Genomic DNA, 576,716 nt, shown 5'->3' on the forward strand with positions numbered 1-576,716 from the left:
GGGAGGAGGAGGAGCTGCAGCTGGACGGTGGCAGCTGGAGGAGGAGCCGCGCGGCGGTCCGGGTGCCGGGGAGGGGACCGCGCTGTCCAGGCTGAGCCGAGCTGGGATGACCCGCTGACCGCGGCCATGGAGCCTTGACGGGGCGCTCCGGCGCGCGGGGACCAGCCGCGGGGCGCGCCCTCCCGGGAAGGGGCAGCCGGCCCTGGTAGCCAGACTTTAACCGCCGACTCTAGCCCAGCTGGGAGCAGAGCCCTTTACCATGGAACCCGTGACCAAGTGGAGCCCCAAACAAGTGGTGGACTGGACTAGAGGTGAGCGGGTCCGGGGGGGAGCGCGTCTCCGGCCCAGTGATGGGGTGGGCGGGGAGCCGGGGTCTGGGGGTGCTCAGCCGCTCCAGCGGGCGAGACGCGTGCAGAGCGCAGTGCGGTGGCAATGCAAACTTCTTCGGAGTGGCCTGTGCACCCCTAGCTCTTGTGCCTGCCTTTGGGGTGCGAGCTGTAGCAAGCCGAGGGGAGCCCCGTCATTAAGCCGGGGAGTGGAGATGGCCTTTCTACGGAGCGGGGGGGGGGGGGGTGCGTATCTCGGGACTTGCCGGGCTGGGGGCGCCTTCCCTGCCGGGGTGCGGTGCCCCGCTCCCAGGCTGCCCGTCCTGGAGAGGAGAGGCACAAGGCGCCTTTGTGTGGGTGACTCCCCTCGGACCTCGTAAATGCCGCCTGCCCGCTCGGAGTAGTTCGCAGGCGTGACGGGGCGGTTGGACAGGTAAAGGGAGACGAGGGCGGCTCGCCGAGCCTCTCTGTTTTTGTTGGAGAAGGCGACAGGGCAGCACCGGAGCCAACGCGGAGGCGTTCCCGCCGGCGAGAAGCCTTGAGCCAGACTCCCCAGGACTCGGTGACTTTTGCTCCAAGGTGCCAGGACCCCCTGTGGCGCTGCATTTCTAGGCCACATTTACACCCTGGGAAGAGGCGATCTGTTCAGAATCACTGTCCTGAGCTGTACGGTATTTGGGACGAGGAAAAGCAGTGGGGTGGGGCGGTCATAGGTGACTGAGCGGGGGTAGAAGCTCTTACCCAGCGGTCTGGCTTACTTTTTAGTGCCTCCCAAGATTGCCAGGGAAGAGTGATCGAGGTTTCTCAAGCCTCTTCTACTCTTCCAAAGAAACAAAGCCCGCAAGAACAACCACTGTGTTTATGGGTTCCTCACCCCCCCCACCCCCACCCCTGGCTTAACATCTCTTTGTTTCAAGTTACTGTTTCTTTTTTCTTTCTTCTATCTGCTCTTCCAGGTGAGGAATGGTGCCCTTTCTCAATAATACTAACTAGAATTGTATAGCGCTTTACAGTTTGCTAAGAACTCTCTCTCTGTTATTGCCTTTGGTGATCACAGTAAGCCTGTGAGGTAGGTAATACTGGTAAGATCAGGTCGCCTTTCAGACCGTCTCATGGCTGGGGCATGAAGGAAACTGGTCATCTCTTACATCTCATTTCCCATGCCTGCCAAGTACACACAGACCACGTGGGAATGGGTGTCCCTCCGTGTATGGGACACATGGCGTGCATCAGTGGGGTATCCTGATCCCAGAGGAGCAGGAGAGGGATACAGTGTCTCCAGAGAAGAGGTTTGTCCAGGGACCAGAATTTCCAGGGCTCTCATTTAAAACGAGGATGCAAACAACACATACTTGTGCATTGGTGACTGGCTTTGCCTGGGGGAGGAGTAAAGAGCATTGCCAGGGCTTGGCACAAAATGCAACTTCAAAGCTGTAAATTCCCAGACCCTGTTTTGAAGTAGGGCGTGTTTCCCTGTTCCAGGACACCACCAGATTCCCCACCTGGTGACCTGCCAGGATGCAGTTGGTTGGTCTCTTTTCCCTTGGTGTCCCTTACAGAAGCAGCATAAGAAAAGGATGATTTCAGCGGCTTCTGACCTCCAGAGCCGTTCTGTCCTGTAGGGTCATATGTGGCTCTTAAGCCCTTAAAGTGGGCTGGTCAGAATCGCAATGTGTCGTAAGTGTAAAATTACATGCGTGTGAAGCCGAGGTGTAAAAAAATAATTTAAATTATCTCAGTTTTTTATACTTACCACATGCCGAAGTGAGTATTTTGGATACGTTGCATTAAATGTATGATTAACATTAACTTCACCCGTTTATTTTTATCTTCTTAATTGTGGCTCCTAAAAAATGGAAAATTACCCCTGTGACTCACATTTGTGACCTGCAGTATACTTCTGTTGGACAGTACTGCTCATGGGCTACAGAAAGGGTTCCAGTTTATCGCTCTTTGGCTTTCTTCAGCGTCTGCCAGTGTACTTGATAATGTACAACTAGAAAGATGGTAACAGGCACACAGGAAGATTATGGAGTGAGATCTTCACACCCTCAAGATTGGTGTCTTTTTTTTGGGGGGGGGCCTCTTGGGATTGGGAGAAGTGTAAATTCACATCCCGTTATGTTTGTTTAGCATCTAAAAAGGAAGAGCAGATTAAAAGGTTTTTGGTCTCCAGTTGCCTTGACGTTATGACTTGAGATTGCTTTCATCTAGAGAAAGTTTCCTACTGACCTGAAAGGGCAATTATCAGCAGTTCAATACCTTGGTATCAGGAGCTCTGGCTACTGATTAAGTTACATACCTGTGGTTAGCACATGGCAACTTTATACAGAATGCTTGTGCCCTTTTGGACACTGAAGTACAGCCTCATAGAATGACCTGGGTACTTTCCGTGTTAGAATCTAGGAAAGATAAAAAGTGCAAGTGTGGCTTACGCTTACACAAGAGGCTACATTCTCCCAAATTGCGTGATGCATTACTTGAATATTTCTCATAGTAATGTTGTCAAAGTATTGACTTTTCAATCAACTGTTGGCTTCTGCAGACTTGTTTGCTTATGCGTCTATTTTTAGCTGTCTTTGCTAACATCTCTACCCAGCCCCCACCCCCCACTTTATAAATACATCCTACTTACTGATAAGCAGTTCTTCATGTAGACTTTGCCACTCTTGGTATTGCATGAGTATGGTATGGTGGTTGTGAGCCCTGGAGAAAACCTTGGATTTAACCCTGTCTAAACCCGACCACAGTTGACAGCTTGATTTCATGTTGACACTATTCAGGAGGTGCATGCATTAGAAGAAAGGTTTATGCGTATAGAATGTATTAATTCATTTGGCTTTTATTATTATAATTTTTATTTGTATTAGTCTTTAGCTATATTGTCACCAATTTTATCATGATATTAGTAGATCCTCAGTAAATCCCAGCGGTAGGTCAGGCTCCGGTCTCCACATTGTTTGAGTATTAACTCATTGAATATTGCATAACCACCCCTTGAGGTAGGAACTGTTATTTCCATTTTGTAGTTGAGGAAACCGAGGCACAGAAAGGTTAGGTACCTGAGGAAGTGACAGCAGCATTCGACTCCTGGTGCTTTGGCTTTACTTCATCTTCTCAGGGAGTTCTTCCCAGGGTCACTCCCAGAGGACTTTCAGAGTCTTCACATTGATGACCAGACCTCCAGGATTCTCACCGTGTGAGTTCTTAAAATCATGTTAACGGAGGAGAGTTGTCTGGAATATGTGTGTCTTATCCTACCCATTTGGTGTATGTCAGGAGGGTCATTTGTAAATCAAATTAATTCTCAATTCATGGCACCTCGTCTTTCAAATAATTCAGTCAAGCCTTTTGCAAAGCAAATGATCTTTTACAACGTGTATCAGGTGAGAGTAGGGTCAGGTGTGCACCACTGAAAACCCAACTTACAGGGGTCTAACCAAATGGGAGCGTTGATTTTCTGGTGCAAATGAAGTCTGGAGACGGAGAATTCAGGAGCGCGCGGGGGCTCTGCCGTGCGGTCAGAGGCCCGGGCTCCTGCCGTCCTGTTCAGCCGTTCTTAGCATGTGGCGCCACAAGTGGAGTTCATCCTCATGCATAATGCCTTAGTGTGAGGTGGCGAGGTGGCTGTTCCACCTCCAGGACCATGCCCCCTTTGTTCCAGGCAGGAGAAAGGAGACCCAGAGGAGGCAAAAGGCCTCTAGGAGCCAGGTCTCCTGGCTTACGTCTCACCTGCCAGAACTATCATGCAGCCCCCCTCGTGCTGCAAGGGAGGCCAGTCACTGTAGTTCTTTTCGGTTGGGTACATTGTGGCCCTGAAAAAAATTGGAGTTTGTTCAATAAGGAAGGAGGGGAGAATAGATGCAGGTGAACTTAAGCCAGTGGTGTCTAACACACAGTGATTTATATGTACCGATCTTTATAGATTAGTTCTCAAAGGAGGATACATGTCATAATTTCCTACTTCTGTCAAGCTCGTGGGTCAGTCCTGTTTTAGAAATAGTGTTCTATTTTCATTCCTGATAAACTTTCTCTGGTCATAACTATAAGTTATATGAAGTCTTTTGTCTCTAAGCTTGATTTAAATGTTAGGAGTTGCATGGTGAAATGCAGCTACCCAAGCGGTGTTTCTGTTTTCAGGCCATTGGGGAATGTCTTTAACAAGGAGGAAGGACCACTGGTTTCTCCCGTAAGTGCCATTGGTCATGGCTTGGCATGGAATGGGCAGGTTCTCAATAAGTGTGTTGAGGGAGCACGACCCAGCTTTAGTTGCAGAGCAGAAGTCTCTTTGGCCAGCTTCTGGCTCTGCATGGGCACCGTTTCCCCATCACCAGCCAAGAGTAAAGGGGTTTCTTGCTTAAGGTCTGAGCCTGTGGGATTCAGGACATTTGCTCATTCTCTGTAATCTGGCCACGTACACTGTTCTTCCCTGTGGTGTCCGTCCGTGTTTGGTCCTGGAGGGGCTAGAATTTCAGCGTTATCTGTAGAGATCGGGTACATTGTAGGTCAACTCCAGTGTTAGGCCGTTAGGCCCCTGCTGCTGCCGTCATACTAGAGGTCAGTTCCTCCCATAACCCTGATTTCAATTAGGTTATGCTTTTCCCTTTCGCCTCTGTGGTCATTGAAAAAGGGAGGTCCTTTCGAGAGCTGTATGTCTCCCTCAGAGGTCAGAAACCCTTCACTTTATTGCGTACACTTCCTGGTTCTGGTCTATTTCCTGGGCTCCAGCCATAGAGTTATCTTACTCATAATAATAGAAAAACACTTCTTGAAGCACTTACTATGTGTCAGACGCTATGCTAAGTGCTTTGTTTGGACTCATAATTCTCAGGAAACCCAATGAAGTATACAAACCATTATTAACCCAGGGTAAAGACGAAGAAACTAAAGCAGAGAGAGGGAGACAGAGAACTTGCTCAAGGTCCCCTATTTATAAGTGACGGGGCTCAACAGCCCTCTTGTTTCCTCCACGACTTCATCGTGTCCATGGCCTGCACCAGGGCAGTGGAGTTCAGTGGTGAGTATGGGCTCTGGAATCAAACTTGGGGGCTGTGTCCCAGTCCTACCCCTGATTGTATGGTCTTACGTAAGCTCTCTGTAAATTACCACTCTTTTTTATTGCTTCCTCTCTGTTATTCTATAGCTGCAGGTCATAAATTATTCTCTCTGAGCGGTCAGGTCTGTCAGAGGGTTGACTCCTACCATTCAGGGGCACCAGTCAGTACTGAAGAGATTTCCCTGCCATTCGTCGACCGCTCCGAGGAACCAGGGCAGGACTTGCCAGCAGATCGGGAAGATTCTCGGTTGGCCGAGCGATAGATGTCTCTTGCCAGTATCTTGAGCCTTCTCTGGGTAAAGAAATCCAAACTGTTTTCTCAACTTTGTAAAAACAGTAGCTGGACTTCCAGCGAGCACGGCGTTAGGGCTCGCGTGCTGTCGGGTGTTGACTGCTGTCTGGCACCCGGTCCATGACCAGCAGGCCACCGCGCCCGGGAGCTTGTTAGAGATGCAGAAGCTCAGGCCTGCTGAATCGGAATCTGCATTTTAACAGGATCTCCTGGTGACTCGCGTGCTCATTACGGTTCAAGGAGCACTGCTCGGGCACGTGGCCGCGAGCACATTTTTATACTCTGTTGCTGGGTTCTGCTCTCCGACCCGACAAGGGCTCCGTGGGTTTTAAGTCCTTGAAGGACGGTGCTTCGTTTGAGGATGCTTCACTTGGCCACTTACTGAAAGCAAAAAGGTGACGTCAGGGGTGTGCTTCTGTTCATAAGCACCACCTGGCAACAGCATCGGGTCCTTGTCTGCAAACTAAGTGAGACACTTCCCCTGGGATTTCTTACCTACCTTTTTGGCCTCGAAGGGTCCTCGTAACAACATTTTTTTGTTTTTGTTTTTGTCTTTTTCAAAAGAAGGGCGTTGTGAGGTGGTCGGTGGGCGCTGTGGCTCAAGTTTGTCAGTATCGCCAGGGGGACATTGGAAGATGGGTGGCCTTGTGGCCGGTCCTATAGTCTCTGACCACACAGGGGTTTGTCAGGATTAGCAGATCCCAGGGCAGATTGCATAATTGGTAGAAAATGACACAGAATGCTATTTCGGGAATAAGCAGAGCAGTTTTCATAATTTAAAAGTGTGTCTTGTGCCAAGGCCAGGTGTCTCCGTCTGTCTCCATTGGGATTGGGAGTGACCTCTTCGTGCTCGAGGCTCACAGGTGAGCCTTTCTGCGTCCACATCATCGCAGAGAGCTGTGGGGGCCTGTCTTCTCTGCCTCACACTTCTGTGTCGCTGCCTCCAGTGTTGACTGCCCATTCCTAGCCTCTTGGGTTCCGGCTCTGGGACATTCGTGTTCTCACCTTGATTTCCCTCTCTACTCTCATTTCGCGATATTTCTAGAGTTTTCACCCCAGGCTTAGCCATCATTTTGGCCTTTAATAGATAAGGCAAGTTTTGTTTATGTAAGCTCTGCACAGCTCTTCCACGTTTGTTCTTTTTTGCGTCTTTTCACAAGCCCGAGAGATGTTCAGTGAAGGCATATCTCTGTAGCAGATGAGGACATCTTGGCTTTTAGATGTTAAATCACTTGTCCAAGGTCAAAGGCCAGGAATTGGGACCAGACGCCACAGGCTTCTATTCTGTTGTTCCCTCTATACCTGTCTTCTCCTCTGGCCAAGGTGGGTACTGTTTTCTCCTCGACAAGTGTGGGAAGGGGCAGCTCCAGAGAGCCTCTAACTTTTGTGTTTCCTGATTCTCCCCTTAGGATTTATACTCCTAGGACACAGGCCTTTTCTTTCTTTTTGAAATTACACAGCTTAAGCAGGACACTGCATATTTTGAACCTAACCTTTTAGTATTTGAGACACTTACGGCTATTTATTTATTTTATTGTAGTTTGTTGATTGTGTTGTATTGTTTCAGAATGCAACTCAGTAATAGAATACATCATTTCTTCTTTTGACACTTCTAATCTAATTTTTATTTTGAGTGTCCTATTGCATTTTTTTGTCTATGTGGTATAATTAACATTTCTATTTGGTAGAATCATACACAGGGACATACACACACACACACACGCACACATTTCCTGCTGCCTTTGATTATTCATAGTGTCTTCCTTTTAACTGCTTTGAGAGAGAAGCAGCTATGGTGAATAATATATAGGCTTTGGAGTAAAATAAAACTGGATTCATGTTCTGTGTTTAACACTAACTGGTTTGAAAGCTTGGGTAAGTAACTTTTCTTCTTCAAGGCTGCCTTAGTTTTCTCATCTGCAAAATGGGACTGATAATAACCAACACATAGGATTTTAGTTATAAATAAATGGGACTGATAATAACCAACACATAGGATTTTAGTTGTAAATAAAAGAGGCAGTATAGCGAATGCACAGCATATATATGTTCATATGCTTATTATTAATGATTAATCCATAATAACTCCAAGCTAATATATAGTATAATTGGATTATTTTCGTTTGAATATATAACACTATTGTGGCTGATAGTCACTTTTCACATGCTTACTAATAACTCACAACAATTCCATAGTACATAGGTGGTCCCTTTTGTTGGTACACAGGTGGTCTGTTAAATTAACTACATTTTCTGTCTTCTCCTCATGTTTCCTTGGACAATCTCCTTCACCTCTTTTGAGGACCTTGTAGGTCTTAGAGAGTATCATAGAATGGTTTTGTAGTCACTTTCTTGGGAAGAGCTTAGGAGCAACAGTGCAGAAGGAATACTTATTTTGATGACAGTTCCATGCTGTTGTAAAAAGTATTTCTTCATTCATTCAACAAATAATTACTTAGGACCTACCAAGTTCCACATATTCTAGGTGCTGGAAATCCAGCTGTGTTCCAGGTGCAGGGATGAGTTAGACCCCTGCTTTAACTATGGGGCTGACAGTGACCACCACAACAAAATAGACGAACGAGAAAATACTACTGATAAGTGCAAAGAAAAAAGTAAAGCTATGAAGGGAAGTGATTGGGTGGGGGACTTCTTTCGATGGTGTCATCAGGGAAGCCTGTCTGAGAAGATGACGTTTAGGCATGAATGATGAGACGGAACCAACAATTGGAAAATTAGAGGGGGGAGAGAGAACAGCTGTTGCAGAGGCCCCGAGGTGCAAATGAATTTGGAGTGTTTGAGGAAAGGAAGTGTGGTGGCCTCATGAAGAACAAAGATGGTGGGGTGGTGGGCAGAGAGGGGGTAAGAGATAACACAGAGGCCAGATCATGGAGGGGCTCCTCAATCTTGGTCAGCTGTTTGCAGTTTTTCCTAGTTGTTGTGGAAAGCAGGAGAGTAACAAATCTGATTTGGATTTGCGGCAGAAGTAAATTTAGGGAGGCCAGCAGGAAGGCATTCTAGAGATGATGGTATTTTGGACTAAGGCTTTGGTGGCTCCAGCATTGGAGAGGGCAAGTTCTAGATGGAGTTCACTGATAGATCATTTTGAAATTATATTTGAAATCGTGAGGTATATTAGTGGGGTTTTTTTTTTTTTCATTTTTTTCCTCCTGGGGTTAGGAGAGCTCCTACTCTCCCCTCATCCTGATTACTCTCTTGTCATTTAAATAGAGGAGGAAATCTGTCTTTTTGCGTTCACGTGCTTTGTTCCCGGTATTGTTCTTTCCTGGCACATTTTGCTGGGAGCTACAGTTTCTGAAGCTGTTTATTCATCTATGAATAGAGGTTTTGTGAAAGTGGACTTAGCCTAGTTTGTTTTCTTTGACATCAAATGGCTGATTGAACAGTTTTTAACCTGGGATCAGAAGGGCAAATGCAGTTGTGTTTATTAGAGCAAAACAGTTCCTTAGAATGCAGATCAGTAGGTTGTAAAAACTAGAAAGCTCTCTGTAGGAAAACTTAAAAAATGTTTGAGTCAAAGGAACTTGTAGATAGATCTGATTTAAAGTATTTTTGCTCCATAGAAAGACTGTCCTAATTTTCTTTAGAAAAGAAAGCCATCATATTTTTGGTAGAATAGATGGTGTATTGAGTGATTTTCAACAGGTAAGAATTGAATTCATTTTTAAACATTTAATGCATTACTTATCAGTAGGGTAGAGTGTCAGAGAAATGAGGGTAGGTAGGCTTATATGAGAATAGCCTGGAAGGTTGCGACACATACCTATGCTCCTTTCCCTCCCCTTTTCCCCCAAGAAGAAAATCTGTCAGCCCTTTTAGAGGAGAACCCCTACGTGTTATCTATCAGAAAAGGCGGTGATTATGATAATCTGAATCATGCTTTCCTGAGGAAAACCTTTTAGTGAAAGGAAACATTCTATTTCCTATTTTCAGAGATTTGCAGCAGAGGGGAAATTTCAGTGCTTTTGGATTTAGCAGTGTGTGTGTGTGTGTGTGTGTGTGTGTGTGTGTGTGTGTGTGCGCGCGCGCGCGCGCGCGTTTCCCACTTTAACCTGTGTTAATTGAATAGCCTTTTATGTTCCCAGAGTAATTTTACATTACGGTGTTTTTTTAAAAGTATTTTTAATGTCTTTATTTATTTTTGAGAGACAGAGTAAGCACGGAAGGGGCAGAGAGAGACAGAGGGAGACACAGAAATCCGAAGCAGGCTCCAGGCTCTGAGCTGTCAGCACAGTGCCCGACGTGGGGCTTGAACTCACAAGCCGTGAGGTCATGACCTGAGCTGAAGTCAGATGCTTAACCAACTGAGCCACCCAGGCGCCCCTACATCACAGTGTTATAAAGAGAGTCAAGTCACACTGCCTTGAATGTGATCTTTCAGACAAGAAAACTAGCTTCCCACATAGAGTGGACCAGCCTGCATGTAATAGCTGTTGATGTTGTGAGCACCTATTTAACAAGGATTCCAGCTGGAGCCCCACACTGTGCACGGATGAGGTGGTTGTGAGTAGCGTCTGTGGAAACAACAGTCATCCTCCTTGTGAGGAAGATGTCTAGAGACCTATATTATGAAGCGCTTTGGTTATGAGTACCCCTGGGCCAGGTTGGAGAACTTCTATAATGCTGATGTGTGAAGACCACCTCCGTTTTGGAATTCTCCATTCTTGTCGGGTACCGTCTAATCAGCACACATGATGAGCACCTATAAATATAGGAATACTGGACCTGACACCCGACATTTCTAAGCTGAGATTTTTCACGAGACCCTTTCCCAGCCCCATACGCATGGGTCCCCCAGCATCGCATCATCACTGTTTTTGAACTTACGTTTTCAGCATCTGCATCACCTGGGAACTCACACATGTAAATTCTCGGGCCCCATCCCAGACGCACAGAATCAGACACCCTGGGGGTGGGACCCGGGAAGCTGCATGGTAACAGGTCCCTCAGGAGATTCTGGTACCGGCTAAAATTTGAGGACCGTTGGTCTATACCACTCATGCAGCGCATACAAAAACGAAAACAAAGAAAACAGACTGTCCCCCATAATTCCTGTCTACAGTTGGTTTTTGACTCGTACAGAGTGATGAGTAAGGAAGGAGAGCTTTTCCAGTAGGGACGGCTGTTGCGTATTTCAGTGCATGAGTTACGGTACCTCCGTCTGTGAGTGTCCTTTCCAGAGTGGGCGGGGGAGAGTCGAAGCTGCTATCCCTGCAGGCTCCTAGCCAGCTGCTCCACCCCAGGCCCCGGGAGCCTTTTGTTGTGGACCTCTTTGCGTGCTCAGCCTTAGGAAAACACGGGAGAGGAATGTTTCGGGGTCTGAAGGGACCTGTTTAGGTTTTGTGTGGAATTTCCAGACCTTGCTCTAATAGAGGCACAGAATGTAACCCCTTCCCCCATTCCATCTTAAGAGAGAGGCTGCATAGTTGTTCTCTCTCACTTAGCACTCCAGTTTTGGCTTTGAACAGCGCAGGCAGATGCAAAGAGAAGTGAGGGAAGGAAAGCAGACGAGAGAAATACTCAGAGCAGCAAATAAATTGAAGATCAAGGTGAAGAGCTCTTTCATTTAGTACGTGGACACTGAACCCGTGCAGGTGGGGTTCGGGAGCCCCTGCGGTTGTGGAAGGCCAAGAGAGTCCAAACTAGAAGAGACACTACAGAAATGAACACTCAAGACCACGGTGGGCACTGGGACTTGGAACAAGAGTTACAGACTACAGCTGACGGCAGGGGGCAGGCAGGCAGTGTCGGGAATGGAAATGGAGGAGTACATGTGAGAAGAGGGCAGAAAGTTGTAGAGACTGCCTCCCGCCCAAAGACAAGCCGGTTGCCCAGTTTTGGCTGACCAGACCTACGGTTTCCAGATCTTCTGATTTTCGTTGCTTTTTCTTGTTGTTTCACAATGAAGCTGGAGATCTGGCTCTGTATGTGACATTGCCCAGGTTTTAGAAAACCGCTCACAGGCTTTTTTTGGCACAGGACAAACAAAATATATCTGTGGGTCAGTTTGTCATTCCCTCTGTGGACCACTCCGGTCAGGTGTTAGTTGCCCAGGTGAGAAACATATCTATAAGATGTGAATACGGTTAGCTCCACAGTAATTCTTCAGCTGTTTAGTAAATCTGTTGGTTACCCGTAATTTCATTTTGCCATTTAAGTAGTTCCGTTATTCCCAACATTGCAACGTGTGATTCCATTGAGGTATTGTTAGGTCAAAAATACCAATGCCTTATTGGGCGTAGCAGACCATTAGGTAGTTCCTCTTCAGTGTGAAAAAGGAATGTGGCTTCTCTTGATTGAGTTTATTTTGCCGTTGGCTGTGCGGTATTGGCTCCTGACAGGAACTGTTTCTGTTTGTGCAGAAAGAGTTCATTCATACATAAATTCATTCCTTTGTACAGAAGGATTTTAAAGTAGGGTGTATGTTCCAAATTTTTGTGCTAGTTTGTGGGATCCTGTTTGATTTAGTAAGTTGTCAGTTGACTTAAGGTCTTTCTATTTCGTGGTGCTCCGAATTGGGAAACAAAAGAAAACAAAAAAACCAAGAAAAACACTAGTGTTAGTACTTACACCGGGGTAGAACTCACTCCAAAATGCAATCTACAAATTTTTCGGGGATAATTATGGAATATTTGAATCTTTTGGTTTGCTTTGTAAGTAAATAGTCCATATATGTGTGTATTAACACATAAGTATACAGACTATACACATGTGTATACAGACACATAATATATTCGTTATAACCTTATGTTAAATGTTCATAAAGTTTTTATTTCAACCCTTAATTTCCTCTTAACAGATTAAAAAATCTGTCCCTATCTATCTATCTATCTATCTATCTATTTCCTTTTTCGTACCAGTTACTCTGCCTTATGCTGGGGACAAAAAGATGAGCTAGATATAAATGAAGCCTGTCGTCAAGAAGGTCATGGTTTGGTAAGGAGGCGGCCGTTACCAGGTGGTGTTTATTGAGATTTCTACGTGCTAGGTCTTTGCTGGGGAGTTTTTGTGGATTATCTCGTTTAGTCCTCAGAATGCTTATTTCACAGGGGCACTTTTATGGTCTTCATTTTGGAGTTAAGAACACCAGGCCCTGACCTCTCTGAGGTTGTGTAATGAGTAAATGGGGATTGAATCAAGACATATTTGACTTCCAGAACCTGACCTCTCAACCTAGCTGCTCTTTGGTGGATACCAACGTAAGTTGGCTGGTAATAAGTCACGAGGGCAAGGGGAAAACATTTATGTTATGAACAGTAAGATTTGAATTGACCTCCTTAAATTTAACCTATAATTTTATCAACCAATAAAAAAAAATTCTGGAGAATATCCTATTTCTTTTCTTTTTAAACATACGTGATTGGGCTGTTGTAAATGGGGAAAGATAGTTTTCAAGTATATTTAATAGGGATGATGTAGCCTTTGGATAATCACTTCACGATTTTAGGTTCTAGTTTTCTCATAAGTTAAAATTCTGAGATCATGAGAATATACATTAAAAGAAGAGACCGGAAGGAAATACATTTACAATGCTAGCATTGGTTGTCTCAGGATGATAGAATTAGAGGTGGCTTTTATTCTCTTGTTGGTACATTCAAAGATAATCAAATGCTTTTTCTCTCGTATTCTAAGCCACGGCTACTTTCTGCGTGGCCTCTTGTCTTCAGGATGCTTGGGAATCAGAAAAGCCGCAAAGAGCAACGTGGGAGAGAATGTTGGACTCATTTTCCTGTCTTTCCGGGATCTTGACCTCTCAAGTCCTGGCTGCCGTGGCAGCTCCCTGTTGCCTTCAAATAGCTAGCCTGTGTTTTTTTAGTTTTTGTTTTTCAGTCTTGTGTGGGCTGGTTTGTCTGGCACAGCCAGGTGTGTCCAGCCGTGTTGTATGACTGCAAGACTCAAGAGCACTCAGATTTTAGTGGGCATAAGAGCCTTGGTAAGGACCAGATGGTTCGTGGCCCTAATTGCCAGAGAGTTTGCTAATGTTGTAGGTTCATGGTGGGGGCCGAGAGTCCCATTTGTAGTGGGCAGCCCCCGGTGTCTTTTGCAGGTGGTTTGTGAACCACGGTTTGAGAGCCACTGACGTTTAGGAACTTTGTTCTTCATTCACTGGGGAAATTACAGAAGGGTTTGAATGGAGGTGTGTTGCTGCTAGAACTGTAGGAAGTAGGGAAGGCTCCAAGGAGGAGGAGGAGTGATTAGGGGTTAAGAGACCTGCTCTACGGGGCATTTGGGGTCCTGGGTGGAGTGCTGGGGAGGCCTGAGCTAGAACGGAGGGCTTGGGAACAAAAGGAGGGAAAAGAATGGTGAGAGAGGCACCGCCCAAGAGTGATCTGGAAGCCCCAGGAGGGTCTGATGTGTGAGTGGTAGAAGGGACTTCAATGTCCAGGTTTTGTGACTCAGTGACTCCACAGGGAAGCACCAGTAAAATGTGTTGAATTCTGGGAGGAGCTGTTTTGCAGGTTCAAGGGTGAGCACACCTTGTAGATACCAGCTTCAAAAACTCATCCAGTTTGTAGAAGATGCATCTTGCATGATGTACCAACGTCTTGCATGATTCAAACCCTAAGAAAACACAGTGCCCTCTCTTATTACAGCACTCTGATTGTCTCATGTTTTAATGAGGTGTAAATATCATGCAGCTTGGCACATGAAACGTGTTAAAATTGGATAGTGTTAGCTGAAATTTAGGTTCTCATACTTGAGTGTGAAATGATGCAATATACATGAATATGACACCCAGAATTATTTCTGTACCACTCATTAGAAGGTATGGAATGCAAAATAAAAGAGAAGATTAGAGTCCTACAAGGATAGCATGTAAATGGAGATACAAAATCAGTGCTGATAAATGCAAAATTCATCTTGGAGTAGTTCCTCAAGTTTCGTCCAATGCTTAGCGAGTATCAGCAGTCCTGGCTGACATGCTTGGTTGCAATTGCTGTGTGGGTGCGTGAGCTCGATTCCGTGAGATCAGTGCTACCTTTGCGTTGCCAAAGCAAGTGGGTCATTCGAAAGACCAACCTGGAGAGAGCCAAGGGTGTGTAGGGCTCTTAAGGGCCCGGCACTAAAGGGAAGGTGGGGGCAGATATGATATGGCCCATTTTCTCATTCATCTCGTTGACCCAACCAACTTTAAGAAGTAGGTGTGATTTTTTTCTGCGATTTCCCTCAGGTAAAGTTAATAAGTTCTTTGGGTAATAGGGCCAGCTATAAAATGGTAGTTGTTTTTTTTTTTTTTTTTTTTAATACCATCTATCCCAGTGTTCTATGTGGCTGATATTTCTATTAAAACTTGCTAATTTCCCATCTATGACTTTTATATTAGTACTAACTCCATTTACCTGGTATTCGGAAATGAAGTCACTTGTATTTCACATTATTTAGTTCTAGAAATGAGGTTTTTGATGAAGTACTGTATTCCTAGGCCACATGAGGAGAAATAGAACTCTCTTTGCGTTAACTAACTCTTAGTCTGTTCACTAGAGTGTCCCGTTAACGGATACTCCCACCAAGTGTAGCGAGGGTTTCATAGTCACCATGCATTCATTCAACAAATATTTATTGAATGCCTGCATTGTGCCAGGCACTGTTCTAAGAACTGCGGATACAACCGTGAGCAAAGTAGACAGTCGTTCCTATATTCCTGGAGCTGCTCTGCTAGTGGGGGTAGACAGGATGTAAGTAAAATTTGTAGCACCTAGACGTGGAGGGGCGACGGGCTGCATCGGTGGATGCAGGAAGGGAATGGGGATGCAGTGTTCACTCTGGTGACCAGGGAAGGATTTCAGTGAGCAGTGGAGGAATGTTTGGGCAGACGGAACAGCAAGTGCGAATGCCCCGAGGCAGGAGAGTGCTTGCCGTGTTGGTGAGGCAAGGTGGCTAGAGTGAGCCACTGGAGCAGAGTGAGCAAAGGGAAGAGCTGCAGGAGGTGAGATCAGAGATCAGACACCAGCTGGTGCAAAGCCTTAGAGATCACTATATATATTGTACGTTTGGCTTTAATTTGGTGTTTGGTGAGCCAGTAGATTTTGAGCCAAGGAGTGCTATCAGATTTACATTTTAAAGTTACAGCGGCTGCTGTGTTGAGAAGACTGAAGTGAACATGGGTAGAATCAGGAACAGGATGCTATGACACCAATCATGTGAAAGATGACACTGGCACCCCATGGTGGCTGTGGCCACCGTGAGAGGTGGCCATGTTCCAGGTGTTCTGAAAGGCCAATTGGGAGATTGGATATTGGTGTAAGAAGATATTCATCGAGTACTTGGCCTGGGGAGTTGGAAGGAGGAGATGGTTAAGGGAATACTCCGATTTGAAATTTGCAGTGTGTGTTCGTGAAGTGAAGTAGGCAGTTGGATATATGTGTTTGGATTAATGGGGTGGTGGGGACTGGTTCAAGACCAGATGGGTCACCAAATGAATGAGCAAAAGAAGACAAATGAAGAGAAATGAAAACCTGGGGTATTTCAACCTTTGAAAGTCTGGAAGATGAGCGACCAGGACCAGGAAGATTGCTGTGAAGTTGCTGCCAGTAAGTAGAAGGAAAGCAAGGAGAGGGTGGCCCTGGTGGCCAGTGCAGAAAGTATTCCCAGAAGGAAGGAGTATAGTCAGCTGGGCCAGGCTGGTGAGGGGAGCACAGAGAACTGACCAGCATTTTGAGTGAGCCACGTAGGGGACATGGGTGGACCGGACAGGTTAGTTTCAGTGCGTTGATGGCAGCAGAAGTCTGAGTATATCCAAGAACAAATGGAAAAGAGGAATTGATGTCTGAGAGACCATCCGCTTCCTGAAAGAACACAGCTCTGGTTTGTTCTCAGTATGACTGAGGTACTGAATGCATTTTAATTTAATTCTTTAAAATCGATACCCAAATTTTGAAATAGTTAACTGTTTGGTGACTAGCTATTTGATCTATTGGGACGTGTTATGCCAACTGGATAACAGTACAGTGTAGATGATGCAATCTCTTATTTTAATACTAACAAAGCCATTCACTTAGTGAATGACTGTGTACTGTGGCTTCCATAGAGAAGAGTTATTCAGCAGAAATTCTCCCTTCCCCATTTTTTCCCCACATTTTTTGGAAATGAAAATTTGGAAATGAGAGTAAATAGCTACCTGAGTTCTGTGATATTCCCTAGTTAACCCATTTAGGTAGGAAAGATTTGTTATGGATGGATCCTAAACCTTGGGAGAATTCCCTGTTACTGATCATTTACCTTCATATATCGTAAGATTTGTCTGAAATACTCAGAATGCCATAAAATAATATATAAAAAATGTCTGTTACAGCCCATAGGTGGAAGCCATTTGTTAGCAGGAAAACTGGTGCCAATAGATAAACCAAATAACTTTACATATAGGTCAGCAAATATTTATTGAAAACCTGTCATTTATAATATCTCTTATAGGTGTAGTGAACAAGAAAGGATCCCTGGTGTCTTTGACATTTTCTGTCAAGGGGAACACAGAGACCAGTCCATCGGCATTTAAGCTACAGGGTGTCCTAGGCATGCAGAGGAGGAGTATTTAACTCGGGTTTGAATGGGTGATGCGTGAATGGTTTCTTGGAGAAAGCCACTTTCAAATCAAGACCTGTAGTATGGGCAAGAGGTAACCTGGCCTGGATTAGGGAAAGAAAATATTTGGCAGAAAACTGAAAGGCAAGAGAGAGAGCCAGGCATTTAAGTACTGGCTACTGAAAGAACTTGATTGTGCTGTACCTATCAGGAGGTTGAGTGGAAGGAGATGAGGTTGGAGAGGTTTGTATTTGGGGAGAGGAATAGATCACCGGGGCCCTGTTTATGCCTCCGAGCAGGTGGAAACAAATGAAGAAATTATGATCTTTGAGTAGCCTTCTATTCTGGAGGAAGTCCATGTGCCTGTATATGCATACATAATATCTCTGTGTGTGTGTGTATGCATATATGTGCGTACATACATATATATATCTACTCACACATATACGTGTAACTATCCATATATGTGTTTATATTTTTTAAGGATCCTATATGTTATTTGATTCAGGATCCTGTCGCAAAGGCACTTACTTGACTCTTCTGGAACAGAGCATGATACTGGGTTTATGACCCACAGTGAACTTGTCCCTCCACTGTAGGGGAGTCCCTGAATTTCAAGAAGTCTCAGTTTAAATGCTCTGTGTGAAAATTTTCTTGACTTCCTGGGTATTTATTTTCCTTGATCTGTGAATTGTGAAACCGGTCAGATTTTTAGCACAAGGAAACATGGAAACTCTTCGTTAACACACAGAGGCACTGCTGAAACACGGACTTGATGAAACAAAGTCTGGTGGTGGTGGGAGAGAAAAGGGAAGGCTGTGAGGAATGGAGAGGAACAGAGCCTGGGAGTTGGGTGGGGCAGGCTGAGCTCAGAGGAAGTAAGTGCTTTGGGGGGGAGTGCGGTGTGGAGTTACACCTTGAGCTGTGGGTGTTCTGTGTGTTATCACTTCCAGTCTGCTGCCCATGGCTGATTAATGATTGATGATTGTTTCTAGCTCAGCCTATAATGTAGTCTTTATATATTCAGTCTGCACTCCGGTGGGGTGAGCCAAAAAGCATAGCTTAGCATTTGTAGGAATTTATTATCCAGAAGTGGTCAGAAATCTCACTCAAAGGTTAGGAAATCACTTCCTTCCCAACCCCAGAAGGATGTTCCACCTTTAAGATATACTGTTCTCTTCCTCCCTTTCTGACTTTTAGCATGATGCAATTTATACCTACATCTTGAAAATACAGACTCAGAACATTTCAGACCCAGGCCCAGATGAATCACACTTGCTGTCCCAGATCCAGGCGCCGCCACCTGGGCGTTCATCTCCGAGGTCCTGAACTCTGGAAGGACATTGAGATTATACTTAAAACTAATAGGGCTTGATTATGGTTGGATGAGAAAGCAAAGTAAGAACCCACCTCTGAAGGGTGTGGCTGCCCCTTCTCTTGCTTCGCATTGTTTCCCAGATTGTTGTGGGTGGTTGACATTGCCACATCGTCTCAGGGTTAAACATATACTCAGTTCTGGGAAAGCTTCTATCCTTAGCAGTCCACAATTCTAATTCAGTGGAACGTGGTTTAAAAATAATTTGACAAGGTAAAATTTTAGTGTTTTAATAGTTACCATTTAAAAAACCAGTTGTTTTTTTTTTTGCTTCTATTCCCACCCCCACCCCCTACCTCCCCCGCAATAATTTCTGAGTATGTGATGGTTTGTAGCACATCTATTATCTATTACTTTGACCAATTTAACATCCTTCTCTTGTGTGCGTTAGCAACCTGGAATTCTGTTTTATAACTTCTTTTTGCATCAGTGGCTGTGTCTCATATCCCAAGGCGTGTTTTGGGTTTCTCCTTCATTTTTTTTTTTTTAAGCCCTAGAATGGATATTGGAAAAATATTTAATTAAGGTAACATGGTTGTTGGTCCCTTTATCGTATTTCCAGTTTAAAAATTAACTTTAACTTGAGATAATGTAATGTTCCAGCTCTGCCATAGAAATTCCGTCTCCTAAAATCATGTTTTAATCAAGGAGAAAAGGAGCATTTCCTAAGACTGACTATTAACAAAAGAAAAAGTATAAATGCTTATAAGCAACCTTAGGAATTCAGGGTGAAATCTAAGGAACTAAGATAATCTATTTTATTAAATGCACTTGTGGGAGATTTCCTGGAAGTGATCAGTGAGGTGAAATCTGTCTTTTATAATGACTTAATTGTCATCAGAAGATCTGAAAACAATTTTGTGCAGTAAGGCAGATAATTATCATCTTGGTAATAACTGTATATTATTATAAAGACATTATAAGACTATCCTATCTTATAAAAGCAGCCTGTGTACTATAGACCTTATTATTGTAATTGTTGGTTTGTTTGCTTTTTACAGATCCAAAATTATAATGAACGTGACATATTGTTGCTGTGAGATGTTAGGAATAGAGTTGCTTTGGTTGGTTTGCTTTGGTTTGATGCATGCAGTTAACATTCTTTTTCTCTTTTAAGAAGATCATTTTTTGGGGCGCCTGGGTGGCGCAGTCGGTTGAGCGTCCGACTTCAGCCAGGTCACGATCTCGCGGTCTGTGAGTTCGAGCCCCGCGTCGGGCTCTGGGCTGATGGCTCGGAGCCTGGGGCCTGTTTCCGATTCTGTGTCTCCCTCTCTCTCTGCCCCTCCCCCGTTCATGCTCGGTCTCTCTCTGTCCCAAAAATAAATAAAAACGTTGAAAAAAAAATTAAAAAAAAAAAAAAAGAAGATCATTTTCATCTTAAAGCTAAATGATGGGATTAACATTTGCACTTGAGATGGTTTGAGACGGTGTCTGTTTTATCTTCTCAAATTGGGGCCAGACAATAAAGGTCTTTGGTAAATACTTGATAGGGAGGAAGGTAAAACCCTCAAGTCTCTCTAACAAAGTTGGAATTGACTTTGAAAAATTCTGGCACTCAATGGAATCTGTCTGCTTTGAGTGAAGGTTGGAGCACATGCCTGAAGTTAATTGCCCTGCGATAGAGGAACAATTGTTTAACTCTTCAAGATTCTGCCTGAAGGGAAAATGTATTCATGCATTCATTCATAGTTCTCTTCCTTTCTCCAACAACCCCCCCCCCATGGTTGTGTACATTTGTGTGTTTGTGTGTGGTTCATTCCTCATTCAGAAACATTTGTGGCTGCTATAATGCATAGCGGTTAAGACCAGGGCTGACTGCTGACGTCTGGACCCATTACCGCTAGATGTGTGACGTAGGCTAAGTCATATACATTGTTGTAGTCAACTAGCTTATTTTTAAATGTGGGTCATGCTGTTACTAAATTTTCAGGGTTTATATTGAGGGGTAAGTGAGATAATGCAGGTGAGACAGGTACCACAGTACAGCACTATATGGCACATAGCAAGTGCTTGATAAAACTCTAGCCGTTGTTTGGCTGGATAGACTACAGGGATATCCTGGGTAAAAATTCACATTTCCAACAGAATTGTTTCGAATTAAACACAGACACCCTGCCTTTTACAAATGGTAAGTTACAGCTCAATGTGAGGAAGGGCAAAAAGAAGATTGGATCGCATATTCTTTGGGGATGTATTGATATAAAATGGCATAGAATAGAGGGGATGCTGGTTCCACCTCCTAAACTTTAAGATGTGGATGGTTTCTTTCCTCCTTTCTCTCTTTCTTTCTTTCTTTTTTTTCTTTTTTCTTTTTTATTCCTTCCATCCTTCCTTCCTTTTTCTCTTTCTTTCTTTCTTTCTTTCTTTTCCTTCCTTTCTCTTTCTTTCTTTCTTTCTTTCTTTCCTTCCTTCCTTCCTTCCTTTCTTCCTTTCTTTCTTTTTTTTTCTTTTTTCTTTTTTATTCCTTCCATCCTTCCTTCCTCTTTCTTTCTTTCTTTCTTTCTTCCTTTCTTTTCCTTCCTTTCTTTCTCCTTCCTTCCTTCCTTCCTTCCTTCCTTCCTTCCTTCCTTCCTTCCTTCCTTCCTTCCTTCCTTCCTTCCTTCCTTCCTTCCTTCCTTTCTTCCTTCTTCTAATTTAGAGCACATGAGTGGGGGAGAGGGGCAGAGGGGTAGAGAGAGAGAATCCCAAGCAGGCTCTAAGCTCAGCACAGAGCCCACTGAAGGGCTCCATCCCACAACCTTGGGATCATGACCCCAAGCTGAAATCAAGAGTCAGACACTCGGGGTGCATGGATGGTTCAGTCGGTTAAGCATCTGACTTTGGCTCGGGTCATGATCTCATGGTTCATGAGTTCGAGCCACATGTCAGGCTCTGTGCTGACAGCTCAGAGTCTGGAGCCTGCTTCAGATTCTGTGTCTCCCTTCCTCTCTGCCCTTCCCCTGCCCATGCTCTGTCTCTCTCAAAAATAAATAAACATAAAAAAAAAAATTAAAGAGAGGCTCAACCAAGCCACCCAGGCATCCCAGGTGTGGATGATTTCTTAAATCTCTCCCCCTGGTTATTCCCCTAACTGATTGTTCTGAGAGCTGACAGCTGCTAACAGTGATCTGTAGAGTACAAGCAGTAAAAGTCAGAGGGCAGGCTGTTGCCAAAGGCTGGCCTCTTAAGCCGGTGTGGTGTCGCAATTAATGTCCTCGACTTACTACATTGCCTGCTTTAGTGGGGCTTTTGATAACCGGTGGGGTGACAGCAACCCTTGGGTGTGTCCTCCTCGGTGTAGTATGTATTCCACTGAGTAATAGTCCTCTGTCATCATCTGTCTCAACAGCCCCAGTGGAAGGCGCTCCGTCTCACCAAGCCCAGTTAAGAAAACCAGCCCGGTTTCTTCTTAGGAGCCAAGAAGTTATTTCGTAAGATGTGCTCCTGTAAGCACTGTGGGAATAGCTATCAGGATGGTGATTTGCTTCTGTTCTTTAGTAACCAGAGTTGCTTCCCTCAACTTCAGAATCCTAGAAAGTCACAAACTTCTCAAAGGACTTTTAGGTTCCCTGTGCAAGGGGAGAGGATGGTCCCCACAGGTCGCAGAGAGGGTCCTGGAGTGACATGAAACACTGTGTCATTGGGTTTATGAGCAAGACTCGTACCTGGTGTCACTTTTGGGAGACATGGGGTGTGAAATAAAAAGCGGAAGGGTTTGCCTGATTTGCTTGTTTACAGAGCAAGTAGACTTTGGTAAGGCGTTTGTGAGGAGGCAAGGGAAGAGGTGTGTTTGTAGTTTCATCCATGTGTACCTGCTCTGGCACAGGATTTCAGCAGTGACAAATGTAGAAGAGTTGTCTTAAAACTGAATAAATCTGTATTAGCCAAAGACGTCCCTTTCTCTTTTGAGAAACTGGCACATAATTTCATCTAGGTCAGTTTTCAACTTCTTGCATTTGTTTAATTATTTTACGTTTATGTATTACTTCAAAAAATATATTTGTGACCTATCTATCCATACCACTCCCCACCCTCTCATTACAGCTTATTTTTTTTTTTAACGTTGATATTTTTGAGAGAGAGAGAGAGAGAGAGATACAGAGTGTGAGCAGGGGAGGGGCTGAGAGAGAGGGAGACACAGAATCCGAGGCAGGCTCCAGGCTCTGAGCTGTCAGCACAGAGCCCGACGTGGGGCTTGAACCCACAAACTATGAGATCGTGACCTGAGCTGAAGTCAGACGCTTATCCGACTGAGCCACCCAGGCGCCCCCCTTCCCCATTACAGCTTTAGAATTCTGTGTAGGGAGATGCAAGCTGCTACTCATGCTTTAATGCACGGTGTATTTTAGATGCTGTCAATTTTCAAACTTGTACACCGAATTTAAAAGATTTAAAAAATCCATTGAAGATCCGATAAAAAGAGAGGTAACATCCATGCTGATTGGTAGCACTGTCACTGGTGGAACTGGCAATTTTGCTAAGAAAGCAGGGGTGGTGAGCCAAGCTAAAAATCCCCTCCAAAGGCCTGAAGCAATCCGGCCAGGCGAGCCAGCAGGCCTGTGTGGCTAATTGACTGTCTGTTTACAAGCCTTAAAGACCCAGGATTGCTGTCAGTATTCCTTTGCTGCTTAAATTGGCAACAGATGTCTTTGCCTCAAAATCATAGCACTTTATTTTTATTTTGAAATTTTTATTCATTTTATTTGGGAGAAGGGATGGGGGCAGATCCTGACAGGTTTGAGATCAGGGAGACCAGAAGGATTCCTTGGAGTGAAGAAGAGGGAGGTGTTGAGCGGTGCTGAGCTCTAATCCTGTTTAGGTTTGTGAACTGGAAGATGGCCTCTTTATTAGGAAAACTGGGCTATTTTTTGACTTCTGGGAATATAACAAAGGAGGGCCTTTTTCTTCAGTCTGTGGCTCTGGCATTCTGATTTCCACGTGTTTCTCCATCACCAGCTGTAATTTTGAGCGACGGTGATAACCTTAGATTATGCAGTCCACATACAGGTTCATTTGAGCCAATAAACGGTTTCATTTCACAGCTAAAGCAATGGTGGCCCAGAGAATTAACACAGCCAAGCTGCAGTGGCAGGACCTAGATCAGAACCGAATTCTCCATCCTCCCAGCCCAGAACGTTTGTGATCATACTCTTCTCCCAAAGTCACCCTATTCACATCCCGGCTCCCAGTCCTGTTCATTTATAGCCTTGTAGCCCCACCCCCCCTGCAGTGTGGGGGGTGCAGTGTGGGGCTTCATAGTCCTTGTCCTGTCTACACTGAAGTCCAGATCAGTAAGCCCGTATTCATCACCTGTGATGTGCTAGACTCAGGGTCAGCTGTGGAGATCCAGTGCCCAGGAGCGTCCAGTCCAGCAGGAGAGATGTCAGCACTAATGACTACACAATATGGTCTGGGACATTCAGTAATGAATATGGGGACAGGTCTAGGAGCACAGAATGCAGTGTGTATGTGTGGGGGGGGTGGGTGTGCGCGCACACACGCACACAGCTTAAGGGACAGTTGCTTGAGGATGGTTTTATGGGATAAAGGGGAGTTTTCCAGCCTGTTGGGGAGGGGGGTGGGACCTTCTAGGTGAAGAGATTTAGGAAACTAAAAACTGTCCGTCGGCAGTGCTGGAGGCTGAAGTTGGCAGTGGGGTCATGGCCAGTTGTGGAAATCTATAAGTTGTACTCACATTGTCTCTTTTTCCAGCCTGTTTCAGAAGTGCTTGAAGGTTTATCAGTAACCCTCTGTTTTCTTTTAGGCCAAGGAACATTAAATGTCTTTGAGTATGATGGCTGTCGTGACTAGGTAGAGGCCGAGACTAGTGTGGACTGTCAGGTGCCTAGAGGCTCCTCGACAATGGCTTAGGTGTATCAGGGAAGAAGGTTCGGGAATAATACTCTGCCTTAGACCCAGAAATATAAAGGCAGCAAGTTGCTATCTGGAGCCTTCCTGCCCTTCCTCCCAAGACGCCATTGGGGTGAAGGTGTGGACGCGGTTTTATAAGTTCAGCTTCTGGAACCAGACAGAGCTGCCTTGCAGTTTTCACGGCCTTGGAGGAAGCAGATAAGGAGTGATAGGAAACAGCTGCTGCTCACGACGCAGGCCGAGATGCAGCCTTGTGGAGCAGCTTGGTAAGCACGAGAATATTAATGCAGAGTCCTTTCCGATAAGATGTTTGGGAGCCAAGGAATGTGATTTGTTTTCATACATTTCCCCCGCCCCCCATTGTCCTTCTGTTGCCTACAGATTTGATTTTTGTTTGTCCAGTAATACTACAGAAATACTTTCTTGTAAGAAAAATGTAAACAATGTAACCCTAGGTAATTAGAAAAGACCGTCGCTCTCTCTACCAAACCCTCTCCTTTTCCAGAGTTGAGTGTGAGCACCTCCAGAGCCCTTCCTAGATATTTGCATAAATTTTTATATGTAGTCATAGGTAATTTATTTTCTTTTATATAAATGGATTCATGCGTAGTTTGAATCTGATTCCTATCTTTGCTTTTACATTTAATACTCTTTTACAGATCTTTCCACATCATTTTATTTAAATGAACCTCAAACATTTTAGAAGTGATTTTTATACAGTTAAACTTAATTCAAATCATCAGTCATTTAGGAATGGCTCTATGAAAATCTGGGTACCTCTTAGGAACAGGAGGGTATCAGGCCCACCCAGGCTGGTGCTGAAGAGCAGATTCGGGATGTTTTATGGCAGGCTGGCCAGCACCTGGCAAAATATCTTGGGTCAGCCTGATGAGAGAGAATTGGTCTCTCACTATGAGACTTTATTACCGTGTCACCTGTTCTGCTTCAAACATTTGGTCATTTTTTTTTTTTTTTAATGTCAAGATCGTATTAGAGTGGAAGATGGCCTGATATACAGTCTTTGAGATCTCCAAGGCACAGGGAGAATGTGGAACTTGTACCTTCCTCCACAGCTTGCTTCGTAATTTGGCAAAGCCTGATTAAGAGGGATTGGTTGATTTTTGACCCAAAGGGCAAGGTCACTTCTTTGAATTTCAATGCTGAGAAGTAGGACTCAGAATTGATGAAGGGAACCCTTTGGAAGGGAGATAGAGGTAGGTCATTGTTTTCATGCTTTCATGAGTTGCTGACACCATGGGAAGCAATTGATGATAAACTCACTAAAATTGTGTTGTACATTTGAGCTTGCTGAACCCCAACAGACCATGGGCCTTTGTGGCCACTCCCCGAAGTGCAGTAGCAACTGTCCCGGGAGCAGCAGTCGCTGCTGGAATGCTGTCTTTATGACCTCAGTACATGTTGTTTAGACAAAGGCGGAAGATGCCTTATTGGCTTGACAATTTGTCAGCCACCTGCTGTCATTCTTTTTCTTTAGTGCTCTGAAAATGACCAGAACCTGGTAGTCCGGTCTCTTAAAAAAAACAAAAAACAAAAAAAACCCCCAAAACGTACGCATGCATAAATTCATAAACTCTAAAAAGATGATGCAATCATAAAGGGCACATGGCAATATGTGCCTATTTTCCTAGTCTTCTCTGTTCTTGAAGGCACCAGGTCTTGTATATTTTACTGTCGTTTGCTGACTTAAAGAGGGAAATTCTTTTTTTTTTTTAATTTTTTTTTTTCAACGTTTATTTATTTTTGGGACAGAGAGAGACAGAGCATGAACGGGGGAGGGGCAGAGAGAGAGGGAGACACAGAATCGGAAACAGGCTCCAGGCTCTGAGCCATCAGCCCAGAGCCTGACGCGGGGCTCGAACTCACAGACCGCGAGATCGTGACCTGGCTGAAGTCGGACGCTTAACCGACTGCGCCACCCAGGCGCCCCTAAAGAGGGAAATTCTTAAGGAGAGATGGACTTTCTTTGTCACTTGGATCTTTTATAGGAACCGTTATCAAATAAGCAGTAGAAGGAAGAGGTGAGGCCATGTCATGGCTTTATAAAGAGATCATAATCTCTAGACACGATGGCACATACCCAGTTGACTATTTTATTCTGGCTTTCCAGGAAACTGGGGTTTTGTGGGATATAATGAGGTTATGAACATGATTTATCTTCTGTTGGATATGGAATTGCTAGTTACAGCTCAGTAGTGTCACTTCTTTGACAGTGGACAACAGGGACATGCTCACATGACAGTTACTGTGGGTTCCTCAAACACTAGATTTTACATTCTGCATTCATTCATTTATTAAGCGTCAGCCAGTTTGATCGTGTAGAGGACAATCAGGGAAAAAGCTCGGTTTCCCTACCTCCATCCTGTTCATGAGACTTGTCTGGGGAGGTCACTGTAGGATGGGAGCTTCACCTGCTGTCATCTGCCAATGGGGGGGGGAGGGGAGGGGCTGAGCCAACCTGGGGCAGAGCAAAAGCCCTACCTGGAATTCTCAGTCCAGTGCTTATAGGCAGTATAACCTTGAGCACTTAGCCATTTAGATCTTGCTTCCCCATCTGCAAATGGGGCCGCTAATACATCTTAGGGTTCTTATGAGGATTAACGAGACACTAGGAGTGGAATGCCCAACTCGTGTTACGGAATACGGAAGGGCTCAGGAAATGGTACTTGTGGTCTATTTATTTTCCTTCTGTGTTCTTTTATCATGAAATGAGATGGCCCCAGCACCAGATATTCTGGTTCTTGGTTCTCAACGCAGAGAAAGTTTACTGCTCCCAAAATTACCCTTCTGGAGTTGCAGCCGTTCTGTGATTTATTTGCTTCTATTCCTCCCCCACCGTGACCACTGCTAGTGCCATAAACCAAAGATCGTTCAAGGGCACAGCTAATCTCAACCACCGTGTGAAGGAGTCTGGGGGCTGGGGGAACAATATACAGTTACAGTTAAGTTGTAAGTACAGAATCTCAAATTACTTTGGCACAAGTTTTCCATTTGGAAGTCTCTTCCAGGTGCTTCCTCTTGAACAACAAAAAAGTTAGGATCCCATGGAAAAGGACAGTTCGTTTTTTAAAAAGCCGTTTTGAAACATAAACACCAGCATTTCACAGTAGGGGCGTCTGTTGTTGTAGTTCTTTGCTGCACATTCTTGTATGAATTTTTAGCAGGGGCTCCATTTGTGCGCTAATCACTGTCAGCCCTTGTTTGACTCACACATTCCTCGCTGCCGCAGTAAGATCTGTGTTTATGTGAAATATGGAAACGATTTTTCCCCCTTTTTTCCTTTGGTGCTTGAATTGGGGGTGGAGCAGCTGAGGTTTTCTTTGGCTGTATTTAAAGGGTCTTCAGTTCTGGGACTGTAGTTTGGGCTTGAGGGGGGACAGCCGGCTGCGTACTCCAGGCCGGTCCTCGTGGGATCTGGCTAACGTTTGTGCCTCGAAAACCCGACTCTGAATCCAGCATCCTCACACTGAAACGGGAGGCTCTCCCTTCTAAAACTTTGATTTGCCCAACATTGAAAACGAAATGGGAACCATAAAATAATGGCAGAGGGGTCTGCCCTGATGGCGGAATTTCTTACCCTGAATCCATCCCCTTTAGCAAGAGCCATATGTTTGGGCACTGCGAGGGTGTCGGCGGGTAGGCTGAGTGTTAAAGGTCCCGAGTGTAGCTGTAGAAAAAGAGCCAAAAGGGGGTATGCATTCCTCCCCGCCTTTAAACAGTTTATCCTCTAAGAAAGAAAGTTTCATGAAAATCATCCCAGGCTACAGAAGAGTATAGGCTGCTTTCATTGCGTCCGTTACATTTTCATTGTATCTTCAACAATGTTTCGGTGTCCTGGCAGATCGGGTTTCTTCTTTCCAGCATAATGTTTTTCTAACTGTAGAGTCATTGCTGCTTCCTGTACCACGGCACATGGCTAGGCGTCCAGATAATTTTATAGGGGGAAAAACCCAAAAAGACTTTCAAGCCTTGCAGCTTTCAGGAACAAAAAAAAGTCAGTTTCACAAAAAGAGATTTTTAAAAAAGGGCATCCATGGGTTTACGCTTTCTTCATGGGCAGATCTTTTCAAAGATGGCATTATAAAAAGAAGGGCACGCATTTCATTCGTGAGCTGAGTTTCTAAAGGTACAGCTGTCTTGAAGGACGAGGTGCTGGGGTGAGTCTCATACTCGGGACTTTAAGGATCTAGCTCCGTTTTACTGAGAAATCAGAGACAGGAATAAAAAGGCCTGGGCCAGGTGGCAGAAGGGAGGGGCCCTGACCTTGCTGGGCTGGGGGGTTGGTGTGGGGCTGGTGTGCAGGGAAGGCCTCATCAAAGAGTAGAAGCTTCAGTTGAACCCTGGAGGGTCAGGAGGAGTTTGCGACATCGGAGAAGAGTGTGGAAGCATTGCAGGCAGAGGCGCAAACGCAAAGGCAGGAAAATGTGAGGCAGTAAGTGTGTTCGGAGAAGGAATCCTAACTCAGAGGCTGGAGTTGCCTCCCGAATGTAGGGGAGGAGCTTGTCCAGGAAGCCAGGGGCCAACTGGGGGAGGCCTTTGCATGCGTTCAGGACTTTTCTCATTCCCTTCTTTGACTGCTGTCATTCTTTATTTCCTTTCCCTACACTTAGCCTGCTTCCTGGCACTGACCGCCCGACCTGTTCCAGGCCAGGGTGTTTGTTGCCTGGGTCCTATTAGGATGAAAGCCCATGAGAGCAGGGACTGTCTTCCAGGTATGGCTGTCTTGCCAGTGCCTCGGGACAGTGTCTGGTGTGAGTGATGTTAGGGAGTTGGGTTTCATCCTGTGAGTGTTGGGGAACCACTGAAGGGGCTAAACGAGGGGGTGGGGTTCACGTGAGTATATTTGGGTGTTAGGAGGAGCAGTGTGAATGACACATAGGGCTGATGGCAGGTGTTTAGGAAGGGAGCTCGCTGGAAGGCAAGGGAATGAGCGTGTGAGGTGACCCTGCCCCTCAGGCTACCTTGGATGCGCCCAAGCTTTGCTGACCTGGTTAATTATCAATAGCTAGTATCCATCTCATTCTATTAGAGATATTTTGAAACTGTACTAAAAATTACAGAGAAGCTCCAAGAACTTTCCCCCCTACTCTACAAAGCCAATACCTGCCCAGGGACTCCAATAAAGGTCACGATGTCATAATATTATAATCATTTTCTTCATTCACTGGCAATTCAGTGATAGATTCAAGAAATCTTAATGAATTATCTTTGAAATGCACTGAACGCTTTGACATAAATGGATTCTTTATGTAAAAACAGGTTTTACTGGGTGCCAAACAGCTGACCTCATCAGCCATTTGTGTCTTACAGTTAGATTGTTTGTGGAATTAGAAAAGAAAGTGGACATTCTGTAATTCTTTGGAGAGAATTGATACAATATTTTGTGTTTACCGGGCTTGATGAGGGAATGAGCTGTTCCACATATGTAAATTTTCCTGATAACTGAACCTCCTCATTTTAACACCTGGATATTTATTATTTTTCCCTTTGATTTTGGATGGAAATCTTTCTAAAACAAATTATTTACTTTCTGCTGATAAACCAGAGTGCATTCAATATTCCTTCCTTATGAAGGAACGAATTTTGCATAATTATTGAAGCGAGTGATTACCGTAATGATAATGTTTTGACACTGTGACTGTCTTACCAAATGGCCCCTGGAATGCCATGTTTTCAAAGTTACTGCCCTGGGATGGTTCTAGCCTCATACCCATTTCCATAGCACCTTTCTTAAATGTACTCAGCTTATGTGTTTGGAGGCTGGGAAACAAAATAACTTACTTGCTCCTGAAATGAGAATAGGTAGGCTTTGGGTTGGCAGAAGTATATTCAGTGAGTCAACTGAATGTACTTTATTGAAGAGGCTTTATCTTATCTTTAACTTTTCAGAGAAAGGACTCACATTATGTTTTCCAGGCCTTCCTAACATGAAACCATTCATATATGAAAAAAAAAATTATAATATCATTGCTTCTACTGGCAACGCTGCTGGTTTTGCAGAGTAAAAGAAAGTAATCCCCAGGCCTCATATACTGTTTGTCTAGAAGCCTCTGGACTTACCTTTGGGCTCTGAAGTGTGGGGTGAGGTTGCTGGAGGTTACTGTAGAAAGGTTGTTTTTTCATGATCTTTGACAATGACTGTTTATTGGATATCTACCATATGTAAGATATTGTGAACAACACTGGAATGACTTCTTCAGAGGAACTTAAATTCAGTCGTTGGGGCGTCTGGGTGGCTCAGTCGGTTGAGCGGCTGACTTCGGCTCAGGTCATGATCTCACCGTTCGTGAGTTTGAGCCTCGCGTCGGTCTCTGTGCTGACAGCTCAGAGCCTGGAGCCTGCTTCACGTTCTGTGTCTCCCTTTCTCTCTGCCCCTTCCCCACTCACGCTGTCTCTCTCTCAAAAATAAACAGTAAAAAAAAAAAAAAAAAAATCATAAATTCACAGTTGGAAGAGGAAGTAGTGGAGGAGAAAACTGTAGTGCTTCGAATTTGTCAAAAGGTACAGCAGGGTGCCTTTGGCCCATGGCCAAACAGGAGTCCTCCTCTCTCCAGAAAGTTAACCTTTGACCGAGGTGGCAGCTTCCAAGATAAGTCCAGTGGAACCGAGGGGAAGGAAGAGGCCCCGGGGAAGACACAGTCGTGGCATCAGCTTTGATCATCAGTGGGGGTGGGGGGGCAGGCATATGGCGGCTAAATCTGCGTACCTAAGTTGAAGCTTGTCTGTACATGCTTTGGGGGGAGTTTGGGGGAGGTGATCACTTCCACTTGGGGAGGAGGGTGGCTTATGACTACTGGGAGCTGAGAGGATTACTGTTGGCTCTTGACTAATGAGCACAACTGCTGATTCAGAGAAGGCAAGGGAGGGCTGGCCCAATGCAGAATGATGCCCAGGCTTCAGGGCAGGAAGGGCCAAGTGTGTGTCGTAAGTCTGATCTTCTCTTTGGAGAGCTGGCTCATCCTCCAAGCCTCACTGTCTGAGCCTCTCACTGGAGAGACGGTAGCTTGTGGAGTTGGATGAACTTGAGTCTCAAGGCTAGTTCTGCCACTTTCTAGTTGTGTTGTCTTCAATTTTTCTTAGCTCCTTTAACATGAACTTCTTCATAAAAGGGAAGGAGGTGATAAGATTGATCTTGTGGATTCTTCAGAATAATTATGACTCCATTGGGCCACGCATTATGTAAACCTGTTGGGCCAGACATTCTGCAGGGCCTGGTCTGGAGCCTCGCGGTGCCCACAGGCTGTGCCCACTGACTGACTCACTTATGGGGACAGTCAACTCAGCAGGTGCAGGAGGAAATGCATTACCTCATCTTCTTCCTATACGTCTCCTCTCTCTTTTCATATGTTTGCCCTTTCATGTTGTTCGCTGGGTAGAGTTCAAATTCTTTTTTTTTTTTTTTTATGTTTACTTATTTATTTTTGAGAGACAGAGAGAGAGAAAGAGTTCATGAGTAGGAGAGGGCCAGAGAGAGAGAGGGAAGGAGAGAATTGTAAGCAGGCTTCGTGCTGTCCGTGCAGAGCTCGATGTGGGACTCGAACTCACGAACCATGAGATTGTGACCTGAGCCAAAACCAAGAGTTGGATGCCTAACCAGCTGAGCCACCCAGGCACCCTAGAGTTTGAATCGTTACAGTTAGCCTAATTCACTCCTTGGTGTTGTCTTTAAATAATTCTTGTTTTTCATGTGACATTTCTGGCCCATCATCTGATCCTGTCCATTTTCCTTCTCTTGTGATGCCACAGTCCCCATCTTTGCTGTGCCTACATCACTGCATGAATAAATTGCTCAAAGTTTTCTTTTGAGGGATTCTCTGACTTTATTTAGCTCCCGTCCACCTTGCACGTTCTTCAGATACTATCGAACTCCTCTCTTTCCATAGTTCTTTCATTTGGTCGTACATTTCCCACCTAATCTTGATTTTCATTTGTTCCAAACATAGTAATAGCTAATATTTATTCGTGCTTATTTTGTCCCAGTGACTTTATTTATATTAGCCCATTTAAAAAAATAATAGCACCATGAAGTAGCACCATTTTGTAGTGGACTAAGCTGAGACACAGGGAAATTAAGTTATTGCCCAAAACTGCACGGCTAATCAGCGTTTGAAATTAGGCAGCATGGCTCCAGACCCTACATCCTTAAGACCAGCTCTGTCTTCCTTGGCTTCCATCGATACATAAGCTTCTAGAGAGCTGGGGCTATGTCATTTCATCTCAACCCATCACCCTGTGTGCCTTGTCTTGACATACGGTGGACACTTCCGAAATGCACGGACTGCTAACTTCCTTATTTCTCTTAAGAGCCCTAGATCATGGCAGGAGGCAGAAGAGGTGCTTTACCTATAAGTACTCTGATAGGTGCTCAGAGAGCTTGGGGTTCAGATCACAGACGCCTACCAGCTGCCTCACCTTGGTTGAGTTGGTTCTCTCAAGCCACAGTTTTACTCTACCAAATGGGGACAGTAATCATGTTCACCTCATAGAGTTTACCTTAAGAATAAATGAAATAATGTTAGATGCTTTAGTCCTGTGTGTAGCACGTGGAGAGCAGTCAATACACATTAGCTCTTGTAAGTCGTGTTACGATGCCTTCCCCTTTCACCTGACTTTTGTCTGTTTCTTTTAGGCCTATTTCACCTGGTGTATTCTCTGTAACATTTGTGTGACATCTCACAAAGAGCCGGATAGTTATTCCTGTTTGGCCGTTTGTTAGCTGTGTGACTTTCAGCAAGTTACGAATAGCTACAAGTCTCAGTTGTGTGATGGTGACAACAAAGGATTGTTTTTGTTTGTTTGGTTGGTTGGTTGGTTTTGTAGGTTAAATTAGGAATACGCTACACATTGTAACCACTCAGTAAACTTTAGTTTTCTTGCTTTTTTCCCTCCCCTGTCACCAACCCTCTTCCACTAAGCAGGCCTTTCCATAAAGGCTCATTGATAAACTCAAGTACCTGACTAAGTTGTTTGGAAGTTACATGGAGGAAAAAGAGAGGCTTCTGTTGTAGGGGATGGACTGGATTGAGATCACTAGCAGGAAGCTGTAGGCAGTTGAAGATCCCTGCCTTGTGTCCTTTCGCCTTTTTGAAAGGTACTCTTAGTGGTCATTCTAAACACGGCCAAGGCTTATAAATGTGTAATAAAATTTTGACGTCCTTTGAACTCATTCATTCCACAAATAATTCTGGATTGCCAAGGACTGTCTTAGCTGTTGGGGGTATGATGAAGGACAAAAGCAACCTGTTCCTTGTCTTCATGGAGCTTGTGTTTGGGAGACAGACACCAATTATTCAGATATTAAATTGTAAAGAAAGGTGCCATGAGATACATAATTGGGGTTTTGTGTTGAGAGGAAGGGAAATATTCCCATTGGAATGAACGTTTGAGCTGAGATCTGAGGGCTGAGTAGGGGTGCCCGAGTAAAGAGGCAATGGTATACCTTCAAATTTCATACTCACTGTTTTTCTGTTAACGTAATGTGCTATTTAGTGTTTTATGAAGCTTGGATGATGACAGATGATAATTAGTCTTCAAATCTGGAGGTGCCCAAATATGCTGTCACTGACTGTTTTTTATCTAACTTGTGTATAAATAGTACGTGTGTCAGGCTGGGTGAGGAAGGCTGAATGTATTTGAGCACAAACAGTCATTGTGTTTTTTATTACACTCGGGGCCAGTGCTGTCAGTCAGGTCCATCAGGCACTTTGTCACAGTTACGGGTCGCGTTGTCTGGGCTTGCCTACCCAAAGGCAGGTGCTCTGAATTTTAATTTGTATTACCTATATTTGCTCTGAAAGCTGTTTTTGTTGAAACTTGAAGAGCCAGATGCTTGCAGCTAGAGTATGGACCAACTTATTGGAAATTTGCTGAACAAAGGTTGTTAACGTGAAGAAGAGACACCCTTCAGCCAAGTGTAACCGGCTACCAAAATGTGACTCTGTTTAGGGCACTCTTTTTTTTAACTCCCCGCCCCAGGATAATCATCACAATGGAACTCCTTTTCTGACCACTTCTTTCGGGAAAGGTATTTCATGAAATGTTACAGCAGAGTGTAACTTTGGAAGCAAAGTGCAAAGTCCCTGATAATAGTGGAGATGACTGTCTGTCTAAGGTCAAGAGAAGACTGTGTTTGTAGACAGCATGTCTTCCGACACCCGTCACACTCGCATTTTCCATCTTTCCATGAACAAACAGGCCCTGGGAGACAGTTATACCCAGCTAACTTTGTTTTCATTACATTTATGTTTCTGATACTTTCTATTTATGGCAAGTGGTACTGATTTATAAATAACAGGGATTTAAAGGCTCTTTTAAAAATGAATTCGTTTTGATTTTGTCTTCTAAAGTGTATTTAGAGAGAGAGGAAAAAAATGTGCGTGTGTACGGGGGACAGGCAGAGAGAGAGAATCCTAACATAGACTGACGTGGGGCAACTGTAACTTGTGCAAAGCATGACGTTGCATTTTTATATTAACAATAGTGCTCTGAGATCTGGGGGTTGTTCACTTATATTTTTTATATATAAAGGGTGGGATGGGACTTGAGGAAGTTGAATGGTAGGCTAGGGACTGGAACCCAGGTCTCCACACTGTGCTTTCTACTACATGTGTAAACAAGTTGTCATGCACTTGAGAGAGAGCTGGCCAAAGGCCAGAGCTGCCAAATGGGCTTGAGGATGAGAAAGTTCACTCGTGCCAGATTAGCACTCCTGTTCTAGAATTTATTCCAATGAACCTTTCCATTGATGCCACTGTAAATACCGGCTCAAAATGTCTTTAAGGATAATAATAAGGCACTTTATCATTGACAAAGTACTTGCAAACAGTACTTGATGATATTTTATTTTATTTTATTTTATTTTTTTTCAACGTTTTTTATTTATTTTTGGGACAGAGAGAGACAGAGCATGAACGGGGGAGGGGCAGAGAGAGAGGGAGACACAGAATCGGAAACAGGCTCCAGGCTCCGAGCCATCAGCCCAGAGCCCGACGCGGGGCTCGAACTCACGGACCGCGAGATCGTGACCTGGCTGATGTCGGACGCTTAACCGACTGCGCCACCCAGGCGCCCCAATGATATTTTAGATCACAGCTAAGAGAACAGAGTTCTGAAGGTTACATAACTGTCCCGGGACCCATAGGAAGTTAAAAAGTCAAGCTGTGTCTTAAGCCCAGGTTGCCTGACCTCGTGACCACTGTATTTTCATGCTTTCAGCATGCTGTCCTGTCGCTTTGGAGTGTGTGGGTCCATTCATTCTCTGTTCAGTCAACAGTTACTTACTGTTGCAAGACCATAGGTCATGGTTTTACTATCCAAAAACCATTGGTCGTGTTCTTAAGAGGTAACCTCTTTAAGTGGTTTTGCATGAGGCTTATGCCTCCCAGGAAAATCACATGTTGAAAATGGTATTTGTCTTTTTTTACAAACATTTTTAAAATGTTTATTTATTTTTGAGAGAGAGAGAGAGAAAAACAGAGCGTGAGCAGGGGAGGGGCAGAGCGGGAGGGAGACACAGGATCTGAAGCAGGCTCCAGGCTCTGTGCTGTCAGCACAGAGCCTGACGCGGGGCTCGAACTCGCAAACCACAAGGTCATGACCTGAGCCGAAGTCAGACGCTTACACAACGGAGTCACCACGCGCCCCTTCCTGAAAAGTCTTCGACCAGACCTTTGCTGGCTGCCTTTCTCAGGTCCTCCGTTCTCAACTCAAATGTCACCTCTCAGTGACACTTCAGACACACTCCCTGACCATCCAATCTGCAAAGTCCATCTGTGTGTCACTGTTGTGTCTGTCATGCTGCTTTATTTTTTTCTTCAGACATCGCCATTTAAAATCACCCTGTTTAGGCTTCCTGTCTGTCTTCTCCCTGTAAACTGTCTGCACCGCAGAGTTGGAGTTCTCATTTTTCTTATTACCTGCTTTCTCTCCAGCTCGGAGGACAGGTTCTTGCTCAGAGGAGGCTGTCCTATCTATGAGCTTCCGAACTCCTGAACCTCCCCCGCCCCCCCAGGACTGCTGTCAAGCAGCTCCTAGGTGATGTGATGCTAAATAAATCTATCTAAATTGGCTCCGATGGAATGGACTCTTTATTCTGGGGCAAATGTCATTCTTTGAGAACTCTGAAACAGAAGACTTCTGTTGATAGTGCCCCGTCTCTCCCAAACTCGAAACAGGCAGGTAGCTGTGAGTTTTGGGGCAGGGTGGGGGTGTTTCGGGAGGGTGGGATAGGAGGTTCCTTGGAAGATGCTTCAGTAGCTGATGTTTCCCTTGAGGACGCGGCTTGCTAACGACGGTCAAGGTTCACGTGGCTCTCAGTGGAAGCAGAGTAGCCGGCCAATCTGTGTTTCCTCTTCGGCAGCACTTCGCCTCCCTCCTCGTTTCCATGCTGCCTCCCGTGTTCCTGTCCCGCTGGCTCTCCCTGGTTGACTCTTCGTCATAGAACAGCACCCCCCACGTTTTCTTCCCCACTGGGAAAAAATAACAAGTAGGGGAGAACAGCTTCCCCCTTTTTCCTTGCTCCCCCCACCCCCACCCCCCAGAAGTTCTCGGATCTTTCCCTGAGGGCCAAGCCTGGGCCCCAGACCGCCAGGCCGTGAAGCCTCCGGTTTCGTGGTGTTTCCCAGTTTTCGCAGCATGGCCACTCTCGTGTGTGCTTCTGTAGGGCAGGTGCTGCTGTTTTCGTTTGTGTGTTGAGACGCCAGTCAGTGCACGAGCCCAGTAACCGGCCTGTTCTCCACGCCAGCGAGCACACCGCAGACAGTTGTTTTTCTCTTTTTTCTTTGTTGTTCTGTAGCCTTCAGGATATACGGGGTAGACGTTGACCTGTGCCGACAGCGACATTTTCTCTTCTTTGTAGTGTGGTCTCTCTCTGCCTTTGGTTTTTCTGGGATGCTGATGGCATACGGAAGACTCGAAGCGCACTGCCTAATGTTGTGTGTTTTTGTCTGGTCCCAGAAAGAGAAAGCTTGCCTCTTTCCTGTTAAAGTTTTTTGAAAAGTAACTTTGAGAAACATAGGGAGAGAGTCCCGTGACCTCCGCAGATATTTAATCCTTTAAAGGTGGTCAGATTTCTGGTGCATCACTACCCTCTTATGGTCATAACTGGCCTAAAGGGCCCGTTTCTAGAGCTCCATTCGAAATTGAAAGAGCTACAAAAGAATTCTATCTCGATTTCTTAGGAGAAAAGGTGGAGTCCATCTCACCGTGTTTTAGTGTTGTTACGGGAAACATGGGACACGAGTTGATAATGTCAGGGTATTAGCAATGACCAGTCTGCAGGAGCTCTTAGTTTTCTCATCTGACCTATCCAGGCGGGAGGTCATTTGTCCCTACATTGCCATCACAATTTGCAAAGGTGATTGTAGACAGTAGAGTAAGTCAGCTGAAATGACTCGTGTTCTTTCCTGTTATACAAAAGTGTATTTTCCTTAGATCAGTTACAGCACCAGTTACATTACAGCATCAGTTACAACGTGGGTGAACGTTCTGCAATGGAGCACGGAGAGGCAGGATATGGGCATGAAGAGTGCAAACCCTGGTGCCAGCCCCCGGGCTCTGGCTCTGTGTGGCCATGGTGAGGTCACTCGCCCTCACTACCCACCCTCCACGCCGCCCCCCCACTCCGCCCGCTCTTCATCTTCGAAGTGGGAGGTTAGAGTACACACTCCTAGAGATAGGAGGAGGATTAAAGGTTTTAGGGTTTTTTTGAAGTTTATTTATTTACTTTGAGAGAAAAAGAGAGCACTCACAAGCAGGGGAAGGGCAGAGAGAGAGAGAGGAAGAGAGAGAATCCCAAACAGGCTCCACACTGTCAGCACAGAGCCTGACACAGGGCTCGAACCCACGAACTGTGAGATCATGACCTGAGTCAAAACCGGGAGTTGCATGCTCACCTGACTGAGCCTCCCGGGTGCCCCTAAAGGTTTTATGTATATGTCTTGAAAAGGGAACGTCCATGTAATAAGTGACATTTAACTGTTTGCCATTTTCATATGTGTAATTGTGTATCTTTATTCTTCCCAGTTCTAAGTTTATTTTTCATAAGTTTGTATCACAGAAAACTTGATTTCTTCTCATCGATAGTATTTGGCAAGACATGGGTCGTGTTGTAATTCACACTAAAGCCTTGAGAATTCGAAGCCATCAGGTTTGCAGGTCTTAAGAGCAAACACAGACGTCTCCGAGGTTTTACCTGCATTTGCTCCCAGACCAGGACGTTTCTCATGTAGCACAGGCTTCGTGGCTCATCCAGGGCTTTGACTTTCCTTGGCAGGCTTTTAAAATCTACGCTTGGTACTGTATGTGCACATGAACGTTTCCTCGTGGAAAATTTTCTTTTCTTTGGAAAAGCTCAGACTGCTCCTCAGGTCAGCTCTCTCGCCTTCCCGGGGAGGGAGGGGGAAGAGTGGAGCGGGCAGTGCCCGCTTCATGATGGGGAAGGGCTCCGGGGAGGCCCAGGGCGCCACATCTGCAGTCAGTCCTAGAGGAGCCAACACAGGACCTGGTTTTTTTTTTTTTTTTTTGTTAAGCGTAATATATCTTTAAAATTCTGCCATAATTCTGGGCTTATACGAACTTATAATATAGTATCTTCAAAAGTACTGCTTTTTCATGTCCGTTACTATATACAAATGGTGCCAATTACATGCCCTCTTGACAGGGAGCTGGCTTTGATATCTGAGCCCTTGACTTTTCTGTCAGCAGGGGGTTGGATGATGCGGGTGTCTTACTGATTTTGAAGATGGGAAGAAGGACGTAGTGTCCTGAGATCACAGAATCGTAGAAATACAGTGCTGGTGGGACCACAGAGTCAACCTGTCTGCCCTTGCCTGTCCACATTGGTGAACGGGTGTGAAGTGATCTGCACGAGGTCACATAGCTGGCGAGAATAGAGCCCAGGCCTACGTATCTTCCCAGCCCCTGCACAAGACCAAGACGACTTTATAAGACAAGAGAGCCTGCGATATGAACATCACTCAAGTAACATACGACGTGTAGGCCTCTAGAGTGTAGTAAAAACTGGGTTTTCTGGAGAATGAGGAGAAAGCTTTAATCGCTCCGGGAACTAGAGCTGACATTCTGTCAAGCCGTAAGTATGGCACAGTTTTGGAAATTTTTGTGTGGAAGAACCTAGAAGATTCTTCCCTTACCACACTGTAAGCTGCAAGGGCCGGGACCTTCTGGTTCTGTTTTCCAGTGGGGAATTTCCGTAGCTCTTGTCACAGGGGGTTAAGGAAAAAATGGGAGCGGGGGGATTCGACAGGTTCGCTAAGAAGAGTGTGGCAGGTTGGGGGGATTGTGCAGCCTCATCGGTTTACACTGCTAAACTCTGGTCTTCGTCCTCAACCAGAATTTTCCTCATTTTGTCTCTTCATCTAGCCACTATTTGAGTGCCTGTTTGGGCCAGGCAGTGGCCCTGGGCCCTGGCCCCTGCACGCTGCAATGGGGAATCATTCAGACAGGCGTGGTCCCAGCTCTGTGTTGTAGAGAGGGACAGAGGCAAATGAGGACTAATGAACAAGTAAAAACTCAGAAATTTGCTGAGTCTTATGAAGGAAGCCACCAGGATCCACAGGGAAGAACAGGGGTCATTGGGCTACTTTAGGTCCGGGATCAGCTGGGGCCTCCCTGCGAAGAAGATCATTCTAGGGCGGAGGAACAGCATTCAGGCATGCCCAGGAGTAGAAAGAAGCTTGAGGGCTGCAGGAAGTAAATAAAACTGGTGTCCAGCATGTAGTTGGCGGAGAATTTGGCCAGATGAAGCTGGAGAGGCAGGTAGGAGGCCAACAGACCAGACTGGACTTTGCTGGCTTGGGTTTTTCCTTAGGGCAGTGGGAAGCCAGTAGGGCTTGGAGCAAGGGAATGGCATTTAACTGTGTTGAGAAGGTTTACTGAACCTTGAAAATCTACTACATGAAAGAGGCCAGTCACCAAAAACCATATATTGTATGATTCTATTTATGGGAAATGTCTAGAATCTATTATGTGAAATAGCCAGGCAAATCCATAGACTTAGAGAACAGATTAGTGGGTGACCAGTGGTCAGGGCGGGGGTGGGTGAAACGGAGTGAGTGCTAACGGGTATGGGTTTTTGTTGCAGGGTGGGTTGAAAAGGTACTAAGATTGGTTATGGTTACGGTTGCATGACTCTGAATCTACCCAAACTCAATGAATTGTGTGAATTCATTGGGTGAATTGTGTGGTCTGAGCATTGTATCTCAATAAAGCTGTCATTTCAAAAATCAGAAAAGACTGACGGTGCCTCACAACCGGCTCCATTGCCCTAGGCAGCTGTCCCCAGTTCAACGGCTGCTTTTGGCTTTTCTCCACCCTCCTTGAATAGAGCATCCCCTTGGCCCCCGTGTCCTGCTACTGTACAAAAAAGCCATCAGCTGCTGATGATGTCAGCTTCTTGCCGTCAGACCTCCAGTTCCATCCATCCCGGACGGGCTTCTGTGTTCCCCTTAACAGTGCTAGACAGGCAATGGTTTAAATCCCCAACACTGCCTCTTACTGGCTGTGTGACTTTAGGGCAGTTATTTAAAAGCTCCCTGAGCCTCAGTTTCTTGTCTTTTTTTTTTTTTTTTTTTTAAAGAGCTTAAAATTTTTTTTCACAAACACTTAAACGGCACTTACTGTGTGCCTGTCATTATGTTGTAAGTGCTTTAAGAATATTTAACATGTTTAATCATCCAGATAACCAGGTGACCCCCCTTGAGGGTAGGTACTGTCATCCTCTCCGTTTTGTAGGTTAAAAAAACCTGAAGCACAGAGAGTTTAAGTAACTTCCCCAAGGTCACACAGCTGGGGAGTAGCAGAACTGAATCCAGGCAGTTTGGCCTCAGAGGCTCTATTCCTTAATTACTCTGCCATGCTGCTGATCCTGGCCTGTAAAATAAGCTTAAGAATAGCCCTTTCCTTGCTTTGTTTACAATTTTTTAGTCTTCAATTACTTGAACATCACTTGTATCTTAGAGCATTTCTGCAGTGCACAGCATGGTACCTGAAACATAGTCTGTGAATTAATGTACCTAATTAAGTCACTTTTCCATTCTTCCATTTCTTCATCAACTACCTTAGACCCCACGAGGATTTGGGTGCCCAGTTGAGGTCTGGGTTCTGCCTTAGCCCTGCCCGTTTTGTGTTTTGTTTTGTTTTGTTTTGTTTTGTTTCTTTTTTACTGGAACAATGTCCTAGGGAGCCCACTCTTTCATTTTGGGTTCCTCATCAATGGAGTGGCGATAATTATAACCTGGCCAGCATCCTCCCTAGGGTCATTGCAAGGATCAGTGAAGTGTTTTGTACATGCAGGTGCTCTGTAAAACGCACAGCCTCCTGTTAACCCGGGGGCTTAATTTAACACGCTGCCCAGCTGTTTGGACTGTGCACTTTTGAAGTGCTGATGGCTGTGTTAGTAGATGGTTAGACAAATGGCAGTTTTTCCCTGGAAATCCTGATGGCCCAGGTGAAAAGGAAGTGGCGAATGTATTGTGTGTTCACCTCTGCATGGGGGAGCTTTTCCCCTGGGCAGTATTGACACTCAAGCAATGGGCAGAGCTGAAGCCCAGCTTCTGGGCCACCACCTGGTCCCTGTGCTAAATTGATTCCCCCCAGAGCTGTCAACTTAAACTTGCTGTGTGTGGTGTGCGGGGAACAACTCAGTTCTTCCTTCCATTCGGCGTAAGCACGCCAGTCACAATAGTTGTAGCCAATGTTTGGTTTTAGAGTAAATCTGATGTATAGTATTGGCAAAATAAGTTGTGTTGGAGGAGGGGAAGAATTACAACTTATATTGAGAAAAGTACATTGTTTTCTCCTCTTAACACATGTTACTCCTCCCCCCTTTCCGCACCCCCCAAGCATTCCAGAATTAGATACAACTGTTTGGTTACTGAATTACACCAACCAACCTTGGAAAGTACATTCCCCTCCCCTCCCCCCCCAGAGCGTTGTGGAATCCTCTGCGTTCATCTCTACAGCTTGGTTTTGTTTTTAGAATCTGAAAACTTACTTTGCATTTTTTTGCTGAACATCTACTATGATGTATTTGTATACATATGTGTACGCACAGACATATGTCGACATCCCCAGACATGTAAGGCAGTGTCAGATTTCTTCCCTGCCCTCAGTGTTACCTTTCATGTTCATGATACTTTCTTGAGGGGGACAGGCAAGGGAGGAGGACTCAAAGCTGATCATCTCTTTAGACCATCTAGACCATCGGTTCTTTGGTTGATTCTGATTTGCATCAGAATTTGCATTTTGTCAGTTCAGTGATTTAGGTCAGCATAAGTATTTCCTGAAAAAGATGATTTCAGACAATGCTAACTTATTTCATTTCCCCTGTCCCCACTCTGGGTACCTACCTTTGCGCCTGGGCCCAGGATGCTGAAGGGATGGCAGGATGGGTCCTTTTCACAGTGTTAAGGTTGTGCTGGAGCTGTGGGGGGGGGGGCGGGGGTGTGGGGGAAGGGGGGGTTGCGGTGAGACAGGGTCAGGTTGCAGGGCCTACAACTTTGACGCAGAGTTTCTTGGTGCAAATTGCCAGCTGGAAGGCATTACTTACCAGTGCAGAAACCTCAAATGAGGGCAGGCCGTTTACTTGACTGTTTTCTGGGTAACTTGAATCCTTGAACTAAGGTAGTCTTTCTATTTTTACTTCCTTAAATTATCCTGGCATGGATATATTTGCTATTTCCAAGTTCTTTTTCGGTAACGGATTGTCTGCGTATGTAGTGAAACCCGAAGAGTGGTTGTTTCTTGGTTCCATTTTCTGATGTCTTTGGGGTGACATAAGTCCTAGAAGGCATTAGTTCCCGGCAAGAAAGCTGGGTTTGCTTTAGAAACAAAATACTGACTGCCCTCTGCTCTCTGTGTTGTTGCTTCTTGTAAGAAATTGAGGCTTGGGTTTGTTGCTATGTATTTGGTGCCTCTTTAGTGATGTGTGGACCAGCTTTTCAAAACCACGTGATTAAGAGCACAAATTTTTATTTTGTCTTCAGCATTATTGTGCTTTAAGCTTGCTACTCTAAAAAATGCCCAGGAGCGTATCCCTCCCCCTCAAGATCACTTGCTCCATTCCATAAATACAGTGGAAGAACTTGGTTGGTTCTTAACTGGCCTTCCAGGGCTCTCATTGCTGGCTCTTTCCATGTGTTTGGATTTCCTGCAGCTTCTGCTTTGAAGGCAGTAGAGGCCTCAGCAATGGCTTCATAGGCTCAGACTCTAATCAGGGCAGAAAACCTCACAGCATCTTTCCCCAAGACCAAGTTCATTCACTTGGTAATTATTTTAGCTCTGAGGATGTTTGAGATTGAAGTTTCTGGGCAGTTTATTTCCTTCTTCATACTCTGCTATGGTAAATGAAGGTAACTCACACTAGTTCAGATACTTGTAGGCCTGGAAGGAACTGAGAGATCTTCTGATCCAGTTCTCAGACGTTGTGTTGTGGTACCCTTTCTTCACATTGCATTGAACCAGAAACCTGGCAAGATGACTGAGAAAATCAGAGCTGTGAGTGGTAGGGTGGGTGTCAGTTCTTTCTTTCTTTCTTTCTTTCTTTCTTTCTTTCTTTCTTTCTTTCTTTCAGAAGTGTTATTTATTTACTTAGTGCGTGAGAGCGAGTATGAGTGGGGGAGGGATAGAGAGGGAGACAGAGAATCCCAGGCGGGCTCCACGCTGTCAGCACAGAGCTAGAAGCAGGGCTCAAACTCACAAACTGTGAGATCTTGACCTGAGCTGAGATCAAGAGTGGGACACTTGAGTAACTGAGCCCCCCCAGGCACCCCTGGGTGTCTGTTCTGATCAAAGCCAGCTCATCCATGTGTGAGGAGCCCAAGCACTGGGAGTAAGTGGTTTCTAGCCAGTATAACGCAGTAAGGCCAAGGAGTAAAGCCAGAATAAGCCCTTGGCTGTCAGAGGCAGTGGGGAGGGAACTGACCAGCAAAGGGAACTTTTTGGGGGTGATAGAAATGTTTATATCATGGCTGTGATATGGTTACAAGACTCTCTGTATCTGCTGAAACTCACCAGGTTGTACCCTAAAAATTGGTGAATTTTAGTAAGTGGTCTCCCAAAGCATGTTTAGGATTTTTTATAGGGGAGGGGAGGTGATACCTTCTCTGTTGTTAATTCAGTGTAATTCTATAAAATGACTCTTTGAAAAATATAAAAAGAAAAGAAACAACCAGATTCACTTAAATCCTGGTCGAGTCTATTTCTCCACTTGGCAGATTTATCATCACTTTGTACTCGTCACTGCTGTTAGTTATACCAAGGGTTGGTAGAGGTCCAGGTAGTAAATATTTTAGGCCTTGTGGGCCGTTCGGTCTCAGTCACACCACTTAGTTCTGTCACTGTAGCGTGAAAGCAGCCGGAGGCAGCATGTAAGTGAAAGACTGGCTGTGTTCCTATAAAACTTGACTTACAAAACCCGGCAGTGGGCTGAATCTGGCCCGTGAGCTGTGTTGGCTAACCTGTGAGTTGACGCTTTTGTTCCTTTTGGAGAAACTCCACAAAAGGGGCATTTTTCTACATTCTCACCAGAAAGACAAATGTCCTAGGAAAGTGGGAGTCTAGGGAAGTTTGGAAGAGGACAGACCCTCCAGGGCTTAGCCATGAGACGCTCCCGGACTTGGATCTGTGAAGGGTAGGGTGGTTTTGCTTACACGGAATTTTGGAGGGTGAATTAGGAGGAAGAATTGTGGAGCAAGAGAGGACTGAGCGTGGCAGCCCGTTTCTAGATTACCGTAGAAACCTAGGCGGGAGAGTTTAGCTGCGACAGTGACATGGGATGGAGGGGACCTTTTGAAGGGATATTATAAAACTTAACATAAGAAATAGACATTTCCAAAGGAAAAGCTAAAGATTAAAACATTGAAAAAAAAATCGGAAGGCAAATTGTGATTCTTTGTTAACAGGGAATGTGATACCATTTCAAGTGATTCTCATTAGATCTGATCATCATTGCTTAGCGACGTCAAGTCTACCGTTTTTTTATTTAATTAATCAATTATTTTCATGTAAAAAAAATTTTCAGTTTACTTATTTTTGAGACAGAGAGAGAGAGACGGGTGTGGGGAGGAAATAAGCAGGGGAGGGGCAGAGCAAGAGGGAGACACAGAAGCAGGCTCCAGGCTCTGAGCAGTCAGCACAGAGCCCGATGCGGGGCTCGAATCCATGAACCACGAGAACATGACCTGACCCAAAGTTGGACACTCAACTGACTGAGTCACCCAGGCACCCCTACTTATTTATTTTTTAATGTTTGTTTATTTTTGAGAGAGAGAGACAGAGTGCGATCAGGAGAGGGGCAGAGAGAGAGGGAGACGCAGAATCTGAAGCAGGTTCCAGGCTCTGAGCTGTCAGCGCAGAGCCTGATGCAGGGCTTGAACCCACGGACCACGAGATCACGACCTGAGTGGAAGGATGCTTAACCATCTGAGCCACGCAGGTGCCCCAACACTGGCTGTAGTTTTGATTCTCTAGGGAAGCCCAGTCAGTCAAGGGCCTGTCCAACCAGGCAAAAAGAATTCCTCAATCCTTTAAAATTATAGAGCTGAAAGTCAGCACACCCCTGTGTTTCAAACGTGGTGTTACTGTCTAAACTCAGATTGCTATATTTAAACCAGTTTTATCAGCTACTTTTAAAATTAAGGCCTGCAGACTTCAACAAAACAAGGGTGACAAAAGAAAGTCATTCCAAAGGGATATAGTTGGATGGCTCACTTCCTAAAAGGGCACTTGGAAGTCCCACCAGTACATCATGCTTCTGAATTTTGGCATGCTCTGATTAGTTTTGCTTCATTAATTGTATTATGCCCATCGAGAAGCCAACCATATTGAGTTTTTTAAAATCCTTAGCAAAGGGCCACGTTTGGGAGACATTATGACATATTGGATCAGGAGGGTCAGCAAGTTGGGAAGGCAGAGGAGCTTTGATGTCAGGTCTTTACTGTTTAATGTTTTTAAAAGTGTTGAGAATTCTAAGAATGTTTTAATTAGGTATAAACGTATCACCCAAGTCTGGTTTCCTTTCCTCTGGTTCAGATCGTGGAGAACTGACCTCTTCCTAAGCCCTCATCTCCTTCATAGTGGAAGGCCTTGCATGTTAATTCAATGAATGAAATTGAATTTGTGTGATCTGTAATTGATTCTCCTGGTTGAGGAACCTAGTGTACCCGATTCTGTTTGAATCATCTGTCACTTGTGGCCCTTAAAAGTCCTGACTGAGACACGAGCTTATAACTTTAGTTGAACCAATTTCTGAATCAAACAAAACAAAACCCTCTGGCTAAAACATGCTTCAGTGATCAAAAGTACTGTATGTAAAATGCTGTAAGACCACTCTGTATTTGTGGAATTACAGTTTTTGCTGACTTGAGCATAGGCCAGAAGCATAGCCACTGAACAGTCCTTCCAGTGGGCCGCGTGTACAGAAAGAGGGTGATGTAGCCCATGATCTGATTTTAGTCTCCTACAGAAAATAGGAAGAGAATAGCTCTACATTTTTTGTGATGGAGCATTTCCTCTAACTTCTTAATCTTCCTATACACAGGCCTTGCCACCTTTTAGAGAGCTTAATTAAGAAAAAATAATTCTTAGTATGGGACAATGATTCTTTATCCTTAAGGTAGAAATGACCTTCTTTAATCCTGAAACATTGAGACTTGAAGCAAATACCTGTAGATACCATAGTCCGTAGTTTCCTTATCTTTAGTTACTCACCTCCACGGGAAAATAAAATCAGGCGGCTTGTACTTGGTGTGACATTAATATTTTTGTGAGGTTCTTTGTCTTTCTTCAGGCATTCACTTACTTATTTCACAAATATTGTCAAGTGCCAGCAATGTTCTAGATGCTGGGGGCCAAACAATGAACAAAAGGAAACCTCTGCTTTCATGGGGCTTATGTTCTGATGTCCATCAGAAAACACTTTTAGGTGGAATCGATGATTATGGCAGGCTCCCGTCTTTGGGAATACCTTCCAGGGGAGGTGATAATGTGGGCTGTTGAGATCCCATCTCCAATTTACAGTGTTCCCGAGGGGGTGCTACCTACGCCTTTGGGGTTTCTCTGTCTCTCTGGCAACTTTTATTCTGAACACTTAGGAAAGTGAGGACCTGAATAAATCACATCTTTGTATTTAACAATATTTATAGAGTATTTATTGTGTGCTTCATGGTGTTCTAAGCCCATTTATAAATATTAACATTTCATTTTCATTGCAGATCCGTGCAGTAGGCAGTGCTTTCTTTTATCCCTGTTTTACAGGGGACTGGGTAACTTGCTCCTGTGGCAAGAAGTGGGACTCGTATTGGTGCTCAGGCTCTTAACCATGGCCCCGTCTCGGTCTACATCTAGGGCGAGAGGTTTCTTTTTTTCCTTTTCACGTGTGGGATTTCTTTGAACGTTTGAGTGTTTACTGCCAGACCTGGTGACAGCAGAGGGATGCTGGGCCTCTCCTTCCTTCTCCTTCTTGGTTCTTCCACATCGAGTTATGTGCTTAATTTGTGTAACTGGAATGTGTTTGATCTGATTTTATTTAATTACGTGTTTGTTTCGGTGCTGCTAGACATTCTGTAAGTTCCTCGAAGCAAGGAACTGGCAAACAGGTACGTGCGACAAATAGATTAAAGTGGATCTTGCAAATTGTAAAACGATTAGACCAGTTTACTTGAGTTGGGGATTTTCCCCTCCTCTGTGGGGCTGTGTCGTATTTCATTTAGCTGTTTGCGAATGTTTGTATTCTGATCAGTGGGATAACTGAAGAATAGGCCATAACATGTTGGAATAATAAAGCCGGGGGCAACATTATTTAAAATCTAGCATATTCAGGGGCACCTGGGTGGCTCAGTCGGTTAAGTGTCCAGCTTTGTCTCAGGTCATGATCTTGTGGTTTGTGAAGTCGAGCCCCGCGTCGGGCTCTGTGCTGACAGCTGGGAGCCTGGATCCTGTTTCGGATTCTGTGTCTCCTTCTCTCTCTGCTCCTCCCCTGCTCATACTCTGTCTCTCTCTCAAAAATAAATTAACATTAATTTTTTTTTTTAACCTAGCCTATTCAACATATGTGTTCCTTGAAAAGAAGTCTTTATGCCACTATAGAAACTGTTTTTAGGTAGGTGGCAACATGCTATTCCTTCTTGATAATTCTTCTACATGTCGGGGATCTTTGGATTATTTGAGGTCAGGTCCCGTATATTCCCTCAGAATCCTCAAGGACACTCTGGCTCCCTTTTCAGGGAAATGTTCTGTATTCTGCATCCTTCAAGTTCTGTCTCTGATCATACACGCAGCGTTTGTCCTACCAGGACCCCACATGGGCCCTTCCATCTCCGCTTTCTCTGTGTCCAAAATATTTCCTCAGGCTCTAAAGCTACTTCTGAAATCCTGTTTCTCCAGTGAAACTTTCCAGTTAATTAAAAGAGAAATCTGGCCTCAGCTTTATATCAACTTATTATTCAGGGATAAAGTTTAACCAGCATCTATGATGCATGGCTTCTTCACTTTAATTTTAATGGACACATTTATTCTGTGCATGGAAACTGACACGAGTCTCTGTTTTATGCTTATATTTTAAGCAGTGGACTTGCTTGGCACAGTAAACATGAATTTCAGTTCTGCTGGTCCTTGGTCGTTTGTTTTGCTTAAGAAAGAGTTTATGATCGCTTCTCGGCCTTTTGGCTAAGATTAAGTGAAGAAAGAGTTTATGACCTGTGGATGAATATGAAATAAAACGCTGTTACATTTGTGTGGGTTTTGTTGGGGCTGCCGTAGAAAAGTACCAGAGACCGGGTCATGAAACGACAGAAATGTATTCACTCGCAGCTCTAGAGCCTGAAGTCTGAGATAACGGCGTTGGCAGGGTTGACTTCTTTTGCAGCCGTGCTCCTTGACTTTCTTCCCCCTGTGTCTTCACTAGGCCTTCCCTCCATGTGTGTCTTCTCTATAAGGACACCAGTCATACTGGATAAAGGCCCATCCTGATGATCTCATTTTGACATAATCACATCTTTAAAGATTTATCTCCAAATACACTCACTTTCTGAGCACTCAGGGTTAGGACCTCAACGTATAATTTTGGTGCAACACAGTTCAGCCATAACGAAGTTTAAATGTATAACATAGTTGTCCTAAACTTTGATGATCATTAAAACAAAAATTGTCTTTACATTTTAAAAATAGGCAAAGGGAGAGGACATCCTGAAGGACAGGAGATTGTAGGATGTTGGTTGTGATCTGGCTTAGAACTGGCTAAGTGATTTAGGGTGAAATTCATAGTAGTTAAGACTTTTGTTCGTACTTTGCAACTGTTTGGATTCAATGACAGTACCTTCTAAGTACCTCTAAGATGTTGTGATTCTCTCTTAATAACTGTTTGCAATTACAGTAAAACTTTGGTTGACGAGCATAATTTGTTCCACAAACATGATTGTAATCCAAAACACTTGTATATCAAAGCGAATTTCAAGAACCATTGGTTCAGTTGTGATCATGTGATGTTTGGAATCACGTACGACTTGTATTGCAAGACATTGCTGGCTTTTCAAATGAAAATTTTTTAGAAATGTTTGCTCATTGGGGCGCTGGGGTGGCTCAGTTGGTTAAGCGTCTGACTTCGGCTCAGGTCACGATCTCATGGTTTGTGAGTTCGAGCCCCGCATCGGGCTCTGTGCTGACAGCTCAGAGCCTGGAGCCTACTTTGGATTCTGTCTCCTTCTCTCTCTGCCCCTCCCCACATGTGCTCTGTTTCTCTGTCTCTCAAAAATAAATAAATGTAAAAAAATTTTTAAAAAAAATGTTTGCTCATCTTGCGGAACACTTGCAAAACAAGTTACTCGCAATCCAGCGTGTTACTGTAGACCCTACTGCTTATTTAGGAAGATGCTTGGAGAGGAATTTTTATAACTCCGTGTTTCCTGGGGGGAATGTTGAAGAGCAGAGCTTGTGTCAAATGGGCCTTGATTTGAATTCCAGGCCTTTCCTTCTATAGCAAAGCTGAAGAAAATGACTACAGAAATCCTTCTCTTGGCATCTTACCAGCCGTGTGGCTGTGGACGGGTTTTGTGGCTCCCTTGTGCCCTAAAGTTAGTCATCTATAAATTGGGAGTAGAGGTGTTAGGAGGCTCTCCTTAGGTCTTGGCGCTGTTGTTCGCTGCAGATAGATACTGCCCATCTGCAGGTGGCCCTGGGTGGCAGGGTGCTGGGATGCAGCCCAGGGGCAGGGGGGCACATCGGTCTCCATACCTGCTGACTTGCGTGGCCTCCACTGCCTGTCTGACTCACGTGCCACAATGGCCACTTGTGGCTCAAGGCTGTCAAAGTGGAGCTGGGTTTGTTTATGTCACTGTCCCTAACCTCGCTTGCTGTGTGATGGAGCCCCTTGGCTAGATAGGTGTCACTTGAGGGAAGACGGGTGGGTTCCAGCTGGTTACCAGAAAATAATTTTTTCTTACCTCCTCTTCCTGTATTTGATAGTCCCAAATGGTTCTAAGGACATTGGTCTTCTTTTCATGTCTTACCAGGAGGCAAATGGTGAAAGTTTACGGGGCAGAGGTATCATTTAGCCTAGCACATCAGCTTTTAAGATCCATAGATGACGTTAGTGTTGCCAAAAGCAAGTGCTGCGCCTTGTGTCTACTTTTCCTAGTCCAGAGTACCCACGTGGCAGAACTTTGGTGAGGGGTCAATGAAATAAGTGTGTGTGTGCGCGCACGTGTGTGTGTGTGTGTGTGTATTTGAGGGTGACCGAGCACAGCAGTGTGCTTTCCACATATTTTATTCTAGTTAAATTGAATTTTCACCCTTTGTGTTGGGATTGATTTATATAAGCCTCATTGTTGGAAACACTAAGGGTGGCTTTTATTATTAGGCTTGAATAGACCAATTGATTCAGTATAAAATTTTATTCCAGTAAAACCACTGAAACAAGTTGACCAGAAAGTTCTCTATACAAGAATAAAGAAACCCAAGTTTTGTGAGGCTTACCTATTTTAGTCATTATGTAAGAACTTTGGGGCGCCTGGGTGGCTCAGTCATTTGAGCATTCGGTTTCTTGATTTCAGCTCAGGTGTTTATCCCACACTTGTGAGATCGAGTTGAGCTCTGTGCTCGGCATGGAGCCTGCTTGGGATTCTCTCTCCCCATCCCAAGCATACACCCTATCTGTCTCTATCTCTCTCTCAAAAAACAAAACAAAATAAAACAAACAAACAAAAAAAACCGTTAAAATACAACTCTGTTGACAGTACTATTTGACCTGGAAAAATTCCCGTAAGCTACCCCTTTTAATTAGCGTTGCCTTTCTCTGGTGCCACTGCTGGTATTTTCTCCTTTGGATTCTGTATTCATGAGAACTTTTTCAGTCGCAAGGCGCAGAAACCCAACACAAACAAGCTTAAGCTAGAAAGGGGATTTAGTTCAGTTTAAGTGAAAAATTGTAGGGGTAGAATTACCTTTAAGCAGGGTTACATCCAGGGGCATATAGCATATTATTGGAGCATTTTCTTCTTCTCAATGGATGTATTTTCAGGAAACTGATCAGAAAAAAGCCAGCATCCCCAAAGTTATATCCTTATGACTTCCAGCTGGAAAGGAAGAACTTCTCTCTTCCTGTGTCCACATATCAAGTATCAAGGAAGATTTTGATTGGTTTTGCTTGGTCATCCTTGAACCTGTAACTGGCTGGTGGGTAGAATGTTGTGGCCAACCGCTGTGGCAAAGCATCTTGATTGGCAAGTCCATGGGATCACGTGGGCTGGCAGACAGATGGACAGTCTCCAAAGGAAGACTGCTTAACAAATATCTAGTCCACATAACTCGCATTTCCAAGTCAGCAAGGGTTTAGTGTTTATTCTTTTAGTTGAGAGGGAATGGGAAGGTAACCGTCGTAAAATTGTGCCGAATCCATTTGAAAATTTAAGCTGCACGTTGCAAATCTGTTTGAGATGAGAAGATGAGGACACACCTGAAAAGTGTCCCTCGGGTGGGGTATACATTGTGTAGACAGCCAAATAGTTGGGGCATAACTGGCGATTCCTGAAGTTCATTTAAACGCGGGCAGTTTTTTGAGTGAAGGAAACAAAATGGCAATAATGGACTTCTGCCTTCTTTTGGTAGGGCTAGATGATTGCCTGCAGCAGTATGTTCACAAGTTCGAACGGGAGAAGATAAACGGAGAGCAGCTGCTGCAGATTTCCCATCAGGATCTTGAAGAGCTGGGGGTCACGCGAATTGGACACCAGGAACTCGTGCTGGAGGCTGTCGACCTTCTCTGTGCACTGGTTGGTTCAAGAGATCTGTGCCATGATGATGTTCTTTAGAACCTTATTGTCTTAAATCTTCAATGTTTGTGATTTCGAATCATTTTCTTATTTATTTGTTTAGACAGTGAGAGAGAGCAGGAGTGCACTCGAGAGGGGGAGGGGCAGAAAGAAGGAGTGGGGGAGAGAGAGAGAGAATCCTGAGCAGGCTTTGCACTTCGAGCACAGATCCTGATGCTGGGCTCAAACGCACAAACCATGAGACTGTGCCCTGAGCCGGAACCAAGAGTCAGATGCTTAACCTCCTGAGCCACCCAGGCGCCTCCATTTTCTTAATGATCCATTGAAATGAAACGTGAGCTGAAGATAACCTAAAAAGGAAGAAAAGAAATCATTTTCTAGATAAAGAGGTGGCCAACTGTGGCCTACACGTTAAATCTAGCCCACCATGTTTGTAAATAAAGTTTTATTGGCACACAGCCATGACCGTTCGTTTATTTGTGGTCTGTGGCTGCTTTCATGCTTTCAGGGGACCGTGTGGCCCCCGCAAGTCCAATATATTTATTGTCTTGCCCTTTAAGAAGAAATCTGCCTGTCACAGAAACTGAGTTTGCCTTTTACAGAAAAAAATCTGTTAGTTTTCTTATCTTCTGTGGAGAATAAAACACTGGAGATAATCCTGAATGAAAATGTCATATTCTAAGCTGAAGTGAGATACAGGTTCTGATTTCATGTGTGTTTTTGGTACTATCAACAGCTTTTTTATGTTTCACAGGTATTTGTGATCTTTAAATAACTGATGTGTTTGTTCGTAGTAGTCAGCCTGCGGAGTGGTAACTAGAAGGGAAAACATGTGAACTTTGGTACCCTTTGCAGATGATTGAGCTTTGACTTGAACGTTGAGTTAAATCCTGCCAGGTTCTGACTCTTGCACTACACCCGTGGCCGCCCGAGCAGCTGTTTTAGGTGTGGGATGACAACACCTGTGAGGACATTGTGTTTCCACACTGGTTGCCACTCGGTGGGGATCCACGTGTGTCCGTTAGGATGCCGTGTGAAGGATGCAGCGCCCCGAGCTGTCAGGATTTGGACCCAGGCCGCAGCATTCAGTCTGGGTTAAGTAATGCTGTGAACCTGAGCCAGGGGTATATACAATGACATCACTGAGAACGGTGGGGAAGAATGTTCCCGATGATTCTGCCATTGCTGGTCTGCGTTCGGTTGATTATGTAACTCTTACTGCACTGTGCATGTTCTTCTTCTTAAAATGGACAGAGCTTTGTCTCCTGCTCTGAGATGCGCTGCTCTTGTTTATGAAACTAACGGGGAAATTATTTGTGGTTGATAAATGAGCTGCCACCGGGGAGACGCTGTGGCCAAGTGGTGTGAGTTTTGGCCTGGAAGGCAGGCGTTTTGCATTCTTATCCTGCCTCTGCGACACGCTCCTCGCTCTGCGACCTCCAGGGAAACGGTGGTGTCTGTTTTCCCCATCTGTACAGTAACACTCCCTAGATGCGGCTGCACACTAACGTGTGTTTTGCACGGCCCAGAAGATGTCTTAGAGTCTTGTTTGTTCTTAAAGCTGCATTTTTTTTTTTTTTTTTTTTTTTTTAATACAGGGCAGCTTGTTTGAGTTTACTTTTGTTACGCTTTCTGGGAAGATCACTTTTCCATCTTTTCTGCTAAATGGATTTGTCTCTTTCAACTTGAAGGAAGGGGTTTGAGGACAGGCAAATTACTTTGCAGTCCACAATAGGAGAGGTAAGGAGGAAGGGTCTGTTAGAGGCACACAGTGCACAGCAAGCCAGATAATAAACCTAACAGCTGCCTCTCTTTGCTTTTGCCCCTTCCCTACCTCTTAAAGTATTGGATAAAATGAACAAAGCTGGACAAATGCCAGAACCTAAAGCTGCATTTTATCTCCTACAATTTCCTTCTAATTTCCTTTGTAGACAAAGTTTGACCTCAGACTCATTCTGGACATGCCTTCTGCAGTAGAGTGCTGGTGAATGCATTTGACAGGAGGGTGATAGGAGAGTTCTCAAATGAGGGTGGCTTTTCCTGTTTGGGGAGGGTTTTAGAGAGCTTTATTAAAATAGCTTTTCATCTTGCTGTAATTTCCCCTTTAAATGTTCTTATTGTAATGCATATATTAATTATACTATCTATTTAATCCATTTATACTGTATAGATCTTTGTATATATAAATTGGTCATAATTTTTTGCCTTGAACAACTCCTCCCTTGGGCAGTTAATGTATATTTGCAGTTGGCCCTGAGGTTGTATAAAAGAGGTTGTCATGTAAACTGAGTTTAGTGGATGTTGGTTTTGTGATAGACAGGAAATGAATAGAATTTAGAAGAAAGGGGGAGGAAAAAACAAAACCACTGGAAAATTCTGGAAGGAACAGGGCAGATAGAATGGATAAAAACCTAAAACTGGTGAACAGCTGTTGGTAAAGATTCCAGAACTGGTGAGCAGATGGCCCACAGATAGGTGGTCATGGATAGAGAGCAAGGGAGGGAACGCCACTGTCTTTTACAAGTGACTGGTATCGTGAGGTAGAACCAAGATCACTCTCGGGATTGAATTCAGAGTCTGAGCCCAATTTTTCTCTACCTGTCAGGGGCAGACTCTAGAGCTGCTCTTTCTAGTAGGATAGCTATTGGCTACATGCAACTATTTACATGAAAATAAATTAAAATGAAAAAAAAAAATTACCTCCTCGGTCGCCCTAAGCTACATTTCAAGAGCTCATAGCTAGTGGTGGCTAGCGGCTGCCATATTTAGACAGTGCAGATGGAGAACATTTTCATCACTACAGCAAGTTCTGTTTGACTAGCACTGGTCCGGAGGGTGTGACTGAGAGTAATAAACTATAAACTATAATTGTAACCTATTTTCTTTGGCAAATCAACCTGTCAAGACCAAGGCAGGCGCAGATAGATTTTTAAGGTTGGTGTAGGTTAAGAAAGTGAACAAAGTTGGGATCAGCACACACGTTAACTGATGCCACCCAAGTGTGTGATTAAATGAAATACTTGTAATGTGTTTACTTGTCCAGGGTGCTTCTGCGCACTTGTATACCTCTGAGATTATTCATTGTCCATAATTTACCCATCTATGGCAAGTCATTAAAAAATGTTATCCTTCTTTTTGGGGAGAAATCATGCAGGAAGAGTGATCTTTGCTGTCAGTTTGTATTTAACTTGATCCTGCTCATGAGGTTATATTAAAATGCCTTTAGGGAAACTGCGGCATATATGTCTTAAGTTGTGACCTAATAATTGACCCAAGTCAGTGAGATGGTTTAGACTGTGTTCTCTGGCCCTCCTTAAGCACATATGTTAGATCATGAACAGGGTCAGGAGGAATGGGAAAAGGAGGTAGAAGAGAAATAGAAGATTCATCTTTAGCTAGAGTGTGTATAATTCAGGCACCAGAAGAGTAAGAATCTGCCTGTTTCCTCTTCTCCTGTCTGCTGTGTGATTTCTCCAACCAGGCCAGGAAGTAATCCCTGATGGCTAACCTCTAATGAAGTGAGATCTCAGTGGAAGGGTTTCTGTAGGTATATAGAATTTCAGAGACTCCTTTCATTTCTTACTCGGTGTGTGTCTTGTTGATACTTTTAATGCAGTTTCTGAAGGAGATAAGTTTTAGGGAAAAGATTAGTGGAGATAATCAAATCTGGGCTGAGAAATTATTCATTTTCTGTCTTTTGTTGTGGGTCACTTAAGTCAATAATACTTCCTGATTATTTTTCTACATTACAGGCTCTCTTGAGTTAATGTAATCAGTTTCTTGTTCTCTTCTTATTGTGGAATGGAGTGGAAAGGGAAGGTATTTTCCTTCCTTCTTTGCTTCTTCCCTCTATCTTGTTAAAATTGTACTCCATTATAGCTGCACCTATCTATCTATCCTTCTAGTCCTAGGATTTGTTTTGGGTGGGAAAACAGAATCAGAGCACCTTGAGTGGAAATGAAAAGAACCAGTTAACAAGAAGTGACACTTCCCCTTTGTTTTAATATTAAAAGGGGTAGGTTTGTAGGAGATTGAGGTTTAAAACTTCTTGCAACACTAAAATGCGTTTAGTCCGCTTTGAATTCAAGAAGTAAATGTTGTGTACGGTCATAAGAGTTCCACTCATTTTTGGTGATGTCGATTATAGAAAGCTGACTCTCTTGCTTTAGTTCAGAACTCTTGATAGAAGTTGGCAGGCTGAGTAATTGACTGAATGAGGGGACAGTTCCTTTAATCAGTCACAAGTGCTTCAAAACAAGCTTGTCATGTGGCTCTTTATCCATTCACTTGTGAGTCTTTGATTCTCTGAATTGAAAAGCATGATGAAAATACGTCTTTGTAGTTTTGTCTTCTGTGTTGAAGGATAATGTCATATTTTAGCCTGTAGAAAATGACAGAAAAAAATGAAGACTGTAAGAGTTAAATAGAACATTGCCGTTTAATACAAAACACTTTTATTTTGAAATTTTATTTCATAAAATTATGAATTTATGAATTTATTATGAAAATTTTAAGGTTTACAAAAGACAGCTTCCAGTTCGTGGATCTGGGAAGGATTTTTATTTTCTTAGCCTACTTTTTTGTTGTATTCCACTCGTTTCAAAATTCCTATCTAAATTTTTTTAAAAAGCACTTTTTATTGTACTAGAGGAAGCAACATAAATTTAAGCTTCATGAACAATTAACTGCAGTGAAAACCCCACTACGGTGTCTTAGAGTCATTGTCACCAGAAATTACTTGGGACTTTTATTACCATGCAAACATTTCTTTGAACATCAGGGGTGGAGCAGGTCAGGATAGAATTTGGGGGGAGGTAAGCATCTTGTTAGTTTGTGTAGAATCCAGGGCCGCTGGCTGCTTTTCTTTTGCTCGTCTTTACCCGGCCTATTTTCTGTCTTCTCCTTCTGCCCTGCCTTGGGCAGGGAGGGTGAAATGGAAACATGCCCCATGGTGATCCAAACCTTGTGCCCTCGCTGCTGACTACTTTGATTGGAATCCCACCTCTCCACAGATTAGTAAATTCGATGACTCTGTGCTTCTATTCCCTCACCTGTAAAATAGAGATACGATCATTTCCACCTTCACGTGTTATTTACCGGAGATAATACTTGTTGAGCCCTTAGTTCAATCCCTGGTGTAGAGTAAGTGTTCAATAACGTTGGTCATATCATTCCCGGCTTTTAAATGGTACCACGGTCTTGTTTTGGGATGCTATTGAAACTGTGTAGTATGCCCCAGAAATATCTTTATTTTTCTGTGAAAATAATGAAACACCAACTTGGGACATGGACATGCAGTTCAATACAGAAGTTCATCCGTCCCCTCCCCAGAGTCATCTCAGATTTATGTGTCATCCTCTGGGATTTGTTCTTCACCTGTCACGTGAAATTCATTTTTTTCAAAGCACCTGAGTAAGATGAACGTCGTCCAGAAAGAACACAGGTTAGGAACTCAAGGGACAGAAATTACATTTCTGGTGAACTGACATTTAGTCAGCGCTGCTCTGTTTCTGGGCAAGTGCATCTCACCTGATGGAAATTGTCTTCTGTGCTGCAGATACAGGTGAACCATACATAGAACTCGCCCTGTCTCACAGTTTGTGCCCCATGGAGGAAGATGGTGCCTGCCAACCATGGTGGTTCCGGGAGGTGGCAGATAGGTGATGTGCTAGAGAGTGACCTGAGGGGGCGTTTGGCAATGTCTGGAGACGTGTTCGGTCGTCACAGCCAGGGAGAGTGTGCTACTGACGGCTAATGAGTCGAGAGAGGCCAGCGGTGCCGCCGAGCCTCTTGCCATGTACCAGAATCCTCCCTCGCCCTCTCACCCCAACCAGAACAGAGACTACTGGGCTTTAAATGTCAGTAGGGCTCAGGCTGAGAAACTGCTCTACGTGGTCAAGGAAGCCTCCAAGAGGAGGGAACATTTGGGCTAGGATGTAAATATAAGAAAGAGCTATTCTTGCAAAGATTTGTGGGAGGAGCATTTTGACAAGGGAAGCTGGTGAGAGTCAAGTCCCTGAGGTGGGAGGAAGCTGAAGGAGGAACAGAGAGGAGGCCGGTGTGACTGCGAGTGGGTGAGGTCCGCACTGTGGGTAAATAAGGAGGATTTTGTGGCTATTGTAGGAGTTATTCAAGTTGCTCGCTGGGCTTTTGAGTTACTAATAGAGATTGGACATTGCTGATTGTTTTGAATTCTTCCCTTTGATTTTATTTTCCACAGAATTACGGCCTTGAAACCGATAATATGAAGAACTTGGTTCTGAAACTGCGAGCATCTTCTCACAACTTACAGAATTACATAAGTAGCCGGCGGAAAAGTCCGGCTTACGATGGGGACACTTCCCACAAGCCCCCCAACGAACTCCTGACCTCTGTGGTGGAGCTAATCGGTGCTGCTAAGGCCTTGTTAGCTTGGCTGGACCGGTAGGTTACGCGTGTGCTCCACTGTCCCATCAGAGGAGGGCCCAAGGTGCACACACACCTGTCTTAGGAAAATGAGCCTCTTCATGTCCCTTCCACTGGGCCTCTCCAGGACTTCTGGATCAGTGGTGGGATTTTAGGGTCCCTTAGGAAGCTACTGAACAGACGAGTGGCAGGATCAAATTAAGGTCCACTTGGGGAAGAGTGGAACCCCCGTGCCAAAGGTGTTTTCGCTGCTGTTAAACGCTCATGATTATTTCGTTGGTCTGAAGGCCGTTAGTTGACTTCTGAAGGGACGTGAATTCTCTTGGCTCATTTTCTAATGTGTTTTTATCTAGCACTCCTGCGGCTCTTCTGTTCAGATTCCTGTTTTGTGTGTTAACGGGAGAGGAAACCATTGCATAACGAGTCCTTTAAACCAGCTCTGCTTGTCAGCCTGCAACGTGGGATCCCAGTGTCCCCACCCCCCTTTTTAAAAGAATGCTTGTTGCTTTCCAGGGCTCCATTTACAGGGATCACCGATTTCTCAGTAACGAAGAACAAGATCATTCAGCTCTGCCTAGACCTGACCACTACAGTCCAGAAGGTCAGTATGTCGTTGCTTTTTTAACGTTGTTTCCTCCCTTTACCCTTGTCCTCTTCTTCAGAGGGCTCACATGCAGGCATGAAGTGCCTTTTTCGCTCTTTCTGTTTCTTGCAATTTTTTTCCCATCCGATCTGGGGAGAGATGAAGGGCTTTCCATTAGATGCATTGTTGCCGATGGTTTCTGAACAATGAGCAGTGGTTTTTACATCAAAGATTACCTTTTTTTGTTTTAAAATAGTTGAGCTAATAGGCCCGTACTTTCTCTAAACTGTTAGAGCACTTAATTTTTTTCATAGAAACTCCAGAGCAACTAAGTCACGTGAAGTTAAGAAATGCTGAGGGAAGGGCCCCGGAAGGATGAGGTGGATACAGTTATGGATATGTGGCTGGAGGGACCCCCCGTTGCAACGGTGACATTTGAGGAATCTGACCAGCATGACTCTGTGCTTGTCCTGATGGAATGGGCCTGTTATGTCATCTTGGGGTGTTTTCCTGGTAGTCACTTTTTTTTTAAGTTTACTTATTTATTTTGAGAGAGAGAGAGAGAAAGAGAATGAGCAGGGGAGGCATAGAGAGAGAGGGAGAGAGAGAATCCCATGCAGGCTCCACACTGTCAGCACAGAGCCCTGCATCGAGCTTGAACTCATGAACCCTGAGATCATGACCTGAGCCGAAACTAAGTGTCAGACACTTAACTGGCTGAGCCACCCCAGCCCCTTGGTAGTCATTGTTGACTGTTGGGAACTGATGATAGAAAAAACATCTCTTGGTGGGAGTTACAGATCCTGATCTGTTCACGTCAGGAGCAGGGTGTCCTGTCCACCGAGCAGTCTCACCACACTTGCCCCTGCTTCTGTGGGCCCCAGCTCACCTGGCACATGATAAGTGGTTTTTAAAATTTTTTTTAAATGCGTTTTTAAACAAATGAGATAATGCTTTTGACAAAGAAGCCGATGCAAATCTTTCATATATCAGGAGAAATTTAACCCAAACTTAAGGGACACGTGAGGTATTGTTTTTGTTTTCCCTTTGGTGCTCATTGAGTATATGCTTCAGAGACAGACCACCACAGGTTCAAATCCTGCCTCTACCACTGCTTAGCCCTGGGACCTCAGACAAGTCGCTTAAAACTTAAGAGCCTCATTTTTTTTTTTTTTTGTCTGTAAAATGGGAATACTAATATTTACTTCACCAGATGATTTGGTAAGATTTCTACAAGTTATTGTTGAACGAGCAAAGAAGGAAAAAAAGTGGAATATAAAGACAAATGGTGACCCCCCCGCCAAAATATGAAAACGTAGGAAGACACGTGTTCGTAACACACACGCTATCCAAGAACCTGTGTACAAGGGAGTAAGTTCAGTAGGCAGTCCGGAGGAAAAGTCGTGTTACTTTAGCAGGGAGAGAAGTGGGGACAGAGCCTAGGAGCCAGCCCCCCCCTGCCCCCAACCCCAAGGACGAAAAGAAACACTTTTTAAAAAATTTACAAAGACCATTATGTGACCACATTTATGTATTTGTGTAAAATTAAATACAAATAATGTGAAATATTTTATCTAAAAATAACCACACCTACCTCGAAAGTTTGCTATGAAGACTAAATGCAAAGTGCAGTGCCCACAAGAAGTGACAGCATATAGTAGGAAATCTAAAAATGATGCCTTGTACTGGTTTTCTGGACACCGACTTGATGGTTCCAGGAAAGGGAGTTCACAATATGCTGCTCCTTTTTGGTTTGTTTGTTCTGTGGCTTATTTAAATTTGAACAGTTCTTAAGGGTGAAGACTGGCAAGGCGTCACTATACATGGAATATCGTTTTAGGAACGTGGGTTGAAAAAGATGGCTAGCTCCTTGAACATATGTTTTCTCTAGCGTTTGGAGAACACAGGTGCTTTGGCACGGCGTGTATTTGTGTGCACACAAATGAGAAGCAATGCACTTGATGAGCGAGCCCCGTGCCTTTTGCAGGGTGCCGCCTGCATCCTGAAGGGGGGAGCCCTCACACTCCCTCCCAGCCGGGGGTGGGGGGTGGGGAGGAGTTGGGGAAGAGTGCCGTCTTCAGAACTTCTCGGCAGGAGGTCTGTTGACCTTTCCGGAAGCAACCTGTCTTTTCCGTGTATTCCTTTTATCTGGGAAGTTTCAGGAATGAAAGTTGTGTCCTTCCTTCTTCCGGTGACAAGGAACGTGTTCTCCTTGGGTCTTTATTCCTTTCGTCTCTGTCTGCAAGGAGAGACCTTTGGGTGTCCTTTCGCTCCTTTCTCTCCTCCACGGGTTGCCATCTCCCCTCCTGTTTCTTGTCACTTGGTCTGCATCCTTCCCTTGAAGGATAACGTGTCGGTCTCCTGAGTTGAGGCGTAAATCGTTGCTGCCTTTTCCCCTGCAAGGAGACTGCACCCTTCTCGTGAGCACGCCTCGTGCCGTCCAAGTCCACGGGTGGATCTTCCGTCAGTTTCCAGTTTCTGGGCTGTGATGTCAGACCGAGGAGACTCCGGGGGAGGGGTGGGGATCTGCATCTTCAGTCTGTCCTCTGCGCTGCGAGGCCATGAAAACCGCAGCGGTGGCCATGAGAGATGGGATGACGGTGGCAGGTGCCGAGTCCCGCTGGGGGAAAACTTCGGGGGGAAGGGAGCAGTACACTAGAAAGCCCAGGAGGACTGGACAGAAAGCTGGGTGGCCACAGAAGCAGAGGAGGAAAAAGCCACGAGAGCATTTGCGGAGCGCTGGTTGTGTCTCACGTGTGTGCCGCGTGCTCGACGTGTGTTGTCGCGTTTGCTTCTCCGCTGAGTGAGGGTGCATCGTGCCCGCCTCGCAGAGACAGGAGTGCAGGCAGGGAGCAGCTGGGCAGGTTGCGTCCCTGCCAGGTAGGCTGGTCTGAGGCTGCGAGCCAGGTGACCGAGGAACATGACGGAGCTCAGCCCCGCCGTCTGGCTCCAGAGGGTTGATTTGGTTTCAGGATGCCTTTTTTCCATTCCATTGCCTTTGTGCCAAAAAGCATGAAATCATGCCTGCGGCTGCTTCCTCCCAGTAGAAACGGCTGTGGGAACCCGTGTTCACGGTTGCAGAAGGTAAAAAGTGAGCCCTTTCACACGTTGGCTTGAACAGTTTTGGGGAGGCAGGAGAGCACCTCTCACCCGTTGGTTCCAATGCCACAGGGAGCCCATTTTCTAGGTGGCTTCTTGGACCTGTCAAGGAATCAAGTGTCAGGAACCACGAGGTCACACATCCACCTTGAATCGTGGACTGTGGAATACCGAGAGGAGCTCTCTGCCAGTGGGTGATTATCATTTTGGGATCTGTAATGAAAAACCATAGATACACATTATTACTTTTATTCCTAGCACAAGACTGCGTAAGTGTTCTGTTCGCTAAAAATTGATACTTAGTAAATTCTGTGTTTCCGATGCTGTTAACAGAGGATGAGCCATCCACATCCCATCCATGGTACTTGGTGGTTTAGCTCTGTGCACAAGATGGAAGATGCAAGGCACATGTTCGAGCTGGAATGATTCTGTTTTACAGAAGTTGTTGCACCTGTAGTGTTTGAGTTCATATCAGCTTCATTCATGTAAAAATGTATCTCTAAGTTTCTTTCTTAAAGTGTTTTCTTACTTGGATGCTCTTTTCCTGAGGATAAGTGTAAACTTTGGGAGCAGTAGAGTCACTATTAATGTTTAACACATTTTTAATTTAAGAAGATACCAAAAATCTGATTACAAAATCATAGGGTAGAGTATCATACATTTCTAACTCCCGCCCCCCGCCCACTCCTCAGTGGTAGCAGAAAAGTGACCTTAAGTGACTTTTGATTGAAGTGAAAATCTTTTACAATTCCAACAGAGTTGATTAATATCTTTCGTGTACATGAAATAATTAGGATGTTCCAGTTTGGGATTATATACTTAAAGGTGCAAAATAAACTCTGAAGAATCTAGTTGGTCCCCTTTTTTTCTTTTTTCTTTTTTTTTTTCTTTTTTGTTTTTAATGTTCATTTATTTTTGAGACAAAGAGAGTGTGAGTGGGGGAGGGGTAGAGAGAGAGGGAGACACAGAATCTGAAGCAGGCTCTAGGCTCTGAGCTGTCAGCACAGAGCCCGATGCCGGGCTCGAACCCACGGGCTGCAAGATCACGACCTGAGCTAAAGTCAGACGCTTAACTGACTGAGTCACCCAGGCTCCCCAGTCCCCCTTTTTCTCTGCATGTCCTCTGCCTTGTAGAGGGAAACCGTTGCTGTAGGCCAGTTAACTGTGGAGGTTAACAGTGAGAGTTTCACATTGGTGGTTTCACTGTGACCACTTTTAGACAGGACAATGGTGACTCCTATAATCAGCCAGCTGGGTTCATACAGTTCCGAGTCTTTTGTTCTTACGCTGAATAAATAATGCTTTGCACTCCAGCCCTTTATTTAACATCATCAATAGCATACCTCAAGACCACTTTTTTGGCAGTGTGTTAATGAATGTTTTGTTGAAGCTTTTTCATTTATTAAGGACTAAAATATCTGATTTAATCTCAGTGTTGCTTAAAATAAACTTATGTGGCTACATTTACTCAAGCCTTTATTTGAAAGCTATTCTTATAGAAGCAGGCCCAGAGCTAAAAGATTCCTGACTTGTTGGCCAAGTGCGGGCTGAGCACGGGGTCACATTTGGGAGCCATTGTCAGGTTTCCTTCTTGGACTCGACTTCTGGTTTCTTGCTCTCTGCACGGTATAGATGGTGGGTGGATTTCAGTTCAATGATTTCCATAGGTTTTCTGATGAAATAATTGGTCAAATGGGTTCCTTGGATGATAAGCTTCTTTGGTCAGGAGAGAGCAGAGCCTGAGAAGGTGTTGGGTGCCTGCTCTGTGCCCTCCGCATCCCATACAGGGCTGTTTGGGCTGCAGGGGGAGGGGCATGCCAAGTTTCTAGCTCTCTTACAATTTTCTTTTTTCTTCTTTCCTTCTTTAGGATTGCCTTGTAGCAGAAATGGAGGATAAAGTTTTAGCCGTAGTAAGTATACCTTTTAGAAGTGACTGTAAAATTCCTTTTCCCAAACGAATGGGACTCACATGAATTCAAGTAAATATTCTGTGGCTAATGACTTTAGGATATACTTTGAAATATTGGCTCTTTGGGATTTGAGTCTATTAATTTAGGTAGAAAGAGAAGAGTAAAAGTAATCTAGCAACAAGAAAATTACTACTATGAAAATTCCTGTGCTTGGGTATATGGGGGTCTCTGTTTCCTCCGAACATTTCATTAGGTACAATTATACTTAAATTACTAGCCAGCCTGTTAATCAGGGTTACCCTGATCTGTAAATTTCACTTTAGGAACATTATGATTAAAAAAAAAAAAAAAAATCCTTGGCAAAACCCTTCTGATGGCAGGGGGATGTGCCGTGATTGTTTAAAGAGCATTTTGTAACCATTCATCATCACTTCCTCCCTTTGACATAAGCCAGCCTGGGCCCTTTTGATAAGGCCTTCCTCCTACTGATGTTGAGGAATTTAGCAGTGAAACTGCTATAAATATATTTTCCATAAATAGGAGGCTAAACAAATTGAGGGAAGGTAAGAAGTGTCACTTCTTGGATTCTCCCCCTTGGGGGAAAAAAAATCACTCTTTGGAATTTCCTGATTTCCTTGGTGGTTTGATTTTGAAAGGTTAGATGAATCTGGGGGAAACAACAACACGTAACCACCACTTCGTGGGGATCTTCATGTCTCAAAAAGTTTACGTTGTCAGTGTTTGGGGTCAGAGAATTGGAACCATCACTAAAAAGATGGTTACCCCTAAATGTAAAATACAAATCTATGCATCTCCTGGATGATAACAGGAGAAAAATCTAGGTTGACCTTGTGTTTGCTGGTGAGTTTTTAGATCCAATACCAAAGGCACAATCCGTGAAAGAAAAACCGATAGGACAGATCTCACTGAAATGGAAAACTCTGCTCCATGAAATGCAGTGCTAAGAGAATGGAAAGACAAGCCACAGACTGGGAGCAAGTAGTTTTAAAAGGATAAAGGATTTGTATCCAAAATATACAAAGAACTGTTAAACTCAACAGCGAGGAAACAACCCAGTTAAAAAGTGGGCAAAAGATGTGAACAGACATCTCACCAAAAAGGTACGCAGCTGACAAATCAGTATAGGAAAGATGTTCAACATCGTGTTTCATTAGGGGAATTGCCAATTAAAACACCAGTGAGATACTATACACACCTGTTCGAATAACTGAAATCCAAAACATGACAACACCAAATGCTGGCAAGGATGTGGAGCAGTTGGCACTCTTGGTCATTGCTGGTGGGAACACAACGTGGTACGGTCACCGTGGAAGGCACTGTGGCCATTTCTTACAAAACCAAGCAGACGCTCACCCTACGATCTAGCAGTTGTACCCAATGAATTAAAAACTTACATCCGCAAAAACCTGTACAGAATGTTACAACAGCTTCATTCCTTAAGGCTGCAACTTGGAAGCAGTCAAGATGTCCTCCAGTGAGTGACCAGATACACATCCAGACAATAGACTGTTACTGAGCAATAAAAAGAAATGATCGAAAAGCCATGAAAAGATATGGAAGAACCTTAAATTCATATCACCAAGTGAAAGAAGCCCGTCTGAAAAGGCTACATATTGTATGATTCTAATTATTTGGCATTCTGGAAGAGGCAAAAACCACAAAGTCCGTAAAAAGACCAGTGATTGCCAAGGGTTCATAGTGGGGGAGGGCGGGAGAGATGAATAGACAGAACGGGGGTTTCAGGTAGTGAAAGTGTTCTGTGTGATACCGTAGAGGTGGATACATGACGGTGTGCATTTGTTGAAACCCACAGAACTATATACCGCAAAGAATGAACCCTAATGTCAACTACGGACTTTTGTTAATAATAAGGTACCAATTTTGGTTCATCAGTTGTAACAAATGTACCACACTAAGGCCAATGTTTTTATATCTTTTTTTTTTTAATTTTTTTTTTTCCAACGTTTATTTATTTTTAAGACAGAGAGAGACAGAGCATGAACGGGGGAGGGGCAGAGAGAGAGGGAGACACAGAATCGGAAACAGGCTCCAGGCTCTGAGCCATCAGCCCAGAGCCTGACGCGGGGCTCGAACCCACGGAGTGCGAGATCGTGACCTGGCTGAAGTCGGACGCTTAACCGACTGCACCACCCAGGCGCCCCCTATGTTTTTATATCTTATTATTAACCCTGTTATAACTGTATTGGAAATTGTGTTGGGGTGGGAAGGAAGCACATAGAAACTCTGCACTTTATGCTCAGTTTTTCTGGAAACCTAAAACTGCTTTTAAAATAAAACGTACTAAAAAAAAAGCAGGTACAGGCCAAAAAAAAAAAAAAATTAACCTTGTGAATATTTGATATGTATAGAATGTGAGCGATCAGGAAAAAACCGTGCAGAGGCTAGGAATAGATGATTGTCCTTAACTGCCAAACGGGGGTTTCTGTACAGTCTGTGCTCCTAATTCATATAAGAGCTGCACTCTTTAAACAAAGCTGAAGTGGCACCGTTGCCACGGATCGCAGATACGAAGTCCCAATGCCATGCCTTCGTCAAGTAACATTATTAAAATGATCACCGACCAGAGCTGAAGATTGTAGGTGAAGTGCATTTCTTTAAACTGCACCTGAGATAAACTTGGTTAATGATTGAACCTTTCCTGTGTGCCTCTCCAACTCTAGGTCAAGGTTTTAAATGGCATCTGTGACAAAACAATACGATCTGCTACAGATCCTGTTATGAGCCAGTGTGCGTGTCTGGAGGAAGTTCACCTGCCAAACGTTAAGCCTGGGGAAGGCCTGGTGAGATTCTAGAAACACTTGTTTTCTTCCCAAATAAGAACACATCGTCATTTATTAAAGTTTGGGTTTTTTTTTTTAATGATTCGCTCTCACTGTAATTCTGAATAGAATTCAACTAGATTGTCTTCCACTATGTAGTTAGGAATTTGCCATCTCGAACTGTCGATAGGTTTTATGTCTTCAAAGTATACAAATAAATACAGTTTTTAAACTGTATTCTCGTATCTTGAAGGGATTGTTTTAACAGTTTTATTTTTAGGACTTAGTGCGAGGAGGTATAAAACATTTACACAAAGGAAAGATGGTCTCGGGGTACAAAACAACATCTGCTCTGAAAGTGTCTATTAGCACTTAGATGAACGTGAGAAGAGGTGGTTGAAAGAAATGATTTCTTAAAAAAAGTTCAGAACTGTTTCATAAATGATGTATGAGCCCTATTATAATAACAGGCCCCCAGCATACAAACAGGTAGAAACCTGGCTTCCTAGATCACAGATCTTGCAGTGCCTAGCATGCATCTGGTGTGATGAATTGCCCGAAAAATTTATTTTTATTTATTTTTTAATGTTTGTGTATTTTTTTTAATTTTTTTTTAACGTTTTTATTTATTTTTGAGACAGAGACAGAGCATGAATGGGGGAGGGGCAGAGAGAGAGGGAGACACAGAATCGGAAACAGGCTCCAGGCTCTGAGCCATCAGCCCAGAGCCTGACGCGGGGCTCGAACTCACGGACCGTGAGATCGTGACCTGAGCCGAAGTCGGACGCTTAACCGACTGAGCCACCCAGGCGCCCCAATGTTTGTGTATTTTTGAGAGAGAGAGAGTGCTCACGTGAGCGTGAGCCGGGGAGGAGTTGGGGGGAGGACTGGGGATCCGAAGCTGATTCTGTGCTGACAGCGGAGAGCCCGATGTGGGGCTCAAACTCAAAAACCGCGAGATCATGACCTGAGGTGAGGTCGGATGGCCAGCCAACTGAGCCACCCAGGTGCCCCAGTTTGCTGAAATTTAAGTGGAAAAACCATGAGCCTCCTTGATGAGCTTGTAGAGGCTTTGAGTCTGAGAGAGCTGGGTTTAAATCCAAGTCCTCAAGTGTCCTAACCGCTTTTCAGGTCAGTTTCCTCATCTGTCATAAGTGAATAGTAATAATTACTGCCTCACAGAGTTGTGGACGGTGTTCAATGAGATGATGGGTGTCAGGTGCCAGCTGCTGGGGCACAGTTCCTGTCAGTAGTTGGTGGCTGTGCAGGTACTGATGAGGATGAGGAGGAGGAGGAGGAGGAAGCATGAAGTAGTCTGTAGGTAGCTGTGGGGAGATACCAAGGCAGTCTCTCTCCTCAGGAAAACAACAATCAACCAGATATCGACAAGCTCACTTTCTTAGCAAGTAGAAATATGCATGTTGAGTGTCATCATTTGACGAGAGTCCCATTATAGTGTGGTGTAGTTGCTGAGCCGGGCAAGTCCAGGGTTAAGATGATTTCTGAGGAAGATCTACATTATTGCAAATCTGATACCAGGGTGAGCAACTACTCTTGGCCCAGTCTGCGAGATTTTGCTCTTTCCCCTCATCTTATAAAAGTTCCCAAAAAATGTTTTGTACGTGATCTATCCAATGGCGGAAATCTTTCCTCCATGATATGGCATTCACCCCTGAGTTTGCCTGTCAGGCCTGTCAGGAGGAGTGTATCTGTCTTTATGCTTCCCTTAAAATGGAGGCGTGCCTGTTTCTGGTTTACTCCCTAAGTGGTGTTTCTTAATAGTCTTTGTTCATATATCCTGGTCTGGGTTGTTGGTGGCTTCAGTGAGTCACCCCACAATGAGTGCCGATAGCAAATTTATCCGAATACATTGTGTCACCAGACAAAGAAGTGGTCAGGAGAGAACAGTCCCTGTTTGAAATGCCTCATTCATCCTGCACGTCTGAGAAGATGCCTTCTGAGTCCCCAGAGTTACGGCAAAATTCTGTGGGCCCAGTACACAAGTTCTCATACCAAAGAGATCTGGCTTCTGATTTCTTCCACTAGTGTTTCCATTTGTTAGCTCCCCTTCACTGCTTGTGGATCTTGTTTCACAATGTTTCAGAGTCTTAAAAATGAGTGTTGTTCTGAAGGGATTGCCTTTAATGTTTTATAAGATGAAGTCTCCCTGGCGGCCATGTTTCTAAATGTTGGAGTAATGAGTGAATATATTTGCGACTCCCTCTAGGGCATGTACATCAAATCAACCTATGATGGATTGCACGTGATTACTGGAACCACCGAGAATGTAAGTGCATAGCCGTTAAATGTAAAAGCCATTGTGTGTTTAAACAAATTTGACACATAGTCCCTATACTTTTCATTTCAACGTGTGCCTCCTGTTTTATTATCTATAGTGAGAGTGTGGGTGCTGTTTCGTTTATTTCTGTTGCTAAGCACACTGCTTATCACCAGCTGTTGCAAATTTATTATTTAAATTGTCTTTTATTGCTGTTGTTCACATACCTTGCCCGGTTTTTGCCCCCCAACCTTGTTAATTATTCCTGTTGCACCCTGGAAATGTTAACCCATAAATATAAAAACAGTGATATCTTTGTTGTTGAAAATCACTCTTACAGGAACTGGAATTGGTAGCTATATGTGTAAAATACAGTTTTTTGTTGTTGCTTAATGGAATTTATGTGCGTCACCAAAGCAACTATTTCGAGACTGTTTGCACAATGTAGATTCTTTTTATAGAGTTGTGTTTTGTAGTATTTGATATGATATTGAAATTCAGTTCCCCTGCCCCGCACCCTAATCTTTTGAATAGAAAATGCAGGACTGTTTCTACTGTGAGAGTCTTTGTACACTGTTAACTTCCTTTTGGAAATGCTACTACATGAAAGGTTTTTCTTGAGCCCCTCAAACATTTTGAATTTGTAAAAAGTAGAGCTAATTGAATGCTTTCTTTTTTGCAACTTACAATATGGCTAGTTTTTGGTGACGTTGACATGAAGCTAAAAATGTTTGAATAGCTTCCTGGATCTGTATGAAAGAAGTATGTGTCTGTGAAATTAATCTGCTATTTAATCAACTAAGACAAGAGGAAATAATTCCTAAAAATAGAAGAAATTTGGTAACTGCTTTTCTAATCCGGTGCAAATACATGTTGCATTTTGAACTTCAGCTGCTAGATCTTTCGATAAAATGAAATGGCATGGTCTTTGATGAGGGTTTCTGATGCAAGCTTGATTTTTGTAGCAGGAAAGAAATGGCATTGCTTAAGGCAGCCAGTGAAATTGAAATAAGTTGTGTGGTTCTGGCAGACGGTGAGTGAGAAGACGGTAGTATCTTGAAGCATTCTCTGTTGAGCGGCGGTGAAAACGCACTGACAAGCAGTAGGAATTTTTATAGCACATCACCCGATCGGCAGTAACAGCACAGGAAACTCTGGTTTTAGGTCAGGGACGGTGCAAAGGAGAAAACACATCACTCGTGACGCAGTTCATCCCTCATCCTTGTCAGAGACTTAGCGAATTTCAGCTGAACCATAAACAAGAACATACTCATGGACCATTCATTTCATTGTTTAGGAGCTGAGTGGATTCAGAGGGATGGTGACGGTCATGTGAGTTTTTAAAGAGTTGAAGTTTTGCATCTATCACTTGATAGTGACTGCATTATTTAACAGCCAGACCCTTGTGGTTCCAGACTTTACCGGTCTTCTTAAAGCAGTTTTCATCTTGGATCAGCGTATAGCTCGCTATCATATTACTACCAGAAGGCACACATTTCTCCTCTTCAAACCACCCCCCTTCCTTTGGTTTTAAGGATGAGAGTTGAATGACAGACTGTCAACTTAACAAGCTGCTTTTGAATGACGTGAAAGGTCAAATGTAAGGATCCATTTCCTAGAATTCCTACCAGCCTCATAAGACTGGGTGAGAGATTCAGGGTTGACCTGGATATAGTCGATCCCATACAAGATCAAACAGAAGTCATCCTGGAGACAGGTGGTTTCCATCTTGTTAAAGATGAAAAAAAGGAAAACTTGACGTATCCCATCTGGCAGTCCATTCGAAAATGTCACTCATTGTTTTCAGTCACTCAGCTTGTGTTCACAGAGTACCTGGAATGTGCTAAATCTTGCAGATGAGGGTGGGAAGTTAGGTAAGAGCCCACTTCTCCAGGGCTTCTGAGTATCTCACCCTAAATGCTGGATATTTTACACATAAATGGCAGTAGAAAGTGAGAGCTCCCGGATGGCTTTCCAGCTAGCACTTAAGGTTGTTGTGACTTCAGAATCAGAATGTTTTAGTGGAAGCCTAGTATGGTGGGTGGTAGTGGACAGAAATCACCCACTGCATTCCTGTATTTCTCCATCTTGGACTCCAGGCTGCAGCAATGACAGCAGACCATCTTAGGCCTACGGTGCATTTTGGGGTGGGGGGGGGGACGTTACCTGAGAAGTCAGGATCATTCCAAGGTCAGCCTAACAGTATCTAGTGATTCTCTTTGACTTCTTTTTTGATATTGTTCAACACCTTGAGAGGAGTCTTAACAGGATCCCATCCATACTTCTATTCCCCACCTCTGAGATGAGGTGGGAATTAGATTAGCCTCTGAAGAATGGATGCATTCTTCTCCGGGTCATCACCCTTCTGCAGAAAACCAGCACAAGCATCATTTTTCAGTAGTCTGGCTCGTGGTAAAGATAGGCAAGAGCCACTGCCCCAGGAAGAATTTTGGTATCAAGCTCTCTCTTTACCAGTGTTCTGCCAAACACATCTCTTAGTCACCTGGTAAGACATTTGAGAAATGAATGCATGAGGATCCCGAGGAAGGAAAGTCACTTCAGGTCATTTAGGCTTGTTTTTTAAGATTGCATATCTATAAACAGGAACTTCCTGACCTCTGGGTCATCTTTTATAAAGTGAAGATTACCTTAAATGAATCCCTGGCCAGGAAGATTATCTGGGCTGGACTGATTCTTTTTTTTTTTTTTTTTTTAAATATTTATTTATTTATTTTGAAAGAGAGCGCAAGCAGGGGAGGGGCAGGGAGAGAGAGGGAGAAGAGTCCCAAGTAGGCTCCACTCTGCCAGCACAGAGTCCGATGTGGGCTCGCTCCCATGAACCAGGAGATCATGACCTGAGCCGAAATCAAGAGTTGGATGCCTAACCAACTCAGCCACCTAGGTGCCCCATGGCTAGACTGATTCTGATCAGACTTAGCAAAGTTGGTCTGTAACTGAGGGTTAAGCATCTGACACGCAGGAGCAAAAAGGAGCCTATACTCACTCACTTTTTTCTTTAAGTGTCTCAAGAGAAAGAGACTTGAAATAGACCATCTCCCAGAGGTACCCCCTGTGCTGGTCTCTCAGGTGAGGCACTGCTGGTTGTTATGGTCGCAGGTTAAATGTTTTGAAAAATAACTGTCACAGTTACACGTTGGATCTAGATAAATCAAAGAGATTGTTTCTATAGTTTAATGCTGCTTGCTCATTTCTTGCTGAGCCCGTCAGAACAGTTGAGTGAGAAGATCCAGCAAGGATGTCTTGGGTTTAGTTGCTGCCCTCCTGACTTCATTCAAAAGTGCTATCTATCTATCTATCTATATAATTTTTTTAATGTTTATTTATTTTTGACAGAGAGAGAGAGAGAGACAGAGCGTGAGCAGGGGAGGGGCAGTGAGAGGGAGACGCAGAATCCAAAGCAGGCTCCAGGCTCTGAGCTGTCCGCCCAGAGCCTGATGTGGGGCTCGAACTCACAAACTGTGAGATCATGACCTGAGCTAAAGTCGGACACTTAACTGACTGAGCCACCCAGGCGCCCCAAAAGTGCTATTTTTAAAAAAATAATTATAAATGTGTTTGAAGATTCAATCAGTTACATAAGTTACCAAATAAAATACTCTGGCCTAGATAAGGTATGACTATAATTTGAAATGAAGGGTTTATCCTTTGCTTTTGCTCACAGGAGTTAATCTTAAACATGAAGAGTGCTAGTTTCATTGATTGAACAAGAATATTATGAGCAAAATATTTGACAAATAAATTACATCTAGGTATTTATATACACACATATTATTTGGGGGAATAAAAATCTGGACTTCTAATACTGAAAACACACTCATTTAGAAATCAACATGAGGGGCGCCTGGGTGGCTCAGTCGGTTAAGCGGCTGACTTCGGCTCAGGTCATGATCTGGTGGTCCATGAGTTCGAGCCCCGCGTCAGGCTCTGTGCTGAGAGCTCAGAGCCTGGAGCCTGTTTCAGATTCTGTGTCTCCCTCTCTCTGACCCTCCCCCGTTCATGCTCTGTCTCTCTCTGTCTCAAAAATAAATAAACATTAAAAAAAAAAAAGAAATCAACGTGAAAATGAAAAAAAATTTAAAGTCATTTTCTCTGAAGAAATACATTTTCTATTGTCATCATCTTTCTATTTTAATAGCATTGTGATAATGTGTAAAATAAGGTTGAGTAAACAAGGTTTAATTTTAATAATTGCTTAAAAGGAGATGGGATAACAGAGTTACAGTGATGATCTTTACGTGGTAAGCAGTTGGTCAGCTTTTGTAAAATTAATTTTGATAGGGATATATGTAAGATATTTTTTAAAGTTTATTTATTTATTTTGAGAGAGAGAGAAAGAGGCAGAGTGAGAGGGAGAGAGAGAAGCCCAAGCAGGCTCCATGCTGTCAGCACAGAGTCCTATGCGGGGCTCGATTTCGCGAACTGTGAGATCAGGACCTGAGCTGAAATCAAGAGTCAGACGCTTAACCGACTGAGCCACCCAGGCGCCCCTGTACGATATTTTTTAGGTGAACCAGCAGCTCTTATCAGTTTGTTGTGTCGACAGTGTGTCCCGCTCTTCCTGAGGGGCTAGATGAACCCAGCCGTTGCAGTTGACGGGTGATCTGTACCAGCTGCCCATGCATCAAGTAGGGAAGTCAGGTGTCCGCCTGTGGGCCAGACTCTACAGACCGTGTAGTTTCAGGGTCATCTCGTAAGCGCGCCGTGTGATAGTTCTTGAGAAAATCGTGTTCCCGTTGCTCTTTGTCTGCAGAAGAAAGAAGGAAGAAGAAATAGAAGCAGAAAGAAATAGAGGGTTGAAAAACTAAGACAGGTCTCTGTGTTTGTTCTTAATAGTCTCCTGCAGACAGATCTCAGAAGATTCATGCTGGTGATGAAGTCATTCAGGTTAATCAGCAAACTGTGGTGAGTTTGTTCATCGAGACGAAGACTTTTAATATTCCCCTCTAGAACTTTCAACTAAATCCAAAGCCATTTTGCTTGAATTTTTTTTAATTTGCAATTTATATCCAATTTTCCGTAATTTTAAGTAGTGCTAAGATGAACATCTTGGTGTCTATTTGCTCGCTCCTGATTTCCTTGAAATAAATTCATAGCTCTGATTTTTCATTATTCCTGAGTGAGTCCCTTTTCCTCATTTTCCTTCTTTGAAGGTGGGATGGCAGCTGAAAAATCTGGTGAGGAAGTTGAGGGAGAATCCTACTGGCGTCGTATTACTGCTTAAGAAGCGTCCCACGGGCTCTTTCAACTTTACCCCTGCCCCCCTGAAAAACCTACGGTGGAAACCACCGCTGGTGCAGGTATCCGTTACTGGTTGTGAACTTCACCTGGTGTCAGCACGTGAACAGCGTCATCGTTGTTGGCCTACAGAAGTGACAAAATTGAAGGTCTCACCCAAGATTTTAAAAAATGGGTCCTTCGAGACCAATAACATGATTAAAATTAAGCTGCCAGGATTTAAAGTTTTTAAAATTAACTTATATGTATGTGTATATGTATATATAATACTAAATAGCATAGAGTTGTGTACTTCCTGTGTGGCAAGCAGTGAGCTAAGCCTGTTATGTGTATTGTGTCACTTAAGTCACCCAATGTTGGCACTATTCTTGTCCCCATTGATTCCCATCTTTATAGATGAGGCACAGAGAAGTTGAGTGGTTTGCCCAGAGATACACAGCTAATAAGAGCCATAGCCAGAATAGTACCCAGACCGAGTCCCAAGCCCATGCTCCTAGTCAGTGATAGCATCGTTAGCGGTTTGTATGAACTAACACATTTAATCTGCGCGGCAGCCCTGTGCAGGACCTCCTGCCAGCATGGCTGGTTGTTGAGGAGGAAACTGAGGCATGGTATTTAAGTGATTTGCTCAGAGCTAGAATTCTGACCTGGCTCCCAAGCCTCTACTCTTTACTGTGCTTCCAGTCTTTCAAAACTCCCAGTTAATTCTGACTGTCTCAGAGAATACAAATGGAGTGTCGCTAATGGCTGTGAACACACGAATGACCTCAGTCCCCGGTGTTGCTTTTGGGGAAGGAGAGTTAACCAAGAATAATCTCTTAAGTTCACTTCCACCCTTTGCACTGGCTTCCATTTCAGACCTCACCTCCACCCACGACAACCCAGTCCCCTGAAAGCACAATGGATACCTCGCTGAAGAAGGAGAAGCCCGCCATCTTGGATCTTTATATTCCTCCTCCACCAGCCGTTCCCTACTCGCCCCGGTAGGTCACTGTTCCTGTTGGCGGTGTGCGCGTCTCCTGTGCCTGGAGATTCTCAGTGGTGGTGTGCAGGCTGTGAGGGTCTCGAGGGGAGAAGTTGCTGAACTCCCGTGTGACAGCAGGGAGTCTTGAGATTGCAGTTTTCACAAGTGTGATCCTTGGTGTGGGCGTGGGAGGGCTGAGTGAAGGGGGTCAAAAGGTCCCAACTTCTAGTTATAAGATAAATAAGCTGTGGGATGTAATGTACAGCATGGTGACTGTAGTTAACAGTATTCTATTTTGTATTTGAAAGTTGCTGAGAGAGGACATTTGTAAAGTTCTCATAGCAAGAAAAAAAGAATTTGTAACTATGTGAGGTGATGGATGTTAGTGGAACTATTTATGGTGATCATTTCGCACTATGTATGCATATCAAGTCCTTATGTTGTACACCTACAACTAATACAGTGTTACATGTCAACTATATCTTAATAAAACTGGGGGACATGTGTGATCCTTTAGGTGGAAGTGTAGGCACGGATCCAGGGTTCCTGGGTCTTGACTCTGTGCGGTTATGTGGGAGCGGGCTCTTTGTGAAAGCGTGTGCTCCGGGAATACGTTGTTTTGGCTCCTCCTGGGATATGAGAAGGGGCTGTTTGGGGATCCCTGAAGCTGAAGTTTCACTAGGTATTAGGTAAATCATCTCTGGGGGGGAAGATAATAAATATTTTTGGGACATGAATTACGGTTACAGCTTTGTTTTGCTGAGAGAGAGGTGTTCTTCATGGGACTTAAAAAATGTGAATGTAGGTATGATGCTCTGTATTTGTGCATGCATGTGTACTTGTGTGTGCCTATTATAAATTCTAAAAGTCGGTGCCCTCTTAATTGTTACATGGTCAAATTAGCTGCTATATAGAGGATCATTTAGGTGTGAAATATAAGTTTATTTATATCAGTTGACGTATTTACAGAGATTTTGGCTCATTTATTCAACGTATATTTACTGAGTATAGGGCCAGAATCACCAACTTACACAAAACAGATGTGGTTCTTGCCCACAGAGAACTGCCAATGTCTTAGTCAACTGTTCAAGAGTAAATTGAGAACTATATAATTATGCTATAATATTTCAGAAGACAAACTTCAGGCTGAACTTAACAGTGATATATTACTTTATATTGGAGCTTTTTGTTGGTTTGTTTTTGTTTTAAGCTAGTATTTGATTCTATTGTGTCTCTCCCGTGGGCGCAAAGAAGAATTAACATCATTTTCCTCTCCCTGGTTTTGGGTTGCCCGGAACTTAGTACAGCATACAGGACTTCTCTTAGGCGATCAGAGGCATTCTGGTTAGTAGACGGAACTCTTCCCTGCATTCACAGACCAGAGCCATGTGGTCGCAGGATGTTAAGTGTATTTAAAGTGACAAGTACTTGCCTTTGCACACGGAGAACACAGCTTCACTCATGGCCAGGGCATAGGTTGTTTCAGCAGAAACTGGGAGGTCCCCCCCAAACCCCCAACTCTGAATGTTCCCATCTGGGTCTCAGCAAAGGGTCACAGAAGCAGTGGTAGGAAAAAGGTCACGTACATAGTAAAGGGGAAAGGGAAGTGGAGCTTTTTATCTGCTTGGGGGGACACACACGCACACTCACATGAGCGCACATGTACACACACACACGTACACACCATCAATGAAGGAGACTTTCTGAGGAATGAACCCTGCAAATGGTTATGGAGAGTGAGTGGCTGAGTCTTGAAAGCTTTGTGGATGGGGAAGTTAGATTCCAGGTTTGAAAGTATAGAAGGAGATGGGCTCATAGGAGGGAAAGGGGTACACACAGGTGGGAGGTTCATTGGAAATAGCAAGCAGGCAAAGCTGATCTTGAGATCGGTTTTGGACTCAGTTGCTGTTGTATTTTGTCTAGTAGTTTTTTCAAGATCACCTAATAGAATTTTCTAAATGCAAAAAATTTAACTAGTAACTTGGATTCAACTAAAATTAATTTCAAGTTTTATAAAAGCTGATATTTAAAAAGAATTAAGTTGGAATGGTTAATCCAACACTTGCTAGTTTCTGTGCTGAGTTCAGAAAATAGACACCCTCCATTGGGAATTATAAAGGCGCCTTTGTGTTTTTTGACATAATTTTCAAATCTAACAATTCCATTACATATCAAGTGTCTTCTTTGCTGGATCTTGGCAAAGATACTACTTTAGGCATCAGAAAAATGGCTCTATATACCCTAACTAGTGATTTCTGTAAGAAATAGGAGATTTTAGTTATAGGATAGAAGTACAGGGAAACCAGAGCTGTCTTTTCAAAGGTGTATTTCTGCTGCTTAAACATCTATGAAAAAAAATGTCATTTTCCTTTATTTAGTAGGATCATGCTATTTACTCTTATTTAATAGGATATCTGTTAAGGGGGTGTTTACTGAGGGGGTTACTGAGATTGAAAAAGGAATTTTTTTTTTTTCTTCGTGGAAAGGAAGATTTAAATTCTTATGTATATGTACTGGAGGAAGTATCTCCTGTAATTCATCTGTATGAGAGGATCTTTGTAAGCAACTTAATTATTGCCCACTGTCTTCCAGGGATGAGAACGGGAGTTTTCTTTATGGAGGATTCAGTAAGTGTAAACAGCCCTTGCCTGGACCTAAGGGCTCAGAGTCCCCAAATTCCTTCTTGGACCAGGAGAGCCGAAGACGGAGATTTACCATCGCTGATTCTGATCAGTTGCCCGGGTATTCGGTGGAAACCAATATTCTGCCCACAAAAATGAGAGAGAAAACACCGTCTCATGGTACATTTCTGGGTGTTTGTTTTGTTCTGCCATTTGTTTTCACTTCCCTCCCCGCCCCCTTCCTTATTTGGAACTGTTGGATGAATTTGGCAGACTTGAAGGGTAATCTGAGGAAAACATAAACCTCAATGAAATTCTAAGTATGAGACCTTTATTCATCTCTCTCAAGTGAAGCCTTGTTGAATCATTACTCTCTGCCTGGCATCAAAGCCCAACGGAGTGAGATCATGTTACTGTTTTAACTTTCAGTGCCTGCGTTTTAACTTGGAGCTGCTTTGCTCTGTAGACACACAACACTTAAGTGCAGCCCGCCTCTGTCCTAATCGCTTGCTGTGGAAATATGATGCTTTAAAATACTTTACTTATTTTAAAATAATGTTCTTGCTTATGGGTACGTGAGTGTGATATGGGGGAGTCTTAAGTTATAAATAAAAGGAAGGATTCTCTGAAGTCCCCCAAAGTGTGACAACTTATCACGTTCCTTCCCCTTCCTCCAAAGGCAAGCCCCGGCCTTTGTCCATGCCTGCAGACGGGAGCTGGATGGGGATCGTGGACCCTTTTGCCAGACCTCGAGGTCATGGGAGGAAGGGTAAGTTTAAGCAAACCAAAAAACACCAAACAGGAGTCAAAAGAGCCAGGGCCTTTGTTGCAACCCTCTTCCTCGCTGTCCTGTAATAACCGCGTAGAGGACCTGGCCTGAGTCCCGTCTTCTCATCTCTGAAGTCGGGGTGCTGAATCTCTAAGGCCCTGCCTGTTTCTGGAATGGCAGAATTATATACTCCTAGTTAGTGCCTATGAATCTCCTAATTAGCATTGTGTGCTTTAAAAGGCTGTGGAGGGGCGCCTGGATGGCTCAGTCGGTTAAGCGTCTGACTTGGGCTCAGGTCATGAGCTCACACTTCGTGAATTTGAGCTCCGCATCGGGCTCTGTGCCGGCAGCTCAGAGCCTGGAGCCTGTTTTGGATTCTGTGTCTCCCTCTCTCTCTGCCCCTCCCCGACTCATGCTCTATTTCTCTCTCTCTCAAAAATAAATAAAACATTTTAAAAAGTTGTTTTAATGGGCTGTGGACATTGATGGTCTGTAAGTTTCTAAATAAGTAGAAATCTACATTATTCACTAAGCAATCTCATTCTGAATTTTATGACTATTATTTTTGGAATCTCTTTGATTTTTAGTGAATAGACATGGATTTTTTTTTTCCCTCCCTAAATCCTTCTTGTGTTAAAGAGTAATTACCATTGGAAAATAAATTGTGTGAATTCCTCTTGTAATCAAAGTTACTGGTTATTACACTAGTCTTGAGGGAAACGTTTTTAAATAAATTCTTATTTTTTTTGCCAAATGATTTGATTATCAGCACTGGCAAGACATTCTAGCATTGTTCGTGTGTTGCTGAAACAAAGAATAGGTGACAAGTTCAAGTGGAGTAGACCTTAGATAGTCAAAGGAAGAAGAAAAAAGTTCTGGAGGCTCAACTTCCCAAGTGGTCAACCCCTCACTGGGGTTGGAGGGGGAGGGAGGGTCAGCCCCTCCCTGAGACCTGGTAGAGTTTGTCACTTAGGTGTCTGAATCAGTTGGAAAAGGGAGATGTCTGTGTCAGGTCCTAGATACCCTTAATTGGCATGTGAAAATCTGTGGAGCAGTCAGCAGGTGGCAGGCCTGTCCTTTGTTTAGATTTAGAAACTTCAACATATTCGTTGCCGTTCTCTTAGGTTTTTAATCCCCAGTTTAGCCCTTTATTTCCTGTTAGTATTGAGAGATAGAGGTGATGGGAGAGTTAAGCCCGGAAATGGAGACGCACTTGACCTCCTATCTCACCTTCTGTATTTTTGTTGTATGATCATTTTAGAATGAAAAGGTGTCTATCTGCACAAGGGGCACTTAAAAGAAAAAGCCACTTTATTGAGAGAGAAGTCGCATACCATACATCTGCTCGCTCTGTTGAGTGTACAATTCAGAGGTTTTTCATTCATTCACAGAGCTGTGTGTCCATCAGCACTAATTCCAGAATATTTTATCACCTGCAAGCTCTCGTTCCCCATTCCCTCCTTCCTTAGCTCCTGGCAGCTGCTAATCTACTTTCTGTCTCTACGGATCTTCCTACTCTCAACATTTCAGATAAATAGACTCCTATGATACATGGTTCTTTGAATATGGGCACTTTTTTTTTTTTTCAAGTTCATTTATTTTGAGAGAGAGAAAAAGCACGAGTCAGGGAAGGGCGGAGAGAAGGGGAGAGAGAGAGTCCCAAGCAGGCCGAGCACTGTCAGCACAGAGCCCAGTGCGGGGCTTGAACCCACAAATTGCAAGATCATGACTTGAGCCAGAGGCTCAGAGCCACCCAGGCTCCCCGACAACAGGCACTTCCTGAAAGTAACTTCCGCTTCAAATACAAAAGCAAAACAAGTACATTGAAAAACATCTAGAAGGTACGAGAACATAAAACTCAACTGTAATCTGCTTCCCCAACCTAGAAATAATCACTCCGTTTTCTAATGTTACACACTTAGAAAAAAGGTGCGAAGTGGAAGAAACAGGTGTTTGACAATACTGTGAAAGGTGACTGTTATTTAAAACATGGGTATTTTCTATAATGCCTGCATTTGGCAGTCCATCTTGTGGCCGTAGCACATATTTATTCGGTCTGCTGTTGTTGGACATGTAGCTTATTTTTGTGCCCCCCCGCCCCATCCCACAATTATGAATGATACTTCAATAAGCATCTTGTACACAGATCTTTGTACATTTTTAGGAGCAGAATTTCGGGGTCAAAAGAATGCTACATGTTGCCAAGGTGCCCTGCATTTTAGGTGTCTATTCAGTTTCTTAAGTACCCCCTACCCCCATCCCAGGAGCTGCCTGTGGGCATTTAGGCCGGGACCATTCTTCCTGGTTCGGAAATGTCTTAAGGATTGCAGAGCGTGAGAATCTTTGAATGCTATCTACTAAAGGTGAAGGGTGCTGGCCTCTTCCTGGAGGGTGACAGTGAAAGGCACCCCTACCTTTCTAAGTTCTCTACGCTTCAGAGTAAGAACCACCGTTCTGGACGTGCTGCAGGCCTTGAACAAGGACAGATGGAGAAGGGGTGATAGAGTGATACAGCCCTTTCACTCTGGTTATGAAAGTTCTTAACACTGGTTAAGGAAGTGAGGGCCCTCTGCTCTGCCTTTGTGTTGCCTCTCAGGAGTGAAAGCAGCCTATGATGGACTTCTTCCCTTTCTGCTCTCTGAGCATCCATTGGGGGTGGGCCTGGCTGTCTGTGAGGCGCCATAGCCCATCCCTGGGAGGAGGGCATCAGAGGTCTGAGCAGGCCACACAGTGGATGGTTATTTTAATGGCCTTGTGGGCCTTGTCTGAAAACAGGTGAGGACGCCCTCTGCCGGTATTTCAGCAATGAGCGGATCCCTCCCATCGTCGAAGAAAGCTCCTCGCCCACATACCGTTTCTCAAGGCCCACAGCGGAGAGGCAGCTGGTCCGAGGCGCAGACTATGTCCGAGGGAGCAGGTGCTACATTAGTTCAGATCTCCACAGCAGTGCCACGATTCCATTCCAGGAGGAAGGGACCAGAAAGAAGCCGGTGGCCGCGGCGGCCAAGTCCTCCTCTACAGAACCGTCCCTGCTGGTCAGCTGGTTTACCCGCCTGAAACTGTTGACTCACTGAGCCCTGCCCTCCCTGGACTCTTCCTGTCTCCTGTTCCCAAGTGCCTTGCTTCCTCAGTTGACAACCTCTTCTGGTTTTCATCCACAGTATTACATAGTGACCTTATGCAATTTCATTGTTGTTTTTTTCTTTTGGAAGTTGTATACTGCCCTTCTTGGAATCTCAAAGTCATTGGATGGGAACAAATCCAGAGGATGTTAGGTGTTGGCTTGTGGAGGCAGAAGGAGAGAAATGAGTAGAGTCGGCTTTTCTTGCTTCCTTAGAGTTGGAACACAGAGATGCTATATAAACTGGGGCCTTGGCCAGGGATGGTATGGCCATTATGAGGCCATTGTCAGCTTGGGAGGCGGGGCTAAAATTGGTGGCCGTTGTCACACAGATGTGTTGGTTTGTGGTCCAGCTTCTTCACCTGAAAGAAAGCCAAGGGAGAAAACATTTTTGTGTTGATTTTTCAAGCTATGTACTGTATTCGTAAGTGTAGCAGCTTTGACTTTGAAATAACATGTAGCATGTATTTCATGCTGTTTCAAAGAAGTGGGTTAAGTGTAGGCCTGTTACACTTGGTCATACCCTTGTCATAACCATCTCTGTAGATAAGTCAATTAATGCAGAAACACGTGAACACATTTAGATAGGGCTTATTACACACGAAGTTCATGGTTATTTGTGAGGGGGGTGTTATACGTTATTGTCTTTAAGGGAAAGAAGCTATAAGATTTGCTGACAGCCAAAGTATCATGCAGAAAAATGAAGCAACAATATTTAGGTTTATGAGAGATACATCAGTTTGCATTTTGACTGTTTAATGCCTGTCTTCCAGAAAAAAAAGGCAGTTCTTCAAAATTGTACATATTTGCTAAATAGAAATCTCTTGGAAAGTCTCACGGTCACTCATTTTCAACTAGCATCAGGTATTTTGGAAAAGTGTGTCTGGATATTAACTCTTGTTTAAACTGAATGTATGATATTTTGTTAGAACAGAAAAGTACTATCTTGTTAATTTAAGTGTTTTAAATATAGTTGTATATTTTTCTTACTCTTAGTCACATGTAATTTGAAATATCTTTGTTTTGCGTCTTACATGAAGTTAATGAAAAAGAGTGTTCAAGGTGTTTTCAGATTTATAAGTGACCACTGTGGCCGATGCCAGTGTGGGCGCTATCGTTAAAAAACAAAATAAACCTTCCCCAGCATTTTGGGATTTTTATGGATTAGAACTGGGGGGGCGTTGAGGACACGCGGTACAGTAACATTACATTTGGGAACTTTTCCGAGGTATGTTCCTGGGCAGAGCTGGTATCCCTTCCTCAAAAACACGCCCCTCCCACACACACCCCTCGAATTGTTTACTTTGCTGAACTGCCTGAAATTCAGCAAATTAGAGATTTCCCAGAGTTCCTAAACATCTTCCTTTTAGAATGCCTCTGGTGGGGCTAAGGGGATTGCATTCAGTCCGGCTCTTTTCCTGTCGGCCTCTGAGGGAGTTTCAGCAGAAGGAGGCTGAAATGTGTGATTCTGAGGCTTGGAATGTGTGATTCATTGGGTGCTTTAAATACAATGTAAGGGCCGAGCACGGGGGTGCCGGAGGTCTGGTAACAGGGCTCTGGAGACTAGCAGGCAGCTATGGAAAAGGAGGAGCGCCAGCCCTGGCCCATTTTACCGTTAGCTTGGGCTGGCTTTATGCCCAGAGCAGGGGATGGCAACACTTCCTCTCCCTCCCTGGAGTTAGGAGGGTTCTTAGTGCTGAAGTGCAGCTGGGGAATGAGTTAAGTAAATTTTGGAGGTCTTAGCTGGAGGTTGGCCCCCTTTGGAGAAAATGCCACTTGTGATCAAATGACCATCCTCAAAATGCGTTTTTCAGACGTCAGTCTTAACTATATAGGTGGTGCCCAACTTCAGTGACTGCACAGGTTTTTGTTGTTGTTGTTGTTGTTGTTGTTGTTGTTCCCTCAAGCCCTGATGGAAGACCAGAGAAGTTTCTGGGTCCTCTACCTTCGTTCAGTCAGATGCTACAGCCTCGTCTTTATTTTTATTTGGGGTTTTCTCCTGAATTGTGTTCGAGAAATAGATTAACTGCTTAAAAAAAAAAAAAAAAGTATGTATCTCTACTGTTGAGATACATAAACAGTAGTTTAATACTAATTCCTTAGAAATGACAGGGAAACTGCTCACCTCCATGGTCATTTAATGGTGGACATGTGCCAGCAAATGAAGATGTGGAATGATACTTTTCAACATGAAACATTAAAATAGTGATTATTTTTTTTGACTCTACCAGACCCAAGTCAACACCCAGCCCTTTTTGTAATAAATATTTTACAACATGACTACAGTCATCAACTAAGAATCATGGATGATAAAACCTATGTTCGCACATAAAAGCATCACCTGCATTCACTTTCACTATTCCAAAATGAAATCAATAGGTAATATAACCAGCCTCTATACACACATATCAATCTAATGTTCTAAATGAAATATAAACAGATATGAACATTTTATAGTGAAATAATTATTTTACTGTGTAAATATTGTCACTTTATATTACAACATGTGTGGAAATAATGAAACAAGGCACGTACCTGCGTCTTCAGGTAATATCGCCGTGAATACGGCAGGTACGAATGGAGACCGGTAGCAGGTGTGCTGTGTTGGCGACTCAATACCAGGAACAGATTGATGTCAGTAATAGGATTTTCTAGAATGTGGCCAATTATTGATGAAGTTGTAGATGGAACAGAAGTCTGTGAGAGCTGCGCCCATGTAGTGCTTACTGGGTGCCCAGCATTGTTCTAAACACTTCCCTAACCACTTTATGAGGTGAGTGTCACTGTTCTTCCCATTTTGCAAACGAGGGAGGCATCCGAGGGTAGACCGCTGATAGCCGCAGAGCTGGGATTAAAATCGAAGCAATCTAGCTCTGCCCAACTTGTGCATAACCACTTCACTGGACAGGTTTCTCCCAATTTGTGGAGTAATTGCTGGAAATTCCAACGCCTGTTCAAACTGGACTAAAAATTCCCTGTGTGGTTATAGATAAAATGAGATTATAGACCCAGATAATTCTAAACTGGGTTTCCATCTCCATGAACTGCTCGGTGGCACAGTCGAAGGCTGTGCTGATGGGAAACTGGATCCAACCAGTAGGGCTCAGGCAGCACTGGGTCCCACCTGTTGGACGCCAGTAGTGAGGCTCCCCATCACATGTCCCAAACTGCCTCTAGGACAAGGTACTGTCCTCTTGAGAACAAGCGATTTAAAAGCAATTCTATTGTCGTCATTGAGTGTTTCGGTCTTCATGCTATATCCTTGCCCGCTGTCTTATCTCTGCTTCTTTGTCCTTGCTTCTCTACCCCCCAAACCTGAAGTTCAAGAATCAGTTTTATGGGGGTTATTTTTGTTTTTCTTTTCCTCCCCCCAAAACCAAGCATTTGTTGCCACCTGTGGCCCAAAGACCATGAATGTTACCAAGTTTCAGTTTGTTGGCCCTCAGAAAACCCTAAGATACTTACACATAATTTTATCCCCTGAAGAACTTAAGTACATTTCTTTGACATTTGAATACTATCGGCAAAGAATAAACACCATGCAGCTTTTTGTGCCACCAGGGGCATAAATGAGTTGGTCATTTGGCCTAACTTGGAGGTCTCCATGTGTCTGTGACTAGTCTTTGTGGACACACTTGTCCATTCACGTTTTGCTCCAGCCTTGTGACCGAAGCTCTGCATTATTTCCTTTGATGAGACTACAAACCACTACCTTAGAGATTATATGGAAGGTGAACTTTTTTATACATTCATGCTAATCACCTGGAAAGTGAGTATTTAAAAATCTATTGATTGAAAACTGGCTTAAATAGTACACAAAAACACGGACGTTTTTTGAAGGTTATTTATTTATTTTGAGAGCGAGAACTGGGGAGGAAAAAAAGGAAAAAGAGGAAAGGAGAGAGAATGAATCCCAAGCTGGCTCTGCACCCTCCATGCAGAGCCTGCGGTTGGGCTCGATCTCACAAACCACGAACGAGATTACGAGCTGGAAGGAAGAGTCAGGGGCTTAACCGACTGAGCCACCAAAAAACACCTTTCTGATGCTCCTTCAAATATGTGAAGGCCTTGTGTGATGAATCAAACCTAGTAGGACCATAGCACGTGGTTGGTGATCCCTAGAGGGACTTAAAAAAGAAGAAAAAAAAAAAAAGATTTTACAACCTATAGGAAATGGGACTAGAAAAAATAGTAATCTTACCAAATTTACCTTATAATTTTCTGGAAATGTCTCAACTGCTAAGTTTTGCCCCAGGGGTTTTATTTTTGACCACAATTATTGCTAGAGATATGCTGGTCTGACAAAGTTTTAACAAGTGTGAGGTTTAAGGTAACTAAAGGAGGAAGAGATATCAAATTCAGATTTGCTGGAGCACCATGTTTTTCTCCAGTTTTAGGGAGGCGAGTTCTGTCCGAACCCTTGCGTGTGTGTGAAAGAATTTTGTCTGTTACAAAAGTCCTATGATAATGGCCTTTGGCTTACTGATTTGGAAAGAAGAGAGAGGATTTTGTTCACAGTCAACAAAATAACTTCACTCAGCAGGAGACGGTCACACACCGTCTTTGAGAACCTTTGGGGTACTCCCCTTACAGAAATGCATGTGGTGTCGGGTTATTAAGGACAAGATTCTGATTGTACCCCGATCGTCTTAGGCATACTCTAAAATTCGATGACAACATTCTCGAAGTTCATCTTCACGTGCTGCCAATTGACAACAGACCTCAGGGGTCAAAACCTGTGAGGCTGTGGCCAAGACTGTGGGTTTTAATCCTACATTCTCCCCTGGATCCTGCCCACTGCTCTGCATTCACTGCTCCTGGGAAGATGGGTCACAGTCTGGGCATTCATGACATGCTCACAACCAGATATGACACACAATGCTTCTTTATGGAGCTTCTTGTCTCTCCGAAAAACTGTGAAACTGAAGCTGTAGGAGAAAATTAAGAAGTAAATCTCAAAGGCATTTAAAAAAGAAGAGATGGGGCACCTGGGTGGCTCAGTCGGTTGAGTGTCTGACTCTTGATTTCAGCTCAGGTCACGATCTCTCAGTAAGTGAGTTTGAGCCCCATGTCGGGCTCTGTGTTGACAGCTCAGAACCTGCTTGGGATTCTCTGTGTCCCTCTCCTCCCACCCCTCTCCTGCTTATGCTCCCTCTCTTTCCCAAAATAAATAAAGGCACATTAAAAAAAAAAAAAAAAAAGAATTCTTTTCCTGAATTCCAGGGATAGGGATATTCTCATCACTTTCTCTTCCCTTGTGCAGAACATTCTAAGTACTCAAATGTTTGTGAAGGAATGACTAAAATGAGAGAAAGAAACCAGAAAACAAATTACTCTTTTCTTGTTCTTCCGCAGACCAGACCAATTATAAGGGATTTACCCTGTAATTCTAATGTTAGGGTGACAGAGACCAGATTTTAAGACCTCCCTTCACCATATGGACATACCTTGGTCTGAACATTTTGATTATTTTATAGAAACATGAAAGAAGTTTAAAAATTAATATAAGGTAACACAGTCTCTGAAGTTTAGAAATTGTCTTTTAATTTTTCTCACTCATAAATCTCTCTTGTCAATTCCATCGGAGGCTGTGCCAGGATATGAGTGGAGAGATTGTGGGGAATTAGGGCTAATTTAGAAGTCTTTGACTTTTGGAAATTGGCTGTAGTTAGAAGCAGCTGGGGGCTCAGCTTTTGAGGTCAGATAATCCAGCTGTCCCCCTTTACCACTTACAACTTTGTGACTTGAAGGAAGTTACTTATCTCTCTGCTCCCCAGTTATCTACGAAATGTGGATAATAATAGAATCCACTTCATAGGCTTATGGGGGTTAAAGGAGATAACGTTCGTAAGGCCCTTGGTATCATGTACCACACAGCATTTAATAGATCTTGACTTTTGTTGGAATATTCTAGTAATAGTAGTGTGTACACCATCTTAACCTCTAGTAAATAAGACATTCCAGAGCCGGTCTATGAGGAATTGCTCATTCTTTTGTCCACAAGCAGCAAAAGAATGCCTTTGTCACACTGTCAGAAAGCCGCTGTGCTGTGTGTAACCTGTAAGTGTGGTTTTTCACTGGTACACATCTCAGTTGCTCAGAAGTTTTGGCTGAGTCAGAACTCAAGTGATAAAAGCCTGTCTCTGATGGGGCACATCCAGAACCACAGTCTGGCTTTAACAACCAGCTTGACTCATCACCAACATGCCTTCTCTCTTTACTTCCCGCAGCTTTCTTCAGCAAAACTGTGTAGGAAAACAAAATCTGCGCATTGGCCCGTGTCCTGTTTGGCTGAATGACTTCCGCCTCTCATCCCCAGTTTCAAGTGGTACCCCCAAACTATTTCTGTGTCTCATGTGGTTAGAAGAAAAGGAATCATGTAGAACGGTACCCATTTTGAAAATTTTCATGAGAAGGAACTCTTTACATAAATATGAAATGAGTAGATTGTGTATTGCCTTTGCAGAAGCTGAAAAAGACTGTCCTTGGATGCCTTTTCCAACTAATGCTGTGGTCGCCGGGAGAAACCGTGGGAGGGACACCAGGGCTGGAAGATGATCTTTAGGCCTGGCTTTCATCTGTTTTATGGAGTTGTGTCTGACTTTCAGCCATCTGGGCATGTGCAGTGTATCAGCCAAAGGGTCAGCACACACACCAACAGATGCTTAGCCAATATAGACACAGTGGTCGTGGATATTGTTTCTGGAAGAACTTTCGTGAATTGCCCTGATTGCCCATGAGTCTCAGTTCATTTTATCTGTGACGTGGGACTGGGGTGGGACTGTGAATTTTACACACACATTTCACAGTGAATTTCCCAGCCCCTTTGGTGTCTCTCTTGTGTTTGCGCCTCTCCTCTGTTAGGGGAACCATGTGAACGTATGGCTGTTCGCCCATGTTAAATAAAAACCTACATAATCAGCAGTCCACACAATTCAACTACTACTTTGCAAAAGCCCCAAGGAAAGAGATCATACTTTTCCCCCTTCTTTCTCTTTCTAGCAAAACTCAATTCTCTTCTGTACCCTGTGTCACAGCTGTATTTTGTACTAATTATCCCCTTCCCTGGAATTCTCACTACCCTGAACACCTAATGTTCACCCCCAACTGTGATTATACTCATCTGTTTATTTCCTAGGAAATAATCCATTGAATTCCTAGGAAAAAATATAAGACAATCACGGTGGATTGACTGAATTGGCATTTTATAGTATTTGTGCTCGTGGCAATGCCAGTGGGTGGACAAGCATTGCCCATGGGCATTCAGATCAGATGAGCAGTTAAAAAAAAAAAGAAAGAAAGAAAAACCAAAGCAAACAACAACAATAAAAACTGGAACCTGATCTTTGGAGTAAAGAATCAAATCAAGACCTTTCAAGCTTTGCTTCTCCTTTTGCTCTTAGGGCATTTAAATAAATGGAAGAACATTGAAGTAAATCTTGTTTAGAGTAGTACATTTTACTTGGAAGTGCCTTTTTCAGACTTCTCAATGAAGGGATGCCACTGAAATGCCCCCTTAGAGTGTATTCAATGATGTGAATTGAATTCTAGACTTTAGACAACATAAAATACACATGTCGAGGTGTAAGATTTGGTTTGTGTGTTGGTTTTAACTAACAACGAGTTAATTTTAGCTAAGACTCTTCTCACACCCCTTAATTAGCTCTTACTTTCAGATTCTTAAATCCTGAGAATGGATTCATCCTTCCAGATCCAATCACTGGCGTGAGTCCCAAATTCATCCCTATGAGGCTTTCTTTGATCCTACTCTGGTCATAATTAATTGGTCTCTCCTGTTTTCTATAACATTGAATCATCTTGTTAGATGTTTGGCTCTCCAGATTGGATTATTAGCCCTTCTAAAGCAGAGTCTGTCTAACTCACATGGTAGGCAGTAGAGCAAATATTATTGAAGTAACTAGATGGAAAAATTAATGACTATAAAGTCAGAAAAAAATTAGGAAAAATTATTAACGTTTTCTGTAATGTAAAATTTCATTACATTGGCTCTCGTTCTAAAGGAAAACATTATACCAGGTGTCAGAACTCAATCGTATTTATAGGAAGAATAAACCCAGGTTGTCAACAACAGCTTCTTTGGTTACAGGATTACAGGAACTGCTGAGAACGTAAGCTCTCAGAAGTCTACAGAGGACTCATTTAAGACTCATACAGGCAGTTTCAAATTAGGCATAGAAAAATGAATAGTTGGAGAGTAGGGGCCAAAGAACGCTTCTATAAACTTAGGTAAGGCCAGGGACCATTCCGGTTTTATGACGTTTTGTCAAAGGAGAGTGTTTTGGACCTGAGAAAGCCAAGTGTGTAAATAGGAAAGCTGTTGAGTAGACAGTGTATATTCCTAAGGGCCTTCATCTCGAGGGGGTGAGTGAAGCACTCCTGAGAACATTGTTGCTGTGGTTTACAGACAACCAACACGGTTGCTATCATCTGAGACTGTGGGAGTGTGGTTTTACAGTAACGTCCTTCGCTCATGGTGACACTGGGCTCGCCTGGGTCTGTGGGGTTCTACTTTACTGCTCTATGAAAACAAACAGGAATTCTCCCCCAGGAACCTACACTGAAAAGATAAGTAGCAGGAGATGTTCAACTATGATGCAGTTCAACAAAGGAAAAAAAAATTGAAGAAATATCAGATACTTAAATAAATAAATAAATAAATAAATAAATAAATAAATAAACAAGTCCTTTGCAAATCAGTTAATGATGAGGATTACTGGGCCTCTTTCTGGTTGCATTTCCCCCGAGAATACATCTGGGCACTTTTTTCAAAAGCACTCTCGCAGAAGTAACTGAAAATGTGGACTATACTCATTATATGGGAAATGGGATTGAATTCTATTCTTGGCAATGGAAAATCCTTGGGGCACGCAAATGGCAATGCTCTGCTTTTGTTTTTTTCCCTTGCATGGGGAGTCCTTGTCCTGAGTACCCCAGGAACCCCTGCCCCCCGCTCTGTGGGCCTTTCTTCTTCTTGCCCTTTTTACCTTTGGCCCCCGGCTCTGCTCTTTTGCCCTTTGTTTCCCTGATGCAGCTGCAATGGGAGAAAACACACCACATTTATTTGGCAGTTAGGGAAATGAGCAACCCAATCCAGCCCATGCAGCTTCGTATATGTGGAGTCTCAACACAGTCTTCTGAACAGTGTGGGGAGATGAAAACGCCCTGGCAAGGAGTTAAAAGCAGAGGTGAGCAGCTACCTGATGGCTTCCCCAGAGTTTGGGGAGGAACCGTTGTGGAGACTTTCCGCTGCTTCTTTGTTTTCCATTTCATCGACTTCTGCTCTTTTATTTTCTCCGTCACTCCATTTCCTTTGGGTTTATTCTGGCTTGTTTTGTTCTTTAATGCTTATGTTAGGTTCATGCTGAAACAGTTCAAGTATTTCAGTGACTCAACACACAAAGGGTTTATGTGATCTTCATGCAGAGTCCACTCAGGTCGGGCAACTCTCCGTGACAGCCTCCCTTTGACCAGTGACTCAAGGACTCAGGCTACTCTTCTGTTATGGACTCTCCAACTTGGGGCGTTATCTGCCTGGTAGGTTGAGGTGCAGGACCTGTGAAAGTGAAGCTGCAGAAACCAACTTAGCCTAGAAGTGATGATCACGGCCACCCTCGCTGCAAGTGAGGATGGGAAAGGGATATCGGTGAAGAGTAGTAGTTTCTGCCATGTTTCTTAAGTTGGGTACTTAGCTCATTAATATACGACTCCTAAAATACTAGTACTTAAGACTGTGAGTTTCCCTTGAAACATCACTTTTGCTGTATTTCACAAGGTTTAGCATGTAGTATTTTCATTATCATTTAGTTCATTAAATGATATTGAATTATCATTAAAAAACTAATTTTTAATTCCATTATGACTTGTTTTTCGGTCCATGCATCACTTTGAAGTCTATATATTTTTATGACATTGGGATGGGGAAGGATCTCTTACATAAGACAACAAAAGGACCAACAATAAGAGAAAAGGTTGATAGATTCAACTACATTAAAGTTAAGAACTTCTGTTTATCAAAAAACACTGTAAATGAAATAAAAAGAAGGCTACCGATTGAGAGAGGATACATTCTAAGGATTAGTATTAAGAATATGTAAAGACTTCCTACAAGTTGGTTAGAGAGAGACCACTCAGTACAAAAATTAGCAAAAAACATTTTTTGGAGGATCCGTGGGATCTTATGTGTATTGCTGGTGAGACGTTAAGTTAGCATGTAAATGTTCATATATCACATGACCCAGCCATTTCATTCCTGGGGACATCTTCTGGAGAACAAAATGGCTAACTACCTGAGAGGTAAATGCTAACATGTCAAAGACTGATCCCCTACAAGCTGATATCCCCAAAAAGGAATGGGGCTCCTACAGAGCTCCATGGGAATCGGTTATGAACCATTATTTAGGACAATAAAATCTGATTCAATGCGAGGCTTAGATCCTATTTCCTTGGTGCTGCAAGGGGAAGAACTGGTTGCTCCTCACCGTGAGTGGTAATGAGGCAAATCCTGCCGCTAGTTGGCAATATGTCAGCTTCAAACACAACCCCTAATCATGCCAGGGGAGAGCCCAGGCCTTTTTTAATCATGCAGCTTAAAAGCCCCACGATGTTTAGGGACTCTCTTCTAGGCTCTGAGGTTGGCCTTTGTTAGACTTCGGTCTACTGCCCTAGATGAAACTGACAACAGGGACCTGCATTCCTTCCACGCTTTTCTGAGTGACCCCAACAAATGGTCTCAAGGGGCCCATTTGTGCCACTTGGCCATTTGCTTTTGTTTGCACAATACAACCTAATGTCCATCCACAAAATAATGTGGACGTGGTGGTTTATTCGCACAATGGAATAATCTGCAGCAAGTGAAAAAGAATGAATTATAGCTCTTCACATCAAAGATGAACTTTATTAACATAACGTTGAATGGAAAAAGTAAGTGCCAGAATTCAACAAATAGGATAACACTCTTTATGACATTCTAAAACAGCTAAAACTGAAGAAAATATTATTTAGGCACGACATCTAAATGGAAAGTGAAAAGAAAGTAAATGAGTAACACCAAGCCCAGGATGTTATCTCTGCTGGGGTGGTAAGAGCATGTTATGGGCTAAACTGTGTCCTCCACACTCCAAATATATATGTTGAAGTCCTGAATCTCTGGCCCTCAGAATGCAATCATATTTGGGGATAAGGTATTTAAAGAAGCAATGAGGTCTTTAGGATGGGCTCTAATTCAGTATGACTGGTATCCTTATCAGAGGAAATTTGGACACAGACATGTGTGTGCCCAGAGGAAGGACCATGTGAAGGTACAGGGAGAAGATGGCCCCCTAGAAGCCAAGGAGAGAGGCCTTGGAAAAAATTGAACCCTGCTGACATCTTGACAGCAGACTTCTGGCGTCCCGGGATGTGAGAAAAAGAATGTCTGCTGTTTAAATCCGGTCTGTGCTACTTTGTTATGGCCGCCTGAGCAGACTCACACACAAAGGGCTGTGCGGCGTTATTGGCTACCATTTCAAGATGAGTCATGAAGAGACACAGTGGGTCCCTATGGATTGTGTCCTGCTCACTGGAGCTTCTCTGGAAAGATGCAAGAAGGAACAGTGAAGAGGGAATTTGTCTTCCGGCTCCTCCCAGCTCCTTTGCCCGTCGGTCGGGGTCTGCCCATGGAAGTTAGAGTCCCCGTACTTTCGTGTTGGGCCACTTAGCCTGTTTGGTGGCAGCTCAAGAAGCCAAAACCCATGCCACGCAGTGTGGCCTTTCATCTGGGTCCACTTAAAGGAGGAGCTAGAAATCTGCATGTGCAGGTGGCCAGCTTGGTCACGTGGTGATGGTCCAGGGGATGCCCTGCCCTCGGAAATGGGTGCCCAGGTGAGTTGGGCAGGTGTGGGCAGGGGCTTGAGCAAGTGGCAGGGGTCTGAGACCGGGTTGTCCCGAGAGGGTGGGGGAGGTGCACAAAGCTTGAGGCAGGTCAGTAATATTCTAGCTCTTGGTTAGCATAGTGGGTGCAAAGGTATGTAATGGGTACATAGGTATTCATTTTATTATTTTTAAAATGAAATTTAAAAAAGGATGAGAAGGACAAGTATGGACCAATGATGAGGATGTGATACAAAGAATCTAAGATCAAATGGTGAATAATTCAATTCCGTGTTCCTGAGTTTGTTTTTCTATGTAAATGACAATAGTTGTTTTGCAATTCTGAGAACCTCTTATTCTTCTTACATCCAAGAAATTAGTGGACTGTTTTGAAAAGCTAATTTACACCTATTTCAGGAAGAGAAAGAATCAAATCCAACTATCGTAAAAATCCAACTATTGAGTCTGATTAGTTTTATTAAAAAGCTATTTATTGTTCCAGATGTTAAAAAACAATGTACAATACATTTGATTATAGAAACGTTTCTCTTTAAATAAGGTCTAATAAAATAATTGAATACTTATGTTTCTAATTTTCAAGACTTGCAAATTTCTTATGTTTCATTAAAAGGAGAAGAATTGTTACATATGCACGTTCACATCCATTGTGAATGACTCATGTGGCTGCAACATGCAGCCATGTGTGGTTATCAAGGACCCTGAACTTGACAAACATTCCTGCTTTCCTTAACATTCCTCTCCTATTGCCTCAATTAAATAATACACACAAAAAACATCTTTCTTTAATTTTCTTTGTGGCAATGCCTAAATTATTTTATTAGTTATGCAAAGTTGTGCACCCTGTGGTTGACTTTTTCTTTTCTTTTGTAATTTACTTTTCATTTGGAAAAGAGTGAAATGCTTGATGCATTGAGATGAAGGCTAAAAAAAATTAGCCATGCACAGTACTAGTCATGGTCACTGCAGGAAACAGATGACACCCTCAAAAGGGGTCATCGACGAGAGTCTGATGAATGGGTTATTTACAGAAGTGTCATCAGATGCAGAGATTTCCCGAGAGACAGTTGAAGCATCCCAGCATCAGCAGGAGGGACCATAAGTTAAAGGATGGAGAGGCCCCTGGAATCCAGTGAAAATGAGGCAGGAGAGGGGAGGGGATGTTCACTGGAAGCCATGATGTTTGGTAGAAGATCACTGCCAATGCAGAGGAGGAAGGGAGGGAATGAGAGAGAGAGGGAGAGAGAGAGACAGAGACAGAGAGAGACAGAGAGAACAATGTTTCCTGACCTTCCTCTCCTTCTGTCAGTATCTCTGGCCATTGGCAGGATACAACCAGAAGTCAGAGGGCAGGAGAACCTGGTTGATGGAGTGGTTCATGGAGGGCAGCTTTCTGTGGCCCAAAGCAGGGGTCTTTGGGAAGAAGCACCTTTGGGAGAGTGAGAGGCAGACGTGAAGGGACGATCAGAAAACATTTGACACACTTACAGGGCAATTGCTACAGTAGTAAACATATTTTTAATAATTCTTTTGAAATGGCACACAAATTACCTTGCCCTTCATGTTTTGATAATTGCCATATTCGAAGACTTTTTCATTCTTCCCTTTAAAATTTTAGCTTTCGATAACTTAGTCCCATTTCAAAAATGAGGAGCTACATAGGGGAAACTTGTCTTTTGGATTTCAGGAGACCATTGTCATTTTTGACCCTAGAGACTGATGGGGGAAAGGGCGGTGGAGGGAATGTGTGCTCCTGATGAGGAGGGCAGAATGCTAAGAAGCATGCACACAAGCAGGGGAGGAGCAGAGAGAGAGAGGGAGAGAGAGAATCCCAAGCAGGCTCCCTGCTGTCAGTGCAGAGCCCAATGCAGGGCTCCATCTCATGGTTCGTGAGATCATGACCTGAGCCCAATCAAGAGTTGGACACTTAACCAACTGAGTCACCCAGAAGCCCCCTGTAATTCGTAAGTGCTTTAAGATTGCCTTTTAGTGGGAGGTTTCAAGATTGTTAATCTGTAATGTAGAAAGCTATCTTTAGCTAATAATGCATGATCTCACACGCATGATCTCACATACACGTGGAATCTTAAAAAAATAAATACAAGCAAAATACTAGCTCATAGATCCAGAGATCAGATGGGTGGTTGCCAGTGGCAGGGATGGAGAGTGGGCGAGATGGGTGAGTGGGGATCAGAAAGAACAAACTTCCAGTTACAAAATAAATCACTCCTGGGGATGTAATGTATGGCATTATAATAATAATTAGTACCAGAGAATAATACTGTACTTGCATATTTGGGAGCTGCTAAGAGGGTAGACCTTCAAAGTTTTCATTACAAGGAAAAAAAATTGTAATTGTGCGTGGTGATGAATGTTCACTAGTTTTACTGTGGTAATGATTTCATAATGTATACAAATGAATCATTATGTTGTACACCTGAGACTAATAGAATGTTTGCTATATGTAAGTTATCCCCAACTAAAAAAAGAAAGATGTCTTTAGGAAACTTAGATATTTCAAGATGAAATAGACAAAGTGCTCTGCTTCATAAACCTAGCTGCTTTTTCACTGTGCCTTTTCAAAGAATTCTCAGTGGTTTCAGGGATAGATAATAGAAGGAGAAGGAAAGTTGATACATATAAATAGGACAAAAAAAATTGAGTGAGTCCTTAGCTCGGATGGAGCAAGATTACTTTTTTCTTCCCTGGGGAAAAGAAGGAAGCTCCTAGGGTGGATGTTAACTCAAAGAGTCCATTCAAAAAAGCCGTTGGCTCCCTTACTCCTACGCATCTTTCTTGGGAAGGTTATGGCCCTCTGTCACCAGGATTCCTGACTCTCCAGGCTGCGGTGGAGCCCTGGATGCCCTCTTTCTGCATCAATCACCGGGGGCTGAGATTTGCTTCCTGTAACACCAGCAGGACGAAAGGGTCTAAAATCTGAGAGTAACGCCTGAGCAGAACGGATGTTGAACGGATGTGGAGAATATTTAGGTGGAATGAGGCTCCAAACATGTAAGATTTGGAGGGAGAAACATTCCTAGAGCCAGATGCTTCCTGGAGAGTCCTCTCCGGGTGTGCTCTTCCCAGGAAAGTAGGGGGTGTAGGGTAGAAGGGAAAAAGTAAGGAAGAGGTTTCCAAACCGAATCTCTGTATCACTGGGTTTTATGTCTTATCACAAACTGATAAAGAGGAGGGGACATCCTGAAAACCTACACCGAGTCTAAGAGGTTTCCCACACTGAGCAAAGATCTGTTAGCTCCAGGAGGGCGAGGTCTTAGCTTTCCTGATAGTCCCTAGAATCTAGAAACAGATCTGGCATATTCCGGTGACGGATTCTCTTGTGTCTCTTGAATTTAATTATTCAGGAGGAGGAGAGAGCTTAGAAAACATTCCTTGGTCCTATTGATGCACCTTGAAGAATCCTCCTCCTTCTTTAGGAGTGTGGCAGCTAAACAAAGTTTCATATAAATATTTTTAAGCCACTGCTTTGTTGAACTTCGCCAGATTCCTGGCTTGCTAACCTCGCAATGACAAGGCTGACATTGTTTTATAATTAGACTTATGGCTCTCTACCTCCTTAGAAGATTATAAGGAAATTCCAGAAACTCTGTGGGTGCTACCATATCAAGCATTCCAGAGAGCAAAGCAAAACAAAACAAAACAAAGCGTAGTCTGCCATTATTCTATGATGACAGTTACTGTCAGAAGCAGAAGGGTAAGAACATTTTTCATTGAGTGGAACTTATTATTCAGTGGAAAATTACTGAACCAAAAGACTCTCCGGAGGAATACTGAGGAGCATTTGAGTAACAACTTTCTGCCATGACCCCTTGTTTTTCTCTGCTCTGTGGCTCCTTACTCTTTAATCATGAAATGTGATTTCATTTTTGGAATCTCAAAAAAGATGTAAGGCAATAAGCCACAAAGCTATGACATTTCTTGCAAAAATGTGCACAGGAAAGGTAAAAGCTTCCTTTCTGCTTTTTACTCAACACACTGGAGTAGTTCACAAACTAACAAGTGTCAGGCTTCGAGGATCTTGGCTCTACACCTCTTTCCAAGGAAAAATATTTGCCAGGTATAGTACTCAGCCTGCAGGAAGACCTCCACCGATCTCCTTCATCAAGTGTGTCATTTCCCCATCATCTCCCTGTGTAATTTCCTCACACACTGAACAGAGAGGACGTGGGATACCAATGGCGATACTATGGAAATGATGGCGTGTGACTTCTGAGGTAGGTCATAGAGGATGTTGATGCTTCCACCTTGCTCTCTCTTGGACCACTAAATATGGGGGAATCCAGTTGCCATGTTGGAAGGGCACTTAAACAGTCCTTTGGAGAGGACCATGTGCTGAGAAACTGAAGTTTCCTGAAGCACAAATGACCAGTCCCAGATGCCATCCCAACAGTAACCTCACCTGACATCCCTAGTCACCCAACGGACTCTCCCCAAATTGCCTTCTTTTTTAAGATTTTATTTTTTCAAGTAATCTGTACACCTAACGTGTGACTTGAACTAACAACCCTAAGATCAAGAGTCACACACTCCACCGACTGAGCCAGCCAGGCACCCCCATCCCCAAACTTCTGATTAACAGACACTGGGTGGGAAAATAAACGTTTATTGCTTTTCCAAACCGTTAAATTTTAGAGGCTTTGTTATATAGCGACAGATAACTAATATACCAAGTGATGAGTATTAACCTGGAATTAGAATTAGCCATTATGAATGGTCAGAATAGACGCACATATTCAGATAATAAATAGTTTCTGCAGTGTATAATTTCTGCTAGGATTTAGGAGGTCAAGGGGATGCAAGGAGCTTGAGTTTGGGGAGGTTGATTTACCAGCGGGGCATGGGTTAGAGTGGGGCGTGAATGATGAAGGATGAGATACACAATGGGGTAGGGAGAGAAATGTTTGTCTTTAAAATTCCTACAACCTTAATAATGACTAGGTCTCCGAAGGTAGATCTAGATAATCAAAGGCTAATCCTTGAAGAGTAAAAATAGACATTCATCCGAAAAACGCAGATGTTGAAAGGTAGGCTGTCAAGGTTGAACTCTGGTGGGACCGTCACTCATCACATGCCTACTCACAGTAGAGACTGACCCTGCATTCCTGAAGTGCTTAGAAAACAAATCTCAACTCCTTGAAGACAGAATTTCAGGTAACCACTACCAACTATTTGAAACGGTCATAGGTGATAAAACTCTTAAGGGGGAGGGGCCCCTGAAATAGGATTTGCTATCATCCTTCCTTAGAATATAACAAGGAAGGGAGATACTGTCTCAAGGCCAGAGGCAAGAACCATGAACCGCAGTTCCACTCACAGCAGCTTGGGCTACTGGGTCCCAGGGAGAGCCCTGGTGCTACAGCACAGCTCGTTCCTGCACTAATCACGGTGAAGATGTTTTTACAAAGCACTGTCGGATTTGTGAGAATGTGCGGGACCTGCCCACAGTGAGCTGAGAATGATGAGCGGAGAAAGGACAGGCAAGTGTTCCCAGGACAAATTCACACTTCAGCCCTGGGATGCGGAGCCTAAGCCTCATCCGTACGATGCGGGCTCACCTGTTAGGACTAAAGGAAGCCAGAGTGGCCCCCGTGATCACCTAACTCTCAGCAAATGCAAACACACATCTTCTTCAGAAGAGGCTTCGGGGAGAAGAAGGAACTGGGGGAAGCAGCAACACCCAGGAAGCTTCGAGTCTATTGTCATATTCTGGTTCTTAAGGCTGCAGGCTGGGTCGTGCTTGTATTTACATGTGTATGTCGCACTTTTATTTAAACCAAATATAGATACACAACTAAACAACACTATCTGCCTTCTTTACCTGTCCCCAGAAAACAGATTGAGGGGTTCAGGCAGGTGAGATCAGGTGTAGGAGTTGAGTTATCTGGTTCATCTTGCTAACCTGTCGAGCTGTCCTGACCACTTCTGCTTCAGAGAAAATTAGGACCCGAGGGTCGGGGTGGGGGGGGGAGCAAAAATGCATATGACAGGTCTCCCTAACTGAAAGTAAAGATCTGGAAAACGTCTGGGGCAGAAAAAAGGTTGTAGTTGTGAGATCCATTTGAATGGAAAAATGGAGTTGGGGAACAAAGGAAGCCTTTATTAGTAATAAGAGGTAATGTGCTGTTCATTCCTTCCACGACCGCTACCTGATAGGTAAGGACCTCCCGTGCCCCCTCCCCTGACAGTTTTCAGGAGAGGTGGTGTGTTTGATTTGTTCTGTTGCGTGACAAGAGGTAGTAATAGTAAGAAGAAGGCTGTTTGTTCCTCCACACTACATTATCCGTTTAAATACATGTTCTGATTTTATTGTTCGGCCTCTACAGATCTGAGTTCCTAATACTTTATACTTTTGGACTTGTCCTTTCTCATGGATGCTGCTGGAGTACAGCTCTGAGACCAGGATTTTTCCGTCACCTTTTTCTTCATCTTTCTAGAAATTGTCTTTTAGTTTCCTACCTTGCTAATGAGAATGCAAATGGCACAAACCCTACTGAGCACAATTTGGCAATGTTTAGCACCATCATATCTCCGGTTACCCTTTGATCCAGCAATCACGCTTCTAGGGATTTTTTTTCCCCAGGTTTAAACATGTTTAATTCCACTATAGTAACGTACACACGCTTTTAGGAATTCATCCCCAAGTTACAACTGGCGAAAATACAAAATGCAACAAATATGCACAAAGGCATCCGTTGCGGCCTTACTTATGATGGCAGGTAATGGCACGAGGAATATTAATGTGCACCGGTAGGGGACTGGCTGAACACACTAAGGGGCATCCACATAATGGGAAGCTACCAGGCAGCAAGGGGTGATGAAGCTCTGTATACTGCTGGGGCATCATCCCCCGATACAGTACGTCTCCTGATATATTAAGCACATGGAAACAAGGTATGCCCGCCCCCTTTCCTCTTCACCTTTCTTTGGTGGGCAGATTCCGACTCATCCTCAAAACAGTCCAAACAACTGCCTTCTCAGAGAAAAGCGCTCCTTTCCATTCATCCTCAAGATGGATCAGGTGCCCTTCCCCTCTGCTATCAAAATAACACTGTGCACTCCCTTGTCACCGCACTCCCTGAATTGTGCCACAACATAATCTCTGCATCTGTCCGACGGTCCACGTGGGTACCTCTTTGAGAAAAGGGCCCTCAACTGGTTCATAAAACACCCAGTGATGGATGAATCCTAGCTGAGTGAAGGAATGACTACTCGGAGAACACCAACAAAGGAGTTTGAACTTTAGGTGAGGTATCGAGGACCTGGAAAAGGATTTAAAAAAAAAAAAAGACATCGAGGAGCACTTGGGTGGCTCAGTCAGTTAGGCGTCTGAGTTTGGCTCAGGTCGTGATCTCACGGTTCGTGGGTTCGAGTCCTACATCTGGCTCTGCACTGACAGCTCGGAGCCTGGAGCCTGCTTCGGATTCTGTGTCTCCTTCTCTCTCTCTGCCCCTCCACTGCTCATGCTCTCTGGCTCAAAAATAAATAATAAAACATTAAAAAAATTTAAAAAACGACATTGATTTCAACTTACTTTTGAAAGATAACAAGGTATTTATTGATTGCCACAAAGATACAAAGGTACAAGTGCAGGGGAGAGAGTTGTCCAGCCAACAGTCCATTTGGTGGAGGAGGGGGAGGCTTCTCAGAGGAGGTGTTACCGGAGGTGAGACTTGAGGATTCATTCATTCATTCATTCATTCATAACAGAATTTACCAAATACTATTTGATAGGCACTGTGATAGAGACCAAGAGTATAAGATAAACAGGTTTCTGATTTGGGAATCAGACAGCGGGAGTGGAGAAGACATTCTAAGACAGGAAATGACTCTGTGGTTACCCTGGGCTGCGAGACAGTAAGGCTTTCAGGTTGGTTACTGAGCATAGAAGGATAATACGTGCAGCATGTCCCATGTGAGCTTAGACTGAAGGGACAAATGCTACGTATCCCTTGTTTTGAGATTGAAAACTGGCATGAGAATGGCAACTACACTCCAAGTACAGTGAGCTTGCTATGGGGAACACCCAGAATTTTAGAAATCTTTGAATTGCAGTATAATCACCATGGAGCAGTTCCTGAAGTCTTCTGTATATGTGAAATAATGATGATGATCCCTCAGAAAAAAGGCATTAATTCTGAGTTTAATAATACATATGTTAACCTGGCTAAAGGCAGGATGATACCAAGACCATTCTTTTCGTTTTGGGGGGGACACGTGTCAATAAAAGGTAAGCAGAAGGCGATATTGCCTTGGGAACTCACATAAAAGCATACATATTAGTGCTTTGTGCAGAGAGAGGTCAAAACCCTGGAATTCGTGTTCCCGTTTTAAAATAGAGTAGATAGTCCTCGCTTTGCATGACAGTGCAGGACCATTAGTATGACCATATAAGCTGACACTTCTTATAATCAATGGGAAAAGTTCTTATCCTTCTGTGAACTTGGAAAAATTTTGTCAAAACATCAAATACTTTCTGTCAGCTATAAATATATAGGGAAACTTAAAAAATAGTAAAACTGATATATATTTAATACTATATAATTTAGAACATTATAAACACTGAGAATTAAAGTGTTTTACTTCTTTGCAAAGCACTTATCGAAGGCGCCTGGGTGGCTCAGTTGGTTGAGCGATGAATCTTGGTTTTGGCTCAGGTCATGATCTCCTGGTTCGTGGGACTGAGTCCCACGTTGGGCTCCACGCTGACAGCGTGGAGCCTGCTTGGGATTCTCTCTCTCCCTCTCTCTCTGCTCCTTCCCTGTGTGCGCACTCTCTCTCTCTTTCTCAAAGTAAATAAATAAACACTTAAACAAACTTATCAAGAATAACTTGTACAGTGCTTGCCTTCTTTGAATCTTTCCTATATCTTGAAGAATTGTCATGCTTGTTTCCTAAGTTTGAATTAGCTTCCGACATTTTATCCTTCATGCTTTAATGAAAAGTATCTCTGAGAGTTCTTTAATGCAATTTATTTATTTAGCCCACACCACTTCTTTTAGGACATCTTCGTGTTTTTTGTCACAACTATCGTCCTCACTTATGTCTGCCTATCAATAGTCTCAGGACGAGAGCAGTGTCCACATTCCCATGGTTGGCTGTTTCTTCTAGAACTCCACTCACACTTATTTGACTGGAAATTTACTTCAGCCTTATTACTTTTTGTTTCTTTGCTTCCCTTTTGTTTTGATGCTTTTGATTATCGCTTTCTGTGCGCACCGTGCTGGCTGTGAGTGAACTGAATGACAGATGCAGTGATCGATCACCAATAGACATGGAAAAAGGGGTGCGATTGGTCACTGATCATGAGATGCACCCGTTATTATGTAGTGATTAGGGGACGGAGAAGCTACCGACAGCTTGGGCTTCGTGCAGTTTCTCACAGTTAACATCCTTCGGTAACCGCAATGTGCACCATGTTATTGCACAATGGGGGTCATTTAAACCATAATACCTGAAATTCATGCATAATGGAAACTTACAAAGTGTGCACTACTCGTCTGTGAGGACAATATCCAGATGGGTTTTTATATCTTAATTTCTGTGATGACAATCATATAATAAAGCCACCTACATATTATCATCCTAATACATTTTTAAGTTTATGTACAAAAGCTACCATTGCTGATTGAGTTAATCCCGGATATAATTTCTCCCCAACGTTTTTCCTTCTCTGGGTCAAATATGATCCTAACAACATTTGTCTTCCAGCATGCTTAATTTCAAACACAGGTGAAACTTATTGATGTGATCTAGAATTCCACATTGACCTTAATGTTATGTTAACTGATCCCTCAATGCACTTGCTGCCAGTCATGGCCTTTTTTCCCCAAAATTAATTGATTAATTAAATATAATTTCTTGTCAAGTTAGCTAACATACAGCGTATACAGTGTGCTCTTTGTTTTGGGGGTAGATTCCCGTGATTCATCGCTTACATACAACACCCAGTGCTCGTCCCAACACTAGCCCTCCTCAGTCAATGCCCAGCACCCATTTCCCCCCTCCCCTATATGCTCTGCCCCCCCCCCCCCATCAACCCTCAGTTCATTCTCCTCTTAGTTTGGACTCAGTCTTTCAAACAGAGCTGGGGATTTCCCCCCTTCATCTTCCTTCTCCCAGTGTCTGTGAGAACCTCTCTGTAAACTCCTGTCAGGGGTGGGACGTACAGATTCCAGAGAGAGAGAGATGCTGGGACCACCCTGTAGGAGGGCTGTTTGACATTCATTGCACAGACCTGGGGAGCTACTCTCCCTGTGGTGGGACCAGAAGTTCTGCCTCAGGCTCCTTGGTGATGCTCAGGGTGTGTTTTGTGAGTTTAGCACTGGTTCCTTCCTTGCTGTGTGGAAGAACATTAAAGCAGTGAGCCCAAGCATCACACAAGGCTGAGAGCAGTGAGCCTTCAAGCAGAGGCTCTGGTGTTATTTTCCCCTTCAATGCAGAACTTAGAGCAATAGTCACATCTTAAGAAGAAAAAAGAAAAGAAAAAAGGGAAAAGGCGGGGTTAGATTGTCTTATTGCGAGGATGTTGATAATAAAAGGAGAAATTTGTTCTAAGGGAGATTTCATTATAGAACTTGCTGACAATTAACTGGGGAGTTGTCTGTCTCAGTCCTGGGTGTTTTCTGGGTGTTGTCCTTGCAGAGAGGAGAGCCCCTCCAGCCTTCCAGTCTCTTTGGGGTCCATGTTTCTCCTGTTCCTCTGCCCTCTTGGCTGGTGCAGCCTGGGGCCGAAAGCTGGATAGTTTGGCTCGGAGTCTGAAAATATTTTTACTGTTTATTATCAACATGTAAAAATCTTCTCCTCTTCACTTGGGTCTGCAAAATTTTAAATCAGAAATGTCATGTCCAAAAAAAAAAGAAAAAAAAAAACCCACAACAAAACCTCAGCTACACTTTAGCTCACTTCAATTTTGGCTGCTACGTGCATTTCCTGGCTTCTTGGCAACCCACAAAATGGACATATTTGAGGCAGTAACAGCATAATCATTGAGAGGTCATGGGTGAATATTTTGGGTTTCAGAAATTTCCTGAAATTTCCAGAAATTTCCTGAGTTGCTAGCTATGTGTGAACAAAATTGAAAGCTGGCATTTTACCAAGAATTATAACCCAAATATACCACATATTATTATAAATATTTTAAAAATCTCTAAATATAGACTCAAGCAAGAGAAAGGCAAAAGGCGAAAGATAATGGACCGTGCCTGTGCACCAGAGAAAATGACCCACGAGGCTATTCTGACAGGATGCCCCTCAGTGTAGTCAGTAAGGGGGGCGGTAGCAGCTCCCTCCATTGGATACTCGCAAGAAGCTTAGAGAGGCTGCTCCGTAACTACTTTTTTTCAAGAGTCACAATTCCCATCTTGATGAGCAGAATGAAGGCAAAAGAAATGCAGATAAGATTAAATGTCCTTACAACTTGCAGCCCATTGGCAAATACCTGAGATGGGCAGAATGGGACATTTCTCAAGGGACCCAGGACTGCCAAAATGTTAATGCTTTGCTAGAGGCAAAAAACGTTGGCTTTACAATAGCCAGACCTCCAGGATCCTGTAAATCTTTTGTAATGTATGAAAATCCCTTTGGAAACCTCCTGTATCCCTACCCCCTTCCCCAACTTAAAAGTATATGATCAACTCCTCACAACCCCAGTGCAGCTCCTTCTGCCCATGGGTCCTGTCCCCGGGCTTTAATAAAAACACTTTGTTTTGCACTGGAAATGCCTCAAGAATTCTTTCCTCACCTTTTGTTCCCATCGAATCTTATCACTTTAAATGTCAGAATAAGTATTCAATGTAAACTAGGCATTAAAATATGGTATCAGAATTATTTAAAGTTTTCTAAACAGGACCCCTAAGGCTATCTTAAGAAACAATTGTTACATTCGTTTTGTTTTATTTTTAAGATAGGCAGACCGCCACATGCAGTGTTTTATTGGATGTGTCTAGAGTCTTGGAAGCCCGACTACCCCACCTTCTCCTACAAATGGGCCTTGAGAGCTTGTTTCAAGGTTCTAATGGGAGAGCACAGCAACTCATATACCCTTGACCAAAGAAGATCCTCCCCTATCTGGAAACGTCGTCCTCTTGTACAGAGCGCCCAGCTTGGGGACAGATGCACATGGCCAGGTGAGGGAGGAAGGGGACCCCCACAGGGCTAGCCAGATTAGCTGAGTGAACCCTGGCAATCAGTGGGGTGACAAATGTTGCGGCCAGATCGCCCTCGCATGTGGCACATCAGTTTTATAACTGAGCTCCAAAGACTTATTTATATTTGATGCCAGTGCACATAAGGAATAAAAAACAGAAAGGAAATGGTCAGAAATCTACACATCAAATACAGAGCTTATTTTTCAGTTCCTCATCACTCCCTTCGTCACAAATTGCTACAAATCTCAGCTCATATATTCATAGTGTAGGAGTCAATTCTAGGAGACATGACTACAGTTTTGGCTCTGCTCCAAATTCTATGAATTTAATCAAGATGCTTCGTCCTTGGTTGCATTTCTCTGTTAATAATGCACCGTCTTTATCAATTCCTTAGTTGCTCCAGACCCACTTAGGCTCCACGCCCAGCGTGGGGCTTGAACTCACAACCTTGAGGTCAAGAGTTGCGTGCTTTACCACTGAAATAGCCAGGCACCTCCTTCGTTGCTCTAGCCCCATTTCAATAGCTGTGATGTGGCTAGTGGCTACCATACTGGATGGCGCAAATCATAAAACATTTCCATCCTTGCGGGAAGTTGTATGGATAGTGCTGGGTCTAGGTGTAGACTTATCTTTAAGTGTAGCTGCATTTTGGGAGTTTTATTTCTTTCTGCCTCTGACCTATTTTTATATTATGTCGGCTCGTTCTCAGTCCAGCAAGGTGGTCTTAGAAGCTCTAACCTTGCGTTTTGACAAATTTAAGTTCAGCATGAAAGAGAATCTTGTCTTGAGAGCTCCTGTACAAATGCTGGTATCTCTCTGGACCAGCTCAGAACAGGTAGAATCTTCTGATTGGCTTAGGGCCAGTCACATGCTCTAGCCCTGGACCCTGGAGCGTCAGCTGAGCACAGACTAGCAGAAAACATGAAACAAGCTGAGAAAAGAGCAGGTACGGCAGTTTTGACAAGCAGATACAAAATGTTAAAGTATGTTTTTTTTTTAATTTTTTTTTTAACGTTTATTTACTTTTGAGACAGAGAGAGACAGAGCATGAACGGGGGAGGGGCAGAGAGAGAGGGAGACACACAATCCGAAACAGGCCCCAGGCTCTGAGCTGTCAGCACAGAGCCCGACGCGGGGCTCGAACTCACGGACCGCGAGATCATGACCTGAGCCGAAGTCGGACGCTTAGCCGACTGAGCCACCCAGGCGCCCCAAAGTATGTTTTTATAAAGTACCAAACTATACGCTATAAACACCGACAAAAAAAACATCAAAAATGAAATTAGAAACAGGTGTAAGAATTAAAAAAAAAAACGTAGGCAAAGATTTTAGTTGTGCAGACAAAATAAAACAGGAAATAACAATATTAATTTCAGATGAGATACATTTCAAGGCAAAAGCAGAGATGAACTGTCATTTGTCATTTACCATTAACGTTCCTTAAAAAATTTTTTTTATTATTTTTTTTTTTTAATTTTTTTTTCCACGTTTATTTATTTTTGGGACAGAGAGAGACAGAGCATGAACGGGGGAGGGGCAGAGAGAGAGGGAGACACAGAATCGGAAACAGGCTCCAGGCTCTGAGCCGTCAGCCCAGAGCCCGACGCGGGGCTCGAACTCACGGACCGTGAGATCGTGACCTGGCTGAAGTCGGACGCTTAACCGACTGCGCCACCCAGGCGCCCCAAAAATTTTTTTATTATTGAAGCATGGTTGACATGCAATATTATATTAGTTTCAGGTGCACAACACAGTGGTTCGACAATTGTATGCATTACTCAGTGCTCCCCATAAACATAGTCACCATCTGTCACCATACATTATTACACAGTATTGGCTATATTCCCCGTGCTGTATTCTTCATCCTTGTGACTTCTTTATTGTATAACTGCAAGTTTGTTCCTTTTAATCCCCATTCACTTATTTCGCCCATCCCTCTTCCTCCCCCTTCTGGCAACCACCTGTTTTGTCTTGTTTTGTCATTTAGATCCCACATTTAAGTGAAATCATATGGTATTTGTCTTTCTCTGACTGACTTATGCCCTTCAGGTTAATCCACGTTGCCTCAAATGGCAAGATCTCATTCTTTTTCATGACTGAATAAAACTCTATGGTATATGTTGACCACATCTTCTTTATCCATTTACCTACTGATGGACACCTGGGCTGCTTCCATATCTTGGCTTTCGCTGCAATAAACGTAAGGGTGCATGTATCTTTTCAAGTTAGTGTTCTTGTTTTCCTTGGGTAAATACCCCATAATGGAATTACTTGATCATATGGTGTTTCTGTTTTTAATTTTTGAGGGACCTCTACACTGTTTTCCATGGTGGTTGCATCAATTTTCATTCCTGCCAACAATGCATGAGGGTCCCCTTTCTCCACATCCTCACCAACACTTGTTGTTTCTTATCTTTTTCATACTAGCCATTCTGACAGGTATGAGGTGATATATCATTGTTGTTTTGATTTGTATTTCCCTGGAGTGTCATTTTAGGTAAAAGGTACAATCTACCTTTAATAGATGCAATAGTGAAAGGCGTAATAGTCAAAAACCTGTATATGCTCAGGTACCTGAACTTAGAACGTATGAAACAACTTCTACTGGAAATATAAAAAGAAACTGGCAAATATCCAAATGCCATAGAAATTAACAAACTTCCCACAGTTGTTGACAGATCATGTATATGAATTAGACAAGGGTTTAGTTACCAGCAGTGACAAATTTCAAAATTGAATCAATAGATATAAATTATTTACAACACAGAGAATTGACCTTTTATTAAAGTGTTTAAGATATAAATAATTATTCATACAGTTGGACAATGAGAATTATAAATCTATTTTACAAGGAATAAATTACACAGTTTACCTTCTCTTACTATTTTGTAATAAAATTAGAAATGCACAGCAAAAACAACACCAAAAAATGCTCAAATGCTCCAAAATTGAAAGCGAACGTATAAAACACACCATCCTTAACGACTCTCATGTTTAATAGTATTTTAAGCTCATCCTTTTGTTCTCAAGGAACAGAGACTCCTGGAATTTATCTCAGAAAAAAAAGGGGGTATTTGCTAAGCTACATGAACTAGAACAGGAGCAGAAATGCCACCTGAATACAGCTCTCTGTTTCTCTCTGTTAAGGGCCAGCGATGACTTCCCCTCTTCTTTCCTCCCACCTCTGACCTCAACCCCTGATACAGGTTCAGAAAAGAGTAGTCAGGTTAATGTCAATGTACCATGTGTTGGATTTCTTTCTTTTTTTTTTTAATTTTTAAAAAAAATGTTTACTATTTTTGAGAGAGAGAGAGAGAAAGAGAGCAAGCAGGGGAGGGACAGAGAGACAGGGAGACACAGAATCAGAAGCAGGCCCCAGGCTCTGAGCTGTCAGCACAGAGCCTGACACGGGGCTCGAGCTCACGGACTGCGAGATCATGACCTGAGCCGGAGTCGGCTGCCCAACCGACTGAACCACCCAGGAGCCCCACCGTGTGTTGGGTTTCTTATCTCAAATGAACACCAACATCTGCTTTCAGATTTTTGTATGTGACGTGGGTAGGATAAGTCAGCACCCCTGTGGCCAGGATACCCCAAAGCAGGGACAAAGTGGAGTTTCTGTGCCGGCAAGGATTGGCCTGACCCTGGACAGCGGAGAATGTGACACAGCAGGAGCCCGCCCTCTCAGCAGCGACAGGCCGGTCACCGCTGCACCCAGAGAAACGAGCATATCATTTTGTTCTAACTTCTACCGCAGGGAGGCATTCAGACATACCCATTATAGATGGTTAAATTGTAAAAATAAGTATTAATTCTTAAAGGCGTAGCTTGAGTTTACTTTGAAAATAACCTTCCAGTGTATCATGTTCCCTTTCATGTCAAGTAAACAAGGTATTATTGTGTTTTGCAAGGCTGAATGTGGAATGGAAAGTAGAAGTTAAAAATAATTTCTATGGTGCAGCTCACAAGTATTTTTACTTCGTTTTTTCCCATTGGGATATAAAAAATCCTGCAAGCCACCATTCTAAACGGCGCCTCACTGGGCCAATGAAGGTATGAAGTGTATTTCCTGGCCTCCCTTGTGCATCCACCGCTTGCGACGGGAAGAATGAACGAGAGGCGACTGTGTCCGTGTGCTTGCTCGTTTCAATGACAACATTGGCCACTTGGTGGCAGTGATCAGTTTTGTCCAGTCTGAGGAGTCAGTCACAAAGTCGTGTGATTTATCTCCTCAATCTTAGAAAGGTAATGTTACCAATATGTGGCATCCACTCATGTGAATTACGCATGAACTGACTGACCAGAGGAATGGGCTTCCTTACAAAACAGGGGAAACCCAATCAAAATCATCCCCCACAAATAAGGATGTAGCAGATCTTAGATTCTAGGATCTGTTTTTTGGACCATTTTATTTTTCCAGATCAACATATCTATTATCACTAGCTCTGTTTCATAAGTATTTCAGCAAATATTTCTCCAGGTCTGTGTGCAGCCCCTGGGGAGTGATACATCTGCATGTTTGAGAACTCAGAATTCTGGAGGACAGCTTTAGGGAGGTCCACTGGGAGGTCAGGAGTCTGGCTGGAAAGGTATTGTGATTCTGCAGAGGATGAGGTCTGAAGGCAGAGTGAGGTAGCAGGCAGGGGTGGAAGAAGGACATGACTTTGGGAATCATGATAAATAATAGTGATAAAATTTGGTGATTTCCTTGTGGAGGTAGATAGGGATCTGGGGAAAACCTAACGACTCCCCTGCTTTGGCTCAGTTGGTGTCAATGATTGAGCTAGGTATTTGGAGGACATTAACGTAGCTCCCATTCTGGGTGAGATCTAGCTGCTTGTGGAATATAAAACCAGTGCCTTACAAACTATTAGAATCAGGTGAGGGAAGGGGCGCCTGGCTGGCTCAGTCTGTGGAGCGTGAGACTCTTGATCTCAGGGTTGTGAGTTCAAGCCTCACGTTGGGTGTATGGGTTGCTTAAGAAAAAAATCTTAAAAAAAAGAATTAGGTGAGGGAAAAGGACTCTACCCCAGTGGACTGTTAGCAGACTGAATAATGGCCATGTTCTAATCCCAGAACCTGTGGATGTGTTGTCTCACATGGCAAAGCAACTTTGCAGATGTGATTCAGCTAAGGATTTTAAGATTGGGAAATTATTTTGGATTATCCTGGTGGGCCCAGTGCAATCACAAGGATCCTTAGAAGATGGAGATAGGAAGGTCAGATTAAAAGAAGGAGCTGTGACAACAGATGCAGAGGTTGGAGTGATGTGGGGCAATGGGCTAAAGAATCAGGCAGATTCTAGAAGCTGGAAAAAGCAAGGAAATGGTTCTTTCTTAGAGCCTCCAGAAGGAATATGGCCTCACCAACCCATTTTGGACCTTTGCCTTCCTAAACTGTAAGATACTAGATCTGTGAGGCTTTATCCACCCAGTTCATGGTAATTTGTTACAAGACCAATGGAAAACAAATACACCCACTTACAGTATTTCTTCACCTCATCCGTCCCTCACTTCTTCAACAAATATTTATGGAGTGCCTACTGCGTGCTAAGCATTGTGAGGTGTATCAGTGAATAAGATAGTGACCCTAGCTTCTAGGGATTTATAGTGTGGAGGGAACTGTAATCATAGAAGTACCTCAGCTTACAATCCATGGAATTTCTGGACCTGTAGAGGTTGAAGGAACTCTCAATAACTCCTTACTTCTCGAAGAATCTTTGCTCTATACACTTCTGACTTATGCTATACCAACCTAGCTGCTAGTAATATCTTGAAAATTCAACAGATAACATGTACTGGAAACGTTAGTGCAGGTAGAGATTTTAAAGTATTTCCAGCACCTACCCATTACCCATGTTTCCAATGCTTTAATCCTCCATTTTGTGAAAAACCTCTCATTTTGCCTCTACTGGGATTCATCTTTATGGGTTCCTGGGGTGTCTTCTGATTTATGGCACTCAGAGTCAAGAAGATCCAGCGAAGCCGAGACTCCATCTGGGCCAGGGCCAGGGACACAGTCACATCTGGAAATGTGGAGATGGGGAAAGAGTGCTTACAGAATTCTGCTACATGTGGTTGGAAGGGGTATTTTGGGTTAGAGATGAGACCCTTCCTTGCCAAAGGTCTGCTTCACTAACATGTGACAGTCTGGTCGGGGCTCCTATGTCTGGGTTGGGTCCTGGCCTGGCCTCCCCTGGAGAATCTTGGCTCAATCCTGTTCTTAAGACCGAGGAAAAAGTGGCACAGATATTGCATTGTGTCCTAGGGGCGGTCTTCCTACGATTAGTGATTAAGGCTTGATTCCGAGATGCTAAAACAAGGATCTTAACCAACACTACTGCAGACTCCACAGGATTTGTGGGCGAGCCGCTATTTTTAGAGAAAATCCAGGCTAAAATGCCCCAAGTACAATCTCATTTACTGGCACAGGGAATGGCTGTTTTAAACTTTGAAATTCCTAGACCCAGGGGTATCTTAAGTGGATAAAAGAACCCATTAGGTAAGACAAATAATAGGGATCTTTGCTTGTTAAGAGGGAGACCCCAGAAGTGTCAGACTGGAACTGTTCATTTTGCCAATGAAGCAGGTGCCTGCCGGGTGGAGCACACTGAGAGAGAGAGAGAGAGAGAGAGAGAGGAAAAACTAAGTTTTTGCCTTCTAGTCCTTAATGCTAGAAAATATCATTAATTTGACCAACATTACTGGACCATAATGTGCCAGACATTGTACCTTGGGGATTAGAGTTAAAAAAAAAAAGGTCCCTGCCTTTGAGAATTCCGCATCTCTTAACGAGGGGATTTTCTGCATAGAAAAATGACAGGAGAGTACATTATATTCAGAATTTTTCTCGTGCAAGGGGGCAACGATCCTTCTAAATAACTCTGTCCGCATTCTTAAGCTTGCCTGGTGAGGAGAGCCTGTCTAACCACCCGCTATCCTTTGGGTTTTCTCACTGCTCGCTCCCTCACATAAATATTTAGCTGTACCAGTGGTTCTCATCCCTATCAGACTCCATACTTGCCTTTTCTTGTGAGAATACATATTCAAATGCCCTCTTTCCTACCTTGAAGTTAGATTCATAAATAATATAACCCACTTATACATAAACCTAGAAAGAACCAATGTGATGCAATATAGTAATTGGGCTAAGTACACGAACTTGTACAGGTTTGAATCCAGGTTCTGCCATCTGCTAGCCATGAGACCTCAGACACATTGACCTGGTTTTTCCATGCCTCAGTTTCCTCATCTCTGAGATGGGAGTAGCAGCACTTGCTTCAAAGACTTATTGTGAGGATCAGAAGTTATATATTACAGCTCTTAGAATACGTCTGACACACAGTAAACTCTCTATTAGCTCTTAATCTCCTAAATGAAATACACAGGTAGCTTATGATCAAACAATATGTATTTTAATATATAAATGCTCAGACATGATCACACTAGAAAAACAAATCAAATAGACCCTTGCTCCAATGTACAAGACACAAGTTTTGATTTAAGCCAAGTAAGACAGTTTTCAACTAAATATTTTCGATAACTTTATTAAAAATATCTGGCTTTGAAGGCATGCTTCACTAACCTTATTTCTATGCACATTGTGAGTGTCACAGTTATTGATGCAGATCGACACCCGCCTGATCTATAAACAGCCGGTGTTTCATATATTTTTCTGAAATGGGGAGCAGTTCTTTGCAAATTTCCAAATAAAACAAATTTACAAGGTAAATTAGGACAGTAGCATATCCTAGATATGTCAATGGTGTTAAAGCCAAGTAAAAAATATACTCTGTCTCGAGACTCAAGTGGCTAAAACCTACATACCGTTCATATTGACGAACACATGAGGACATCTGAAGCTTTGTGGGACACAGGATGATTCTTTGTTATGAGGGCTGCCTTTTGTTTCCGGAGCATCAAACTTCTTCCACCGTGAGACCCGCCCCCTGCCAGCTGAATGCCAGGAGCAACCCTTAGCAGTCACTGAGACGAACCAAAGCCCCTTCCAACCTCCAAAATGCTCCTCATGAGGCTATACCAGCTCAGTGAGGACCACCAAGCTTGTCATCAACCTGCCGAACTCCTGAACTTTCACCCACTACACGGACTGTCATCTGACCCATCTGTGCCGTCAGCATCTCACCTGTACTTCAGGGATCAGCACGCGCACTATCTTGTTTTGAGAAATTAGCTCCAGTAGATGCAGCCAGATTCTTTTCTTCCATCTCTGATCTCTCCTACTCCTCCTATTTGACAATGTCTATCCCATGCTGTCTCAGATTCTCCTCGTCTACTGGGGTCTCTGACTCCTCCTCCTTTCCTAGCCGCACTGCCCTCAGGTTCTCACACGTTGTCCAGCACATCATCACTCAAGAGCACATTCTATGAATACGCTGAATAATCAATAAGCAGGTCAGGGTGTTTATATCTGATTGGTGGAAATGGTGAAAAAGTATTTCAGGCAGAAATTAGAGACGATGTTATGCTTGTTGGAGATAATGCATATCTTGCAGAAAAAAATCTTGAGTGTTGATATGTTTGCACATATAACATTGAAATGTTCACTTTCACCGCTCCGCAATGGCTGAAGCTCAGAAAGCTCTTTGGGTTATTTGTATACATGTTTTGCCAACATAGTCCACAACGGGTAACACAGGTCTCTGTGATGTGTTCAAAGTATGAACTGAAAGGTTCTGTCTGAAGGAATGTGACAAATTCATATTAGTTAAGGTTCATTAGTGAAACTTAAAGATTGCCTCTCCCAGAGACTTTTGACAGAGCCAAGAGGAGGAAACGCCTCCCCTCCCCCTCCCCCCCACCAAAAAAGGAGTGAAACTGTAATTTTGGCATTTCAGGCATCAGAGAATGAATCACAGATATCTTACGGGTCGTGTTAGAGTGACTCCGTAGCTTTTCTGAAAGATGGATTATGTTCCTGGATGGTAGAATATAAAATTATGGTCCTCAGGGGCACCTGGCTGGCTCAGTCAGTTAAGCCGCCAACTCGTGATTTCAGCCCAGGTCATGATCTCACAGTTTGTGGGTTTGAGCCCTGCATCAGGCTCTGCGCTGGCAGCGTGGAGCCTGCTTGTGATTCTTTCTCTCGCCCCGCCTCTCTCTCTGCTCCTCCTCTGCTTGCATTGTCTCTCTCTCTCAAAATAAATAAAAATAAACTTAAAGAAATTATGGTCCTCAGAAGTAAATATATATATATATATAAGTATATATAAGTATCAGTTAGGCAAGCGGTCATTTACCGAAGGCTTTATACTGGTTCATGGGGATACCAATCTCAGAAAGGACCCATCCTTGCTTTCAAAGAGCTGATAGTCCGGTCAGAAGCCAAACATATCAATGGATGGCTGTATAATTTGCAGGGTGCAGTTCTAGATGAAAACATGGCACTCCTTGTTCACAGATTATTAAGAATTTCCAAAGGGTGACATCAGAGCATTAAACCAAGCCTGGGGTTCGTTCTAAGAACGGGGATTTGAGAAGGTACATGTCATGAGTGCTGATAAACATAGTAAGATATGAGGAGCATGATGGGTGGTCTGAACCTTGAAGGATGGACAGCTGGAAGGGCTGGGGTGACCTGGGCCAGGGCAACTAAGGGAAGAGTAGATTCCCTGCCCCGCTGCAACCCTCATCTCCGCAACCTGACTGCAGTCTTCCGCCTTAGCTCCCCTGTTTTGCACTCCTTCTTGGGATTTCGGTATACTGTCTTCAGGCTCTTTGTTAATTTCAGACACTATCTATTGACGAGCGATGATGGTTTGGCTTGCTTGAGAACTCCCTCATCTCCGTTAGCCTCACATTAAAATTCAACCTCCGTTTTTAGTGCTTCTGTCAGTTATTTGGGTGACTTTTTAAGCAATATGCTTACAGTTTCATTTCTTGCCTGTACAGCATCTCCTGACTCCTCATACCGTCAGCACCTCAAACTTCTCTCTCTACTCCCCAAATTCCCCTGTGCTGTCCAGTGGAATTTTCCGTATTAGTGGAAATGTTGTAGATCTGTGCGGTCCAAGATGGGGGCTAGTGGGACACGAGCAGTATTGAGCACTGGAAATGTGACTAGGGTGGCTGTGGAACTGAATTTTTAATTAAGATTTAAATTTCAATAGTTAACAGCTACCATATTACATAGTCCGGCATATTTATATTGTCAAAGCTTTTTTGTAGTCTTCTAATTTTACATGCTTTCTCCATACCGTGGTTCTCAAAGTTGAAAATGTGTCGTATTGCGTTGTTATCACTATTCTAATTATTATTTACTTTACGGCCAAATAATGTAGAGTAATTGCATTTCACTGTTTTATTGTTTTTATTTTATTTTTGTTTTGTTTTGGTGTTTTCTCTCTTTTTTTCTTTTTTTCTTTTATTTAGATTCAAATTAGCTAACATATTGGTTTCAGGAGTGGAATTCAGTGATTCATCACTTACACATAACACCCCGTACTCATCCCAACAAGTGCCCTCTTTAAAGCCCATCACCCATTTAGCCCATCTGCCAACCACTTCCCCTCCAATAACCCTCAGTTTGTTCTCTATATTTAAGAGTCTCTTGTGGTTTGCCTCCCTCTCTGTTTTTATCTTATTTTATTTTTCCTTCTCTTCCCCTACGTTCATCTGTTTTGTTTATTAAATTCCACATATGAGTGAAATCATATGATATTTGTCCTCTTTGACTGACTTGTTTCACTTAGCATAATATACTCTAGTTCCATTTACCTTGTTGCAAATGACAAGATTTCATTCTTTTTGGTCGCTGAGTAATATTTCATCATATGTATATATACCACATCTTCTTTATCCATTCATCAGTTGATGGACATTGGGTTCTTCCCACAGTTTGGCTATTGTTGATAGTGCTGCTATAAATATCGGGATGCATGTGCCCCTTTGAATAAGCATTTTGGTATCCTTTGGATTAATACCTAGTAGTGCAATTGCTCAGTCGTAGGGTAGTACTATTTTTAACTTTTTGAGGAACCTACATACTGTTTTCCAGAGTGGCTGCACCAGTTTGCATTCCCACCAATAGTGTAAGAGTGTTCTCCTTTCTCCACATCCTCCCCAACATCTATTGTCTCCTGAGTTGTTAATTTTAGTCATTCTGACAAGTGTGAGGTGGTATCTCATTGTGGTTTTGATTTGTTGTTTCCTGATGATGAGTGATGTTGAGCATCTTTTCACATGTCTGTTAGCCATCTGGATGTCTTTTTTGGAAAAGTGTCTATTCATGTCCTCTACCCATTACTTCACTGGATTATTTGATTTTTATGTGTTGAGTCTGGTAAGTTCTTTATAGATTTTGGATACTAACCCTTTATCTGATATGTCATTTGTAAATATCTTCTCCCATTCTGTTGGTTGCCTTTTAGTTTTGTTGGTTGTTTCCTTCACTGTACAGAAGCTTTTTATCTTGATGAGGTCCCAATAGTTCAGTTTTGCTTTTGTTTCCCTTGCTTCTGGAGACATGTCTGGTAAGAAGTTATTGCGGCCGAGGTCAAAGAGGTTGCTGCCTGTTTTCTCCTCTAGGGTTTTGATGGTTTCCTCTCTCACATTTAGATCTTTCATCCATTTTGAATTAATTTTTGTGTATTATGTAAGAAAGTGGTCCAGTTTCATTCTTCTTGTTGCTGTCCAGTTTTCCCAGAACCATTTGCTGAAGAGACTGTCTTTTTTCCATTGGATATTCTTTCCTGCTTTGTCAAAGATTAGTTGGCCATATGTTTGTGGGTCCATTTCTGAGTTCTCTATTCTGTTCCACTGACCTATGTGTCTGTTTTTGTGCCAATACCATACTGTCTTGATGACTACAGCTTTGTAATACAGCTTGAAATCCAGAATTGTGATGCCTCCAGCTTTGGTTTTCTTTTTCATGATTACTTTGGCTATTTGGGGTCTTTTCTGGTTCTATGCAAGTTTTAGAATTGTTTGTTCTACCTTGGTGTAGAATGCTGGTGTTATTTTGATAGGGATAGCACTGAATGTGTAGATTGTTTTGGGTAATATAGACATTTTAACAATATTTATTCTTCCAATCCTTGAGCATGGAATGTTCTTCCATTTGTTTACATATTCTTCAATTTCTTTCATATGTATTCTATAGTTTTAAGTGTACAGATATTTGACCTTGTTGGTTAGGCTTATTCCTAGGTATCTTATGGTTTTTGGTACAATTGTAAATGGGATCGATTCTTTGATTTCTCTTTCTGCCGCTTCATCATTGATGTATAGAAATGCAACTGATTTCTGTATATTGATTTTATATCCTGTGACTTGGCTGAATTCACTGCAATTTTTTTGTTGAGCCTTTCGGGGTTTCCATGTAGAGTATCATGAAAACATGACAGTCCAAAACCTTTGGGGTGCAGCAAACGCAGTGTTAAGAGGGAAGTATGTAGCAATCCAGGCCTTCCTACAGAAGGAAGAAATGTCTCAAATACACAACCTACTCTCACACCTAAAGGAGCTGGAAAAAAAAACAGCAAATGAAGTCCAAAACCAGCAAAAGAAGGGAAATAATAAAGATTAGAGCAGAAATAAATAATATCAAAATACAAAAATAGTAGAACAGATCAACAAAACTAGGAGATGATTCTTTGAAAGAATTAACAAAATTAATAAACCCCTAGCCAGACTTATCAAAGAGAAAAAGGAAAGGACCCACATAAATAAAATCACGAATGAAAGAGGAGAGATCACAACGAACACTGCAGAAATACAAGCAATGAGAGGATATTATGAGCAATTATATGCCAATAAATTGGGCAACCTGGAAGAAATGGTTAAATTCCAAGAAACAGGTAAACTACCAAAACTAAAAAGGAAGAAATAGCAAATTTGAACAGGCTCATAACCGGTAAAGAAATTTAATTGGTAATCAAAAATCTCCTGACATACAAGAGTTCAGAGCTGGATGGCTTTCCAGGGGAATTCTACCAAACATTTAAAGAAGAATTAACGCCTATTCTTTTGAAACTGTTCCAAAATTAGAAATGGAAGGAAAACTTTCAAACTCATTCTATTAGGCTAGCTTTACCTTGATTCCAAAACCAGGCAAAAAGGAGAATTACAGGTCAATTTCCCCTAATGAACATGGATGCAAAAATTCTCAGCAAGATACTAGCAAATTGAATGCAACAATACATTAAAAGAATTATTCACCACGATCAAGTGGGATTTATTCCTGGGCTTCAGGGGTGGCTCAATATCCACCAATCAATCAATGTGATTCATCACATTAATAAAAGAAAGGGTGAGAACCACGTGATCCTCTCAATAGATGTGAAAAAAGCATTCGACAAAACACAGCATCATTTCTTGCTAAAAACCTTCAAGAAAGTAGGGATAGAAGTAGCATCCCTCAACATCAGAAAGGCCGTACATGAAAGATCCACAGCTAACATCATCATCAATGGGGACAAACTTGGAGTTTTCTCCCTAAGGTCAGGAACACAACAGGGACGTCCACTCTCACCACTGTTGTTCAACATAGTACTGGAAGTCCCAGCCTCAGCAATTAGACAATCAAAAGAAATAAAAGGCATACAAATTGGCGAGGAAGAAGTCAAACTTTCACTCTTCCCTGATGACGTGTTTTGGTGTTCTCTAATTGCTTTTCAATTTTTTATCTTTGTCTTTACTGCCCCCTTGAATTCCACACTAAAATAGTTAGGATGAGAAGATCGATCGATCGATAGATAACTAGATGTGAAAGAATTCCACACTAAAATAGTTAGGATGAGAAGATCGATCGATCGATAGATAACTAGATGTGAAAGAATTCCACACTAAAATAGTTAGGATGAGAAGATCGATCGATCGATAGATAACTAGATGTGAAAGAATTCCACACTAAAATAGTTAGGATGAGAAGATCGATCGATCGATAGATAACTAGATGTCTTTACTGCCCCCTTAAGTTACTCCGTATTTCCAAGGACAGTACCACACCCTATGGCCCCATTCCTCCCCCTGGAAACTTTGTTTTGGGAATATTTTCCTCTCATGTTTCAGTCTGATGCTTTGTTGTCTAGGCCAGATGCTTGTCTCATCCTTTCTCTACATTTCTGGCCTGGGTCATTTCTTTCTTGGATTCTAGCTCTTCCATATCTTAGTTTATTCCTTTTTTTGCTAGTGTACATCATCCAGGAACTTCCTAAGAAAGGGTGTGTAGGAGGTAGTCTTTCTGAGTCCGTTCTTCTGTGTCTGGAAATAGACATGTTCTGTTTTCATTCTTAATTGATAATTTTGTTTGGGATCAGCCAACAACCGCCATGGCCAAATCTGGCTTGCTGCCTATTTTTTTTTTTTTTTTGCACAGTTCTTAAGTTATAGGATAGTATTTTTATATTTTTAAATGGATGAAGGAAAAAAAATCAAAGGAGGAAGAATACTCTGGGACACAAGAAAATTATATATAATTCAAATTCTAATGACCATAAATAAAATTTTATCAGAACATAGCCTGTTCATTCATTTACATATTATCTATGGCTGCTCTCATGCTACAACAACAGAGTTGAATAATGGATTGTGACTATTTACTATTTAAATATACTATCTGGCCCATTTCGGAAGAAGTTTGCTGACTCCTGGTGTAGTTCATCAGAGTCAAAACCCCACGTACTCGCTGTGACCCCATGTGATCTAACCATAACTGTGCATTACCTGGCTTCTCTTACTTTTCTGACCCCTTCTCTTCAGTTACAGCCAAACCTGCCTCCTTGCTTTTCTTCTAGTGTACCAGGGAAGCTCAGGAGGCCCCAGGACCTTAGCACTTGCTGTTCCCTCTCCATGTCATGGTCTTTCCTCAGGTATCAGCTGGCTCACTTACTTCCTTCAGACCATTACTCAGAGGCCATCTTTGTCCGTCATTCCCTGGCTACATCATCTAATTTTTAGCCTAATTTTCTCCCTTGACTCAATATATTTCCTATCTTGCTTTTTTTCCCCCTCCAAAGCACTTATTACTACTGAACACATGATCAGACACTTATCTTGCTTCGAGAGCACCCCATCCTGACTGAAGGACAGCATTTTCTTTATTGCTTATTTTCTGCTATAACTCCAGTGCCCAGAACAGTGCTCTAAAATTTGTGTTGAATGAGTGAATACAGAATTCTAGGGCAAAATTAAGGTCCTGCAGAACTTTGCTCATTTGCCTTCTAACTCTCAATGCTACTTAGAAGATATCTGGAATGCTTCAGTTCCTTGTGTCTGAGGAAGTGACTTGTTTTCTCTGTTGAGGAGATATTAGTATTTTCTCTTTGTCTTTGGAGTGTGGGACTTTTACAATAACTGAAAATTCTTCATCCTGAGCATTCAGTGAGAACTTTTAATCCAGATACTCGTGGACTTTTATTATGGGAAATCTTTTATGTTACTGTTTTCATGAGGTCATTGAATAATATTTCCTGAAGGATTTACTTGAATTTATCATCTAGCCCTTCCATTAACATCTTTATTTGGCAATCATATTTACAATATCCAAAAGTTCTTTCTTGTTTTCAGGTTACTTATTTTTCTTAGCACCTTTTTCATTTTCATGGATACAATATTTTCATGACTCTCTGTGGGGAGACCAATTAGAAGGCCACTTTCTCCACTTACCTACAACATTTTATGGTTACTCAACAGGGAGATGATGTGATGCCCCAGCACATACTGAGTGATGCTCTAATACCAGAATGTGGAGTTTTCACCCTGGGGTGTCCATATCTACATACATTGTCTGTACTCTTCACATAGCTTCAATATTTCAGAGGTGAATCTTCCACAATATTGCCTGGGGCAGGGTAAAATGGCTTCCCACAGGCCAGTGCATGCTTGCTGTGTAAAGGCTGGGCTGATAGATGTATTTGAAAGAGGAGTGTGGGTGGGGGTGCCAGTGCTAGTTTCTTACAGACTTTCAGGCTTCCTTCTTTCAGCCCCAGCACTTACTTAGATTTTCTTTTTTAAAAATTTCTTGTAATGCTTCTTTATTTACTTTTGAGAGAGAGAGAGAGAGAGAGAGAGAGAGAGAGAATAAGTGGGGGAGAGACAGAGAGAGAGAGGGAGACACAGAATCCGAAGCAGGCTCCAGGCTCTGAGCTGTCAGTGTGGAGCCCTACACGGGGCTTGAACTCACAAACCATGAGATCATGACCTGAGTTTCAGTGGGATGCTTAACCGACTGAGCCACCCAGGCACCCCTAGCTTTTCAAACTTCTTAGTTTTTGTCTTAGTTTTTGTCTTCTTGTGAAATGAATATAAAGGAAATTAGAAGAGGTCTGAAACCAGAGACTGAAGTAGTTTTTCCACTATTTTCTATTTCCACTATTCCCCACTATTTTCTATTTTCACCAAATGGTAACTTTATTATATGTCCTTGCTTTCTCTGCTCCTCCAACAACATTACCTATTTTTAACAGTTTTTAATTGACATTTGGATTGTGAGGCATCGGGTATGTTGGGGTGTAGGCTATGTTTAATCTGTGAATTTAATAACTTCTGAAGAAGCAGAGACACAAAACATGACATACAGAGGATCTCCCCTTGGCTTTGGAAAATGTTGCCTTTAGTCTTTTGCCAGTTACACCGTGAATCAAATGCCACTGGTTTCTGTCTGGAATGTGAGCTGTTTTCTGCACATCTTCAATTTAGGAAGATCTAAGGTCAACTGAATTGCTTACTTCTCCACCTAGAATGACCATTTCCTCCTCGTCCCCATTGGATGTAGGCCAGGAAACAGCCCTTACAAATGCTTACAAAGGAAGATGGAAGGAATGGTATGCTTTTGCACCGATGCTGAGTTGCTGGGGCTACAGCAATGAAGCCCGGCCTGGTCCTTCTTCAGAGGGACTCATTGAGTGTCTTAGGAGGGACTTATTGAGTGTCAAGAGGAGAAAGGCCAGGTGTTGAGGAGTTCTGATCCCATTGAAATGGACACTTAAGGAGATTATCTGAACCCACTAACAAATCTCTGAGTTTGCCTGGAGGTTTCTCATGCTTGTGGTTAGGTGAAAAATTATTCTCTTGATTGAAATTGCAGAGTCTAAGCTAGTGGTATAGTTTATTGTAGGGTTTGCTTATCTGTTAATTTGTTTCCTGGAGACGGAATAATTAGGGTCATTGGGTTTTCAGGTCTGAGCAGTATGATCTTGGTATATCTTGGGGTGCGGGATATAATGCCTGGCTACAAGTCTCAGATTTTCTTGTAGCTGTGTGACCATGCTTACGATTTTATCTTCAGATGGGTTTTCCCTTTTGTTAACATTTGGCTGAACAGTGGTGATTCGAATTTGGGTAACATTTTATACACTGTATCTAAATCTAAAAGATGGTCAACTATCATCCCTGCTGCCCATAGAATTCACACTGCGTGACTCCCTCCTCTTTTTTTTTTTTTAAATCTTTATTTATTTATTTTGAGAGAGAGAGAGCGCGCGCACATGCATGCATGCAAGTGGGGGAGGGGCAGAGACAGAGAGAGAGGGAAGGAGAGACTCCCAAGCAGACCCGGTGCCGTCAGCACAGAGCCTGACTCTGGGTTCGATCTCATGAACCAACCATGAGATCATGACCTGATCCGAAATCAAAAGTCAGACACTTAACTGACTAAGATACCCAGGCGCCCCACCTTCTCTTCTAACAAACACGATGTGGCAGAAGTGATGAGATATTACTTCTGAGGATAGATGACAAAAATTGTGACTTCTGTCTTGCTTGTGCTTTTCCTGTCGGGAGCTCAACTGAGCTGGGAAAGGGAGAGCTGAGCTGTCAGGTAATGGGTAGCTGAGTAAAGCCACAAGACAAAAATGAAAGAACTAAGGCTTTAATCACTTACTGGGAGGGGCATAAGCAAGAGTCTAAAGCTGGAGGAAGCACTAATTTTTCCCCTGTTCCATTTCTCCCGTGGAATGGTGCACCAGTGGAGTCAGGTGGATGAGCACTGATGTGGGGGTTGTCTTGATGTTGAGGGAGCCCTGAACAAAAGGATCCAGCAGTTTTGTGGACACTAGGGTGTGTGTGTGTGTGTGTGTGTGTGTGTGTCGGGGGAGGGCTAGGAAGTACTGAGTGGTAGGAAAGAGGTCTTCAAGTCTTCTCCTCCTCCATAAAGAGGCTTCAGCAAAAGCACCTGAAAAGGACCTTGGCTCAAGGACTCAGATAAAGAGACCTTGGAATGAAGGCACCTGCGACTGAGAATGTAACTATGTGAGAGAGCATGATGGGCTAGGGGACCCTTGAGACCTTCACGGCCATTCCCCTTGGAGATTGCAGTGCACTTACACCAAATCTGGTGTGGAGAGGCCAGTTTTCCCCAGGTGGCCTGATAGGGGAAGCCTTTGTAAGCGTCCATGGTAAGGCCTGAAGGACCAGACGTAGGATTTTAACAAGGAGCTGTACTCCTCACTCTCACTTGCTTTCACTGTTGCTTTTTCACTCTGGTGAAGCCAGCCGCCATGTTGTGAGCTGCCCATGTGGTAAACAACAGAGGGTGGCCTTGGCCCACAGCTAGCATGAACTGAGGCCCTCAGTCTCATAGCTGGGAGAAACTGAATCCTATCAACAACCGCATGAGTGAGCTTGGAAGAATTCACTGCTCCAGTCGAGCCTTGAGGGGGCTGCAGCCCCACTTGTTGCTCTGCATTTATAGCCTGTGGGAGATCCTTAGGTGGGAGAACCCAGCTAACCTGGGTCCAGACTCCTGACCCACACAACCTTTGAGGTCACAGGTGTTTGTTATTTTCAGCCTCTAAGTATCAGCGTAATCAGATAACTAATACACATGCTAATGATGTAGCTCCCACATTCTGGAAGATTGCATTGGTCAGGAGCTCAGTTCTAATGGTTTATTTCCTTCTCTTTGGAAGCAGAATATAAATATAGTGAGATTGTATTCTTCCCAAGAAGGGCTAAAGAAACAAGACGCTGCTGTTGGAAAGGAGAGGTGGGAGGGCAGGAATTTATCGGTGGGGAGTTCAAATATTTCTGACTCTCAGCCCATCATTTCCTTGCCTGGTGTGGGAAAGACAAGTTTTGCTGTTGGAGAATTTATTGTGCTGCAAAACAGGGGCAGACTAAGACTTTTTTTTTTTTTTTGACCCTAAGATGGTTTTACTCTCTATTTAGAAGAGCATTATGGACTATTAGGAAAAAGAAGAGAAATTTGAAGTAAGACTGGGCCTAAAAGAGGATGATGGTTACCAAGTGGCATCTCCATTAACCACACTGAGAACAGCTTGGCGAATGTTCCCACCCTCCACGCCTGTGCATAAACATCTTTGCGTCCAAAACAGGAAAGTAGCACCAGGTAGTGTTTTGTACATGTGTCCTGGGAAATGAATCCACTGTGCAGCGTTTAGGGATAAGTGAAGTCAGATAGATGGGACACACCCACTTTGTGTGCATGGTGCCCTGGATTTGGGAATCCAGGAAAGGATCAATAACAATAAGAGGGAAGAACAAGAAAATTGAGGAAGTAGAGATGATAAATACTTCCTCTTCTTTCGAAAGAGCTTTACTCCGTGCTCAGCTTCTAATCTAGTCCTGCGTAGACTGAGTCTCCAGAGCTGTGTGGTTGCTTAGAGTGGAATCCTCAACCTTTGCCTCAGTGGATTATGAGTGTTCCGAATTCAGGGATAACTGGCCAGCTCTTGGATTTACCCTCTTTTTCTTGCATGTAAGTAAAGTCACTCCTTGGCTGATGTATCAGAAGTCATTGCTTGGCTTGTCAAGATGGCAAAGGAATTGCTATGCTAGCACTCTCTTCAGAATGGTGATGAGTTTTAAAATGTGACTTTGGGGGCACCTGGATGACTCAGTCGGTTAACAATCCGACTCTTGGTTTCTGCTCAGGTCATGATCTCATGGTTCATGAGATTGAAACCTGAATCAGGTTCTTGTGCTGACAGCGGGAAGCCTTCTTTGGATTTTCTCTCTCTCTCTCTCTCTCTCTGCCCCTCCCCTTCAAAATAAATTTTAAAAACTTAAAAAAAATTAAAAAAATAAAATGTGACTCTCGGGATAAGATGTTTGCTCAGCTCTTCATAAACATGCTGCTGGGAAGTCCGTGTTAAAGTCACTCTTTAGCTCTCTTAGAATTAGATAATGGTTGTAAGCTCATTCTTCTTTTCTCTTTCTTAAATGGATGTTGTATTGACGGTTGCTTGGACTGCAGATCAAGGGTTTGATTTAGAAAAGCACAATTCAGCATTTGTTTCGGTCCTGAGGAGTTTGCTTGGGGAAACACTCTGTGGCCACCCTCTTTTGTGAAGCTGTGTTCTCTGTAGAGAATCCCCCTTTTGTACGCGGGCAGCTAGAAGGGATTTTACTGTCAGTAAAGCTCACAGGCTTGAAAAAATACCTGTATAAAAATGAGAATTTAGGTAGTGTTGGTTCCCAGGTTTTTACCAAGTACATTTGGAGCATTTGCTTTTCTTTGATCGTGTATATGTGAAAGAAATTTAATTGCAGAAGCCAGAGTTGTCACTCTCCAAGGCATCTTTGACTGTAGTCGTGGATTTTATTTGTCTGTAGGGGCCTGGATGTTCCTAGTACTGTCCTAGGCATTGCATAGTCATATATAGAACCTGATTCCTCTACCCTAATAATTTTACATAGAAAATAGGAACAGAAAGAATATGGGTTTCTTTCACGCAAATGAGGAGGAATAGTACTTCAGTGTATGTATTTGTTGAGGTACTCATTCTTTAATCGATGTTTTGATTTTCTTCCTTTCCTCTCCTTATATATCAAGGGTGTTTTGTGGAGAGGGTCTGTGTATAAACTATTGCAGGCAAGCTGCATTAAGCAAATACACATCAGCTGAGTATGGAAATAGGAAGTTCTTGCCTGCGGTAGTTTTCTGTGGCAATAAGCGATAAGAAATTACTTCATGACTATTGCCTGAGACTTTCCTTTTGACTCGCGTATCCTTCTCGAACGGCTCACTTCTGCTTTCCATCCAGCATGGACGGCTAGTCTGTGTGAACTGGTAACGCAAACACAGGTTGACAATTTGCACGCGTGTTTCGTATGGTGAAAATGAAGAAAATCCTTAAAATATGAGCTCTTGGTGTTGAAAACAATCCTACAAATGGGGGAGTTACTATACTCTGAGCACTCAAAACAGTGTGTACCACATAGCACGCTCTCAGTTTTTGTTGAATGGATAAATGATTGGGATTGTTCATACAATGAGCGTCGTAGGGTAGCCTTTGCTTTACCTCTGTTACTCTGATACTTAAGGAAATGCTTGTTGGAGGTCAAAGGGAAGCGGGAGAGGAGGAGAACATAAAGGTGAAGAGAGAAGAAAAGGTATGTAGGGATGGGATCAAAAGACATGGCGATGGAGATAAGAAACCCTAAGGGTGGAGATACAGCGGAGACTGGAGGTGGTGGTCATAAACATGGCGGTCGAGCGGAGTGGTTATGGGAGAGGAGTGTGACACAGCCAGGAGAATACATAAACTTGGGGTCAGACCCAGCTATTAAAAATCTGTATTTATCTCTTACTAGCTCTGTGAACTCTGGACCCGTAGTGCAGTGATTATAACACTCTGAGCTTTTTGGGTTGAACGTAAAGATCACAAATCCGACGGCACAGGGCCTGCTGCTTCGGGGATCTTCACGAAATGGCAGTTGTCAGGGTATTTTCTTCAGCTTTCAAATCATCACAGCTACGTTTAAAAATTTAACTACCAATTTATCTTTTCTTCTTTACAAATTACTATTTTTATTTGAGAGAGAGAGAGAGAGAGTGCAAGCAGGGGAGAGGGGCAGAGGGAGGGAGAGAGAGAATCCCAGGCAGGTTCCATACTCAGCGTGGAGCCCAAGGCGGAGCTCGATATCACGACTGTGGGATCATGACCTGAGTCAAAATTAAGAGCCAGGTGTTCAACCAACTGAGCCATCCAGGAGCCCCTATCTTTTCTTCTTTTTGCTTTTCAGTATTTTCTAAATTACATAAAGAAGCATGATTCTTTTAAAAAATTATGTATTGGGGCGCCTGGGTGGCGCAGTCGGTTAAGCGTCCGACTTCAGCCAGGTCACGATCTCGCGGTCCGCGAGTTCGAGCCCCGCGTCAGGCCCTGGGCTGATGGCTCGGAGCCTGGAGCCTGTTTCCGATTCTGTGTCTCCCTCTCTCTCTGCCCCTCCCCCGTTCATGCTCTGTCTCTCTCTGTCCCAAAAATAAATAAACGTTGAAAAAAAAATTTTTTTTTAATTATGTATTAAAAATAAATGTTATAAGCCTAATTATCAGGATAGTTAAGCTCATGGCAGTATATCTAAATAAAGGAATACCAGGGGCGCCTGGGTGGCTCAGTCAGTTGAGCATCCGACTTTGGCTCAGGGCGTGATCTCATGGTTTGTGAGTTCGAGCCCCACATTGGCTCTGTGCTGACAGCTCAGAGCCTGGAGCCTGCTTCAGATTCTGTTTCCCTCTCTCTGTCTCTCTCTCTCTCTCTGCCCCTCCCCTACTCACACTCTGTCTCTCTCTCTCAAAAATAAACATGAAAAAATCTTTTTAAAAAATAAAAAATAAAAAAAAATGAATAAAGGAATACCATCAATACAGTGATGCTTATGGAAGTATTGTCATTTATTAATGCTAAGCAAAAAACGCAGAAGCACAACCTTGTCAACTATGAAAAAATATTGTAGAGAAGCAAGATTGATGTAAATATGTTAAATGTTACTATATGATTAGTGGATTTATAGCTGATAGTTACATTTGTCTTTGTACTTTCCTATTGTTTTTCCAAATTTTCCATTAGTGGAGCATATCTTGACTACCTTAGTCATCTGAATACAAAGTAAATGTTGAATTAAAATAAGTGAACAAAAATTTAACCCTTTTTTAATTTTCCACCAAAAACAAAACAAAAGCAGGGGTGCCTGGTTGGCTCAGTGGGTTTAGTGGCTGACTCTTGATTTCAGCTCAGCTCATGACCCCAGAGTCATAAGATCGAGCCCCTTGTTGGGCTCCACACTTAGCGTGGAGCCTGCTTAAGATTCCCTCTCTCCCTCTGCCTCTCTCCCTGGCTCACACTCTCTCTTTCTAAAATAAATAAATAATTTAAAATAAACGAATGAATGAAACAAAAGTAGCTTCTTAGTTATAGTGTGCTGATGTTTGTGTTCATTGCAATCTAAGAAATGACACAATTTGTGTTATTTAATCTTTGTATGGGGATTCCTTTTGAGATTAAGACTGGTATGGAGTAATGTGAAGGCTCTGAATTGAGAATAAGCAAGTAAGATCTTACCTGGGACTGACTGGTCTCATTAGTGCCTATAATCACATAAGAATGGGTTATTTTCTTTGGATGATGTGTAACTGCCTCTAAACCTGTATTTGATGACTTTCTGGCAAGTTCAACAGTGAATTCAATAGTTAATAGTTCTAAATTAAATTTAAAGTTGACAGCATAAGAGTAGATTACTTAATTTTTTTTAATGTTTATTTATTTATTTTTGAGAGAGAGAGGGAGAGAGAGAGGAAGGGAAAGGGAGGGAGAGACAGAGAGGATCTCAGTGAGGTTCTGCACTAACAGTGCGGCTTGTTTGGCACAAGCTCAAACTTATGAACCAAGAGATCATGACCTGGTCCAGAATCAAGTGTCGGATGCTTAACCACCTGAGCCACCCAGTTGCCCCAAGATAAATTAACTCTTTTAGGGCATATTGATTTATCTTTACCATCTTGGCATACATAGGGAGAGATCAGAAAAACGTTTTTGTGAAGTCAAGAAATAATTCTTGTTGTAGGGCCTTGGCCATCCCATCTCATGGTGCCAGCCTGTCACTATGCAGGAGTCGCCGATCAGAGACTAAACTGGAATCAAATATTTGGGTTTCTAGGTAGTGAGCAAATCTCCTTTGTCTCAGAAATGATCAGGTGAGAGATATTTGCCAAAGAGGCAAAAGATGAACGGTTGTGAGCCAAAGCCAGGGCTCCCAAACTGAATGACTGTTGAAATAGAAGCATTTGAAAAGTGAAACTCAGCTAGCTTAAATTCACCCAATTACTAGAATGTGGATAAACCCTTTCAAAAATGTCTGAATACATTAATGAAAATGAGTTAAGATTAGAAACGCAAGAATTAACCTAACAGACAAGAAACCTCATGCCCAAACAGCCCAGGGCGGAGTATGAACTGAACTAGAAATAGAGGCACAACAGACTTTTGAATTGAGTCCGTAGCATTTTCTGAACATTTCACGTGTGGAGCACTGAATAAAGACCAATGATATTATTGAACACTTGCTATGTGTTCCAGGCACTATAACTGGCACTTTTACTCTACATGAACAATTTCAGTCACTGCTCGAAACAACCCTAAGAGACAGCACTGTTGGCATCTCCGTGAACCTGAAGACCAGAGAGGACAAGTACTCTGTCTAAACCCCCCACACAACGCAGGGGCAGAGACGGGGCTCAAGCCCAGATCTCCGTGTGTCTCCCCTGTGGCCTGACCACTGTGCTACCGGGCCCTCTGTTGTTTTCATTCACTCTAGAGATCTTCTTTTTTTTTAAATTTTTTTTCAACGTTTTTATTTATTTTTGGGACAGACAGAGACAGAGCATGAACGGGGGAGGGGCAGAGAGAGAGGGAGACACAGAATCGGAAACAGGCTCCAGGCTCCGAGCCATCAGCCCAGAGCCTGACGCAGGCTCGAACTCACGGACCGTGAGATCGTGACCTGGCTGAAGTCGGACGTTTAACCGACTGCGCCACCCAGGCGCCCCAGAGATCTTCTTACATAAACTAGTGGTTCCAGGCCAAGAATTAGGAGGCAAAGTGTGGGTCTGAGCAGATGCATCGTTTACTTTGAAATCTCTTTAAGTGAACTTCCTTTCCATTTCCTGACTGAGGAGGTAATAAAAAGGAATTTTTCCTTTTTCTTCAGCTAATTTCCCATGCCCTGACACGATGGCATGTATGGTTGTCATCGTAGCCAGCTTCTAGGCAGTCTGGGATTATGTGGGGACCATCACCCAGCTGGCAGGCAGGAAAGAGGCCTGGGGGACAATGGCATTCAAGGCGCTCAGGGCCATCCCCGGGCTATCCCCAGCCCCAGTCAAGGTACAAAGTTTCATCACCACAAGGATCCTTCTTGGGTCCCTTTTATAATAATACCTTATCTGATTTGAAAACATTCAATTTGCATTTTGAGTGTCAGTGGACTCCTACTGGATGGGCCTTTATATTAGGCTCTGTGTATTAGTGGGGACAGCTGAGATCCAGAAGTGAGGAGACCCAGGCTGCCCGTAACGTGTAACAGTTGGGTGCTACCAACTGAGCCATTTGACGTGAGTCTTCTCATCTATAAAAACTGGGATAAAAATTCCCAACCGGCATGCTGTATGGTGTGGAAGAAAGCAAACACATTATAAACCAATGGGGACTTCTGTCCTCACTCCTATTCCAGTTTCTGACCATGTAGAGACTCATTTGGCATACAAGAGCTTTGTGGCAGAGGAGGATTAAAGGTATTAGGGGGTGTTATTGGCTCAGTTGTGCCTCCCTCCCCCAAAAAGATATGCTGGGGCCCTAGCCCCCAGTACTTCAGAACGTGACCTTATTTGAAAATAAAGTAGTTGTGGTTGTCATTAGTTGAATTAAAGTGAGTTTCATCATGGATTGGACCCCTAATCCGATACGACTGATGTCCTAATAAGAAGGCAGCCCTGTAAAGACAGCCGCACAGGGAGAATGCCATTTAATGACGAAAAGAGAGACTGGAGGTACAGAGCTGCAAGCCAACGAATGCCAATGAATAGCCACCCAGCACCAGAAGTCTAGGAACAGGCAAGGAAGGACTCTCCCTTACAGTTTAGGAGGGAGCAGGGCCCTGCCAACATCTTGATTTCAGACTTCTGGTCTCCAGAACTGTGAAGGCATAATTTCTTGTTGTTTTGAGCCACCCAGTTGGTAGGATTTTGTTACTACAGCCCTAGAAAACATACAAGGGGAAAGAATAAAAGGCATTTTAAGTGCTAGTGATAAACTCATCCGCATTGCTGGCAAGCACTTTTAGGGAGCAGATCCGGCATGACTCATTTATCCGATTTAACCTGTGGCATTGGGCCTTTAACAGTAGTCACTTCATCATTGAACGCGGATGAATAAAGGCACTAGACAATGAAAGACATTTACAAAATGAAAATCAGGCTGTTGTGAAATCCATAAAAGGGCATCCTTTCATAAATTGAATCTAGCTAGGGATTCCAGATTATTGGATCAATGTGGTCATTTGCTAGACATGAAACGTTTGTGTCTACTTGGGAGGATATTTTCTTCCTCAAGTTGTATATTGGAAGAAAAGTTTAAATATTCTGATTTGGAAAATAATGTAATGTGATGGTACTTTGGTACCATCAGTATAAAATCTACAACTGCAATCTAAGCATCTAGCAAATGGAAACTCTCCAGTTAAAGAGATATCAGGTGATTATAGTGGGTTAATCTATAATTGTTGATCCCTTTGATACATAGAATTAATGCGGTACCTGCATAGCTATTAATGACAGCATAAATAACCAGGATTTCAAGCATATTCTTGGGTTTCTCTGCAACATAAGAATCTCCTTAAAAAATCTCTTAAATCCCCTTTTCAATAGAGTTTAAATTACCCTAATTCTTATTACCATAATTACCCCTAGGAGAACAACATTCTTTTAGTAGGCAAACATCATTGTGTGAGGCTGATCACTTAATCTGCACAAAACTAAAAATATAGTTTTGCTTCCCTTTTTAATTGATCCATAGTTTTCTTTAGACTTGTTATTCATTTTATACACTCTCTTTGAAAATGCTCGGCAGAAATTTGTGAAATTTGATTTCCAATTTGAACAGGGTAGGAGTTCTTTTTTTCCTCTCATGGAGGAAAATGCTTTCTTAGGAGTCTCGTGCACTCTTCTGTAATGTCAGAGAGATACAGAACACTTAACTACTTATGGGCAAATGTGTGTATTGATACTGAACCTTGGTTTAAAATAGGAAAATACAGACCTCTCAGGAAAGAAATGAAGCTGACTCAGAATACTTCCCAGGAACCTCAATTTAACATTGTTCATTCCTATAGAATAGAAGTGGTGAGCTTACACTAAGTCACATTTAATGTAAGACCTTTAATCTTTTCAAAAATTGAGCCAATGGCTTCCAACACAGAAACCATACTTTTTAGGCTACTTGTTTATGATTATTCTGTTTGGATACTGCAGAGTATAGCATAGTACTGGGGAGGTTTGCTTCTGGAACATATTTGACGATTCTGCTCATTTAGCAAATTAATGGTTGCAACAAGAACATTTTATCAATTCACTTAAATTGCAGGTCAGTTATAACGACCTTGTTCTTTCCACCTGTTGAAAGCCTGAAGCAAATTTTGCTAGAAGCCTTATTTTCTGGTTGCTTGTTGGACCATAAATCCTACACTCTCTTGCCATCCTGGCCAAAAAAAAAAGGCAAATGATTGTCCTCACTAGTGAGTCTGAATGTAAATCACATAATGTGATGGGAGCCTGTTTTTGAATATTCAACATTTACCACATGCCTATTGAATACCTAATATTTTCCAGGTGTTTTATTGCAAGAGAACCAACAAGAATACCTTTTAAGGTCCCTTATATCATATGAATTAACGGTACCTTTTCTTGGTTAGATTTAGTTACAGCCATCTGTCAAAGAGAAGGATCTGAACTTGAACTCTCTTGGTCAAATGTGGCCAAAGTTTTCCAGCTAGAACTAGATTTCACCCTGGAACACAAACTGCCGAGATTTCCTGTAGCTGGGTTTTCAACTTGATTAATCAAGTAGAGCCACTTTTGCGTAGGTAATGGGGACTTGAGAGGGAATTGTCAAACAAGGTTTGAGCTAGGACAAGAGTACCATTTAGTTTCATTTTGTGAACACTCGTAAACGTTCCAAAGTTATGTACGAATAAATCCATTGCCTTGAGAGGAACGCCAGCTATTCGGAGCTGAGAAGCCAGCAAGCTAGTGCGAGGAGAGAGACACCAGAGCATTTACCAAAGCAGAGTAAGTGAGCAGAGCAAGTAAGCCTCAGGGATGCTCTCTGAGGTGACTTCGCTTTCAAGTTTTGGTATTCTTCCTAGCAGCAGCATTCTAGACATGGGGTGTGGTCATTTTTACTTTGCATTCAGTATCGACTCCTGTGTGCTTTGCGTTGGGAGCCAACCAGCAAGAGCTTCCCTTCCTGATCCTGGACTGACTTCGGGCATTGAGGACCTCTGTCTATGCCCCACAGGCTCGTGTTTCTTACCATTGCTCTCAAAGGCTCCACTTTGGTCCAATGTGGGGCTTTTCTCTGTACTCATCCCCCTGGATTCAGCTCTTTCAGGATGGATCATATATCCAAATTATCACTTCTATAAGACTTCAGGACTCAGGGCTTTCTACCACTTCTACCTTAAGGCATTATGCTCTATCTCTCTTAAATTTCTCCCTAAGCCTTTCAACTATAGCGTCTACTCTGATTTACTTCTTGGCTCTCTGTCTTGCTGCCTCTAGAGTTTCTCTCTTGGGAAATTCCCTGGCTTGAAATTTTTTCAACTGTTGTTCAACAAAATATCAGAACACACATCCTTCCAGTCTTGATCTAACTCTGGTTCCCCACTCAGTTTCTTCTTGGCAGCAGGGTTACCCATATGCACTGACATTATTTATCGTCATGTTTAAAGTTGAATTTTTACCCAACATTCTTGGGATGTTTTTCTTATACTCTTCCGAGAATTCGTGGAAAGTTGACCAAAACAAATGAACTTGGTTAGGTGTCATGTTTAGAACAGCCATTAGATTCTCTTCTTCCCTCATTTAGGGGTTGACAGCACTTAGTCCGATCGTACTGTCTTACACATTGATATTGTGTACTTGTGCTTGTCCCTGGGTCAAGTTAGCTTTGGTATCTAATACTTCTCTTCCTGGCCAGCTGGTCATTCAGGTAAGAAAAACTTTCTTCTTTTTTCCCCTGTTCACCCCAATCAATAGTCCCCAGGCAGTCTTGGCTGTGGCCAAATATCTTTTCTTTCCCCCTACCCCCAGATTCTGTACCTCTTCTTTATGATTACTCAGGCACCTTGGACTAATGTCTCCACCGAGCTCTACCCTGTGCTTGCCTCCTCGGCATGTGTCTGGTCTCCTGGTATAAAGGAAAGATCCTGTGATTCTTTGGCTTGCATCCTCCGGGGCGTTGAGCAAGTACAACAAAGACTTAGGTTTAGCAGTCTTTTTATTATGGAGACCTTTCCATTGATAGTCTCCTCTATTCTCTTGGAGAGCCTGGAGAAGTTTCACCTATGGACGTTTCAGTGTCTATAGCTTAGGAGTGGGCAAGTAGGAAGCTGCTTCTTCAAAAATGTTTTTCTAGCTTTTTTGTTTTTGTTCTGTTCTTTCACAGGGAGATGTCCTTCTAAATCCTGAATGCCTATTCACGTGGAAGCTCTGAGCTGTGGCTGCTTTACAGTTAACTGAGCGTTGTGTATGTGCATTTTCTTATATTGATACAAAGACTTTGTGCTGTCCGTATGTGGGCCAGTTAGTAACACATCCATTGAGGAAACTGAGGCTCAGAATGGTTCCATGGTGTGTCCAAGCCAGAAATGGCTGAGCTGAGTCTTGCACTCTAGTTTATTGTCTCCTACAGGAGGTTTTCCCCCTTTGGAGCATTCTATTGCCTGGCCTTTATTAATAAGTTGTCTCTACTGATTTATCATCAAGGTGAAGTTTGAGTTCAAGTCTAATCATTTTCTACCCCTCAGTGGGTTATCCCATCAGGCAAGTATTCTTAACCTTACACTTGTGTAGGTTGGGAGGCCCCTACTCATCTGTCTCAGGTGCCTGGTGTCAATGTCACACCATAGAATCAGATGCCAAACCTATTTTAGCTAAGAGGGAATTTAGACTCCATTTACTCTAATGCTGCCACTTAATGGATAGAGAGCCGAAATCCAAAGAGATTTTGTGATTTCTGTGTATAGCTTGTTGTGATTGCTATGCATAGCTTGCTGGAAATAACACTCAGTTCACTGCCTAGATTTCTTTAGTCCTAGATGTTCTTCACTGTTATATCTGGGTTAAAATGGACACATTCTTAGAAGAGAAAGGTCTTTATGTTGTTATGAGTTACTAACACCAATGTGTGCATTAGCCAGTCAGATCTTTCCAACTGAGAGCTAATTCAGATCGCCAACCCAGCTGGCCTACATACCCAACCTTGAGGTGACGAATGCCTGATCTAGACCCTCTAAATATTAACTGCCCAACAGCAAAGACTGCATCACTTATTTTGTAAGGTTATTTCAGTTTTCCTCATTTTAAATGTCTTTCTGTCAAAGGCTTGATGATTTGGAAGTCTGCACAAGATGGAGGTGGAGAAGGGCACTCTTAACTGGCATAGAAGAGGTGGGAATTGCCTCAGAACTTCCGCAAAATGCTTAAATCCCTGAAGGAGAGAATCTCTTCAAACTTTTTCAAGATTTTTTAATCAGAAAGTTTTTAAACACACACACACAAAACAACCAATTTTATCTTCTTGATTTATTAAGCTTAGACTCTCAGATAACTACTTGTCATTCACAGGCTTTCCCCAGACGTTGAATTTGCTTCATAAAAAGTTATCAGTAGGCCAAATGTCTGGCAGGGTATCAGGTATGAAAATGTCATGGTCCTTGATTGTTTAGTTGCATGTGTATAAATGTGAATTAATGAAATTGTAGCAGAATGGTCTTGGTGGGAGCTGTGTCTTTAAAACATGGAAACAAAAGATTCATTTATTAAGGTTCACCTTTAGCTAATAGACTGTGGAAAAAGCTGTGTCAAACTTCAGAACTAAGCAAGGCTATTTTTGCCCCTGGGAGTCTCGGAGGCAATGTATAGTGATACAAGTCAAGAGGTAAGCAGCACTTAGGAAACCTGGTTCCGTGGCTGAACATACTCGTGAAGGGCACTGTAAGAGAAAATTCTTGGATTGGTTTTAGAGTTGCAACCAGTAGAACTTTCTTGGGCAGAGTGTTAGTTGAAAGGGAGGCTATAATTTCAAATGTCCTGTTGGTATTCTATTAAAAAGGAAGGTTGTTTCCCATCATATTTTGTTCTGGGGGAGTGGTTTGAATTGGATCTCCTTTGTAGCATACTTAAAAAAAATTGGATGCTGCATTTGTTGTTATTGGTTATTGACGTGTTGTGTCAGAGGGGATTATCCCTACGAGGAAGTATTCTGGTTGGTAATATGGAATTTCAGTTCTTCCCACCCCACACATACTTAGTCTTTTCATTTTCTTCTTGCCTGGGAAACAAGAGAGTGCTCCTTGAGACAGAGGTATGTTGTGCTGTAATTCGTACAGATGGAAACTTCGGGTTAGCTATGAGCTAATACAAAATTTTAGCAGCATGGATTCCAGAGCGGGGCCAAAAAGTGCTCTAGAATTTGTGGAGAGGAAAACAAAGATTCAAAACTGAAACTGGTCCTGATTTGAGCTGAGAATATAAATTCCTCTGATGTCAGGAGATGACTTAACTAGCATAGACTTGTCTGGAAATCTATTCTTTTTATCATTTGTTTCTTCAGTCTTTGGAGGCATTTGGCCTTTCATAACACAACGCTAGCATGGAACTATTTGGCACTCAAATGAGTAGAGAATCCTATTTTCTTTTTTGTAGGACTGATCTAGGAAGTCATGACAAAGTTGTTCATGTGAATAGTTACTCATAAATATTACTCTTAGTTGTTTTTTCAAAAAGGTAACTTTAAACTTTTTTTCTGTTTCCCAGAAAAAATTAGATCCTAAATGAATACTTTTTTGTGCCGCTTGGTGTCTAAGAGTATCTCTTTATGTCGTCTTCTGAGGTTATGCTTAGTAGCCTTGAGAAGAGCTTTAAACTATTTTGGCTTGCTATTTATGATGCACCAGTCTGTGTTTTAGGTTGAGTATCACTCCCTATCACATTAATCAATCTTAAAGCATACATTGGAATTCCCTAATAGCTGATAGTTTTTTACTTGATAGTGTTTTGAATAATTCAACAGCACTGAATGTCTAAGTTGCTTAATTTTTCTCAGGTGAAACCAAGAATCTAGAATGATAAAGTAGAATGGGAACCTCACACATCACCTGGCATCAACACTTGGATTTTAGACATAGGAACTGTGAGGCTGGAGAGAATCTGAGTCTTTCTTGAGGTCATATTGCTAACTTGTGGCAGAGAGAAGAGAGGAAGATAGAGAGGCTCAAAAATTAGGCAAACTTCTTCACTGAGGGATTTTTTTTTTAGGGCCACTATATGCTGACATGTGTTATAAATCCCCAACGAGGAGAAAATGTTTAGTTGTAGGGAAATTTAATAAGCAGCTTTCCCCAATTTATTGGCCAAGGAACTACCTTCCTGGCAGAACAGAACAATCTTAGGGTTCATTAAACATGCTTTAGAAACATTGTTCTTTTACTGACTCCATCATTTAACCAAAATATGCATTTTTTAAACACGTGAAACAGTCTTGACAGCCGTAATTTTACATTTTTGTTGGCCTAATTGTTTATATCTAGGGGAAAAGATATGGAGATGCAATGGAAATGAGAATAGTAAGTGACTTTGGAATTGTCTTTGTTCTGAATCCTCAGGGCATAAATTAGATTTAAATCCTAAAAAAACAAATTAAGTGGCAAGGGAGTGAGAAGTTTCTTAACTCTCAATATGTAAACTGTAAAACAAAGATAGAGAATGAGCAATGTTTTGTTGCAAGGAGCACGAAATTCTTTTTTTTTTTTTTTTTTTTTCAACATTTATTTTATTTTTGGGACAGAGAGAGACAGAGCATGAACGGGGGAGGGGCAGAGAGAGAGGGAGACACAGAATCGGAAACAGGCTCCAGGCTCTGAGCCATCAGCCCAGAGCCCGACGCAGGGCTCGAACTCACGGACCGCGAGATCGTGACCTGGCTGAAGTCGGACGCTTAACCGACTGCGCCACCCAGGCGCCCCTAGGAGCACGAAATTCTTAAACATTATGAATACATGTGGAGGCATAAAGGATGAACCTTGTCTTGCTTCTCCTAAGTCAGCAAAGTCTATCCAAATTATGACAATGACAATTGTATCAATAAGAAACTATAGTAACTATGTTATATGAAATTGAATATATTCACTTAAATAAAACAAGGTGTTATGCCCAGAATTCGTGATCCCCAAAGACCGCCAGGGAGCCGAGTCCGATGCAAAAGCAAAGAGCCTTTATTTGAGCTAGCTCAAGCTCAATCCCCTACCTGCACCAACGCAGCGGTGAGATACTGGGGAGAGAGAGCGAGTTTCAAAAGGACAAAGGTTTTATTGGGGCCTAGGGGCAGTTGGTGAGGTAATGGCTGTGGCCTCAGCCGATTGGCTGGGGAAGGGTCGGAGTCCTGTGAGGCAGGTGAGCGGGAGGTTACTCAAGGGGAGGAGGCATGGTCAAGGTGAAGGACACAGAACAAGATGGAGTCGGCCGGCGTAGGTCCGCCCTTTCAAAGGGACGTCCAAAGGAAATGTTCATGAAATTGTGGTCAAAATTACTAGACTGAACAGAATTCGACAGAGACTTTTATTATTTTCCCCCCAGGAGCACATTAGAGCTCTGAGGACAGAGACTCACGTTTTTGTCCACTACCTGTACTCCCAGTGCTTAAAAGAGTGAGTGGTATAAAACAGATGCTCAGAAAATACTTGTTGAATAAAATAATTTAGTTTGTTTTATTAATTATACTTCACTGATAAGGTGATGCAGACATTCATTTAAAAATTTAAACATTACTTGGGCGCCTTGGTGGCTCAGTTGGTTAAGCATCTGACTTCGGCTCAGGTCATGATCTCATGGTTCGTGAGTTTGAGCCCGGCTTAGGGTGAGCTCATGCCTCACTTCAGTGAGCCCCGCTTCTCCCTCTCTCTCTCCCTCTCTTTCTCTGTCCCTTGCTCACTTGTGCCCTCCCCTCAAAAAAAATTTCAAACATTATGGAAAAACACAGGTTGAAAAGTTATATTTATTCTTCATCCAAAATTTCCAGACTCCCACCATGGAAGAAACCACAGTAACCAGTTTGCATAATGTTCTTCTAGAATGTTCTATGCAAATCTAAGCATGCATACATATATATGTATATATGCACATATAGTTTTTACTTTTTTTAGAGGGAGATCACATGCAAGTGGGAGAGGGGCAAGGGGAGAGAGAGAGAATCTTAGGTAGGCTCCATGCTCAGTGTGGAGGCCATGGTCGGGCTCACTCCCATGACCCCAGGATCCTGACCTGGGCCAAAATCAAGGGTCAGAAGCTCAACTGACTGAGCCACCGAAGCGCCCCTACACACATATTTATAAATATAGTTGTTTTTAAACAGGTAGAGGCACACTGTATAGATTGGTCTATATCTTATTTTTTTTCACTTAAATATCTATCTTAATGACATAGATTTTAAGAATTGCTTCCAATAAATGAAAAACTGTATAACACTGACATTTTACTTTTCATTTCTTGATGATTTCATGTTATAAACCATTTGTGTTTCTTTTCTATGAACTGCCTCTAAGTTCTTTGTCATTTTTTCTGTTGGTTTAATGGCCTTTTATAACTGATTTGTAAGAGGTCTTTATATATGAAGGAAATGAGCTCATTGTCATATGTGTTGAAATATTTTTCCCAGTTGATCATTTGTATTTTGACTTTGTTTGGTATTTTTTTCTGTGCAGGAAAAAACATTTTTTTATACAGTCTTAACTCACTAATCTTTCTGGAATTTGGGTTTTGTGTATTGCTTAGGAAAGCGTTCTCCTCTCCAAAAAAGAAGAAATTGCCCTATATTTACTTCTCATAGTTTTATTACTTTATCTTATATATTTAAATCTTTGGCTTACCTCAAATTTTCTTTGATGAAAGCTTTGTTAGATGTTTTCCACATGGTTCATCAGTTGAATAAACTACATTGATAAATTTCAATATATTTAAGCATTCATTAAAAATAATCTAACTCTGGGGTTACCTGGGTGGCTCAGTTGGTTGAGTGTCCTTCTCTCGGTCTTGGCCCCGGCCATGATCTCGCAGTCGTGAGACTGAGCCCCACATTGGGTCCACGCTCACAGTGCAGAGCCTGCTTGGGATTCTCTCTCTCCCCATCTCTCTGCCCCTCACCTGCTCATGCTCTCTCTCAAAAAAAATTTACCTTTATTATTATGGAAAATTCCAAACTTACAAAAGTAGATAGGGAAGAGTGGGGAAGATGACCTGATAGGCAGGATCTGGACATTTTTCACCTGATAAAAGACTGGAAATTTTCATTCCTTTCAGTTTAACAACTTCAGCTGCGTATGTGGGAATGATCCCTCACATTACTTTCAACAATTAAAACCAACAACCATTTCCCTAAAGGAAAACTTAAAAGTCTCCACAATTTTAAAATGTTGTAACAGTAATGATTGCTGGGAGCAAAATATCAAATGATATAATTCTATTTCCCTTCTCATTACCTTTCTGTTACTCTTCACTCCGTGATCTCGAAGGGTGCCTACAATCACACGGAAAAATCTGACTCACTGAAGAACAACCTCAGCAGAATTCATTTTGTCCATTTTCTAAGTCTAAGTGGATTTTTAACATTTTCTCAGCATAGAGAGAATATAGAAGCAAATGCTTGGATGACAGTATGTATTAGTGTATTTTGTTATTTTGTGTTCCTGGCAATATTTTTATTTTTATCTTATTTTTCAATATATACCTGGCTAGACTTGGTGAATCAAAGGCACAGCTAGTGTTAAAAGATGCTGCATTAAAATATATAATCATTGCCGGAGAATGAGAAGACAAGCCACAGACTTGGGAAAATATTTGCAAAAGGCATATCTGATAAAGGACTGCTATCCAAAATATACAAGGAATGCTTAAAACTCAACAAAAAGAAAACAAACAACACAATTAAAAAATGGGCAAAATATTTGCGTATACACCTCCTCAAAGATACAGAAGACAAATAAGCATATGAAAGATGCCTAGCATCTTACTGTTGTTCAGGAAAATGCAAATTAAAACAACCCATTAGAATGGCCCAAGCCCAGACCACCGACAACACCAAATGCCAGTGGGGGAGTGGAGCAACAGGAACTCTCATGCGTTGATGATGCGACTGAAAAAGAGCACAGCTATTTTGTTTTTTTTTTTTTTTCAACGTTTATTTATCTTTGGGACAGAGAGAGACAGAGCATGAACGGGGGAGGGGCAGAGAGAGAGGGAGACACAGAATCGGAAACAGGCTCCAGGCTCTGAGCCATCAGCCCAGAGCCTGACGCGGGGCTCGAACTCACGGACCGCGAGATCGTGACCTGGCTGAAGTCGGACGCTTAACCGACTGCGCCACCCAGGCGCCCCTAGCACAGCTATTTTGGAAGGGAGTTTGGCGGTTTCTTACAGAACAAAACCTATCCTTACCATACTATCCTTCAATTGCACTCTGTGGTATTTATCCAAAGGACTTGACAACTTACGTCCACACAAAAATCTGCACAACAGATATTTATAGAAATTTTGTTCACAGTTGCCAAAACTTGGAAATAACCAAGATTTCCTTTCTAGGGGAATGGATAAACTGTGGCCTATCCAGTCAATGGAATGTTATTAAGTGCTAAATGGATATGAGCTATCCAGCCATGAAAAAGCATGGAGGAACCTTAAATGAATCTTCTAAGTTAAAGAACCCAGTTTTGAAAAGGCTACTACTGTATAATTCTAACTGTATGACATTCTGGAAAATGCAAAACTATGATGACAGTAAAAAATCAGAGGTTGATGGGGTGGGGTTAAGGAGAGGACTTTCAGGGCAATGAAAATATTCTGTATGTTACTCTACTGGTGGATACGTGCCATTATAGATTTTTCAAAACCCATAGAATGTACAGCACCAAGAGTGAATAGTCATGTAAACTATGGATTTTGGATGATAATGAGATGTTAGTTGTAACAAATGTATCACTGGTGGCAGCAGAGAAAGGCGCTGAAATCTCGGACTGTAATGGTGAGTTTTCTATTTTTTTTCTGGCAGTTTTTATCAGTTTTTGCTACATGTATTTTGAAGCTCTGTTACTATCTGTTTAAACTTGTAGGGCTTTAGGGTGCCTGGGTGGCTCAGTTGGTTAACCAGACTCTTGATTTTGGCTCAGTTCATGATTGGTGTGTCAATTCGAGTCCCTCATCAGGCTCTGTGGGCAGTGTGGAGCCTGCTTGGGATTCTCTCTCTCCCTCTCTCTCTGCCCCTCCAGGTTCTCACTTTCAAAATAAGTAAATAAACTTAAAAAAACCCAAACGCGTAGGACTTTTGGATCTTCTTGATGAATCAACCCCTTTGGCATTATGAAATGCCCCTTTATGTCCCAGCTAATATACTTTGCCCTAGGTACAATTTGTCTGATATTAACATAGCTTTCTTTTGATTGTTACCATGGTTTATAATTTTTCTATCCTTTCTCTTAACCTATTTGCATCTTCATTTTTGATACATTTCTTGTAGGTCACAGTTGGATATTGCTTATTTATATCCAATTTGACAATCTCCATCTTTTAATGGAGTGTTAGAGCATTTACATTAAATGTGATTATTTATGCAGTTGGTTTTAAACGTAGCATATTGCTATTTGCTTTCTATTTGTCATGTTGATTTTTTTGTCCTCTTTCCTTTAATTCTGTCTTCTTTGTTTTTTGTTCTTTTTGTTTGTTTGTTTTAGAGATAGCATGAGGAGGGGTCAGGGGCAGTGGGTTGGGGGAGAGAGAGAGAGAGAGAGAGAGAGAGAGAGAGACTCTAAGAAAACACACTTAGCATGGAGCCCAAAGTGGGGCTTGATCCTACCATGCTGGAATCGTGACGTAAGCCGAAATCAAGAATCAGACACTCAACTAACTGAGTCATCCAGGTGCCCTTATTCTGTCTTCTTTGTGATTAATTGTATATTTTTTACAATTTTTATTTCATGTCCTTTGTTGGCTTATTAACTATTACTCCTTGTGAATACTTAATGGAGATCCTCTGCAAATCTCTTGAAGTCTTTTTTCTGTATAGCTATCTTTTCTCTATTCCTCTGCCCTGTGAACTCTGATTGCCTTGGTGTTCCCAGCAAAGTTTTCTCAACTCAGAAGGACCTCTGCACTCTATCTAGTGTTCCCCCCATTTCTCTGGGGACTGAAAGCTTTCTCCGTGCCCTAAACTGAAGTGATCATGAGGCTTACCTCACTGGTTTCCTATCTCTCAGGGACCACTGTCCTACATTTCCTGACTTCCAATGTCATGAAAGCCATTGTTTCATATAGTTTGTCCAATTTTTGTTGTTGTTTCAGGAAGGAGGGTGAATCCTGTATCTGTCACTCCATCTTGCTGGAAATGGAAGTACTTAGGAGGAGTTTTGCACCACTTGTTTCCTCTGCCTGTGATACTCTTCCGTTTGAACTTAACACGGCCAAATCTTTTTTAATCATTTAGATCTTAGTCAAGTGTCAGCCTCTTAGAGAAGTTCTCCCTGATCCTCAATCCAAAAGAGCCACCCAGACACTATCACACTTTTCTATCCCTTTGTCCCTGATACTACTTTCTGATATTTTCCCCAGGTGATTTAATTATTAGGTTTTTTAAAAAAATATACCTTTCTTTTTTTTTCCAGATTATAAACTTCAAGAGATTAGGGATGTTGTAGGTCATATTCACACTGATTCCCTATTGCCTGTGGCGGTACTCGACACATGGTAAGCATTTGACATGTATTTATCGAATGAATGAATGAATGAATGAAGTGAATTAATGAATCCTTCTCTTTCTTACATTGCAAACTGTATAATTCCTTCTCCAAATGTGGTCTGTGGGGGGCGCCTGGGTAGCTCAGCTGGTTAAATGTCTGACTCTTGGTTTCGGCTCAGGACATGATCTCATGGTTTGTGGGTTCAAGCCCCACGTCGGGCTCTGAGCTGACAGTGTGGAGCTTGCTTGGGGTTCTCTCTCCCTCTCTCTCTGCCTCTCCCCTGCTTGTACACACACACACAAATAAATAAATAAACTTAAAAAATAATGTGGTCTGTGGACACAGTGCCAGTTCACAAAATTACTGATCCATGATGAAATACATTCAGAAATTGAGAGTAACTTTAGAAATTTTCTACCAACTTAGCACAGCAATTTTGTGTTTATTAAATCTAATGAAATTTTGAGTTCTTGTGGCTTGTGTGCCTTTTAAAAATTTTATTTTTCTGGTAATTAATTTGTCTTTTATCAAAGTATCAGTCTGCAATGGATTAGAATTAAAAAGAAAAACTGGCCCCTTCAAACTGTAATTAGTTCATTTTTTCAGTTTCTTTTTTAAGTTTATTTACTTATTTTTGAGAGAGAAAGAGAGAGGGGGAGTGAGGAGGCATGCACAGAAGCAGAGGAGGGACAGAGAGAGAGAGGGACAGAGAGATTCCCAAGCAGGCTCCATGCTGCCTGCACAGAGAGTGATGTGGGGCTTGAATCCACTAACCATGAGATCTTGACTTGAGCCAAGATTAACAGTCAGACACTTAGCCAGGCGCCCTCAAACTGTAGATAGTTTGATAACCTCTGGATTATATGCCATGGGGAAAAGAGTATTGAACTTTTAAAGGAATCAAGTTTGGGGGCGCCTGGGTGGCTCAGTCCGTTGAGCATCTGACTTCAGCTCAGGTCATGATCTCACGGTTCGTGAGTTCAAGCCCTACTCTGTGCTGACAGCTTGGGGCCTGGAGCCTGCTTCAGATTCTGTATCTCCCTCTCTCTCTGCTCGTCCCCTGCTCACACTCTGTGTCTCTCTCAAAAATAAATAGGGGCGCCTGGGTGGCTCAGTCAGTTAAGCGTCCGACTTTGGCTCAGGTCATGATCTCACAGTCTGTGAGTTCGAGCCCCGCATTGGGCTCTGTGCTGACAGCTCAGAGCCTGGAGCCTGCTTCAGATTCTGTGTCTCCCTCTCTCTCTGACCCTGCCCCATTCATGCTCTGTCTCTCTCTGTCTCAAAAATAAATAAACATTAAAAAAATTAAAAAAAAAAATAAAGATTAAAAAATTAAAAAAAATAAATAAAGGAATCAAGTTTCAGGAAAGTAATTTGTTTTCCACTTAATTCTGGCTCAATGTACATTAATTTGAGTTTTTCATATGCACAAGGAGGGTGATGCACCATATCAGGAGTTACTACTTTTCTTTTTTCATACTCTCTTCTTTGGAAGCAAATTTAGCCTCACTTCTTGGAGGAAAGTTATCTATGTGTATTATTTGGAATTCTGTCATAAGGATTTGTCTCCTCTTCTTTATTTATTATTCAATCTTTTGTTTATATCAGCAAGGACTCATGAATACGTCTGTTATATTTTCAGTTAGAATTCAATAATATGTTATTTATTTTGTTGTTTAAATTGTTCTGGTCTTGGCAATTGAGTTCTTTTCCGATTGGCTAATATGTCCCTTTGACCCATCTCTATCCTTTTGTTTTTTGAGCACTTCCTTATTAAGCATGCAATTTTAGATTTTATGAATGTATATATCTATATAACCTCCAGTCAGAAATTAGAACTTTTCCATTATTCCAGAAGGTTTCCTGAATTTCCTTCCTGTAAATTTCCACCCACTATATAGGCAACTACTGTTCTGATTTTTATCACTATAGATTAGTTTTCCTTTGATCTTGAACTTCATGTAGATGGAATCATATAGTAGGTACTCTTATGTGTTTCTAAGATGCTTCATGTTGTTTTGTGTGTCGGTGGTTCATTTTTTTTATTGCTGAATATAAGTACATTGTTTGGATATAAGGTAATGTATTTATCCATTATTTTGTTGATGAATATTTGATTTTTTCAAACTTTTTGCTATTAGAGTTAAGTTGCTATGAATAGCTTTAAGGACATTTACTCTTTTTTCTTTGAGTAATTACTTGGAGTGGAAGTAGGAGGGTAGGTGTAGTCAAACATTTCCCATAGTGTTTGTCATATCACGGTTATTCTACATATTCTCTGTATTCAGTGTTGTTAGCCCTATTGATTTTAGTTATTCTGTTAAAGTAAAATTTGTGTTTCTTTGATGAAATATTGAGCACATTCTCATGTATTTATTGGCTATTTATATATCTTTTTTGTGAAGGGCTTGTTCAAATTTATTTTCTATTTTTTAATTGGATTGTTCTTTTTTTTTTCTATTTGTAAGACTTTTTATATATTCAGGCTGCAATCTTTCTGTTACATATATGTATTATGAATATTTTCTCCTGGCCTATAAGTTGCTTTTTTATCTTATGATATCTTGATGAACAACAGTTTTTATTTTTTTATTTCATCCAATTTATCAAATTATTTTATGTTTTTTCCCTGTTTGTGTCACATCTAAGAAATCTTTCCTTACCCTGAGGCTGTAAAGATATTATCCTCTGTTTTCATCCAGAAACAGTATTGTTATAGCTTTTACTTTTGATACATAAGGCATTTCACATTAAGTTTTGTTTGTGGAATGAGTAGAAGTTGATATTTACTTTTTCCCGTATGAGTATACAAATTTCCAAATATGTTTAAGGAAGAAAAAGAAAAGGAAAAGAGAAAACACCTTCCATTTCCCTATTGAATTATTTTGGTTTCTTTGTTGAAAATAAATTGACTGATGTGAGTTTATTTCTGGATTCTCTATTTCATATTAGTGATCTATTTGTCTTTTCTTGTACCAATGCCATATTGTCTGGATTCTCTAGCTTTGTAGTAAGTTTTGGTTATTATAAACTTTTACATCTATGTCCATGAAAAATGCTGGTCTATAATTTTCTTATAATATCTGTGTCAGGTTTTGCTATCAGGGTTGTGCTGTCATCACAAAAAGAATTGAGAACTATTCCCTCCTCTACCTTCTGAAAAGTTTTTTAAAGTTCCTTGGGGTTTTGGGCGCTCATTATGTTTTACTTTATCAAAAGTTGAAAATTTTATTTATTTATGTATGTATGTATGTATTCATTCATTCATTCATGTATAATTTTTATTTATTTTGAGAGAAAGAGATAGTGTGTGCACGAGGGTGGGGGAGAGGCAGAGAGAGAGGGAGAGAGAGAATCCCAAGCAGGCTCCATGCTGTCAGCACAGAGCCAGACCCAGGGCTGGATCTCACAGTTAGTTTGATCATGACCTGAGCCAAAATTAAGAGCCAGATACTTAACCAACTGACTGAGCCACCAGGCACGCTGAGAAAGAAATTTAAAGGTACATACTATCCCCTTTCCTGAAATGTTTACCTACTACATAGTGAAAGTTCATGAGGCAAAATTTTTTTGTGTCATCTGCAGGTTGTGTTTATCCACGTGTTGTAATTACTAACCCTCTTCTAGAACTATCATAAGTATTGAAATATTATCATAAGTATCATAAGTACTTACTATCATAAGTATTTGAAATATTGGAACAGCAAACCAAAATTAATACTCATTTGTGTACATGTACATGCATGTGTGTGTGTGTGTGTGTGTGTGCATATATTTGTTTGAGAAAAGATGTAGTATTCTAGCAAATACTACTCTGAATGTACAGTGTGATAGCTGGATTTGAGCAACTTTTCATATTATTTAATAAAATAGAATGTCTACAAATAGTATGTCTAAAAATCTATTCTTATGTTTTGTAATCAGTATGACAGGAATTAAGAATATTGAAGATAATTTACATTCTCAGAGCACAAAAAGCTTTATTAGAGCCAGGTTTTCTAGGCTTCCTTAAAATAAAGGTTTTCCTCAGGGCTGTTGAGGCCAATTGCACTCATTTTAGTTTCATCTCATTTTATTTTATCCAATCTCTTTCTTTCCAGAGTGTAATGAGCTGTGAAGTGGCCAAAATATAATCAGGGAAGAGAAAAGAAAAAATGACGCTCTTGAATTAGACACAGATTGGAAAAATAAAACTCAAAATAGTGGAAAATAATCATTCCTTATATTTTAGCTTCTTTGATATGTAAGAACTATAGTCACATTCTAGGATTTATAATTCACTCAGGAATTTTTGTTTTCATTTTACTTTGCTGTTGTGTCTGATCACAATATACGAATAGAAATAAGAAAACAGATATGTGGATTAAAATCCAAAACAACAGAATGAAATTCAGACAAGATCAATTTATCCTAAATTAGTGTTCTAAGAATACTCTCATAATTTAACTATGCTTTATATCTTTGGGAAAATGTATGAATTTGAAATATGATGCACTTTGTTAAGCAGACAGGGGAAAAATTTGAGCAGATGTTTGTGTTGTGGTTTAAAATTTGGGGGACTTAGAAATGATTACCTCTTGAAAGCCAGAATTTTCTTTCCTTCTTCCTCTTCCCCTCCTCCTCCTCCTCCCTCTCCTCCTCCTCCTTCCCCTCCTCCTCTTGTTCTTTTTGTTCTTCTTCCTTTTGTTTTGTCTTTGGAAAGACCATGCTTGAGGTTGTACTCTGGAAACATGAAACAGACTTCAAGCATTTTTTTTTTTTTTTAATTTTTTTTTTTCAACGTTTATTTTATTTTTGGGACAGAGAGAGACAGAGCATGAACGGGGGAGGGGCAGAGAGAGAGGGAGACACAGAATCGGAAACAGGCTCCAGGCTCTGAGCCGTCAGCCCAGAGCCTGACGCGGGGCTCGAACTCACGGACCGCGAGATCGTGAACTGGCTGAAGTCGGACGCTTAACCGACTGCGCCACCCAGGCGCCCCAGACTTCAAGCATTTTTATATCAGCAGGAACTTTATTCAAATGCAGTCTTGCTAAACTTGGAGTACCATAGCCAAAGCCAATTGTTGCTTGTGGTGTTTTGTTTTGTTTTTTTGATCTAAATAGATTATTTTCCCCTTCATATCTCCATTTAATTTTGTGCTTTTCACATACTGATAAAAATAAGACACGACCCATATGGTTAGGCTTGGAAAGTAATGATTGATACCAAGAGAGGATCCTGAAGCCAGAGGAAGGGAATCGAGAAGGAAACAGTGCCTGAGAAGGGCCATTTTATCTTGTTTTCTTTACATAGAAATGTCTCAAGATGAGAGTAGAAACAATGTTTTGGACAACTGTATTAAAAAAATGTTTAGTAGGCACATTTTCCAGTCATGTTCTGATGAGAAACAGATGTAGATGCTGTTAAATCATGTCAAATATGAACTGCCTGTGTACCCTGTGAATATGTGTAAATATTTAACTAGAAAAACAGTCACATGAGAACGGCTCTGGAGTAATCTTGGAAGCAGGAAGCCACAAATTATAGGTCTGAAATTTACCATGCATGGCTTATGACTTCAGATAAGTAAAACCAAATGAAGAGACTCTGAAAGTTTTATAAATAGTTCATGTTTTTGGGTAGGGGGAGGGAAAAGAAAGGATTAGGGAGACTTTTTAATGTACTTCAAGTACAATCAGTACAATTAATTATAACCAGAACAGTAAGAATCATATGATAGGAATTCAGTTATGCATTTGAATCTATATTCATGATCTATGAATTCATAGAATTATGAATCTATAGTCTTAATCTGCATTTATATTACTTACCAACTTACATAGGAACAATTACTGTGAAATCATAGCTTATTCTAATTAGGTTCTCAAGTCAGCACATAAGGTAAAAATCATATGTATTCAGACTTACCCTGACCGTCTTCCTGGAAGGCATCCTGTTGGAGACAGAAATACCTAGCTCTACTAACACATCTAGTGTTGTGACGGATCCTGGTTATCCTTGCAGGTTTTGGATGATGGGGATAGCTTTGGTTTATGGGCCAAATGTGAGGGGCTAACTATTTACATCAGGAGCATGTTTCACGGAAAATATGTGTCTTCAAAACTAGAAGCACACTGTGATTCTAGTCAGATGGAAATATGCCTTCCGTCTCAGTCTCATCCACAGCCTGGAGCTTATACTCCTCAAGGGGAGAAAGTGAAATGAATTTGCTCTATTTTATTGCTTTATTTGTTTTCACGTTTAATTTTCACTTCATCAAAATAATATTGTCTAATTACCTTCTGTGCTTTAAATTATTTTATTGGAGTGTAGTCTCCATATAGGGAAATGCACAACTAGGAAGTGTTATAGTTAGTTCTTGGAGTTATTTTTTTTTAAGTTTATTCATTTATTATTTCTGAGAGAGAGATATATAGAGAGAGAGCACAAGAGGGGTAGGAGCAGAGAGAGAGAAGGAGACACAGAATCCGAAGCAGGCTCCAGGCTCTGAGCTGTCAGCACATAGTCCAACACAGGACTCGAACTCATGAACAGTGAGATCATGACCTGAGCTAAAGTCGGACGCTTAACCGACTAAGCCACCCAGGCGCCCCTGTAGTTCTAGAAGTTTTAACAAATGCACATATCCATGTAACACACCGTTACCAAGATACGGAATATTTCTCTTCTTGCTCGATTACAGTAAATCCCACCTCTCTTGTCTCTCCAGCCACATTGTTCTAATTAGTTTTGTCTGTTCCAGAACTTCATATCAATCAATGGCATCACCTGCATGTACTCATGGATCTGGCTTCTTTTGTTCAGCATGATGTGTGCGAGATTAATTTATGTTGTTGCATGTGTCAGTAATAGTTCATTTCTGTTTATTGCTGCCTATTGTATCATATAAATATATTGCAATTTGTTTACTTCTTTTCCTGTTTTTGGACATTGGGGTTGTTTCCAGCTGGAGACTTTATTATAAATAAAGTCACTGTGAATGTTCATATACAAATCTTGGTGCAGATGTATGCTTTCCTTTCTCTTGAGTAAATACTAAAGAGTAGAGTTGGTGATCATAGGGTTCTGTTGTGCTTAGCTTTGTGACGAAACTGCCAAATATTTCAAAAGAATGTTGTAGCTTTTTACACACTCATCAGTAACGTCTGAGAGTTCTGGTTGTTTCCCATCTTGCCAACATCTTTCAATTGTCATTAGTTGTTGTCTTATGGCTTGTTTCTCTTCCAGGTTTGAGGCGTTTTCCTAATGATTCAGTAAGTTGAGCACTAGTCCATGTGCTTCTTGGCCATTTGTAGATCTTTTGTGAAGTGTCCATTCAAGCCATTGCGCAGTTTTAATTGGTCTATATGTCATTGTATTAGTGAGTTGGAAAAATTCTTCATATATTCTTGATATGGGTCCTTTGCCTGATAGACATTTTGTGAATACTTCCTCTCATTCGTAGCTTGCTTATTTTATTAGTGTCAACTTTAATGAGCAGACATTTTTAATATTTTCTTTTATACTTTCTGCATCCTGGATAAGAAATCTTGGCCTACCTCAAGATTTTGAAAATACTTCTTTGTATTTTCTTCTGCAAACTTTATAGTGCTAACATTTATATTTAGGTCTATGAGGTACGAACCAAAGTTAATTTTTTTATAAAGATATCCACTTGTTCTGGGAGTATTAATGAAATGGCTTTTCTTTCTGCATTGATTTGCTCTGGTGCTTTTGTTGACAATTGATTGACTACGAAAGTGTCTCTATTTCTCAGCCCCCTTTTCTGTCCCATGGTCAATGTGTATATTCTTGTACCAGTATCATGCTCTCTCAATTGCCATAGCTTTATTATAGATCTCTTTTCGTTTTTCTTAGCCATGTTTTGAATATTTACTTATTTTTAAGAGAGAGGGAGAGAGAGTGTGGGGAAAGGGTTAAGAGGGAGGGGGACACAGAATCTGAAGTAGGCTCAAGCTGTCAGCACAGAGACTAATGTGGGATTTGAACCCATAAACTGTGAGATCATGACCTGAGCTGAAGTCAGACTCTTAACCTACTGAGCCACCCAGGTGCCCCATTCTTAGCCATGTTTTGTAGTTTTTAGTGTAGAAGAGTTAGATATGTTTTGCTATATTTATCCTTTTTTTTTTTTTTTTTTGCTTTTTGGTGCTTTATGAAGAGTATTATTTTTTAAATATAATTTTCCATTTTTCATTACTGTTACATAGAAATACTATTGTTTTTGTATGTTGGCTATGTTTCCTGAGGCCTTGCTAATTCAATTAGTTATAGAAGAGTTGTCTTGTAGATTTCTTTGGATTTTTCTGTGTATACGACCATGCTGTTTGTGAATGGAGGCAGTTTTATTTCTTTTTATTTCTTCTTTTTTAAGATTTATACTTTCTGTTTATGCTTCCTACATTATTATACTGACTAAACCTACCAGAACAATTCTGAGTAGAAATGGTAAGAGTGAATATCCTGGTGTTGTTCTGGATCTTAATTGGTAAGTGGTCAGCCTTTCACCATTAAGTATGGTATTAACTGTAGCTTTTTATGTATGTCATTTTTCATATTGAAGAAATTCCTCTATTATTAATTTGCTGACAGTATTTTATTGTGAAGGAGTGCTGAATTTTGTCAAATGTTTTTTATGAATCGACTACGTTGTATGATTCTTCTCTGTTGTCAGTGTGCAGAATTATATTGATTGGTTTTTAAAAGTGAAAACAAACTAGTATTCTTGGGATATATTTTGTGTTTTATATATAGCAGACATTTTAAAGGCATTTTGTGTTTGTGTGCATGTAGGATGCTTGTTTATAATATTCTTTGGGGCACCTGTGTGGCTCAGTCGGTTGAGTGTCTGACTTTGGCTCAGGTTATGATCTCATGGTTTGTGGGTTCGAGCCCTGCATCAGGCTCTGTGCTGACAGCTCAGAGCCTGGAGACTGCTTTAGATTCTGTGTCTTCCTCCCTCTGCCCTTACATGTGGTATACTATACACACAAAATATTATTTTATCTTTTTGTTAATATTACATTACTGTACCACATATGCATCTCTTAAATGAAATGCTACCTTCTGACATTTCCAAGTTGTGGCAATATCATTTTTTTACTTATTTGACATACTTAATTGGAAAACAGTATATTTAGCTCCAGGGTTATAAAAAAAATAAATCAGATATGGTCTACTTTTTATTAGATCTTCCTTATAATTATGAGTAGACACATTATTAAATCCAAAGTTCATTCTGAAATATCAAATGTATCTCCAATATGGTTTTGTATTAATATTTAAATGTATCCTAGTTTTTGAAATTGGTGAATCATGTATGGAGGAATTTATAGTAATTATCCACCAACACATTATTATAACCCCTCATAGTTCTCCCCTCTCTTGATCTTGTTGGCAAGTAGAATTCGTCCTAGCTATATGGTTAGAAGATATATATTTGATTATATACATACATGTCTTCTGAAAATATTCGGGGTCATCCTTACTCTTTCAAAAGGATGATAAAGTAGAATTTTATTTGAAAGCCAACAAACATATCACTTTTGACATGTAAGCCACCTTCATTTTATTTATTTATTTATTTATTTACTTATTTATTTATTTAATTTTATTTTTTAATATAATTTATTGTCAAATTGGTTTCCATACAACATCCAGTGCTCATCCCAACGAGTGCCCTCCTCAGTGCCCATCAATCACTTCCTCCTCTCCCGCAACCTCCCATCAACCCTCAGTTTGTTCTCAGTATTTAAGAGTCTCTTATGGTTTGCCTCCCTCCCTCTCTGTAACTTTTTTTCCCCTTCCCCTCCCCCATGGTCTTCTGTTAAGTTTCTCAAGATCCACATATGAGTGAAAACATATGATATCGGTCTTTCTCTGACTGACTTATTTCACTTAGCATAATACCCTCCAGTTCCATCCACGTTGCTGCAAATGGCCAGATTTCATTCTTTCTCATTGCCAAGTAGTATTCCATTGTATATATAAACCACATCTTCTTTATCCATTCATCAGTTGATGGACATTTAGGCTCTTTCCACAATTTGGCTATTGTTGAGAGTGCTGCTATAAACATTGGGGTACAAGTGCCCCTATGCATCAGTACTCCTGTATCCCTTGGGTAAATTCCTAGCAGTGCTACTGCTGGGTCATAGGGTATGTCTATTTTTAATTTTTTGAGGAACCTCCACACTGTTTTCCAGAGCAGCTGCACCAGTTTGCATTCCCACCAGCGAGAGGGTTCCCATTTCTCCACGTCCTCGGCAGCATCTATAGTCTCCTGATTTGTTCATTTTGGCCACTCTGACTGGCATGAGGTGATATCTGAGTGTGGTTTTGATTTGTGTTTCCCTGATGAGGAGTGACATTGAGCATCTTTTCACGTATCTGTTTGCCATCTGGATGTCTTCTTTGGAAAAATGTCTATTCGTGTCTTCTGCTCATTTCTTCACTGGATTATTTGTTTTTCTACCCTCATTTTAATAAAATAAAAATTATTTTGAAATAAAGTGTAGCAGGGCACCTGGCTGGTGCAGTCAATAGAGCATGTGACTCTTGATCTCAGGGTTGTGAGTTTGACCCCACATTGGGTGTAGAGATTACTTTAAAAACAATGAATAAAATGTAGCTTCTTAAAGAAAAAAATTATTTTGTTAGAGATTATGCAGGAATTTTCACAGAGGGTGAGTTGGGGGAAGAGAGGATTCTGTTTGTACCCAAGTGTCTGAAATGCAAATATATACTTACAAAATTATTTCTTTCTTCCTCTAGAGACACCTTTGTGTCACTTAACAATCTGTTGTTTTACTTGACTGAGGTCACAATTCTTGTCCAAATGTGGAGGCATCTGAAAAAGAAGGAAGGGACTTGCTAAAGAGCCAATGGGTGGTGCTTCCCTTGAAGCAGGAGAGTCCAACATGGGGGCAACCCAACCAGTATTTTACTGAGTGCTACCTGAAGTGTGAGTTAAGAATTTACACATTTAATCTTGATTCTATGTTTCTTTGTCTTGATTTTCTTTACCTTCCCAACAAATATTTATGTTAAAGACTTTAGCTTGACTCTGTGTTCCCTATCTGAAGACAGACATTCCATGGCTACATACAGAGGCCCTGGTGGGCCTGGATTATTAGCTTCTGAGCTTGGTGTAGATCCACAGCACTGAGAGAGAAAATACGAGACTTAGGACACTGTCACCATCAGTGTGGTGGATACCAGCCATTGCCATCTGCAATCCTTGCCACAAAGAAGATTAACTTAAGCCTCTGACCCTTTTTCTTCACTCTGCCTTATGCCTTATATTATAACCATGTTTGAAGTAAAGATCTTCCCATTGATCTCTGCACTCGGGATCTGGGCTACTTGTAATTCATCTTATTCATGTTAACAAAAAGCTATTATTAGAGAAATCCCTTGGCTTTGTGGTATTTAAAAGATCTCCAACTTTCTAATACTTTATACTTTTTGTGGGCCCTCTCTCTCCCTATGTAAATGTCATACACACATGAATGATTTGTCCTGTGTCCCACAGAGGTGCCCTACAAATATTTGTTGAACACAAAGACAATTGAGTGCTTAGGGTACAAGGGCAAGCAAAAACATTCACTCCACCTGTTCTCCGGAGGCTTTCAGTCCGATGTGGAGACAGATGCTAATGAAATAATTGTGCTAATATAGGTATAATTACAAAGTAGATGGGGCCTTGAAGGAAAAGGAACCCACTTGTATGAGAGTTTATCCCTGAGACTGTTAGAGAGAAAAGGTATTTTCAAGGACTTCTTTCATGGTCCTGATCTTATCTCAGTTTGTGTTTTACAAAACTGAGAACTTTTCAGAATGTTGTATTTTTCATGTCAAGACTTGAGATCAGCTAGTGAGATGACCCGTGTGTGTGGAGAATTCGGTTAGAACCACAACAGTGATTGTATTTCTGAGTGTTCTTTTACTGTGGGGAGGGGTCAAAGAATTCTTAGGATCCTAGGAAAGAAACATGAGAGAAAGAAGAGGTTTAAGAAAGTGAGATATGGAAATGTTTTCCAGGTAGATAGTTTTGATCTTTAATTGGTTTGTCCTTAGTATCTTAGTTGGTAATATACAGATATGTATATTTGTATATTCCTTCATTTCTACTGTTTGGATCAAACTTACATATATCCTAGCATCTCATTCACCTTTCCAGTCTGCTGGGCATTCTTTTGGAAGATCTGTTGGGCACAGGATCATAATGTCTGATTTTAATTTTTCTGCCGTCATCACCTTAAGCAGGTTCCCTTGACTCTGCTCAGTTTCTGCATCTATATGTTTTTATGATAAAAATAAAATCAGGTCAACTAGAAAGAGAACTCAAGTGTAAGTGACATGATTATAAGCCACGGAGTGAGGTAAGCTTCCTTCTTAAAGTCAGAGGAAATGTCAGGGCGACATGGCAGAGGCCCATCTGTGGAGCAGAGTCAGAAACAGGAACAGAAGACGAAGTTTCAGCTCCTTAGGGCTTTCTGCCTCTTTTATATGTGCATGGGTCCAGTTACACATCATTTTGGAATGTATTTGCTTAAATAATAATTCAGAAAAGCCTTATTCATTGGAACAAAGATAGGGCTAACAGGTACTAGAGTGAACTAAAAATATCTTTGCTTAATTGATACAATAGTATAGACAAATAACAAAGGAAAACGTTTCAAGTGTTCACTAGAATTGACTTCTCAAGCCCCTTAAAACATCTTGGAAGCCTAATTTATGTAGCATTAATCAGAAATACTTTCCATCTATTTCTTAGGTTCTCTAAGACATATGGGTAGCATTGATTTGTTGTCATAAAGTAAATAAAAATATAACTTAAAAATACTTTAGATATAATTTTTCACGATGTAGTTGAATAATAAGTTATTTTTTATATTTACAAGTTAATACAGTAATTCATTTATTGATAATGTGAAAATAGAGAATATAAGTAGATATTAGACTGGAGGACAGAGGAGATGGGTAGTGCCATTCATCAAGGTGAGGATGGAGAGCACATTTTTAAAAGAAAGATGATAAGTTCGGGGTACCTGGGTCCAGCTTTGGCTCAGGTCATGATTTTGCACTCATGGGTTCAAGCCTCACATCAGGCTCTGTGCTGACAGCTCGGAGCCTGGAGTCTGCTTTGGATTCTGGGTCTCCCTCTCTCTCTGCCGCTCCTCTGATTGTACTGTGTCTTTCCTTGTCTCTCAAAAAATAAAATAAAACGTTAAAAATTAAAAAAAAAGAAAGATGGTAAATTCCTCGTTTTGCGCATTTAGGAAACTATATAGTACTTGGGAATGTGGGGTGCCAATGGGCAATCTAATAGACATCTGAGGAGCTCGGAATGGGGCTCTAGCTTGAGATATGGATTTGTAATCCATTGGCATTGGTGACAGTTAAATAAAAATGTAATATGAGAAGGAAAGCACATGAACAGGGCCCTCGGGACCACCAATATTTAAGAGATGAGAGGAGACAAGGGAGAATAAGGAGTCTGAGGAGAGATGACAGGGAGGTAGAAAGAAGAGTGGGAGTCCTGAGAGCCAAGAGAGGAAAATATTGAGACAGCATCCTGTGCTGTGGGGAGGTTAGTAAGAAAGGTGAGCAAGAAAGTTGAAAAGTGCCCACTGAACGGAGCAAAAAAATGCCTGCCAGTTTTGATGTGAGTATTCTGATACAGCTGTGCCTGAGGTTCACTTGCAGGGTTTGAGAACCAAGTGCCTGGTGAGAACTAGAGCGGTAAAAGGAAATTTCTCTCAAGCACCTTGAGTGGAGGTTAAAAAACAAGCAGTGACTAAGAGTAGGGCTTTCGCAGGAGGGATTTTTTTTTTAGAGGTAGGAAGGATTTAAAAATTGTTGTGCACTGAGAGGAAAGAAAGGAGAAAGGGATTCTCTGAAGATACAAGAGATAGAAGGGGCGATAAATGTGCTTTCTTTGAAGGACTGGGAGGGGGTGGCCCCCAAACATGGTGTAGGGATTGGTTTTCATATAGGACAAGAAAGGCAGCAAGAATAAAGAATGGTCCTCACTCCTCTGGGACATAGAAGGTGAGATGGCTGAGTGAGAGATGGAAGAAGGAAGGATCAATTGAAAACTGTTGTTTTCTTTTGTCAGTCAAGAAGTCATTAGGCACATGTCCTGAGCTCCTGTTACGTAATGGGGATTAACTGATGAAGCAAAACAAATATGATTCCTGTCAACACACAGTGTAGGGGGGGGAAGCAGGCATTAATCTTGTATTGTTTTTATTTTGCATTTTCCAGGAGAGGGTCAGAAGCTTCATCATATTTTCAATGCATTCAAGGAAGACCCATAAACCGGTAGCGAAAGATTAAAATAAAAATTCTAAAAGTGGTCGATTTTTTATCTTCATTTTTAATACTGGCGTATAATGGACATAATAGTGTATTAGTTTCAGGTGTATAACATAATGATTTGGTATATATATTGCAAAACGATCTCCGCAGTAAATCTGGCTAACATTTATCACCACACAGAGTTACAAATTTTTTTTCTTGTGATGAAACCTTTTAACATCTACTCTCTTAGCAACTGTCAAATATTCAGTACAGGATTATTACTTATGGTCACCATGCGGTACATCACATTCCAAGAACTTATTCATAGTATAAATGGAAGTTTGTTATCTTTTGACCACTTTCACCCATCTTGCCACCCCTCCCCCCACCAGCTCTGGCAACCACCCACCTGTTCTCCTTATCTGTGAGCTTGGTTTTGGTTTTTGTTTTTGTTCCTTTTTAAAGATTACATACATAAATGAGATCATATTGTATTTGTCTTTCTGTGTCTTACTTAATTTCACTTAGCAAAATGCCTTTGAAGCCTATTTTTGTTGTCATATATGACAGGATTTCCTTCTTTTTTATGACTGGCTAATATTCCATTTGTGTGTGTGTGTGTGTGTGTGTGTGCGCGCGCATGCACGTGAATGTGTGTGCATGTGTGTGCACCATATTTGCTTTATCCATTCATCAATCAATGGACACTTAGGTCTCGGCTATTGTAAATAATGTTGCAATGAACATAGTGGTACAGAAATCTTTTCTAGTTAATGTCTCATTCCACTCAGATAAATACCCAGTGTAGGATTACTGAATCATAAGGTAGGTGTATTTTTAATTTTATGAGGAACCTCCATACTGTTTTCCATGGAACACACCAATAAATACAAATTTTTGGTATCAATAAGAGCTCGGAGTTCTGGGTATTTTGATGGAGTCAGAGAGCCGAGGGAGGGTTACTTGACAGATTTTTGGAAAATAGGAAGAGAACCCTAGATACATAATATTTAATAAATGTTAGTTATTCTTTTTGAAAATCATACCACTTGGAAGAGACAGTATGTTTTAGCATGCATTAATCTTCTTCCCCATATGTCCCTTTACAAAACTTTCCTCATCTAAGATGGTTTGACATACTTGTAAGGGATTTCCTTATTTAAAAAAAATAAATGTACATGTTTACACTTCTAAAATGAGAGCCATGAAGGACTGTATCACCCATTTTTAATGGCCTGTGTTCCTGGGTTGCATATAGCACAACTAATCTTAAGCTCAGAGGAATTCTCATCCTGTAAGACTGACAACACATTAAAGCATTCAAAATATTACAGCCTTCTGGATAATGTAGAAATTAAAAGTGCAAATTACCATCCTCTGTATTGCAATATGGCCGGTGTATTTATAATTCTTTTGCTGTCTTTTCTCAGGAAATCTGAAATTAATATGAAGTGTGAGGCTGATTTCTGGTTCAGTTTTTTAAAAAATGAATTAAGTGGTAACATTTTAGATTTTGGACAATCATTAATATATTTCAGAAAGGAGGGGTGCCTGGGTGGCTCAGTTGGTTGAGCACCTGCCTCTTGATTTCAGCTCAGGTCGTGATCCCAGGGTCATAGGATCAAGCCCTGCGATGGGCTCTGTGCAGAGGGTGGAGCCACTTGGGATTCTCTCTTTCTCCCTCGGCCCCTCCCTGGCTCACATGTGTGCATACTCTCTCTCTTTCTCTCTCTCTCAAAAAAATTATTTTTTTCAGAAAGGAATAAAGCACATTTATCATATATTTGGCCCCTTCTCACTCTGTTCTTCTTTCCACAATCACCATCCTTACTTCTTTTGTTTAAATTCAAGTACAATTAGCATACAGTGTTATATTAATTTCAGGTGTACGATGAAGCGATTCAATAGTTCTACACATGATTCAGTGCTCCTCACAATAAGTGTACTCCTAATCCCCTTTACCTACTTCACCCATCCCCCCAGCCACCTCTCCTCTGGCAACCAGTTTGTTAATTATATTTAAGAGTATTTTTTTTGTCTTTATTTTTCTTTGTTCGTTTTGTTTCTTAAATTCCACATGAGTGAAATCATGTGGTATTTGTCTTTCTCTCTTTTTAAAAATGTTTATTTATTTCCTTAGAGAGAGAGAGAGGGACAGAGAGAGAATCCTAAGCAGGCCCTGCACTGTCAGCACAGAGCCCCACGAGGGACTCCAACCCGTGAATCATGAGATCATGATTTGAGCTGAAACCGAGTTAGGCACTTAACCAACTGAGCCACCCAGGCGCCCTGGTATTTGTCTTTCTCTGACTGACTTATTTTGCTTAGCATAATGTACTCTACCTCCATCCATCTTGCCAATGGAAAGATTTCATTCTTTTTGATGGCTGAGTAATATTCCTGTGTGTGTGTGTGTGTGTGTGTGTGTGTGTACATACACACATGTGTATATATACCACATCTCTCTATATATTTTGCATGTTATATATGATCTATATGTATATATAGGTATATATATTATCTATATCTATCATGTATATATTATCTATATCTATATTTTACACGTCCATCAACTGATGAATGGAGAAGGAAGATGTGTATACATATATATATATACATATGTATATATATATATATACCCATGTGTATATATACCACATCTTCCTTCTCCATTCATCAGTTGATGGACATATAAAATTGCTGGATCTTAGGATAGTTATATTTTTAACTTTTTGAGGAAACTCCATACTGTTTTCCACAGTGGCTGTATGAGTTTGCATTCCCATTCCCAGTGCAAGAGGGTTCCCCTTTCTCCACGTCCTTGCCAACACCTGTTATTTCTTGTATTGTTGATTTTAGCCATTCTGACAGGTGTGAGGTGATATCTTATAATATTGATTTGTATTTCCCTGATGATGAGTGATGTTGAGCATATAGTTTATATGTTTACATGTTTGTAGGAATTTATCCATTTCTTCCATGTCGCCTAATTTGTTGGCATATAACTTTTTATAATATACTTTTATAATTGTTTGTATTTCTGTGGTGTTGGTTGTTATTTTTCCTTTCTCATTGGTGATTTTATTTATTTTGGTCCTTTCTATTTTCTTTTTGATAAATCTGGCCAGAGGTTTATCAATGTTATTAGTTTTTTTCAAAGAACAAGCTCTGGTTTCATTGATCTGTTCGATAGTTTATTTTAGTTTTTATATCATTTAACTCTGCTCTAATCTTTATTATTTCATTATTCTATTGTTGTTATTGGGATGTTAACGTCCCCTACTACTATTGTTTTATTAACAATTAGTTCCTTTATGTTTGTTATTACTTTTTTAATGTATTTGGGTGTTCTCATTTTATGTGCATAAATATTTACAGTTGTTAGATCTTCTTGTTGAGTTGTCTCCTTTATGATTATATAATGCCCTTCTTTCTCTCTTTGTACAGTCTTTGTTTTGAAGTCTAGTTTGTCTGATCTAAGTATTGCTACTCAAGATTTCTTTTGACATCCACTTGCATGATAGACGTATCTCCATCCTACCACTTTAGCACAGAGCCAGATGTGGAACTTGATCTCACTAATTGAGAGACCATGACCTGAGCCAAAATCAAGAGTTGATTGCTTAACTGACTAAACCACCAGGTGCTCCTGCCCTCACTTTCAATCTGCAAGTGTCTTTAGGTCTAAAATGAATCTCTTGTAGGCAGCATATTGAGGGGCATTGTTTTCAATTTATTCTGAACCTAAGTCTTTTGACTGGAGCATTTAGTTCAATTACATTCAAAGTAATTATTGATAGGTATTTAGTGCCATTTTATTACTTGTTTTGTCATTGCTTCTGGAAATTTTCTCTTTTTTTGTCTTTGTCATTTTTGGTCTCTCCTTTGCATTCAAAGAGTTCTCTTTAAAAACAAAACAAAACAAAACAAAACAAAAAACCAAAACAAAACAAAAGAGTCCCCTTTAATATTTCTTGCAGGTCTGGTTTAGTGGTCATGAACTCCTTTAGTTTTTATTTGTCTGGAAAACTCTTTATCTCTTCTTCTATTCTGAATGCTAGCCTTGTTGGATAGAGTATTCTTGGTTGCAGCTTTTTCCCCTTTAGCACTTTGAATATATCATGCCACTCCCTTCTGGTTTGTCAAGTTTCTGTTGAGAAATCTCCAGCTAGTCTTATGGCTTTTCCCTTATAAGTTAAGGACTTCTTTTGTCTGTCTGCTTTTTTTTTTTTTTTTTTTTTTTAATTTTTTTTTTCAACGTTTATTTATTTTTGGGACAGAGAGAGACAGAGCATGAACGGGGGAGGGGCAGAGAGAGAGGGAGACACAGAATCGGAAACAGGCTCCAGGCTCCGAGCCATCAGCCCAGAGCCCGACGCGGGGCTCGAACTCACGGACCGCGAGATCGTGACCTGGCTGAAGTCGGATGCTTAACCGACTGCGCCACCCAGGCGCCCCATGTCTGTCTGCTTTTAAGAATTTTTCTTTATCATTAAATTTTGCAAATTTAATTGCAATATGACTTGGTGTTGGGCTGCTTTGTTGATTTTGAAGGGTGTTCTCTGTGCCTCCTGGATCTGGATATCTGTTTCCTCCCCCAGATTAGGGAAGTTTTCTGCTATTATTTCTTGAAACAACTATTCTTCTCCCTTTACTCTCTCCTCTTCTGGGACTCCTGTAATACGAATGTCATTATGTTTGATGCAGTCACTGAGCTCCCTAAGTCTATTCTTGTGTCGCATAATTCTTCTTTCTCTCTTTTGTTCAGCATCATTATTTTTCATTATTTTGTCTTCTAGGTCACAAATTCATTCCTCTGCTTTATCCAGCCTACTGTTCATTGCATCAAGCATGATTCCAGTCTTGTTTATTGCATCCTCCATCGTTGACTGAATCTCTTTTAACTCTTCTATCACTGTGGTAAGGGTCTCATTGATGTCTTCTATTCTTTTCTCAAGCCCAGTGAGTATTCTTATGATTATTGCTTTAAGTTCTCCATCAGGCATGTTATTTATATTTGTTTTGCTTAGGTCTCTGACCATGGCCTTATCTTGTTCTTTCGTTTGTGATAAATTGCTCCATCTTGACATTTTGTCTAAGTCTCTACCTTCTACTGTGTGTTAGAAAAGCCAATTATCTCTCCTGCTCTGGAAAGTAATGGCCTTATGAAGAAGAGGTCAAGTAGTTCCCAGGGCTTGGTGCTTCAGGGAGTATCTCTGGTGTGTGCTACATGCACTCTGCTATTGTGTTTTGGCTCCTCTCTCCTTCAGGCCGGTTGTCTGCAGAGGCTCTCTTTGCCTGTTGAGGGCAGTGTTTGGTCCCTGACCTGAATGTGGTGAGTTTTAATTGGGTGTGCTGTGGTCTGCTTGTGAAATGAGACCTGATAGCAACTCCACCAGAACTGAGGCCCTGCAGAACTCTCTGGTTGGGATATGTGGTATAGGCAGAGGTTTGTGCTGGTCTTATGGGGGAGAAGCCTGCTGCACTCGGACTGAAGCCAGCTTGTCTGAGGAGGGCAGTCCTACCAGAGTACAGGGGGCTTGGGCATGGTGTAAGCAAGTTAGGCAGCCGGGGTTGGTGCTGTACTGCTTCTTGCAGGTGGGTCTGTGTTGGCACTGAGGGGCCAGAAGGAGAAATGGTGCCATCTATTTCCTTTGTTCCCAGAAAGTCACCTTCACAAACATTGCTTCTTAGGGACTTACTGGGAGAAGAGTGAATATTCTCCTCCTGTGTACCCAGGCCTTCTTCAGATCTGCCCTTTGCATGCTGTCTGCCCCTGGGTTTTTTGCCTGGCCTCTCTCCAGCAGTGCAGTGCCTTCTGGGCTGTATGCCAACCAAACCTCCTGACCTTTAAAACTCCAGGCTTTAAGCCTCACTGATTGCAAGAACTCATGAAATTTAGTCTGTCTCGTTTTCTAAGCCAATGGCTTTGAGGAAGTGTTTTCCTTGTACGTTTCCCTGTGTCCTTCTCTCTCTCTCTCTTTCTTTCTCTCTCGTGCCCTTCCTCATGCTCATGACTCCCTCCCCTCCACAGCACCTGCAATCCATTTTTCCCCTAAACCGTGTATCCACACTCCCTCCCTTCTTTGATGTGGCCTCTTCTCTCCTGTTAGTTGTGGAGCTTGTTCTGTCAGTCTGCAGGTCAATTTCCGGGGTCTTTAGGATGATGTGAAAGTTACCTTGTATTCTTGGGGTGAGATGAGCCTGTCTTCCTCATCTCCTCCCCTCATCTTCCTCCCCTCACTGTTTGACCTTTCCGAGCTTCAGATTTGTCTCACATAAAATGGGTTCATTGTGAGTATCACATAAGCACATGTGAAAGTGCTTAGAGTAGAGCTGGTGGGTGTCCCATAGTATTCATCCCCCTGCCTCTTTCTTGCCATGTAAGTGCTTTCCTCAGAAGAGCTGATAAAGTTTGGTGTGTTGATCCTGAGAGCTTTCTGACAGATGGATGTCACAAACCATCTTTGGGTGTTAGTTTCTTGACTGCAAAATAAAAAAGGGGGCAGGGATTGCGCTGCACTGTTGAACAGTAACTGAAGGCCTTTTATTTTTTTACTCTAAAATGTTATGGTTTTAAGGAATTGAAGGAATTTTAAGGAATTGAGAAGGTATGGAAGGGGGTTCTCAATAAAGATACAGTATATACTAAAATATTATAAAATATGAGAAAACAAGCACTGATGGGGCTAATTTTACTTCCATGGAGAGTTTCCTAGAATTAGATCACAAGAGTCGGGTAGACCATAAGAGTCCTTCACAAGGGGGAAGAAGGAAGTTGGGGGTGATTTCATTGGTTACAAAGGAAAGCTAGAGGTAGAGAACTGTTACTGATTTTTTTTAAACCAGTGAGATGTCATTTTTGTGAAAGATTATTCTGATAAGTGTATATAGGATGGACACTCGCAGAAAGAGGCAGAAGGCAGAAATTTAGAGAGAAGCATAAAGATAGGTGAGCCTAGTGATTATCGTGGAAATGGAAAAATTCCTGGCGAGGAATACACAGGAGAAAATTACCACGGGGGTGAAGGAGAAGGGAGGTCTAAACTGCAAGGCAAGTGTGATGAACCAGGCTGTTTAGCTGCAGCTTTTTTTTTTCCTTTCCTAAGAAAGACACCTGGCTGAATAAACATTGATATAGAGAGAGCTGAGTGGACAGCCGGAGGCACCAGCCTTCTCACTTATTTTCCTATGATTTAAAATAGACAGACTATTTTAGGCATAGCAGACTGACTCTGTCTAGAAATGCAGATGAAGATTTGTTTCCTTTCCTGAATTGAAGATATGGTTGGAAATTTCCCAGGTTAATGTTATGAACCAGGTGTGGTGGTAGGAGGTCAGTGGAAAGCCATGGGTAGGTCACGTCTATGGATTTGGTCATCTTCGCTTCCCGTTTTTCAGGACCTCTGGCTTCTGATCCAAATTTTATGATACCAGATTAGGAATCTCCTAATATATGCAAACTTTTAGTCAAGATATCTAAATAGTGATTCATGCTTTTACTTATCTATTAAATGTTTGCAGATGTCCTAGGTAATGGGCTAAGAGTTGGGAATACAATGGTGCATGGGATGCCAGCCCTCCCTTCTAGAAACTCCTGGTCTGAGGGCTGACAGGCGTGTTCATGCACATGTTCATAAGACACTGTGAAAAGCGCTCTCATACAGCTGTATTCAAAACCTGATGGGGACTCAGGAAGAGTTACTGAAGATAAGAACTATGTATTTTGAAGGCCATCTATCTATCTGGGCACCACAAAGTCAATAAACGGGAAAGTAAAGGAACATGGCAAAGGATAGGAAACAAATAATGCCTACGCATATACTTAAATGCCTGACACTACCTAGGTAAATGTTTGGAAATTATGTCATTTCATCCTCACAAGCACCGTGGGTCCCAAGTTATATTAGATTCACTTTACAGATGAAAACACTGCGACCTGAGAAAAACTGGTTTCCACAAAGCTCCGTAGCTCGTTGGAGGCAGAAGCAGGATCTCAATATATGTCCACAGCATTTCCAGCACATTGTGTGGTTACGACTAAATGAGACAAATAAAGGCTCAGGTGAAAGAGGAAGTGGGAACACTTGGTTTTGCTGCCTCTGTGAAAATGTGTATATGACTCAGAGATTTCAGACACTGGGACCTGGTGGTTTGGGTTGTCAAGGTCTGTAAATATTTCAGTTACTGAATTCAGGATGCTAACTCAACAACAGAAGCTTGCTGTCAGTCAGAAACCAGGATAAGCTTTGTTTTGAGTTCGTATAGAGACAAGTATCTGGAACAATGAGACCTCTCTGGGTGATTTTCACAGAAAAGCAAGTAGTATTGAATCTCACTTATTTGGAAGTTAGGCTACAATCTCACACATCTAGCTCTCATCAAGGAATCAGCAAATAAGTGAAACTCTGTGAATACTCAAATAGATGTCATAAACAACAAACACATCTCATGTATTGTACTTTTTATTCAATTCAAAATGCTCAAGCCCTCTATCTATTCATTATAGCGTATCTGGTTTCCAAATCTACTTTGAGGGTAAAAGTAATGTCTGACAAGAAAGCATTAGACAAAAATAGAAGAAGCAGCTTCAAGAATGCAAAGATCTCAGCATCAGTTCAGATAATGGTCAAAGACCCCTGTATAGATCCTGGAAATGATAAGGAAATTACCCTTGTAATATGCTCATGTAAGAAAGCAGATGTTCTCAGTGTTGACCCGGAGTCATTAGTATAAGATTAAGCTAATTTCAGGCTACTTTTCCAAGTTTGTAGGGGGTATACAGTACATTTATAATACATTCAGTTGTCTAAGATAACTAACATGAAAAAGGTGTTGCTGGAAAGGATAGGAAGTCAGCCATCTGAAAAACTGATCAGTTACACAAAGTGATGTATACTCAGAGGATTTTAGATAATCGGGTGCCTTATTTATTTATAAACTCCAATTTCCAACTACATCTTTCACTGGAATAGGGCAGGTGGCCCATGGATAATATCCTTCTGATGGCCCAGAGGAGAGAGGAAGAAACTCCACTGTCCCCCAGATCCACCATACCTCCTTACTCTGGGTTCCTGATGGAGTTGCAGTGTGGTGGGGAGGGGGAATTTCCCTAATTGGTCCATAATCCCTTAATGATCTTAGATACATGGACATGGGAAGTGGGGGCAAAGGCCTTTGCCCATGGCCTTTTGGGGGTGGTCTTACCACATGTATACCCTTCCCCTCAACAAACCCACACAGACACGCATACTTCTTTGTACCTCATTGTGAATGTCACAACAGTAACTAAAAATAATTCTGAAGTGTGTGTTAAGTAATCCTACTGACAGCCTTTTGTTTTACTTCCTTATTCTTGCCCTATTCCAATTGTGCTAAAAGTGCCAAGGTGTCTGGTAAAAATTCAAAAGAAGGTTGACATGCAAGGGAGGAAAAAAAATGAAAGGAAGGGCCTCAGGTAATTTGCAAAATAGATAATGAGTCTTTACATGATTGAGTCAAAGGTACTGCTTCTTAGTAGAGGTTTTAAATGTTAAATCAATTGTTTTTTTTCTCTCTTAGCAACTGAAATGCTGACCCAAAGTTTCACAGAGCTGTTAAATGTTTTTTCAGAAGTTGCAAGTGCAGACCTAAAAAAAAGGGGGCTGACTCTGACCTTATCTTGTCAAGGGAATAGGAAGACCCAGGCAACTTCTACTATTCCCTTTTACTGAAAAAAAGATGCCACTGTTTTCCAATCGAGAGAAACCAGCATTCCCTAATTATGGCACAGATCTCAGTGAGGTATCTGCAAACATTCTGTAAAGATGCTACCTAAATACAGTTTGTGTTTGTCAGTTTTAAATTCTTTTATACCCTGGACACCCTTGGTCGTCTTAGGAGGCCTATGGACCCCTTCTCAGAGTACTGTATTTAAATGTATGAAGCAAAATACAAAGAGTTACAAGGAAACCAAATGTATAAAAATATAATTACAAAAAAAATTGTGATATAGTAATAATATGTGTTTCTTTACCAATGCATTAATTAACGTGATCTAACAGCAAGTCTAGTGGCATTTGAAGGTGATGATGAGTGTAAGTGATATTTTCAGAGAGCTGCAACAACCCACATGGGAGATGGGGACACCTGGGATTTCTACAGGAAACAAATTCACAGATACTGCTAATACTTCCGTGGTTTGTTGCCAATATTTATATTTGAAGGAAATGTTAAATTTCACTGAGGGATCAGTGAAAATGAAGATCCGTTTCCCCATCTAAGCGTATAGACTCCCTGAATTCTGTCCACGGATCCTCTGGAGGGTCTACAAGCCCTAAGATAAAAACCCCTGGACTACATCAATCCTTTTCATAGGTTCACGAGCATGGCTGAGATAAATTAAGTCTCTTCAAGTAAATATTTGTATATAATTCCAAATGCAGTAAAGAGCATTTGGTTTTTTTTTACTTCCCAAATGGAAATGTCTTCATTCATTTATTCAATCATATTCTTCCTTATAATCTGCCTTGTTTGTTAAAGGATTTGAGGCAACTTCCATAAATGCATACAGCAAAAATAGAATACGATTACCAGTAAGTGGATGAGAAAGAAAGAACAGAAGAAAAGTTTGTGTGAAAAGTAAGAGGTGTCTCCCAGGGAAGTTAATGTGGGAAAGTGTATGTGGGAAGGCTCTAGATCTTTGTACTAGAGTACAATGACATATTGATTCTAAGTTCCGTGATAAGCAATTCAAAGGGTAAGAGACAATTAGTTATAGACTCATGATCACATCTCCTGTAAAAATAAAATGAGATGCCCCACTTTTTGGCTACTGAAACTAGAGAGAAATTTCTTCCATAGACCTTGTCTCACAATGACTGTCATAGTCAGCTTGAGTGGCTGTAGCGAAAAACCATAGACTAAATCGCCTAAACAACAGACATTTATTTCTCACAGTTCTGGAGGTGGGACGTCCTAGATCAGGGTGCCCAGATGGTCAGGTTCTGGTGACACCTCTCTATCCAGCTTGCAGATGGCCATCTTGCTGCTTTGTCTTCCTAGGGAGGAGAGAGTGTGCTCTCTTGTCTCTTCTTCTCTAAGAGGACTAAGCCCATAATGAGGTCTACATGCTTGTGACCCAATTACCTCTGAAAGGCCCATCTCAAAACATCTTCATGCTGGGGGCTTAGAGCTTTAAACTATGAATTTTGAGGGGAACTCGATTCAGTCCATAGTGATGATACAGTGTGTAATGAAATTAATAGTACTTTTAAAAGCTTCCTTTATTTCTTTGGGCTGTCTCTTATCATTTCTCAGTGTAAATCAATGACATATGTTTCTGCTGGCCCAGCTTAATATAGAAATGGATTGAAAAATATCTAGTGTAGGGGACCTGAGTGGCCCAGTTGGTTGAGCGTCCAGCTCTTGATTTCTGTTCAGGTCATGATCCCAGAGTTGTGGGATCGAGCCTCTCATTGGGCTCCTTGCTGGGCATGGGGCCCGCTTGAGATTCTCTCTCTCTTTGTCTCTCTCTCTCTCTCCCTCTGCCCCTCTCCCCCACTCACTCACATGCTCTCTCTCTCTCTCTAAAACAGAAAAAAATTTTTTTAACTCTAGTGTAGTTTTTAACACCATTTTGGAGGTATAAAGTATCATTATTACTTTTTTTTGGTACCACCCCCTTGGAGGTACTTATTCTTGAAATGCAGATTATTCATTTTTACATGTCACAGACCAATTTGAGAGTCTGATGAGGGCTACAAAAACAGACACACATTATTAAATTCTGCCTACCATTTTAAGGAATCACAGACCTCTTAAAGCCTCAGCACTTTGAGTAGTAAGTAACTGTGGGATATAGAGTAATGGATATGCCTTTAGGCATATTATATAAGTGCTGCTTATTGTAACTGAGTGTTTGACATGGATTGAGAACCAGCCAGTTGGATTTAAGGCTCTTGGCAAGCAGGGGAATGCAGATCTTCTATGCTGCAGATTAACCAAATGCTGCCCCAGCTTGGAGAACAAGAAACCTGCAGGCACGTTTAACAACACAACATACAATGCTAATATTTCAAGGTTGGAGGGATGCCTGGATCAGAGACAGCCTCACATCTTGTGCCTGAAATTCTCATGCTCCTTGGAGGACATCACCAATCTCTGACGACCACGATGGCATCTATATACCCTCTAAGGAGATGACCACCCAAATGTGGGTACAGCTTCCAGGCCCCTCCCCAACCTCCTCCACCACCACCTCGTCATTTGCCAGAGTCCATCTGAGACCAAGCTCTCCTGTGAGGAATCGGATTGCCGGGGTGGATGCAGACTGTGTGGGGCCTGAATCGTATACAACTTGGAGAGTCTTCTGTGGGAGAAATAATACAAAATTACAAAGAGAGAGTTGTGAGAAACTTAACATTTAAGAGACAGACAGAAATGAGAATAAATTTCAGATTTTAAAAAGCTGACAAAATACCAAAAGCAACACATTATTCAGAAAAATAAGATAATTTTAAAATTACCTATCTGACATATCTTAAAACACATTCTCCTACATTTTTGGCTGTGGGATATTTGGCTGCTTCTTCATATAATGATTTTGTAAAGACATTTTGTCTAGAGAACATAGAAAATAGAACGTAGAACATAGAAAATCCAGTCTGTCATCTAGCATGAGTTGATCAGAATTGTTCTGTTTTGTTTTTGTTTTTTTGTGTTTGATTGATTGTTTAGAAAACCTCTGGCTTCCCAGTTGATTACTGGGAATGTAAGTTTCAGGATTTCTGTCTTATGTTTCTTTCAACTATGAGCTTTACAATCTGGAAGAACTCCCATAAACTTGTTTCTGGTTCTGTGCATTAGAAGCGTTATTTGTCTCCACCTTCCATAGACACAGGGAGACATGGGACTTGTTTATACTGTAATATGACCTCTGGCCCTGAGCCAGCATGTCACCATGCCAGGGGAATTGGCCAGTGGGAAGTTGAGTGTTCCTGGAAGGTATCACCATACTTGAACTACTAGTAATAACTATACATGGAAGAGAGTATGAGCAGCATAAGTATATCCCATTAACTACAAAACGAGTATGTCCATCTCTAGAAATGCCTGCTCTCAGCGCTGGTAGGCCACAGCTCACCCTCATGAGAGTTTTTTCACTTTCCTCTCTCTCAGCCCACTCAAAAGACTGCCTCCATGAGGCTGCAGCCGTCTTTATAGCACCTCCATAGAGTCCTCTAGTAAGATTCCTTAGGGTGTAGGCTCACGAGAGCAAGGCCAAGACAGAAAAGAAGAGGGACATTTTCTTACCGTGTCTCAGAGTCCAAATCTTTCCAAGTTTTTTGACACTGGGAATGTATACTCTCTTCTGGAAAGACTCCATTCCCAATTGCAGAATAATCTTACCGTAGTTCCAATAAGACAAATACCTCAGAACATACCAGCCTAAGAGCAGCATGAGAAAAGGCTACTTGGAACAGTTTGGGATCTGTTTCCATTCATAGATACAAGGGTATTTAAGGCCACAGACACATGGACCACAATATGACTACAGTGATTTTTATGACGGAAAATTTAAACCTGATAGGACCGTACGCTCATTTCAACTATAAAACGCAGTATAGCACACATGGAATATTTTAACTGATTAATATAACTTTCTGGCAAATGCCCCAAGGTAACTGGCTATAAAATATATGCTTTGGAAAGTGGCTGAGTTAACTTATTTTATAGATTTACTGATTACAAGCCAGTTAAATGTGGAGTTAAGTGTAACAAAGAAATTTACTTTGGGTTTAGAATAGTTGGTCTGTAGCTCTTCTTTTCAGGGTTCAAGTACCAAGATAACTTCTCCAAAGCCAGCTAGGGTTTAACACTCCTGGCTGGCAACCATAAAAGCTATTGTTTTTGAATATAATAATTATAATTGTATTACCTATGGAAGGGGAGTGTCTGTTGATTTCATCAAAAAGCAGAATAAATTGCTAAGGTACATGAAATGTCTGCTTCTTCAAAGCCCACGGGAAGTACAGTGTTTATTTGTTTGAATATATTTTGGATGGGATGTATCTACTTTGCTTGTTTGTTAAAGAAAAAAAATCCATTTCTCTCAATGCCTACATTCAAATAAATTGAAAATAAAAATGTTCAGAGATTCAGAATAAGTGAGAATCCTCTTAGTATAATGATTTAACCTAAAATTTCCTCTTTTTTGGTCTTTATCCACAAAGAGGCCAAACCTGCATTTTATTTTTAATGGAGATGGAGAGAATCTGTCCTTTCTTTCTGGAAGGAGATGTGAACACCATATACAGTAGTGGGAAAAATTTCCTCCTTTGTACATAAGGGCTCAGAAAATGAGCGATGAGGTGGTGGACTGGATGTGGTAATATGTCCGTGTTAGCTTCAAATGGTTTATAACAATTCTAAAAATGGGTTTTCATTTTCTGTGTACTAATCCAGTGATGGATCTTATAGATTATTTAGGCATAGAGTGTCTGAATTTTGGAAAAATAAATTAGATAAAATCAATTAGAGGAAGGATATAGAGTCACAATTTCTAAAGAGTTTTTTTTTAAGTCATAGAACTCTTTCTTTGGAGACAAGTATGCTCTGGAGTCCAAGGTGAAACCAACAAGTGCAGAGACATCCATCCTGCCCAGGCACTCAGCAGCCCTTCCCAAGGCTCTTCCTTTGCCCACACAGAACTGTCACGTGGTTGGGCACAGAGCACATACCCAACTTCATGAAGCACTTGCTGGGGACTGACTATTCAGAGTTTCAGGAGGCTAACCATTGATGACAGCATTTTCAGTCATGGATGAGTCACAACCTTTCTGTGATATTTGCTGAGAGCTTCTGGGTGAAGTACCCCAACAAATAGAAATACAGGTGTCCTTTATTCCTTTGATATTGTGTGTGTGTGTGTGTATGTGTGTGTGTGTGAGAGAGAGAGAGAGACAGAGGGAGAGAGAGAGAGAGAGAGAGAGAGAGAGAGAATGGAGGGAGGGGGGGAGAGGGGAGAAAAGGAGAAATGTTGATGCTGGTGATCTAAATAGGAGTTGCTCGTACTCCATTGAAAGGAGAGGAGACCCTTAACAGTTTTTCATTTTTTAAAGGAAGGCTACTCTCCACTTCCTTTGCTTTCTTTTGGGTTTGCATCATTTTTCAGTTGAATTAACTTGGCACATTCTCAACAAATAAAATGTCCTCTTGATTTGAGATTATATAATTGATTATATAATAACTCATGAAGTGTTTGGGAAGTTAAAGTTAAGCGGCTGGCTTAAATTTAGCTTGAGTTATTATTAAGTTTTCTACAAACCAATTCTAAAAAGACACTTGAGGGACAACTTGAGAAATTGTTAAGGTGGTGTGTATGTGAAATATCACGCCAATATATTGTCTAATGTGTCCTTAAATTTTTTTAAGGAAATTATTTTAAGGTTCTCTAAAATTGGGCCAGATGATCCTGAATCTTACGCGTTCCTTTAACAGTGAATTTGAGGTAAACAATCTTTGCATTCTACTGTTTATGTGGCTCTTTCCCTAAAAGCAAACAACACCTTTAAACCATGAAATATTTGAGGTTGCTCCGACCATTGAGCCTTAAAAATGTTACTGATCTTGTTCTCAAAGGCACTTTTGTGCTTTATGTGCTGGTTTTCAAACACTGAAAAGGTACCTGTGGACTTTCAGATTATTCTGCACCCTAGGATCTCCTGCTCAACAACTGAGATAAGAAAAGAATGCTCTTCAGAACATTACGGCTCATTAGGGTGCTGCCTAAAAATCTCATACATGCCTGACAAAGTTAGTGGAATGTCACGGCCTCTGCTGTGATTAAAGGTTCTAAATGTGTGTTGTCAAGCAGCTCAAATATTAGCCGTAATCCACATCCATGCCGAGCTCTACGATTAGGCCTTGTAGACACAGAGCTATATGTACAGAATACCTCTGGTTGCATTATAAATTTTCCAAATGAATGGAAAGAAAATGGGGCAGGAAATACACATTAAGAATGGGGGTCTCTGGGCTTTGAGATTATAGGTGATTTTCGTTTTTTAGTAACTTTTCTATTGCGTTTTAAAGTTTATAACAAGGCAGACAATTTTTTTTTTTCTGGTATCAAAAGTTTTATTTCTAAGAAGTGGAATAGATGCTGTAATTACTGGCAGAGCCAACCTTGTGGTAAGGACATGCTGAACACGGGTCCTGAGAATGTGCCTTCCAACAACACTCAATAGAAGGCACCATTGTCAGACGTGCATATCAACTATGGGTTTAATCAAGCCATGGTGATGATCAAGAGGCAGCTCTAGGCAAGAACCAAACAGCTAGAAATGTAGTGACTTGAGACCAATAGGGAAGAGAAGAGAAGGGGAAAGATGTACTGTGTAATAAACATTTAGCATCTGCAGGCTACTCCTGCAGCTACTCCTCCCTCCCACCGCAGGAAGTTGGGCGTGGGCGGCTCCTGTCAGTCTCTTTCTCTTTAGTGGGTTCATTGCCTTTACCCAAAACCCGGGACACTGATATCCAGGCAAACAGCATTTTATGTGGAATACACACACAGTTTGGTCAGAGAGAGGTACAGAAGAATTTTCCTCCCTGGAGGAAGTTGACACCAATGAGTCTCTACTCAGGGGAGTGCCTAGGGAAGGTGGCAGAACTTTGGGGGTGGACTAAGGTTAAAAGATGTGATTTTGGCCTCTGGGAGAAGCAGAGTAGGGAGTGGCAAAACTCTGAAGTGAATTTTGTTCTTAGAATTCTCCTGCCTTCTTTATGTCCCCCTTCTGGGGCAGCTCCCTTCCCGGCCTCATGCCGCTTTCTGGCGGTCAAAGTCCCTCCAATAATACACCCTTGAAATTCCTCACCCCCGCGGCCTCCTTTCCTTCAACTTCCTCTTCGTCCTTTTCTTGTTCCCAGTGCTTTGACTTCATCGTCATCAAATGTATCACAGAGCTCACAGTACATCAAGGGTCAAACATGGATAAGTTTGAGAGTCATGCATTTTGCCTCCTACGCGTAGCTAATAATTTGGAATAATTCGTATTTGTTTGTTATAGTTTATAATTATTGCAAATTATTGAAAGTAACGCTATCTTGAACCGTGTCCGGGTGAGAGTCGGCCAGCAAGATCTGCGAGGTTAGGCTGCAGCCAGCCCACTGCTAATGCGCACGCGCGTCAAAGCAGGTGGCCTCCCGCAGGCAGAGAGCGCTGGGTGAGCAGCTGGACCGCTTCAGAAAGGACTCGGGCTGAATCAGGTGCACCGCACGGGGTCCCAAGCCCTGGGGAAGAGGGGCTAAACTTTTCCGCAGTTGAGATTTAGACATTACACACGTGACTGAAGCCCGGGTCCCCAAAAGGAGCTGGACGGGGAGAGCCTTGGGAACCCTGGTAAAAGCCTAGATGGGTGAGGAAGTCTGGCCGCGTGGCGGGAAGCGTTGCTCTGGCCTTGACCCTCCCCGTTCTTGCCCCGCCGTAGCCCCCCTCTCTCTTCTAGAGTGTCTGTGGATTCCTAAGGGCGAGAGCTGTGGCCAAAGGAAGGCATGTATCACTGTGGAGAGTCCTCGTCAAAGTAATGGTCAGAAACAGGGGCACCTGGGTGGCTCAGTGAGTTAAGTGTCCCACTTTGGCTCAGGTCATGATCTCCCGGTCTGTCAGCCCAAGTCGGACTCTGTGCTGACAACTTTCGATTCTGTATCTCCCCCTCTCTCTGGCCCTCCTCGACTCACGCTCTGTCTCTCTCTCTCTCAAAAATAAACATTTAAAAAAATTTTTTTTGAAAAGTAATGGTCAGAAACAGGTGTGTGTGTGTGTGGGGGGGTGGTCTGGCAGAGGTTGGGGGCTCACAGCAGCCACCTGTGAGCAGGAAACACCAGCCAGAGCAGAAGTCTTCATCTGTAAAATGGGAATAAAACCAGGACCAGCTTCATTGGGGTTGTTGTGAAAACGAAATGATCATACAGCGTTTAGCACATGCCTGTGCAAATTGAGTAATAATCAGCGTTCAGTAAGTGTTGCCTATTTTTATCTTCATCATTGTTTCTGGGAGATCCCTTCTCCCTACTTATTTTCAAGTGGTTATGTAATTTGATTTTATGTGATCCAATGTAATGAATTTTGGCTGTGTTTTTGTTTTTAAGCAGAGAAATTGCTTCCCAGGATGTATTAGAAAAAGGTTAGATTCAACCTTAGGCTGATTGAACTTGAGCAAAGTTTCAAAAATGTTTGTGGCATCTCGAAGTTGAATTTTTACCGAATAAAAAAACTGGCAGCAATGTCATTTTTTGCTCCAGGAAGATCATGAGAATAACTAATAACACTTGGTGGAGGTTAATGTAGTATTGAAAGTAGTAATTTTAACAATTTTGAACTCATTTTCAAAGACATAATTGGAATAATTTTCAGTAGACATCAGTCTTTATTTGGGAGGAAATTACAGTGATTAAATTAACTGCAGGCAGCCTCTCATTGTTATTTGAAGATAATAGTCTGTTGAGGATTGGTGGAAAAAAATGAATGATACATGTTCTATTAAAGACTGTATAGCTGAAGAAATTTTCATCACTCGTTCTGTCTGGCTACAATTTATATACTGAAGCCATTATTATCAGATGCAACTTCCTTTACTGTATTTGGCCTAGAACACTAATCCAAATGAAGAATGAGAATAATGCGTTTCCTAGGATTAACATATAGATTTTTCTTTTAAGGAGATGAATAATATGCCAGTTCACAAGAAAATAACATGCTTGCAGAACTCTGTGCAAGTTGAAAAAAAAGAGATTTATTCCTTCATTAAGTATTTTCAGGTTTCTGTCTCTGCTTCTATATGAAATTGAACACTGGACAAAGACAATAATATCACACCCACTATTTAGGCATTTGAAATTACTCTTTTACTTTGGAATGAGGCATTCAGATCACTGAGTGCTGATAAATTGTCCATGGATGAAAGAGTAAGTGGACCTTGATCTGTCCTCTCAGCTTCAGGCTCCTCGGAGGTGACAGAGTGGCTTTCATCAGTGGAAAATGTCACCCTGCTTCCTCAAGTTCTTTCCAAACTCCATATGATTTAGATAGTATGTCTGAGGGTAAATACCACCCAGATAGGCCTGGTGGTCTGAGTGTAATACCACCCAGGCACCTTCCCTGGACCTGAGTGATACTGCTTTTTAAATTTCGGTATTACTATAAAAGTTGTCTGGCTTTTACTCCCATGACGACCAGTGACTCACAGAGAAGAAAACCTGTTTGTGTTCTTTCTGGCTGGAATGTCTACTTAAGGATCTATGCATTGGTTGTGAATCAAGTTACATATACTGATAACCAAAACTTTTCTTCATTTTATCCTAAACTAAACAATTTTGGGACTGTGTGGTCCAAAAATAAAAGGAAAATTAAAAAGTAATTAATTTCATATGCTTAGAAGTTCTTCTCCCAATACTGATTACTATGCTATGAGACAATGCTGTTTTCATGCTTTGGGAAGCAGAAGGAATTGATAAATAAATAAATAAATAAATAAAGTCTTGCTCTGGGGAGAAAAGAAGAGCTGGTGAATTACCAGTTGCACCAAATGCAAAGACATAAAACTGAACAAAAGCCAATTACTTGGCATTCAATACGGCTAACATTCATCTCCTTTTATATTGTTTCTGACTTGATTATTGTAATTTCAAATCACAATAGTTAGAAAATGTTTTGATAAGGCATAATATTACAATGCCTTGTAATTTAACATACTAGAACTGTAAGATACAAAGCTAGGACGATGGTGAGTGCAGGTTGTAAAAGAGAAAAATTGTCTAGATTTATTTGATATGAAAGCACAGGTCTTCTTACTCAAGATGAGATTTACAGTATGACTATGCTTAAATTTTGGCCACAGATATAGTCTTCGTAGTTCTATAAACTTGGATACATTTTCATTCAAACAGAAAAGGTGATTAAAAATACCTACCTGGTGGAGTTGTGCAAATTGAGTAAATGAATCCATGTCAAAGCGTTTTGTAAATTGCAAACTGTGACACTAATTTACTTTGCAGGAGGCAATCATGAAGTGTTATTAAGTGATTGAAAGAAAATATTAATCCAGCCTATTTTGTACTTTTTCTAATGTATATAAAGAAGAAAAGCATTCCAACTTCACATGTGTGCCTCTGCTAAAATTGTCACCTGAGTGTAATTGTGAGGAGACAATTAGATAAACTTAATTTGAGGGACATTACACAAAAAACAACTGGTGTGGACTCTACAAAAATGTCAATTGTCAAAGACAAAGGAAATATATACATATGACAATATATACAATAGTGATCCTTGATTGAATCCTGGATTTAAAATAAAATATAATAAATACCCAGACTGAGACAATTGGGAAAATATGAACTGCATATTAGATAATAATATCACATCAAACTTCCTAAGTGTGTTTATTATTTTGTAGTTATGGTAGGATATTTGTTCTTAGGAGGTACATACTAAAGTTGTGCTTTTTAGTTTTTATTTAAATTCCAGTTAGTTAGCATACACTGTGATGTTAGTTTCAGGCATACAATATAGTGATTCAACACTTCCTTTACATCACCCGGTGCTCATCTCATCACAAGTGTGCTCCTTAATATCCATCACTTACTTAACCCATCCCCCCAACCATCTCCCTTTGGTAACTATCATTTTGTTCTCTAGAGTTAAGATTTGTTTCTTGGCTTGCCTCCCCCCTCTCTTTTTTCCCCCCCTCTTTGTTTGTTTGCTTTGTTTCTTAAATTCCACATATGAGTGAAAACATATGGTATTTGTTTTTCTCTGACTGACTTACTTCGCTTAGTTAATACTCTCTAGCTCCATCCATGTCATTCCAAATGGCAAGACTTCATTCTTTTTTATGGCTGAGTAACATTCCATCACTCACACACACACACACACACACACACACACACACATCACCTCTTCCGCTTGGGTTGTTTCATCACACACACACACACACACACACACACACACACACATCACCTCTTCCACTTGGGTTGTTTCCATAATTTGGCTATTGTAGATAAAGCTGCTATAAAACGTTGGGGTATATGTATCCCTTTGGGTTAGTAATTTAGTATTCTTTGGATAAACACCCAGTAGTGCAATTGCTGATTCATAGGGTAGTTATATTTCTAACTTTTTGAGGAACTTTCATACTGTTTTCCAGAGTGGCTGCACCAGTTTGCATTCCCATCAACAGTGCAAAAGAGTTCCCTTTTCTCCACATCCTTGCCAACACCTATTGTTTCTTGTGTTGTTGATTTTAGCCATTCTGACAGGTGTGGGGTGATAGCCATGCTAGAGTTCTTAGGGATGAACCATCTTTGTAAGTAATTCTCAAATGGTTTGGTAAAATATTTACATATATAGACAGAGAAATAAAGCCAATGTGGCAAAATGGTAATAACTCTGGAATCTAGTGAAGGCTTTCCAGGTGTTCACTGTTAAATATTCCCACAGCTTTTCTGTAGTTTAAAATTTTTTTCAAAATGAAAACTTGGAGGAAAATTTATAAAGTTAAAAAACCTAAATCCTCAAAACACTTGAGTCATTAAAAAACAGATCTTCCTGAAATATATCTGTCCTTCACAGATCATGTTTTTCTACCATCTCATTGTACTGTGAGATATAAATATAGAGGCTTAAAAAAGAAGAATCTTGCAGCAAAAGTGGTGCTTGAAGGAAATTTATAGAATGGAATGCATATATTAGAAAAGAAGAAAGATCTAAAATCAATAACCTACGTTTCCATTTTGGGAACTTAGAAGAACAAATTAAATCCAAAGTAAGAAGAAAAGAAAGAATAATATTAGCAAAAGTCAATGAAATGGAAAACAGGCAATTAATCAGCTTCCATGGAAACTGTAGTCAAATCACCTCTTTCATTTCTGATATTAGTAACTTGTGTCTTCTCTCGTTTTTTTTTTTTTTCTCAGTTAGCCTGGCTTGAGGTTAATTGATTTTATTGATCTTTTCAGAGAACCAGCTTTTGGTTTCATTGATTTTCCCTATTGAAAACTTATGTCCACACTAAAATCTGCACATGGATGTTTACAGCAGCTTATTCACAACTGCTAAAACTTGGAAGCAACCAAGATGCCCTTCAGTAGGTGAAGGGATAAAGAAACTGATACATTTGGCAAATGGAATATTAGTAAGTGCTCAAAAGAAATATGTTATTGAGCCATGAAAAGACGCGGAGGAAACTTTAATGCGTATTACTAGGTGAAAGGAGCCCGTATGAGAAGGCTACATACTATATGATTACAGCTATGTGACGTTCTGGAAAAGGCAAAACTATGGAGACAATAAAAGTTCAGTGGTTGTAGGGGTGGGAGAAATGAATGAATACACAGAGCACTGAGGACTTTGAGGGTGATGAAAATGCTATAATATTACATCATATGATATTATAACATATGATATAATGATAGATACAGGTCATTGTACATTTTTCTATAAACATAGAGTGTACAACACAAATAGAGAACTGTAAAGTAAACTATGGACTTTAGCTAATTATGATGTGTCAGTGTAGGTTCATCCTTGGTAAAAAAATATATATACTGTTCTGGTGAATGATGTTAATAATGGGGGAGACTATGCACATGGGCGGGCAGGGGACATAGGGGACATCTCTGTGCCCTCCTCTCAGTTTTACTGTAAACCTAAAACTGCTCTAAAAAATGAAGTCTTACAAAAACCTGTACTTTTAAAAACTTATGATTTAGGCAATGAGTGGGATGATTATTACTAATATGAAACATTTTCCCACTGACAGAATTCCAGGAAAACAGATGGAAGTTCTAAATCCATGTGCACATCTTTCAAGATACTTAAAAGCAAAGTAAAAATATATCTTGAGGAGTGTTCAAAGGGATTTGAACATTATTTTCACTTTATCTTTTAGAAAACATTCAGTTCCAGGGGATCTCAGTTTAATGATTTTCCTGCTAGTTTACTACCTAGGTCTTGTTCTTTTTGGGGAGATGGAACTTTTTGTCTCATTTTTTATTTGGAGAGTTATTCTGATGAGTGAGTTATTATTTTGTTACCTCTTCTTGGATGTGATAGGATTCTGACTTCCTCCTAGGCAGTTGGGTCCAGGCAGAAACATTATGACCCCTTTCTTGTCTTTTTCTTGTACAGATCAGAGGCAAGAGAGCTGGAACGAGGACACTCACAGCTTTTTGGTATGTAATTGAAAATTCCTCAAAACGAATTCTTTCTTTTAGTGACTTTTATGAACTGAAGGGCCTGTACTCTACTTTGTTATTCTAATTTGTGAACCAAACTGTAATAGTCTGTGTTTATTTTCCTGTAACAGCCAATATTTATGCTTTGCCTAATATTAATGCAGAGGGAAGCTAATAGTATTAATGAATAACCACTCATCTTTGGTCCTCTGGATTTCCCTTGAAAGTGGATTCATGGTGATAATTGCTTTTCGGTGGGAGGGTTTTTTTTTTTTATTTAAAAAAATTTTTTTTAATGTTTTTATTTATTTTTGAGGCAGAGAGAGACAGAGCATGAGCAGGGGAGGGGAAGAGAGAGAGGGAGACACAGAATCTGAAGCAGGCTCCAGGCTCTGAGCGGTCAGCACAGAGCCCGACACGGGCCTTGAACTCACAGAGTGTGAGATCATGACCTGAGCTAAAGTTGGACGCTTAACCAACTGAGCCACCCAGGCGCCCCTCAGTGGGAGGATTTTTTAGTAAAGCAATTTATATATGGAATCATCTTTTTTGATCTCCTTGGTGGTCAGGAACATACCATAACTACCAAAGTACCATAGATGTATAATTGTGTGAAGAACCTACTTTATAAGCAAGTATGTGTTTAGATGCTCAAGTGCAAGTTGAATGATCTAGAAAATGAGGCATTTACCGATCTAAATTTACTACTGATTCAAATAAAATATTTATATTTAATAATTATAAAAGTAAGATAATCTTAAGATGTCCTTGCCTTTAAAGTTCATCACTAATGGATCGAGGCACTAATGGATCTAGTTATTTGAATATGTGTGTAGTTCTCATTTTTCCTTTGATTTTATATTTATAAAATAATTTTAAAAGAATTATTGTATTTCTTTGCTCCTAAGACATCCATCTCTTGTTTGGTTTAATTCCTTTTTAAAGATGAAATACAGTTCTAAACTTGCTGGGGAATGCATGGGAAGCATTCTTTTCAGAGCTATCTATCAAGGACACATTGTTTTGGTGTGCGACTCTATGGATATAACTGAAAGTCTGGTAATTTTTCAGAAAATATTAATATATGAATTTAACTATTATTGTTCTATTAGCCAAACCATAACAAGAATGATCACTATTGACCCTGGTACGTATTTTCTACCACTCCCAATTATATTGCAACTGTCTTTGAGACATTGCTACCCATGACCCATTAGTCACCATCATTCATTTTGGTGACCATCTCCCTCTCTTTTCCTTCTATAATTGTTAAAACCCATTGTTCTTGTTGTCCAAGTCACTGACAAAAAATTAGTTTTGGTGCATATGTTTACTGTTTAGATGTCTTCAAACACATAAAGTCTTATTGTTTCAACTTGTGTGTACTTAAGATATCTATTTATTCATGAGACACATTATGTGATTCAGGTCAAGAAAACTCTCACGTTGCCTTCTATGGTAAAGAATGCTTTATTGGCCATCATTCAATATTTTGTTGAGGAATTTTAAGGGATACTTTTTATGCATACATTTTTCATTGATGATTTACAAACTAGTTACCAGAAGGTATTGAAAAAAATGGTAGATTTTACCATCTCTATAAGTTGTCAATTACCAAGTACTTTTCCTAGCAAAACATTTCTGATCCTTAGATCAGGGGCCTCCTCATTATGAAAGGTAACCGGAAAGAGCCCAGCTTGTTATCAGAAAAAGGTATGTTATGAGGGAACCCTGTGTTGGTAGAAAGACCAGGTTGGATGAACTCTCTGGTCTCTCGTAATGTAAAATTTGATAATTCTTATGGATGATGATACTTAGCCAATGACCACATTAGGTAATCTCAGTTTTGCTAAGGATTATAGAAATTCTTGCTCCGAACAAAATCAGAGACAGAGTATAGTGGTGAAAATGATAGTCTCTGAACTCAGACGGCCTGGGTTTGATCTCGTCTCTGACACGACCTATGTGACCTTGGTCATTTTACTTAACATTTATGTGCCTCACTTTCCTCACGTGTTGAACAGAGACAGTAATAGTACCTCATAAAGCTGATGCAAGGATTTAATGAATTAATGTGACTATAGCTCTTGGAACAACAGATAGTATATAGACATTCAACAAATGTTAGTTGATAGTAATGAATGAATGATACTGTCATCAGCTGGGGCATCTGTGCCTCTTGGAGATACTTACACAGTTGTCACTAATCCCCCAGATTTATGATGCATAAGAGTACAATACATCTGACAATGATTTCTATGAGTTTCTAGCAACCAACCTCTTCAAGTTTCTTGATGCTGTCTTGGTTCTACCTGAAGCCAACGTGAAGACAAAGCTCAGACTGTTGATTAATTTCTACTTACCCCAACATTGTGGATGTCACTTCCGTCACACCATCTTTCCTCATTTTCTGGGCCCAATTTTCCATCTTCCTCTCATTGCCTTACATAGGCCTTTCTGCATGCATTTAAACACTTCTGGACGTAAGATTTTACAACAAAGGGGCTTATTAATAATAGAAAAATTATTATTTCTCTAGCAAAGCTAGATGTTTACCTAAGAGAAAGTCTTGAACAGCTACTAGGGTAATACAATGTCTTCCAACTTGATGCAAAAGCGTAGTAATAATTTTCATCTTTACTATTGTCATTAAGCGATTTTATAGTCACTCAGATATATTAAAGGCATAATTCTCAGTCCAAGTGTGTAATGAGAGTAGGCAGTTCACATTTAATTCTCATTTTCACATGCCTACATTTCTGGTTCCATGATTATTTTTAGTTCTTCATAGAATTTTTCTTCACTTTTTAAAATTGTGGTAAAATACCCATACCATAAAATTTACTGTGTGAGCCATTTTTAAAGTTTATTTGTTTATTTTGAGAGAGAGAGAAAGAGAGAGAGAGAGAGAGAGAGAGAGAGAGAGAGCAGGGGAGGGGCTGAGGTGGGGGGTGGAGAGAGAATCCCAAGTAGCCTCTGTGCTGGATGGAGATCATGACCTGAGCCAAAACCAAGAGTTGGATGCTTAACTGACTGAGCCACCCAGGCACATTGTTAAGAGTAAAATTCAGTGGTATTAAACACATTCACGTTACCATGCAACCATCACCACCATCTCTCCCTGCAACTCGTTTCATCTTGTAGAACTAAAACTTTACACTCGTTAAACAATAACTCTCTTCCCCTCTTTTCCCTTCCCCTCAGCCCCTGGCAACCATCATTATATTTTTTGTCTTTAGATTTTGACGTGCTAGGAAGTCCTTCCTGTAAGTGGAATTGTACAGTATTTTTCTTTTTGTGTTTGGCTCATTTCACTTAGCCTGATGCCCTCAGGGCTCATCCATGCTTTGGCACATGTCAACATTTCCTTCCTTTAAAAGGCTAAATAATATTCCATTGTGTGTATATACCACATTTTGCTTATCCATTTATCTATTGATAGACACTTGGGTTGCTTTCACATTTTAGCTATTGTGAATAATGTTGCTGTGAGCATAGATGTATAAATATCTCATTGCAACCCTGCTTTTAATACTTATGGGTAAATACCCAGAAGTGGAATTGGTGGATCATATGTTAATTCTACTTTAAATTTTAAATTGTTTTTCACAACAGCCGTACCATTTTACATTCCAACCAACACTTTTCATGGAATTGTTAAGTACAGAATGCTTGTCTAATTATTTTGACATATTCCTACTGGGCAGCGAATATTGTGAAGTTTGAAGTGAATACATTTTGAATGTAAGGTTATATTTTTCCAATTCATTTTTTTCCTGCTGTGCCTATGAAGGCTATGTTCTAAGACCTACTTAATGTTAATTTATGTTACCAGGTGATTCAGAGCGTCAGTGGACTTTTTCCAGAACAGAAACATGTGGGGCCAAGTTTCATACCTCTAATGGAAAAACAGCTTGGACTCCAAGGATTTATTGGCTTAGTTTAAAATAAACTCTATATTAAATTCCTATGCGCTGGCAGTTAAGGAATAGATGACCACATATGTTTTCTTCTGAAGGCTTGTAATTTTTTTTTGCACAAAATACACCAATGTGACCAGGAATGGGGACACTGGATTACAAAGAAAGAATTGGCTAGCTGAAAAAATACTTATATAGTTGAAACAGAATCTACAAGCTTTTCAAATTATCAAGAGAACAGGTTAACATTTGTGGTATTATTTTTTCTGGTTAAATAATATTTGTGCTTTTTAATATTTTGGTTCAAAAATACAGATACAGCTTTCTAAGGGACAGAACCCAATTCCCAAACTGAGAAGTTATTAGCTGAAAATCTCACAGTCTTTTGGGGTTATTTCCACAAATTAGTGGGTCACTTTCTCAGAAAATCTTCTGCATTTATTGTTTATGGACAGTGAGCGTAGAAAGGAGGAGGAATAAGCTTACTTACGGAACAAAAGTATTCTGGTTGCCAGAGTTTTCATTTGTTTATTAGTTCATTTGTTTACTATGCTCCGTTGAAATATCAATGTCTTCCCTAAGAAAACCACTTTCCAACTAAAGTGTTCATAAAAGGGACTGACAACCTTGGGTATATGTCAGTTTACTTTACACAGGAATTTAAATAGAACTTAAAAAATGTAGCAAAGACTTTTGTAAATGATTAGTAAGGCACAAGGAGCGCTTGTCAGGGGTGCCTAGGCTATGCTGTGGTAGCAAATTAACCTTGAAGCCTCAGTGGCTTACCACAAGGAATTTTTATTTCTTATTCACGCTATATGTTCAATGCCAGTCCCATGAGAAGGGGAAGGCCCTTCTTCTCCACATGGTCTCTTAGAGGGGCGAGCTGATGGAAGTCCCATCTCCTTGTGGCACCACCATGGCAGCAGATGGCTTCAGGGTTTGCCACGACAGGGAAAAGGAATGTGGAGCACTCATACTCTTCTCCAAACTGGAAGTGATGCCCATCACCTCCACTCAGAGCCCATGGGCCAGAGGTAGTCGCACCACCTTTCCCAACAACCTGGGGCTGGTGGTCTTCCTGGGGTCTGAGGGAGGAGAGAGAACCTAGATTTAATAAGCACCAATAACTTTCTCTTTGATGAATTCTGCTGGAGTTTTGGATTAGGCATCTCTATAAAACAATTTTCCTTTTGAAATCAGTCACATTCATAATTCTTTATGTTTTTCTATGTAGGTAAGTAATTTTCATCTTTTTATTAATTTAGTAATTAATTTCACATTTTTAATGTGGTAATTCTAGGCAGGAATAAATAAAATAAGGATTATTGAGAAGGAATTAGTAAAGGTATAGATGTAATCAACCATGAAAAAAATGTCTATGGAAAAAATGGCCATCATATGTCAATGTATCTATAGGCTTCATTTGTATTATCAATCATACTTCGTTATTTCTTTTTCTTTTCTCTAAAACCATAACTAGAACTTAAATGAGACTCCAAATGCAGTAAGGATTGATTGCAAAATCAGCGCAAGGGATATTATATGGAAATAAGGAACTATACTTTAGATCAGTTTTAATAGATTGTCCTTAATTTATTTTATACTTTTTCCCTCCATTATATGCTTATCTTTTCCTGAATCTTAATCTCATGTTTTTTTTCCTTTCTTATATCTCATTTTTCTCCTTAAGTTTCTTTTTCCATTTATCAAAGTATTGTATCAAGCAATATTTTCATATTGGGTACACGGGGAATAAACATGTCTGCAAATGTCTTTATTTTACCCTCATGACTGATTGTGTGTCTGAATTATAGAATTTTATGTACACATTTATTTTGATTGAGAACTTAGAAGGCATTGCTCCAATACCCTTTAACATTCCATGCTGCCTGTTGGAAATCTGATGTTATTCTTATTCTTGCTTCTTTGTAGATAATACCATTTTATCCTGTCTGTAAACTTTTAGAATTCTTCGTATGCCTTTGCAATTCTGAAATTCCACAAGTCATATTCATCATGTTCAGCTGTACATCTTCTTAAAAATGTCTGGCTCAGCATTTTGTGGCGCAGGAAGATTTCTTTTTTCCCCATCTCTGGAAGCTCTCTTCCCATTTATTCTTCCCACCAGGTCACCAAGATGGCCACTGCTAACTCCAGGCTTGCACGGTCCTCATGGCTCAAACCCCAGAAAAAATGACAAGCGACTTTCCCAACGCTGCAGGCAGGATTTCCTGGCTAGCCTTAGTTCATTTACTCTTTTCTGAATTGGCCCTTTGCGGCAAAGGTGTTAAATACTTTGGCCCGTTTATTTCTTACCACCTCTACTCCCTTCACTGAGGTCCAAGGCATTCTCCTATCTTCCCTGGATTACCGCAGTAGCCTCTTAATTGACCTCTTGGTTTATGTCTTTGCTTCTTTCAGTCTCTTCTCAGTGCTGGAGTCAGAGCTGTTCATATGTGTGTCGGATCAAACTTTGTAAAGCTTGCCTGTTTCACTTCAAGAGAAGCCAGAGTCTTCAACGGTAGCTTGAAATACCACCCACGATCCACAGGAACTGGCCTCCCATAATCCCTACACCCCTATCTCCTACCACCCTCCCCCCATCTTACGCTATGCCTCTGCCACGCTGGCCTCCTTGTGTCTGGCCTTACACATGCCAGACGCCCTTTCAATCCCAATTCAGTGCTCTGGTTGCTCCGCTCTTGGATTCCCACAGGTTGTTTCCTTATCTCATTCTGGTCTTCACTCAAGTGTCACCTATTTAGGGAGACTGTTCCCATCCATGCATTTAAAATTACATCCCTCTATAATACTCGTGTCTATTTTATTTTTCTTCATTTATTTCCATCTATTATACTATTTATTTTACTTATTTATCCTGTTAATTGTCTAACCCCATGAAATGTAAACCCCGTGAAGGCAAGGGGCTTTTATCTACTCTGTGCTGTATCTTTGGGCTCTAAAACTGCGTGTGCTACATAGTTAGCCACGAAGTATTCGATAAAGGAGTGAACGAGTGGCAAACCTAAGCCATATGCTTGCTCCTGTTTGGGGGATGTGGGGCCATATGGAGGGGAAGAGGCGGTTCCAGCTGGTCAGGCAAGCGTTAATAAATGTCAAAAACAAACAAACAAAAGATCCGTCTGGTGAACTTTGAGAAATGGGGTCTGTGTTGAAAGGGGATAAGATGAGTAGGTGAAAGAAAGCCACAGACTATGAAACACTACAGTGGTTTTCTAATTTGTTTGATTTTGAATTTTGAGTGTATATAATCGTCCTTATATGTTATAATAAGTTTTAAATGTTAGGTAATTTTGCCCGGAAAAAAAGTATGGGGAAAATAATTTTTTTCTGATTTTCTGTATAATTTGTTTCCAATTTTAATTAGATTTTTACTGCTTCTGACCAATGAATGAACGAATAAGCTAGGTTTGGGCAAAGAAATATTTTATTGTTTTCAAGAGAGCAGGTTGCAAGACGGGTTGTCAGGCAATCTCTCTATATTAGATTTCTTCTTAACTGTTTGCCTGTATCCAAATGAAATTTTTGAAGTTAATTTCAGGCTGAATAATTAACAGGTTGATAGCTATCACTCAAAAGTTTTTATTTGTATCTAATACCCTCTACCCCTTTAATCCGTCTCACTGGAGTTCTGTTACTTTTTGTCCAAAGAACTAGCTTTGTGTTTTACTGATCTTCCCCATGTTTTTCTATTTCATTGAGTTCTGCCTTTATTTTTGCTATTTCTTCCTTGGTTTGCTATTTTGCTATTTTTCTAGTTTCATGTGTTGAGCCCTTGGCTCATTTGTTTTCATTCCTTCTTGTGTTCTGATAAATGCATTTAAGGTGTCAGTTTTCCTCTAAAAAGGCTTCAGTTGTGTCTCCTAAAGATTTTGATGTGTAGTGTTTTCAGTGGTGATAAATTCTAAGTATTTCCCATTTGATTTCCTTCTTGATTCAAATTGTTTTTAGAAGTAGTGTGAGATTTTGTTTTCAGACACATAGACATTTTATTTATTTATTTATCTATCTATCTATCTATCTATCTATCTATTTAGAGATTTGATGTCTCATCTTATTTATTTGTTGCTCTTAGAAAATCCATTTTTGACTAGAGTCAGACTTATGTAGAAGCTGTCAGAGAGGACAGCAGTCTGTTCCCTGGCAATCTGTTCCTGGCATTTTTGTTTGGCCTCCTTCATTCTCTTGGCCAAAAATTTAGCATATTCTGCAGCCTCTTCTTTATTTTTCTCAGTACGCTATTTCTTTCTTTTTTTTTTTTTTATATGAAGTTTATTGACAAATTGGTTTCCATACAACACCCAGTGCTCATCCCAAAAGGTGCCCTCCTCAATACCCATCATCCACCCGCCCCTCCCTCCCACCCCCCATCAACCCTCAGTTTGTTCTCAGTTTTTAACAGTCTCTTATGCTTTGGCTCTCTCCCACTCTAACCTCTTTTTTTTTTTTCTCCTTCCCCTCCCCCATGGGTTCCTGTTAAGTTTCTCAGGATCCACATAAGAGTGAAACCATATGGTATCTGTCTTTCTCTGTATGGCTTATTTCACTTAGCATCACACTCTCCAGTTCCATCCACGTTGCTACAAAAGGCCATATTTCATTTTTTCTCATTGCCACGTAGTATTCCATTGTGTATATAAACCACAATTTCTTTATCCATTCATCAGTTGATGGACATTTAGGCTCTTTCCATAATTTCGCTATTGTTGAGAGTGCTGCTATGAACATTGGGGTACAAGTGCCCCTATGCATCAGTACTCCTGTATCCCTTGGGTAGATTCCTAGCAGTGCTATTGCTGGGTCATAGGGTAGGTCTATTTTTAATTTTCTGAGGAACCTCCACACTGCTTTCCAGAGCGGCTGCACCAATTTGCATTCCCACCAACAGTGCAAGAGGGTTCCCGTTTCTCCACATCCTCTCCAGCATCTATAGTCTCCTGATTTGTTCATTTTGGCCACTCTGACTGGCGTGAGGTGATACCTGAGTGTGGTTTTGATTTGTATTTCCCTGATAAGGAGCGACGCTGAACATCTTTTCATGTGCCTGTTGGCCATCTGGATGTCTTCTTTAGAGAAGTGTCTATTCATGTTTTCTGCCCATTTCTTCACTGGGTTATTTGTTTTTCGTGTGTGGAGTTTGGTGAGCTCTTTATAGATTTTAGATACTAGCCCTTTGTCCGATATGTCATTTGCAAATATCTTTTCCCATTCCGTTGGTTGCCTTTTAGTTTTGTTGGTTGTTTCCTTGGCTGTGCAGAAGCTTTTTATCTTCATAAGGTCCCAGTAATTCACTTTTGCTTTTAATTCCCTTGCCTTTGGGGATGTGTCGAGTAAGAGATTGCTACGGCTGAGGTCAGAGAGGTCTTTTCCTGCTTTCTCCTCTAAGGTTCTGATGGTTTCCTGTCTCACATTTAGGTCCTTTATCCATTTTGAGTTTATTTTTGTAAATGGTGTGAGAAAGTGGTCTAGTTTCAACCTTCTGCATGTTGCTGTCCAGTTCTCCCAGCACCATTTGTTAAAGAGGCTGTCTTTTTTCCATTGGATGTTCTTTCCTGCTTTGTCAAAGATGAGTTGGCCATATGTTTGTGGGTCTAGTTCTGGGGTTTCTATTCTATTCCATTGGTCTGTGTGTCTGTTTTTGTGCCAATACCATGCTGTCTTGATGATGACAGCTTTGTAGTAGAGGCTGAAGTCTGGGATTGTGATGCCTCCTGCTTTGGTCTTCTTCTTCAAAATTCCTTTGGCTATTCGGGGCCTTTTGTGGTTCCATATGAATTTTAGGATTGCTTGTTCTAGTTTCGAGAAGAATGCTGGTGCAATTTTGATTGGGATTGCATTGAATGTGTAGATAGCTTTGGGTAGTATTGTCAGTACGCTATTTCTTAAAAGCAATACACCCACATTTGTGTTGTAGGACACGTGCAATAACAAGACCCTGAATCTTGAGTGCTTTGGTTCCAGGTTTCTTACTTTCCTTGTTTAGGGGCTTTCTCATAACATGGTTGCAGACATCGTCCTTTTTTTAATCTTTATTTTTTGAGAAAAAAAGAGTGTGAGTGGGGGATGGGGGTGAAAACAGAGAGGGGGGCAGTGGATCTGAAGTGGGCTCTGTGAGAAGAGCAGTGAGCCGGATGTGGGGCTCAAACTCAGAACTGTGAGATCATGACCTGAGCCGAAGTCGGACGCTTAACTGACTGAGCCACCCTAACACTCCCACTTCATCTTCTTTACAGAGATTGAAAAGGTTGTGGATACTGCTTGCTCTTTTGGGTCCCAGGTGACGAGGCACAGTAGTGTCAGTGAGTCCAGGGATATCGTCCTTCCCTTTTTATACAATGACCAAGTTGAGAACAGTGAGCTTGGCATCCACAATGCAACCCAGACAGGTTTGCACTTTTCTTTCTCCAGTCTTCCTTGGTCTGGAGCAGGAATGCCCCTTACTCAGCAGTAGGAGGTCAGAGCCGTGGATCAAGATACCCCGCTTCTTGGGGAAGCCTTGTTTGTCATTGTCACCAGTGATTCAGGCCACATAATCCTTCCATTCTTCACCCAGAGCATCAGCAGCAAGTTCTTTGGCCATACGCTTCTCATAAAAGGTACAAAGTTTGCATTCATTGCAAACTTCAATGAGTTTCTGGCAGTCAGTAGCTGGGAAAGAGATGTTCAACTTCATCCTGAAGCAGCTTACCACCTCCAAAGCACCACGAAAAAAAGCAGACATATAGATATCTTAAAGCTACGTTTTCACTATTAATTTCTACAATTAATGCGTTATAGTCAGAGAACACAATCTGTGTTAAATCGATTCTGTGAAATTTATAAAGACCTCTGTTGTAATACATCACTTTGTCAGTTTTTGATAATATACCATGTATGAGGGAAATGAGTGTGTGTATTCTGTTCCTCAAGTACAGAGTTCTGTGTATCTGAAATTTGCTAATTTACAAATTTACTAATTTGAAATTTACATCTGCTTTTCTGTTTACCTATTGTCTGTATAAGCCACTGATTGCTGAGAGATTGTGCTGTAATCTTCAACTACATAATTGCCAAATTATTTGCTTCTTTTTTCCAGTTCTATGAGTTGTGGTTGCTCGGCGTATTTTGAGGCAATATATGTTTATGAAGGTTATATATTGCATTTTTGGTTTTTTATTAGTCTGTAACATCTTTCTCTATTAAACATATGTATATATGTTTAACAATGCCTGGTAAATATATTATATATGTGTGTGTGTGTGTGTGTGTGTGTGTGTATATATATATATATATATATACATGAATTGTTTATTTTCAGATATTAAAATCTTTACCACAGCTTGCTTTGGGTGTATGTTTGCCTGGATATCAGGCAGGATATCTCCAATGTCTCCATATTTTTATTTTTAACTTTCCCTATCCTTTTGTTTTCTGTTTTTCTTCTTTTAGATGCATATTGTTAGATCTTGGTTTTTAAAATGACTTTTATTTTGTGATATAAAATACATTATGTTAAATAAAATATACATACAGAGGAGTGTACAAACAAATTTTAATATTTCGGTACTTTGTCCCAAAGCATAAATTCTAGACTACTTGAGTCAAGAAATAGAATTACTGTCAGAAGCTTAGAATGCTCTCTTGTGCCCCTTCCAATAAATCTCTGCCATCCCCCCAAAGGTAACCACTCTCCTGCCATTTGCGGTCACTCATCACTTCCTTACATTCCCTTACAATTTTATGGCCCACTAAACACTATGCTAAACACTGTGGCCTAGTTTTGCCTGATTATATTATTTTGTGTCTGGCTTCTTTCCCTCAGTATTATGTGACTGAGTGTAGAAGTAGTTTTTTCTTTTCTTTTCTTCTTATTGCTAAGGAGTGTTCCATTGTATGATTATAACACAATTTACCCACTTTCCTGTTGATGGACATGTGGGTCATTTTCAGCATTTTGGCTGTTGTCATAAGCCCGCTGGAAGCATTGTTCTCCGGGTTTAGCGTACCTCTGCTTGCACATCTGGCACGTGTGTCCCTCACAGTAAAATTTATGGATCAAAGACTGTACATGTGATCGACTTCGGCAGATATTGCTAAACAGCTTTCCGGTTGGTTGCCCCAATTTGTACTCCCAATAGCAGTGTTTGAGAGTTTTTTCATTGGCTTTACAATGTTGATACATGGTATCGTCAGTCTTAAAATTTCATTATTTTGGTGGTTTTACCTTGCATTGGCCTGATTGTTAATGAGGTTAAACACCTTTTCATATGTATTTGGCTGATTGATACACTTTTTTGTAAAATGGCTATTGAGTCTTTCCCATTTTTTCCTTGGGTTTTTTTTTTTTTTTTTTTTGCTTGTTTCTTACTGATTAATAGGACTTCTTTACACATGCTGGTATGGGGCTGTAGGGGTTATATGTATTGCACTCTGTTCTCATTCATTTGCTTTTACAATGCCTAATGTTGTCTTTGGGTGAGTGGACATTCTTAATTTCAGTGTGTTCCCACTTATGAAGCTTTTCCTTTATGCTTGGAGCCAATGGGGAATGACAGTATTGTCAATAAATGATAATGAGCCAACTGGTTATTAATTTTAAAAATGAAACTTTACTTTTATTTCAAATATAATCAAAAATTAATTGCAAGTAGAGTGTATATCTAATATGAAAGGCAGACAAAGAAAGTTCTAGAATAAAAGGTAGGATAATATCCTTATGACCATAAGATAGTAAAATTAAGAGCAAATAAGAAACACTAACCATAGTCATCTTTCCATTCTCAAACGTTGTAAACTAATTAATGAACATAGCACATCCTTCCAATTATTTAATTATTCTTTAAAAATTTTTTTCAACGTTTATTTTATTTTATTTTTGAGAGAGAGAGAGAGAGAGAGAGAAGAGCACGGGAGGGACAGAGAGAGAGGGAGACACAGAATCCGAAGCACGCTCCAGGCTCCGAGTGGCCAGCACAGAGCCCGACACGGGGCCTGAACTCATGAATAGTGAGATCATGACCCGAGCTTAAGTCATAAGCTTAACTGACTGAGCCGTGCAGGTACCCCTATTTAGCTCTTCTTTAATTTATTTCAATAATGTTTTATAGATTTATAGAATTCTTCATAGAAGTATTACACAACTTTTGTTAGGTTCATTCTAATGTATTTGAAATTTGATGATGTTGCTGTATATGTATCTTCTTAAAAATTTTATTTTCATGCTATTTATCACTGGCATATGAAAATTTTATTGAGCTTTACCTATTGGCCTTATATCTATTAACCTTCTATGTCTACTCTGTAGTCTTAATAATTCATGTGCAGGTTCTTTTCCACATGTAATATCGTATCATCTGAGAATGCTGAGTCTTAATTTTTAATTTTAATCATTATAGTTCTTACAATTTTTTGTTTTATTTAATGTTTTATTTAATGTTTATTTATTTTTTGAAGGAGACAGAGGCAGAGTGTGAGTGGGGGATGGGCAGAGAGAGAGGGAGACACAGAATGCGAAATAAGCTCCAGGCTCTGAGCTGTCAGCACAGAGCCTGACATGGGGCTCGAACTGATGAGTCTTGAGATCATGACCTGAGCTGAAGTCAGATGCTTAACCAACTGAGTCACCCAGGTGCCCCTTAATTCTTACAATTTTTAAATGAGCCCTGCTAATACAGTGTTGTTGGTGGTGAGCATCTTTGGTTTATTCCTAATGTTAAAGGAAAAGTTTTCTTACATTTCACCATCAAGTATGTGATGGAAGAAATAAGGACCATTTTACTCATTGAAAATGGTGCAGTAAGAACCTCTTTGTTTTGCCCATGATAGGATTTGGGAAGGACTTGGTCTGGCAGTTCATCTCTGATCCACCTGGTTTTAGCTGGACTGGTTGGGAGGAGAATCCACTTCCAAGATCACTTTTTCCTCTACACATCTAGAGCCTTGACATTCTTTGTTTTTTTTTTCCTTTTCCGTGTGGCATTTCATCCTCCTGGGACTATCAACATGGGTTTTTACAGCATGGCCAGAGTAACTGGACTTTATAAATGTCATTTGGCCCCCCTAGGACAAGTCTATTTCTTTCAGATCTAAAATCCTATGAATCTGAGTCCCTGAGGTCATAGCAGTTGCAATGAGACATACCTATTTACTGAAAAACAATTTCTAATCTGAACTTTGGGCATGACCAAATTTTAGTACTATGGGGCAAAGAAAAAATAGATGATTCCCTTGGTTTTTGTGATGACAGACTTTTACTTTTGAGGTTAGATGATGTTATCTAGGGTGCTGGAAGAGTGGCAGGTGCACATGTAAGTTGACTGTGAGGAGGTGGGGACAAAACCGTGTAGGTGAGATGTGAGTGAGAAAGAGAGTGTGAAGCGACAAAGTTGGGCGGGCCACAGGAAGCTGGGCGGACCACAGGAGGCTGGCCGGAAAATAAAAAGTCTCTGGCTTTACTTAAAAGCAAGAACAAAATAACCCAAAGACAAATGGAAAATCTCACACACAAAGTCTAGAAAGGGATGGAAACAAAAATACTCACACAAGTGCTCGGGGTAAGGTAAGCTGAAGTGTCTGGCCAATTACAATCTACCCTGTAATTTTTGTATTACTTCGCAGGACTTTATGCAGTACGGTAGTGTATTTAAAAAACAAATAGAGGAGCAAACACTTCATTTAGAAATAGCCACAAAACTTCTTTTGTAAAACTTAAATTTCTGGGTTTATAACTCCAGCAGATGAAAAAAAAATGCTCTATTGAAACCTGAAGAATGTGAAATTGGGGAGTCAAATAATGTTTTGGTCTTTGGTCTCAAGCTAAATAGTATACTTACATGTTGGTCCACTAGGTGTCTCTTTGCGTACATGTTATGATTCCAGCCAGAGGCAGCTACTCTATTCTTGAAGGAAACAGTTTACGTGGATTGTGCCAACAAATGCCTTAATTTGAGAGTGTTTAAGAATGACTTTAATTTACAGTTCTTCCTACAGGATAAAGAGATGTGTCTTGGCTACATCTCTCACTCCTGCATTAGAAGTTTTGGAAGCATTGACCCAGAATTGTCAGTAGCTGCAGAATTCAGGTACTTGCACTGGGGTTGTTGACAGGCTGATATTGCGCAATAGTTCCCCATTTGGGATTATGAGCAGGAAGCCAGCCCCACATGATTTCTGAATGAAGCCTTGGCAAGGACACTCAATTCCAAAACAAGCTGTGTTTGGCTCTCCACTGTCTCTTTCTAGGAGCCCTATGCCTTCCTGATCAGATCCTTCAAAATTACCCATGGGCGCACATGTAGCCCTTTGTGTACAAGGTATCACTTTGAGTCACATAAGGTCCCTTTGAATTGTCCAAATTTGGTAAATAATTTACCCACACTAACTTATCCTAAAATAAAGGCAGGGCCAATATAAGTGAATAAATATTCATTAGGTGCCTGCTGATAGTATGTCTGGACTGTAGTATCTATAAGAATTATTATACTCTTTCATCCTGTAAGAATGTGATGAGATTTACTGTTTGCAGAAAAATTAAGCATATTGCTAAGGAGAAGTTGAAAAGGCAAAGATTATTTGGACACTGCTGATGTCCAAAGGGCTCTGGGCTTACAGTATGAAGACCTGAATTCAAATTCTGAATTTTTAACTTGCTAGCTGTGTAAAGTAGGTGGTCTGCCTCCTCTGTATGTCAGTTTATTCATTTCTAAATGTATAGGTAATACTAGTTTACAGAGTTGGCATGCAAGCTACAGTGAGCACCAATTCTGCCAAATATCATTATAAGAGCCTCCTAGAGAAGTCACCGTATTCTTAAAAATTTTTTTCCATTTTTTTTTGAGAAATAAATGACAACGTCACTGTATAAATCTGAGGTGTGCAACGTGGCGTTTTTTCTTTTTTTTATTGAAATATGGCTGAAGTATACTGTATTAGTTCCAGGTGTACAACATAGTAATTCAACTCATATACAGTATGAAATGATCAGTGGGATGTGTAGTTACCATCAGTCACCATACAAAGTTATTACAATATTATTGACTATGTTCCCTGACAGCCTAATGGTTTGATTTATGTATTTTGTGAAATGATTCACCACTTTGGTTCAGCAAACATCTATCTTCTTATATAAATACAGTAAAAAGAAAAGAAAACGAGAATAAAAGAAACCATTTTCTCCTTGTGAAGAGAACTTGTTAGAATTTACTCTTAACAACTTTCCTTTATGTCCCACGACGGTGTTAGCTAGTCATCGTGTTTGTTACACTTCTAGTACTTATTTGTCTCGTGACCTGAAGTTTGCACCCTTTAAGAGAATATTTATTTACTTTTGAGAGAGAGACAGAGAGCGTGTGAGTACACATGCAAGCAGAGGAGGGGCAGAGAGAGAGAGTGGGAGAGAGAGAATCCTAAGCGGGCTCTACACTGCCAGTGCAGAGCCTCACGTGGGGCTCCATCCCATGAACTGTTAGATCATTAACTGAGCTGAAATCAAGAGTCAGACACTTAACCTACTGAGCCACCCAGGCACCCCAGAAGTTTGTGTTTTTGACCACTTGCTTCCAATTCCTCCTCCCCCAATCCCTGCTTCTGGTACCCACAAGTCTGATCTCTTTCTCTAGAGTTTGCTTTTTTTTTTTTTAAATAATGTTTATTTATTTGTGAGAGAGAGGGAAGATGCGCATGAGTGGGGGAGGGGCAGAGAGAGAGGGAGGCAGAGGCTCTGCGTTGACAGCACAGACCCTGATGTGGGGCTCGACCCATGAACTGTGAGACCATGACCCGAGCCAAAGTCAGATGCTTAACTGACTGAGCCACCCAGGCGCCCCTGTTTATTTTAGATTCACTTATAAGTGAGATCTTGTCTTTCTCTGTTTGACTTATTTCACTTAGTATAATTCCTTCAAGGTCCATCCATGTTGTCCCAAATGGTAGGATTTCCTTGTTTTTGGTTTTTGGGGTTTTTTTGGTTGAATAATATTTTATTGTGTCTATATGCACCCAAACTTCTTTAGCCATCCATCAGAGATAGACACTTAGGTTGTTTCTGCGTCATGGTTATTGTGAATAATACTATGATCATGGGGGTGCAGATATCTTTTCAAGTTACTGTTTTCATTTCCTTCAGATAAATACTCAGAAGTAGAATTACTGGATCATGGGGTAGTTCTATTTTTTATTTTTTGAGGATCCTCCATACTGTTTTCCACAATGGCTGCACCAATTTACATGCTCACCAACAGTACACACGGTTCCCTTTTCTCCACATCTTTACAGCTTTTGTCATCTCTTATCTTTTTGCTGACGGATGGCTATTCTAACAGGGATGAGGTGATATCTCATTGGGGTTTTAATTTGCATTTCCCTAGTGACCAGTGATGTTGAGCATCTTTTCATGTACCCATTGGCCTTTTATATATCTTCTTTAGAGAAATGTCTGTTCAGGTACTATGCCCATTTTTGATTGGATTATTTGTGTTGTTTTGCTCTTGAGTTGTATAAGTTCTTTATATGTTTTGGATGTTAACTCTTTATCAGATATATGGTTTGGATGTATTTTTTTTCCCCATTCTGTAGGTTTGTCTTTTGACTTTGTTGATGGGTTCATTTTTTACAAGTTAATTTATTTATTTTGAGAGAGAGAGAGAGAGCAAGTGAGCGAGAGAGCAGGGGAAGGGCAGAGAGAAAGAATCCCAAGCAGGCTCTACAGTGTCAATGCAGAGCCTGATGTAGGGCTCGATCTCATGAACCATGATATCATGACCTGAACTGAAATCAGGGGCTGGACGCTTGACTGACTAAGTCACCCAGGTGCCCCTGTTGATGGGTTCTTTTGCTGTGCAGAAGCTTTTTTAGTTTGATTTGGTCCCACATATATTTTTAATTTTGTTGCTTGTGTTTTAGATGTCATATCCAAGAAATCATTACTAAGACTCATGTCAAGAAGGTTTTTTCCTTACGTTTTCTTTTACGAGTTTCATGGTTTTCGGTATTACTAAAACTTACACAACTCAAGAGCAAAAAAACCACAAATAATCCAATCAAAAATGGGTCTTTAATCTATTTCAAATTAATTTTTGTGGGTGGTAAAAGATACAGTGTAGGAGTGCTGACAATACCGAATCCATCTTTGGCCCTCCATCTTGTACTTTTCTGCACAATGACCTCCCTCAGGGCTATGTGTTCCAGGCCCTTTGGAGGTTAATGTATGTCCTGAATGTATGTCCAGAAGGCAGGAAGGCTTGTTTTGAGCTTCTCTCTAGCACACAGATGGCATCACTTTCGATAACTAGTAGAGATCCTTTAGCACACAGATGGCACAGCTTTAGTTAACTACCCTTCGACCTCATCATAATGGCCCTCTATAAAACCTGTGGATTAAGGTCTGAGCTTTGTGGAGAATAGCTCCATAATGCCTGGGTCATCACAGATGACCGATCCCACTGGCAGTAAGTTACTCTGAAAAAACTCTGTAAACAGTATGTAGTGGCTTACTTTGGTTTTTGGTCTCAAAGTGCCTTCTTAATTTGGAAGATACTTACTGTTCCTCCTCCATCTTCTAACATATGGGTTCAGTTTCATCCTTTTATATGTGAATATCTAATTATCTAGCAACATTTATTGAAGAGACTTTCTTTTCTCTACTGAGTATCCTTGGCTCCTTTGTCAAATATTAGTTGACCATGGGGTGCCTGGGTGGCTCAGTTGGTTAAGCATCTGACTTTGGCTCAGGCCATGGTCTGATGGTTTGTGGGTTCGAGCCCCACGTTGAGATCTGTGCTGACAGCCTGGAGTCTGCTTCAGATTTTGTGTCTCCCTCTCTCTCTACCCCTCCCCCACTTGTGCTTGCTCTCTCTCTCTCTCTCTCTCTCTCTCTCTTTCTCTCTCTCTCTCTCTCTCTCAGAAATAATAATTAAAAAATATTAGTTGGCCATATATGCTTGGGTTTATTTCTGGGCTCTCTATTCTAGTGGTCTATTTGTCTCTTTTTATGCCACTACCATCCTGTTTTTTTTTTTTTTAATTTTTTTTTTTTCAACGTTTATTTATTTTTGGGACAGAGAGAGACAGAGCATGAACGGGGGAGGGGCAGAGAGAGAGGGAGACACAGAATTGGAAACAGGCTCCAGGCTCCGAGCCATCAGCCCAGAGCCTGACGCGGGGCTCGAACTCACGGACCGCGAGATCGTGACCTGGCTGAAGTCAGACGCTTAACCGACTGCGCCACCCAGGCGCCCCAACTACCATCCTGTTTTGATGAGTATACCTTATAGTACAGCTTGAAGTTAGGAAGTACGATACCTCCTGTTTCGGTCTTTCTCAAGATTTCTTTGGCTAATTAGAGTCTTTTGAGTTTCCATATAAATTTTAGGAGTGTTTTTTCTATTGTAAACATTTTGATAGGGATTGAATTGAATCTATAGATGGCTTTGGTAGTACTGATTATTTTAACAATACTAATTCTTCCAATCCATGAGCACAGAATGTCTTTCCATTTATTTGTGTCTCCTTCAATTTCTTTTTTCAAAGTTGTGTAGTTTTTAGTTTACCTCCTTAGGTTTATTTCTAAGTATTTTATTATAAATGGGATTAATTTCTTTCCTAGAAATGTTGTCGTCAGTTTATAGAAACACTACTAATTTTGTATCCTGCAACTTTACCAAATTCATTGATTAGATCCACAGTTTTTTGGTTGAGCCTTTAGGATTTTCTATATGTAAAAGTATGTTGTCCACAAATACAGATAGTTTTACTTGTTCTTTTCCAATTCTGATACCTTTTATTTCTTTTTCCTAACTGATTGCTCTAGCTAGGGCTTCCAGTAGTATGTTGAATAGGAGTGGTGAGAGTGGGCACAATTGTCTAATTCCTGATCTTAGAGAAAAAGCTTTCATCTTTTCATCACTGAGTATGATGTTAGCTGTGGGCTTGCCATTTATGGCCTTTATTATTTTGACATATGTTCCTTCTATGCATAATGTGTTGAGTGTTTATGATGAATGGATGCTGAATTTTGTTTGCTCTTTCTGTGTGTATTGAGATGATCAAATGATCCTCTTCTTTAATTAACGTGACATATCACACTGATTTGTACACTGTTGATTTAAACTATCCCTGCATCCCAGGGATAAATTCCACTTGATCATGGTGAATAATCCTTTTCATGTGCTGGTGAATTTGGTTTGCTAGCACTTTATTGGGAATTTTTGTATCCCAATTCATCAGGGATATTAGTTTGTTGTTTTCTTTTCTAGTAGTGTCCTTTTTATGGTTCGGTATCAGGATAATGCTGGCCTTGTGAAAGCAGTTTGAGATTCTTCCCTCCTCTTTAACTGTTTTGCAAGAGTTTCAGAAAGATTGGTGTTCATTCTTTAAGTGTTTGGTGAAAGTCACAAGTGAAGCCCTCTGGTCCTGGGCTTTTCTTTGTTGAGATATATATTTTTTATGATTGACCCAGTATCCTTACTGGCAACTGTTCTATTCAGATTTTCTACTTATTCCTGATTCAGTCTTGGTAAGTAGTATGTTTTAAGAATTTTTCCATTTCTTCTAAGTTGTCCACTTTATTGGTTTACAGCCTCTTCATAATACCCCTTATTATCCTTAGAATTTCTGTGGTATCAGTTGTAATGTCTCCTTTTTTATTTATAATTGTGTTGATTTAAGTATTTTCTCTGTTTTTCTTGGTTAGTCTAGCTCAGGGTTTGTCAATTTTATCTTTTCAAACTCTAAGTTTGGTTAATATTTTCTATTGTTTTTCTCTTCTCTATTTCACTTTTTTCTTCTATAATTATTATTACCTATATTCTGCTAACTTTCTGCTCAGTTTGTCCTTTTTCTAGTTCTTTAAAGTGTAGAGTTAGATTCTTTATTTGGGATTTTTCTTGCTTTGTTTCATAGGTGTTTATTGCTATGAACTTTCCTCTTAGAACTGTTTTTGCTGCATCCCATTAAGTTTTGGCATGTTGTATTTCCATTTTTGTTTGTCCTAAGAAAAAAATGTTTAAATGTTTATTTATTTATTGTGAGAGAGCAAGCAACAGTGTATGAGCAGGGGAGGGGCAGAGAGAGAGAGAGAGAGAGAGAGAGAGAAAATCCCAAGCAGGCAGTGCACTGTCAGCGCAGAGCCCAATGTGGGATTCCATCTCCTGAACCATGAGATCATGACCTGAGCCAAAAGAGTTGGATGCTTAACCAAGTCACCCAGGCACCCTGTGTATCAAGAAAATTTTTATTTCCCCTTTAATTTCTTCTTTGGTTCATTTGTTGCTCAAGAGAGTTCTGTTTAATTTCCGTGTGTTTGTGAATTTTCCAGTTTTCCTCTTGTTATTGATTTCTAGTTTCATGACATTGTGGTCAGAGAAGATAGTTGATATCCTTTCAATCTTCTTGAGTATGCTAAGACTTGTTTTGTGACCTAACATATGGTCTATCCTAGAAAATGTTCTATGTGTGCTTGAGGAGAATATGCACTGCTATTGTTGAATAGAATGTCTGTTAGGTCCATTTGGTCTATAGTGTTGTTCCAGTCTGCTGTTTCCTTATTGATTCTCTGTCTGGATGACCTATATACTGTAGAGAGTCAGGTATTAAAGGCCCCAACTATTATTGCATTACTGTTTATTCCTTCTTTTAGCTCTGTCAGTTTTTGCTTTATGTGTTTAGGTGCTCTAATGTTGGGTATATAAGTATTTACAATTGTTATGTTGTCTTGATGTATCGACACCTTAATCGTTATATAATGATCTTTGTCTCTTTTAACTATTTTTAAAGTATATTTTGTCTGATATAAGTATAGCTACCCTTGCTTTTTGTGGTTACCTTTTACTTGAAAGGTCTTTTTCCATCCCTTTACTCTCAGTGTATGTGTGTCTTTAAGGCCAAAGTGAGTATCTTGTAGGCAGTATATTATTGGATCTTGTTTTATACATTCAGCTATTTTTTGTCTTTTGACTGAAGAATTTAATCCTTTTGCATTTAAAATAATTATTGATAGGTAAAGACTTACTATTGTCATTTTGTTAATTGTTTTCCAGTTGCTTTGTAGATCCATTGTTCCGTTTCTTATCCCTTTGTGTATGCTTTTTTTTTTTTTTTTTTGGAGAGAGAGAGGGTGCAAGTGAGCAGGGGGGCAGAGAGAGAGTGGGAGAAAATCCCAGGAGGGGCAGAGAGAGAGCGAGTGAGGGGGGGGGGAAGCGGGGTTCACCCAGGTCAGGGCTTGTGCTCACCTGAAGAAGGGGCTCGTGCTTACCCAACGTGGGAGTCAAACTCATGGACCATGAGATCATGACCTGAGCCAAAGTTAGATGCTTAACTGACTGAGCCATCCAGGCACCCCTGCGAATGCTTTGATATCTTTTGGTACCCATATGCTTTAACATCTTTATCATAATTATTACATAATTACCTTTTGCATAATTATTACAAGATTTCCCCTTGTGGTTACCATGAGGCTTATGTAAAATATCTTACACTTCTAACACCCTTTTTTAAATTTGATAATGAATTAATTTCAATAGAATTTTCATACTTTACATTTTTACCTCTTATCCCCCTCCCATTTAGGCTATTGCTGTTATAATTTACATGTTTTTATATTGTGTAACTAATAACAGTTTATTGTATTTATGGTCATTTTGCTACATTCATTTAACTTTTAAACTAGAGTAATGAGTTATGCACCATTATTACCATATTGCAAAATCTAACTATACTATATATGTACTATTACCAGTGAAATCTACACTACCTTTTTGTATTTTTATGCTGTTAAATTAGCATTATTCTACTTCCACTCAAAGAGCTCCCTTTAGCATTTCTTGCAAGGCAGGTTGGTTGTAATGAACTCCCTCAGCTTTTATTTTTTCAGGGAAGTCTTTATCCCTCCTTCATTTTTGTAATTAAAAAAAAATAATGTTTATTTACTTTTGAGAGAGAAAGAGAGTGAGGGAGGGGAAGAGGAAGAGAGAGGGAAACACAGAATCTGAAGCAGGCTCCAGGCTCTGAGCTGTCAGCACAGAGTCTGACACAGCGCTCGAACTCACAAACCATGAAATTATGGCCTGAGCCAAAGTTGGACGCTTAACCGACTGAGCCATCCGGGTGGTCCAGTGATACCCATTTCTTTGGGGCCAGTTATTAGAGCTTTATCAGTTTCTTTGGTGGTGTCATATTTACCTGATTTTTATATGATCCTTCTTTCCTTTTGTTGGTATCCGTGCATTTGAATCATGGGCCTTCTTTTCTGAACTTTATAGGTTTGCTTTGGCAGAGGCAGTTTTTCACCAGTTAGCTCAGTTTGGGTTTCTGGGTGTGTCTGCTGGTGATGTCTTTGGGCAGGTGAGACCTGCTATTGTCCAGTTTTGGCTGAGGCAACTGTTTGAGCTCTGATGATGGAGATGGGGCTGTGCCACTGGCTGAGAATAGTTGGATGGGACTACTGGCTTGGTTCGTTACCCAAGTGAGGCTGTAAGATTGGCTCCACAGTGGCGGGAATTCTTTGGCCAGGCTTACTAGATGGTTGGGACTGGGTACTGTCTTCAGTAGTAGTAGCTGAAGCTATGAATGAGCTTCCCTACCCTGGAAGGGCAGTGGGCCAGGGCCCAGAGCTTGTACAGCTTGTTGTTTGGGGACCTGAATCCGGCCTGAGTGTGTCCTGAATTCCCCAGTCGGGGGAATCCACCCATTTTGCTGTGCAGATGGGGGAAGCCATGGGCTGTGCTCTCGGTTCAAGTGCCACTGTACGTAGGGCTGTGGAATATACCGTGCGGCTTCGTGTGTGCTTCGGTTACGTTTTCTTGTCAGACAGGCTGAAGGCTGTGTTCAGTGATGAGTAGGGCTATGAATTAGATTCCCTGCCCGAGCATAGTGCAAGCAGCTCTAAAGCCAGTAAAGCTCTTTGTTCATTGTCTTAACTCAAGCTGGCCTGTCTGACTTTGCGGTGCAAACCACTGGCTCTGTCTGCTCTGCTCTTGACTCAAGCACCACTAGGTTGCACACCTTTCAGGTGTTTTCTCCAGCCCTTCTGATTTGATGGGTCCGGAAGACACTCTCTGCAGTTGGTGGGGCCAAATCTCAGCCCCTTGCCTGGGTGGGAGGGGAGGAGCCACCCCAGGCCATTGTCAGTTTCCCAAATAGGTTGTCCATTTGGGAGGAGCCGGGAGCTACCTTCAGCCTTGGCTATGAATTAATTCATCCACCAGCGTGTAGCCCGGGAAGCCTTCACGCTTGGTACTGGCTTTGCCCTGGGGCAGATCAGCTCTGTCCACCTGGCTCTTGGCTCCAGTGCCCCTGGGCTGCACAGCCTCCAGGAGTTTATCAGCCTTTTTCGTCAGATGGGGCTGGAAGGCACTCTCCACAGCAGGTGGGGCTATGACTCGGCATCTTGCCTGGACGTGGGCCACACAGCTCTGTGGCTGACAAAATTTGTTGGAGGATCTGAATCAGACAGATCTGCACCCCTCCTCCCTGCCCCCGCCGCCCCAGAGTTCCCTGGTCAGAGTGCGGCCCCAACTTGGTTCTGTAGATGAACAAAGCCTCTGGTTGAGTTTACTACTTGGGTACTGCAGGCATGAACTTGGTCTCCCAAGATCTGTGTGCTGCTTGTTGCCAGCCCAACCTTCCTTCTCCATCATAGTCAGATTTTGGGGGCTGGGCCCTACAGATTCCTCTACAGTCCCTGTGGTACGATATTAGGGTAGAGTCTCCTACAAAGTGACTCACAGCGCTGGGAAGCTGGGTTCTCAGGGGAGATCTCTGCACATGGTGCTGCCCTGTCTTGGGGGAGAGGCGATGTAGTCAACATGTAGCCATTTCTCTTACCCTTCTAAGGCATCATCTTGGGCTTTGAGGTGCAGGGAGCTACTTCAGCCTCACCCTTATGTTCTAGAATTCTCTCAATGGTGTTTTGTTCTTGAATAGATGTTACTTGTTCTTCTTGTGAGAGGCAGCAAAGTAAGAAGCAACTTATGTCCGGGTGCGTGGGTGGCTCAGTCGGTTAAGTGTCTGACTTTTGGTTTTGGCTCAGGTCATATCTCACGGTTTGTGACTTTGAGCCCCTGCCTCAGGCTCTGTGCTGTCAGTGCAAAGCCTGCTTTGGATCCTCTGTCCTCCTCTCTCTCCGCCCCTCCTCCAGCTTGCACCCTCTGTCTCTCTCAAAATAAATAAATAAACTTTGAAAAAAAAAAAAAAAAAAGAAACCACTTCTGTCACCATGTTGGTAATGTTACTCCAGTCACCTTGTTCTTGAAAAAGGAAGCCTTTCCATTATTATGCGCAACAGTTCAGCTCCCTATGGTCTCTACATTCTCTACTCATCCTGTCTGACAAAGCCTTGGGCACTACCTTTGCAAAGTCGTAAGGCCTGTTAAAGTGATATTTCCCAATGAAAGAGCTAGCCAGACAAAAGGGGAATTTTGGCCCCAATTCCACCTCAATAGGTGCAAACAGCAGGCAGCTTTTGTAATAGGTTTTCTTTCTCTGGCTTTCTTCCAGCCAGCAATGGTCCCGTGGTAGAGACCACTGCTGCATAGGGTGTACTTTATTCACTCTGGTGGAACACGTTCAGTGGAAGGCCATTTGGCAAAGCTGAATTAGAACGACTGGCTGTCTCAGAGCAGTGTATGTACAGTCCGGATCACACAAGCAGAAAGTGTGCTATCTTCCACGCAGAGAAAATAGGGTTATGATTCTTGCCGAATAAAGAACAATAAGGTGGAGAAATTGAGAGATGCGAATTGCAGAAAGGTAAGGGCCATCACTTGCTGTTCATGCCTGGTCCACCTTAGAGCACTGCATCTTCTCTCACCACAAACAGGGGTGTGGGGGGGAAGGAGTCAGCTGCTGTTACTCAAGGGCTGCCATTGGAGAGACCCAGGGTGAGCTCCTGGGTCAGACTGTAGTGGACTTTGAGACTTGGCCTGGGGGCTCCTAGTGTTTCCTGTGGCCTCACCAGAGGCCTAGTGGCCCTTTCCCTACTTGATGTGGTGTCTTGGTGCTACTATCAACCTTTGAGAAGATTCCTTGAGTTTCAGCCACAAATGTCCTAGATCAGACCTAAGCACACAGCTAGATTGAATCTTAGAAGGACTTAGAAGGACTTAGAACCCTAGAAGTTCTTGGGATCTGTCACCGCCTGGAAGAGGAAGTAGGTACCATGCAGGTTTTATCTGCATCACTGTACAAGGCTGCTGTTAGGATGTGTGTGTGTGTGTGTGTGTGTGTGTGTTTAGAGGGGTGTGCAAATATGTTTTGCAGGGCCCTTGCCTATATAAATAATTCGAAGAGCTGAAAGCGTGCTAGCCTAATTCTGGAAAGCCTGTGGGAGCAATCACTTATAGGTAGGGCTGGCATGATGGAATTTAAGACAATCAGGGGAACAGAATCAGCCCCATGGGGTTGAGTCTCTTCCAGCATCTAGTGAACCCTATGAGCTGGGGAAGGAGAGTGCCTCAAAAGGAGCAATGGGCGTAGGGTGAGATCCGTAGGGCATGGCCCACTTACCTGAGCCCTAAGGGCAGGCCTGCGGGGGTGCAGACTGCAATCTTTGAAGTTTGGGGTTCTGGAGGCTCACAGAAGGGCCAGAGACCCCTCCAGTCCAGGGACACAAAGGAGTTTCGTGCCTTCCCAAGGGGGCGTGGTCAACAGCCACGTGCACCTGGTGGTGCAGGTTCTTCCGGGAGGTAGAAGAGGCAGGTTGTTCAAGATGTCTTGCCGTTTGCCACCTGCTTGTTACCATAGTAAAATAGTCGAATGGGAGCAGACATTGACATGATTGGCTGACAGAGGAACTATCCTCGCTTAGAATTGTAAATTTTTCTGTCTGAGTCTTGACTGTCAGGGCTGGCAGCTTCTGTGGGAATGTAAGAATGGACAAGCGAGGGAGAGGTCTGCCAGTCTCTTCAGATGATGTATCACAGCATTTCGGTGGTGTTGAAAATAAAGTAATTTTAATCATCATAGTTTGTTTAAAAAAGCTGTGGCTCTGAAAACCATCTGTCAGTTCATCCTCAAAGTGGAGAGACGGCAGAAAAGAAATGTAACAAAACGAGTGGGAAACTTCACAATAAAAAGAGAAAAGAATGAGAGAGAAAAGAAAAAAAACTGAGGATTTTTAAAAGCATGCAGGGAATGGATTGGAATCAGAATGACAATGGAGCTTAAATTTAAAAGAAAAAATGTTTGAGATAATTTGGAAAAGGATTTTTCCTTTTTTGAATTTGCTGGACAAAGTAACAGCTCCAGCCCCTCCCCATGCCATACATCATGGTATTTGTGCTCAAAAGGGAGTCATCTTGTATTTTGCTTGCTTCTCTCCTGCTCTGCCTTAACAAGGGATCTTCTGCTAATTGGCAGAAGATAATGGATTATCTCATGCCCTATGCTTTTATATATGAGCAAAGATGAGTTTTCTCTCTTGCTTCCCATGGCAATGCTATGACGGACTACCATGTAACAGAGGATGCTTGCTTACTGTTCTCATTGCTAGTTAAATGCCCACTTTGTTGCCACACGTATTTCATGCTTTTGGACGATGGAGACTTCTGCCTCTAAGAGTGACCAGCATTTTCTATTTCCTCTTTCGCTCTAGTTCCTGGACTAACAGTAATGCACATGGTTTGCTTATGTCCATGGACTTTCTATAAATCCATTTGTTGCTCTGCGAATATCTTGTCAAATGCGAGCATTGTCATTTTAAAGGGTAAGCATGTTGTGAATTAGTATGTGGGTTTTTAGAATTTTGGTTCAGAGTTGTCTTGCTCTGTGAGAAAAGAAAAAAGGAAGCAGCTTAGGCCACGGTTTATTTCACTTGAAAAACTGTCTTTAAATCACAATAAATTGCCTTTTCTCAAAAAGTTTTTATTTAAATTCCAGTTAGTTAACATACAATGTACTGTTAGTTTCAGGTGTACAATATAATGATTCAAGACTTCCATACAATGCCCCGTGCTCATCTAAATCGTCTTCTTTTTGAAAACCTTTAGCACAGTAGGCTCGTACTGGTTTTGCTGCACCATTCCAAAGAATATAAGGTCTAGGGGGGAAAAATCAAGGGGGCTACTTTTGGATCAGTTGAACCAATAACTACCTTTAGTGAATTTTTCTTTGCTCTTAAAAAAAAAAACCCAACCAATTATACTAGCAACTGCCTGTATAGCATTGGTTGCCATGTTGATATTCTTGGTTTATTTTCTGGTTTCAAAGTGATGTAGCACCAGAGTCCATATTTTTGACTTAACTAATTTGCTAAATAGTTTCTAAAATAAGTTGCCAGAATAAACTTGCATTTTGTTTGTGTCTTAAACAAAACAGAATGCTTCTTCACTAGCGTCTTAGTCAGCTTGGGCTTCTGGAACAAAATACATAACTGGGTAACATGTCAACAACACAGATTTATCTGTCCTAGTTCTGGAGACTGGGAGTTCAAGATCATGGTGCCATCATGGTTGGGTTCTGGTAGGAGCTTCTGGGTTGCAGACTGGCGACTCTTCTCCTTGTCTGTTCGCATGGTGGAAAGAGGGTGAACTAGCTCTCCGGCCTCTTTAACGGTCTTAATCCGATTTATGAGGACTCCACTGTCATGACCTAATCAGCTCCCAAAGGCCCCACCTCCAAACACATCACATGGGGATGAAAGGTCAACATATGAATTTGGGGGGGAGGGTTGGTGGGACACAAACATTCATTCCATGACAACCAGTATATATTAAGGACTTTTTCTTCTTTGAAATTAACTTTATTATTCATTTGGTAATGAAATGTGTTTTCCACTTTTTCAGTTACAGAACTTATCAAGAATACATTTTATTTCATTTCGCAAACGTAAAAATATATTTACGACCTTACTGTTTTGGCTGTGATGTGTTAAGGAATTGTGTTTTTAAAGAAGATAACTGTCGTCAATGTGACTGAGAAAACTATCCCCTGAAACCGTTAAACTCTGAAACAAGGCACCCAAAATGTCTCTAGGAGGGTAGGTTAGGAAGTTTAATCAACCTTGAAGAGTAAACGCTATTTTATTTGATGAAACCTGTTATCACACTTGCTCGCATCCTTTAGTTGTGTGCTAATTCCATCAGGAGGAATAGTTTTCTGTAGCTAAACCATTTCTAAGTAATTGCTCCCATTCAAGGTAATTGTTCCCATTTAGTGAGCCTGCATAAAGTCCTGCAAATTCCTCATGTGATATTTTATCTAATTCTCATGAAATCCCTGAGCTGGTTGTTAGTATTTCCCTTTCACTATTCGGGGACATTAAGTGATTTTCATAGGTTTCCACATTTAAGGAGCGGCGGAGTGAAATGTTTGACCCTAACCCATGTGGGTGTGTAGTAGTAGTTTTGAAACGTGTTATTTTGGCCGTGTACCCAGAAAGTAATTTGGAAGCCTGATATATTCCCTGACACTTTACATTGTCACCTAGAATTTTCATTGTATGTTTAAATGGTTGCAAAAGATGTCACTTCTGGTGTATTATAAGTCTTGATAGTAAAAAGATTATATTTAAATATATATAAAAATATATAAAACGTTATACTTAAATATAACCTAGGCGATCTAAATAGCACAGAGATTTTATATGTTTCATTAATTGTTTTTTAAAAAGTCATCTTTAGAGTTTTAATTTTACATTGTTCTATTTACCCCCATGCCCCCCGAAACTCATATTTTCATTCTACTACTCCATGGATTTTTGTACAATTGTATAATTTATTTTTTGCTTCAAAAACTTTCATTGATGACATTATGCATTTCAGCAAAAAAAAATACATATTTAAACTGAAATTAATTTAATTTTTTGTGTGTCATAATTCTTTAAGCCAATAAGATTTCATTTGGAGTGGGTTATATCATATTTATTAGTAGTATATAATTTGACAACATGAATATGCTATTTTGACAAATAATGATTAATACAAGAGGTACATGTTTTTATTGAAAATGAACTATTTAATGAGATAGATGAGGCTTTTCCTCTAATTATGGAACTACTTCTAGGTAAATATTATTTATTGCTAGAATGAGAGAGAGTTCAGAGCAAATTTTAATCCTATTGTTGGTTTTTATATATGTAAGCACTTAAAACTGTTTGTCACCTAAATAAATAGATGGAAATGAAGCACTTTTGAATTCTTTCCAAGTATATGCCAAGTATGTGTGAGCTATCACAACTCCTTTTAATAATTAACAAACCATTAAAATAGATTTTCCTTTAATTTTGTTGACAGCAAAGAACTATATACCTCTTGATTTATGAAAGTTATTTGTTGTCTTGTCATTGGGTTCTTATACATTTTTAAGTCCTGGGAATTATACAAAAATCCTTTAGCAAAAAAACTCTTTTGTGAAGACATATCAAAAAACTCCTTCTTCCTTTTAACTCTTTTAACATATGGGCACCTTGCTTAAACTAATATTCTCATGAAGGGTTGGGAATAAGGCAAAATTATTACTTTCAAAACACTTTTGTCAGTGTCATTCTTATTTTTCATAAACTCCTTTGTGTGCTTTATAAGTATTTTTATCAAAATCTTGGACCTATATATTCAGTGTGTCAATATATAGATAACATGTGTGCTGTAACAAGGTTAGCTGAGCTGGTTCTCTTTGTCGAAACAATAAGCAAATGTGTTTACGTTAGTCTCCGTGACTGCCATTTCACTTCTTAATTCTTCTTATGGCCATGTGCTTTGTTACGGAAGAGGAGAAGCCAGAGTTGGGCTTAAATTGTTTTGATGATTCTTCTGTCCCAAATTATCTTTGAATAATTTTGGTGAAATTTTAGATTTCATATGTGTTCACTATTTTAAGAAGTGCTGAAACTCTAAAATTATTAAGTAAACTGTTTACTTAACATACATAGCCTCTACAATGGCACGTCCATGCCTAGGTCTCCCCACTTATTCCTCCCTGCCCCCACCCCTGAGCACATATTGTTTCTACCCATCAGCTCTTTGAATTAGGGAAGTCTGACATCAACACAGTGTCATCACCACATCTTGCAGATTGGGAAGGATAATTCTAGTGGGATATTCCTGACCGCACCATTCCCCTAAACAAACAAACAAACAAACAAAATTAGAATTTATAGGTTTTCCTTATGGAAACTCATCCAAAGTTGAGTACTTTTATTGTTTGTGTTTTTAATTCATTTACTCCCCAAATGTCTATTGAATCCCTGTGTGTACTAAGACTAGGGATACAGCAGTAAACAAGTGAACAAGAGAAGATATAGTGCCTGTCCTTCCGTCAGTTATACTATAGTGGGGAGTCAGATGTTAAAGAACCAATTGTAACATTAATAATTCAGTACAATTATGAGAACTTCTGTGTCTAAAAGATAACGTGCTGGGCGCCTAGGTGGCTCAGCCAGTTAAGCGTCTAACTTCGACTCAGGTCATGATTTCATGGTTTGTGAGTTTGAGCCCCACGTCAGGCTCCCTGCTGTCAGCGCAGAGCCTGCTTCGGATCCTCTGTCTCCCTCCCTTTGCTCCTCCCACCCTGTCTGTTTCTCTCTCAAAAAAAAAAAAAAACATAAAAAAATTATTAAAAAATTAAAAAAAAAAGATAACATGCCAGGAGAGAATGCAAAAGGGGATTGATCTCTCAGAGGAACTGGGGAAAGCTTTCTTAACTAAATGACCTTTGGTCTACAGGCTTAAATGGTACATATAGGTAAAGATTAAATGGTAGGTATAAACCATCTTGGGTGCGGGCTGTGGAAGAGCATGCATAAAGCTCCTGAGATTAGTAGAAACATGTTTAAGGAATTAAAAAAAAAAGCTAGTGAGTCAGGAAGGAAAGAGACATGGAAATGATCCAAGATGGGACTGGAGAGGAGGCAGAGGCCAGGCAAAGCCTTCCTTGTAGATTTTCATGATATTGGTCTTTACCTCATGTTTCAATGGCCATGGTAGAGATTTAAGGAGAGAGAGGATAGTTAAACGTGCATTGAAAAAACCTCACTCTGGGTAAGAAGTAAAGCTAGGACATGAGCTGGGATGTTTCTGCGATGGTTCAGGAAAGAGGTGCCTTTGACTATGGTGGTTGCAATGGGTGTAGACAGAACACACCCAAGAGACTGTTAGGAGTTTAAGGAATACAATATGTATAAGAGACATATTCTGCGCGATCAAAGGAAGGCTTAACATCAGTGTCAACAAACCCCAATGCTCAGTGGAAGAATCAGTGCTGAATTTTTCTCTCTGTCTTCTATCCTCTTCTGTCAGTTCTGCTTATTTTGCTATTAGAAATCTGGCCGAGTGAAGACATTCAGAATTCCACTGAAATAATAAGGTTTTCTGATGGTGTGATCTATTAGTTAAAAAAAACATTTTGACAACTCTTGCCTAAGCTGTGTGCTTCCCTGGGATAGGCTCAGGGGCATGAAGATGTATGGGTCTTGCCTCTACCTTTGATATTCTCATTGTCCAATCAGGTAGACCTGCCCACAGCATCGTGGTATGTAAAATGCCATGGCTATTGAAGGGTTAATTATGAACACTGTCCTGTTGGGGGGAGCGAAGGTTAAGAGAATTTAAGAGAGCAGGCTGTGAAGCCTGGGTTTGAATCTGGAAATATCCGGATTCTAAGTTTCCAAGTTGCCTCTTCTGAGACATGGGAGTAATAAGAGTGGATTATTCATAGGTGATTGTAACAATCAGATGGCATGAGACTTGAAAATCATCAACTGGTAGAGGATGTAGTAATGGCTTAATAAATACAACAAATGTAGCCATTATGTTATTCTAGGGGAGGGGCTGGTGATCCCTCTGAATCAGGAAAGTTTACACAGCAATGCTTTACATCATATTTAAAGGGTATATATAGTTGACCTTTAATAAGTGTGTGCTTAAGGCATAAATATGTTTTATGATGGTAGAAGAATTTATTGAATATTTTTAACATGTCAGGTACTGCTATGAGTATTATAACGATACTTTCTCACTTCATTTTTGTCTGACCCTAAGAAAGAAATACTACTACAATGCCCAGTCATTTGCATATTTATAATATCAGTCATTTGCCCAATATTACACAGTAAATTGGCAAACTGAGATTTAAATCCAGTCCAGACCATTCCAAAGCTCTGCTCTTAACTTCTACAAGTTTACAACCTTCATTGTCTAAAAGTGCTGCTGAATGTAAACCAGCTTTTGCTTATTATGTATTTGCTCAATCAACGGATATTAAAAATACATTGCTATAAAGAGCCAATAAAATATTTATAGCATTTTATCCGAACATTTTTGTTTTATAAATAAATACTTATGGTAGGAAATAAACACATTGGGGAGCAAACAATACATTATGTGGTTATTCCAGTTCTCATAGATGATTACTGCACACATTCTGCTACAAATATCTTCAGACTTTCCCCCCCAATGCACTGATGTATGAGATGTATGTATATAAACCTGTATTTTCATGATAAAAAATGAATGATAACCTATTTTTTTCAGTAAGAATACATTATAAAACTCTTTGCATGTTTAGGACGGTAGTATATAGCATGGTTGATAGCAAATAGCGACGACTCCGCAAATGTTGGTGGTCGCTGATTGTCATCGCCGTCATCTCGGAAAACCACCCTCCGGCGAGGCTGTAATCATTTGACATTCCAACAACACGAAATTATTCTTTGCAGCACGCCTTCACCAAATGTGGCTTCTACCACTTAATTTGTGTGTGTGTACTAAGCTTGAAGAGTAAAGATGGAATCATGTTGTTTCATTTTGCACTTTTATTGCTAATGAGGTTAAACATCAGTCATTTGTATTTTTATTTTTTGAATTTTCTTCACTTGTTATTCTATTAGTTTGCTTATGATTTTCCTATCGGTATTTAAGAACTCTTTATAATGATGATTTTTAAAAAGTTTTTATTTCAATTGCAGTTAACATACAGTGTTATAGGGGCGCCTGGGGGGCTTGGTCGGTTAAGCGTTCGACTTCGGCTCAGGTCATGATCTCACGGTCCGTGAGTTCGAGCCCTGCGTCGGGCTCTGTGCTGACGCTCAGAGCCTGGAGCCTGTTTCAGATTCTGTGTCTCCCTCTCTCTCTGCCCCTCCCCCGTTCATGCTCTGTCTCTCTCTGTCTCAAAAATAAATAAACGTTTAAAAAAATTTAGAAAAAAAAACCCAAAACATACAGTGTTATATTAGTTTTAGGTGTACAATATAGTGATTCTATACTTCCATACAACACCCTGTGCTCATCACAGCGAGTGCAATCCTTAATCCCCACCACCTATTTCACCCACCCTTCACCCTTCACTTCTCTCTACTCTCCTAACCATCAATTTGTTCTCTATAGTTAAGAATCTGTTTCTTGGTCTGCCTCCCTCTATTTTTTTCCCTTTGCTTGTTTGTTTTGTTTCTTAAATTCCACTGATGAGTGAAATCATTGGATATTTGTTTTTCCCTGACTTAGTTTGCTTTGCATATTACTCTTTAGCTCCTTCCACATTGTTGCAAATGGCAAGATTTCATTCTTTTTTTTATGGCTGAGTGGTTTCCCATTGTATATATACACCACCTCTTTGTTATCCATTCATCAGTCGATGGACACTTGGTCTGTTTCCATAAATTGGCTGTTGCAGGAAATGCTGCTCTAAACAGCAGGGTGCGTGTATCCCTCTGAATCAGTATTTTTGTATTGTTTGGGTAAATACCTAGTAGTGCAGTTGCTGAATTGTAGGGCAGTTCTGTTTTTATCTTTTTGAGGAAACCCCTCCATACTGTTTTCCACAGTGGCTGCACCAGTTTGCATTCCCACCAAGAATGCAGGAGGGTTCCCCTTTCTCCACATCCTCACCAACACCTGTTGTTTGTTGTGTTGTTGATTTTAGCCATTCTGACAGGCGTGAGGTGACATAGTTTTGGGTAGCTTTTTTTTTTCTTCATTTGTAGTTTTGATTTGCATTTCCCCGATACCAGTGAGGTTGAGCATCTTGTCATGTGTCTGTTGTCCTAAGTATGTCTTCTTTGGATAAATGGCTACTTAGGTCTTCCACCCATTTTTTAATTGATTATTATGTATTAAGTATATATTGCAGATATTATCAGCAGCTTGTGTTTTTATTTAGGTTTTAGTCTATTTTTTTTAAATAAATAAAAATTAAGTAATTAAATTTGCCAGTCATTTTTACTGTGGTTTTTTTCATTTGGCATTTTCCAAATAAATGTTTTATTCATATCTACGTAATATAGATATGGTGTTTTTGACATTAAAAAGGGATATGCATTCTTTGAGATTTGGGAACCATGCTGTAAGGCATAAAGTCATGCAGATTATGAGTCTGTATCTCTGGTGGTAAGGAGAAAGAGATTGAAAGGCTCTCTGTTTTGGAAGAGTTTCAGTGGCTGGAGTATGTTTAGTAAGTTTCTTGCTGATCAAAGTCTGAAAATATGGGTTTTCTTTCTTTTTGTTTTCATCCACTTTTCTTGAAACCACAGAGCATGTTGTCTTTCAGGTCATCCACTACAAAGTGTAATACATCAAAAGCAGCTCATCTTCATACTAAAGTTGGGATTTCGGAGGCACAGGGATTAGTTACATTTTTGAAATTGTTTAGTGAATATAATCAGAATAGTATTCGATCAAATATTTCCCCATCTTACACTGTGTTGCTCATCATAAAGAGGAAAATATTTTCATTTTTCAGATATTTGTTTATAGACAACACAATATTAAGTATGTAAGTAACATGCATGTCTTGCTGTAGATGTGAAAGGATACTGACCCATGTACAAATAAACTTCTGGTTTATTTTACGAACTTGGTTTTAAATGTTGACGTATAGCTCTGTGTTAAAAGGCCATTGAGTTAATTGCTTTTATTGTGAAATTCATCAATCAAATTAGAAATGCCTCCCCCTGTATCAAAGAGATAATATCCTTTTTGTTTTTAATTTTTTAAATGTTTATTCATTTTCTTGATAGAGAGAGTGAGAGCAGGGGAGGGGCAGACAGAGAGACACACATGCACAGAATCCAAAACAGGCTCCAAGCTCTGAGCTGTCTGCACAGAGCCTGAAGCGCGGGGCTCCAACCCACGAACTGCGAGATTATGACCTCAGTCGAAGTCGGACGCTTAACTGACTGAGCCACCAGGCGCCCTGAGATAATATGCTTTTATGAACACTTTAATCCCATATTTGACTGAGACTCTTTTTTTTCTCTTCTAGCTTTTGTTTCTACCAATTTGACATCATACATGGCTACTGATGGCAATGCTCTTGTGAGTACCGTTCGGGACACTGCAGACTTAAATACTGTCAGTTTGATGAATGAGTAAAAAATAAACAAATTGATCTTGAGTTTGGCTAGCTAGTTACTGTCCTCCATTTCATTAGCCACGAGGGGATTAAATGATCCTTTTGTTAGGTTTCAGGGGGTTTCTTATGATCACCAAGCATTTAAGACTGCTAGCTATTTGCTTTTAAAGATCAAAAACATAACCATGATTTTAATATACGATACATAAATTGCCTCTGTGTTTTAGGTCAACTATGGTAATAGCACAACCTCTCATGCAACGTCTATGGGAAAAATTCTGCTAATTATTATGCTGAAGTTTTAGGCTTTTTTGAAAATACTTTTACAGCTATAAATTTGCCTATTTAGGTAAATCCACTGAGCAAGTATGTTATCTCTATTAGACAAGGACACTTAGCAGAGAAAATTAAATAGTTGATAAAATTAACATGATATTTCTAATAGGAGGGGTGTGGGGTAGTGTGGGACTGTATAGTGTGTATCTTTTGGCAAATCTAATGACCTCATGATGGATGCATAGGATAGTTTTCGGAGTAGAGCCAAAAGCAGAACCAGAAATGGGGTATTGAGAGAATACAGTATAGACTTCCTGCAAAATAGGGGGCATGGACCATAATTTCCTGATGCAAATTAGGAAATGGATGTCAAGGCAGGTTGTAGGAATCGTGATGGAGAAATGGAATGAACTAGAAAGCTCCTGGAAGGGACACCTTACTAAAAAGCAAGGCAGCTGATTAATTCTCTGCTTTGTTAACAATTTCCTATTCCAGAAATAGAGAAAGCAATGAGAGCACTTTAATTCTGATGCTAATTCTAAATGAGAAGGAAAAGCTTGCTAGTGATGAAAATGGTGGAAACTTTGGGAGACAGGACTGCAGAAAACTAAAAATGAAAACACAAATTATAGTTCATTATTTACCCTGGGAAATTTGCCATCTAAAACTTGCGGAAAAGGCAAATGTGATCCCTTGGACACAAACGAGTAGGTGTTGTTTGATCATAGAAATGTGAATAATCATGATGAAGATAAAGAAGGGGAACACCTAAGAGAATAAATGAGGCCACAGTGGGAAACTTGGCCAAGATTAAATATGAAGGCATATGTATAGGGTGTTCAAGGAAGGTCCTGTGGTCAAGGGCAAAAGACAGGCATCACAGATTTGTAAAATAGTCAGGAACACTAAAGCTTAGAGTTCCCAACGTTTATAAAAATTTTTAAAAAGAAAAAGTGCATATGATGATAAGGACATGTTATACAGAGCAAAGAAATGCAAAGGAAGAACTGGAATTGTTAGATCCTTGAGAAAAGTAATGGAGGGTTTGATTTTTTTTTACATTATTTCCCTTTTCTACTGAAGGAATGTAGTGTTCCAACTGGAAGGAGTTGATCTTATATATTTAAGAAGAAATGGAAACTAAGATAGTAAGAGAGCAGTTAAGCACTTTAAGAAATTCATTCACTCATTCAAACATTCATTTAAAGTTTACTGATTACCTGTCCTGACTCTATCATTTATCACCCACTGTACTAGGTAGGAACTGGAGATTTAAGTATGACCTGAAACATGTTTAAATCTCTACATCTTAAGTAAAGTATAACCCTGGCTATTGGTGCACACTGAAGATTTGATTACCAAAGGACTAACCTACCACCCACACAATCCGCAATTGACAGCCAGCACCGCTGCAATATGTAACCTGCTTCCCCTTGGACCCGGGAGCAGGTGGATTCCACCCTCATTGGTGGGAACTCTGGCTATTTATGGGTCTTTCTCATTTCATGAGCCATCCTCCACTCCCAGACTTAATCAGCTCAGCTCTCCTCGTGTGCCTATTTACCTGTTATTTTTATCTCGCGGCCATCAGTGTCTAGGTCGTTCGGCTAAACATCTCTCTTAAGCATTTCTTCCAGTTGCTTTTCAGTGGTTACCCTACTTTATATTTCCATTCAGAAAATTAGTTCAATTTTCTGCTGTCATTTGTTCTCTAAATAAAATGTAGCACAGGAGACCTATTTTTATGCTAGGTAGTTTCAGTAGGCTTGACACATTTGACCTAATCACATCCCGAATCACACTTCATTTCCACTAACCTAACATTTATTGAGCTATATGTGCTGAGCCTTCTGTTTGGTGCTTATGATGGGGAACTTACCATCAGCAGGGGTGAAGGCCAGTACTTTTAAGGCACTTTTGTTGATCGTGACCTGATAGTTGCTGAGGTTGGCATGGTAAATTGTGCCAATAAAACTGCCCAAGAAACTAGATTCCGAGCATCTGAGATTTTATTATGTGTGTGGTAGAATAGCGTTTCTTCTGGTTAAGCTGAGTTGTTCATTATCTGATAGTAGCCTTTTCTCTCCTCTGAAAAAAACAGAATTTTTAGAGCTAAAGCTTCCCAGAGAACCAAAGGTATTCACTCACCAAGTTCCATTGGTTTCACCTTCTTGGTATATCTTTGTCTTCACGGCACAACACTGCCCTTCCCTATCCCTGCTGGGATCCTTGCCTCTGCACCTGCACCCCCCCCCCAACTTCCCTTGCCCCTCCAACCCACCTGCCATGCAACAGACTGAGTGAACTTTCTTAAACGCAAATAACATTGTGTCCCTTGCCTGCTGACATCTGTTCAGCGGCTTCCCATTGACTTTTGGGTAAACCTCATACTTTCAAATGTAACTTACAAGGTTCTGTGTGATGTTGGCTTTACTACTCAGTGTGGTTATTCCCCAACACTCTGTGGTGGGTGCCTTCTGGTTCACACCTGCATTCCTGTATTAGAGCCTTTCATGCTCAGGCCTTCATCCTTGGGACCTTTGTTTTTATCAACCCACGGGGTGCTTCCCCTGACTCCCCTGACTCCCTGATCCTGGGTAATGGCACTTCCATATGGACCTCATTATCCTTGTTCAATTCTTTCTTTTCTGCATTTGACTGGAAGCTGTGTAAGAGCTTGCTTGCCTCTGAATCTTGGGTCCTTGGCCCGGAGTAATTGTGCAAGAACTGGGGGTTGAATAAACAAAAGCCACAACTGACCAAATCATGGCCTGAAATAAAGAATTAGCATAATCATCTCTAGGATCTGGGTCATAGCTTGTTGGGAAATCTGCAACATAATCATTAGATTTGGTACAATCCCTAAACATTTCTAAGAATCCACTTGTGTAGTCCTCCATATTTATAAGGCTTTCCATGCGTCATGCTGTGGTGATAACACAGTATTATACACTAAATGAGTATTGCTTATTTTTCTGATATGACTAGTTTCTCACTAAGATAAAGAAAGAGATGAATAAGCAAACAAACAAATCACAACTAGCATACACGAATCTTAAAGGCTTGATTAAGAAAGTTCTCTGTTCTCAGATTTTAGTAACAATGTTGTAGCTAAGAAAGGAAAACAGCCTTACCTTGAAGACGACAAGGGTTAGAGGGAATGCTACACATCATCTCTTGTATCATCAATTTAGTTCTTTCACCTAAAGCTTCTGAGAATTCTTACTTTCAGGGATGGCTCTTGTGGGCAGGAAATGGTCAGATTCATCTTAGATAAGAACCTTATTACAGTGGTTTCCCAAGAATTCTTCTAAATAAAATTGTTTTATTAAATATTGCCTAAATGTCAAGTGAAAACTTGTTCCTGAAACAGAAAACTCTGCATATGAATCATGGCAACTTTGCTCAGTTTTCATGCTCCATGAGGACAGCAGGCTCATTGAATGGGAAGGGACATTTACTTCTGGTGCCGTGGCTGGGTTCATCTGCTGCTTCCTGGACTGTCATCTGTGGGATGATTTGTCTAACAGCAAACCGGTATTTGTTGTGTTTACTTCACAATAAAGCTCTGCATTCATCACTTACGGAACACTTGTTGCCTGGGTGTTGTGTTCTGTGTGTGGTGAACAGTCTAGACATGATTCTGGTCCCCATGGGGAACTGCCTGCCCCTCACTTGAACTCTGTGCTCATCGTGTGTGCCTCAGGGCCGGGGTGATATTCGGGGATGAAGTGAGGAATTTAGTTTTCACATTTTTGATTTACTAAAAAGAGCTCACATTTTGGCAGCTTGTTCATTTAGGCCACATGAACATAACTCCGTTATGCCAACGCTGCTGTGCACAGGCGTTGTGCACAGCTCAAACTTGGGAGGCTGTTTCACATATTTGCTGTTCCAAGTAGGACTTCCGGTGGAACAGTGCCTGACAGCTGTCTGGGGAGCAGATTACCGGGTAGGGTCTTGTTAACTACCACTGGAAAACTTCTGTCCCCCTTTCCAGTGCTCTTCTTTTGTCCCCCGCATTCTTATTTCTTTGGTTTCAGATTCTTACTATTTGTAGGACATGGTTAAAACAGGATGCTGGAGAAAGCTGCGATAGTTTTTGAGGAAACGGTATTTTAGATAAAAGTAGAGATTTGTTGAGCACAAGGTTATTTTACCTTCAAGGAAATAGCAAGGGTCAACACTTCAGGTGGGTTCAAATTTAGTGTCAGTTAATACCAGAAACTTTTCTCTATGCATGTGCTGCTTTGGGGGTAAGAAAGGTATTGGGGCAATCTTCATGTTGCTTAACTGTGCTGATGTTATTTAGTGGGGGCATTTCTCAGCTCTGCGTAATCAAGCAGTAGATGGCTTTCCAGGTATTTGTTAAATCTCCACATGTGCCAGGACTACTAGTAAGGCATCATGTGAAGTACAAATTGACATAGGACATAGTCAGTCTTTTGGCAAATATTTATTGAGTGTCCTTTCTGTGTCAGGCATTGGGCTAGGTGCTAGATTTTGAAGTCATGACATGATCAAGAACATCAATTATGTCTTGAAGTCTTGGCCAATCATTGAGTCTGTGGAGAGTTATAGTCATTCGAGCACGAGCTGATAAGAGATAAGAAAACTTGAAGAATCAAATGAAGAGGGGTAATGATTGAATAAACATGTGAACTAGAGGAAACGCCTGAGATTACTCACAGGTTCTGAGTTGGACCATCTGGTGGATAGGGTTACCATCATGTATGCACCACACAGATATATAAACATAAATTATAATATCTGTTGCCGAGCCATCAGCAAAGTATGGTGGGATATAGAAGACAGAATAGGCCAAGTAACATAGAGTTAAACAATAGGCTTAGGAGTTCTACTGGCTTGGGGTCCAGTCTTGGCTCTGCTTCTCGTTATGTGTGATCTAAGGAGACGTTACTTAACTTCACCGAGATCAAGTTCCTCATTTGTGGAAAGGAAGATAAAAATAGTACCTATCATGAGGATTTTGGGGAGATAATATGAGGCAATTATTACAGTGACTACAAATAAATATCACTGCATGAATGTAAGATTATCATAGGAGCTAACTGCCTTCTAAAGTCAGAGAACACTTCATGGACGAGGTGGCATTTGACTTGGGTCAGAAAGATGAGTAAGCATTAACCAGATGAAAAATGGGGTAGGGAATAAAGTATTCAAAAGTATGGAGTTGTCAAAATACTTGAAATTTCTGCATAATAGAATAAAGTTTAAGGTGCCAGGAAAGGAAATGAATAGATGTCTTGGTGGCATAGTGAGGCTACTATGAAAAGGGAATTTCTTGTCACTCAAACTGTGATTTCAAGATAGAATCTTATCAATGAAATGACTGGTTTCCTTTCAGTAATGGTCCTGTGTGTTCACACTCTGATACTATACTATGTTGTAAACATAGAACAATGCTAGACAAAGAGAAATAGGGAAAACCAAAAAAGCGAAGATAGGTTAAAAATCCAGTAATAGCTCTGAGGATCAGAAATGAAAAGCAGCAAGCAAGACTGAAGCTATGGGACTAATGGGTACCTTGTCCGGAGGGAGAAAGTAGTTTGGCTCCTGGACCAGTTTAAGAGGATTAAAAACTGCTCCTAAATATGATGAGAGCTACATTCATTTCTTGGTGACACATAAACAGGGGCTCCCCGACTTGTGAAAGGTGCTAAAGATGAAAAGAAAACAATCGTCAAACCACTGCCTGGGCTTAGGCAATTAACTCCCTAAAGGTTAGGGAGTGGGAGACAGGAACACAGCCCCAAAATCAGACACTGAACCTAGTCACCAGCTAGATTAGTGACTGGGTATGCAAGATTCATTATGATCACCTCAATACATGATTGTAGGACTGATTCTACACCCAGTAGAGGCAATCTGCAAACTGATAAGAAGGGAGCCATGGGCACAATAGGGGAAGGGGAGAAGGAGAAAAAGAGAGAGAGAGAGAGAGAGAGAGAGAGAAGAGAAGAGAAAAGAGAATGGATAAACAAAACCTCTCTACTCATATTCTGTAAACTTAAATTACAAAATAGATTTTTAAAATGCCAAGAAAGATAGACTATACAATAAAAATTCAAGGGAGACTTTATTTTACATGAAATCAATTTTTAAAAGCCTGACAGAAAAATTTAAGTACGAAACTCAAAATATCTTTGAAAATTTTTTGAAAGATTATCAGGCACGAATAAAAAAATATGAAAACTAAGTGGGTTTTAAACATATCTAGAAGTATTAGAAGTGAAAATATATTCTTTGAAATAGAATGTGCAGCAAATGGTATTAACTCAACATTGGATCCTTTCAAAAAGAATATTGGCAAATTAAAAAACATACAGAACATATGTGGTACTGAGGGAGAAACAGATTAAATATTAAGAAAAAGAAACTAATATATATTTGATAGTAGTGGCAAAAGAGGAGAATGAAAAGAAATGTAGGAAAGCATTATTGAATATCTCTGCTAATTTTCCATGCTTAAAAAAGGATACAAATGCTGTTATCAAAAGTTCACTCTAGGGGCGCCTGGGTGGCTCAGTCGGTTAAAGCGGCCGACTTCAGCTCAGGTCACGATCTCGCGGTATGTGAGTTCGAGCCCCGCGTCAGGCTCTGGGCTGATGGCTCAGAGCCTGGAGCCTGCTTCTGATTCTGTGTCTCCCTCTCTCTCTGCCCCTCCCCCGTTCATGCTCTGTCTCTCTCTGTCTCAAAAATAAATAAAACGTTTAAAAAAAAAAAAAAGTTCACTCTAAGGATTGAGCAGTATAAAAAAGAATAAGTCCATAACCAGATACACTGTAATAAACTACAGAATATCAAGGATGATAATTATGTCTTAAAAGAGTGAAAAGATCACATACAAAGAATTACAGACTGATAGCAATTTCATCAATACAATAAATGACAGACAAATGATAAAACGCTCCAAAGTGCCAGGTGAAAAGAATTGTATACTCAGCTAAACTATCATTCAATTTTGATGGCAAAATAAAGACATTCCTGTTTAGATAAACATTCAGAATTTACTACCTGTAAATCCTCATTAAATGGACTGTTAGAGGAGGTACTCCAGGAAAAAGAAAAGTGAACCCAACAGACAGATATTTGATAAAGGAAACAAAGGTGATCACAGAAATTGATAACATATGGCACTAAATTTAATTGTCTATTGATGAGTAATGATGGTAATAATAACATTTTAACAGAAAAATAAAAATCTAGAATATAGTACCAAGAGAGAAGGCATCGAAGCAGGAGTTAAAATGTACTGAATTGGGGCGCCTGGGTGGCTCAGTCGGTTAAGCATCCAACTTCGGCTCAGGTCAGGATCTCGCGGTATGTGAGTTCGAGCCCCGCGTCAGGCTCTGTGCTGACTGCTCAGAGCCTGGAGCCTGTTTCAGATTCTGTGTCTCCCTCTCTCTCTGACCCTCCCCCATTCATGCTCTGTCTCTCTCTGTCTCAAAAATAAATAAATGTTAAAAAAAAATTTTAAATGTGCTGAATTATGTGACATATTCATGATGAATTTAGAAATACTAAATTAAAATAGTAAATTGAGCATCAGAGGAATACCATGTAAGGAAATGGAAGAAAGGGAGAAAATAAAATAAATGTAAACTGAAAACACAAAATGAAACTACAGTAAATGTTAGTAGATTAAACACCTATCAAGAGGCATATATAATCATATTAAAAAAATAAAAATCTGATTATAGGATGTTTATAAAAGAAATAGAAAAAGTAAACAAAAACCGTACACACAGAAATACCACACAGAAAGATTGAAAATAATAGAAATACTAATAAAGTTATAGCTCCAGCAACAAAATTTACATAGGGATGGGAGATATTTGGAAAACAAAATTAGCAACTTTGAGGTTTACATTGAATGCTTACAAAACTTGACTGTGTAGCAAGTCACAAGTAAATGTTAGCATATTTCAAGAAATTGATACCATAAAGATTGTGTTTTCTGAACAGAAAGCAATGACATTAGGACTCAAAAAGAAAAAGATTAGTAGAAAGTTCTCATAAGTTAGGAAACTTACAAGTACATTCTAGAATATCTCACTGGGTGGAGAGAACTGACTTAGAATTGAAAACCAGGGAGATTCAGGTAGAATTTAGATGTAAATTTATAGCTCTAAATATATTATTAAAAGCAAAGAATGATAATAAATGAGAAATCACCTGCAGGAATTAGAACAAGAATAACACAGTAAATATAAAGAAATTCAAAGATATAGGGATAATAAATTAAGAGCAGAAACTAGTGGAATAGTTTTAAAAAAAAGAAGCAAGTGGAAGGATTTCTGAAATTCTGAAATAGGACCCCAAAATATACTCTAGATTGCAGAGAACTGAACATATATTGCAGGAGATTCTAAGTAGGATTCTTGAAAGCAATTTGGAATATATCCAAAAAGTTAAAGAATATTCATATTATAACTCATGGAGTATATGTTTCTTCCTTCTTTTCTTTGTTACTTTTTATTATTTTTAAAGGAATAGAATACAAATACAGTCGTGTTTTCCTATTGACGCCTTCCTTTTTCCATTTCTCTCTCATTCACCCCAAGTTACATTGTGATGTTTATCATTCCCATGCAGCTTTAGTATTTACACGCAATATTTAACAATCTTATAAACAATAGCATTATTACAGGCTTTAATTTTCAACATGGCGTTTTTGAGATTTGTTTTGCCCAGGTAGCGCTAGTTCTGACAGACCATGGCACTAAAGGAAAAGGACGCTGTTTATCCACCCACATACGAAACACATAAGCATTCTACAGTTGTGTATTACCAGTACAATGGTGCAATTAACAAACCGTCTGTGATCTCCACTGTGCAAAGGGGCATGTGTTTCTCTGGGCTGGAGTATTTATCTGAGAGTGGATCTTTCATTTTTTTACACTGGCAGCACTTGATGTTTTGGACTCCCCTTTCTTTCAGATCTCTTGGTCAAGGGGCATCTGGGTGGCTCATTCAGTTAAGCGTCCCTGCTTTGGCTCAGGTCATGATCTCACAGTCTGTGGGTTCAAGCCCCACATCCGGCTGTGTGCTGATAGCTCAGAGCCTGGAGCCTGTTTTGGATTCTGTCTCCCTCTTTCTCTGCCCCTCCCCTGCTGATGCTCTGTCTCTCTCTGTCTCAAATATAAACAAAAAGATAAGAAAAATTAAAGACCCCCCACAAATCTCTTGGTCAATTCCAGGACAACCCCTCCTCTGATTTTCTGTATCTTTTCATTAGCTGTTATGTTCAGTCTCCTTGATTGTTTCTCTGTTGCTACTGTGTAACGTATTGGGCCTCCTTCAGATCCTGACTTTGAGTCTTTGTCGTTCTGCACAAATGGCTGATCTTATCCTAGCTCAAGTTTTGTACTCTCTATGCGTTGATGGTTCCCAATTCTATATCTTGTTCCAGATTTTCTCCAAATCCCTAGACCCTTAAGTACAATGTATACAGAGCATTTCCACTTAGATGCCTCATATGTACATCAAATTTGCTCTTTACTACTGGACGTGTATATTTAAAACTATGCTGTCTATATTGCTGTCATTTATCCAATTGTCTAGGCTAGAAACTCCAGAATTTCCCTGGCATTTCACTCTCCCTCACTTTCTACATTCTCTCCCTCCTCCTCACTCTCCCCTTCTGGCCCCTCCTCCCTTTTCCAGCTCCTCTCTTTGGCTCCTTCTCTCCTCTCCTTCTCCCCCTTCTTCCTAGTCTTCCCACTTTATTCCTTCTTCTGTCTCTTCTATGCCTCCAGCTTCCCCTCACATTCTAGTCCCACTCACATTCCCTGTCCTACTCCTTTATATAACATCAACAGCGAGCGCAAATATCCTAAGAAGCTGCCACTAGTTTTGTTCTTGAAATAAACTTTTTTTTTTTTTTTTTTTTATTTATTGTTGGGACAGAGAGAGACAGAGCATGAACAGGGGAGGGGCAGAGAGAGAGGGAGACACAGAATCGGAAACAGGCTCCAGGCTCCGAGCCATCAGCCCAGAGCCCGACGCGGGGCTCGAACTCCCGGACCGCGAGATCGTGACCTGGCTGAAGTCGGACGCTTAACCGACTGCGCCACCCAGGCGCCCCATGAAATAAACTTTTGCACATTACCATTTATTTCTATGACTTTGGGCAAAATACTGGACCTCCATTTGCTTCAGTTTTCTTCTTCGGTAAGATGGGGAGCACCTAGGCCATAATTATTGTGAAGATTCAATCCGGGTATTTGTGAAAAGACTCAGGGCAGTGCCTAGCACATGGCAAACGTTCTACAAGCTTTATATATATTTTCTAGCTGTCATGATCTCCTGTTCCTATTATTATTAGAATGTCTATTATTTGACTCCAGTTTTTACTACTAGAGATTTTTTTTTCATATGAATTATTGAGTAATATTTAAGGTAGGTTAGTCTTCTGAAAAAAAGTAAGTGAATTTTTCATGTATTTTCTCTGGTAAGATTTTAATAGTTAAAAGCTTTAAAACTCCCTATATAAAGTTGAGTTTACTTTTCCAGGAAGGAGACACGATCTTTGTGGGGGAAAGGTGTTCGTGGAGAAACGTTGCTAACAACACGGTCAGTTGGAATTGGCTTGACTAAAATACTTAGGACTTTTGTACCTTGGTTAAAGTATTGATAGCTTGAAATTGACAATGATGTGAGGCTTTACACCATGGAAACTGGTAAATGCCACACAGATCATGGTGCATTTACTAGCATATCATTGTGCAATTTTGCTAAAGACCAGAAGAATCGTTATGAAGTTTCATGAAGTGACAAACCACTTTACTGTGAATTTCAATATATCATGGAGGTAAATGGTGCCCACAGGATTTAACAATTACTATATAGATTGGAAGTCACTAGACTAATTACTCTGTAACCTGAGTGTTAGCGCCATCATTAGGCATCAGAGGAAGGTCCCTTTGTATATTTTGTTCTGGTTCCTTTGTATGTGTATGTGTGTTTTGACTGATTAATAACCACATGAATTTCTGTAGCCGTTTTGTAAAATTAAAGTACTGCTTTCCAGTAAAAAGGGAATATATATTTAAAAGAAAAATTTCCCCCCAATTTTAGAACCAAGTTAGTGCAAACTCAGAATTTAGGATAATTCTTCATTTTTACCCACAGCACCCCAACGGGAAGATCTTATCAGGCTTTGGACACTTGTTCTGATAACGAGTTATAATTCCACTATTGAAAAACTATCTCATAAATTGCTTAACTGGTTGCTCGGCTTTTTTTTTTTTTTTTTCACTTACCTAGTGAAAAAAAAAAACCCACATGTTAACATCTTCTTAAAACTGACTAGTTAGTGGGTTCCACTTCCTGTTGTGAGGAGTAAAATGTATCTTAAACTCACTGAAGTTCTGAAGATTGTTTTCATTCTCTCATCTAAACCAATTTAGGTTTCAAATTCACATATTTGAGGTGAAACTGAAACTCCCTAAAATTTGTTATTTCTATAATATGTGCTCTGTTTCTGGTTGGGGGAAAACAGTTTTAACAGTTAATACAGATTTTATAATAATTTGCCTTAGGGGAAGTATTGTCAGAGGAGAGTGTCCTCAGTGACTAAACTCCTTTACCCCCCTTAAAAAAGGTCTAAATTCTTTCTTGGTGTTGAGTGTTCACTCTCTTTGAGGTATTGTCCTGCTTGTAACTCCCGATCTCACCCAGCCCAGACACAAGATTCTAGCAAACACCAAGGGCTGGTCTTGGGCAAAATTGAGGTAAAACCTATAGATTCATTTGGGCATTCTCTAGAGCCGGCCCTAGGGTTGGATGGATGAGCTGGAGAGTTCCCAGTCCCATTTGGGGCTCAAAATGGGTGGATGGAGGAGATTCACAAGTGCTCAGTCAGGAGAGATGGACCCAATGGTGCCCGCCTTTACAGACTCTACAGTTGTCTTCTTGTGACTTTCCCATGCTTTGTTCTTCTTAGAGCTGCTCTTTTTCTATGAACTAAATGTGACTGACCTTGGTCATCTGGGGCCAGAACCTTATAGGAAAGCCTCTGTTCCCACATCTAAATTTACCTACTCTCTCCTTTGTCTTTAGTCCTGACTCACCTAAGTTTTAACTATTCAAATGATACACATATTTGGCCTAAAAAAAAAAATATACATATTTTTTTGGTTTCCCTGATCTCAGATAATTGCTTAGTAAAAAGACCCCAGGAGACCATTGGAGGGAATGGTGGGAATTTCAGACCAAGATGCAGGTCAGGGTGGGAGATATCTGTTGAAGAGGTGCTGAGAAGACCTTGTCATCACAATACGCGTAGATTTTTGTCACGTGTCAGGACTGTAATAAATCTATTCTTGCCTAAAACTTAGGGCAGTCACTGCTTTTGTTATGCCCTTTTCTCGCAAGGATGATTGATTCCTGCAGGACTAAAATTGTATTCTAACATTTGTAAAATAAAAAGTCAGTATGAGATTTCCCAGGAAAAATAATTTAAGCACATTGACTTCATCATCGTCACTGAAGGAAATACAAGTCCCACTTATCCTAAAAATGATGCAATTTTTATTAGAATAAAGTATTTGCTTATATCAGTAATAGTGTAATATGATATTATATATAGTCATATAATGTTTTTTGGTTTTCAGATAATTTTCACATACAACCTTGTTAAAAAATCTGTAAGACCTTTATATTGGGATTATTAGAAATATCTTGACTTTACAAACAAGGAAACGAGTTCTGAGTGGTCAATTGACTTTTTCCTGGTAACACAGCTACCCAGGCAGGAGCTGATTTTAGGCCCCTGGATTTTTAAATCCTACCCTCTTTCCCCTGTATCATATTCCCTCTTGAAACATATAGTAGTACCATATACATTAGCTATTAGGTCAATAGTTAGGTATGCAGAATACTAGCCAGGAACATCTATATTATAAAATGTTGTGGTAAGATGGTATGTCAACCATTAGAGCTGCTTTGCGATTATGTACAATATTTTTAAATTCTCTACTTGTTAACATAAAAGATTAAGTCTTTTATATATGAGTAAATTCAGCTTAGATAATGTGCAACTTCTTTAATCTAAAACGTCTCTACACACACACACACACACACACACACACACACACACACGGCCATTTGAAAGCTTCTTTCTTTTTTTTTATTATCTGTGTTTGCTGATAGTCTGATCTTACACATATTGTTTAAAATGTATTGTGAAAGATGTGTATTTCAGATATATTATCTTATGTCTGATTTGAATATTTGAAGAGCTAGTATAAAATAGAAGTTGAAATTAACTTATCTTCTGTGAAACATGTGAGAAACATTCAGAGATGCTTAAAGACAGAATGAGTAATTTGAATCTGGCTGTAGATAAGAATTTCCTGATAAGGAGGATAGATACTTAGATGTCACCAAAAGAGGTTGTGGGACTTCTTTTTCTGGGATATTGAATTCATGTGGTGTAGGTGTAACCCTAGATGGGGGCAGGGCCATGGATTTAACAATCTGATACGAACCCGTAGTATTGTGAGATCGCAATTAGCTTCCCGGTTTATTTAATTAATTGGTGTTATTTAAAAAATTGCCAGGGAAGAAGCAGGATCTGTTTTTTGATTCTCTCTGACACCCACAAAAAAGTCAAAGGGGAAATATTTCATTATTTTTAAGAACTTCAGTGCACACTGTCCTGCCCTAACAGAAGTGGTAGCATTAAAACTGTCTGTGGTGGAAACAGGAAACATTAGTGATAAACGCCGAGTTACGCATCTTCGTATCTTTCTTCAGGTTCAGCTCAACGTATACCATTCTAATTAGCACATTTTGTGCCTCAGCGAGTAGCTCCCCTTTAGCTCTGCTTGGAGAGTTTTTTTTAGCTTCCATCCTGCTCATAAACACTGCCACCCCCTCCCTCCTTCTCTCTTTACAAATGTTACAACACAATCAGAAATTTCCTCTTTTCTTTCCTTCCTGCATTATCAGCAGGTTCCCTTGCGTCAGAAGCAGAGAAAGAAAACTCAAGGTAATTAGATCTCTTTTGTTTCTTTATCCCCTTTTCGTGTGCGTGAGTGTGGGTTTTCTCTCGGATGCCTTCTTTGGGATCAGATTTATTTATTTTTTTGTCTGTCTTAATGCTCATATCAGAAGGTGGATGGCAGATTAAATTTTTGGTTATTTTTGGCTCGATTTTAAGAAATGACGGCATGCTGTTCATTTGGATTAATCCCTCGTGGTATGTCAATAAAGCTTAGAAAAGCTGGCACCCGAGTCGGGAAGTAGCTGTGTTTAGGTGGGCATTAACCCTTCTCTATCTATTGCATAATGACTGCTATTATTTTGAAAGGAGCTGTGTTAGTACAACGATATGCCTGCCAGACTCATGATTTGAATTTTTTCAATTTATTCTTGTTGAATAATATTCTTAGACTAACACTTGCATATTAGCCTCCCTCTTTCTTTGGTCCTATCTTGTACCTTCTAAGCACCAAATGAATGCTTAAAAATAAAATAAATATTAATTCTTTTCTTTTTTTGCATTTACTTTGCATAAATTTTAGTAAAAAAAAAATTCAGCTCTCAAGAGGTAAACAACAGTTACCTTTCACTTGGTCATGTAAATCAGGGTACAGTGTTATTTACCTTCTCATATAATTGCTGCAGGTTTTTTCACGATGAGTCGGAGGAGGATATCATGTAAAGACCTGGGACATGCTGACTGCCAAGGGTGGCTGTATAAGAAAAAAGAAAAAGGAACTTTCCTAAGCAACAAATGGAAAAAGTTCTGGGTGGTGCTGAAGGGAACGTCGCTCTACTGGTACAGCCACCAAATGGTGAGTCTACAATATTCCTCTCTTTTCAGCTGCTTTGACAAGGGTGGCTTAAACATCACTGAGGACCAGGTGGTTCCTATGGGAAAGTTCATTTTTATTTCTGGAACTTGGAACAGAGCAGATAAATAAGTTCTAGAAACCTTTTCTGATCCAATAGATAGGAAGGCTATTGTACTCTATTTTACAGAAGACAGAAATCATCCTGCTTGACTCATCTTTGGTTGGAGAGGGCTGTCCAAACTTCTATCTATCTATGAATGTTACTACTCTTCCATGAGAAATTGTACTCATTTCAAGACTTACATGGACAGACAGCACTTTATATGGAAACTTTGTTATTAAGATTTCTAGTAAAACGGGGAATCGGCTTTAAGACCTATTAGGGGTGTAAACTGATTCAGTCCACAGAATGTATTTTCATTTCTCCTCCTTTACTGTTTTTTCCTCTGCCCTTTATTGGGTGGGTTGGTTTTAGAGTCGCTAATCCGCGTACCAGCACTGCGTTGCTGACTGTTGTCTCTTGTTCCCTGGCATGCTTGGTGATGGCCTTAAAGTACGATGATCAGACAACACTTGAAAAGAAAGTTACCTGATTTGTCCTTAATCAGCGGTACACTTCTGTGGTCTGCTTCACAGGCTAGTTTTCTGTTGGGAAGGGCTGGAAATAAAGTTATTATGAGAAGGTTTGCTGAGGGTTCCTGGCTAGCAACAGTTTTGAAGACAGCGATGTTGTTGAATATTGAATGAGTAGAGACTTTTCATATAGGAATTCTCTCCATTAACCCCCAGTGGCCAGTTGCTGATCTCAGGAGAGCTGGAGTTTCTTTTGGGGTCTAATGAAGTTCAGCAATGGATATCCTTTAAGCAGTTAAGGGGAAATTACTTAGGAATTGCCCCTAAGCAAGAGCCATCCTTTCTGTATGACGCCATTCTTCTAAAATGGCTTGTGGATCCCCATCACTCAAGTAACAGAGCTTTAGAGCATGTAACTTCATAACTGTAATAGAGGTGCTGTATATAGTTTGTGGATTTTAGTGGATCAACTTACATTCATTGGGCATTAATAAGAAATTTGTTACCCATGTGCCCCTAGGCAGCTGTTATGTAAAGACTTGGTAAAACTGGACCCAAATCCAACTCCAGTGCTCTGGAATAAGCGTTTGCGCCACCCTCCCCAACCCATCCAGCCCGCCATGCTTCTTTTTCTACAACCCCTCTCCAGCCCCCTGTTCTCAGGCTAATTGCTTTGGTTTCACCCCATGCAAAACATGGTACAAAGTCCTTTATTGAGTTCCATAAAATATTTATTTAAGGCTTCAGTGAGCTGTAACAACTTTATCAAAGATTTGGGAGGGTTTCAAGAGAGAATCACTTTGCGGAGTATGCAGGTACCCACTATCTCCCTTCTCTCGTCTCCCCTTCTGGGTATATCTGTCATCTCTTGTTTAACATGGAATAGTTTTACCCACATTAAGGCAACCTAGGGCTGGGGTTGCACCTTCTGTCTTCGGGGATTTTTCCTAAACGAACACAGCTTTTTTTCTTAGGAGGAATTAAGGTCATTACAGATTTTTTCCTCCTGTTTCATATTATTTTTGGCTCTTGCTTTTGGGTAGTTGCGGCCAGTGATAATCTGCATCTTTTATAAATTGAGAGGACTTACTGACACACCTTTCAAGAGCTCTCTGGGAATTTCCAGAGGCTGTTGGAAGGATTGGGTATTGATCAAGCCTGGCACATCCGTGGGAAGTAATAAACTCAGATAGAGGCATGGCATTAATTTCCTCAGTGAAATTATTGAGCAAATATGTTCTTGGTGCTGTCCCCGTCTTCATAGAATTTAAAGGAAGCCCCTTCTGAATCACACACAGTTACAGATTTGGCTGGTTTGGTTCACTGGCTCATTTGGCTTAAGCTTCTCTTACAGCAGCAACTTAGAGGACAGTTACCTGTTTTAGGCATTAGGAAGCTCATGCTTCCACAGGGAGCAGAAATGTCATCTGAGATGAGATTGGAAAGAGGTAAAGGAGAGAGCCATCTGGCACCCTCAAGCGCCCTATCCTCATTTGCTTTCATGCAGATGTATAAAGCAATATTCAGGGAGCAAATCATGTACCTGAATAGAGTTAGGTGAGCGATATTGAATGGAGAATAAGTTTACTGTTATCTGGCCTTGGAGTTATCCTGATAAACGAGTGATATGTAACAGAGGGACCTCCAGCTCCCTAATTTTATGACTCTATTATAGAGAAATTCTCACTTTCTCTCTTTCCATGCACACACGCATACATACACCCACATGAGTGGGCGTGCGTGCATACCCTGACATCTTAATTACATGTTTGTGATGAGGAAAAAAGGCTACTCAATGAATACTTAATTAGCAGTCATATTCCTGGCATCCATGTGAATGTCAACTGTGAAATAAGAACCAAACACATGTCCTCAAGCTAAGAACGTTTATTGACTTTCTGCCACGCAAGGAATTCAGATTCAACAAAGTAGTTCCCAAGGCACTTAATGCCTAATGAGCAAACTTCTTATTCTCTCCTCTATTCTTTCTTCCTTGGCCTGATGCTGGGAGGTAATGGAGCCAATAGCATCCCAGCAAGAACCACTTCTTACTGAATGCCTACTGTGATGCCAAGGGATATTCTAGGTACCCTTCACACATGCTCTTTCTTACTGCTCAAAAACGCCCTCTGAGGTAATAATTGTCACCACATTTGGAAAGTTGGGAAGGCTGAGACCCAGGAAGATTGTGTGTCTAGCCCTGTGATGCAAGTAGTAAGCGGGGAAAACATCACGTTCCGCCCTTTGACTCTGTAGCCAGAATCGTTGCCATCTGCCGGCCTGACCCATGCCGACCCGAGGCTAAATGACAGTCTTCAGTAGGGTTCTGAGAGAAGAGCTCTAGAGATGAAGTCTAGGGCAATTCTCATACAAAAGTATGGTGATCTATCTCATGGGATCCCTTTGTTGGTCTCTATTGCTCTCTGACACATCACCCTCACCATCCTGGGCGACTTTTTTGTCCTATTATTACCCAGTAATTGATTCATGGTGTACCTTCTCCCTTCATGACACTTTGCTGCTTCGAACAGCACTACCCGGATTTCCTTGAGAAAGGTCAAGTCCAGATACTCATCTGCCATTTTCACACCCCATGTTCTGTGCTTAGAATGTGCTACAGAACACAAGAATGTGTGTACCAGGTCTTAACAAAACCATATTCAAGTGTAACAGCCATAAAAACCCAGGCTGTTTACAATCTTGAAATCCACACAGTTGTTTTCCCTTTCCACTTGGATAAAGTACAAATCACTTTCCTCGCTCGTGAGAGTCTCCTGACCTGTATCTCTCTTATTGCGCCACCCTCCCCTTCACCATCCAGCCTCCAACTACAGAATTTCTTTTAATTCCTTCTTAGCATCACATATGCTGGCACTCTCTTTGAGCCTTTCTACACATGCTGTTTCTCTGCCCAGAAAAAGCTTTGTCTCCATGCCCAAAAGTCTTCTTCCCACACAATCCCAATGACCTGAGTCCTCCTTAGAAGTCAGATTTTAGCTTAAGTAGCCTTCCTTCTGACCTTATCCTGGCCTTATCCTCTGACCTAAATCAGGGCGCCTCTGCCTGTACCCATAGAAGCTTGTACTTTTCTTAGTTTTATACCTTTCTTCCCCTTTGTACATGTTTGTTAGGCTTGCTGTTTTCTATAATTGAAGATAATCTCTGTAAGGCAGGATCACAAGTATATTTTAGTGCAGTGGCTGACACAGGCATTCAATTAATATTTGCTGATTTCATGAAATAAATGAAGGTTAGGAATCATCAACATTTACATTTCCCGTGGGGATCTTGAGAAATGGTAGGGATAAGGACTGCTTTTACTGGAAAATATTTTTCCAGTAGGGTTTCATGGTCCCAAGTAGGTGCCACACAGCCGCTCCCATTTGGTAACATTGTATTAGGGGCTATTATTTTAAGATTATTTCTAGGGGCACCTGGGGGGCTCAGTCGGTGAAGTATCTGACTTTGGCTCAGGTCATGATTTCACGGTTCGTGAGTTCAAGCCCAGCGTCAGGCTCTGTGCTGACAGCTCGGAGCCTGGAGCCTGCTTTGGATTCTGTGTCTCCCTCTCTCTCTGCCCCTCCCCCATTCCCTCTCCTTCTCTCTCTCCCTCTCAAAGCTAAATAAAACATTAAAAAAAAATAGAAAATCAAAGATTATTTCTAACCATGGCCACTGGCTGTAAACAAGGGTCTGGTGATCTTGATCAACTTGATCTTGATCCAACTGGGGTGGAAAATGTTGAAAGGGAGGCAGACGTTTCCCAGGGAGCCTCTGGCACTCTCACACTTCACCTGGACACCAGGCACAGCTGGAGAAGTTTGGGACCAACATCTTCTCTCTGGTGAAGAAGCAAAGTTCTGAATTACTGTTTTCCTTCAGGTGTGTTACTACGAAATAGTGACAAGTCCTTAAGATGTTATTAGTCATTAAAAGTATCTTTTATTTTTAAGGTTTTAGATTTTTCTGCTTTTGCTGTAACTAATTTCACCTTTCTAAGAATTCTTTTTCTTGATTCTTTTTTTTCCTTTTTCTTTTTTTAATGTTTTTATTTAGTTTTGAGACAGAGAGAGAACATGAGCAGGGGAGGGGCAGAGAGAGAGGGAGACACAGAATCCGAAGCAGGCTCCAGGCTCCGAGCTGTCAGCACAGAGCCTGATGCGGGGCTCAAACTCACGGACTGTGAGATCATGACCTGAGCTGAAGTCGGATGCTTAATCGACTGAGCCACCCAGGCGCCCCATCTTTTTTTTTTTAAAGAGAGAAGCACAAGTGGGGGAAAGGTACAGAGGGAGGGAGGGAGGGGGAGAGAGAGAGAGAGAGAGAGAGGAGAATCTCAAGCAGGCTGCAGGCTCCAGGCTCAGCATGGAGACCAACAGAGGGCTGTATCCCAGGACATTGGGGTTGTGACCTGAGCCGAAATCAAAAGTCAGACACTCAAGTGACTGAGCCACCCAGGCGCCCCTCTTTTATAAGAATTTTTAAAAAATTTTTTTAACGTTTATTCGTTTTTGAGAAACAGAGCGCAGTTGGTGGAGGGGCGGAGAGAGAGGGAGAGACAGAATCCAAAACAGGCTCCAGGTTCTGAGCTGTCAGCACGGAGCCCGACAAGGGGCTAGAACCCACGAGCTGTGAGATCATGACCTGAGCTGAAGTCTGACGCCTAACCAACTGAGCCACCCAGGCACCCCAAGAATTCTTAATTAAAATCTTGCTTAGTTCCTTGAGAAATATATGGTGGATTTTATTTATACCCAAGACCTATTATAAAGTAAAGTGTATTATATAACTCATTTGAAATTCTTAAATGTTTCTGTTCAGAGAGCATTTAATCATCTCGCTGATGTATTTTCTTATATTATCTAGGAGTGTATGTGGACTGTCAAAATCCATCAAGGGAACATATGCATTATGGTGATAATCAACTTGGAGCCATTGCCTAAACAATTTAGGCTTTAATTACAAAGCACAGTTTAATGTTACTTATAGAGGAGAGATTGAAAATACTTTCTTTTTAAGTGAACCCCGCACGAAAAGCTCATCGTCCCCCCAACCTATTCATCCTCCTCCCCACCCACATGCATATCCTCCTACCAGTATTAGTGAGGTCTTAATAATTTGGGCCAACAGTTGTAAATGTCAGTACAGGATTAAAAAAATAAGGGACTGCATTTCTTCTTTCTATTAATGGCTTCTAGATGGGCAGAGGAGAGAGAGCTATGTAAGTGACATAATCAAAGAAGGATTTGTGAAAAAAAGTGGCTCTGAGATTGACAGTACAGATCAATTCTGTAAATTCTGGGAAGAAGGAAAATATTTTGGGCCAAATGTGAAGGACTTCTGCCCCAGTGATTTTTTTTTTAATTTCTCTTTTTTTTCCTCTCTTTCTTCCCCCTCTCTCTTTTTTTCCTATCTAAGAAGGTGTTTTTTTTTTTTTTAATTATTTTTTCCAAAGCTGTGTGATTTTCCTGGTCCAAGATTTCCTTTACTAGGTAAACATAGTTTTCACCAATCAGAAAACATTATTTCTGTGCATTTCAGTGACTGTAGAATATCTTCAGGGAGAAGATTCTCTTAAGATCCATCTTGGAAGACAGTTTCCCCTCCCCTGACCCCTCCCCCCAAGGAGAGTAGGGGGATGGGCATTCCAGTCCAAGGGAATATGTGAACAAAGGAATGAAAATATAAATGAACTGTACCAACCCACTGTTAGGTATTATATTGAATTCCCATAACCTAGCAAGATAGATTTTATTATTCCCATATTTCAAGGAAGTTTACTGAAGCTTAGGGAATTTAAGTAACTTGCTTAGAGTCAATAAGGAGTAAGTGGCAGAGCTGAGATTAAAAATAAGATCTACCAATACCAAAGCCAGGCACTTTTCCCCGGGCTGCTTGGTGTCCACATTTAGAGGTAGCCAGGGACAGTAAATGGGGGCATCAAATGCATGGTGCAGGAATGTGGACTTGATCCAGTAGGCAATAGGGAGCCACTGGAGGTTCATTAGCAAGTGAAAGTATTCACCTAGCAGTAATAAATGAATATATTGGAGCAGAAAGGAGTTTTCAGAAGCTACTTTTCAGGAGTAGATATAACAAAATGCAGGCATGAGACATGGACTCCTGGATTGGAGTGGACATTATGAAAGCGGGGGGCACATTTAACAGTAAGAAATGGCAAACTGTGTTGAGTGCTCGAATATAAGACACAAAACATTTGAGCCTAAAATAAGAATGATTCCAAGTTTTGGAGCCTGGGAGACTGAGAAAATAATGTGTAAACTGAGGGAGGAAGAGTGTGGCTAAAAATGTGAATTTCCTTTAGACCCACTCTCTTTTACTGTTTTGGTTTCTTTTAGTTTTGTACATTCTGTCATCTTTGTAGAAAATTACTAGAAACCTGCATTGTTCAGCAGGTAAGTAACTGTTGATTGATTTCATTTGATCTATTGCATCAACAATTCATTTGATCTATTGCATCAACAATTCAGGGGAGCCTCGGGGCCCCTCGGCCTCAAATAGAAAAGGTGAATCCAGCAACTCTTTATTTCATGAGAACTGATGAGGTTTGAGGTTAATATCTGGCTTAATATATATTATGCAGACTTTTCAGTTCTTTGAGAATCCAATCTGCCTGCCTGAATGTGACCCCGTTTTTTCACTCCCTGGCTAAATGGTTCCACGTGTCTGTGAGATCAAGTAACTATGTCTGTATCATATGTTTTTGGTCTTTCCTTGCCTGTGCGAATTTCAGAGGAAGGGTTTTTTTCTGAGAATCAATTTCATGAGAATCTCTACAGCAAAGATCTAAGCATGTTTTAGATTAGGCAAAATTTACGTTTTCAGAAAATGATACTTGAAAGCCAGAATTTCTCTTTTTGTGGGACAACGTCCTTGAAAATTTCAGTAAATATAAAATGTGTTTCAGCATAAGAAAAATAAAGAATTAGTTCATTTTCCCTTGGGAAGAGACGTTTAAGTCTTCTGACCCTTTTATTAGTAATCACCTCTTAGCACAGATTTTGGAAAAATGTCTGCATGAGTTTACCATAGATTGGAGAAAATTTGTGAGGAGTTTATGAATCCTTCAATCAGAACTTTTTATACGATTTTTTTCTTCTTTTACCCACTACAGTGTAAGCACCTGAGGGTATATTCTTTACCTCTCTGGTTTAAACTGTGTCCCTAGAGCCTAGAGCTTGTAGGCACAGAGTAGGCACCAGTGTTTTTTGAGTGAATTACTTATTATATTGCATAATTATCAATTAGTTATGTAATTCAATTAGTCAAAGCATAATTGAGCACCTACATGTTCCCAGAGTTCTACCAAAATGAGATGCTTTGGAATAATGGGCTCTAATTTATGTAAACTTCATATTCATTGTTTTTAGTCAACAGCCAACTTCTGAGCATATCCCAAACAAAATTCCAATATTTAAAAATGTCTCTTCATAGAAGAAAATTCAGACTAATTATGTAAAATTGAGGAACCCTTTGCCAACATATGTTCCTAGAGTTTGTACCAGAAAGGGGAAAACGGAAGATGCAATGCTGATAGATCTACACAGGGCAAAATGGGATGTGTTAGCAGCTTTAAGTGAGCAGCTGAACTCAGGGTGACGACTGATGGATGAAAGGGGTGAAAAGGACTATTTAGGTACCACTTGAAATGTGAATGTAAGAATAATTGAGGACTTTTTGAATTCTGTTACTTCCCTTATAATAATTTCAAGTAAGTGGAAATGATCTTTAAAGGGGACGTTTGTGGGGCACCTGGGTGGCTCAGTTGATTAAGCATCCGACTCGGCTCAGGTCATGATTTCTCGGTTTGTGGGTTCAAGCCCCGCATTGGGCTCTGTGCTGACATCTCAGAGCCTGGAGCCTGCTTTGGATTCTGTGACTCCCTCTCTCTCTTCCCCTTCCTGCCCCCCCCCCAAATAAAATAAACATTAAAAAAAAATTAAAGGGAACATTCAGCCTAATTTATTTATTTTCTCTGATGCTCTCTACCACTGTGCCCTAACATTTGTTTTCCTTGCGAGGTCCCAGAATGAATTTCCAAAATAATGGTTCACCACCAAAGCTTTATGATCAGCTCAGTTTATAGTTGGGTCGGGCTGTTTTCAATAATTTCTTGTTGCTGAATTCATGTAAGGTGACAACAGTGGCTTATATTGCCAATACTATTTTTCTTTAAAATCTTTCCAAACTTTACATAATCAATTGTGAAACACCAAGAGTATGAAATCCTTTGTTTCTTTTATCTTGTTCTCAGGAGGCAGTGAAATGCTCCGTCACTGCTGATTTGGAAGAGGATGTCAGAGTTAATGACGTAGGTTGGGCTGTAGGAGAGGACAGTCCTCTTAGCTCACAGCAGTGACTGGCATGTGCATTCAGGGCCATGGTGAGCAGGGCACTGTGCTTTTGCTGGTGTTTCCACACCTTCTTTCTGTTTTACTTTATCTTTTTTTGGTAGAATCTATTTTCTTGCTTGTTGGAAATTTTATTTTGAAAGTGCTTGAAAATAGTATAAAATAATGATGTGTTCATTTACAAAAATTAGAAAATAAAATTAAGCAAAATAAAAAAAATAAGATGTGGCAAACAGAAAGAAGTCAATGAATTATGATCATTTATTTATTTAAATGAATCACAGTCTTACCAGCTTGATGTGATCACTGTAAACATTTTGGTGTGTATATTCCCATTTTCTTCTACGTTTTCCAAAAATAAAATACTGTGTATTTTTTTTAACTTGATTTTCTCACTAACCAATATATTATCAATATATTTTCACATCAACACATATATATCATTTCTAATAGCTATGTGTGTAGTACATATACTGATACATATGTATGTGTAGTAACATAGTTATTTATACCACATAGTTATACCATAGTTTAATTATCAATCTATAGACTTTAAAATCAGAAATTCCTTTTATTCTAAAATTTCTTAAAATTGCTAACAGGTGATAGAATACATAAGCACACATACACTAACTTAAAAATAAAGTGATACATACTTAACTTACATGTATGAATATATGTATGTTTGTATAACTATTAGTGTGTGTGTACATATTGCTATGTGTGTATAAATATATTGATCTGTGTATGTATGTGTATATAACTTACACATTCTTTTTATTTTAGAGAGAGAGAGACAAGTGGGGAAGAGGGGCAGATGGAGAGAGAGAATCTTAAGCAGGCTCCATGCTCAGAGTGGAGACCCATGTGGGTCCGGATCTCATGACCGTGAGATCATGACCTGAGCAGAAATGAAGAGTCAGACACTCAACTGACTGAGCTGCCCAGGCGCCCCAACTTACAAATCCTTTTAAGCAAGCAGGCAGGAAGGTGGATTTCACCCACGTGGTATAAAGGAGAAATAGCACCTGCATTCTAGTCTTGTAGTTCCTTACAAATTGAGTATCCCTGGCTCAGGGATGTAAGTCTCTATGCATCCATTTTCTTACAAGCGTCATCTGACCAAGAACAATATCTTTACATAGTTCAGAGCAACTTTGAGAAGATCAAATGTACCTGAAAACAACATAAAAAAATCAAGGTAATACACAAAGAAACACAATTTTACGTATGCGTAAGGTGAAATGTGCTCACGTGATACTGTGCAGAATTGCGCTAAGGGTTTTTAGACACCAGAAGTGGTTTCTTTTGGCAAGAATGGGCTATCCTTTGCTAGAGATTCTGAAACATGCACCTAATAACCCTGTGTAAAGGTTGATTTTAAGCTATGAAACAGGGGAGTGCATCAGAAAGCCCTGGAGGAGTCTTCAGCTCCGTAGTTCCTGACCTGGAAGAATTCAGGGAACCCGTGATTTTGTGGTGAGGCTTTCTGTGCACATTTCCCAAGCAGTAGAATGCCACGTGGCCCATGGGATGAACTGAACTTTTGGTTAGAGCTGAGGATTTTCCTGTGAAGTCATTATTTGCTGATTCATCATCCCTCTGGAGCAAGCTTTTTTAAGGGCCAAGGGCCCACCTGCTTCTACAGAAAAGCTAACCGATGAACTCATTTGTCATTGTGCTGCTGTGTTTGGCCTCCCATAGAGCACGTTTCAAGAACATTTCAAAAGGAAACTGTGCAGTGGGAATGAAAAACACCACCACCACCACCACCAAAAACACTGACTATTTTTTAAAGGAGCCAGAATTCAGGAGACTATGTTTGAAACAATGTCTTCGAAAAAGACATCAGGAAATAATGTGATAGGGTCGAAGATGATCCCTGTGTTCAGAATCAGGAGGGCAGTTTCTCCCCTGCCGCTGCGGCTCCTTAACGCTTTGGGCAAACTGCCTGCCCTCTCTGGGCCTTCTTCCTTATCTCTGTAGCAGATGCATACATGGATGGCTCTTACCTGTGAAAGAGATGATGCTCGTTAAGAGCACGTTAGCCACAATTTTTGAACTTTTCAGTCTTAAAAAAATTACTGTCGTAAATGCATTTTCATCCTTGATAATTTTTATCCTTTAATAATGAGCGTTGCAGTAGTATCTTGAAAAATGTTTTAAATTTATTTTTTTTGTTTTTGGGGCACCTGGGTGGCTCAGTCGGTTAAGCATCCAGCTCCTGAGTGTGGCTCAGGTCATGATCTCACGGTCATGAGATCTGAGTCCCACCTGGGGCTGGCTCCACGCTGACCTTGGAGCCTGCCTAAGATTCTCTCTCCCTCTCTCTCTCTGCCCCTCCCCCACTCACGCATTCTCTCTTTAAAACACAAAACAAAAAAAAATTAAAAAAATTATTTTTTATTTTTGAAAACTTGTAATGAAATACATGTAACGTGCAATTTCCCATTAACCACTTTTGAGGATATAGGTCAGTGGCAAGAAGTATATTCACATTATTGTACAACAGTCTCCGGAACTCTCTTTGTCTTATGAAACCAAAACTCTGTACTCATTAAACAGCTAACTCCCCATTTCTTCCCTCCTGCATCCCTGACAGTCCCCATTCTATCTTCTCTGTGTGAATTTGGCTATTCCAAGTACCTCGCGTGAGTGGAATCACACAGTGTTTGCCATTTTGGGTCTGGTTTATTTCACTCAGTGTTCTTCAAGGTCCATCCGTGTGGTAGTGTGGGTCAGATTTTCCTTCTTTCTAAGGATGAATAACATTCCTTGTATGTGCAGACCACATTTTTTTTTTTATACATTCCTATCTGTTGATGGACACTTTGGGCCATGCCCACCTTTTGCCCATTGTGACTAATGCTGCGATGAACATTAGTGTGCAATATCTGTTTGAAACCCTGCTTTCGACTGTTTTTTTCTTTTGTTTTTGTTTTCGTTTTTGTTATGGGCCCAGGAGTGGCATTGCTGGGTCATGTGGTAATTCTATTTTTAAGTTTTTGAGGAACTGCCATTATGTTTGCCATAGAGGCTGCACCATTTTATATTCGCCCCAAAAGGGTACAAGGGTTCTAATTTTTCCACATCCTCACTAACACTTGTTATTTTCTGTTAGTTTTTTTATTTGTATTTTTTTGATAGTAGCCATTCTCATGTGGTGAGGTATTATCTCATTGGGGTTTGGGTTTGCATTTCTCTAACGATTATTAACCCTGAGCATCCTTTCGTGTGTTTTTGGCCATTTGTGCATCGTCTTTGGAGAAATGTCTTTTCCCATTTTTGTTGGGGTTGAGTCATACCTTAATGGCACTCATGAAACTCATGAAAACGATTTGAAGATATTTGAAGTCTCATGAACTATTGGGCGATTTCATATACATTGTGTGAAGACAAGATTATGTATTATACTGGGATTCTAAAAGAAATAACTTTATTTTTTATTTCTCCTACATTTCTAATATTGAAAGAGAATGCATCAGATTTTTAATTTTCCTAAATGGTATTCTTTACTCTTCCCCCACTCCTGCTCTAACAATGGATGGTAGATAAAGTTTATTAGATAGCAAGATATGCAATTTATTCTGTAATAGTGAGATTTCATCAAGTTTATTCCTATTTATTTGAAACCTTTCCTTCCTATTTAGTGCTTTATTTTCCTTCCTCTCTCCCTCCAGCTTTCTCACTCTCTCTTCTCCCACCTGTCTTTCTTTCCTTCTTTCTTTTTCTTTCTTTCTTTCTTCTTTCTCTTTTTTCTTTTTCTTTCTTTCTTTCTTTCTTTCTTTCTTTCTTTCTTTCTTTCTTTCCAACCCTGTGTAGGTGAAAATTATCTCTAGGGTTTTAAAGTTTCTAAAACAATAGTTGGGAGATGATATTGGACAGAAGCAGATCACCAATGGCCTTGTGTACTCAGGATTTTATATTACAGAGAACAGTGACACAAGACTCTTTTGCATTGTGAGGTTTCCATCTTAATTGTTTCTGGAAATGATGTTTCAGAAAGCAAGGACTATCTTATGTCAGACTACCAGAAAGTTTGCTAGTAACTTAATTTCATATAAAATATGATTCCATAGAAAGAGAATGGAAGAATACCAAAAATGACTAATGAGTAGAGCTGATTTACAAATCATAGAATAGGATGCCAGCCACTTCTTGGTCACCACTTAAATATGACCTAATGTGATAGTGAGGTAGTCACGGCCTTGGGTGATACTTAGGAGGAAATAATGAAGAAGATTATGGTGTGAGGAGTTGTGCTATTCATGAGTAGGTACCATGAGGAGATACATTTCTGTGAGAGAAATGGCATCTTTGTTGAGGTGTTCCAGAAGCAGACCCTGAGAAGAGGATTTGGGTACAAGTAGTGTATTTAGGAAGTGAAACCAGAAATACTTGGAAAGGGAATGGGGAAGTGAGAAAGGGTAGAAAATTAGCTAAAGAAATTCTCCTTCACAGGCAAATTATGACTGTGGGGAGCTGAGGCCCAACTGTGCTAGGGAACCCTGAGAGCCTTTGGAAAACATGTACCGCAGGGTTTCCCTCCCAAGGGGCAGGGAGCTGGGGTATTTAAATACCAAGTCCCGTCAGTCATTGCTTGAGGGCTCATCTTGGGGCCAGTGAGTGCTGAGCACCTCCGCACAGGTGGAGAAGTGGAATCTGGCAGGTTGAGAAGCTCACCCACAAAGAGGTGCAGGTGCTGTTAGTGGAAGTCTGGCTGGTCTGGCCTGGTGGTAAGGATGGGGGGTGGGTGGCGGGTTTAGGGGCAGCATCACTACAAGTGGTCTGCTTCCTTCAGGTGTTTTTTTCTCCCCCGTGTTGGAGCCTCAGAACCCTCAGAACCATAGTGATTATTATCACCAGCAGCACCTTCAGTCCATTTTTATAATTAATGTCAGGAATGTGTGGATTCTCTAGGAAATTGTGCTTTGCTATTTATTAGTTAAAAGCTTTTGCTTAGGGGCGCCTGGGTGGCTCAGTCGGTTAAGCGTCCGACTTCGGCTCAGGTCACGATCTCATGGCTCGTGAGTTTGAGCCCCGCGTCGGGCTCTGTGCTGACTGCTCAGAGCCTGGAGCCTGTTTCAGATTCTGTGTCTCCCTCTCTCTCTCTGACCCTCCCCCGTTCATGCTCTGTCTCTCTCTGTCTCAAAAGTAAATAAACGTTAAAAAAAAATTAAAAAAAAAAAAAGCTTTTGCTTAATACTTTCTATGTGGCATATCTATTCCTAGGCATTTGTAAGGAGAATCTCTTTGGATCAAAATCTCATTCTACTCATAACGTTAGATAATCTCAAATGCAACACTATTTGAACAAAAACATGCGCTAGGTAACGTGTGAAGGATATAGTGAGCTTGCCAGCATTATAATTGTTGTCCAAAGAACTTAAAATATTTTTTACAGCGATTAATCTCGTGCAAAGACGACAAGAGAGCTAAGACCTAGAAACAGCTATTCAGAGGGCTCCACTGACAATGGACAGAATAAAAACTTACTTTACTTCATCTTTTTCTTTTCTTCATCTTTTTTTCTTTTACTTCATCTTTTTCTTCATTCTTTCTCTTTTCTTTCTATTCCTTTTCCCCATTCTTATGATTGGTTCCTTGTAATTGATGTCAATAAAATCCTAAATTTTTTATAACTTTAACAATTTTACAGTACAACATGCATCCATGTTAAGTCTAGTTTGTCTCAAGATGCTGGTTATATCTGCTTTTTCACTGTGTGGACACTGACCTGAGTGCTCTGATTAAGATCACGCAGTAAGGGGCTTGCATTGAAATATTCTTTTAAAAAAATCTTTTTTAATGTTTACTTGTTTTTGAGAGAGAGAGAGAAAGAGAGAGATCGAGACAGCGCATGAGTGGGAGAGAGGCAGAGAGAGAGAGAGAGAGAGAGAGGGAGACACAGAATCTGAAGCAGGCTCTGAGCTGTCAGCACAGAGTCCGATGTGGGGCTTGAACTCATGAACCATGAGATGATGTCAGATACTTCACTGCTGAGCCACCTGGGTGCCCCTGCATTGAAATATACTGATTCCAAATCTAGGGTTGTTCTTCTGTGCTGTCCAATGACTGTAGATACTCTTCTATGTTAGTACCTGGATGAGACCATTTGGTCTTAGAATTATTTAACCGATTTCTGGGTTCCAGTCTGAGTTCTGTTTCTTTAATGTGAAAGAACTCCATAACTTTCCTGTTTTATGATGCCAATCTAGTTGGTGTCAAGGTTAAAAAATGGATCAGTTTCATGAATTCTGGGGCTGAGATATGATTAATTTCCCCTGAAGGCTAAGATGGTAGAGCCTCAATGACCCGTGCTTAGCACTCAGTAAGCGTTAGCTATTGTTAGATGTTTCTCAAGTTTATCATGTTTCTTAACGGATTTCAGGCCTTATCACTGTCAGGCCTGCTTCTGATATCTAGGAGAGAGGAAGACACAACAAAGGCAAACATCATTTTTTCTTGCTTCCTTGCAGGGCTTGTCACGGCCCAGTGCTAATGGGCTCAGCTGTCTGCCCGCAGGTCCAGGTATATTTGCAGAATGTACACGCATTTCCTTTTCTGAAAGGAAGAGGGAGATGAGTTGCTTATCAGAACAAAGCAGCGTCCTGGCCTGTAGCACAGGCAGGCAGACAACGAGGGAGCCTTTAGGTTGCTTGCAATTCTTTTCTGTGGGGAGGAAAGCCGTAAAAAACTACTAAAACCGTCTAAAAAAATAACGATGTTGCTCTTAAAAGTCCTCAGCCTGTATTCCACCAACGACGTACAGTCAAAATTCTGTGCTGTAAGGTCTCTGGGAGTAGTTATGACTTGTGTGAGGCGACATCGCCATGTCGTAACCAGTTACGTTCATTTGCTTCTATTTGTTTTTAATTTTATGGATTGCTTCTTTTTTTTTTTTTTTTTTTTAGTTTTTGGAAAATGTAAATCACTGACTTCATTCCAAAGTCAAGATTGTAAAACAAATTACAAACAGATAAATCTTGTTCCCGTTCCTATTTCTCTACCCTCTTTTCTCCTTTCTTTTATGTTTGTGTTTCCCCCATGGTCTCCTTTACAAATACAACCAAGTATGTGTGCAGAGGCATATCCGATCTCTTTTTGTACATATAATTTGCATATTATATCTACTGTCCTGTATCTTATTTTTCTCTTACTGTGCCTGGGAGGTTACTCTATATGTATATATGCCGTGTTTTATAGTTACTCGCTGCATGTGGATGCCGTAGTTTATTCAATGGTCTGCTGATGCTACACATTTGGATTCTTTTGCTATGGCAAATCATGTTGCAATGCACATGTTATTACACGTATTTATATTTAGGACAGGTCCTAGAAGTTGGATTTCTGGGTCAAAGGGTAAATGCATTTTTGCTAGTTACTGCCCAGTTTCCTTCCATTGGGTTCCATTCTGCACCATGTATGAGAATGATTGTTCTCTGTAAAACTAGAGTTTTCCCCATTGATTGTACATTCTCTTTTCTTTTCTTCCATATAAGTTTGTATTTCAGAGAATATAATTCAGATTTCTGTAGGGGTCACAAGTCTGTGTGATCTGTGAGGACTTAGTAACAAGTGTTTAAGATCATATGAGAAAGGATGGCTCTGCTTAGAGCTTAGACCCTGCCTGTTTCCAGCATGTTGGGGGTTTCACGGCAGAACTGAGCAAACCACAAGTTTATCTGGAGAAAATGGAGTTTTTGCAGCTTCTCCTGATTCTGGTTGGTATTCATTGGGTAATCTCACTTATGCTTGCTTGTTTATTGGGGGGGTGGGAAGCAGGGAGGGGCAGAGGGAAAGGGAGAGAGAGAATCTTAAACATTAATCTTAATCTTAAGCCCTGAGATGGGGCTCGATCTAACAACCCTGAGATCATGACCTGAGCCGAAATCAAGAGTCGAATGCTTAACTGACTGAGCCACGTAGGCAACCCCCTCACTATGTTTATTTCATGTAATTGCAAGAATATTAAATCCATATTCACATGTACGCAGAAAGGTGTCTTACAAAGAAATATATATTTTGTTTTTTAAACTATTTTCCCCTCAGATTTAAAATTCTATTCATTTTAAGACCTACAATATATTTAATATCAGGTTTTGGGGGAAAATGCAGCACTAAAAATATATAATGATTCTAAAATGCCTCTTGATTTCAGCATTATTTAAAGTATAAAAAAATCAGGTTTCTTAGAATCAGAGAACTATGATTCCACTGAGAATAGAGAGATAATTATACCTTTTATTTTTAACTATGAAATATGTAACAATTTCCTATATCACACATATCCTTTGTTTCTGGTTTTGTCTTCTTTAGCCTACTTAGTCTCTGGAATATATATATATATATATATCAGTCTTATTTTTCTAGGTCTACCTTTGTACCTTTCAGATATATGTAGATACTTATAAAATAATTTTGTGTATTTTGCAACGTATTTGTAGAATGAAAAGCCAAACATTATCCCTGGGAATGGACACTGATGTTTGCATTTAAATATTAAAACTTGATGTCGTATTTCAATTAACTTTCAAAAATATGTCTGAAGTGTGGCAAATTCTATATAAAATATCTTTGTCTCTAAAATTCCTGTAGTCTAAAATGGAAGCCACAGTTTAGTTTAAACCACAGAATGCAGGAAATACTAAACCAATTGTGTCTCAAATTTGAACAAGTCATATTGAGTCACCAGTGGGAGCATCTGAGACCTCATATTTTACATTCTTTCAAGTCTTACTGATAACCAAAGAGGTTTTATTATGGTTTTATATTTTCCCAACCTTTCTTTGAATCATATATACACATACATATACGTATATATATATATATATATACACGTATATGTATGTATATGTACATATATATGTATATATGTATATATATGTATATGTATATATATGTATATATATGTATGTGTATATATATACATATATATATATATACACTTTAATTTTCTTTTAATGTTTATTTTTGAGAGAGAGAAAAAGAGACAGAGTGCAAGCAGGGGAGGGGCAGAGGGAGAGGGAGACACAGAATCCAAAACAGGCTCCAGGCTCTGTTAGCACAGAGCCCAATACGGGGCTGGAACCCATGAACGGTGAGACCATGACCTGAGCCACAGTTGGATGCTTAACTGACTGACCCACCCAGATGCCCCTGGATCTTATATATTTAAAATATATTTTAAAGTTCTATTGGAATATATTCTACAAATCATAAAATTCACCCTATTAAGATTTACAATCCAGTAATTTTTGGTAAGTGCGCTGAGTGATGAAGCCATTATAAGGATCAGTGTTAAACAGTTGTCATGGTATCCATCAAATCCTTCATGCCCACTTACAGTTAACCTTCATTTCCACCCCCAACTCCGGGCAACCCCGCTATTTTCCTTGCTGACTCCATAGGTTACCTTTTCTCTACAGTTAATATAGAGGAATCATACAGTAATATGTGACTTCTCATATCTGGCTTTCACTCAGCACAATGTTTTCAAGTTTCATCCATGTTTCAGCGCATGTTGGTAGTTCACTAAACAATATTCCATTGTATGAATATACCACACTATTTACCAGCTGGTAGATATTTAAATTGTTTCCAGTTTTTGGCTTGTGGGAATAATGCAGCTATAAATATTTGCATGCAAATCTTTGTGTGGGCATAAGCTTTCAATTCTCTTGTGTAGATACCTGGGAATGGAATTGCTGGGTACTATGGTAATTGTATGTTTGTGTTTTTTAGAAATTGCTGAACAGTTTTCCAAAGTGTCTTCTGCATCTCATTTTAGCACTTTTTTTATTGCCAGAGGAAAAAGAGAGTGATCCTTTCTTTCTTTCTTTCTCTTTCTTTCTTTCTTTCTTTCACATGTATTGAATGCCGATGTTGTCCTGAGTATTAATGATATAACAATAAATGACAAGATTATTTCCTTCGAGATGCTCATAGTCTACTGGAGAAACAGAGATATAACCGGATAACTAACTACAGTAAGAGAAGTCTGGAAGTAAAGCCTACCCCTGGCACAAAGAGGAGAGTACCAATTCCAGGCTTAGAGGAACAGGGAAAGGTTTTGGAGAAGGTCAGAGCTGAATTGATTTGTGGTGCTGTATCCAGGGGAGTGAGCTTGGAAGGGATTGTAAGTCTTAGAGCAGAAGGGTAGCCTGTCCTGCTTACAGCCAGAACCCCTTTGCTCTGATCAACTCTTCTTTTTTCCACTGCAGTTATTGCCTGCAATGGGTTATGTGTTTATTTGTTGAACTACTGTCTCTTTTCCCCTCAAGGGTAGAGATCTCTGCCTGTTTCATCCATGGATATATCCTAAATCTCTGCCACAGTACCTCACCCAAAGAAGGTACTTAAATATTTGTTGGATAAATGAATGCGTAACATGAACAGATTTCATAAAACTGTGTGTAATGCTGCCTCATACAGCACCTACAGATGAGATCCCACTGGGATGAACAAGATCAGAGTTGCTGGGAACGTGGATGGACTCACATGTGAGGAAGAACGCCTTTGAGATTGTTGAACAGCAGACCAGAAATTGAAAAGCCTTGTCTCACTCCAGAATTTAAGATACACTTGGTGAGGCAAGGTTGCACAATGGCCAGAGGATGATTTGATGGCTCTGGCAAGAGAAGATTTTATTTCGTTCGGACACAGAGGGAAAATTGCAGGTACCAATGCAGAACTTTCAAGTAACTTTTTGGAAAGTTAGGCATTACTGAGGAGGAAGGGTACGTTCGAGACAGTTATTTTGGTTAATGTAACAAGGAACAAGGGATGTGAAGGGGTAGGAGGAGAAGAAGGAGGAGGAAGAGGAGAAAACTGTCATTCCTTTAGGATTTTCCCAAAGTGATTGTCATTTTTAAGGCATTTTTGCAAGTCAAATAAGCAAAGGCAGTTTCTGACACAGTTATCTGTGATTTTTGAATACAGCTTGAGTGTCTTCAGTACAATGGAAAGCTGCTTTTGCTAATGAAGGACTTACTGAGGAAACACAAAGGTATCTTTTACTCAAATTCATTTCGGTCTTAGCTGAAGGACTAAGCCATTTCAGTTGTGCAGGAAAAAAAATCCACCTAATTGAAAATTTACAATATATATATATATATATATATATATACACACACACACACACATATTACAGTATTTATTACAATATATATATTACAGTATTACTATATATATATATATATACACACACACACACACACACACACACACACACACACACACATATATTTCGGTTTTCGTTGATTGACTTTGTATTATTATCTAAGATGGGCTATTTGTGCCGAAAATAAATTGCCTAGAGAATAACAATGCCATAAATTGGAGGCCAATTCTAATTCAGCTCAAATGGAAGTATGGTTCTTCTTTGTTTGAATTGTTTGTTTATTTTGGTGGAGTCAGGGGCCAGGGACATTGGAGGAGATGAAATTGTGTCACTAAGCAGGCCTTGATCATGACGGTCTCTCCTACTCTTGCTGAGGCGCTCGGACTTTGTCCAAGAGCCACTGGGAGCTGTGCAGGACTTTAATGAGAGAAGTGACAGCAAGTCAAGACTTGCTGTGACTGTGATTTGGACACCAAATGAGGGGAAAGGATAGAAGCGGAGGGAGGGAGGGTGGTTTGTGAGACTTCGCGGTAGGCGAGGTGAGAGTTGGTGGTGAGCGGAGGAAGGAGCAAGGTGATGCAGGCACAGAAGAGCTGGGACAGAGGCAGCGGTGAGGTGGTATATCTCGGTGATTACTTGCACGCAGGCTGAGAAGGGGATCAACGATGTGTCCCCCATTTCCCTTTTTGACATCAGGATGGAAAGTGGTATCATCCAGTGAGGTAGAGAACACAGGAGAAAGAGGACCAGGTGTTTTGTGGCATAAAGTGATAAGTGTGGTGTTGGATTTGTCACTCTTGGGAGTGTCTTAGTTTGTATGGCTATGACACGATGCCTTCAATGGGTGGCTTAAACAGCAGTCATTTACTCCCCATGGTTCTGAGGCTGGGAAGTCTAAGATCAAGGTGCTGATAGGCTCTGTGTCTGGTGAGGGCCTTCTTTCTGGGTTGTAGATGCCTGCTTTGTTTGCCTTACTTTTTATAAGGGCTTAATCTCATGATGGGGGTACTTATCCTCAAGACTTCATTTAAAACTCAAAGGCCCCACCTCCAAATACCGTTACACTGGGGCTTAGGGCTTCAAAATTAGAATTTGGGGTTGGCAGATACAAATGTTCAGTCTATAATCGGGAGCCTGTGTGTGGACAGTTATGCTAGGCAGTTGGATCTCTGGGAGTGGAGCTCAGGATTAAATCCCAGTTTGACGTATAGATTTTGATTTGGAATTGTTTAAAATTTTATTTTAAGTAGGTTCCACCCCCAGTGTGGGGCTTGAACTCATGACCCTGAGATTAACAGTCGCATGCTCTACTGACTGAGCCAGCCAGGCGCCCCTTGAGGTATAGATTTTGAATGTGTGTGTACCATGGGGGTACGTGCAGTCATGGTGGTATCTGTGGTCCCCCCACAGAGGGTACTGGAACGAGAAGGGATTAGGTTTGTGGTCACAAGTCTGGGGAACACTGCCATTTAAGACACAGGCAGGAGAAGAGGACCTCAGGAAAGCGAGCACAGAGAGTTGGAGGAGAAGGGGAGCAGCAGGAATATGTTGTCAGAAGCGCAAGAAATGAGGCATTTCTAGAGGAAAACTGTGAGCTTTAGGATCAATTACTAGAGTTCAGTTGAGTGAGGACCACGAAAGTTTGATGGGACTTATCGGCATGAAAGTCACCGGGGGTTCATGCAACTCTAGCTTCTGGGGAACGGTGGGTGTAGAAGTGAATGAGGGGAGGAAATAGAAACAAATGGAGAATGCAGGTGGTTTTCTTTCTAAAGCCATTATAGAAATCGGCATGGAAATACTTCCACCTAATGTAGGTTATGGTTTTTAAATTGAGGTGAAGTTCACATAAGAGGATCCATTAAAAAAATTTTTTTTTCAACGTTTATTTATTTTTTTTGGGACAGAGAGAGACAGAGCATGAACGGGGGAGGGGCAGAGAGAGAGGGAGACACAGAATCGGAAACAGGCTCCAGGCTCTGAGCCATCAGCCCAGAGCCTGACGCGGGGCTCAAACTCACGGACCGCGAGATCGTGACCTGGCTGAAGTCGGACACTTAACCGACTGCGCCACCCAGGCGCCCCTAGGAGGATCCATTTTAAAATGAGGTATTCAGTGGCATTAGGTGCATTGAAGATATCGCGCAACCCCCGCCTCTGTCTAGTTGCGAACGTTTTCAACCCACCGAAAGGAAAACCCGTACCCATTAAGCAGTTTCTCTCTATTCCCCACTTTCCCCAGCCCCTGACAACCACTCATCTGTGTTTTGTCTCTGGATTTATCGATTCTGGATATTTCATGTAAACGGAATCATATAACGTGTGATGCTTTGTGTGTGGCATGTATCAGGGCTTTACAGTTGCGTAGTATTCCATTCTGTGGCTATACTGCAGTTTGTTTCTTCCTCTGTCGATGGCACTGTTTCTACCTTCTGGCTACTGTGAGTAATGTTTCTGCGGAGGACATGTATGTATATATGTATATGTACATATATATATATATATATATATACACACACACACACACAGTAAACACGTATATATGTTTATTGCTGGAGCCTAACAATTTTCCAAAATTATACTCTTATATAATGCTGATGAGAGTTCACAGGAAGCGTTGTGGATTGTAGAAACAGTTGATCTACACTCTGTTTTTTAAGTACTTGGCATTCTTTTTGAGATAGGATTGGTGAAACCATCATCTGGTAAGTACACAGTTCATGAAGAGATCAATAAGTTGAGGGTTGCCTGGGTAGCTCAGTCAGTGAAGCTTCTGACTTGGTTTTGGCTCAGGTCATGATCTCATGGTTTGTGAGATCGAGCCCCGCGTTGGGCTCTGCGCGGACAGCCTGGAACCTGCTTGGGATTCTGTCTCCCTCTCTCTCCGCCCCTTCATCACTCTGTCTCTCTCAGAAATAAATAAATAAGATTAAAAACAAGAGATAATCTGAATGGAAAAAATATATACATCATTTGATAAGAAGGAATTTCCCTTTAGAATTGAGTTTTGAGGCTAATATGAAAGCTTTTCAAGCAGAGAGTTTGGATAGATTAACTCCTGTAGGAGAGGGAAGGTTGGATAGGCAGAGGTTCAAATGTTTCACAGTTTCATGTTGCTGAAGGAAAAGTAGGAGCTGCACTCTGGTTGCAGATAAAGGAAAGGTGCAGGATGATAAAGTGAAGGGGGAGGACCCATGGTGCTAAGTTAATAGCTAGTGGATTTTTAAATTTAAGATTGGATTTTCAAAATCAAGTTTTGACTCCTGTGCCAATAAGCACTGATTGACTTACGATTAATCTTGTGGACTGTATTTCTGTACTCAGAGATATGAGCATAGATGGAAGAAGATGTGGGATCTATCTGGGACCAGCAGTCTAGCTTCCTATTGTTACAGTTTGTTCATCGAGATTAACAAATTCTCAGAGAAGTGGAACAATAATTACGTGTCCTATACAATTTTTGGTGTTTGGAGGTGACATTCAGGCAATGTTCAGAAGGGCCATTTTTTTTCCTGCCGTCTTTCCTTTGTAGAAAGGCCTCCTAAGAATGGATTACCGAACTGAGATTTTCCAAGGAATGGCTCTGTGGTTTAATTCTGTGGAACAGCCTATAGACGTGGGAGAGGAACTAATGTTTGTTGAGTAACTGTTAAGCGTTTTATTTATCTGAGCTCCTTTAAGTCTTAGAACCACCAGTGAGTCGTAGCTCCATGATATGAAGCCCGATTTGCTAACTCCAAAGTCAGGCCTCTGTCCCCCGTAAGCTGGAATGCTAATTATGTTCTACCTTCTGTGCTTGTGGCTTACTGGAGTTTGAGAACTGGCTTACTGGGATGCCTACTAACTCAGCAGGGAGTGGAGCTCTGACTGGTTAGCTGGCATTTTCCAGGAAGGTGGGAAAGGGGTGGGCGAGGTCCTGTGCATGCCATACGTTGGCCATACCTAAGCTGTATCATGTTACTTCTCGTGGAACAATTTGCGATGACTTATCAAGAGAATATTACTTTCTCTCATAAAATATGTATCTGGATAAGTCCAGTGCTGATTCGGGGAGGTATCTTTTGATTGCCTTTCTTTGCATTTATACGATCTCTATTCAATGTATGTGACCTCTATAAACTTACTAGGATTGACGCATTTATTCATATCTGTTGTATGTGTTTTTCTCAGGCAGAGAAGGCCGATGGATTTGTCAACCTGCCCGATTTCACTGTGGAGAGAGCTTCTGAATGCAAGAAAAAGCAGTAAGTTGTCTATCATTTCCTATAAGACTCTGAACCAGAATAACTTCCTTTAATAATTTTCATTTCTCGAGTGATGTGGTGACTTGGAAGTTAGTGACGGTAACACCCAATGTCTTGAGAATTTTGAACTTCATGGGTTGGCATCCTAAACAGTGGTCTAAGCTTTTAACCTCTTGTTGTCTGGAATTTCGTTTTGTGGAACAGATGGATTTTAAAACCCCACGGAGCTTTGGCATGGCATATTTTTGACACCTGTGTTGGAGATGGAATGAAAAACAAGCTCCCATCCAGGTTTAGCTGGGAGATCAAATGTCAAGATTTTGTCTTTCTAAAGAGAATGACCAGATCAACAGGACTGGCCAGAGCTGCAGATATGATCCCAAGAGCAGTTTCTTTTTCTTAGTTCTTCACATGGGCATCCTGGATTTTGAATTCTCTGAGACATTTTCGACTTTGGGATTGTGCCCTAATATAAGTCCAAAAGATTGAGAATAGACAGGAACCAAAAAAGTCACCAGCTTATGGTCCTTGTTGTGCTGACAAGGGAACAGCACAGAGTCAGGGCTTGCCTAGAAATCACAGGAGAGCTGGCTCCAGACCAGCTAACCATGCTCCCGTCCACGTGCTTTTTCCGTGGTAGCATCCCAATGCATTTTGCAAATGTGCCCTCCTCACCTTTTTCTTGTTCTTATTCCTTATCCTACCTTTGACATCTTTTTCTGTCTTATCAGAAAAAGCATTTCCCTACTGACCTATGTTACAAGTAGTGGCAATTGACTAGATTTTTCTAAGAAAATGAATAAAATTATTAGCTTTAAGCCCTGCCAGTCTCGTCTTGCTGCACGTATCCAGTGATACATGAGGTCGTGTTGATTCTCGTGGTTTTGACTGAACTGGCCTCTGTTTTACCAAAACCCTGGCCTCTACTGCAGGACTTCCGGTCTAATGGTAAAGGGGATATATTTCATTGTTTGCTGATCTCCAATGTTTTATACTTTTCTTTTAAACTGGAAAAATATACCTTATATTTTTCTTCTACCCAAAGACGGTGGCTTGGGTTAAGACTTTTGATGTGTTGTCACAGTATAGAAGTTCTATACTTGATTATTTTCTGATGTATAAAATTCTTGTATGTATTTGATCGAATTTGAATTAAGTATTTTGCTTTAAGGAGTTGATCTGAGTATTTTGAAGTGACACTTCTAAGACTGTAAATTTTAATTTATTGTCTTTATAGCAAAGCAGTTAGCAATCAAAAATAAAAGAACATGCCCGTATGTTTTAAATAGAAACTATGGGCTGGCCAAGACTCAGTCCTATTCTGGATATTTCAACATGATAAATTAATTGTCTGCTCTCTACATGAAAGAGGTTAGACAGTGGGCGCTTAATGTAATTAAATTATTTTTTTGCGAATTTACAAAGAAAGCAGATGAATTGACCATATTTATATTTAATTTCATTTCCAACCCATTGACAACTACACTAATTTTTTCTTAATGTTTCTGTGCTTTCCCTCCTTCAAGTGCTTTTAAGATCAGCCATCCACAAATCAAGACCTTTTATTTTGCAGCTGAAAATGCACAGGAAATGAGTGTGTAAGTAGAGAAAATTGCTAAATCCAGTCTTTATGGGAATAGATTACTTTGGTCAGGTGTTCGAATTTTAAGTCTATGTTCATATTAATTCTTGTTTTATTTATTTCTGCTGCTTTAAAAATTAATTTCCTTGGCACTTAAAGTGTTCTTGCTTTCTTCCCTGACTTGGAAGCGTTTCGGAGAACTACATATATCAAAATGGCTATTTTAGGAAGAAGTAATAAGATTCTTCAGAGGGAACCACTAAGTTGAGAAAGGAAAAGACAGAAGTCATTATAAGAAAATGTTACAGTGAGAATCAGCATCACAGTGATAAAGTCTTAAAAGTACTGTGACCGATCTCACAGCTTTTAGAATTCTATGTGAAAAATATCTATAACATTTCTTATGTGCTGTGTGATTATCATCATGATTCCGTGCTTATCACGATTCATGTTCTGGCCTGAAAATTTTGTAAAGTGTCCTTGCTCGGAGTACGTCTAACATAACATTTTATATCTCTGACACCATTTCCTGTTTTTTTTTTTTTTTCTGTTTAAATAAGTGCAATATATGCACTGAGGACTACCAGCCCCACTCCATCCCCTACCGGTTTAGATTATGCTGTGATCACAATGGCTGCTAATTGAATGAGGCTATATACACTTGAGGTGCTTGAGGCATCAGTGGGCCCTCTATTTAACTTAAGCCCTATTCTCAGAATTCTGTGTTCCTTATTACCTTTACGTAACTAATAAAATGTGTCAGTGGAATACCTACTATACGTCCCATTGCAGCAGATCCTGAGCAAGAGAAATAAAAGAATACATACATAATTCATTCAAAGAGCTTATGGTTTAATCTGTTTTGTTTAGTTATGCATAATGATTTTTTGAGCAATCTGCTCTATATAATTTCTCTTCACCGTCTTGATCTAGAAACCTAAAGAAAACTGCTTTTCACCAAACGTTAAGCATACATGCGCGCGCACACACACACACACACACACACACACACACACACCCACCCCTTCTTGCGGGATATCCCCTGGCAGGCTCATCTAGCTAGAAACATTCTCACCTGTTCCCTAAGCCGCTGCCACAACCTTCAGATGAAGGCAGAATGGCTCTTTATAGACCTTTGGGAAAGCCCATGTTAAATAACAAGGCAAGGAATTGACAAATTAATTCTTTCAGACAAGACTTGTATTTACTTAAATGAAGAGAGACGTTTGTTTCTACCCTCTGATTTTAGCTTTCTCCGCCTAGCTTTCTCAAGTGCCTGAGAAGGAGAAAAGCAGATGCCCACAAGAAGATAAAAAAACCTCACAAAGCTCTTTATTTCTCTTTTTATTTGTATTGGTAACTAAATCCTACTGATTAGCAAGCCTTAGGTGTGTCAGTGGTGTGTGAAAGGCTTAACGTCTTACCCAGCAGTACTTGGAGCCCCATGATACTGAGGGTCAGTCTGGAGCTGAGCCATCGATTAATCCCCAGTGGTCCTTTCTGGCCTCTGGTGGCATTAGTAGCCATCAGTGTGGAATCTCTTTGGGCCTCCACGTTAACCCTCTTCTCCCACAAGATTATGCACATGGCATTTAAAGATATTTTTTCCGCAGCGGCACCTGAAGAGCACCCTTTCTTACTGATATGGCCAGTTTAAGCCAGTAAATACTGTAGCTGGGTATTTCTTTGTGAGATGCAGAGAATCTGGGGGAGGGAGTGGAGAATCTGGACGCGTGCGGAGACCAGCGTCCTGTTTTAGAAGTTTGCTTCCTTGGAAAACTGCATTTTTGGGTGGTGACATTTCGCTCAGGGACGATGAAGGGAAAGGTAATTATGTTTAATAGAAACGCTGTGTTCTGCAGGGACCCTCAATTTACAAGCACGGGGGTAAGTAATTAGGGTCATGGACGAGTTGGTTTCTAAACCAAGACTGGTTGGTAGCTGCCTTTCTCAGACAGTGTTTGTGGGAAGAACCTTCTTGTTTTGTATATCAATTTCTTAACACTTGTGCTCCTCCAACACATCAAGTTAATATACAACAAACTCCCAGGAAACATCTGTCATCTTCATTTATGTAAATATAAGTCTTTTTGTGCATCCATCTATTTAGCCACAAATAGAAATTTTCTTACTGCCTTGATGTTTTTAAAAAACGTTCTTAGCAAAGGAGATACGGGAAGCCAGTGGGTTCTAGAAGGAAAACAGTCAAATAAGATTCTAAACAATCACGTTTTCCATAGCAAGTAGCTAATGGCGGCAATTAAAAGGACACGAGTTTTGGGTAAGTGCTGAGAGGAATCTTTATTGTCAATATTCGTGTGTTTTGCCGTATTTCTGTGTTTCTGTGTTCTGGAAAGGAACTTAGAAATGCCTTTTCAGGCATTCTGAGCTCAAAACTATTTTTGTCTTGATATGTTAAAAAAATTTATCTTTTTCACTTTTAGATGTTTTTTTTTGGAGGGGGGGAGAGGATCAGTATACAATTATGAAATCCGGTATAAACTAAGAATAGTTTATGTTGGTATTTTAAAAGTGAGCCATTACGTTCATTGTGGTTTGCCTGACCAGTTTGTAAAAGTGTACTTTAGAATGTTTCTTTTAGTTAGATGACACCCTAGATACATTCTTGTAAAAAATCCTATCATACAGAAGGATGTAAAGTGAAATCCTTCCCATACCCCCACCTTCACCCTCCAATTCAATTTCTGTCCCCAGGATTAACCACTTTAAACAGTGTGACTGACCTATATCTTTCCTGATGCTTTTCTTTGCATACCAATTTGTGTACATGTACAAATATATAGTTTTAAAATACATATAGTTTAAAGTACATATCGGTTTAAAATAAAAGTACATGGAATCTGGCTGATCATATTGTTTTGTACTTGTTTTTTTTTTTAATTAACAATATGTTAGGATTTTTCCAGGTCATCACAAAGCCTTTATTACCTTCATTTATAACATTGATTTTAATGATGAAATTAGTGCCATACTTTATCCATTTTCCTATTAATAGATGATTATATTGTATCAGTGTTTTTTCTTTTTGCCATTGCAAATCTTACTGAGTTAACATTCTTCAACATCTATTTGTAGTCTTCAGGATAGACATTTATAATTCAAATTGTTGAGTTCAGGGTGTGGATATTTACATTTTGATTAGTATCATCAAATTGCCTGCTTAAAATCGGCTGTCTCAATTTTGATGTTCAACTCGACAAAGGATCAGAATGTTTCCTCATAAATTCTGGAAATCGATGGCATTTTAAAGTTTTGCCAGTCTGGTGGTGAATATTTTCCTGTGTTTGAATGTGCATTTCCCAAAATACTATTGACGCTGATAAGTTTTTTCTATTTCTTTATTAGCCATTTGTGTTTTTTTCTGTGATTTACTGTTTGTTTTTTTGGTTTTTTTTTTTTTGTTTTTTTTTGGTTTTTTTTTTTGCTTGTTTATTATTCTATCAGGTCTTGATGAACACTTTGTGGTTCCTGTGGCCTGATCTGGGCCTGTGTATCAGTCTGGTTTTAAGTGGCCATTGAAGAGCTCATGTCTTTCATGGTGTTGAAGGGGCTCTTAAATGAGGTGAAAGTTCAGCTCCCTTCTTATAGAAAGGCCTATTTTATTTGTTTCTAAAAATCAAATTTATATATTTCCTGTTAATAGAAAATAAATATGGCAAGACCATGGCAGATGGAGGGTTGGGTAAGGATTCCTAATTTGTTGAAATTTGCAGACTTGGGAGTGTGTGGTGTTGAGGCAATGGTGGGGGTGTAGCATGCTGAATAGTCACGAGGCAGTACAGGACTAGAAGAGATGAAAGCAAGAGTGAGTCAGTAAGTGCACCACATTCTTGCTGTTATGTCGTTGATACTGGTTGACTTAGGCCTCTATCGAGTGCACTGGTTTCTCCAAAAAAGATGTGAATGTAAAATATGGAATACTTTCTAAAACTCTAGGAGACTGGAAACAACTGGGAAATCAATCATATTATCACTACCCTGAAGTAATATTTTCCCTTTAAATAGAAGGTTAGATAGCTAGGAACATACGAAGTTGACCCATTTTGTGACTTTTAAGAATTTGTATCATATAGTATGTTCCTGGCTAACCCCTTGAGATGGACCTCCAGTGGCCTGAAATCATGAGCCAAGTTTGAGTTCCTGAAGGTTTATCTAGTTCTATTTTTATTATTGACGTTTTGTTGAAATTTATTGCCAGTAAAATGATAAGTCGATAAGAAGATAGGACATGGTCAATTTTTGCCTAATATAAAATTTTTCAAGGAATTAGAAATTTCCCCAGCTTAGGAATGCCTGTCAAACTCTGGCCAGATCTTTTATTGAGTACTATAAAAATCCTGGCTTGAAAATGGATCATCTTTTGTTTCTTCCTTTATTTTTTTTGTGGAATAAAATTACATTTTAAGAATTATAGAGATGGAACTTTAATGGTCAAGTTAACTAAATTCAGTGCTACAGGTTTTGTTTTTACATTTTTTAATGTTTATTTGTTTTTGAAGGAGAGAGAGACAGAGCGTGCGTGGGGGAGGGGCAGAGAGAGCGAGGGAGACACAGAATCCGAAGCAGGCTCCAGGCTCTGAGCTGTCAGCACGGAGCCCGACATGGGGCTCGAACTCACGAACTATGAGATCGTGACCTGAGCCAAAGATGGAAGATTAACCCACTGAGCCACCCAGGCGCTTGATACGGGTTTTGATGGTTGCTAAAAATTTCAAATGCCCAATGGCAAAAGTTATATTTGTTTATATATTTAGAATATTTAATGTAGTTGCCCACATTAGCCAGCTGGATAATGGGCCATCCTGTTTCTTGTCTTACGGAGAATGCCCTGTGTAAGGAAAATATTGAGGTTATAGGTTTCAATGCTAAAGACTTAAACTGTTTCTGCAAATGTTTAGACTGACTGTAAATTATGACAGTTGCATTATAACGTCTGGCACAAGACGTTCCTTCAGGGTCTAGGAGGAAGGTAGATAGGTAGGGGACCAGTGTCTTTGGTGGAGCATTTATTTGCTATTTGAATTTTAGGTGGTTAAACAAGCTTGGATTAGCTGTAATCCATCATGAAACTGTTACAAAGGATGAAGGTATGTTCTATTTTAAATTTCTGAAAATCTAGCAAGAATATTTGGATGAGATAGAATGGAAATACAATGTCAAGTTCTATGCATAGTCTTGTCCTAATGAAACCTACTTTGGCATTTAAAATCATCTGAAAATTTGTCGAGGCAGACGTATTCACACGGACTCACCAACATGGAACAGAGCTTCCCATGCTGGCTAAGAATGCTTTTTACACTTCACCCACACGTTAGCAGCTGTAGGCTTCGCTGACATCTCAAACAGCTGCCAATGCAAATGTTTTATTGCCCCACTCACTGAATTCTTACTCAGAGACATGATCTTGTCATGATCTAGACGGATAACTTTCATCCCACTATTTCCTCTCAGATGTTTTAATATTTCCACCAGGTGTGTGCTGAGGCTAATTACTCTAAGTTTGTGCTAGGAACCTGAATGTCAGATGGGGACACAGGCCATATTTTTAGCTCAGTCTGTAGCTCTTTGGGTTCAAAAGCTACAGGAGTTGAAATCTTCTTAATGATGAAATTACTCCTGAATATTGAGAAGAGGGAAGCTGTAGGTGTCAGGGTCACAGAGCTGATACTATTTCTGAAACGCTTAGACCATATAAAACTTGGCAGCTGAAATGCAGGGAGTTGTATCCTTGGATAACAAAAATGACAAAAGCTTAAATTCAGAAATGGGAAAGCGGCAACTTGATTTAAAACAATAAAGAACTACAACATAAGAGTGTGAAATCAGTATCCTAACCATCTCCTTGGTCCTCTTTTCCATGACATAAATACCCATTGTATATTTGAAGTGCGTTTATAAATTGTGAGGAGAAAAATCACTACATGAAAACCTTCTCCTTAATCCTGGTATGTAAGGCCTTCTGTGATACGGCCTCATGCAAACTTTCAGCTTCGATTTTCACCACATCCCTGAGAACTCCATATACTTGGTTTAGCCTGCACCCTCCACGTGGTATTCCCATTACTCTGTGTGCACCATTGATGGTTTACTTATCCAGCCCTTTCTAGCTCATTATGGCTCCCATGATCAAAATTACTCACTACTGATTTTACGCTCTCTTAGTATATGACTCAACGCGTCTTTTGAGGAATTATTGAGGACAGCTATGGCCAGTCCTCTTCCTATGTATTGGACCCTCTTAAGGGCAGAAACCCTAACATGGCTATTCGTGTTTTCCCCTCTTATGTAATCCCCTGGCACCAGGTAGCTCAGTAGATGAGTCCTTTCTGAATCGATCGGAATTGCAATAGCCAGATGGAAAAAAACCTCTGCTCATGCATTTTGGAATCGGTGACAACAGTGTTGAAACATTAAGCTTTTTCATTTTTGTATAGAATGCTACAGTGAGAGTGAACAGGAAGACCCTGAAATAGCTGTGGAGACACCACCCCCTCCTTACTCTGCGGAGACTTTCTCTCCTTTGGTACGTACCAGCGTGATTAGTCTGTTGGTCACGATGAAATGTGTGGATGTCGTTCCTTCCAGTTGCATAGAATGTACTTTGACCGGTAAATTTTAAGAATGGGCTAAATTAAGGTGCCTGCCAAAGAGCAAGTGCTGTTCTCGGGGTGCTGATCTGGAGCCTTCTCCATAGCACCCCCCAGGTATGACAAACTCAGTGGATTTTTGTGTGACCCACAGATGTGTCATGCTGACAGGACTCATGGTAATGCAAAGGGCTTCTAGGTGATGGGCCAAAGCTTGCAAAGATTTATTTGTTCTGTGATGTTTATTTATACCCTTCTGGTCTTCGGAAAGAAGAAAAGTGCCTGTCCTGGGTGCATGCACTATATCCATGTGAAATGAACATAAAAAGGACGAAGACAGTAGATGAAGAGAAAGCTGGATTCAGAAAGGTATCAGGAGGCCAAGAGTGGGGTCAGTGCATTCAATCTGCACATGGAATGATTCTGTGTATTCACTAGAGGGAAGTTCAAGTTTGATTCTTATCTTTGGAAGCATCCAACATAAGTTCAGGTTATTAATGAATGTTAAGACTATGGCATGTTGCTTTGTATTTGGATGCTCATTGGCATTGTATTGATGGCCCCTAGAAGGATTCAAGCAGGGATCTTTGAGGAGGTTTATTTATGGTTCTTCTAACTATCACGTGGCAGGACTTAAGTAGATGCGTTAAATATATTTACCCTTCAAATGATCCTGAAAAGTAGTAGTATTTAATCAACATTTCAGTCATTACTAATGAGGCCAAGCATCTCTTCATATCTGTTGGCCTTTTGGATTTTCTGTTTAGTCTGTTAAAATCTTCAGTACAGTTTTAGCTGTCTTACTATTACTAGTTTGTATTTATAAAGTTTCTTTATTATTCTGTATATTGGTCCTTAGTTAGAAGTAAGGCACATCTCCTTTTCTGCTACATGGCTTTTTTTTTTTTTTTTTTTTTTTACTTTTTGACTCTGTTTCATGGTTTCTTTTCATAGACAGATATTCTTGATTTCAATGTGTCAGGTTTATCCATTATTTCTGTTGTGGTTTGTGCTTTTGTTTCTGATTTTAAAAATTGTTTCCTATTGCTAGCTCATGAGGAAGTAGATATTGTTATCTTCATTTCATGGATGAGGAAACCGAGGTTCAGAGAAGTAGAATGACCTGGTCACATTTGCAGTATATGGAGCACCTGAGATGGGAGCCCTGGTCTGTCTAGCTTTATAGCATATGCTCTTTCCACCTTACTACTGCACTTGTCCATCCATGCACCCAAGTAATTACAGGTTCTGATAGATTACAGCCTCTCCTTCACTTGCCAGACCTCTTTTGCCAGAATTTTCTATGTTGTGTGATGAAGTTTTCATCTTTATTTGTATCTTGCCAGTTTCTGGATGTAGGCTATTAAATAGCTTTTAAATAATGACTTCTATGGTTTTCACCTACTGTCAGTGGAGAATTGTGGTCCCTTTTCTAGTTTTTTTTTTTTGCTAACAACCAAGTCCAGAAAGAAGTATTTGTTGAATGAGTATGTTTATTAAAATTTCTATGAAATAGGGCTAGCTAAAATTAAGCAAGATATAAATAAATTTAAACTTTGAATCTGGTAAAATTTAGACTGATTTCTGAACTAGACTTACAGTATATCCTATGTTAACATATTCATAACTTTTCCTTAGTGTCGTCTTTCTCTTCTTTTAAAATCACTTTCTAAATTTGGAAAAGACTAAATAGATGTGGCTTCCTGGTTTAACAGAGTAGCATGTATATTTGTTTGTTTCTCTCTGCTTCAGTCTCTCTTCTTTCTGTCTCTGTCTGTCTACCTTCTCTCTCTTTCCTATTTTAACCTGTAACACACAATAATTTGGTTGGTCCTCCAACCTTCTCTTCCTGAGATTCTCTCTGCCTCCTACTGTCCCCCCCACATACGACTCTGACATGATTTATTTCAGTTCTAAAATACTGTGATTTTCATTTTTATAGTGGCACACTAGCATCACAGATTACTAAGAGCATTGTCAACCATCTAGAACTCGCCTTGATGAAAGTAAAAACAACCAGATTGTCTTCGTAGATGAGGGATCAGGACTCCATTGCATTACACAATGATGGTCTTGATGTTGTAGTAGAAGCTCAGAGAATGCTTGTTTCAAAACAAAGAAATGAAGGGGTGCAGAGGGGGCTGCCAGAAAGTGAGGTCGTTGAAGTGGGAAGTCTTTAGAATTTTCCGAGTCATCAATCAAATAGTATTTCTTACAGTTTTAAGTTGAGCATTTTCTGGAAGGCCGCTAAGGCTAACATTTTTTTTTTTTATGAAGAAATATATTGGAAATAGATAAATGTTGAACAGTTAGATTTTATTTTCCTTAGAAACAGAATATGTTCCTCCTGTTCACATATTTTCCAGGCAGATTTTGTTTTTGTTTCCTCTTGTTTCTGAAAAACAGACATGCAAGACACTTGGTTAAAATACCATTTAAGCTTTTTATTTAAACAGATGAAAATTCAAAAATTTCATGGTAACTTTGATCCAGAGCATGAATCAACTCATTTTGTTTTGGCTCAGTCTGGCATAGGCTAGCCATGACTGAGTTATGTAAGCCACGATGGAAAAACTTTTTTTCTCTAAGTTCTTGCTTTAAAAAAAATATTTTGGGTAATGAACTTTCATTTTGGAATGATGACTCAAAAGTGTAAAATAATACTTTCCTGGAAAATTATCTCCCAAAAGTAGACTCTTGAATTAAAAATTTAATTCAGTGTCCAATAATTCTAATTGCTTGCTGCAAACAGTAAGATTTCAGCACCAGACCAATTTGGACCTGTGCTTCTAATGGGTGGGACCACATTCCACAAGACAGTAAAGAACACTTCGGGATTGTCCCTGAGTGAACAAGAGGTTTCTGTTTCTGTTGCTTCTCCTTGAGAAGACTTCACAGGATGGATAGGCATCCATCCAGAGAAATGAGAAATGGGGACCTTTTGACAGGCTTACTAAAAAAACTGAAAATAGATGGGACTCTGTAGATTTCATTTAGGAAGATGCTTTGTGGAAATCAGTATCCACGATTCCTTGAGATTTATGATTCCTTGAAACCCACAAAAGGGCAGAAAAGGAATTGACTTCATTCACTTTTTAAACTCAATAAGGTTGTAAGTTACAAAGTGACTTAAGAGCTTAACCATCATTAAAACTTTGTTATACATATTTTTCCTCTAAGTTTAATTATTAAAAGCATTGGTAACCTAACCTATGCTTATATGCTTCTTCATTCATTTAACAAATTTTGTTGAGAGTCACTGTTCTAAATACTTGGGACATGAGTGAATAAAAAAGACAATGATTTATTTCTTCATGGAGTCAAACTTTTAGTTGAGAGAAACTGCTAAGAAGTAGTCAACATAATAAGTAAATTATCTGCTGTGTCAGTAGGAGTGGAGCATGGTGGATGAGGGGAGATAAGAGTGCTGGAAGTTGGGCTGTGTTGTGAATAGAATAGCCAGGATAGGCCTGAGTGAGAGCTGAGGTTTGAGCAAAACCACAGAAACGTTGTGTGAGAGGCAGCCAGGTGTTCGGGGAAGGAGTCTTCCAAGCAAAGATCTCCTTGGTGCATGGGTGGCAGCGCATGGAAGTCAGTGTCCCTGGAGCAGGGTAAGCCAAGGTAAGAATAGCAGGAAGTAAGGTTGGAGGGTAGTGGTGGCCGTGCCATGCAGGGCCCGAGGGCCAGTTAAGGACCTTGATGCTTTGGGTTACTTAGGGAGCCTTTGGGAGTTTTGAGCAGAGGAGTGATGTGATCAGTTTCCATCTTAAAAGGACCACTCGGGATACTGTGTGGGGGGAGACTCTGGGAGGCAGGGAGTAGGATAGAAGCAAAGAAAAGGGAGGGTGGCAGTGGTCTAGTGTGAGAGACGGTGGGGATGCAGGTCATGGCATAATTGAAAAATAGAATGGGTGGATTTTGAACTTGGCAGACCACCCAATAGGTGGATCAGATAGGCAGAAAAACGGAGAGGATAAATGTTTATCTTCAACTTCAAACAGCTTCAAACAGCTCCTGCAGATTATTTTAACACGAGGGTCCTCACATTTTTTTTCGAAGTACAATTCCTTTGGCTCCAAATGATGAGAAAAAAAATCTAAAGCGAACCAAAGAAGCAGTGAGTAAAAACAAACCCTGTAAACTGCGGCTTCTTGGTCAGTGGCAGAGGAAGAAGTCAAAGATTAGACACTGAAAGGGGTTAAGTCAGTTTTAGAAACTCACACTTAATCTTGGTAGGATGAATCTCGCCCAGTTGTTTACAAAACGTCACTTGATCTTTCGCTGCATGTACTCTATAAAATAATAGAAATGCTTGCAAGGGAGATCGTTGTATGAAAAGTTATCAGTGACTTCAAAAACAAGCCAGGTAAAGGTAGAAAGAAAAGTCGTCCTCTCTCCTGAAGATACAGTTATCGCAAGCTCTCTGGTTGACCATTTAACTGACTTCAAGACTTCTGAAGTTAGCGTTTGCATCTCTGCTTCAGCAGTCTAATTCAGGCACCTCCTCTGGCGGTCCCTCACAAGGCATGGGACTGCCCCTGACGCCTTACATTCCCACGGCTGCTGCCCTCGTTGGGGCCTGGAGTAGCTCCTGCCCGAGTCATAGAGAGAGCGGGCTATTTTTCTTCCTTGTCTCTAATGTCCCCCTCCTCTTAAAAACCACTTCCAAATTAGTCTTCCCAAAGCGTGGTTCTGATGGTCTTGATTCACCTGCACAGGACCTTGCAGTGGCTCTTCATGGCTTATCAAATTAATTCTCCACTTGTTGGCATGGCATTTAAGGCCCTTGGGTTTACCTCAGGCTGCCATTCCAGTCTTGTTGCTGATTCCTCCTGTGTCAGCAGCCCAGTAAACTGCCTGCTGTCTCCCCAGAACTTTCCAGACTTTCCCGCTCTTGCGCCGTATTGATAAACTTTCTCTGCTTGTGGGAACTGTTTCTCCCACCCCATTCCACTTTCTCGCATTCAAATATGACTTCCCTCAGTAAAGCTTCCCTGGTCCTCTAAATCAGGTTCATCTTCCCCTCTTCTGAACTCTTTATGTTCCTAGTGCATTTTTTTTTTTTTGGAGGTAAGAGGCACCTTTTTTCATAACACATATTTGAAATGAAATAAATATTTTTTTATTGGACCATAAACGGGCAAGTGGGTGACTGTAACTTCATCCACGTTCTCTGCAGATTTGTGACTCTGCAGATATTTCCCAATGTGAATTAGAACGTCCCTACTTTACACGTCTCTAGTGAATTAGAACGTCCCTACTTTACACGTCTCTAGCACTTTCACATGGCTTTGAGGAGGATGGTTTCATCAGACTTTCACATTCTGCATTTAACAAATGAGGAAGCCGAAGAGAAATAAATAGAACTGTCACAGGTAGCCTTTGCAAGCTGAAGTTCACCTTTTATTAAGAATATCCTTTCCTGTTATCCCATGTGCTCCTTGTGATGAATCTGAGTCAGGCAGGCAGACAGCTAATGCATTTTTGTGTGTGTGTCGACCATGTACGAGGTACTGTTGCACATAAGGGAATGCTGGATTGAACTAGACTGTATCTTTTCCCCAGAGCATCTTAAGTTCTAAGTTGAGGAAGAGGCACAATAAACTTGTGATTCAGACAAATAGTCTTGAGTAACGATAAATACTATGAAGAAGCTAAAATGGGGTGATGTGTTAGGGAGTGACTGGAGTCAAGTTGGGAGGGCATTGCTTTGCCTGTGACAATCAGGGAAGAGCCTGCTGATGTTTGAACTGACACCAAAATGGTGAGAAGGAAGCAGCCAACCAGAAGTCCACAGAGAGGGCCTCTCAGGCAGAAGGCACCTGTTCTCAAGGGATAGAAAGAAAGTTGATGGGACTGGACGGGGAGGTGGAAGGAGATGTAGCTGGGTGGGGGAGTAGATAGGGAGTCCACATAGGCCTTCTCAGCCATAATGAAGACTGTGGCTATTTTTCTACTTGTGATGGGCAGTTCTTAGAGGATTCTCAGCAGGGGAATATTGTGATCTGTTTTATGTTTGAGAAACACTCTAATTGTTTGGAAGATGGCCTGGGATAGAGAGGGGGGTGGGTAATGGTGGGAGGAGGAAGTCAAAGGAATAGGACGTAGCGATAAAGTGTCCTCTGCAAGGTCACTTGGATGGCAGGGACTGGAGTGAGGAGCAGGTCCTCTGTCACCTCATGGCCCAAGGTCATGCGGGAGGCTGGAGGATGGGGGGGGGTGTGCTCTGCAAAGTCTTTGAGCTTTCAGAGAAATGCTTCCTGCTAGGATACGGTAGAAATACAAACAATACTTCCTAGGGTTTAGCAGCAATTGACTGATCTGTCTTTATTCATGTGGCCAATAAAAGAAAAGAAACCCTGTATACATTCTTTTTTTTCTCACTTGATTTTATTATGTTTAGTCCTAAGTAATTCCCGTATTTTCTTTCTTTTTTTTTTAAATATACTTTGACTAATGTTGCTTAAAATTTATAGGCTGACTCACGTCTTCCTAATTACAGGCTTTTGGTGGCTGTCTCAGACTATTTTTCCCTATGTCAAATTTGTGTTTTTAAACAATTCAAAGAAAAATATTGTAGAGCTGATGAGCATTTGAACTAAGCTTCTTTGATAAATAAAACTATGTAAGTATTGAATCACTGAATTCTACACCTGAAGCTAATATTACAATGTATGTTAACTAACTGGAATTTAAATAAAAATAATCTACAGAAAATGGGAAAAAGTGTGCTGGCTTCGGCAGCACATATCATAAGATAGGAATGGTACAGAGAAGATTAGCATGGCCCCTGTGCAAGGATGATGTGCAAATTTGTGAAAAGAATATGAGAAAAAGCAGTATTGACTTTTTAATTTAGTTATATATAGTCTCTTCATTAAAACTTAGATTTTTAAAATGTCTTTAATTTTCTCATTAAAAAGTAAAATATTTAAAACCCAAATGTTCTGAAATGGGTGAACCACCATGCAATTATTAACTTCTAATAGATAACACAATAATTTTGTTTAAGATTATGAGAACATCTTGTGGGGGTGTTTGCAGTGCAGTCAGTAACAGTCACCATAGATCCTGGGATTAAGGTAAATCCTTTGTAACAATTCTGCAGAGAATTTCAGGGTGCTCCTCAGAAAGAGACTGAACTGTTCTGGGCTGTTTTTCTTCTAGACCACTTTGTAATGGTATTAATTTGTTAGCAACTGTGGGTCAGGTATAGATGTAAAACACAGAGATGCAAAAATAACTACAAAACAGCCTATTCTCAAGTAACTCACCAAAAAAAAAGATGAACAAGTCAATCGGCGATTACGGTATGAGTTGACAAATAAACTGACATTCCGCCTGGTGTGACAGAAGCAAGCCCGGGAGCACCAGGCAGAGGTAGCCATCTTGCCCTGAGGCCACCGAAGGATGTGGAGCCAGTCCTTGAACTGATACTGAAGGATGGGCTCGTGTTCATCACACAGGGGTGGGGTGAAGAGGAGAGACTGTCGTTTCTTTCTACCTTCATTTGATTTGCTGTGAGAAGTTTTATGAGTATAGGACATGGATGGTTCATAGAAGGCACTGAGCTAAATGTTCTGTTTGACTTGTGGCTTTTGGTTCCTACAGAATGGTAGAAATACTGAAGCATGATGTAGCACCACAGTATCTATTTATAAAGTACATTTTCATGTTCCTTCCTCTGTCACAGCATTCCAGGTTCACGTTGATTCATATTTTGTTCATCTCTCTTCTGACAAAAACTCGTTCTGACCTGATACACATCGTTTTTTTTTCTCGTTTTCTTTTCCCTTCTCTCTTGTTCTTCCTTTTTTCCCCTTGCTCACTCTTTTTTCCCTTTAAAAATCAATTTTGTAGTTGTTACATGGAGCAAGAACAAAGACAGTGGATTGAAAGCATTTGAGTTGTATGTGTTGGGAGTAGTACCTCAAAAAGGAATATACTTCCCCAAAGTTTCTGATGCTCAATGAACATGTCTTTCCTTGGTCTTCAAGGACCTTTCCTTGAGGTCCAAAAAAGTTTGTGGAAAGTGCCACAGCAGTGATGTGTGCAGGCTTTTGCTTAAACAGCCCATTTGCTATAATCAAATTACAGTAGTATCCGCAAGGGCAACAGGAAAAGCTTGCACATGCTCTCTTTTCAGAAAAGGAGGCTGACTCCACCAAAGCCAAGTTTTACTAAAATAGCTCACAATAGGGGAACGTGTCAGGACTGGGCCTGAATGGTATTTTTGTTAATATGTATTTTGTAGCTCATTCTAATGAGTAAACCAGTCTTGGCATTTATTCGACAGCTTGGGGGGTGGTGGTGTGCACTCTCTCCTCTAGGTAACTAAGGTTTTATTTAGTGAATTGCAAATCTTTGATCTCTTAGTTGTTAAATCGTCTCCGTGATTTAAGGCAACCGATTCCCCAACTCACTGACACATTCTTGAATGGAAAGTTTTATGTCTGTGCAAATACATTGTTAATAAGATGTACGTGGTGAGTTAGTATCTCAACTGGCTATTTTAATGTCATGCTACTAAAAAGTGGATCTATCGATTGTTTGACAACGTATGTCTAGTATACAGCAAATTGGGCACACGTTGGGTAAATACTGGCTGTTCCCATCAGAACACAGAGTTTAGAATCTGCAAAATGTCCCCAATATATTCTTGGGGACATACTGGTTGGGAACAAAATCAACCATTCTGAGTTAGTTGCAACGATTCTGAGATTTGGGGGAGAAAATCCTAGTTTGTTCTCTGGCTTCTTCTCACTAGCAATTTTTTTTCCTACCACTTCTTTGGACTTTTGAATGCTTGAGATTGACATAGTGTCCCACAGGATGACATAATAAAACTGAACTATAAGATGCCTTTTCTGTCTCATCTGCCATTGGAGATACAGGGTGACCCATAGAGCACTGTTGTCTCTGTTGTCTAGATTTTTGGATTCTATTGACCAATAAAATTAAAAAGGAAGGAACAACATATGGTTGCCAGATCTTTATTTAGCTATGTAGGACATTAAAAAAAACTTAAAAAAGACAAAACTAATATCTACCATAACCATTTTCCAAAAAGGAAGGCATATATTTTACCATCAAAATGAATCAAGGATAAAATCTCAGGATAAATGGAGTCCTTTCCAACGCAGTGATTGGCGATGCTGCGTTGATGTTTTCTCCGTGGACAGATGAGCATTTTGCCAAAGAATTTATTCACTCTTGCATTGTGTGTTAGGAACTGCTTTCAGAAGATCCTGTATCATCAACCCACTTCTCATAGTCTAGGTACAGTTTTTGGTTTCTTTTTAATGAATGAAGAGCTTGCAAATGGATTCTTGTCTTTTTTGGTGAAAGTTTATTAAAGGTTTTAAATTATTAAAGAGCTAGTGAGTTAACATGATTTCATCTATGTAGTTATGAGTGGTTGCTGGGCATGTACTAAAGAATGTGATTCTCCATGATATTGGAGGGCTTAAATATATGTACTTTGTCTACATCCATGGTCTTCACTCAGTATTTTGCTTCCTGTCTGGCGTCTGCTTTTGCTGAAACTTTTCTTTCTGTGAATTCTTTTTCTTAATTACCTTTGTCAAGACTTGTTGCTCAATCAGTGAGAATACAGTGATAGATTACAATCTACTCTTTGCTCAAAATATCCTTCAATATTTCAAAGAATTCCCCAAAGAGGCTTTTTACATTTTTAGGGAGCATTGAAGATAGGGTAAATTGTGTTATGGAGATCTTTCAGATCCTAAAACAGAGAATTCAAAGTTCTACAAATCGGTTTTGGGAAATGGCATCATAGTTCTTGGTTCTTGTCACATGGATATAAATATCATACATTTTTCTTTCGATTCTTTTTTTAGACTAGTTTAGTTTTTTTAATATCTTCTTTAAGAAGACATTACAGCATACAACTGAACCCCCAGCATGTTAGTTAAACATGGGCTATAGATCCATAAGTAGTAGAATGGAATTGAAATTTAATCTTGGGGCGCCTGGGTGGCTCAGTTGGTTAAGCATCCGACTTCAGCTCAGGTCGTGATCTCACAGTTCGTGAGTTCAAGCCCCATGTCAGGCTCTGTGCTGACAGCTCAGAGCCTGGAGCCTGCTTCAGATTCTGTATCTCCCTCTCTCGCTGCTCCTCCCTGCTCACACGCTGTCTGTCTCTCAAAAATAAATCAAGATTAAAAAAAAATTAAAAAATTAATCTGAACCCCACTCCTTTTGGCAACTAATGGAAATACAGAATACAAACAGATGAATTATCTGTCAGTGTATTTTATCAAGTCTTTGTAACAGTTTCATGATGAACTTTGCTGTGATCTGTTAAAGAGTCTTCAAATTAAATAATGAGGATGCTTAAAAATTGTAATTTTTCCCTTATAACAAACTTAACTCAAACAGAACAAAAAGGGATTGTACTAATAATCCTCACATGAAGTCTGAGAATGAATGTCCCGTGCAAGGTCAACGCAGCTATTTCTGTATCACCGAGATATAAAGTTAAATGTGATGTCTTCAGCTGTTTGAATAAAAAAGGGGAGGTTATTTTTATTTTTTTTATTAATATGAAATTTATTGTCAGATTGGTTTCCATACAACACCCAGTGCTCATTCCAATAGGTGCCCTCCTCAATACCCATCACCCACTTTCCCCTCCCTCCCACCCCCCATCAACCCTCAGTTTGTTCTCAGTTTTTAAGAGTCTCTTATCCTTTGGCTCTCTTCCACTCTAACCTCTTTTTTTTTTTCCCCCTTCCCCTCCCCCATGGTCTTCTGTTAAGTTTCTCAGGATCCACATAAGAGTGAAACCATATGGTATCTGTCTTTCTCTGTATGGCTTATTTCATTTAGCATCACACTCTCCAGTTCCATCCACGTTGCTACAAAGGGCCATATTTCATTCTTTCTCATTGCCACGTAGTATTCCATTGTGTATATAAACCACAATTCCTTTATCCATTCATCAGTTGATGGACATTTAGGCTCTTTCCGTAGTTTGGCTATTGTTGAAAGTGCTGCTATAAACATTGGGGTACAAGTGCACCTATGCATCAGCACTCCTGTATCAGAAAGGGGGGTTTTAAATACAAGAACAAAAAAGCTTTTATTCTGAATCATAGTTGGTAAGACAAATGAAAAAAACCAAAAAACAAAACCCAAAACGTGTGAATGGTTTTTCAAATGATTTGTTACTAATAATTTGTTTTTGACACACTGAGGTACCTTCACTGAGAATGGAGAGTAGAGAATGCTGGTTGAATCATGATTTATTTTATTCACTTTTGGTTTTATTTGTGAAATAGGCTACAAAGCAGGCATCTTCATCTTCACCCAAACTGAGTGACACGTCACGTTCTTCCTCTTCCTTGGAAAATACAGAAAAGACACACAGCAGTTTGGCCTCCTCCTTATCTAGAGAAAGACAGTCCTGGATCGACATAGTTAATAGTTCTGCTGCTGCTGACGATGAGGGACAGTCTATAACACTTGCCGTGAATGTTCACTCACCTGCACCCTCAGAGGCAAACAGTCGCAAAGCCCTGGAAAACAGCTGTGCCACATCAGAAAGTGAATTTTTGAACTCTTTGTCTAGCGATGACACTTCTTCATTGAGTAGCAACCTGGACCATCTTACTGTCCCAGACAAGCCCACTGGATCAAAGATGGCGGACAGAGGTAAACCAAGACGTTGTTTACTCTTCTCTAGAGAGCGAATATTTGTGTATAGATGTGGAACTCGGAGGTTAATTTGTAAAAAGAACATTTAAAGGCATGAATGATAATTCAATAATTAAACAGTCAGGTGGGGCTAAGCGCAGGGGTTACTTCTGAAAAGGAGTGTATGTGGAAGATTCCAGCTTCAAGGCCATTAATCACCCACTGTAAGTGTTACTGGCCAAATGCTTACAGGTATGAGACATGCGATTTCCCACCAATCTGAGGAAACCCTTGACTCCTTTTTGGTCCCATGTCCTATGCTCTGGAGCCTGTGGTGATTAGATCAGGATTTTGTAAATTGATACTTAATAACATTGTCTTTGTGGCTCCAAACAAATGGAGAGCCATCACCTTCCCTGGACCATGACCACAGTCAAGGTCTGGGTCCTTGCTGGTTGGCTTCTGAAGGTGCCCGTGTGGTTGAAAGGAAGACAGACAACTTTCATGCACTTTGGAAGGCAGCACTAGAACTTTCAAACACAAAGGTGAGCACAGTTTATGCTTTTGAAATAAAATAATTTAAGTCTTAGCAAAGGAAAGAGTTAATGGAGGGTAGAGATTAATAATGCGAACTTTCTTTTTTTAAAAAAATTTTTAATGGTTATTTTATTTTTGAGAGAGAGAGATACAGAATGCAAGCAGGGGAGGGGCAGAGAAGGAGGGAGACACAGAATCTGAAGTAGGTTCTGGGCTCTGAACGCTCAGCACAGAGCCCGATGTGGGCCTTGAACTCACAAACCGTGAGATCATGACCTGAGCCGAAGTCAGATGCTTAACTGACTGAGCCACTCAGGCGTCCCTATAATGTGAACTTCCTTAATACTCTGTGATAATTGGTCTTTATCTTTTGTTCAGACAAGCTTTTTTTGTTTTGTTTTGTTTTCAATCATGATGCATCTTTTTGGATAGTCTGTACCTTATTTGTTTATTCAGGTATAAAACAAGCTTACCTGATCAAAAGATACTGAGCAATGAGAGAATGTTGAGTTTGGTTTGTATTTTTTTCAGTGTACTAGTGAGAAAAAGTAGACCAGTGAAATTCTCATGATAACATTTCTAGAGTGGCCCGAAAACACAGATGGCTGCTCTCCCCTCTTCCCTAGCCTGATCAGGGAAAGTTTCTTTCAGTCCTCAAATCTCCAGATAATACCCTATTAATTTAATGTTTGGTATCAGGGTAATTTGAGCCAAGTATCACAACTGCAGGCCCAGTTCTGTGTGTATGTGTGTATGTGTACACAGTATTTTGAAATATACAAATTGGAACTCTCAGGCTGGGGACTCCACTCGCCAAGTCACCATGGTTGTCACCACTCCCTGTGGCCTTATCCAAAGATACTTCACGCAGTTGAGTTACCTGCCTGACTACTCATGGCATTTTTTGCTTAATACCCCTAATTTTAGGCCTGTAATCTACTTTACATTTGAAAAAGTGGAGTGAATGAAGTAATTGGTGAAATAACTTATGTCTATAGGCGAAGGAAGTGAGACGAGGAGAATGGAAACAACAATGAGGAGTATAGGGGGAGTCACAAGTGAACTCTGAAGAATGGAAAACAAGCTGGCCTCTGGTTTTAGAGGTGCTGTTGTGTAGAAGAAATGTTGGGCGTAATCTCTGTCTCCTTGGAAGTAAAAACCGATGCAGATTGTGCGGCTAGTGGCGCAAGTAAAAAGGAGGTAGTTTGAAATGCAGCGTAAGAAACTTCTTTTTAATTGGGGCACCTGGGTGACTCAGTTGGTTGAGAGTCTTGATTTTAGCTCAGATCATGATCCAGAGTCATGGGATCAAGTCCGCGTGGGGCTCTGTGCAGAGTGTGGAGCCTGCTTAAGATTCTCTCTCTCTCTCTCTCTCTCTCTCTCTCTGCTCCTCTTCCTCCCCAGCCCCAACCCAGCTTGTATGCACGTGTGCCCCCCTCTCTAAAAAAAAATAAAAAAAATAAGCTTCTTTTTTATGTTGAAAACAGTTCAAGATTGAATGGGTTTCTTGGAAAGTAGTAGATTCCTTGTCATTGGAGGTTTTTCCTCATTCTGAGACAACCATTTTCATTGGGTTTTAATTGCATATCACCTATTGATCACAATTTTTCTTCTTACAAAGATATGCTGAAGAGAGGATTTAAGTATCTTGAACTGGATGGCCTCTAACTTGATACTTGGAAGAGGCTTCCAGATACAAGGCTGCTTGAACTAAAGAAAATCATGCAAAGTAGCACATCTATTATCTCCTAGGTGAAAACTCTTACTTTACTCATGGGGCCATGCGTAGAACTAAAACCTGTCATGTATGCACACGTGCACGCGTGCTCTCTCTGTCTCTGTCTCTTTCACACACACACACACACACACATGCACACGCACACACGCACACGCGCACACGCACACACACACACACCACCCCCAAATGAGGATGGCTTTAAAAGCAAAATAGAGAATAAAATTCCATTTGCGTTCTTTGCTAAGAGATGACCCTGCAGATTAAGTTTTTCTTTAGGACAAATAACCTGTGAGTCATGAGAAGATGCACGCAGCTCTTGTCCATGTCATTCTGGGAGTGCAGGGGCTGCAGAGCTGGCTGGGGACCAATATCTCTTTTAGTCTAAGGAAGAAGAAACCTGGTATTTTTAAATTTTGAGTTAAGTGCAGATTGACTGACAAAATCTCTTGACATGAAGGTATTCCTCTCAGTAGAAAGGAGGAGAAAATAAAAGTATTTTTCCCTCACCGATGTGTTGGCAGTTGCCATATGTTACAAAATTTTTGCTGATGATCTTCCCCTGCTGCTGGGGATTTGGTTAAATTCCCAGAAGAGTTAAACCACATAAAGTCATTGCTATGGAAACAGAGACCAGGTCTTTTTTTGCGTTTGTGATGATTTGCTGTTGAGTAATCAGTCTGCATATGATGCTTTTTTTTTTTAACGTGTGTGTTGGAGAATAAGGTAGCTTTTCACTTCTGTGGCTTCTAAAAATTATTCTTTTTAGCTGCCAATTAAAAAAGGAAAAGCCCTGAAGTTCCTGTGCCTGAAATATTGTTCAGGGTGTTTTTATGACAGGGATTGGAATGTCAACACAGTCCAAAACAGGAGTTAGGATTTTAGATTAAGTCGCAGTCTCAAGATGCATTTGCTGGAGAATGAGGCTTGTATCCTAGAAAAGATTCTTACAGGTTACTGCGTCCTGAAACAAGCAGACAGCGTGCATTACAGCCTTCTTTTTATTTTGACAATGAGAGAAATATTTTGCAGTTAGGCAATTACAATTGTGGTTGCTAGAATTTTGTACTGAATTTAAGTGGCTTTTTAGACATCGCTTCCCTGTGGTGTGAGCTAATAAAAAAATGCAGGGTGTTAATTGCATCCTACTGCCTTTCTGCATTGGGAGTTCCAGAGTTCCAGAGCTATCCAGATTCCTCACAGAGTCTTTCCACAAAGCACAGAGGGAAAAGAGGTGATGGGGTCAGTGGAATAGTCCTCTCAGCTCGGTTTTACACTGTATCGTTTCCTTCTTTTGTGCGAGGTTACTTGGCCTGGTACTTATGCCTCTGTGATAATGACTCACATGTATGTCTCTATTTACTTTATGCTGACAATGTGGAGACGATTTTGTGTATGCTTACATAAAGGGTGTGGAGTGACCACACCCTGGATGCTGAAAAGCTGAATAACCACTAATAAGACTAATGCTCAATTTATGTAAATAAATGGTCAAGTAAAAGGCCAGTCAGAATCAATCTGGGCATCATGTTGACTTAAAAGAATTTTTAGTGAAGAGACAGGCATACTAGAGCATGCATGACATCTCAAGAATGGGACATAAATGAACCAGATTTTAAGAGTTAGTAAACATTACCAAAATTTTTACACAATCTGAGTGCAGACAGGATGGATGCTACATTATTTTAGTTAGCTACTTCAGATGTTGCTGTAGAAATGATGTGGCATGTCTCTTTAGGAAGCAAGAGGATAATTAAAAAAACGTTGGATACTGAAGTCCATTCAATTTAGCCTTATTTTTTTGACTACCTAACACGTACTCATGACCGTGTCCTACCAGGAAGACACAGATGAAGAAGATAAAACTTCTGGCCTAAAAATTTTAACATCTGATGGGGAGAGTGGGAGGAATAAGACTTATTTAACAAAAGAAAGCAAAGTAAATGCCACAGAGAGATAGAAGGTACTCGAGGGATTTAAAGGAGAGCAGGCGTTCAAAACAGAGAAGGTCACATCTAAGTAATCTGTGATCCAAGTGGGAGGGTCTGCACACAGAGAGGGGGGCCGTAAGAAAGAGGGATGGAAAAGAAATTTGGATGATGTTGAATGCTGGGCTGGTCGTTAGTTTATTTCAGTAGATCGTGGATGATTGTTTCTGGTCAGCGTACTCATATAATGAAAACAATACTTTAGAAAAATTATGTCTACTTTAGAATGTGGGGTGAACACATATAAGGGGACACAGGAAATTGGAAGAGTGGAGAAACTTTTAGAGTAGCTGGGGTGGCAGTGGAAATGGGAAGCAAAGGAGAAACTAAAGGGTTTCTATAGTACGCCTGTCAAGGTGAAGAGCGCTTGCTCTTTGTATCTCCATTACTTAATTCGGTCCCTGGATTTCCCAGGGATCCCATTTTTTGAACTATAATTTGGGAAGTGATCCCAAAATAGGGATAAATATTTATGATAGGATAAATCATGAATCTATGTCTCTCTCTCTCTAGGCTTATTTCTGCAGCTCTCTAGTCTTTTACTGATGTTTTATCTTCTGCTTTGATGGTAGAGGAGTTAGATTCTCCCTTTATAGCATGCTTTATTATTCAGTAGAACATTACTCTCCTTTGCATAATCTTCCAGGTAAATTTTTGGATTTGATTTTCAAGTTTAATTTAAAAAATCACATTCGGATTTTGATTAAAATTTTCTCGACCTTTTTAGATTAATTTGCTATCTTTAAATCATCGAGGCATTTCATCTATGAACATGGTATATTTCTCCATTCAGGTCATTTTATGATTTTAAGTACAGTGTTTTTCTTATAAGTCTAGCACATATCTTACTGAGTTTGTTCTTAGACCTTTAATAATTTTTCTTGCATTTGTGAATGGAGTCCTTTTATTCCATTTTTAAAATAATTATTATTGCTGTTGTGGAAATAGAAGGTTTTTAATTACATGTTTGTCTTATACTAGTCTCCCTACCTTACAGTTGGAAGTTGTTTTGTTTCTAGATAAATTATCCTATCTTTATGTGATGACCACTTTAGCTGGTCCTCTCTAATAGTTATGCTTTGTTTCTTTTTGTTATTTGTGTGATCGGAATTTTCCTGAAGTTTATTTGCTCTATTACTTTAAAAAAGTCTTTGGCATTATTGATTGCATATTATTTTTATTACCAGTTAATTAAATTCTGCTTTATCTTTACGAGTTTTCTTTTAATTTTATGTAGAATTATTTTGTTTGACCTTTGCTAGCTCCTTAAGTTAACTGCCTAGTTGGTTCACTTTCACATCTTTTTTCCTAGTAAATATATGCAGGTCCTGAGTACCTCTTTGACTAGACCATGCGGTTTGTGTAATGTAGTACTTTCACTGTTGGCTATTTGCAAACAGTCCATTTTAAGAGTAATTTAACTTAATTTCTTCTGCAACCAAACATATTTTTAGAAGAGTGCTTTTAAAATTCAGAGTGAGTGCTTCAGCAGCACATATACTAAACTTGGAACAATACAGAGAAGATTAGTATGATCCCTGCACAGGGATGGCGCATAAATTCATGAAACGTTCCATATTTTTGTTGACCAGAATTAAAATAAAAACTTACGCACACACAAAATATTTTTGAAAATTTCAAAGTGAATATGTTTTTGGCTGTCTGGATGGGATTCACAAAAGATCAGTGACAAAAGGTCAGTGACATAATTTGAGGAACCATGGTCTTTATAGAAAAAGATGGTAGGTTTCTTAATGACAATGGCTGTGGTAATCTCTCTTGGGGATATGTTTGCACAGTGCTGAACATGACTTCCCCTGATCTACATGTCTTCTTGAGAACATATATCTGCCGTTTACACTATTTGCTCTGGGAAGAATCCTTGGTAGTTCTTTGAAATGCTTCTTACCTCATGGTCTCAGATTCATTTTTTGTCTTTATAATTATATTCCTAGCCCATTTTTACTATTCTGGAGACCCTTGAATACATTTCTCTCTACTTAGCAATAGCAAGAAACTGTGATGATACCAGCACGTGTCTGAATTTGCAGCTTGGGCAAATCGAAGGTCAGTTTTCCAGGCAGACCTTTTCATCAGGATATCATCTTAAGCCTTTGAGATCTATTCCTGCACTATCCTTCTGTTGTTAATTTCTAATTTTTCTCCATACAATGTTACGCTTTCCTAATTAAAGCCAAAGCAAATAAGGTTCTATCTTCCTCAAACTACACAAACTATAGTAAGTATAAGATTGAAAAATATTTTTTTAGTAGACTTATATCTTTTTTTTAAAGCAATTTTAGGTTCAGACCAAAATTGAGCAGAACGTACTGCGATTTCCCATCTGGCCCCATCCCTACACATGCATAGTCTCCTCCATTATCAACATTCCCTCCACCAAAGTAGGATATTGTTACATCTGACGAGCCCACATTGACACATCATTATCAGCCAAAGTTCTTGGTTTATGTTAGGGTTCCCTCTTGGTTGTGCATTCTATGGGTTTGGACAAATGTATAATGACATGTATCCATCACTGTGGTATCATATACAGTATTTTCACTGCTACAAGAATCTTCTGTACCCCACCTATCCACCCCTCACTCTCCTTACCTCATTGGCAGTCACCGATCTTTTTTACTGTCTTCAGTTTTGCCTTTTCAGAATGTCATGTAATATAATTTGCAAACAAAGTTTTATTTCTTCCATCCCAATCTTTACATCTTTTATTTCCTTTCCTTGTGTTGCATTAGCTAGGACTTTCAGTACAATGTTGAAAAGGAGTGGTGAGAAGGGAAATCCTGGCCTTTTTACTGATCTTAGTGGGAAAACTTCAAGTTACTCACCATTTATGAAGTTAGCTGTACGTTTTTTTGTAGATCTTCTATATCAAGTTGAGAAATTTCACTTCCTTTTTACTGAGAATTTTTTTAAATCATAAATGGGTCATAGATTTTTGAAGTGCTTTTTTTAAATATATGTTGATAGGATCATGTGATTTTTTCCCCTCTTTTATCTGTTGATGTGATGGATTACATTAATTTTTGGATATTGAATTAGCCCCACATACCTGGGATAAATCCCATTTGATTGTGTTATATAATTCTTTTTATACATTGTTGGGTTCAATTCGCTCATATTTTGTTGAGGACTTTTATATCTTATGTTCATGAGGCATGTTGGTCTGTAGTCTTCTTTTTTATAATGTGTTTGGTTTTGGTATGAGAGTAAATCTGGCCTCACAGAATGAGTCAGGAAGTATTCCATCTGCTTGCTTCTATCTTCTGAAAGAAATTGTAGAGAATTGGTATAATTTGTTCCTTAAATGTTTGGTAGATTCACCAATGAATCCATCTGGGCCTGTGCTGTTTCAGAAGGTTATTAATTATTATTTCAATTTTAAAAATAGAGACAGGTCTATTCATATTATATATTTATTCTCATGTTAGTTATGATAGATTGTGTCTTTCAGGAGACTAGTCCATTTCACCTAGGTTATCGAATTTGTGGACATAGAGTTGTTCATAGTGTTTCTTCATTATCTGTTTGGTGTCCAGTGGGATCTATAGTGATGTCCTCCTTTTTCATTTCTGATGTTGGTGACTTGTGTCCTCTCTTTTTTTTTGCTTAACTAGGTGAAAAATATTTTTACTTTTGGCCTATTTAGATACTTGGAATTTAGTAGGTATAATTTACTTACTGAGTTTTTAAGAATCCAATTCCAAAATCAGCTCATTGTGTTTATTTGATTGAAGGATAGGTGAAGGGGATAATAATGAGATCAAGAATGAAAATTTTGGCCAAATAATGCTTAACAAATATTTGTTGAGAACCTACTGTCCTCCTGGCACAATTGGCCTTTGGAAGTACTTTAGTGAATTATAATAAAGACAGTAGTCCTCTTGGGTAGAATTTACAATCTCGTGAATATGTCTATCATGGCAGGGTAGGGAGATAATTAGGTAAATATAAGAAGATAATTTCAGGTGGTGAATAAGTTCTATTCAGGAAATAAAGTAGGAGTATATAGGGTTGGAGGAAGGACTTTGATTTAGATGACTGGTCGGGGAGGACCTCCCTGAAGAGGTGATCTGAAAGCCAAATGGGACAAAGGAACCTATCTGGCAAAGTGCCCCAGACAGAGAGAAAATAAAATTCAAGGGCTCTAGCAATAGAATAAATTTTGTGGTTCAAGAAACAGAAAGAAATCCAGTGTGACTGGAACAGAGTGAGCAGGGGAAGCATAGGAAGGGATTGGAGAAGTCAACAGCAGCTGGCTTATGTGACGACTAGTGGGTCCTGTAAGGTGTTTGGATTTTGTTCTAAGTGCAGTGGGATGATTTTGGAGGAACTGAACCTAGGGAGCGTTATGGGTGTGGCTTATGTTTTAAAAAGATTACTTCATTATATGGAAAATGGATATTAGGAAGCTGCAGTACACCCAGTATGTAGTTGTTGAAATATGTAAACAGTGAAATGATGGTGGTCTGGTCTAAGTTGGTAGCAATGGAGTGGTGGGGGGCGGGGGGCGGGGGGGGGTCAGAAAAAATTATACATATGGGGTATATTGTGCACATAAAATATAAGAATATAAAATTCATAAAAGATTCTTGCCTAGTCTATCCCTAGTCTCTAAAATGCACTGCCTTAGCACAGAGTGAACATTCAAAGAGTGTTTGATGAATTGGGTAAATGAATGGATCAGAAGTGGAAGCGAAAAAGTGGAATGAAGGTTGAGTTATAAGTTTTCCGGCACATTCAGTCTCTTGTATAACTAAGTGTAATTGCAATTCTTTAGAATTGGTATCATTTCCTGGGAAAATGTTTGCTGGGAGGGATTTAACTCCATATTTAAATACATAACTCTAAATATGTACACTGTGGATTTCCTCTAAGGCCAAAAGAAGGATGTTATACAAGTAATTATAGATCACGCTAGACTGTAATCATCGAGATAAAGAAAAGAGAGCTCCATCTTTTTTTTTTTTTTTTGAGAGCTCCATCTTAAAAAAGGTAAGAGCATTTATCTGCTCCAACCTTCAGTTTTGCTTAGTGAAATTAGAATAGGGTAACTTCTTTTATCTTGCCCCACTACCCTCCCATTTTTGTATTTTGTGCCCACTTGTCTCCATCATGGATCCACATGGTTGATGGACTCTGCAATTTTTGGAGCCAAGGTTGGCATATTTACCTATGGTACACTGGATTTATATCCTTGATTTTAGGCAATTTCCAGCTATTTTCCCCTTTTATTTCCCATGCAACCTCTACCTTGCAAATGTATTTAAAAAAGAAAAAAAAAACCCAAGGAAATGCCTTTTTTGTGTGCATGCCAATATGTTTTGTTTTCTTAGGATGTGAGCAGATATAAAAATTTGATTTCTGCTTTAAGTATTTCACCTAATCCTGAGTGCTCTTATGATTGGAAGAATACATTTCAGAAATAAATGGAATATTTGTTTCAAGAATGTAGAGCTACATGGACTCAATCTTAAGATTATTTCTAAAAATCACTGCCACAAGATGCTATAATAATAAAAAAGAACAACATTAAAGATCACCCAGTAGACTAGGTTTGTCTTTTCAATAAGAGGAATAATAGGGTAAAAGAGTACTGAGTCACCTAACTTAATAGAAACATCACATACCCGGGGCGCCTGGGTGGCGCAGTCGGTTAAGCGTCCGACTTCAGCCAGGTCACGATCTCGCGGTCCGTGAGTTCGAGCCCCGCGTCGGGCTCTGGGCTGATGGCTCAGAGCCTGGAGCCTGTTTCCGACTCTGTGTCTCCCTCTCTCTGCCCCTCCCCCGTTCATGCTCTGTCTCTCTCTGTCCCAAAAATAAATAAACGTTGAAAAAAAAAATTAAAAAAAAAAAAGAAACATCACATACCCAAGAGAAGAAAAGGTGAGAGGCTTTGAAGGGGACAAGTAAAAATACTGGTTTTCTACTTGGATGCTCTTTCCCAGTCTGATTTCTCTATTTAAAAATTTATCTCACCTGCGATCGTTTTTGTTTTGTTTTGTTTTAACCACCTCTTTCCTAACTCGCCTTCTTCCAGTGTTCTTTTCTCCATGTCTATGCTTTTCTCTTTATTGTACACAGAACTAGACTACCATAACCATGATTCAGCTTCGGGCTCCTGATTGGAACTGGATTATCCCCAGGTGCTCAGTTCAAATGCCTGAGCAGAGAATCTGACTATACAGCCTGTCTCCTACATTGCTGAGCAGCTTAGGAATTTCCTGGTCTGGTGCCCTGTGACCCTGTGAGAACAGTGTTAGCTGTTTAAGTCCTGGCTACTACCTCAGAGACAGAGGCTCTGGGTGGGGATTTTTCCCTTGGAAGACAGAATAGTGGGACCAGGGATCTGAGCCTTGGTCTGCCTGGTCCAGATGGCTGTCATCTCATTGACTGTATATTGCCTGATTTGAAATCTTTCTTCATTGGGCTTTATTCAAAAGGAAGTTCATGAAATATATTTAGCCTAGCATAGTGTTTCAGGCTATGGATTTGGGGTCATAACCTATGTCTGTCTCTTTGTGGCTTTGGTCAGAGTTTTTATATCTTGACAGTCCTTCATATCAGGGCTAATTTTTTTTTTTCATAGGGTCCTTACAAAGTTAATGAGATAATGTTGGTATAGTAGGTAATATAGTGCCTTTCACGTACTAAAAACTCAATACATGATGGCTGTCTCCACCAGCAGCAGCAGCTGTGGAAATAGGCAGTCTGTCTCTCAAAATTATACCGTGGTAATGTTCTTGGTTAGCAGTGTCCTTACTGTTAAAATGAGTTATCCAGATGTATCTTAGTTACATAATTCAAATATGTCTGTCAGTGTTATTTTAAGTCTTTTGCTATGATGTAGAGTTGTCAGAATCACTAATTAGAAGAAGCCTATGAAAGTTTTTGAATCTGTTCGCATCGATAGGTGTTCTCTTAAATAACGTTTGCAGTCTTAATAGCTACACATAATGTCAAAAGAAGCATGTAGTTGCTCTCTTTGTAACAAGTGTCTTCCATGGCCTAGCTCAAACACTTGGAACATAGTGGAACATAGCGCATGAAGCAGGGAATACCGTTTTCTACGTAAACCTTTCCAGGCATTTCGTGGTGGGGAGCTAACATTGTCTTCCTTGAGACATCATATAGACTTTTTCAGTCTCAAACAGGCTTGCTTTCAAATTCTGATATGAAATATGGCATATGAATTTCCTGGAGCACGTATGTTCCAAATAGAAAAATAAAAACCACACTCTAGAAAGCACAAGGAAACACCAAAAATAAGATAGTGGGGGAGGCAAAGTTGAAAATACTGCATTTAAAGGGATAATCTGCATACGGTGTTCTCGACAGCCAAATTCTGGGCCTCCAGGAGCCTGCCTGTCCTGTCAGAGGCAGACAATAGGCCGGGAAAAGTGGGAGGATGGGGAGAGAGCAGCGCATTCATCTGGCATAATCTTGGAAAGGAGCAAACTTCTAACCATTAGTTAAGATGTTGTTTTGTCTCATCTGCTGATGTCACCAAGAAAGATCTTATTTAAAAAAAAGATCCTATTTCTTTCTAGAGTTTAAATCTCTGCATTACTTGGACCTCTGTTGAGAGGGTTTGCTAGTTGGATCCCCTGAGACATTTTGAGCTAGTCTAACAGGTGTAAAGGGTCCCGGAGAAAAAGTAGGTGAGCTGCTTTCTGGATGAGTCCCTACTTTTCAACTGTAACTCCAGTCCCTTTCTCTTCCAGTGAGTTGAAGCTGGGGTTGCATGACAAATTTGTGACAGTCTCGCCTTGCTGCACAGAGCACAGTCCATGGGCCAGCAGTTTGAGCATCACCTGAGAGCTTGTTTATAATTGTTATAATCAAAGCCACGCTAGACTGGCTGAGTCGGATTCTGCATTTTAACAGAAGCCCTGGGTGATTGTTTGCCTATTAAAGTTTGAGAAGACTGGTCTAGAAACTCACGGGCCTGCACAGTGTGGAATTGAACTTCTGTTCTTAATTCCATCGCTGATTTACATTTTGGAAAGATCACTTACTGTTTTTCAAGACTCTCCATTTTTTCCCCCCTCCATAAAATAAAAATAGTTATCATCTTCCTTGGCAAAGCCTTGTGAGCTGGATGAGATAGACTGTCAAGTGCCGTATGTGGTGAAGGGAGTTGAAGTCCTGTTATTTAACGTAAGAAGGACTGAGCTCTTGAGGGGAAGGCTGGCAATTGCGTGAACACTGGACTGTCAGAAAAAATTCACTTATTTTGCTGCAAAAGATAAGGGATGTGGAGATGATAAAGGTGACTTCTGCTTCCAATGTGAGATAGACCAGCGGTCTTTGGCGGCAGTCTTTTTCCTTGCTCCTTCTACAGTCTGGTTAAAATAAGACAAATAATCTAATATCTCTTAATATGGAATTATAATTTAGAAAATTATTTACATGAAAACATGGAAGGGAGAATTTATTTTAAAGTTTATTCATTTTTGAGAGAGAGCGTGCAGGGGAAGGTCAGGGAGAGAGGGGGACAGAGGATCTGAAGCGTGCTCTGTGCTGACAGCAGAGACCCTGATGCGGGGTTTGAACCCACGAACCGCGAGATCATGCCCTGAGGTGAAGTTGGGCGCTCAACCGACTGAGCCACCCGGGTGCCCCTGAAAGGGAGATTTTAAGCATTACTTTATGCAGTAGCCCCTTCGAGGCACAGGATGAACACACCAGCACTACTCACCTGTGCTCTGGGGTCAGGTGTAAGTTGTATTTTGTTGTGCTTATACCTGTTGTGTCTTTAGTTGTCCTGTGAACCCTGTTTATCATCTGCTTCCATTATTATTGGCTGTTCATCTTATGGCCCCGTGAAGACCCAAGCACCAGCCATTAGTGGCAGGAAAAACAAGACAGAGCTCCCAGCTGGGTCACGGGAGGGGATGGATCATAGGTTTGTCCCCTGAGTATTTAGCGATATGCTGTACATCTCTCAGATTATGACCCAAAAGAGCCAATAGAGATATTTTCTTGACTCTTAATGTCACCATTTGTTATTGTATTGTCCTTATGCTTGTGGGCAATTCTGGAATCTGGTTCTTAGAGGTCAGATGCACATCTAATCTTTCGGTTTCAGGTTTCCTCTGAGAAGGGGGTGCTGGATGGCTGGGAGGTGAGAGCACAGCAGGAACATTCACCTGTCAGGTTCCCCCTTGCCCCAACAGTTTTAGCCTTATCTGAGCACACTTGCAGCTTCCTATTACCTCAGTTTCTAAGTGAATTCAAATAGAGAGTGTCTTTTGAACATTATTTGGTCATATTTTAGGGGAATTCTGTATTAACTTTCGGTAATCCCAACAGGTCCGCTTTACCTGTGGGTTTATTTCTGGAGGATCAAGTTGCACACGCATCGCACACACATGCACACCCCCCCTACATACCTACAGACCACACACAGACCCCACACATCACACCCATACCACACCCCCCATTCTACACACTTACACAACACACTGCACACATCACATACCACATACATGCTACCCACGCACAGACACCACATCCATAATGCACACACATACACACCCATATGCTCACGATTAATGCCCCCAAATTTCAGTCAGGGAAAGGAATGTGTGTGGGGAAGAAAGATAATTCCTGACATTTTAACATAAAGATGAAATATATCTATATAAATATATTAAATCATGATAAAACTATCCAAAGGCAGCCCTGTTTATTTTTCATTTAGGGAATGTACTTTATACCACCTTATTCTAAGTTTCTAAAGTTATTTTTAGCTTTACCTGTTTCCTATCTTTTGAATTAGATATGTGGTCTTAACATAATCATTTTACCCTGACTTAATTACGAAGTAATGTACTAGTCACAAGTAATTTTATTTTCAATCACCATCCTTAATAGTACAACTGAGGTGCTTCATGAACACAGAGAAATTTAAAGAAACCATTTTATTTTCTTTGTTATATACTTATTTGGTTTACTTCCCGAAGTTTGTTAAATAGATAGTACTTAAATCCTGTGGCATTGAAAGCTGTGTGTTTAGGCTTCATTCAAAGTGGAGTCTCACTTGCCTTGCTGTAGAAAAAAGGACATATAAAAACTGTCGTATCCTTGTATGTCTGAAATGCCCCAGGGTCCTCAATCCTAATGTCCCCTCTGAGAGTCTGATATCTGTTAATTTAGTTTTCTTGAGACTTTCTAGTATCTACAGCTTAACTACAGGACTGTTACCATGCTTAGTATTCCTGCTGTGCAAGTATCGTCAGTTATCAGGACAATCTCCTAAAAACCTACTTTCTCAGAGTTTTATTGATATATATTCCACATACCATATAATTCATGTATAAAAATGGTTCAGTGGTTTTTTCGTATATTTATAGAGCTGGACAACCATCTCCACAATTGAATTTGACAATATTTTCAATACCACACACACACACACACACACACACACACACACCTATACACATTGGCTATCGTTCCCCATTTCTGCCTGTCGCTTCCCCAGCCCCATGCAGCCACTAAATCTACTTTCTGTTTCTATGGATTTGCCTGTTCTGACATTTCATGTAAATGGGACACAGTGTGTGGTCTTTTGTGACTGACTTCTTTTAGTTAGCAGAATGTTTTCAAGGTTCACCTATATTGTAATATGTATCAGTACTTCGTTGCTTTCAGTTACGGAATAATATTCCATTGTGTGCGTATACCACATTTGGTTTATCCATTCATCAGTTGATGAACATTTAAGCTGTTCCCACCTTTTGTCTATGATGAATTGTACTGCTATGAACAGTTGGTACAAGTTTGTGTTAGCATGCCGTTTTTATTCTCTTGAGTATATACCTGGGAGTGGAATTGTCGGGTCATATGGTAACTCTTTGTTTAGCTTTTGAGGAAGTGCCAAACCTTTTCCTAAAGTGATGACTTTGTTTTATATCCTTACCAGTAATGTATAAGGGTTTCAGCTTCTCCGCATCCTTTTCTACACTTACTTTGTCTTTTTGATTTTAGTCATCCTGGCAGGTGCGAGGTTAGTATCTCATTGTGGTTGTGATTTGGATTCTCTGTAATGACTAATGATGCTGAGCATCTTTTCATGTGCTTATTGAGAAAAACTCACTTTTGATGTCTGCACACAGTCTGAAGCCAGAAGTTCTAATTGTGTTCAAATGCAGTTTTGAATATTTCCCCCCTTTTTGGAGTCTGCTTTGGTAGAGAGCAAAGAGGTTTACTGACCGTTACTTGATGTCAGTTGCAAAGTTAGTTCAACATCTTTACCCTCCATTTTATGAAAAAACATTGGCAACACCTTGTGGTGGCTTTCTGGTAGTAGATGAGGAAAAGTTATTGCTTAAAGATGTCTAATCTTACAAAAATAAACTGTAAAGTAAATCAATTTTGCTTGATTTTGAAGCTCCTATATTAATATTGTATGCTTTTCTCTACCCTTTGGAGAGGCCTCTTTTGTTTCGGTTCTTCCTAATGCCATACCTTTGATATGGCCCTCTATCAAGCTTATTCTCAGAGTAAGATGTGAAACACCTAGAGACTAAAAAGTACATTGTGGACAAAGAAATCTTGCTGTGTGTCTTTCCCAAAATTATTTTCAGGGAATGAAGGAATAAAGGACCAAAGTTCTTAGTGGGTATTAAAGCAATATCCAGAGATGAAGATTTTCTTTGGGTAACCTATATCATTTGGGGTCCTTTCAGTTGTGTGTGATTGATAACTACACTGACAGTTGCTTAACGAAGGCAATGTATTGGCTTCAGAACTGCAAGGGCTCCAGTAGAGTGACCAAGATCCGTATTTCAGCTGTATCCTATAGATTGGCTCAATTCTCACGATTCTTGGGGTGATCTGTGGAAGCCTCCAGCTCATATTATCACATGTTTAGGAAAACAAGAGAGATTGATTCCCTGATATCCCACCCAAGTCTCAGAACTGAGTCTTCCTGGCCCCAGTTGTTCTGACCTGAGACATCTGCTTATCCCTGAATCAATGACTCTGGCCAGTATGTGGAACTGTCATTGACTTAGCCTAGTTCATGTGGTCCCCCACTAGATCCCATGCAGAGTCACGTCACTGGAAGCATTTGGGCTGAGGTTAGCAAGTTGTGGTTAAGAAGGGGGGTGGAGGTATGTGGCAGCATGAGAAATGATCATTATCTGCTCAAAGCCACATATCACATGGGGATTCCTTCTCTCAAAGGGCAGTTTTAGGAAGGACATTAAAAACTTATCAGGAGCGATGGTTCTCAAGCTTTAGATTATATATTAGTTTGCTAGAGTTTGCTTGTCCCGTCAGTGTATTTTAGAAGCAGATAACTTGTTTCACAGATTCACAGATGGAGAGAGGAATTTTGCCACAGGATGAATCATTCTCTGAGTCTCACCAATACCACATTTAGATGCTATTTGGATTAGATTTTGGACTTAGAATTGATGTTGGAATGGGTTAAGACTCTTGGAGATGTTGGGCTTGGGTGACTGCGTTTTGCATGTGAGAAGGACATGAATTTGGAGGGAGCTAGATGGTGGACTATCACGAGTTCCAAAATTTCTATGTTGAAATTCTAGTTCGAAAGTATCTTAGAATGTGCCCTTCTTAGAAATGAGGTTGTTGCAGATTTAATTAGTTAAGATGAGGTCAGGAGGGAGAGCCCCGAATCCAATGTGACCGACATCCTTCTAAAAGGAGGAAATTTGGACACAGAGACATACACAGAGGGAAAACACCCCATGAAGACTGGAATTCTGCCACAAGCCGAGGAACTGACAGAATCTAGGAGAGAGGCCTGGAACAGAGCCTTCCCTACTGCCTTCGAAGGGAACATGGCGCTGTCATTACAAAGTACCATAAACTGAATGACTTAGACAACAAAAATTTATTGTCTCATAGTTCTGGAAGTTAGAAGTGCGAGATCAAGTGTCAGCAGGGCCTGGTGTTCAGACCACAATGTCTCATGTTCTCAATTTGATTTCAGCTGGGTTTATTGTTATTGCTTTTTAAAAAATTTTTATTTTAATAGAGGAAACAAAGGTGTCTGAAGATGACGAAATGGAGAGACTCTACAAATCGTTGGAGCAAGCTAGTCTCTCTCCTCTCGGGGACCGACGGCCTTCAACCAAAAAGGAGCTGAGAAAGTCCTTTGTGAAGCGATGTAAGAATCCATCCATAAATGAGAAACTTCACAAAATCCGAACCTTGAACAGCACATTGAAGGTAAAAAATTTCAGATTGTGGATAAACTCTGGGTGTGGGGCAAGGAATGGCTGCTTCTGCAGAGATTCATGCCCACCGGTGTGTGTGTTTGGGTGGAGGGGAGGGCAGTAAAAGTAACTATAATCTCTGTAGGTTGGGATGACCTTTGGCCTCCTTAAAGTACTAGAACGTTTGCACAGTAGCACCAAATGCACTTTTCTACAATAGGCCTTGATTTTTACATTCACTTTGGTATAAAAGTTCAAATGTCAAGCTCCTAGAAGATAAGGACCATGTGTAATTTTCTTTGTACCCTTTACTTAGCACAGTAAATGTTGATGAAGGCTTGGGATAGTCAACTTGTGAGAATAAACAGTGAGATTCATAAGATTTTGGAATTTCATTGGATTCATTAAAGAGTGCCATTCTTCTTCTCTCCTACTTCCAGAAGAAAATATCTAGATTTCAGATAGAGCCAAGACTTCATGATTCTCAGACGTAGGCTCTGGAGTGAAGAAACACGTGAGAGACAGGCAATGGAAAAGGTACACTCGATGGTAATAGACAAGCAAGTGTTTTCACAATGGGAATGAGGCACAGGGCGCAAAACGTACTGAGGCTATTTCCAGGTCCTCTTCAACTAAAATGGTTCTTCACAACAAAAGCATCCTGCTTTCACATGTAGATTATAGCATGAACAGGAGGAGGCCAGGAGACTTTGTAAAATAGTCCCAAATTAGCAGAAGATTTATAGATGCTGAAAAGCCTTGATAGATTCTGCAGTTTCATTCTGGGTTGTATATGTCCTTTTGCATCAAGAATTTGAGTCTCTTTCCAGGAAGAAACAGCAATCAAAAGCCAAGGCTACAAAGAAACGGCTGAGGGACTCTTCGTCAGATGTCCCTGTTAGTAGAATAGCTAAGCATCCTAAGAGGCTGCAAAAATGAGGCTGAAAAAGAAAAGGAGGAGGAGTATTTTAATTATACAAAGAAAAACAAAGTGTAGAGAAATTCTCTAACGTTTAATGATAGACATTAGCAGCACTCCTTTCAGAGCCAAAAATGTTCTATTCCATGGTATGTCTGAAATTGATAAACATGTTTGGTCATTCAGTGTAGTATTTTACGATCTTATTTGTGATAACTGATGTGAGTGAATACATTTTTCATTAGACCAATATTTCCTGAATCTTACTGTGTACCAGGCTCTATTCTTGGGCACTGGGACCGCTGAGTGCACCACACTGGATGGTGGAACAGAGAGGAAAATAGAATGCGGTCTGCTGAGCGGTGTAGCTGATACAAGCTTGGGTGCTTTGGTAGCCCCAGAGGAGGGACATGGCTGCCTATCTGAAGCCATTAGGGACAAAGTCATGAAGATGCTGACAACTGGTCCGTGAGTAAGAGATGAAGAATATTAGGGTTACAAGGAAGGACATTCATGGAGGAGGAAATGTATGTCAATGGATGATATATTGCAGTCCATGTTGGGAGAAACAAGGAACATGTTAAGGAGAGGATGGACAGTTCAGGCCATTTCTAATTTTTTTTTTTCAACGTTTATTTATTTTGGGGACAGAGAGAGACAGAGCATGAACGGGGGAGGGGCAGAGAGAGAGGGAGACACAGAATCGGAAACAGGCTCCAGGCTCTGAGCCATCAGCCCAGAGCCTGACGCGGGGCTCGAACTCACGGACCGCGAGATCGTGACCTGGCTGAAGTCGGACGCTTAACCGACTGCGCCACCCAGGCGCCCCGATTCAGGCCATTTCTAGAAGGAGAAAGACTATGGTCTTAGCAGAATAGCTAAGAACAGAATAGCAACTCAGGACTCTAGATGGTCACAGGACCATGCCCTGACCTGGCCACAGGGAGGCCAGGTTTGTACAAAGAATTCAAAGCTTTTATTGGCCCATAATATGATTCTCTGTGACCTCTTGCTCTCCATGCACTGTGGCCGTGGAATTTATGAATTCAGCTTTTTCTTTTCTCCCTGTGTATTAGTTCTCTATTGTGAGGTAACAACCCCAAATTTACCAACTACAGACAATGAACATTTGTCTTTTCACAGTTCCTGTGGGTCAGGAATCTTGGCGTGGAGCTAGGTGTTTCTCTTCCAGGTCTCTCACAGACTGCAGTCCCGGCATCAGCCGGGACTTTGTTCGTTCCTCCATTGGGGAAGGTGTGATCCTAGGCTCTATCTATCATGTGGTTGTTGGCAGGATCCAGTCCCTTGCATGTTGTTGGACTGAGGTCCCAGCTGCTCACACATTTCCTTGCTCTGTGGACATACGGTAGCTTCCCAAATGGAAGTTGGCTTTCCCCAGAGTGAGTAAGACAGGAACAGTGAGTGAGCAAGATGGATCAGTCCTGTCTCAGCTGTGACACCACATCACAGTTACAGGGCACTGTGCATTAGGAGCATAAAACTTTGGTATAAAAGTCAGCCCGTGTTCAAGGAGGGGAGAATTACGTAAGGGTGGGAATGCCAGGAAGGCAAGGAGCACAGGGGGCCATCTCGGGGGCGTCTACCACACCCATGTGAACATCTGTTGTCTCTGTACACTGCTGGAAAGGATCCCTTTCCACAGGATCCCTTAGGCCTCACAAAAATGTAATGCTAGGCTGCGGAAACATAATCCATGTTATACGGTCCTCCTGTGAACCTCATCATGAGGGGGAAGTCATGCTGATGTGGAAATTGGCCTTTTGGGGAAAAAAAGCACATCGGCCTATTGACTGGAGAAAGATCGTTCAGTACATGTATGATTATTCATGTCAAAAGTCTTTAAGACTTACTTTAGCTATTTTTAATCGAATCACATTTCATTATAATTGTTTTAAAATTCAGAGCGGTTGAGGGGAACAGGAGAGATGCCTGGAAGGGGCCACAGTACAGCTTCTCAGGTCACCTTCTGACCTCAGTGGTGGCTTGGTTACAAGATATGTCCATTTCGTGGTAATTCATCAAGCACAAGCCTTTTTATATGAGTGCTTTTCTGTACATATTACATTGTAATATAAATGTGATTTGAAAAATACTTCAGGGGCGCCTGGGTGGCGCAGTCGGTTAAGCGTCCGACTTCAGCCAGGTCACGATCTCGCGGTCCGTGAGTTCGAGCCCCGCGTTGGGCTCTGGGCTGATTCAGAGCCTGGAGCCTGTTTCCGATTCTGTGTCTCCCTCTCTCTCTGACCCTCCCCCGTTCATGCTCTGTCTCTCTCTGTCCCAAAAATAAATAAAAAACGTGGAAAAAAATTTAAAAAAAAAAAAGAAAAATACTTCAAAGATGCGGTGTGGACAAACACACCGTTTCATACATAAACAAGGAAACTTCTAACAATAATGTTTATGTTAGTGATAGGCACATTCCATAAATAAAGAAAAATCCCTGCACTGGGATTGTATTGGAACAAATTCTCTTCATGGGAATTCTTCCAGGATGTTGAATGAACTATCATGTCATATACTAAATGTAGATCTTTAGGAAGTTGTGATAACTCAACATCCATTGACTTTTGGCTAAACATGTCTTTATTTTAAAATGAACGATTAATGGGTCTGCCTGGAACTTTCTCTCAGGGTTATTCTGGTCTGTGTCCAAAGAGAAACGAACCCTCCTTTCCTCAACTGCTCTGGTAGAAGTCATTTCCAGCGCTTAGTTCTTGACTATTTGGAGTGAAAAAGGAAAGTATAGCATTGTCTCTTTCATGGTATTATCTGGAAGCCCTGCCAGACCCGGCCTGCCTACCAGAAGACCAGGAGGATGTCGTAAAGGTAGTTCAAAGCGTCCGGTGGGCCTCCTGCACCACAGCAGGGAGAAGCAGGGCCAGTGCACCATGCTGCTGACTGAGTGCTGGGCGAGGAAGCAGTTCAGAGGCTTTTTTTGTTTTATTAATTTCCTTCCTTTCTATTCTCGTCTACAGTAATTTCTTTTTATCCATAAAAGAACACAGACTTGAGCCAAATGGTAAGAAACTTGAACTGCTTAGAGCTGAGCACTATATGAGAAGTGTCAGGCCAAAGTTGAAGAGACCCTTTCCTGAAACCTTTGATCACATTTAGAGGGGTGGTTTATTCATTTTGCCTTAAGAGAATCAATTCTTCACATTGTGTTACTCTGCAAAGATCTTCGTTCTTTTGGTAAAATATTAGGATCTCTCTCTGAAGTGGATGTCACAATTTTTTTGTGTGTGGAAGAAACTAGAGATTTAAAAATTTCTTACGGAGTTTTAAGTTTTCATTCCCGTATAGTTAACATAAAGGGTTATATCAGTTTCAGGTGTACAATATAGTGTTTCAGCACTTTTGTACCACACCCGCTGCTCATCATGAGAAGTGGACTCTTTAAACTCCATCACCTGTTTCACCCCAGATGTCAAAATTTAGGGACAAAATAAAACTCCTTAAATAACTTCATATGAATAGCACTATTGTGATACCAAAGGAAGAAAGCTTATTTATTTTTATTTTTATTTTAGAGGGGAAGATTGTTACCTGAATGTAGGTGTTGAGAACTCAGAGGGAAGAGAGAAAACTCCCTTGGCCTTGCTTAACTTTCTACCACCAATCTTTTCTAGTTATCCACTCGTCTACCCTGCCTTCCCTCTGCTTCTGGTTCACGGTCAACCTGCTTGTTATCACTCCTTGGTTACTTTACCACTACACAATTTTTCTTTCCTTCCTGGAATCCATATATATATATATATATATATATATATATATATATATATATATATATATATTTTAACCTCAACCTCCATCTGTCACCACATTATTGCTCTCTTGATTCAGAATTCTAAATCTTACCACTCAGACTAGTATGTACATAGTACTTTATTGGAGATCCACATTTCAAGAAAACAGGAAAAAAAAAAAAGAAGCAAAATGTAATAAAATGCCCCAAGTAAAACATAAGTTAAAGTGTGAAGAACAAATAATACATTTTTGTGCCAATGTTTGTGATCATCTAAAACCATATCCCTCATTTGGATCGAATAAATGCTACCAGTTCTAGAATCTCTAAAACTTATATGCAAATGTATAGATATAAATATCTATATATTTATATGTAAACAAATAGGACGTATGTAATAAATAATATGCATATAAAATACATACATGTAAACATTTTTGTTTGTTTATGGAGAGGATTTCCTTAGGCTCTAAATAGAGTTCACGATATAAAAAAGATTTAAAAGCAGAGGCGCCTGGGTAGCTCAGTCATTTAAACATCCAACTCTCGGGGTGCCTGGGTGGCGCAGTCGGTTAAGCGTCCGACTTCAGCCAGGTCACGATCTCGCGGTCCGTGAGTTCGAGCCCCGCGTCGGGCTCTGGGCTGATGGCTCAGAGCCTGGAGCCTGTTTCCGATTCTGTGTCTCCCTCTCTCTCTGCCCCTCCCCCGTTCATGCTCTGTCGCTCTCTGTCCCAAAAATAAATAAACGTTGAAAAAAAAAATTTAAACATCCAACTCTTGATTTTGGCTCAGATCACGATTTGTGCTTGGTGAGTTTGAGCCCCGTGCTGTGCTCTGTGCTGACGGTGCAAAGCCTACTTGGAACTCTCTCTTTCTCTCTGCCCTTCCTCTGTGCTCTCTCTTCTCTCTCTCTCTCTCAAAATAATAGACATTAAAAAAAGAGATTTAAAAGCAAATGGGTAATTATTCATTCACATTTTATTTCATACATTCTTTCTTTTTCCAGCAAGCATTTAGTGAATGTCTACCACGTATGAACCGTTCTTTGATGCACTTGGGGTCTCACAGTGGGCATACGAGACAAAAATCCCTTTCCTTAAGAAGCTTATGTTTAGGTAGAGGAGAAAATAAAAATAACTAAGTAAATAAATCAATTTTATAGTACGCTAAATGATGATAGATTTGATAGAGAATAGAAGTGGGGGTGAGGAATGCTGATGGATTGATTTTTAATTAGGAAAGGCATGAAAAGCCTTTTTGAAAGATGAAATTTGAGTGAAATCTGAAAAGAAGGGAGTGAGTCTTGAGGCTATCTGAGGCAGAATGTTACAGGCAAAGAACAAAAATGCAAGTGCCTTGGTCCGGGAATGCCTAGTAGGCTTAAGGAAGAGCAAGGAGGTCGTTTGGCTGGAGTGTTTTGGGGGGCTGGAGCACGGAGAAAACAGCTCAGAGGGGCAATGGGGGATTCCATCACATAGTGCCTTAGTGCCACTGCTAATACCTTAACTTCAACTCAGTGAGATAGGAAGCCTTTGGAAGGTTCTGAACACAGCTGTGCTGTAGTTTGACGTATTTGGAAAGTAGAGCTCCGGATTTGCTGGTGGACTGGCAGTGAGAGAAGGAGTCAAGGGTGACTCCAGTGTTTGGCCTGAGCCACTGGAAATGTGGAATTGCCATTGGGTGCTTTGCAAAAGGCCATGGCGGGAAGAGGTTTCAATGAGTACTGGAAATTGGGGTGGGTGGGACACTTAGAGAATAATAGGAGCCTCGTTTTGGATGTGTTACATTTGAGATGCCCCGTTCACGTCCAGGTGGAGCTGCAGAAGAGGGGGTGTAGACAAGCAAGTCTGAAGTTCAGGGGAGAGATTAGGCTTGCAAAATAAATTTGTGACCCTTAGTGCATAGGGAGAATGGGAGACATGAGATTACCAAGAATGTGGATGTACATACAGAGGCAGCTAAAGGCTGAGATTCTAGAGCTCTCTAATCTTAAGAGATTGGACTAGAATGAGGAATCAGCAATAGAGATTTAGAATAAATGGCCATTTTGGGGATGAGAAAAATGTGTCACAGAAATGACGCGATGAAAGTGTTTAAGAAGGAGGAGCCAATAGTTTTAGATGCTGTTGGTAAGTAAGTTAATGATAGTTACTGGATTTAGCAACATGGAGGTCATTGATGGCCTGAGCAAGAGGAGTTCGGGTTGAACCGTGATGGGCGTGGTTCTATGAGAGAATGGGCAAGGGGACATTGGAGACAAGGTGAGGAGTAGAGCCTTTGCTGGAGCAGGGATGTGGGCTTGAGAAGGCTTTGAAGATGGGAGAGGTAACGGCACATATGATGACCAAGTAGATAGAGATGGGAAGTTAATGAGTCACAGGGAAGAGGGGAGAATTGCCAGAGTGGGTTTCTTGAGTATGAGGGAGTGGGTGACAGTGCACAAGTGGAGACTGGCCTTTGCTAGGAGCACAGATATTTTATCCAAAAGAACAGGAAGCAAGGCAGGGATGTGCTTGTGTTGATATAGGGAGTGGGCAGTAGGAACTTGGGAGAAGTGTTCTTTTGATTGTTTCCATTTCCTCAAAAAAAAAAAAATAGAAAACAAGGTCTTCAGCTGCAAAGGAGGATGGGGGAGGGAAGGAGATTTGGGAAGAGATGGAAGGTTTTGAAATAGTAATTTGGGAAATTGGGAGAAAAAAGGGGTAGGAAAATCTGACTAGTGGATAGTAGTGAAAGGCACTTAGTGGCACTGGTCATAAATTTGAACTACAACCCCTGATTCTGGTTGTGAATTTTTAGCTACACGCATGGTGGCCTGGGGATAGGCAGAAAGATTGGTTTAAAATAAACATGTATTGACTGTCTCCCTGGCACTTGGCATTGTGTTACGTGCAAGACACACGGGAATGAATAAAATGTCGATTTTCTTAAGAAGCTTTAGAATACGGGGTGCGTGGGTGGCTCAGTCGGTTAAGTGTCTGACTTCTGCTCAGGTCATGATCTCACAGTTCGTGAATTTGAGCCCCGCATTGGACTCTGTGCTGATAGCTCGGAGCCTGGAGCCTGCTTCGGATTCTGTGTCTCCCCATCTCTCAGCCCCTCCCCCACTCATGCTCCGTCTCTCTCTGTCTCTCAAAAATAAAAAAAACACTTAAAAAAATTAAAAAAGAAGCTTAAGAGTAGGTGGCATGACAGATCCATGAACATCTAAGTATAACATGTTAAGTTCTAAGCATTGGAAGGCATGAGAGCATAAATAAAGCTTCTCAGTGCATTTAGGGGTTCAGAGAAGATTTTCTGGAGAACAGGATGCCTGAAGTGAGTATAGATTTATGAGTTATAGTAAAATCCGGTAAAGAAAGATTGGAAACTGTTCCATGTGAAGGCAACTCCAGGAAGTAGAGTTCACCAGAAGAAAGATATGGAAGGTCCTGCCTGTGGCACAACATCGCGGAGTGTGGACTGGCATCGTGCGGGGCAGGGGGGGGGGGGCGGGAATGCACATCAACACAGAGCAGGAAATGAGAAGGGCGTGGGGATCAACAGATAGAGCTCAAATCCTTAGGACTTTGGACATGAAGGAGGACCATTCAGAGGACTCGGCATTCTGGGTGGATGTCCTGCACGGCTCGTGGAGGGTGGATTTAAAGTGAGGATTAGGGGCAGGGACACATCAGGTGTGATGAATTGGATTAGGATTATGGTCAGATGGATGGTGGAAACAAGAATAGATTTGAGATAAAATTGTCAGGACTAAGCGACCGTTCTTGAACGTGGAGGCTGTTACACCTCATTTTTCTCTCATTCCTTGGCTACAGAACACTCTCTTCACCTGACCCAGGCATTTCAGACGTGTGTGTTACTGGGTACAGAGGAGGCAGGGTAAAACAATACAGATAGATCGTTTGTTCCATTAGTATCATCGGAACACATACTGTTTTGATGGGAGGCTAGTAGTCTTTTCTTTGAACAAAAAGGTAGCTTATATATTTATTCAGTGTGTGTTAACTAAATACATGCACATGAGTTATTAAAAATGAAGGTAATTTAATAAAGATATATTTTGTGCCATCTTGTGTCTTAGGGAACGTACTACATCCCAGTTTTACTTAGTGAAGTTTGGGTGGTCAATGAAATGATTATACAGTTGTAAGTTGTAGAAGAAATAATGGTCACTCTGAGATAGAAACATTACTGAGGTGTGGAATAAGGGTCGGTGAGGGAAAATCCATGTGGAAGATCCTGGCTACGTTCTTCTACTGGCCCTTGGGTGGGAGAACTTAACGTTTTCTTGGCAAATGTATGCAAATGAATGTCCTGTCATATCTCTTAGGCTTCCGGATTAGAATATTAATGTGTAAAAACACTTTGATAATTTTATGGCGAATGTATATGTGTATTTGTAAAAGATTTGAAGAGGGTTTATTGAAATTAAAATACTCACTACATCTCCCCACCCCCCTCCTTTTTTTTTTTTTTTTTTTCCTTCTTGGACAGTGTAAAGAACATGACCTGGCCATGATTAACCAGTTGCTGGACGATCCGAAGTTGACAGCCAGAAAATACAGGGAGTGGAAGTTGATGAACACCCTACTGATCCAGGATATCTATCAGCAGCAGCGGGCCCCCACGTCTGCCCACGAGGGCACCCCCCAGGGACTCGAGAAACCACCTTCCTCTGCCCATGTTGGAAATTCTATCTGAGAACAAGCCAATATTCTCTCCCCTTTTATCGTACCCCGAGCAGCTCTTCAAGATGTTGCGAGAGCTCTCCTTAAAAGGAAAACTGAAACCAATTCCTCAAGCAGTGGCTACTCCTCTAAAGACGCGACTTAGGTGAGGACCTACTGTGTTGGCAACAGGAGCCCTCCTTCCGGTGGCAGTGCTTACATGGAGACTGGAGGGATTGAGCTCAGTTGAACAAACACCATGTCCCTCCTAGGAGCTCATGGTTATGCTAGGCTTTAGGTGGGATGTGAGAAATGTGTATTCTGTTCTTTGCCCTCAAGAGAACGATAGCGGGACGAAGATTCTAATGGACAAAGATCACGTTCTACCAAGGATAATTATTCATAGAAGTGTTGTGTTTTCCAAAAGAAGAATGTAAGGATGTACATATTCCACTGGGTTGGGTAGTTGAATTCTTCGAATCATTTATGTTTTGAGTGGAGGAATGTGTTTTATGGCAGCAACTGGAACGAGACAGTTGTGGTGTTGTGGAACCAAAATCTCTTGCCTTTGGTCCAGAATGGTGGTGCCTTTTCCGTGAGCTGAGAAATACTTCAGAGCGAGTGGTGTGTGGGAGAGCCCGTGGAGGAGGTGTGCCCTATCTTCCCACTCTCTCAAAGGACAGCTTGATGTTTCCACACTCTACCCAGGTGGGGGGGATCTGATTAAAGTTTCCTTTCCACAGAGCAGCTACAGAAATACGTTTTATTACACTTCAAGACCTCCACTCCCTCCTAGCCTTTCTAAACCACTGTAGGAGATAGAAATAAGTCCAGCAGGGAATGTTTGCTGCGTTCGTCCCTGGGTGTGGTGCCTCTGCACAGTGTCAATTTATGTCCAGTTTCCCCAGGATCAAGATTGACAAGACGATTCTGGTGTCTGAATGGTTTTGATATCCTGACTCCAGAAAACCCAATGAAAACAACAGAAGAGTTAAAATATGATTATTTTATTTTTGTATGTTTATGTCTCACTTTGGGTCCTCTGTGAATAGCTCTCTATAATGTTTGTTATTTAAGTATATTTATAGAAGGTCAAATTACTAGTGTTGTAAAAGATGGTAATTATACATTTTGCTCAATGTATATTCTCTAAGTATATACTTTTTTGCTTGAGAAAGTAGGAATACTGTTGATTCACTGGAGTTATTATGTTGCACTATGCTGGATGAGGAATGCTCAGGATATCTTGTGGGATAAATACGGAGGCATGCGTTAATAATCTTCCATTTTCTGGCTTCTTTCTCTTTCTCTCCCTCTCTTTCTCAACCCAGAGTGCTCAGATTTCTCTATCTGTGGTCAGGCATTCTTTTAACCAGAAAAGGATCTTCATCTTAGGTTATTTCTTGTAGTGAATAAACTTTGTAAGCTTTATGCCATTTATGCCCACAAGCCCTAAACCAAATGAAACACAGCTAATATGGTGTTTTGTCTAAGGTCTAATAGAAATTTTGGGGTCTGTTAAAGAGAACTCGTTTTATTACTAATTACTAATCATGAATATTTCTCATAAGAATAACCACAACCCAGCAAAAACCCAGTTTGGCCTTACCCCTAGCAAATGGTCAGGCTAACACAGTGTGCTTTATAGAGTCAAAGTGTGGCTTGACATTCAAGTGGAAATAACCGTCTTTTTTAATCTGCAAACTAGATGGAAATAGTTGTTGAATATTTCCTCAAGCTTTACTCAGAAGTGTTAATACTTTGTAAACAACAACAATCCTCGTATTAAGAAAGAAAAAAAACAGGAAACAAGTCAGAGTACTAGAAGCTTTTGTAAGATAAAAGATTATGTCAGTCCCTATGGCCCAGTAAACATTTAAGGGGACCTATCCCAAGTGGAGTGTGCTGGGCCAAGGACTCCCCGGAAGAGGGGGCCTGGCCCCGGTGAATGTTCTGTTGGCCCCAGCTCTGGATGCAACCATACAGGTCCTCAGATTAGACCCCGAAGCTCCTGCTTTGAGAGGTCAGTGCTTTACTGTCTTTACTCTGGGAATCATCACTGATTATTTCTACAATTAGCAGCTATTAGAAGGTTAATTGTTTAGGATTCACAGTGTAAACAGATTGTTGAGAGAAGGAGACATAATAATGGACATAATAATTAATAATTCCACCTTCTTTCCTTTGGCTTGAAATACTAACCTATAAACTTCAAAACAATTTTTCTAAATTGAGGTGCCCCAGAAGCTTTTGGCCCGGGCTTGTGAATACACCTCAGTGCTTTACTTTGGCTTTGGCTTTTCATGAATACACGCTTAGGTGACCGTGTAGGGTAAATTCCTTAGGAGCACTCCAAATTAAAGGCAAAAGAGGTCCATGAGATTTCTGAATTAAACCTTTCAGTTACTTTTCAAAGTCAGGTTAGTCTAGAAGCTTTGGCTTTGTTAAAGCACATACTGTGCAGAATGTCCCCCAATGAAAGTGAGTTCCAGCTGCCCCGTCCTGCCCCCTCTCTTCTAGACCAGGCTCACCTTCTGGTTAGTGTTTCACCCTCTGAAAACACTTCCACTCTGCATTGCTTTGTGTTAGGAAGTAAGGGGCTGCCTCTGTGAGGTCCCAGCTTCAGCTGTGGCCACTAAGAGGAAGTGGAGGGTAGTGGGAAGTGACAGGAAGAATGGGTGACACTTTCCCTGACACTCAATTTAGGAATAACTCAGCCTTGTTGTTGTTGTTGTTGTTGTTTCAAAGGATATTAGGAAAACTGGATTACTTCAGTTTATTCCTGAGGGTTAGGTCATCTCTGAAATGGATTTTGGGTAGTTTCATGGGGTTCACAGGGTAACTCTTTTGCCCATTCCTGTAGATGTAGGGTCTGAAGGCTGTGAAATGACCCAGAGCCATGCCAACTCAGGAAGCAGAGAACCTGAGTGTAATCAGGTCCAAACCTGTGGCACCTGCTGTGGATTAGGATCTGGATGGGACTCCTCTTCGGGGTTGTGTGGAGGACCATTTCTCTCTACTGTTAGCCTGTAGACCCAAACTAGTGCCTGATAGGATACCTCCGTGGCTGGAACATTGCAGCACGCGCTGAGTCAAATGGTCCCACACTTGAAGGGCGTCTATTACTTTTAATAAGTCTTTGTTCCGGCACAATCTCAGCTTGGCATCAAAGACCTAAGAAGAATCATAAGGTATATATTACTGCCAAGACTCCCAGAAGCCTAAGAAAGATTATGTTTGGAGTCAGATTTCAGTGTGAAACCCAAGCCTTATATTTACGTAGCACTTTGTTGTTTGCACGTATGCGTGTTTCAGGCTTCCGTCCCTTTCCCTCCCCAGTGGTCTTGGTGGGATGGCTGTGGATGATCACTCCTCCTTTTTTGACAGGGAGGAAAGAAACTCCTCCCATTTCTCTCATTCTTCTCTCTCCCGGTTCCTTGCGCAGTCACTGTTGGGCCCCAGCCCTGTGACGTGCAGTGTGCATGCATTGCCGGGGTGGCCGGGGTGGCCGGGGTGGCCGGGGTGGCTTTTGTGAAGTCATCGGCTGGGAGCCTGAGGGGAGGCTCTTTTACTTGAGCACGGTCTCTTCCCCAGGGCCGAGGGGCTGCCCTTCCTGCAGCAACCGACTGCTGGGTTGACCATGAGTTGGGGTGTGACCCAATCACTGTGCTTCCTTTTCCTTCCTTCTGTAACTTCCATGCTTGTTGGGTGCTGTGAGATCCGTGGATGAAAGAGGTGGTTGAAGAAATGGAGATCATTTGTTTTCCTCTAAAAGCCAGTCGGAGATGGAGTCTGGTGACTCGGGGTTAGGCCCTCAGCCTTCCTCTCCCAATTTCTTCTCCTGCAGCATTTTGATACAAAGCCATGCAGAAGATGTGGGTAATTTAGGCCCAGAGGATGCCCATCCAAAACAGGCCAGTGTGTTAAAAATAACCGATAACTGGGGCGCCTGGGTGGCGCAGTCGGTTAAGCGTCCGACTTCAGCCAGGTCACGATCTCGCGGTTCGTGAGTTCGAGCCCCGCGTCGGGCTCTGGGCTGATGGCTCAGAGCCTGGAGCCTGTTTCCGATTCTGTGTCTCCCTCTCTCTCTGCCCCTCCCTGTTCATGCTCTGTCTCTCTCTGTCCCAAAAATAAATAAATGTTGAAAAAAAATTAAAAAAAAAATAACCGATAACTTTTGGTTCGTTTTAGGGTATATCTCTTCTTCAGTCTATTAGAATATGATATTTGAGAGTCCAATTTATTTTCCTTCTAATTTTTTGTGTACTTACCTCGCAAGAGAAATCGAGTCTTAGAAATGTCAGGTGGCCGCCCTGCTAGGGTTTTGTAATATGTAATGAAAAAGGAAAGCCCCTGAAACTGATTTTTAACAACCCATATGAAGCGGGTTAGGGAGCAGGAATAATTCCAGCCGTCACAGAAAGCTCCTCTCTCTGAACAGGATTTTGACAGCTCTGTGTTCTTCTAGGTTGTGAGACAGGAAGCAGTTTCCCTGCTTCCTCTGCACATTTTTACTCTTCCCCAATTCTACCATAGACCACAGAAGACATTGAAAATGATTCTCCGTTAAAAAACAAAGTTTGTCCGTATCTCTTCCTGTGAGACTTAACTGCACTATATTGATATTTCTTCATGTTGCGTCCAAAGGGGAAGCATGCCCCGTGGACACATTTAGCATCCCATAATAAAAACCAGAATTTTTAGTCACCGTAGACTTTAATGTCCTTGCATGATGGGGATGTGACTGTTAGCGCTGCATGGTGTTTGGGGCAAGATGATAATGTGGAAATGACACCTTCAATGTCATTGTGCTTTCGTTCTCTGTCACCTATCCTCTTTGAACAGAAAAAAAGAGGCACGGCTCATTTCTTCTGCTTTGTTTTTTAAGAGTGACTTGTAAGATACGAATAAAAACAAGAGAAAATATATCTAGTAAAATGACATGGAAAAAATACCGAAATCTACTACTGTGTTCATTTTCTGCCCTGCTTGTGATGCTTCCTCCAAGAACAAGCTCCCCTGGAAGGGTTTGAGGACTGGGCTTTTAGTTTCTGTAAAGGTTATAGTGCCCTCTGGTGGCCATCATAAGAACAACTGATTCTAGACTATTCTTATTTTCAAAGCATTTAATTGTGTTGGAAAGTCTGTTTCAGTAATAACAGATGTGGTTATTCTCCAATGGTCCTTACCTTACAGGCTTGTTAGTAAAAATACATATTTTTTCAAAATTGTTGGTCCACAAAATTTGACTTGCACGTTACATTGTTAGGCACTCACACTTTATTCAGAGAATTTTTAAAATTTGCAGATCATAAAAATTAAGACCTGTGGCACATATGTTCCCTAAAACATGTAAGCTGTTTTTGGGAGAAATGAACAAATATTGAAATAGCATAATAAATTGCCTTTAGTTTGGATCACTGAAGGGAGGAAGTTCACCTGCGTTGGAACTGGATTCACACATCTTTAATTGCTGTCTACACAAAGGGTTATTCCCCCCCCCCCCGCCCCCGCTTTCCCAGTTCTCACTTCGCATGTTCAGCCCTACCCTCTGTTTTCTCCATTGGGCTACCACCAATTATGTGTAGGCTCCCACATAGAAGTGGGAAAAATTATTCTAGACCAAAGGGATGAGCAAAAGGCATATGTACGGTGTGTTCCTGATTTCTAGAACAATCTTATAGTTTTCTATTGCTGCTGTAACAGATTACAAATTTAGCAGCTTCAAAGAATGTGTTTTCTTATGGTTCTGGAGGTCAGATTTTAGCTTTCTTGGGCTAAAATCAAGGTGTTGGCAACACTATGTTTCTCTGGAGGCCCAGGGGAGAATACATTCCCTTCCCTCTTCAGGTCCCCCACATTCTTTGCTCCTTGGCTCCCTTCGTCCATCTCCAAAGTCAGCAATATCGTATCTCTGTGCACACTTCTTCCTAGTCACCTGCTTCTAAGGACCCTTGTGATTACATTGGGTCCATTTGATTGATCCAGGAGACTCTTTCCATTTTAATCCCAGCTGATTAGCAATGTGACTTCAATCTGCAACCTTGATTCCCCCTTTGGGGTGCACACACAATTTCCAGTGATTAGGAGATGACCCTTGTTCTGCCTACTGCAATCCATTTTCAAATAGCCTGCGTAGTCCCATCAATTTCTGAACCATTGATTTCTCCCAGAAATTCTAGATTTCCAAGTTTTAAGCACAGGCATGAAAGTTCTTTGTCATACTATGCGACTTGAATTTGATTTCATCAAAATATGTTCACATAAGAAAGGTAATTCCATCTTTATGAGGAGAAAACAAAAGTCTTAGGTTTTAAAAAAAAAAATGTTTCTTTAGGGGCACCTGGTGGCTCAGTCAGTTGAGCCTCTGACTTTGGCTCAGGTCATGATCTTGTGGTCTGTGAGTTCAAGCCCCGTGTCGGGCTCTGTGCTGACAGCTCAGAGCCTGGAGCCTGCTTCGGATTCTGTGTCTCCCTCTCTCTCTGACCCTCCCCCGTTCATGCTCTGTCTCTCTCTCAAAAATAAATAAACATTAAAAAAGTGTTTTTTTATGTTTATTTTTGAGAGAGAGAGAGAGACTGAGCACTAGTTGGGGGGGTGGGGGTGGGCAGAGAGAGAGACAATTCAAAGCAGGCTCCAGGCTCCGAGCTGTTGGCACAGAGCCTGACGTGGGGCTCGAACTCATGGACCCGAACCGTGAGACATGACCTGAGCTGAAGTTGGCGGCTTAACCAACTGAGCCATCCAGGGGTCCCAGCCTGCCCCCGCCCCCCCGACAAAGTCTTAGCTTTTAAAATCACATGTACCCAGATGTAACAGGTAACAGTATTTTAACAATCAGATCAGGGTTTAATAATGCCTGCATTTAAGACAAAGCATTAGTCACTTTCAAGCAACAAGAATCATAAAGCAAAGGATATCTAGACTTCATATTCTTGGGTTTGTGAGCTGCCCTGTGCCATGTCAGACTGACCGAGGGCTTGGCCAAGTCACAGGATAAAGAGACTCTTGTGAGTGCAGATGTTCAAACGTATTTTTGATGTTCAAATGTTCTGACAAGCATAGAGTTTTTAGAGGTCCTGGCCCTTGTAAATCACAATCTGACCATTATATTCATCTTTTCTCTTAAACAAACAACCAAATGAACAAACAAGGAAACCTGTATTTATAGGTAATTCTAGGATGCTGGTCTGTTAGTTTTTCTAGTCATATGTTTTAGGAAGTAATAAACACTCTACCAACACTGAAATCTCCACTCTGTCTTGGCAATTCTGTCTAGAGTGGGAGGTGTAGAGAAGGGACAAAATTCCCAGGAAAACAGCGTGCTTGGGTATTTAGCTAGTTATTATCCTAATGCCAGAGGTTATTGTTGTGGACGCAGCGGATGCCTGCCCAGGACCCTTCACCTGGCCAGATCTTTCCTCCCCCAGTTGCTATGAGGTTTTGTAGCTAACAGCATCCCCCATTTCCAGAGAACTGTTCTCAGCTCAATGAGAGCTGCCTAAGCCAGGAGGTTCTTTTCCCCATCCCCAACCGGGGTGGCCCTGGCCCATGACTAGCTGGGGCCAGCTGGCAGCACTTAACAGTCATCAGCAAGGTAGTCAGAATTACTGTCATGGGCAGCAAGGTCAGAATGACAGCCTGGGACTGGTGCTGACCAGATCTTTGGAGATTGCTGATAGAAAATGGCTTCTCTATAGAAGAGACAAGATATACAGGAAGCCGACAATATACAGTATGTATATTTTCAAAGGAAATTGGATATGGGACCTAACTTGTTGCTGATTCTTAGGAACCATCCCCAAATATTATGGCCACTGTGTTAGGGTAGGGTAGGGGCATATACAAGTCAAGTGATGAATGGCCTTTATCTTTTGTTTTCTGAATATATAATTGGAATGGCCATACTTAGTGGCTGGAAGAACTCTTATGCTGGTTCTAAAAGCTATTGTGGTAAGAGAGGCCAAATAAAAGGCTTGAAGCTACCTCCTTTAGGAAAGATAGTAAATAAAAACCAATATTTTATGCAATGGGAATGACAGATTAGTGTCACCCTGAAAGACTTTAAGAATACAAGGTTAGGGGCGCCTGGGTGGCTCAATTGGTTAAGCATCTGACTTTGGCTTAGGTCATGATCTTGCAGTTCATGAGCTCAGAGCCTGGAACCTGCTTCTGATTCTGTGTCTCCCTCTCTCTCTGCCCCTCCCCCACTTGTGCACTCTCTCTCTCTCAAAAATAAATAAAAACATTAAAAAGAATTTGAAATAAAAAGAATATAAGGTGAGTGGTCCCAACTCATACCAATTTACCAGTTTGACTCCTGAAGAACCATGATGGATCATGACAAATTATACTGGATTCTTGCAAACTTAACCAGACTAGAACCCCAATTGTAGCTGCTGTGTTGTATGTGGTATCTTTCCTAGGGCAGATTACAGCCTCAAGTACATGGACTTTGGCTAGGTAAGTATGTTTTTTTTCAACATCCATCATGAAGGAGGGTCAGAGGCACTTCATGTTTTTATGTGATGAATGACCATACACACTTAGGGCCTTGCTCTAGGTCTATATTAATTCTGCTGCTCTATGTCACAAAACAGTAAAAAAGCTAAGGCATTTTCTTCCCTCCTCTGACAGTGGACCATTGAAACAGGACATAACATGATGTTCCGTAGAACAACACATCAGTCCACTCTATTGATAATATGTAATAAACAGTAAGGACTTGATGAGCAAGAAGTAGCAAGTGCTCTGGAGGCTATGATTAGATACAAGGATTCAGAGAGTGAGAGATAAACCCTACAGAGATTCAAGAGCCTACCAAATATGCGAACTCTTTAGGGGTCTGATAGCCTGGGGAAAGCAAGGACATGTCATTTAAAGTAGAGGAAAAGTTATTGTATCTTGCACTTCTGTCAGTAAGAAGGAAACATTATGCTTGGTGGGCCTGTTTCAGTTTTCAAGGCAAAATATTCTCTACTTGTGAAGATTGTTCTGGCCTTATTCAGCGACTGACATGGGAAGTTTCTAGTTTTGAGTGTGGCCCAGAACAAGAATGGTCTCTGTAGCAGGAAGAGGCCGTGGTAATATGAGAGTCACCGGACCAAGGCCCTGCCATTTGCAATAAAGAGTCACCATTAAAAAAAAATAGTTTCTGGAATGGTATTTAGCCCTCATAGATACTAACTGTGGTAGAGTGTCTAACCATGGAGTATCAGCTAACTTTGCAGCCAGAACTAAACATTATGAAGTGGGTACTAATAGACCTAAGTTAGGGTGGTGCAGAAGTAATTCATTGCATGAACAAACGACTCAGGCACTGAAGCCACTTGCCAGTATTGAGTCATTACCTCTCACTCTGTTCACGCATTTGACTTCCTGGGGGAGTTCTCTGTCAGATAGAGGAAGAAAAAGCTTGAACTTAGGTCATTAATGGGTTGAGTTGACATGTGAATTCTAGCCAGAAATGACTGTTCCTGCCCAAAGTTTCACTTTCTAAAAGCCACTGGTGAGTGGAAAACCTCCCAGGAGTCTGAGCTTCAGGCAATGAACCAGGTCATCTACTTTGTGTGGAGAGAGAAGTGGCCCAAGGAAAATCAAGGACAAGGAGGTCTGGGGGAGAGACTTGAGAATCTATCCATAAGAGTGGGCGTAATATGTGAAGATCTGATCTTTGCCTTAAATGTTAATACCCATCAAAGAGCATCATTTCAGAAGAAGCACTAAGCAGGGGCGCCTGGGTGGCTCAGTGGGTTGGGCAGCCGACTTTGGCTCAGGTCATGATCTTGTGCTTCATGGGTTCGAGCCCCGTGTTAGACTCTGTGCTGACAGCTCAGAGCCTGGAGCCTGCTTCAGATTCTGTGTCTCCCTCTCTCTGCCCCTTCCCCTCTTGCAATCTGTCTCTCAAAAATAAACATTTAATAAAAAAAATGAAAAAAAGAAGTACTAGGTAACCAAGGGGACGTGAGTCAGCCAGTTGATGTGTACTAGCCTCTGTCATTGACTACTCCAGAGCTTGTGCAGTGAGCTCATGAGCAGAGAAACAATGGTTACAGAGATGGAGGCTAATCATGGGCCCCAGAACATGCATTTTGTCATCAAGCTGAAAGCTGGTGCTGCTGCTGCTGCTGAATATCTAGTCCATTAGTAACAAAAACCAATGCTGAGTCCCCAAAAGGTACCAGGATCTGAGGAAACCTAACAAATACTTGTTGGTAAGTTGATAAGGTTGGACCCCTTCAACCTGGGAAAAGGCAACGTTTCATTCCAACTAGGATTGACGAGTATCCACACATGGATTTGCCTTTCTACAGTTCCTCAGCCAACACTACCATTCCATGGCTCATAGAATGTTTGATTGATGTATGGGGTCCCACATAACATCACTAAGGTGGACTGAACGTTTCATATAGATTTAGCAACATAGATGAAATGGACACATTCCTCAAAAATCGTAAACTATCCATATGTTGAAATCTAATCCCCAATGTGGTGATGACAAGAGGAGGTGCCTTTGAGAAATAATGGAGTCACGAAGGTGGAGCCCTCATGAGTGGGATTAGTGTTGTAAGAAGGGTCCAGGGCAGTAGCTCATTCTCTTTCCAATATGTGATGATAAATCAAGAAGTCAGGAGTGTGTAGTCAGGAAGAGGGCTCTCACCTGAACCATGTGCATTCCCTGATCTTGAAATTCCAGCATCTGGAACTATGGGAAAGAAATTTCTGTTGTTTAGAAGTCTCCCACTTTATGGCATTTTGTTATGAAGCAATTTGGGGGGCATATATACTTATAATTTTTATATTCTCTTGATGGATTGACACTTTATCGTTATATACTGACCTTCTTTGTCTTTTTTTGATGGTTTTTAACTTAAACTCTATTTCGTCTTATGTAAGTATATCCATACATACTCTCTTCTGGTTACCATTTGCATGGAATATGTATTTTCATCCCTTCACTTTCAACTATGTAGCTAAACTATATCCTTAAAGCTAAAGTGAGTCTTTTGTAGACACCATGAAGTTGGATCTTATTATTTCCCCATTAGCTACTCTGTAGACTGGGCAATTTATTTATTTTATTTTTTTTTTTTTTTAATTTTTTTTTTCAACATTTATTTTTTTTTTTGGGGGGAGAGAGACAGAGCATGAACGGGGGAGGGGCAGAGAGAGAGGGAGACACAGAATCGGAAACAGGCTCCAGACTCTGAGCCATCAGCCCAGAGCCCGACGCGGGGCTCGAACTCCCAGACCGCGAGATCGTGACCTGGCTGAAGTCGGACGCTTAACCGACTGCGCCACCCAGGCGCCCCTGTAGACTGGGCAATTTAATCCGTGTATATTTACAGTGATCGTAGGTAAGCAAATTGGGAAATATTCTCTTCTATTTTCTAGAAGAGATTGTGTGGCATTGGTGTTACTTATTCTTTAAAAGTTTGGTAGAATTCTTTAGTGAAACTATCTGGGCTTGGAGACATCTTTTTTTGGGGGGGAATTTTTAAATAACAAATTCTGTTTTCTTAGTATAGCATATACAAATTATTCATATTGGACAAGTCGTGATAGTTTATCATTTTTGAGGAATTTGTCCATTTCATTTATGTTGCTAAATTTATTTGGGTTGAGTTGTTCATAATATCTCCTTATCATCTTTTTGATGTCTGCAGGGTTTATACTGATAACTCCTGTTTAATTCCTGATATTGATAATTTGTCTTCTCTTTTTTTCTTTGTCAGCCTTGGTAGACATTTGTCAATTTTATGGATCTTTTCACTAATGCCTTTTAACTTAATAACTTTCTCTATTGTTTTTCTGTTTTCAATATTTAGTTGTATTTTATTGAAAAAAGAGCAGGAAGTACATTTATTCAATTTTCTTAGAAATGAAAATAGCTGATGAATGCTTACTAGTAGGTCATCAGGCCCTCCCAGACTCAAGTGCAATTCATTTGCCTCTTTTTAAAAAAAATTTTTTTTAATGTTTATTTATTTTTGAGACAGAGGGAGACAGAGCGTGAGTGGGGGAGGGGCAGAAAGAGAGGGAGACACAGAATCTGAAGCAGGCTCCAGGCTCTGAGCTGTCAGCACAGAGCCTGATGCGGGGCTCGAACCCACGAACCGTGAGATCATGACCTGAGCCGAAGTTGGACGCTCAACCAACTGAGCCACCCAGGTGCCCCTCATTTGCCTCTTTAAAAGATACTCTCAGCGTTTTATTCAAACTGCCCTTCAGGGGCTGATACAAGTGAAGGTAGTGGTGTTAGTCTTTCTTATTAATCTTTGCCTCCTGACCTGGAGAAGAATAAATTCATTGTCAAATGTATATCACAGACAATAATTATAAAAGGTGCAGATGAAGAAGAGAAAACTATGTCCTGGAGCAGTGAAGGAGGGCTTTAGAAGGGAGGGGAGGTTTGAGCTGGATTTTGAGGTATGATTATAGATGGAGCAGAACAGAGGGACCAGGTATGCTAGTCTGAGACACAAAGGGACAGCATTAAGTCAGAAAAATACAAGATGTATTAATGAAACAGGCAATTTGGCTTCCTGCAGAAAAGTCATCAAAATAAATATTAACGTACTTTCCACTGAACATATATTATACCTGTGGATATATATGCATATGTGTACGTACATATTAATGACCAGGTGTTCTGCTCTGTTCGAAATGTGACTGTGTTATTCTGGCTGCAAGTTTTCCACTCTGGGCAGAGTAAGGTCAGGGAATTTAAACCCACCACTTAATTGAACAGAACTTAAAAACACATGAAAAAGAACTGGTTCACAATTGGGGTTGAGATAAGGTCGCACTTAGTTGATCGCTCAAAGGACCTCAGATGAGGCTGATGTAAAGAACAAGCAAAGTAACAGGGCCTGTGGGACTGTTAGGATTGAAGTTTGGCGGAGAGAAGGCAAAAGTTGGAGGGAACAGGTTGCTTTCTGAGACTGCTGTCACACTAATACCAAAACCAGATAAAATCGGGAGAAAAAAAATAGACCAATATCTTTCATAAATGTAGATTTGAAATTCTTGCAATAATAAAGTTCAGCAATATATAAAGAGAAGTATGTACGATGACCAAGTGGAGTTTATTCTAGGGATGCAAGGCTGGTTCAATATTTAAAATGAATTAAGAAATCTATCATATCAATGAGCTAAAGAAGACTCACATGATTATGTTAACTGATACAGAAAATTCATTTGACAAGTTCAACACCTATTCATAATAAAACTCTCAACAAAATAAGAATAGATGGGAACGTCCTCAACTTGAGAGAGAATTCAACCAAAAATCTATAGCTAATATTATTATTATTTAAATTTTTTTTGATGTTTATCTCTGAGAGAGAGAGAGTGTGAGTGGGGAGGGGCAGAGAGAGAGTGAGACACGGAATCCGAAGCAGGCTCCAGGCTCTGAGCTGTTTGCACAGAGCCCAACACAGGGCTCAATCCTGTGAACTGGGAGATCATGACCTGAGTTGAAGTTAGACGCTTAATCAACTGAGCCACACAGGTACCCCCATAGCTAATATTATAATTAATGGTGGAAGACTGAATGCTTTTCCTCCAAGACTGGGAAAAAGACAAAGATATTCACTCCCACCACTCTTATTCCCAACTGCTGGAGGTGCTAGCCAGTGTGATAAGACAAAAGAAGGAAATAAAAGTCCTACAGATCACATGGGAAAAAATACAGTTTCCCCTTTTTGCAGATGACATGACTGTCTGTGTAGAAAATCCCAAAGAATCTTAAGAAAAAAAAAGACAAAATGACAAACAAACCTCCTGGAACCAGTAAGGGAGTTCAGCAAAATCACAGGGTTTAGGATAGATGAACACACACGAAATCAGTTGTATTTCCATATCCTTGCAATGGACACATGGATACTAAAATTAAAAATAGGATACCATCTATAATCATTCAAAAAATGAAATACTTAGGTGTTTATCTGACAAAAATGTGTAGATAGGACTTATATGCTCGAAAGTAAAAAACACTGAAGAAAGAAATCAAAGAAATCTAAATAACTGGAGAGACATACCTTGTTCACAAGTTAGAAATCTCAACATAGCAAAGATGTCGCTTTTCCCCAAATTGACACACACGTTTAATGAAATTCCTACGAAAGTCCAAGCAAGGGGAGAGGTGTCAGCAAAACAGTAGAACAGGAGTTCCCAGCACTTGTTCCCTCAAAGAAACATCAGTTTGAGCAACGATCCCTATTTCAAAATAGCTTCTGAGGGAATAATTCGGGAGGGAATTCAGGGGAAGGGCTGGCCTTTCAGGTTATGATGGACCTGAGGGATGTAGGCTGAGGTTTCAGGGGTAGGGTTGACCATTAGAATATTCATACTTACCAGCTGGTAAAGGCTGAGACAAACTGGTAACTTCTGACGCTTAATACATGTTGCCTACATATTTTGCATGAGGCAGTGGGCTTGATATACACTGTCTCTTTTATGTGAGGTAGGTTTTATCCTTTTGATAAAGGAGGAAACTGCACTAAAAAGCTCAGAGTGGCAAATGCTTTGCCCCAAATTGTGCATCCAGTAAGAGCTGTAGGTGGATTCAATTTTATTCCCGGTTGGCTTTGGCTCCGTTACTGAAGCTCTGAGATGATATACATGGGTCATTATAAGCAATGAGCATTATAAGCTCACTCTTGCTTCTACAGCGTCTGGTGCTGGCCTGTAACAGGAAGGTGGCAAATAATGATTGATTTGACCACATGACAAGAGCAGCTGAGTGGTCAGGGTGTGACACAGTGGAAGGGGTCCTCAGGAGGTGTGCGGAAAGGGTGGTCTCTACCACAAGGTGGTCAGCAGGGTGGGGAGTGTGGAGATGGTGCTCCCCCTGTGGCTTGCCATTAAGTCTGTGTTTAATAGGCTCTCAGAGCTTTCTGGGGGCTGCAGGTGACTCTTGGGAGGAACATCTGTAAGCAGCTCTTCATAAATAAGTGGCTGAACTTTATATTATTTTAAGGTTGTTGATGCAATAAATCATAGGTCTGGGAAGAGAGGGAACTTGAAAGTTGGAGTTCTTCAAATCTTACTTCCTCTGGGGAGGATAAAAGCTGTGGTTCTTTTGTTGTGATAATGACGGACTGTCAGCCTCTGCCTGAATCCTGCTCTCTGAATAAATGTTGGTAATTGCTAATCGCTTTGAGAAGAAAACTGACTCATAGCCCGAGAGTGACTTGCATATCAATGTTTTGGGCCCTCGTGCTGGTTTTCTGTTGAAAGCTGGGAATGTGTTACTACTGCCGTCAGAACACTTGCTTCCTCTTCTTCCTGTGGGGTAGGCCATTCAAATGGGAGGTGCCCACGCGAAGAAATGGAATTGTAGGTAAAGGGATCATGCTCTGTTTCTGGCCATTTTGGTCTGCAGATCATGTCCTTCATTTCATATACAGGGGAGAAAATGAAGAGCATTTGATGACATTTCTAGCAAGCTAGGCGATAGGGGCTGATATAAGTGGCCACCCACACTTGCCTGGGTCTTTTAAGTGTCTTTCACCCTGATGGCTTCTCTGAAAATGTCTTATGAGCCTGCTACAGATTTATGGCTTTGCGAGACCCAGCTGCAGCCACAGTGACACCCTTCCTTTTCTTAAGGACAGTTCTAAACTAAAAAGGAGGTCCCAGTGATCCTCATGTCAGGGACTCTTTCTTATGTGCTCAGTGACCAGATTAGAGGGCGTGATTAGGTCAGGGTGAATGAGGGCATGGGACCACTTGAAGGGGACTACTATTGATTGCTGTCCCTTCCACTGCAGTTGGTCAACAGTGTGTATTTTCTGGTTTGTGGTTTGCTGCAGGTTGAAAGAACATTTAAAAACAAGAGATTGTAAGGGGGGAACTCAAGGAGTTTGAGATGCAGCATGTTTTCTTAATGTTTATTTTTGAGAGAAAGAGAGAGAGAAAGCACAAGCAGGGGAGGGGCAGACACACACACACACACAGAATCTGAAGCAGTCTCCAGGCTCTGAGCTGTCAGCACAGAGCTCGATGCAGTGTTGGAACTCATGAACTGCAAGATCATGACCTGAGCCAAAGTCGGATGCTTAAGCGACTGAGCTCCCCGGGAACCCCGAGGGGAACCATTTTTAAGTCCCCAAAGGACTGCTCCTGACCTCTCCCACACGTGGTACAACACATCTCCTTTTCCCATCTTTTCCCCTGGATTCTGATACCTCTCAGCATAAAATGAACAAATCTTTTAGAATCTCTAAAGGTGAGAAAGAGAGTTTTATTTGAGCACAAGTTAGGATAGCTTCCCGGGAAACACACTCTTCATGGGGAAGAAGGTACTCTGGAGAATGAACAGTTTTTTACAGGGTTACATGCTTTTTACATCTTGTAAAAGCTCAAAAGATTATGATTATAGATTAGCATATAGACAAGAATCATGAGTTCTAGCACAAAGGAATGCAGGGTGTAGGAGCATTGATTGGTATCTCAAGGACAAGATGGGTTTTCTTTAGGCTACTTGTTCACAAAGCAGATGTACAACGCATGCATGTCAGCCATGAATCAGGCTTTTGGTTTAAACAAAGCTTATACACAGTCATGTTGCCTTAGAAAGAGATCTAAACTGGCTTCCCTCATCTATCAGGCCTTCAGAGAGTCTTTTTCTCATCATACCTACTGCCCAGGTCAGGAGTCATCAGTCCCAAGACATCTCCTTGGCTGTCTCCCCTCCCTGCCTTATCCCTTCTGCGTGTTCAACTCACAGGCACATCTGTGAGAATTACCTGCGGAACTTTTAAAAAACCCTGATCACCAGGCCCTTACCTCCAGACACTACTGATATAATCCATCTGGAACAGGGCCCAGACATTGGCATTTTTTATGTATTTTATTTATTTGCTTTTTTTTAAGTTTATTAATTTATTGTGGGAGACAGAAAGTGTGTGGACAGGGGAGGACAGAGAGAGAGCAAGTGAGAGAATCCCAAGCATGATCCGCACTGTCAGTGCGGAGCCTGACACAGGGCTCGTTGTCACGAACCATGAGATCATGACCTGAGCCAAAATCGAGTCAGATGCTTAACCGACTGAGCCACCCAGGTGCACCCCAGGCACTGGCATTTTTTACACCAATCAGATAACTTAAGTAAATAATGGGGTGAGAATCACTTCTATGTGAAGGCATTCTAAAATATTAACATTATTATGTAAACCACATACCTGTCATTTTCATTTTTATTGAAAGCTTTCTGTAGACTAATTTAATCCTCATTTCAGTTATTAGTAATTTTGCAGTGGTAGAAACAGGCTCAGAGAGGTTGAGAATATGTTAGTGAATAGAAGGGACCAGGGGTTAAGCCTGGTCAGTGGGGCTATAAAGCTCAGAATTTTAATGAGGTGCTACACTGTTGCAGATGCTGCTTTAATTTCTTGTTTTCTTTTGTTTTACTCTGGGGTCTGAGCCCCATAAAGACAAAAGCTATGTCTTTTCCTTTCTCTTTTCCTAGCACTTAGCATTGTTCCCAATGCTTGGGATGAGATGAATTTTAAATGTTGTGCATGAATTCCAGGGCCGTTGAGCAGGGAGGTGAGTCTCAGCACTGACCTCTGGGTCTTTAGTGCTAAAAAAGAAAATTCAACTGAGCAAACATCTTATTGGCTTCACTCAGCAATTCATGAATCAGGCAGTGTCCAACATAGCAGATAGAAAGGTGCTCTGAAAAGCTATACTCAAAGAGAGATTTTTATCGGCAGAAGGGAGCAGGAACAAGGAAGTGGTATTAGGCAAAACAGGGGGTTGAGGAATTGCAGGTTACTTTCGTTATAGGGGAGGGCGGGAGTCCATCAGGAAGACTGCGTCATAGTGCTGGCCAGGAGATTCCTGATTGACTGGTTGAAGATGCCATTTCTGGGAAAGCCGAAATTGTAATGAAATTCAAGCTCCATGTGGTGATATGTGGCTTAGCATAAGCAACTCCATTTTGGGTCTGTTGCCTTGTTTTTAACAAGAGTCATTCCTTTTCTTGTCCAAATCCCTCCTGTGAATGTCTCTGCCTCCGATGTCCATCATCCTACCTGCTGACCTCCATTTCATACTTCCTTCATCTTACCTACTTCATCCCACTTACTTTTCCAGTCTAACTTGGCTGGAATGGCTTTACTTTCTCTGAACATGAAACATGTATTATATTATATGATTGATGACTGAATCTAATCCCTTTTCTTTTTTCTTTTAAATTTTCTTTTTTTGATTTACATCCAAATTCGTGTACAGTGCAACAATGATTTCAGGAGTAGATTCCTTAATGTCCCTTACCCATTTAGCCCATCCCTCCACCCACACCCCCACCAGTAACCCTCTGCTTGTTCTCCATATTTATGAGTCTCTTACGCTCTGTCCCCCTACCTGTTTTTATCTTATTTTTATTTCCCTTCCCTTATGTTCATCTGTTTTCTCTCTTAAAGTCCTCATATGAATGAAGTCAGGATATTTGTCTTTCTCTGACTAATTTCACTTAGCATAATACCCTCCAGTTCCATCCACATAGTTGCAAATGGCAAGATTTCATTCTTTTTGATTGCTGAGTAATACTCCATTGTATATCTATACCACATCCTCTTTATCCATTCATCCATCGATGGACATTTGGGCTCTTTCCATACTTTAGCTATTGTTGACAGTGCTGCTATAAACATGGGGGTGCATATGTTGCTTTGAAACAGCACACCTGTATCCCTTGGATAAATAACTAGTAGTGTAATTGCTGGGTCATAGGGTAGTTCTATTTTTAATTTTTTGAGGAACGTCCATACTGTTATCCAGAGTGGCTGAACCAGCTTGCGTTCCCACTAGCAATGCAAAAGAGATCCTCTTTCTCCGTATCCTTGCCAACATCTGTTGTTGCCTGAGTTGTTAATGTTAGCCATTCTGAGTAGTGTAAGGTGGTATTTCACTGTGGTTTTGATATGTATTTCCCTGATGAATGATGTTGAGCATTTTTTCATGTGTTGGTTGGCCATCTGGATGTCTTCTTTGGAGAAGTGTCTATTCATGTCTTTTGCCCATTTCTTCACTGGATTATTTGTTTTTTGGGTGTTGAGTTTGAGAAGTTCTTTATAGATTTTGCATACTAACTCTTTATCTGATAGGTCATTTGCAAATATCTTCTCCCATTATGTTGGTTGCCTTTTAGTTCTGCTGATTGTTTCCTTCTCTGTGCAGAAGCCTTTTATTTTGATGAGGTCCCAGTAGTTCATTTTTGCTTTTGTTTCCCTTGCTTCTGGAGACGTGTTGAGTAAGAAGTTGCTGTGGGCAAGATCAAAGAGGTTTTTGCCTGCTTTCTCCTCGAGGATTTTGATGGCTTTCTGTCTTACATTTAGGTCTTTCATCTATTTTGAGTTTATTTTTGTGTCTGGTGTAAGAAAGTGGTCCAGGTTCATTCTTCTGCATGTCGCTGTCCAGTTTTGCCAGCACCACTTGCTGAAGAGACTGTCTTTATTCCATTGGATATTGTTTCCTGCTTTGGCAAAGATTAGTTGGCCATACGTTTGTGGGTCCATTTCCGGGTTCTCTATTCTGTTCCGTTGATCTGAGTGTCTGCTCTTGTGCCAGTACCATACTGTCTTGATGATTATAGCTTTGTAGTATAGCTTGAAGTCTGGGATTGTGATGCCTCCTGCTTTGGTTTTCTTTTTCAAGATTGCTTTGGCTGTTCGGGGTCTTTTCTGGTTCCATTCAAATTTTAGGATTATTTGTTCTAGCTCTGTGAAGAATGCTGGTGTTATTTTGATAGGGATTGCATTGCATATGTAGATTGCTTTGGGTAGTATCGACATTTTAACAATATTTGTTCTTCCTATCCAGGAGCATGGAATCTTTTTCCATTTTTTTTGTGTTCTTCAATTTCTTTCATAAGCTTTCTATAGTTTTCAGTGTATAGATTTTTCACCTCTTTGGTAGATTTATTCCTAGGTCTTTTATGTTTTTTTTGGGCAACTGTCAATGGGATCGATAACTTGGTTTCTCTTTCTGTCACTTCATTGTTGGTGCATAGGAATGCAACTGACTTCTGTGCGTTGATTTTATATCCTGCAACTTTGCTGAATTCATGAATCAATTCTAGCAGTTTTTTGGGGGAATCGTTTGGGTTTTCCATATAGGGTATCATGTCATCTGCAAAGAGTGAAAGTTTGACCTCCTCCTGGCCGATTTGGATGCCTTTTATTTCTTTGTGTTTTCTGATTGCAGAGGCTAAGACTTCCAATACTACCTTGAATAACAGTGGCGAGAGTGGACATCCCTGTCTTGTTCCTGACCTTAGGGGGAAAGCTGTCAGTTTTTCCCCATTGAGGATGATATCAGTGTTGGGTCGTTCATATATGGCCTTTATGATATTGAGTTATGATCCTTCTATCCCTACTTTCTTGAGGGTTTTTTATCAAGAAAGGATGTTGTATTTTGTCAAATGCTTCATCTGCATCTACTGAGAAGATCATATGGTTCTTGTCCTTTCTTTTATTGATGTGATGAGTCACATTAATTGTTTTGCAGATATTGAACCAGCCCTGAATCCCAGGTATAAATCCCACTTGGTCGTGGTGAATAATTTTTTTAATGTATTGTTGGATCCGGTTGGCTAATATCTTGTTGAAGATTTTTGCATCCCTGTTCATCAGGGAAATTGGTCTATAGTTCTCCTTTTTAGTGGGGTCTCTGTCTGGTTTTGGAATCAAGGTAATGCTGGCTTCATAGAATGAGTGTGGAAGTTTTCCTTCCATTTCTATTTTTTGGAACACCTTCAAGAGAATAGGTGTTAACTCTTCCTTAAATGTTTGGTAGAATTCCCCCAGAAAGCCATCTGGCCCTGGACTCTTGTTTTTTGGGAGATTTTTGATTATTAATTTGATTTCCTTACTGGTTATGGGCCTGTTCAAATTTTCTATTTCTTACTGTCTCAGTTTTGATAGTATATATGTTTCCAGGAATTTGTCCATTTCTTCCAGATTGTCCATTTTATTGGCATATAACTGCTCATAACATTCTCTTTTTATTGTTTTTATTTCTGCTGTGTTGGTTGTGATCTCTCCTGTTTCATTCTTGATTTTATTTATTTGGGCCCTTTCCTTTTTCTTTTTGATCAAACTGGCTAGTGGTTTATCCATTTTGTTAATTCTTTCAAAGAACCAGCTTCTGGTTTCATTGATCTGTTCTATTTTTTTTTTTTTTTTGGTTTCAATAGCATTAATTTCTGCTCTAATCTTTATTATTTCCTGTCTTCTACTGTTTTTGGGTTTTATTTGCTGTTCTTTCTCCAGCTCTTTAAGGCGTAAGGTTAGGTTATGTATCTGAGATCTTTCTTCCTTCTTTGGGAAGGCCTGGATTGCTATATACTTTCCTCTTATGACTGCCTTTGCTGCCTCCCAGAGGTTTTGGGTTGTGGTGTTATCGTTTTCATTGGCTTCCATATACTTTTTAATTTCTTCTTTAACTTCTTGGTTGGCCCATTCATTCTTTCATAGGATGTTCTTCAATCTCCAGGTATTTGTTACCTTTCCAAATTTTTTTTTAAATTTTTTTTTTCAACGTTTATTGATTTTTGGGACAGAGAGAGACAGAGCATGAACGGGGGAGGGGCAGAGAGAGAGGGAGACACAGAATCGGAAACAGGCTCCAGGCTCTGAGCCATCAGCCCAGAGCCCGACGCGGGGCTCGAACTCCCGGACCGTGAGGTCGTGACCTGGCTGAAGTTGGAGCTTAACCGACTGCGCCACCCAGGCGCCCCACCTTTCCAAATTTTTTCTTGTAGTTGATTTCATGTTTCATATAGTTGTGGTCTAAAAATATGCACAGTAGGCTCTCGACCTTTTTGTACTTGCTGAGGGCTGATTTGTGTCCCCGTATGTAGTCTATTCTAGAGAACGTTCCATGTGCACTGGAGAAGAATGTATATTCTGCTGCTTTAGGATGAAATGTTCTGAATATATCTGTTAAGTCCATCTGGTCCAGTGTGTCATTCAAAGCCATTGTTACCTTGTTGGTTTTTTGATTAGATGATCTGTCCATTGCTGTGAGTGGGGTGTTGAAGTCTCCTACTATTATGGTATTATTATTGGTGAGTTTCTTTATGTTTGTGATTGATTAACATATTTGGGTGCTTCCACATTTGGCGCATAGTTTTCAACTGTTAGGTTTTCTTGGTGGATAGACCCCTTCATAATGATATAATGCCCTTCTGCATCTCTTGATACAGTCTTTATTGTAAAGTCTAGATTGTCTGATATAAGTATGGCTACTCCGGCTTTCTTTTGTTGACCATTAGCATGATAGATGGTTCTCCATCTCCTTATTTTCAATCTGAAGGTGTTTTTAGGTCTATAGTGGGTCTCTTGTAAACAGCATATAGATGGATCTTATTTTCTTATCCATTCTGTTACCCTATGTCTTTTGATTGGAGCATTGACTCCATTGATGTTTAGAGTGAGTACTGAAAGATATGAATTTATTGCCATTATGTTGCTTGTAGAGTTGGAGTTTCTGGTGGTGTTCTCTGGTCCTTTCTAATCTTTGTTGCTTTTGGTATTTATTTATTTACTTATATTTTCATCTTTTTTCCCCTTAGAGAGTCCCCCTTAAAATTTCTTGCAGGGCTGATTTAGTGGTCACAAACTCCTTTAATTTTTGTTTGTCTGGGAAACTTTTTATCTCTCCTTCTATTTTGAAAGACAGCCTTGCTGGGTAGAGAATTCATGGCTGCATAGTTTTCTGATTCAGCGCATTGAATATATCCTGCCACTCCTTTCTGGCCTGCCAAGTTTCTGTGGATAGGTCTGCTGCAAACCTGATCTGTCTTCCCTTGTAGGTTAGGGACTTTTTTTCCCTTGCTGCTTTCATGATTCTCTCCTTGCCTATTTTGTGAATTCGACTATGATATGCCTTGTTGGTATGGTCGGTTTTTGTTGAATCTAATGGGAGTCCTCTGTGCTTCCTGGATTTTGATGTCTGTGTCTTTCCCCAGGTTAGGAACGTTTTCTGCTATGATTTGCTCACATAACCCTTCTACCCCTATTTCTCCCTCTTCCTCTTCTGGGACCCCTATGATTCTGATGTTGTTCCTTTTTAATGAGTCACTGATTTCTCTAATTTTTAAATCATGCTCTTTTGCCTTAATCTTGCTCTTTTCTTCTGCTTCGTTATTCTCTATAAGTTTGTCCTCTATATTGCTGATTCTCTGTTCTGCCTCTTCCATCTTTGCCACCGAGGCAACCATTTATGATTGCAGCTCAGTTCAGCATTTTATTTTATTTCATTCTGTATTTTTTACTTCTTTTATCTCTGCAGAAAGGGATTCTAATCTATTTTCGACTACATCTAGTATTCTTATTATTGTGATTCTAAATTCTGGTTCAGACATCTTGCTTGTATCTGTGTTGGTTAAGTCCCTGGCTGTCGTTTCTTCCTGGTCTTTCTTTTGGGGTGAAGTCCTTCGTTTTGTCATTTTAAAGGGAGAAAAGGAATTAATGAGGTAGAAAAATTAAAATAAAAAATAGTAAAATTAAAAAATTAAAAATACACACACACACACACACAAAATTGAATAAATGATGCTAGATCCTAGGTGTGTTTTGGTCTGGGTGTTGAAAGTGGCTTGATAGGTTAGAGAAAAAGGGAAAGAAGAAAAAAAAAGGAAACCGTTTGAAAATTTGAAAAAATGAATTCACTGAAACAGACTAAAATAAAATGATGCAAGTAAACTAGAATTTGAAAAATTTACACACATCACTTCTCGGCCTTTTGGCTAAGATCAACTGTGAAAAAATTTACACAAAATAAAAAATATAGTAGAAAAAATAAAGAAAAATATTAAAAAAAATTTTTTAACGTTTATTTATGTTTGAGACAGAGAGAGACAGAGCATGAACAGGGGAGGGGCAGAGAGAGAGGGAGACACAGAATCTGAAACGGGCTCCAGGCTCTGAGCTGTCAGCACAGAGCCCGACGCGGGGCTCAAACTCACCGATCGTGAGATCGTGACCTGAGCTGAAGTCGGCCGCTTAACCGACTGAGCCACCCAGGCGCCCCACGAAAAATATTTTTAACAAAAATTAAAAATAAAAATGAATTTTTTCTTTCTGTATTCAAGAAAAATAAATGAAAAAGAAAAAAACACAGGAAATCATTTGAAAATTTGAAAAAATTAATACACTGAAGTAAACTAAAATAAAATGATGGAAGTAAAATAGCATTTGAAAAAATTTACAGAAAAGTAAAAAATATGTAAAAAATAACGAAAAATGTTTTTAATACAAATTGAAAGTAAAAATGAATTTTTTCTCTTTCTTTATTCAAGAAAAAGAATAGAAATGTAAAGGAGAAAAGAAAAAAGAAAAGGAAAGAAAGAAAGAAAATTGAATAAATGGATCTGCTAACAGACGGAAATACGACTGAAATCACCTCGTTTTTCCCCTAGAAGTCAGACTATGAAGCACTTTATAGCCCATAAACTAAGCAGGCGGTGAGACTTCTGTTCTTGAAGAGCGAGGTTGGCCCAGTTAAGCGGGGCTTAGTGTAATGGCTCTGTTCTCCACCAGATGGCGCTGCTAGCCTACTGGGGTGGGTCGTTGTGATGCTTGTAGGTGCGTATGCGTATGCGCATGCGCGGGATTGGTGAAAATGGCGTCACCTAGCTGCTCAGTCTCTAGTATATGAGCTCCGTTCACGATCAGCAATCGCACACCTGTTTTTGTCTTCAGCTTTCGTCCACTCCCCGCTTTTACACTGTCCGTGACCGAGCCCCGCGTAGTACCTCTCTCCCGAGTTTTGTCTCAGATGCGGCTGTTTTCCCCGGCCCCTTCCGAAGGACTGCGGCTTTGACCCGTTCCGCCCCTCTGTGGGAGGGTCTCACCGAGCAAGGCTGAATGCCGGCAGCACCCAGGAAAGTTTGGGTTACTGTGCTGCTGCCGATGCCCAGAGACTGCGGCCAGGTGCCAGCCCGCCCCAGAAAAAGTTTGCAAGTTAGTGCAGCAGCAGCGCCTCAGGGGTTATGGAAAATCACAACACGCATCTGGCACCAGGCTTCACCCTTAACGACCTTGTTCCAGCACCGGTGAATGTGGCCGTTTTCTGGGGTCTGCTGGGACCAGGTGGCCTCAACAGTCTCTACCAAATGTCCTTCCAGCAGTGGAACTGCTGTTCCCCGTGTGGCCCGAGAACCTCCCGGACCCCACTCTGTTCCTGGGGATTCGTCCTTCCCACCCGAGCACCGCCAGGTAGGGAGCTGCGGAGTTGCAGCTTTTGCGCTCCCCTTGTTTACAGTCTTAATGGAATTGAAACCCTCTTCTTTCGCCTTTCTCCCTTTTTAGTTCGGTCCCTGCGGCTGTTTCTAATTTTCCGCTTTCTCCCCAGCTGCTTTTGGGGAGGGGTGCTTTTCCCATATTCTCCCCCCCCCGCCCCCCGTCTCCATCCTCTCTCTGCATGCAAAAGCATCTTCCCGCCCTCTGCGACTTCTCTCTCCCCAAGTTCACCTCTCTGCGCCGCATAGCTGCTGAAATCTATGGTTCAGGTTGTGCAGATTGTTGTGTTAATCCTCCAATCAGTTTTCTAGGTGTGCAGGATGGTTTAGTGTTGGTCTGGCTGTATTTCATGGACGTGAGAGACTCAAAAAACTTCCATGCTGTTCTGCCATCTTGGCTCCTTCCTATACCCTTTTCTGTTTTATGTAAGGTGTAAGCACTTCTTCTATTTTGAATTTCCAATAACCCGTAATACTCCAGGTATAAAGCACTTGCTGATTAATTTCTGTTTAGATAACTGTCCAAATGATAGAAACAATTTTTCTACCATTAGAAAGTATAATTACTGGCACCAAGAACTGAGTATATAGATTTTTTTTTTCAACGTTTATTTATTTTTGGGACAGAGAGAGACAGAGCATGAACGGGGGAGGGGCAGAGAGAGAGGGAGACACAGAATCGGAAACAGGCTCCAGGCTCTGAGCCATCAGCCCAGAGCCTGATGCGGGGCTCGAACTCACGGACCGCGAGATCGTGACCTGGCTGAAGTCGGACGCTTAACCGACTGCGCCACCCAGGCGCCCCAAGAACTGAGTATATAAAGGCTTATTTCTTTATCATAAAATAATTTGTTGATGTTGCATAAATCATGCCATGGATAATAAGCAAATTCAGAGACAACAAATACATTTTAAAGAGTAAATATATTCCTATCTATCCTTTCTTTTTATCAGTATACATATCTGTAATCTTCTCTTTACCATAAACTCACCTCTAGCTTTACTTTGCTGATTATGGGCTTTTATTTATATTTTATTTGCATGTCACCTATATGCTTGGGGAATAAGTTTTGGAAGAATTAGTATAATGTAGAAGTTAAGAGCACAGTTTTGAAATAACTTACTACCTGGGTTACAGGGAGAATATAATCTCTCAGCCTTTATTTCCTCATCTATAAAATGGGATGCTAGTAGTACTGCCTGATAAAGTTGTTATGGAGACTAAGTGAGATAATAATTGTAAAGCACTTAGTGGAAAACTGTAGATAGTTCGGGTTTGATGAATGTTCACAATATCCCTTTATATCTTGTCAGTCACAGGATCATAAAGTGAGCATCTTCTTTCAAAGACTCTTACATTCCCAACTAGTGGAAGGGATTTTTTCTGGCAGGTAGGTGTTGGCAGCTGACTACCACTCTGCCTGCTTCACTCATTCGCCTTTCCACCGCAAGTGAACAGCTTGGAATCCCTCAGAGTCTAGATCCGTCCACATCGTATGGGTAGATCATGGAAAACAGCTGCCAGTTTCCGTTGCACTCTCCACATATTTGAATTTAAGGAGCTGTAAGTTTTTGTTGTGACTGCATTTCAGAATGTGGCTTTGTGACTGTCTCCTGGGATGTGGTGCCAGTGACGGAAGACAGTTCAGGAAAGGGACTGAGGGCTAAAGTTAGAGTGGGTCATGAAGTCCCTTAGTCAACCTAGAGAGGGAGTATAACGTGGGCATGAGGGATATAGGAGAACTTGGTCTGTGCAGAGTCACTTGGCCATATCTAGCATTCGTTTCTACGTGATTCCTTGGAAATTTGGTGCCATCACTTTACTAGAAGAATCAAGGAGAGCTGAATATCATAAATTCCATAGGGTTTTCCTCTCAGTTCTTCTTCTCTCCTGTACCTTAGGCAGAATAGTCTTTATATTAACCATTATCTTCAGAATGGGGCTCTGGTGCAGTGAAGAATGGGAGGAACGGGGGAGTAGCAGCAGAGGTGATGAAGTAGCAGGGTAGGAAGTGACAGGTTGTGACACACGTAGGATTGTGCATGTGATCCTTTTGATATGGCTTCTTAATTTTTTATGATAGTTCCAACCCGACAGATTCATTCAGCCATCCATGTGACCAACCAGGACTCCCTGAGACATGTCTCAGGCTTTCTGGATGGGCAGAGCTGAATTATGTCTTTATAGGTCCTAAACACTCAAAAGATGATGGTTCACCTACCCTCCCTACGCAAACAAAAAGGTGAAAATACTCAATACTAAAAAAAGAAAAGTCCAAAAGGTTTTGGAGTTTTCTATTATGATTATATTGATGTTTCTTTTCTTTTTTTTCCCCAGTGTTCATTTATTTTTGAGAGAGAGAGAGAAAGAGAGAGAGAGATCGAGTATAAGCAGGGGAGGGGCAGAGAGAGAAGGAGACACGGAATTGGAAATAGGCTCTAGGCTCCAAGTTGTCAGCCCAGAGCTGGATGTGGGGCTCAAACTCATGAACTGGGAGATCATGACCTGAGCCGAAGTTGGGGATGCTTAACCAACTGAGCCACCCAGGAGCCCCACGTTGGTGTTTCTTTAGGTAATATTCAAAATCAAATTCTTTCAACTTGCTTCCTAGCTTGTGTTCTTAGTATATGTCTGCTTTGATTTTTCTCTAAGCAAAGGCATGTCTAGTTTCAGGGGGAGAGCCTGAGCACTGCCGCCAGCATTGGGCTGTGCAAGGAAAGTCGTAAAAGGAGCCGCACTACTGCTCTCTAGCGGGAGCCCCTGTGTCTCCTTGATGAGGTGGAGAGGCTGGAGAGGCCTGGATAAGAGGCCCGGGTAGCTCAGAGAGATTGGGCACTGCGGCTGACTCAGCCTTCCTATGTGGAGCCTGTCACTAGGGAGAGGATAAAATTAAAAAAAGAAGATCCCCCTGGATCTAGACAGAGATGAAGTCCATTAATATTCCGTAGGATGGGTACACAGACTTAGTAAGGGAAGACACATACGCTCATAGACTTCTAGTTATTCTGGTCTAGTTTGTTTTTGCAAAAGACAGATCCAAGTAATTCCATGAACAAAGCTTTGTCAGGATGCAGACTATAGATCTGACCTACAGAAATGGTCCAAGGCTGAGCTGGCCACCTGACTGCCCTGAAAGCCCCATGACCTTGTAGGAAATGGGCGAGAAGCAAAGAAGGGCTATGAGACCTTCTCTTCTCGGCATTAAATCTAATTTAAATAGACAGTTCCTGTCATCTATTTTTGATAAGTGGGTTAACTACGATTCCCATTTCCTCTTCTTGAATAGCATTTTTCTTTGACTCTTGTCCTAAAAATGCATACGAATTTTTAAATAAGCTGCTCAGTCAGCCAGTTTCTGGAAGAGAACGGTCTGTACTTTTGCAGGACTGTCTGATTGCTCCTGCAGTCTGGATCAGAAGTGGGAATGCAAGGAGTCTGAGTCATGGATGAAGATCTTTTAACAAGTTGCTGCTTTGTGTGTATTTTATGGCACATAGTGTATGTGTTGTTCCGCCTGTGTTATATGTCTAGCACGTCTTAGTGATGAGTGTGTCCTCTGCCTCAGGGAACCTGGGGTTAGAGGAAGGGGGAGCAAGAGAGTGGGAGGCAGGGTGGGTCATTTGGGCACAACTCCAGAACAGAGCCATTATATCTGCTCTCGTCACCTTGACATCCCGGAGAAGTACACGTCTTTCCTGGAGACATGAACTGGTTGAGAGAGGGTGGCACTCTCCTGCTTCTCAAAACAAGACTTGGACTGAACTTTGGTGCATTAGAAAGAAGCACATTGCGGGCTGTGTTTATTCTAACACCTGGGGAGATCTCCTCCCACCCAATCCTAGGCATGAAACAACTTCTCTGCTTTGAGGTTCCAGGGGGAATAGTCCATTGCCCAGCATGTGGGTATAAACACGACTCTACTTTTAAGGCAGGTATATGGGAATTTAGATGGATAGATTTGGCATGGATGCTGCTTCCTGGTGATGTTTCAAAAATGCAAATTTAATCATCTTAGTTTCCCGCTTAAAGATCTCTGATGGTTTCCCACTGTCCACTGAAGAAAGTATACATTCCTTAAATAACATCCAAAGCCCTTTAAAATTTGGTTTCAACCAGACTTAAAGCTGCTTCCATTGTTCAGCTCTCAAACAGTATGCCCCAGTCACAGTCCTTCCCAGCAGGCAATACTTTGCATTAATCAAAATCTCTTTGGCCTTTTCTGTAGAGATCAACAAGCTGATTCTAAATTTGTATGGAAAAATAAAGGGTCAAGGAGAGCAAAGTCAATCTTGAGGGCAAAGAAAAAAGTTAGAGGCCTTATGCTCTTAGATAATCAAGAGTCCTTGTAAAATTTCTGTATCTAAAACAGTGCAATAGAACAGATTAAAGAGAGACAGATGCATTAGGGCTCTGGGTGGCTCAGTCAGTTGAGCATTTGACTTCAGCTCAGGTCATGATCTCATGGTTCGTGGGTTTGAGCCCCACGTCAGGCTCTGTGCTGACAGCTTGGAGCCTGGAGCCTGCTTCGGATTCTGTGTCTCCATCTCTCTCTCTCTCTCTGCCCCTCCCCCACTCAAGTTCTGTCTCTCTCCCTCTCAAAATAAATAAAAATTAAAAAAAGTTAAAAAAAAATAGAACCAGATGCAGATATATAAGGCTAAGTGAGTTATAACATGGGGGTTCGGTTCTACTAGGCAGAAGGGATGCTCTTTTTTTGATAGCAGTGGTGGGTTAAATGAATGTCCATATGGAAAATCCTTCTTAATTTCATACCCATACATAATTGTGTATTGTGAAAGGATTATGGACTGTGAAAGGTAAAAGATTCTAGAACAAAACACAGAATATCTTCTTCATTTTGTTGTCAGCAAAGATGTCTTAAACAGGATGTAAAAACCACTATCATTGATAAGTTAGAGTGTTTTACAATCCAGAATTTCATTCATTCAATTATTCATTCATTCAAATATGCCTGTGAAAGAGTAAAATGTCAAGCCATAAAGTGGGAAAAGATATTTTCAATGAATACCAACAAGAAACTTCCAAACAAAAAAAAATCCAAACGAAAAACCCCACAGAATGTAAAGAGTTATAAGTCAACAGAAAATGACATACAACCCAATAAAGAATAGCCAAAAACTTACATAGGCATTTCACAAAAAAGAATTTGCAAATGTCAATGAAGACCTGACAAGATGCTCAACATAATTATTATCGAGAAATACAACTTAACCCCCTAATAAAATATCATTATATACCACTGAGGTGGCTAAAATTGTTAAAAACTGACAAGATGAAATATTAGCTAGGAGGTATAGCACTGGAAGTCTCTCACACACTGCTGGAAGAAGCATACTTTAATGAAACCAATTTAGGAAATCATTTGATATTATTTCCTAAGCAATTTCACCCTCAGGTATGTATCCAAGAGAAGTATATATATGTGTGTGTGTATAGACACACACACACACACACACACACACACACACACACACACAGACTATAGATGTAGTAGCATTGTTTATGACAGCCTAACATTGGTAATAACCCAACTGTTCATTAATAGTGGGATGAATAAATTGTGGTATGTTCACACAAAATATGAAGATTCTTGCACTCCATGAAGGCATTAGACTTTAACAGATAGGTAATGGAACATCATTCAGAGGTTTTGAGCAGAAGAACAAAGCTGTGCTTCAGGAAGTTCCTCTGGTACTACTAGGCAGAGAAAACATTTGCATATATTGGGATCTGGGCCTAGGTTTTTCTTTTCAGAAGTTTCATGTTTATATCTTTTTAAAATATGTAATCTGGAGTTATCCAATATTATTTTACACTAGTTTTTTCTTACCATAAAGTGTTTTTGTGTGGAGACAGCTTCCCCATTTAAAAAATTATGCTGAACAACTTAAAGTATGCTCTAAAATTTACCCCATTGAACTTCTTGTTTCTTGCAAAGAATTTCACTGCTTAAGATACCAAATTTATTTTTGAAAAGAAGACTAGAAGTGCCTACATTTATTTTCAACAATGGACTTTATAGCAGAGGATTATTTCCCTATATAGTTGGATTGGCAGTTCTAATTGAAGGAGTCACAGTTGTCAAGGTTTAGGGACATTTTGATTTTTAAAGTAGAAACAATCAAAGAGAAAAAGCCCACTTACTTCATTTATTTTAAGTACTTATTCTATATAGAAAACAGGAGAGACTCCACCAAAAAACTGATAGGACCAATAAATGAATTCAGTAAAATTGTAGGATACAAAAATCAATGTACAGACATCTGTGGCATTTCTATACACCAATGATGAAGAAGCATAAAGAGAGATTAAGGAATTGATACCATTTACAATTGCACCAAAAACAATAAGACACTTAGGAATAAACCTAACCAAAGAGGTGAGAGACCTGTATTCTGAAAACTATAAAACACTGATGAAAGAAATTGAAGACAACACACAGAAATGGAAAGACATTCCATGTTCATGGATTGGGAGAACAAATATTGTTAAAATGTCTATACTACCCAAAACAATGTACAGATTAAAAAAAATTTTTTTTAATCTTCATGTATTTTTGAGAGAGAGAGAGACAGAGACAGAGAAGGAGTGTGAGCAGGGGAGGGAGACACAGAATCTGAAGCAGGCTCCAGGTTCTGAGCTGTTAACACAGAGCCCAATGTGGGGCTTGAACTCATGGACCATGAGATCATGACCTGAGCCAAAGTTGGAAGCTTAATGGACAGAGCCACCCAGGTGCCCTGCAGTCTACAGATTTAATGCAATCCCTATCAAAATAGCAAGAGCATTTTTCACAGAGCTAGAAAAAACAATTTTGAAATTTGTATGGAACCACAAAAGACCCCGAATAGCCAAAGCAAACTTGAAAAAGAAAGTAAAGCTGGAGGTGTCACAATTCTGGACTTCAGGTTATATTGCAAAACTCTAGTGATCAAAACACTATGGAACTGGCGCAAAAATAGGCACATATCAATGGGACAGAATAGAAAACCTATAAATAAACCCACAACTATATAGTCAATCAATTAATTTTTTAGAATGCAGGAAAGAATATCCAGTGGGAAAAAGACAGTTTCTTCAATAAACAGTATTGGGAAAGCTGAACGGCAACATGCAAAAGAATGAAACTGGACCACTTTCTCACACCAAACACAAAAATAAATCCAAACTGGATTAAAAATCTAAATGTAAGACTTCAAAACATAAAAATCCTGGAGAAGAGGGGTGACTGGGTGGCTCAGGTGGTTAGGAATCACACTCCTGCTTTTGGCTCAGGTCATGATCTCCCAGTTTGTGAGTTCAAGTCCCATGTCAGGCTCTGTGCTGTTGATGTGGAGCCTACTTGGGATTCTCTCTCTCTCTCTCTCTCTCTCTCTCTCTCTCTCTCTCTGCCCCTCACCTACTTCCTCTCTCTCTCTCTCTCAAAATAAATAAATAAGAACTTTAAAAAAGTCCTAGAGGAGAGTACAGGCAGTAACTTCTTTGACATTGGCCATAGCAATTTCTTTCTAGATATGTTTACAGAGGTAAGGGAAACAAAAGCAAAAATGAACCACTGGGACTTCATCAGAATAAAAAGCTTCTGCACAGCAAAGAAAACAACCAACAAAACTAAAAAGATTAACCTACAGAATAGGAGCAGATATTTGCAAATGACATACTGATAAAGGGCTAGTATCCAAAATATATAAAGAACTTATAAAACTCAACATTCAAAAAACAAACAATCCAATTAAAAAATGAGAAAAAATAAATAGAAAATTTTCCAAAGAAGACATATAGATGGGCAACAGACACATGAAAATCACTAATTGTCAGGGAAATAAAAATCAAAACTACAATGAGATAATACCTCACACCTGTCAGAATGGCTATAGTCAACAACACAAGAAACAAATGTTGGTAAGGATGTGGAGAAGTGGGAACCTTCTTGCACTGTTGGTGGGAATGCAAATTGGTGCAGCTACTGTCGAAAACAGTATGGAGTGTCCTCAAAAAGTTAAAAATAGAACTACTCTAAGATCCAGCAATTGCATTACCAGGTATTTACCCATAGAATACAAAAATACTAATTCAAAAATGGCATCATTGTCTGCAATAGCCAAATGATGGAAACAGGCCAAGTGCTCATCGACTGATGAATGGATAAAGAAGAAGTGGTATAGATGTACAATGGAATATTATTCAGCCACAAAAAAGAATGAAATTTTGTCATTTGGAAAGACATGGATGGAGCTAGAGGGTATTATGCTAAGCAGAATAAATCAATCAGAGAAAGACAAATACCATACGATTTCACTTATATGTGGAATTTAATAAACCAAACAAGCTAAGGGGGAAAAAACAGAGAGTGAGGCAAGCCAAGAAACAGACCCTTAACTATAGAAAACAAACTGATGGTTATCAGAAGGGAAGTGGGCAGGGGGTATGGGTTAAATAGGTAATGGGTATTAAGGAGTGCACTTGCTGTGATGAGCACAGGGTGTTGTATGGAAGTGTAGAATCACTATATTGTATACCTGAAACTAATACTATGTTGTATGTTAACTAAGTGGAATTTAAGCAAAAACTTAAAAAATAAAGTACTTATTCAGTGCCAAAGTCATCTGTTAGTTAATTCTTAGACTCCTTACAGGCAACATTCACCTGGAGAATATCCTTTTTAAACAGTTAAGTTATGATGTGCAAATGAGAAAGACGAGGAAAATCTACATATCGCTATCAGATTTTCTTTATTAGTCATATATATCATTGTACATTACATGCAAGACAATCACAATATAGCCCAAATGGTTATGTATTCTGGCACAATAAGAGTAATACAGTCAAAAGTTTATATTTTTACATACAATTATCCTCAACAGTCAAATGGGAATAATGTAAAAATAATATACTGTTGTGCTCACTGTTTGATGTACAAGTCAACATTTTGATCTGCCCATGAGACCACTGGGATCTGGCAGTTCATTCTTTTGAAAGCTAAAGCTGACTATCCTCTCCTATCTGGAAATGTGCATAAAGTGTAAAATGATAGCTTAGTCTTTACTGAAAATGGAAATATTTATTTTTCTATAATTAAAAAGACATTCTGATGGGACCAAGACATTAATTAAAACCAGAAAACAAACAAAAAACTAAAGAAAAACTACCAGACCATCAACATGAAAAGAACGTTATGTATTTTTAAACATTTCTCTTTGGTGTTACCACAACCAAAACTATACAGTTGATCCTTGAACGATGTGGGGGGGCAGGGATGAGGGGGTTGGAGGAACTGACCAACCCACCCCCCCCAGCATGCAGTTGACAATCTGCATAAAACTTTTGACTCCCCAAAAGCTTAACTATAGCCTATTGTTGACTGGAAGCCTTAGAGATAGCATAGTCAATTAACACATATTTTATATGTTATACATATTATGTACAGTATTCTTACAATAAAGTAAGTTAGAGAAAGAAAATGTTATTAGAAAATCATAAGGAAGAGAAAATACATTTACAAGCCTATACTGTATTTATTGAAAAAGAACCCAGTTATAAATAGACCCATGCAGTTTAAATCCATGTTGTTCAAGGTCAACTGTATTCATTTGTCTCTATTTTCCTGGCAAGGGCACACAGGTGAAATACAGACACCTAGGTAAATCTTTTTGATTTATTGTGCTGCGGGCAGATTTGGGGAAGGTCTTAAACACAGGAAGCATGTTGTGCCCACCGTTAAATCTATGGACTTCGTACTATTTTTCTAATGGTGTGGTTATCATTTCATTTACTTGGGTAGGAAATCTGTAAAACATGAACTATTCTAGACCCTCTTTTTACGCTACCGGTTGGCATTTCTATAATCAGCTCTTTGGATATGTGCTGCATAGAAGCTGAATCCATATGTAGAGCAGCAGATCTGTTTCTTTCCTTTTGTCCCCAACATGTTCAAGGAAAATGATCAATTCAGCTTTTTTGTCAGACCTCTGAATGGGAGCTGTGAGAACAAAATCAATGCATAGACAGTTGATTGCTTCTGGTAGGTTTGACTTCGAACTATAGAAAAAGGAAGCAACATTTCTGCTGCCATTTTTATTGCTGGGGAAAAAAGTAGTTTGTGGGCAGCGTGTGAGAGAATCTGTACAAAAATATTTGTACCAAATCAACCACAGAGAATCTCATTTAACAAAACATATTTTTAAACAATATTTTGATTTTTCCCATGGAAACATGGGTATCTTTTTAAACTGTTTTTAGTTACTTGAATTTCAAATATAATTAAAAGCCTGTAGCACACCTCCTCTCCTTTGCTAATGGAAATTATCCTAATTATCTTTGGAAAACAAAAATGTGTCATTAGTGTTACAAAAAATTGAATGACAAGTGACAGAGCACCCAATGCTTAGATTCACACCTTTTAAAAGCTTGGCTGTTACATCTGATTAAACAGATTTTCCAATTTCTTTTTTTTAAAGCTCCACTTGCAATTTTTTTTTCATTTAACAGAACAAAATAAAAGCAACAAGATCACTTGTTTTAAGTTTTCAGAATTATTATTAATTAAATGAAAAATTCGGAAAATGTATGGCCAAGAGAAGGATGTGTTAGTGGAAACTGGCACTTCTTTTTTAAAATTCTCATTAAATTAATAGGAATTTATATTCTTATATTCACAGAGCAGCAATTTTTATGGTGGGAGTATTAAATTATAAGTTGTAGCATTGAATTTTATGGATTCAGAATTTATGACCATTCAGACTTTATAGTGAAATTAATGGTTTGGGTGGAGATAAAAGCATAATTTGAAGTTCAAATGTAGATTTTAAGTAGAGAATGTATAGTTGAAAGCATTTTCTAAATTTCATTTTATTTCCCGAGTATAAATGTAAAAGAGCTTGCAATTAATTTATTGATGCTGGACTTCCAAATAAGGAGCTAAGTTCTTAGTAAATTTTATTTCATTGATCGCTTTTTATTTTGATTACAATTTCCATACAATTTCCAAGGCTCCATTTCGTTAAGTGTGTGTGTGTCCATGATAATTATGTTCAAAAATGCCACATAATGTAAAGACCTTATCGGTAACAGAAAGTTCAACCAAACCAGACATTTCAAGAATCACAGAGTCCTCTGATCTTCAAGAGGCTGCAGAGATATTCCCAACAGCTCGGGAAGTCACCTGTTCATCCAACCAAGAACTAAATAAATATGCTTGAGAAAATGTATAGAAACTTTTTTTCAAATGAATATAGATGTTCTTAGGAAACAAAATACACATCAAAAATATTATTGACGTTTTACTTTTCCCATTATGAATTTTCTCACACAGTGGGCACTTAACACTCGAATTGCTTTTGTGTGTGGGAGTCTCCAACATTATAAAGTGCTGACAAGAGCTTCTTAGACTTCAAAATATTACAAAATACAGCTAGAGGTCAAAACTATGCTCTTTTAACACAACAGAGTAAAAAAAAAAATGACTAGTTTATAGATCCAATCTAAGATTAATTTCCTACTTTTTACAAAGATATCTGTGCACTATGCAAAACCAGAGCCAGAAGAAACACTTCTTGCTTTTAAATTTATGCCAGAAACAGCGTGGCTGTTACCTGGCAGTTAGCATTTAGTGGATTTCCCCTTTCCTCTCGTTCAATTCTGCATGAAGTGTAGGGTGGCTTATTCCCCATGGTGTCTTTAACTGCTCACCGTCCAGCTGTCTAAGTGGGAAACTAGCCTATTAGAGAATAACCAGCATGATCACTTCAATGGTCTTCAGGATCAATAAGAAAACAACCAAACTGATCTCCCAATTTCCTACCAGAAGCTTCAGCATTGTTATAAGAAAATGATACTTTAAAAGAGATACTCATATTTTTTATGTGCATATCCATGCTTATGGGCCAAGCTACGTCCTGGTGCAAGTAACTTCAGTGACCTATTCCTGCTTTTGGATTTCACTGGAATTGTATCGTAGTGAACATTACTTAAAATAAAGGGATCACCAGTCATTATTAGGAATTGTATTATACAATTTGATTTGTGAATTTCATTATGATAAGATTTAGTTCAAGGGTGCCTGGGTGGCTCAGTTGGTTAAATGTTAGACTCTTGATTTTGGCTCAGGTCATGATACAATGGTTTGTGGGTTCGAGTCCTGCGTTGAGCTCTGCGCTCACAGTGCGAAGCCTGCTTGGGATTCTCTCTCACTTTTTCTCTGACCCTTCCCTGCTCTCTTTCAAAATAAATAAATATTAAAAAATGATTTAGTTCATTCTTAGAAAAGGAAGAATTTCATAATAAAAATGAAAAAGAAATCGTGTAATCAACATCCCTAGTAAATGGATGAAATTTATCAAAACAAACAAAAATCATGCAGCAGTTATTGATGTAAACATAAGTTTTTCTTGTTGTTTCCTCCCCCCACTCCCCCCTCACTTAATCCATGTGGAAGTTATGCGACTGATTGACAGGCAGCAAGGGGATCCTAAGAGCTACTTGCCAGGTTCTACTATTTGCAATATTGAGTTTGTAAATCTCGAAAATAACCTGATGCTATTTGAACCTAATTTATATAGATGTAGTGGCTTGCACGGAAAGTGCCTAGCTGGGTAGGAGGCCTATTGTTTTTCTCTATTCTCTTGAGAAATAAGGGCCATGGATTTCATAAGGCAAATGAGTTTTGAGCTAATACAGCAATGATCAGTAGCAGCTTCCTACTGAGTAAGAACACTGGGTGAGCCTGGGGGCAGAGGGGAACAAATTGTCTCACAGCCAAAGAGTAACAGGAAGGCCTTGTTATTTTTCTGTTTTTTGAATGGACTCCTGCAGAGGCAAGAGCAAGGAATAGGAATCAGGTTTACCACTTGCAGAGATGCAGGAAAACAATCAGCTGATAAGTTTCTTGTGCTAATCAGGATGTTAAGGGTTGAGTTCTGACTGACTCTAAAGTCAAAATGATATAGAGAAGGGGGACATTATTGGATGAAATGGGAAATGTAGGTGGCCCACCATGATGTCAACCATGAGCAAATGTATGTCTCAATTTTCTACTTTCTTCTGGCAATGATGACCTCCCACCCTGGTCATTACAAAGGGAAATCCATCGAGCAGAGAAAATTGAAGAGCATGCATGTGTGTGATGACAAATATCCCAGGGAGAAGTAAAAAATTTTGAACAGCCACAAAAAATAAGCCAACAACAACAACCCTCCCCAAATCAACCAGCTAAGCAAGCAACTAATAAACAAAAAAACCCTCAAAAAGCTGGCAAATAAGGAATAGGCAGTCTGAAACATCTGACTGCCTATAACATCTGGTTATAAATGGGAAATCTCTTTTGGAAGTCTCTGGTAGTCAGACTCTTTAGGCAATAATGTCCACTAATTTTAAAACATGATGTCTTGACCATGGCAAGAAAAAAAGTCATGTGTACTACTCTATCAGGAAAACTGAAGAAATTAATACCACATCTTAATGTTATGCCATATAATGGAAACTTCATGCAAATTGCATTGTATTATTCTGGGAAAGTAAAAACCATGTCACTCAAAAACCAGTGGAATCCACAGGTTAGCATCTGATTAGAGATCTTTTGAGGGGATAATATAGACTATATGCCTGTAACTGGTCCTTTCTAACTCAGAACTGGGAATATCTGTGGAAGCCAAATCTACGTAGGCATTTGCAGACCCAAAGAAGCACCAATGGATCTCTAGGCTTGGTTGTTTTGATGCCCTAGCAGTGGGGGCAGTGACATTATGCCAGAACCAGATATGGGATGTGAAAATATCTCTGTGTCCCAGAAGCCCTTCTCTGAGGGAACCATAGAAAGGGGAGCCAATGAGACGTATAAATGTTGCAAATACCATGTAGTGTTGGGACATTACTTCCCTCCTCAAAATGGGGGAAAATAATTTGCTGTTTTTCTCAGTGATTCATCTGCTGTGTCCTCCACGATGGATAGTAAAATCAGTCATCGGGTCACACAAATGTGATCTCTCCCTTTTCTCCAGGGCTCAGTAATTGCAACTATTTTTGCTGTGTCTATATTAATGAAGCTCACCTATGGTTGTTCAGGGTATATGACCATGTTCAGTTTTACCCAGGCTCTCAGGAACATAGTGTCTTCTCTATTCCTTCCCTTTCTCTTCTCAAATCTTCCTCTGTTTGTATCCCTTTTTCTCTCATTTCCATTTGGCATTCTATAACCCTCTGTATTCAGTAGAGACTTTCTAACTTTAGTGGGTAATACTAATTAAATAAAGCATTTATGTATTGGAAGGAAAACAATAGAAATATCTCTTAAGAGACTTAAATGTATATATTATAGCCTATTCTCAAGATTTAGGTTCTTTAAGAAATCAAATAGCAAAATAAGAAGGAAGTTGTAGGTAATGTTTAAACTACCTATTAACTGATAAATAATATTCTTATTAAATAATTCACCTATTAAATAATAAATAGGTAATCCACCTATTCCTGGAGGATTTTTGTTGCTAAACATTCCTATTACAAGGCATGTGACAATACAAAGATGTATTTTCCTCACTGTCTCCAGAAAGACCTCTATGTTCTTTCTCTGAAACCCTAAATGAACAAATATACATTTATTCTTTTCAGGCAGTGCATACATCACTAAGAATGTGACACTATTAGTTGGAACTTAGGCAATAAGCCTTTTCTTTTTCTAGTTACACTGGTTTAGATTTCATACACATAATTGTAGGGGGAGAAGAAAACAATGTTTGACTCAGGAGATAGCTCCGAATGACAACAAATCATTGAGATGTGTGTGCAGTTATTGAGGTGTACAGAGGCAAATTCAGTTACTGCAAAAATTATGAGCATCTCCCCTTATGACATATATTTAAGACTACCATTATTTCAAAATCAAAACCTAAGATACTCCGTCTGAAAAATAGAAACGTATCTATGCTTACATTGAGACATTTGGGGCTGTTAAAATTAATATTGGGCAATTTTCAGACTACAGAGGGCTGTTTTGTGTTCTTTCCACAAGTATGTAGGGGTTTTATTGAAACACAGAGCTGTAAAACTTGCTTGTTTTATGTAGGTTCTGTTTCTGGTCTAATATGTCCTAAAGAACCACCGCAGCTTTGAGTAGATTACTACCTGCTCTGCAAAATGTTTGCACGATTTTTAAAGACAGTCTCTTAGTATAAAGGGTAGTAGTGCCAACCAGGTCCTCTGGGTGGTAGTGAAGTATGATGCCAAATAAGTCTGATGGGACAATGATAAAAATGAAGACACTCTCTCCTTCCCTGCTTACCCCTTATTGGTTCTACTTGATTCTTAACTAATTTCCCCCAAATAAATAATAAACATTTTGCACTGTCTTAGGGCTGGTAGTACACTCCAGGAACATCTTTTTCTATTGCATGGAGTTTTATTTTGTCTTCAAGCAGATGGGGTACTTTTCTAGATGTGAATGGATCAGAGACTTTAAGTTTCTGGAGCTTGAGAGAGAAAGAAAGAGCTCATACCTTGTACCACATGAAATCACAGGGCTGTTTTTTCTAGGTGTGGGTTCTGGGACCTCGGGACTCAGAACTCCAAGCATTAGTTTTCGAGTGAGTTGGTCACGAAATGCAAACCTGAACCTCATTCAAAGAGCAGATGAAGCAGTAGTTGTCCTAATTTCCTCTGTAAATTTGTAAAGTTTAAGTGCAATTCCAAGTGCAGATTTCAATGGAATTCTCACTTCATACAAGGTTACAGACAACGCAAAGCGAATTGAAAAAGTATAGTATTAAATTTGCATTAAATATGTAATGGGAACAACCCCACCCCCCAAACTGATCTTTCTTTGAATATGTGCCCAGAGTCTAGAATCATCTTTTCACATATTTGAATCAAGACATGCTTTCAAAGATTTATATATTTAATTTTTTCTGAGTCTTAAAAATTCCTTTAAATGTACATGCAGCTAGTCAATGTTCTTTGAAAAGTACCTTGTTACAGGATGCATTTTCAGCCCACCCTCAACCCATTTTCTGTAATCCTAAAATCTCAGTGTCAATGGTCGTTATGTTTGTAACTTAAGTGTCTCGGACACAAAAATATTGTGTAAATTAAATTGAACTTGACTTACGTTCTGACTCCTTTAAAAAATGCCATGACATTACATGGCAAGAGCTTGAATATTTATTTGCCACACACCACAGTGCACTAAACTTTTGCCATTTGGTTTTGCTTACTTTTGAACAGCTAGTAATGTACATACTTCCTTGTGGTTTTAGTTTGATCTCGGGGTAACCAATGACTAGGCTGAAATTCTTTCTAATTACATTTAACTGGCTCTTGACTGGATGTCACAAAGCAGGCCCTTTAATTGACTCGTCACTCTTAGGCTCTAATGTCCTAATGGCAGTAGTCTTAAATATAACCTGGATACCATATTCTGTCACTGTGATCCTGAAGCATCTCACACGAGGGAAAATACAGTCGTTGGGACAAGGCACTGATGAAAGTTCATGTTTCTTTCCATCCCTTCCCTTCAGCCAAGCAGTATGGCTTGTGAGAAAAAGAATTCTGTTGAGAATCTCGGCAAAAATCTTGATGCTTTTACAATGGCAGTGAGGATTTCTGAAGACACCCATTTCCTATGGGTGGATATTTCTATGAAAAGGGTAGTGTTTGTGGCTGTATATGCACAGCCACAGCAGGGGCATGTGTGGCTCATAGAGAGGGTGAGAAGCTGAGGCTACTATGTCTTATCCTTAGTTCCATCTACAGTCTCCTTTACTGGAATGCCAAGCCAGAAGAAATCCTATCCATAAGGACAGGAAGGTAAAATGAGAAGGAAGAACAAAGCAGAACATTGCATTTTCTTTATATTTGGATTTCATAAGGAACTTAAGCTCATCAGACTGAGTCAGGGCTGGCACTTCCCTATTTGTCATGGAAAAGCAAGGTAGTTCTAGCAAATTTCTGATAAAAAATGGTTTTGAATGAAAACTACTGAAAAAACACACCTATTTGTTACTTACCTTAGAATGTCTTAACTAAAGCTGGTCCTTAGGCAGAAATAATGATTGTTGAGAAACATCCTATGGGCAGAAAGCAGTAATACTTCATCTCTTGAGAGAACCTCTGTTATTACAGCCCATTAAAGGGAAGAATTTTCCTCCCTAGTGACTTACATACAGATACTTTATTCTCCCTTATTGTGTTTTATTTGAATTATCCTTTTACTTGTGAAATATCTAATAGTGTATATAAGCATATATGTATTTATACACAAATGCATTTATTTAACGTTCTAAAAATTTTTAAGGCTCCAGTTTTAATTACTCTGATCAGAAAAAAAAAATAAAAAATAATGCATATCCATTCTGGGACATGATACTTGAGAAATAGGTTTTTAGAGGCCAATATAAGACTTCAATATTCAAGATAAAATATTATCTTGGCTTTTGTTTTTTTCTCATCCAATGGATATATGTATTGGGTCCACATTAACTACAGCCAACTAGATCTGAGACAGTAAATTTAGTTATCTTGATCCAAGACAGCTGTCTTCCTGAAACATTGCCTCTGGATGTCCGGTGCATATTTGTGCCTTATTATATTGAGGGACAGACACAGATTTTAACATTGAATCTACTGGAAGCCTGTAGAGTCAGAAATATTCTTATAAGGGAAGCTGGCACCCTGTTTTCTATGATGTTTTCATAGATAACTTCAGTGTGCTTGATTCATCTAATTAATAGAGACAAAAGTTCAAAGTGGAGGGCTTTTTGGCATGAGGCATCTAACTTGACTGTCTACATAGATAAAATAAAACGGGTGATTGCCTAATCTCTACTGTGTGTTACAACAAAGAAAACCATAGAGTAGAATTGTCTTAGAGAAATTGATTATAAGACTGAAATTTTACAAAGAAAATCTTGACATAATTTAGCAAAGATCAGAAAGACCAACATACTGGTGGTGACATTATATAAACACAATCTTCAGGAAAATATTCTTGGGTCATTGTTAATATTTCATGTCCAAGGAACTACACAGGAGTGAAAAGATTAGCCATTTTTATCTATGGTCATTTGAGTCTTTCTGTTTTGAGATTAAGCTTATTGGATGCATATTTTTCAAAAGGCTTAAAGTGTTCTGAAAATCAACCAAAAAAACCTGTCATTTTATCACATTGATTCAAAAGGCATAAGTATTCTGAGCAGAGTTAAAAAAAAAAGAGAGAAAATAATATGCAAAGGGAGCATGCAGTATGGACAAACTACAGAGAAATGAAAAGTAAGTACATTTTAATGCTTGACTTCCTGCACAGATGCAATGATGAGCTCACTGATCCACTGTTACCTTTTATGAATACTTAGATAGAAGAAGGAAACTGCACAGTTGAAACTAGGGAGTAAACCACTGAAAGCCTTAGAATGGACAGTCTCCCACTAAGACTCTCAGGAAGTACTTTCAGTGCGCAAGAATCAACCTTTCTGCAGCTGACACATTTCTGGCTTTCAGATTACCTTTCATGTTAATTTCTTCTCTTGCAATTATGTGGAGCTAGGTAAGGGATGTTATTCTTTTAAAGAATACAAAACCAAGACTTGAAGGTGGACATGATGTCTTAACCAGAAGATAATTTTAAGGTTAATATTAAAGGTAAAAAGTAGAACAAAGTTTCCTTACAGAAGACTAGAAAGTCTTGGACTTTCCACACAAGGTCCTATGATCAGAGGTAGCATTTACTTTTCATGTCGCTATGGTGAATTGAACAATTGATGGGCGTTTTCTTTGATGAGGCCATCAATGTTTGCTTGCAAACAAAATATTACACACAAAGGGGTCACCTTCTAGGATGACCTCAGTTCACATACCACGGTGTGTTTCTGTCCTATTGGGCATCTTCCTCGGGATTATGTACACAAACCGGACTCTTCAGTGCGGTCTAGTTCTCTCTTTCCCAGCACTTCACTTAGTTTAGATGTCCCTCTCATGTGCAGAGTGGAGTGGCCACAGAGGATCAAGTTTTGATGACTCAGAAGCAGGCACTTTCCTAGGAAACTAGAGCCTCCCACATGTTCCTGCAACGACATACTTCCACAGAGATGGTGCCTTTTAAGCTCAGTGAGGGTCTGAATGGCATGAGACCCACTTAGGGCAATGGAGCAGTTTCTGCTTCCAAATTTTCCAGCTGAAAGAAGAAAAAAGAGCAAAGACAATGAGCATTTCAAATTGGGTAGCAGTGCACATTTATGGGACGTCTCCTGTATATGGGCATTTATGGGCAGCAGCTCTGTATGTCAGAGCTGCACTGAGGGTCCTCCGTATACTTTCACCCGGGACCCTCAGAGCTTTTCTTAATTGTCAAGACATTAATTAATCTCTTGGGTCATCACAAATAATCTCTTGGATCATTATGAATATGGCTAATGAATAAGGCTAATGAATAAGAATTATACACTAGCCTTCAAAGAGATATTATTGATGGCTTCTTTGAAAAAATACATTTTAATCCAAACCCCCTTATCCCCTTCTGTTCTTGACCCTCTTCCTCCTTCTTTAGCCTCAAATTATTCACGACCTGACAAAATTATCAAAAGAAAAGCAGTGTCTCTCTTTGCGATACTTTTTATATTCTTTATTTCTAAAGAAAGAAATCTTTATTTTTCACCCAATTCTCAAAATTAATGGATTTTTTTCTGAAGCAACTGACTTGAAATACGGGAATTTTTCCACCCCCACCTCCACGTTAAAGCTGGCATACATATTGAGCAATACCAGGAGATTTGTTCACACACATAAAAATGTGGTTTGAGATTTTCAAATAAGGGGGGAGAATTGTGGAAAAGAAATAAATTTTGTAATTAACAAGTACTTGTTGCTGTTATTGTTACTATAGTTTTTGGTGAGAAGAAAAGGAGGTGTTTATATAGTAAGTGTAACTTACTTACCATAAACACTTTATTTTGGTAAATTTCAAACTTCAGGAAAAATGCAAGAATAAGAAAGGTACAAAGAACAGTTGTGTACACTTTCCCCGGATTCACCTATTAACTTTTTATCCCATTTGTTCATCATTTGCTTTCTATTCTTTTCTTTCCTCTCCTTCTACACACACACACACACACACACACACACACACACTATCTTATTGAACTATTTGATACTAACTTGACTTTTTTTATCACTAAATATTTCAACATATGTTTCCTAAGAATAAGGAATAGAAAGATCATGATCACCATTTGGAAAGGGAGTCTGCCAGGCGCTCTGGGTTTCCTGCACATCCTTGTTGACTGCCCAACTGCAAAGCTTACCTATCCTCTGACCTGGAACAGTTTCTCCAGATGGTCACACAGGCAAGTAGGTAGGCCAAGGTGACCACAGCGCTGATTGCCCTGTGAAGTGCTTTTTCCTAGGGAGGTCTGTTTATTGCTTGCCCCAAAAGGGGCTGAGACTTTAGCTCGGGTTCCTTAACTGTGGCCCATCGTGTGTGCAGATGGTTCCATCCCACTGCCCTGTGGGGTGGGGGCAGAGGAGACACAGCTATTGTGAAGCGTCTGGTGTTTGCTGTGCTGTGAGTGCTAAACCATCTGACATTTGGTCTACTTTTGGCATCCAAAGAGTTGTGGCAAGACAACCTGTTTGCTTGCTCAGTCACCTTCTCTGGAGTCTGGTTACTTCTTCCCAAAGGGGTACAGCGAGCATTGATATTGTTTCCTCTGGTCCATTGAACCACATTGTCTATTTTGGTACCCATGGAACAGTGCCAAACCTGCTTGCTTGCTGAGATACCTCCTTTGGAAACTTGTAAGTCCCTGCCATTTTCTAAGACGGGGCTTCTTTCCTGACATAACCACAGTACTGTTACAGATTTCAGGATATTTGACATTTGACAGTCATACACTATTTTAATCTACCATCAGTTTTCCAATTTTGTCAACAGTTTTTTGAACTGTTATTTATTTATTTATGTATTTATTTATTTATTTATTTATTTATTTTTTCAGGAAGTCAACTAGCAAATCCCCTTGGGTTATTTTTTTAGCCTATTTTGAGCAATAGAGTTTTGAAAAACTTTTAGATTCAAACTGAAGCTTACTTGAGGCACTTTTAATCTCTATCCATACAATGGCTGGAGTTTGTTTACTACCCCTGAAGGGAATTTAAGAAATTGTATTTGTTTGTTTGTTTGTTTATTTATTACTGATTTAATCAGCAACAAGGCAGTCCTTGAATCTCAAGGCTTAGAAAAGTCTTTCTTTGGTTGTATTGCAATCCCTTTCCCCATAGCTTCCACCCGTTGGCTTTAATTAGGGGAGTTGTGGTGAATAAATCTAATTCCCTCTTCATGTCCCTTCAAGCATATAAAGAGAACTACCTTGTCCTCTTAGAGTCTTCTATTTCTCAGGGAATCATGTGCAGTTACTTCAACCATTTGTCATATTGAGGAATTTTAACTTCTTTCACCTTTTTGGTTGTCCATCTCTGAACACATATAATTTGCTTATTTCATTCCTAAAAAATGTGGGGTAGTAGAGAGAAGCTAACATTTCTTAGGCTCTGGACACTAGACTTCTGTTGATGTGATTATCTATAATTGCAATAGTTCAAATGGCCTCTATCATATTGTTGGTCCATGAAATAGGATCTGTAACTTTTTTTTTTTCATATCTGCTATGACTCACATTCTGTGTGTCTGTAGTTGGATTTTCAGACTAAACTTTTTCTCTAGTAGGTACTATAGTTGTAGGTTTTGCTTACTCTTCTAGTACATTGGTTCTTTATCCTATCATCTAAGACTGGGACTGCTAAGATGGGAATCCATTCAAATTTATAAACCTAACTCATTATACCATTATATCCAGATCATAATTCAACATACTATAACATTACAAAAACTAGCAAGAGTTTGTCAAATCTCCTGTTAAAAACACCATTGATGCTGTGCTTACCTGATTTCCTTGTCCTCTAAGAAAACAAGATTCCTTTTACCATAACTAATTCCTAGAGGTATTATCTTACCTCCTAGAGGTTATTGTTTCATTTCTAAGTATTCTCAAAATATATATTAATAATATGATCTAGGTCCTAAAAATAATTAGTACAAAGCTCAATATTCAGTGTGCTTTTTAGTTGCTACAAAATAACCATTAAAACAGTGACTCTATTTCTTTCCACTAGTTTTCCAGGACTAATTCCCATTCTTCTTTGCTTCTGAGATTATGATTTGGGTTTCACTGTGTTTCATTTACAAGTTCTCTTACTGGGTCACAACATCCAAGAGACTTGACCTCATTCTGAGCCTCCCAGGATCCTTGAACACTATCCTCACCCTTACTGACCTTTAATCCTTTCTTAATAATGTTTCAGGCTGAAAATCTTTTCTCTGAGAGAGAAGCTTCAAATAAAAGAAAGATTGAAGAATTGTCCTTTCCTCTTGTCTTCCATTAATATTGAGTCGTAGTCTTTGCAACTGGTTAGCAGTGCAGAAGGAAGCTTTCTTTTGAGAAATCGGTGTGCTGTTTCACAGGACACCTGGGGTCTAGCTCCTAGTTTGGGCACTCCTCTAAAGACATCACAACGAATTTCTTGATCAGTTACACACGGCTGTCAGTTTAGAGCAGTGGTTCTCAATTCATTTCCGCCCCCTGCCCCCATCCCAGGGGACATTTGGCAATGTCTGGCAACATTTTGGCTGTCATAACAGGGTAGGTGGGTGATACTGGCATCTAGTGGATAGAGGCCAGGGATGCTGCTGAACATTGAAGTGCACATTCCCCCACAACAAAGAATTAGCTGGCCCAAAATGTCACCAGTGCCAATGTTGAGAAGACTTAGCTAAGATCAACCTTATGATTCCTTTTGGCACCATTATCTAATTCCTTTTGAATTTTCTTTATAAAAGCTGTAATTTAGTCTCTTGGAGAAAAGAGAAGGAAGGAGATGATAAGTGTAAATCTTCACTGAGTGGCTTAGAATAATAGTAATGCTAGCCAGTTGCCTGGCAAAGTGCACGGACTATGATACAACACGTTCAAGCCAAAACTAAGTGCTAGCTACTACAAATACCACTATTCTCACAGAAGTAGCAGTTGAAACTGGAGAGTTCCAGACGTTACTCAGAAGCATTCAGCTGATGGGTGGCAGAATCTGGATAAATCAATGAGCCACCTAGACTGTTGGATTTTATATTGTATCTGCTATCCTTATCTAATTATAAAGTGTTCCCTTACCTGTTGAAATGTTTAATTAAATTTATATATACTAGAGTATATACAATACATAATAACCTGACTTTGTTTTAGTCATAAACGTTTTCTTAAACTCTACTTGAAAGCCAGATATTTGACAAGATTCTCACTATCATCTTTTATATTTGGAAAAAAAAGCATATAGTCAAAAAAGTACATTTCTGGCCTACACTTTCCCTGTTTGTAGAATAAGGAAGTTTGGACTGGACAATCGATCTTTAGTTTTTTGTTTTTTGTTTTCAGTTCCCATCACTTAAGAACTGTGAATATTTTGCAGATGCTTGATAAATCCAATTGCATGAATGGGATTTAGATGTTGATCTTTACTTATAGTGTAGTCATTTGAGAGTTTCCTTGTCCCTCTGAATTTCTGAAATAGCCAGAAAACTTTTCAGTAACGCGTATGCTTGCCATATTGCAAGCTTCGGTCTGCAGCATTGCAAGGTTCTAAGAGTGACAGGTTCCTCTTCCATTTCCGAAGTGTAGCTGAAGAAAATCAATTTTTAAGTTGATGTTTTGAATTTGAATGAACGCCTATATAATTATATTTGGGGATTTTTGAATATAAAGACATTTTAGCTAACATGATGAAGAAGAAAGAACAGAAAGAGTGAAATATTCTTGCTGGGTTGGTAAATTATAGGATGGGTTAAATACGTGATTGTATCGTCAAATATATAATGACCACATTCCCTTCCACATCCACTATTCACTGCATTTTCTTGTTAAGGTTTTTTTTTTAAATAATTTGGTTTTTCTTGAGTAAAATATTCTTATTTCTTAATGTCATTTTCTTTAGCCTTTACTTTTTTGCTTTTCTATCAAATGTCTTAGAGGTAAATATTTCACCACAATAAGCAAAAATTACTCATTTCCAATGTTTTAAGGGACTTAGGCATACCATTTGGGATTCTGGATCATCTCTATCTCTATTGACCTTTATGAAGATTTGATAATGTGGGTAGAAAAAAACGGGAAAATTAGGTAGGGCTTAATAGATTTTCTAGATTTCTGGTATCCTTAGGATTTCTGGTGTCTATGTGGAAAACAGAATAGTAGGAAGAATGTGGCTGATATACTCTTTTTCTCCTTCCCTCCCTTCCCTCTTCCTCCCCTCCCTTTCTCCCTCCTTTCCTTTCTTTCTACCTTCTTACTTTATAAATTCTGTGCATTATAGACAAATGACATGAATTATTTTTCTCCATATTCATTCTTGGACTGACAGAGCCATTATTCTAAATCACAATGAAACTTGCAGCTTATATTTATATTTATTCAATATTTGATAATTATATGTAGCTAATTTATCTGGCTAATTCTTTATTTGCATGTGTTCCTAATGAGTTCCGGTATTATGGAAAGAAAAAGTTCATTTCCTTTGATTCACAAGTAGTAAAGCAACGAACATTAAAATAAATGTAAAATAGACTCACACCCAGGTATGGTTAGTAAAGTAATATTTATGGGTATTCGTTCCTTCAGGATACATCACTGGTAATGCAGAAGGTCAAACTCATATGGGGTCTTAAGAGTTGGCATTATAATCTTTTGCATATGTTGATCATGAAAACCATTCATGTTTTGAAAAAGTACTATTACAATGATTTAGCACTCAACATGAATCCTGTTTGTAGACTCCCCTTACCCTCACCGTGTGTGTGTGTGTGTGTGTGTGTGTGTGTGTGTGTGTGTGTATGTATGTGCTTTTATTGCAGTATAGTGTTCTAATATTTCCTTTTGTCATGAAAGTTTCTACTCAGGTCAAAGCCAGAAACTCCATTATATAAGAAAGAAATTCCTTAGTGTAAAAGGAGAAGGGCAACAAAATTTGTGGCTCTAGGTTCTTGACTTCCATGAAAATAATAATTAGAAAGGAAAAATTAAGACATGTTTTATTTTAGAAACTTGTACTTCTCATAGTGTCATTCCCCAAATCCTTTTGCTATGTGAAAAACTAGCAATTTGAAAAGATTTATTGCAGCTTATCAAAAAATAGGTTGAATGGCATTCAAAAATTAATGACTGGTTTGTGGTAGGTCCTTTATATTCAGATGGTCAGTTTGTTTGGGATGAGGAAAAAAATGCAAAAGCAAAATAATAATATGTCACTGCATTTCAAGTTCATATAGGTAGAATAATAAATGTGTTGTAGAAAGTTAAAAGAGCAAAATGTCCACCCTTCATATTTAGCTCCCAAGATATAAATACAGATAGAGAATAAAGACTGACATGTTCCAAAGCACTCAATCTCCATGTGAGGACTTTTCCATGATAAGTGATTATGAAATATCAACTCACCACTTAAGGTGAGCCAAATAATAACATCTCATTTAAAGTTAGTTTTTTAAAGCTAAATATGTTGCTTTATTTTATCAGTTAGTTACGTCAATTGAAACAACAAGCACAGAAAAATGCTGCAGTAATTATATTAGTTAATCTAATCTTTAAAAACGTAAAATGTAAAATGAGTACCCTCCCTGAAAGATGAGGGTATTCATTCAGGAAGACCACTAGCCAATTCATGATCCCTGTATGGCTCTGGTATACAGAACAATCTTCTGGTTCAGTCCTCTTATGTGTGAGTTGAGAAAACTGAGTTTTTATAAGATGAAGGGGGCTTGCCCCATCACATGTTGGACAGACATAGCATGCCAACTCAAACTTTCACCTGACCCACTGTCCTGGTCTCCTCTGGCATCATCACCCACCAAGTTGCCTTGTCTAGTAGGATAAATATGATTTATGAAAACACTATATGAACCTCTCTGACATGAATGAAAAATTTTAACTTATGGAAAAGCAAATACTATCATATGGTGAGAATCAACATGGACTTAATGATGGCAAGAGTTTAGTTCAAATAATTTGAACTCATATAATGATAACCAAAATTCTCGTCATTGAATTTCTAATTCCCCATGATATTCATTAATCTATTTTGATGTTTATCTTTATACACAGACACACAGATATCCTATGAATACATCTAAACAAGCCTACATAAAGACCTTTGTGCGTTTGAATTGTTAGTATGTAAATGCTAAAATTTAATTCTAAAAGTCACCATTGAGAAGAGTGTCAACCACACTGGAGGAGAAGTAGGACACATAGATAAAGATCAGATTCAGCTGGACTCATTCCTTAGTCACTACTTTTGTAACTATGACTTTGGGCAAGTTAATTCTGTAGACATTGGTTTCCTCAACTGTAGAGATAAGAATCCATACTTCATATGACTAAGTGAGATATACTGGACACAAACTGGTCAGTAAGTGTTATTTCTAATAGCCTTAGAGCCAAATATTTTCTGTGAATAAACATATTTTCAATTAAACAATATTTTCTCCTCCCAGATTATGGCCAAGTTATAGAAGCATATGAAATTCTTCTGCTATTTATTAAAGATAATATTCATTTTAAATCTAAAAAGGGGCGCCTGGGTGGCGCAGTCGGTTAAGCGTCCGACTTCAGCCAGGTCACGATCTCGCGGTCCATGAGTTCGAGCCCCGCGTCAGGCTCTGGGCTGATGGCTCAGAGCCTGGAGCCTGTTTCCGATTCTGTGTCTCCCTCTCTCTCTGCCCCTCCCCCGTTCACGCTCTGTCTCTCTCTGTCCCAAAAAAATAAATAAACGTTGAAAAAAAAATCTAAATAGACTCTAGTACTACACATGCTTAACGAGGCACAACAAGATCATGCACATGAACACACACACACACACACACACACACACACATACACACTTGTAACTGGAACGATTTTCTTCTTAAACCCTAGAATTGAAAGAACAACCATTTTGGTTTAGCAAAATATGCATTAATGAGGTCAAGCTCTGTAATTTTGTGAGCTATTCACATTTGGGGCTTTTGTGATGGAATTGAAATGCTTTTTCTTCTCCAATGATCTTTCCACAGATGTTTTATTAAAAAAATCAAGATCTGGTATTTGACACAGTTGGTTTAAAAAATAGTCTTCTGCTTTTAGTTTACCTGGGGATCATAGAGCTTTGTAGTAAATACAAATGCAAAACATCTCCTAATTTCTTAACTTGCTACTTTGATTAAAACGTTAAGAAAATGCTTAAAAAATGGTAACCAGAGGGCTTAGGGCTCAACTTGTCATATTACTGAGAAGAAGCTGTCGGGAGGTACTGTAATGTTAGCTTTATCACTGTTACATTACTATGTCCTATGAGACTCACTGATAGATACATTAGAAAGTTAAGGATTTGTCCAACTATAGCTACGTTACCTTGCTTTAGCAAGATGCATTTAGTGAAAAAATTCTTACCCATCAGATTGACTGAAATGGTAGCTGGGTTAGACAAAACGGTAACCTTGGTAGTATTTGGATAAAGTTACAGTTTAAATCAGTTTTCAGTTTCATGTTTTATTCTAAAGGCAGATTCTTGGACCCCACCTTGATCTTGAGGCAGTGAACCAGAATTTCTTAGAGAAGTTCCTCAGAACTTATACTCACAGTAAAGTTTGAGAGCCTCTGGGTGAGACCACGTAATATTTGAGTACAATGTGGCGTTGTGTAAGAAAGCAGAGGAAAGCTTTGGATTAATATTAGAGGCCCAGATATTTGTCTGGGTTCTGCTTCTTACTTTTATAATCATTTAGCCTCCCTGAGCATTTATTTTTTTTTATATTTACCCATCAGCGTTGTTATATGAAGCCAATATGATAGTGCACACGAAAGCACTTTTTAATTTGTTTGCTGTGATACAAATGTAAGACAGCATTATTATTATAGTTGTGGTTAATACAAGCTCCTTAAATAACAGTCCAACTTGTCTAATAGAGTTGCTTCTTTTCCTGTATAATGTTAAATAGTAAAGGACGTAGTCTAGGTGTCAAAACAGAAAATGCATTATAGAATGCAGTCGGGGTGGAAACCAAGCAGTGAAGGCAAGCCAGCATCTCAGGTCCAAGGTGACCTGGATTGATCTGAGCAAATGGGGGAAGTGTTCTGAAGCAAGGTGGAGTCCAGTAGCAATGGCAGGGTGGTACATGCACAGAGAAATTAAATTGCACTGAGAGCAGATGGAAAGTGAATGTCTATGCCTGACTCTCCCTAATAAAAATCCAGAAGCTATAAAGACAACGAGCTGAACATAAATCAGGCATGGAATCCTGCAGCTGGAGTGGGAGGCTGAACCCTGGAATGGACAAAAGGAAATGAGACATCTTTTCTTTCCTTATTTATTTATTTTTTTATGCTTCTCCAGGGCCAAGTCCTCTTTAGGGCACGAAATCCTGTTCTTGGCTTCCTCATCAATAGCACTTGTTAGAAATACAATTAGAAGACAAGTACGAGTGTGACGATTTTTTTTTTGAAAAGTAGAACTTTTGGTCAGAGGACTAGAGAGTAGAAAATGAAGAATGCTGCTGTGAATAGCTTCCAGTTACTGAAGGGAGAGCTGGGAATAACGTCAGAGTGTTATATAAGCATTGACATTGTCAATCGGTTGTGTAAGAAAGGGGTCATCCTTACTACCCTCTGTATCTCCTGAAATATCATGAGGCCTCTGATCATCATTCATTCCACAGATATTTTTGGAGTACTTTTTAATGTGTCAGACACTGTTTTAGGTAGATGCTGGAGGAACTAGAAGGAGGAAGGCAGACGTGTTCTGTGCTCTCAGGAAGCTATGCCTACCCAATGCAGCACGTGTCTACGATAGAGATAGTTGGCAAAAAGGGCCACGATGATTTCCCTCCCTATATCCACATCCCTTTGCAATGTAACTTCAGCTCCTACCATCAAGAGGTGAGGTCTGTTTGGCCACCCCTTGAACCTAGAACCCGTTACCACCATGAGAACAGCAAGGAAGATGAGGACCCATGTACAGTCTGCAATTGTTGCAGGGGTCATCCCAGACTAGGTAGCTGACAGCAGTTCTGACACCTGCTGCTGTCCCTAGCGTGAGCCCAGCTGAGACCGGAAGAACTGTCTGGAAGCCCAGCCCAGGTCCAACCGCTGATCTATGGAAGCGCAAACTAAATAAATGGTTGCTTAAGGGTGCTATGTTCTGGAATGATTTGTTATGTAGCAAAAGCTGACTGAGCAGCCCTTCACTATGTAACCATGATTCAAACTTTATTTGGGGCACAGAATTTTCTCAGATGGCTTATCAAATTACCTTGATAATTGGCAACTCTTCGCTTTGCGCTGTATGGACATGGTCTCAGTGTACAGTTGTCAGAATACAGACACCCTGGGAAGGTTTGATATTGGATCTCTGATCTGCAGGATATGAAGTTGACTAATGTGCTTGAAACATGACATAGATAGTATATTTCTTGGAGAAAATACAAATACATCTACAAGTACCAACTCCAGACAAGCAGTTAAAAAAGTTCATGCAAATCCAATTAGCTTTGTTTCCCAACATAGTGGCTCATGGTTTAAGAACAGAAAAAGACAAACAAACAAACAAAACCCCCCAAACCTGTCCTTCAGATTCTGCATTTGTATGACTAATCAACTATGCAGTATAGATATAACCATAAAGTCTCTGGTTTTCCTTCAAATGGTTTTATTATTTTGATATATTATTGAAACTATCACCAAAGGCTTATGTATTGTTCCAGATGTCTGCGTGTAACTGCCTTGATTCTAATGATGACACATCAGTGGAGATTAGTGAAAGAGATCTTTGATTTGTCTTAATTTCCAAATATGTCAGAGTGTCTTTTCCTCTTTTCCTGGCAGCCGCTCTTCTCTGTCCAGCCCTCCCAGCTGGGCATTTTGGGAAAGCAGCCAATTCCAGGGCTAATGTGTTTCTGCTGTTATCTGACACTGATGCTGCTTCATAGAGGCAGCGATGAAGATAAGCCCTAATTGGATGTATTTTTAAAGCAAACCTTTTAGTTACTTAGAACAGAGCTTCCTCAATTAGCTTCCTTTCTCCTCTCTCTGGCTGTGCAGGAACCACACTAATGTGGAAATGCTGGATATGGATGGAAGTCAAGGGCAGGGTCTGGGCAACTAAAGGACAATCATAGTGAACTCAGGAGAAGTGCTTCACCAGACAGGCTAGGAGCTGAGCTGTTTCCAGGACAGCAGGTGAGGGAAGAGCGCTGAGAGGATCAGATGGGACTGGAGGCCTCATCAGTGGCCTGGGTCACACTACCCACAGCCACACCCCAGAGTGCCTGCAAGGGAGAGAAGGTAGGGCAGGCCCTGACTGAGAAAGACTCAGCACTTACAATGGGCTCCATCACTGTGCTCCCTTGGAAGTACTTTGTTCCAATGCAAAATATGTTAACCTGGGTTTAGGACTGAGGGTTTTAAATTGCTTTCCGCAACATATTATCCTCGGGTCAGAGAAAATCTATTTAAATCCCTACCCTTTTTAAAATTACTCACAAGCTTTTGCTAGCTCCTGAGAGGGACCTAGAAGAAGCAGGTGTAGAGGTCTTGATGTGGAAAAAATATAGAGAAAGGAAGCAGAATAGAAACACATTTCTCTCTGGCTTTTATTTCTGAAATGAAATTGGAGGTGACACTTAGTAAGTTAGTAATTTCCCGTTGGCTGGAAGTGGAGCTGCCATCATACCCTCTAGGGGGCCCAATGGCCCCTGCTCCTTTTGGCGTTATTCAGTATCAGCGATGTGAGGATCAGCGCCCCCTAACGCAGACCCTCTGCACCACGTTACCTTGGGTCTGTGGTCAACTGGAAAGGCTGAGCCTGGGCGGGGCGGGGTTGCGGGCGGAGCGGGGGTAAGAGGAGACAGAGTGGGGCTCGGGAAGAGAAAACGGAGAGGAAGCCGCTGCTCTGTGCTGCACGGCTCTCTCCTCTCCCTCGCCAGTTCGACTTCCTTGTCATTTTTATGGAGTCATCTGTTCAGACAGTCCTGCCCCCAGACCTTAAGAAGTTTTAAGGTTCTGACTCAAGTATTTACTTCACAAAATGTTAGAATTTGAGTTCTGTGTTATAAAATTACAGAGGCTGCGATTTTTGGATGCTGGCACTATCATTTGAAAATTTACTTATTTCAATTAATGTTAATAGTTAGGTGGTATGTTTGAATTACCTTATAGGTCAGATTCCAAATTTTGCACATCAGTGGCTTATCAAGGTCATAGTAAGTTAGAGACAAATTTTTCTCTTTTCTTTTTTTTTTTTTTTTGGTTCTCATGTGATTATAATATTGTGTGTAAATCTTGACTCTTCTGTGCAGCCCTGCATCTGTACTCTGTGCCTAGGAATACATCTTCCAAAAAATAGTGACTCCTCACTATATTAACCCTGACTGGTACAAGGGCAGTTATAAAACTAAGTTAGTTCTAGTAATTAAGTAGTATGATTGCTGTGTCCTCTAGAGTTAAGGTGTAAAAATGGACAAACTAATGGCTGAACAGGTTAGGGCTGGCCTTTTTTTTTTTCCTTCTCTTTTCTCCTTTGCTGTGACCCTGATTTGCTGGGAACATCTGACACTCATCACCACTGCCAGCAAGTGATAACCCTTCCCATTTAACCACAGAGCCAGAGCAGGACTGGCTTTTGAGAAGTGACAGAGATATTGGAGTGATGTGCATGAAACATAGAACACTGGGGGAAATGAGAAGAGTTTCAGAACAGGATCACTTCCACCATGTGTTAACGTCATAAATTTTGCATAGAAATAACAGCTGTGAAGATAGTGATTTTTAGTGGCTTTATGGATTTCTGGTAGGCATCTCTCTGTATCTAAATAAATACATACCAGCACCTAGAGTTGTTTATATAATGAAGTACCCCTCTGTCTCAATGACCATAATTTACTCCTCTCCTCCCTCAGTCCTCACGGGAGGAACCTCTATGCCTTAGTTACCAATCCACTTCTAATGGATTAAAACTGGATTGGTACAAACTCTATAATTTTTATGTCATCTCCAGTAGGTATACCCAATTCCAGAAGCCGCATACCTGATGGTTAGTCCTATCCACTGTATTGGCCGTGGAGGGGTGGTCTCTAGTGTTCTGACGAATTCGAGTGGAGTTTTGTTGCTCAATGGTGGAGGAAGTTGGGATACAGAACTCTCTGAAGCATCGTTTGAAGTTTTCATCCAGAAATGCGTACAGGACTGGGTTCAGGCAGCTGTTTGTGTAACCTAGAGCAATGCAGAAGTGCCAGGAAACGGTCTGGAATGTAGTTTCTGGGATTGTAATCAAGGCTTTAATGATGACGTAAATGTGAATGGGAGTCCAGCAGACAATGAACACAGCCACAACCACCAGCACCATCCTGGTGATTCTTCGCAGGTTCCTGTCCTTTTCTTTGGAGCCAGAGAGCATACGGACACTCTTGAGGCGTAAGATCATCAGTCCATAACATACTGTAATGATGAGGACTGGCATGATGAAGGCAAAGATGAAAACACAGATTTTCAGCAGGTTTTCCCAGTACCAGGTTGGGTGAGAGAAGGTGAGTGTACAGTCTATGGAACCTAGGAAACAATGGTTATAAGGAAGAATTAGCAGCAATATCTAATTGCAGCCTTGACCAGAGCTAACTTAAAGCCATGAAGAGAAGCCAATAAGGGAAGATTTAAAGCAGTTGAGGGAGAAACTCAGCTCTCTGTTGATTTTCAGGGAGAGTTTATTTTTAGTTTTTTTTTCCCACTACATATCTCATTTTTTGCCCTTTTTGATTGCTTTAATTCAGTCAACAGTTGCAGACCTTTCACTGTGAGCTAGATCCTCTATGGGTCTACGTTGCCATAAAAATATAATCACTGTCCAAAGTCTATAGGAGTTTCCAGCTAATGGATATTTTCATTCCACCTTTTGATGGGTGGTTGATTCATCGTTTTAGAAAGATAAATTTGTCGTGGAGACAGCCACTCAAAGTTTTAAAACAAGTTTCCACTTAGTGTTTTTTTTTGGGGGGGGTGTTTAAGTTCTAATTACTCTTGGTAGAGCTATCTTCTTGCTTTCCCATCATTTTGATGAAGTAAATGTAGAGAAATCAGGAAGCAATAGGTTATATTCTCTTTAAAATGCTTAGTGGGCTTACAATTTAGGGAAAACTTCCTTTTACAAAAACTTTAAAGGCATTTTGCTAGAAAAAAATCATTAAAATTACAATTTGACTAAGATGTTAGACCACTCCCTACTGGACGCATGACTTCACCAGCATATTGGTCTATAAACCTTTCATCCCTCAGACTTGCAACTTACCATGCCTGTACTTCGTTGTTGCCATGAACATCACAGGCAAACCAATGGCTGAAGAGAGGATCCAGTTGCACACATTGACAATTTTGGCATTGCGGGGTGTACGGAAGTCCAGGGCCTTGACGGGATGGCAGACTGCGATGTAGCGATCGACGCTCATGGTGCAGAGGGTAAAGATGCTTGTGAACATATTATAGTAATCGATGGAGATCACAATCTTGCAGAGGATGGTTCCAAACGGCCATGTTCCCATTAGGTAATTGACACTCTGGAAGGGCAGGGTGCTGGTTGCTAAGGCATCTGCTAGAGCAAGGTTGAAAATATAGATGTTGGTGGCAGTCTTCATTTTGGTGTATCTAGGAGATGAAGGAGGAACAGTGGCAGAGTCAGAAAAAGACCAACATGAAATACAGATGAGCTTCCAGTAATAAAATACATCACAAGGATTAGTGGAAAGCATTTGAGATGAGATATGCGAGCTCTCTTTCTAATACTAATACTATTTATAACCATGTGCCTATGAGCTAAATACATAGTTTCTTTGCCTATCAGTTTTTTAATCTGTGAAATGGTTATAATAGCTGCATGCTGATTTATTAGCTTTTTTTTTTTTAACGTGTGCCAGGCACTGTGATAGATGTGATAGACACAGGGAGGTCTCAGTCACATATCCAAGTATATTGATACTCATGAAATGGATATAAAATGAATAATTCATTTTAACTCTATGAGAAAAATTTCAGTATATATAGTTAAAATTATGGAAAAATGTAATCATGCAGGAATGTGTATGTATATATGTCAGTGTATTAGTGCAAGTGTGTTTATACGTATGTATGTCCATATGTCCATACACACACACACACACACAAGACTATTATGGTGGCACAAAAAAGAAACAAAGGGAATAGAAGGGTTAAGGTAAGGGAGGAAGGAAGGCATCCTGGAATTGTAAATGTGCAAGTATAATCTTACAGTTGGTAAGAGTAGGTCATTCTAGATAGGTAGAACACCTAAACAAAGGCATGGCATGTGAGTTTTAGCACTGCCAAAGGATAAAATCCTACCAGAGAATGAATGGCAATAAATCTGATAGGTTGGGCATATAGAGGCCAGTTCATGGAGGGATTTTTGTGCCATGGTGGGGAGGTAGGATTTTATCCAATCCAAGATGAGGAAGGTAAAGCTGTTTTTTTTTTTATTTTTTAATAGCTTTATTGAGGCATCATTGACATACAATAAATGGCATATAATTAAAGTGTACAATTTGATAACTTTTGACATATGTACACACTTGTGAAACAGTCATCTCAATCAAGATCAGGAATTGGTGAACTATAGCCTACAGACTGGGTCTGGCTGCTGCCTGTTTTGCTGGAACACACTCCCATTCATTTAATTACTTCTTATCTATAGCTGTTTTGATAATGCAATGGCAGAGTTGAGTAGTTGTGACAGAGACCATATGGCCTGCAAAGTCTAAAATATTTACTTTCTTGCCTTTTACAGCAAAAAATGCCAACTCTTGATCAAGATAATAAACCTATCAATCACCCTCAGAAGTTTCCTTGTGCAGCTCTTAATCTTTCCATCTTAGTTTCTTACCTTGAACCCCAGCCCTAGGCAATCATTGATCTTGATCTGCTTTCCGTTATTCTAGATTAGTTTTCATTTTCTAGAATTTTATGTAAATAGAATCATTCAGTAGGTACCCTTTTTTTGTTTAGCTTCTTCTGCTCTGCACAATTATTTTGAGATGCATCCACATTTTGTTGCATGGATCAATAATGCATTCTTTTTTTATTACCGAGTATGGTTATTATTATTAGTATTGAGTATGGACGTGGATATTATAGTATGGCTATGCCAAACTTGTTTATCATTCATCTATTAGTGGGAATTGAGTTGCATCTCATTTTTGGATACTGAGAATTAGCTGTTATGAACATTAGGACTTTGCATGGACATAGGTTTTTCTTTCCCTTTGTAAGTACTCTAGGAGTTTTATATGTCTTCAAGGTCACAGAAATTAGAAGAGATAAGTAGGTATATTGACAGCACTAATAAATTATATCTGATGGTAGAAGGATATCCTGCAAATGTATTGTCAAATTGCCAGATGTATTTGACATTCCACATCTATTTACCTTAACCTTAGGAACAGTACCTCAGTTTCACTCGGGGAAACCACTCCTTTTCCACTCTTAGTCTGTGTGCTTTGCAATTTGCTCTATTACTAGTTCAGGGCACCACGATGTAAAGTGATCGGGGCCATGGTGAATGTTCAGATATAGTCTCATGTTTCAGACAGAGCCAATAAGATTTTGGGGAGACTTCTGGAGAAATAATATAATATTTTAAAATAATTAAACCTGAGAGAATGTAGGGTGTGTAGTTGTTGGAAGAACCTACTTGAAAGTGGATCCAACACAGAGGATGTGAATTTGGGAGAGTAAGACAGGAACCTATACCTGAAGCCTTGTACTTTTTGTTTACTTGGTGCAATACATTCTCTTTAAACTTCAGCCTGTGTACATTTTTCAGTCACATGATTAAGAAGCTAACTCAGACCAAGATAATTGTTGGTTGGAGGCTAGAGTATTATGGACCCATTTCTTAGGGCCTTAATTCAGTGTTCAGGAAAGGGTTTTTTTGGTTTTCAAGAAGCACCAGGAAGCTGTAGTTATAATGGAGGATTTCATGAAACTCTTATGGTCAACAGGACTGAATTGTTTCTTTGAGCTCTAAAATTCTGATACTCGATCTTGTCTGTTATAATCGCAGACGTTGCATTAATGCAGGAGAGTCAGACTTGGGGCCTTTTGAGTTGCTTTAGAAGTTTTATTCCTTTAAAAGATTTCAAAAGGAAAAGGTAGAGAAAGCCATTTAACTTGAAGAAGTAAACCAATTTGATTTTAGTGAGGACTCTAAATGTGGCAAACATAAAAAAGGTAATTTAGACAAGATCCTCCAAACTCCAACAGCAAACAAATAAAATCAAAACTACAACTTAGGATTTCAGAATAAGTGACTTAGATGCTCAAGAGGTTTAAAGATTTTTGATACTTATATGGGGCACCTGAGTGACACAGTTGGTTAAGCGTCCAACTCTTGGTTTCAGCTCAGGTCATGATCTCATGGTCACATGGGTTCAAGCCCCGTGTTGGGGTCTGAGCTGAGGGTGTGGACCCTGCTGGGGATTCTCACTCTCCCTCCCTCCCCCTCATGCTGTCTCTGTCCTTCTCAAATAAAAAATTTTAAAAAATTAAAAAAATTTTTTTGACGTTTATAAAAAGAAATTTCTCCCACAAAGCAGACAAAACCCTTGCTAGCTCCATCACTGATTCCAGACGTGCACAATACAAAGGCACACGCTGCTGCATTAGTCACTTCCCACCCAGCCGACCTTCCATTTCACATCTTATCTTTAAGAGTGTATCATGTTGAATATTCAGGTTCTTTACTGTCAGTTTTATGACTCAACATACCTCTAACCTTTCCTTCAGGCTCATTATAGCACTAGGTACTTATTAATGTGTGTTTATTTCAGTTAAAAAGATGTTCCTCCCCCAGAAAGAGATGTTCGTGTAACAAAATTAGGTTAGGGTCCTACATCACAAAAGAAAAAGTGGATGTCTACAAAAGCTGTTTCAAATGGCATTTTACAGGAACAATGCTGTTTGAATTTTCTCAATTTATCCAAAGAGTCTTCCTCTAAAGATAGCCAGTGTTCTTACCCCAGTTACTCACACTTTGAGTCACAGCAAATATAAATGAGGGTTTTGCAATTTCCTAAATATATGTAAGAGAATTATACAAGACCAAAGGTTTCAGAATTCCAGTTTGCCTCCAATGTATCTCTAAAGGCTTTACTCTAAAGGGACAGTCTGATCAGAAAAGGGGTCCTTCAGTCCAGCAAACACGAGCTGATCATTCTGTTCTGCTCTGATGCAGTGGTATGAATGTTGCCCCAGAAAAGTTACATGGACAATCAGAGTCACCCCACGAATTATAGGAGTATACAAACCAGAGTTTGCAAACCTACCAAAGAGGTGAGCTAAAGGAAGGACCATCTCTGCTGCTTGGTTCACCTGAGTGGATCTGAGTAGAGCTCCTGGATATTAACACGCAAGCCTCTTTCCATCCTTTGTACCTATTCCTTCTTACTGCGCCATGAACGAGTTTGGTGACAAAATGGGCAACGACTGGAGGGATACATGGCATGTCCTTGGAGTGTCTCACCTGGATTATAGGGCCTTCGTGACCTTGACCAGCCTTACTCTGCCCACTGAACTGGGGCTTTTTCTCTAGGCAGAGGCTCAAGCTTTTTTTATTTATTTTATAATTATCCCACTAAATCTTTCCTGGTATGTATTTCTTTAAAACTGTTCTAGGTGATTGAGTAGCTTATTAAAACCCAAATGTATTCCCATGCAATTATTATTTTTTTAAGGACCTTCAATGTTTGACCCATATTTAGATGCTGTGTTGGGGAAGAGGCATTATGAAGCCCATTTCATTGGCAGCTCAAATATTCTCCCATATTTCGTACACACTTTTTGTTTGTCAATGCCCTTCCTTTCTTTGTGGTCATAAAAGAATACTTATTCATCTTCAGACCCATTCTTGATGTCATTTTTGCAACTATTACTACTTGCCAAAACACCATTGATTGTGACCAACAGGTGTTAAATGAAGCCACGCTGAATAAATTGCTTGTATAAATGGGCTTTGCAAACCTTTTGTTATTCTTTTATTTAGAGTTAATTATTGAATCATGATGGCCTTGTCTCTAGCCAGAAAAAGAATGGCCAAGGAAGCTTGAAAAGAGGAAGAGCATATTTTAGAATCCAGTTTGTCAGCGGTCTAACATGTCACCCTTCATATCGCTCTACTACCTTTTCTGGGGGTTCACAACAGAGCCTTCACCTCTTTTTGGGCTAATTTGCTGCTCTTTCGTGTTTTTACCAAATGGAGTTTTTCTTGCTCTTTTTCCCGTTTGCTAATACCAGCGAAGTAGAAAGATCTCTAACCCAGTAAAGACTCAATGAGCCCTTTCTAGCACTGTGCTTGGAAAGATACTTCTCTAGCATCTGCCATGACTTTTCTGTCTACCTCACGTAAAGAAACTCATGCTTTTGGAGCACCTGGGTGGCTTAGTCGGTTAAGCCTCTGCCTCTTGGTTTTGGCTCAGGTCATGATCTCACTGCTTTGTGGGTTTGAGCCATGCTGGTAGCATGGAGCCTGCTGGAATTCTCTCTCTCTCTCTCTCTCTCTCTCTCTCTCTCCCTCCCTCCCTCCCTCCCTCCCTCCCTCCCTCCCTATCTCTCTGCCCCTCCCCTACTCATGCTGTGTCTGTGTCTCTCAAAATGAATAAATAATAATTAAAAAAAGAAATTAACACTTTTAGGGGCACCTGGGTGGCTCCGTCGGTTAAGCCTCCGACTTCGGCTCAGGTCATGTTCTCCATCTTGTGAATTTGAGCCCTGCATAGGGCTCTGTCCTGACAGCTCAAAGCCTGGAGCCTACTTTGGATTCTGTGTCTCTCTCTCTCTGCCACTCCCCTGCTCACACTCTGTGTCTCTCTCAAAAATAAACATTAAAAAATTAAAAAAAAAAAGAAATTCACACTTTTAATAGAGAAAATGAATTATTACGTACATGAACAAAAATGGTCATATGACTACCTACTTAAAATTCTCATTTATTGTCCATTTCAGTCTTGTATTTCCGGCAAGCATGTGTGTGTGTATGTGTGTGTGAGAGAGACAGAGAGGCAGGAAGGGGGAGAGAGAGAGAGAGAGAGAGAGAGAGAGAGAGAGAGATGTAAAACAAGAACCAAAACCAAAGCCAGTGATAATACTCTCATTAGGTATTAACATAGAAAGAAACCGTATACTCATTTGTTATTTTCTGTTATATTCTCCACTAGGTTAGGGAAAGAGGGAACAGGGGGTTTCCTCACTTTGTTATAGAATGTTTTAAAATATTTCACTTATATTTATTTCAAAGTGGTTTTGTGTGGTCAACGACCAAATTTCCAATAAGCTTATACTAGAAAAAGGAGAGAGTAGTAACCTCAGACCTCTGAGTCCTGTGGACAAGAACGTGAGTATTGCCTGCCAGTCTGACTCACAAGACAAGACAGAGAGAGGCTTACAGGAAATAAACACAGAGGCACCTCCTTCCAGAGGTTAATTGGCTCTTTCCGTCTCCTTGTCACCAGAATGTGAGGACAATCAGAATCTTTTTGGCTGAGTGTTGCTCTCTCTTTATCCACACCCCACTTCGTTTTTTGTTCTCCTTTTTATTCTTACTTTATTCCTCCTCCATCTCCCATTAATGACAATTCATGAGAAAAATATCTTTCACACACAGCGAGGGAAAAATCTGCTCTCTTGAAGTAGATTGAGTTGATGAATCTTTTGAATAGAAAATGTGAAATGGGGCGCCTGGGTGGCACAGTCGGTTAAGCGTCCGACTTCGGCTCGGGTCACGATCTCGCGGTCTGTGAGTTCGAGCCCCGCGTCGGGCTCTGTGCTGCCTGCTCAGAGCCTGGAGCCTGTTTCTGATTCTGTGTCTCCCTCTCTCTCTGACCCTCCCCCATTCATGCTCTGTCTCTGTCTCAAAAATAAATAAACATTAAAAAAAAAAAAGAAAATGTGAAATGAATAAGTGATTATATATATATTTTTTTTGCATTTGTGGCTTGGAAAAATCAAAGTAAAATCTGCATTTCCTATTAATAATTGCGTAGAATCCTAATGACATTAAAATCGCATACCTTTCTATCTTATCAACTTTACTGATGGTCTCATCACTTCATTCTCTTTCGGTTTCCTCTTTGCCTATTTTCATCTTTATTTCTCTTATTTTATTGTATGCATTTTGTAAGGCTTTTCAAATTCTCTTTTCGGAAATGGAACTGAGGTGGACGATGGAGTGAGAACATGGCCTCTGGTTAGAGGAAAAAAAATGAGAGGCTTCCATTCTGGCTAAGAGACTTTGGTTAATCATTTTTTTGGATTATGCCTTTTGGAAGGGCTTACTTACTGCTTTATTTCATTCCTGAAAATTTTACTTCAGGACATGGATAGCATTTATTTCATCCAAAGCTTATATGAAAAAAATATATTTTGCCTACTTAATACCTATATTCTGTGATAAATAATATTTATGTATCATAGAAAAATATTACTATGCTAAATCTTCTGATGTGTTTAACCACCATTGCTGGTTGAAATATTCTTGTCTATAACTTTATATTTTTGTTTATAAGAAAATCTCATCTCTAGGGGCGCCTGGGTGGCACAGTCGGTTAAGCGTCCGACTTCAGTCAGGTCACGATCTCACGGTCCGTGAGTTCGAGCCCCGCGTCGGGCTCTGGGCTGATGGCTCAGAGCCTGGAGCCTGTTTCCGATTCTGTGTCTCCCTCTCTCTCTGCCCCTCCCCTGTTCATGCTCTGTCTCTCTCTGTCCCAAAAATAAATAAACGTTAAAAAAAAATTTTTTTTAAAAAAAAGAAAATCTCATCTCTATAGACTAACGGACTTCAAATATACCACGAGAATATCTACCTCAGAGTAAAGCCTTTTGGTTCATAGAAACAATGTTTCACTTTTATTTTAGAGACCTGGTTTTGAGAACTTAGAAATATCTTAGATTTCAAATTTGGAAGTTCTAAGAGAAAAAGAAATTTCTTCTATTTTAGAATCTGACAGTTTTGTATACAAAAAATAATCGAGTTGTACATTATCACTAACTTCAGATGATAATATATCCCTAGGCATTTATTTAATAATGAAGGAACAAAAAAGGATACAACTTCAAAATATGATAAAACAATTCTACCACCATCAATATTAGAAAATTGCTTTCTGAAGAAGCTCAACCATATGCTAAAGATTATAAATTTTTAGGAGGCATAGTCTGCCTATGAAATTATTACCTATTGTACTTAATGAAAGAATGAATATAAGGCTTCCTTTACACTTTTGGTGTTGATGCGCATACAATCACTCAATATAAGTAAAATATGAAAGATAACACAAATGGAAAAGATAAAAGAAATAAAAATAGAGAAAATTGTCCATTTAGCACAGAACTCAGCACAAAATGGGGACCAGTAAATGCTTGTTGAATGGAATTAAATATGGAAAGAAGGGCTTGGGTTATTTTATTTATTGTAGTAAGATAAGCCAAACGTTTTTTGGGAACCAGAAGTTTTTAAAGTAAAAATGAAGAGGGAATATTCTTTTTTCCTTGTCAAATCACTGTCATATTAAAGAGAACTTTGGTCAAAAAGGTCATGTAATGATAAGTAGGAACTGAGAGGGGCTTTCAAAACCACGCTGTCTGATCACCTTGTTTTATGATAAGAGACCCTGAAACAGAGAAATGTACAAATTTTGAGATTTTTTTCCCCTCCATTTCTTTAGGCTCCACCTAAAATTATAATGTGCTTTCTGTACTGTGATGTGGGTCATGTACGTTTCTGGGAGTGCATTGCTGATAACATTGCAAAGTAGTTTGCCCCAGCAATATTTGACTCACTATCTAGCTAAAATATGGTAGGTATGCAAAGCTTCTTAATCTTCCTCTCAAAAATGGCCATGCTGGGAACATCTTGGAAATCTCGAGACATTTTCTCATTATATTGAATGTTGTAGCAGAATCATATTTTTAAAAGAAGAGCTGAGTTCATGTCTTTTGCTTTACTTTCTCATAATCCTAGCTGATCCACAACCTCTCTCTCAAGTTCTATGACTGCCTTTGCAGCTCTCTTTCGGACATCTCCACCTGCTATTGGCTTCTCAAATGCAATATATCCCCCAAAGTATTTATTCTTTCTTACCCCCTAACCACCACTACCACCACCATCACCACAATCAACAACAGCAAAATAATTAGTAACATCATTTTAAAAGATGTAACAAATGGTGAATTGAGATAATTGGGAAGAAGGATCAATAAGACTTAATTACTAAGGTATATAATATATAATATATAAAGCTTAAGAAGAAAGTCCGTATAGGGAAGAAAAAAGGGCCCAGGTTAAAGTCCTAATAAAGATGGCAGGTAATGAATAGCCACAGTTAAAATTTTTTTTTTTAATGTTTTCATTTATTTTTGAGACAGAGACAAAGCATGAGCAGAGGAGGGGCAGAGAGAGAGGGAGACATAGAATCTGAAGCAGGCTCCAGGCTCTGAGCTGTCAGCACAGAGCCCGACACGGGGCTCGAACTCATGGACTGTGAGATCATGACCTGAGCTGAAGTTGGACACTTAACCAACTGAGCCACCCAGGTGCCCTTGAATAGCCCCAGTTTAGAGAAGAAACCCAGAGCTGGGGTTAAGGAAACCAAGAAAATAAAGAGTGTCATGAAGTCTGTAGTGGTCAAAGTCATGGAATGCTGCAGAGATTAAGTAAAATGAGGACAGGGATATGTTTATGGGCTTTATCAAAATACACATTATTAACAGTCTTGACCAGTGCCATGGAGTGGTGGGGTTGGGAGATATTTAGTTAAGAGTTAAAAAGCAAAGGGGAGCAAGGGGGAAGGAGCGTATAGAATGCTTTGAGATGTTGTGCTATGCAGAACAGAGGGAATGTGAGTCAAGAAAGGGTTTTTTAATTTTTACTTAAAAAATTTGTTTTAAACATTTATTTATTGTTGAGAGAGTGTGAGCAGGGAAGGGGCAGAAAGAGAGGGAGACACAGAATCTGAAGCAAGTTCCAGGCTCTGGACTTTCAACACAGAGCCTGATGTGGGGCTCGAACTCATGAACTGTGAGATCATGACCTGAGCTGAAGTCAGACGCTTAACCGACTGAGCCACCCAGGTGCCCCAAGAAAGGTTTTTTTAAAACCTTGATCTGGTATATATCATATATCTGGTATATATCAGTGAGCGTGTGTGTGCTGATAGAAACACTAGAATTGGGAATCTGATGAATCAGAGGAAATAGAGGGCACTGGTGGCAGCAATGTCCTTGAGAAACTGAAAGGAGATGGGACTCATAGCACACATGGTCTCTTCTTGATTATTACTAGCAGCAAGACTAAAAGTAGGGGGACAGATACAGAAAAGGTCTGCAGACTCATTGAAGACCTTTTTTGCTTGCTTATATTTTTTCCAGTGAAATCCTTCTCTTGACCTCATTTTTCATTTCCTGGTGTCCATTTCTGTTTTTTGTTTCAGCAAAGCTGCTGGAAAAAAAACAATCCATGTTCACCGCCTTCAATTCTACCGTGTAGGCACACAATAAATATTTGTTAAATGAGTGAACGAAGTAAAAGTCTGGGCATCAATGAATGAAGGTGATGGAGCAAGGAAGGTGGGGGATCTGCCAGGGAGGAGAGCAGGAGAGCAAATTCAGCAAAGAAACATTTGGTTGGCGGAGTTGGGTGCTCACTTGAGATTTGTAGTTTGCAAAACAAGTGGTTAGAATGATGGATGGGGATGGTCAGTTCTGAGGGAGCACCAGATTCAGGGTCTAGAGAATGAGGAGGTATTATTAGTCTGAAAGGAGTAGGGGGTCCTTAAAGGGGAAATTTCAGAGTTCTTGATGGAGAATAGCTCTAGGGTGTGACTAGGGAAACTGAGGCTAAAATCGAGCTGCAGTGAATTATCACCAGTGAGTCCAATTCAAATGCTGTCCTTCATGATGGAACAGGCACTTTATCTTTCCCTTTTTGCAGATGAGCAAACTAAGTCTCAGTGATAAGCAGGCTAACGCAAGGTTGTAAAACCAGTGAGGGACAGAACTGGGATGACCCCATGTCTGTTTACTACTCTGTGTTCCTTCCCCCTTAACAAACAAAAGTCCCTCAGAATCAGAGTTTGAGTCTTGATACTCTTCCCTCCAGCCCACAGTAGGCAATCAAAAATGCTTATTTTATTTGGTTACTTAAAAAAAATACACTTAATCTTTGTCAAAGAAATCCCTGAACATAACTTCATCCTGGTGATGAAAGATGCCAATTTCTCTTAAATTTCGTAACTTGCTTAGTGCAATAACAAGAATGTAGCAGTGTTAATAAATGTTACTCTTCTCATGTATGAGCTGTTTGGAAGGATATCGGCCAAAATGCTATCTCCAGGAAGTTGGGTTCCAATTTATTTTTTATTTTCTTCTTTTTACTTCCCTGTATTATTTATTTTTACATTAAGATGCATCATTGTTTTCTTTAATTTAAAAATACATTCTGGGGTGCCCAGATGGCTCAGTTGGTTGAGCATTCAACTCTTTTTTTTTTTTAATTTTTTTTTTCAACGTTTTTATTTATTTCTGGGACAGAGAGAGACAGAGCATGAACGGGGGAGGGGCAGAGAGAGAGGGAGACACAGAATCGGAAACAGGCTCCAGGCTCCAAGCCATCAGCCCAGAGCCTGACGCGGGGCTCGAACTCACGGACCGCGAGATCGTGACCTGGCTGAAGTCGGACGCCGCGAGATCGTGACCTGGCTGAAGTCGGACGCTTAACCGACTGCGCCACCCAGGCGCCCCTAGCATTCAACTCTTGATTTCAGCTCAGGTCATGATACCAAGGTGTGGGATCGAGCCCCACATCAGGCTCTGTGCTGAGCATGGAGCCTATTTAGGATTCTCTCTCTCTCTTTCTCTGCCCCTCTCCGGCTCACACTCTCTCTCTAAAAATAATGATAATTAAAAAATAATAATAATACATTCTAAAAAACATTTTTAAATTATTGAAAGGAAATTTCAGAGACAATTTTTAATAGTGTCTGAAATAGAGTAAAAGAGGCCTTTGTGAAAAACATGCATGTGTGTGTGCGTGCACACACACACACACACACACACACACCATAAGGGAAGTTAAAGTTGGCATTCCTGTTCATGTCATATCCAGCTACTTCACATTCTAAATATTAAAGAGGTTGATTTCCTTATAGGGAGGTCACTGGTGGTCCAGGACTACAAATAGGTGGGTTAGTGTATTTCATTCTGGGGTTAGAATGAGGAAACTGTTAATACTACATATCTAAGGCATACCTACCAGCAAAGTACTTATCCTAATCATGCTGATGTATTTTCTCCATTCACGGAATCATGACATCTTCTCTCTCGGTTGGCTCAAACATTCTCATGGAAAGTAGGCATGGCATTTAATGGGTCCCTTTAAACATCCACATGGCCTATCAAGAACTCCTCTCTAATTTTCACAGATTTATATCTGGCTATTCATTGATTTATTGCTCAAAATTATGTTAGTTAAAAAATAATTTCTGAAAGTTGGTCTAGAGTTTGGGGGATGAGAGTGGAGTGCTGTGCTTGTTCTCAAATCTGGAAATGAAACATTGTATAATATTTACTCTCAACAAGTATTTGAGTAGTCAATAAAGGGAAATCTCGTGCTATTAATGAATTTGAGAGTACATTTCAACCTTGCACATGCTCGTGCATGAAATCTTAGTGCTGTGTAACATATGTGGTGATTATGCTAGAATTAGCTGTGTTGTTTCTTGGTCTGTAAGCTTCTGGAGTCCAGAGACCATGCTCTTTGTCTACCCTACTCTCTGCTCGCCCAAGCAACGTGATGAACTCTCCTGACCCAAATGCCCACATCTATACATCTCTTTAAAAATGACATTCCTGTTCATCTTGTATTCTTAAGGGATTCTCATCATCCCCAACAGAAACAAATCATATCTTCTCCTCCTATGTGCTCTTACCACGCGGTATTGATCCCCATTTTTATCCTTCCCCTATTGCCAGAGGAGAGCAGGGGGTGGTGCCTAATGGTAGTGAGGCTGAGGAATCTGAGGGAAAAAGCCCCAGGGAGCTTTCAGGGAGTTAGCCAAGTTGCTGACAGCCAGGCTGTGGTATTTTTTTTGTGGAACATAGCTCTACAGAATATCAACATAGGAGAACTCTTCATGGCTGTGATGCAACAAGACAAAAACAATCCACTCTATAACTACGCCTGAACAGAGATAAAATCCAAATCACCCACAGCCATAAAAATGCTAAACATTTCCCTCTCCTGGTTAACATTAAGTGATGGCTGCCTCTTATTCAGTGATGACTCCAGCCCTACTTTGTGAATTCTGTGTCCTAGATAAAAAATCACTGATGCTCACGCATCAAATTACTCTTGCTTTGAGATAGCACCCTATGCAAATAGACCTCTGCTTCCTTGAAGCCTATCCTAAATCACCAGACACTAAAATTCCTGTGGTGTTCTCATTGCAGCGAGCTTAATAAGTTTAATTGTCTTTGGCTCCAGGTGTATTCCCTGTGGCTATCAGCTGGTGAGCATTGATAGTAGAGCGTACTTGGCTCAGGAGATTGTACCAGCACCAGCGGGCCAACAGCAATCAGCAATTGGAAGGAGCATTAGGAATTTTCCAGTGATGTCCACAGATGGGCACAGGCCACTTAGAGGGCATTGTAGCCACAACAGCTGCCTGCACCACTGGAATCGTGGCAAATGTATTCACTCATTGTCTGCCTGTAGCAGATGCTACTGGGGGGTTCCCCTTTTTTCAGGGCTGTTCCCTTCTTTCAGAGCCCACGACCATGCATTGAGCCATTGGCTGGCTCCTCACCAGGCCCTTGGTAACTTGTTCACCTATAATGCATTCCATCCCTTCAAGTAGTGTTCCTTAGGTCTAGGAGTCATTGAAGCAAAAAACCTTCTTGTTCGATTACAGCCCTATGCTTCATATTTATAGTGTTCCTTTACAATATCTTCTAGAGATATTTTAGATTTTAAAATCCAGTATTTCCTTAATTAAAATGTTAAGTGTTGGGAGATTAAGTAACCAAAAATCTTACCTTTTAAGGTAGGAACATTCCTGGCAATTCTCAAGTCATAGAAACTGTTGACTTTGAGGAGCAAGGCCAGTCCTGTTAAAGTGTTATGAACCCACAGAGCAGTGAATAACCAAACTACCTTGATTTTTTAAATTTCCTCCCAATTTCCCTTCGTGATCAAGATAAGAGTAAAACAGTCCTGCATAGCCTAGTAGGAAGATATGGTTTAGAATTAGGATACACAGGTCTGAGTACTGTGTCTTGTGATCTTGGCCAAGTGGTTGAATTTCAATTTTTACAATTGTAAAGAGGTGATTACATTACTTCTAAAAATTACTATGAGAACACATTAAATGATGATGGTAATGGGTGCTATTTTAAATTACTTTAACCCTAGCCAATATTTATTGAATCTTTTATGTTGGGCATTGCTATATAGTAGTCCCCTTATCTTCAAGAGATACGTCCCCGAGGATGCCTGAAACCATAGATGGTACCAAACCCTGTGTATACTGATTTTTCTTATACATACATACCTATGATAAGGTTCAGTTTCTAAATTAGGCACAATAAGAGATTAACAGTAGCTAATAATAAAATAGAGCAATTATAACAATATACTTTAATAAAAGTTATGTGAGTGTGGTCTCCATAAACATCAATATTTTCTATTGTACTGTGCTCTCCCTCCTTCTTGTGATGATATGAGATGATAAAATGTCCCTGTGATAAGGCGACGTGAGATGAATGATGACAGACATTGTGATGTAGCATTAGCCTATTGACCTTCTGATGTTATTTTCCCCAGAAGGGTCGTTTTCAGTTAAGAGACTGGTAACCAAAACTCTGGAAAGTGAAACCACAGATAAGGGGGCACTATCAGGAGCAGTTTACTTGGATTTTCTAACTCAATCTTCGTAACAGGCTTATGGATGGCATATCCATTTTCTTTGGTAGATCATCGAAAAGAGCTTCATGGAGATTAAATAACCCACTGAAGAATGACAGAGACAGAAGCAGGATATAAATCCATATCTGTTACAGTTTATATTCTTCACTATCACGTGGCACTGCTATAACACACACCATGCAATACAAGCTATTTATATAATAAATACTTTTATAAAGTGCAATAAGGTTTCTGCATACATTTGTGTAAACTGATGCTCACAAAAATCCTACTGATAGCTGAAACAACTATGGTTATTGTCCCATTTTATTAAATTTATTATTTTTTTTATTTGAGAGAGAGACTGAGAGCAAGTGGGGGAGAGGGGCAGAGGGAGAGAGAGAGAATCCTCAGAAGACTCCATATTCAGTGTGAAGCCTGAATTGGGGCTCAATCCCATGACCCTGGGATCACGACCTGAGCTAAAATCAAGAGTCAGATGCTCAACTGACTGAGCCACCTAGGAGCCCCTGTCCCTGTTTCAAAGAGAACTTTGAAAAGGTTTGGAGCAGTGTCAAAGACAGACACGCTTAGCACTATACATTTGAGATACCTGGGTGTTTTGTTGCTATGCAAGCAAAATGCCTATATAATTTAGATGTTTTGTGCGTGGTTTTGTGTGTGTATCCTATAGAAATAAACATTACCAGTGTTTAACAATAGTCTAGCATGTTGGAAAGAATCATTTATCATGTAGGGACTTGAAATAGGAATGTTCTCATTGCTCCTGAGTGGGGTTTTTTTTTTTTTTTTAGGCTTCATGCCCAGTGTGGAACCCAAATTGGGGTGTGAACTCATGACCCTGAGCTCAAGACCTGAACTGAGCTCAAGAGTCAGCTGCTTACCTGACAGAGCACCCAGGTGCCCCACTCCTGAGTTTTGCAATTGAGAGATTTAATTAAGATACACGAAGACCTAATTTCAAATTCCGTTTGTCAAAACTGTTGATGAGCATTCCCTGCCTATCTCTTTTAATGTGTCATAGAACCTGCTAATATCTAAATATTTTGGCATTCAATTAATTCCAGTGACAGTAGCTGTCCAAAATCTTTCAAGACCAATTGAAGGAGAAATAAAGGTAATACAATTAGTTCCTCTCAATCTTCACTTATGTAAAGTAGTGTATTTATGATGACTGTTTTCCATCCAAGCATTATACATTTTTTATAACTTAGTGATCATGCTGACCTGGGATTTTTCTAAGAAAAAGAAGGCAGTTTATTGAGATTTTTTTTCTAAGTATTTTCATGCAGAGAGATTTTTTGGAAGGTATTTCTTTCCCCTGTGGGGAATTCAATAGCACTTGTTAGTAGGAAAAAAAAATGATTCATGAATAAACCAGTAATTTGGCAAAGCAAAAAAGTCCCATTAGTCTTTAAAATTTGAAATTTTCGTCTTATGGTGTGAAACAAGTTGTTAAGTCGACATGGAGTTGTCTTCCAACTTGGAATAGACTTATTTGGCACTATCAACATTTTTAGTCACAAATTAATGTATGTAACTATATTTTTAATGGGAGAACTTCAAACATGTCTCAACTTATATTTTAGTGAAAAAGCCATCTGATGAATATTTTATTGCTTTTCAAGATCATCTATTACATTAAAAATTTTTCCTCTTTTATTTTCATATTATTGTGTTTTTCTTCATTATACCATTGCATATCCATTGTAAAAAATCTGGACAATATATGAAAAGTAAAATACAAAACATCATAAGCTTAACATGTAGAGACAAACTCTGATAATATTTTGTTGTATTTAATACTCTAACTTTGTGATCAAAGTTAAATACTTCACATTTCTTATATCTTAAGAGAAGAGTTACATGAGACTTTATATTATGAAAAAGAACATCTGAAGAATTATAAGCATGTCTTTAATTGTCATAGAATATATTTATATTTTCTTTTTTAGAATAAAGACATTTTAATTTTTTTGTATATGTATTTTTTATTTTAAGTTTTATTTAAATTCCAGTTAGTTAACATATAGAATAATATTATTTTTAGTAGTAGAATTTTGTGATTCATCACTTATATACAACACTCAAGCCTGATCATAACAAGTGCGCTCCTTAATCCCCATCACCCATTTAACCTATCCCCCACCCATTTCCCCTCCAGCAATCCTTGGTTTGTTCTCTATAGCTAAGACTCTGTTTTATGTTTTACCTCTTTTTTTCTCCCCCTAGTTCGTCTGTTTTGTTTCTTAAATTCCACATATAAGTTAAATCATATGATATTTGTCTTTCTCTGACTGACTGATTTCACTTAACATAATACACTCTAGCTCCATCCACATTGTTGCAAATGGCAGGATTTCATTCTTGTTGGTGGCTGAGTAATATTCCATTGTAAATATATACTACATCTTCTTTATCCATTCTTCAGTTGATGGACATTTGGGTTCCTTCCATAATTTGGCTATTGCTGATAGTGCTCCTGTAAACATTGGGGTGCAAGTGCCCCTTGGAATCTGTGTTTTTGTATCCTTTGGATAAATACCTAGTAGTGCAATTGTTGGGTCTTAGGGTAGTTTTACTCTTTAACTTTTTCAGGAACCTCCATACTGTTTTCCAGAGCGGCTGCCCCAGTTTGCATTCGCACCAACAGTGTCAGAGTATTCCCCTTTCTCCCCATCCTACCCAACATCTGTTTCCTGATATGTTAATTTTAGTCACTCTGACAGGTGTGAGGTGATATGTCATTGTAGTTTTGATTCATATTTCTCTGATGATGAGTGATGTTGAGCATCTTTTTATGTGTCTGTTAGCCATCTGCATGTCTTCTTTGGAAAAATGTCCATTCAGGTCTTAACCGGGTTGTTTGTTTTTTTTGGGGTGTTGAGCTTGATAAGTTCTTTATAGATTTTAGATACTAACCCTTTATCTTATATGTCATTTGCAAATATCATTTTCCATTCCAAAGGTTGCCTTTTAGTGTTGTTGATTGTTTCCTTTGCTGTGCAGAAGCTTTTTATCTTGATGAAGTCCCAATAGTTTATTTCTGCTTTTGTTTCCCTTGTCTCTGGAGACATATCTAGTAAGAAGTTTCTGTGACTGATGTCAAAGAGGTTGCTGCCTGCTTTCTCATCTAGGATTTTGATGGTTTCCTGTATTACATTTAGGTCTTTCATCCATTTTGAATTTACTTTTGTGTATGGTATAAGAAATTGGTCCAGTTTTCATTCTTTTGTATGTTGTTGTCCAGTTTTCCCAACACTATTTGTTGAAGAGACTGTTTTTTTCCATTGAATATTCTTTCCTGCTTTGTCAAAGATCAGTTGACCATATAGTTCCATGTGTTTCATAAGTGGCTCCATAAGCCATTTGAGAAGCAAAAACAAGTGTCACAGGTAAGAGTCATGAGTGACAAGGGAAGGTTTCTGTTTATTTAGGCTCTCTGGAGTAACACTGACATATCTTGCTACTTTCATCGGCAGTAATTCCAGCTAACTTGCCTTCCATCTGGTGTTTTGCTCACCAGGGAGATAAGGGCATGGTATAAGATGTTTTTCTTTGAATTTAATTAGGTGAATTTTTAGCAAAACCCTGAATAAAAGCTTATCTTTTCTTCCAGATGGGTTCTTCTCAGATTCTTCTAGAGTTAATTCTCCCAGATTCAATGTTTCTCATTCATTATTACCTCCTTCTAGCCCATATCCCATTTGGATTCCTTGGGACAGTGAGTTGGAAGAAGGAAAAAGCAGATTCCATGGACTCAGGTTCTCTTCTTGAATGTGGAAAATAACCTTAGAAAATATCTTTGCTCCCAAATTAAACAATGGCAATGATATTTATAAGAATTTTACTTTTAGGAATTCTAAGTTTATACCAACCGTTAACTCTCATAGGAGCAATGATACAAAAGTTATAATTTTCACAAACCAGAATCAGGACATTTAAACACAGAGGGCTGAAATGAATCTAGCATTAATATACAGTATAATCAAATAAGTGGGCTGAAACATTTCAGCAATGTCCTATGTCCTATGGCTGTTTCTTACTCTTTTGGTTTCAAGATAAAAGAGTCGAAAAAAAAAGTATACAGTCACACCCTCAAGGAGCTTACCTTCTCCAAATTGGAAACTTCCTTTTTCCAAAAATGTAGAAAGGGATTGCTGATGTAAATGGAAATCTGAAAATGGCATGGTGCTTGGCTAGATAATCGATCCAAAACCAAGCTTGACCTGTAACTGTCAGCACTGAGCCTGGCATACAAACCTTCCCCTGATCAGTGTGTTGTATTCATCATATATGAAGTATTAGCATCCACTTGTCAGCAGATCAAGTTATGCTATTGGGGTTCTATCTCCTATATGACTGCACTTTTAGGTGATGGCTGAGCTTTTATAATTAACAGTTTCACAAATAATTAATGGATCCTATTAATCAGAACCAATCAGTCTACCTTTCAGCTGAAAGATAGAGACCTAGATCCAGTTAGTTCAAAGACATAAGTTCAGTTCAAAATGTCACAGTCCAATTTAAGGAAAAACTCCAGATTTAGACCTATAAGGAGACAAGTGTTCTGTTTAATTCATTTTCATTTCAGTGGGAGTATAGCCAATCAATAAAGGAAAAGTCATGAACAGATTGTCAATTAGAGTATATTCTTAGAAGTATGCTATAGAAGAGAAGATAGAAGCCTTGCAAACTGGCTTGAAAAATCTTGCCTTGATGCAATTACACATAACAGTTTTGAAAGTTAAGTTTCAGGGTTACATAGATCTTGATTCAAATCTTAGCTCTCTAATTTTTAGTTGGACAAATTGGGCTTATTACTTAAATTTTCTGAGTTCTATTTTTCTCTTCTGTAAAACTTGGAATGTAACTAGTACCTTCCTCACATGGTTTGTGTAATGATGAAATTAAAAAAAAACCCGGTTTATTTAAGGATTTTTACATGGAGTCTAACACGTATTAACTTTCAACAAATGTTACCTAAAATGATGGCTATGCTTCTCATGGGCTTCAAATTTAATGAGGCTGACACTATTCTCCAAAAGACCCTGGTAAATGTTAATATTTATAAAAGTGTTACTTTTGTTTTGCTTATACTAATAATGTTTGTAACATTTTTTCAAGTGTGCTAAAGATGCATCCTGACCAATGATTGTTCTAAAAAACACAACTATTTTCTTTGACCAATTATCTCTCCACAAAATGTTTTGGTTTGTTAAGTTCCATAACATCATCTATTTTAATTAGAATGCTGACTGCTATATTATATTTTACATCAGTTTAACTTCAAACAACTGTGTGAACAAAACATCTCAGCCACACCAAAGCATGGTTTCTGTCACTGTACTAGAATTAATTTGATAGTGCAGAAGACCTATAACTTTATATAAAATGTATTTTAAAAGGCAATTAAAGCAAGTCTGTGTAGATGGGCATGCTACTTCATTTGTTCATGTACTATTATTTTGAGTTTCTAAATTGTTGAGAAAATAATACTCTTGTGGAAATGATCGTTGGTGTGGTTTATGTGTTTTAATATACTCTTTGTGGCATTGACTCATGGAACAATGTCTTTTGTGGAAATGTGACATATTTATTTGTATGCAGGAAACATCTCTTATGTTCAGAGAAATAATCTTTTCAAAAGATGGTATCAATTTTTCCTTTGATATTTATATCCTAAATTCCACACAAAGGATAGTAATTTTAAAGAATACAAGTTTCCTGTCTGACTTCCAGCTTGAGTTTTCTGTCACCTGTGCGTGTGCATGTTACAAAGTGTTCAGAAGAAGATGGCCATGGTTACAGTATAGTGACACTAATGAATCTCTTAGCAATGATTCTTGAGATTTTTCTTCCCCTATATCCCATTCATTCAGGACCCTACTATTCTGCTGCAATAACCTTATTATTTGTAAAATGTTTATAATAACTGCTTTGAGAAAGTTGTAAATTATGGTTGATAAGATTCTCTTTCATTGTTTTATTAAATTAACCAGGGCCCTGTCCACTCACTTTTCTTTATCTTGTCTCTGAGACATAAATAATACCTTTAAAAAATTTGGAAAGTGAATAAACACTTAAATCAGGAGTTATCCCATTTCTGGTATTGGTGATAGAGAAAGAAAAACTATACTGATTGATTTTTAAAAAGCTTGGGAATAGTGTTTGCCTGATAGTGTGGTTAAAGATCATAGGTTAGTTGTTATGGTCCTATCCTAGGCATTTATCAACTGGCTAAATCGTTTGATTTTCTTCTCCACCAGACTGTACATTTGGGGACAGGGAACACTGTATCAGTTTTCTCACTGGTATATCTACAACCCCCAAGGGGAGTGCTTTGTACATGGTGAGTGGCCAATAAGCATAGCAAATAAATGCTCAGAGCCTCAGTTTCATCCTCTTCAATATTAGTCGAGTTAACAATTTTTTCCCTGTCTATGATCACAAAATTTTTTTGAAACTCAAATTACTCAATGTAATGAAAAATTTAAAGTCCTTTAAAATTGTAAGGTATAATCTTTATTATTTAGATATGTGTGTCGTTTATTTTGCAAAGAAGTTAAATAAGCTTTTTTGTTGTTGTTGTTCTCAGAAGAACAGACTGCAGGATCTCAATTTACACTGTCTGATTTTAATAGGACCTCTTATTTCTTTGGCCTTGGATCACCAGCAGCATCAGAAGCACACTTATTCTTAATTTCATTCAACTCATGTGGTTGCCTTTTCATTGCCAATGGGGGCTGAATAAGTATGAAATTATAATGTCTGTAATAATTTCCCCTGTTCTTCTTGGCAGGCACAATCAGTTTCTGATGTTCAGGTCATACTGCTGGCAGAATTTTTCAATTAACATTTAATACTCCCCCAGAAAATGCTCAACCTCTCGTTGGCACTGAACCCACTGTTTCAGTGGGAAAATGTTCAGAAACAAAGAAGACCTTCCCTTTCATTGATCTTGTTTTCCACAGCTTTTGTACTTAGAATGATCTTCATTCTGGAAGACACTAAGCCCCATGGATGTTATTTCCTACCCTGTGGTTGCTTATTTATACCATTTACTATCCTTAGGACGTTTATGGACATTGCTTTGCAAGTTCTGAAAAAAAAAGTCCATCATGAAGGTGTTAGAAAAGATAGACACACAGACTCACTGTATCATCATTAAGGCATCCATTATGAAGAGCTCCACCTTTCTGACCAATTTTACTGTGATTAGTGAGTGACACAGACTCATAAAAGAAGCTAGGAGTCTTCTCAGAGATGGAATCTAAATGACTAAATTTCCAAAGCTAGTGTTTGAGAACACCAGTATTGTAAGTTAATAAACAATGCTGCTGGCTAAAAAGAGTTTCATCACGTGCAGTCAGCATTTACACTTAAATTTTGCTTCAGATGCCCTGACTGTAACCTCAACTTAAATGTGAAACATTTAAGTAACAAAATAGCTATTTCCCTTCTCCCCCATAATTGGTTTGCATCTTTTTTACCCACTGAATTTATTCAGTGGACAGTATGAAAGACTTATCAATAAGGAACCAAGTAAGTTGCACTGCTCTGTCTTTAGAGTTCTCTTCACATCATCTTGGTAGTCAGCAAGATGATTTTGGAATGATCCAGTTGGGAAGGAACTGATTGGATCCAAGAGAATGACAACAGAGACACCCATGCAGTGCCTTGCCTTGCCTCTGCAGAAATTGTGATTCTAAAGAGATAAACTGCATTTCAAAATATTATAATGGGTAATATATCTGACCTATGAGAAAGCAAAGCACTGGGTGAGTGCTGAGACACTACATGCTAATGGCGTGAGCCTAATGGGTGGGAAGATGAATTCTCAGTAGGAGGGGAACAAATAACAAAACTCCTTACTTTTATATAGCACTTTTAATGTTCATCGTACACTTCCATATATCTTATCTAATTTGGACCTAAAATCCATGTGAGATTGAATATGGTTATTATTTCTCTAGTAAAGTTTTACTAGTACGATTTAGGGAGGATGGGTGACAATGTTAACTAGCAAGGGGCAGAGATTCAAACATGAGTCTTCTTAGGACTCTACCCGCTCCACCATGCCTATTGGGAAGAGAGCCAATTGGTCAATTTTAGGGAAATTTTGAAAACACCCTGAACTTTAGCTTTTCTGAGAGGTGGTTTAATTTACTACTTTTACTATAAACAACTTAAAGTTCAGAGAAGCAAGGTGTATGAACAGACCTCGTAAACCTCCTGGACAGATAAGACTCCATTTCCTCTTCCATGAAGTGAATAGGTTGAACCAGATCTGTGCCTCTAAATCTTGGCTGCACATTAAGAGGCCTTCTTGCCTCTGTCTAAAAACTAACCCCAGAGATTCTGATTTAATCAACCATAGCCTTAGGTGGAGCTAGGCTTTTATTTTTGTTTTAAGGCTTCCCGGGTGATTCTGATATGCAACGAAGATAGAGCACCACTGGAATAGATGATCTGGGAGGCCTTCTTCTATGTGTCTAAGCATATTTCAAGGACTTATGCAATAGTTATGATGTTCCATGAGTTAATAAGTTAATTGGAAAAAAATAATGATTTATTTTAACCTGTCTGGATTCCTTGATAAAATATAGATCTCATTCTCATTTAAGAGATTCTGGGAACCTTAGAATTTTTGGCTGGACTATATATCGCCCAGTTAAATCTCTCCTCAACTTTGCTCTCCTTGCAGACTTAGACCCAGCAGCTATCTGGCTAATCTAAAGAATTCCTGTACATGCCAGAAAGTTTTATCTGAGCACAACTATTCAAAGATTCAGTCATTTGGAGACAGATGGGAACCAAATTAAAGATGTGGAGTTAGGCAGAAAAGAGACTTCAGAGAGTCCTTAGAAAAACCATTGAATAAAACCATGGACAAGAAACCAAGGGGTTACAAACACCACAGAATACTTTGGCATAACTAGTGCTCCTTTTTATCGAGCTAGCCAGCCTGGTCCTAAAACACAAAAGATAACATTTTTCAAAGGAAACTTGGAGAACTGCAGAAAACAATTTTTTTAAAATGAGCAAGTTACATAAATCAGAAAGAAAAGAAAAAAAAATCCAACTAGTGAGCTTTTGTGCCTGAAAGGGCATAATGAGAGGTTGAGTGAAATGAAGCTGCCAGTCACCATCTGGGTGCATGGGGGTGGGTGCAGAGTGGCTGGTGTGCAGACATAGGTGTCTTTGAGGACAGATTTGGTATTTGCTAAGAAGTTAATACGAATTTGCAGATGACAGTTTCAATTTTTCCTGAAAGCTTCAAATAGTTGAAGATGAAAATACTGTGAGAGAGCCTAAAAAATTGCACTGATTTAAGATAACCACAAAGCATGTCCAATTGAGGGAAATTTTTCAGCATGCTATTTTCTAAGCACTTGCTCCGTAATCACTGGCTATGGATGGTAATGAATATTGCTGATTTTCTGGGGGGGATGAGGGTTAAAGGTAGTGGTATAGGAGGATCCTGAACTCACCTCCTCCCACAAACACAACAAACCCACAACTATATGTGGAACATTTCCTTCTGAAAAGGAACTGAAAGCTAGCTGAACAGTGTTTACACAAAGAAGGATAAAAAGGCTACATCAATATGGGTAGAAGAGGCAGAGACATGGCCTTGCACAAAACCCCACCCCAGGTGTAATGACCATAGTCAGGAGGGTTCTTATAATACAGAACTTGTCCCTTGATGAGTGAGGGTTTTCTTGTCACATATCAGGCACCCCTTGGGAACTGCATCAGACAAATGAGCCACCAAAGAGTTAGAGTTTGGCCTTAAGAACAAACAGGACTGGGGGCGACAAGGTGGCTCAGTTGGTCAAGTGTCAGACGCTTGACTTCAGCTCAGGTCATGATCTCATGGTTTTTGAGTTTAAGCCCCATGCCTGCTTGGGATTCTCTCTCTGTCCCCTCTCTTTGCCTCTTTGTGTACACTCCCCCCCCTCAAAATAAATAAATAAACTTTAAAAAACATACACAGGGGCTTACTTCCAGGAGAACAATAGGGCTATGAGGAACAGAAATCCACTCAAAAGGTTCAGCATAGACCCACTACAAGGGGACCCATAAAAAAAGCAACAATTTGAAAGGCGACTAATCCATGTCAGGGGACTCATTATGTTAACCTTAAAGCATCTTCCAGAAAGGCAAGAACCTGTTGAGACTCACTCTGGGGGTGGAGATGCTGGCAGGTGCCATATTTGCATTCACCTTCTGCCTTATTGGTGCTGGGGCTGGTGGGTACCATTTTTTGCACCCATCTTCTGGCCTGTTAGTTCTAGTGGGAGCCTCACTCCCTCCCACTGCAGCCATTGTCACTGAGTGTCTTGCCCCTCATGCACCATAGCTAGACATACAAGTACCTCACATTGCATCTCAGCTGTGGGTTGTCCTGTCCCAGTCCTGGTATGTCACAACCACAGCCAGCCTTGCCACAGATGATAGACATGTGCAGCCCACACAAGGCAGGCCTCTTGAGTGCCTGGCTCTGTTGGCCAGTGAGAATTGTGTTTCTGAGCCTTATGAGTCTGAGATAATCAGAGAGACAGTTCTTAGCAGCCTACCATCCCTAGGTACTGAACAAACAGCTGACTAAAACATGTCCCCAGTCTTCATGAGACAAATGCCTATTTTCTTGTCCTGGAGCTTCAGCCTGAGGGTCAGGCTTCAGGTTTGCCACATATCCAGATGCTACAGCAGTGCACCCAGGGAGTGTGGGCATGGAGATACCATATTAGAGCCCTCCCTTGACCTTGCTACAGCTCCCTGATGCATCCAAGAAATGAGATTTTATATATATGACTAATGCATTTTTTTTGCCAGTGTTGCTGAGGGGATACCTCCAAATTTCCTGGTCTAGAAATCAGCAGGGTTTATGATTGTAGACCCATCTATATATACATAAGATTATCTCTATCTCTATCTATCTATCTATCTATCATCTATCTATCATCTTAAAAGCTGGTGCCGGAGGATCTGGCTTACAATTAGCCTAAAACCAGGCCCTGTCTGAGATCCAAACCTTTGGAACTCTGACAGGTCTTGGCATACTCTCAACAACTAGGACCCATCAAAAACCAATCATGCTACTTAGACAATCAAAGAAGTCTGAGAAACAACCAAAATCCAGGGCAAGGTTGAATGATAAGGTTCATGTCCTACACAAGGCCACTCTTTCAAGACTTGAAGAGAGAGTTGTTTCATCTAATAAGGAGAAAAAGAGAGCTGCCCAAAATGAGAACACAAAAGAATGTATTCCAAATGAAAGAACAAGACAAAACCAGCTGAAAATGGATCAGCAACCTGGAATATAGGGCAGCGGAAATTACCCAATCAGAGGAATAAAAGAAATAAGAATTAAACAAAATGAAGATAGTTTAAAGGACGCTTGGGACAATATCAAAAGAAAAGGCATCTACATACAGAGGCCCCAGATGTAGAAGGGAGAGAAAGAGGTAGAAAAGTTATTTAAATAAATAATGGCTGAAAAATTCCCTGGTGAACTTCCCTGAACTTCCCTGGTGAAGGAAAGAGACATCTAGGCTCAGGAAGCAAACAGAGTTACAAATAGGATGAACCCAAAGAGATTACACTAAGACACATTATAATTAAAATGTCAAAAGTTAAAGAGAAAAATTTTAAAAGCAACAAGAGAAAACAACTTGCTACATACAAAGGAAATTGATAAGACTATCAGTTAATTTTTCAGTAGAAACTTTGCAGGCCAGAAGGGAGTAGCATGATATAGTCAAAGTGCTGACAGGAAAAAAAAACTTCCAAATGAGAATATTCTACCCAGCAAGGTTATTATTCAGACTGAAAAGGAGATAATGTTTTCCAAACAAACAAATACTAAAGGAGTTTGTCAACACTAAACTGACTTACAAGAAATATTAAAGGGATTTTTTTTTAGCTGAAAAGAAAATGCATTAATTAGTAACAGGAAAACATATGGGAGTAAAAATCTCACTAATAAATGCAAATATATAGTAAACAGTAGATTAACTGCTTACAAGGTTAATATGAAAGTTAATAGACAAAAGTAGTAAAATTAACTATAACTATCATAATTAGTTAAGGGATAGGCAAAAGAAAAGATGCAAAATATGGTATCAGAAACAGAACACATGGGGGCGGGAGTAAAAATATAGAACTTTTAGAACATGTTCAAACTTAAGATGCTATTAACTTGATATAGACTGTTAAATATATAATGAAACTAGAAATCAATCACAGGAAGAAAATTCGAAAAATCAAATGTGTGGATATTAGATAACATACTATTGAAATCAATGAGTAAAAAAAAAAATCAAAGGAGAAACAAAAAAAATACCTGGAGACAAATTAAAATGGAAATACAACAGTCCAAAATCTACGGGATGAAGCAAAAGCAATTTTAAAAGGGAAGTTTACAGCAGTACAGTCCTATTTCAGGGAACAAGGAAAGCCCAAATAAACAATTTAACTCTGCATCCAGAGAAGCTAGAAAAAAAAAAAAAGAATAAACAAACCCCAAAGGTAGTGTAAAGAAAGGAAACAGCAAAGATAACATGGAAATAATTGAAATAGAGACTAAAAAAAAATAGAAAAAATTAATAAAAGTAAGAGCTGAAAAGATAAACAAAATTCACAAACCTTTGGCTAGACTCACTAAGAGAAAGATAAATAGACAGACATAGACAGATAGATATAGAATCAGAAGTGAAAAAGAGAAGTTAGAGCTCATATGACAGAAATAAAAAAGATCATAATAGACTACTCTGAACAATTTTAGTCAACAAATTGGACAACCTAGAAGAAATAGATAAATTCATAAAGACATTCAACCTAACAAAACTGACTCATGATGAAATAGAAGACCTGAGAAGAATGATTACTAGCAAAGAGATCAAATTGTTGATCAAAAAGCTCCCAACAAAAAAAGTCCAGGATCAAAAGTCTTTCCTGGTGAATTCTACCCAACATTCAAAGAATAATTAATACCTGTCCTTCTCAAAATTTTCCAAAAAATTGAAAAGAAGGGAATGTTTCCAAATTTATTTTATAAGGCCAGCATTACCCTGATATGAAAATCAGATAAAGACACCACAGAAAAATAAAATTATAGGCCAATATTCCCGATGAACATATGCAAAAATCCCCGACAAAATATTAGCAAGCCAAATTCAACAATACTTTAAAAGGATCATGCACCATGATCAAGTGGGATTTATTTTAGGAATGCAAGGATGGTACAACATCTGCAAATAAGCAACGTGACACATACATCACATTAACAAAATGAAGGATAATATCATGTGATCATTTCAATAAATGCATATAAAACATTTAACAAAATCCAACACGCATTTATGATAAAAAATCTCAATAAAGTGGGTATAGAGGGAATGTGCCTCAATGTAATAAAGGCCATATATGACAGGCCCAAGCTAACATAGTACTCAACAATGAAAAACTGAAAATTTTTCTCAGGAATAAAGATTAGAAAAGGATGCCCATTCTTGCCATTTTATTCAACATAGTATTGGAAGTCATAGCCATAGCAATTAGGAAAAAAGAAAAGAAAAGGAAATAGAAATATAAAAATCCAAATTATAAAGGAAGAATAAAACTGTCACTATTTGCAGACATGATGCTATATATATGCATGATCCTAAAAACTCCACCAAAAAACTGTTAGAATTAACAAATAAATTCAATAAAGTTGCATGATACAAAATAAATATCCAGAAAAATTTGCTGCACTTCTATACATTAATATCAAACTATCAGGAAGAGAAATTAAGAAAATAATTTCATATACAATTGCATCAAAACAATGAAATACTTAGGAATAAATTTAAGGAGATAAAAAAATATCTCTGAAAACTATAAGATGTTGATGAAAGAAATCAAAGAGGACACAAATAAATGGAAAAGTATCTCATACTATGTGTTGGGAGAACCCAACCCATTTTAATATTGTTAAAATGTCAATATTACCAAAAACTGTCTATAGATTCAATGCAACCCCTATCAAGATCCCAATGGAATTTTTACAGAAGTAGAAAAAACACTTCTAAAATTTGTAGGAAACCAAAAAAGATCCTGAATGGCCAAAGAAATCTTGAGAAGGAAGAACAAAACAGGAGACATCACATATCCTGATTGCAAGCTATATTATAAAACTATTGTCATCAAAACAGTATGGTACTGGCATAATAACAGACAAATAGACCAAAGGAACAGAATTAAGAGCCCAGAAACAGACCCAAACATATACAGTTAACTAATATTTGACAATGGAGTCAAGAATACTCAATGGTGAAAAGACAGTCTCTTCCATATGTGGTGCTGGGATAATCAGATATTCACGTGTAAAAGAATGAAACTGGACCCATATCTTACACCACTCTCAAAAATTAACTCAAAATAGACTAAAGACTTATATGTAAGACCTGAAACCATGAAACTCCCAGAAGAAAACATAGGAACAAGTTTCCTTGACATGGGTCTTGGTAATGATTTTTTAGATATGACAACTCAAACAGAGGCAACAAAATAAAAAATAAACAAACAGCACTATATCAAACTGAAAAGCTTCTAGACACACAAAATAAATCATTTACAAAGTGAAAAGATGATCCATGGGATGGGAAAAATATTTTCAAGCCATATATCTGATAAGGGGTTAAGATCCAAAATATATAAAGAACTCATATAACTCAGTAACAAAAAACCCAATTAAAAAATGGGCAAAGGACCTGAATAGACATTTATCCAAAGAAGATATACAAAAGGCCAATGTGTACATGGAAAAATGTTCAGCATCTTTAGGCATTTGGGAAATGTAAATTAAAACCACAGTGAGATATCACTTCATGAATGTCAGTATGACAAGAAATAACAAATACTGGCATGGATATGGAGAAAAAGGGACTCTTGTGTATCATGCATGTTCTTAAATTTGTGTGCTAATATAGGTATCTAGTGATATACTGATTCATATGGGAACCCATTTTGTCCTCAAGCTATTCCCTTTGATTATGATAAATAATGATTAAAAATACAAAACGTGCCTTCATGACATGAAATTGTAATCATATTTAATATGGAACATACTTTCTGATTTTTTTCTTCAGCTCTGTTTTTAAAATATTTCCTGGGAAAACATTTGTATATGCAGTCGATCCTCATTATTAATGGATTCTGTATTTGCAAACAACCTTGCTTGTTAAATTTTATTTTAACCCTAAACTCTATACTGATGTGTTTTTATGGTCATTTGCAGTTATGTACAGAGTGACAGAAACTTTGAGTTGCTTTGATGGACAAGTTTTCAGTGGAGGTCAAAGCAACACTCTGCCTTCCCATTTCAACTCTCAGACTACAAATGTCTCCTTTCTGTGACACATTTATAGCATTTTTGCGTTGTTTGTCGGTAATCTTACTATTTAAAATTGACCTCAAACAGAGTGCTGAAGTGCTGTCTGGTGTGCCTAAGTATAAGATGGCAGTGATGTGTCTAATATCTTAGATGAGTTTCATGCAGACATTGGTTACAATGCTGTTGACTGTGCATTCAATGTTAATGAATCGACAATAAAGATTAAATGGATGCCTTTATACAGAACCACAAATAACAGAAAGTTATGTTTTGATTAACTGATGCAAATGTGACTGTGGCTCACAGGAACGTAACCCTAAATCTTCCCTAGAAGCAAAGCTTCAGTCTTGTCTAATTTATTAATCACAATGACTTCATAAAACATAACTATCATGAATATTGAGAACTGACTGTATTAACTTTTTAGTAATTTCACTCTTTAAAATCTTTCTGTATTTCAATCATAAGAGCACAATCTATTTCCAATTTAATATTTTTGGACTTACACATATATGCACATATAGATATATATGTGTGTATGTGAATTTATGATTTTCTGATATTAATCCAGTGATACAGATCAGTTTTCATGATTCAAGTTATAAAAGCTAAATACTCATGAATAAAGCAGTGAATTGAGAGAATTGTCTGAATCAGAATTTACATCTGAATACTTTGAGGTGAATCTGAAATGCTGAAAACTTGGAATTACAAAATATTTCAAAGATGCATGCTTCTGTTGTTCAACTTTGAACAACTATCACATTTCTTAACTATCACAGAGAGATAGTTGTATATCAAGTCTTCAAGGATTATCAAGTGACATTTTGTAAAAGCATGAGAAAATGTCCAGACTTTTCACAATCAGAGCCTTTATCATGGGTTACAGTGCAGGGAACTTGGTTGTAGAAGTACTATGGGGAGGCTGCAAAGAGAAATGGCTTTAAGTCGAGACTTGAAGAATAAGGATTTTATTAGAAAAAGTAGATGACAGGGGAAAATAAAAATTTATAGAAGAAATTAATATATAGCATATTTGGAGACTGAATGTATCATGTTGGTTTAATATATTTAAACCTTAAATTACAAAGAATAATTTTTACTAAGTGTGAATGATTACATTTGAATCTCTTTAGGACACCTACTTATATGCAACTAATAAGATAACACATGATCGAATTTAAAAAACATACTTGACAATATTCTTGCCTGGGCAGAAACTTATATCCAGAACAGAATGATCTCTCTTTCATTTGAACACATCCAGGGTTCCCTCATGTGTAACAGTCCTATCTGCCCTACTTTAGAATGCAACATCCTGAATATAATTAATTTCTGAAAGCAAATATTAAAATAATCTTTACATGAATTAAAAAGAGAATGAGAGAGAGGGAGGGAGGGGGAAGGAGGAGAGGGGGAGTTAGAGAGGGAGGAGAGGAGAAAAGGAGTGGAGGGGGAGAGAACAGGAGAGGAAAGAGAAGTGTCAGGGTTTAAGCTGAATCTGAGAAGTCTGAGTCCAGGCCATATACTGTGTGTGACCTTTGAGGCTCAACCATAGGCAACTACAAAGGCTCTACTTGGTAGACTTCATGGGGAGAAGCTGTCCTCCCCACAAGAGACTTGGTATATAATCTGGAGGAATTTGTGTTCAAGGACTCATGCCCCTCTTCCACCTCAACAGCAATGCTCTAAGATGTATATGCATCACTAGTCCAACTGCCTCCATTTGGAGCCTTCTTATTGAGTAGGCCTTGACAAAGCTATTTCCAGGTGTCTCTGCTGAGACCTCCTTATCAGGAGTCCTTGAAGAAACTCTTCTCTCTGACTCAATACTTTCCCGCTCCTAGCTCTTCTTGTGACCTGGTGCCTTAATGTGGGGAAAAACAGAACCCTGGGGAGCGGACACTTTTATCTTGTTTTGTGTCTTGCTTATACTCTCACAGTAAGTGAATGAAGCCTTGACTGTTGCCTTCAGTCTGGCTCATTATATTAATTGACTACCACCAAACTGGCATCTCAGCAATTTCTCTCTCTGACAGAATCCATTTGAGCTTATCTAAAATGCAAGAGGGTGAGATGGAATTGAAAACAACATTATTTAACTTGGTAAATCATTACTCTTTTTTCTCTAGATAGTATAGCTGCAAAATTATGGAGAAGTAGTCCTTGAAGTTGCCATAGGAATTCTTAGTACTAGAAGGGACTTCAAGAGTTTTTCAGTTCAATTCTTACATTTTACAGATGAGGAGAATGAGGCACAGAACAGTTTGAAATTGAGCCACAAGTGGCACTTGGGGTCCTGAGCCAAAGCCAAAAAACATTTTTTCTATGTGACCTTTATATTCTACAATGTATATCTTGAATTCAAAGACCCTCAGCCTGAAGAATTTGTGGGGAAGTAAAATGGCCTGAAGCAAGAATGGATGACTAGGGAAAGGAGATGCGAAGACAAACTCATTACATGATGTTTATTGTATACGACATTTCTTTTATCTGTTGTTTCAGCTCATTTTGAGGACCCTGAAATTTTCTTGAATTTAGTTATCATAAGAACTTTTATGGGTATTATATAACTTGGAACCAGTGGAGAAGGGGGTGGTAGTTTTTGTCTTCAGATAATTTATTAGAAGGCACAGGAGGCTTTATTTATTTCTTTTACATATCTGAGAGCATATTGCTACCATCACCCTGAACTCAAGAAGGAATCTGAACACTACACATGACTGTTACCTACTTCCTGTCCATTAAGGGAATATCTACTAAAACCTTTCCTGAATCCTGAAACAGGAAAACTAATAAAAGGAAAAGCTTCGCTCACGAATTCTCTTCATTGTTCTAATATGGGATACCGATTAGAATTTTTCTTAAGAACTTTTAATTATTCAGGAAAACCTATATTTAATGAATTGGCAAAGGCCTATTTATTAATTGGATTTTACTGTGCCAACACATTGTAACCAGTCATAAAAATAACAGGAATGATGCGCTTTACAGAGTGAGACAGAAATTGGTGTGAAGGTAAATCATTTTGGAAAGCATTTGCAGGGAATAGAAGTGGGAACAGAAGTGGGGGAGTAGAAGGTAAAAAGGAAAGAAGGAAAAGCATGTTCTTGAAATGGTCACAATGAAGACCAGAGTTTCTAATGTGCCTGTGGTCTGCTCCTCAGAACTGTGTACCTAAGGGTAGAGGGAAGCAGAGGGGACCATTTGTCCACAGCTTCCCATTTCCCCAGTCAGGGTGTCTTTCGTGGGTGGCAACTACCTCACACATTCTCACCTGTGAATACCAGGCTGATTTCTGTGGAGGGTGGTAGAGTCAGAGAAGTTCCAGGGATGAAAACAAGGGCTATAGATGCAGCTAGGGTAGAAAGTTACCAAGATATATCCGGGCAAAACTAACTGCCATACTAATCACTGAAGTCAAAGGTGAACAGCAGGATGAGAGGTGAGGTACAACAAAGGTCTGAAACGATATGAAAATCACTATTTTAAAATATTACCTGAGAGAGTTCTGGAAATTCCATGAAAGTGCTCTGAGGACATCAATGGAGGGTAGGATGGGGCTAGCAGTTGAGCAGTGCTCTGTGGCCCCATCATGTGATTCATCCTGAATAGCTCCTTTGATTTCCTTTATATATTGGCTTATGAGTTTGTTTTTTTAAATAGAGTTCACTTATTTATTTTGAGACAGAGAGAGATCACAAGTGCATAGGAGCAGGGGAGGGGCAGAGAGAGAGGGAGAGATTGATCTCTCTGCAAGCTCTGTGTTGTCATCACGGAGCCCAATACAGGGCTTGATCCCATGAACTATGAGATCATGACCTGAGCTGAATGCCCATGGAAGAGTCAATTGCCCAACCTACTGAGCCACCCAGGCACTCCAATATATTGACTTAGGAGTTCTTGAAGTAAGTGTCTACATCTAAACTCAAGTTTGGAGACTGTAGTCATAAATCGTTGTTTTAGTTAATTAATATACATTAATCTTTATGAAGATTAAAAATATGAAATTCACATATTTTAAAAACTTCACACAACATTTATTCTTGGTATTTATTGTTAACATATTTTAAGATGTCACACTGTTTTACATTATTTATCAAAACCAGTTTATCTGCTCCTGCTAACCAAAATAATTTTATTTCAATTAATACCTAAAGCGGAATTCTAGAAGAAATAACATTTTAAACTTTTATGTGTAAAGAGTTCTCTAAGACATTCAAAATCCCAAAGTAAGGATTGTTAGCATTTAGCATGAATGACATTTTGAAGTAGTCAGAAACCAATTATTTTTATTTCCTCCTTAGAAGTAGAGAAATTATACCTAGGTTTTATTCACAAGATTTACTTATTGTAGCAGTTGCCAGAAGTTTTTCCCCAAATACTGCATGTGAGTATTAATGAAAATATTTGTTCAGGAAAACACTTGTGAAGAAATCTTCACAGTAATTTTTAACACAGATTTAGAGATAAGTTAACAGTATTAAGAAGAGTTAATTCTTCAACATCTCGTTTCTATGATCTGCTGGAACTAGAACAACTCTGGGAAAATAGTGAAATTATGTCTATTCACATTAATATAAAATATAAATATTTAATATATAAAGTTCAAAGAACATGTTTAAAAGATTATACTTTATGGTAGCACAGCAAAAATAAAAGTTTAAAATATGCCTATGAATAATAACCACCAAATTTACAATAATAATAGTCTCTGGGGAGTCAGTATGATAGGAGAAACGAGGCCGCTTCTTATATATATGTAGCATATGTATAATATAATTTACATATTATATGTTATGTATATATAATTGTTATATATTATGGATTACTTATAATATATAATGTTTATTTATTTTTGAGACAGAGGGAGACAGAGCGTGAGTGGGGGAGGGGCAGAGAGAGGGAGAGAAAGAGATCGACAGAATCTGAAACAGGCCTGTCAGCACAGAGCCTGATGTGGGGCTCGAACCCACGAACCATGAGATCATGACCTGAGCCTAAGTCGGATGCTTAACCGACTGAGCCACCCAGGTGCCCCAACTTATAATATATAAAACATACAATCATGTATTGTATATTATATAAAGTATATAATATATATTATTATGTGTAATATATATTACTAGTATATATAATTATTATAATTATACATATAATTTTTGAAGGTGAAGAATCTTATTACTCTCTATACATTCCTTTGTGCTGGAAACATTTAATAAAATATGAGATAGCTCATTCTTTCAAGAAAGAAAGGAGAGAAAGAAAAGAAACTCAGTGATAACTCTATGTAGATGACAGAAACACAACCTACCACAGAGGAAATGAAAAGCAACTTAGTGTTTTTAGGACACACTGAAGAACAGTGTTATGGTAGAATTAGCACCTATATGTGAAATAGTTAAAGTTGACACTGTAAGAAATACTACCAGGAGCTCTGTATTGCAAGTAAAAGGAATACAATTAAATTCTTATATTTTCATGTAAACCATTATGTAAAGGACAGATTTTTATTTAGTAGGATTTTTTTTCCTTTAAATCCATCCTCAAAAAAAATCATCCTCTAACTAGGATATTTTATAGTTTTAAAAAAGAAAGCAAGCTTTGTTAGTATTTGAGCTCTCTAAATAAACAATTATCTTTTTTTATTTTATTAAAATTACTAGTGACCGTATTCAGGGACTTATGTATTAAAATTAACTCATATGTATATATGTATTTGTGTGTGTGTGTGTGTATTAGATAAAATATATATACAATATATATATAAAATATATATCTAATATATATATTAGATAAAACATTGTTATTCCTTATTTTTTCAGCTACTTATATCTGAAGTGAGGAAAAAAGCTTATACTTCTGTTCTAATCAGTCATGCCTGTTCATTTTGTAGTTTAAATCTGAATCAAATATTTAGTATATAAAACAAGTATGAGCTCATAGGACTTGTTTTAAAGTCAGAAATACTTTTTAGTGAAAGAAAAATGACAATAACATCTTGCATATATATACATTCTCTGCTCTGGTAACTGGTCATATTGAGAATTTATCTAGTCAAATTAAGAAGTAATCTGAAAAATGAAGGCAATATCATTCATTTGGCACTCTTCATTGGAACTTTATTGGTCAGGATGATTTACACAACTCATAGAGATCTAACAGTTTCCAACCCTCTACTTTTTCTTTTTTCTTTCTTTCTTTTCTTTCTTTCTTTCTTTCTTTCTTTCTTTCTTTCTTTCTTTCTTTCTTTCTTTCTTTTTCTTTCTTTCTTTCTAACAGTGTCTGCATAGACAATGTTCACGACTACATGGACAAATCTTTTTGGAAAAAAAACTTACAAAAATAAATACATGTGGGACAATATCAACTTTTATATTTATGATTAATTCTATGCTTTGGATAAGTGCTTTCTAAAAATGAAACATTCCTGGTGGCTATAACTCTGTGTACTATTCTGGTTGATTTTTTAAAAAATATTCTTGACAATAATACATTTTGTAATATTTTATCACCACAGTTTTTAGAATTTGTGTGGTAAATTTTATAATATTATCTTGCAAGTAATTTTTTTCTTTAAAACCAAAAAAAGTTTTTGTGTGATGAATAGCTATAACATTTCTATCATTTGACATCTGGATTTTAAATCTTTAGATCATATGATGGTGATGGTATCTCTTTTCCTGCCTCATGTTTTTCAGAACAGCACTGTGTAAGAATCCTACTTAAGTTATACTATTTAATAATGTTGTTGATGAAGGTATGATGATGATGGAGTTGAGACAGAACAGAGCAGTATTAATCATGGTATCTGCATTAGCAGTTATTTTTGTTGTTGTTTTGGTTGCCATAGTCACCTGAGCCTCATGATTCACTTGGTGTATTAAAACATACTAATAAATATTACCTTAATCTGGTTAGGAAACTGCAACTTGACCATTAATTGTACTTGACCTTTCAAAAGTATTTGTTGAACTTTAAATAATAGCAGGAAGTGAGCATTTTACCTCAATACTCTCATGGGGGTAGCATTTTACTCACCTTTTTAACAGGGGCAATAATATCTCCGAACTATCACTTTTGTAGTAAAAACACCACAGCCTGGAGACAGTCCAATTAAATATTCTAAGCTAAATAAACATATTTTCTTCAACCCCAGATGCTTTCTTCATCACTTCATCAGTCACTAAACTGTCTATTTTTCTGTTTCGCAGTCATATTCCCAGAGGGTTACCTGACTGCGGAATTAAACACCCAACTTGCCACAGGTGGGTGTTGGGGATGAGTTTTCAAATCACACTGCATTTTGTTAGAACAGAGAAGTAAAGCATAATATCATGTTCTCACTAAGATGCAATGTCACTATCCGTCTCCAAGCCATCAAGAGGTCAGATGCCTTTAAAACAAACTCACCTAACCAGCAATCTCTTAAACACTGAAATAAGACCAGGCTTCTTATTTCACAGCCAAATTGCTGCTTTACTGGCTCTCTCTTTATAGAAAAGCGTAAACTAGAGGGGAGAAAAATAAGGAAGGAAAATACCAAGAGAAGAAGTAAAAGGAAATAAAAGATTATGCTTCAGACATCAGGATTTCTAGACACTTTAGTAATTTCTCTTCATTGTGTCCATGATTCCAGACATAAATTTGGGGTACTTTATTATTTCCGCATTATTACGGCTAACTAAATCTATTCCGTCAGTCTTTTAGTTGAATTAACTCAAATAATAATTTGCCACTCTAATAAAAAGAAAATTATATTGGCTAATATAGATATTATATTGAACTAACAGTATTATAGAACTAATGAACTATCTGTCCTTGAAGAAATCACTGATATTTTCTGTGCCTCAGTTTACTCATCTAGCATAGGTAATCTCTAGGGTCCCTTCCAGCCTTATCAGCTTGTGATTCTATGAATTTTCTTAGGACAAATGAGAAACATATTTTCTCTTTATAAAGCAGTCCTTTAATTATGCTTTATTTATTTATCTTTATTATCATAACTGCAAATTAGACTTGGTTTTTTATCTTTGAATCTTTGTATTGGATTATTACAAGGTAAATGTTTTCAAAAAATAAATTCTTCCATCGATTTCCTTCCTGCATTTTCCCTTCTGTTGTTAGCCTTCTTCTCAATAGATGGTGCTCTTTTCTCAGAGACACTACTTATCTTATACCTCAGCAAAAGATTAGAGAAATTAGTTTTATTCTTTAACAATCATTAATTAAAGAGATCAGGCATATAAGAAAGAATCGATTACAAGCAGCTTGCAGCACCTTGATCATGAAAGTATAACAAGGAACATGATTGTTTAATGATTGAGGAGCTCCATTAAGCCCTGCGATACTTGCTGAATAGATGGAGTGAATATTGTAACTAAATATGAAAATACCATGTTCACTACATACAAATAACCCCTAGTAGGAAGAAAACCCCATTTTAAGGTGTTAAAATATTTATTTACTTTAACAAAAATGAATATATCATATTCCATATTAGCATGTAGGATTTGAATATACACACCAGCACTAACGCAATCTACATTAATCTCAATTAATATTGAAAACTCGTACACTCTTTGCCAAACAAACCTGGAGCATATGAGTAAACAGAATATGGCCCACAAATTCTTTTGAAATAATTTCACTGAGTAAAGACACTTTTTTCCCCATGAGCAACCACTGTAACTTCTTTATATTATAGTTTATAATCCAGAATCATGTCGCTTTTGGTCACTTTTAACTGGGTCTCATTTTCAGAGGATTTGAAAAACAGTCATACCCTGCATTTCTCCTGAACCACACTCTATTCCCAATTCGGTTTGTGACTCCCATAGCATATCTACAGCTGCCAACTGCAAAATGGTCTAGGCAGTCCAACTGTCATATTTATTACAACAAAACAACATTATTTACTGTGGAGAGACACAAGAAAAACTTTCTCACTGAGTGTGGCCTCAGGATGGCCACAAGGGAAGTGAGACAAATGTGACAAGGAAAGAGGAGGGCAGGGGGTGCAGCAAAGTACACGGAAACCAGCAGGGGTAGGAGAGTTGCCAAGGTTCTTCTCTGAAAAGAACTCAAAAGGAGATCGGCCCCCAAATTAGGAAATCTAACTAAAATTTCTCTTTCATTATTCACAAATTACTGTGTCCACAGCTCCTGTGGAAGGGACTGTGGGTTCCTGTGCCCAAGAGCCCCCTTGGCTCAGTGTAAGTGAGCTCTAAGACAGAGCTTATTATTATTATTATTATTATTATTATTTTTTCCCCCGGAGCTTTACAGCTTCTACCAAAGCAACTTCTCTGTTTCTGAAATTTTTGATTCTTTAACAGTGGAGAGAAAAACAGAAAAGTAGATTTTTGCACTCACAACAACCACTCTATCCACTGTCGCTCCCATAATACCCCCGTTTACCTCTCTTCTCTCATCCTCCCGCCAAACACTACCCAGGGGTCAGGTGTCCCTTTAAGCCCCTATTAGCTGCTGAAATCTCTGCTGGGAGCCCTGGCGCCTTCCTTACCTGACAATCACATACATGACCAGGAAGTTTCCGAAGAGACCCACGACGCACACGATGGAGTAGAGGGCCATGATGGTGATGGCTGTGATCATGGAAGGACTGCCGGTCGAAAGGCACGAGCTGTCGCTCCCGCCCAGCTCCGTGCGGTTAGGACCGCATGGGTCGGACAGGTTGCCATCTAGGTGGGAGAAGTTGACCCAGGAACCCGGGCTAGGTGCTGGGGAGCAACTTGAAGAGTGCAAATAGGGATCAGTGCAATTGCTGGCGTTCGTGGGGACGGTGCTGCTGTCCATGGTGCTGACGCCTGGCTGGGACCTCGTTGTGAGGTAACAGCGAGCACCCAGACTTTTCCAGGTTCCACGCGTCTCAGCTGCTTCCTCTCGCCGCCGCTACCACAGTTCCTGCTATTTCTTACGGAGACCAATCCTGGTGCAGCCAGAGAGGAGCTTCAGGCAGAAGGGGAGAGCTGGGCATCTGACATTGTCCACTATTTGTAGCCCCCTTTCGCCTTAGTAGTAGAGACACGTCCTCAACCCAACACCACTGTAGGGAGGGGAGGGAGGGCTGTGCGGGATCCAGAGGCTGGAGGGGAGGGAGAAGAGAGAAGGGGGGTGGATTTTGCGCAAAGCGATCTAACGAGTTGGTCTGTCTCCCCATTCGGCACTCGTCCCTGCAAACACATCTAAGGAGGAGCAGAATGGGGAAGGGAGTTGGAGGGAAGGGTTGGGGGGAGAGAGAGTTAGTTCTTGGCAGCAGTAAAGCATAAGAAAGGGGCTGACATCACTCTATTTTCCTAGCGCCGTTTTCTCTGTATAATACAATACGACAGGAAACACATTGGCCTGGTGCAACCTGAGTAATCCTTACCCCCCAACCCTTTTCCAGCCCTTTAGTCTGCTGAAATCTTTTGGCATAGGGCACACAAATTCCTCGTCTTTAGTCTCCTTGTCTCAGTCCTGCGTGTCTACACATAGCAAAGGTGTTTTTACATCACTGAACGAGAATTTTCAACCCTACAAACCTGTCTGAAACAAATGTCCTTTTTCTGAAAAAGAAGTGAGAAACAAACTTTTGTGTAGGAAACTTATTCCATTCAGTCCATATTCCTTTAATTTCTCCTAGAGCAGAAGCTTTAGTTGCAACTGATCTCTATCCTGGTGGGGAAAAGGCACAAGAACTGGTTACAGCAATCAGGGGATTGTGGCATTCAGGAAAGATAAGGTGATCCTCTACACTTAACTCTCACAGATCTGTTTAGAATTATTTATTACCTCTTTTATTGCCAGGCACATGAACATGTGCTTTTCAGTAGAAGCGTGTCAACATCAAGCATTCGCATTATTTCAGTCTGTTTCCTCCTATAGAGATTCCTAGAGGAATTTCATAGATATCTGGAACTGGTTGATATCCACACAAGGTTGAAGAATATTGATACACTTAAAAATTTGATGGGGCGCCTGGGTAGCGCAGTCGGTTAAGCGTCCGACATCAGCCAGGTCACGATCTCGCGGTCCGTGAGTTCGAGCCCCGCGACAGGCTCTGGGCTGATGGCTCAGAGCCTGGAGCCTGTTTCCGATTCTGTGTCTCCCTCTCTCTCTGCCCCTCCCCCGTTCATGCTCTGTCTCTCTCTGTCCCAAAAATAAATAAAAAACGTTGAAAAAAAAATTTGATACCTCACTTCCAAGACCCCAAAATTTTTATTTTAGAAATAAAATTTAAATCAACCAGGGGTAAGATGTTTTTGTTGTTGTTGTTTGTTTCTTTGTTTTTTGGTAAGTTAATACTAATTCTGAAGTAATTCTCATAGCTGTACATGTGTGTATTTGTGTATGTATATGTCTTTTAACAATAAGCATTGGGATTAGGTATCCCCAATTGGTTGTAAAAAGCAAACTTCTTGGGGAACAGAGAGAGGAGTAGGTTAAGGAGCTTGGAAAGAACACTTAATTCCAATTTTTTTTATCATTTTCTTGAAAACAGATAACTCATAAGTAAACTCCACTAACCATAAGTTACTTGGCCAATGTTCAGTATTATTTTTATCCTTTTATACTGAAGGGTGTAATTTCAGCAATAAAAGTTTACAGAGATTTCCCAAAGACTAATAAAAATACCTTACCACATATTCTTGTATGAACTTGTATATCAATTCACTCACAATGAACTGAAATCTCTCTGGCATTATTTAGTCTCTTGAGGACACATAGAAGCAGTCTAAGCTTTACTTGATGTGAAAGACAAATAGGCACAGTGGAATAAGCCCTGGCCTTTGACTCAAATCATTTTGTGAATTTTAGATTTATAACTTTTAATTGTGTGAATCTGAATATGTTACTTTCTCACACTGAGTGACAGTTTTCTTATCAGTAAAAAAAATGTTAATAATACCTCATAGGTCTGTTAGCAGGATTAAATGAGATATATAATACCATAGTAGTTAATAAATGATAACTTATTATTATTCCACTTCATATATTTGACAATAATTAAGTAGTCTCTTCTACAATTTAAATATTACTTTCTTTTGGCTGTTCCTTATAAAATGTAGTTTTGGTTTTTTTCTGTAACCTTGCCTTTTTTCTAGTCACATTATAGTTTGTATGTCCTTATTTCCTTTTTCCTTCCTTCCTCCCTCCCTTTCACTCTTTTTCTTCCTTCCTTCCTTCCTTCCTTCCTTCCTTCCTTCCTTCCTCCCTTCCCTTCCCTTCCCTTCCCTTCCCTTCCCTTCCCTTCCCTTCCCTTTTTTCCCTCCCCCCTCCCCCCCCCCCCCCCCGTTCTTAAGGTACAGCTCCAGAGCTAAAAACAGTGCCTTAAGTTTGGCTTGACCAATAAAAACTTAGCAATATTACAAACTTTTCTTTCTACCAATATAGTTATTAGAAGGCCCCATTGAATTTTTTTTTTTGAAGTCACCTTACTTTCTTGACTCTCCTTATGCCCTTATGTTTAGTCTTGACGACATTCCCTAAACATGAGCCAAATGAGTTCAATAGATATTTATTAAAGGTCTACTTTGGGCCAAGTTCTGCAGTTTTAAAAGTTAGATACAATTGGAGCTTACTTCTTATGCCTTATAAGTCATGTTTCTCCTGTCCTATAAATTTATAGTTGTTTAGAGGGATCTGAGCACAACACAATAGATTTTTAATTGTAAAATGATATCTTGTTAGATCTAGTTCATGATTCAAATCTAAGAAAATCTTTTGGAATATGATTTTGTCATCTTTTGTATGCCTACTTCCTACTTTATATATTTTATTTACTCTCTCAGCTTTATACACTGTGCAAGAAGATTCCTGAGGGTAGGCCCGTTCACTACATGGTATTTAATACATAGTGGACTTTTTCCTCTGTATGTATTAAATGTGTAATATATTTCCATCTATAATATGCTAATTTAATTGAGACATAATTAGTATATATTTTTTTGTTGTTATTTTTATTGAGAGAGCAAGTGAGCAGGAGAGAGGGACAGAGAGAGAGAGAGAGAGAGAGAGAGAGAGAGAGAGTCCCAAGCAGTCTCTATGCTCAGCGCAGAGCCTGATGCAGGGCTCAATCCCATGATGTGAGCCTAAATCAAGAGTCATGGCTCAACTGACTGAGCCACCCAGGTGCCCAGCGTATGTTTCATAAATGTTATGGATGGAATGTTTGTGTCCCCCCCCAAATTCATATGTTAAAATCCTAACACTCAGCGTAGTGGTATTATGACATAGGGTCTTTGAGAGGCAATTAGGTAATGAGGGTTGAGCCTTTAGGAATGAGATTGTTGGAGTGCCTGAATGGCTTGGTGGGTTAAGTGTCAGATTCTCATGGTTCATGGGATTGAGTCCTGTGTTGGGTTCATGCTCACAGCTTGGAGCCTGCTTGGCATTCTCTCCCTCTCTCTCTGCCTCTTGCCTGGTCTCTCTCTCTCAAAACAAACAAATAAACATTAAAAAAATAAAAGGAATGGGATTATTGCCCTTATAAAAGAAACTCCAGAGAACTCTCTAGCTCTTTTTTCACCATATGAGGATACAATGAGAAAAGAGCAGTTTGGCAATCTGCAACCTGGAAGAAGACCCTTACCAGAATCTGACCATGCTGTCACCCTGATTTTGGGCTTTCAGCTTCCAGAACTGTGAGAAATAAATTTCTTTTGACTGTAAGCCACTTAGTTTCTGGATTTTATTATAGCAGCCCAAACTGAGTAAGCCAATACTTCATCTAAAATAATCTGGGTGATTTTTAAATGGCACAGCTTGAAAACAAAACACCTTTATGAGTATAATAATAACATTTATTTTTTTAAAGTTAGTATATTCTGTTAACTAACCAGGACTCAGTGTATAGACATATGGACTAACCATGTGACTTTTCTCTTAGAATTACTGTCACAGAGTACAAATTCCCACTGTCTTTCTCTAGAAACATTATTTGTTTTTCATTCTATGGAGTAGGAATTTGAACTCTGGGCTTCAACTATATATTTTTAACTGAAATCTGATGTTTTCCTTTTCTGCTACTCTTTCTCAAGTTTCATTGAGAAAATTATCATTTCTGTTTTGAATGTGGGATATTCTGGGCATTATGATAAGTCTTTCCTTAAATTATGTTAATATCTATATCTCAGTATCTCCCATCTATTCACTATACAGTTTGAGAAAATGCAGGACAAACTTAATTTCTTAATTGATAAAACCAGGGAAGAGCTGTTATGGGAATAAAAATTGGTATCACTTAGCATATAGTATAAAAGGACCTCATGTTCCAGCTTCTGTTATATTTTAGTTGCTTTATGGGGTGTTCTCCCTTTTCTCCATAATTGCATGTTTCATACCAGAGTGGTCTTAAGTCTGCTGTGAAATCTCAGGTCTCTTGTAAAAGGAGGTGAAATGTAAATACATAAGTCAATTTATTACGTGCCTAATTATTTTATATAACATGGATTCTAGCCATATAATATTTAGTTTCCTTAAGCCTTTGATTTCCTTAATCTATATATTAGGAATATGTGCTTTTTTGTTAACATTTCTTGTTTAGCCTAGATTTTTCTATCTGAAGAGGGAAAAACTTATCCACCAGTCAAGATTTAACATTTATATCAAACCTTATCATAAAACACTTTTTTTCATAAAAATATTTGCTTCAAAGCAATGCATTTAGTAATGGAATAGATTCTAAACAAGTGCTAAAAGCCCCTCTTCTTTGAATTTCAAAATACATTGGCTTTATTCATATAAATGCCTTTACCCCACATATATTTTAATAGCTTTTTTTGAGACTGTTAATGGAACACAAGATTAACAGCTATTAATGAAGAATACATAAATACAGTGTGTAAAAGTATTACAGTGGTTTGATGTTCTGGAAAAAAGGGGGCATCTAAGGTTTCATTAGAAGAACACTTTATGTGTTTATTTACTGATATTTTCTATGCCATATAATATCTAAATGTGTATACTAAAGGACTTAATTGCATTATGGTACAATATTATCCTTGATTACTGTATTGTTGCTTTTACATTCAGTAAAATGGAACAGGTACACTTATGTACATGGTAAAAATAGAACAAAAAATAAAAAAATAATTTCACACTACCTCAACTTGATAAACCTAAGAAAGAGATGTCTGAGATAGAGTGTACAAAAGCCTTGGACTTTATTTATTTAGAACATTAAAAAATTTACTTATTGAATTATAATTGACATATAATATATTAGTTTTAGGTGTACTACATAGTGATTCACATTTTGAGGGGGTTGGATAATTCTTTATTTGGATTGTACAGGTGCTGTCCTGTTTTTTTTTTAATCGAAATATAGTTGACATACAAGTTATGGTAGTTCCAGATGCACAACAGAACAATTCGAGAACTCTATATGCTGTGCTCACAAGTGTAGTTACCATCTGTCATCATACAATGCTCTTACAATGCCGTTGACCATAAACCTTATGTTGTACATTACATCCTTGTGACTTATTTATTTTATAACCGGAAGCCTGTACTTCCTACTCCCCTTCACCCATTTGGCTTGTCCCCCCCACCTTCCTCCCCTCTGGCAACTATCAGTTTGTTTCTATTTTATTTTGCTTGTTCACTTGTTTGTTTTTTAGATACGACATATAAATGAAATCATATAGTATTCGTCTTTCTTTGACTTATTTCACATAGCGTAAAACTCTCTAGGTCCATCCATGTTGCCAAAAATGACAAGGTTTCATTCTTCTTTTTTTTTTAATTTTTTTTTTCAACGTTTATTTATTTTTGGGACAGAGAGAGACAGAGCATGAACGGGGAGGGGCAGAGAGAGAGGGAGACACAGAATCAGAAGCAGGCTCCAGGCTCCGAGCCATCAGCCCAGAGCCTGACGCGGGGCTCGAACCCACGGACTGCGAGATCGTGACCTGGCTGAAGTCGGACGCTTAACCGACTGCGCCACCCAGGCGCCCCAAGGTTTCATTCTTCTTAATGGCCGAGTAATATTCCATTGTATGTGAAAGTATTTATAATTTGCCTTTTGGCTTTTTATATCTTGTTGTGTGTGGCTTGAATATTAGCAAGAAGAATTAGTGGAAACATTACACTATATTTAATAGTATAAAATTGACCTTAAAGAGCTGATTGCTTTAAGGACCTGAAGGTAGTATTTATGGGTCCAGTTAACTCTTTTGAGCTAGTTTCAGCAGCTAGTTTAAGTGATTCATTGGTCTAAATATCTTTCTTAAAATCTGGATTCTCGTTTCTATTTGAGTCTTTCTCTTCAATTTCCAGTTATAGAGGTCTGCCATTACTCTATTTCTTTTTTAGCTTTATGTTTGGACAAAAAGTTCTCAGATATTTTTGGTCTCAGGACTCTACACATTTAAAAAATATCGAGGATTCAAAACAAACTTTGTTTTATGTAGGCTATCATTATTACAACTTATCATATTAAAAAGTAAAACAAAAAAAACTTTAGAAACATCCATTCATTTTAGGGCGCCTGAGTGGCTCAGTCAGTTAAGCATCCAACTTCAGCTCAGGTCATGATCTTGCTGTTCTGGGTTCGAGCCCCACGTCGGGCTCTGTGCTGATAGCTCAGAGCTTGGTGCCTGCTTCAGATTCTGTGTCTCTCCCTCTCTCTGCCCCTCCCTCACTCACACTCTTTCTCAAAAATAAATAAGCATTAAAAGCTTAAAAAAATAACTGTAAACTTATTATAGGTAAACATAAGTTTTTAGGAACATACTATATTTTCCAAAGTAAAATATTTAGTGAAAGGGTGGCATTGTTTTATATTATGCAATTATTTTTAAATGTCTGGTTTAGAAGAGGACACTTCTTTATGCAGTCAGTTGCAATATGTTGTTTGGTTGAGGATATGAAGAAAATACAGTCTTACACAAATATGCGGTTGGAAAGGGGAAGAGTATTTTAGTGGCCTCTGCAGATAATTGTGGATATTTTTCTTTGATACTAAACCTGAATTTAGCAAATGCTAGTTACTTAAAGGTTAGTTGGAATGTGGAAATTGAAATAGTGATTTGTGTGTGTGTGTGTTCTGTTATATTAAAAGCCATTGGTTTATCTTCCACTTTGAGCGAATCTGCTACTCATGCATGATTTTGTAACATCATGCACTGATGATTTGGAAAATGTTGGTTTACTGGATTATGACAATTTTCTGAATGCTGAAACAGTCTACTGTATGATATCAAAAAATGCCACCACTGGTATTCTAGGAAATTTATTCAGATATTGGGATGTTGTCAAACTACAATGGAAGACAAAAGTTTTCTAATTTCCAATTTTGCTTGAAAGCCTGCATTTTATCATTGGTAAGAAATATATTCAGTTTTCCTTAAAGTGATAGAAAAAGTTTAGTTTGCACTAAATCACAGAAATGCTTTTCCTGGGGAAAACTGTTCTACCCTGGGATGTGGCAAAAGTGCTTCACTTCCCACTTCATCATCTGAAATATCAAAAAGACACATACTCAAGGGTCAAGATTTAATAAAACCGATTATTTTTACTGATCTGTCAACGACATGTTAAACGTGAATTTTTTTTCTTCTCTGTGAATGTGTATTCGTGAAAAATACAGCAACACAGTTTTGAGCTCCTGCCTCGATTCCTACCAAGGTGCTAGCAGTTTTACCCATCATTTTTTTTTTTTTGCACTATTGATGCAAATTTCAACATGGTGAAAAAGTTGTATAACTTTCTAGAGTTATTGTAATAATAGTGTTGACCTCATGGCTCCCTTGAAAGAGTTAGAGACCTCCAGGAATCCATAAGCCACACTTTCAGAACCACTGATTTAGACGTTTATAAATATTTCTTGTTTTCTGTTTTCTGTCAATCTACTGACCATATGTGTCAGTGCCATGTCATTCCTTGAGCAAATCATTCGTTTGCACCATAGCCTTTAATGACTCACCCAAACCAACTTCATTAACCTGCATTCTTATCTACATACTACTTTGTGTTTCCTTTTTCTTGATTCATTGCCCCATTTCCCCCCTCCTTGAACTTCCATGCTTCATAGATCACATAGAAAGTGATGGTGGCAGGGGCACCTGGGTGGGTCAGTCGGTTAAGCCTCCGACTTCAGCTCAGGTCATGATCTCACAGTCCGTGAGTTCAAGCCTCGCGTCAGGCTCTGGGCTGATGGCTCAGAGCCTGGAGCCTGCTTCCAATTCTGTCTCTGCCCCTCCCCCGTTCATGCTCTGTTTCTCTCTGTCTCAAAAATAAAATAAACGTTAAGAAAAAAAAAAAAAGAAAGTGATGGTGGCAGCTTTTTTCCAGCATGTTATTTCTGTATTCAAACCATTACACATAGGCCTTTGTACAAAAGACCCTTTTACTTTGGTGTTAGTAAAAGGATGCCATTCCATTCTCATTAAAATGGCACTTTATTCATGTTTTTATCTCTAACCCAGGCTCTGCCCTTAATCTTTCCCCTCTTTTCTCACAGCCTCATATTCCTCGACACTTTAAAATCTGACCTTCATTTCTAAGGGCATTAGGGACTTTCATAATGCTAACCTCCTGGCATTTTCAGTCTTACAGGATTTGTCTTCTTGAGTCTCTTCACTGTCTCTCTCCTCAACTCCATTTCTTGATTATCCTATCACTCTGATCACACCTTTTAATTTATTTTAATAGTTCTTTCTTCCTGTACTTGCTCTGTAGATGCTGATGTTTTTCAGCATCCGGTCTACTAACCTTCTCAACATGCTTTTCCAAAGTAATATCAAATCATTCTTGGTTTTTACCTATAGGATGATGGACCCAATCAATTTATATCTCCAGCTCTGACCTTTATCTAAAGCTTCAGATTCTAATACCCGTGGGTTTGGTGGACTTTTCCACTTGAACAACTCACGGGTACTAGAAATGCCATCCTTTGAATGTATTTTTACCATCTTGTCCAAACATACTTCTCTTCATGGTGTCATTATCCCTGGAGTCTCCCAACTGAGAAACTGGGTAGCCATCCTCAGCACTTCTAGGTGGGCAGAATCCTGTAGTGGTTAGGCGCATGAACTCTGGTGCCCCGTTTGTTGGTAAAATCCCATGTTAATCGCAAACAAGCAATGCAACTGTGGACAATTTACTTAACCTGCTAGTGGCCAGCTTTTTCATCTATAAAATTGAGTTCTCACTAGAGCTTTAATGGGTATTACATGTGTTGCTGTTAATAGAAGCACTTACAAGAGTCCTTCGTGCATTAAACATGGTATAAATATTTGTTAAATAAGTTCATAGACTGCTCCCACTCCCCTTTTATCCCCAGATTCAATTACTGTGATTGCTGATTCTACCTTTTAAATTTCGTCTCATTCTTGCTATCAGTCTTCTAGTTCAGGCTTTTATTACTCCTGTAGAGTTGAATAGTAATCTCAACGATTCTCTTTTTCTCTCTATGCATTCACCTTACACAGTGCTGCCAAAGGAGATGTTACAAATGGAAATCTGACTGTGCCACTATTGGTCATGTTTGTTAGCTCCTTATTATTGTAGGATAAAGTTGAATTTCCTGTTATATATAGTCCTTCAGCATAAACCCTTTTAGCTTCATTTCCGGGGTACTCACTGTTTGCACTTTGCTCCCTGTGAATACTAAACAACTTATAGTTTTCTGTACTTGCCATACTCTTTCTTGTCTCTGTATTTTGATCATTTTCTTCTCTGGCACACAGGAAGTATTTAATAAGTGTTTGTTGACTGACTGTAAGGCACTGTTTTGGCCCCATTGGATGATATAGACTGGTCAGTGATAGAATATAGAAAATCTTCAGTGAACATTCTGTAACAACTGATTGCCAGGAACATGGTGAAGACCCGATGGTGAGAGGCATTCTGGACATAGGGAGCAGAGTATCTCAGAACATAATGCACTTGTGCCAAACAACTGATTGGTCATTTTCCCCGTAAACACTTTTAGCAAAATAATAATGTAAAATTGTCTAAATGCCAATATCTGTATATTAACATTCAGAGACTGTGTTTTTGAAATAGGATTTCAAGAGATATAGACCCTCATGGAGATTTGATGGTATTAAACTATTATAGATTTTTCTTTTCTTATTGCTTTTTTTAAAAAAATATTTTATTTATTTTAGAGAAAGAGAGTGCAAGTGAGGAAAGGGTGTAGAGAGAGGGGGAGAGAGGATCAGAAGCAGGGTCTGTACTGATAGCAGCAAGCCCGATATGGGGCTGGAACTCATGAACAGTGAAATCACGACCTGAGCTGAAGTGGGACATTCAACCAACTGAGCCACCTTGGTGCCTCTTTTATTATTTTTAATATAAAATTAAAACAAATGTCTATAAAAACCCTAGCATTAGGTAGCATTTGGATTCTTTGTGGCTGTAATTTCTGGCCATTATCTTGGATTACATATTCTAGCCTTTGTCTGTATCCATTTGCAGGTTCAGAGAGATAAGTTAATGCAACTTTGCCCTATTTTTTGGTCTTTTCTGTGACCCCTTTTTTTAACAGGAACAATGAAAGCAATACATATATTTTTAAAGTTGTTTTTAACTCTGGATCCTTCTGACATTCATATAATTTTCCTCTTTTCAGTGAATAGATTGCACAAAATTTGATGTAGGACAACGTGCATCACCCAAACCTCTTGTTCAATCTCCCTGTACTTTCTAAATCCTGTGAGGAAAATATCCCCAAATTGTCTTTACCAGAAAAAATTTGTGAGAAGAAAGCTGAGCACATATCTTTGATTAACTATCTATTTTTCTTTCATTTTTAGCTTATAATTTTACTTTTCTCTGCATTTCTTTTGAAAGAATTCAGATGTATAGTAGGACTTGATTCAAGAAAGCTGACACTTCTAAGCTTACACTTGATAATACACTATTAAAATTTTTTAATTCCTAAAGTCACCAGACATAGTCCTATTTTGAATTTTTACAGTATTTCTCAGCATAAGTGAAAATTTCTAAAATCCTAGTGTTTCCATAATACTTGTCAAGTTATTTCTTTAAACGAGTTTAAGAACTTCAAGATCAAAAACCAGGGCTTACACTTCCCTGTAAATATGTTAATATGTCTTCTTAAATGTAAATACATACCTGGGTAACATCAGGAGACTCTCAGAAAGGTAATGTCAGGTATACTCTGGATATTTAAGGGAATACTCCTGAATATAAAAACAAATGGGAATTTTTCTCATTTCCTGATAGAACATTTTCTGATAGAAGCCTTCAGAATTACCAATGATAGCCCATCTCATCTGGATAGAATAATCTCATCTGGAACTGTGCTTTTTTATAATTATTAATGTATCCCTCAATATAGCTGCAAATGTTGGTCTTCTTTCTTTGATGTTAGGATTGATTTTCTCATGTAATAAAAAAGTCATTTAGAGCCAAGTTTATGTATTGTGTTTATGTCATTTTACATGGAGTTTAAAATGAGATAGTCAGCCTTAGACTGTGGAGCTGAATTTTTAAAAAATATTTGGTTTATACATTTTTTGAAGGCAATTTGAAGATTGGTCCTTGAAACAGGAAGTATTTCTAGAAATATAACCTCACAAAATAACCATATAAAAAGTACTTTCATTTATGTTCTAGAGGGGTTAACTTAAAAAAAAAATTAATTTGCTGTTGTGTTGCATATGTACTACCTTAAGAAATGTCAGTCTTATGTATATTAAAATGTTTTAAGGAAAGATCAAAGCATAAAGGGGGAATTATTTTATGTATAAATTTTTATTTGAATTCAGTGAAGCCCCATGGAAGGGATCTAGAGACCTGTACAAAGAGAATAGGAACCTATAAACTGGGCCAAATAAGATGGTCATATTGTCAGAAATATATAATGAAAAAAAATTCTGTGAGGGAGAAATTCCAAGTTCAGAAAGAGAGGAGAGAGATATTAATGGGGTTGAGTAGGGTGCCTGGGAGGAGAGCTTAATGATGGATCTAAGGAGGGTGGATCTTACATCTAAATAGAAGATGCTCTCTTTTTTCCAAGATGTATGAACCACAAAGAGAAAGGTTATCATAGGTCTGGGCATAGTAGTTTTTTCAGGACTTGAGTGTTCATTCCTGGGCTTGAAGTGTGGGTAAGACAATGGCACTATGCTTCAAAGAGAAATCTAATGCTTTGACCTTGGGCAATAAGTAACCTTAGTTTATTTTTATTATTTCCCAGAACTATAATAGCTTTTGGACTCCCATATTTTTGATGAGCATGACCAGAAAAGACAAGAAAGGGGGTTTCTGGGGGAAAATGGAAAATGAGAAAGAACTTTGAACCTAGGGATGTGTTGTGAAGAAAATCTCTTCCATGTTTACATGTGGGTGCCAGCAGCCAAATGCTAAACTAAAGTCAGAAGACACTGTTGGATCCATTTATGGCTTCCCTGGGCGGTGCCATGAACAGCTAAATCATTGCACATGGTGAAGAATTCAGTGCTTTTCACATGGTGTGTGAAATATGTACTATTTGATAGAGCAGTAGACTTATTTGACTAAATGGTTTGAATGAGTAGATGGCATATGACACAGCACAGTTGTATAGTGACATGGTTTGAAGTGTTGAGGTTTGGAGCTGACAGCCAAGAAAGAATTCTTGAGACATCTTTGGTGCAAAAAGATGGTGTTCTTAAAGCATGGGGACAGGACCCATGGGCAGAAAGAGCTGCACTGCAGTTGTGAGGGGTGATTGATGATATACCTTCAAACTTGGAGGAAGTTAGGGAGAATATATGTCTCTAAGGTATTTTGGAAGTAAAGTTTCCAGGACCTGGAGGCGCTAGCTGCTGCTAGGAAAAGGTCATTTGTTACTATTTAGGAAAACTCAGTCATGAGACCCTTCAGATGTATATCAGGGGGCCATAAGCTTGGAGGATGATTGCCAACCTCTATCTTGGAGGATAGAGATACGAGAAGTTTCCAAAGACATTTTTATATGTTAAAGTTGACTCACAGGATCCTGGGTGGGTCAGGATAATGCTAAGCTAAGGTTGCCTTTGGCCTTTAGCAAAGTGTCATCATGGAGGCAGCTGAGTTCCCAGAAGATCACTCTGTCTGTCTCAAGGACTTGTCAGTGGGTTGTAAGTTGTGAGGAAATTTAATTTTTCATTTGCCTTTGTTTTCCACATCATATAGGAGCATAGCAATTCCATTTAAGTTGTCTGATTTGATTTTTGGAAGAACCTGGGTATGGTAGCTGATTAGGAATCATTTCATTTCCATTTTACTAACTCTGAAACTGAGAATAGTTCCACAACTTAACAATGATCACCTGTATGGAACATAGTAGAACAGAGACTTCAGGAAATTAGATGTTAGGGGGCCAATTCCCTTTCTTTTCTCAATCTCTTCTCACAACGTATGAATAGGAGTAAGACATTTTCTGGGAGCCTATTGTATGCCAGGCACTGTGGTAGGTGCTTTACCTGGAATAGCCTCATGAGGCAGGTACTGTCTTGAATTTTTCTATACAGGTGAGTAAAGTAGGCTCTGTGAGAGGGTGGAATGAATTGAAAGCCTAGAGGTTAAGCTGTCCATCATAAATACCTGGGTTTATACACATCGTCAAACACACTAAGACCATATCACTTCTTAGATAGATATGTGGCCATAACATTCACACATTCATTTATTTAAAAATATTTATTGGGCAACTTGTATGTGTCAGGCACTGGAACCAGGTAAAGATAAAAGAATGGCCAAGTCCCTGCATTAATGGAGTTTGCATTCTACAGGGAGGGAGGGAAGAGGGGGTGGGGAGCAGTTGGAGAGGGAGAAAGGAGGAATAAATTAGTTTATGACTAATTTATGATTAGTCAGAAGATAATAAGTGCTAGTAAAAAACCAAGTCAATTTTGTGTTAAAATCAGATTGGCAGTCCAACGAAGAACCAGATTGAGAGGTATATCGGGATATTTGCTTTCAATCATATAAATGAGATCATAGCCCTTAAGAGAATGAAGCCCAACCATATTTTTATTTCCTTATACAATTATTTACTATTGGGGTTATTATTTCTAAAGAACTCTTTTTTAGTTTTGGTGATAACCTGGTTTTCAACTGAGAAAACTTTCTATCAGTCTCAATTTCCTTCTTCCCTGTATAATGATGGAACACCTATCACAGTGAAGATAGGTCCGTATGTACTGTGCTTTCACACATACCAAGGCATCTGTTTATGTATGACTAGCTGTAGAAAATAACTTAATGTTATGTTAACAAAAGTTGAATTAGAATTTCCAGACTTGAGGGGCACCTGGGTGGCTCAGTCGGTTAAGTGTCAGGCTTTGGATCAGGTCATGATCTCACAGATCGTGAATTTGGGCCCCGCATTGGGCTTGCTGCTGTCAGCACAGAGTCTGCTTCAGATCCCCTATGTCCCCCGCTCTCCCCTGCTCACACACACACACACACACACACACACTCTCTCTCTCTCTCTCTCTCTCTCTCAAAACAAATCTTTAAAAAAATTAAAAAAAAAGAATTTCCAAATTTGAAAATGACTTTCAATATAAATTCTTTAAATTCAGTTCTAAAACTTATTAAAAGATGTTTTATAAGCAATTTAAACTCTTTTCAAAACAATTTTTTTAGGTTTGTTTATTTTTGAGAGAGAGAGAGAGACAGAGTACGAGCAGGGGGAGGGACAGAGAGAGAGGCGGAGATACAGAATCCAAAGCAGGCTCCGGGCTCTGAGCTGTCAGCACAGAGTCTGAAGCGGGGCTCAAACCCACGAACCATGAGATCATGACCTGAGCTGAAGTCGGATGCTTGTGTGTGTGTGTGTGTGTGTGTGTGTATACATGGTATAGCTTTCTGTATGTTAATTTTTTATACCTGTTACTTTATTAAGTTTCATTATTGTCTATGGTAAAGTTTTTTACTTTAGGGGATTTCAATTCATTTTTGCATGAGGTTACATGTTTTAAATTATAGCACTGGGAAATTACTTCAGTTTAAAATTCAAAGTCCCAGAAAACTTTTCAGAAATGCATATACTACATAACATAGAGAATATCTGTGCTTAGTGAACCTCTCAGTAATAAATCCAAGGCCACAGTTCATACTGAAGTCTGAAGTCTCTGTTTAGTTGGGCTATTTTCTAAATTCAGCACAAGAATGTTGTAAATAACCTTACTTTGAATATTCCTTTAAGGTCCTATATATAGTAGTCACCCCTTATGTGCAGTTTTGCTTCCCGTGGTTACTCGTGGTCAACCAAAGTCTGGAAGCAGATGATCCTCCTTCTGAGATAGTCAGAAGGTCAAGAAGCTCCTAATGCTATGTCACAATGCCTATGCCATTTCTTTCACTTTATCTCATCACATGGGCATTTTATCGTCTCATATCATTACATGAAGAAGAAGGGTGAGGACAGTACAGTAAGACATTTTAAGCGAGAGAGTATATTCACATAACTTTTATTACAGTATATTAATATAGTTGTTCTATTTTATTATTAATTGCTGTTGTTAATCTCTTACTGTGCCTAGTTTATAAAATAAACTTTATCATAGGTATGTTTGTGTAGGAAAAAATACAGTATATATAGGATTCAGTACTATCTGGGGTTTCAGGCATCCACTGGGGGTCTTAGAACACAATTTCTGTGAGTAATGGGGGACTACTGTATGTACTTTTGTATATATGATTCCACATGTAGAATTTACCCATTCTTCTTATTGTCTGTAGGCAATATTTCTCGATGGCTCTCAATTTTTCAATTTTCATGACAATTTTTAGCCTGCTCTGCATTTTGTGAGATGTAGTCCCCTTAAATATAAAGTTTGTTTCTCCTTATCTCATAATCTTTAAATGGCTTTCATCTTACAAAAAAAAAATGAATATTCTTTCAAAGGCTTACAAGGCCCTATAATATCTATTCCTCAAACCACATCCTTCTATCATCTTTGTAACCTCATTTTCTACCTCTTTCTCCTCATATCCTCCTTACTGCCTCAAGGCCTTTGCACTTGAACTATTTCTCCCATTTATCACAGTGTCTCACTCCTTTGGCTCTTTAAGGTGTCTGATCAATTGGATCAAATAGATCAATAACCCCTTTCCTGACCAATCTTTTCAAGTAGCCTACACACTGTGGTTCATGTATCCCTGGCTCCATTTTTTTTTTACCCCTCCCTGTGTCCATACCCTTACTATTGATTCCAGTTCGTTCTTGAAGCCAGTGGGTGGGATGACCTATACTCTTCTTTGAGTCTCAAGTTCAGTAATATGACTTTTTGTGGCCAGTAGAATGAACTAGAAGTGACACTGTGCCCATTTCAAGTCTAGGTCTCAGGAAGCCTTGGCTGTTTCTGTATGTTCTCCCACTCTTCTTACAAGGCCCTGAGGACCTGCTCAGACTGGCCTGCTGGGCTTTTGAGAAACATGGATTAGAGCTAAATTGCCCCAATCCCTTGGCCAAGATTGACCTTGACCACTCTATAGTCAGCCAACCCCAGTCAGATCAGCATAGTTGACACATGTGCAATAAACGCTTATTGCTGAATGTCACAGCTTGGTAGTAATAACTATAGGCACACCATTGCCACTTGATTTTACTTCATAGCGCTAAGCCTTATTTAACACTTACTACTATCCACCAATTACAGTTGACCCTTTAACAATGCTGGAGTTAGGGGTGCTGACACCCACATAGTTGAAAATCCATGTATAACTTTGATTCACCCCAAACTTAACTGCAAGTAGCCAATTGTATCATGGAAGCCTTCCTGATAATATAAACAGCTGATTAACACATATTTTGTATGCTGTATTATTATTCATTGTTGCAATAAAGTATTGGATTCTTACAATAAAGTAAGATATAGCAAAGAAAATGTTATTAAGAAAATTTCAAGGAAAATCTCAACACTAGACTGTACTTATTGAAAAAAAAATCTACCTATAAGTGGACCCGTGCAGTTCAAATCCATGCTTTCAGGGGTCAACTGATTATATGTTACTTTTATGTTTATTGTGTTCTACCATTCAATACTAATTCCATGAAAGCAGGGAGTTTTTCTGGCAAGAGTAGTTTCTCAATAAACATTTGTTAGATGAATAAATTCCCAAATTGTTTCCACATATTTTGTTTACATGCCTTGATTATTTGACACTTGAACGACATCATTAATAGATTTTCTCAAACCACTCTCTCACACACATTTACACTGTGATTTAAATTAAATGCACATAGCTGTCTTTAACTCTTCTTAGAATTCCATACGTCATTCTTTGAAAATATCCTGGCTGGAACTGGTTGGTACTCTACACATAACCATCTTCATTGTTCTTATTTTCTCTGGATTATTGGCTGACTTAAAAAGTCAGGAATCAAAATATTTCGGGCTCAAGGTTAACACACACTTGAAACTTTCCTCTCCTCTTGCACAAGCCTAACTGATTAAGGATAGTGAGTAATATATATTACTAAAAAAATTATCTCATATTTTTTTATTTTTGGAAAACATTTAATTTAGCCTCTGTTATTTTTGAACATTATTGAGGATGAATAGTTTAAAGATAGAGAAAATGTTTTTAATTGCCTGAGCTGTAATCAAAACCTGAAGCCAGTTTTGACCCAAATCCTGCTTTTAAATGTGAGACTCTGGGCTAGGCCCACAGGTGTTAGAGGATGGCATTATTTGCCACATTAACCCTTTAAAGGCATGATACCCAGGAAGGGTTCTGGAAATCAGATGTCATCATAAATGCCACTGTTTTGCCAATAGTGGGAGCTCCACAAATTTGTATTTTCGGCTTAAGTCTACCCAGCACCTCGTGGAGGAAGAAAGAGATGTAGCCATTGATAATCTAGACCAGAAGCTGATGGATCTGCCTACTGCTCCTCTTTGAGTAGTATAATTCAATAATGTATGTTATGGACAATTTCCATCATGACAGCAATTAGAAGACAAATGTTTATTTCTGTTGAGTTTTACTTGCTTGGGATTACTTTAGAACTTTGTCAGATATTCAAACCCACCTTTGTGAAAATGTTAGCATGTTATATTTTTATTATTTAGCCCATATTAAATCACTTGTTGAAGCAATGATTATAAATTGTCAGTTCCGTTGGTATTATTGAATTGATCCCATCACAGAAGTGTTAAAGATGCAATTATTTGTCTCTTTCAGCTGTGTCCTCAAGACAGAGACTTCCTGGTATCAGGAGAGAATTAAGTTTTTACATTTGGAAATGGAAGTTCAATAACTTAAATTATTTTGTTGATAGTTACAGTATGGTCTAAGTTACTTAAAAGGTTGTCTCAACTTGACTCTTTAAAAAAATTTTTTTTTAACTTTTATTTATTTTTGAGAGACAGAGAGAGACAGAGCATGAGCGGGGCAGGGGCAGAGAGAGAAGGAGACGCAGCATCTGAAGCAGGCTCCAGGCTCTGAGCTGTCCATGAACTGTGAGATCATGACCTGAGCCGAAGTCAGAGGCTTAACTGACTGATTCACCCACGTGTCCCTCATCTTGACTCTTAAAGTGCAATTCTTTTTTGTTCTGAACGGACATTTTCCCCCCATGTTTGAATTTAAATCCCATCTCTGTGCAAACATTGCTATAACATAATTTTAGTAGCACCATCTGTATTAGAAGTCCATCTGTGAAAGAAATAAACCAACGGGCCTATTTTATTCTCCATTCCAACAGCTGCCAAAGATTTATTTTAAATAAAAAATGTCCTAAACATTTTAAAGTGGTCTATGCATGATTGAAATGGAAAATTATTATGGTCAGAATATTTTTTTTATTTTTTCTTGTAGCATCCAGATAATTGAGACGTATGTATTACTTCAATTCAAATTGCTTGCCCTTGAGTTCTATGTGTGTATAACCACGTGTGAGTGCACAATACGTGTGTAGAACCATGTGTGAGGGCACGAAGACACGCACACGGATAAGCATATAGTCAGGATGCAGTTTATATTTATATTGAAAAAAAAACTTGCATGAAACTTTTCATCTGTTGAAACTTTTCTTTCTTGTCTTTTCTCTTAAGCTGATTTTTCTAAATATTTAATTCCTAGAGCTAGGAAATCTAGATTTCCCTATGTTTTCCAAGGTCCCAAATGTATAGTAAAATCAATAAGTAACCACAGGAACTCTAAAATGATTTCTATGAAACCATACTTCGGCATAGATATTACTTATTCCATAGCCACTCTGGAGAAACACAGATATGCGTACATACATGTCTTTTCATTTAACTCTCAAAGCTGTTAATTACTCCTTTTGTGCTTGCTGTCCCTCATTTGTCAGCTCTTCCATCACAGGGACAAGGCAGAATGCACGATATTCAAAAGATGAGTCTTCAGTAGTCCTTACACCTGCTTTTGCAGCAAATTCAGTGGAAAAGGTTTCTGCCACAAAACAAATCAGCTCTGTCTCCCCTGTGCCATGTTATTTCGGTAACGTGCCTTGTACTGTCGCTTTTCTGCCATAATATGAGAGGGTATGTATGCCCCAGGTTTTTCGGGGAAGATTTTGATGGGATGCAAGCGCTGGTCCTTCTCATAGAATGACATTTATTGCATGTAACAAACACAGGAACAAGGGGCTGCAATTACATAAAAGATAGGCGTCTTCTTCTGTCTTCTCAGAACAACATAGTTCTGCCACATCTACTGGACTGAATTCTCTCGTTCATAAAAGAAAAGGGCAATTAACGCAGGTAAAATCGTTACCGCACACGGCATGGAGAAGCCCTTCCGGACCCACTGCTCCATCTTGTTCGCCTTTGCTTTTTCCGGTGAGTTTTAGAACGCAGACGTAGTGAAAGCTTACAATATTGTGACAGATCACACTTCCCTAAGCTTTGTGGGTACTCTCCAAATGATCTTGGAAGACTTCCCAGCTTTGGTGCTGATTGATTTAGTTGCGATCCTTCTCTTTACAGGCAGACAAAGACTTATTGGGGGCTGGGGAGGGGAAAGCCTGAACAACAAGCCAACATGTAAGCAATGATGAGAGAAGGACAGTTTTGTCCGTATTTTGAAATTAAAATTCTAGTTGTCTGTGTTCAGATATCAGATCAAAAGCGGCTTAGGGTGATTTGACCGGAAAGCATGTTTGCTTCCTGAAGTCACTAGGAATGCTCTCTTACAAGGGTGACTTTACTAAAGATAGAATCATTCCTATACGAAAGACCGCCATTTATTGAAATCCATGGCCCAAGTCCTTTTTAAATTCATTTAATTTACATACCAATCCTATGAAGTAAATATTATCTTCCTTTTATATGTGAGAAAACTGACCTAGAGTAGAAGAAACAACTTGCCCGAGTTTACAGAGTTAATTTGGGGTTGAGTTAGGGGTCAGACTCAGGCAGTCTGGTTTCCAGCCTACAGTCCTAACCTCTTCCCTCTACTGCTAATCACTATGCCACATCTCTGGGAGCATGGGCTTTGGAGATGGACAAGCTGGGTTTAGACCCTGGCTCTGGTACCCACCAGTTGTGTGTCCTTGGGTAAGATGTTTAACTTCCATAAACCTTAGTGTCCTCATCTGTAAAATTAAAATAATAAGGTCAACCTCATTGTGTTCAGTAAGAATGAATGGAATAGGCTCTGTGTCCTTACTCGGGTGGAAACTTTTAAATTAAAAAATAGTCCCTTCACTTAAACTTTGTATGTTTTCATAGTAAATAATAAGACTAGTTTCTTGATTGCTCCCTTGCAACAACATTCACCTTGCAAAAGCCATTGCAACAGCCATTCACCTTCGCTTATTTATGGACTTTTCACTTCTCTGTATCTCACCCATATTGGGAGACATAACGAATTCTCGTATTTGCTGAAAATATCCTGTGAATTTGGCTCTTTTTGAAGTAAAATTATGGGAAAATCACACCTAGAAGTTAAATCTGAGGTCTATTTTGTTCTGGTTGTACGTAGTATTTTTGTTTGTTTGTTTGTTTGTTTGTTTTTAATGGTAGTTTTATACAGTCAGAGAAAGAAAGCTTTCATAGTGGCAAAGGTCACATAACTTACTGCAATTTTTAAGAATCTGTGTCAAAAACCATTTCTTCTTATTAAATAGAAAGAATATCTTTGGCTAGATAGGTGTTTTGTAACATTGTGCTGATACTAATGAATTTTTGCAATAGGTTGGTTTGCACAAATATTGATAGACTGAATGGATTTCCACATATCTTTCAAGACTATGGACCGCTAGGCATATTTCCTTCCTTGATGATGCTTGGAAACTTTTCTTTCTTTCCCTAACTTATTTATATGCTTCCGGTTGGTACCATGGCAAATATTCAGGGTCTATTTTAGTGAGGAAATATATCTTTATTTGCACACACACACACACACACATATTTCTTTCAAGATCATTTTTCCAAGTTTGTCACACATGCAGTCTCTACTTCCTCACTTCTTACTTCTTTTCACCCTATTCAACCTGGCTGTCACTTCTAATGGTTTGCAAAAACTGTTCTTCACAAGAGTCCGATTGGGCTTTAGGACTGATCAGCACAGGTCTTTCCACAACCTACTCACATTACCTTTCTCAAAATACTTTTCTCTTTTGGCTTTTCTGTCACACTGTTCTCTCTCTTCTTCTCTGATTCTTCTCTTACTCTGTGTGAAATTTAGGTGTTGGAGTTCCTTGGTGTATGTTGGTCAAGGTTCTCCAGAGAAATCGAATCTGTCTACCTACCTACCTGCCTATCTGGTGTTGTATCTATTGATCGTGGAGACCGAGAAGCCTCATGATCTTCCATCTACAATCTGGAAACCCAGGAAGACCAGTAGCATAGTTTGAAGGCTTGAGAGCCAGAGAGCCAGTGGTGTAGATTCTAGTCTGAGTCTAAAGTCCTGGGAACTAGAGGTGCTGAAGACAGGAGAAGGTCAATGCTCCCGTTCAATATTCAGAGAGAGAGAGAGAGAGAGAGAGAGAGAGAGAGAGAGAGAGAGAGTTCTTCTTTTTTCCTTTTTCTTCTATTCAGGTCCCCAGTGGATTGGATGATGCCTACCCATACTGGGGAGGGCAATGTATTTTACTCAGTCTACCAATACAAATGCCAATATCTTCTAGAAATATCCTCACAGACCCACTCAGAAATAATGTTTAAGCAGATAATCTGGGCATTCTGTGATCTAGTCAAGTTGACACATAATATTAACTATCACACTTGAGGTAAGTCCTAGGTTCCTCTGATTACATTCTCTCCTTAGATGAGTTTATTAAATCCCATGCCTTTAAGTATAATTGAAATTTTTACAACTACCAAAATAATAGTTCCGTTTCAAACTCCTCCCCCAAATCATTTTATTTAGCTGGCTACTTGACATCCCTATTTTGATAACCCACCAACATTCCAAACTTACTGTGCCCCGAACTGATTGATTTCACTTCCAAAGCTTTTTCTCACTTAGTCTTTTACCATCTCAGTAAACGATGATATCATTTCTAACTTAGTTGTTGAAACCAGAAACTTGTCCCCCCCCTCCATCCCCATCCAGACACAAACTCTCTGTCCAAACATATAGTCATCTACCCCATGCATGTCCACCACCTCAGTGTATTTCACCATTGTTCTTTTCTGGACTCCTGCGTTAGTCTCCCACTTGACATCTTTGCTTCTACTGTTGCCTTCCTCTGATCTATTATACATATGGAAGTTAGAGTGGTCTTCTAGGAACATAAGGTTGATCCTGCTGTCCCCATGCTTTAAACTCTTCAGTGACTGTAGCATTTAGGACCTGTACAATATGGCTTCTGCTTCTCTTTCAACCTCATCTGCTTCTACTGTCCCCTTTGCTATATACTTCAACACAGTGGCTTTATTTCATATCTTTGAACACATCAAGTTAATCTTTTTTAATATTTCATCACAAACACATCCCCATGCCCATTCTCTTTTGTGCTATTTGTGTGATTGATTCTTTTCATTCAGTGGGTCATTTTATAACTAACTTACTGTCTCAGATAAGACTGTTCTATATTATAAAAATTGATTTTTAAAAAATTTTCTAGCATAGCCCTAGTTGATTTCCTTCACAGCACCTAATACACCTTGTATTTAAATACTTATTTGCTTACTTGTGCTATCCATTTCTTCACTAGATTATATACTTCATTAATAAAAAGACTATTTTTTGTTTCATATATTACAACCTTGGTGTCTCACACAGTATTTTGACATAGTAGTCATTCAATAAATATTTCCTAAATAAACACATAAGTTAAATAGAGTGGGAAATTTTTTTTGAGATATGGGTGTGTGTCAGAATTCCTTAGAGCAGAGCAAAATAAAGAACAATTACAGTTGTAGAGTTTCAGATATGGTTTATGAGTTCCTGGGGTATACATTTATTAAAACTTCTGTGAACTTCAACCCAAGTACAATATAAAGTCCATAAAGCAGTAGTAAAAAAGGGAAACACAACAGAACACTATTCACAGTCTTCCCTAAATTATTCCCAGATTGATTGTCTGTGTTGTTCTCAATGCAAAAAAAACAGTGTCCATACAGAATGACAGCTGGCCAGTCACTCTATTTGGTGAAATGTTCTTCCTTTGAAGTAGCTGATGGGAAAATTAATAGACCATGGAGGTTGAAAGAATAAAAGTAGGGGCAGATTCAGATATCTTTAATGTGAGAAGTCTTTCTTCTTCCCTTTACTGTGTATGAAATGAAAAAAATATTAAGATAATGTCAATCCTTACCATTCTTAGTAATTATCCATTTTCTTGTACCAATAATTATATCCTTGGGAAGAATCAGGGTATATTACATTAAAGTTGGAGTCTATTTCTATCTGGGATCAGTCCTTTGTAAATTTAAATCTTCAAGTCTGGGACTTCTGCTTTCAGTGGAAATGCAATTAACCTCTTAAATAACTTAACCTCCTAAATAACTGAGGAAATGTGAAATATATATGAAAGTGGTTTTTAAGATATTGGACATCAGGTAACAAAGGATAGTGATGCCTCAAAAATAGGAAACAAACAAGGTGAATTTCAACATTGTCCCAACTCCTTGCCTGAAAAAAATTTCATATAATACAAGGAGGTAAGAACCCAGAAAGAACTTGCTGGTCTCCTTCAGCTGAGAAGAGAGGGCTGGGGAGTCCATGGAGGTCAACATGGTTTTATTTGTATGGCAGATTACCAGATAAGAGACAGCTGTATTTAGAGAGACCTGTAGAGTTCCTTCTCAAGTCTTTTTATATAGGTGTATTCTGGTAAGTACATGCATGTGAGGCCACCGAGACTAGAGGAAAAAAACACCTAAAAGATTAGAGAAAATAGTACTTGAACTGGGACTGAGAATAGTTTCACCAGCCAGTGTAAAAAACCTATTAATTCATCAGATATCAAGACTTTTATTGCAATAGTGGAGAAAATTCACCATAGATAAATACTGCTTTGGTCTTGCCTAGCAAAGGTGAAAATCAAGACCTGAAAGAATCGTATAAAATAACTTATCTCTGTCCAAGAATAAAGGTAAAGAATATTTATAGAAATACAAAAATATCCAACATATAAGGTGGAATTTATAATGTTGACAAACAATAGAAAATTACCAGGTGTACCAATGAGAAGAAAAATATGAGGGGCGCCTGGGTGGCGCAGTCGGTTAGGCGTCCGACTTCAGCCAGGTCACGATCTCGCGGTCCGTGAGTTCGAGCCCCGCGTCAGGCTCTGGGCTGATGGCTCAGAGCCTGGAGCCTGTTTCCGATTCTGTGTCTCCCTCTCTCTCTGCCCCTCCCCCGTTCATGCTCTGTCTCTCTCTGTCCCAAAAATGAATAAACGTTGAAATTGTTAAAAAAAAAAAATATGATCCTTAATGAGAAGTAAAACTAAAAATTGACTAAAACAACTCCCAAATGATGCACATGACAGAATTAGTAGATAAGGATGTTAAAACAGTTATTGTAATCATAATCCACATGTTCAAGAAGCTGGGGAATGATTAGGCATATTAGGTAGAGAAATGGAAAAAAATGTATGTATCTCCATATTAAACTTCTCAAGATGAAAGATACAATGTCTTAGAGAATAAATACACTGGATGAGATTAACAGGAGGTTAGATATTGCAGAAGAAAGAAATCAGTGAATAGGCATATATAGTGATAATACTTATAATGAAATACAGGTAAACAATGAAAAAAATGAAGATAATATCAGATCGCTGTAGAAAAAAATTCAAGCAATGGAATCTTTACATAAAGGGACTAAGGAAAAGTATAAAGAAATATTGTAAAAAATGACAAATAAATTTAAAGTAAAACTATGGGAAAATATACCATGGTAACAGTAATCGAAAGAAATCTGGAGTGGCTACATTAATATCAGAAATAGTAGATTTCAGAATAAATATTACCAGCAATAAAGAGAGCCATTTCATGATAATAAAGAGGTCAATTCATGAAGAGAGCTTAACAATCCTAATTAAATGCAATTTATGCATTTAATAGTAGATCCTCAAGTAAAAACTGAAAAACTCGAAAGAACTGTAAAGAAAAATAAACAAACCCACAATTATAGTTAAATAGTTAATCATCTACTTTTAACATTAAATGAACAAGTAGAGAGAACACCAGTAAAGATGTAGAGAACTTAATACTTTCAACAAGTTTGAACTAATTGACATTTATAGAACACCCCCCCCACCAAGACTAATTGAATAATCTGTTAATTGCACATGGAACATTTAACAATGTAGACCATATTCTAGAACATAAAATGACTCTCAAAAAATTTTCAAAGATTCAAGTCATAGGATGTTCTCTGAGCACAGTGGAATTGAATTAGAAAGAAATATTAAAAGTAATATTTTTAGAATCTTAGAGATCTTCTAAGTAACCCATAGGATAAAAAATTCAAAAGGAAAATGAAAAAGTATCTTGAAGTGAATAAAAATGAAAATACATCTTGTTAAATTTGTGCAATGCAGACAAAACAGTACTTAAAGGGAAACTAATAGCACTAGTCTTTTTTTTTTTTTATAGTTTGGAACATTTCATCAAAGTTTTTATTTTTTTATTTATTATTATTTTTTTTAATATATGAAATTTATTGACAAATTGTTTTCCATACAACACCCAGTGCTCATCCCAAAAGGTGCCCTCCTCAATACCCATCACCCACCCTCCCCTCCCTCCCACCCCCCATCAACCCTCAGTTTGTTCTCAGTTTTTAACAGTCTCTTATGCTTTGGCTCTCTCCCACTCTAACGTCCTTTTTTTTTTCCTTCCCCTCCCCCATGGGTTCCTGTTAAGTTTCTCAGGATCCACATAAGAGTGAAACCATATGGTATCTGTCTTTCTCTGTATGGCTTATTTCACTTAGCATCACACTCTCCAGTTCCATCCACGTTGCTACAAAAGGCCATATTTCATTTTTTCTCATTGCCACATAGTATTCCATTGTGTATATAAACCACAATTTCTTTATCCATTCATCAGTTGATGGACATTTAGGCTCTTTCCATAATTTGGCTATTGTTGAGAGTGCTGCTATGAACATTGGGGTACAAGTGCCCCTATGCATCAGTACTCCTGTATCCCTTGGGTAAATTCCTAGCAGTGCTATTGCTGGGTCATAGGGTAGGTCTATTTTTAATTTTCTGAGGAACCTCCACACTGCTTTCCAGAGCGGCTGCACCAATTTGCATTCCCACCAACAGTGCAGGAGGGTTCCCGTTTCTCCACATCCTCTCCAGCATCTATAGTCTCCTGATTTGTTCATTTTGGCCACTCTGACTGGCGTGAGGTGATACCTGAGTGTGGTTTTGATTTGTATTTCCCTGATAAGGAGCGATGCTGAACATCTTTTCATGTGCCTGTTGGCCATCTGGATGTCTTCTTTAGAGAAGTGTCTATTCATGTTTTCTGCCCATTTCTTCACTGGGTTATTTGTTTTTCGGGTGTGGAGTTTGGTGAGCTCTTTATAGATTTTAGATACTAGCCCTTTGTCCGATATGTCATTTGCAAATATCTTTTCCCATTCCGTTGGTTGCCTTTTAGTTTTGTTGGTTGTTTCCTTTGCTGTGCAGAAGCTTTTTATCTTCATAAGGTCCCAGTAATTCACTTTTGCTTTTAATTCCCTTGCCTTTGGGGATGTGTCGAGTAAGAGATTGCTACGGCTGAGGTCAGAGAGGTCTTTTCCTGCTTTCTCCTCTAAGGTTTTGATGGTTTCCTGTCTCACATTTAGGTCCTTTATCCATTTTGAGTTTATTTTTGTAAATGGTGTGAGAAAGTGGTCTAGTTTCAACCTTCTGCATGTTGCTGTCCAGTTCTCCCAGCACCATTTGTTAAAGAGGCTGTCTTTTTTCCATTGGATGTTCTTTCCTGCTTTGTCAAAGATGAGTTGGCCATATGTTTGTGGGTCTAGTTCTGGGGTTTCTATTCTATTCCATTGGTCTGTGTGTCTGTTTTTGTGCCAATACCATGCTGTCTTGATGATGACAGCTTTGTAGTAGAGGCTGAAGTCTGGGATTGTGATGCCTCCTGCTTTGGTCTTCTTCTTCAAAATTCCTTTGGCTATTCGGGGCCTTTTGTGGTTCCATATGAATTTTAGGATTGCTTGTTCTAGTTTCGAGAAGAATGCTGGTGCAATTTTGATTGGGATTGCATTGAATGTGTAGATAGCTTTGGGTAGTATTGACATTTTGACAATATTTATTTTTCCAATCCATGAGCAGGGAATGTCTTTCCATTTCTTTAAATCTTCTTCAATTACCTTCATAAGCTTTCTATAGTTTTCAGCATACAGATCCTTTACATCTTTGGTTAGATTGATTCCTAGGTATTTTATGCTTCTTGGTGCAATTGTGAATGGGATCAGTTTCTTTATTTGTCTTTCTGTTGCTTCATTGTTAGTGTATAAGAATGCAACTGATTTCTGTACATTGATTTTGTATCCTGCAACTTTGCTGAATTCATGTATCAGTTCTAGCAGACTTTTGGTGGAGTCTATCGGATTTTCCATGTATAATATCATGTCATCTGCAAAAAGCGAAAGCTTGACTTCATCTTTGCCAATTTTGATGCCTTTGATTTCCTTTTGTTGTCTGATTGCTGATGCTAGAACTTCCAGCACTATGTTAAACAACAACGGTGAGAGTGGGCATCCCTGTCGTGTTCCTGATCTCAGGGAAAAAGCTCTCAGTTTTTCCCCGTTGAGGATGATGTTAGCTGTGGGCTTTTCATAAATGGCTTTTATGATCTTTAAGTATGTTCCTTCTATCCCGACTTTCTCAAGGGTTTTTATTAAGAAAGGGTGCTGGATTTTGTCAAAGGCCTTTTCTGCATCGATTGACAGGATCATATGGTTCTTCTCTTTTTTTTTTGTTAATGTGATGTATCACGTTGATTGATTTGCGAATGTTGAACCAGCCCTGCATCCCAGGAATGAATCCCACTTGATCATGGTGAATAATTCTTTTATATGCTGTTGAATTCGATTTGCTAGTATCTTATTGAGAATTTTGGCATCCATATTCATCAGGGATATTGGCCTGTAGTTCTCTTTTTTGACTGGGTCTCTGTCTGGTTTAGGAATCAAAGTAATACTGGCTTCATAGAATGAGTCTGGAAGTTTTCCTTCCCTTTCTATTTCTTGGAATAGCTTGAGAAGGATAGGTATTATCTCTGCTTTAAACGTCTGGTAGAACTCCCCTGGGAAGCCATCTGGTCCTGGACTCTTATTTGTTGGGAGATTTTTGATAACCGATTCAATTTCTTCGCTGGTTATGGGTCTGTTCAAGCTTTCTACTTCCTCCTGATTGAGTTTTGGAAGAGTGTGGGTGTTCAGGAATTTGTCCATTTCTTCTAGGTTGTCCAATTTGTTGGCATATAATTTTTCATAGTATTCCCTGATAATTGTTTGTATCTCTGACGGATTGGTTGTAATAATTCCATTTTCATTCATGATTTTATCTATTTGGGTCATCTCCCTTTTCTTTTGGAGAAGCCTGACTAGAGGTTTGTCAATTTTGTTTATTTTTTCAAAAAACCAACTCTTGGTTTCGTTGATCTGCTCTACAGTTTTTTTAGATTCTATATTGTTTATTTCTGCTCTGATCTTTATTATTTCTCTTCTTCTGCTGGGTTTAGGCTGCCTTTGCTGTTCTGCTTCTATTTCCTTTAGGTGTGCTGTTAGATTTTGTATTTGGGATTTTTCTTGTTTCTTGAGATAGGCCTGGATTGCAATGTATTTTCCTCTCAGGACTGCCTTCGCTGCGTCCCAAAGCGTTTGGATTGTTGTATTTTCATTTTCGTTTGTTTCCATATATTTTTTGATTTCTTCTCTAATTGCCTGGTTGACCCACTCATTCGTTAGTAGGGTGTTCTTTAACCTCCATGCTTTTGGAGGTTTTCCAGACTTTTTCCTGTGGTTGATTTCAAGCTTCATAGCATTGTGGTCTGAAAGTATGCATGGTATAATTTCAATTCTTGTAAACTTATGAAGGGCTGTTTTGTGACCCAGTATATGATCTATCTTGAAGAATGTTCCATGTGCACTCGAGAAGAAAGTATATTCTGTTGCTTTGGGATGCAGAGTTCTAAATATATCTGTCAAGTCCATCTGATCCAGTGTCTCATTCAGGGCCCTTGTTTCTTTATTGACCGTGTGTCCAGATGATCTATCCATTTCTGTAAGTGGGGTGTTAAAGTCCCCAGCAATTACCACATTCTTATCAATAAGGTTGCTTCTGTTTATGAGTAATTGTTTTATATATTTGGGGGCTCCGGTATTCGGCGCATAGACATTTATAATTGTTAGCTCTTCCTGATGGATAGACCCTGTAACTATTATATAATGTCCTTCTTCATCTCTTGTTATAGCCTTTAATTTAAAGTCTAGTTTGTCTGATATAAGTATGGCTACTCCAGCTTTCTTTTGGCTTCCAGTAGCATGATAAATAGTTCTCCATCCCCTCACTCTGAATCTAAAGGTGTCCTCAGGTCTAAAATGAGTCTCTTGTAGACAGCAGATAGATGGGTCTTGTTTTTTTATCCATTCTGATACCCTATGTCTTTTGGTTGGCGCATTTAATCCATTTACATTCAGTGTTATTATAGAAAGATACGGGTTTAAATTTTTTTTTTTTCAACGTTTATTTATTTTTGGGACAGAGAGAGAGACAGAGCATGAACGGTGGAGGGCCAGAGAGAGAGGGAGATACAGAATGGGAAACAGGCTCCAGGCTCTGAGCCATCAGCCCAGAGCCCGACGCGGGGCTCGAACTCACGGACCGCGAGATCGTGACCTGGCTGAAGTCGGACGCTTAACCGACTGCGCCACCCAGGCACCCCGAAAGATACGGGTTTAGAGTCATTATGATGTCTGTATGTTTTATGCTTGTAGTGATGTCTCTGTTACTTTGTCTCACAGGGTCCCCCTTAGGATCTCTTGTAGGGCTGGTTTAGTGGTGACAAATTCCTTCAGTTTTTGTTTGTTTGGGAAGACCTTTATCTCTCCTTCTATTCTAAATGACAGACTTGCTGGATAAAGGATTCTCAGCTGCATATTTTTTCTGTCTAGCACACTGAAAATCTCATGCCAAGTCTTTCTGGCTTGCCAAGTTTCAAAAGAGAGATCAGTCACGAGTCTTATAGGTCTCCCTTTATATGTGAGGGCACGTTTACCCCTTGCTGCTTTCAGAATTTTCTCTTTATCCTTGTATTTTGCCAGTTTCACTATGATATGTCGTGCAGAAGATCGATTCAAGTTACGTCTGAAGGGAGTTCTCTGTGCCTCTTGGATTTCAATGACTTTTTCCTTCCCCAGTTCAGGGAAGTTCTCAGCTATTATTTCTTCAAGTACCCCTTCAGCACCTTTCCCTGTCTCTTCCTCCTCTGGGATACCAATTATGCGTATATTATTTCTTTTTAGTGTATCACTTAGTTCTCTAATTTTCCCCTCATACTCCTGGATTTTTTTATCTCTCTTTTTCTCAGCTTCCTCTTTTTCCATAACTTTATCTTCTAGTTCACCTATTCTCTCCTCTGCCTCTTCCATCCGAGCCGTGGTGGTTTGCATTTTGTTTTGCATTTCATTTAAAGCGTTTTTCAGCTCCTCGTGACTGTTCCTTAGTCCCTTGATCTCTGTAGCAAGAGATTCTCTGCTGTCCTGTATGCTGTTTTCCAGCCCAGCGATTAATTTTATGACTATTATTCTAAATTCACTTTCTGTTATATTATTTAAATCCTTTTTGATCAGCTCATTAGCTGTTATTTCCTGGAGATTCTTCTGAGGGGAATTCTTCCGCTTGGTCATTTTGGATAGTCCCTGGTGTGGTGAGGAGCTGCAGGGCACTTCCCCTGTGCTGTGGTGTATAACTGGAGTTGGTGGGCAGGGCCGCAGTCAGTCCTGATGTCTGCCCCCAGCCCACCGCTGGGGCCACAGTCAGACTGGTGTGTGCCTTCTCTTCCCCTCTCCTAGGGGCGGGATTCACTGTGGGGTGGCGTGGCCCGTCTGGGCTACTTGCACACTGCCAGGCTTGTGATGCTGGGGATCTGGCGTATTAGCTGGGGTGGGAAGGCAAGGTGCACGGCGGCAGGGGGGGCAGGCTTAGCTCGCTTCTCCTTAGGTGATCCACTTCAGGAGGGGCCCTGTGGCAGCCGGAGGGAGTCAGATCGCTGCCGGAGGTTTGGCTCCGCAGAAGCACAGAGTTGGGTGTTTGCGCGGAGCGAGCAAGTTCCCTGGCCGGAGCCGGTTCCCTTTGGGATTTTGGCTGGGGGATGGGCGGGGGAGATGGCGCTGGCGAGCGCCTTTGTTCCCCGCCAAACTGAGCTCTGTCGTCCGGGGGCTCCGCAGCTCACCCTCCCTTTGTCCACCAGCCTTCCCGCTTTCCGAGCAGAGCTGTTAACTTATGACCTCCCAGACGCTAAGTCGCGCTTGCTGTCGGAACACAGTCCGTCAGGCCCCTCCGCTTTTGCAAGCCGGGCTCGGGGGCTCTGCTTGGCTGGCGAGCCGCCCCTCCGCCCCGGCTCCCTCCCGCCAGTCCGTGGAGCGCGCACCGCCTGGCCGCCCTTCCTACCCTCTTCCGTGGGCCTCTCGTCTGCACTTGGGTCCGGTGACTCCGTTCTGCTAATCCTCTGGCGGTTTTCTGGGTTATTTAGGCAGGTGTAGGTGGAATCTAAGTGATCAGCAGGACGCGCGGTGAGCCCAGCGTCCTCCTACGCCGCCATCTTCCCAGAATCCCCCCAATAGCACTAGTCTTAAAAGGGTCTCAAATCAATGACCTCAGCTTCCACTTCAGAATATTAGAAAGGATGAATAATCCCAAAGCAAGCAAAAGAAAGGAAATAATACAAATCAGAGAAGAAATCAATGAAACAGATGATAGCAAAATGATAGAGAAAATTAGTAAAAACAAAGGCTGATTTTTGAGCAGATAACTAAAATTATAGGAAGATCATTTCCTGTCCCAAACCATGTACTTTGTGGTTTTTTGACTGGTAGATTAGAGGGCCTTGTGAATATTTTACTCAATGCTGCGTGAAATATGATGTTTTTCCATTTGGCTGATAGGAACGGGCACTGTATTCAGCTATGTGTGAGTATCAGGTACTGGTCCCTCTAATTCTTTTGGGTGGTTCTTTCGCCAGCCTTCCAATACCTTCTTCACACACACGCACTGTTCAGTACTCTGTTGAATACTCAAGAGTGATCTTCTGCAGGTTTCAGGGTCCTTTTCCTGGGCAGCCCTCTCGTCTCCAGGACTCTGCTTGGTACATCTAACTGTTTGGACTATTAGTTCGATGTCACAACTCTGATTCTCTGCCTATGTTGCTCCTTCCTGTGGCAGTTGACTGGGAACTATTTCAAAGCAGTAAGCTCGAGCAATTGTGGGGTTTACCTCAATTTACATTTCTCAGGAATCCCCGCCCTTTGTTGCCATGGTCCAATGTCTTGAAAGTTTTTGTTTTATACATCTCATCCTGTTTTTGATTGTTTCATTGGGAGAGTTAATTAAGTCTCTACTGCTCCATTTTGCCTAGTAGGAGATATTTTCATCTTTTTTTCAATGCATTTGGATGTATGTTTGTCATTTTCTTTTCTGTGCCTCAATATGTTTGGCTTTTCTCTGTCTCTTTTTTGTTCACCATTTGAGTTTTTAACTGTGTTGTCCCATTATCTCCTAAATTGAATTTAAATTTATACATTCTACATTTTTTTGATGGATGCATTAACAGTGGCAGTTAATAAGTGTTTGATTGCTGCAGAATACTCACAGGGCCCAGAATTATAATGATTACAAGCCTACAGTTTTCTTCAGGAAAAGGAAACAATATAGCTACTTGGGATTAATTTAATAACTTCCAGACAGCAATTTGCTGAGTGCTTTTGATATTCAATATTGATTTTAAACCATAAGAAACTAAAATAAACATTGAAGGCAATCAGTGTATCATTGAGAATTATTTAGGATACAAAACTTTTATTGGTCTTTTAAAATTTCATATTTTATGCTGCTGTTTTTAAGCATTGCATGGCACCTTGATTTGATCCAGATATCATTTAAGGCCACTGATAATATATATAACAAGTTAAGATTGCAAATACTGTCTAGCCAGACTATCAGAAATATAACTATAATTGAACAACTTGGGTTTATTGCTCGTTTCAACAAGGGGAAATCTGCACCATCAAGAACTGTGAGTCATCTAAGTAAGAGAGTTTTAGAAACAACTTTTCAAAATAAGATTTGGGCTTGGTTTATCAATTTTGAAGAAGACTGAGGAAGCTGACTTTGTTCTGGATTGGACACTGTCAGAGAGTGGAGGTAATTCTATCTTAATAAATCTTATCAAAAAGGAAAGAAGACTAGATTAAGGTTAAAATTGTAGTCATTTGTATCAACCAGGATAGGGGGATGCTCAGACATTTTTGCAGTTTGGAGAATGTTAATGTTTTTGTCTGTACTCAGACATGGTTATGGTCTTGTCTTTGTGTTGATCCACAAGAGTCACAGATTGGCCTTTTCTGATGTTGATGTTCTCTGAAATTACATTCCACAGGAGAACACCAAGACCTAGCTATGAGTGCCAGGCTGCATCCTTGCTGTCAAAAACTGCTTTTCTTTTTCCAAAGACATATTGAAATGAAACCAGATAAGAGAATTCAAAGAGACATTAATAATAGGAAAGTCTATTTAAGCTAAAAGGATGCATGGTATGCAAAATGTGCATCATTGTATCAGTCAGGGTTCTCTAGAGAAGCAGAACAAATAGTATATCATCTATCTATCTATCTATCTATCTATCTATCTAATGAAGTATATATAACCATGTAAGACGTATGGTTACTGTACTGGAGAGATCACATGGAGAGGACAAGCCCTGAGACTACAAAGGAGAGAGAGAGACCCAGGTTTTCAAGATCTTAATCACTATACAGCAGCTACTGTGTTAATGACATCAACTGAGACCAACCAGATAATTGCTCAGCTAAACCCAGTCAACAAATAGAAAGATGAAAATAAAAAATAATCTTATTTTTATAAGTCACTATGCTTTGAGAAAGTTTGTCGTACAACAATAGATAATCAGAACGGGGATGCGGAAAGGCAAAAAAAAAGAAGGAGCGAGAGCAGTTAGAGGGCTAGTCAGTTGTCCAGGTGAGAGATGATGTGACCTTGAACTAAAATTTCAGGGGATAAGAAGAGACTGAAGTCAGAGATAACAGGATTTGTTGAGAGGTTGCTGGATGTGAGATAAAGAGAAGAATCAAGGTATTTTATGTTACTGGTTGGAACAACTGGGATCACAACAATACTACCTAGAGGTGAAAAAGTTTTTAAAGAAAAGTTTATTTACGTAGGGTAAATAGAAGTTTAGCTTTTAGATATCACTATTAGTATGACTACTGGACATCTAGTAGAACTGCCTTGTAAGTAGTTGGATCCACACTAGGGAGCCTCTTGGAGGCACTAATGTGCGGATGACAAAGGGAATCAAGAAGAAATGATTAGTGAGATAGGAGGAAAATCAGAAAAATATGATGTCATTAAATCCAAGTGAAGAGGTGTTTGAAAGAAGAAAGTGTGTTGGGTCAAACGCTCCTGAGAGGGCATGTACGAAGAGGGTCAGTCATGACCCTTGGATGTGACGACATGAATGTATTTATTGACGAAGAGCAAGATTGATTTCAGTGGAGTAGTAAAGATGAAGGCCTAAAATTATGAGTTTAAGAGAGAGTGGATGATGAAAACATGAAGGCAATGAGGACAAAACAGTTTTTGTTATTTTTGCTAGTAAAGGGAGCAAAATTCCTCAAAATTCGAGGTAGGTAGGATTGTAAGGGGATTTCTTTTCTTCCCTTTCTTTTCTCTTCTCTTCTTTTCTTTTCTTTTTTTTCTTTTCTTTTCTTTCTTTTTTCTTTTTTTAAGTAGGCTTCACACCCAACGTGGAGCCCAACGTGGGGCTTGAACTCATGACCATGAGAGTCAGACATGGGATGCCTGGGTGGCTCAACCAGTTGAAAGTCTGACTCTTGGTTTTGCCTCGGGTCATGATCTCACAGTTCATCAGTTTGGGCCCTGCATTGGCCTCTGCGCTTGGGATTCTCTCTCTCTCTCTCTCTCTCTCTCTCTCTCTCTCTCTCTTTCTCTCACTGCTCCTCCCCTTCTTGCACATGTGTACTGTCTCTCTCTCAAAATAAATAAACATTCAAAAACAAACAAACAAAAAAAAAAACACAGACACCCAAACAAGGGACTCTCTAAAAGGAAAAAGATGTCCTATGTTTATTTTGTCATGAGAAAATCCAGTGAAGAGGGAAATCCTGACAAGGGATATAAGTAGGTAATTTCAGGAGTTGGGATCCAGAACACAGGGAGAGGCATTGACGTGCTCTGGAAGAAAGGCCATTCACCAAAGGAAGCAGTGTGTAAAAGAACAGATGTTTGATCTTGGTGGATTTGGTGGAATAGGATGAGGAAGTTATCTGTTGAGCATTTCTAATTTTGCCGCTTGAGTGATGTTTTGGGGAGGAGATGTTGTCATTTTGGGGAGAAATAAAATTTTGTGAAATAGTCATCTGAAGAGAGTAAATGCTTTAGACATCTGGAAGCAATTAGGAAGTTCTGCGTTTCTGTTTCTCCACTGAAGAGGGATTGGATCCTGACCCTCTGCCCTGTTGTTACATATTCTGCTGTTTTGCCCAAAAGTTATTGTAGAAATTGTTCTGAATTAAGGTTGCCATAGAGCTTGGGTATGCAGTCTTAGTGAATCACCACAAATTTTCGTATCTGTTGTGGATAGATTCAGGATAGGTGTGATCTCGGTCAGGACACCTTACTGGACTCTGCACAGGCAAACTGCTGAATTGTCTTGATCATTGTAAAAGTTTTAGCAACACCACCATATGGCAGAGTTATTTCGAAGGGTAGGATTCCATTTTAGAGTTAGAAAATGTGTTTGCTCTGCATCTGCTGAGTTGTTGAAGCCATTCAGCTGGCCTCAGGGTGGTTCCTTGTTTTTTGGCTGTGAATTACTGTCAGTGTGATATCATTCTGTTTTGCTGTCCCAGAATTCTCTGCCAACACATTTTCCTCCATCAACAATGGTGGTTTTTTTTTTTTTTTTGTGGCATAATCCTTATTTATCAGCAAGGAATCACAGAGCTACAGGAGGATTTCAAACTCTTGAATTTCATACATTAGTGGTGTCCAGAAAAACCTGGAAATAGATATATAGTATATATTATATGAATTCTCTCTTGTATATAATATATATATATAATCTCACTGATTTTTCAAAAATAATCATTCAATTATTCAAGTGGTAAGTAAAAAAAAATGCTAGCAGCCTAAATTTTAAAAAGAGATCAGTTACTGCACTAATAATAAGTAAATAGAATTATCCAATGTTATAGAGGAAGCAAGGCGGGGTGGGGGGATGGTATTAGTGATGGAGCCCATGGAGAAGTAAGAGGAAGATGTGATTTATCTTCCTCAGCACCAAAAAAGAAGTACCATGACAATCTATTTTTGAGCCATAACTTAAGTAAAACCAGACCTGTATGAAAACGAAATCTTACTGGTCAGGCAATAAATATTGATATGTCATGAAGCACGTACTGATACGGAGACTGTATTTGTGAAAGATAAAATTTTGGTGAAAGTTCAGAAACGCTCTAAGTGCTCTGATGTTAAACAAAACCCTTTGGCCAATTTCAGAATGTCATTTTCCGCACTGCAGTGTATTTGTCATTTTAGACCAAATGTAGGACTTTTCACTTGGGGATAAAAACATCTGGCTTTGAGTCACTGAATTGTCTAATGGAATAAGCACTGGAAGTGATAATAGGCAGACGATTGAAACATGCTCTTCAGCTTCCCTAGCTCCCCTAGGGGATAAATATTTCATTCGATGGAATGAGAATTAGCTTTTGAAGTAACAGTGAGAGCACCCAGAATTTTCCCAGTTCTATGTCTCTAGAGAAACTGCTTAGTCCAAGTAATTGAACTTTTGGAAATGAGACTGGTGCATGCTCATAGGCTGAGGTGAAACTCAGACCAAAGTATGGCCAAGTTATTTGGGGATGTGATAAGTTAGGGTAACAGGCTTGGCCATATAAGCCTGGGGGTGCCTGAGGATGCCTGCCTTTGCAAATGGAACAGAATAGGAGTGATATATTCTGGGCTCTCAACATAAATACTGGGAATTAGAATTATAACTATTGCTAAATTAAGCAATGTTAAAGACTCCTAGTCTGTATTTCCTTATCTGTATGAAACAGATACATGTTATTAACTTGCATTGAGTTGTCACAGAATGTTTCACGTTTCCCATAAATGATGTACAGGATTGATGTACTTTTGGGTATTTTTCTTTTTTCCACCCCTATTCCCCTTTTGTGTATGTTTCTGATCTATGGATATTGGACTTGGATGAGGAACTCAGGCACGATGTGACAGTAATAGGGAAGCTTTCATTGTGCAGGGAGAGGTATTCCAGGATTCTTAGAGCTCCGAAAGAGACAGGCTGAAGCCTCTGAGAACACACAACTGCTACCATAGATCAAAGATGATGTGTGTAGCAAAGGAAAATATTTTTTCTCTCCCTTATATGTATGTTTTTTTTTCCAGAAGACATGGGGATTATGGTTCTAATTCTATTCTGTCTGCCACAGGAAATAAATAAAAAATCTCCTAAGAGATTTGAAAAATTAAAATGATTTAATTTAAATGAAACCATAAGGGCCAGGACTACTAAATGCTGGCAATTGTAATAACCCTGGCTTGAGGTGCTTAGAGAAGCAGTATGCAGAGGACAGAGACTTTAAAATAATTTGAAACCTGTGGGCAATGAGAAAACTTTTATAGAGCAAGGGCTATGACAATAACAATAACAACTGACCTGCTTTTGGAAAAAAAGTACCATTTAGGTGGTTGAATAAGTACAGCTCTCAAAATATTCCTCTCTTTCTCATAAAAGCTAAATTAGGAACAAAGTAGTTGAAAATAAGGCAAAAATACAGCAGCAATAGGCCCATAGGAAATTAGGTGCAAGTAAAGCCTTGGGCTCTCTTGAGGTCCATGCAGACAGAACTGTGCAGAGCTTCTGAACTTTGCCTGGAATTCTAGGATAAGCTTTGGAAAGCAATAAATGGAGCAACACTTAACCATCAGGGATATTAGGTTCCCCAACACCCGGAGGGGCAGAAGGGATGAGGGGAGGAATAAGTCATTTCTGTCCTCAAGGCCAGTGAAGTTCAAGATTCTGAGGAGAAGAGAGGTTCTTCCAGGTCCATTGGCAGGAAGCATGCCTAGTTCTAGATTACAGCCACTTTGCTTTCCACTGTCTGTGACAACTGGACAAAGAATAATACATCTCATCTAAGGGAATCCAATAGGGTAAAAATGATTATCAGTGAAGACAAATAAGATTATTTGGTATAATAGAATTGATTTTATAGGCAGGAAACAATTTTGGGGGGACTCCCCTGCCCCATCTTTTAAGGAGATATAAATGCAGCACACAAATGATTTTTTTTCCCTTTTTGGTATTAGAAACTACGTTTTTACCCAAATACATCCATTTAGTAGATGACATGGAGGAACATATTGTCACTGTGGAAACTGAATTAAAGACTTTGAGTTTAAAAGGCATAAATTGTCTCAAAATTCAGAGTAAAGACACGGAGATAACAATGATGAGGGAAAAGATGAAATATTTGGTTGGTAGATCCAGGAATCTAACATGTAGATAATTAAAAAAAGAAATAACAGATTAAGGATATGCGCTCCTTTAAAAAAAGAAAAGGATCTCTGAGCTAAGGATAGAGTTGAATCTATAGATTGAAAGGACTAATCAGGGGTGCCTTGGGTGGCTCAGTTGGATAAGTATCCAACTCTTGATTTCAGCCCAGGTCATGATCTCTCAGTTCATGGGATCGAGCTCCACATTGGGCTCTATGTATGGAGCCTGCTTGGGATTCTCTCTCTCCCTCTCCTTCTGACCCTTCCTCACTCACGTCAGCATGTGATGTGAGTCACAAAATAAATAAATAAACTTAGAAAAAAAGAGAAAGGACTAATCAAATTCCTGGTAGGAATGATGGAAAAAAAAAAAAAAAACTCTGAACATATTCTGATAACATTGGCTTCTAAAGTTACAAAAATCTGACAAAAGTCTATAGGGAGAGAAAAAAATTATAGTCTGACAATTGACCATTTATTTGCCAGTCAGCTATAAACAATCTCCTGGGCACTGACAGAAAAAATCGTGATTCCAGAAATCACTGCTGTCAGCGCAGAAGAATTCAGACAGGCTTTCCTGGAGTAAGTAACCCTGACACAGAAAAGAGAACATAGCTATGGATGAAATGCTTAAAGAAATAGATGGTGACATGAAAGTAAACAAAAAAAAAAAAACACTAGAAAATAACAGATTGATCTGAAAGATAAGCAAATAACATTTTTAGAAATAGAAAATGTTGAAGTAACTCTAATAATGCAGGTTAGACATAGCACAGAATGAAGGTGCTTGCAGCCACTACTTGAAGGAATTAACTAGACTGCATCCCAGGGAGACAAAGAGACAAAAAATATGAGAAAAGGTAGGATATAGGGAGGAAAGAATGAGAAGGTTCAGCATATTTTAAGTGGACTTCCAGAAAAAGTAGGATAGAAAAAAGTGGGGAAAACAAACTACTTGAAGAAATAATGTCTGAAAAATTTATAAATTAAAAAAAAAACCAAAAACAAACCTATAGGTTTTTAAGAAAGTGAAATATTCACCAATCTGGATAGACACTAAGAAATTTACACTTAAATTAATTGTGGTGAAATGGCAGAAAACAAAGGTAAAGAAAAATCTTAAAAGCCATCAGAGAAAAAGCAAGTCACATACAGGTTAAAAATGGGTGAGCTAAGTAGCCAATCTAAGAGGCCAGAATAAGAACAGAGCAACTTTCCACTATAAAATGAATAATGTCTGAGGATTGAATACAGAACATAGTAAGAATAGTTGATAGTACTGTATTGCATTATTAAAATTTGCTGGGGGCGCCTGGGTGGCTCAGTCGGTTAAGCGGCCAACTTCAGCTCAGGTCATGATCTCGCGGTCCGTGAGTTCAGGCCCCGCGTCGGGCTCTGTGCTGACAGCTCAGAGCCTGGAGCCTGTTTCAGATTCTGTGTCTCCCTCTCTCTGACCCTCCCCTGTTCATGCTCTGTCTCTCCCTGTCTGAAAAATAAATAAAACGTTAAAAAAATATTTGCTGAGAGTAGAACTTAAATGTGTATATATATGTAATACATATAAAATTTTCCTATCTATATATCAGAACAAAAATTTTTAGAGGTTGAAAAAGGATATAAAAAGTTTATGGTAGAAATTAATAAAATAGAAACTAAAGATGACATAAGAAATCTCAACAAACCTAAAGTTAATTCTTTGAAAAAAAAATAGAAAATATTTGTAAAATTTTAGCAAGAAAAATATTAGGCAAATAAAATAAGATTAGATGGATAAAATGGGAAGAAATGTAATTTACTATAATTTATTAAAAATTAATAGAAATCGTGGGGCATCTGGGTGGCTCAGTTGGTTAAGCGTCCGACTTCGGCTCAGGTCATGATCTCACGGTCCGTGGGTTCGAGACCCGCGTCCGGCTCTGTGCTGACAGCCCGGAGCCCTGAGCCTGTTTCAGATTGTGTCTCCCTCTCTTTCTGACCCTCCCCCATTCAAGCTCTGTCTCTGTCTCAAAAATAAATAAACGTTAAAAAAAACTAAAAAAAAAAATAAACAGAAATCCTAAATTCCCCTATAATCATTCAGGAAATTAACTCTTCCATTAAAAAATTTTCCACAAGGATGACACTTGAGCCTGATAGCTTTACAGGCTGATTCTAATAAATTCTTAAGAAATAGAGTATTGCAATCTTATACAAACTATTGTAAGAATGGAAGAAGAGAATACTCCCAGTTCATACTTCAGATTTGATAGAAACTTGATTTCCATATCAGACAATTTTAGGCCTATCTCAATAAAGATTCAAAATTCCAAAGCAAAATCTACAAGAGAAAAAAGAACATATCGTAAGCAAGTTGAATTTATCCCAGGAAGGCATAAGTGTCCAGAAATATCTTTTACCAATTAACATATTAAAAAAAAAAAGACATGTGACCATACTAACACATGGATGAAAAAGCGTTGACGAAATTCAACTTCCACACATGATAAAAATTCTTATTAAACTAGAAAATAAGGCTTCCCTTTACCTGACAAAAGACACCTAACATAAACCAAAAGCAAACCATTCTGAATGGTAGAATATTTTAAAAACTTGTTTTGTTTCAGGAATAAGACAAGATTACTACTACTACTATAAGATAAGAAAATAAAGGATCGGAAGATTAAAAAGAAAGAAACTTTAATTATTTTCAGATTTTATGTTATTTACATATAAAACTCAAAGGTTATACTTTGAAATCATTAGAAGAAATAAGAGATTCAATAACATAGCTGAATAAAACATCAATATATAAAAATTCATTGGATTCTATATACCAGAAATTAAGTTGGTAAAATGTAGTTTCTTTTTTTCTTTTTTCTTTCCTTTCTTTTCTTTTCTTTTCTTTTCTTTTCTTTTCTTTTCTTTTCTTTTCTCTTCATTCCTTTTCTTTTCTTTCCTCTTTTTCCTTTTCTTTTCTCTTCATTCCTTTTCTTTTCTTTCCTCTTTTTCCTTTTCTTTTCTTTTCCTTTCATTCCTTTTCTTTTCTTTTTCTTTTTCCTTTTCCTTTTAGAAAGAGGGAGGAGAAAGTCCAAGTGGGAGAGGGACTAAAAGAGAAAGGAGAATCCCAAGCAGTCTCCATGCTCAGTACAGATCCCAATGTGGGGCTCTGTCTCAAGAACTGTGAAATTATGACTTGGGCCAAAATCAAGAGTTGGATGCTTAACCCACTGAGCCACTCAGGCACCCCAATAAAATGCTATTTTAGACTAATATATAAATTACCTAGATTTAATGCTAGCAAAGAATATGCAAGTACTGTATAGGAAAAAATGTAAATATTTTCTGTAAAGCAGTCAAGAAAATAAATGGAGAAATATATTGTGGTTTAGGTTATAAAAATGTTGATTCTTCCCAAATTGATCTGTCAGTTGAATTCAATTCAAATCAAAATTTCAATGGGGTTAAAATTTCAGTAGGATATGTGAGTGGAATTTGACAGGGTATTTCTAAAGATGATGGTAGGAAAATGCCCTACTGGTCACCAAACCTTTAGAAAGATATGGTAGTTAGGTATTTTTGGCATTGGACTTCATGAAAAGAGAGACAAACTGACAAATCAATATGGACACAATGGATATGAGAAGTGGAATTAAAGAGGGGAAATTGAATAGACAGTATTGTGAAAATGAACCTCATTTATACAAAAATTGATTTCAGTAGATTAAATCATTTAATGTAAAAAGCAAAACGAAAACTTTAGAAAAGATGTAGGCTGAACCTATATGAACTCTGGGTAGTAAAAATAAAAAATAATACTTATAAAGTGACAATAATAAGTAAATCATTTGACAGATTTCCCTAAGTTAAATCTAAGAACCCCGTTCATTAAAAGGCATCACTAGAAAGAGTAAAAACAAGTCACAGAGTGGGAGATGCCGTTTGAACATTTTCTGATAAAAATTCAATAAAAATTAATTTATTCACAAAAGACCTGGAGAATAAGGCAAATATTTATTAAAATAAAATTGAAAGAGCAGAAAAACAAAATGAATAGATAAAAGCCTCTCCTAAAGAATCATTTGGTAAAAGAGGAACTTTACACCAAAATTGCAAAATATCTGGAACTTAAACATAATGAAAAGACTACATTTCTGAACCTTTGGCGTACAGATGGAATAAAATAACTGTGACTAAATACTCAAGAAAAATGAAAGGAAAATATTAGGCATTCAGCATAATGACTTTGAAAAATTAAAATTAACCTGAGGAAACAAAAGGGAGAAGCAAATAAAAATAAAAGCAGGAAATAATAAATGAGAAAATGAAAATCATTGGAAATAATGAATAAATCTTGTGCCAGTTATTTGGGAGGGAAAAAAGCAAGACCATAAACCTGTTAGCAAAATCAATCAAGGAAAAAAGAGGAATAGATCAATAAAGTATAAAAAATGATAATGGGGAAATGATAAAAGATACAAAGGAAATGTATAGATGTAAAAGAAATATTTCCATCCATGTTATACATTTTATTGTGATGAAATATGTTTTCTACCAGAATGTAAATTGTCTTAATTGCCCCCAGAAGTGTTGAAATAATAGTTCTAATAATTCTGTGCCACATACTCTTCTGAGGGTTTTACATAATAATTCTTTTAATCTTCGCAACAACCTTATGAGGTAGGACCCTGCGTGTGTGTGTGTGTATTATATATACATATATATGTGTATATATATGTATATATGTGTGTGTGTGTATATGTGTGTGTGTGTGTGTGTGTGTGTGTGTGTGTGTGTATTATCATTCCTACTCTCCAATGAAGACATGGAGGCACAGAAGGACAAGTGATTTGCCTAAGGTCACACAGCTAGTAAGAAGTAGAACCAAAATTCTAACCATGGGCTTCCAGCACCAGAGTCCGTGCTTCCAGCCAGTTTACTGCCTTGTCTTTAAGAAAACACAAGTCAAATGCCATAGAAGAAAGGGGGATTGCTGTCAGTGTTACTTCCTGAAAAAAGCACCAGGCTAGAGAGAGGCAAAAAGAATTCTACCTTGCTTGGAATGAGATCTAATCAATATTATTTGAAAGCTCCAGAGGAGAGAAACAGAAGACATTTCCAATTTTTTCTAGGAGGCAACTATAGCCTTCATATGAATGCTCCCGAAATACAGCACGTTAAAGTAGCTCAACCAAGATCACATATGGATACCGATAGAAACATTCTGAGTAAACAGAATTCTAAGCAAAAAGAATGACCAACACTTTGACAGAATAATAAACAGCGTTTCATTCTAGTTATATAACACAGATTCAGCACTGGGAAATCTGGTAATCTAATTCATCAACTAATACATTAAAATGAAGCAATTTTACATACACAGAAATGCTGAAAATAAAGTTGACGAAGGTTATTATATGTGATTAGAAAATTTTCTTAAATAATGTCTTGGAGCAGGAAATTGACTCATCCACACTGATAGTCTATATGCAATAACTTTAGTACTGTGGTATTCCAGTCACTGATCTCCTCTAAACAACTGATAAGCCAGAGAAATGAAGTTAAATATTGAGAAAAAAAAAGAAACACAAATGCAATTCTGCCACACACTCATGAGAATGCCGGTAATTAAGCACATCAACAATACAAACTCTTGGCAAAAATGTAGTACAATTAGAGTCGTGCAATTTGGATGTAAATTGGGACAATCACTTTGGAAACTAAGTTTGCAATAATTACTAATACTAAATATATACACAACTCTGGACCCAGAAATTTTACACTTACGTATGTGTTATATAAATACATTCAAGAGAAATGAGTACATATATCCACTCAAAGACATATGTATGAAATTTGTTTGTACAATATGTAGTAGCTTATTCATTGTAGTCCCAAGGTGGAAACAACCCAAACACCCATCAGTAGTAGAATGGGTAGATACAATATGGTGTATTTATTCAATGAAGAACCATACAGCTACGAAATAGAAGTACCGCTACCTGCCAACAACAGAGATAAATCTCACTGTCATAACAATGAGTGGATAAAACTAGACAAGAGTACAGAAGCTAGGATTCCATTTACATGTAGTTGAAGAGGAAACAAAACTCATGTCTGGCTATAGAATGGTTGCAGTCTAGCTATGGGCATAGGGTGGGGAGTGGGTTTTGGCTGGGAAAAGACACAGGGAAGTTTCTAGGATTCTAGAAATTTTATATATACATTTTTAAAAAATGTTTATTTATTTTTGAGAGAGAGACAGAGACAGAGACAGAGAGACAGACAGAAAGTGGGGCAGGGGCAGAGAGAGAGGGAGACAGAATCTGAAGCAGGCTCTGGGCTCTGAGCTGTCAGCGCAGAGCCTGATGTGGAGCTGAACCCACTGACCGTGAGATCATGACCTGAGCTGAAGTCAGACGCTTAACCGACTGAGTCACCCAGGCTCCCCAAGAAATTTTTATATCTTTATCTGAGTGGCAATTACAAGGGTTTATACATATATAAACATTTTTAAACATTGGTCGAACTGCCCACTCAAAATTTGTGCCCTTTATACATCCTTGACCTGAACAAAACATTAAAAAATAAAATGTGCAAGAAATACAAAAAGGCAATATTTGTGGGTTTGAATACCACACAAGTAAAGATTTCTGTTATACAAATAGCATGGACAAAATTGACAGACACAGACTTGGAGATGATTCTGATATAGTCTGCAACTAAAAAGCGTTCTTAATATTTGCAAGAAATCTTAAATGTGTAAGAAATTCAGTTTAGATGGAAGACAGGAAAATCTCTAATTAGCCAAGAAAAGATGTAACAGATGAATTACATGCATGGAAAGAAATATGAATACCTAAACAGTAAAGATTATTCAATCACAGTAGTGAGGAAAAGTTTCAAATTAAAAAAGCAATGAAATGCATTTTTTTTTTTGCCATCGAAATTAGGGTCAGAAAATTAGGTATTAGGTATTAGGTCAGAAATTAGGTATCAGAGTGGAAAATCTCTTCCTGCTTCTGAAATATAAATAGGTTTGACAGTTCTGCAGAGTAATTTGTAGTGGATGTGTGTATGTACATATGTCATCACTGACTCTGTTCCCCGAGATGTTCTTCTGAGAAAAACCATTCTACATATCCATGAAGAAATGGTCCAGCTTTGCTAGTAAAATCAGAATGGGAAACCATCTAAATGACCATCAATAGGGACTGGGAAGGTAAAATGTCATACCACAAATGATGGAATACTATGCCACAGTGAAAACGAAAACTACTCTATCTATAGGAAGCAGGATGAATGAGTCAGAAGTATTTTGCATGAAAATTATAAAGTAACATAAAGAGGTGAATAGCCCCAAACCATTTTTTAAATTGTAGTCCATAATTTATGGTGATACAATGGGTTGGTGATGTTAGGGATGATACACAAAGCCATTAAAGGAGGGAAAAATAAAGCAGATGAAAAGAAATTTAAAAAGAAAACTGCAAGAAGCAGGCATTATAGCCACAAACTGGCCGGTAGCTCCAATTCTATGTGCCTGAAGTCCAAAAGAATGAAATAACCTCCCACAAAACAGAACCAAATAACCTAAACTATTTTCTATTTCCTTCAAATTGCAATTCATGCAGTTAAATCATGTGAAAAATGAACAAATTGGACAAAGCAAGAACCACATCAGAATAGTATCGTTTGTGACATATTCTGCTGCTGGAATTTGTCAAGGCTCCATCTATGCTTAGCTTATGTCCTATTTTCTTCATTTTGGGTTTTTGATTAAAATTAAAATATCATTAAATCTGCTGCAGTTCGAAGGACAAATCCATGTAAATCTTTTGATTTCTAAAGATCAGGGTGTCAGAAAAGTTAACCAGATTTATTTTTACTGATCTAAATGTTTTGGTATAGCTACTGTAATTTATTTATATTCTTTTTTTGTAATTACATTCTTTATATATTACTCTTTATATATTACTCTTATTGACTACTGAAATTTTATATAAGATGATAAACTGAGAGTATGCTTGAATAATAATCTTCATAGTGGTATTACTTTAAGTACTTTGTGATTTCCCGAGTGTAGTTGTGACTTTTTGTGTTGTTACAAGAGAATAGGGAAATTGTGTTGCTAAACAACGTTCTACTTAAGCTCTAATTTAACGAATGGCCAGTTTTGGCAACTAAATTCTACTTGTTTTATCTGAAAGAAGCCACAATGTTATTGATATAATTAATACCATATTAAAACGCTGAAGCATTTAAAAGTACTGTACAAACTACAACTATAATTGTCAGGGTTTTGTCTTACAATCTAACACCGAACTTGTAGACAAACTAGTTCTGAGTTTATTTTAAGCAAGGAAAAGGCAGAGTCATGATGAATTGTGAAAGGCCATTATTTTCTTTCAGTGCACATCTGCAGACGTCTTTGCTCTGTAGATCAACAGGTCACACGCTGGAGATTGTTAATATCAACACAACATATCCATGGTTCTCAATTGTGCCATTTTTGTTTCACCTTGAGAAAATCAGTGACCATCCCCAGTGTGTGGAGCCACATTCCCTTGTTTCAAATCCTAACTGCCCACTTAGCAATCTGTGTCGCTGTGCATAAGACATTTGATCTCTCTGTGCCCCAGTTTTCTCTTGTGTTAAATTGGGCAAATGTCATTATGACCTCCTATTTGGGTCTAGTTAATTAGTGCCCAGAAAATTGTGAAAAGAGCCAGAGAGTCCAGCCATATAGAGCTTAGCCAAACATGTCTCCCTGCTAGTTGCCCCTGCCTTGGCACAAAGCTCCCCCAGAGCTCCTCAGAGCAGGATTGTGATACACCCACGTTTTCTGCAGATGATGGGCAAAATCTGCCACTAATGACTTCACTGACACACACCAGTCAGTGTCAACCACCCTGACAACTTCTTTGGCGGTCAGCTGTGGGACATGTTGCTGCCCATCAGGAAGAAGGGGTTTGTACGCTTCAAGGAGAGGTGGTGTCTCAGGCGTACAAGGGTTCATGCAGGCAGTCCTAGGTTGGTGTATGGGGGGAGACAAGGGCTTTTGGGGGTGCACTTGCCCGGTCTCTGAATTTCTGTTTTTATTTTATTTTATTTTATTTTATTTTATTTTATTTTATTTTATTTTATTTATTTTTTTTTATTTTTACTTATTTATTTTGAGAGAGAGAGAGAGAGTATGAGCAGGGGAAGGGCAGAGAAAGAGGGAGAGAGAGAGAGAGAAACCCAAATCGGTTCTGCACTGTCAGTACAAAGCCTGATGTGGGGCTTAAAGTCACAAACTGTGAGATCATGGCCTCTGCTGAAATCAAGAGTCAGACGCTTAACAGACTGAGCCACCCAGGTGGCTCTGAATTTCTGTTTTTTTTTGTTTGTTTGTTTGTTTTTTTTTTTTTTTACATATAACAGATACTTTTATCTTTTTTGTGGCTGGTATACCCATTTTATGATGTTCATGCTGGCTATAGAATATTGTTCTAAAAATGCATTGCATGTGTGTTCTACAAATGAAAACTTCATCAGTAAGTTGAAATACTTGAGTTGACAATGGATTTCAAAATCCATTCCCATTTCCATAAGCAATTTCAAAATTAATTTTACTTTGAAAGAAAAAAAGGAGCTGTTGGAATCTTCAAATATAATTTCCACTATAGTAATTTTATTTTTTCTGCAAACTTGTTGTGGACAAAGTTTTATTGATGATCACATAAAAACTTGAATATATCATCATTTAAAAGCCTTAACCAGGAACTTAATCTTACCATTTCAAGTATAAGATCTGATATTAAAAAGACATGTTTACAGAAGCAGTTCAAGTTTTGCATTTAAATTTTCAAAAAGTTATAGTTTGAATGTTTTATAGAAATTTGGCATGCAATATGTGACTGAAAATATTGTTTTTCTAATAATGAAGTAGTAGAAAAAAGTAACATTTTTTCCCACCAAAAACTATACAGATGTCACTAGTATGACTAAATCTCCGATATTTATTCCATTTTACCACTGAAATATTATTTTTCTTGTGTGCCACGCTGTGAATAATTTTGGGAAGTACTTACTAAATATATGCCCAAACCGGGATGTACTACAAACATTCAAAAAGAAAAATCAGACTTACATTAATGATAAGGGAAAATGTCTAGGTACTTCCCTAGTTCTCATCACTAGTTCTCACCAATATTGCACTCTTTCCTTCCTGGGTGTTTGGTTGAGCACATTTCCCATCTTTCTCAAGGTTAGGTATGTACAAGTGACTAGAACTGCGTATTGTCATGTGAACAAAAATGACACGTATCACTTCTGGTGTGAGCTTTTCTCTTTTCTTTCTTTTTTCCTGCCATGGTAATAAGCAGCATTTCAAATGGTGGACCGTCGGGGCGCCTGGGTGGCGCAGTCGGTTAAGCGTCCGACTTCAGCCAGGTCACGATCTCGCGGTCCGTGAGTTCGAGCCCCGCGTCGGGCTCTGGGCTGATTGCTCGGAGCCTGGAGCCTGTTTCCGATTCTGTGTCTCCCTCTCTCTGCCCCTCGCCCATTCATGATCTGTCTCTCTCTGTCCCAAAAATAAATAAACATTGAAAAAAAAAACAAAAAAAACAAATGGTGGACCGTTGGTCACTGTGGGCTTTTGAGGAACTCTGTGGGGTAAAATAGCTGTCCCCACGTCCAATGACATAATCTTAACATGCATGTGTGAATCCACTGCTCATTGAAGGTTATTTGTTCTCTTAGGATGAGCTTAGCTTACTCTGAAAAACTCACCAAAATACTAAATAAAAAAAATAGATTGAAAAATGATTGGGGCTGATATTCAGACCATAGTAAGAACTATTAAAAGAAAATAATCAAGATGGATGATCCTGTAAAATTAATAGGCAAGTGTCTCGAACAGGAAAGAGGATACCCAATGTTCAATGAATATACAGAAAGGTGATTACTGAAATGTAAATGAAAACATAATCACACACACACACACACACACACACATACACACACACCCCAGAATGGCTAAATTCTACAAGCTGGCAGTACCAAGTCTGAATAAAGATGCGAAGCAATGGAAATGCTAATAGAAATGTGAATGGGAATAACCTATTTGCAAAACTGTGGCTTATCTACTAAATTGGAATATACTTAGTCCCAGTGACTCAGCTATTGCACTGCTAAGTATCATCAGAAATCCATGTGAAAGAGCCAAAACCTGAACACAAATGTAGACTAGATAATTAAATGGTGGCATATTCATATAGTAGTGTGCTTTTCGTCAATGAAGGAAAACCAATTACAGCAAGGCAGAATTACATGGATAAATATCACAAACATAGCATTTCCTAAAAAAGCCATATCTAGAAGAAGATGTAGCATATTTTCCCTTTTCATAAATGTTAAAATCTCATGAAAGTAGCCATTATGTTAGAAGTCAGGATCATGTTGTATGTGGGGAGAGGTATGGTCACCAGAGTGTTCACTTTGTGATAATTCACTGAGATGAATATTTGTTCTATACATGTTTTCTATGTTTGTTATACTTAAATAGAAAGAGATAAATGGAATATTTTTAAGACAAAATCTCTTTGTGATAAATATGTGTGCAGACAAAAATAGTCTGGGAATATATATTTCAAACCTTTCCTTTATAATTTTTAAAACTATTATATCTACTTTCACTTATTTTTTCAGAAGCATCAAATTTAGTATACTATTTTAAAAATCTTTACATTTTCGTTTTATTTTTATTTTTTTTATTTTTTATTTTTAACATTTATTTATTTTTGAGACAGAGAGAGACAGAGCATGAACGGGGGAGGGTCAGAGAGAGGGAGACACAGAATCCAAAGCAGGCTCCAGGCTCTGAGCTGTCAGCCCAGAGCCCGACGCGGGGCTCAAACTCACGGACTGCAAGATCATGACCTGAGCCAAAGTCGGCCGCTCAACCGACTGAGCCACCCAGGCGCCCCACATTTTTGTTTTATTTAATGACAGATTTTTTTAAATTTTTTTTTTTCAACGTTTATTTATTTTTGGGACAGAGAGAGACAGAGCATGAACGGGGGAGGGGCAGAGAGAGAGGGAGACACAGAATCGGAAACAGGCTCCAGGCTCTGAGCCGTCAGCCCAGAGCCCGACGCGGGGCTCGAACTCACGGACCGCGAGATCGTGACCTGGCTGAAGTCGGACGCTTAACCGACTGCGCCACCCAGGCGCCCCTTTAATGACAGATTTTAACAATGATTTTTTAAAAAGTTTTACTGTATCATCAGTAATTTTATTTCAACTTTATCTAAAAAATTAGTAAACTTGGCTGGGAAACTAAGCTATCATTTTTATTAGTTTCTTTTAGTAAGTACATCCTGAGTTACTAAGAGTGTAAACTTTTAGAATGTGAAATATGTTTGGTAGTTTGAAGCCTTTGCTTTTAAGAAAGTGTTTATGTGAGTATCTCCCACAATTTGTGCAACAGGAAGGCATTTTGGTTAAATGCATGAAAGTGTGCATAAATTTATATTTTGTTATTATAATTTCAAAGAAATCTCTTGGCCCAACGTGGAGCTCAAACTTAAGACCTCAAAATCGAGAGTCCCACACTCTCCTGACTGAGCTAGCCAGGCACCCCCTAAAATGCATATTTTAAATTTTGTTTCTCTTCCTACATTATATAGTTTGTGTGTGCCTGTTGACTTTTATTGTCTTAGGGCAAATTTTATCATAGAATATTATAACTAAAGTAGTATTTTCCAAAGTATGTTTTGTGGGAGCTAATCCTGAGAGGTTTCTCTCTCTCTCTCTCTCTCTCTCTCTCTCTCTCTCACACACACACACACACACACACACACACACACACATCTTGTTTTCAAATATATCTGGGAAAGAAGATACAGTCTAGCTCCCTGTAGAGGTTAACAAAGCATATGAGAATATTTAGGACTTTAGTCTTACAAAAAATGAGCCTTCTTTATTAACATTAACACATTCTTCCTTAAGTTTATTTGCAGTTCTCCAACATTCCTACTTTATGAAATCCTGGTTTACCTCTCTAAGTCATAACCCACTGCCCCATATTCTCAAATGCATGATGCATTGGTTTGTCCTCTGACTGAAAGCCATCTGAGTAATTCCTTGCCATAAATTTGAATAAACATGGAAATGATTCTTGCCTTTTATCTTTCCTTCCTTCAAATGCCTTTGTTTTGTTCAGTTTTAATCTTAGTGGTAAAATCAGGATGCGGTCTGGGGCCAACAGTTGAATATGTTGTTTTATGTTTTATATTGTTTTTGCTTCTACAGCCAAGGGACCACACCACCTCTCTTGTCCTATACCTCACTCCCTGTCTCTCCTTGGCCACTCCGCACCCACCCTACAGCCCACACAGCCTTTCTCAGTGGTGATCTATTATCTAAAAGGGGGGGCGTCTCTTCTCCCTTCTAACCCATTACAACTTCCATTTTCTGGGTATAGTTGTTAGGAGAAAGTCATTTTCACAATTCCACACAATGAGAGATAGCATAGCCTAATGCATTTCTGTCTCTTAGAATTTTAGCTTTTTTTTCCCCTGGCAAACAATGAGACTAAGTATAGAATTAGAGCAGATAAAATAATCAAGTGCATTTCATCCAGAAAGAACATGGGGAGATATTTTTCAGAATCCACATATCAAATCACATTGTATAAGTTCTGTACCAGCTCCTCTGCATCCCAAAGGCAGTGGCTTGGACAACAGGACCCAATTCCAGTAGGTAAATTTCTGCTTCCACTTGAACTCCCTAGTACAATGTTGGAAACTATGATCCAAAGCTCACTTAGGGGCAGCCTATGAGCTAAGGCATCCCAAGCCTAGGATGACCTTTACATTTTTAAATAGTTGAAAAAATATCAAAAGAAGAATATTTTGTGGCACACAAAAATTACATGAAATTTAGCTTTCAGTGTCCACAAATAAAGTGCACAGCCACAGTCATTTGTTTACTTAGTGCTTCTGGCTGCTTTCAGACCATAGAGTTGAGTAGTTATGACAGATTCCATATGACCTGCCAAGGCTAACTGGTTGACAGTCTGATTCTTGCCACACAAAGTTTACCTATCCTAACCTTTTAGTAGAAAAATACCCACATGAAACTGTGGCATCAAATGACCGCTTCCTCATCTATAACAACACTATGCATCTCTATGTTCACACTAATACATAGGTCCTTCAGGGAGTAGGGTTTTATTTTGATTTACTTTTTGAGATCTTAAGACTTTGTGTTTTAAATTGCCAGGCAATACTTGCTTTATACAACAAATCAAAGGATTAAGAGATTCTTTCAGAACAAAATAAAATCTTTTTACCAAGCCTGTAAAATCTCCCTCCCAGAAATAAGCGATATGAACAGTTTGATGTATATATTCCACAAGTTGCTCTGTGATCAATCAAACAGAAACAAGCATGTATAGAGTATGGGTATTGTGTTGTGTGTGTGTTTAAGAACTATCCATTATAGTGGCACCGGGCGGGGGGGGGGGGGGCTCAGTTGGTTAAGTGTCTGACTTTGGCTCAGGTCATGATCTCAGGGTTCGTGAGTTGGAGCCCTATGTCGGGATCTGTGTGGACAGCTCGGAGCTCAGAGCTTGGATCCTGGAGCCTGCTTAGGATTCTGTGTCTCCCTCTCTCTCCGCCCTCCCCCACTTGTGCCCTGTCTGTCTCTCTCCCAAAAATTAATAAACATTAAAAAAATAATAAAAAAGAAGTATCCATTATGTATAAATCTGCAGCTTAGAGGGCAGCCCCTGGTAGATTTTATACAACTCATTGTTTTTAGTAGTTCCTTGTAGCTTATAGTTGGATATACCATAATTTATGCAGCTACCCACTTGCAGACGCACGTGCATTTGACTTTCAATCTTCTAACCCAGCCAAGATAGACAACATTACATACAAATCCTCGCATAACGGAGATTTACTTCTGTAAGACAGAGTCTAATGTTAGATTGATGTAGCAAAAGATTTATTTAATTTTAAAAATCTAATTTTCTTATTAATACAAGAAAGGCAAACACTATTTTAAGAATGCTAAAGGAAATTTAAATACATTTTATAGCATCTTGCTTTTTAAGAAAGAATATTGTAGAAAGGTCAAATCTCCCTATCTATATTAATTGACAAATGTACTGTCCCTCTTTGATTTATTTAACATTATCTGCTGTGAATTCTACCTTATTATTATTATTGCAATTTCAAAATTCTTTTTGTTATTCCTTGTTTGATTTAACATTTTTACCCTTTTACCTGCAATCTGTCTGAGACACTTGGTTTTCATCATGTCATTTGTACAAAACACATAGCTTGTTTTAGTTTATTGGTTCAGGTATGAATCTTTATGTTCCAATAGAGTTTATCTTCTATTTCAGATTCCTCATAAAACTGGGATAACTAATCTTAAGTTTTAAGTCTCATTTGTTTTGTTTTTTGAATCTTTTTCTTAACATTTTTATTTATTTTTGAGATACAGAGACAGAGTGCAAACAGAGCAGGGGCAGAGAGAGAGAGGGAGACACAGTATCCAAAGCAGGTTCCAGGCTCTGAGTTGTCATCACAGAGCCTGACGCAGGGCTTGAACTCATCAACTATGAGATCATGACCTGAGCTGAAGTCGGATGCTTAACCAACTGAGCTTCCCATGTGCCCCAAAATCTCATTTTATTTTCTGTCTAGAATGTTTCCTAAACACTTATTTTTGCTAGTTGGATTTCCTTTTTTTTTTCTATTTTGTTTTCTGTGTGGCAGGCAGAGTGAATGTGTGAGTTCATGTGTGACTCCAGTTTTAAGGTTCATTGTTTTTACTCTTGTACTAGATATCTTTGTATCCATGACACCTAACCCTTGATCTTTTCATACAACCACTGTAGATGCATCTATTAATGTTCTATCTCAAAGATGAGAAAATCAACACAATTGTACTTCTGCCTGCTTCCTTTCATAGATTTTATTTCTTCTGTTTTAGTAAGTTTATCGCATTGGCTTACACCATTCATCCTTGTTTTATCCATTACAGGAGGTGACTGCTGAATTTCCTTTAAGAAATATGAGGAAATTACACGCATCCTTCAACTTATTTTCTGTTACTATTTCACAGTAACACAAAAGTGTCTCACAGTTTTTACTTATCAAAGTGTGATTTTAGTTTCTCCCAATGTATTGCTTTTATCTTCTGTGACCTTATCTCCCATGGATGCTTAGATTTATTCCTTATCATTAGAAAACAGTCAACAATCATAAGGCACCAGACTTGACTATGACATGTCCTCCTATTGCTTGGTCACCTGCATTCTATTCCTGAGTTCTGTTTTTATTAAGAATGACTCAAGTTATTTAAGAATGACCCCCTAGGTTTCTTTTTTTTTTTGGATTGTATGCCATCCTCGTAGAGTGATCTTAGTCATACCTTCCCTCTGGACTTTGTTATTCTAGCTCAGTAGTTCTGAACTAGAGGGCAGTTTTAACCCCACCTCCGATCACATGGATTTGTCTTAGTACATTTGAGCTTCTGTAACAAAATATTATCAACTGGGTAGCTTCATAGCACTGGTTCTCAACCTCAGTTCTGGAAGCTGGGAAGTATAGGATCAAGATACTGACAGATTTGGAATCTGAGGAGGGCCCACTTTCTGGTTCTTAGAGGGCACTCTCTCACTGTGTCTTCACATGTGGAAGGGGGCAAGGGAGTTTTTTGGGGCTTCTTTATGAAGGCATTAATCCCAATCATGAGGGCTCCAACCCCATGACTTAATCACCTCATGATGCCATCACCTTGGGGGTTAGGATTTAAATACATAAATTGTGGAAGGACATCAACATTCAGACCATAGCAAAAACCTCAGGCATCTGGAGTCTTTTTTGGGTGGAGGTCAGTAAACGATGGAGCTCATAGGTAAAGGCACAGGGCAGCTCTCCTACAACAAATATCTGACCCACAGTATCAGTAGTGCTGAGGTTGAGAAATCTTTGTTTTGTTGCTTCCAGAATTGAATAAACCTGGGAAGAAATATAAAGCCAGCATGGTTTTTATAATCTCATTGTAACAATTACTTGATATTTTTGCACAGATTCCCGAAGAATTCATTTTTCAGCTTTGAGATTTTGGTATTAAATGGTCTACATCATTTTTTTTTCCTCTCCAAATTAGCCCTACTTTTAAGAAGAGGCTTTTTTTGAAGTCTCATATAAAAAGCCAAGGTGTTCAGTGCTTTCTCCTCACTTTGGATGGTCAGGGCTACAACCTGTGCCAACACAATGTGATCGCCTGAATCTAATTCAGCCAACGACCCCCAGGATCTGTTCCTTACCTGTCACCTTGCAGTCTTGTCTTTGGGATGAACAGCTTGGTCTGTGGCCAAAATTGCAAATAGGGATGTTTCTTAATCAGCCCTTCTGAGAAGTTTTTACCCGAGTTCTAGTCACCCCAGGTCCTTGGAACCCGATTTCTGTTTCTTTTCCTCTGTGAGGCTGATCCTGCCTCTTGGGACTCTTCTTCCCTGGGCCACAGCTTACCAGTTGCCATCACACTTGTAGTGAAGATGAATGTTGAGATCGTTCGTGTGTTTCCCTTCTCTCAAGCATCACAGACCTTCAGTGTCAGCTGTTCAAGGCCTGAAAATGGGTGCTTTATGTATTTTGCCTTGAAGGGTGCTGGGTTTACTCCATCATGGCTGGAACTGGAAGTAGGTTTTACCCTTGAAACTGTCCTCTACCTCAGTCGTGGAAATGTATTCTCCTATATTTTAACTTTATTAAAATAATATCACACTTTTTAAATGGTCTCTATGTTTATAGATTGTATTTTTAATACATAAGCTATCAGAAGAAATAGGTAAATCTCAAAAAGTACAAGATATGGAAGATTTAAAAAATGATTTATAGAACTGATCTAAAAGATATAGAGAGAATCTGCATTGAAGAAAGAGAATATAAATTCATCTTTACCACAAGCACAACACTCCCAAGAAAATCAATCAAGTACTAGGTCTCAAAGGAAGCCTTAGTATATTCTAGAGCACTCGCAGTATACATAAGGTTTTTTGTTGCAGTGCAATAAATTTAGGAATCAATACCATTGATTTAGCATAAGAAATGCCAATTGTCCAAAACCTAATCAATTACTTCTGAATAACCTCCATTTCTTTCTGTGATTGTTCTCTATATATGGAATTGCAACCTCTTTCGGTTATTATATAATAATAATAGTTTTTAATTAAACCTTTTACATTAAATTTTAAGTTTAATTTCAATTTTTAATGAAATTTACCCTTTTTAATTTTTTAAAATTAAATTTACCCTTTACATTGTTAAAACAAGATCTTTTGCATTAGAGAAGATACATCAACTTCAGGTCTGTAAAAGAAATTTTAGTAATATTCATTTACTTTGACCAGTTTCCAGTTGTTTCTACATTAGCAGTGAGATATAATGAGTGATTTTTCATTTTTCCTTTCAGTTAAGCTTGGGAGGAAAAGCCAGCCTAGAATGTTTGTGATAGGAGATATATGTGAATGCATATTTTCTATAATGCAAACAGTTTGTATGTTTAAAAAAATAAAGATAAAAAGCATCTGTCACTTAAAAAAATGCTGGATTATTTCAATGATTTTTAAGTTACTGAAATTAATAAACATTTTAATGTATTTTTATGTTTATGGATTGTGTTTGTTATAAAATAATTGTCATTCAGTATATGTTGAGCTTGACCTTTACTATGATGGAGATTTGACATCTAGTTTTTCCCAATGTGTCATTAGGGAACTTCGTGATGTCTGTCAACATAGAGATATTTACATCTGTCTGTTTGTGGATATCTATCTCTACCTTTATCTCTATAAATATTTTTTTTTGTTTTTGAGAGAGAGAGAGAGAGAGAGAGAGAGAGAGAGAGAGAACAAGTGGGGGAGGGGCAGAGGGAGAGGGAGAGAGAGAAAATCTTAAGCAGGGGCTCAATCTCAGGACTGTGAGATCATGATGTGGGCCAAAATCAAGAGTCTGATGCTTAACTGACTGGGCCACCCAGGTGCCCTGATATCTTTTATGTATCATAATAGTCAAATCCCTTATTTCCTGAGTGTGGTTAATGAGACTCTGAATAGTAACCTCAGATATAAAAGGGATATGCTGATATTCAAATCCATTTGGATACTGGATTTCAGAGAATGAGTAGGGAAATTTTGAATAGTGAAGCATTTATCAAACATTTGTCCAAAATTATTTAGTTCCAAAGTTGGGACAGTAAAATTTCCAGTTGCCGGGGATAATAATATGTGAGTATTTTACATACTAAGCGACATCAGAGGTTTCAGTATAGTTATGACAAAAGTTGACATACAGTATTAAATCTAAAGGAAATGTCAGTGATTTATTTTATTAACCAATTTCTGCAGTAGGAAAACTCACACCATGTCAGGATTCACAGTGAAATTAAGTTGACAAAGCATTTAAGGAAAGCCAAGTCTCACGGGCAAAGGAGGCACGGTTCCCAGGAATACATGAAATTCTAATTCACAGTTTCTTTTAGTGTTACCCACTTTAAAAATGGATAAAAATCTCTGACTGAGGAAACACCTCCACCAGATTTCAATTATTACTTTTACCCATTGTATGGATTAAATTAGAGCCTTAAAAGAGTTTGTTCTATCTATCTGCCTATCTATCTATCTATCTATCTATCTATCATCTATCTCTCTGTCCATCCATCCATCCATCCATCCATCCATCCATTAGTACTGGGCAGCTTGAAGTGCAGCCCTAGTTGAAGCTAAGGACGCTACAAACTTTCTGCTATTTGTTCGTCAGTGGTGAATTATTTTTAAGCCCCTCTCCAGTTTTTCTGAAGAACTCATAATATGACAATTTCTAAAGACCAACAAACACATATTTTTATGTGAATCTGTGGCATAAGATTATTTTGACTCCTTTGCCAACCTTTATTTGAGGAGGAGTAAGTATCACTTGCTTAGGAAAAATGCCATCTATAAGCCCTTTACATCAGCAAAACTTCAGGCAAGACAGTTGTCAAATTATCTATATAAATGTAAGTCACCTCTATATTTATGGAAATATTTATACAGTAAAATTTCTTAGAAAATAAATAAAATTGGGGAATTATAGAGCTCTAAATTACACAGTTTTAAACAGAAGTATAAGTTTATGTGGTTTCTTATAGATGGTACCAGAACTAGAACCTAATTTGTTTCTGCTAGTTAATGATCTCTTAGAAATAAAGTTAATAGATTTAAAAAATGAAAAACAAACTGGAATGGGTATAGAAAAAATATGTTTATTTTTTATATCCACATGGATCTTGCTAATATAGGCTTAAGTGTTTTCACAGAGTTTACCTTCTTAAGTTGGTTTGCATTTCTTCTGCTCATAATTTAGTTTACTCTGTATTTGGTATATCATTCATTGTTTTCATAACATAACAAAAAGTGTACAATAATAGATTCTAAAGTACTGCAGTTAAAATTAAGAATGTTTTAGGCTTTAATGCATATATAAAGTGACTGAACAAATTTAGAATATATCATGAATAGATGGTACTGTTATATTTTCTAGTTTATCTGAGGGAAGCTATATTATATCATCATTAATATTATAATATAATATTATATTATATCAATCAGAAAGTCCTTTAGAACTGACTTAGTAATATGTTCAGAAAATGTAACAGAATGTGGCACATAATTAGGGCTGCCAGATAAATTATAAGATGCCAAATATAATAATATATATTATATCACATATAATATATATAAAACATATAATAATAACTATGGAACCCAGTCAAACCTATATGCAAAGCCAGCCAACTAAATTACTTTAAGCGGTTTCATTTCTTTATGCACATTAGGAGAATGTTAGAGAGAGTGCTTTAAAAATGCAATTTAAGGACTTAATGCAGACAACTTTTGCTTGCATATATGTTATAATTTTTTAAAGTAATAGTTAAATATTGCAAACTTGAGCTTACCATTGTGTTTCCAAGTTGCCCTTTTAGAGTGGAAGCACATAAACTTAAAAGAGTAAAATGAAAATACTCCTTTATAAGACAATTTTTCTCCACATAAGATGAAACCAGCTCTCATAAAAATCATACATCTTCAGCAATGTCATACAGCTGGTTAACAGAACTGTAGGGACTCAGACCCAGGTTACCTGATCCCAATCCTTGTGCCTTTTCCATAATAGAATGGTATATAAGAGACAGAAAATTTTGCAATTTCAGGAATAAGTCCGTGCTTGAGAGTTAATTAAAAATTATTTGATGTTTCAGATCTATGCTATTACTATATACTCCTGCCCATCCGAAAGCTCTAACTAGAAGTTGTGTCAGGGAATTAACCTTAGCCAAGCTGATGCCAATAAATTATTCTAGTATTTTCTTGAGAGATGGGTGGAAACTAATATTTATTAGGAGTCAGTCCCTAGTTCAGGAAGAATGAGATTGTAATGTCATTTACCAGAAGCTAGCAGGGGACTACTTAGAAATTAAATTTCATTCCAGCTTTCATCTTTATTTGCCCACTTATTTGATGAACATCAAGTCCATTTTCACTTGTCCCTGGCTTCAGTGCACAGCTTTGACAGACCTGTTGTTCCCATGATGAAATGTTCATATTTTGGTGTCCTGTCTTGTTATTTTTTCATTCTTTATATGGCACCTCTATTTTTTGCAGCCTGACCCTTCATGTTTGAGGCTTTCAGTCACTAAAAAATATGGGATGATTTTCCATTTGCTGCCACGTTGCAGCATAAAAACACACTACAGAGAAATCTTACAGTATTTCTAAGTAGTAGCTCTTTTGAGTGGGCAAGAGAACTTGAAGGAGGATGATCCCTAATCTTGGTGAGATCTAATATAGGGGACAGCTGAGATAGAGACTTCTTAGAAGCTCACTTAGAAAATTATGCTGTATGAGCTTTACATTAGAATTTCAGCTTTGCAAGGAAAGTTGCTCTAAGATTATCTGTTTAAATCAAATGGTGCTCCTAGTCCTGTAGTGTACATCATGTGGTCCTTTGTCAGGGATGTGGGCATCATCAGTGACAGGAAACCCTCATCTCCCCAGGATCAGTTGGGTCTGACCGGACACCCCTGACTGTTTACATTCCCACTTTAACTTGGGCCCTAATCTCTCCTTATGTGACTTATTCTTTTGTGATAATTCATGGGGATGAATTTCATGATAATTCCTCTATGATTGAAGACAGTGAGCAATCATGTCTTCTAGACTCTTCTGTCCGGGTTAAATACATCTCAGAATTCTGTATGACATGGTTTCTGGGACCATGTTCTTGCTGGGCCCATGTCCCCTCTGTTCTTGGTTTCCAGGTTTCTATAACTCTTTTAAGAACTGAATATTCAGGGTATTCTTACCAGTACATAGTAAGTATGATATCATTTTTCCTGTTGTATAAATTATCTCTTTATTGTAGGATTACATCCAATATTGGATCATTCACATCATGTTTTTGGCATGTATTCATTTTAATGTAGAAAAAACCCAACTAAGTTGGCTTTATGCAAGTCACTGCCAAATCAAAATTACTCGGAACTGGAATTTGTACAATTGTTTTATCTGGATACGAATGTAGTCCTATAATGTCATAACAGTTAGATTCCAGTGTGTTAGATTTACCCCAATTATTGCAGTCCAAAAGATTATTTTTTGTTATTAAAACTTTTTAAAGTTGATTAATTTGAGAGAGATAGAGACAGCATGAGAAGGGGAGGGAGAAAGAGAGAAAGAGAGAGAGAGAATCCCAAGCAGACTCTACATTGTCAGCACAGAGCTCGATGTGGGGCTTGAACTCACGAAACTATGAGATCATGATCTGAAGGGAAACCAAGAGTTGGATGTTTAACGGACTGAGTCACCCAGGCACTTGCCACCCCCCCTCCCCAATTTTTTTTTTGATACAGATTCTGTTTTCCAAATTATTCACACTCACCTCAAGTTTCTCTTCATTTACATATTTGGTAAATATTTTATTTCTACTTCCAAATCAATTGAGATAAAGTAGACGAAATAAGAGTTTTGAATAAAATTCCTGAAACATATTAGTTACATCTAAAAATTTATTTTCCACTCTGATTGCCATTTTATGTCACCTTTTTGTTCTATTATACTTGGGACTGCTTTTTTTCCCCCTGGAGGAAAATGTCTTAAATAAAATTAAGGATGAAAACAATAATTACTTATAATCTCTGCACTCAGAGAACCTAAGAATAAAACAGCAGTTTTAGGCAGTGTGCTTTAAGTAGCCCATGAAAAATACCAGCACAATGTTAGAGGTATTTGGAGGTAGGCAAAAATGCTTTTGACTGAAGTGAAAGCCATATGGAATTAACATTTCAATTGCTAATTCCTTTATCAAATATTTATTTATTCTGTACTATGTACTAGCTTTGTTTCATGCATGGGAGAATAATAGAAATGAATACAACGAGAATTGAGCTTTAAAGAACAGAGAGATTATCTCCAGGCAAAATTTGGAGGGAGATCATTTCTAGCAAAACAAATAGTAAGAACAAAATCCCAGAGGCAAGAAACCCTGCTCTATATCTTGGGAGTGGAGATCTAGGCCATTCTCAAATGAAATGATAAGGATGTTTTGTGATAAGAGTTCTCATGGAGCAATTTTTTAAGACAAATCACCCAAAGAAATGCAATTTTAATATTTAATTGGATTACCATTCATAATGTTTCATTCCTGTGAACTAAGACATTGCTGTGTCCTTGCAATATATATACACACACACAACCCCATCTTGACTTCCATATGTGGTTTGCTTTTATTTTATTTTTTTTAATTTTATTATTTTTTTTACACTTCTAAGCACTTTTATTTTTGCTTAGTAACAAACATGACTGGAAGGTGATATGATTATTAATCATATTTTATACATAAGGACACCAAGGCCCAGATGTGTTAAAAATTTTTTTCCCACATAAAGTTGAGATTCAAACCAGTATCCAGCCTGACTCCATGGCATTCTTAAACTCTATACCATACACCCTCCTAATAATAGTGGAAAGGGCACAGGATTTAGAATCCAGGGGCCACTACTTACTAGTTGTGTAACCTTGGTCACATTACTTAAACTCTTGGATCCTTAGTATTTTTGTATTTTTTTAAAATATGAAATTTATTGTCAAATTGGTTTCCATACAACACCCAGTGCTCATCCCAACAGGTGCCCTCCTCAATACCCATTACCCACCCGCCTCTCCCTCCCACCCCCTATCAACCCTTAGTTTGTTTTCAGTTTTTAAGAGTCTCTTATGGTTTGGGTCCCTCCCTCTCTAACCTCTTTTTTTTTCCTTCCCCTCCCCCATGGTCTTCTGAGACCCACATAAGGATCCACATAAGAGTGAAAACATATGGTATCTGTCTTTCTCTGTGTGACTTATTTCACTTAACATAACGCTCTCCAGTTCCATCCACGTTGCTACAAAAGGCCATATTTCATTCCTTCTCATTGCCACATAGTATTCCATTGTGTATATAAACCCAATTCCTTTATCCATTCATCAGTTGGTGGACATTTAGGTTCTTTCCGTAGTTTGGCTATTGTTGAAAGTGCTGCTATAAACATTGGGGTACAAGTGCCCCTATGCATCAGCACTCCTGTATCCCTTCAGTAAATTCCTAGCAGTGCTATTGCTGGGTCATAGAGTAGATCTATTTTTAATTTTTTGAGGAACCTCCACACTGTTTTCCAGAGTGGCTGCACCAATTTGCATTCCCACCAACAGTGCTAGAAGGTTCCCATTTCTCCACATCCTTGCCAGCATCTATAGTCTCCTGATCTGTTCATTTTAGCCGCTCTGACCAGTGTGAGGTGGTACCTGAGTGTGGTTTTGATTTGTATTTCCCTGATGAGGAGTGATGTTGAGCATCTTTTCATGTGCCTGTTGGCCATCTGGATGTCTTCTTTAGAGAAGTGTCTATTCATGTTTTCTGCCCATTTCTTCACTGGATTATTTGTTTTTTGGGTGTGGAGTTTGGTGAGCTCTTTATAGATTTTGGATATTAGCCCTTTGTCTGATATGTTGTTTGCAAATATCTTTTCCCATTCTGTCGGTTGCCTTTTAGTTTTGTTGATTGTTTCCTTTGCAGTGCAGAAGCATTTTATCTTCATGAGGTCCCAATAGTTCATTTGCAGCAACGTGGATGGAACTGAAAAGTATTATGCTAAGCGAAATAAGTCAGGCAGAGAAAGATAGATACCATATGTTTTCACTCTTATGTGAATCCTTGTATTTCTGCAGGATTGATTGTAATAAATACATTTTCATTCATTATTTTATCGACTTGCATCCTCTCTCTTTTCCTTTTGAGAAGCCTGGCTAGAGGCTTATCAATTTTGTTTATTTTTTCAAAAGACCAACTCTTGGTTTCGTTGATCTGCTCTACGGTTTTTTAAGATTCTATATTGTTTATTTCTTCTCTTATCCTTATTATTTCTCTTCTTCTGCTGGGTTTGGGGTGTCTTTGCTGTTCTGCTTCTATTTCCTTTAGGTGTGCTGTTAGATTTTGTATTGGGGATTTTTCTTGTTTCTTGAGATAGGCCTGGATTGCAATGTATTTTCTTCTCAGGACTGCCTTTGCTGCATCCCAAAGCATTTGGATTGTTGTATTTTCATTTTCATTTGTTTCCATATATTTTTAAATTTCTTCCCTAATTGCCTGGTTGACCCATTCATTCTTTAGGAGGGTGTTCTTTAACCTCCATGCTTTTGGAGGTTTTCCAGACTTTTTCCTGTGGTTGATTTCAAGCTTCATAGCATTGTGGTCTGAAAGTATGCATGGTATGATCCCAATTCTTGTATACTTATGAAGGGCTGTTTTGTGACCCAGTATGTGATCTATCCTGGAGATATCTTGGAGAAGGTTCCATGTGCACTCGAGAAGAAAGTATATTCTGTTGCTTTGGGATGCAGAGTTCTAAATATATCTGTCAAGTCCATCTGATCCAATGTATCATTCAGGGCCCTTGTTTCTTTATTGATCCTGTGTCTAGATGATCTATCCATTGTTGTAAGTGGAGTATTAAAGTCCCCTGCAGTTACCACATTCTTATCAATAAGCTTGCTTATGTTTGTGATTAATTGTTTTATATATTTGGGGGCTCCCATATTTGGTGCATAGACATTTATAATTGTTATCTCTTCCTGATGGATAGACCCTGTAATTATTACATAATGCCCTTCTTCATCTCTTGTTACAGCCTTTAATTTAAAGTCTAGTTTGTCTGATATAAGTATGGCTACTCCAGCTCTTTTGACTTCCAGTAGCATGATAGATAGTTTTCCATCCCCTCACTCTCAATCTGAAGGTGTCCTCAGGTCGAAAATGAGTCTCTTGTAGACGGCAAATAGATGGGTCTTGTTTTTTTATCCATTCTGATACCCTATGTCTTTTGGTTGGTGCATTTAGTCCATTTACATTCAGTGTTATTATAGAAAGATATGGGTTTAGAGTCATTGACATCAGTCTGTAGGTTCCATGCTTGTAGTGATGTCTCTGGTACTTTGTGGTCCTTGCAACATTTCACTCCCAGAATCCCCTTTAGGATCTCTTGTAGGGCTGGTTTAGTGGTGATGAATTCCTTCAGTTTTTGTTTGTTTGGGAAGACCTTTATCTCTCCTTCTTTTCTGAATGACAAACTTGCTAGATAAAGGATTCTTGGCTGTGTATATTTTCTGTTCATCACATGGAAGATTTCCTGCCATTCCTTTCTGGCCTGCCAAGTTTCAGTAGATAGATGTGCCACTTGTCTTATCGGTCTCCCTTTATATGTTAGAGCGTGTTTATCCCTAGCTGCTTTCAGAATTTTCTCTTTATCCTTGTATTTTGCCAGTTTCACTATGATATGTCGTGCAGAAGATCGATTCAAGTTACGTCTGAAGGGAGTTCTCTTGGATTTCAATGCCTTTTTCGTTCCCCAGATCAGGGAAGTTCTCAGCCATGATTTATTCAAGTACACCTTCAGCCCCTTTCTCTCTCTCTTCCTCTTCTGGAATTCCTATGATACGGATATTGTTCCATTTCATTACATCACTTAGTTCTCGAATTCTCCCCTCATACTCCTGGATTTTTTTATCTCTCTTTTTCTCAGCTTCCTCTATTTCCATAATTTTATCTTCTAATTCACCTATTCTCTCCTCTGTCTCTTCAATCTGAGCTGTGGTCGCCTCCATTTTATTTTGCACCTCATTTATAGCATTTTTAGCTCCTCATGACTATTTCTTAGTCCCTTGATCTCTGTAGCAATAGATTCTCTGCTGTCCTCTATACTTTTTTCCAGCCCAGCGATTAATTTTATGACTATTGTTCTAAATTCATGGTCCGTTATATTGCTTAAATCATTTTTGATCAGTCTGTTAGCTGTTGATACTTCCTGGAGTTTCTTTTGAGGAGAATTCTTTTGTTTCATCTTTTTGGATAGTCCCTGGGGTGACGGGGAACTGTAGGGGACTTCCCCTGTGCTGTCTGGAGTAACTTGTGTTGGTGGGCGGGGCCGCAGTCAGACCTGATGTCTGCCCCCAGCCCACCGCTGGGGCCACAGTCAGACTGGTGTGTACCTTATCTTCCCCTCTCCCAGGGGCAGGACTCACTGTGGAGTGGTGTGGCCTCTGTCTGGGCTACTTGCACACTGCCAGCCTTGTGGTGCTGCTTCGATGGGATCTGGCATATTAGCCGGGGTGGATCCGCAAGGTGCACAGGGCGGGAGGGGTAGGCTTAGCTCACATTGCCTTCGGTGGTCTGCTTTGGGAGGGGCCCTGTGGCACCGGGAGGGAGGTAGACCGGTTGGAAGGATGGATCTGCAGAAGCACAGCGTTGGGTGTTTGCGCGGTGCAAGCAAGTTTGTGACTTGTGACGGGAGCTAGTTCCCTTTGGGATTTTGGCTGGGGGATGGGCGAGGGAGATGGTGCTTCCCAGCGCCTTTGTTCCCCGCTGAGCTGGGGCTCAACAACTCTCCCTCCCGTTGTCCTTTAGCCCTCCTGCTCTCTGAGCAGAGCTGTTGACTAATAACATTCCAGATATTGAGTCCCGCTGGCTGTCAGAACACACTCCTTCTGGCCCCTCTGCTTTTGCAAGCCAGACTCGTGGGCTCTGCCTTGCTCGGCAGGCTGCCCCTCCACCACCCCGGCTTCCTCCCGCCAGTCCGTGGAGCGCGCACGGCCTCTCTGCCCTTCCTACCCTCTTCCGTGGGCCTCTCGTCTACACTTGGCTCTGGAGAGTCCGTCCTGCTAGTCTTATGGCGGTTTTCTTGGTTATTTAGGCAGATGTGGGTGGAATCTAAGTGATCAGCAGGACGCGGTGAGCCCAGGTCCTCCTACACCGCCATCTTCTCCTCTGTGGTTTATTTTTAAACACATGTTGACCAGTAGCTTCCATGTTCAGTAGTGAAATAACTGAGTTTGTGTTGTGTTATGATAGGGTTTCACACAAATGCCCCTATTATTTTCACTTAGGATTCAGGCATGGTTTTGTGGTTTTTGAAAGCATAAGAATCTTTTGATGTCTTGTACATCAAGCTGAGATGCAAGTTTTTGATAACTTACCATTAGAAATACGTAGTGTCAAGAGAGGGTATTTATTATTCTCAGAATATCTAATGCCAGACATAGGGCTTCAAGACTTCTCAAGTCAAGGGAGGCTACTCAAGTCTTCTCTGGAGAAATTTCTTCCCTTTCCTTCTTTTTCTTTCTTCTTACCAGATTTATCTTCTAGTAATTTCCCACTATTAGGTTTTCTAAAACTTACAGACTTTCTCCTTTATTCTAATATTTCAGTTCTGTCAAACTTGAAAATTTTGTGTGTTTACTATAAAGAAAAGTAGAAAATAAGCAAAATGAAGAAAAAAATCACCTGTAATACCACCACCAGAGATAACTATTGTTATCATTTTGATGTATTTTTAAAAGTGGATTTGTGATATAATCATCTTTTTTAAGATTGCAATGTTCAAGAAATAAGGAGAAACATTTTAAGGCTTTGTGAAACCAATTCTAAATGAACTATAAGAGTCATTATTATAGTCATGTATTATTATTATTATTTAATATATGTAGTATAGTAATAATTTAATATATAATAATGGTTAAATAATTATAGTAATTATTATTATAAGAATAAATAAATAATTATAGTAATAGTTTAATATATGTAGTATAGTAATAATCATTATTGCAGAAAACACTAAACAGAATTACTTGAAGGCAGAGACTATATATTATTCGTCTCTGGGACCTAAGTGCTTAGCCAAAGTCTGGACTGTGATAGCTCTACACTTTGTTTAATGAATGATTAAACCTTGAACATGAATGAAACCTTACATTTGGGAAAATAATTTGAATTCAGTATTTCTAAATCATTGTTTTCTCTTTCTATATTTGATATAAATATTAATACAGAAGAAAATTATCAGGAACATTTATCAAAATGATCTGAGATAGTTCCATTTTTTTTCTTAATTGAATTCATAGCGAGGAATATAATCAGTATTGAAAATTATCTTCTGTTTTCTCACTAAGAGGACAAAGCAGAAATGGACATGACCCAAGACATCAGGATGTGAAATGCTGGCAAAAACAATCACCAGCTGTTTTGAATTGGTTGTAGTTCCCATCATTCTGAGAAGACACAGAAATCACTTCCTAAGCTCTACTCTGTTAATAATTGTAAAATCAAATCCATAATTGGAAGAGGATTCTATTTCTGATATGTCTGATGAGAATTTGGGAAATTATTGATTAACAATTATAAATTAGGTAATAGGTAGTTTTTAAAGATACAACTTGTTTTTTACTTCCCTTTACCAAAGTAACATTGAAGATATTACAGATAAGAAAAAAAAGATGACAAAATCTTTCCTAACATATTGCTTCATCTTTCCAACTTCTTTCCTAATATATTTATAGAAATGGAATAAAATATCATTTTGTGCCTGTAAATGGATTTTATAAAAGATAAATTATATTAAGAAGATAATTTTCAAAGCTACTATTCCTTTTTCTCCATAGGTAGTAGTGATGCCAGAGACAGAATACAAAAATCAGGGTATTTTTATTGGCGAATATAATGAAAGAATAATTGTTAATGAATTTAATACTTATCAATATAGATTCTTTTATCATAGACAATTGGAGCATAAGAATATATTGTTTAAGCATTGTGTTTCTTTCCTTCTACCACTGAGGATGATGGATGAGTAGAGAAGCAGGAATGCTTCTGCACAGAAGACAGAGCCTGCATCTAAATGGCAACATGAAACAGAAATTGATGTTGTTTACCCTCAGGAAGTATGAAGTTAAGTAAAGAAACCAGTGTCATTCTGTGTTCCCCAAACAAGGGTTTGATCCCAAGAGTCTATCCAAATATTATTTGTAGAGATTTTTTTTAGCTCCACTTATCTTTATTTTTTCTATTTCTCTCAGATATTGCAAAGTTCTTGGTCTGTTTAGCACTGGGCAGGAGTTATGGAATCTAATAAAAGGTGTCTGGCGATAGCTTTGTTGCTCGTCTATTTCTTCAGAAACTTCTGTCAGTTGGTTGAGTGACGTTATTGAGCCTGCTAATTTTTAAGCACGTTCCTGAACAACAGCATCAGACAGTAACATCTATAGCGAGGATTCTAGATCCAGTAGGAGTTACCACAAGTACAGCCATAGTGCCAGCTCAGTACAGTCAAATTTGGGTGACACTTCACACCAAGAACGAAAGACCTTTGGAAAACCCAGACACATTCTGAGCCAGTCAACCTCAACTGATATGTGGAATTTGAGATGGAGTCCAAAATGGACTGACTGAAACCCATGTGGAGTATTATACCTGTTATTTTTGTAACACATTCTTCATTCTCTATTGAACTTGTTTTTTTTTTTCAAAAAAATAAGAAAGGAAAGAGTCAATTTGCACTCAGTTGTTTTCTCCTATTAATTGCTGTTTCTGTAAAGCGCATTGGCAGCAAATGTGTTTGATCTTTATTAATTTGGCACAGTGTTCATCCCCAGGTCATAGGAATTTCTGTAGTCTACAGAGTTGAGAAAAGAATGCAGAGGTTAAAGGAAAAATAAAGCCAAGACTGTATCATACTGTATACATACCATGGATGTTAAGTGCAAGCTATTATCACTTCAAATAATTGTGTCACAGTTAGAGATTTGGACACTGATTTACATATGGACAAGGGAGACAGGGGTAGTGAAGAAGAAGGGGAATTCTGCATGCATTTGAACAGCTCATCTATCACTATGGAAACAGAAACATCCTAGCAACAGCTGCTTGGTACGTAGCTGACATGTAGAGCTCAAGACCTTAAACAAGAGGAAAATGAGCCATGAAGAAATCTTTAGTATATATAGCATTTATATTTTTAAAGATTTGAAATGGAGGTGGGAAATTCATACATAATTATGTCAAAGAATAGAAAGTTACAGAAATCAAAGTTTGTCTTCTCACCATCCTAGAACCCAGAATATTACTTGTATTCTAAAGCTACCATTATCCTGATTGTAAGACAAAATGCCACTTATCAGATAGCCAATGCTACTTGAACATCATTTGCTGAGTCTAGAAGATAGCATTCAACCATATTTTAATATACATTCTTTGTTCTCAGCGATTCTTAGAATCTTCTCAGTATAAAATATTTCAAACCTTCCTCTGTAAAAGGAGAAAATTCAGACAATGGCTTAAGGTTTTTATTGAAGCTTGAAAAATATTATAATTGTGTTTTTTTTTAATTTTAGTGAATAGAATAGTTTTCTGATGCTTAAAATTCCCTGGCTAAGCATGTCCGCTGTTCATTTTACATGTTTAAATAAACATTTATATATATAAAATGAGAATAACCAAATATTGATTATAATTTCACATCCCCCTGTATGAATGGTGTGTGTGTGTGTGTGTGTGTGTGTGTGTTCATAGCAAATAGTTTCCAGGGACCAGAGAATTATTTTTCTGTAACTTTTTAATATCTGAATATAGATTTGAAACACATCGTGTGGACTTCCCCTTCTATTTTTGGAGCCATCGAAGTTAGTGACCCAGCCGTGGAACCAATCATATTGCTATAGACCATTTTAGGAACTCACACTGCTTTACTGTTTTACCCATCGCTTTTAACTTCCAGAATCATAATTCTAGTATTTAAAACATATTTTCATACTGACCCAGAGGACAGGCCAGAAGACAGCTTTTTAAAACATAACCTTTTAGAGAGAGCAATTCAGAAAATTGTAGTAAATCGGTAGAATTCACTATGTATTTAAATGTCAACACTATCAAGTGTCCATCAGTTAAAAATGTCATTTGTTATGTTAGTTTCAGGTGTATGATATAATGATTCAACAAGTCTATACATTACTCAGTACTCATCAAGGTAAGTAAGTGTACTTGTAATCCTCTTTATCTATCTATTTGGGTGAAATAGAAATGCCATTTTTAAAATCCAGAACTTAAAACTTTTTTTGTATGTCTTTACTAAGTAATAGAAAGGAATATTGTTAACTATACTGTCAAAATTGCAAGATTGGGGTGCAGAACGTTTAAATGTCTATCTACCATCACATAAAGAATCATTTGCATGATTCAAGGACCAAGTTCTGTGACTGTTGATTTTCACATGAAGTGAACACTGTTACCAGAATGACCTCCTACTTGTGACTTATGGTTCTTGTTTGGTGATACCCAGACATCTTATTAGCTCAAGAGGCATTAAGAGTCTCCAAAACCCCGAATAATTAATTCTATTTTATTTAATTTAATTGCATCCCCACTCATATAGGTAACACAACCAAATATCTGAGTCATCCTAGACTTTTTCTTTATTTCCGATCTCATATCCAATCACGAAGTCCTGTCAATTTTATCTTCATTAAATTTTTTCCCCCCGAATTACTGTAACAGGCTTGCTCTGCTGTTATCTGTCCTCACTTTAATCAATTCTCACAGTCGCTATCTGAGCTTTCCAGATCCAATTCCAGTGATGTTCTCTCTTGCTTAAAAATTTTTAATGGCTCCTCACTCCCCTTGCAATAAAGTACAGCTTTTTTCATAGGGTACAGAATCCTCCAAGATCCAACTTCTGTTACCATTAACCTTGTACTCCCTCTGCTCTTCAAACGCTAAGCACCAACCATACAAATGACTTGTTTCCTGAATTTTGCTCTCTAACGCTTTTACACTTACTCCTCTCGAAGAAACTTTCCTTTAACCTCTAATTTTTTTTTAAATTTTTTTTTCAACGTTTATTTATTTTTGGGACAGAGAGAGACAGAGCATGAACGGGGGAGGGGCAGAGAGAGAGGGAGACACAGAATCGGAAACAGGCTCCAGGCTCTGAGCCATCAGCCCGGAGCCCGACGCAGGGCTCGAACTCATGGACCGCGAGATCCTGACCTGGCTGAAGTCGGACGCTTAACCGACTGCGCCACCCAGGCACCCCCCTTTAACCTCTAATTTAAGTCTGTTTGTCCTTCAAGATGATCAGGCATGTTGTTCTCATTTTTTTTTAATGTAGACTGAAGAGTATAAGGAAACCCCTGTAACCATTACTCAATTTCAACTATTAATCCATGGCCAACATTTTTCAGGTATATCTCATTCCTCCTGTATTATTTTGAAGCAGTTCCATTAGCCATTACTCCTTCGGTAAATCCTTCAGCATTCGTCTCTTAAAGATAGCTCTTTTTAACCACTAACAATAACATGATCTAAAAGAATTACCAATAACTTCTTGATTCTATGATATACAGAAAGTGTTCAATTTCCAACTGTTCCATGTGTTAACAGTTACAGAAGTTTTCTAACTTTTAAATCTTTTATGGTTTGCTACTTGAATCTGGATTGAATAAAGTCCAAACAGTGCAAATGGTTTATGTGTCTGTTTCCTATAGGTTCTATCTCCAGGTTTTTCCCCTTGCAACTTAACTGTGGAAAAAATTAGGTTATTTGTCCAAGAGAATTTTCAATTAGCAGGATTTTGCTGATCCTTCTATGCTCTCCAGTGTTCTTCCCTCTTTTGTTCGTGTTGCTAGTTGGATCTAGAGACTTAATAATATATGATTCTTTTTTTTTTTTTTGACAAGCCTACTGCAAATGGTCTTCCATCTGAAGCACATACCTGGTTACCTCTATTTTTATGGTAGAATGAGCTGTGTAGACTGTTGATTCAAAAATGCATTAGGGGTTGTCAAACGGTCATATTGCAAGGTTATCATTTCTTCCTCATTTGGTAGCTAGATTAATTTTATGAATAAAAACATCTCTTGGCTATCCATCATGAAGCTTATATATCTTTATTTACCAGTTTTCACAACATGTACCAGTTTTCAAAAACATTAATTGACCAACATTTTATTTGGAATTTTAAGATTTTATTTGGAAACCTATGTCATGGTTTTCAATCCATTTTAGTTATTTTTCTCATTGGTGTTCAAATCTTCTCATTTTTGGTCAATGAGATCCTCCTTAAGTTGGATCCTAAGTTCTTTTGGTGACCCTACAAATCTTTTCTCTTCTTTGTATCTGGTGTAACAAAACATTTTAGACTCTGCTTTCTTTATTTCCAGCCCAGGTCTGAAATCAGCCATTTCTCCAATAAGCTGTATTATTTCTTTAACTAAAGATAAGGAATATCATGTGTCACAGATATACTTCCAAACCAGTCATAATTATGGAGCTTTACTTAGTCTCTTACACCTTTTATCTGTATCTCTTAACAACTACACTAAGAATCCCAGTACTAAAGGATTTTGGCTAGGGTAGGATAACAGTTGTTTATTTAATTTACCTGATAATTGGATACATTCGTGTCAGAATTACAATATAAAACTACTTAACAACATACGATTTCCAAAAACAATTTATTTTTCTAGTTCTTGACTTTTTGTTCTTAGGGTATATGTATTGATGGTAAATCTCTAATGTGTTTTAAGTCAGTACAGTTCTTACCTGTGCAGTTAAATTACCACCAACTATATATACAAAGAGGCTCATTTGTTTCATTAAAGTTTCTTAAGATGTTTTGATATTTTTTTTCTAAAGTTTATTTATTTATTTTTGAGGTTGGGATAGGGGCAGACAGAGTCTGAATCAGGGTACATGCTCAGCACAGAGCCTAATGCAGGGCTCGATCTCACAATCATGAGATCATGACTTGAGCCAAAATCAAGAGTTGGAAGCTTAGCTGACGAACCACTCAGGCACCCCAAGGTATTTTGAGAATTTTAAAAATAATGGGGCGCCTGGGTGGCTCAGTCGGTTAAGCGTCTGACTTCAGCTCAGGTCACGATCTCGCGGTCCATGAGTTTGAGCCCCGCGTCGGGCTCTGGGCTGATGGCTCAGAGCCTGGAGCCTGCTTCCGATTCTGTGTCTCCCTCTCTCTCTGCCCCTCCTCCGTTCATGCTCTGTCTCTCTCTGTCTCAAAAATAAATAAAAACGTTAAAAATATATACATATATATTAGAGAGAGGAGAACACAGGAATGGGGGAGAGGGGCAGAGAGAGAGAGAGGGAGAGAATCTTAAGCAGGCTCCATGTTCAGTGCAAAGACTGATGTGGGGACTCAATCCCATAACCCTGGGACCATGTACTGAGCCAAAATCAAGAGCTGGATAGTCAACTGACCGAGCCACCCAGGTGCCTCCAAAATAAAATAATTAAAAAAAATGTAAAATATTTTCACAATTTAAGAATCAAAACAAAATATATTTAAAGGAGTCTAGCATCTACCTCTATTTGCTTGCAAATAATTCCTCCTCCACTTATATATGTATCTATTTTTAAAATGTTTATTTCTTTTCATTTTTTAATATTAAGCTTACACACACACGCACACATATAATTATGTTAGGGTTTTTTTAAAAGATAAATTATGGCATATTATGTATATTATATAATTATACTATATATATCAACTGTTTTGCACCTTGCTTTTTCTTTGAAGAATATTTCCCTAAGAGTGATCCCTAGTAGTATAGAGAAACTCCTCATTTGTTTTTGTAGCTACACAGTAATCTGTTGTGTGGATATATCATTTAATTCAACCAGCTCCCTACTGATGTGTGTTTAAGTTGGTCTAACAAATATTCCTGCAATGTACAGGCTTATGCAGAAGCCTCCCCTGCCCCCCCCCCATTATATGCCTGATATAGATTCAAGCAACTGAGATTGCTGGGTCAAAATATCAATGCTATGTAATTTTGCTAGCTATTTCCAAATTATTTTCAATAGCAGTTGCTCCTTATTGCATTCTCCCTAAAGATATATGAAATTGCCTCTTTTCCCATAGTTTTGCCAACAGAGTATGTTTTCTGATTTTCTTCCAAATTAGAAAATGCTCTCTTGGTATAGTTTTGATCTGCATATTCTCGTTATGACTGAGGTTGAGTACTTATTCACATAGCTAAAGCCATTTGCAGTTCTTATGTCTGTGAATTATCTATTAATCTCTGTAGCTGATCTTTAAGGGGCCGTCAGCTTTTTCTTATTCTAGAAGCACTTAATATATTAGAGATATTAATTACTTACCTACGATTGAAGTTGCAAACAAGCAATTTGTTATTATTTTGTTTATGGTATTCTTAATCATTATGAGGTTGTTTCTTATTTTAATATGATCAGATTTTTATATTTCTTTTTGTCTCTGGATTTTAGATCTTATATCGGTGAGTTTTTCCTTTTTTAGGTTACAGAGTAATTTATCTACGTTTCTTCTGGTACTTGTATGGTTTCACTTTTTGTTTAATCCTTATTTCAATCTTTGTTTCCACATGAAACCTATCCTCTTGTATCCTAACCAATGGATCCAATTTTACTGTTTATGCATATGGCTATCCAGTTTTTCCTTTATCACCAATAAAAAAAAAACCAATATCCACAATTTAAGATGGTCCTTTTATCGTACATTATTTGTGTATTATGAACCATGCAGCAAACCTGTATTATTTTAATACAGAGTTTCTATAGATTGGCTTGTTTTAATATCTCCTGGGGTTATCCCTCCCTCTCCTTCTTCTTGATTTTTTTCTGGATTCTCCTGGGTTTTATTAGCTCACCAGTGTGTGTCTTTAACCTCACTAACTAGACAGGTGTCTGTCATTTGCCTACTGCCAAATTCTAGGTGTGGAGCTTTGGGGAGGCAGATCTACCTTGTGGTTCTGAGCTTTTTTTTTTTTTTTAATAAAATGACAAAGGATAAATGGGTAAAACAAGATAATTTCTGGGGGCTCCTGGGTGGCTCAGTTAGTGTCTGAGTGTCTGAGTCTTGATTTTAGCTCAGGTCATGATGCTGCTAGGATCGTGGGATGGAGTCCCGTGTCGTGCTCTGTGCTGCTGAGTGTGGACCCTGCTGAAGATTCTCCCTCTCTTGCCCTCTGCCATTCTCCCCTGCTTGTGCACATCTCTCTCTTTCTCTCAAAAGCAAGCAAGCAAACAAACAAACAACCTTCAGAGAATATCTGATTTCATCCATTGACCACTGAAGTAGAGGGCATGCTCTTGCTAATGCCTTAGTTCCAGAAAATTTCAACTTGACCTTTTAAAGTTATATATCATAGAAGCAATCACTAAGCTCTCTAACAGACCGTGACAGACCACAGTCCGGATAGATAATCTGGATAATCAGTCTTTTTCTAGATAAACAATCTTTCTGGTAAGACATTGAAAATTAGAAAAGTGCAAAAAAGTTACATTCTTAAAATTTTCAACAGTGTCGAGGTAGACGTTATCGCTAACATTTACATGATTTTATTTTGTTTTGTTTTATTTATTTTACTTTATTGTTGTTGTTTTATATTAGTTTCAAGTGTATAGCATAGTGAATAGACAAGTCTATAGTTGTGCTGTGCTCACTGCAAGTGTAGCTACTATCTGTCACCACACAATGCTACTACGATACAATTGACGGTACTCCCTGTGCTGTACCTTTCATCCCTGTGACATATTCATTCCATAACTGGAAGCCTGTATCCCCCACTCCTCTTCACCCATTTTGCTAACTCCCTCCTCCCTCCCCTCTTGCAACCACCATCTCTGTATGTATCGATGTTTCTGCTTTTTGTGTGTTTGTTTTGCTTTTTAGAGTCCGCATGCAAATGAAATCTTAGCATTATTTTAATTTAAAAATTACTTGTGTCATTTTAATTTAGAAATTAATCCCTGAATTATTTATATATCAATTCATCTTATGTGATAGCATAGATCTGACTCTGCATTTTATAGCTATAGAAAAGCTAAATCCCATAGCTATATCTAATTGACTAACATTTTGGCAATCAAAAATAATAATATACAAAGATAGACTCCTTTGTAGTATGGGTTGATGGAGTCTTCAATCTCCCCTAGTCCCAAAATATATTTGTTTACTAGCTGAAATGAGGGTCAAAATTTCCAGAAGACATACTTCTTTATGTAAGGCCCTAAAAAAAGTTAGTTAAAATTCAATTATTTTTTTAAGAAAATGTCAAAACATAAAGATTTGTTATGTTGAACAATAACATCTTAGCTTGGAAATGAAGCTATCCTACCAGCAGGACTCTGAAGATATGGATCCCAAGATAAGCAAGTTACAATCTAACAACAGAAACAGGCTAATGCTAGTTACATTTTAGTAACTAACTCCCTGACATAAGTCCCACCATGCTTAACAGAGGTAAGAAACTTGAGAAACCAGGTACTTAAACGAGGCAACTATAAGGTGTCAGCCTATGGTGTAGCCAGGAGGTAGAGTGGGCTCTCCTTTGAATGATATGACTACAAAATCTACGTGATAATTTTTATATACTCTTTTGTTATATAGTAATTTATGTATGTGTATATACACACGCGCATGCATTTTACATGCGTGTATGTCTATATAATGCATGTATAATAATGTGTATTGCTGTATGAGCCTCTTACGTGTTTGGACTCTGCCCATCTGTCACTTAGCCCAGCAGGTAGCACAGTACTTTGAGCAAAATAAGTACTCAGAAGTTTTGTCAAATGAAAAAACAAAGGCCAAACTTTATCTGTCACTTGTGCCTATGTCTGACTGCCTTTTTTTAAAAACATTTTATTTATTTTTGAGAGACAGAGCATGACTGGGGGAGGGGAAGAGAGAGAGGGAAACACAGAATCTGAAGCAGGCTCCAGCTTCCCAGCTGTCAGCACAGAGCCCCACGCAGGGCTCGAACTCATGAACTGTGAGATCATGACCTGAGCCAAAGTGTCAAACACTCAACTGATTGAGCCACCCAGGTGCCCCAAGGTCTGACCCTTCTTAAACAAGAGTTACCTGTGCTTGGACACAAGCTGCAAACAGATTCCACACCTAAAATTTAACAGATTCTCAAGAGACAGGATTTCTTCCCCTCCAAGTAATGTAATACAGAAGACAAATATTATTGATGTCTTGACTGTTGTACTTCAGAAATGGTAGATTGGCTGTTGCATGGAAAGTTTTGCTATATAGGAAAAATCACTCTGCAGTCTGGAAGCTTAAAATATCATACCTAAATGAAGGAACACCTATGGCTAATTTGCAGGTCGCCATCAAAAGTGAATCTTGAAGGCCACCTGGGTGGCTCAGTCGGTTGAGCGTCCAACTCTTGATTTTGGCTCAGGTCATGATCCTGGGGTGGTGGGATAGAGCCCCACATCCAGCTCTGTGCTGAGCATGGAGTCTCTCTCTCTCTCTCTCTCTCCCCCCCTCTGACCCTCCCCACCACTTGTGTGCACTCTTACTCTCATTCTCTCCCTCTCTTAAAAATTAAAATAAAATAAAATAAAAGCGAATCTTGAATAACAATGCAATTTGCTATCTGCTGGAATGACAAAATGTGAAGATCTTTATCCTTGAGTGGTTTGGGCTGCAATGAAGGAGCCAGATCAGAGTTATAAAAGGTCAATCAGTTTCAGAGTCAACAAAGCTTTTAAAGAACTGTTTAATTTTTGCACGTGCCCACTGTGATGAACACATTTTAAGGGTATTCTTTTTATGCAAATACATAGCAGATGTCATTCAATCATTTAACATAGCCAGTTTTACATTTTCAAATTCTCTCACGTTCTCTTGTACTTTTATTTAAGCACAGCGTCATTTTCAACGTTCAGAAGTTTATGTTTCTTTATTTTGGCAAGCAATTTTCAGTAACTTCCTTTCTGAGCAAGAAGATCAGAAATTAATACTTTGCCTCTTTATGATTACAGTGTTCATTCTTTCCTTCTAGAGTATTCAGAGCATGAGGGAAATAACTATAACAAGAAGAACAAGTACAGCTCTTTATAGTTTAAACACAAAATGCCCGAGTTTAGCAAAAATATTCTGAGGAAATGAAAATGATAACATCTTGTTCACATATTAGCTATTATTTACAAATAGTACAATTTGGTTTATGCTTGATCTAACTATAGCAAAACGCAATGCCTATTTTTTAAATGCTTAGGCATGGTTTACCCATAGAAGTTTTGGCCCAGAGGAGGCAAAAAATCCAAGGAAAATGGAGAAAAGGGAAGAAAGGGCACAAACAGAAATATGGGCAAAAAAAAAGAAGAAAAAGTGGAGAAAACACAGAGAAAAGACTGAACATGAGGTCAGACAAAATTATAATGTATAAATACAAAAAAGGTGCCTGAAACACACAAAAATTAAGAACTGAGGCAATTATTTGCATAAACAAGTACCCACTGCAACTCTGCAAGATGAGTATATCCAAAACATCCCAATAATTGAGGATTTTGAAAATGAAGACATATCTCAAGTCTTCACCTGACATTTACTTGTATGTAGCCTTGCCTCAAACACGTTCATGGGTTCTCAGTTAAAACTTTCCACTTGTTTGGGGGTGTGAGAAGGTTATAAATGCATTAGTTTGGCACTGACTACTCTAACATTAGAGTGTGGCAACAAGCTATTGCCAGATTCTTTAGCAGATGCAGAAAAAAAAAAATGCAGCCCCAACGCCTTTACTGACAGCGAGCTGGCTTTAAGAATGACACAGGAGGGGCGCCTGGGTGGCGCAGTCGGTTAAGCGTCCGACTTCAGCCAGGTCACGATCTCACGGTCCGTGGGTTCGAGCCCCGCGTCGGGCTCTGGGCTGATGGCCCAGAGCCTGGAGCCTGTTTCCGATTCTGTGTCTCCCTCTCTCTCTGCTCCTCCCCCGTTCATGCTCTGTATCGCTCTGTCTCAAAAATAAATAAAAAAAAAAAAAAGAATGACACAGGAATTTTCCTGGCTTGCAGTTCCAGCGCATGACCAGAGATGGCGCTGAGTGTACAGGGAACCTAGGGCCAACCTGAATCAGAAATGACAAAGAGATAGGCTAAAGTCTGTGAGCATGAATCCTAGGCAGCACATATAAGATAGTGAATATGGAGGAATGGGAAAAAAAAAAAAAAGCATAAAGAACAAATAAGAAAAGACCTGCGTTAGGGGAATCGCATATGGGAAAGGAGATAGGAATGAAAATCCTGACAGGTTGATATGAGGAGAAGTATGGACCCTGTGGAGCTTCAGGAATACGGATCAAAACACTGAGAGGATTGGAGCATCAGTGTATTTTCTTAAGTTAAATAACCCGTTAGGGAAGTTTTTCTAATATTTAATAAGTCTTTACTTGGCAGAAGGACCAGGGGAGTTTCAATGCTTTTATGTTCTATTCTAAAGGCATGTGGACTGGTTGACTTCTATCTTTAATAAATAAAGATCCAAAAGTAATTTGATGGAGTCCTAGAGTACAACCCCAAAAGTCTAACAAGGCATTTAAAATTTCTTTTCTATTGACTATTTGGCAAACAAAGATATCTCAAAGTGAAAAGGGCATGAGTGAACTGCTTGCAGCCGCAGCTCATGGGCCTGTATCTTCACCTGCATTAGGAAAAACAGAACTGAAGACTCCACATAAAAATTAAAGAAAAAAATTACTCAAAGTCCCTCCAATAATTATGACAATTTTTAAAGTTAGTTTTATGCTTTGGTGTTCTTAACCTTTTGTGTTTTGTTTTTTATTTTTTTTTTAGAAAAAATAAATAAAAATGAAAAAAGGGTATTTTTTTAAATTCTTACTTATACAAAAGGATTTTAAATAGAAAACAAATTGTCCTTCCCTGCCTTCCACGTACGCCTCCCTTCTCCATCTCTCCTTGGAACTCATAACTAGAGCGTGCAGGGCTGTGGTCAAAAGGTGCCACTCAAAGTGAGGGTTGTAAGTCAGCAGCATCAGCATCACCTGGGAGCTTGTCAGAAATGCAGAATATGAGGCCTCAGTCCAGATTTAATGGATCAGGATCTGTATTTTAGCGACATTCTCAAGTGATAGGTATGCACACTGAAGTTTGAGAAGCTGTGCTCTAGATTCCAAAGACGGAACAATTGAGGTCAAGTCCTTCTCTTCCATTTGGGCAAGAGGCGGCAGAAATAGTCTAACTATACTGAATGTCCCTGTCTTTACACTATAGAGAGAGGGGACTAGGGAAGGGGAGTCTAAGTCAATCATCGTCAGAGACATTGAGAAGTAGTGCTCTCAGAAAAAAACTGTTTCTTTCCAAGGAAATGAGAGGAGCTCTAAGGAAATCAGTCATAGATATAAACGGTGTTGATAATAAAGGAACAATTACATCTCAATCCGAGGGTGGATATTTATTTTCAGAATCTCCATGGCCACCCTGGTACTTTCCTTGGAGTAAAAGGGAACATGCAAGTTCTTGGATGAGCCCAGCAGTGTTTCCCTAGACTTTAGGGACATATGTAAACATTCAGACTGTGCCCATTTATGGTCTTGTGATTTTAAATGTGGGAGACTTCATGTAGTAACCTGTGACAATGCTGTAAGAAGGGACTGTGGTGTACTATGGGAAGGAGATGGGGGTCAGCTAGTTCCCCAAACTAGGGTGTCAGTCCTCTGTGTTCTTGGGAGGAGTCCAAAACAGGATTTGTGCCATTCCTGTGGTTCCATGAGAGGAGACACAAAGATTCAATGAGGGAGTATGCACCCAGGTGACTAATAAGCCTCACAAGGTGGTTTTGTCCCTTCCAGTGAAGTAATTACGGGCATGAACCCCTGTCCTAGCTAACGGGAGACATGGCTGCCATCTCTGAATGGGGCACCTTTGACAGAAGAAGAGTGGGTGAACACTGGGTGAACGTTGCCCTAAGAAAGATGTACCACGACAGGTGGACTGCCAGCATCATGGAGGTCACCAGCAGCAAGAGAATGAGCTCAAACCAGAGCAAGACCAGGGTCCGGTGCCCAGCAGCAGCGTTCGGGTAACTATATCAGATGAACCTCACTAGCTCTCCTTTTGCATGTTACCCTCAAAAAAGATCTAAGCAGGAAAAAGGGAGAGCAGGAAGACAGACCAGATCCCATTCTCCCCCATCACTCCAAGCAACTCAGGTCACAACTCAAATCTGTTCTTGAAGATGAACAAGGAGTAGGAAAGGAAGAGCTAAGATTTCAGCTGAGTTATGTGCTTGGTGCTTGAAATTAGACTGGACTTCGATAACTGAGTGTGACCAGAAAGTTATAGAATCTTTCCAACATTTCCAAGATTTCCATGTCAAGGGATGAGAAAGCATTCAACGTAGTAGGGGTGGAAGCAATGGTGAAAACCACCCCAGAAAACCAAGACCCCCATCCATTCACTTTTCTATAAAGAGAGAATTGCAAATGTGAATAACAAACATGTTTAGAAATCTTGGTAAATCATCCTTCTCTGTTTTCTCCGTGGTAAGCAAGATGAGGAAAGTGCAATAGTCCTACCTCCCATCTCCCCCAAGTTCATAGGTCAATCGGGGGAGTTACGTTAGTGCTGCTTTTCCTTAGCGGATCAGTTTAGAACTTTGCTAAAAGTAATGTGATGTAAGTTACTGTTTAGGAAAAGAAGGTATACCTGACTCTGTGCAAACAAATAGAAAAAATAGTGAATATGCCTTTACACTCTCTCCACATTTTCTCTTAACATGCATGCATTCGGGTGAGTTATTTGGCAGGTACTCTGCATGCCCGGTCTTGGTCTCCTAAGAACATGTGAGAACTCACTTCCCAGTCCTGCAGAAGGAGTCGTGCAGCAAGCACCCCATCTGCCTGTAGGGGCGGCTGGAGGAGCTCAGGAAGTGAGGCTCCCAGCACCGTCCTCAGCCAGTGATGGCCTCGGCCTCGAGGATAAATGGCCCGCTTCCCTTTCCTTGTCTCTGAAGGAAGGACAAATCTGAGGTGTGTTCTACACCATTTCCCAGCAGTTTTTAGTGGGGAAAACGGAAATTATTAAAAATAAAGCCTGTGACAGAAGGGGTCTAACATATGCATTACCACGTGAAGCTTGATTGACTGAGAGTCTGAAAATCATGAAGGTTAATTTGCATAATGGAAAATGGACCTTTCTTTGACTCGAAAAATGGGATAGGCCAAAAATATAAAATAATTTGGGGTAAGTTCACAGTGAGCAGAAAACTGTGTTACAAAATACCTTGAATAGAATCATTCCAAGCATAATACATTTTTACAGTCTATTTAGAGATTTTGCAGGGGTTGTCTGTGCAGTTTGTGTTTTTAGCATCTTTTATTTCCCATCTTCCTCCCTGCAAACTGCATTTTAAGATATGTTATTATGTGGGGTTTTTTTAATGTTTATTTATTTTTGAGACAAAGAGTGCACATGTGTGAGTGGGGGAGGGGCAGAGAGAGGGGGACAGATGGGCTCTGCTCTGACAGCACAGAGCCCGATGTTGGGCTCCATCTCATGAACTGTGAGCTCATGACCTGGACCGAAGTTGGACGCTTAACCGACTGAGCCACCCAGGCAACCCATATGTGTTTTTTTTTTCTTTTAAGTTTGAAAGAAGTTAGTTAGGAGACAGAGGGATAAAACTCAAAGCAGTTCGTTTCACTGTTGATGAAACAGTTTTGCGGAAAAGGCAAGAAGGAAGGATCTGGAAACACCTAAAATATCTCTCAGACCACCTATGGACTTTAACTTTTTGTGGTAGTTTCAGTGTGTTAGGTGTGCTACTGATTGTCAGGAAGAGGCCACCCACACGTACCCCCAACACTCACATTCCTCCATCCATCAGGAGATTAGATTAGGTTTAGGATTTAACTCACCAGGACTACAAAAATGTTATTGATAGTAATGGGACGATGCAGGGCCTAAATGCATAAATATATGCAATTGCAGGTGAAACTGCCAGCCATTTCAGGAAAAGGTCAATTCTTTGTGCTCTGCTGTGCTTTCATTTTGGGCCCTGCACTACGACTCAGGGAGAATTTATGCAAATCATCTGCATGCTGCCACTTGAGGCAGCTTTCTCCACTCTGAGCTACTGACTTTGGACCCGATGAGTCTTTGCTGTCCTGTGAATTGCAGGTGTTTAGCAGCATTTAACCCATCAGGTGTGACAGCGAAAACTGACTCCAGACATTGCCAAATACACCCTTGGGAATAGATGGCATGCAGCCGGAAACCACTGAATTGAGGTACCGTTTACAAATAGTTGGCGGGCCTGGCTCTTGCTTTATGCTTAGCATCAGTAAGGCAACGTCTTCATGGTGGGGGACACATGGAGTCAATGCCCAAGACCTCCTGAGCTGTAGCTGCAACAGCCTCTCTGATCCCTGAAAGGTCATTATTTCTTCTTCTTCTTCTTCTTCTTCTTCTTCTTCTTCTTCTTCTTCTTTTTAATGTTTATTTAGTTCTGAGAGAGAGAGAGAGAGAGAGACAGAGTGTGAGTGGGGGAGGGGAAGAGAGCAAGGGAGGCACAGAATCCGAAGCAGGCTCCAGGCTCTGAGCTGTCAGCACAGAGCCCGACGTGGGGCTCAAACTCACGAACTGTGAGATCATGACCCGAGCCCAAGTTGGCTCCTTAACCGACTAAGCCACCCAGATGTCCCAGTCAATCATATTATTAAGTGTTTACAAGGTTGTTCTGCTGATATGATAATGTCATTTGATCATTTATCTAAATGCAGTAATATGTTTCTCAGTTACATCTTCCCTGCCATAATTCCTGTTTATAGTTTACCCATTCCACTTTTGTTAGGGTCTGTTTTAGTAAATATTGACAATCTTATAGAGAAATAACATTATATTTGCTACCAAAGATAAATAGACCAGCCAGTCATCTGAAGAGGGATAATAATTTATGGGTGTAGTCACCATTGATAACCATAAACAACAGGTATAAGATATGAAAGTTTTGGATGAAAAGAATAAGCAGAGCAAGGTCTCTCCTCCAGAGTAAAGGCAGAGGCAGAGGCCCTTTTACTGAATTTATTCATTTCTTGGATATGCACCTTAATAATAATGACCCTTCACCAGGGCAGTTATAGTTAGTTTGAAAAATAAACAAGTCACTTCTTATGCACGAAAATACCTTTAACAAAAAAAAGCAGACAATAATAAATGTTGGCAAGGATGTGTAGAAACTGGAACCCTCATACTTTGCAGGTGGGACTGTAAACCATTTCAAAAAAAAGCCTTACCATTTCTTTAAAAAGTTATACATAGGGCGCCTGGGTGGCCCAGTCATTTAAGCATCCGGCTCTTGATTTCGCCTTGGGTCATGATCTCATGGTGGTTCATGAGTCTGAGTCCTGCATCGAGTTCTGTGCTGACAGCATGAAGCCTGCTTGGGATTCTCTCTCTCCCTCTCTCTCTCTCTGCCCTTCCCCTGTGCTCACACTCTCTCTTTCTGTCTCTCACATAATAAAGTAACAACAACAACAAAAAGTTAGACCTAACCTTACCATAAAACCTGAAGATTCCACTCCTAGATATCTATCCAAGATGAATATAAACATATCCACATAAAGACTTGTGTATGATAACAATATTATCTATAATTGTAAGAAGTGAGAAGAATCCAAAGGGCCATCCACTAGCAAATGGATAAACAAAATGTAGTCTATCCGTATAGAAGAATATAACTCAGCAATAAAAATGAATAAAGCACTGATTCATGTTATAATATGAATTAATATAAAAACCCATCGTATTAAGACATCTAATGCAAAAGACTACATATTGTACAATACCATTTATATGCAACGTCAGGTAAAGTCACATCTATAGAGACAGAAAGCAAATCAAGGATTTCCTAGGGCTGGGAGTAATAATAGGGATTGATTGAAAATTGACACAAGGAATCTTTCTTGAGTGATGGAAATGTTCTAAAACTGGATTGTAGTGATGTTTTCACAGCTCTGAAATTTTAAGAAAGAGTATTGAATTATATAATTAAAATGGGTGAATTTCATGGAATGTAAATTAGACCTTTAGAAAAAGTCTAAACAAATCAATGGGAAGACCGATTGCAAACAGAAGGGCCTGCTTTGTTGGCCTCTCTTAGATTATCTTAGTTCATATTTGTAGACTTTGCATCCATCATATCAACTTCATGTGATTCTGTCCTTGTCTCATTATTGGTCACTAACGTCCCTGAGGGTCATTTTATTATAATTCTGGTTGAGTTAATCCCTCTTATTACACTTATCACGTAGTGAAAAAGTAAGCTTACTCAAGGAGAGGTCTGGCTTTTACCCTCCGCTGTCAAGAAGCAACTTCTCTGTCCTTACGATTTCTTGCCTGTTCGAAGTGTCTTTGACTGGAGGCTTTGACCACCGGCAGTCTAATGATGTGATATTATGATGGGGATTTGGGTTAGGTGGTATTAGTTTTGCCTCCAAAAGGAGCTGGAAGCTAAAGGAAGCTAAAGGAAGCTAAAGGAAGCCTGCTCTTTGTGGGAGCGTGGCAACTAAAGATCAAGTGCATGGACAGTAACACGATCCAACGGTGGTAAAAATCTCCTGATGGCCAAGGTCATGTGGGCTTCCCTGGCTAGCAATACTCCAGGCATATTGTCATGCTGGGAAAGTACTATGTCCTTGCTCAGGGAGAGAGCACCACCGAAGCTCTGCATCTGGTACCTTTCCTGGACTCTTCCCTGTGTACTTCTTTCCCTAGATGATTTTAATTTGCATTCTTTCCCTGTAATAAGCCATCACTGTAAACACATGCTTTCAGTGAGCTCCGTGAGTCCTTCCAGAGAATTATTGAAAAGGAGGGTAACTTTGGGAATCTTCCAAACTTGCATTTGTTGTCGGACGTGAGAGTGGTGTTGTGTGGGGACTGTTGGCTGAACGCTCACACATGCAAAAAAACCCAATAGTTGGTTTTTTATATTTTAAAGCATCCTGTGCTTCATTTTTCAGCCCTTCAAAATGGGCAAACCTTGAGGATAGGGCCTTATTTAGTGTCTTTTGGAAGCTAACAATTGATAAGTGAGTATTAGAACCATGGAAAAATATTTTTAAGACCTGGTTTTAAACCTTCTGCGGAAAGGCTTTATGTGGCATGCTCCTCCTGGATCTGGGCAGTGTTCAGCATGGGGCTAAGTGGCTTAGTGTAGTTCAATATGTACTGAAGAGAATCACAGAATTTCTTGTCTCAGCTGAAGTAAACAAGGAGTTTTAACCTCATGGAGCACCTGGGTGGTGCAGTCAGTTAAGCATCTGACTCTCTATTTTGGCTCCGATCATGATCTCATGGTTTATGAGATCAAGCCCTGTGTTGGGTTCTCTGCTTGGCAGCACGAAACCTGCTTGGGATTCTCCCTATCTTTGTAAACAAACAAACAAACAAACAAACAAACAAACATAAACAAAAAGTTCTAACCTCAGACTGTTGGCTTGTTTGAGGGAATCTTTAGCAAGTACCTTATCCTAGAGCATTGACCAGAAGTTATTCAATCATTAATATACAGAGCTAAATGGTTACAAAATTAAATTTTGCACATTTATATGATATAGATTACTTTAGAGATTTCGAATGGCTTTCACATAAATCATCTCATATGATGATTTCAAAAATCTCGTGAGGTAAGCATGGAGAGCTTAAGGATGTAAATGACTCACTCAGATCTCCATAATCTTTGAGAGAGGTCTTAGGCACCAGGGCACAATCCTAAGTGCAAATTTCTCATCCAGATGCCCTGCCGTGGAGACCATGCGACCTTCCTGTGGGTAACAAATAGGGCAAAAAGTGGCCATATGACCCAAAGACCAGCTAGAAATCTGTGCCATGGCTGATGGGAGAGAATGAGGATAGAAATCACACTACCTGCCCTGGGGATGTCAGTTGTGAAACAGAGTTGCTGGTGTGGAAGGGAAAGACACAGGGAGACCGTGAGAGACAGCACAGTCTTATGGGCTCGGTGAGGCAAAATCATGGGGAAGACAGAGTTATGGGTGAAACAGAAGTCAAGACGAAGAAAAGAGATGAAAAGAAAAGTGAGTGGTGACAAGTCAGAAACAAGCAAACATCCACTCTGGGGGTGGACACAGGCATGAAAGTAGGCCCCTGGGTGCCTGACATCTCTAGACTTCTCTGGATTCTTCATGAAATATGCTTTGACTTTCCTGATGCCTGGATATTGGACTAGAGCTGGCTGCTTACTCATTTGTGTCCTTACTATAACCTCGCTATATCATCACCACCATCATTAACATAAGGTCTAGCTTTCTTTCTTTCTTTTTTAAAAATTTTTTAAAAGTTTATTTATTTTTGACAGAGACAGAGTGCAAGCATGAACTGGGGAGGTGCAGAGAGAGAGAGAGGGAGACACAGAATCTGAAGCAGGCTCCAGGCTCCAAGCTGTCAGCACAGAGCCCGATGCGGGGCTTGAACTCACGAACCGTGAGATCATGACCTGGGCTGATGTCGGACGCTTAACTGGCTGAGCCACCCAGGCGCCCCATAGCTTTATTTCTTTAAGGTATACATCTTTTGCACTCAAATGTACAGAGCGAATTTATTTATAACTTGAATTAGATATGGCTTATTGCTTCAATTCTTTTCAGAAAAAAAATAAGTTAAAATGAATTATTTCCCACAAGATGCATCTAATATATCACTCAGCTTTGTTCTGAAATACTTGCCTCATTAATACTTTAATATCGCCGCGAGAGATAGTGCGTTAGCTATTTAGCTGCATGTGGCTTTCATTTCCAAAGTTTGTCTTGCGCTATCTCCAGGCTCTATTACGGAATGCAAAGCTTACAAACGGCTAAAGACAAGTTCTCTGAGCCTCAAGAGAAGCCCACTGGAAACTTACTGTGAAAAAAGCGCACGTGATCCCGGGAGGACACCACGTTGACATATTTATACCTGCTCTTCACCTAGGCTGAGGAGCGTCTCATGCACACATTTTCTTGCTTTTCATTTCTGACTGAGTGGTGACAAAATACCCTGATCCATTCTGATGTCCTTGCAAAATGTCATGGTGTTTACTGGTTTTGATTTCTAAAGTTACCTTTATAGCCTGCTAGATGTGAGGCTTTTTAAAAATTTTTTTTATGCTGAGCAGAATTCTCATGCGCATTTAAAACACTTGCTTATTTTTTGGTTTTCAGACCCTGAAGTCACTGTTAACCTTTTTGTGTTCTTTCTCTCCATCTTGTAAATTTTCACATCCGAAGCTGCCTTATCTTCTTCCTTTTCACTTTCTTTCTTTTTTTTTTAATTTAATTGATCTATAATTGACATTACAGTGTCCTATCAGTTTCAGGTGTACATCATAGTGATTTAATATGTTTTTTAATGTTTATTTATTTTTGAGAGAGAGAGGAAGAGAGCACATGGGGAAGGGGCAGGGAGAAAGGGAAACAGAGGGTCTGAAGCGGGCTTTGCGCTGACCGCAGAGAGCCCGATGTGGGGCTCAGACTCGCAAACCGTGAGATCATGATCTAAGCAGAAGTCAGATGCTTAACCTACTGAGCCACCCAGGCACCCCAATGATTCAATATTTTTAAACGTCATAAAATAATCCCCCTGGTACGTCTAGTTACCATCTGTTACCGTATAGTTATTCCGTATTACTGCCTAAATTCCCTATGCTGTCCATTGCATACCCGTGGCTTATTTATTCTGTAACTGGAAGTTTTTGCTTCTTAATCCTCCGCACCTATTTCTCCTGTCCCTTAACTGCTCCCCACTCTGCTAAAACAAACTGTTGGTTAGTTCTGTATCTATGGGATTGTTTCTGTTTGTTTTGTTTTGTTTTTAGATTCCACATGTAAGTGAAATCATATAGTATCTGTCTTTCTCTGTGTTATTTCACTTAGCATAATACCTTCTAGCTTTGCCAGTGTTGCTGCAAATGGAGGGATTTCATTCTTTTTTTTGTGGCTAATATTCTATTGTGTGTATACACACACACACACACACACACACACACACACAATCTCTTTCATCCATTCCTGTATCAATGGACACTTAGGTTGCTTCCATGTCTCGCTATGGTGTTCTCTTCCCTTTTCTGGGTTTATGAGAAGTTTAATTTTGGTGTTGGTAGAGAACATTATTCTCATTTTATTAGAGAAGAAACTGAGTCTTAAAGAGGAAAAGGTACTTATCTAATGAAAAATGTTATTAGGTGGCAGAATCTAGACTTGAACCTGTTTCAGCCTGACTATAAACCATTCCTAATGATTTCTGTAGTATTTATTGCTAGTTCTTGCAATCAAAACCACCAAAATAAGTACAAATTTAAAAACAGAATCTTAAACTGGACCAAGGTGTTCTAACTACAATGTCTGTGTTATTTGTATCACCTCAGGCTAGCGTCACAGAAATAATTCCATTTCATTTCACTTTGACTTAGTATTTTCACATCTGTCATTTCAACTTGACCTCTGAGATGGGTAAGGTAGGTACTTACTCTACAGTTAAGAAAAGCCAGGCTAAAGGAAGTTTAAATGATATGCCAGGGGCACCTGGGTGGTTCAGTCAGTTAAGCATCCAACTTTGTCCCAGGTCATGATCTCGCAGTCCGTGGGTTCGAGACCCACATCGGGCTCTGTGCTGACAGCTCAGAGCCTGAACCTGTTTCAGATTCTTTGTCTCCCTCTCTCCCTTTCCCCAACTTGCATTCTCTCTCTCTCTCTCTCTCTCTGTATCTCTCTCTCAAAAATAAATCAACATTAAACAAATTTAAATTTTTTTTTAAGTCACAGAGCTAGTAAAAGCTTGCTTTCAATAAGAACTTGGTATTTGTAATATATTGTATTCATGTGTCATCATGTATTTTAAAAATCAGACCAGGCTTAAAAAATAAATAAAAATCAGACCAGGCTTAAACCCCAGAGAGAATCTTCATTCATACTAACACATGAAAAAACTACATTTCAAATCCTCTCCTTAATTGAGCCAGATATTTTTTTTACCCCAATTCCTCTTTCCTTGTCTTCATTGAAAACAAAGGAATAGACTGGGGTAAAAAATAAGAAGATGTGGTCGGGGGGGGGGATGTATCTCCAAGGGCACGATAGTACCTTGATAGTGGTTATCAGTAAATATTTTTTTCTGGGGCTTGGCTTCCCCTTATTTCTGAAGTATGAGCGAAAAGAACTTCTTCAAAGAAAACCACCAGTACTGTATGGACAGAAAGCAGCTATAGGCTGGGTGTTTCACGGGGCAGGATTCTCAGTGGGTTCAGTTGGGTGCATAGTTAGCCAGTGGATAAGGCCATGGAGCATCTGCAGAAACATTCTGCATTCCATGCCACACTTTGGTCCCATTAAAAAAAAGTAATCAAGTAGCCAAAATTAAATGGGAATTAAATCCCCAAGAAACCATGGGAATAAAACTTAGCTTGTACTATTCAGTAATTCTTGTAATCAAATTTCAATTTATTAAAGCAAAGTACTTATTTGAGTAGAGACACATTTGGGTACAGTTGGCACGAATATCTTGTGCAGCCTCCAGATCTTTTCTCACTGAGATGGTGGAATAATTCTGGATCCTTCCAAGCACATTTTCTTGCCAGCATGGCAGACCTTTAATTCCAGAAAAGGATTTTGTCACAAGAAAGAAGAGCTACATCTATGGGGGATTTTCTACTTGTTATGACCTTGAAAGCTTCCATTCTTTCTTTGAAATAAACTTCTACGTCATTCTGTTTTGCGTTCTTATTCTCTACCTGTTTAAAGCTGTGGAAAATAAATCACCAAGACTGACTTTCCTATATATTCTAGGAATATATATATATTCTTAGATTCTTTGTTTGAAGAGAGACAAGTAAAAATGAGAAGAGTGAAAAGAGTCACGGCTTCCTAACAAGTCCCGGCTACTAAATGACCATTACAGATGACGATGGGCTACAGAGCAGCCATTATTCCCACTGTTTTATTAGGCCTGACAGCAGGTGGCTTCCAATATGAGCAAAGGCTCCAAGGGTGACAGTCCCTATTACCAGAGGTCTCTCTTGATTATAGTGAGATGTGGTGTTTTTGCTTATCCAGCATGTGTTTCCTTTTTGCCTGGTCGCTGTGTTCCGATTCCCTCGGGGGGAAAGGAACTTGCTCTTTTATTGTTAGCAGCCTTGCCCAGCATTTCAGTCGAGATGCCATGGTTTCCCCTGGCAGAGAGGTAGTAAGCATGTGACCTAACTAGGCCAATCAGAGTCTCTTTCCAGGTGGGGACAAACCAGCCTAGGAAGCAGTTGGTGCAGAATTATTCATATGGTGATGTGAGACCTTCTTTCCTCTCTGTTCTCTCTGTGCCTAGATGTTCTCTAGTTACTGTCCTTTGGGAAACCTAGTTTACCAGCTGTTTTGTTAATTCTATGTCTTTATCACATTTGCTTCCAATTAGTCCTTTTTTGTTAATTTTGTTGCTTAATTTCGCCATTTTTTTCCTGTTGTCTACAACCAAAGAATCCTAACAGATACAGAAACTTTCCTATTCTGCTAAGGATAGGGCCAGCTATTGTTCTAGAAGGTAGAGGTGATTAACCTTCTATTGCAATTTGAGAGTCCATAGGACTCACTTCCAAATATCTTCCACTTTGGGCTCCCATGATGTTTAACTCCCACAGTAGGGTCACTGGATAATGGGAGAATCATAGTTGTCAGAACTAGAAGGAACCTTGTAAGAAATCATCCTTCTATTTTTACCCATGTGTATACAGCATCGAGTGACTTTTCTAAGGCCATAATGCTGGTAAATGGGACAGATGGCTCTAGAAACTGAGTCATTTGATCATGGGTCTCATTCTTTTTATGCTAATACATGGCTACCTCTCTGAGGACCTGTGAACATTTCCCCCATAGTCTCCTGTGTTGGCACAGATTAATTGAAACATCACATCTGAGAAGGTTCAGAAAATTGAGGAGGGGTTTAAGACAGAAAATGTGAACTCTACCTCCACACCTAGAACTTGTCCTGATAAGGGGAGAGGAAGAGTTCTGTCTGGGTCACTATCAAGAATAGATACAATTGGATAGTTATTTTGTAAGATTCAGAAGGTTTCTGAGCATCAAAAGCATTGATTTATGAATCCAGCTCACTGCTGGGCTTTGGGAATCATTTACAGTCTCAAATTTCAAAAAATGGAATTTTTTATTCTACTTTTACAGATTAATTGTATACAATTCTATCAACTTTTATCTTTGTGTGGGATTAAGTTGTAAAAGTTGCCTACTAACTGGATTGCTCTGTGTAACTAAATTATGCTATTCATAAACTGAAATTAGCCCTGTAAATTGGGCTTTTGGAGTCTTGTTAAAGAAATGCTTTCCCAACTCAATCTCCCAAAGCAAGCTTCTTAAATTTTCTTTTAAGTGTTTTATAACTTTCCCTCTAACAGTTAGATATCATGCATTTATATTTGTATAGATCATGTTGCAGCAAAAATTCTTATTCTTTTCCTCTTATGGTGAGCCAGTTTTCTCAGTATTATCTAATGTATTACCTGTTCTCTTCCTTGTGATGCCCTAACTCATGATTCATCACATACATATGATCCTGTAGGGACTCTGCCTGATTCCATTGATCTGTTTGTCATTTCCTAGGCAAGAACTGCACATATGTAACACCGGTGGCTTTCTGATCTGTATTCATATCCGATAGTGTGGCTTTTCTCTATGTATTATTATTTTTCAACGTTTTCTTAGCTATTTGTAGACTTTTATTATTCCACATTCATTTTTGGAATGATTTTTTCACGTTTCCCTAAAATTCTGTCTGAGATTAAAGTTGTAGTTGCATTGATAAATTATCTGGGAGGAAATAACATTTTAAAAATACTAAGAAATCCCACCCATCAACCTATTATGTCACTTCCGTTATGTCTTTTGGCAGAGTTAAAATTTTTCTTCATTGTTGGCCTAACTTACTTTTATAAAGTCAGTTCCTCAATAAAATACAGATTTTTCTTATCATTATAAAATGTGTCTCATTTTCTATTTCATTTACTGTATCAGTCAGAGTGTTCCAGAGAAGCAGAACCAACAGGATTTATTTACTTATTTACTTATTTATGGATGAGATTGGCTCACACGATTGTGGAGCCTGGGAACCTAAAATCCACTGGGCAGGTTTGCAAGCTAGACACTCAGGCAGGTGTAGATGCTGCTGTCTTGAGGTAAAATTTCTTGGGAGGTAAACTTCAGTTTCTTCTCTTAGGGCCTTCAGCTGATTAGATACCCCTATTATTAAGGGTAATCTCCTTTACTTGAAGCCAACTGAATGGAGATGTTAACCACATTTACAAAATATCTTCACAGCAGCACCTGGATTAGTTTTTGATTAAAGAACTGGATACTACAGCCTGGTCAAGTCGATACATAAAACTAACCAATCATTTAATGATGACAATATATAGAAGAACTTTGTGTGTGTGTGTGTGTGTGTGTGAGACAGAGAGAGAGAGAGAGGTGGGGGGGGGTGCGGGGTGGAGCGGCACAGGGGAAGGGAGAGAGAGAATCCCAAGCAGTCTCCACGCCCAAAACAGAGCCTATGCAGGGCTCCATCTCATGACCATGAATCATGACCTCAGTTGAAATCAAGAGTCAGACATTTAAATGACTGAACCACCCAGGCGCCCCTAGAAGAACATTCTTGATTTGCACCTTGATACATATAGCAAACTTATGACTCTGATTATAACTTGATTGTAATCTCTTTTGATTATCTTGGGTTTAATACATAAATAATGACACACTGAGCACACTATTAGAGCTTTTCCCCTTCCAGCCTTATGTATTTTTTCCCTGTCCTCTTATTGCATTGGCCAGGATCTCCAGTTCTAGTGTAAATTATATGGCGAGGAAACCTATTCTTGTTTCCTACCTTTTATAATTTTTCTACAAAGTAAAATGTTTTCTGAGGGGATTTGATAGGTTTTAACAAGTGAAAAAGCTCCCTTACATCTCTAGTTTTCTAAGAGCTTTAATTTATAAACAGGTATTAGTTTTCACTAAATACATTTTGACTCCTGATAAAATGACTATTTTAATTTTTCTTCTTTTGAACATTGGTGAGGTATATTACATTGCTAGATTAAAACATTTTTTTAATATTAATTTTTGAGAGAGACAGACAGACAGAATGTGATCAGGGGATGGGCACAGAGAGAGGGAGACACAGAATCCTTAGCAGGCTCCAGGCTCTGAGCTGTCAGCACAGAGCCCGATGCGGGGCTTGAACTCAGGAACCGTGAGATCATGACCTGAGCTGATCATGGCTTAACTGACTGAGCCACCCAGGTGTCCCTCATTGCAAAACTTTTTTTAAATGTTGAATAATTCTTGCATTTCTGAATATACTGTAATTGATCATGATGTATTATTTTTATAATATAGTCAGGATTTTTTGAAGCTAAATTTATAACTAAAATAAAACTGGCTTATTTTTCTTTCTAGTTACTTATAAGCTTTTGTTATTGAGGAACCTGTCCCTTCCAGAGTTGAGCAAGAGGACAGAAGGGAGGCAAGGGGAGGGGAGAATTCTAAGGGACTCATGTTACGATGGTGATCTAACATAGACACTCACCAAATAAGGCAGGTGTTCAAAACTGACTTTCATGGAGTGTTTTTGTGAGACTTTTGGGGTCCCTCCCAATGTTGGGCATCTCTCACCTTGCAATTTCTTTGGTGAGGCTGAATGTGTCTCTATTTCTGCTGATTACATATTCTTTCCTCAGCTCCTGACCATCCAACGATAACTCCAGCTTTTTATTACTGGAATCTGTCTGCTTTTCTATAAGGTCTTGTAGAAAAAGACTCAAGATAAGCTCTCTTTTGCATGTGGCTAACACTTGACCTGTAGAAAATATTTACTCTTTGTCTCAATGAGAACTAGGAGCACTGAATGCCCGTTGCAGCCACCCTCTGTTATATCCTAACATTAAAACGGTTAACTAGCCTTTCACATTTTTACATAAATTAGAATGAGTACTTCCTCCACATTATCCCCGAATTGTCAAGGAGTGATCAGCCCTAAATGATCTTAGTGAAGTGCTTTTATTAGCTTAAGGAAGTATCCCACACCTGCAGTTCTATGAAACGAAATGCTCTTCAAAATCCTCCTCTGATCTCCAGTCCCTGTATCTTTTATACCTTCAAGGAGTGGGAGAGTTTTGTGTCTCAAAACTAGATGTCCAAACATTTACCATAGATTCTGCATCTTGCTTTGGAATCTTTTCTTGGATTTTCAGTTAAAAAAATGTTCTTTGTAAGATGTTGTTATATACACACAACCGCTCTACCCTCATAACATGTCCAAGTATCACTGCACTATTACACAAAGACATTTTCTTTTCTTTTTTTTTTTCAACGTTTATTTATTTTTGGGACAGAGAAAGACAGAGCATGAACGGCGGAGGGGCAGAGAGAGAGGGAGACACAGAATCGGAAACAGGCTCCAGGCTCTGAGCCATCAGCCCAGAGCCTGACGCGGGGCCCGAACTCACGGACCGCGAGATCGTGACCTGGCTGAAGTCGGACGCTCAACCGACTGCGCCACCCAGGCGCCCCCACAAAGACATTTTCTAATGATGAGTAAGAAAACAAGTAGTAAACTCCGTGGTCACCTCAGTGGATGGTGGCTCATGATGTTTGAAGGCACTGCCTGGAACCGGGTTTCGGCTGGGATTTCCTGGCTGTGAATTGTCTGAAATTATGGAAAAAGTTTTGTGTGCATTTGTGTGTGTGTGTGTGTGTGTGTGTGTGAGAGAGAGAGAGAGAGAGAGATAAAGAGAGGGAGATGGAGACAACTACCGTGAAAGAGAGAGAGAGTTTGTACATGTGTATACTTATTTTAGCTTTTATTGGATTGCCAGAGGGTCTCTGGAATCAAAATCAAGAACCATTGCCTAAATTTGTATATCCCTGCAAATTATTCAACATCAACATTGTTTTCACTTTTCATGAGGTCACAGTTTCATGAGGTCTAATGTAATAGGTATTTATATTTGTATATAAAAGAGTTATACCAAATATATTTTAAAATACTATGTAATATCATCTTCCTACTCCATTTGAAATTCAATTTATTACTGATTAATACCCAAGAAGACACTGTATCCTTTCGTCTCCCACAATTCCCTAATCTACATGGAGCATATGCTTTCTTCACATTTTCTCATCTGACTGCCAATTTTAGTTTCAGGGAATCATTGTGTTGGATTTCATAGAATCAAAATGAGTGGCCAACATGTGCTTTGAAAGAAAGCTTATTCAAGGCAGGTTTGTGGGCAATGCTTTTATATAGGAATTTAAAACAACAACAACAAAACAGGACATGAATCACCAAGGGAGAGAGAAGAGAATGCTTTGAATAGGGGGAATGGGCTTCTTATGAGGTCCATGTGTGCTGTGTGTCTTTAAACAATCACATGAAAGGACCTTCCAGACAGATAAAACATCTTAAGCAAAGGTGAAATGTTAGAATCTAAAGGACGTATTCAGGGGAGGATAAGAAAACCATGTATTATTACTCTGAATTATCTCTAGAGGAGCAGGTCATGGAGGTCTTATTTTTCTAGAAGTATCTCTAAGAAGCTATTAGATGTCAAATTTTCAATTTTTTTGAGGCTGCATATTAATATATCCATTTTGGTGGTTGGGTATGTAGCAATGGTATTACAACTCGCTTGTGTCTTATCAAGTGTTTCTTTAGCTTCCTAAGTAAGCCATTCCTGTAAATCTCTCCATTCAACTTTCCATGCTATCTTTTAGGAATAATCTTGCCACAAAAATAATAGGCAAAAAAATTAAGTAAAATATAAAGATCATTGATTATTCACAGTAATGTGAATCGTGACTCACAGTCACCTTTACTAATTAGTTATTTGTGTCTCTGCTTTATTACCACCTCCCACAGCGCTAAATAGGTCTGGAGTATTCTGAGAATGACCCCGTTTCTCAAATCACCCACAGGCTCTCTTGAGCTCCCGGTATTCAATACTTGTCCTGCTGAAGCTGATCACTTAGTCTACGTGAAAGGAGAAAGCCTGTTTAGTACAGGTGCTCCTAGAGAATTTGAAGTATTGATTTCTACATACAAATATTTTCTGAGAGTGTGAAAGCAGGAGCTCAGTTTTAAACACAATAAATAAACCAACACAACCTGCAGTGGGGCTGATTCCAGGATAATTTCTAAAATTCTTAGTAGGCAACAGCCATTTTTAATGCACATGTTCTAGGATTTCTATTGTACATATAGATGTTACTTGGTGATGTGAATATAAATGTCATGAAAATGGGATTTAAAATATTATTTGATAATTCATGTATTTACTTTTGGTTATTGCTTGATAGATGAATTTGACACGAAGCATTTAAAGATAACCAAAGATAATTATGAAATAATCATGCAATGTGATAACAGCAAATACAATAATAATAATAACAAAACACTTACCAGTGTAGCAAATGGGATATTTAAGAAAAAAAAATAGAAATGTCAAACTTAAAAGAAGTTCACAGCTAAAAACAAATGAGATTTAGAATACATATCATGTATTTTGCACATAAAATGGACATATAATTATTTGAACAGTATTTATCCTCTTATGTAAATTTGGATCTCCTGTTGTGTCTTTGCAGAAGAAAAAATATGAAGGCATTTTGTTTTGGGTTTCTATAAAAACCTATACTTTGATTACTGCTGGCCGTCAAGTGTATTTTTTCTAGTCCTACAGGTATAATGTTTGAAGAAAAAAATAGAAGATAGACAAAGAAAAGAGACTGCAAAGTTATAAGGCATATTTCCTCACATGCTGATATTTTAAGGGCCATGGATATGAGAGGTTCTGAAAGAAACTCTAAATTAATTTTTAGCTTTAATCAATAAATAGTTATTGAGTGCTTACTAGGTGCCAAGCACTGTCCTCATGGCTTATAGCAGTGAATAAAGAAGATAAAATTTAATAAAAATGATAAATGTAACTTTACTAAGAAACTTCAGCCGTAATTTGATGCTTGAATTTTGGGTTATTTGAATTTTGTTATCTTCTTACCTGTATGCATGGAATGTCGTGATTAATGGATTCTTGATGTAATGGAAAGTCTGTGTCTTTTTCTTGAAGAATAAACAAAAATTTTTAATGTTTATTTATTTGAGAGAGAGAGAGAGAGAGAGAGAGAGAGAGAGAGAGAGATTGAGAGGAGAGGCAGAGAGAAAGGGAGACAACAAAATCCGAAGCAGGCTGCAGGCTCTGAGTTGTCAACACAGAGCCCCACGGGGGGCTCCAACCCACAAGCGGTTAGATCATGACCTGAGCCGAAGTTGGATGCTTAACTGACTGAGCCACCCAGGTGTCCCTTGAAGAATAATTTTTTAAAAGCCATTAACCTTCACTTAGGCAAGTGGAGAACTTGTTTCTGCTTTCCCCTTTTTTTTTCTTTTTCATTGGTTTCCCAAAGGAGTGAAACCTACAATGTTTTTGGTTTTTTTTTTTTTAATTTTTTTTAACGTTTATTTATTTTTGAGACAGAGAGAGACAGAGCATGAACGGGGGAGGGTCAGAGAGAGGGAGACACAGAATCCGAAGCAGGCTCCAGGCTCCGGGCTCAAACTCACGGACCGTGAGATCGTGACCTGAGCTGAAGTCGGCTGCTTAACGAACTGAGCCACCCAGGCGTCCCAACCTGCAATGTTTTTAACAGCGATATTTGCAGTGCGACATGTTGAGCCAGTGCTTCCACTAAGGGAGGACATTTTTTAAAACAACATTCTTATGGTTTATTTTCCTAATATCTAGTCAGTGTAGACTATCTGATGGTTTCCATAGAAAAGACAAGTGGAGGTCGACATTAACACAGGGCCTGATGTGAATAGCATAAAATAGCTGAAACTACCACTCACAGGCCCCATAAAAAATATGTGTGTATTGTGCCTTTAAATCCAAATACTCTTTTTAAGTTAGGTGGTAATATAAAATGTTTTATTCATCTATAATACCCAAGGGGCGTCTGGGTGGTTCACTTGGTTAAGCGTCTGACTCTTAACTTCGGCTCAGGTCAGGATCTCGTGGTTCACAGAGCCCCGAGTCAGGCTCTGTGCTGACAGTGTAGAGCCTGTTTTGGATTCTCTCTCTGCAGATCTCTCTTCCCTTCTCTCACTTGTTCTTTTTCTCTCTTTCAAAATAAATAATAAACATTAAAAAATATTTTAAAAAAATTAAAAAAATACCCAAAGCAATAATGACATGGCCTTATAGTATATTTTTTAATGGTAGTTATATGTATATATATATATATATATATATATATATATATATATATATATTTCATATGGACTTTTTAAATATTGTAGAAGAATATTTAATTACAAGGAGAATAGGAGAGAAGTAGTTTACAAAATAGTATGCACAAGATGATCAGATAGATAGGTATAAACAGGAAATTTATCAACAAAATATTAGTAAATCAACAAAATATGAATGTTGAAATCTCTGGATGGTAGAATTATGGATGGGGTGTATATTCTTGGGTGCTACCTATATTTTTAAAATTCCTACAATGTAAATGTACTACTTTTACAAAGAGAAAAATTTCATTATTTGGGCATGGCAATTATTCTCTAAATGCTTGAAAAATGAATGAATTTAATTTATTTCCTTCTATATTGTTTCTGCAATGAGGATTCTCTATATGTGAAACGTTGTAATTTGGAAAGGAAAAGCTTTAGGTTTCATTCAAACCCAAGCTCATTGGGACCTGAACAAGAATATCAATAAGTATCTCAAAATATCATTACACACAGACATGTGCATATGAATACTGAGCGTGACACATTCTAACATTAGCCAAATGTGGTCAGATTATGGTTTAGGAATAATGGTTTGGGGACAGCCAAACAAGTGACCCAGTTTCACAAAGACTGAGACCTATTTTCTTACATTCGAAGCACATAAACATTTAAAATTTAATTTAATAAAAATGATGTTTATAAAACTTCACAGTTTTTTCATGCATGTGTATGCATACACACATATATGTGCAAAGCAGACCTCAAGGTTCTGGCAAAATGATGGCGTATCATTCAAACATGCTAAAAATCTTTGCTGCATGAGTTTTGGCATGCATATTCTTTAGATCTCAGTTAAGTTGACACTTTCTTGGGAAGTATTCCATAACCTCAATAACTAGGCTAACTGTCCTTTTATCTATGCAATAAAACTATCATTTATAGCAATTTTACATTTTTATGTCTGCTTTCAGCATCATATTGAATGAATGAATGAATGAATGATCAGCTACTTAGCTGAAAGCATTAATCACTTCCCTTCCCTTATCTCTGCTTATTAAATAAAAGTCACGATGATACTACAGTGTTTCTTCTACTTCATTCTGTTCACTAATCCATTCTATGATGAAAAACTTTATTCATGAGCTTTCTGAGATCAAGGCAAACTCAGCCAACAGACTTAGGTACCTTTCTGAGATTGTTTTTAGCTGAAAGATGGATTCATTGCAAGAATTATTTTAATATATTATTTTCTTTTTAAAAATATGTTTATTTAAATTCAAGTTAGTTGACACACTGTGTAGAATTGGTTTGAGGAGTTGAACCCAATGATTTATGACTTCCATATAACACACAGTGCTCATCCCAATAAGTGCTCTCCTTAATGCCTCTTGCCCATTTAGCCCATCGTTCCACCCAATACCCCTCCAGCAACCCTCAGCTTGTTCTCTGTATTTAGGAGTATCTTATGGTTTGCCTCTCTCTCTGTTTTTATCTTATTTTTCCTTCCCTTTCCTTATGTTTATCTGTTGTGTTTCTTAAATACCACATATGAGTGAAATCATATGATATTTGTCTTTCTCTGACTTATTTCACTTACCATAATACACTCTAGTTCTATCTACGTTGTTGCAAATGGCAAGATTTCATTCTTTTTGATAGCCGAGTAATGTTCCATTGTATATATTTTTACCACATCTTCTTTATCCATTCATCATTCGATGGTCATTTGAGCTCTTTCCATAATTTGGGTATTGTCTGATGGCATTTATAATTGCACCAAAATCCATAAGATATCTAGGAGTAAACCTAATCAAAGAGGTAAAATATCTGTACATTGAAAACTATAGAATGCTTATGAATGAAATTGAAGAAGATACAAAGAAAAGAAGAAATATTCCATGCTCATGGACTGGAAGAACAAATGTTGTTAAAATAACTATACTACCCAAAGAAATCTATACATTCAATGCAAACCCTATCAAAATAATGCCAACATTCTTCACAGAGCTAGAACAAACAATTCTAAAATTCTATGGAACCAGAAAAGATGACAAAGAGCCAAAGTAATATTTAAAAAGAAAATCAACACTAGAGGCATCACAATTCCCAACTTTGAGCTATATTTCAAAGCTGTAATCATCAAGACAGTATGGTGCTGGCACAAAAACAGACACATAGATCAATGGAACAGAATAGAGAACCAGAAATGGGCCCACAAATGTATGGCCAACTAATCTTCAACAAAGAAGGAAAGAATATCCAATGGAAAAAAAGATAGCGTCTTCACCAAATGATGTTGGGAAAACTGGATAGTGACATGCAGAAGAATAAACCTGGGCCACTTTCTTACACCATACACAAAAATAAATTTAAAATGGATGAAAGACCTAATGTGAGACAGTAAACCATCAAAATCATAGAGGAGACAACAAGCAGTAACCTCTTTGACCTTGGCCATAGCAACTTCTTACTAGAATGTTTCTGGAGGCAAGGGAAACAAAAGGAAAAATGAACTATTGGGACCTTATCAAGATAAGAAGCTTCTGCACAGAAAAGGAAATAATCAACAAAACTAAAAGGCAACTGACAGTATGGGAGGAGGTATTTGCAAATGATATATTATTTTCATCAGTAGTTTCTAGGTTTTTTGAGTACACAGGTTCAGCCTCTCTCTGCCCCCTCTCCCCCCATACTCTTAGCCTGGTTCTTTGTGCCTAGCTTTTAACAGGATGCATCACTTAGAATGTTTTCATTTGCAGTAATAAAAAACTAATAGTTCAAATGGTTGGAGCATGAAGAGGAATTTCTTGGATAATATGATTATAAATATCCAGGGAAAGCCTGAGACTCAGTTTGAACAACCCCGTTCTAGTTCTTGACAGTTTTCTGGACCATGATCTCATCTCTGTGTTGACATCATCCTCATCATCATGTTAGTAAAATGTCTCCAGTGGTTCCATGTTTTACATCTGAACACCATGTGATTCCAGAAGAATACACATTTTTCAACAAAAGTGCTGAGTTCACTGTAATTGGAATCAGGGAAAGCATATACTGGTGTGGGTCAACTGGTGTGGGTCAGGAGGATTGTCATTCGCTGATGGCCTTAGGTCTCTATTATGCCATATCCAATAACAGTGGGATAATTTCAGGCTAATCAGAACTTTGTCGTAAAGCTGAGAATGGCCAACTGTGCTCAGACTAGATGATCAATAGCAGAGATGTGAAATGGCTCTGGAAGAAGCAACTAAAAATGCTCACAATTCATTTGGAAGTAGGAGAGATAAGACATTAAATATGTTCAAGATCTCTTTTCTGTTCTAGCACTCATAACAAAATAATTGTTCTCAGGAAGGTGAAAGGCAGGTTGAAGGTTGAAACTTGCTTATGTACATTATTTTGTGACTCTCGTGGATATTTGTGGATACTAGTGGGTTGAATAAAAGTTTCTATTTTTTTTTCTTATTTCCTGCATAGGACAAAAATAGAAGGTTGTACAATCAAATGTATTTCAGAAATTCTAGCCCCACTGACTTTCTCTGTAACTAAGTGGAAGTAAATACGCTTAAAAAAAGCGTAAGTTGTAAAAAGAACTGAGTTGAAGCTAAGTATTCCTACACAAATGGAGGCAGCACATTAAAATATATATTTAACTGTGTACATTTCACTAGGTTGTAATAAGTTGTTCTAAAATGGTACTTCCAGAAAATTGTAATACCTTTCACATATACGTTAACTGACAAGAAACATGCCTACAATGATATGATTACACACACACAAAAGTACATCTTTGGCTGATTCAAGAAGAGATAAAGGGAAACGCGACATCCAGGAAGAGATCAGCAGGAACTATTTGGGCTTTTTGGGGTTGGAGATATGAAGCATATGATTTTCCTGTAGTGAAAAAACTAGGAAAGTCAAAAAGATAAAGAGTCAAAAAAACGATAAGAGAAATTGCAGCTCATAAGACAAAACCCTAGTTGAAAATTGGAAACAGGAAAATAACACAGATCTCTGAGGGAGACCCAACTATAATTGGGGATAAGAATACTTCCTTATTGGGGCACCTGGGTGGTCTCAGTCAGTTAAGTGTCTGACTCTTGATCTTGGCTCAGGTCATGATCTCACAGTATGTGGGTTCGAGCCCCATGTTGGGCTCTGCGCTGATGGCAAAGAGCCTGCTTGGGATTCTGTCTCACCTTCTCTCTGCCCCTCCGCCATGTGTGCTTTCTCCATCTCTCTCTCAAAATAAATAAATAAACTTAAAAAAAGAGAAATTCCTATTTGTCATTACAAAAAAAAAAAAAAAAAAAAAGAATACCTCCTTATTAGGATAGTCCAGGCACACAATATACCTGACAGACTATGGGCTTAATATTTAAAGTCATTTTATAATAGTATGAAGGTAGATACTTAACAACTAACCCACTCATGAGTTTGGAAAATCTTTAATTCAGTGCATGGTGTTAAAAGGATTCTGTCATCTCCTATAGGTGTCAGTAGGGAAAAGGTTCCTTATGGTTGTATTCATTTACCCTTCTTTCCATGACTAGATTTCATTACATGGTTTTAAGAGTTAGTCCTAGACCATAGTTCTGGTCCTGCCATTGATTTGTTGTGTGAACTAGAGAAAGTTACTTAAAATGTACATACTTCTCTCCTTATTTGTAGAATAATGGGTCAACTGATTGCTAAAGTCCTTTCCAGCTGAAACAGTCTAGGTACTGCTTTTTTCCCCCCTTACTTTTCCCCATTTCTAAACTAAGAGAAATAGCATACATATCTGAGGTAAACGTACAATTTATCTCTGATAGATTCCCATTAAAAACATGATGGTAGATTGATTAAAAATAGGAATACAACTTATCCCCCTTAGAGCTGAGCTACTTTCTCATGCCTTTGGACAATTAGGTTGGAGATTATTTTCATGGCTGACTGAATGGTAATAGTTACCAGCGGTTCCCGGGGTAAATAATTTCCCTTCCTATGATTTTAAGATATGTGTCTGTTAGGAAATGGGAAACCACGTGGTATTGGCAATCAATGAAATGATTGAATTCTTGCGGAATTTGTAATAAAAAATTCCAGGATTCCCATGACTTCAACGGACAAAATGATTTAGTGGGGAAAGAGTCCTGGGAAAACCCTGGAGAACCATCTTAGAAAATGTACTCTCTGGATCATTTTTTCTCCAAGGGCCCAGGGCTTACAAAATTGACCCTTTTTCATGGTGACATAAGACACATAAATATACTGACATTGAAATTCCTGGAGAGGTTTAAGAGAAAACAAAGCAAGACTGATTTGTTCCGGGAAGTGCAGGTATCACGACTAAACCTGGATGTTTAGGTTAATGGGATGGCAGCGTATGGTCATGTGGATTTCTGACCTGGTGGTCCACCCTGAAATAAAGCACAATAACGTGTCCCCCTTGGGGGGAAGAAGCAGTTAGGTTATTGGTAGAAAGTGGCTGCCTCTACCACTTGTCAGCTCTATGGTGTTAATAGTGTTTCTCAATCTCTCTGAGCCTCAGTCTTCTGAACTGCCTCATGGGTCTAATAGGTGTGTGGTGTGGAATGATATACAGCATTTAGCATACAGCCTCAGAAACAATTGGTATTAGACTTCCAGGAATCTGGTCCTACCACCACTTCTGAGTGTAGACATCTGCCTAGCACAGAAGCCACCTGCTTCCTAAGTTCCCAGTCCCGGTCCTGCCAAGAGTCTCTGTCTATGAGTTGACTGTGAGGTCACAGCAACAAACCAAGGAATCACCTTACTTTGTCACCTTGTCCAGCTTTCTAAAGATGTTTTTAAACTTTTAGAGGGGTGCTGGGGTGGTTCAGTCGGTTAAGCATCCAACTCTTGGTTTCGACTCAGGTCATGATGTCACAGTTCATGAGTTCAAGTCCCACATTGGACTCTGTCAGCCTGCTTGGGATTTTCTCTCTTTCCCTCTGCCTCTCCCCTACTTGTGCTGTTTTTCTCTCTCTCTCAAAATAAATAAATACAACTTTTAAAATATGTTTAAACTCCTAGAAATGAAACTGGATTGGATGAAGAATATTTGCTTTCACGTGAATAATCATTTCCTAATGGTGATTTGAAGTTGCCGCACCCATGAGTTATCCTCTCTTCTTCTCTCCCCTCCCCTCTTCCTTCCCCTTCCATCCTCTCTTCTTGCCTCTCTCCCCCCTCCAGTCTCTAATTCCTATTTTATTTGTAAACCAGGGGTCTTACAAGAATTATTAGGATTACTCTTTAAATCCTTTTGATTTATACTACACTGCATTAATTACATACCTTTTATTGACTAATTCATGAGATTAAAAAAATTTTTTGAAGGGGCGCCTGGGTGGCTCAGTCAGTTAAGCGTCTAACTTTGGCTCAGGTCATGATCTCAGAGTTTGTGAGTTCGAGACCCCCGTCAGGCTCTGTGCTGACAGCTCAGAGCCTGGATCCTGCTTCAGATTCTGTGTCTCCCTCTCTCTCTCTGTCCCTCCCCTGTTCACACTCTGTTGCTCTTTCTTTCTCTCTCACTCAAAAAATAAATAAACATTAAAAAAAATCCTGAAAAAATTTTTTTCTTTTTATTCATTTTTTAAATTGTTTAACGGATTTCTCATACACGAAATAAAAGTACATTTCTATATATGCCACCTTTCTTTTACTCATCTGGCCATGGAAAGGCGGAATCACATTCATTTTGATACCAACGCACTTGGTTTCATTAACTTATGCAGATGTCACAGAAAACAACGTGATAACATACATAGGCAACTCTTCATGGTAAGCATGTTACTCTTTAGTTAGTGCTCTGTAGTTGGAAACAGCTTGCAAAAGTTGAAAACTACCAAGATGCTATTCAATTTGGCTACTTTATAACATATATTTTAATATAACAATGTTCTTCCATGTTTGCCAAGTGAAAGTGCTTGTCAGAATTGATTCAGCCTCAATAGTCTAGGAATTATAAGTGATTAGCTACTTGCTGGAAATATTTGTCTCTTTAATTAGAGATTTGTAATAATTTCCCTTTTAATATTTTGACTTTGATTCCAATCTCTAGTTTGCTAGTGCTGAGGTATGTGAGGCTGAGCCAGACTTACTTACAATCTTAAGGAAACACACTGCTGGAAATAAAACATTGTATAGTATTTGGATATTAGATGAGGTTAGCACAAAACTAAACTTGCCTTAAAATTTATTTCGTTTGGAATAACGAACTACTTATTTTATACTTATATTTGATGTTATGTACATCTACCTTCTCTCCAGAAAGAAGTGAGACAACTAAAATTTTTTCACTGTGTTTTTAAGCAATCTTTTTATTTTTAGAATGGTTTTAAATTCACAGAAAATTTGCGAAGATAGGGCAGAAAGTTTCCATATACCTGCACCCAATTTCCCTTATTACTAACATCTTACATTAGTATGGTACATTTTTGACAACTAATAAACCAACATCAATATATTATTAACTTATGTCCCTTTTTCACATTTCCTTAGTTTTTTACCCAATTGTCTTTCTTCTATTCCAAGATCCCACCTAAGATGCCATATTACATTTAGTTGTCATGTCTCCATAGGTTTCTCTAGCTATGAGAGTTTTTTTCACGTTTTCTTTTACATGACCTTGAACATTTTCAGGGTTATTGATCAGGTATTTTGTAGAATGTCTAACAAGTGAGATGTGTCTGATATGTGTGTGTGTGTGTGTGTGTGTGTGTGTGTGTGTGTGTGTGTGTTTAATGATTAGAGCAGGCTTATGGGTTTGGAGAGAAATTGTCTCTTTTATTACATAACTTCAATGGTATACATGATCAACATGACTTATTGTTTGTTGATGTTGACCTTGATCACCTAGCTGAGGTGGTGTTTCTCTACTGTGAAGTTATTATTTTATTTCTATTTCCTCAACCCTTTTACCATACTGTGCTCTTTGGAAGGAAGTCACTATGCATAACCTGCATTTAAGGAGTGCCCTCATACCCTCCTTGATAGTGGGGTATCTACCTAAATTACTCAAAAATGTTCTGCATAAGAGATTTGTCTATTCTTATTTATTTATTCATTCAATCATTTATTTATATCAGTATGAACTCAAGGATATTTATTTTATGCTTTAGGTTATAATCCAATACTATCTCATTATGTGTTTTTCAAATTGTTCCACTTTTCACCATTAAAGCTCTTTCATTTGGTGACTATGTCCATTCAACACCCCTGTTATTATTGGCTTCTTTTCTTTCCTTTTCTTTTCTTTCCTTTTCTTCTCCTTCTCCTCCTTTGTCTTCTTCTTCTTCTTCTCTTCCTTACTTTCTGGCACCACAAGATGCTCCAGGTTTATCTTGCATAGTTCCTGTACTGGCTTGAATGTATTAATTTCTCCAAGAAATCCTTGTTACTTTTATTGCAGAATTGTATTAGAAACTAAGAGCTGAGCACTAGCTGTGCTTATTGCTGCTGGAGTGTCATTCTTTTTAGGCCATCTTTGCTGGAGAAGCAAGGAAATATGTGTGTAGACTAGTCTATATTTTCATATCCATAACCATTTCTATATATATCAATCTGAAACTATGTTAAACTAGACATGAGTCTATACTGATGTGTCCAAATGCAATCCATCATTACATGGATCATTCTAGCCTTCTTTCCTTGCTTCTCTGTGATCTCCCAATCCAATGGTAGGAGACCCTAGATTAACAGTCAACCAACCATTTACTTAATTTCAGCTGTTCAATGCTCTCCCTTCCCAAACACCCGGCCATCACTGATATTTTAATTGTCTCTATAGTTTTACCTTTTCCATAATGTCATGTCAATGCAATGGTGCTAAATATAGTCTTTTCAGATTGGCCTATTTCACCTAGCAATATGCTTTAAGATTCTTTGTGTGTTTGCATGGCTTGCTAGCTCATTTTCTTTTATCACTGAATGTAGTTCATTATGTGGATGTACCACAGTTTATGAATTCATCTAATGAAGGGCATCTTAGTTACTTCCAGAGTTTGGTATTGTGAATAGGCTGATATATGAATTTGCATAAAGGTTTTGTGTGGACATAAGTTTATAAATCACTTGATAAAGAGCTAGTAGTGCAAATAGGAGTAACACTATGTTTAGCTTTGTAATAAATTGCTGGACTGTCTTTTAAAGTGTTTACCATTTTGCATCCCAACCAGCAAAGAAGGAGAGTTCCCATTGCTCTCCATCTAGGCCAGTAATTGGTATTGTCAGTTTTTTGGACTGGAGAAGTTCCAAAAGATGCGTACTGTTTTAATTGGTATTTCACAATGACAAATGATTGAGCATCTTTTCATGTGCTTGTTATCTTCTTGGGTGAGATGTCGATATGTTTGGCCAATTTTTAAATTGAGTTTTCTTATTGTTTAATTGTAAGACTTCTTTAAAAGGGTATATTTGGATACAAGTCCTTAGTTGACTATGTGTTTTGCAAATATTTTCTCCAGTCTGTGGTTTGTCTTTAACAGTAACTTCCACAGAAGTTTTTTACTTTTTACAAAGTCTAACCTATCTGATTTTTCTTTCATGGATTATTCCTTTGGTTTTGTATGTAAAAACTCATTGCCAAACACAAGGTAAGCTAGTTTTTTTTTAATGTTTTCTTCCAGTAGCTTTATAATATTGTGTTATAAATGTAGGTTTGTGATTCATTGTGAACTATTTTTTTGTTAGGTATGGGATCTCTATCTAGGTTTATCAGAACCATTTGTTGAAAAGACTATCTATACTTTCTCCATTGCATTGTTTTGTGTCTTTGTTTTAAAGAGGAAAACCCGAGATTGCAAACTGGATTTTCCTTTTCTTTTTTAAATTTTTTTCATTTATTTATTTTTGAGAGACAGAGAGAGACACAGCACAGGTGGGGGAGGGGCAGAGAGCGAATGAGACATAGAATCTGAAGCAGACTCCAGGCTCTGAGCTGTCAGCGAAGAGCCTGACGTGGGGCTTGAACTCAGAAACTGTGAGATCATGACCTGAGCTGAAGTTGGTCGCTCAACCGACTGAGCCACCCAGGCTCCCCGATTTTCCTTTTTTTTTAAAAAAAATTTATTATTTATTTTGAGAGAGAGAGAGAGAGAGAGGGAGAGGAAGAGCAGGGGAGAGGGGTAGAGGGAGAGAGGGAATACCAAGCAGGCTGCATGTGGAGCCTGACATGGGGCTCAGGTTTATGACTCTGAGATCATGACCTGAGCCAAAAATCAAAAGTTAGACGCTTAACTGACTGAGCCACCCGGCACCCCTGTCTTGTGTCTTTCTAAAGAATCAGTTCACTCAGAGTATTTTTAGGGTATCTTATCTGTTCCATTGATCTATGCAGTTATTTATTTATTTACCAATACTGCATTGCCTTGATTATAGTAAATACAGCACAGGGTGGCATAAGTCCTCCAACTTTGTTCTTCTTTCCCCCCATACTTTCAAAATCAGCTTATTAACATCATCAAAATAGCTTGTAGGTATTTTGTTTGGGATGTGCTGATACACAGATCAAGTTGAGAAGAACTGGCATCTTAACAATGTTCAGTCTTCCAATACAAACATGTAGTATTAGTCCATTTATTTAGATCTTCATTGATTTATCTCATCAGTGTTTTGTAGTTTTCCATATGCACATCCTGTGTGTGTGTGTGTGTGTGTGTGTGTGTGTGTGCGCGCGTGCGCGCGTGCACATTATTTTAGAGACAGAGAGCACACACCAGCAGGGGATAGATAGGGACAGAGGGAGAAAGAGAATCTTAAGCAAGCTCCATGCTTAGCATGGAGCCTGATGTGGGGCTTGATCCCACGACCCTGGGATCATGACCTGAGCAGTAATCAAGTTAGATGCTCAGCCAACTGAGCCACCCAAGCAACCCTATATATATATATATATATATATATATATATATATATATATATATATATTTTAGATTTATAAGTACGTATTTCATTTCTGGGCTCTATTATAAATGGTACATACATTTTTTAATTTAAATTTCAAATTTTATTGCTAGCATATAGGAAAACAATTGTCTTTGCATATTATTGAACTTGTACACTGTGTAGTCACTTATTATTTCCCAGTTTTTATTGTGGCTACCTTGCAATTTTCTACATAGTTATGTCATCTGGGGATAAATACAGTATTATTTCCTCCCTCCTGATAAGTATAACTTTAAATTCCTTTTTCTTGTCCTGTTGCAATTGCTAGGCATTCTGTTATAATATTGAATAGAGGTGGTGAGAGAGAACATCCTGCTTTATTCCTGATCTTTGAAAAAAAACAGTCTTTACCTGTTAAGTATGACATTATTTGTAGGTTTTTCCATATATTCTGTTAATTAAGTCAGGAAATTTCCCTTTTATTCTATTTTTAAGAGTTTTTAGCATAAAAGCGTGATGAATTTTATTAAGTGCCTTTTCTACATTTATTGATATTATCACACGGTTTATCTTGTTCACTCTGTTAATATGATAAATTACATTGGTTGATCTGTAAATGTAGATGAATCTTATGTATGTAGCTGGAATAAACTCCATGTAGTCATGATGTTTATCCGCTTTATATATTGCTTGGCAAACTTGGTTGGTATTTTTTAAGGGGTTTTACATTATTCATAGGAGATACTAGTCAGCAGTTTTCTTTTGTTTAATGTCCTTGTCTGACTTTGGTCTTAGGGTAATAAAGTCTTTGGAAAATGGTTAGAAAGTTCCTTGTATGCTTCCATGTTTTGGAAAAGATTGTAGAGAATGCTATTATTTCTTCCTGAAATATCTGGAAGTTTTCAGGATAACTATCTGAGCCTGGTGTTTTCTTTCATTGAAATATTTGATTTTTTAAAATGCGTATTCATTTTTGAAAGACAAAGAGACAGAGCACAAGCTGGGGTGGGGCGGAGAGAGAGGGGGACACAGAATCCAAAGCAGGCTCCAGGCTCTGAGCTGTAAGCACAGAGCCCGACCCAGGGCTTGAACCATGAACCACGAGATCATGACCTGAGCCGAAGTTGGACGCTCAACCGACTGAGCCACCCAGGCGCCCCGAAATATTTGATTTTTGATCCAGTTTCAGCAACAGATATTCAGGTGTCTATTTGTCCTTAGGTGAATTTTAGTAGTTTGCATCTTTTAAGGAACTGGCCTATTTCATCTAAGCTATCAGATTTATGGGCACAGAGCTGTTATCTTGTGTCCTTATTATCATTTTAATGCCCACATAATCAATAGTGATATTTCCTTGAGACTCCCAATGTTTTGCAATTTTGTGTTTGGCACCAATCTCAAAGTTTAAAAAAATGCAGCACTCTACCAAAAAATGTGAATCAGGATATAAACTGCAAATATAAATATAAATGATTCTTTTAAATATTTTTCAAGATGCTAGAAATTTTGCAAGGCTTTCTCTTTTAAAATTGTAAGGTTTTCTTTTGCCCATTAGCTTCTCCTTCCCACTGTTTATCTGAATTGTGTTGTCTGTATACTTCCTCCTGACATTTAGGTCCAATACTTTCAGCCAGTCCAGATATACCAATGTGTTGAGACCTGATAAATCCAGATGCCGGCATTTTATCACAGCAGCATCATTTGTGTCTTTATATATAAAGATATACAAGTAAAGGTTCTAAGTTTTGTTATTCTAAGCCACAGGTTCAGCATTGCTGCTGATATTTCCTCAAGACAGAAACTTAACAACTCGATTTTTCTTTTTACAAATGAAAACAATTTCTTTCCCATGACTACACTTTGAGAAAGATAAGAAAATTGGGTAACAAAATCGAGTTTAGAAATATAGTTCTAAAGGCTCCATTTCCTTCTCTATGGTTAACTTTGACAAACTCCATCTATGCATCCCTGGTTTATTCTTATCTACTGAAGATAAAATGTTTAGGGAATTGCATCTAGATATTTAACTTCATGATTTTCTGTGAAGAATCCATAAAATCTTTGGAGAATCCTCAAATGACATCTGTGTAGATGTTTTGATATGCTCTGTTTATGTTTTTTAAGTTTATTTATTTATTTTCAGAGAGAAAGAGACAGCGTGAGTAGGGGAGGAGTAAAGAGAGAAGGAGAGAGAGAGAGGATCCCAAGCAGACTCTGTACTATCAGCACAGAGCCCGACGTGGGGCTCAAACTTATGAAACCATGAGATCATGACATGATCCTAAATCAAGAGTTGGATGGGTAACCAACTGAGCCACTCAGGAGCCCTGATATTGTCTGTTTAATTTTTAAAGCTTATCCTGTAATGCCACTTGCTTCAAAATTATAGAAATGGAGACATATGAGCTTATGAGCTGCTCAGCTAGAGAAGGACACTTCAAACTATACCAAGTCATCAGGTTCCAAATGTGGAGAAATAACACCACCCCAAAGGTGTGGGAAGAATCTTTAGGGGACAGGTGAAAAGCTATAATAGTGAAAACTGGGGTGCCTGGGTGGCTCAGTCAGTTAAGCCTCCGACTTTGGCTCAGGTCATGATCTCATGGTTTGTGAGTTCAAGCCCTGCATCAGGCTCTGTGCTGACAGCTCAGAGCCTGGAGCCTGCTTTGAATTCTGTGTTTCCTTCTCTCTCTGCTCCTCCCCTGCTCATGCTCTGTTTCTCTCTCTCCTTAGGGAAGAAAAAAAATAGTGAAAACAACAGCAGTAGGTATTTTCCATTTCTTTAATTTTTTTTTTAACATTTATTCATTTTGAGAGAGAGAGAGAGAGAGAGAGGGAGAGAAAGTGAGCATGAGCAGGGGAGGGACAGAGAGAAAGGGAGGCACAGAATCTGAAGCAGGCTCCAGGCTCTGAGCTGTCAGCACACAGCCAATGCAGGGCTTGAACTCACAGACTACAAGATCATGACCTGAACTGAAGTTGGAGGCTCAGCCAACTGAGCCACCCAGGTGCCCCAGTATTTTATATTTATGATCACGTAATTACATATCTCTAATTTTCATATAAGAGTTCCGTGTGTACATCATAATTTTGATTTTAACAAATTGGAGACCTGAAGCTTAACAAGATTGAATACTTTGCCAATATCACATGAGAATGTCCAGATTAAAATCAGTGTTGATCAGACTGTTAAATTACTATGTAATACAGATTTGGGTAGCAAGTAGCAAGGATATAAGTGTCCAGAGATCACTTGTGGGACATCTGGGAGACTCCTTGAGGGACCTTGAAGTACAATTCTCCTTAATCAACATAGGAAGAGGAAGATTGAGGCAGTTCTAGAATTGTAATGGAGTTTACTGCAGCATCACTGAGAAGAGTGTTTCCAAAATGAGGTGTCCAAAGACGTTTCTCGAAAGTGATTTCAAGGCATTGCTGGCAAGATTCTGTAGGCTTGCATGGGGTGTGGCTCAGCAGGGACCTATCAAGTTACCTTAGGTGTAGAGTCATTGAGGCAAGCAAAAGTAATAGCTTTGGACTTCTCTTCAAGTGAAATATTCTGGGTGTGTTTTGAGCCTTCCCTATTAAAAGATAAGCTACTTCCAAATAAAATAAATGTCTCAGTTTGCACTAGAGTAGAGCAAGAACAGAGAAAACAGCCATTACAGACTTGAAAGGCAAACAGCTTGCCACGTTCCGGAAGCTGACATAGGTGACCAAGGATCAATACCTTGAGGGCAGTGGGGTACAAAGGGGCTTAAAAGCAACAACAAAATGTGCTTGGGACTCGGGTTTGTATGAAAATGGGTGTCAGTGATGGCTAGAAGTTGAGAAAGGAATTCAGGCATGATATGAATTAATCTGCTGTTGGGCAAGTGACTGAGTCTCAATATTCCTCTGGCCACTAATTTAAGACATTTCCTGACCCTGAGTCCCGTATCAGGCTGCTGACAGAGCAGAGCCTGCTTGAAGTTCTCTCTCTCCCTCTGTCTCTCTGCCCCTCCCCTGCTTGCATTCTCTCTCTCTCTCTCTCTCTCTCTCTCTCTCTCTCTCTATCTCTCTCTAATGAATAAACACTTACAAAAAAAAAGAATCTGTGGTCACTAAATTCTTTTAGCATTTAAATATATGGAAGTATATTTACTTTCCCCTATGAATAAATGATATTTTTTTCTGGATAGAATAGTCTAGAATTACAATAATCTTCCTTCAACACTTTCAAGATTTTATTCCCTTGTTCTAATATGTGGCTAGGATCTAATGTCTTCAGGGCAATTGAAATTAATATCTCTTGCTGTTGATAAATTCTGTTGCCAGTTTAACTATTGTTTCTTTGAAAATTATCTCTGTTCTCTTTTAAAGTACAAGGTGACCCTAAAGGGCATGTAGAAAAGCAAAATATTAGCAAAATAGCTAATGCAGTTCTAACGAATAGGAACCAAGTCAGGTTATTTGACTTTTGAGATGTAAAATTCTATCTTAAGAATCATAGCAATTTAGACCACTTGACATTTCTGCAAAGATAAATAATTAGGTCATCAGGCAGAATGAAAGTATATAAGATGATAGTTACATATATGACAATTTAAAATACATTTGGGATAACTTTACAGATGAGTGGGAAAAAACTGACTAGTTTTCCTCCTTCTGTTCATTTCATCCATCTTAAAGGAAAAGCCTAGATCCCTGCCTCCTATCGTACACAAAAAATAAATTCTAGATGAACAGGAGAGTTCCTATATGACAAGAAGGCATTGACAAGTTTATAAAGGAGCATAGCAGAATATTTTAATTACTTTGGGAATTCAAGCCATAAAGGAAAAGATTGCGAGTGTGCCCGCATTAAAATTAAAGCATTAATCTTTAGGTATAGCAAAAGACACCAGAAATAAGGAGAAAACATCTCATACACACTAGAAATGAATATTACTTGTGAGTCACAAAGGATTAGGATCTAGACTATATAAAGAATTTCCACAAATCAGTAAAAAACGGATGAATAGCCCAATGAAATATATAGACAATGCACTTAAGGAAGAAAAAGAAAGAATGGGTAATAAATACAGGAAACTTGCTCAACTTCACTAATGAGATAACTTAGAAATAAAGCAACGATGATCTAGTCTTTTATACTGATCAGAAAGGTAAAAATTTTTTGCCTTTATTTTTTTACATTATTTAAATTTTGGCTAGTTAATATACACTGTAAGTGATTCTGAATGGTAAAAATTTTAAAAGTCTGATAATACCAAGTATTTGCCAGGATGTAGGGAGTTGGAAACACAAATTCGTGGTGGCTTCTAAACAAACACAACCACTCTAAGAAGTAATTTTGTAACACCTGGTTGAGTTGAACATGTTTGCATCTACCAAAAGAGCAATTTTATTTCTAGGTACTTCCTAAGGATATGCTCACATGAGTGAACAAGGAGATATGGTGAAAGGTGAGTGCAAAAACTTTTTACGTGGTAAATACTCAAATACCCACCAGTGGGAAAACTGATAAATACATTGTGGCGTGTTTTTATAATGTATTGTCTATGCTTTAATTAAATAAAAAAAGCTATATAATTACTTTTGAAATTTTAATGAGCATACAAATCACCTGGGGTTCTTGTTAAATCATATATTCTGACTCAGAAGGTCTGGGGCAGAGTCAGAGAGTCTGCATTTCTGATAAGCTCCTAGAAGATGCTGATGCCTCTGTTCTGTTATCTACACCTTGAGGACTGAGGGCTGGATTAATACACACGAGCATGGCTATATCTTAAAAATATGGTAGAGTAAATAAAGTTGCTTTATAAGTAAGTTATAGTCTACTATCTGGCATTTATGTAGACCAAAAATATCCCCAAAACTAGATATTCAGAACACTGGCCACACCCCTGCGACAATGGTGTGCAACAATAGGAAATGACGCTCACTGCTGGTGGGAATGCAAAATTCACAGCCACTCTGAAAGACAGTTTGGCGGTTTCTTATAAAACTCGATATATTCTTACTAGACAGTCCAGCAATTGTGCTCCCTGGCATTTATCCAGAGGAGTTGAAAACTTGTGTCTATTAAAAAAAACCAACAACCTTGCACTTGGATATTTACAGCTGCTTTATTCTAATTGCTAAAACTTGGAAGCAGCTCAGGTGTCCTTCAGTAGGTGAATAGATACATAAACCGTGGCACATCCAGACAATGAGTTCTTATTTAGCACTAAAAATAAATGAGCTATCAAGCTGTGAAAAGATATTCAGAAGTGTTAAATGTATGTTACTCAATGAAAGAAGCCAATCTGAAAAGGCTATCATACTACATGACTCCAACTATGTGACATTATGGAAAGGGTAAAACTGTGAAAATAGTAAAAAAAAGAAAAAAAAAAACAACAGTTGCCAGGGGTTACTGGCATGGAGGGATGAATAGACGAAAACACAGATGAATCTTAGTGCAGTGAAAATACTCTGTATGCTATTGTAACGATGGATACGTGTTATTATACATTTATCTAAACCCCAAAATTGTACAACACCCAGAGTGAACTCTAATGCAAACTATGGACTTTGGGTGATTATAATGTGTCAAATATAGGTTCATCAGTTATTAATTGTATCAAATGTACCAATCTGGAGGAGGATATTGATAAAGGAGTCTATGCATACGTGAGGACAGGGGTATATGGGAACTGTCTGTGCCTTCCTCTCAATTTTGCTGTAAACCTACAACTGCCCTACAAAATTAAAAGCTTATTTTTTTTTCAAGAACTAACTATATTATTTTTTAAGTACATATTCATAGAGAAATTATAAAAAATTGGACTACCTATAGACTAACCTTGTATTTGCCACCTTGAAGAAGTGAGGAAGTTAAATGATATGAAAGAGGGCGACCCAGGGGGCTTTTGTTTATTTAATAATGACTTATTCTTCATTTCTCGTTAAAGAAACAACCGTATGTGCAAAAGAATTGTACGTGAATGTTCATTAAAGCAATTTAATATCCATCAATAAGTATATGGATAAATGAGCTGTGGTATATCCACATGATAGACTACTATTAGCAATAAAAGAAAAAACTTTGATATGAAGTCTTTATGGAGTCTAAAAAAATCATTATTCTGAGTGAAAGAAGCCAGATTTACCCCTTTCAAAATGTAAACAAGATACAATTTCATTTATATGCAAATTAAAAAATACAAACTAATCTATATTGATATCCTAATTAGACTGTATTAATCCATCTATGGTGATTGGTTATTTGGGGATGAATTTTAAAAAGGGCATTGGGGAATGATGGTAATGTATGTTACCTTGGTTGTGATTATTTCACAGATATCTACATATGTTAACATTGACCAAATTGTACACTTAAAAATTTAAAATTAATTATTCCTGATTTCTTTTTTTTAAAAAAAAAATTTTAAATGTTTATTTATTTTTGAGACAGAGAGAGACAGAGCACGAATGGGGGAGGGTCAGAGAGAGAGGGAGACACAGAATCTGAAACAGGCTCTAGGCTCTGAGCTGTCAGCACAGAGCCCGACATGGGGCTCGAACTCATGGACCTTGAGATCATGACCTGAGCCGAAGTCGGACGCTTAACCGACTGAGCCACCCAGGCGCCCCTATTCCTGATTTCTTAAATAACATTTTAAAAATTGTTCTGAAGCCATTGTTGGCAATTTTAACTTCTGTTTATGTGTAAATGGTGATAATATTAGTATTCTTTGCATTTTCTGAATTATCCCTATTAAGGTAACATATTGCCTTGTGTAGTGAATTTTGTGTTACACAGAAAATGGAAAAGTTGCTCATTTTGTCATAGGAGAGTATGTCACTTTTGATAAAAAGGGCGAAGAGAAAGGAAAAGGTGAGGAGGGGTTGATGATGGAAATAATTTGCAATGCTATGAATCCTCTGTCTGAGTCCCCATCCCCAACCTCAGCTTGCTTTTTCTGACCTGACCTGAGAACATCAAGATGTGATAAAGATACTTTACTTGATTTTACAAAATACAGAATTGAGGTGGGCTTGCCCAAAGAGGGCCATAATGTCTTATAAGAAAATCTAATTCCGGAGAGGCCAAAATTAATTCCACTGCTTATGAATACGGACAACATGGACAAACACTTCCTTTCCACTATTTCTCATTTTGCAGTGGAGGATCAGAGAAATGATTAATTCGAAGACATAAAGACAAAAAGGTATAGATATTTTACACAAATAGCATAATACTTACAATGCAGAAACATGGCCAAATACCATTTGACAAATATACCAGGACACAACCGGCAGAATTGAAACCTCTATTAAGTATCAGCAGCATTTGGTTTATGATTATTATTATTTCAGGTCATCCATGATATATAATAATGAACCCCTCAGTAAATGCCATGTCATTTCCAGGAGATCAAGGGTCACTTTCCCAGTCAAAATCAGAAGAGCAATTTGCATGTCTGCCAATGAGTTTAAGACTTAAGAAACAGTCTTTGAAGATGATCCCTTTCAAACACAAGTCAATTACTTGGGCATTTCAAGAGCTCTCATATTTAGAACATTAGTAATAGAAGTATTTCTTATGTAGATTTGATTACTCAGAGGATTTCTTTCGGTGTAAGTACATGTTAACATATACTGAATACGGTCGCTGTTTGCCAAAGTGGTTTGTGTGCCTAATGTGTTTCTGGTAAGGTACATATTTTTACAAAAAGGTTTAATTTTGACAGTGTTTCAAGTTTCTGAGAACGTGGTTCAGAAAGTCCCTCTTGGGGTGAGTTATACAATTTTTGAAGTCAATTTTGACACTGAGATCAGCCTGGAAGAACCATGAAAAAGCATTTTCAGTTCTAAGAAGTTGGACTTTCAGGGGTATTATGGGAAGGTACTAGTAAAATGGTTGGGTGCTTAGTAGCTGGGAGTAAACTTTGGATATTGCCAGCCATGCAGAGGAATGGGAACTCGACACACTTTGGAAGATCCGGAATATCTGGACACCTGTGGAGGATGTTGGTTTGGTCTGCAGATTGATGGTGTCAACAGTATGGCACCAGCCCTTGATCGCTTCTTTGTCCATTGACTTTCTTTAAAGGATGAAGTTGGATGTAGGGAAGGCACTGTTTGAGTTGTTCTGTAATCTTACGCAACCAATTTTTATACAATTGTATGGATTGTATCGCATATCATGAGACATAGACCTTGAACTTTGGGGAAGATGAACAAAGAAAAGTGAAAAGTAAAAATATTGGTTATAGATATTTAAACTTCATTTATCAATTATAATTCAGGTTTTATATCCTCGGGTACCATTTTGCTGGTTAATCTGTAGATAACTGAAGACCTTATCTGATAAAAGTCACATGAGATTCAGAGTCTGTCCAGTCTCAGTCTGAATTTAATCTGAAAACATTCTAAGTAGTCTTCCACACAGTTTGGGGCTGACATTAGATTTGTGTGATTCTGTCTAAAGCCATCAGAAAGAAATGATTAATGGTGTGGGTTACAACCGTTTCATTTCCTAGAAATTGAACAAAATTAGTAACATTTGAGCAAAGAAAATGGAAGGTAATGACTTGCATTGTAGTAAACTATTTCTCTAATTGTGAACTATTTAATTAGCTAGAACCCACGTTTGTTAACTCTATTCACAGACAGTGCTCCTGTGTGGAAAAAATGTACCCACCACGGCACTGTCTCAGGGACTTCACGATGTGCCATCTGTCACCACCTCGCCTGGGAAAGGTTTACAGTCTGGCTTGCAACAGTGGTGCCCAAGGATGAAGAGCTGTATCTCTAGTGGGAGCCTAAGAGTTTTTGGTAGGGAGCAAATGCTTAGCAGAACCAAATGGTCTCTGTGTTACGTGCACATTGTGGTTGACTCAGGACCTGAAATGGTGGAATGAGAGCTCCAGAGCCCACAAGTGACATCCAAGGCATCCCTTGTTTAGAACTCCCACGAGCATCTTGTAACTTATTTGGAGGTTTCATTTATTATAGTTACATCATCTATAATCTTGTGTCAGAGCCTTAGCATGCATTTTTTGTTCTATCCATCTATTTCCTATCTATTGATCAATAGAGATAGAAGAAAAATCAATAGATAGGTAATAGATCGATAAGTAAATCCATCGATGGATATCGATCTCAATGTCCAGATGGTACTACCAAAAATTCGATACAACCAAAAATTCAAAAACAGTAACCTTAACTTCTGTTTATTCTGGAAGGTGCCAGACAAAGAATTTCAACTGACGTGTGTCTGCCTCAGATCTCAAAATGGAAAGGAAAGTAATTAGGATGGTTCTTCCACTTCTCCATCTAATGCCATCTCTCCTGTGGCATCATCCGTATTTCTAATAATGTTCTGGCTCAGGAGGGAGAAGAAAAACTGAGAAGGAGAACATGAAAATGTATTTTCTGAACTGTCTTAGAAGTGGAATTTGTTAGGATATTTCTGTGAAATCAACTCAATGTCTTTGAAAATGAGGTCAGGATTAAAAAAACCGACTTTCATTGTAAAGATCTTTGATTCTGTTCCCTGGAAACAGATAAAATTTAACAGAATCCATTTTAATAAAATATCTATATTAGAGTTCTTCAGTTATTGGTATTTATTTTATATTAAAATTGTAAGAACTTGCATATAAAAAAACAGACAGGAAGCTAACAGAATTTTTTTAATTAACATTTTTGGATGTTTGAGAGCATCACGTAGTTAAGTACAAACTATTATCCTAAAAGTTATTTAAATACAGAATTACTTGAGTTGTACAAGCAATTTAAAAGATGTTAAATCCTGGAAATTTCGTTTTATAGCAAACACCATAGAAAGGCATTTATTTAAGGTGCAGGCCATTGTTGGCAACATGAGTTCATGCTTTGACTGATAAGTGCTGAGTCGTCTGCTTCCAGAATACACTTATTCTCCAGGCGGCTAAGAACAGGCAGGTCTGGAGGAAAGAAGTTGGGCATAAATACCTGTTTATCCTGTTTTTAGCACAGTGAGTGCTTCCATCTAATCAGGCCAGCCCCTTGTTCCCCAGCCTGGAATACCCTTGGGCCTCTGTGCCCACATTCTTTGTTATGCATTTGTGATCCGTACACGTAGGAATTAAGTGTACCTTCTAGGTCACTCCATGCTGCTAAAGTGCTCTATTGCCACTAACTTATTTACTTCTTCAGGTGGTTGGTTGTTGGCATTTTAAAGGCAAGTGGGCCCCACTGTGGAGAGACAAGTTTTCTGAGCCATGCAGTAAGAGCTAACGTTTATTTAGCACTCTGCGAGTCACAAAGATTTCTCATACGCGTGATCAGATTTGACATTCACCAGAACTCTTCAACGTAGACCTGATTACTCCTCATTTCACTTTAGCCCTGTGCTTAGAGCTTCATGTTGGTTTCAGTTTTCTACAATGTTATAACAAATTACCACAAATTTAGTGTCTTAAAACAGCACAAGTAAGTTATCTGACAGTTGTAGAGATCAGAAGTCTTGAAATCAAGGTATTGGCACGGCTGAGTTCCTTCTGGAAGCTGAATGGAGAGTCCATTTCCTGGCCTTGTCCGTTTTCCAAAGGCACCGGATTCCTTGGCTCCTGGCCCTTACTAGATTCAAGGTCCCTTTAGAACCTCTAGTCTCTCCCTCTCTGCTTCAGTTGTCATATTGCTTTTCTCTCTCTGATTCTTTTGCTTTCCCCTTTGTGATTACATTGGTTCCACCCCAATAAACTGAGATAATCTCCCCATCTCCAGATTCTTATTTTAATCATATCAGCGGAGTCCCATTTTCTGAGCAACGTAATATATTCACAGGTTCTGAGGATTAGGATGTGGGCACCCTGAGGGGGCTGGGAAGTTGGCATTATTAAGCTTGTCACTCCTATATTATCTCACTTACTCTCACGCCAACACAATGGAGTTGAGATGATTTTCTCTGTTGTATAATCAGGGAAGCTGACTCAAGACGATCGAATAAATTAGTGAAGTTGTAGTAAGTGGTGGACCAGCCATCACACTGTAGTCTATCTACCAAACTTACGCTTTTTCTTACATAATAATTTCTTCTTTTTTTTTTTTATGAAGTTTATTGACAAATTGGTTTCCATACAACACCCAGTGCTCATCCCAAAAGGTGCCCTCCTCAATACCCATCACCCACCCGCCCCTCCCTCCCACCCCCCATCAACCCTCAGTTTGTTCTCAGTTTTTAACAGTCTCTTATGCTTTGGCTCTCTCCCACTCTAACGTCCTTTTTTTTTTTTTTTTTTTTTTTTCCTTCCCCTCCCCCATGGGTTCCTGTTAAGTTTCTCAGGATCCACATAAGAGTGAAACCATATGGTATCTGTCTTTCTCTGTATGGCTTATTTCACTTAGCATCACACTCTCCAGTTCCATCCACGTTGCTACAAAAGGCCATATTTCATTTTTTCTCATTGCCACGTAGTATTCCATTGTGTATATAAACCACAATTTCTTTATCCATTCATCAGTTGATGGACATTTAGGCTCTTTCCACAATTTGGCTATTGTTGAGAGTGCTGCTATGAACATTGGGGTACAAGTGCCCCTATGCATCAGTACTCCTGTATCCCTTGGGTAAATTCCTAGCAGTGCTGTTGCTGGGTCATAGGGTAGGTCAATTTTTAATTTTCTGAGGCACCTCCACACTGCTTTCCAGAGCGGCTGCACCAATTTGCATTCCCACCAACAGTGCAAGAGGGTTCCCGTTTCTCCACATCCTCTCCAGCATCTAGAGTCTCCTGATTTGTTCATTTTGGCCACTCTGACTGGCGTGAGGTGATACCTGAGTGTGGTTTTGATTTGTATTTCCCTGATAAGGACATAATAATTTCTTAATCTTGTGTTCTCAGAGATTCTCTTCCAGGTGATAATATCACATGTTTCAGGCAGAAAAGTTTCTCGGTGAAACAATTTAGAATGAAAACTTCATGTTGTAGCCCTATCAGATGTTCATAGTGTGCGTAGATTTTGTAAGTTTCAGAATCTTAAGACAAGAGTCCCCCCCCATTAAACCTTGTTTAACCCAGTATTCCCCACATTATCTGTGAAATAACAATTTGTTATATTATTTGGGTTTTTAATGTTTTTGAGGGAGGCAGGGATCATACCTAAAAACCCGTCCCTATACAGAAACAGTTTAGTTTTTTTTGATATATTTTTTTAATGTTTTATTTATTTTTGAGAGAGAAAGCAACAAAGTACGAGCAGGGGAGGGGCAGAGAGAGAGGGAGACAGAATCTGAACAAGGCTCCAGGCTCTGAGCTTTCAGCACAGAGCCCGACCCGGGTCTCAAACTCGTGAACCTGTGAATCCATGACCTGAGCCAAAGTTGGACACTTAACTGACTAAGCCAGCCAGCCGCCCCAGAAACAGTTTAGTTTTGATAAACATTAGGCAGATTCTGCATTTCCACATATAAAATGTGTATAATTTTAAAAGTAACATTACTTAAGTTCTTGTAATAATTAAGTTGTGGGCCAGAACCTCAAAGTCAGGTTTTCTGAACATAAATAAAATACAGTAAAACCTTGGATGGTGAGTAACTTGTTCTGTGACTGTTCTGCAAGATGAGCAAACGTTTCTAATAAATTTTTACTTGATAAATGAGCAAGAATACGAGTAGTATGTGATGCCGAACATCACGTGATCACAGCTGAGCCAATGGTTCTTCTCTCTCTCTGTCTCTGTGAGATTGTGGGTGATTGTCTCCTATTCTGGGATGCTAGGTCTCAAGCTGAGGTGTTTGGCAGAAATCAGTGAATTTTTCAGAACATTAGAAGATGCCCATAACTGCCACTAGTATATTTTTGTCACTTCGAAGCGCCTGTGGACAGTCCTTTGCTTTTCCATACCAGAGTGAGCTTAGGAATGCTTTGCTTCCTTCCAGGTCAGGCTGCCTGCAGATAAAGAATCCTTCTTCTGCTGCCTTGTTGCCAGTTACATTAAATACAGTATATGACGGGAATGTATTAATACTGCACTGTAGTCAACATCCATGTGAGCGAATACAATGGCCCCATGCAGAAAAAGGTTAAAAAGAAAGGTGGTAAGAACATGATTAAGGTAGAAGTCAGGAAGGAAATCATAGAGAAGTACAAACAGGGTATGAGTGTGGCTGAAATTGCAAGATTTTATAAGAAGTCTACATCTGCATCACGTCTGCAGAGGAGGAGGAGATAAAGGGGGAGGAATTCCTCACTTAAAAAAATATTTATTTTTGAGAGAGAGAGAGAGACAGCGGGGGAGGGACAGAGAAAGAGGGAGACACAGAATCTGAAGCAGGCTGCAGGCTCCGAGTCTGATGTGGCTCTTGAACCCATGAACCTTTGAGATCATGACCTGAGTCCAAGTCTGATGCTTAACTGACTGAGCCACCCAGGCACCCCTAGGAATCCCTCACTTTAAATGAAATTAGGGAGATGCGTAAAATGTGAGAAATAGTGCAAAATTTTGTAGAAAAGCACCACCTGAATAAGGCTGTAGCAGTGCCAGTGATGAATCTTTTCAATGACAATGCTATGTCACATTCTGTGAAATCTTCAAAAGGAGGCAAAAGCAAGTGTCATTGGATAGGCTCCTTGGTAAAGCTGCACGAAAAGAAAAAGCCAATAGATAGTAGTGATTCTGCTAGTGATCGTGAAAGTCGTCCTACACAATAACCCTCCTCTCTCTTGTCTCCCTCACACCAGCCAGGAAGGTTTTCAGAGGTAAGTGCGGGTTCATTTGTTTGTTTTTATTTATATTTTGTATTTTCTTTATTATTTTCTATTATACAACAACAGTATTGTGATCATTTTTATATGAATATTTTTGAGTTGTGGAACAAATCATCTGAGTTTCCATTAATTCCTATAGGGAAACTTGCTTTGATATACCAGGGCTTTGGATTACAAGCATGTTTCCAGAATGAATTAAGCTTGCACACCAAGGTTTTACTGTATTCTTTCTATGACATCACTATGACCCATAAATGTTAAAACACACACACACACACACACACACACACACACACACACACATCTTAAAGATTTTTTTTTAATAAAATGCACATTGCTGGTATCTTTTCTTGAGTCAATAACGACTAATTAATGACAGCTAGGGAAGAAAACATTAGAATTAGGCTTAAATGTATACTTATTTATCTGAAAGTAATTGTTTTCTATTCGGCATTTTAAGCAGATTGTCTAAGCTTTTTGAGTCTGCTTTCACACCTGTGAAATAGAAGTATTTACAAACCACATAGAATTTAGACGTTAAATTCCGTGCCTGATGCGTGTGCCTTTAAGTTTAGAACTTGGAGTTCCAAACATAGAATGTAAAAGCCAGTTTCCATAGTTTGTTTCTCCTTGTAAAATAACTTTGGAGCAAATAACTTTAAAATACTAAACTTCCTTCCATGGGTACCTAATGGAAAATCATTGATTTATTAGAAAAATTCTTACATTGTCACACAGACATGGCAGCCCTTTTCATGGGTCATCATCAAATAAATAAGAAAAACTCCAGAGTTTTCTTGCTTTTTCAACTTGTTGATTTCATGAATGTAATTTTCTTCATTTTCTAAGGAGCAGGCTGTAGTTGAAATGGTTGCTTCTGAGTTGTGAAGTTGATATAAATAATTCTTTATTTTATTTCATTATTTTGATCAGTAATTAATTAAATGTTCACTTAACAAAGAATTTGGCATTGCAGTCATTTCATCTGAGCTGGTTGAGTCGTGAATCTGATGAGAGTAATTTCTTGTTTAATTTCATCGTATGATCAATAATTCAATCTTCACTAAATAAACAAGTTAGGAAAACTCTGTGCTCCAATTGTGTATTGACCATGCTCATCAGAAGTTTCTTTACTTTCATTGATTCCAGTTTTTAAAATTTAAGCCAACTGTCTCTTTGAAGATTTTCTGTTTTCAATTCCAGCTCTTTTTGTTTCCTTAGTTCCACTCTTGTATTTTTCTTTCTATAACTTCATCAAATTATAATCACTCTCGATGATCTAAAGGACTAAAAAAAAGCAGTCATGGGATATAAAACTTAAATATGTGTTTATCAAATATGTAAGTAAAATGATTGTAATATTAAAATTCTTTTAATAAGTTATTTTCTTCTCAAATATTAAAGATTACTTATTAGAGGTGTGCCTGGATGGCTCAGTTGGTTAAGCGTCCGACTTCAGCTCAGGTCATGATCCCGCTGTTCATGAGTTCCAGCCCCGTGTCAGGCTCTGTGCTGACAACTCAGAGCCTGGAGCCTGCTTCGGATTCTGTGTCTCCCTCTCTTTCTGCTCCTCCCTTGCTCGTGCTCTGTCTCTCTCTCAGAAATAAACATTAAAACAAATATAAAAAAATTACCTACTAGAATTTGAGTACCAAATAAAGCCGAATTTTTCTATTCACCTGAAAGCGTAACTATTCTGTATCTCTACAAAATAAAAATAGTTATCAGTCCAGTATTCACAATCCATCTGGCATCTGGTTGCTAATGTAAGGAAAAGTATCATTATTTGTTTGATTCATGTTACATTGGAACACACACACACACACACACACACACACACCTCCCAAAATATAACATCAATGTGGCTGTTTAATTTTGCAAAATATTCCTTTGCTGTCATATTCAAATGCTTTAGTAGGGTGCTGATTAGTTAGTACCTCTGCAATTACAAATTAGCATAGAAATAGACAAGAAAATAGATACTTTGCATTAATTGGAAACAATACGTTGTAATGTAAGCACCTTTTGCGGTCACAACCTCTAAGAGGTAGAGTCTGATCAGGAAAGTAATTTGCCTTGTCTCTTTCCTAAGTGATCAAAATCTCACGCAGTCAGGCAGTGTCTGTTGGCAAGGTTGGCACAATGAGCCTAAAACCTTTCATGATATTTGAATAGTTGCCTTTTGTTTTGAGGACACGTGAGAGGAGTGGTAGAGAAGGGCTGTGGTGGCCTGAAAAGTGTGTGCAGTTTTCTTGCTCCTCACAGACAATCAGTGTTGATTGTTTTTTTTTTCCACTTGAGAATTCAGCAAACACTAATTTTCCTTTCTTTAAATGAATGTTTAATAGCAGAGTTAGTTGTACAAAACATGGAGTTTAGAAAAACAGAATTTTTGGAAAGTTTATATTCTAATGGGGGCAAAAGACAAGTGTACAGAAAGTGATTAGGAGGTGGATAAAAAGTCTTATGGAGGTAATAAGTCCCAGTGATAAAGGATGACAGAAAAAGGAGAGATTTGGGGTTTAATCACAAGGGTAATTTGCTCCTAAAGATGAATTATTAAATGATGACACCAGATCCACTTTATCCTCTGCTCTTTATCCTCTTTTCCTTCCATTTGCTTGTAGCATTTGATTTATTTTCTCGAACAATGAAAAATTCCAGAAAACGTACCTAGTACCTAGTGCATGCTTCATATACTTAGCACAGAGATTCGAAGTCAATTAAGTAAAACTCTAAGCCTGAAAGGTATTCTTTTGCCATCTTTCTTTTCATTTTTAAATAAGTTTATTAAAACTAAGGAACTGGCATATAAACCTTAACCAATTCAATCTAGAAAGCCCTTCATTTATAAACAACAGCATATAGAGCAATGACCATAAATATTAGCACTTTAGACATCTTTTTATTTATAAAAAGGGTTGCATTACAGAGAGCTTGAGTGGCTCAGTCAGTTGAGTGACAAGCTCTTGATTTCTGCTTGGGTCATGATCTCATGGATTGTGGCTTTGAGCCCAGCATCAGGCTCTGAGCTGGCTGCATGGAGCCTATTTGGGATTCTCTCTCTCCCTCTGTCTTTGTCCCTCCCCCGTGCACTCTCTCTTTCACAACAAATAAATAAACATTAAAAAAGAGTTGCATTAGTTATTATTTTACACCAATAATAATTACCAATTATTATTATTATTTCTACTATGCACTGGTGTCAAAGAAAATTTACATCGGACAAGTTAAATAGGCAAGGAACACTTTATTCAAGACTATTGCAATTCAAGGGATTGAACCCAACTCTGCTGGAGTGAGCTAATGTGAAAGTGCTGGAAAATGTAGGAGGGTAATTGGTCAGTGGGTTAGGCCATCTGTGTTAGCTAATTGTTGCTTTTGAAGTTAAGCTCTTGCCCTCCCATGGAGACTGAGAGATAAGGGTACTATCTTCTTTAATAACTACGTTTCCAAGAATGGTTCCCAGGTCCTTGAAAAGAATATTCCTGGGTTGTAAAACTGCCAAGGAGTTGGGAAAAGATTTACTACATCTCAAGAGGGCAGGGGAAAAACTTACAACAGAAAGTTGTGTGAAGTAAATGCTGTAAGAAGAGGGAAGTCAGGAGCTAGAGTCAGGAAGAATGTCTTTACAGTTTAGTCAAGCTGAGGGGAGTGCTGAGACTGTCTTGGCCACTAAGCACTGAGTTCGTATCTAGAATCTTATTTGATCTTCATAAAAAATGTATGTTTTTCTATTGCATATTTTCTATTAATGTGTATTTTCTATTAATCTTTGCTTTAAGGTGAAGAAGCCAAGGCACCATAAACAAATTGCCTAAGACCAAAGAGCTTTTAAATGGCAGAAATGATAGAAGAACCTGGGTTGTCAGACAGGGTGTGTGATTTCCCCCTGTATAATATGACTTCAGAACGTGAAAGTTTACCAAGTACATTTTTCAAATCGAATCTCACAGTGACCCTGTGAGATTGTTACTTGTTTACATAAAGGGGACCTCAGACTCACAAAGGGTGATGATCAAAATGAAACATGATGATAAGTGGATGTTGGATCTTATCACTGTGCCAAAGCTGCTTTATCCAAGTGTTCATTGCAGTAAATACTTTTGACTTCTCAGAGAGTAACTGGACTCCACAAACAATGGCTACAGTTGATGCCTTGCAAAAAAGCATTGTGTGTTTTTGCTTGGTAAGAAAAAGACTAGAGGTAGTATTTTTTTTTAATTTTAAAGAATTATTGAAAGCTTATAAAAATTTACAGAATATAACAAAACTGAGTATCCATGTACACAGCATCCAGTCTCATTAACTCTTGTTATTTTGACATACTTACTTTAGCTTTTGTTTTTTCCCCCCTTATTTTTTTAAGAAATAATGTGTGAACTAGGAACTCACTGTAATTCTGAACATGAAGATTTCTGTCTTAACCCACTCATGAGAAATTTCACAATTAATTTGCGGTTTTGAAGTTCCAATTAATTCAAGGAAATTGGAAGTCTGTGCAGGTCTCAATCCCTACTACCCACATATCTGAACACCTCATCTCTTTTTCTTGGACAGGCATAAAAACCTGCATCGCCACTTACTAAGACCAACATCATCATGATCCTGCTATTGCAATTGGGTTGGTTGTTTTTTGTTTAAATTTTTTAATGTTTATTTATTTTGAGAGATAGAGTGCAGGCAGAGAGAGAGAGAGGGAGCGAGAGAGTCGCAAGCAGGCTCCACACTGTCAGCTCCCACACGGGCCCGAACCCACAAACCTTGAGATCATGACCTGAGATGAAGTCAAGAGTTGGATGCTTAACTGAGCCACCAGGCATCCCGGAATTGTGTTTTGCTTACTGGTTTGCTGTGGAAGCTTTCAGTTCTATCTACACTTTGTCCCTGGAAGTATTCCTAATTTTCTTGCAACTCGGTTATGAATGCAAAAGTTTATATGTATGACTTAAATATAATATATATATATATATATATATATATACACACACACACATATATAATTTAAATATATATTTAGAACTTTTAGCTGGAATGTGTATCATTAAACAAACATTAAAGCACTTGGATTATATGCACTGTTTTTTTTTCAGTGTTTATTTATTTTTGAAATAGAGAGAGAGAGAGATAGAGTATGAGCAGGGGAGGGGCAGAGAGAGAAGAAGACAGACTCTGAAGCAGGCTCCAGGCTCTGAACTGACAGTTCACACAGCACAGAGCCTGATGCGGGCTTGAACTCACTAACAGTGAAATCATGATCTGAGTTGAAGTCGGATGCTCAACAGACTAAGCCACTTAGGCACCCCTATATGCGATCATATATACAAATATTTAGACCTAGTTAAAAGCTTCAGGTTAAAAAGTGTTGAATGTGTATTATTATGTTTTATTATTATTATTTATATTGTTTTATTTTTATTATTTATTATTACAAAATGCTTTTTATCTGCATTTTATCTACAGAATGTTTAATGCAATTAAGTCATGCCATAAAAAATAAATACAGTACATTCTTTTTGATCACCGAGTAGTATTCTATTATACACGTAGATGGAACTAGAGTGTATTATGCTAAGCAAAATAAGTTAGAGAAAGACAAATATCATATGATTTCAGTCATTTACGTTTATGAATTCACTCATGGAATTTAAGAAACACAATAGATTAACTTAGGGAAGGGAAGGGAAAATAAGATAAAAACAGGGAGTTAAACCATAAGAGACTCTTAAATACGAGAGTCTGGGGGGGGGTAGGTAGGTGGGAGGATGGGCTAGATGGGCGAAGGGCACTTTTTGGGATGAGCACTGGGTGTTGTATGTAAGTGATGAATCACTGGTTCTACTCCTGAAACCAATACTACACTGTATGTTAACTAACTTGAATTTAAATAAATAAATAAATAAACAAACAAATAAATAAACAAACAAACAAATAAATAAAATGTTTGGTAGAAGTAAAAAATAAAATAAAATAAATACACTCTTGGTTTCTCATCTGAGTGTTGTTACAGTATGTGTGCTAACCTAAACACTTCCTCGCATAGACTTGCATTTTATGGAGCTATACGGAAATGCAGAACCGCTTGCAGAAATGAAGAAAGTCTGATAGATGGTATAGAGACTGTGTACAAGTTACATATTATAGTTGATCCTATGTTCTTTGCTCGAGTGTAGTGTGGTTGGGATGGAAATGAAAGGCAGGTTTCATCAGGCTATGTGAACAAGGCTTATTAAAAAAGCCCCCTCTTTGTTCACAAGTCACTTTCCAGAAAAATGTCACAGAATTTCCATTCGTCAAATTAAATATATTTTTTTAAATCTCTGAATCAATTGATGTAATTGGATCAATAGCTAATGAATGAGGGTTTGGTTTGGAGCTATAAATATTATTTCAACTTAGATTCTGTTCATCGATAATTTTTCCTAATTCCTTTTTCTCTAATTTCATTATATTGGAAGTTTTCCATGTTACTAAGAAACACAGGATCCAGTCTAATGGATTTTCCTATTATCATTTTACTTTAACCCAATCAATAAATCTCACATATATTTGAATATTTGAAAAGGGTTTTTAAACAATTAAAATGTTTTAAAAACACAAAATGACTAAAATGTTGATTTAACAATAAATGTTTTCCCAGACCTTTTAGAATTATTTTAAAGGTTACACATATTCACCATAAATAATACAACAAAGATACACATGATAAAAGAAAAAAAAATCCCAAGTCACATTGTCTAGAGGTAACATTTTAAGTGCTCTTTACTGTAAAAGCTCTGCTTTCTCCGAGAGTGTGTGCATACACATTCCTCTCTCCACCTCACATACATTCACAAATGCACACACACACACACACACACACACACGGAATTTTAATCATTTTTAAATAAAGCACTTCATGCATAGACATGGAGATGTAAATAATTTGTTAATACATAAAATATATAGAGATATAAGAAGAAGAACAAAATATTCACTTGTGGATCTGCCACCTCATTGAAAACAAAAACAAAAACTTTACTAACATTGTTGAAGTCCCCTGTATGGACCTTCCCAGTCTGTTTTCTGTCTGTTACTCCACGGTTAAAAACCATTACGAATTTGTGGTCATTATATCCTTGGCACGTTCTTAAGCAGTATACTGTCTAGTACATGCAGCTAAAGTTCATTCATTTCTCATGCACTCACATTCGATTATTTATCGATTCTTCTTGTTTCCTTGCTGGCTTTCTTTGAGGGACAGTGAATTTTTTCTTAGCTTGCCCTTTGAGTAACTCGGTGGCTCTGTCTAGAATCTGGATTCATATAGATTCTCTGGCTCAGTTGCTTACACTGCACAAACTCAAGGCCCGATGAGCATTTCTTCATCTGCTTATGAGCAGGTGGGGCTCTAACACTTTGGTCAAGGTCTTACCCCAGGTATACCCTACTGTCTCCATCCTGCTGATGAACAGAGTATGGTCAGACAGATTTCAGATTGGCACAGCACTGATGGGCCCCATTCACAAGCAGTGCCCACCACTCATATTAAACAGTTCTCTGTTTTGGTCCTTGTCATTCTTGTCACTTCAACAGTGCAGTTGAAATGCCATTGAGTGTTTATCCAGTTAAAAAGCAGTTCATAGCAAGAATTGTGAGGATATCTAATCCACGTTGTGGTCTGAAGTAATGTCATTCTTGCTCATTTGCCTTTTCAACTCACAAATTTTGTGAACATCTTTGTGTGACATAAATCTGCTTCTACTATATTATATTCAATTGTATGGAAGTACATTGTACAGATATACTCTATTTAATGTCACATGATCTAATCATGTTTATAGAATTTCTGAAATATGCTTATAGTCATAACTTCACACATACTCATAATTACTTAGGATAAATTGCCAGATTACCTCATGGAAACTTTTTTATTTTTAGATTCCACATATAAGTGAGATAGTATAGTATTTGTCTTACTATGTTTGACTTATTTCACTTAGCATAATGCCTTCATTGTCACAAATGGCAAGATTTCATTCTTTTTATGGTTGAACAGTATTCCATTGTATATATGTACCATGATTTCTTTATCCATTCAATCAATTGATGGACTGCTTAGATTGTTTCAATGTCTTGGCTATTGCAAATAACACTGCAGTGAACATAGGAGTGCTGATATCCATACAAATTAATGTTTTCATTTCCTTTGGAAATATTCAAGTGGAATGGCTGGATTGCTTAGTAATTCCACTTTTAATTTTTTGAGGATTCTCCACACTGGTTTCCATAGTTGCTGCACCAATTTAGAATCCCACTACAGTGTAGTGGTGTTCCCTTTTCTCCACATCTTCACCAACATTTATTACTGTCTTTTTAATGATGGCCATTCTAATAGGCATGAGGTGATACCTCATTGTGGTTTTAATTTGCATTTCCCCGATGATTAGTGGTGTTGAGCATCTTTTCATGTACTCATTGGCCTTTCCTATAACAGAAATTTCTGTTCAGGTCCTTTGCCCATTTTTTAATTGAATAATTTGTATTCGTTTGTTTTCTGTTTTTTCTTTTTACTATTAAAAAACTATTTTTACTATTTTTTTACTATTAAGTAGTATTAGTTCTTGTATTTGGAATTAAACTTTTAGCAAATATATGGTTTGAAAATATTTTTTTTCTATTCTGTAGCTTGTCTTTTGACTTTATTGATAGTTTATTTTGTTGTGCAGAAACTTTTAGTTCGATGTAATCCCACTTGTTTATTTCTGATTTTGTTGCCTGTGCTTTTAGGTGTAATATCCAAAAAATCATTATCAAGGCTCATGTCAAGAAGCTTTGTCCCTATGTTTTCTGGTTTCACGTGTTACCTTTAGGTCTTTAATGTATTTCAAGTTAATTTTTGTGAGTGCTATAGATATGGACACAGTTTCATTCCTTTACGTGTGCATATCCAACTATCCCAGCATCATTTATTGAAGACAGTATCTTTGCTCCTTTGGGTATTCCTAGCACATTTGTCAAATGTTAGTTGACCATATACACTTGGGTTAATTTTGGGGCTCTCAATTCTGTTCCATCGGTCTATTTGTCTGTTTTTATGCCACTATCTTACTGTTTGGTAACTTTAGCTTAATAACATAGTTTTATATCAGAAAATGTGATGCCTCCTGAGTTGTTCTTTCTTAGAATTTCTTTGACTAGAATTTTCTTTGGGGGTCTTTTGAGGTTGCATATAAATTTTAGGAGTGTTTTTTCTACTTCTGTAAAAAATACCATTGGAATCTTGATAGGGATTGCATTGCATCTAGGGTTGGCTTTTGGTAGGGTTAACATTCTGGCAATATTAATTCTTTCAATCCGTGAACACAGAATGTATCTTATTATTATTTATATCTTCTTTGATTTCTTTCACCAATGTCTTGTAGTTTTCAGAGTAGAGATCTTATATCTCCTTAGTTAAATTTACTTCTATGTATTTTATTGGTTTTGATGCTATTGTGAATGGGATTTGTATCCTTATTTCTTTTTCAGAAATTTTTTTGTTAGTGTATAGGAGTGCTATTTTTAAATTTTATTTACTTTTTCTTTTTTTTTTAAATTTTTGATAGAGAGAGAGGGAGAAGACAAGCTGGGGAGAGGGGAAGAGGGAGACAGAGAGAGAGAGAGAGGGAGAGAGAGAGAGAGAGAGTGTGTGTTAAGCAGGTTCTATGCTCCGTGCAGAGTCTGATGCAGGCCTCAATCCAACGACCTTGAGATCCTGACCTAACCTGAAATCACGAGTCAGACGCTCCACTGACTGAGCAACCCAAGAGCCCCAAAAATGCTACTATTTTTATATGTTAACTTTGTAGCTTGCAGCATTACTGAATTCATTGATTACATCTAACAGTGTTTTGATTCAGTCTTCAAATTTTTATCTATATAAAATTATGTCATTTTCAAATATAGACAATTTTATTTCTTTTTTTCCCCTATTCTGATATCTTTTATTTCTTTTTCTTGCTTACTAGCTATGGCTAGGTTTTTTGGCACTTTGTTGAATAGGATTGGTCAGTGGGGGCACTCTTGTCATGTTCCTGATCTTTGAAGAGAAGCTTTCAGAGTTATAATATTAAACTAATTAAACATTAAAATGAAATTTAAACATTTTAAAACTCTGACCAAGTTATTTTTGAGATATTTTTTTCCTATCACCCACTTTGAACAGTCAATCTTTCCCATCATTATTAATAATATATATACTAATGCTCAAAGAATATTTTATTGTACATGCAACTTATATTTCCTTGGTTCCAATAGAATTCAGTTCTTAAATTTACTTTATTCATTTATATATTTTTATATGAAATTTATTGACAAATTGGTTTCCATACAACACCCAGCGCTCATCCCAAAAGGTGCCCTCCTCAATACCCATCACCCACCCTCCCCTCCCTCCCACCCCCCATCAACCCTCAGTTTGTTCTCAGTTTTTTAACAGTCTCTTATGCTTTGGCTCTCTCCCACTCTAACCTCTTTTTTTTTTCCTTCCCCTCCCCCATGGGTTCCTGTTAAGTTTCTCAGGATCCACATAAGAGTGAAACCATATGGTATCTGTCTTTCTCTGTATGGCTTATTTCACTTAGCATCACACTCTCCAGTTCCATCCACGTTGCTACAAAAGGCCATATTTCATTTTTTCTCATTGCCACATAGTATTCCATTGTGTATATATACCACAATTTCTTTATCCATTCATCAGTTGATGGACATTTAGGCTCTTTCCATAATTTGGCTATTGTTGACAGTGCTGCTATGAACATTGGGGTACAAGTGCCCCTATGCATCAGTACTCCTGTATCCCTTGGATAAATTCCTAGCAGTGCTATTGCTGGGTCATAGGGTAGGTCTATTTTTAATTTTCTGAGGAACCTCCACACTGCTTTCCAGAGCGGCTGCACCAATTTGCATTCCCACCAACAGTGCAGGAGGGTTCCCGTTTCTCCACATCCTCTCCAGCATCTATAGTCTCCTGATTTGTTCATTTTGGCCACTCTGACTGGCGTGAGGTGATACCTGAGTGTGGTTTTGATTTGTATTTCCCTGATAAGGAGCGACGCTGAACATCTTTTCATGTGCCTGTTGGCCATCCGGATGTCTTCTTTAGAGAAGTGTCTATGCATGTTTTCTGCCCATTTCTTCACTGGATTATTTGTTTTTCAGGTGTGGAGTTTGGTGAGCTCTTTATAGATTTTGGATACTAGCCCTTTGTCCGATATGTCATTTGCAAATATCTTTTCCCATTCTGTTGGTTGCCTTTTAGTTTTGTTGATTGTTTCCCTTGCTGTGCAGAAGCTTTTTATCTTCATGAGGTCCCAATAGTTCATTTTTGCTTTTAATTCCCTTGCCTTTGGGGATGTGTCGAGTAAGAAATTGCTGCGGCTGAGGTCAGAGAGGTCTTTTCCTGCTTTCTCCTCTAGGGTTTTGATGGTTTCCTGTCTCACATTCAGGTCCTTTATCCATTTTGAGTTTGTTTTTGTGAATGGTGCAAGAAAGTGGTCTAGTTTTATCCTTCTGCATGTTGCTGTCCAGTTCTCCCAGCACCATTTGTTAAAGAGACTGTCTTTTTTCCATTGGATATTCTTTCCTGCTTTGTCAAAGATTAGTTGGCCATACTTTTGTGGGTCTAGTTCTGGGGTTCCTATTCTGTTCCATTGGATTATGTGTCTGTTTTTGTGCCAATACCATGCTGTCTTGATGATTACAGCTTTGTAGTAAAGGCTAAAGTCTGGGATTGTGATACCTCCTGCTTTGGTCTTCTTCTTTAAAATTACTTTGGCTATTCGGGGCCTTTTGTGGTTCCATATGAATTTTAGGATTGCTTATTCTAGCTTTGAGAAGAATGCTGGTGCAATTTTGATTGGGATTGCATTGAATGTGTAGATAGCTTTGGGTAGTATTGACATTTTGACAATATTTATTCTTCCAACCCATGAGCATGAAATGTTTTTCCATTGCTTTATATCTTCTTCAATTTCCTTCATAAGCTTTCTATAGTTTTCAGCATACAGATCTTGTACATCTTTGGTTAGATTTATTCCTAGGTATTTTATGCTTCTTGGTGCAATTGTGAATGGGATCAGTTTCTTTATTTGTCTTTCTGTTGCTTCATTGTTAGTGTATAAGAATGCAACTGATTTCTGTACATTGATTTCATATCCTGCAACTTTGTTAAATTCATGTATCAGTTCTAGCAGACTTCTGGTGGAGTCTATCTGATTTTCCATGTATAATATCATGTCATCTGCAAAAAGTGAAAGCTTAACTTCATCTTTGCCAATTTTGATGCCTTTGATTTCCTTTTGTTGTCTGATTGCTGATGCTAGAACTTCCAACACTATGTTAAACAACAGCGGTGATAGTGGACATCCCTGTCGTGTTCCTGATCTCAGGGGAAAAGCTCTCAGTTTTTCCCCATTGAGGATGATGTTAGCTGTGGGCTTTTCATAAATGGCTTTTATGATCTTTAAGTATGTTCCTTCTATCCAGAGTTTCTCGAGGGTTTTTATTAAGAAAGGATGCTGAATTTTGTCAAATGCTTTTTCTGCATCGATTGACAGGATCATATGGTTCTGCATCCCAGGAATGAATCCCACTTGATCATGGTGAATAATTCTTTTTATATGCTGTTGAATTCGATTTGCTAGTATCTTATTGAGAATTTTTGCATCCATAATCATCAGGGATATTGGCCTGTAGTTCTCTTTTTTTACTGGGTCTCTGTCTGGTTTAGGAATCAAAGCAATACTGGCTTCATAGAATGAGTCTGGAAGTTTTCCTTCCCTTTCTATTTCTTGGAATAGCTTGAGAAGGATAGGTATTATCTCTGCTTTGAACGTCTGGTAGAACTCCCCTGGGAAGCCATCTGGTCCTGGACTCTTATTTGTTGGGAGATTTTTGATAACTGATTCAATTTCTTCGCTGGTTATGGGTCTGTTCAAGCTTTCTATTTCCTCCTGATTGAGTTTTGGAAATGTGTGGGTGTTTAAGAATTTGTCCATTTCTTCCAGGTTGTCCAGTTTGTTGGCATATAGTTTTTCATAGTATTCCCTGATAATTGCTTGTATCTCTGAGGGATTGGTTGTAATAATTCCATTTTCATTCATGATTTTATCTATTTGGGTCATCTCCCTTTTCTTTTTGAGAAACCTGGCTAGAGGGTTATCAATTTTGTTTATTTTTTCAAAAAACCAACTCTTGGTTTCATTGATCTTCTCTATAGTTTTTTAGATTCTATACTGTTTATTTCTGCTCTGATCTTTATTATTTCTCTTCTTCTGCTGGGTTTAGGGTGTCTTTGCTGTTCTGCTTCTATTTCCTTTAGGTGTGCTGTTAGATTTTGTATTGGGGATTTTTCTTGTTTCTTGAGATAGGCCTGGATTGCAATGTATTTTCCTCTCAGGACTGCCTTCACTGCATCCCAAAGCATTTGGATTGTTGTATTTTTATTTTCCTTTGTTTCCATATATACTTAAATTTCTTCCCTAATTGCCTGGTTGACCCATTCATTCTTTAGGAGGGTGTTCTTTAACCTCCATGCTTTTGGAGGTTTTCCAGATTTTTCCTGTGTTTGACTTCAAGCTTCATAGCATTGTGGTCTGAAAGTATGCATGGTATGATCTCAATTCTTGTATACTTATGAAGGGCTGTTTTGTGACCCAGTATGTGATCTATCTTGGAGAGTGTTCCATGTGCACTCGAGAAGAAAGTATATTCTGTTGCTTTGGGATGCAGAGTTCTAAATATATCTGTCAAGTCCATCTGATCCAATGTATCATTCAGGGCCCTTGTTTCTTTATTGACCGTGTGTCTAGATGATCTATCCATTTCTGTAAGTGGGGTGTTAAAGTCCCCTGCAATTACCACATTCTTATCAATAAGGTTGCTTATGTTTGTGAGTAATTGTTTTACATATTTGGGGGCTCCTGTATTCGGTGCATAGACATTTATAATTGTATCTCTTCCTGATGGATAGACCCTGTGATTATTATATAATGCCCTTCTTCATCTCTTGTTACAGCCTTTAATTTAAAGTCTAGTTTGTCTGATATAAGTATGGCTACTCCAGCTCTCTTTTGACTTCCAGTAGCATGATAAATAGTTCTCCATCCCCTCACTTTCAATCTGAAGGTGTCCTCAGGTCTAAAATGAGTCTCTTGTAGACAGAAAATAGATGGGTCTTGTTTTTTTTATCCATTCTGATACCCTATGTCTTTTGGTTGGAGCATTTAGTCCATTTACATTCAGTGTTATTACACAAAGATATGGGTTTAGAGTCATTGTGATGTCTGTAGGTTTCATGCTTGTAGTGATGTCTCTGGTACTTTGTCTCACAGGATCCCCCTTAGGATCTCTTGTAGGGCTGGTTTAGTGGTGACGAATTCCCTCAGTTTTTGTTTGTTTGGGAAGACCTTTATCTCTCCTTCTATTCTAAATGACAGACTTGCTGGATAAAGGATTCTCAGCTGCATATTTTTTCTGTTCATCACATGGAAGATTTCCTGCCATTGCTTTCTGGCCTGCCAAGTTTCAGTAGAGAGATCTGTCACAAGTCTTATCGGTCTCCCTTTATATGTTAGAGCACGTTTATCCCTAGCTGCTTTCAGAATTTTCTCTTTATCCTTGTATTTTGCCAGTTTCACTATGATATGTCATGCAGAAGATCTATTCAAGTTACGTCTGAAGGGAGTTCTCTGTGCCTCTTGGATTTCAATGCCTTTTTCCTTCCCCAGGTCAGGGAAGTTCTCAACTATTATTTCTTCAAGTACCCCTTCAGCACCTTTCCCTCTCTATTCCTCCTCTGGAATACCAATTATGCATAGATTAATTCTCTTTAGTGCATCACTTGGTTCTCTAATTTTCCCCTCATACTCCTGGATTTTTTTTGTCTTTTTCTCAGCTTCTTCTTTTTCCATAACTTTATCTTCTAGTTCACCTATTCTCTCCTCTGCCTCTTCCATCCGAGCTGTGGTTGTCTCCATTTTATTTTGCAGCTCATTGATAGCATTTTTTAGCTCCTTCTGGCTGTTCCTTAGTCCCTTGATGTCTGTAGCAAGAGATTCTCTGCTGTCCTTTATACTCTTTTCAAGCCCAGCGATTAATTTTATGACAATTATTCTAAATTCACTTTCTGTTATATTGTTTAAATCGTTTTTGATCAGTTCGTTAGCTGTCGTTATTTCCTGGAGGTTTTTCTGAGGGGAATTCTTCCGTTTTGTCATTTTGGATAGTCCCTGGAGTGGTGTGGAACTGCGGGGCACTTCCCCTGTGCTGTCTTGAATAACTTGCATTGGTGGGCGGGGCCGCAGTCAGATCTGATGTCTGCCCCCAGCCCACCACTGGGGCCACAGTCAGACTGGTGTGTGCCTTCTCTTCCTCTCTCCTAGGGGCAGGATTCACTGTCGGGTGGGGTGGCCTGTCTGGGCTACTTGCACACTGCCAGGCTTGTGGTGCTGGGGATCTGGTGTATTAGTTGGGGTGGATTGGCGAGGTGCACAGGGGTGGGAGGGGCAGGCTCAGCTTACTTTTCCTTTGGTGATCTGCTTCGGCAGGGGCCCTGTGGCACCGGGAGTGAGTCAGACCCGCCCCCGGAGGGATGGATTTGCAGAAGCACAGCCTTGGGTGTTTGCGCGGTGCAAGCAAGTTTGCTGGCAGGAACAGGTTCCCGGCCCCTCCGCTTTTGCCAGCCAGACTCTGGGGCTCTGCTTGGCTGGCGGGCCGCCCCTCCACCCCAGCTCCCTCCCGCCAGTCCATGTAGTGCACACCGCCTCTCCGCCCTTCCTACCCCCTTCCATGGGCCTCTCTTCTGGCTTGGCTCCAGAGAATCTGTTGTGCTAGTCTTCTGGTGGTTTTCTGGGTTATTAGGCAGGTGTGGGTGGAATCTAAGTGATCAGCAGGACGCGGTGAGCCCAGCATGCTCCTACGCTGCCATCTTCCCCCCCAGAATCTTTACCTATTATTTAATATACCATATTTTTAATAAGTCCATATTTTTTCTAATATACTTCAATATTTAATCCATATTTAACCTATTTTGGTATGAAAAATAAGATGAACACTCGAGTTGTTTTTCTCCATAATTGTACCTAGTTGTCTTAGATGATATTTTTTTAATTATTTTTCTCTCCATCTTAATGCCATTATTTTAATATATTCTTGAATTTATAATTGGACTGTATATTTTATCAAAATGATTTATCAGCCTATTCTTCCACCAGCATCAATTAATTTCATTATGTAGCAACATAATAGCTTTTATATTATGTAGAGAAAATAACCCTTGTACTCCATTATTCATTTATTTTAGAATTAGCCAAGCTGCTAGGATCATGTATTTATTATTCTAGATTAATTTTTAGAATCATTTTCAAGTTAAAAAAATTGTGGAACTTGATTGGCTTTATGTTACATTTAGAGAAAAGCTTGTGGTTAATTTATATAATTTAGTTTATTGTGCATTATAATCTCCATTTGTGTCCTTACATCCAATTTCCCTCATTCTCTATTCTGTTATATGCCCTGGGAGGCTGACCTTAATGGACCATGTCAAATGATAGAGTGCATTTCAAATCGATATAGGAATGGAAGATGCTGTCAGAACACCGGGGTTCAACGGAAGATTGAGGTCTGGTTTCCTGTTTCCTCCTTTCCTCTAACTCAAGCCACCCACGTCAGTTCCTACATCCCTTAGCCCTTATGGAACGTCCCTCCTTTTCTATCAGTCCACCTTCAGACAACTGCTTCCTCCTGTTGATCTTTCAGGCCTACAGGAGATGATGGCTCCCATTGTTGCTAAATGCAGGGTGTTTATCTCCCTAATTTGTTCCTCTTAAAGCCATTTGTGTTTTTTTCAATTACCTCTTTAAATATGCCTTCTGATCCCTGAAAGAACCCTCCTTGATACCTCATTCAAAAATAGATGTTTTCTTCACTGGGTTATTTGTTTTTCGGGTGTGGAGTTTGGTGAGCTCTTTATAGATTTTAGATACTAGCCCTTTGTCCGATATGTCATTTGCAAATATCTTTTCCCATTCCGTTGGTTGCCTTTTAGTTTTGTTGGTTGTTTCCTTTGCTGTGCAGAAGCTTTTTATCTTCATAAGGTCCCAGTAATTCACTTTTGCTTTTAATTCCCTTGCCTTTGGGGATGTGTCGAGTAAGAGATTGCTACGGCTGAGGTCAGAGAGGTCTTTTCCTGCTTTCTCCTCTAAGGTTTTGATGGTTTCCTGTCTCACATTTAGGTCCTTTATCCATTTTGAGTTTATTTTTGTAAATGGTGTGAGAAAGTGGTCTAGTTTCAACCTTCTGCATGTTGCTGTCCAGTTCTCCCAGCACCATTTGTTAAAGAGGCTGTCTTTTTTCCATTGGATGTTCTTTCCTGCTTTGTCAAAGATGAGTTGGCCATACGTTTGTGGGTCTAGTTCTGGGGTTTCTATTCTATTCCATTGGTCCGTGTGTCTGTTTTTGTGCCAATACCATGCTGTCTTGATGATGACAGCTTTGTAGTAGAGGCTAAAGTCTGGGATTGTGATGCCTCCTGCTTTGGTCTTCTTCTTCAAAATTCCTTTGGCTATTCGGGGCCTTTTGTGGTTCCATATGAATTTTAGGATTGCTTGTTCTAGTTTTGAGAAGAATGCTGGTGCAATTTTGATTGGGATTGCATTGAATGTGTAGATAGCTTTGGGTAGTATTGACATTTTGACAATATTTATTTTTCCAATCCATGAGCAGGGAATGTCTTTCCATTTCTTTAAATCTTCTTCAATTACCTTCATAAGCTTTCTATAGTTTTCAGCATACAGATCCTTTACATCTTTGGTTAGATTTATTCCTAGGTATTTTATGCTTCTTGGCAGAAAACATGAATAGACACTTCTCTAAAGAAGACATACAGATGGCCAACAGGCACATGAAAAGATGTTCAGCGTCGCTCCTTATCAGGGAAATACAAATCAAAACCACACTCAGGTATCACCTCACGCCAGTCAGAGTGGCCAAAATGAACAAATCAGGAGACTATAGATGCTGGAGAGGATGTGGAGAAACGGGAACCCTCTTGCACTGTTGGTGGGAATGCAAATTGGTGCAGCCGCTCTGGAAAGCAGTGTGGAGGTTCCTCAGAAAATTAAAAATAGACCTACCCTATGACCCAGCAATAGCACTGCTAGGAATTTACCCAAGGGATACAGGAGTACTGATGCATAGGGGCACTTGTACCCCAATGTTCATAGCAGCACTCTCAACAATAGCCAAATTATGGAAAGAGCCTAAATGTCCATCAACTGATGAATGGATAAAGAAATTGTGGTATATATACACAATGGAATACTATGTGGCAATGAGAAAAAATGAAATATGGCCTTTTGTAGCAACGTGGATGGAACTGGAGAGTGTGATGCTAAGTGAAATAAGCCATACAGAGAAAGACAGATACCATATGGTTTCACTCTTATGTGGATCCTGAGAAACTTAACAGGAACCCATGGGGGAGGGGAAGGAAAAAAAAAAAAAAAAGGACGTTAGAGTGGGAGAGAGCCAAAGCATAAGAGACTGTTAAAAACTGAGAACAAACTGAGGGTTGATGGGGGGTGGGAGGGAGGGGCGGGTGGGTGATGGGTATTGAGGAGGGCACCTTTTGGGATGAGCACTGGGTGTTTTATGGAAACCAATTTGTCAATAAACTTCATATATAAAAAAAAAAATAGATGTTTTCCATTTTTGTTCTGTGTTTCTTTTGTGTGTATGTTCCTCAATAGTTATATAATAATTCTTAAGAGCTTTTGCATACTTTTTTGTCAAGTTTATTTTTAGATTATTTATTTATTTATTTATTTTTATTTATCTTATTTTTTATTTATTAATTTTTTAAAAATTTACATACAAATTAATTAGCATATAGTGCAACAATGATTTCAGGAGTAGATTCCTTAAAGCCCATTTAGCCCATCCCCTCGCCCACACCCCCACTAGTAATCCTCTGTTTGTTCTCCATATTTATGAGTCTCTTATGGTTTGTCCCCGTCTCTGTTTTTATATTATTTTTATTTCCCTTCCCTTATGTTCATCTGTTTTGTCTCCTAAAGTCCTCATATGAGTGAAGTCATATGATATTTGTCTTTCTCTGACTGACTAATTTCACTTAGCATAATACCCTTCAGTTCCATCCATGTAGTTGCAAATGGCAAGATTTCATTCTTTTTGATTGCCAAATAATACTCCATTGTGTGTGTGTATATATATATATATATATATATATATATATACCACGTCTTCTTTATCCATTCATCCATCATCGATGGACATTTGGGCTCTTTCAATACTTTGGCTATTGTTGACAGTGCTGCTATAAACATGGGGGTGCGTGTTTATAGGGGGTATCCTTTGAAACAGCACACCTGTATCCCATGGATAAATGCCTAGTAGTGCAATTTCTGGGTCATAGGGTAGTTCTATTCTTAGTTTTTTGAGGAACCTCCATACTGTTTTCCAGAGTGGCTGAACCAGCTTGCATTCCCACCAACAATGCAAAAGAGATCCTCTTTCTCTGCATCCTTGCCAACATCTGTTGTTGCCTGAGTTGTTAATGTTAGCCATTTTGACAGGTGTAAGGTGGTATCTCATTGTGGTTTTGATTTGTATTTCCCTGATGTTGAGTGATGTGGAGCATTTTTTCATGTGTCAGTTGGCCATCTGGATGTCTTCTTTGGAGAAGTGGCTATTCATGTCTTTTGCCCATTTCTTCACTGGATTATTTGTTTTTTGGGTGTTGAGTTTGGTAAGTTCTTTATACATTTTGCATACCAACCCTTTCTCTGATATGTCATTTGCAAATATCTTCTCCCATTCTGTTGGTTGCCTTTTAGTTTTGCTGATTGTTTCCCTCGCTGTGCAGAAGCTTTTTATTTTGATGAGGTCCCAGTAGTTCATTTTTGCTTGTTTCCCTTGCTTCCAGAGACGTGTTGAGTAAGAAGTTGCTGCGGGCAAGATCAAAGAGGTTTTTGCCTGCTTTCTCCTCGAGGATTTTGATGGCTTCCTGTCTTACATTGAGGTCTTTCATCCATTTTGAGTTTATTTTTGTGTCTGGTGCAACAAAGTGGTCCAGGTTCATTCTTCTGCATGTTACTATCAGTTTTGCCAGCACCACTTACTGAACAGACTGTCTTTATTCCATTGGATATTGTTTCCTGCTTTGTCAAAGATTAGTTCCCATACATCTGTGGGTCCATTTCCAGGTTCTCTATTCTGTTTCATTGATCTGAGTGTCTGTTCTTGTGCCAGTACGATACTGTCTTGATGATTACAACTTGGTAGTATAGCTTGAAGCCTGGGATTGTGATGCCTCCTGCTTTGGTTTTCTTTTTCAAGGTCTCTTTGGCTATTCAGGGTCTTTTCTGGTTCCATACAAATTTTAGGATTGTTTGTTCTAGCTCTGTGAAGAATGCTGGTGTTATTTTGATAGGAATTGTATTAAATATGTAGATTGCTTTGGGTAGTATCAACATTTTAACAATATTTGTTGATCCTATCCAAGAGCATGGAATCTTTTTCCATTTTTTTGTGTCTTCTTCAATTTCTTTCATAAGCTTTCTATAGTTTTCAGTGTATAGGTTTTTCCCCTCTTTGGTTAGATTTATTCCTAGGTATTTTATGGTTTTTTTGTACAACTGTAAATGGGATCGATGCCTTGATTTCTCTTTCTGTTGCTTCATTGCTGGTGTATAGGAATGCAAGTGATTTCTGTGCATTGATTTTATATCCTGCAACTTTGCTGAATTCATGAATCAATTCTGGCAGTTTTTTGGTGGAATCTTTTGGGTTTTCCATATAGGGTATCATGTCATCTGCAAAGAGTGAAAGTTTGACCTCCTCCTGGCTGATTTGGATGCCTTTTATTTCTTTGTGTTTTCTGACTGCAGAGGCTAAGACTTCAAATACTACCTCGAATAGCAGTAGCAAAGTGGACATCCCTGTCTTGTTCCTGACCTTAGGGGGAAAGCTCTCAGTTTTTCCCCATTGAGGATGATATCAGTGTTGGGTCGTTCATATATGGCTTTTATGATCTTGAGTTATGATCCTTCTATCCCTACTTTCTTGAGGGTTTTTATCAAGAAAGGATGCTGTATTTTGTCAAATGCTTTCTCTGCATTTGGTTCTTGTCCTTGGTTCTTGGATCATATGGTTCTTGTCCTTTCTTTTATTGATGTGATGAATCACGTTAATTGTTTTGCGGATATTGAACCAGCCCTGAATCCCAGGTATAAATCCCACTTGGTCGTGGTGAATAATTTTTTTAATGTATTGTTGGATCTGGTTGCCTAATATCTTGTTGAGGATTTTTGCATCCATGTTCATCAGGGAAATTGGTCTATAGTTCTCCTTTTTAGTGGGGTCTCTGTCTGGTTTTGGAATCAAGGTAATGTTGGCTTCATAGAATGAGTTTGGAAGTTTTCCTTCCATTTCTATTTTTTGGAACACCTTCAAGAGAATAGGTGTTAACTCTTCCTTAAATGTTTGGTAGAATTCGCCTGGAAAGCCATCTGGCCCTGGACTCTTGTTTTTTGGCGGATTTTTGATTACTAATTCGTTTTACATACTGGTTATGGGTCTGTTCAAATTTTCGATTTCTTCCTGAATCAGTTGTGGTAGTGTATATATTTCTAGGAATTTGTCCATTTCTTCCAGATTGCCCATTTTATTGGCATATAATTGCTCATAATATTCTCTTATTATTGTTTTTATTGCTGCTGTGTTGGTTGTGATCTCTCCTGTTTCATTCTTGATTTTATTTATTTGGGTCCTTTCCTTTTTCTTTTTGATCAAACTGGCTAGTGGTTTATCCATTTTGTTAATTCTTTCAAAGAACCAGCTTCTGGTTTCCTTAATCTGTTCTACTGTTTTGTTTTGTTTTGTTTCGATAGCATTAATTTCTGCTCTAATCTTTATTTCCTGTTTTCTGCTGGTTTTGGGTTTTATTTGCTGTTCTTTTTCCAGCTCCTTAAGGCGTATGGTTAGGTTGTGTATCTGAGATCTTTCTTCCTTCTTTGGGAAGGCCTGGATTGCTATATACTTTCCTCTTATGACTGCCTTTGCTGCATCCCAGAGGATTTGGGTTGTGGTGTTATCGTTTTCATTGGCTTCCATGAACTTTCTCAGTTCCTCTTTAACTTTTTGGTTAGCCCATTCATTCTTTCATAGGATGTTCTTCAATGTCCAAGTATTTGTTACCTTTCCAAATTTTTTCTTGTGGTTGATTTCAAGTTTCATTGTGTTGTGGTCTGAAAATATGCATGGTAGGATCTCGATCTTATTGTACTTGCTGAGGGCTGATTTGTGCCCTATTATGTGGTCTATTCTGGAGAATGTTCCATGTGCACTGGAGAAGAATGTATATTCTGCTGCTTTAGGATGAGATGTTCCGAATATATCTGTTAAGTCCATCTGGCCCGTGTGTCATTCAAAGCCATTGTTTCCTTGTTGATTTTTTGATTAGTTGATCTGTCAATTGCCGTGAGTGGGGTATTGAAGTCTCCTACTATTATCGTATTACTATCGATGAGTTTCTTTATGTTTGTGATTAATTGATTAATATATTTGGGTCCTTCCACATTTGACACATAAATGTTTACAATTGTTAGGTCTTCTTGGTGGATAGAGCCCTTGATTATGATATAATGCCCTTCTGCATCTCCTGATACAGTCTTTATTTTAAAGTCTAGATTGTCTGTTATAAGTATGGCTACTCCAGCTTTCTTTTGTTAACCATTAGCATTATAGATGGTTCTTCATCCCCTGACTTTCAATCTGAAGGTGTCTTTAGGTCTAAAGTGGGTCTCTTGTAAACAGCATATAGATGGATCTTGTTTTCTTATCCATTCTGTTACCCTATGTCTTTTGATTGGAGCACTGGGTCCATTGATGTTTAGAGTGATTACTGAAAGATATGAATTTATTGACATTATGTTGCTTGCAGAGTTGGGGTTTCTGGTGGTTTTCTCTGGTCCTTTCTAATCTTTGTTGCTTTTGGTTTTTATTTATTTATTTATTTATTTATTTATTTATTTATTTATTTATTTATATTTTCATCTTCTCTCCCCTTAGATAGTCCCCCTTAAAATTTCTTGTAGGGCTGGTTTAGTGGTCACAAACTCCTTTAATTTTTGTCTGTCTGGGAAACTTTTTATCTCCTCTTCTATTTTGAATGACAGCCTTGCTGGATAAAGAATTCTTGGCTGCATATTTTTCTGATTCAGCACTCTGAATATATTCTGCCACTCCTTTCTGGCCTGCCAGGTTTCTATAGATAGGTCTGCTGCAAACCTGATCTGTCTTCCCTTGTAGGTTAGGGACTTTTTCCCCCTTGCTGCTTTCATGATTCTCTCCTTGTCTGACTTTTTTGTGAATTTGACTATGATATGCCTTGTTGATGGTCAGTTTTTGTTGAATCTAATGGAAGTCTTCTGTGCTTCCTGGATTTTGATGTCTGTGTCTTTCCCCAGGTTAGGAATGTTTTCTGCTATGATTTGCTCACATAAGCCTTCTACCCCTATTTCCCTCTCTTCCTCTTCTGGGACCCCTATGATTCTGATATTGTTCCTTTTTAGTGGATTATCCTTATCACTGATTTATCTAATCCTTAAATCATGCTCTTTTGCCTTAATCTTCCTCTTTTTTTCTGCTTCAGTATTCTCCATAAGTTTGTCCTCTATCGCTGATTCTCTGTCCTGCCTCATCCATCCTTGCTGCCACGGCATCTATCCATTATTGCAGCTCAGTTATAGCATTTTTTATTTCATCCTGACTAGTTTTTACTTCTTTTATCTCTGCAGAAAGGGATTCTAATCTATTTTTGACTCCAGCTAGTATTCTTATGATCGTGATTCTAAATTCTGGTTCAGATATCTTGCTTGTATCTGTGTTGGTTAAATCCCTGGCTATCATTTCTTCCTGCTCTTTATTTTGGGGTGAATTTCTTCGTTTCATCATTTTGAAGGTAGAAAAGGAATTAATGAGGTAGAAAAAATTAAAATTAAAAAAATTAAAATTAAAAAATTAAAAGCACACAAAATTGAATAAATGATGCTAGATCCTAGGTGTGTGTTGGCCTGGGTTTTGACAGTGGCTTGATAGATTAGAGAAAAAGGGGGAAAGAAAAAAAAAGAAAGAGAAAAAAAAGGAAATCATTTGAAAATTTGAAAAAATGAATACACTGAAATAGACTAAAATGAAATGATGGAAGTAAGATCGAATTTGAAAAAATGTACACAAAAGTAAAGAATATAGTAGAAAAAATTAAAGAAAAATATTTTAATAAAAATTAAAATAAAAATGATTTTTTTCTCTTTCTGTGTTCAAGGAAAAGAAAAGAAACGAAAGAGAGCAAAAAAGGAAAATCGTTTGAATATTTGAAAAAGTGAATATATTGTAGTAGACTAAAATAAAATGATGGAAGTAAAATAGACTTTGAAACAATTTACACAAAGTACAAAATGTAGTAAAAAAAGTAAAGAAAAATATTTTTTAGAAAAACTGAAAATAAAAATGGATTTTTTCTCTTTCTGTATTCAAGAAAAGAAGTGAAAAAGAGAAAAAAAAGAAAATTGAATAGATGGATCTGCTAACATATTGAAATACGACTGAAATTACTTCATTTTCCCCTAGAAGTCAGCCTGTGAAGCACTTTATAGTCCATAAACTAAGCATGTGGTGAAACTTGTGTCCTTGAAGAGCGAGGTTGGCCCAGTTGGGCGGGGCTTAGTGTAACGGCTCCATTCTCCACTAGATGGTGCTGCTAGCCTACTGGGGTGGATTGTTGTGGTGTTCGTAGGTGTGTATGCCCATGCGCGGGAACGGTAAAAATGGTGTCACCCAGCTACCCAGTCTCTAGTATCGGAACTCTTCTTCCTAATCAGCAATCATACACTGTCCTTTGTCTTCAACTTTCGTCCACTGCCCACTTTTACACTGTCCATGAGCAAGCCCCAGCTAATACGTCTCTCCCGAGTTTTGTCTCAGATGCGGCTGTTTTCCCCGGCCCCTTACTTCTGAGGGACTGCAGCTTTGACCTGTTCCGCCCCTCTGGGGAGGGTCTCATGGAGCAATGGCTGAATGTAGGCTGCACCTAGGAAAGTTCGTGAGACTGTGCTGCTGCCAGTACCCAGAGACTGTGGCCAGGTGCCAGCCCACCCCAGAAAAAGTTCACGAGATAGCGTAGCAGCAGCATTTCAGGGATTATGGAAAATCACAACATGCATCTGGCACCAGGCTTCACCCTTAATGACCTTGTTCCCACACCGGTGAATGTGGCCATTTTCAGGGGACCGCTGGGACCAGGTGGCCCCAACAGTCTCTACCAAATGTCCTTCCAGCTGTGGAACCGCTTCTCCCAGTGGCCCAAGAGCCTCCCGGACTCCACTTTGCTCCTGGGGATTTGCCATTCCCACCAGAGCTCCACCAGGTATCGAGCTGCAGAGTTGCAGACTGCGCTCCCCTTGTTTACAGTCTTAATGGAATTTAAACTCTCTCCTTTCTCCTTTCTCCCTTTTTATTTCAGTCTGTGCGGCTGTTTCCAATTTTCCACTTTCCCTCCAGTTACTTTTGGAGAGGGGTGCTTTCCTGTATTCTCCTCCCCCTCCCCCCTGCCGTCTCCATCCTCTCTCTGCACACAAAAGCAGCTCCCTGCCCTCCGTGGCTTCTCTCCCCCCAAGTTCACCTCTCTGTGCTGTATACCTGCTGAATTCTGTGGTTCAGATTGTTATGTGAATCCTCCAATCAGTTTTCTAGGTGTGTAGGATGGTTTAGTGTCGGTCTGGCTGTATTTAATGGACGCGAGACACACAAAAAACTTCCATGCTGTTCTGCCATCTTGGCTCCCTCCAGATTATTCTTTTAAATGGGAGCTTCTGTATGAACACTGCTAGACCTTAAATGTTCCTTTGACCCTTTCAACTTTACTTCCTATTTTGAAATACATTCAGCTATATATTTAGGAATATTCACTCTGGAGCATCTATACATACAGAGTAGATGATAGTTAAATAATGAGATAGATATTCTAATAATAACAGAATGAAGGAAAATCTAATATTCTTGTCTATGTAGTTTATATATTATGTTTTGTGTTCTTCATTTAAGAAAGTGACTAACTGAACACTGAACAGTCTTTTTTTCTGAATGCTGGAATGGTGATAATTAACTGCCCAAAGTTTTGAGTTAAAAAATGAGCATATATCATAATATCAGTAAAGCAAAACATAGACCATGTTCACCACTGTAAAACTGACTCAATTATAAGGCATTTGTTAAAGCATTACAAATTAGATACGAACTGCTTTTGGCACAACATTCATCGTATCAACCACTGGCCAAGTAGATATAATGGTTCCATTAAAAAACAGAAAGTTCTGTTTTCTTTTCCTCTTTTTCTAGGTGTATTTATTTTGAGAGAGAGCATGTGCACATGCACACATGAATGTGAGCAGGAAAGAGGCAGAGAGAGAGAGGAAGAGAGAGAATCCCAAGCAGGCTCTCTACTCACAGTGTCAAGGCCAACATGGGGCTCTATCTCACCAAATGTGAGATCGTGACCTGAACTGAAATCAAGAGTTGAACACTTAACTGACTGAGCCACCCGGGCACCCCAACAGTTCTGTTTTCAAACATGAGTTCTTTGGACCATCTCCCAAGACCCTCGTTACCCTGGCCTGACACTGAATAGGACATTCTTCTCCAACTCTGGATGCTCCTTTGTCTACTATGTGTTCTTTATCTCCTCAAGGTGTAATCATTGGAGTGCTTCCGAGTAGGCCTCATGGCTCTTGCTTCTTAGTGGTCTCTTATGGCCTCCTCACTTCCTCTCAGCCTCACTTCTAATTCCAGCCATGACCATGGCAGTATTCCCCCTGTGGGTGTCTGCTACTTCATGCTGCAGCAATTAACTCATCTTTACTTTCTACCCTGGGGCTTCTATTATCAGCGTTGGGACCTGCCTATCCATCACTCTAGCTCAGCCTGGAAGTTTCTGTGAGTTAACCTCCCCACCCTTTCGAGACACCCTCAACCACTGGAGTGTAGAAGCTGATAGGTAAATATCTCTCCCATTAGTCCACAGGTGGGACAACACCGTGAAGTATTTTAAATGATTTTCAGAAGGCACTACTGGAATGAAACTGATTGTCTATGCTGGTAACTGACTTGATAATGTATTATTGTATTGGCTTTTATTTTTCCCTTCCCTCTTTTCTTCTCCATGGTATTTCATCCTGTTCCCTGGGACTGACTGCGTCTTAAATAAACTACTTGCCTGTAAGTCCTGATTTCAGGCTTTTTTCAGGGGAAGCTCAGACTCCGTGATTTCATCCAATCAAATGAATTAAGTACTATTAAAACAATGGTCAATTCTAAATATATATTCCTGCTGAAAGCTTTGCCCCTAAATCTATATTTGGGTAACCAACTATTTACTGGATATTTCCACTTGGATAACTAGTTGTTTTTGTGTGTATCTCGGGCAACTGGATTTCAACAAGCCCTTCTTAAGGTGCCCATACCTGGGTCAATGAGAGACAGTGCGTTTGCTCAGTAGTACTTTCCACAAACTGCCCAATTCACTGATGCTGCCACTGCCATTCACACTGTGATTTTAGCTGAGACCATAGCACTCACTTTGATTTTGGGAAGGGGGGGCAGGGCATTTGTTGGCAAGCATGATTTATTTAGTTTTGCCTTGTCTAATAATTTTTAATTGTCTCCCTGTGTTAATAGTTTCCACCGTCTATTTTTAACTACAGTCTAGAGTTCAGAGTCCCAGGACTTCTGCCCCTAGGACAGACTGGGTTCTCCTGGAGTATCCAGTGCTACATGAATGACCGTGTCTTTCCCTACACGTGGAGGTCAGTCCTCAAGTCTTATCAAACACACACGAAAAGAAAGAGTGTCAGTGGGGGGGGATAAAGAAGCTGAGATAAGTGTGAGTAGCCCCTTAGGAGGGGTCCCAAGAGCTTCTGGAGGTTTCCTCTTTGTGTCTAACTTTAAAAAAAGTTTTTTAAAAAGAAGATACCACATAACTTGATGTTGAGTAAGTATGAATATATAGCATTCTCATCTATGCGCTGTCATGGCCCTTTATGTCCTTTATTTAACATTTTATAAATGCCTTATTGTTAGTTGCATTTATGGTAGCGTATGTGATTCACATCTCATCTCTCATTCTTGCTTGAGGAAGACCTTCTCAAGTGACTTTGTTTTATTTACCTCTAGCTACCACTACTCTGACCTCTTGCATTGTTGGAAACGTGGTACATATCAGAGTCCTAATAAATATTTGCTTAAGTCAGTAACACTCTCAAGAGCTGACCTTGGTTTTATGGTTACCGTGTCAATGCAGGATTAGTGATGGCAGCTGTAAAAGTATAGTTAAAGGAAATTGTTGTTCTGTCTCAGTATCTAATCAAAGAATACGGCAAAGAAAGGTTGCATTACTCAAAAATAAATGGCACGTAATTAATAACACAAGTACCAGGACTTTGGAGTATGTAGTAAAGGTCTAATGAAACTTAGGTCATAAAATAGCCATAGTGGTTCTCCCCTACAAAAATATAGTTAATATCTTTTCTGTGTTTGGGAATAATTTGTGCTGAATCTTTGTAAAAGGAGACCCTAATGTGTGTACTCAATTTGTTATTTTGCACCAATCTCAATTTAATCAGAAACCACCCTACAAAGTATGTGTTATCGGCCCCATTCTACAGAAAACAAATGGCAAAGTTCAGACCTAGAACTTTCATATATTGCATCATAATTGTATTTTAGTTAAGTAATCTTTTTGGTAGACATTATACCAGGAGAGTTTTTTCTTACTCACACTTGAGTAATCTAGCTAAAATTATATGAAAAGGGGGATGGTGGAAGAATACAGTAGCTCAAAGAATCAGAGGAAAAAAAACGAAGACCCAGTCTCAAAACGGAAAGATAGGAAAAGTACATGGATTTATACGTAGAAGCTGGCAGTCTTAGCAGGACATTTTCACTGGGAAGAACAGACATCTGTGCTCTTCAGATTCTGTATGATTTTGCTGAAGATGAAAATTCCAGGGAGACAGTTTCTGATTGACTTAATTTGGTTCAGGGTACCATCTCTGGATTTGCAGGGGATGGTTGGACATGTCTGTCAAGATTGCTTCAAACTGGGAGCAAAGCACAGCATCATGGGAAAAAATCAGAATGCTATTACAGCAGGAGAGGGACTCATGCTGAGTAGGCAAAAGAAGATGCTCACCATACACATAAACCCCTTGGAGCTCCGAGCCTACTTAATCAACTCACATGCAATCGCAGAACTAGAAATGTGCTTGACGTACACTGTGCAAATCAACAGTCGCTGAATGAGCTGCCCTAATTTGTAGAGCCATGCACTGTCATTACCGCACTCTGCCTTATTCCCATTTCCTGCTCCTACTGCACTCTTTTATGTAGCAGATCAAAGATTGCTTTCTTGGACTATTAAGCAACATACAACTAAGACTTTAACTATGTTTTCCCATTTGCCTTTAACACAGTGACAGAATAAATGATATAGTAAAATATCTCATAAAGCATAATTTCAGTAATTAAAGACTATTTGTGGAAAGGTCAATCTAAATTACAGATGTCTATCTCATGGACTAGTTTCATTCTAAATATCTATTGTAATTAGAAGGACTCGTGGTAAGAAACTTGCCAAATAGAATCTTTTAAGGTCAGTTTTAATTGAACATGCTTTTGTAATTAACACATTCTAAATAGAGATGTTAAAGTCCCTGGAGCCATTTAGCCAGTTTATTCTTTTATACTTTATAATATTACTCTTAATTTACTTTTAAAATGCTTTCTTCAGAGTTCATGCATAAATTTTAGTCCACGTCAGTTGAATTATCACGAATTTTAGTTGATACATGCTGACGACATGAACATTTAGTATACTTGAACAGAAATTGCTCACAACACAAATAAAGTAATGTAACAAATAAATAATGAGCACCTACTGTGTGCGAAACACTCTTCTAGGTGCTGGGGATGCATTAGTTAATATGTTGACATTACCTGACTTCATGGAGCTTAGACTCTAGGAGGAAACTTTCTCTACATAATCAATTTCCTTCTTGCATTTAGAGTTTGATTATGTAACTACACAAACTTTTTATATTTTTAGAAACTCATCAATTACACAAACAGAAGTCTGCATATTAGTAACAAAACAAGACAGTAAGACATCTCTATACCATTTTTTTTCCAACAGAACTTTCTGCATTGATTGAAACATTTTTTTATACATTACTGTCCAGTAACATAGCTACCAGCCAAATGTGGCCATTGAACACACGAAATGTCACTACTATGAGGACCTGAATTATAAATTTTATTGAATCTTAATTGGTGTAAATTTAAGTTTAAATTTAAATAGCCGCATGTGACTAGTGGCTACCATATTGGACAAAGCAGTGTCATATATTTACTCTAAACCTGGTCGTTGGCAATGCATTCACAAAATCAGTAGAATTTGCTGGTCCCAACTTTGCCACATATGCTTTTAAAGCTAGCAATGACATATACATTTTTCATTTTCCGAGAGCCCCATACCGTTGAAAGTTATCTGCTAAGTACTTTCCCTTGAACTATTTGACTCCAGTTTCTTGCTGTGACAGAGCCAGGGCTGTGATGAGGAGGAAATATGTTCTCATGAATTAATTTATCTCTCAGATCCTGGGAATGTCGTAGTGGATACAATGTTTCATGTTCTAGTTTTGCACTATGAAGAGTTGAACTTCCAGGGGGCCAGCAGTTACACGTTATTCAGACTGTGATACGTGTGATATTTTCTAACTTTAAATTTTCTTCTTTAGAGAAACTGTATGTGAAAGTGTGTTTCATGATTACCTAAAGGATGACATATGTAATACCTTGCTCATCTATGACAGTACAACTTATATACATATTCCTTATGGTGTGTTCTTTATTGCTATTTTTTTTTTTTGAAAAAATCTTGGATGGGTTTGAAAGAAACCATCAACATGATCCAATGTAAATAGAATATCTTTAAAAAAATTTTTTTTTACATTTATTTATTTTTGAGAAACAGAGTGACACAAAGCGTGAGCGGGGGAGGGGCAGAGAGAGAAGGAGACACAGAATCTGAATCAGGCTCCAGGCTCTGAGCAAGCGGTCAGCACAGAGCCTGATGCAGGGCTTGAACCCACAAACTGTGAGATCATGACCTGAGCCGAAGTTGGACACTCAACCGACTGAGCCAGCCAGGCGCCCCTAGAATATCTTTAAAAAAATATATTTTTAAGTAGGTTCCATGTCCACCCTAATTCAGGGTGAACTCAACCTGAACTCACCATCCTGAAATCAAGACCTGAGCTTAATAGGGGCACTTGTGCTCCAATGTTTATAGCAGCACTTTCAACAATAGCCAAATTATGGAAAGAGCCTAAATGTCCATCAACTGATGAATGGATAAAGAAATTGTGGTTTATATGCACAATGGAGTACTACGTGGCAATGACAAAGAATGAAATATGGCCCTTTGTAGCAACGTGGACGGAACTGGAGAGTGTGATGCTAAATGAAATAAGCCATACAGAGAAAGACAGATACCATATGTGTTCACTCTTATGTGGATCCTGAGAAACTTAACAGGAACCCATGGGGGAAGGGAAGGAAAAAAAAAAGAGGTTAGAGTAGGAGAGAGCCAAAGCATAAGAGACTCTTAAAAACTGAGAACAAACTGAGGGTTGATGGGGGGGTGGGAGGGAGGGCAGGGTAGGTGATGGGCATTGAAGAGGGCATCTTTTGGGATGAACACTGGGTGTTGTATAGAAACCAATCTGACAATAAATTTCATATATTAAAAAAATAAAAATATAAAAATAAAAAAACAAAGAAAAATATTTGATCATTATCAAGTAAAGTAGTGTTGAGGAATATTCTATAAAAAAAAGACCTGAGCGTAAATCAAGAGCTGGATATTTAACTGACTGAGCCACCCAGGCACCCCTAGATAGAATATCTTAAAATGCATTTGAGCTCAATACCATATTTCCTGGAATCTATGGATCATGCTTGATTGGATTTGGGAAGATAGCACTTTAGTTTTGGAATTCTTCTGCCTCCCATACCTATGGGCTGGGTCCCATAAGATGTATGTGGGAATTATAAGAATTAATTTTTGTTAATAATTATGATCTCTTACTTTCTAATTATTTGTCTGGATCCAAAGATAATCTGAGGATTCTCTGCCAGTATCCAAACCCATCCATTACCCTATTGCTCTGAATCCCTCCCTTATGTTATGGATATCTGTAAATTCTTTTCAATTAATTCAATTTATTCTTCAAATAGCTCTGATTGGAATACTTGTAACTCTTTGCTGTTGAAAGTTTTTGAGATTTTTCTTTAAACAATATCACAAGCAATGATTATGCCTAAGAAAAGAAACAGTTTAATTTTGTACACTCTTTGAAGTTTTGAGGCTTAAGAGGTTTATTTGAGATATCTAGGGAGTTGAAAAAAATGTAATACTCTGCCTATAACTTGAACACTCCCAGCAGTCACACATTTTCCGTTGCATTCAAATTATGCAATTGAAAATACAGGCAAACCAATCAATTATCCAGTATGAGAAGACAGATGGAAGAGAGGTGCAGAAACGATTTAACTTTGTAGTCAAGTAATAATAGTGCTTAGGAAATGAAGATTGCTCCCTTGTGAATAAATCAGAAAAAAAGTGAGATTTGAAACACTGTTATATAATTTTCCATTTTCTCTTTAGAAAATAACCATGTAGGTTACTTACAGGACAATGGTTCCTACATTATGACCAGCTGGAAAACAGATGCAACCGGCCGAACTGATTCCTGGTTAGTTTCGAAGTTAGTAGCTGCGGCTGGTAATTTAACCACAGTAATAACAAGAAGTGATTGAAGATCAAGACATTTGACATTTTGACCAAGTAGGATCTCCTGCCTTGTATAGGATCAAATAGAACACCGTCTTAATGTCTTAGAGGTCTGATGTTTAGGTAATTGATGACACAGAATATTGAGAACGGGGCTTGATGTGCATGTGCCCAAGAGCCCTGTGTCAATGGTGAGTAGGCAAATATCTGGCGAAAGAAATAATGTGGTTTGGGATGAGAGGATAGACCGTCAGATTTCTAAAATTCATTGAGAACCAAGAATTGTCTTCTTTCCCATTTGGACTTAGTAACAGAAGATTTGTGTTCTAAGTTCGTGTTGTGACACTTCATTTCTAGCGACTAATATGGTACATGTAATAATTATAGCTTCTTGGATACGGGAGGTCATTGCCTTCTGCACCACAGATGGTTTAGGTTAAATCTAGGTTCTTTTACTTTCTAACTGTGTGACGTTGGTAATTTACCTTTCTGATATTTAGTTTAATCTTCTATCTGTTGTAACAATAATACACATGTTGGGGATATTGTGAAGAAAGCATATGCAAATGTAAATAAAGGATTTAGCACAGTGTTTGGCACTGCAGAATTGGGGAAATTCTTAGCCAAGTGTGACCAGAGGGAAACTATTTTAGATTCTTTTCTTTACTATCCTGTGACTTTCCCCATCCCCAGCTGGAAGTTATGCCAGCTTTCATGTGCATTGGTTGTAGTTTATACTATACGATTATATTTTAATGACGTGTTGAGTAGATTGAAAAGATTATGTCATGAGTCTTCTCAATTATCTCATTGTTCTTTTAAAGCTCTGGCATTAAAAGAATACCTCTAAATATTTGTAAAAACAAATATTTGAACCTATTTATACCATATTACCATTTCAACAACAGCAACAACAAATTATACCACCTAGACTGTGTAGGTCTTTGAAAAAGTGCCAGAATGATGCTTAGTGCTTTGAGGGGTTGCTATGTGTTAGCAAAATGCTACATGTACTTTGAAAGCCATCTGATCTGCTGAACTTCTTACAACGGCCTCCTTCTTTTTCTTACATGTTTATTTATTTATTTTGAGAGAGAGCATGAACCCGGGGAGGGGAAAAGAGCGAGTGAGAGAATTACAAGCAGGCTCTGCGTTGTCAGCATGGAGCTCAATGCAGGGCTTGCACTCGAGAACCGTGAAATCATGACCTGAGCCGAAACCAAGAGTCACCTGCTTAACAGATTAAGCCACCCAGGTGCCGCCACAACTGTCCCCTTCAAAAGTGTATGGTGATGACTGAACTATATAGTTTAGTAATTGTGGAATCTGATAGACTTATTCTGTTACATCCTGGTTGTGTGAGCCAGGGCATGTCCCTTAGGATCTCCAAGGTTTGGTTTCTTCAGCTATGAAAGAATTGTTTAGAGAATTAAATAAGTTTATGTACATACACTTCCCAATATAATGTTTGACACATAGTAAATTATCAATAAATGTTCGCACTTTTAATATCTTTACTGACACAAAAATGACATCCTGTAAAATTGACTGATTTGAAACATACATATCCGTCATCCTTAGTATCTTAACTGACTGGTGCAACCATCACCACAATTAACTGAAATCATTTCATCACCCTAAGAAGAAACTCCCATACCCATCAGAGGGCAATCCCGACTTTCCCAGTAGGGATCCACTTGCCAAGCTTGAAGTTACCACGAACCATTTTCTGTCTCTACAGAGCCACATATTCTAAACATTTCATACAAATGGAATCGTGTGATAAGTGTTCCTTTGTGACTGACTTCTTTCACTTAGTAAAGTGTTTTCAAGGCTCATCCACGTTGTACCGTGTATTAGTATGTCATTTATTTTTACTCCCAGATAATATTCTACTGTATAGATGTACCTTATTTCGTTCATCAGTTTATGGATATTTGGGTTGTTTCCGCTTTATGGCTGTTACGAATAGTGCTACTCTGACCAACATTCCTGTATAACTTTTGTGTGGCAATGTGTTTGTATTACTCTTGTGGTCCTTAGGAGTAGAATTTCTGGGTTTTATGGTAAGTCTGTGCTTAGCATTTTGAGGAATTGCCAAACTGTTGTCCAAAGTGGTTGTATCATTGGCACTCTTTTTTTTGTTATCTGGATAATCAATTCTCAGGTGAGAATAAACTTGGGATCACCCCAGATTTGGGATGCCTTGAGAGCTGGCATATAAGATGTATCCTCAGACATCGCCTAGAAGACCCCAGTTTTCCTAACACCTGTCTCTGCTCGGGGCTTGGTAGGATTGACTACTGCTACATTCCTTTGCTTTTTTTTTTTTTCATCTCTAACACCTAGAGAGATCAGAACACATAGCCCTTAATGAGCTAGTTTTGGAGTCAGCAGAATGTTGCTGGCTTTGAAGAAAATTAGTTTGTTTGTTTTTTATTAACTTGTGACATCAGGGAGACATCAGAAAGCTGAAACATATAATTGCCTTTTATTACAGCAAGTACCAATAAGGTGGCAAAATAATATTTTAGAAATGACTATTTGGTTGCTATAGTACCAAATGAAAGAGAAATTCTAAAACTTTTTTTTTTTTTTTTAGTAAAATCAGCACAATGGTGGTAATCCAGGGGGATTTGGACACAGAAGTATTCTGATAATTAGGTAACTTACATAATAATCTTATGACCAGAGCCTCTCCACACCTGATGTAGTGGTTATTCAGGCAAATGCTATTCAGGTAGCTCATATCATTTACATCCTCGATTCACACAGAAGGCTTGCCCTAAGAGAGGGTATTCTTTGTCAGATCAGTCATTTCTCAAGAGGAGATAAGACTTGTTATAAGTGAAAGTTAGTTAGATTTAAATATACTATATGTAGTTTGAAGCATTGTTACAGTGGATCATCCATGCTTTCTAAAGTTCTTTCACTCTCCAGCATCTATAGTCTCCTGATTTGTTCATTTTAGCCACTCTGACCGACATGAGGTGGTATCTCAGTGTGGTTTTGATTTGTATTTCCCTGATGAGGAGTGACGTTGAGCATCTTTTCATGTGCCTGTTGGCCATCCGGATGTCTTCTTTAGAGAAGTATCTATTCATGTCTTCTGCCCATTTCTTCACTGGATTATTTGTTTTTTGGGTGTGGAGTTTGGTGAGTTCTTTATAGATTTTGGATACTAGCTCTTTATCCGATATGTCATTTGCAAATATATTTTCCCATTCTGTCAGTTCCCTTTTAGTTTTGTTGATGGTTTCCTTTGCAGTGCAGAAGCTTTTTATCTTCATGAGATCCCAATAGTTCATTTGTAGCAACATGGATGGAACTGGAGAATATTATGCTAAGTGAAATAAGTCAGGCAGAGAAAGACAGATACCATATGTTTTCACTCTTGTGTGAATCCTGAGAAACTTAATAGAGGACCAGGAGGGAGGAGAAGGGGGGGAAAGTTTACAGAGAGGGAAGGAGGCAAACCATAAGAGACTCCTGAATACTGAGAGCAAACTGAGGGTTGATGGGGTGTGGGGGAGAGGGGAAAGTGGGTGACGGGCATTGAAGAGAGCACCTGTTGGGATGAAAACTGGGTGTTGTATGGAAACCAATTTGACAATAAATTTTATGTGTGTGTGTGTGTGTATACATATATATATATATATATATATATATATATATATATATATAACTATGTTAAAAAAATCAAGTTCTTTCACTCAGTGTTAGAGAAATCAGTCCACTTTGTTTTTCAGTGTACTGTACTGTTCAAATGGTGCTGGGAAAACTGGACGTCGACATGCAGAGGAATGAAACTAGACCACTTTCTTACACCATCCACAAAAATAAACTCAAAGTGGATGAAAGACCTAAACATGAGACAGAAAACCATCACAATCCTAGAGGAGAACACAGCCAGCAACCTCTTTGACCTTGGCCTGAGCAGCTTCTTACTGGATGCGTCTCCAGAGGCAAGGGAAACAAAAGCTAAAATGAACTATTGGGACTTCATCAAGATAAAAAGCTTCTGCACAATGAAGGAAATAATCAACAAAACTAAAAGGCAGCCTAAAAATGGCAGAAGACGTTTGTAAGTGACATATCTGACAAAGGGCTGGTATCCGAACTCTATAGAGAACTTATCAAACTCAACACCAAAAACCAAATAATCTAATTAAGAAATGGGCAGAAGACATGAATAGACATTTTCCCAAAGGAGACAGCTGAATAGCCAACAGATACATGAAAAGATGCTCAACACCACTGATCATAAGGCAAATACAAGTCCATGATGAGATACCACCTTACACCTGTCAGAATGGCTAAAATTAACAACAGAGGAAACAACGGATGTTGGTGAGGATTTACAGGAAGTGCAACCCTCTTACACTGTTGGTGGGAATGCAAACTGGTGCAGCCACTTTAGAAAACAGTATAGGAATTCCTCAAAAAGTTAAAAATAGAACTACCCTATGATACAGCAATTTTACTACTAAGTATTTACCCAAAGTTTACAAAAATACAGATTCGAAGGAGTACATGCACTCCAATGTTTATGGCAGCACTATCAACAATAGTCAAACTATAGAAAGAGCCCAGTGTCCATCGACTGATGAATGGATAAAGAAGATGTGGTGTATATACAATGGAATATTACTAAGCCATCAACAAGAACGAAATCTTGCCATTTGCAATGATGTGGATGGAGCTAAAGTGTATTATGCTAAGTGAAATAGTCAGATAAAGACAAATACCATATGATTCCACTCATGTGGAATTTAGGAAACAAAACAGATGAACATATGGTAAGGGAGCTAAAAGAGAGAGGGAAGCAAACCGTAAGAGACTCTTAACGTTAAAGAACAAGTTGAGGGTTGCTAGAGGGAGAAAGGTGGGGGATGGGTTAGATGAGTGATAAGGAGGGCGCTTATTGGGATGAGCACTGGGTGCTGAATGAATCACTGAATTCTATCCCTGAAACCAATATTACACTGTATATAAACTAACTAGAATTTAAATAAAATTTTGAAAAAGAAAAAAAAAGTGCTATGTTGTTTTCTTTAAACTTGAAAATAAGTGTTTTAATTTCGTTCAATTCCTGGCATTAACTCTTATGAAGCAACTCATTGAGTGGAACGGTGTGAAAGTAGAATACAGTTCAAGACAGAAATCAGAATAATCGGCTGAAAATCTTCCACTCCCTCTAAACCCTATCAGTTACATCGTGAGTTAAGTCCTCACTATGATGTAAGGTCGTTGGACACCTTCACTACATGTTTTTTACTTTATAAAGAAATATGTACTTGCAAACAACTTTCGTGCATTTTACAAAGAACTGCTAGCAGAGCCTGAAGCAGGAGAAAGCACACCATCTGTTTTTATTTTGGAATAGACAAGCAGAGCACTGTACAGTGAAAATAACTGGAAATAAGTGAACACACACACACTTATTTCAGCTGCAGTGAAATCTGTGAGTCCTTTTCGCGTGTCATCTGTCAAAGTCGGGTAGGTTCGATTTAAGTGAGTGTTTGTATTAAATAAGGAAAGCAGTTTATAGACTGAGCAATCCATTAATGTCATGGAACAAGAGAAAATTATATGCTCTGCACAAAATACTTTTGAAAAGGCAATCCAGGCCACAAGCAATTTTGGAAATGCATTGAACATTTCAGAGATTTTGCCATATCGCATACTATGACCGTGCCACAGCTGTGCATCGATTGCTGGCAAAAGAGGGGCTTTAGTGATGGCAATGATAGAACCACACACTGCTTAATATACTAGCTCATGCCTCAAGAAAGGTTGGTGAGATAGGAATGTATGGATCTGCCGCCACTTATGAGGTCAATGCTGTAAATAAAACTGGATGAAGAGCCATAAAATCCGAGATATAATTATTGGTGTAAGAATCATAGTGTAGTGTTCAGGACTTACAGAAAAACAGCAGTTAAAAAGGGGCAGGTCAACATAATCATAATCTTTTGGGAATCTGGGAAATAAAAATCAGGAAAACTTTAGAAAAGATGATTCTTATTTGGGGGGCTAGAAGTGTGCAGAACTGGAATCAGTTCCCTCTAAATTGATGAACTGTGGAATAGTAACTCAAAAATAACAAAACACTACTAACAGCACATGTATCAGTTCTAGTTTTGGGGGGGTACTATTATAATTTAGTCTCCATGTGGACATGGTTTTGTGTGTCTAAGTCTTCATCATATGGAGAGTTGTATAATTATAGATTCTCTTAATCTTAGTAGTTGAGAAATCAAAGACACCTTACTGTGTCCAGCATGTGGCAAATTTTCTGAGTGTCAGGTGATGTCATTAATAAACCACCCCAAAGGGCTCTGGCTTGCAGTGGTCTTGATGTTGAGTGTTTTGGGAGAGGATAATTTGGCAAACGATTAACAGGCAGATGGGCTGTACCCCCACTTTTGTTCTTGAAGTCCTATCGCATAGAACCTGTGTTCTTGATGACAGTGTTCCAAATCCATCTTCTAAATAAGTTGAGGCTGAAGCATTTAGAACTGTGAGTCATACAGTGTTGTTATACATGCATTTGCTAAATAAAAACAATGTGCTTGCAGTTTCATAATTCCCATCACATGCTAAATCTTGCGTTATAAAAGTGATCTAGGTGACGGGACAGTATGTGGAATATAGTCCATTGTTTATCAGACCCTCAAGTAAATACTGAGATGTGGTCATTTAGTTCAAAATGACTTACTACCATCTGGAACATGAGGTGACATGTTACACAATGGAACACTTGGCAGGCCCAGTTGGCCAATTTCCTTTAGCAATTTGCTTCAGGGCATCCTTAGTATTCTGCACTAATCTTTCAATATAACCATTTAATTCAGGGTGACAAAGCATGATATTGACTGCTTGGATTAACGTTCTGTTCACAAAACCTTTACCTTTATTTGAGATGATCACAGAGCCATTGTTAGAACAACTGTCTCTGAAAATCAGTGCTTCTTAAATAGCAGATGTCAAGCTGTGTCTCTGGTGGTAGAAGGTTAAAATGGAAGTATGTACCTTATGAGGCAGATGGAGATGAAATCCGTCTCGGTTAGGAAGTTCCTCTCCAAAGTATTTTTACAGAATAAAGGAGAATTTACAACAAAGCTTCCTTGCTTGTATTTCATGGAACGGCATCCTAAACCATCTGGCAAGAATCATCTAGAACTCACTGACCTAGCACGTGGGATCTGATTGCAGTAGAAGTGTTTCTTTCACTCACGGTGCAGGTCGACTTCAAGAGGAATGTCACAATAACTAAATCTTGTAACCTGCCATTACTTACTGAGTTTGTTTCAGTGTGGATTTAAATGGTCTGAATATGAACTTTTAAGTTTTGGTACATGGATCCCAGAAAGTAGGCTAGAAAGCATTCAGTAGACATAAAAGTATTCAGTAAATACCGAATAGCCATGTTATGCAGAGTTTACTGAAGTACTACAGTGGAAGTCATTGGTTTAGTGTTTAACCAGTAGCCTTATAAAGTGCATCAACCTTCCTCATGGTGTCCCAATTTTTTTCCTGTGGGAGTGTATCTCATTACAAATAAAAGAGATGATTATAGGAAAGGAATAAGTGGAATTTCTACATGATCTTTATTTGTAAAAACAGAAAGAAAATTAAAAATCACTTCAGATAAATCAAAGAAAAAATTCCCTGTGAGTCAGTATTAGAGACAATATATAAGAAGAAAACTGACATTGAACCATACGGTGCCCTTTGACATATAAAAAAAGTGCATCCCCAAATGTTTGTTGCCCTACCAAATTAAGTTAGAAGTTGCATATTATTTTTGCATATTAATATATTTGCATTAATATTAATATATTAATACATTTGCATATTAATATATTATATAATATATATATAATATATATATATTAAAGTTTACTTATTTATCTTGAGAGAGAGAGAGAGGCAGAGAGAGAGGGAGAGAGAGAATCCCAAGCAGGCTCTGCACCAGCAACGTGGAGCCTGATGCAGGGCTAGAACTCATGAAATGCAAAATTGTCACCTGAGCCAAAACCAAGAGTTGGATGCTCAACTGATTGAGCCACCCAGGTGCCCCTTTAGTAGTATCATTTTCCGTAAACATGGAACTAAAATATGAATTGAAGTCAGGCAAGGCAGAACAGACAGTTTTCTAAGCAGTTTTTTGTTGTTGTTACAGAACTTCTGCACATCTTGTTTTCTTTTTTTTAATATAAAGATGAGGGTTATCTGGTGGTCACAGCTCTCATATCATTGATTTCAGAAGATATCAAGACAATCTGACTAGTGAGCAGTTGTTTCACTCTGTCTGACAACGTCCGATGCTGCTCTCCAGAAGCTGTGAGTTTTATGCAAGAAAACAGTCCTCTCTGACAGAAGAACTGGAGTGTTTTCTTGCAGAAATCTGTTCTTTGTAATAGCTTTCTGGGTGAGTTTACCATATAATAGTGTCATTGTTAAAGTGTGCGACATCCATGACAGAAATCCATCAACATCATATTCATTCACGTAAATATTGAATGAGTGTTAATATATATAATAGGTCCTCTGCTAAGCACTAGAGATTCAATAATGGACAAAAATCACAGTCTCTAGGTAAGCACTTTAGGAGCTTATAATTCATGGAAAAGATAGATTTTAATCAAATAATCAGACCGGCAAACATATAATTAAATGTATGTCATGTTCAGTGAAAGAAAAATGCAGGAAGTTAAGAATGTCTATGACAAGGAGATCTGACGTAGTCTGGCAGAATGTGGCATATTGCAGGGAGAAAAGTTGGGTCAAGGTCAGGGAAAACTTCCCAGATAAAGTGATGATTGAACTGAAATCTGAAGGGTGAGAAGTAGTTAAATAGTGGATACTGTGATATTCTGCCCAGATTCTGTCTTCAGAGCCCATGCTTCCACTCCCTAGTTGCTGAGAATAGTGGCTGCTGTTTGTTCATGGCTGTGCCCTTCACTAGACATTGCCCTGAGCCTCAGGGAACTATATTGCTTCTGATTACAGCTGGTCTGTCTTCCATGGGTCAATGGTAGATGTGGAAATACTAAGACCCTGCTCCTTTACTTCTATGTGAGATAAACCCAAAGGATGTTCCCAGCTCCAAATCTTCCGTTAGGATTGTCTGAGGCCTCAGTTAAAACTTCAGTGTAGATGAACTTCTCCCTATGCCCAGTCATGCCTCTTTTACTTCCTTGCATCCGTACCTCCTAAGATCACTTCCCAACACATTTCTGCGCACAATTCTGTGTCTCAAAGTCTGTGTACAAGTTGCCCAACTGAAGGCAGTTGTTAGTGCTGGTCCTAGGAAGCCAAATCTAAAATGGAATTCTGGAGATGGATCACTTGCCAGTCATCTGGCAATGAAGACCCTATAACCAGTGGCCCTGGTATATTGAAATGATATAGCTGTTAACCAGACACCTGTGGAGAACCTGAATGGGATATTGGTGGAAAGAGGTGCACTGACTGATGCATGAGTTTTGGTACCTGAAAGGGAAAAGAGAAAACTATAAGAACTATGAAATTGGATTAATGAGCGCCACTGGTTCATTGAAAAGAGATTATTACAGGTTCAGGATGATTAATCATCTACTTTAGGCAACATTTGAAACTGGAACATCTAATCTACAAGCAGAGGGTACAAGATTAAGGGCACTGATCAGAAACTAATCATAAAAGAATTCCAAAAAGGTTGAATTCTCAATCTTGATAGTCTCCTCATCAAGGTCAAGCCCCATAATTAAAGAGAGGAATCATGAAAACTGGGATGAAAATATTTGGGAAGTCCAAAGTTGAGAATCTTGAAGTCACAGATTCCCCTTATCTGGCTGGTCCTGCAGAACTGGACAACTCCCCCTTATTAGGAGATAGGTCCCTCTAACGCATCCTCCTGTTTCGGCATTTTGTTGAAAATCATGTAGAGGTCTCAAATGAGGTAGACATCCTACAAGACAATGTATGCCCCTAATGAGAATTCATACTCACCTTCTTGCTTGGAAATAGACCAAAACAGAGGTCAAATCCTAGCATAGCTTGATGAGATGTTCTGGGCCTGCTAAGGGAAGACAGGGGCTATTCACCAGTAGACCTGCCAGATCTGCTAATACATACGAGGAGGAGCCGAAAGAGTTTGTATGGGAAAGGATACCAGTGATATTGGATCAAGTGGTAACCTATAAATATAGGACATTCTTCTCTGATATAGGTTTTATCACCCCAAGGACTCTGAGACATGGCCCTTATTAATTTTTTAAAAAGTGATGTCTCACATTAAATGCAGTGGAGATGATAGAACTATCAGGATTGATAAAGAAAAAAAGGATCAATAGACTCAGAAAAGTGATGTACAAGGGTAGGTATATCAGGTTGGAAAACCCACTTGCCTACTAAGTTCTACAGAGGACATCTCATTTACTAAAGATGCTGTGCTGGTGAGAGGGGCATTACCATCATTGAGAAGGTCTGTGGCTAGAGCGGGGATGCAGAACTGGACTCCATGAAATAAGACAGATCAGGTGAGGTGTTTAACTACCAGAAGCATGGAGGGGGTAGCACAGTTACTGCAATGAGTAGAAGGACCAAAATTGTATCTAGAGAGTCTCAATCCACAAGGAACTATGGAGGTGGTCATAGAAACGGAGTTTAGGGGCAAGGTAGATGGGACACTAACAAGAGTATTGCTTAATGCTATAACCAAAGGAAATCAATCGAAGGGTTAGATGATTAGATGTCTGGATGCAATCGCCAGATTCTGGACCTGAGATTGTTTAAGAATTGGAATCCCTTGGGGCGCCTGGGTGGCGCAGTCGGTTAAGCGTCCGACTTCAGCCAGGTCACGATCTCGCGGTCCGTGAGTTCGAGCCCGGCGTCAGGCTCTGGGCTGATGGCTCAGAGCCTGGAGCCTGTTTCCGATTCTGTGTCTCCCTCTCTCTCTGCCCCTCCCCCGTTCATGCTCTGTCTCTCTCTGTCCCAAAAATAAATAAATGTTGAAAAAAAAAAAAAGAATTGGAATCCCTCTACTGAAGGAGAGGCCAGGTCTCTAATAGGAAAGAATCTATAATACTGTGACAATCATAGTCAGCAGGATTTCCTTTACTCGTCCCCAAGGGGGAAGATCCCCAAAGGGATCTCTAGCTATTTATACAGGTAATTAAGCATTGGGAAAAGGGCAATACCCTCCTGTGTCTGGGATTGTGAGAGTCTAAATTGACATTGAGGCCCAAGTACACAAATACTGCTTTAGCCCCCCTGTTTGAGTGAAGGGAAGGCATGGAGAAGCCAGGTTATAAACAGATTCCTGGCCCTGGGTTTACAGACCTTCTTGGTCTTAATACATAGTCCCTGAGTTTACAATTGGAATGGATATAGTTGGTAGCTGTTGTTGTCTTGACCCAGGGCTGGGGGTGGAAATGGTGTGAAAGCACTATTATAGTGGCTTGCAGATGACCTGCTTTCCAAGTAAAATAGCAAATCAAAACGAACATTACATCCCAAGAGGAATGACAGAAATCAGTAATATTTTCATTGATAATGAAATTTATATTTCATATAATAGGTCACTGTTATATCCTCTGATATAACTTCGCTGATCTGGCTTCTATTAAGACTGGGTGGATAATGGCAGTTTACAATGGACAACCATAAATTTCAACACATAGTTGCAGCTGCTGTGTGAGATGTGGTAACTTTACTAGAATAGATAAAGACAGCATCTCTTGGAGATGCATTCTTTTCTATTATGTCAGAAAGAAGATTTACAATCTCTGCTAATGTCCTGGCTAGTTGGTCTGGAGCCTGAAAAGAGAAAGATTAGAAGCCCTGGACAAGATGGTCAGAGGAAGAGGCACATGAATGGACATATAGGGGTGGGCACAGAACACGAAGATCTCTGTATCACAGTTCACAGATCACAGTGGCCATCAGAGGAATTAAAATACCAAGACCTCCAAAGTACTAGTCACTTGTTCATCTGGAGCAGTGGTATATGCTGAAAAGCAATGACATATGGACCAGTATCTATCAACTGGCCACAGAGCTGGCCATATGGACACATAAATGGAGTAGCCATGGTGGCAGAAATGGTATCTAAAACCCAACAGCATGGACATTCACTCAACAAGGATGATTTTGCCATGACTGCTGCAAAAAGTCCAATTTGCAAGTAGCAGGCAAATTATTTAGCCCTCAGTATGGCCCATTCCTCCACGGTAAGCTAACTCACTAAAAAGTTGGCTGCATTGGATATCTTTCACTCTTGAAGAGGCAGTAATCCATCCTTAATGGGTTTGACACATAGTTTGGAGTTGGGTTTTCTTTTCCTATAGCAGGACCTTGATACGCATCACTATTAAAGATTTCTAGACATTGATATGCTAACATGGGACCCTGCTTAACCACTCTTTACATCAAGTGAACTAGATTGTAACACAGTTATATACAGACACTGCAGTGCACACAGGACCAAGACTTCCACTTTTTTTACAACACGTGCTGTAGACTGGATGGTATGTTCCCCTCCCTGCCAAAATCCATATATTGAAACCTAATTCCCGATGTTATGGCATTAGGAAATGAGGCCTTTGGGAGGTGATTATGATATGAGTGTGGAGCCTTTATGAATGGCATTAGTGCTCTTAAAAAAATACCCCAGAAAGTTCCCCCATCCCTCTCATCATGTGAGAACATAGAGAGAAAATGGTCATTTTGAGCTAGGAATCAGATCTGCTGGCCCCTTTAGCTTGGATTTTCCAGCCTCCATAACTGTGAGAAATAAATTGCTTATAAGATGCCAAGTCTATGGTATTGTATTATATCAGCCTGAATGGACGAAGACTGGTGGTTCTCACAAACCAGAAGCTGTCAGTCTGATATATCAGTGGAATGGTGCTTTAAACATGCAACCGAGGTGCCAGCTTGAAAATCACACCTTATAAAGATGGGGTGCCATATCTCAGGACATGGTATACGTTGAAAATTAAGGACTATCTTATTGTACTCTGTGTGCTAGAATTCATGGGACTGGGAACCAAAGCATGGAGTTAGAAATGATGTCACTTACCAACACTCCCAGTTTTTCTCTAGGGCATTTGTGATTTCTGTCACAACAGTTTTAGGCTCTGTGGGTCTAAAGATCATGGTTCTCAAATATGTAATGATTTCACCAGGAGAGACAATAAAGTCCCACTAGATTTTAAGATATGTCTTCCAACTGTGGTCTTCTCATAACGAGGGGCTAGCAGTGAAAGAAAGGAGTGAGCAGTGACAGGGGCAACTGGCTCAGACCGGCAGGAGCAGGTAAGGCTGCTGCTACATGATGAGGAAGGGTAGAATGTGTTTTGAGCTCAGGTGACCTACTAAAGTCATCCAGTGTTGAGATTAAATGCATAAGTACAGTAGCCATTATCTGAGAAGGACATGGTAACTACTAGGACTCAGACCTCTCAGGGATGAGGGGCTCAGTCACCCCACCAGGTGAGCCATCAGCTAGCCCAATAGAGGAGTTGGCCAGGGG

The 576,716-nt window shown here is 39.5% G+C and overlaps 3 protein-coding genes, 1 long non-coding RNA gene and 2 other non-coding genes across 20 annotated transcripts; 4 read left to right on the forward strand and 2 right to left on the reverse strand.

Moving 5' to 3' along the window:
• Window positions 1-259: 259 nt before the first annotated feature.
• Window positions 260-82,593, forward strand: CNKSR3 (CNKSR family member 3). Of its 2 annotated transcripts, none has more exons than XM_047101501.1 (13): window positions 260-311; window positions 52,575-52,738; window positions 58,959-59,161; window positions 59,657-59,744; window positions 64,694-64,735; window positions 67,438-67,557; window positions 69,764-69,823; window positions 74,669-74,737; window positions 74,986-75,132; window positions 75,929-76,053; window positions 78,627-78,835; window positions 79,335-79,424; window positions 82,200-82,593. In XM_047101501.1, the coding sequence occupies exons 1-13, from the start codon at window positions 260-262 to the stop codon at window positions 82,496-82,498; spliced, it is 1,668 nt and encodes a 555-aa protein (XP_046957457.1). In that variant the 3' UTR covers window positions 82,499-82,593. The 2 variants fall into 2 exon arrangements, with proteins under 2 accessions (XP_046957457.1, XP_046957458.1); XM_047101502.1 differs by having other exon boundaries at window positions 82,288-82,593.
• LOC124528131 (uncharacterized) lies at window positions 74,254-82,436 on the reverse strand. Of its 2 annotated transcripts, XR_006966099.1 has the most exons (4): window positions 82,277-82,436; window positions 78,750-78,798; window positions 75,979-76,279; window positions 74,254-74,579 (listed from the first exon to the last, which is right to left on the reverse strand). It is a non-coding gene; the product is annotated as an uncharacterized LOC124528131 (long non-coding RNA). The 2 variants fall into 2 exon arrangements; XR_006966100.1 differs by lacking the exon at window positions 78,750-78,798.
• A 43,545-nt stretch (window positions 82,594-126,138) lies between the features above and the next one.
• Window positions 126,139-306,973, forward strand: IPCEF1 (interaction protein for cytohesin exchange factors 1). Of its 12 annotated transcripts, none has more exons than XM_047101507.1 (15): window positions 126,139-126,275; window positions 136,021-136,101; window positions 145,280-145,361; window positions 182,835-182,878; window positions 218,986-219,038; window positions 233,332-233,371; window positions 234,010-234,179; window positions 241,112-241,168; window positions 258,417-258,490; window positions 260,017-260,088; window positions 265,122-265,180; window positions 266,528-266,616; window positions 277,984-278,356; window positions 295,629-295,822; window positions 304,992-306,973. In XM_047101507.1, exons 5-15 carry the CDS (start codon window positions 219,015-219,017, stop codon window positions 305,196-305,198), a joined length of 1,359 nt encoding a protein of 452 aa, XP_046957463.1. In that variant the 5' UTR covers window positions 126,139-126,275; window positions 136,021-136,101; window positions 145,280-145,361; window positions 182,835-182,878; window positions 218,986-219,014; the 3' UTR covers window positions 305,199-306,973. The 12 variants fall into 12 exon arrangements, with proteins under 12 accessions (XP_046957463.1, XP_046957461.1, XP_046957460.1 ...); XM_047101505.1 differs by lacking the exon at window positions 136,021-136,101 and adding an exon at window positions 156,131-156,320; XM_047101504.1 differs by lacking the exon at window positions 136,021-136,101 and adding an exon at window positions 164,464-164,584.
• OPRM1 (opioid receptor mu 1) lies at window positions 234,039-403,911 on the reverse strand. 2 transcript variants are annotated; one of them, XM_047101517.1, is made up of 4 exons: window positions 403,431-403,911; window positions 363,832-364,184; window positions 362,578-363,098; window positions 234,039-234,077 (listed from the first exon to the last, which is right to left on the reverse strand). In XM_047101517.1, the coding sequence occupies exons 1-4, from the start codon at window positions 403,721-403,723 to the stop codon at window positions 234,039-234,041; spliced, it is 1,206 nt and encodes a 401-aa protein (XP_046957473.1). In that variant the 5' UTR covers window positions 403,724-403,911. The 2 variants fall into 2 exon arrangements, with proteins under 2 accessions (XP_046957473.1, XP_046957472.1); XM_047101516.1 differs by lacking the exon at window positions 234,039-234,077 and adding an exon at window positions 359,865-359,909.
• Window positions 273,409-273,515, forward strand: LOC124529465 (U6 spliceosomal RNA). The gene has a single exon (XR_006966361.1). It is a non-coding gene; the product is annotated as a U6 spliceosomal RNA (small nuclear RNA).
• LOC124500721 (U6 spliceosomal RNA) lies at window positions 284,079-284,181 on the forward strand. The gene has a single exon (XR_006959651.1). It is a non-coding gene; the product is annotated as a U6 spliceosomal RNA (small nuclear RNA).
• Window positions 403,912-576,716: the final 172,805 nt, after the last annotated feature.

Source organism: Lynx rufus, unplaced genomic scaffold, assembly GCF_022079265.1.
Source record: "Lynx rufus isolate CCGP_SWC_20201006 ecotype Redwood Valley unplaced genomic scaffold, mLynRuf1.p SCAF_6, whole genome shotgun sequence".
Classification (NCBI taxonomy): Eukaryota; Metazoa; Chordata; class Mammalia; order Carnivora; family Felidae; genus Lynx; species Lynx rufus.

Bases quoted from the DNA above. Each gene is read 5' to 3' on its own strand.
- CNKSR3 (XM_047101501.1), top strand. From the start codon at position 260: ATGGAACCCGTGACCAAGTGGAGCCCCAAACAAGTGGTGGACTGGACT. The intron at 59,745-64,693 runs GTCAGTATGTCG...TTCCTTCTTTAG, and splicing joins TGACCACTACAGTCCAGAAG to GATTGCCTTGTAGCAGAAAT. The intron at 78,836-79,334 runs GTACATTTCTGG...CTTCCTCCAAAG, and splicing joins AGAGAAAACACCGTCTCATG to GCAAGCCCCGGCCTTTGTCC.
- IPCEF1 (XM_047101507.1), top strand. From the start codon at position 219,015: ATGGCTACTGATGGCAATGCTCTT. The intron at 266,617-277,983 runs GTACGTACCAGC...TTTGTGAAATAG, and splicing joins CGGAGACTTTCTCTCCTTTG to GCTACAAAGCAGGCATCTTC. The intron at 278,357-295,628 runs GTAAACCAAGAC...TTATTTTAATAG, and splicing joins ATCAAAGATGGCGGACAGAG to AGGAAACAAAGGTGTCTGAA.
- OPRM1 (XM_047101516.1), bottom strand. From the start codon at position 403,723: ATGGACAGCAGCACCGTCCCCACGAACGCCAGCAATTGCACTGATCCC. The intron at 364,185-403,430 runs GTAAGGAAGGCG...TTCATCTCCTAG, and splicing joins GTCATGTATGTGATTGTCAG to ATACACCAAAATGAAGACTG. The intron at 359,910-362,577 runs GTATGCGGCTTC...CATATCCTGCAG, and splicing joins TGGATAGGACTAACCATCAG to ATCAGAGATCCAATATCAAA.